The 576,716-nt window shown below is 42.0% G+C and overlaps 8 protein-coding genes, 1 long non-coding RNA gene, 1 other non-coding gene and 1 pseudogene across 52 annotated transcripts in view; 9 read left to right on the forward strand and 2 right to left on the reverse strand.

Moving 5' to 3' along the window:
- Positions 1-61,650: 61,650 nt before the first annotated feature.
- ATE1 (arginyltransferase 1) lies at positions 61,651-135,689 on the reverse strand. Of its 11 annotated transcripts, XM_077930297.1 has the most exons (13): positions 133,426-133,641; positions 131,032-131,095; positions 129,559-129,621; positions 128,908-129,011; positions 128,437-128,688; positions 124,437-124,660; positions 121,268-121,396; positions 118,447-118,575; positions 107,128-107,160; positions 100,394-100,575; positions 97,368-97,467; positions 72,459-72,579; positions 61,651-62,588 (listed from the first exon to the last, which is right to left on the reverse strand). In XM_077930297.1, the coding sequence occupies exons 1-13, from the start codon at positions 133,532-133,534 to the stop codon at positions 62,410-62,412; spliced, it is 1,689 nt and encodes a 562-aa protein (XP_077786423.1). In that variant the 5' UTR covers positions 133,535-133,641; the 3' UTR covers positions 61,651-62,409. The 11 variants fall into 11 exon arrangements, with proteins under 11 accessions (XP_077786423.1, XP_028585896.2, XP_028585895.2 ...); XM_028730063.2 differs by lacking the exons at positions 118,447-118,575; positions 133,426-133,641 and adding an exon at positions 135,359-135,683; XM_028730062.2 differs by lacking the exons at positions 121,268-121,396; positions 133,426-133,641 and adding an exon at positions 135,359-135,682.
- A 1,631-nt stretch (positions 135,690-137,320) lies between these two features.
- Positions 137,321-151,641, reverse strand: NSMCE4A (NSE4A component of SMC5/6 complex). Of its 3 annotated transcripts, none has more exons than XM_028730065.2 (11): positions 151,286-151,638; positions 150,174-150,254; positions 148,397-148,527; positions 146,577-146,728; positions 145,601-145,703; positions 141,791-141,881; positions 141,247-141,341; positions 140,086-140,134; positions 139,845-139,930; positions 139,550-139,633; positions 137,321-138,874 (listed from the first exon to the last, which is right to left on the reverse strand). In XM_028730065.2, exons 1-11 carry the CDS (start codon positions 151,554-151,556, stop codon positions 138,866-138,868), a joined length of 1,152 nt encoding a protein of 383 aa, XP_028585898.2. In that variant the 5' UTR covers positions 151,557-151,638; the 3' UTR covers positions 137,321-138,865. The 3 variants fall into 3 exon arrangements, with proteins under 3 accessions (XP_028585898.2, XP_077786425.1, XP_077786424.1); XM_077930299.1 differs by lacking the exon at positions 137,321-138,874 and adding an exon at positions 150,376-150,453 and having other exon boundaries at positions 138,881-139,633; positions 151,286-151,419; XM_077930298.1 differs by lacking the exon at positions 137,321-138,874 and having other exon boundaries at positions 138,881-139,633; positions 151,286-151,641.
- Positions 151,642-154,296: 2,655 nt separating this feature from the next.
- TACC2 (transforming acidic coiled-coil containing protein 2) lies at positions 154,297-316,542 on the forward strand. Of its 17 annotated transcripts, none has more exons than XM_077930301.1 (24): positions 154,304-154,489; positions 173,115-173,193; positions 180,923-181,134; positions 184,681-184,806; positions 190,726-196,320; positions 197,430-197,540; positions 215,264-215,389; positions 232,694-232,834; positions 265,901-266,049; positions 272,361-273,681; positions 279,447-279,507; positions 281,603-281,810; positions 288,470-288,531; positions 288,773-288,888; positions 290,397-290,547; positions 290,913-291,053; positions 293,170-293,259; positions 301,683-301,826; positions 303,179-303,255; positions 305,704-305,747; positions 313,025-313,185; positions 313,487-313,593; positions 314,612-314,732; positions 316,017-316,542. In XM_077930301.1, the coding sequence occupies exons 2-24, from the start codon at positions 173,161-173,163 to the stop codon at positions 316,080-316,082; spliced, it is 9,363 nt and encodes a 3,120-aa protein (XP_077786427.1). In that variant the 5' UTR covers positions 154,304-154,489; positions 173,115-173,160; the 3' UTR covers positions 316,083-316,542. The 17 variants fall into 17 exon arrangements, with proteins under 17 accessions (XP_077786435.1, XP_077786427.1, XP_077786429.1 ...); XM_077930303.1 differs by having other exon boundaries at positions 288,776-288,888; XM_028730050.2 differs by lacking the exon at positions 154,304-154,489 and adding an exon at positions 168,003-168,154.
- Positions 316,543-324,174: 7,632 nt separating this feature from the next.
- Positions 324,175-354,220, forward strand: BTBD16 (BTB domain containing 16). Its single transcript, XM_077930871.1, has 17 exons — positions 324,175-324,417; positions 325,176-325,239; positions 327,640-327,799; positions 330,978-331,095; positions 332,017-332,075; positions 332,181-332,324; positions 332,659-332,784; positions 333,664-333,778; positions 335,031-335,100; positions 335,977-336,107; positions 340,591-340,710; positions 346,528-346,623; positions 348,946-349,024; positions 350,283-350,360; positions 351,023-351,121; positions 352,184-352,372; positions 352,487-354,220. Exons 1-17 carry the CDS (start codon positions 324,299-324,301, stop codon positions 352,553-352,555), a joined length of 1,836 nt encoding a protein of 611 aa, XP_077786997.1. The 5' UTR covers positions 324,175-324,298; the 3' UTR covers positions 352,556-354,220.
- A 7,917-nt stretch (positions 354,221-362,137) lies between these two features.
- Positions 362,138-399,947, forward strand: PLEKHA1 (pleckstrin homology domain containing A1). Of its 14 annotated transcripts, none has more exons than XM_077930323.1 (14): positions 362,283-362,451; positions 373,971-374,131; positions 376,227-376,283; positions 380,358-380,403; positions 382,121-382,218; positions 382,775-382,906; positions 385,470-385,610; positions 387,530-387,598; positions 388,960-389,043; positions 391,205-391,269; positions 392,859-392,922; positions 394,634-394,723; positions 395,852-395,922; positions 398,311-399,947. In XM_077930323.1, exons 2-14 carry the CDS (start codon positions 373,991-373,993, stop codon positions 398,525-398,527), a joined length of 1,275 nt encoding a protein of 424 aa, XP_077786449.1. In that variant the 5' UTR covers positions 362,283-362,451; positions 373,971-373,990; the 3' UTR covers positions 398,528-399,947. The 14 variants fall into 14 exon arrangements, with proteins under 14 accessions (XP_077786446.1, XP_077786449.1, XP_077786450.1 ...); XM_077930324.1 differs by having other exon boundaries at positions 395,852-395,892; XM_077930320.1 differs by lacking the exons at positions 362,283-362,451; positions 395,852-395,922 and adding an exon at positions 362,138-362,276.
- On the forward strand, positions 381,424-381,542 carry LOC114598239 (5S ribosomal RNA; annotated as a pseudogene).
- A 6,248-nt stretch (positions 399,948-406,195) lies between the features above and the next one.
- Positions 406,196-447,431, forward strand: HTRA1 (HtrA serine peptidase 1). Its single transcript, XM_028730038.2, has 9 exons — positions 406,196-406,814; positions 426,241-426,340; positions 426,668-426,872; positions 439,492-439,686; positions 440,922-440,954; positions 442,573-442,687; positions 443,050-443,107; positions 444,359-444,454; positions 446,710-447,431. The coding sequence occupies exons 1-9, from the start codon at positions 406,328-406,330 to the stop codon at positions 446,876-446,878; spliced, it is 1,458 nt and encodes a 485-aa protein (XP_028585871.1). The 5' UTR covers positions 406,196-406,327; the 3' UTR covers positions 446,879-447,431.
- Positions 447,432-466,640: 19,209 nt separating this feature from the next.
- On the forward strand, positions 466,641-496,523 carry LOC114597412 (scavenger receptor cysteine-rich domain-containing protein DMBT1-like). Of its 2 annotated transcripts, XM_028730030.2 has the most exons (14): positions 466,641-466,795; positions 467,850-467,897; positions 470,347-470,358; positions 480,945-481,095; positions 481,417-481,610; positions 483,018-483,326; positions 484,263-484,280; positions 486,175-486,207; positions 488,140-488,299; positions 489,246-489,466; positions 490,814-490,986; positions 491,946-492,334; positions 494,495-494,772; positions 495,924-496,523. In XM_028730030.2, exons 1-14 carry the CDS (start codon positions 466,729-466,731, stop codon positions 496,079-496,081), a joined length of 2,211 nt encoding a protein of 736 aa, XP_028585863.2. In that variant the 5' UTR covers positions 466,641-466,728; the 3' UTR covers positions 496,082-496,523. The 2 variants fall into 2 exon arrangements, with proteins under 2 accessions (XP_028585863.2, XP_077786459.1); XM_077930333.1 differs by lacking the exon at positions 470,347-470,358.
- A 6,858-nt stretch (positions 496,524-503,381) lies between these two features.
- Positions 503,382-503,488, forward strand: LOC114598260 (U6 spliceosomal RNA). The gene has a single exon (XR_003707004.1). It is a non-coding gene; the product is annotated as a U6 spliceosomal RNA (small nuclear RNA).
- Positions 503,489-507,910: 4,422 nt separating this feature from the next.
- Positions 507,911-576,716, forward strand: part of LOC114596818 (scavenger receptor cysteine-rich domain-containing protein DMBT1-like) — an 89,245-nt gene continuing 20,439 nt past the window's right edge. Inside the window, exons 1-30 of the mRNA XM_077930872.1 lie at positions 507,911-508,016; positions 515,587-515,616; positions 516,490-516,637; positions 520,666-520,850; positions 521,919-521,954; positions 523,390-523,414; positions 527,496-527,686; positions 529,229-529,273; positions 533,663-533,680; positions 534,783-534,800; positions 536,242-536,259; positions 537,692-537,709; positions 539,121-539,138; positions 547,140-547,193; positions 547,306-547,350; positions 549,120-549,137; positions 550,241-550,258; positions 551,700-551,717; positions 553,150-553,167; positions 554,582-554,599; positions 558,586-558,612; positions 559,674-559,830; positions 560,979-561,169; positions 562,603-562,656; positions 562,769-562,813; positions 568,327-568,368; positions 568,663-568,680; positions 573,873-574,011; positions 575,459-575,655; positions 576,509-576,553. Of these exons, the coding sequence (XP_077786998.1) occupies positions 507,971-508,016; positions 515,587-515,616; positions 516,490-516,637; positions 520,666-520,850; positions 521,919-521,954; positions 523,390-523,414; positions 527,496-527,686; positions 529,229-529,273; positions 533,663-533,680; positions 534,783-534,800; positions 536,242-536,259; positions 537,692-537,709; positions 539,121-539,138; positions 547,140-547,193; positions 547,306-547,350; positions 549,120-549,137; positions 550,241-550,258; positions 551,700-551,717; positions 553,150-553,167; positions 554,582-554,599; positions 558,586-558,612; positions 559,674-559,830; positions 560,979-561,169; positions 562,603-562,656; positions 562,769-562,813; positions 568,327-568,368; positions 568,663-568,680; positions 573,873-574,011; positions 575,459-575,655; positions 576,509-576,553 (1,900 nt within the window). The 5' untranslated portion in view covers positions 507,911-507,970. The remainder of the gene's footprint in view (positions 508,017-515,586; positions 515,617-516,489; positions 516,638-520,665; positions 520,851-521,918; positions 521,955-523,389; positions 523,415-527,495; positions 527,687-529,228; positions 529,274-533,662; positions 533,681-534,782; positions 534,801-536,241; positions 536,260-537,691; positions 537,710-539,120; positions 539,139-547,139; positions 547,194-547,305; positions 547,351-549,119; positions 549,138-550,240; positions 550,259-551,699; positions 551,718-553,149; positions 553,168-554,581; positions 554,600-558,585; positions 558,613-559,673; positions 559,831-560,978; positions 561,170-562,602; positions 562,657-562,768; positions 562,814-568,326; positions 568,369-568,662; positions 568,681-573,872; positions 574,012-575,458; positions 575,656-576,508; positions 576,554-576,716) is intronic.
- LOC144328008 (uncharacterized) lies at positions 543,122-545,700 on the forward strand. The gene is made up of 3 exons (XR_013393214.1): positions 543,122-543,149; positions 544,211-544,367; positions 545,516-545,700. It is a non-coding gene; the product is annotated as an uncharacterized LOC144328008 (long non-coding RNA).

Here is a 576,716-nt window from a genome sequence, read left to right on the forward strand (position 1 = left end):
GGTTTACTATTGCTATTTCTGCTCTTGAAAGTACAGTAGTCTCTGTGGGACTACTAGCAATGGGCAGCTTCATAATGCTTCCATGTTCATGGTCTTGAAGGAGGTTTTGCTAGAGATTTCATGCAGCACAGGACCAATGACTCTGAGGCTACATAGCAGCTTCTAGACTCAGTCTGCGTAAGTATGGTCAATGAAAGTCCTCCCCTCAAGGATAAGGAACAAGAATAGGTGTAGGGGACGTCTGTCAGCTATATGTTACTTATTTATTATCATTTATTTATATAGCTGTGGGTTAAAGCACAGAGCCTAGGACTTGCCGATCAGAAGGTTGGCGGTTCGAATCCCCACGACGGGGTGAACTCCCATTGCTCAGTCCCTGCTCCTGCCACCTAGCAGTTTGAAAGCACGTTAAAGTGCAAGTAGATAAATAGGTCTCCAGTGGGAAGGTAAACGGCATTTCTGTGCGCTGCTCTGGTTTGCCAGAAGCGGCTTAGTCATGCTGGCCACATGACCCAGAAGTTGTACACCGGCTCCCTTGGCCAATAAAGCAAGATGAGCGCCGCAACCCCAGAGTCGGCCACGACTGGACCTAATGGTCAGGGGTCCCCTTTTCCTTTATTTATATAGCCGCAATATCATTTAAAAAATCAGAACACATTAAAAAAACAACAGAGACCATCAACTAAGATTTACAGAACAGTTATCACTTCCTTGACTCCTTTCCTTTAGAAATGTAGGTTCATAGGTTTTTTTAAAGAAGAGAATAGGAATGACAATATGATGGATTATATAGCAGTGGCCATTATGTATTATATCTACTTTCAGTGAAGGGCTCTATCACTGTCCAGGGACTATCACAGGAGATTCTGGCTGTTTGCAGCTGTGTTATATAATGTTCCTCACTTCCAGAGGTCATGAGTAGGAATGGCTTCAGATTCCATTGAGTTGCCTTCAAGACCACATCCTGCTTCCTTCACCGAAGAACAGAAAGGAGCAGAGATGCTCTGAACCAGGTATTCTTTCTGCCCACACTCTTCTCCCCTTCACTGGCTATGTGGAAACCATTCAGAATTTTTGCTCCTAACAATCAGAGCACAGTGATTAAAGTATATCCATCCATGCCTGGGCTATAGGTTGCATGGCATTTCTATCAGATAGCACAGCTAAAATTGCAAACATCAGTGGGATGTTTATGTACTGAACTGCCTATGAGGGAGGGATGACATACTACTTAAAGGAGATCACCTAAAAGCAGTTTTGGAAATTTTATTCACCATCACCATTCTCTGCCTCATTCAGAAGCAGGGCCCCAGTGTATTAAATGCTGAACAAGCTATAGGATCTCAAAGAGCTCTTGGTGCAATCTACCCGTAATGGATATGTAGTAAATTGTTACTGAAAGCTAAGACACAGTGAAAGAGTGCCCAGATGATGGAACTAACCAGTATCCATCTTGATTGCTGTTGTATCTAAGCTTTGTTGCTCTTGCATTGCAGAAACAGAGGACGGACAGCTGCCTCATTAATTAGCATTGAAAAGAAACACAGCGCCATTTGTGGTACATGAATGGAATGATCTCTTAAGGGTATAACAACAATACTAGGGTAATGAACAACAGGGCCCAGGGGGACTGTGCTAAAACACAGCATCAGAAATGCATCCTTGCTAATTATTAAACTCAAAAGACAATTGGATGTAAAAGAAAATCATGCAGCCAGTTAAAAAAATTAAATAATAAAAAATCATAATGAGGAAACAATAAAGCGAATAGGAACTTGCTATAAATCCTTTCTCAATGCAATTTCAGGAAATGGCTTTAAAGCTCGCAGGATTTGAGTTTCAACTTGAATCATATTATTTCAATAATAAGAATTACAGTGACATTTTCATTTCATCCGTTGACTGAAAATGTGTGAAATGTGTGAGACCAGGCAGGCAGGCAAGTGGGCAAAGAGCAATGATTCTAAACCCTTCTGCTGACCAATCTTCTTAACACAGAATAATTTCACTTTAGAAAACCAACCACTGCATGTAATCAAATTGGTAAGCTGAGAACGTAAGTTGAATGGATCTCTGGGATTTGATGAGCTATGAATCCATTCAGTGGGCTGCTGAATTCTGTGCCCAGGTTGTATTTCAGCCTATGTCTACCAAACCCTTACAAAGTTTTTTAAAAAAAAAAAAAAGCTGAAAGGTGCAACAAAAATGTAAATTTAGCTGCAAAAATGTAATTTTAGTTGCCAAGTCTACCCACTCCATGAGGAATGCCCATGTAACACACAACTTTATGTGTATGACATCCCTGCCAAGTGCTCCAGGAAAATACATGGAACATTCTATTTTTTAATGAGAGTTTGCAGGGGCCCTTTTGGGTGCTGTAACCACATCAAACCCAATCTTATTTGGGCACATGAAGTGGGAAACACCAAAAGTGTCTCTCCTTGGGAATAAAATACAACCGTGATAAACTGAATAACTAACAATTTGCTGCTTTTTCATGGTGCCCAAAATCAGCTGCCTGAGGTGACCACCCCACTTTGCCTAATGGTTGGGCTGAGCCTGGAGTTATTTCACCAAATATGGCAAAAGATGGGATGCCATTTCCACTTTGCTTTGTATCCCAACTAGCACACACAAATTGGGAAGGAATTGGGCAAAGGTCACCTCTCCTCAGCAACCGCACTTGCTATTTCACCGATAGAATATGGCCATGGATAAACTTGCAGGATGGAAAATGAACCATTCTGTGTTTTTCACCTTTTTTAGAAGTCCAGAAGCTTTATCCTTTTTCAAATTGAGCATGTGAATCCATGCACTTTTATTAAAAGTTACTACTGTTGATCATGACCATACCAAATTGATTTTACTAGCTTCCCATAACTACATTTGAGCTGGCATCGCTTTAGACATTTTACTTCAGAGAAATGTCAAGTATGCATTCGTCTCCCTGACCGCAGCTCAATTCAAACAAACTAGACTAGACATCTAATAATAAGTGTTATTCATTCGAAAAGGGCTCCTCGATGAAACAGCACATAACTTGTCACTAGTATTTCATACTGTATCCAGCAAGATATATTAGGCAAGGAGGGAAGCTAATACTCTTTCCTTCTCTTTTAATGACGCTTTGCATTTTATCATGTAAGACCACAGAAGGCCTTCAACTGAAGCATGCCTTCAACTCTCATATTGGTTTTCATTCTCTTGCTCCTCAGACCGCCAGGATTTTCTTATTATTGGAAGCAGGAAAAATACACAAGATCCAACATTACAAAGCCTGAAAAGTCAATTAGAACTAATTGTTTCGGGTTAGTCTATGAAAACAGTATGGCAATGCTGTATTTACAGCCGAGTGCCAAAGTAAAGAACAAAAGGTAGCTTGCAGAGTTTTGTTTCTCATAGGAAAATTTATATTTTGAAGCTTAATTTCTAGCAGACTTGGTTAAAAGTTGGCCTAAAAGCACAATGTGAGGTCTCAATCCACGGATGTTTTGTGGTAGCTACTCTTTGTCTCTCTTTTTGTTGCATGCCAGGGGACCTCTTTTTTCTCTAGCATGTGATGACTTTAGAGTCACAGAGCTTAGGTGCAGAGGGACAATTTGTTTCCAGTTTAGAGCAGAGCCCCACCTACCAGACCCCCCTCCTTGATTCCACCCAGCATGAGAGCCTTTGTACTTCAAGTGGTCCTTTTCTGTGATGTATTAATGATGACACACAACCAACTCCCTTGTTCCCACCCTCCTGTAAAGAAAATCAGCACTGACGCATGAGCAAGATAGGTTGAAGATAAAGCTAGCAAGCATGGAAGAGCAGTGATCAAATACTGTGAATCTTCAGCTGTTACCGGTAATTTACTAATGATCTTGCTACCTAACTTAGAAACCAGTACTGAAGAGTTCTGAGAATGACTCCACCATTTCTGAAGCATCTTCTTCCAGATTAGCACTTGAGTTAGGTGAGCCCTGCTCATCATGCATCACCACATAAAAGACACAACAATTTGTGTGCGGTTTTCATCGTGCCAGAGATGTGCACAGTACCACTAACACATACAAACAATCCTTCCTTGGCCATCCTTGGCTAAAAGAAAGGGATGTATCAAACAGGATGCTTGAGCAACATCACCATCACTCATCATAAATCACAACATGAAGACTCTGAATGGCTTATATACTGAATGTAATGGTGGTGCGCCCCTTCAGTTGGTGCTGTTCAGCAAACCCAGGAACTCAACTACAGTCCAAACTAGGTTGGCCCAAAGGGGCCCTTGTAAAGGGTCAGCTCAGTTGTCTTGAATCAGAGTCAATAATATTCTAATACGATTTTGCCAATTTTTTGTTGCACGGTTAAGTAACCACTCTGTTTCCTTCTGCAAAAGAACATCAACTGGGCCCTGCTCAGTTTGTACAGTGCTGGAAGATCTGCACTCAGCTGGCTACCCAACCCCAGAACAATCTTAGGTCCCAGACTTGATCATTACCCCCCAGGAGGCAAAGAAACAACATGAGGGTCTGTTCCAATATACTTGCCATTCTTAGCTTGGCATTCCTTTTTGCTCAGCCAGATGTCTGATCTCCTTCCCCAGAACTTGCCCAGAGTATTTGTTTTTGCCTGCCTGAAGACTCACCTTCAGCATTATTCCTCATCCAGTCAAGACCAGATATCCAAAATGAAACAATCTTAATTCTCATATTTATTATAATAAACTACAGAGAGAGGAAGGATGGAGCAACCAAGGAACACTGTATCATCAAAGCCTGTGGCACAAACAAGGACTGTATTAAAATGCTTTCAGATGGCTCAAAAAAGGCTCTGTCCCAAGCAGTAGTTTTGGTGCTCTGAATAGACCCCAACGTAGAGTACAGGAGCCAAAAACTTTATTTAAAAAAAATGACCTTGTTTTCACTTGAACTGAAGCACAGAATTCTTTCATAAGCAGACATGTGGATTTGATGACATGCCAGTTTGACTTTCGGAAATAAAATAGAATCTAAACAGAGTTGTGCATTCACAGTAAAAGTCACACTTCAGCACATACAAAGTGCACTTTTAAAGGGTTATGAGTTAGCTCTATCTTACCTGTGTCTTCTTCGTGGCAATGCAAGCTGCTTGTTCCTAGTTACTGAAAGCAATTAAGCCATTCACAACATAAGGTAAGGGTTGGGGGTTTTTAAGCCTCCGTGGCTATCAGCCAATTTGACAAGAAGGAAAATTTTCTCTTGACAGCAACTATGGTACCATGTTAGACCCTAACCCTAACCCTTGATCAGCCTTTCCTCTGGTTGCAGAAACTGTTTGGCATGAGGCTCAGTGATTGTATAAACACAATATCCTCAAGCCTTACAGCAACTAAACTTGCACTTCTCATTCAAATGGCAGACTGAAAGTTTAGCTGGGTCAGGAAAGGCAACACAGTCTAAATGCAACTGTCCATGGAGTTGTTATTGTGCCTGCCTGCCTTTTTTTCTGAATTTTTTGTTTTCTTTTAAATCTGGGGGACCTGTGATCCTCCCAGATGTTGTTGGACTCCTGTTAGTCCCAGCCAGCATAGCTAAGGGACAGAGGCACTGGGAGTTTAGACCCAGAACTATATTTGGAGGGCCACAGCTTCCCCATCTTTGTTTTAATTTAATTTTTTTTTATTAAAGATTTCCTTGTTTTACAGAAGTATGTGTAATGTCTCTCTCGACATTGGGGGGGGGGGGAGATGGGGGGTGGGGTCGGGTGGCGATGTTTCTATTTTGCTTAATGTATGTAGGGTTTGGTGTCAGCGTTGCTCGTGCAGGTTCTCTGCTGTTCATTTGTGTTCCTTTGGTGGTGAGAGAGGTTGGGGTTGGCCTAGGGTGTGGTTGTTTGTTTGTGATTGGCTGTGGTGATCTTTGTTTTCGTGTGTGAGTGGGGTGGGTAGGTGTTTTGGATCAGGTTAGCCACATTGATTTGTATGCTGTCGGTGGATTTTTGTCACTGTCTTGTTGGGCTGTGTATGTGTGATGGGATGATGAGCTGCTTGTGCGTAAAATGCAAGTCCCTCAGAGTTTGATCAGGTTTTCAAACCTCTGCCTGTGACGGAGCCCCTCCAGCATGGCTGCGTCAATCGCTAGCAGAATCCGAAAGTGGTTGCTTTCGGAATCGTTTCCAACATAAAAGCTCCTTAACGGAAACACGTCTCCTGGACTCTCGGCGTGACAGTTTCCGGCGAGGAGTGGGTGTCCCTATAGGAGGTCCTGAGACCTCCTCACTGTTTTCGCTGGAAGCGTCTCTGAGCCATCCCTCCGACTCACTTTCCCTTGGAGTTCCTGATCTCCCCCTACTGGTTCCCTCTTCAGCTGCCACGTCTCTCTCAACCTCAGTGAGCCTTTGCACCTCCTGTCTTTCCAATGGCAGTTCCCTGACATCCACCTCCCCTCCAGGGCCCCCTTCACCCCCTCCCGTCTCCTCCCCTACGGGCTGTGAGGAGGTAAAACCCCTGAAAGAACTTTCCTCATCGTCCGAAGTTTCGAACACTTCCCTCCACTTGTTGCTGTCCCTGGTCTCTCGGTACTCCTCATCATCGGAGTCCATTCCCTCTTCCAACTCCGACTCCGCGAATCCTTCCAGTTCCTCTTCCTCGTCGGTGGTGCCGAAATACTCCCTCCTAAACCTTGCTACCGGCTGTGGTTTCCTCGGGAATCTTTGGTGGAACGTTTCTGTTAAAACCTCGTCATTGACCTCCCCTGCAGTCACCCAGGTGTTTTCTGACTCCAGTTCCCCTTCCCACGCCACCAAATACTCCACCTGATTTCCCTTCCACCTAGAATCGAGGATTTCCGCTACATGATTGCTGCGTTCCCTTTCTTCCAAGGCTGGTCCCCTGGCGTGCTCCCCTTCACGTCCCCCCCTGTATGGTGACAGTAACGACCTGTGGAACACTGGGTGCAATTTCATGTGGTTGGGTAACCGGAGTTTGAAAGCCACTGGGTTGATCTGCTGAATGACCTCAAAGGGTCCCAATCTTTTGGGTCTTAATTTCTTACAACCCCCTTTGAACGGCAACCCTTGGGTTGACAGCCACACCTGATCCCCCACCCTTATGGTTTCACCTTCCCTTCTGTTCTTGTCTGCCTGCTTCTTATATTGTGCCTTGGCCCTTTCTAAGTTGAGCTGGAGCTGATGATGGATCGCTTCCATCTCTTCTACAAAATGTTCGGCCACTGGAACGCTCCATCTTTCCCCTCCATCCCCTGGAAATGCCCTGGGGTGACACCCGTAATTAGCCAAAAAGGGGCTCATCCCTGTGGACACATTCTCCGCATTATTGTAGGCGAATTCTGCCAGCGCCAACTTTTCGACCCAATCGTTCTCTCTGTCATTGACATAACACCTCAGATATTGTTGGAGGATGCCATTTGCTCTTTCCGCCTGCCCGTTGGTTTCAGGGTGCCGGGCAGTCGAAAAATTGACTTCTACGTGCAGCAAGCTCATGAGCTTCCTCCAGAACCTGGAAGTAAATTGTTTGCCGCGGTCTGAGATCACCCTCAAGGGGGCTCCGTGCAACCTAAAGATGTGTTCTACAAACAACTTCGCTGTTTCTTTCGCTGTGACTGCATGTGAGCATGCTACAAAGTGGCACATCTTAGTTAACAGGTCTACTACTACCATGATGGCTGTTTTCCCCTTGGACTTCGGCAGATCTGTCATAAAATCTATTGATACCGCTTCCCAAGGCCGTTCTGGTGTGGGTAATGGTTCTAATAACCCTGCCGGCGCCCTTCTTTCCCCTTTGGCTCGCTGACATTGGTCACACCCTCTTACATACTCCTTTACATCTTCCCTCACCTTGGGCCACCAAAATTCCCTGGTAACCAACCACATGGTCTTGTGTTGCCCAAAATGTCCCGCCGTGGGGCTATCGTGCAACTGCTTGAGTACTCTCCCCCTCAATTCACCTTCTGGTATATACAGTGCCCCTTTGTAATACAGTGCCCCATTTCTTTCCTCAAAACCTCCGGGTTTCTCGCCCTCCCCCCGGAGACCTCTGAGCTTATCCTGGGCATATTCATCATTTTCCGTTTCCTCTACCAGTTCTCGTTGCCCCACCAGCGCCGCCCCACACACCCAGCGGTCTTCAGGGATGACATGTCTCTCTTCGATTGCCCCCTCCCCCTCCAAATACTCTGGTTTGCGTGAGAGAGCGTCCGCCCTGACGTTTTCTGGGCCTGGCACATAACAAATTTCAAAGTGGAATTTGGAGAATTCCTGTGCCCATCTCACTTGTCGTTGGTTGAGCACTCGAGCTGTTCTCCAATACTCTAAATTCTTGTGGTCGGTGCACACTTGCACCTTGTGTTGTGCCCCAATTAATAAATGTCTCCACCTCCGGAACGCTTCGTGAATGGCGAGTAGTTCCCTGTCATACACCGTGTAGTTCCTCTCGGATTTATTCAGCTTCCTCGAGAAGAAGGCACACGGTCTCCACTCCGACGTATTCCTCCCCGGTTGAAGAAGTACCGCCCCGATCGCCCGGTCGGACGCATCGGTTTCCACTCTCATGGGCCTTCGTAAGTCCACATGCAGAAGTTGTTCTTCCGAGGCGAAAGCTCTTTTCAGTTCTTCAAAAGCTCGCTCCGCCTCCGCCGTCCAAACAAATTTCTTCTTGCTGCTGAGGCAGTCGGTGATGGGCGCCGTCAAGTGTGCAAAGTTCTTGATGAACTTCCGATAAAAGTTCCCAAACCCCAGGAATCTTTGCACATCCTTCTTGGTCTTCGGTGTCTTCCATTCCAGTACCGCTTGGACCTTGCCTGGATCCATGGCCAATCCCTTGTCTGACAAGCGGTACCCCAGGAATTCCACCTCCTTGGTATGAAACTGGCACTTCTCCAGTTTCACCCACAGCTGGTTGGCTTGCAGTCTGCCCAACACTTCTCGAACGTCCCTCACATGCTGCTCCTCATTCTCCGAATACACCAACACGTCGTCTAAAAAGGCCACACAATTCTTGTAGAGCAAAGGTCCCAGGACGTGGTTCATAAAAGCTTGAAAGCACGCCGAGCCCGCTTGTAGACCGAAGGGCATAACGAGGTATTCAAAGGCTCCCAGAGGGGTGAACATGGTGGTCTTCCATTCATCCCCCTTCCTTATGCGTATCAGATTGTACGCCCCCCGCAGGTCCAGTTTTGTAAAAATCTTCCCCTTCCTCACCCTGGTCAAAATGTCATCAATTCGGGGCATAGGGAAAGCCAGGGGTTCCGACACTGCATTCAGGGCCCTAAAGTCCACTACAAGTCTCGGCTTATCTGTGTTTTTTTTGTCCACAAAAAACACTGGGCTGCCCCCCACCGCTCTGGACTCTCTGATGAAACCTCGCTTCAGGTTTTTGTCAATGAACTCCCTCAACTCCTGCATCTCCCTGTCTGACATGGCGTACAGCTTGCCCACTGGGAGTTGGGCCCCAGGGAGTAGGTTGATTTGACAGTCAAAGGGTTTATGCGGCGGCAGTTTGTCTGCTTCCCTTTCGCTGAATACGTTGCTCAGATCTGCGTATTGCGGGGGCACCTTCCCTTTATCCATTACTTCCATCCCGGCTAGGGTGACTCTGGCTCCTCCCGGAACCTTCCCCTGCTTGCAGTGTTCTAGGCAATGCGCTGACCCAAAGGAGACCACCCTCTGATGCCAGCCCACTAGCGGATCGTGTAGCGCCAGCCAGCTCATCCCCAAAATGATGGGAGCTCCTCCCAAGGTGGCCACATTAAACGCTATCCGTTCGGTGTGCCTTGCCACCCTCATTATCATCGGGACAGTCTGTTGGCTAACTTCTCCTCCCAACAGCTCTCTGCCGTCAATCGTGGTCACCTGCAAGGGGTTACTTAAAGGGATGGTCTGTATCTGGTGCTCAGCTGCAAACTCCTTACTCATGAAATTACAGGAGCTGCCTGAATCCAAAAGCGCCTTGATCTGCAGTGGGTGTCCGTTTGGCAGCTCTAGCAACACCTCTATCACTAAAGCAGGTCTGGGAGGTTCTGGCGTGGGCACTTTCACTGCTCTTTGGCCTGGCTGCTGTGCCCCGACGGTGGCAGCCAGGCGTTGGCTTTTACTTGCTCCTTGCTTTCCTCCTCCTTTTCCCCAACAGCTCCTGCCATCCCTTGCCATTCCTTTCTTTGTGGGCAGACTCTGGCAAAGTGCCCTGGCTGTTGGCAGAGATAACATTTCTTGGCGCTCTTTCCCTCCTTCTTCCGCCCTTCACTGGGATTTGAAACTGCGCGCGCCCGCGCTGTTCCAACTTCCATCGGCTCTGCCGGCGGGAAAGGTGGCTCTGGAATGTCTGGAATGCGGAAATCCCTCCAACGTTCTCCTTTCCCTTCCCGCCTTTCCAAAGCCCTCGCTTCCTGGCGCGCTCCTATGGCCAGCGCGGATTTGGTCAGCTGATCCATAGACTCCGCCCTGGGCCCCCGGGAAAGTTCATCTTTAACGGCCGAAGAAAGCCCCTCTTCGAAAAGCATCTGGATGGGTTCCGCCGATAGGTCCCACCCCAATTTATGAATCAACATAGTAAACTCAGTCCAGTACTCACGGACAGATCGGCTCCCCTGTTTGCAAGCCATTAACTGCCTTCGCACCACTCCCTGCTCAATGTCGCTGGAAAACATCAGGTCCATGGCACGAAAAAACTTCCTCGTGTCCTTTAGGATCTCATTATTCACTGCCATCAGGGGTCTAACCCAGTCCTTCGCCCCCGATTCGAGATGGCCAATTACAAAAGCCACTCGCGATTCCTCGTCGGGGAAGTCATCAAACTGCAGGTTGAGAGCGTATTGCATCTCTGTTCTAAAGGCATGATAGTTTCTGGGATCCCCCCCGAAGTTCTGCACCAATCCTGGCACCTTTCTGGCGAGCGGGGTGGTTTTCTCCTTTCCCTTCTCTGCATCCTGAGCCCTCCTCTCCTCAAGCCTCGCCGTTTGCATGGCAAGCTGGATTTCCAACGCCCTGTACCTTTCTTCCAGGCTTGGACCCCCTCCAGCTGCTCCTGCTCCTCCGGTTCCGGCTGGGTCGCTCATGATGCCTCTCCCTGCACAAGCTGGCTTTCGGTGACTTTCGGATTGCTGTGATGGGATGATGAGCTGCTTGTGCGTAAAATGCAAGTCCCTCAGAGTTTGATCAGGTTTTCAAACCTCTGCCTGTGACGGAGCCCCTCCAGCATGGCTGCGTCAATCGCTAGCAGAATCCGAAAGTGGTTGCTTTCGGAATCGTTTCCAACATAAAAGCTCCTTAACGGAAACACGTCTCCTGGACTCTCGGCGTGACAGTTTCCGGCGAGGAGTGGGTGTCCCTATAGGAGGTCCTGAGACCTCCTCACTGTTTTCGCTGGAAGCGTCTCTGAGCCATCCCTCCGACTCACTTTCCCTTGGAGTTCCTGATCTCCCCCTACTGGTTCCCTCTTCAGCTGCCACGTCTCTCTCAACCTCAGTGAGCCTTTGCACCTCCTGTCTTTCCGATGGCAGTTCCCTGACAGTATGTGATGAAGGGGAGCCATAAAGGCGTCTTCTTCTGTTTGTCCCCATGTCAGTTTCAGTTTATTGGTTAATTTTTCTAGTAGGGCTGTTTCCCATACTATATGGTACCATTGGCCCATGCTTACTCCTGACAGGTCTCTCCAGCTTTGTTTTAAGCAGAACAAGCACAACCATGACGAGGGGGATTTAGAACAGGGAATTAAGGTATAATGGGAACAGGTTATAACTGACAGGGTAAAAGGAATTGATGTGGTGTCCATAGATTGCTTCACAAACCTTTGTACAAACCCGCCACCCTCAAGTTACCACATGATGTCACCTTTCCCTCCATCATTACAGGAGATGATGATACATTTGAGTACAGTGGTACCTCTGGATCCGTTTTGGAGCCCTGTTCACATCCTGAACAGAACGTAAGACGCGACAGTGCATCTGCACATGCACAGGTTGTGTTTCGCCGCTTCTGCACATGCGCATGACGTCATTTTGACCATCTGTGCATGCGCGAGTGGCGAAACCTGGAAGTAATGCACTCCGTTACTTCGGGTCACCACGGAGCGCAACCCGAAAATACTTATCCTGAAGCGTATTTACCCCGAGGTATGACTATACTTATAACAGCCCAGTTCACTCAATAGCCCCATCCTGTCCTCATCCCCTCCCTCACTGCAAACCCTTATAGATTGCTGAAGGCTTTCCTCCACCTGCCAAGACTCTATACTGATTTACTCTGAAATAGCCTTTCCTGTACTGGCTTGAGAGGCAGGTGTGTTAGAAGCATATTTTGGCATTGAGTGCTATAGAAATAAATACATTACTGCTGCTGCTAACAATAATAACCGTTTCCATTTTGTTTATTTTTTATTTTATTTTATACCCTACTTTTGGGTCCTCTTTACACTCCTGAATCATTTTAAATAAAAAGTTTAACAGGAAGCTTAGTCTCACAATAAATCTAGTTAGACTTTCAGAAAATGTAGAACTCAGCAGTGCTTACTAGCAACTGGTATGAAAGACATAGGTGGAGCCATGTGGATGGGAAAGTAGTAGACTCTAGAGCATATATATATATATAAACATTACACACGCACACATACACTGTTTATTTTCCCCAAAAAACCAAAATGGGAACCAATACTTACCAGGAAAAGGCATCAGAATATGGAAAATTTGAGCATGCGGGTCATGTATGAAAGTCTGCTACACAGATATGTCCTTCGTGAAATTACTTGTTGTTTAGCACATGCATGTAATGTGTAAGATCAGAGCGGATGCCTCTGAGCATTTTTTTAAGACCTCCAGATAATTACTCACAACTGAGTTGCATCTCTCCCAAAAAGGTGGGTCATATCAGTATCACCTCTACCACCTGTGTTTTCCTAATAACTCTTTTTTTTTTAAGCAAAATCCAGTTTTGGGCAGGGGTGTGGGGCGGTGGGGAGTTAAGTAGACAGGGTGCTATGATGGGGAGAAAGGTTTAAACCCAGCCCCTTGATGAGAATACAAGCCACTCCCTCCCCAGTCATCAGCCAAATCATTTTATAACTAGGGAGGAGGTAGCAATAACCATTGTTGCCATTTACGATTCCCATACAACAAGTACAAGGTGAAGTTGCTCGTCTCTCTTTGGAGGAAAGCAACCATGAAATGCAAATCAGGCTAGTCTCCATCTCAGCGATTCCAGGCATCAGATACTGTTGAGCCCTGCTGCTGAGCAGGCAGGCATTGGCACAAAGCTTCTCCCTATGCTAGAGGAGGTTGGCATGATGCCAGTGGCCACCTTCCTTTGAAGCAGCTCTGTGTCACATTAACTTGGAATATTGGAGGTCACGACGACAGTCTGTCTGCAGCATTTCAAACAGTCAAGAGAGACACGCAAAGAAAACAGTTACGAGTTCCCAAAGTAAACTCTCTTGGTCGATCAGCAAAAGGTCTGCTGCGGCTGCACACGGACTTCAGAAGGGGAGTAGAGCAACTGCTATGGATCAAAAGCAAGTGAGCTCCCTCAGTTTAACCACCAAAAGGCTGCCACAGTGAAATATTGCACTACAATTAAATGTGCCACCCTTTTTATGCCTGCCATATTTCCTCTGTTGGTCTCTTCAATTTCAACCCAATTTGTCTCCTTATTTTGCATTGTTTCACGGTGCTCATAAATGTTTATTCCTCTCTCTTTTTCCCCCACAGGCCTCTACAGAAATGCTAGCTATGCTGAGGCACAAATTAGACCTAATATTACAATGTGGGCCTGTCCTAATCACATATAAAAGAGCCTAGCTGAGAAAAAAAGTCGTTACATACTTTAGAGAAAGCCCTCCTGGATTAGGCCAAAGGCCCATCTATCCCCACATCCCATTCTCACAGTAGCTAACCAGATGCCTGTGGAAAGCCTGCAACCAGAATTTAAGTGCAACCTGGCTCCATCCTGCTCTGTTTCCCAGCAACTGGTATTCAGAGGCACACTGATGGTGGAGAAAAAACTTCTACTAGCCAATGTAATGGCTGATGGCCATTAACAGCCTTATAAAAAATAACTTGCAACAACAAATTCCATAGTTTAACTATGTGCTGTGTGAACAAGTGCTTTTCTTTATCTGCCCTCAATCTTTCACCATCTTGCTCAAGCTCTACTATTATTATTGGGGGGGGGGGGAGAGAGATGTCTCCAAGCTTGTGGCAGCAGGCTCCAAAACGATAAGACATAGGCAAGCAGAGGTTTTTCTGTCAACTATTTATCTACCCCTTTTGCTCCAAACCTTGGTTCCATCCATGCTCTGTATGTTGTTGGGGCAGGCCCACATTGAAGAGATGGCCCAGCTTCCGTTATCTCTTGTTTGGTTCCAGCAGAGGTCTGCTTGTTGCATCTGGTACAGAAGAGTGAAGGACCAATGTTGTTCTATAGCCCCCGTTTTTTCTCCAGTATGGAACAGCAATCCCACAATGCATCTTCATCCTGCTATTTTCACCCCATGCCTCACTCTTTTTCAACTATGCTCCAGTATGTCATCCAAATGAGCTCAATTGCCCCTTTGTTTCTGCAGGTACAGCTAGCCCTGGTACAAAGGCACTCCGTCTTCAGATTGCCATTGTCTCATAGTTTGTTTATTGTGAGCAACGCCGGAGCCCTGCAGCTTCTGGTGACTAACACTGCTAAGCATCACTATGCCTCTTCCCATCCCCAGAAAGGGAACGAAACAACACAATTCCTCAGTACTTCTTTTGTGCAGGCACAAACTGAAAGCAAAATGTCAGGGTGAGCAATGCAAATGAGGTTTCTTAGCCAATGGTCCATCTGTCCTCTCACTTCCCTTTCTGTCTCATTTTTCTGGCAGTGTTCACAAATAGTCTATATATCAAAGGAACCGGCTGAGTTTACACTCTAGCTCCTCCTGTTTACCAGGTACAGTCTCCATTTTCCAATACCTGTACCTAGGTAAAACAATGTCCTTGGTTTTTGCTGTTTGGGATGAAGCCAACTGAGTTCAATGGGCCTTACCCCAGAGCTAAGTGTGCATAAGATTGCAGCCATGATTATTTATTCTGGGATGAATTGGAGAGAATTGACACCTTCTATTTTAACAAACGCTGAAATCCCAAGCACATTTACTTTTGAGTAAACAAATATAAAGGTAAAGGACTCCTGGATGGTTAAGTCCAGTCAAAGGCAACTATGGGGTGCAGCGCTCATCTCGCTTCAGCTTTCCAGGTCATGTGGCCAGCATGACTAAGCTGGCTTCTGGTGCAACAGAACACCTTGACGGAAACCAGAGTGCATGGAAATGCTGTTTACCTTCCCACCGCAGTGGTACCTATTTATCTACTTACACTGGTATGCTTTCAAACTGCTAGGTTGGCAAGAGCTGGGACAGAGCAATGGGAGCTCACCACCGTCAAGTGGATTTGAACTGCCAACCTTCTGATCGGCAAGCCCAAGAGGCTCAGTAGTTTAGACCAGAGTGCCACCTGCATTTGTAAACAAATGTACAATTGGCCCACATGCATCAATTGTATTAAACATTGAACTTAAAAGGGGGCCATGGGTCAGTTTACTGACATTCCTTGCTTTTGAAGCTGTTGCGGAATAGGCTGTTGCCAACTAACAGAATAAAGCTTCCGTCAAGCAACGAAGAGCCCTGATCAATGAGGGCTTAAGAGGCTGTGTGTGAGGTTCAAGCAGTGATCCTTGAGCCGAAAACAGAAATGTCCTGCTGTAACTACAAAACAGAGGGTATGGCTAACTTAAATACAGTATATGTCCAAGTTAGAAGGGGCATAAGGGAGTTACCCAAACACCCACAGGCATGATATTCAGAAGATGGGAGTTTGTGGCTTTGGGGGCCTATGCTCATACCATCACAGTGAGGGGTCTGTAATGCAAAATTAGCAATAATTACTATACTTTAGCTAGAAATACTGCACATCTCAACTTCATGGGGAAGACTGTGACCAGATGACCTGTTGCCTGCTCAATCTGCTGTGCTAAATACTGAGAGGCAACATCAAGGGCCCAGCTCTTTCTTCCTACGGTTCTTTAACTTTAAGGTAGTGTTGGACCAGGCAGCCCTTTAAAACAGACTGCCATCTTTCAAATACAAGGCTGCAAAGTAGGATATGTGGTTTAGCTTCTACTGGACTTCAGCAATAGCAGCAGGCATCAAAGAATTCTCCTTATCGAGAAAGGAGCTGGTGGGACATGGTGCACTTTGGAGTAACAGTGGAGTGTTTGAGCAGGAGAGTGAGGTGGAGCACAGAGTGGGGCCTGGTCATCAAAAAGCACACTGAGTGTTTGTGGAATGTGTAAGAGTGAGGATTAAAGCTTATTTTGCACTTTCAGGCTCTCAAAAGTACAGCAAACTCTTTACTGCAGAAAAAGAGACGGTTGAGGGTAAATTCCGTGTGACATGTTAAACATAAGGTCATCATAAGTTGCCTATAGAATAGCACCGGAACAAAAGGCTCATTAGATCATTTTGTCACTGAGTAAAGGGAGTACGTGTAAGACCTTGTGATTCTCTTAAAATGGTTATTGTTTCTTCACCTTCTCCATGGGTTCTGATTACAAAGTAGAAAATAAGGGTTAGACTAGGTGGACAAGCTTTCAGTGGGTGCTTCATAAAGAGGTCCACAACCACAGTTACCACTTAAAGATGAGTAACAGGAACTTTGAGAGGGAAAGACCACAATGTAATGAGTTTCTTTTAAAACAAATATTTGTGGTGGCTCAAGGGCAAACAGCACAAAATCTTGCCAGCATTCAGTCAACTGACTCTGCAGAGCTCTACTCATAAAACACCGTGCAAAGGATAGCCTGTTATTTGTGGCCAGTGGCTTCCACTGATCATGCTCCCAGATGTTAGGAACATTTACAGCATTTTCTTCCCCTTTGCAGCGGGGCGCCCCCAAACACCCCACATAAAACACAGCAGAGCAGAAGTGGCACAGAAACCCAGGGTTCCTTCCAGCTTTAACAGGCTGGACTCAAAATCACTGCATCATGAAAACATAAAACCTTACGTTTTGTGCAGGGCTTCCAACAACAGAGGCAGTTTCATGGAACATTACAAACTGCACGTAGACACATGAGCCATATCCTCCGCCCACTGAAACACCAGCACCACCACCTCTCCTAAACTGTACAATATGCACAACGCAGCCCAACTTAGCCAGCAATCAAAGAACATGGGATCCAACTCAGCCAGCGCTATGTAGCCAGGCAATATGTGATTAAGTTTGTTGGGAAGGCCTCCAGAAGGGAGAAGCCAACATGGGAAAGTGCATGATAAAAGTGCTGAAGATCTCAGCTTGACATCCGAAATTAGATATCCCAAGCACAATGCTGGGCATGACATCAGCATGGAATTTACAAATGAATTTGAACCTACCGCATAAGTAAAGCTCTTGTTTTCCCCTCTTGATGGTCTCTCGGTTTTGTGGTTTCTTCTGCTTATCTTGGGAAAGCAATTAGGTCATTGGTTTAGACTCTGCTTGGGATGTAATGTGATCAGAGAATAAAATCCTCATATGCGAAGGCAAGATTGTAAAATGTTATTATTTCAACCCTCACCCCTTAACTGGCACCACTAGGAGATTCTGGGCTATTGATAGTCCCTTTGACTAATCACAGCTTCTTGGCCCTACATAACAGCGATGTGCAAGTCATTTGACATGGGACTATCAAAAGCATAGAAGTTTCTGAAAGAGTATGGACCCTGACAGTGGAATCAGGAATCATCTTCTTCTGGCTTTAGCATATATGAAAGGTTTCAGGGAGAAGAAACTTTGGTCCTACACATGTATGCAGAAAGAGAAGTGGGGAGCAGCTTCTGGGTGCAAGTTTCAGGCAGATGAAAAGGAAACTCATACACAGTATTAAATATGTCTATGCTTGAATGAAATTTCAACATGCAGAATTACTTCTATTTTAGGTTGTTCTTTCCTACTATGGGGAAGAGACCTTAGTTCCATGCTAAAGCATATGCTTTGCAGGCATCACAAGACACAGATATCAATACATGCATATAAAAAAAGTAATGCTGGTTACAGTCAAAAGAGTACTTTTGGACATGAATAACATCCAGGGAGGGGGGCTTCTAGGACGAAGGAGAAATTGTGATGCTCCCTTGTTATTTTTGATACTGGATACTGCATGTTGCTTGATAATCATGTTATATTGATAGTATTGAAATGTGTTATTATGTTTTGGTTTTGCTATGTTATTATGAAATTGTTTTTGTAGTGTTTATAGAAATGCATCCCTGTTTCTTTGTTGTAAGCCACTTTGAACATGATTTTTTTTATGTGGAAAAGCAGCATACAAATAAAAAGAAGAAATAAATGAAAACTGTTGTTGTTGTCTGACTCTTCGTGACCCCATGGACCAGAGCACGCCAGGCACTTCTGTCTTCAATGAAATTTAGCAGTGGCCAATTTCTTTGAAAAATAAAACAAGACTCTCTGAGTAATATCTTGACTTGGCAAGATAGTTTTTTATGTGTTTTCCCTGTGTTAGGACTATAAAATGCTGCTATGGTTGTCTTCCTTATTTTAATAATCCTATCTGCACTGAATATAATGGGTAAATTAACTTTAATGAGACAAGAATGTCCTCTTATATCAAATCCAATTCAATACCTTTATTGGCATCACAGTACAAAACATGTTAGGTCACTGTTGGACAGAAGTTAAGAAAGACTTAGACATATGGTCAAGGCTGAAACTTTCCTTGTTAGGCAGAATTGCTGTTATCAAAATGAATGTATTGCCTAGAATGTTATTTTTGTTTCAGACATTACAAATAATAGACAAGATGGACTGTTTCAAGAGGTGGCAGAAAGACATATCGAAATTTGTTTGGCAGGGCAAAAAGCCAAGAATAAAATTTAAGACATTAACAGATGCGAAAGATAGAGGGGGTTTTGCCCTGCCGGACTTAAGACTTTACTATGAATCAGCAGCGTTTTGCTGGTTGAAAGATTGGCTGCTCCTCGAGAATACAGACATTTTGGATCTTGAAGGATTTGACAACAGATTTGGTTGGCATGCATATATATGGTATGACAAGGTAAAATTGCATAAAGGTTTTAAGAACCATATGGTGAGGAAAGCTCTGTATAATGTTTGGATTAAGTATAAAGATCTGTTTGAAAGTAGAACCCCCAGGTGGTTGTCACCAATGGAAGCAAAAGAGGTGAAAAAATTGAATATGGGCTCTAATTGGCCTAAATATTGTGAAATTATAGAACAAGATGGTGAAAATGTAAAATTGCAGAGTTTTGAGAAACTGAAGTTTAAGGTGAGAGATTGGTTACACTATCGACAGATAAATGAAGTATTCAAACAGGACAGAAAGAAAGGCTTCCAAGTGGAGAAGTCAAAATTAGAAACAGAACTGTTAGAACCCAATACTAAAAATTTGTCAAGAATGTACAACTTGCTGTTGAAATGGAATACTCAAGATGAAATGGTGAAATCTAATATGATTAAATGGGCACAGGATATTGGGCATGACATTGAACTTGCTGACTGGGAGCAGTTATGGACCACTGGTGTTAAATTTACGGCATGCAATGCCTTAAAAGAAAACATTATGAAAATGATCTACAGGTGGTACATGACTCCTGCTAAGTTAGCAAAGATCTATCATTTGCCCAACAACAAGTGTTGGAAGTGTAGTGAAACGGAGGGAACCTTCTATCACCTTTGGTGGACCTGCCCGAAGATTAAGGCTTTCTGGGAAATGATCTATAATGAAATAAAAAAAGTTCTGAAGAGAACGTTTGTTAAAAAACCAGAGGCCTTTCTCTTGGGTATGGTGGGCCAGATGGTGCCAAAGAAGGATAGGACATTTTTTATGTATGCCACTACAGCAGCAAGAATTCTCCTAGCAAAGTATTGGAAGACGCAAGATTTACCCACGTTGGAAGAATGGCAGACGAAGGTGATCGACTATATGGGACTGGCAGAGATGACTGGCAGAATTCGAGACCGGGGGAAAGAGGCGGTGGATGAAGATTGGAACAAATTTAAAGTTTATCTTAAAAACTGTTGTAATTTGGAAAATTAGGGGCTCAGAGTTACAAGAGATAAAGAACTACAGTTGTATTAATAATTAACTGAAGTTAAATACATGAAATATATTTAAGTTATGTTCAGAGGGTTGCTGAAAAATCTTGAAACAAGAATGCAGAAAAGGGGTGGTATGGGGAAGTCGTGTTTTTGTTTGTTTATGTTTATGTTTTTGTTTTGTCTCTTCTTTATTCATGGAAAACTAATAAAAATTTATTATAAAAAAAAAAAACAAAACATGTTAGGTCACTAGGACAATTAAAAGGACAAGGGTGAAGCTGTTGAGGGTCATAAGGTCACACTGTGATCGTGTGTACTTAGATATTGCCCTCTTGTAAATTCTTATAAAGTTGTCTTTTTAAAAAAAAACACACAATGTGTAAACAATATAAAGCAGTGTAGAAGCCCATTTCTTTCTAGACTTAAAGAAATACAAACTGCATATAACCAAGCCATCAAATATTCCTTTTGGTATTTCAGCATCATATTTCTCCTTCATATCTCTCAAAGGAAATGTTTAAAGTAAAAAGGGAATGATTGCTCCAAGGACATAATTAATTGTTAACCAAAGATGAATCATGCAATACTTGGAATAGTTTAGGCAAAAGTTTTCCTGCTCATAATTAATTGTGGACACAAATGATAGCACTCAGGCACTTAATTAACTGATCGTCCCTTTAGCTGCAGTGAACAAGCAGGTATTCACTGTCGCTGGCCTCATGATGAATGACATCAGGAATTTTAGTTGCTTTCGCAAAACCGCAGGTGTGAAATTAAAAAGCCAAGTTCTAACCTATTCAATATTGTGAGGTTGTTTTTTTGTGTAGAGAGGGGTGAACAGACAACTATCTCGCTCCCTCAGCTGGGCATTTTGACTGTTAACATGGCCTCTTTATTTATTTATTCAACACACTGTCATTCTGCGGAAAGTTGAGAGCAGTTAGGATCTCCACCCCCACCACGTGAAGTTCATTTGGGAAAGGGATTTGCACAATGCCTGCCTGCTTTTCCGGCATACACATCCAAGTGAAGGAGCGCTACTGCATTCCACTCGTAATATGGAAGAGCCACTATTAGTCACAAATGAGCAGTAAATTCAAGCAATGAAACAGCAGGGTTACATTCCACATTCATCCACAAAGGACAGCAAAGAGTGATGCAGCAAATAGCAACAGTTGCAAACATTTAGAGCCTCCCCAAAGCCAATAATACATTTCCTTTCACAAATCTCCCCCACCCCACTTGCTTAGCCAGACTTACTTCCCTTTCTGCATCACCAGAGAAAGGGCAAGTTCTTCTAGTTGCAGGTGGGGATCCTTTTCAGCCTGGCAGGCCAGATCCTGACCTCGCCCACTGGGCCACTTTGACAGATGGGTGGGGCCCATCTACCTGTCAATCACCTGACATCACCATCATATCAGATGACCCATTTTCCCTTTCCAGGGTGGCTTGAATTTAAGCTGCACTACAAGGACAGATCCCAGCTGATGCAAATGGGCTTCCACTTGTCCTAGGTGTTACAGAGAGAAAGGGAAGAATTAAATCTGTGGCTGCTGTTCTCAATACTTGCCACGTAGACAATGCCATTTGTAGCTTGGGCCTAACAGCCAAGGTCAAAAACACCACAGCAGCATGAAACAAGAAGGATTAAGCACAGTTTTCACCCACAAGAGGTGTTGTCCCTATTTCTGCTAAGAAAAGTCTGGTTGCCTCAAAGTGTGTGGGAGGTAAACTATGCAAGATAATGTTGCTGGATTACTTGGTGTTAAAGCCAATTGCTTAATTGTTGTTTTGGTAAGTTAGCACACAAGTAATTTTAATTTTGCAGTAGACAGAAGAAGCAAGAGTCACACTGTGTGAGAGAGATTAGAGAGAGAGAGAGTTCCCACTGAAATGCTCTGAAGAACACCATGCTCATTTACTGCTCCTTATGCTCGGAGATGGAAGATGTTGCAGCAGTAGTACAAGCCTCTGTACTCATGTCCTTGAAGCCCTTTCCCTCAAATCCATTGAGCATGCTCAGGGATAGTTTCTTTTGCATTATCTTATAGCTTCCTGGTATTTATTATTATTTACAAATGATGTCTCAAAGCAGAATACAAAAAAAAAATTCCAATTCACAATACTTAAAAACAACAAGCCACTCTATAACCATCAAGGTGATCAGACCCTAAAAAACCAAATCTCTCCATCCCCAAACATAGGCTTGACCACCAAAGAATGACCCAGAAAAGGGTACTACCAACTACACAAATTAACACCCTAAAGAAATGTCACCCCCAAGATGCCAATGTTGATGCCAGGTGACCCTTCCTTGGGAAAACATTCCAGATGTTGATAACCTCCAGAACCAACAGTCTGGGGTGGCCTCCACAGCACATTTGAGACCACGGGGAGACTACTGGGCAGTGAGGTGGGCAGTATTATCAGCAGAACCCCCAAAATGTTACATGCCCAACCCAAAGTACAAAACTCTCCAGACTTGTACTCAGCCAGACAGGAAGCCTGAAGAAAGAGAGAAAGATCAAACCTAGTGACCACAATGGTCGTCTTCTTCTCAGTCCTTCAGTCTGCTCTGAGGCTGCATTGAATACCCAGCTGAGCACAGGTGGGAAAAAGCAACTCCGCCCTTCTCAGCCACCTAGATTTCAGTTGTGCATGCCCATCCAGCCTCCTCATCCATGATCAGGTTGTAAATGGGGAGCATGGAAAGGCCAATCCAAAATATTTGGCTCAATTTAAGAATGGCATATTTAATTTTGGGTGGAGGTTGCACATGAATCAGTTAAATGGAGAAATCCCTCTCATCTGAAATATAAGGCACAAACTCATTCAGGGAAAGCAGACAAATAGGTAAGCAGGCACATGAACTTGGATGTGTACTGACAATAGATAGGGAGTTGCGTGCACATGCATATCATCTGGCACAGAATTGGAGGGACTTGCATTTTTCCTGGGGTATTAAAGCATCTATTAGAATTGTGCAGTACATCTTATCAGAAATAAACTTCAGCCCAGCTGTTGGATCAAGAACTTACCCGGATCCAAAATCCCCCATGAGTAAAGTTCATTTTGTTTGTTTGATGTGCTCCATAGAGTGCTTGGCAGCAGCAGCAGCAATCCCTTTTTTGTTCTAAAGGCAGAAAGGTTCATCAGGCACCTCTTGCTGAGTGCCAGTCTCCTTGGTATTGGAATAAAGATTGCAAGTCAACCCCAGTGATGGACAGCACTGCCTTTGCTAGTAGGTCAATTAACCCTGTCCTTACTCAGTAAGCAAGGGATGAAATTTTGGAGAACAGTTCGTATCAGAGCCAGTGGTGTGAAGAATCAAGGGGGAAAGGGAGGTGAAGAAAGTTGAGGAATGCAAACCTTTTGGATACAGTATGATATTAAAAAATATATGAGATATCTTGTTATTTTGATTAAACCTTTAAAAAATGATAGCAGACTTAGCAGCTGTTCAAACAGCAGTGGTTAACATCCTCCACAGGTCTGTCAGCAGCAGAACTATAATGTATTGTGACACTCCTCCCACATTTTGTTTTTTAACCATGAAGAACTACAATACAAATGGCTGCTTATAGCACTAGCAGCTCTGTCCAGAGAACACAACACTGAAGGAACTTTCAGTTCATTTTTTCTTTTGTTTGGCTAAGAAGATCACGGGAGGAGTGAAAGCTGACTTTGGCTCTTACTTTGTTTTATTGGGCTGATGAGGCCCACCTCAGAGAGAGAGAGAGAGAGAGAGAGAGAGAGAGAGAGAGAGAGAGAGAGAAAGGTAGCCAGAAAGGATGACTAGTTCTGGAAAGTACTCATACCTACAGAGTACAGTTTACATTAAAGTTCAATAGAAACTGGCACTTTAACTTTGTCTAAGTTCTGCATGGTGTTAGAGGGAGTCATATCAAGCTCTAAAGGTGCCATGTCTATTGTTTTTGTGAATTAAAAGTGTCAGCCCAACATCCCACAGCACACATGAATCAGTCACTGAGATTTCCAATGTGCCAAGTTTCATGCTTGGCACACCGGCTTTTGAGGTTATTTAATTAACATGAAGAAAAGGGAACTGTAATAACACACAACCCAGTCTTGCAATCCTTTGTGAGAGCCGCAGAGGAACCATGAAAAGCCCTGCGTGATCCTGATTCCATTTAATTTTTGCAGGAGTTTTCAGATGGATCCATTCAAATGGGAAAACCAGAGGACCAATAGACCATCTGAGCTGACCAACACAGTGAGGTTGAATGAACTACAAAAATAGCTCAACACCAGCACAGAGAAGAAGCAAAGAGCTGTCATTAGAGAGCAAGTGTGAACAAGATGCAAACACAGTCTGCAAAGCATGTTTGTTTTTAACATCTGAGTATCCAAAGCGCCTCAGAGTTGAGGGCACTTCAGAAGGATCCCACCTTGGCTCAGAGAAGCATGGAATCTATCCAAGCAGCCCACTTAGTTCTTGATACAGGATTCATCAGATGTGTCCCATAATTTCTTATTCAGAAATAAGAAGTAAGTGCCAGTAAGGCCAAGGGGGGGGGGGGAGCAACTATAATTCCTGAAAACAGATTCAGGAATAGAAACAGCTGTCAGAACAATAAGTTGTGAATCAACCGAATGGGACAGTCACAAAGCCCAGAGATTTTACACCCATTCAATAATAATGTTTTATGAATAAAAAATATGAGGCTGCTAGAAGAGACAGATGGCATGGCATTTTGTTTCAAACTTAAAATTATTCTAGCCCCTCCCAACTCTCTAGATTCTCTAGATATGCAACACTGACTATTCACCAGGTTTTTAAAAAATTGCTACCATGAGGTGATTTCCTTTCCCCAATTATCTTGTCCAATGTGCATTGGAATCATGGTGCATCCCAAGTCCAGCAAAGCTGCTCACTGATGAAGCTGTCATAGACTGGCAGAGTAGACTGGGTTTAATATCAATATGAAGCCAACCATACATTTTGCAAGGAATAAAATATAGCTGCATCTGCTTATGTGCAAGTTACACAGCTCCTTTGTGAACAAGGCAAATCATGTTCAGAAACTGGTAGAAGGGACATAATCTTTTTCCATGTCAGAGACAGGTAAGAAAATCACATCCTCACAGGGAAAACCGTGTTTCCTTTCTCAGGAAAAGGGAAAGATTAAAATATTCTACCACATCCCAAGCTCCATTAGTTGGCTTTACAGAGAGGTCAATCAACACATGCTACAAGTGCATTCCTGAACACTGAAAAGCCAAAGCTCTGTGGGAAGGAACTAAATGCAATAAAATATTACTAGAACTGTGTTCACATTTTGCTTCCCTGAAGAACTGACTGTGGTTCCAGTATTGAACAGCATTGTTTATAATCACAATCCGGGCATCTTAAATTATGACGGCACGCAATGTCATGGTTAGAATTAGCAAACAACCTGGATGGAATACAAAAGCCTCTGGTACAACCTTCCTTCTCAGAGGAAAAGGTTGTTTTTGTGATTGTCAATTTTTGGTCCTGCACTTCAGAACCATAATGAATGCAGATGTTACCCAAGAGAGAAAGAATGTGGTCTCTTTTCACATGCACAAATCATGGCACTGAATTCAAAACACAGGAGCTGTGGCAATGCACTTCAAAGGCTTTCTGAAAGTATCATTTGGCAGCTGGCTGGTTCTTTAGAAAAACCTGCTAGGGAACATAGTTGTGGAGTTCCATTCCTCCGATATAGTTTTCCCCAACCTAATGCCCTTCAGATATTTTGATCATGCCTGACCACACTGACTGGGACCGATGGGAGCTGTCAGTAAAAACATCTGGAGGGCACCAGGTTGGAGAAAGCTGCATCACCTAAGGCAAACACTCTTTGAAGGGCCTTTGGTTGAAACTCCAATGATCCATCATACAAAGGTCTAACCCAGCCCCTTTTCATTCCAAAGATTATCAGAAAGTTTCCAAAATGATCGCAGATTATTAGAAAATGATTATTCAAAGCATAATTAACACATTTTAAAAACATTTTAATTACTGCCTTCAAAAGGCAGGTTGCACCCAACGTGGTTGACACTTGTTTTATATTACGGAGCAATGTATAAATAGTACAATTTGGGGGGGGGGGGAATCCACATGAGCCAACCACTTTCATGGGATGACAATATGTCTCAAATCATTTTTTCCACAAATCAAGTAACTTTGTTTAAGAAATTACAGCAGAAATTGGATTATTTATCATGGTTGCTATTTCTTGTTCTAAGCGCCTTCCCTGTGCTTATAAAGAAAAAGAAAACATACTCCGTATTTAAGCTTTTCCTTTGTTGTCTATAAATGAACCTGCATATGTCATATGGTAGGTGTGGGGAATCTTTGGTCCTCCAGATTCTGCTGGACTACAACTCCCATCAGCCCCAGCAAGCATGTCCCATGGCCAGGAATAAAGGGAGCTGTAGTTAAAAACATAACAACCGCCAACTGGATCAAACCAATGGCCCTGTTCTCACAGTGGCCAACCAGATGCCTGTGGGAAGCCACGGAGCAGAACATGAGCACAAGAACACTCTTACCTCCCGTGGTTTCCAGAAACTGGTATTTAGACACATTACTGCCTCCAGCTGTGGAGGTAGTGCATAGCCATCATGCCAAGCAGCATGATAGCCCTGTCCTCCATAAGTTTGTCTAATCTTCTTTTAAAGCTATCCAAGTTGGTGGCCATCGCTGCTTCCTGGGAGAGCAAGTTATGTGCTGCATCAAGAATCTTCCAACTTTCATCTTCATGGGGTGTTCATGAGTTTTAGTGTTATGTGCAAAGGAGGGGGTGGGGAATGTCTATCCACTTTTTCCATGCCATGCATAATTTTACAAATTTCCAATCCTCTATACTAAAAAAAATCCGAAATGCTGCAACCTTTCTTCACGGGGAAGTCGCTCCATCCCTTTGATTATTTTGGTGGTCATTTTCTAAACCTTTTCCAACTCTACAGTATCCTTTTTGACCAGAACTGTACACCAAATGAAATCCCACCATAGACTTGTACAATGGCATTATGATCAGCAGCATATGGAGGGGCCACGGTTCCCCACAACTATGGCAAAGAGCATGAAAGTAGATCTATTGGTCTACTTCAAGCTCACCCAGAACATGAGAGGAGCGAGCATAGCTTAGTGGCAGTGCAGAAGGTTCCGGGTTCAATTCCTGACAGTTAAAGAGATCAGTAGCAGGCAATGACAAAGACCTGAGAACTTGAAGAACCACTGTCAGTCAGAGTAGACAACACTGGGTTATAGGGACAAATCACCTGATTTAGTGTAAGGCAGTGCTCCTTGTTCTTGGAACCATTTTGTATCAACATTTTTTTGACTCCCCACTTCCTCAAAGAGCAGACCTCCATGCCAAATCACAAATCAATTTGGAAACTACCCTTTAAAGGGGGGGGATTTGGCTTGGAAGCTGCCATTCGTGAAAGAAGTCCAAAGGCCCTTAGCTACAAAGCTTTGGGTCTGGGCCAGTAACTTCATCTGATAAGGCCATTAGATCAGCACCACAATATTAGGCATTAGTTTCATCTGTACTACTTGAAATGAGTTTCATATTTACAAAGGTATGGTTTTAAATAAAGCCCAAGTGGACCATTGTTCTTAAAAGTAACGATATGCTGACTTAAGTCAACAACTTGCAGAACTGCAAGGGCTAAAATGCACTAACACAAAACGGAGAATGTAAAAGGGAGGGAGTATGTGTGTACGTGTGTGAAATCCCCTCCAGAAGAACTGCGCTCCAAAGCCTCTCATAATCAAAGCATTTGAAGAGTTCCATATAGCACCCTTAACTGAGCCTGACTGTATTTGCCAAGTCTAAGTATTTTTTCACAAGAACATTGTGGGGGGGGGGGGGACTAAAGAATCCTTGAATCAGCCTGACTCCACAAAAGGACCATTGTTTTATCAAAGCTCAGACAAACACAAGAGCATGTGATCATCCACATTAGAAGCCACCTTGGTTAATTCAGCTATTTTCTGCCATGATCTTAAAATGCCTTTTAAAAAAGTGGTGCTATGAGAGAAGCTGACTGGATTTAAACTGTAATTATTGGTTCAAGCAGAATATGAACACATCACCCATTGCTGCAACCTACCAGAAACTAGTGTTCCTTCCCACCTTCATTCTCCTAAATCAACCTGTAATCCCATCAAAAGTTCTCAGACCAGATTTGCAAGGGCAGCTAATCTTTCACCATTCATGGTTACCTGTTTGTAACTTCATTAGAAAAGAACAATTCCTGCTGACTCAGCTGGTGAATATTAGCAAAGATTTGCTGATGTTCCACCTCACGAAAAGGCTCATATGTGTTTCCCTAATGATAATCACAAATCATTTTATACAGGGCAAAATTCTTCATTCAGTCCTATGCAAGTCAAAGACCAGGTTGCTGTCCATGTCAACAAATGCTGGGCTACAACCACTACAGCCTATGAATTTTCTAATATGCTTGTTACATTCCTTGTATACACTAAGCATTTGTTCAGATTTGTCTTGGCTCTGATTTCATTCTCTTTCTAGTTGTGTCAATGTGTGTCCTCTCTCTCTCTCTCTCTCTCTCACACACACACACACACACACACACGAATCCTGGCTTGACATTTTTTTGGATGAACTTGCTCCAGTTTATCTTTGGACAGTAGACTATGGTAATATTATTCCAGAACAAGATCTGTTTGGATTAATAGCTTCCAATGGTCCTCTCTAAATGCCTTGTACTTGCTTACAAAAAACAAAACGGACAAAGCAGCACCTTTAAGATATCTTCTATGATACAGGAAAGATGACACCAATCTTCCTGAAGGCAAAGACCTTGGACCAGGAATCTCCAGCTTCTTAAAGAAACTATATGACCAAAAACAATGAAGGAGCAAGCCATGGCTGCTGGTCCTGAGAGGGATGTGGTTCTTCCTCCTGCCCAGCCTTTCCCCAGAAACTTGGGTGCTCCACCTAGTCTTCAGTAAGAAAGAGTGTCGTGGGACAGACGTAGCCTTGCAGTTGGCAGCAGAGGAACATGGTAAGGACAAGGTTCAGGCTACTTCCTCAGAGAACCACCAGTATCTCATTCAGGGCTCTTTCAGCTGGAGGACACAACCCTGCCACCATCTTCTGAATCAGGAGGAGTACCATTGACTCCCCAGCCTCATAGTAGCCAATGGCTACAAAATAAGATGGATACTCTTTGCAGTTGCCTTAGCAGGGCACCCCCTGGAGCTGTCCAAGGTCATGTGCACACTCTTGTTGATGTGCCCTCTTGACTGGATACTGCATCACACTTCCACAGAACATTTATCCCATGATCACTGGTAGGCCTGCGGTTAAGCCCCACATGAACATGCCTCAAAAGACGAGATGGTATTATTATTATTTCTACCCCACCCAGCAGAGAAAGCCCCCATAGTATAAGTCTTTATCCAATTGCCATCCATCCCATATGTAGCCTAGATGAATTTGCTGTGTTTTTGCCATATAATCCATTTCACTAGATCCCTGCATAATTAAGTTGCTCTGCTTCCAGTTTTATATAAGCTCCAGGCAATTTGGAGAAATAAAGTTATTTCCAAACTAATATGAAGTTTAATGAAAAGGTTGAACATTTTATAATACCCACATTAAAATTAGTATTTTTAAAAATTTTGGCTGAAAATGCAATCCTTAGGGGTGGGCCTTTATATAACGGAGGCATCATGCAGAAATAAGCTGCTAAAGAGATATGCTCCCTTTTCCAGTTTGGTTCTATTTTTCAGCTTCAACTGCTGTCATTCAAACTGTAACCCCCACACCCTCACCAGTGCCATATCCCAATAAAATCTTAACCAGAGATAGGGAGCCTGTGGTCCTCCAGATGTTGCTGGATGGCAGCTCTCACCATCCCTGACAATTGGCCATGCTGGTTGGAGGTGATGGGAATTAAAAAAAACAACCCAAACACATAGAAGGCTATGGGTTCCTTAAAGGTAAAGGGACCCCTGACCATTAGGTCCAGTCGTGACCGACTCTGGGGTTGCGGCGCTCATCTCGCTTTATTGGCCGAGGGAGCACACGGAAACGCCGTTTACCTTCCCATCGGAGCGGTACCTATTTATCTACTTGCACTTTGACATGCTTTCGAACTGCTAGGTTGGCAGGAGCAGGGACCGAGCAACGGGAGCTCACCCCGTCACGGGGATTCAAACCGCCAACCTTCTGATCAGCAAGTCCTAGGCTCTGTGGTTTAACCCACAGCACCACCTGCGTCCCTATGGGTTGCTTATCCCTGTGCTAAAATAACTGTAGTATTCTGGAAAAGCATCCCCCCCTCCCCGTACACAAAAGAATTACAAGTTGTGAATCTGATGGGCCAAGATCAGATAGTCAATCTTCCTTGGTTAAAAAAGGCTGGGATGCTATCTCTAAATGAGACCAACCAATAGGTTAAACTGCTTATTTGGCTGACAGCTACAGCTAGTTGCCTGTTTAGTTGTTAAAGCTGATATATTTTACAACTCTGGTCAATTGCATTGTCTCTTGATGTGCAAAACAAAAAGACATTTCTCTCGGCTCCTGTTCTGACAGGTGGATTTTTAAAGCTAAAGGGAACCCCTGCTGAGCTCAGCTTTGTTTTGCTAAACAGAAAGCAACTAATCAGGTGTTAATTGACTGAACACGCACACACCTCTGTGCTTATCTACCTTTGGGTAACTAAAGCAGCTGCATAGCTGCGGAGACGTGCCCTTTGGAAAGTGGCAAAAATGAATTTTTTGCTCTCAGTTTACTTATTCCTTTTCATGTTACAATGTATTAGCAATCAGAAAGAAGAACATCATTGCCCTTTACCCAATATCATAAAATACAGCGGTACCTCGGGTTAAGTACTTAATTCGTTCCGGAGGTCCGTTCTTAACCTGAAACTGTTCTTAACCTGAAGCACCACTTTAGCTAATGGGGCCTCCTGCTGCCGATTTCTGTTCTCATCCTGAAGCAAAGTTCTTAACCTGAAGCACTATTTCTGGGTTAGCGGAGTCTGTAACCTGAAGCGTATGTAACCCGAGGTACCACCGTATACAATAAACCACAGTATTGGAGAAGTCCATTGTTGCATATCAACCTATAACACTTTTCTAAATGTACACTGAAAGTATCCTGCTATTTCTTGCTAACAGCAGTAAATTAAAAGAGCACTGAACTGATCTGATGGATTCAAGAAACTATTTATTCATGCAACACCGTCGCCTCTTGCGTAGCTGCAAAACAAATCCTTTGTCTTAGTTTGAGGGGAGAAAGAGAAGAAGTGCTCTAAGGAAATCATTAAAAATTATCACTAAATAAAAGCATTGGAAATTCAGTGCAGAAAGGCAAGGATAGTGTAAATCCACACATATTCCAAATGAAGAAAAAGAAAGGCATTTGGTTCTAATACAGGAGAGGGCTGAAATGATGGTTTTTCTAGAAATAAGTTTTTTGTTTTTTAAGTGCAGAAGTAGCCTAGCTCAAAAGCAGCTAAGTCAGAATTGGCACTAGTGATGTTTTTTATGCCAACAAGGAAGGAGACAATGCTAGTTTTATAAGCAGTGTTGTGGTTTAAAAAAAAACTTCTGTACGGGTATTTATGGACATATTTCAGTATTTGGTTAATAAGTACATGATGTTCCAGCATTATCCCTTCACATGATGGCCAAGGCAAGGAATGGAAGACTGGTTCGAAGGAGATTCTGCATTTCTCCCACCATCCGCTCACATTCCTAAGCGGGTATCTTTTTTCACTCTCTTTATGGATTTTCACGAGTTCACAGAATGACTCCCATATGAAAAAACATTACAGGGACAGAAACAAATAAAAGTTAATGGGAGTAAAACACAGAGGGCAGAATGGGCTGTAAGAGAGGAGGTGGTTCAAGAAAAGGGGAAGGGGGGGTAAACTGCTAGAAAAAATATATATATTTGTCACAGTTCCTGCAAACCTGTATTGTTTTTTATAGCGATACAGGAAAACTGTTTCTTGAAAGTTCCTTTACCAAGTTTCATCTTAACGCGTTAACTTTCCTAATGAAGTTTTGCATGCAAAACAGGATGTAACAGGGCTTCAGACAAACCTGGGTGGTTGGGAGGAGGAGAGGAAAATCAGGCAAGTTTTCTTAATTTGAATTCACTTACCAAACAGGACATGCAAATGGCTCTGTGACTGAAGTGCTTATAGCAATCACAACCTGGCAGGGGGAGCAGTGAGCGGGAGTGAGGCCCCTTAGTTGGTGAAGTTGTGCATCTATCCTCATAATAATGATCTCAGCACAGGGACAGCACAGGTCTTCCCCAGAGTAGGGAGATGCCTATCATCAGTACAGGCACCTCCCCTCTTGCATGCAATTAGCAGGCTTGAGACCGCTAACACATGCACCATTTCCAGCACCACAAGGGGGCAGGGCGGGGGCTGAACAGGGTGGGGACATGTCTGCCGTGCCTTGGAATGTAACCCCAGGGTCAAAACATATGCAAAACAAATGAGACATATCCCATACAAGCTATGTGAAATATATACTACATAAGAGCTCTGCCTAGGACACACCATTGTGGCCATATTCCTTTAAGATTGCATTTAGGTTAATTATCTACACCTGTCACATGGTTTTGCTTATTAATGGTGTATTGAGACTCATTGGCCATTACTACTGAGAATTCTCCAAGAATCATTGCTTACGTAATCTGTTACACATGTCGATGGTACGTACAACCTCTGTATCGTCTAATGCTTAATAATGTATGAACTTTATTTTTTAGTCATGATATAACAGATTTATATTTGTAATCTCTACATGTCAAATATTAATCAGTGTATTATCAAATGTTTATATTATATACAATGGTACCTCGGGTTAAGTACTTAATTCGTTCCGGAGGTCCGTACTTAACCTGAAACTGTTCTTAACCTGAAGCACCACTTTAGCTAATGGGGCCTCCCCGATTTCTGTTCTCATCCTGAAGCAAAGTTCTTAACCTGAAGCACTATTTCTGGGTTAGCGGAGTCTTTAACCTGAAGCGTATGTAACCTGAGGTACCACTGTATATGAACTCAAACAAGAATGTATTAAGAAAGGAAGAAATATATCTGCATTGGATTTAATTAAATAGGTCATATACCTTGCTTAAGGATTGTTTATGGTCACATTCTGGACTTGATTTGTATGTTAGGAAGTAACCAGTAAAGAAATTTGTTACAAACATTACCATTCAGCCTGTTGCACTCTGTATGTTGTAAACTGGAACATAACCCCTGCATACTGAGAGCTGCCTGTACCTCAGTGAGGTGAGGCAGAGACTACCCAGGAGACTTTGAGGAAATGCTAGGGGAGGAACCTGTTCTTAGCCTTCTCACATGCCAGTCCTAAGGCGTCACCCTATTTTAGGGTCGTGCATGAGCAGGGTACTCGAGGGACACTTGCAGCATGGGCAGCCAGGACATTTCCTTAGGTACAGTCAGGTCAACAAAGAGTGGGCATCCACCTGCCATATGCATTGATCACAGCAGATAATTTGGTTCCCTGTAAATGTTTAATAAAAAGGAGGATGAGATTACAATCAAGAACAGTGCCTGTCTCTATCGCTGCTATTCCTAAGTGGAGATGCAAGAAGGCAGGTTGTAAGGCCGAAATATGTGAGACAGTGCAGGTTTGCTTCTTGCAGAGTCCCATTTCTGAAGGAATTTGCAGGTGAATAATTCTTCTCTTAAATCAAAAGGTGTGTTGTGTTGTTGCTTTAATACATCCTGCAGTTACATATTATGCTTTCTACAAAGCACTTGCTCATTTTGCAAATGGATAATCAAGATTCCTCTCTAACCCCCCTAAACTGAAATTTTAGCTGAAAATTAGTTATACTGTATCATGGATATTTAATCTCTTATTATTTTTCTTTGTTCTGTTATAACATACCTGCTTTTACATAGTTATACAATATGCCAATTTTGGATGGCATATGCCAGAAATGAGGCTCAGCATTTAGTTTTTTTTTAACCAGCTGACATGCCCAAGCAAGGAGAAGCTTCAATGACCTCCTTCAAAAGTTACCCATATTAGCCAGCATTTAAAAAGTACCTAGAAGAGATGTACTCTGTTGCAGTCCCTCATGCCTGCCTTTAGGACAAAGTTAGAGTTCATCGCCTCTAACACTAGCTAAACTGATGAAGTGCATTGCAGGAAAACCAAAAAGTTTGATTCAGCTGTCACATCCTGGCTCTGTGCTATTCTCATATACTTTACTAATCCATCACAAAGAATCAGGCAATGAAGACACTGGGAGTTCTTAAGATGTCTTTTGAAAGAGATTAAACAGACTCCACATTGGATTAGATGCCTGACACTTTTAGTTTCCGTTACATTTTGTATACCCCCTCAGTGCACAAACCTGTTCCAAACAATGTATTCTAATGCAGATTTCCTTGACTCGCTCTAGGATTTCAGGGTATGTAAGCCCAGCTCTGCAGGAAATTCTATTATTAAGCTATCTTCACATCTCAGGGGCAGTGTGATATGCCAAACAGCCATCTCGAGGATGCTGGGTTATAACAGGGGTGAAGTGGGCAGAGGTTTAGCTTAATGAAAAGGCCAACTTTCATCTCTGGGTCCCAGTGAGAGGGCCCCTTGTGAAGTGTTTGAGCATTCCAGGGCATTCCCCAATTATATGTAAGCACACTTGTGTGAAAGAAAGCAGAATCTCACACTGGAGCACACACACCGATTTAGTGTGTTTGTGAAGAATCTGTTACTGGAGATCAAGTTTAGCTAAGACAAATAATATATAACATGCAGTAAAATAAGCCTACGAAAATATTCCACTCCTCAGTGAACTTTTTTTTCTAAAGTAGAAAGTGGTATTTCCAACAAAAATATGTATTTTCCAGCCTCTCCACCATATCTCACAGGGGTGGAGGGGGGCGGGGGCGGGAAAACCACTTGTATGAAATAATTCAAAATCATGAAGCCCTGCTGAAAATGCTATGCAGGAAAAGCATAATCAGGAGCAACAGGGTATCTTCTGCATACTAAAATGGAGTAAGAAGAATTTCTGTTTTCAGCTTAATAAGAAGAGGGGTTTTTTCAAGGGAGGTCTACTACTAGAGCTGTTTCCTCATCTTATTTTTACTGGCAATAAAGATGTAAGAGGCTTACAAAGAGAAGTAGAAAGGTTTTCTGTTTTTGGCTTTTCCTAGTCCTGTGGCCAACGAAAAGGATGTACCTCCATGACAGAAATCCCTGGGCCCCTGTGGTTTGCTCTTTTTGGGGTGTTTTCATAGTAAAACATAGAATAGTTAATTTCTACAAACCTAATAAAACTTCTCCCTGTCCACATATGTTCTGGAAGCAACTGCATCGACTTAATAAAGAGTCAGTCATTCCAATTGTTCATCGTGTTTTCCAAGCGCTTTCGTGGGGATGCAGGAAGTTGCAATTTGGGGATTGTTCAAACAATCGCAAACCGCTGTGTGATATGGTCAGGTCCGATTGACTTAAATACATATTTCAAAATGAACTGTGACGGAACAATCCTCATTCCGTGATCCACACTGCTGGTGGGGGTTAGGATGTGGTCGAAGTTCCACTTTGCTCTGCTTCTGCTCTGCCTGCTGAAAGCATGGAGGAATGCATGGTACTACCAGTGGTATTTCCACCAGTGGAAGGCGCTGAAACCCCCCTAAATGTGGTGTGACAGACACCAGATTTATATTTAAATGCAGCAGAGCAAGTTTAGCCATGGATCTATTGGAGAGGCACAATGCTGGTCCCTCTGCTGCAGTAGCCAGGAGTTCGATCAATGAAAACAGTGAGCCCAACTAGCTTCTCCTCCTTTACCCTGGCTGGTGTAAGCAGCAGGACTTTGGATGTAACAGTGGTTCTGCTGCTTTGTTCTGGCCCGTTTCTCCTACTGCTTTGTGACTCGGCAGAAGTAGACAATAGCACAACTCCATCCTTCTTTTGAATCCCGGCCTTCTAGGCACAACCCCAAAATTAATGCTTTGATTCCAGCACACAATTCAATCCTTGCCTCAGAGCAGATATTCCTGTCAAGCTTCCTTTACCCCAACAGCTACCCATATTTAGTATACTTGATATGCTCCCTTTCCACACTGACTTATAAACAGAGATTTATTTATGAATCCAAAGCACACAATCATACTAAAATAAAGTACCGTGATATAAAGTACCATAATATAAAAAAAACTAAATTAAGGAAGTAAAACACTTTTCAAAACAATTAAAAAAGCAGAGCAGCTTAAAATACCAGGGCAAATAAAAAAAGGTTTGCAGAAGTTTATGGTTGATGAGTCATTTTGTATCTCTGAGATCCTCAGTTCCCATTTCCAGTTTGCCTAAGCAAGCTAAAATTCAACATTTTGGCAATTATTTAATTGGTTAAAAAAAATATCACCACCAGATATCTTCAAAAGTACTTGAACAGAACCTCTGCAACCTTTTTATCTCTACCACACTAAATTTTACATTTTAAAAATGCTAACCTTATGGCTTGCTCCCAGCTGCTTGGTCTGGTGTCAGCCAATAAAAACAAGCCAATGGGGGAACTTGCAAGCATTATTAATATGGATTAGACCATAGCTATGACACTGGCCCCTGGATACACAAACAAGAGTAAAATAATTCTAAGGTGCTACAGACTTACCCCATGTCAGCTATCCCTTACTTTATCCACAAGTCACTGGGACTGCATAAAGAACCACAAACTCCACCCCCTCTCCACACCATAACAACAGCTCAATTAAAGTTACTGGGTTTTTTAAAAAGTTTTTTAAAATTATTATTATGTTTTAATTAAAGTTGTTGTTTAGTCGCTTAGTCGTGTCCGACTCTTCGTGACCTCATGGACCAGAGCACGCCAGGCACTCCTGTCTTCCACTGCCTCCCGCAGTTTGGTCAAACTCATGTCCGTAGCTTCAAAAACACTATCCAACCATCTCGTCCTCTGTCATCCCCTTCTTCTTGTGCCCTCCATCTTTCCCAACATCAGGGTCTTTTCCAGGGAGTCTTCTCTTCTTGGCAGGCGCATCTACCCAACACTGCTATTCAGTGAGGTGGACAGGATGGGGCAGCAAGACCCCCAGTGGCAGGCAGGGTGGAAGTACCTGGCTTGCACCCCCTCAAAATGTGCAGTGGACTACAGCCCCCTTAGCTCTCCCTACGCTAGGCCCCTGTTGCCAGTTGCTGCTAGTCTACAACTCCCATCATCCTTGTCCACTGGCTTTGTTGGCTGGGGCTGATGGGAGTTATAGCCCAAGATATCTCAAGGGCACCAGCTTGGGAAAGGCTGCTGGAAGACACGTCTGAGCATGAAACTCACGTGAACCTGCCACATGTGACAATGAATGCATGGATTTTCCACAGTGTATTCAGTTTGTTGCTTCCATGTAGGAATGTTCAAGTGCGTAGAACAGCCTTGAGCAGCTACAGAAAGTCAGCCGGAGTCCTTTGTATTACAATTCCCTGGTGTCCGGGGGAAGTGCGGTGTTTATACAACCACACAGCAATTATGTAGGAATTTATCTCTGGTTGGCTTGGCTGAACTCAGGTTACTACAATGCTTTTGCATGGATGTGTGAAAACACCTCTAGACAGCAGGCAAAACATGGCCAAATGCTCTTGGGGGCGAGGTGATGGTGGTGGAAGCATACTATTTCCTTGCCACTTGAAAACATTAGCAGCTGTCAGGTATTATTTTGGTTATCCATAATGAGCCCGCTTAATGGCTACAGAGAACAAACAAGATATTCAAAAGGGCTGCAGCAAATAAGGAGAGTAAATGTGGAAAGTCAGGCGCTTCGACAGATGTCGAAATGTGTATATATTTGTTTTTCTTCCATCCACATTGGTTTTATTTACACTCATTTTATTGTGGATTTGTGCCCACAGTCTTTATTGATATATCTTTCTGGGAAATCTATTGAAAAAAGGACACAAAACCCTTTCCAAAACTCATCTAATCCCAGTAGAATACTCCAAGGAATGAACCAACGAATTACAACCAAGTCAGAGATGGACCTGAATAAACAAATGGGAGTTGCTCTGCAGCGTGCCTCATCATGTCTTATCTTGTGTTCTCTCGATTCTCAACATCTTCATTTGTGGGATCAAGCTCGAGGGTTTTTAAAATGCAAATTTCAGATTTTGGAAAAGAAACACTTGCATCCTGTAAAATCCCTTGGACTGCAAGCTCTGCTGAATGTTTGGTTTATTTGTGTTGTGCTTGGTCCAGGAGCCTTTACTTTGGCAACCAACCAAGCTCTGCTGAGGTGCAGCCGCCATTAATTAAAATGGGGCCTGTGTGAGAACTCAAATGGAAATCCTACCGGCATTAATGGGCATTGTGCAGCAGCAGTGCTTAAAGGATAGGGCCCTTCAGAAGAAAATTAAAGGAAACAACAGTGGTTAAGAAAAGGTACTTTCAAACTCGGTTTGCAAGTATTCAGTAGGTTTTTAAATGGCTGAGATACACACTCACACCCAACAGGTTGTAAAATTATCTTTAAAGAATAGGAAATCAGGTGACACCTATACACACACACACACACACACACACACACACACACACACACAATTGCAGGGGCAGCTGAATCTATAGGCAATCAATTTATAATAAAGCTGCCCCAAAATCCCATTCCTAGTTCTGTCAGCAGTCCAGCTCAGACTGTAATTCCTTTGCTTGAACCCTCCCCCCCTGCAAAAAAAAAAAAAAAAAGATATACCCCAGGCCACTTCCCGCCCAAACAAGTTGAAAACGTTACACATTCCATGTGTCAGAAAGGGAAGCCGGCTCCCTGCCACACTTTTCCTTGAGGGCACTGAGTAGTACGCGAGCACAAAGAGAGCTTTAGTTGAAATGGAGATCCTGGCTTGCTCAGATTTACAGTGTATGCCATATGCATGCTTTCTATTTTAGATTTAAAAAATAAATAGCCCCCTGGGAAAAGCTGACTGTAGGTCAATTTAATTTTAACTCACCTCACCACAGCTCTGAACAAGGCCCCCTTTCTTGAAGGAGGCCTACTATTCCTGGCTGTTTTGATCAGATCTGAACACATGCCTTTTCCTTACAATACTTGAGCAAAACTGTTATAAAAGGCACTATCTTAAGAGTCAAAAGAGCCTCGGCTGTAACTGGGGGGGGGGGGGCAAGCAACACAAATCTGACATTAAGACCAGCCATGAAACCACTAGAAATGCTCCGTGTTTTCATTATTATTTCAGATTAGGCCATTCCTATTTTACAAGGCTTGCCTTGCTCTGGAACTTTTCTGGGCTGGTTCACACATTAAATTTTCAGGATTTGCTAGGGTTGCCATATTTCAAAAAGTTTTTTGGGGAAACCTCCCCCCAAAATAGTGATTTTTCCAGTGCATTGTCATACACCCGGGTTTCTCCTGACATTTTATCGGTTTGGCCAAATTCCCCCCCGACACCATTTTTACACCTGAAAACCAGGACATGCCAGGAATTATCCTGATGTATGGCAAGCCTAGGGGTTGCTGCCACAGAACATATAAATCAACTTGTTTTTTACACATGCTTATTTACTTAACTACATATGGAATATGTGGAGAAACTTTTGTGTAAACGTAAGGACATAAGAAGCTATCTTACACTGAACCGACCATTGGTCCATGTGATTTAGTATTGTCTACACTGACTAGCATCAACTCTCTAGGGTTTCAGGCAGGGAACATTCCCAGCCTTCCCTGGAGGACCTTCTATGTGCAAATCACATGCTCTGCCACTTAGCTGTGGCTCTTCCCCATAGCTGCAAACACTTCCATGATCAAAGAGCCTCTTCATTGACATGCCTGTGAGTTCTCAATGCATGCAACAAGCTCACACTATTTATTTGTTTTCATACAGTTATATTCTGCTTTTCTAGTGGTTATGTTGTGGGTTATGGACAGAATAAGGGCTCAAATCATACCGCCCAACTTTTTCAGACCCCAAACCAGGATGAGTGTCTTCTGGGCAAGTTCAGTGAGCCTTGCTTTGCTCTCACCATGAAAAAAGTGTTGTTTTTTTCAGGTTGAGATCTCAGCCAGCCCCCCAGTGCTTTCTTTGGAGCAAGAGCGTAGTGTTAGATTGTGGCTACCAAAATGGCTGCCATGATCTCGCAGGAAAAAAAACAAGAAGTCCCTTTTTCTTCCAGGGCACTTGGCATGTATGCAAAATAGATATGATACTGACAATCTGTGATAACACTCACAATTTATTTTCACCTGGGGACTCCTAAAGTTTCAGAGTGGGTAGGTAACAAGTGCCTGTATCAATATTTGCATATTATTAAGTCACACTCAGATAGACCCAATTAAATTAATGGACTCAAGTATTAAGCCCATTTATTTCACTGGGTTTACTCTGAATATAACTTACTCAGGTGCCTATATTTTTTTGTGAGATGGGGTTAACAATGTGGGGGTTTGCATTAGGTCAGGGAAAATGGCCAAAAATTATGGCCAAATGGTGACAGTCAGAACCCTCCCAAGCCATTCCTATTTCAGCCCCCAGTGACACTTCTTTGTGTGATGGCCATACCATAAAGTGTGCCTGTGTACCAGTTCACACATTCATTTAGCTGATGTGCTTTGCGATCAAGCAGTTTGATTTGAATATGGAAGTGGTGCTGATGAAAATGAGTATTACACTACCAGTCCACTGTACTGCACTGCAGATAACAATATCTGCAATTAATTTTATGATGTGCTAAATCCGGATGCGAGTTCCTGGGGCACTCTGATGATTTATCACCTCTGCTTTCAACCTGGGCTTTCCAATACAAGTCACCCAAAGGAAGTACTTCCCTAACACCACCCAAAAAATAAAAAATGGCCAGGTGAATCAGGCCTTGACAAATGTTGCACATGATTCAGAAACTGAAGACAGATGTGTCAAAGGAGAATGCTGCATAGGCTTAAAGGAGGAAATTTAGCCTAATGGAAAGGCAATGAAAAAGAAGCCAAATTCAACAACACAGCCCTGACTTATAGAAGCTTTGGTCATGCAGCAAACATAAGCTTGTAGTCAGTTCAAAAATCGGGTCACTCAGGAAAGCAGTGTCAAGCGGTGGGGGATTCATTTTAAAACTAAAAATATCCTGTTAACAATACCAAGAGAATTGGTGCTACGACACAACTGTGAATCAAGCTTTTACAACAGGAAACGCTAACCCCCTGGAAAACATTCTGCTAACGCATCAAGGAAATCAAGCCAACCTATGGGGAATTGAACATTGTATAACCTACTCCTCACTCTCTCTCAATATTAATAAATTATAAGCCCATATGCTCAGTGCACTGCTCCCAGATGGTGGAAGTGCTAAGCTTCATAATGAAAAGCGGGACTAGTAGAGAAAGTCTGATACGAAAAACAACCGGAAGGGAAGGTGAGGGCAAACACTGATTTTATGAAGTAGCCCCATTAAAGGGTGATCATTGCAATCTCAAAGGCTTGTAAGTGCAATTTTTTATAGCCCACCACTTCTAACAATTCAGGCGCAATGTCTAACCAGGGACAATTAAATCTAATTTTATTGTATCTATAGCAGTGCATGATAGAGATGTCTCTTGGATTCTGAAATCCAACAGCAGCAGACCAAACCTGGTAGAAAGCATAGCTAAAAGATTCACTTTTACCCAGTTAATTAAAATGTATTTATTTTAATTGATTAATGTTGGAATAAGGTGATAGTCAAAGAACGGTTCATGAATAGGATTACCTGTATATAACTAAACATTCCTATAATCAGGAGGTATAAGGAACTTGTTCACAAAGCTGCCAACAGAACTGATTTAGTCAAAGAGTATTTTAAAAATATTTTGAACATCTACATTACTAACTAGTGGCACCAATTCAGCTTTTCAGTTCATAATATACAAATCTACTTAGCCCTTTAACTGGAAAACAGACTTGTCTATCCATGGACTTCCTCTGCAGTCACGGTTTCCATGGTGCCAACCCTCAAATTAGTTGCTGCAGTGTTGCTTTCATCTAGAGCAATCTTCTCATAAGACAGGCAATTTTTTATTAAAAAAAGAGATAAAAGTATGGTAGAAACCTGGACATGCCATTGACGGATGCCTTACTGTAGATGAAACACAGCCAAGACAAGCACATGTTTTCCAGAGAGTTCTCCACATAGCTAAGCTGCGGCTGTCCTTTACATGGTGTAGACCCCGTGATGGCTGACAACACTAGATGATAAATGTGGAACCTTAAAGCTCTTCTAGAGACTCTTCCATTGACCCTGTCAGGGAGAATGATTTCATATTTTTTAAGTACTGAAGGGGGAAAAGAGGCAAAAGGTAATTTAACTGACTTTGATGGTGCTGTTTATGGAGATGATCCCTTTCGTCAGCCTGCCTGTTCATGCAGAGCCTAATGAGGTGATGTCTCTGCTTAGCAGCTGCTTGTCTCCAATCCAAGTCTGAACTACTGTTTGTCTCCCCCCCCCCCCCCGCCCACCTTGCCCCCATTATTAAAGTACTGAGGAAACGGAACTTTAAATTAGTACAAAATTAACACATGGGCTTCAGACCCTGAGAAGTTTGTCATTCCTGTCTTGGTTGCTTATCATTTTGAAGCATAATTTTTTAGACAAAAACTGGACTAGGAACACCTACACCTATCTAAGCAATATTTCCAAGCGCCAATGAAAGTTAACTTGCCAAGGAACTGGGACGTGCGTTTTAGGCGCTGGTCTTGTCTAGACTAGATTATCGTAATTCTCTGACAAATGACATTTCTTCCAGCTGCTTAAACAGCCTTTACTAAAGAGCTGTCTCCTGATGTTTTTCTGTGCTCTAGACTCGCTTCAAAACAAAATTTATTACAAGCATTTTTGCGCTTGTGAAATGCTGCAATTTGAAAGAAACCGATTTTGTAATTCTTTTTTGGATGTATTCCTCACCTTTCTATTATTGTTCCAAAAGAGGCTTTGAGCAGTTTGATGCCATCCAGATTCTTGACTACTAAAACCAGTGCTTTTTTTCTTTAAAAAAATGTTTGGGGGCACTCTCATTTTCCTTTTCATATTGAAATACTGCCTCTGAAAGAGGTCAAACTTAGATTCACAAAATGTTTAGGGATATGTGTCCCCCCAGAGCTACCCTGTGTTCCCTGTATTATATTTTAATACAGACTGTTAATGGGTAAGAATACACTTCAAAATGTTGTGGTAGATCCCTTTTGCAGCAAATGCAATGACTAAAAACAAATAATAATTCACTTTAAAAAGAATCACAGAAATTGTTATCTGCTGACATTGGTGAGAATGGGACGATGGAGGACGAAATGGGACTATTTCAAAATACTGACTTCTCCAATTTGATAATATTTTTAAATGTGTGTGATACCTGTGATGCATTTTAGGCAGAGCAATACTACTGTTTTCCCTGCCTAACCAGTGTATTAATCTTCTCGTAATGAAAAGCTCCAAGATGTGCTTTTTGGAAAAATTATGAATACTTACTTGGCAGTGTTTTAGAGGAAAATTTTAGACAGACTTCAGAGCATAAAGCAACAGACTTGTCACTTGGAGATTAAGCAGTGATGTCATTGAAATAACTTCAGAGGAAAAAATTGTTAAGTAGGGTGATGGGTAAAATATTAGTTTGCTTGTGCAATAATTGGTAGCTGGTGTTCCTGGCTACTGAATATCATTCAATTGTCTATCATGATTGCAACACACTTTTCTAAAATCACATCTTTTTAATTGGCTGGAGGATGAAGTTTGTGTGTGATACATGCATTGCATATTCTGCCTTACCTGTATTTCACAGTTAAAAAATAAAATAGAGGGGCTATAAGCAGCCAAGAAACACTTACAACTACTGTCATCTTTGAACACTTGAGAGTGCATTTGAAATGTAATGGTTTAAAGATAATTCTATCCCTTTCCCCTTTCCATCTTGAAAATTTAATTTCCAAAAGAAATGTGGTCCAATGTGAAGCATATTCAGCAGTATTTGGGTTTTCTCCCTAATAACCAAAACTGCCTTTAACAAATGCACAATTTCAAGTCAGTCTTTCCCATGACTGTGTAAACACTTTAAAAAAGAAAGATAGTAAAAATTAGATTTGGCCGAGGCTGGGTATCATACATAGGCAATGAAATTGTTTTTTGTTTTGTTTCTTCAAATGTAAACTTTTCATCTTCTCCCTAATCCCCATTAACTTGGCTCAGTAAACTCTGCAAGAAATATCCACTTCAACGGGTTTTGGACTGGCCAAGTACTTTAATGATCTGACACATACATCCTGTGATCTTAGGGACTGTATTAATGATAAAATCAGTACAAGGGGAAATCGTCTGCTTGCTTAATGCTCTAAGTGCATATACCCTGAATTACAAATACCAGTCCTAGTCCCTTTCAGTTTCTATATATCATATACAATCAATGCATCAATCATGAAAAGAACCAGCAAGTTCTCAATCATGTACTTGCACTTGTAATAAAGCAGGCAACCCTATATAAAGAAATATGAAATATTCTATTTTTCCTGGTTCTGTTAGAGATATATTATATATTATCACATTTGTCAAGCTTGGTTTTTCCCCCAGATAGGGACGAGGAACCTAAGTGGTGTTTAAAACAGCATTACAATGTGCTCAAGACTGCTAGGAAGATAATTAGCAAAGTCAGTCCTAACAGCTATGATCTCCTGTTTAAGGTGGGAAAGAGTCTGAATTCAGGATCACTGTATGAGGATTAATGTCTGAAATAAAAATGTTTAAACTGCAAAGTTATACAACTCTGCTGATTGTTTATCAGTGCAACTTTTAGACGTCTCTTCATTACAACCATAGAGCAATTTCCAACGTAATAAGAGACATCATGACAAAAACTTTTTTTAAAAATCCCACCAAATTATTGACCAGTTATAAAATAAACACACATAACAGTAGTTCAACCGTGCTATAAAATGTTGGGCAGTCTACCTTTCAGTCCTCAAATCTGTGAGCTGAAGAGATACAGGGACATTTCATTTACCTTCCTACATAGAACACCTGAGGGATACACCAGTGGTTGCTACAGGTGCTGAGGGAGAGTTTGAGGTGTTCCCATTTGGAACACTAAATATTGTGCTTGCCTCCTTGCCAAGAACTTGCCCTCTTCTAAGTTACAGACCACCCTTCTTCATTGCATGCAGTTTCCAAACATCTGCAGCTTGAATAAAGCACCTAATGGTACTCTGTGCAGCACGGTTTCCAGACATGGCTGTTTACAAACCAAACCAAATTCTGGGTGCAGGTGGCCAGAAAACACACACACACAGAATATAGACTCTCAGAATGGGATGAAATATGCAAGAATCTAAGCGATTAAGAGAGAGAAAATGAGACGCGACAGTTTCCTTCAAGGAGCTGGCCTTGAGTGCAAACACGTTTCTCTGGCATTTGTGCAAACAGGCAAGAAAATATCCTTGTTACGTTATCAGTTGTCAGGAAAATCCCTTAATGAGGTCTTAGTTTTCCTCCCAGGCCTTCTCCCTTAGTTCTTTCCTCCCCCTCTCTGCTTGTGGCCTCCACACCCCCACCTACATTGTGAATGGAAGAAAAGTGTCGTCTGAGACGGACTATTATGCAGATTCATGAATTTATAATACGTGCGCGCACACACATACACACACAAAGAGAGAGCCATCAAAATACACTTCCTCTTACTTTTTTTCCACCCAATTGTTCAGAAAGTGAGAGTGCTAAGATACAAGAGCAAGGGAGATAAATATGGCCCACCAAAAAAAAAAAAAAAGTGTTTTCCCACAGTCTTTAGCCTCTTCGGGATGCTAATCCTATTGAGGATATTTATGCCGGCAAAACAATGAAGGGAATCCCAAACACAACCCCAATAGGGCCAGTGCTCCTGCTGGCGGTCCCCCTGGCACAGCAAAGGCACTTTCCAGAGACCAGCTGCCTGTTGCCATGGTAACCTCTTTGCGAAGGGCAGCCCTTGGCACCACACTTAAAATACTTTAGACTCACCACATGCTTAGCCAAAGAAAGGCTGAGAGTTTCCATTTATCTCCTTGGCATCCTGATTAACCTAAAGACAAACTACATCATTGGAGTTTCAATCAAACGCTCCTCCAGCACAGGATGAAGCCTTCCAAGGCTGTATTGACTCAGGAGAGTGATGTCTCTGCTGAATCCGCCGGGACTCCTTTATTGCAGATTAATCCTTCACAAGAGGGAAATCAATATATTTTCTGCTCTGGGTTTTAATAAACACGTTTGACAGATACGGAGAATTATACAGGGTAACCACAAAAAGAGTAAACTGACGGCTCCGATTTCAGCGATAAGCAATAAAAAGAGTATCAGATAAACTTGTAGCTGTGGAATCCTTATGGATATTACTCTAATGTGATTTTGTACTATGTATACACTAGCATAGTTTGTTTGCCCTTTACAGTGGTACCTCGGGTTACATACGCCTCAGGTTACATACGCCTCAGGTTACAGAACCCAGAAATAGTACCTCGGGTTAAGAACTTTGCTTCAGGATGAGAACAGAAATCATGCGGTGGCAGCGGGAGGCCCCATTAGCTTAAGTGGTACCTCAGGTTAAGAACAGTTTCAGGTTAAGAACAGACCTCGGGAACGAATTAAGTTCTTAACCCAAGGTACCACTGTATTTTAAATTTCTTTGCAGGAAAATCTCCCAATCTTATACCCATTTTAACACTTTTAGTCACATGCATACTGAATGGGTGGGGTGAGCAGGCATGACCCCCCCTCTGGTTCATGGCTCCTCACCCCTCGCAGTGTACAATGTGTAGAGATCTGTATTCTGATCAAAGGTGGGGATGGGCATGATCCTGCTACCTCTCCCCACACTGAGTATAACTGTGTTCCAAGGCATGAAAAGGGCTTATATGTAGAGACAAATGAATATGTCAGTTTTTGTTTCCCTTGGTGTTTATTTTTCCAACCATCCAGTTCAGTTTGTCGCATTTCCTCATCAGTTTTTATTTTTAAAAAATAAAACATTGTGACAACGTGGCAGCATTTTACTGAATATTTCTTTGCAAGTAATTTTCCCTGATGTGATGCATTTTTGTCCTCACATTTTTATGTATACTTTCCCCTAAGGCACACATTTTGGGGCTGGAGAACTTCATTGCAAAATTAAGGCATGTGCACATTTCAAAAGATACCTGTGTTTCAGTCTATGTATTGTTGGAAAATGCAAATCAGGTCAATTTGCATTGAAATGTGAACCAAACTGAACTTCTCCGTTTTCTAGCTGCATGTGGGTTGAAACGCTTCAGCAGAACCACACATTATTTTGTCAACTTATGGAAAATAAATATGCCAGTTTTCATCTTCCATAGTTAAATGTGACAGCAACACTGAAAGTCTTGCCAAGTGGTAATGGAAGAAGCACTTTACTACTACATTCATGTTAAGCACTAACCCATCCACACATAGTGGATAAGGACATCTTTGCTGCAGGGAACTGGGCTCGCTCCCCAGTTTTGAGATTTGGAGTCTTCCCCCCCCCCCCGAAATACAGTTAGCAGGCATGAGGTCTCTCTCAAAAAGAAACCTGCTTGAAGAGAAGAGCAAGTAAAAGAGAAGATTGGCAAAAAAAAGGGGGGGGGGAGAAAGAGAGAGAAGCCATTTTGGATCAGACCAAATAAAAGTTCATCTAGTTCAATATCCTTCCCTGCCTCCCCCCAATGTGTTTGTGTGCAGGAGAGAAAGAGGGAAGGAGAGAGAAATCAAGGCTATAACATCTGACTTCCAAATTTGTGGTGCAGAGCCACTGCAATTTATTCTCCTCTCCCCTTTTCTGTCTTTCTTCCCCCAGGTTATAGAATTTCAATCTCAAACCACAGCCTAATTTTGGTATAAAGCCATCAGTGGGTCCCATGTTTTCTTAAGAGACTTGGGAATTTATTGGATAGCCTTCTTGTTGGACCGTGTGTCGAACGAGGCTTGGTTATTTTGGCATGAGGGATATGCTGCAAACATTTAACATCTTGCTTGCTCTTACTCTTTGGCTTGGCAGAAATAGGTGCACCGTTGCCCTGGGGCCTAATCTCTCATTTGTATCCAGTCCAATGGAGCTGCTGAGTTTTCTCCTACTACTGTAGATGCTGCTGCTGAAGTCACAAGAGATAAAGAGGTGAGGGGAATTGAGGGTGAAACCGGATGCGGTGCTAATTGAATCTTTGCATTTAAAATGCAGGTCTTCAAAAAAAATTCAGATAACACCTGCTGGGAAGAGGGTCTGGTCATTATTGGGGTTGCATAACTCATAAATATACCAGCGTAGGAAAAGCAACAAGATTTAGCAAGCTGAACTTCCTAAAGGTCAATAGGAAATGAGCTAAGAAACATTTGCACAGGTCCATAGGATAGATGGTTCTAAATATCCATAGATGTGGAGGTTGATGTTACTGTGGAAATCTGTATAGAGTTCTATATAGATAGAGTAGACCCAATAAAACCAATTCATTGGGTCTCCTCTGAGTATAATTTACATAGATATCACCCCCATTGCTTTTTAATGTTAACTCTTGAACAGGGAGTATCAGGATAATTTGACAGTTTGATTTATGTATCCCCTTTTAATTTTAATACATTTATGGTTTGTGTGTTCTGGCTAAGGAATTTCTTCACCTTCCTTGAATTCACTTATGGTCCACTGGTCTGCAAATCCTAGTGATAAACTGCTTGCTCTTCCTCCAAGGTTGCCATTAGGCGGGAGCAAAATGTTTCTCAAAATACGAATTTCTCTCTCCTTCAAACAAGGGGAACATCTTGATAACAGCCAAATGCACACTACATGTGCACTCCGTTTGTAAAAAGTAAACACAACAATGGAATCATTTGGTTTTAATTTGCTGGCTGGCCTAGAGAGCTTCCCCAAGAGGGGATATGGAAAGCAGCCCATAAATTATCAACAAAGTCTGCACGATTTTAGCTGCATCCCTGCATATGAAGAGCTGCTCATCTGTAATCTCTAACCGTGTCGCCCATAAAAAGATAACATAAACTTTGGCAGCCTTGCGCACTGCCTCAGAGGGGAGGCTCAAAAAGTAGGCATACTGGATTTGACCTGCATAAACTCAGAGCTGTAGTCCATAAGGAGAGCCCAGGTGGAGCAGACAAAAAGCCTATCCCATCCACAGTGGCCAACCAGATGCCTATAGCAAGCCCACTACTTAACAACTTACTTACATTACCCATTTCTACTGTAGTGCTCAGACTTCTTTTCTTGCTCCAAGGCCTGCTTTGTTCCTGGTGGTCCCTGAAGTATGGATGAGGACACTCTCTCTCTCTCTCTCTCTCTCTCTCTCTCTCTCTCTCTCTCCTACCCCAATCCCAAAGATTATTGCTTTCTCTGAGTCTAAAAGTCAATTGCTTCTGCTGGAACGATATTGTTGTAAGGCTGGAAGTTTGGACAGGAGAGGATTAATGGATTTCAGGAGTAGACTACTTTCCTTTCAGAAAAGAGGAACATGTCTCAGATGTCAGAAAGCTGACGGGACTTAATTCGCTCAACAGCTCATGGCTTTCAGCTTCCCTTGCTATTATTATGAATAATATTTTTAAGAGCGGATTTCATGTACCCCTATTCTCGATAGAACATCTTCCTTACTTTTATGAAGCTCGCACACACACACAAGTTAATTAAAAGCCCACAAAGACAACATTTCAATGTCCAAAATAAACATCAGAATGAAACACCTTCCCACTTGGTATTTTAGCCACAGACAATGCAAAAGAATACAAGAAAGCAAGCATCTCTGAAATATGTCACTTCTAAGCTACTCAAGGGTCAAAATAAGTGCCTCATTATGGTGGCAACTTAGGATTTAGGATTCAGGACCTCTCATATCCTAAACATTGCATAGTATTTTACACAATTATTTATAAGTAGTGAGAAACATGACTAATGATGGGGATCTGCTTTGGTATGGAATACCTACGCTGATCGTTACATCTGAATTCCCACACTGATCTAATTAAAAACAAGTGTGTGTGTGTGTGTGTGTGTGTGTGTGTGTAACTATTATGCATAGAACCATCATGAGTAAAGTCAAAGATAAAACTTTTAACACAGTTAAGGGTAGGTTTTTGAAACAAAAATGTTTTCAGCAGGCATCTGAAATATACAGCGAGGGCACCAGCCTAATGTCAATAGACATGGAGATATACAATATGAAGATGCCCAACAAATCTCTCATTATTTAAATTAAGTGCCCCTTTTAAAGCCAAAATCTTCACAAAACCAGATGGGGAATGAACCCCCCTCTTCATCAATAAGCACAAGCCTTCTGTGGTGTCTTAACATTCATCTGCATCATCCATCCATCTTCCATACACCCTCCTCTGGCTGCAGCAGCTGTGACATAGTATCTGGGTGCCAATCTTTTAAAAGCTGTGCCATTCTCTTGGTTGTGGGTTTAGAGTCCTTTGCATCCAATCCAACACTGCAGCCTTCTGCAGTCTGCTATTATTATTTTTCTAGCTCACACTTTAAAAAAGAATAAAAAAATGCTAGCAACATTCCAGAAGTTTCCCTTTTAAACTAAGAGGACTGCAACACATTTCAAAGTATACAGATAGCTCATGTGGAAATAAATGACTGAGAATACGGTCTACATAACTAAACACTTATTTAATACGACCAGCACTTCTTTCTTCTCATCCACCCTCGAAGCAACATGGTGAACTTGGCCGTGATTCTTGCTATTAGTAAAAGTCTCCTTGTTATGATGGGAAATAGGTATTGGTGAAGGGCCTGTACTCCCCAAATAGGCTAGATGATGCGGTGTGTTACCAAAGGATGATAAATCAATTCAGTGTTGTGCCTCCCAGTATTAAGTGTAGAAGCAGGTTGTGTTCTCATCAAAAGGTTATCCCCAAGAGTGGGATATTGATCAGGGCTCCCCTGGTTCCTCCTCCTCTGCTGAACCTAACACAGCCACCGCTAATATTTAGCATTAACAATGTATGGATTTCTAACATGGTACTTATATGCAATCCATGAGAGACAAGCTACTAAGAACACATGAACCAGGCCAAAGGCCTTTCTAGTCCAGCATCCTGTTCTCACAGTAGTTAGCCAGATGCCTATGGGAAGGTCACAAACAAGGCACTCATGATTCCCAACAACTGATATTAAGAGGCACTGTGGTCTAAACTACTGAGCCTCTTGGGCTTGCCGATCGGAAGATTGGCGGTTTGAATCCCCATGACAGGCTGAGCTCCTGTTGCTCTGTCCCAGCTCTTGCCAACCTAGCAGTTTGAAAGCACGCCAGTGCAAGTAGATAAATAGGTACCGCTGTGGCAGGAAGGTAAATGGCATTTCCGTGCACTCTGGCTTATGTCACGGTATTCCGTTGCACCAGAAGAGGTTTAGTCATGCTGGCCACATGACCCGGAAAGCTGCCTGTGGACAAATGCTGGCTCCCTCGGCCTGAAAACGAGATGAGCACCGCAACCCCATAGTCACCTTTGACTGGACTTAACCGTCCAGGGGTCCTTTACCTTTTACCTGTTAAGAGAGACACTGCTTCCAACAAATTCCATAGAGGACGATTCACGAGCAGGTCCCAATGTGGTTGCAATTATTTACAGTTATTAAAAACGGTCAAAACAAATCACAGGAACAAAGTGGGTCCTAAAAACACACATCTCTCGCGTCAGGGTAAAGAGGCGCATTGTCGGAATTCGCTGAAAGCTGCATGGTGAAGGTGTCAGAAAAAGCTCTGAGGGGATGGAAATCCACAGCTCAGGGGCTTCCACAGAGAATGACATCTCTGGTGGGCAAACATAAGTAGCAGAACTTATAAACCCCGATGCTGTGTGAAAAAAGTACTTTCTTTAATCTGTCCTGAATTTTCCACCATTCTGCTTCATTGGACGCCCCAAGTTTTGTATTATTAAAGAGAAAGAAAAACTTCTATCCTCTTTCTCTACACCACATAATTTTATATACCTCTATAAACTGCAGCATTGTAATATCATACCCAGGCCATGTCATCCCCACAGGTACTCATTAAAAAAAAGGGGGGGGGGATAAGTTTCAACAGCTTTCAAGAATAGAGACAAGCTTGCATCTTATCAGCTTGTATCTTCTTTACTTTAATGAGCTCATATTATAGACATATAATCTGCAGCCTTTAAGGTAAAACTAGCCAGTTTTGAGGTAGAAGTGGTTTTTCACACGTCACAAGGTAGGTGTTAATGCTGTTGGGATTCATTCTGCCCGCCATAAATGGAAGTTGAAAGGAGATTGGTAAGCAAGGCCATTATTAATACCGGAGGGCTGGCAATGAGGCAGCTTCAGTAGCTTCTTCTCAGAGGTGTGAGGATTGGATTAAGGCATCCTGTCATTTCTGCTTCATTAGATATATTGCTTGTTTGTCGGCAGTTTCCATGGTCGGTTAAGCAGCGGGAACCCAGGAAAGAAATATGAGGGATTACTGGGGGGGGGGGGGGATTGTTGGAGGCAACCAGATATTCTTTGTCCATGTGCATTGGTGGTGGTGGGGAGAGAAAAGGGCAATTGCCCCCACAGATGAACCATAACCCCCAGATTCTCAGTTTTCATTCGGAATTTCTTCTTCTTCTAGCATTTGTACAGCTTGAGATACAAGACCATATGTATGGCAATTATCTTCTCACTTCTTAAAAACGAGACATCAAGCATGCTCCCACCTTTCAGTATTTTACTTCCCTCCCCCTGAAAAATTCCTGCAGATGCCCATGCTTTCTGCATGACAAATACACCACCACAATTCTAATTTGTTTCAATAATCTGATCTGCCAGATGTAACATAGATTTGTGCTGTGGGGTTGGGGGAAGACGATGAAAACTAAGAGTATGTATTGGGCTCTGAAAAGCAAACAGGTCTAGCGCCCAATATGACAGAACCGATCATCAACTTCTAAGCTCCGTGGACTAGATCATCTGGTCACTCTAGAGAAAAGCAGGTGAAAAAAATCTTAGGAGGCTTGGAGAAAGCAACAGAGACAGAGCACTACAGTAGAAATGGGTTGTAGAAATAGTGTTTAAGGATCATGAGAGGTCAGGTTTCTCCTCCTCAGTTGTATGGTTCATCAGAAATAGCCATTCTGGGGTATATAGAAAGTGGGCAACCATTCAGTGGAAATAAGCAATAGATTCAACTCATGGCAATAGGCTACATTTCCAGGGTTGCTGAGAGAAATGTAGGTTGTTTGACAAACCAAAACATCTGAGAGGGAGGTGGGCAACATGGCAAGATCATGTTCAGCACATTCAGAACTGCGACTGTAGGAGAAAGTGATCTAGAAGTGGCTGGATTGGGCTTCTTGAGGAGCAATTGGCCTAGGAGTTGCTGTTCTTGGAGAAGAAAACCAGCTCTCATCCCAGCTGAAATGGCAAGGAAACACCAGATACACTCTAGACAGCACCACAACTGGAACAGGAAGTGCAAAATAGAGATCATATGAAAACAGAATGTTCTTCAACATACTGGAGTAATTAATCTTTTTAGGTATTCTGGCTAGGGAGAAGGAATCCAGATTATAAGGGCTGGTATATTAGTCAGACCTGAAGGATACATAAACATTTTTTTAAAGAAAGTAATAATCAGAATCCTCCCCCCCCCCCAAAAGCAAATATAATTATTTGAAAGCCTTCATGAGAACAATACCTTCTCCTCTTTCCCTCCCCACCCCCCATAGCACACAGCACACCTCTAAAATTTGCTCTGTTAGGTTGGGGGACTCTTCAGAACAGAGTTTGAAAGGTGCACAGGTGGAGAGAAGAGAAACCAGAAGTCCCATTGGGCAAGCAGATTTCCATTGCACGGGCAAGCTCACACCATTGGAAGTTGCTCAGTCTATTGTTAGCATGGCTTACACCATCATTTTAATTCCAGCTGCTCCCAAGTATTCCAGATCTGAAAGTATATCCCTTGTTTCAGAGTCCTTCCATTGATTTCCCCCCACCCCCTAACATGCACTCTAATATACTGCATAATCTTACTAGATTATTTGCTTGTTAGGTGTTGCTCCATCTATAGACAAGAGTTAGGTTACATTGCATCTGGATAATCAGCTTTAATGAATGGGTGATGTTTAATTCAGAAACGCTGGCGGAAATGACTACGGACACGTAACGTACTACTTAATATTTCCATTTCTCAACTTTCCCAAATCCTTGACACAATAAAATTTATTACTCGCCTACCTAACAAATTACTGCCTAGCTGGCATTTCTCATCTTCCGGTGCCAGTGAAGGGAAACAATGAGACCTACTTAACATAAGAAGTGCCTGCTAGATCAGGCCAGAGGTCTAGCTAGTCCAGCATGCTGTTCCCACAGTGGCCACCTAGACACCCTTGGGAAGCCCACAACTAGGACCAACATTACTCAACCCTCCTGTGGTTCCCAGCAATTAATATCAAGTACCTGGATGCAAGGCTTATATCTGACGTCTTCTCCGTGTGCATGCCTATAGCACTTTCATGATTTGTATATTAAGGATATATATATATATATATATATATATATATATATATATATGCAGGTTTTGGTGTCCTCGGGTGTCTTCCCGTGTAAAAGTTGGGGTGTCTAGGCGACGTTTCAACGAGGTCTCACTCGTCATCTTCAGGCTGGTGCTTTCGGCTTCTTGTTACTGGAACAGAGCAGGATCTCAGTGTTTGAGTTCCTATAAATACTGTTGAGGGGTGTGGTGTATAGCCTCCAATGTTCTGGGCCGAGAGGAAGTTCCCAGGCTAGTGTGCCTTTTCTTCTTTTGTTCCTTAGTTGCTTGAGGGATATCTTGAGTGATTTCTTGAGTGATATCCTGAGTACCACTTAGGTGGGTCATTAGGTGTGGATTAGTTGCTAAAGCCTTTGTGTCTTGACCTCTTGAACTTTGTGAAGAGTTTTTCTGAGAAGATGGCTGTAGTTGTGCTCTGGCTTGGCTTCGTGTATAGGGGCGAGCTGTGGTTTTGTGGCCTGTGCCAGCCAGATCTGTGTAGGGATTGCAGGGGGGTGCAGCATCCGGAGGTGCCATCATGGTTTGGCTACTGGATGGTGTCTGTAATTTATCTGTGGAGAGGGTCTGGGTTTGGGTCTGGTGTGGTTGATTGGTGATGGCGTTCTGTGTGCCTCTGGATCTGGTGTCAGTTTTTGTGGGGAGGGCTAATTTCCAGATGTCTGGCAAGCGGGATGTGTCGTCACGCTTGTTCATGTTGTGAGGGTGTTTCTCTATCTCGATGGCTTCCATGATTATTCTCTTGTGGTGATGTTCCATGTTAGAGAGCAATTTGGAATCTGCAAAATTAATTTCGTGTCCTGTTTCTTTCCTCTCTTTTCCAACACATGAAAGAAACAGGACACGAAATTAATTTTGCAGATTCCAAATTGCTCTCTAACATGGAACATCACCACAAGAGAATAATCATGGAAGCCATCGAGATAGAGAAACACCCTCACAACATGAACAAGCGTGACGACACATCCCGCTTGCCAGACATCTGGAAATTAGCCCTCCCCACAAAAACTGACACCAGATCCAGAGGCACACAGAACGCCATCACCAATCAACCACACCAGACCCAAACCCAGACCCTCTCCACAGATAAATTACAGACACCATCCAGTAGCCAAACCATGATGGCACCTCCGGATGCTGCACCCCCCTGCAATCCCTACACAGATCTGGCTGGCACAGGCCACAAAACCACAGCTCGCCCCTATACACGAAGCCAAGCCAGAGCACAACTACAGCCATCTTCTCAGAAAAACTCTTCACAAAGTTCAAGAGGTCAAGACACAAAGGCTTTAGCAACTAATCCACACCTAATGACCCACCTAAGTGGTACTCAGGATATCACTCAAGAAATCACTCAAGATATCCCTCAAGCAACTAAGGAACAAAAGAAGAAAAGGCACACTAGCCTGGGAACTTCCTCTCGGCCCAGAACATTGGAGGCTATACACCACACCCCTCAACAGTATTTATAGGAACTCAAACACTGAGATCCTGCTCTGTTCCAGTAACAAGAAGCCGAAAGCACCAGCCTGAAGATGACGAGTGAGACCTCGTCGAAACGTCGCCTAGACACCCCAACTTTTACACGGGAAGACACCCGAGGACACCAAAACCTGCATACCTATACCCGTGAAAATCTACGAAAGCATATATATATATATATATATATATATATATATATATATATATATAATAGTAACATTTGCTCTTCATTTCATTTCTCATTGTAAAGGCAGAAGGTAGCTCTACATTGCTTCCTAAAAAATTGGTAATAGAAGCCTCCACCCTCAGGGGTATTTATTCTAGAATTAGAACAATTTTATTCCATGATACGGTCCTTTTGCTTGCTTCCCCTGCTTCAAACGAGAAAAAAAGCTAGGGAGCAGTCATTTTAAAGTGATTATTCCTAAGCTATCCTGGTTCGCTAATGGTCACTTAAGCATCAACTCACACTAAAAAGGTATTAAAGATCCATTACTCACACACAGCACATACATGGTTTCAAGCTGGAGTGGGACTCTGATCTTACCCCTGAGGGATAGCTCAATCAGTAGAGCATGAGACTCTTAATTTCAGGGTTGCAGGGTCAAGCCCCACATTAGCTGAAAGAATCCTGCATTGCAGGGGGCTGGACTAGATGACCCTCATGGTCCTTCCCAGGTCTGTGATTCAAGCAAGCCTCAAGGCCCAAGGCCCTTCCTTTCAACAGCTACGTGTTGAGCACTGTTTTCCGTAAAGGCACTCCTGTTCATAGCCACTCGCTTGTATACCACAGGGGTTTTGTGCAGCCAGGAACTCTGCCTCACTGGGCATCATGATCACACGAAGCCCCTATAATATACAAGCAGCTGTTTGTACATAGGGTGTTCCCTTGCAGAAAACTGTGCTCAACATGCAGACATTGAGAGGTTGTGTTGTGTTATGTTTTATTTATAGACTGCTTTGGGGGAAACCCTCCCCAAAACCCAGTGAGTATCAGATCAATACAGAAGACTGCTACAGTAAAAGTACAACCAATCCAAACAATATAAAATAGTAAAATCACACAAATACCCACTAGGCACCCTGGGTGTGTTTGTGAGCTGCATTCATGTTTTTACCACAGGTGTAGCTCTCTACCAGTCTATCACTTGGAAGATAAACTAACTCACCTCTCTCCCCAACTGCTCCAAACCGAACAACCAAAGGGAGTGTCCTTTTTCTTGTCATACGCCAAATGGGTTCTCTCTCTCTCTCTCTCTCTCTCTTCAAGGCTGCCCCACTGCTGCCAATAACCCACCAACAGCAGCCTCCAAACAGGCCTCAGTCACCCTTGATAACTGGCTACAGCTGTGGCAGATTTCTTGCTCTTCACCATCAGCTGGCGAAAGCTGCTGGCTCCCTCACCAGATGGAGCAGAAAAGGCTTGGGGAGGCTAAGATTGGTATCTACCCCAGCCAGGAATACAACTTTAGGTTTCAAGCTGCCCTCCTCCAGCTTGAAACCATGAGTACTCTGCATGCAAGACAAATCCTATGGAGTGTCTCTGAAGCCATTGGCACAGCCATTCTCATAGTTCAACAAGCTACTTTTAAAACTGAACAGTCACTTGCCTGTGGCTAGTGAGGACCGCTGGCAAGAAAGCTGCATTCACCTGTATGCCATTTCTTTGGATCACAACCTTAAGAGTCACAGAAGTGAACCAATAAGCTGAAGACACTAAAACAGCTTACTCAGCGCTGTCTTTGTGACTCTTTACTGCATCCATTGTAGCATACAAAAGGCATATTTCATATAAAGTACTTTTTAAAAACACGACAATTACTTTCAACTCCCGTGGCTTAATATAGTGTAGCGATTGAGCTTCTGCATCAGGGTTTGGGATGAAAGCATTCAAAGAGAAGCAGGGGAAAAGGCAGAATTGGAACAGTAAGGACATTGTTGAAATGACAAAAAGCTTATTACCAACGAACTGTATGCGATTTGCAAGCTTTAACATGCCCCCTGGTGGCACACCCACATAGCCTGTTATTTTATTTTATTTTGTCTGATGGAGCACAATTTATGTAAAAGCACCAGGACTGATCATTTTAGCTTTCAGCGCTTTACAAAGTGTTCCGATTGACTTGATTACTACAATAGCATTCCCTTGCAGTTATTGTAGCATATAAGCATTCAGGGACACTCTGCCTTCAATTAAGTCTGAGGATAACATTTGTGGCTTCCTTACACAGAGGAGGTAAAGGTAAAGGTACCCCTGCCCATGTGGACCAGTCGTGTCCGACTCTAGGGTTGTGCGCCCATCTCACTTAAGAGGCCGGGAGCCAGCGCTGTCCGGAGACACTTCTGGGTCACGTGGCCAGCGTGACGAAGCTGCTCTGGCGAGCCAGCACCAGCACAGCACACGGAAACGCCGTTTACCTTCCAGCTATAAAGCGGTACCTATTTATCTACTTGCACTTAAGGGTGCTTTTGAACTGCTAGGTGGGCAGGAGCTGGGACCGAAAGACGGGAGCTCACCCCGCCGCGGGGATTCGAACCGCTGACCATGTGATCGGCAAGCCTTAGGCACTGAGGTTTTACCCACAGCGCCACCCGCGTCCCTTCAATGGGACTTACTCCTTGGTAAATGGGCCTAAGACTACAGCTGCATTTATTTCTGTATGTAGACTCTGAAGTTATTTCAAGTACCATATTTTTCGCTCTATAAGACGCACCAGACCACAAGACGCACCTAGTTTTTGGAGGAGGAAAACAAAGGGGGGGGGGGATTCTGAATCTCAGAAGCCAGAACAGCAAGAGGGATCACTGTGCAGTGAAAGCAGCAATCCCTCTTGCTGTTCTGGCTTCTGTGATAGCTGTGCAGCCTGCATTCACTCCATAAGATGCACACACATTTCCCCTTACTTTTTAGGAGGGAAAAGTGAGTCTTATAGAGCAAAAAATACGGTACTTGGTTCTGACTCCATCTCTCTGCATTTCCTTTGTTTTTCTTCCCCTTTGTGCATTCAAAAACATCACCCTTCTTGCTGTGTATTATCTGATCTTAGATTGTGAGCTTCAGGGCAGGAAAACATGTTTTAAATTTTATTGGATGATATCACACCATCGTAGGCACTTTAAAAATAAAATATGAGAGGATGAGGATGATAGCAATTATGCAAGGCACGTAATTTAGGGATGAATCTTTTGCCTTAAAACAGGTTCCTGTGCCATAGATGAAGCCCAGAAAAACGAGGTGTATGGAGAACAAAACAAACTCTTTTTTAAAATGTACTGATTCATCAAACATCTTCTTTCTTGAAGACAGTTATTGTCCTAAGGGACAGAAACACATAATTAAAGGAGATTATAGCTATTAAGAGTCCTCATACATTCAGAGGAAATGAGGCAAAAATGAAAAATATCAGGAAGACAATTACGCATAGGTTGTATCCATAAATCCTTCAACTAAAGGAAGTCATCATGTAGCCTTAATGAATGCTGTCCATTTCTGCTTCCATTTTAAATAAATCAGGTATTGTTTACATTAATCCAGAAAACAGCTTGCGATGTCAACATAAACAAAATCCACAACACAATGAAGGTGAAAAAGCTTAAGAAAGCTTGCACTTCCTATATGATGAAAGACCTATACAACACTATCTCCATAAACTACCCTACATGGGCAGAAAATATACATGCTAGGAAGAATGGCAGGGGGCAACCATGTGACGCTGGCAATAACAGATAAAGTGGACTGGGCATTTGTTTCATTTACTGCTTATTTTGAATGTCTCAAGCATTGTGCTCTGTAGTCCAGATTTCTTTGTGATTTGTGATGATCCGCTTACAAATCACAGTCACAGTGTAGGGACCATTCAGATATCCTGCTCAAAGAGCAACTGCATTAAAAAAACAACGCCTATAAGAACTTCTTTAAAAGTTAATTTATCCATCTTCAAGGTCCACAATGCCCTTTGGCTAAATGGGTAGGAATGCTTTGGGGGCAGCTTTTGTGAAAGACTGAAGGGTGGTCCGACATTTAACTCAAAGGTCATGAATACGAAACGGAATTGAGTTTGCCCTGAAACCAGACATATGCCACTCAAACAGCTGCCAAACAAGTGTCATTAATGTGTCTACTCCAGAGCTTTCCAAATTTCTCATACTGGTGACACACTTTTTAGACATGCATCATTTTGAGACACAGTAATTCAGTTTTACTAGCAAACTGGAGGTTAAACCCTTTTCTAGCCCCAGGAGCAGCATGGGGAGCGTTCACATGACACACCTACATACTGCAGCCGTTGTGACACACGGTTTGGAAAGCTTTGGTCTGCTCAATTACACTGGGTTTTAGTGTTTATAAAGCCTATATAGCCAATCAAATGGTAGAGGATGCAAATTGATATATTTATAGATACTTAGTGGCTCAAACCCTGACTCAAATATAAAGCTCACTAGATGAATTTGTGCCCAACTAAATTAGAGTACAGTGGTACCTCTGGTTACGTACTTAATTCATTCCGGAGGTCCATTCTTAACCTGAAACTGTTCTTAACCTGAAGAACCACTTTAGCTAATGGGGCCTCCTGCTGCCGCCGCGCCGTGGGAGAACAATTTCTGTTCTCATCCTGAAGCAAAGTTCCTAACCCGAGGTACTATTTCTGGGTTAGCGGAGTCTGTAACCTGAGGCATATGTAACCTGAAGTCTATGTAACCCGAGGTACCACTGTATACCCACTGAAATTAATAGATCTAAACTAAATTAAACCCATTTAATCCAATGGGTTTACCCTAGTTGAATTCAACTCAGTATGCTTTGTTAAAATCTACAAATAGGCAATTCTACCCTGTCAGTTTTTTTGATCATGTTCATTAGGCAAAAGTTTAAATATGGAAGTTATAAAGGGGGGGATGGACATGAAGAAACTACCCATCACATGTACCTTATCACAGTCTTTGAATGTTGTGGGTTTGTTAACACAGTTCTTGGGGTCTGAAGTTTTGACACCTGGAGGGCACGACATTGGCTACCCCCACTCATGCAAACAATTTTCTGGGAGGAGGAGGTTGATTCCAGTTTCTTCCTCCTTTCTTCAACTGATCTTCACTTTTATTACTCCCAAAGTGGGAACCCCAACAACCTGTTTAGCAAAGCAAATGTGCACTGCAACAAATAGGAATGGCATCTCTGAGTCTGCAAGTCATACTGAGTATTGTTTAATCAGCAATGTGCCGGTAAGTAAATTTCAGGTGCACTGCTGTATTCTTATAGCCTGTTCTATCAGACATAGACACAGAAATTGATAAAAGGATTTCTATGAAAATTAGGTTCCCAATCCAATTAAAAGCATATGTTCACATTTACAGCTGTGTACTTTACAATTTTAATAAAACAAAGAACCTAAGTATGAGTGAGAGCAACAGTGCCGGATATACAACTATAATGGCAGTAGTAGGGACAGTTCTGTGTTTTGAAGATAAAAAAAGCATTTTTAATGAGATTTTATATATATATATATAGAAATGGAATTCTAGAATTTTGCAATGAACACAAATAGGCATTACAAATACAAAAAAGTGGGATGTACATCAAGGTACAACATCAACCTGCTGCTTTATTTAAAGTAATCTCTTTGGTAATTTGACCACAAACCTAACCTTGGCTTCAATTCCAATATTTCCAGAGTAACAATTTAATTACAAAAACCAAACCTCCATGTTTCTTGGTATTTAAAGACTACTACACATTCTTTAAAGCAAAAATTAAAAATTGCAGTGACTCTCTAAAGCTACAGTGCATAGGTTTACGTTAGATGGCTTTGTATGTCATATAGTACAGATTATATAAAGTCCACAAGCCAGAATAAAATGGGTTTTGCTATTGGATTCACTGGGACAGAAACAGGCTTAATTCCAAGCACCATAGTTTAACTGTGTTCTGGAACAGAGCAGCATGCAACTGCACATTTTAGCCTCCCTTTTGTGGAACTTACACACATTTCACCATAGCTTTGATACATGTCAGCACCCAAGTGACTTCAAATATTCTCCCTAAGAGGAAACTACAAAGACCTACAGGAAAAATTGTGTTCAGACCATTTATGTACTTCACACCATGTACACTTTTCAGAATGCAAGGAAGGGATCATGATAGCAAAATAAAACAAAGGGCCTTTATATTCTGCCAGACCCTTGGCAGAAAGGTGAAAAAAATGGTATTTTCTTTTAAGATAAGCCAGTGGATTCATTCATATAAAGTGCCTCCATTTTCAATAGGCATATCAACACAAGGGCATACAATAGGCAGTTGTGCAATAAGATACAGTGCTGGAGAACACCTCAAGAACTGACACCTCAGCTTCTGAAGAGCAACATTCGCTCTGCACACGCCTGCCCCACTAGAGTTGCATATTGTCGAACACTTTCTTCATCGCTTGGCCCCTTCCTCCTCCTCTTGTACACACTGTAGCGCATGGCTGTTCTCTTATGCAGAATCCGAACCTGACCCAATTCCTTCACATTCCCTTCGTCAACTGTAAGAAAAGAAATATGGGCGTATTAAAGCAGCGGCCAGATGAACAGGAAGCATTTGTTGACAAATGAAGTAGTATCAAAATGCGAAATACCTTATATTTAGATACTGATATGGTGATACAAGACAACAGCGTTGTTTTTTAGAAAGCGTATCATTAGGTGAAAATTTAAAGGAACTGACCAAGTTCCACTTGAAGATGAAAGAGGTGTGTGGATTTTGGTTGCTCTTCAGAAATCAAGAATGAATGTCATCAGTTGTGTTATCACACCAGGATTCCTACAAAATTCCTCTGCCTATCCAAGTTTTGTGCATGTACAAGAATCCAGATACCAGAGAGCATCTACTTGTTCACTGTTCCTACCAAGCAGCAGGCAAACTATGTTAGATTTAAATGGCAGCTGGAAATTAAAATCAGTTTTCATATGCAAATAATCCAAAATCACTTTTGTTTTTGGTTTTAATTTGCCATGTTTGGCATCTGGCTGAGATGGTTTGGGGAAGAATATATGGCTGCTACAATACTACATGATCTTTGTAAATTCCTTCAAAACTACAATAGAAAAGATTTATTGTTATAAGCTTACGGTACATAGGAAGACCTCAGAGTCACAAAAATGTCTACTGTAAATGCATTACATGTCTGAAAAATAAGCTCACCTGGAGCGTTGTCTACATGCTGTTTCCAGGACACATAAAAACTTAACATTTAAAGCCAGTATTATTTTAATGTTGGTCGAAAACCTACACTAGGGTCACAGCATTTTAACTGAAGTAACTCTTTTGCCCCCCTCCAAAAAGGAACTAATTCTGTTCCAGATCTAGATAGGTAGCTGTGTTGGTCTGACAAGGAAGGAAGGAAAGTAAGTAAGTCCAGTAGCACCTTCGAGACCAACTAAGTTTGTTCTGGGTATAAGCTTTCATGTGCATGTACACTTCTTCAGATACACTGAAACAGAAGTCACCAGATCCTTATATATAGGTGAAGGGTGGGGTGGGGTTTTTCTCAGAAGGGTAGTAGGAGATGGATGATTGACTCAATGGATATGGTAAACCTGTTGACAGCTGTTAATGACTGCAATTAGTCCTACAGGAAAAAGCAATGGATAGTGTGCAGATGACCAAAAAAAGCTTTAGCACATGGGTAGGCAAACTAAGGCCCAGGGGCCAGATCCGGTCCAATCGCCTTCTAAATCTGGCCCGTGGACGATCCAGGAATCAGTGTGTTTTTACTTGAGTAGAATGTGCCCTTTTATTTAAAATGCATCTCTGGGTTATTTGTGGGGCATAGGAATTTGTTCATCCCCCCCCCAATATAGTCTGCCCCCCCCCACAAGGTCTGAGGGACAGTGGACCGGCCCCCTGCTGAAAAAGTTTGCTGACCCCTGCTTCAGCATGTGAAATGAGAGAATTATTGCTAAAGCTGATTACAGAGAATGATCAAGTAGCTCAGGTATGTAAGTTATCATGCAATAATTTTCCCGGTGACAGAAATGGCTGCATTATTGTATGGTAAAAGCTCTGACATTAGCACAAAGCTGCATCTGTCAGTATGAAGGGTTCAGATTTTAAAAAATGCCGACATCACCTATTCCTTCATTAACACCTGAAGATAGTTTCTGCTTATGATCATTTTCACACTATCTGCTTCAGTGTTGATACCTATATGTTAAACACTGCATCATTGACCAATATCTATTCATTTTGTCTAGAGACACCATGCTCCAATTCACTTCTTCATTAATAATGGCTGGCACTTGTTTCACATACAACTGAAGTTGCAAATGCTGATTTGTCTTGTTCATAGCTTTCTGAAATCCATTAAGCCTTCTGAAGTGTAGCCAATATTTCTCCAGTGCTCTGTCAGGGTTTTACTTTTTCTGTTCTTCTGCTTCCGGTTCTACACTCTCATTGGTGACATTTGCAAAGGAAAACACGTTCAGGTTCAGCTCCAGAATAGGACATAAACATAAAGTGAGTTTTTAACTTCTTAAAAGGAAACGGAAGACTTATATTTACAACACCTTTAGGCAAAATATTAGTTGTAACCTGAACAGTTCTGGCGCCAACCTGCATCTTTAAACAAACACCCACACGGAGACTTTATTTCAGGACTGCTCATTACTTTTAAATCTAATTCGTTTTATTGAACCCTGAAACCTGATACTGGAGGGACATTCCTTTCTGCCTTACATTGCTCCTGGACTCAGAGTTTATTTCCTGAAGTGGATGCTGCCGCACATCTACCTTGTTTTACTTGCCTACGTTCTCCATGGCTGGCTTCAGTTCTGTGCCACTAGTTGAACATGGAAGGTATGCACACATTTCCTTCTCGAAGCAAGATATAAATCATGCCTCTGCTGGAATGAGAACCATCTTAGCTATAGTATAAATAAGCATATTAAGCATAATAAACTATCAAACCGGGATTTTTCCTTCGCCAGCCAAATCACAGTTTTGTCTCTATTCGGATTCTGGGCATAACTCTGCAAATAAATGAAGCCTCTAAAATCTTCTGCAGAGTTTTTTTGCGATTGATATTTTGACAGGTGGGCAGGACCTGTCATAATGATGTAAGGTGATTGACACCTGTTAAAAGTTCAAAGACATGTTTTTGGTGCCAATGAGCTGATAGGCACTGGAAGCAAGCCTTCAAAGGAGCTCCCTGTTAACTGTGATCAGCAGCTATAGGCAGTCTGTTTGGAGAAAGCCTGTTTGATTCAAACTGAAATGCTCCACATGGAAAAAAAATTCCCATCTGCAGACATCCTGAAATGGAAACATATCCCAACTTAAATGGATATTTAGGGTTTAGTGCTAACACTTAAAGCATACTGGATTTTTAGCACACTTCGTGTGTTAATTGATTACTAGTGGCAGGATGTATGCGTTATCAACAACTGTTTTTTGTGCATGGCCACTACTGGTGCTGGAGTGGATGGTGCACAAAAGCTGAAGCCAAAATAAAGGCTAAATGTGTTATTTTTTTAAGGTGCCACAAGACACTATTGTTTCTTCATGGTGTTGAATGTTAAGCACCAGTCTCAGCTTGCTTGCTATTTTATGCTTTTTGGTTGGTCCTAAAAGTTAAAATTCCTGCCAACCTAGCAGTTCGAAAGCACATCAAAGTGCAAGTAGATAAATAGGTACCGCTCTGGCGGGAAGGTAAACGGCGTTTCCGTGCGCTGCTCTGGTTCGCCAGAAGCAGCTTAGTCATGCTGGCCACATGACCCGGAAGCTGTACGCCGGCTCCCCTGGCCAATAAAGCGAGATGAGCGCCGCAACCCCAGTGTCGGTCACGACTGTACCTAATGGTCAGGGGTCCCTTTACCTTTACCTAAAAGTTAAAATATGCTTTTCATGTGTGTGTGAGCGCGCACACATGTGTGTTTCCACAAATCCAGTTCAGTACTTAAAAGGGTAAGTAATAAATTGATTAGGAAACTTTGAGATAGTTTTCTAACTCCAGTCTTTTATGATTCTACTCCACATAAATGTAAATTTAGGAATAAACTTTGTGATCAAAACTCTGCTATAAAAAACTACTTATCAAAGTATGATTTATGCTGTCTGTCAAAAAGAGCCTTTACAGTGTAGCTTTTAGTCAACACTAAAGCAATCTCAGAGACTCTTTGTAAAAACTTAAAAGATGTAAGTAAGTACCTCTGTCACCACAATAGCACAAGTAATTTACTCAGTTTGAAGCTGGCTAATGTTCCTGTGCCAAAAGTCAATCACAGGAGAAAAGCATTCACTTTATTCCTTTTAACCCTTAAAGTAGGGTGGCTTTGACTGGATTAAAGAAAGCATAAAAACCAAACAGGATCTGCTGCTGTTTAAAGAAGGCAAAGTATGACATAAGAGCAAGATACGTCTTTCAACTGAACAAGAATTAAACCAACATTTCTATTCTATTTTACCAAGATCAATATTAAAAATTTGCATCTCCTGCTCTTCTAAGAACACATACACGAGGCATGATAGTAAATATATGAAATATTTTATAATACAGGTCATAACGTAAGAACTAGTTGTCAATCAAAGATATGTCACCATTTTGAAAGTGATCTCACAACTGATATGGAGAGAGGTCTGCTACATGTGTACTATTCCGAAGACATGGCCTGCTTCCTTCTGAAGCTGCATATCAATTATTCTCAGTTGGCAAATGTATTACATTGTCTTTCTTTCAGATAAACATATGAGAAGAGGCTGTTCTCCAAAATATTAAGATTTTAATTTTTGAAACCAAAAGGCTTCTCGTTCCTATACAACAATACGAAGTAGAATAAAAGATATGACTGAATTCAAGCCTAAATAGCATTTGCTATTAGGCTATTTGCTATTAGACTGGCCAAATGAACACTCATTATATGACGTAATTACTTTCTCCTAGGAAGCTTTATTGACTCAGGACAGGAAACTCTGGGATGTTCCTGCTTTAGCAGAATCCAGAAACTGTGGCGTGTTCCTGCTCCGACTGCCTAAGAAGCTTTCCTGCAACCTTACAGTGGATTTAGCTCAACGAAGTCAAGCTTACAATACATCTTTATTTTCTCTTCCTATTCTTTTAGCTGCCCAGGTTCCCTGATCTGTAGTGACTTTGTATTGCTACTGCAAATTAAACCTGTGCCTGGGAAGCCAAGAACAATTGGTTGATAAACAACTTTGTCTTCCCATCCCTATTACTTTTGACTTGGGCATATTTGCTCTGGCTTTCCTAGCCAGGGATGGCTGAAGCTATTTTGCTACTGTTGTCAGAAATGGCTGGTGGGAAGTCTGTAGCTTTGTCGGCCCTCTCCATGACCTTGGCAAAGCAATGTTAACTAGCCACCCCTATAAAAGGTAGAGATGCACCACAGCAAGTGCCCAGAAGTCGTTCTTCTGTCAGCAGAGGATAGCCTGTTGCCAGGTCCCAAGCTGCTCTGTCCCATGTATAAATACTTATCCTCCAGCCCCACAAGTCACTGCCTCAATGCAGCATCTCATAAGACTGTGCCATAACTATTAAACCCTTTAACACCGTGAACCTTGATCTTCAGAAAACCACTCAGTTTCATCCTCTGCCGCCCCTCCTTTCTCTTTCAAGGTGTAAAAATTAATTTTGTATCATTCAAGTTGTGTTTCCAGACAGAGTCCCAGAATTTTATTTCCCTCATGTTTGATTTCATGGCCTTTAATACCAAATCACTCTCTCCTTGCCCTTACAAAAAATTCAAAAGCAAGAGGGCTTCCGTGCTCCCTAGTGCTGCTGGATTCAATTATGCTGTGGTCAGTGGTGCTTAGTGGTTTGTCGTAAGTTCTATGGGCAGTTTTTACTACTAATATAAGCAGCGGGCCTTTCATCCATGCACTCCAAAATAGGCACGTCAAGGAAAGGGAAGTTAGATCTGAAAAAAATATCAAGAGCACTTAAAAATCAGGTATTTAAAAAGGGGAATCAAGTACATATGGATAAATCAAATCACTCTGGTTCAGAATGTTATAGCTGGTCTATAATTAATGCAACCAAACCAACAAACCAATGCTGCACTCAGCCAAACATAGAAAGAAATAGCAGACCTTTCCCAAAACACAATATGTATCACAGGGACACTTCTAACATTCTATACTTCTACAAGAATCCTTTAGAATTATCCCCAAGCAGGCATAAACGTTAGAAGTATTAGGTTGAAATCAGTCATCTTTCATCCCAGTGGAATGTACAGCTCTGTAATTTTAAAGTGATCTTTAGACCTTTCCACTGTTGCTTCCCCAGAAATGCTTTTGGAGCAATTCCTGAGAAAGCATACACATTGAAGACATTACACTGATGTTTATTTCCATGTGATATTTTTCCAAGATAGATCTAGAAAGAGAAGCTGGTAGGAATTTGAGGTCTTATGAAGTTACAACCACCTTACACCCCTTGCCACCACCCAAATTTCATTTATAGGAGAGCTGATTTTAGCAGGATTTAACATTTGTGCTTGAAGAAGAAACAGGTTCAGATAATGGTGTTCTCTTCTCTCTAGTAAATGCAGTGTAACTAGAATTATTTAACAAGGTCAGTGATTCAAAATTTCATCTACCTATTAGCATTTTCCTTCTCATGCTAGAAGTGGAGTTGACAAATTTGTTTGGATACAGCTCATTAGCACTATCTCTACTGTTTAAACATACTTTATGATCAAGGATCATGCTGGATTATGAACTTCAGTTGCCTTCAAGTGTTTATAAAGTTAATTAAAAACAGATGCAAGTTCCAAAATGTAATAAGCTGAAGCAGTTGCTGGGGATAATCAATGCAGTTGACCCCCCCCCCCCCCGAAAAATGTGGAACAAGAACCTTACAAACTCCACCATGGTAACTATGGGAAATGTATTTCATAGCTTTTGTTTCTTTAATCAAAGGCTTGCTCTCCCCACCCACTCCTTACAAGGAAACTGCTAATACGTACTAAAGTTATGTGTGTAAAATATCTTCAGTATCAGAAAAAAAAGTTCTTACTTAGAACTGATGTATTCTTTAGTCACTAGGGTTACAATCAGGCTGCATTAAAAACATGGATGCTTTGCTGCTAACTTAACAAGTACTGAGATGCATCTCTGGGTGAACACAATGCATTGCTGTTGTTTAGTCGTTTAGTCGTGTCCGACTCTTCGTGACCCCATGGACCAGAGCACGCCAGGCACTCCTGTCTTCCACTGCCTCCTGCAGTTTGGTCAAACTCATGCTAGTAGCTTCGAGAACACTGTCCAACCATCTCGTCCCCTGTTGTCCCCTTCTCCTTGTGCCCTCCATCTTTCCCAACATCAGGGTCTTTTCCATGATTATTCATTATTATTATTATTATTATTAGCTATGTAATCTCACTCTCAACTGCCTAATTATCTTGGGACTTTCTGGAGTGGGGGAAGGAAAGAAAGAACACATATTACAAAGGCACATCTAGGAAATCATAACAAAATTGAAATTTCTCATAAACCTATAGAATAGTTTATTCTCTGGAACTTATTGAACAATCTGTGACCCATGCTTTAAAACTTTGTGTGACAGCTACATGGCTACTGGCATGCTGTTTTTGTTGTGATTGTCTGTATGTTCTTAATAGAGATGTTATATTAATACATAGTTCTAATTCTATTAATGTTTAATTGTTTTTAATTATTGTTTCCCCCCTCCCTTTTGTTCCTAACTATCTCTACTTTATCTCTTCTCATTTGAACAACCCTAAGGTTAAGATCACCAAATGGGACCTTGCTTCAGGTTCGAACTTACGGAGAAGCCGGATTGGGCTTCGACAAGAAAAAGGGAATTTTCTGTCGTAGTTGCAGAGATTTGGAACATCCCTTCATGGCTTGTTTATTTATTAATGCAGCTAATGACCTGACAATGCAGAGACAAGTAAACAACATTTTTTGGAAGCAGCAAGACAGACACACAAGAAAGGAGTACACAGTATTTTCTCAGTTTTCATAAAAGCCAACACAACCCAAGAGAAAAAGTTACACTAGAACTGAGGTCTCAAAGTCTCACATCTACCATGATCTTATTGGGCTCACTGAAAGCTCTGGTCTTTTTCAAATATAGAAGTGTTTGTATACTTCACACTCTCTATGGAATAGCGATTAGTCTTCTTCACCTTAGCTTAGGAGGCTGTGTTGCCTTAGAGGAAATAGATTAATCTAGTTCAACTATCTTTGTTCATCAAACTCTTTCAATTTTATTGGTAGGAATCAGCCACTATAAATTTTCTATTTGGGGAACTTGCATGGAAAGAATGGTCCACCTACACGACACAAATGAATCTGAGACACTCAACTCTTGAATGTCCCTGAATTTATTTATTTATTGCACATCTGGTGCATCATAACCTTTATATTATCCTTACAAGGAGAGTAATTTCAACTGCATGATGAACCTTCACAGCAGAAACACACAACACCAGCATGAAGATGCTTCAACAAAAATTGGTCTGACATGGTCAGGATTGTGCTGTAAGTATGGTCGCTTTGTTTATCAGCAACACCAGAACCCTTTCAGTGATCTCAATTCTGAGTAACTGTTTCCCTTCCTTTAAGATTCACTTTTTCTCCCTAACACTCTTTAGTTAGTAGTTTAAAATATGTTTTCTAAATTTTGGGTTTGAGAAGCTTAAATCCATTAAAGGAATGGGATATTCATCAGTTGTAACTATAATGAAAGAAAATCAATTGTATGCTAAAAATACATTAATATTACATAATAAAACAAAGCAGCAGTCAATAGGCCTGGGCAACCACAAAATGAATGAATGCAATCAACTGGTATCCAGTTATTTATTTCGTTTCATTTATGAAATGTTTCCAAGAAACATCTCAAAGCAATAACAGCCAGCAAAGGCCTGAATAAATAACTGAGTTTTTAGAAAGCACCAAAACGACATCAGAGTTGGCTGCAATTATGAACTATTACAGTATGATACCTACAGGTCTTGTTATGGAAAGTCATTTCATGTGAAACAGAGCATACCATTGTCTGTCTAGCCCAATGTTTATACTCACTGTATTTTAATTAAAGGACTTATTTTACTGACAACTGTAAGGAAGTGTTCTGCAGGAAACCGGCCCTGGAATGGAGCACTGCTTCCTTCAAGAAAGCAGCTACCCAAACCTCAAATGACTGTAGCTCACAGCAGGCCTTCTGCTGTTCAGCATGTAGCTATGTTTTAATTTCCTTAAACCACAGGACATAAGTCTGAATTCAGATCGTGTCTGGGCTGATGAACTCAGGATAGACAAAGATGCAGATTTTTATAGTTTATCATTTCATAGTGGCATACATATGAGACTTAAGATTCTAAAGAATCTTAATATTGTTGCCTCCCTTCTTATATTATAATGCTGCCATCTTGGGCACCAGTTTACTCATACTCCCAGTTTTTTTCAAGCACATCTATTAAAACAGCACAACTTTTCTTCTCTTTCTTAGGCAAGGGCAACTTGAAAAATTGCCTACCTTGAACCCATTCACTTCATTTTTCAATTTGTAATACCTTTCAAGCTTCTCTCTCAAGTTCTGTAATGCTATGCCAAAAAGTGTTTCACTTCATAATAGATCCAGATTTTACATATCAATTGAAGCATGATAGGAGCTCACTATACATGGTGTCACTCAACCCAGATTTCATGATAAACAACACTTTGGTTTGACGGCAGGAAGTGTAGCATATTCATATTTTTCTGGATAATGTTATTCAGAGTCAAACATGTGTTTTCATGTTTGCATTATTTTTTTATTTGTTTTTACACCAAAATAATATAGAACATAGTACCATGATCGACACAGGCATTAAAAGTTTTGTCTGAAGATCATTGTCTAGGTCGAAATCAAAACAACAAACCAAGAGCACATTTTAACAAACCAAGAGCACATTTACATTGAAGAGTCTGCTTATTTGTGTGTTTTCTGTGGGGGTGGGGATTCTCTACTACTCTACTTTCTGAATGCTGGTCTCTGGTGAATGTGTGAAATGGAGCACTTAAGTGTGCTGGATGACTTAAAAGGGACTACTTATACACTATTTAGTAACTAAATGGACTCTACGAGAGTGGGAATTAGCCAATTAAAATTACTGAATAAATGAATACATGGAAGATGTTAACAATGTCATTTTAGCCATGAGACACAATGTACATTCAAATGTTTAGCATTTATAGCAGGTATGGCCGACCTTGGCCCTCCGAATGTTTTGGGACTACAACTCCCATCATCCCTAGCTAACAGGACCAGTAGTCAGGGATGATGGCAGTTGTAGTCCCAAAACATCAGGAGGGCCAAGGTTGGGGATGCCTGATTTATAGTCTAATATCTTACAGTATATGCAAAGGATGTAAATTATATACCTACCTGCTTTTAAGTCTTGATTGAAGCGACAATATTTTGAATGCTCAAGAGAAGGCAGACATTGTTCAGTAGGTACCCAGATATATGTCTCTGGACACAACAAGTCAGATGGTCTGTACTGGCCCTAGGAAAAAATGGAGAAGAAATAAGTGGTATGTTATTAAAAATCAAAATGGAACTCCAAATGTTTTTAGGTCCAGAATAAAGTTTATAGTTAGCAATAGAAAATCCTAAACAAAATAATCCATCCAAGAAAACAGAGATGGACACACTATTTCTCAAACATGTTTCTTCAGCTTTGGTGGTTGAGATCTCTTCACACTCTTTTATCTTTTACAATTAACATTTTAGCTGTATCATTAATTTAATCAATCAATGGCATTTTTCTCTTTTCCTGAATGAATACAACCATTGATACACAAAGCACATTAAAATAAACTTGTCTGACTGCTTAATCTTTTGGAGCACCTAGCTCAATAATCCTTCAAACAGAATAATCTGATGTACTGTTAACTGAAATGTAATTTGAGAACAGACGCCTGCTTCTTGGGAGAAAAGCAATGACAAACCTAGACAGCATCTTAAAAAGTAGAGACATCACCTTGCCAACAAAGGTCCGTATAGTTAAAGCCATGGTTTTCCCAGTAGTGATGTATGGAAGTGAGAGCTGGACCATAAAGAAGGCTGATCGCCGAAGAATTCATGCTTTTGAATTATGGTGCTGGAGAAGACTCTTGGGAGTCCCATGGACTGCAAGAAGATCAAACCTATCCATTCTTAAGGAAATCAGCCCTGAGTGCTCACTGGAAGGACAGATCGTGAACCTGAGGCTCCAATACTTTGGCCACCTCATGAGAAGAGAAGACTCCCTGGAAAAGACCCTGATGTCGGGAAAGATTAAGGGCACAAGGAGAAGGGGACGACAGAGGACGAGATGGTTGGATAGTGTTCTCGAAGCTACCAGCATGAGTTTGACCAAACTGCGGGAGGCAGTGGAAGACAGAAGTGCCTGGCATGCTCTGGTCCATGGGGTCACGAAGAGTCGGACACGACTAAACGACTAAACAACAACAACAATTTGAGAACAGGGGCAGATGGGGCTCTTCAACCTGGGAAGGGAGCTCATCTAGGTGAAGGCAAACTCTCATCCTAAAACCTTTGCTGCCTTGTGGGATATCTTCAGGAAAAGTAAATGACAAGGAGTAAAGCCCTATACAAATCCGGAGCAGAGTTGCTAAGATAGTAGGATGGTGCTTTGTATACCTCCTTCCAGCAACTCCTGCAACCAATGTGGTGTCACTGTATCACTCTGCTTTCTTTTGGACTACATCAGTGAGGCCAAGAGGCAGGCCTTGTCGTCTGGGCGGCCCAGGACCTCCATACACACTGCCCAGGCTTAACCCCCTGAGAAGTCATTTTGTTGCTGCTACTGCAGCAGTTTGACTTCATCCCCGGAGACCCACTCCATTGTCTCTCGAGACAGATGGATGCCAACAATTTGAGAATGAACAAATAAGTCTCACTGTACTTCACCTAGCTTAATTTCTAACTAGTTGATTTCTAGCTGAAAGGACTAGGAACAGAAACGAAAGTTATTTTAGAAAGACAAAGTCAGAGAGATCTTGGGACACTTGTATTACAATGAAAATATCTAACAAATATGGAATGCTTTTTAACGTAAAGGGGGGGGGAGGGAGTAACTGTCTGGTCTCATTTAGATTACTTCCAGAATCATCAAAACTGGTTTTCTTACTTACATATTAACACTGCGCAGCTTCACCACTTATTTAAAGTTACAGCTTCTTGACATATTGCTCCCTGCCTTCAATATGGGCATTACCTTTGTGCATGAATATAATATTTCTACAAAGGGTGCATGATTGTCTCAAATCATGAGTTTGCCACACACCTCACCACTTCAGAGTTATAGTAAACATCCTGAAAATTATTCTCGGAGTTGCAATTTGTGAAGAACCCTTATTTTGTACTGCAGTCAGGTTAGCCACCCAAATCTAGGGGTGAATAGTGTACAAATCAAATGTCTGCATGATGACCAGTTTATGCAGGGAATGTGAAAGGCTGTTTTTTAAAGATGAAAGAAAGAAAGAAAGAAAGAAAGAAAGAAAGAAAGAAAGAATATTGAACTTTCTAAAAAATGCATGCCCCAGTGCTATGTACAAGTACTCTGAAACAATACACAGACTCCTGGCTCCTGTTAAAGCTCTGTGGATAAAGCTGAGTAAATTTAATAGAAACGTGGCTTTTTAAAAGAATGACGACTCAACAAAAAATAAATATTGAAGAAGCTGTAATAGTTATGCAACTTCCAAAACATCAGGATTTTTACTGCATTAAATATCACAAACAAGATTTATTTTCTTCTCCAGGTTAACACTTTACTATTTTCTTGCAGAACTGGATAATTCCACATAGATGCAAAAAGATATTAAGCAATAATCTCACATATGACATGTGCGTAGAAAAAAATTAGAACCCCCCCCCCCAACTGGATATAACATACTCAAGTTCTGACGTATTGAAGTCCTTTTAACAGTTCTTAATGTCATATTACACACAAACGCACACAGAGTGATAACTACTGAATCATATTCCCTGCTCTTTTATCCTGCTGCAGAGAACTCTGTTTTTGTTAAGGCAGCCTTCCCAAAACCTGGTCCCCAGATGTTGTTGAGAGCACAAACCTCACCATCCCTGATTATTGGTCACGCTTACTGTGGATGGTGAGAGTTGTAGTTCAACAGCATCTGGGGATTCAAAGTTGAGAAAGGCTTGTTTAAGGTATAAAATTGTGCTTTCCGCTGAATTTAAGTGACCAATGGCAACTTTACCCACTGGTCACTTCACATGCAACATAAATCATGGTTTGGCGTTATGCGAATGAGTTGCAGTATTCTTTGGGAAACACCCCCTTCTCTTTCAACCCGGCCACAAGGAGGAGTTCTGCTTTTTATTAATTGCAGCTTGTCAATGCAAACAGGATAATCTTGTGGAATGGTTTGTTGAAACTAACCAACTTCAAACCACGGATTATGAAACCTTCACCTTGTTTCAGAAAAATCAAGTTATACATGAAAGTACTGTACTTCTAACAAAATTAAATTTCATTATTGCGTATAATTCCCTACACCACAGGTAAAGGCTTAAGCTTTTGAACAAAGATAAAAATGCTTTGAAATGCTGTCGGCCTACAGCCCCGCATTTTCTTTTTTTCCATTCTCCATCATGAGAGATCACAAAGATGTACTCCCCAATCAGGGCCTAGTCTCACACCAGCTTCATCATGTGATGGCTGTTAGAAACCTGAGTCCATGTTACGGACATTTACAGTGGCACATCCAATCCCACACTTGGCTATGGAAGCCGTTCATTATGTACAAGTAATAAACATGGCTGGGTTCCCCCGTGCCCCAACAGCAAAATGAAAATGCAACACTACAGCTCCTAACAGTGGTCACGGTAATACAACTGCATGGTTATTGGGCATAATCTGTATATCCCACTAACCATGTGATATACCACAATAAAGTAGCTCTTTTCTTGAATGGCTCACAAAGTATCCTCAGTATTTCATTTTGTTTATCAGATTTATTTATAGCTTCACACAACCAGGAAAACAAAACCAATTTAGAAGGGTAAAATACAACAACAACAACAACAACAAATAACTAGAATATCCATTAAAACGGTACTGATATACTAATTGTTGCCGGATCGAACTGAACAGACTAACACACCTACATGTTAGCAAAGATGGAGATTGTCTACTTCTCCTTTCATGATGCAGTCCGTAAGAGAGGGAAATGTTTCTGTCTGAGGAAAAAGGTAAGGGTACCCTCAACAAATCTGTAGTTTGGGTTGTACAGTAGAGTGGTACCTCAGGTTAAGAACTTACGGTAATTCGTTTCGGAGGTCTGTTCTTAACCTGAAACTGTTCTTAACCTGAAGCACCACTTTAGCTAATGGGGTCTCCTGCTGCTGCTGCTGTGCCGCTGCTGCACGATTTCTGTTCTCATCCTGAAGCAAAGTTCTTAACCCAAGGTAATATTTCTGGGTTAGCGGAGTCTGTAACCTGAAGTGTATGTAACCTGAAGCGTATGTAACCCGAGGTACCACTGTACTGAATGTGGGACCGTGTAGAGGTTCCTAATACCCACCATAACACTAGCCTATCCTTGTTTTGTAAGGAAGGTATATTTCAACCAGGGCTGCATAAAGTCCTCATTTCTCTGTTCCCTTGTTTTCCCTCTTCTCCCCTGCTGTGCTCCTGCGGTGCAATGCACCCAACCCCACCCCAAAAATAAATTCAACCATATTCTCTTGTCACTAGTTCCCTTTTGTAAAAGATACACTGAAAGGAAAACACTTACATATGACATTAATTCAGGCCAATGTAAAGCATGGCTGTATTTTTTATTGGAAACTTCTGGAGGCATGCTTGGCAACTCTGCCATAAGGTTTCTTAATTGAAGTATTCTCACTCTGCCTTGCTATGTGTTCAAGTTTCTGTGCTAAAACCAATCTCTGGACTTCTGTTCCAAGGCAAGGCCAAAGGTTTTAATGAAACTTAAGTCTGAAGATTTACTTTTTAAATATTTTGGAAAATCTGAGGGATTTGGTGAGTATTTGAGATGAAGGAGCATCAGCACAGTTTGTTTTCACAGACTAAGCCAAATATGAAAAGTAAAAGCTCCAAGGAAAGATAATAGTTTCAAAAAAACAAAGAAGGTCAAGTACCAGTAGCACAGAACAAACAGAAAAGGTTAAACACACATTTAATTCTTTTATCAGGTAAAGTGTACATCTGTGTTCTATTTTTCCACAATAACCCATTGATCTTTTATTAAAAGCGAATTAAGGCAGCCTTCATCTCAGTTTCCAGCCAGCTGCTTAGAAGAGGAGCCTTAACATTACATAAACAAAATAACCCCAAATTATCAACAGCAATGCATTAAGGCAAAGGCAGCGCCGTCATATGAGAGAGACAGAGAGAGAGAAGGAGAAAATGAGCCAGCCTAAACGTTTATTAAATTCAGCCTTTTCCTTGAAAGGGAACACCAATGGAATCCCAGCAGCCAAGTACTACAGCAGACCCTTGCTCCCTGATTTCATTGCATAAACAGAGATAGGCATTATCCACCCCCAGGAGAGTGCTTTGCAAGTGAGTTCTGCTACTCTGTTTTCACAAACTGTGTTTAGACTGCACCACACAGAATAAAAATAATAAAAGAGCCGAATCAGAAACAACAAAGATGATAGCCCCCTTCAGGCATCCATTCCATAAAGAGGAAATTATGTACAGAACGGTGATGCACCAGTGGTCGTGCTGCTGACATTCATGCATTACGTATGGATGTCTGCATGGGAATGCCTACATGCATAGAGAACTTGAAAGGTTCAGTTTTATGTCTGAATCAGTGCAATCAATTACTGCTATCAGAGCAGAGAAGGGGGAATTTATATAGGTGAGGGAAGGAAGACTGAGCAGCAGCATGCAAGCCCATAGGTTCCTCCTAATAGTAAACTGGGCCATCATTCCGACTTCCTCTTTATTCCCCCATGCTTTGGTTTTCTGGCGCATCCTAGTCATTTTTCTAGCTCTTGCTTTTAAAATCTTGAATATCTTAAATGGCAAGCTCTCTCTCTCTCTCTAAAAAAATAGCTGTTAAGTTGCTTCCAGTTCAGAGTTTATACTGGGGGCTGGGAAGCCTTTCAAAAAGTCATTTAGCACATTTTCTCCTTTAGCTTTCATTCTCTCCTAGTCAGAGTGCTGCCTAATTTTTTTTCACACACCTCCAGTAAGTCACACGGCTTAGTGTGCATATGTGGCAAATCGTCAGCTGTGATCTGCTGGGAGTCTGTATGCATGCAGCTGAAACAATGATCCAACTATCCAGTCCAAAAGTGATTTGGTCATTAGATGCACTCCTATGTTAAACGGATCCACCTACCACAATTAGCATAGCCACATAATTATTTAAATATTTTAAAACTGAGGATCATCTTAACATTTTTTTTTCTGCAGAAGAAGGCACCACTGCGACTTTATGCATAAAATAGCATTTTTAAAAATTAACTCAGTGGCTTTGTTCACATGTAATGCTAAATGATAAGTTTATGGTACATGTAAGAGCCTCAACAAGACCCAGGTAAGTGCCAGGCTTGACCGTTTCACCTGTCCCAATCCTCTTCCAGGATAGACAGGAAGAAGGGGTGCCAACTTGAATAAAATATTGTGGGGGGGGGAGCCTAAGTAAGACTTGCATAACCGATCACAAGCTGTGGCACATGCACACCATTCAAATGGCAGTGCTCATCAACTTTGGGGGCAAAATCCATTTGAAATACCTGCTCTCATTGGTCAATCCCAGATGACAGCCCAGCAGCTGTAATTTGAGCTAACAGGCTTTTAAGCAGCCTTCAAAGGTAGCCAGGCTGCCTCAGTCGCACATACTGTTGTTGTTCAGTCGTTTAATCGTGTCCGACTCTTCGTGACCCCATGGACCAGAGCACGCCAGGCACTGCTGTCTTCCACTGCCTCCTGGAGTTTCGTTAAATTCATGTTGGTTGCTTCTATAACACTGTCCAACCATCTTGTCCTCTGTTGTCCTCTTCTCCTTGTGCCCTCAATCTTATGAGGGTACACATACTACAGTCACACAAACTCGGGTCTGGAGGTTACCAGAGCATGGATAACTGTGCGGAACTTATCATTGTCCAGGAATGGCTCACAACACTCAAATGGTAAAAAGTCCTTCAGTTCCACAATACTCTGGTCTTCAAACAGAGGTCAGGATCCGAATACTTCCAGGCTGCAAACTTGATCCTTTAGAAGTGCACCCCCAACTCCACTTTGTTAGGTTTGTTTGATCTTATCTTGCCAATGTATTCATGATCAATCACAAACACAGAAAGCTACAGCCAAGTATGTGCAGCATACTTCACAGCATCTCTGGATATTAGTAGTTTTTCATGGATGTTGAGTCACATGGGAGACAAATGGAAATGTGGAGCATAAATGATATGGAACCAAGCAGCAGTCTCCCAGTCTTCATGGAGGAGAAGAACTGCTGTATTTCTAAATTTCATAAGGATACCATGGTAGCTATACTGAAAGGTGTCAAGAGGTCCAGGAGAATTAACAGGGCTACACTTCTCCTGGATCCAAATGGATCCAAACTAGTGACATAAACCTTCTCATCAGCCGAGTGGCATTGCTGGATACAATCCAATATCATGGTAGGTGTACTGGGGTGGGTGAGTGAGAAGACACCTAAAACCGATTAAGCAGCTTCCCTGATAACTTCTTAAGATGCAGTGATTCTTAATAGTATTAGCATAAACATAGCCTACTAGAAACCCAATAGAGCACTTTTCATCCTTGTGCACCATTAATGTTCTCTAGGAACATGTACAGACGGATTTTGTATAAAAGGGCAAAATGCTAATGGCAATGTGAAAGAAAGGTAGACAGATTCCCTATTGTTTTGAAGACGATGCTATTAATCCTGTTTCTGCCAAACTGACCTCTTCTTGGGAGAAATCTGATAGTGTAGAAATTCTCATTTCCTTTTCTCTCTAGCAGGGTAGACACCACTGGACTATTCAATTTTCACTAGCTCTCCGGAGAACCCTAACAAGCTGTGCCCAAGAAAAAGAAGGGAAAACAGCTATTATATGTGCAGCACGTTGATTTGAAGAATTTGAACTGTGCACTAGAAATGAAACAACAGGCTTCTAAAAGTTGTTTTAAAGTGTATTGCCTATAACAGATATAAACATTCTTGGTTTTTGTAGAAGCTTTTACAAGCTTACAAAAAGTATCAGTGACTGCCATGTGAACTTTGTGTAAAAACAGTCTTAATAGAAAACACTGAAACAAGAGCTGGAAAAGACCCGTTAGCTCATTTTGTCCTGCTGGGGTAGGAAGTTCCCTCCAATAAGGTCTCAATTTTTTGCGGTCTGATCTATGAGCTGTAAACATCCCCAAAAGGAACTTCCCCCACAACACAAATTCTATTCTTAGCAAGCATATTAGGATCTTCCACCCCAATTTCAGCCTATCCTTCACAGTTTTATATATTGCATGACTCTGAACTGCTTCTTCCCCAAATGAATTTCTTACAAATCCAAATAATTTACATTTCATTTCAGAAAGCTGTAAACTCATCTTGTATCAAGGATCTTTTAAATTCTGCTTGGGGTGGAGTCTGAACATATAATGAAAGCCAGTCTTCCCCAAAAGGTCCCCTTCACCCCACTCTGCCTGCTATGAAGATATGGACCTCAGAGAAAACTATGCCATTGCTTTGTGACCTATTGGCTGTGAAAACAAAGAACACAAGTTGCCTCGTTCTAGACTTAATTTTAAAGGACCAGCAGTGTGGTTTTGAAGATATTTAACATGCTTATTTACTTTCCTCAATTTTTAAATTAGACTGATCAAAACTGGCAACTTTTGTTATACGCGCCTATCTTATTTTTATTTTTATTTGCTTAGTTATATTAATAGTGGATTTTATTGTTGTTAGCTGCATTGGGCATTTTTAAGGGAAGGTGGGATACAAAGATAATCAATAATAAAGCAAAGCTCAGGGTGGCTTCTTGTTAGCAATCTTGCCTTAACTATATGTTAACATTCAAATCTTTTATTACAGTCATACCTCGGGTTACAGATGCTTCAGGTTGCGCGTCTTCTGGTTGCGCACCGTGCCATACCCGGAAGTACCAGAACAGGTTACTTCCAAGTTTCGGCGCTCCCGCAGAAACACTAAATCGTGCTTTGTGCAGAAGCGCGACCCATGTGTGCGCAGATACGGCGCTACGGGTTGCGAACATGCCTCCCACACGGATCACATTCATAACCCGAGCATCCACTGTATTCAGATTTTTAAAAACCTGACTTTTACAAAATTCTAGTTCCAGATCTCCAGTGGCAAACAAAGACTGAGCAAAATAACTCAACCTGATCTGAATGCAAGTTTTTATTTATTACATTTTTACACTTCCCTTCTTCCAAAGACATTGAATGTTGTCTCTTCCCCCCACTGATCCATCTTTTCCTTTCAGGACAGTCCAATATGATCCCAGAGGATAATCAGAGAGGGAATTTGAGCCTGGATCTGATCAGTCATACACTCCGTTTCAAGATAAGTCAACTTCAAACCATGGGTTTGGCCAAAGCTTCACAGCGGAGTGAAGATTTGAAACTTTTGTTTCCATAGCCCTGGTTTGATATCAACCACTGTACAACACTGGCAGATTGAAAATAACTGATCTAAACTGCTTAACAAAACAAAACAAAACAAAATAAAATTGAACAACCTCAGCTGGAAATATTCAAAAATTATGAAGAAAAGAGTAATATTCTGCCAAGTCAGGATTGGTACTCACTCTGATAATGATAATGATAATGATAACCCTTGGAGAAATAAAGTTACTGTATATATTCAGGGTTTTTGTACATTTTTGATGCTGGTTGTGGTATGGAGCAAAATATCCATTATGTATAAGAGGGATAGCTTCAAAGCAATCATTTTGATTATCACTGTTTCAATAGCAATGTAATAAGCAAAAATAATAATAATTGTATTCCTCTGTATAATTCTGTAAGGCAGTGAATTATATGGTCTCCTTTTACTGATTGAGAGCCGAAAGCAACTGGGAAAGATAGAAGGTTTTGGACACACATCATGAATGAAGTGGAACAGAACATATCTACAAAAAGTGTTGAGATATTCCAGAGAGAGCTGGGGGAGTAAGACATCCCAATGGCTTATTGCTAAATGGGCTTACTTTGAACTAATAAATATGTCCCATATTTATGAGACTATCAGACAATAGGTTTTATAAAAGACCTAAAGTTATCTAAAGTGAGAACTTGCTGAAATCTTTCAGGAGCTTTAACAGGAAGAATTATAAACAATCCATCATCACACTATCATAAAGGTCACTACTGAATAATTTGTCTTAAGAATTACAAGGTCCAGAGAAAAGTAAAAACTCTCAAAAGAACTTTTAATGTTTCACTCTGGGCTAAAACAATGGAATGAAAAGATTATGAAACAATCCCTACAGGACCAATAAACATTATTTAGTCTACATCAGATTTTGTACCTTAGCTCCAGACTCCTGATGACAGAAATAGAATGTTTATGGATTTTTTACTGAGGTTAAGATATCTGAATGTTTATCCAAAACGTAAATAATGTCCAAATGACTGACGGGTATCAAAAGAGTTCTCGTAAGAAACCAAATATTACAAGTATGCACGCACTCACTGGGGTCAAATAAAACAAAATGGGTTAATCTTTGTTTAAATATCATGTGCCTCTGATATGGTTAGGCTGCAATCCTAACTACAATGACATGGGAGTAAGCCTCACCGAGTTCCATGGGACTTACATCCAAGTAAAAATACGCAAGATTGACGTCTTAGCTTCTGTGCATTGTTTCCTTTGTAAAATGAATCCATAATACAAAGAAGGTCTATCTCTTATAGTTCCCATTCCTTTCTTCCCCAGCAGAACCACTTTGCACTGACACACATAATCTGGTCTGGAGTGCCTCCAACCCTCTGAAGTAGATTGGTAGGTGGGAACGAGGCAGTGCAGGAAGTGGAAGCCTCCTTGTTTTAAGTCATTTCCACTCATGGAACTGAATACCACCACATATGCTTGCAGCCCTGGAAAGCATACTACTGAACAGCAAATTCACAAATTTATTCTGCTTAAAAAACCCCAGAATGCGATACTTTTGAGACTTTGGTTCCAATATGTCCAACATTTGTTTGTATGATATATTGCTATATTAAACTTCTTTTAAGATATACTAAACTTACAAGCTATTAATTTTTATAAAACATTTTGAAATGTTGTATATAAAATGGCTTCAGAAGGAAAGTAGATCAGCTTAAGGCACCAAAATAAATTGTATATTTAAAAAAGGTACCACTTCAGTTTAAGAATCCTTTACTTAGAACGAGGAAAAGAGATGTTTTACCGATGTGCAGAGATTATATATTATACTTAAAATAGATTATGACCAATGGATGTTCCATTAGGGCAAACAGGGCACTGCTCCACCAACCTCAGCTTGCTATCCATAAGCCCCACCACCTGCCTGCATCCTTATATACTGTGACCATGGCTATCAGCTACCTCCTCTTTAGTCTCAATATTACCTTCAGCAGGGAGGATGATGGTGACAAAACTAACATTAGTTGGCTGTTGCTCTACCTACTGTTGGCCTCCATGCATTCCACCCTACCAGTCCCAGCGGGCAGCCGCCGCCACCAATTTTCACTGGGAATTCATGGGTGAGAGAGAAGCAAAAAAAGTTGCAATTACATGAATTTAGTGTATCAATGAACTAAGACTTTTTGCTAGAGCTTTCCTTACTATCAAATGATTTCACATGAAATGTGAACTATTCAACAATATAATACATTGGGCTAGTGGGGAAAAACACCCCTTTCTCCAAAAAATTCTCCTCACATTAATGAACTTCTGCATGCCTCGCAAAAGACTGCACAATTTTCAGTACAGCTATTTAAATTAATAAAGTGCAAATCGTTCACCTTCTTTTTTTAGGCTCCCCCCCATCCTTTGTGCTTCTGAAGCTTAACAGCCCCTGCTTCAAAACTGTTGGAAAGAAAAAAGGGTGGGTTATATAACAAACCTGTTGGAGCTCAATCCTACTGAAGTGTGTTCAGAAAACATTCCCAATTGCTACATTCCTACAACACATTTTGTTGGCTTAGATTGTATACATTTTAAAGTTGTTTCACTGCATTTTTAGCTTATCCAGAAACGACTTTAAAATATATATAATGTAAGATAGCAAACTGTGTTGCAGCAATGTAACAATTTGGGTAAGCAAGAAAACCTCCAGCAAAAGCTTTAGGGTGTGGGGAATGTTCAATCCAGTATGATGAGGCTTGGGATGCGTCTCAAGTTGGGTGGCCACCGAAAGACAGAAAACACACCGCATGTGCTTTTACGTGTGTCTGTGTGTGTATAATTTAGAAATCAATGGAATAAAATTATTACGCATCTCCCTCCTATCGGGAAGGACTGTAAGCATGTACCTGCTTTGTCTGCTATCCAGTTTGCTAACTGTCAATGTGCAACTTCAAGATCCCCGTTGTCCCTTTCAGCCAAATATGGACAGGACAGCCCTTCAAACAGAAGTCTATCCTCTGCAAAATAGTTCACACAGCCACCACAGTCTCAAGAGCAGCTAAAAGGTATCCAAGGGGCTGGACAGTGGCAGACTTTGGTCTTTCAAATTTTAGCGGCACCCTTTTAAAAACTGTTCTATGACTGCCTGAGGAGGCGTCATTTAATTATTTAGAAATGTGTGCTCTGCCTTCTAAATAAATTTTATACAGCATCTTACACCAAGTCTATCAATAATATAACCAGTAATGTAAAAGATGAAAAGATGCAATTTAACAGATAAAAGCAGCATCAAACTTTGCTGTTAAAAATACTTTTTTAAAGCATGGGAGACACAACTGGCATCAAAGCGTTACTGATGAGGTTGCCAAACAAATCTCCTTAAAGACAGTGTTCTATGAAATAGGACAATACCTCTCTCTGGTGGTGATCATCACCCACCATGCCTTAGTTGGCAGAGACACCCAGGAAAAAAAGGCTCTGAATTTTACCACAGTGAGCAAAGAGTTTGATACTCAAGGAAGATTTTGAAGATCAGCTCCATCAATTTGGAAATGGATTCAGTAGTAGTGCAGCTGCAAAAGTATTCGTGAAAGCATCTGCAATCTAACATGCTTCAAATTAACGGTAGCTTACAGACTGTGTTAAAAGGCAAGCCTGTCCACAACACAGAGAAAGCAAGCCTGATAGTTACCAGCACATGGAAAAATGGGACACGGATATTTGTGTTGGACAACCCTTTCTAGAACATCTTAAAAACAGATGATTGAATCCAGGCTCTATGTTCTTCCTTTGTGGTACTGAAGCCCAAGTGCTATATTTTTTGTAATAATAATTATGCAACTAACTTCGGAGGCGTACAAAACAAAGATGGGAATCTGCCAGCCTCTCCACTATAACAAGGCATGCCACAATTTAAAGAATGCACTGAAAACCTTTTGGCTTTCAAACATCAAAACTATTTGACAAACTGCACACGCATAAAACGCTTAATATCCCCACTGGTTCTTTTGTTTGGCAGCTTTTTTTGTACAACATTTCAACACCGTGTGGGACTCTAGATGCTGTTGTTGGAAACAAGGCACCATGTGGAAGCCTACCCAACTCTATGCAATGTTGAAGGACGATACAGTACATCTAGGAGTCACCAGTTATTGCTACTGACATTTTCCTTTCAAAACAAGCTGATTGTGTCAGAATGGGTTCAACTGCTACTCTAATATATTATGAAGTAACAGCTACAACAATTTCCCTGCTCTCATCCAATTAGAGATTGTATCAGGTACTTCGGCATGGAGGAAAAATGCACCCTGGATTTGTTCTAATCCTTTTTAGCCAGCTGCTTTAATATAACAGAGGTAATAAGTAGTTAAAGGTAAAGATAAAACCTGCTGAGTAGCCACTGTGAATGACTGGAAAGAAAACCTACGCATGCTCTGGCAAGAGTCACCATTTAAATTAGAACAGCTTTAAGCTCAACTCTCCAGGCAAACAAAAGAAATAACGGTTATGTTTGAAAAGGAACAAAGTTTTAGATATGATGGTCATCAACACTGGCTATCCCAATTTTACACGCAGCATTTCCTGCAATGTCCCTGCAATGCAAGTGTTTTATTACACGCTGATATGGCTGGGGTAGCCAACGGCAAAGCCTTCTCTAAACCCTCCTTTGCTATAATAGGTATAGACATTTTCACACACACACCCCTATTAAATATATATCCCACCCTTTCACCCAAAGGAGCCGAGGGTGGCAAACAACAAGTGATACCACACATTAAAATCATCCTAAAAACAATTCAAGAAAGACTTCACATTTAAAAGCATATTGAAAGATAAAGATCTTCAGTAGGTGCCAAAAAGGCAACAGAAGTGGTGCCTGTCTAATATTCAAAGGGAGGGCATTCCAAAGGGTAGGTGACACAACCCTGAAGGCACAATTCCTACACTGTGCGGAATGGACCTCCTGATAAGATGGTATCTGTGAGAGGCCCTCACCTGCAGAGCACAATGTTTAGCTGAGTAGAAAAGGGGTGAAATTATCTTTCAGGTATCCTGGCCCCAAGCTTTACAGGGCTTTATACACCAAAAACCACGTACTGTATAAATGTTAAGGATCCTGATGTCATTCAAAGCAATAGCAAAGACTCCTGAGATGATCTACAGATCAATTTCTTTACACCATAAAGTGGAAAAATACTTCAGTGATGCAAAATGTGGCACATTCTAGATTGAATTCACACTTACTATGACCAACTACAAAAGTACTGAGCAACTGGGAGGGCGGGGTCTATGGACTGCAATCATGCAAGAACATGGACAGTGAAGGCCATTCTCAGTACAACATCAGTCAGGGCTACGAAATGTCCTACTCTTTCTTGAGAAGTAGGCTATATAATCTAGTGGGAGATTGCCCAACAAAGAACTGATGCTCCAGGAAAGATAATTTATATTTATATAAAATGAATGGCACATTTCTAAAGAACACCCCTCTGCATGCTTTGGCAGAGTAAATCGTAGCACTCTCACAAGCCTTTATATGAGCTGCCCTCTAGTTTTGATCTTCTTTGTGTTCTGCTGTGATTAGTGAGTGTGTAACTACACCAGAGCATGAATTAGACATGATAAAACTCTCCCTAGTGTCTCATTCAAGAACAGTTTGTCTCGGGCTTGTTATGGGAATCTGGAATTAATCTTTCTGGCAGCTCTCTTTGACAGCAGTAGTCAAATCACCCCTAATAACTCAGCGGCTATTAACCCCCTTCCCTTTCCCCTCAACTGACTTTATAATCAAGCACACCAAGATTTTAAAAAATGGAAGAGTGGAAGTTTAATGTATTATTTCAATTGATTATGTGTTAGATTATTAACAAATTAACATTATACATTTTATATAAAAATATATTCAATGCACTACCTTCATGACACAGAATGTAAACTTCCATCTAGTCTGACTTAAACGTATGTTATTAACATATATTATTTGCATACAGAGCAGTGTGGAAATTACATTTTCCAACACGAATAAAGAGTTAAGTGTTTATGTCTATGGAAAGCATTCATTACCTATAATCATGCTTCACAGTTATTGGAAGGTGTTGCAAACTGTATTGCCTGAAACTCAGATTTTGGCCACATGCTACGTCAACTGCAACATATCACCATGGAAAATCTGAATGGAACTGACACTTCACCTCATATGACACAAAGCTGGCAAGGTCTGTCACTCAAAGTGGGCAGAACAATGCAAAAAGTTTAGTGGGACATCTCCAGGGGGTTTTAAGAAATGAAATGGAAAGTATCCTATACTCCTGTAGAGATTCTCCTATGCCTCTTATACACATGAACATTCAAACTTGGACAAGCAGTAAGCAGCGCAGCACTTGCTCACTATGGGCAGTATTCTACTAATTTAGTGTGCACAGGGATTCCCACTAGTGCACCGGGACTTTCCTTCCTCTGCATCCTATCCCACCCTCATCCCCAAATCTGCTCCACAGGGAGGTTTATTCTGTTAACAAAGCAGAAATGCTTGCACTGATGGCACCAATTCCTTAGAGCCACACTGAATCCCACCCAAAATTTCTACTGTGCAGACTTGGGCAAGTTACTATTTCTCAGTTTAATACACCTACCTCACATCTGCTATATTGAGACCTGACTTAAGTACTTGGGAAGCAGGGAGAAATCAAAAACAAAGAAAGCCATCTATGTTTTCTAGAGAGAGGGCATGTAAGAGAGAGCTTTGCTTCTACCCTTGAAAGTTACCTTTTGCTTCTGTTAACATGTAACCAACAGTGCTTTCAACAATGTACTCAGTCATCAACAGCGACAACGTCCTTGATCCTGCTGCCTCCTAATACAAATGGAGCATGAGACTCATAGGAGAGGTGGAGCCTCACATTTCACAGCATACAATGCTGTTAGTGATAAGTAACAGAGTTCCTTGAAACCATCACTGAAAGGTAACATCAGTATCACAGTGTCAGCAGCAATATGCCTTACAATATGCAGGTGGTCTTTAAAAGAGTAGCTGTGAAACTTAAAACATTAAACTTTAAACCTTGTTTTTAAGACATTCTGTTAGCGCTAGATGCAAGTGACAGAGAGCAACTGCAGCTGCTCCAAATTTGCCGTATCTGATTAGAGTTCTCAGTTTCCCCTGGCCACGCAATCAGTTTGCAGCATCTGGAAAGGAATTCATTCAACTGCTCCAGCAGGTCTTAGTAGCCCTTGTAGGCCAATGCATAAGCTCTTGGGCAAGGAAGTTCCAGGTTCCAGGGCGAGAGAACCATCAGCAAAGTGGTTTGTGAATTGAACTCTTCAGTACTCATGCTGGGATGTGTGTGTGTGCGTGTGCACGCACGCATGCATGCATACATAGGATTGGTTGCAAATGTCCAGTGTTCCTCCAGCACGGAGGAAATGTAACGGAGGATCTCAGAGGATTCCCCCCCCCCCCCCAGTAAATGAATAAAGCAATACTGAACACCAATCCACACTGTTCAGAAGAAATCATCCTATAAAATGAAAATCTAGGCTTGGCTTTCTAATTGCTCTAGAATATATATTCCCATACTTCCAAAGATCTCATTTTCAGAATCATGGACAATTTATTTGTTCTAATGCAAAAAGGGGGGTGGCAGATCTGAACAATATATCAGTTTGCCTGAGAAATGCAACAAAACCAGTGTTAAGGGCAGTGAAAACTTTTAACTGATTCAGCCTCATTAGTTTATAAATCATAGTTTTAAAATGCTTACTTTATTTCATGCTAGATCTTGTTATGCTTTATTTACATTCACTTGGCATAATACAGCACATTCCGCATGCCACTCAATCTCCTTGCAACAGGGAATGGGAAAATGACTGCTAGCTCTATGACTGAAGCTCTAAAATATTCCTATCACATACTCTGCACAGGTGCATGACATATTTGGCCCAGGAGCTATGGAAACCCTTCAAGATTGAATGGCCCGGGAGAAATATGCAAAATAAAATGTGAGTTATAGAATCCAAAGAAGATAGAAACTCTTTTGAGTTTTTACATTTCTTTGATCCACTTCCATTAGAGTCTTAAAAGGGAAAAAAGAAGTGGTGCAGTATTAATTAGTACATTTATATAGCTGTGGGTGCAATGTTCTTTCAGTGTTGCTCTAGAACGTTGTTTGTGGGTCTGCTAAAATGAATCGCCAAGACAGAAAAGCAGCTGGTGTTGAGTGTAGGAAGTTCCCTAGCTCAGCATTGGATCTCTCAAATAAATGTGCCCCTACCCAAGCCACCACTGACAAACTCAACAAAGAAAAGGAAGCATCAAAGCTTCATTTAAAACAGCTCGTCTTCAGTGATGCAAAATTTTCAAAGAGTCGCTTTTCAGAATATATAAAAAACCGAAGTACTCCGCATTATATGTTCTGCATTTATTGACACACTGAATACCTGAAGACATGGTGATAGAAGAGCATCTAGAAATCAACCGCCTTATATCAATGTGACTATTGCTACTTGTCATTCCATCTATTTGAAGCATCCATAATGAAGCAGCTTAATCTAGATAGGTCAATAAAGACAGTGGTCTGGTGAGCACACCACTGGCAAGCCAAACCTTGACCTAGAACAAATGTGCAGTTTCCTGGAGAAGAGATCACAGTTACTGCACACCTCCCTAGTCATTTTGCTGCTGCCCTGAGCTATACCAATGTATATCTTCATGTACCATGCAAACCCACCTCGTTGACAACTCCCTCCAGAATAACTACTAAAGTTTGTTCTTAGTGACAGCTCATTGCTAGTTTGGAGAGAACTTAACCACAAACCTGGGTTTGGATGATGCACTAAGCCAAAGCTTGGCTTAGCTCAAGCTCAGCAGTAAAGGACCATGCATGAGTAAAGCAACTGTGAGCTCCTTGCGGGAGTTTGGGAAAGTTTAGAAAGTAAGCTACTGTCTTTACTGAACTATCTAGGTTTGACTGTCAGCAATGTGTGAACCAGGCTAGTATCTTATAAATAATAAGTATGGACCTCCGGAACAAATTAAGTACTTAACCCGAGGTACCACTGTACTGATTTTGTTTCAAATATTACTTTTTTATTTTTAAAATAGTCCTTATGGACCCAGATTGAGGAGGAAAAATACACAAGTTAAACCCAGTTGCTGTAGCCCTAACTTTCAGCCCTAACTTTCTGAGAAGAGAAACACTTCCCTAGATTAAGTCATCAATCAGGATCATGTCACATTACCACAACCTCCTTCTAGAGTAGTCTCATAAGGGTTTGCTTCTGCTCACTAAGAAATTTAAACTAGCTCCAACACATTTTGAATTATGCCACAAATATCAACCAACCACAAAAGAAAGCTGTCAGTTCTATATAAGCCTCTATCATAGGTCCTTGGCATTGTCGATAAGTATCACTACTTTAGCAAATAGCAGACTGTCATCTGAAATCAGCTAAAATACAATGAGGCTAATAAAGTATCCATCAGGAAGATGCGAAGTGCCAGCTCCGTTGTGTGTGGGATTGGCAAGAAATCTGCAATCCTTTCAGTGTTATAGTGGCAGGCTCACAAGAGAATGTGGCTAAACAACATCCTGTTGGGCTTTTGCTCTGCTGTGGTTTTCCATTTCTGCTTAGGCAGCAAAGCCAAGTTTACTGAAAAAGGTTAACTAAATTCCACAGCCAGGGAACTGTGAAAAAGCCAGAGCTCAGGGGATTTAGGCTGCCAAAGCTCGACTTTGCGGATGTGGAGTTGCAGACTACTACTGTACCATTTTTCAATGCTGCTGAATCCCTCAAAACCTAACCACAGAAAACTTTTTCTGAAGCACTGCACAATAAATACCTTCTGCTTATGACCACAGCCTATCAGAGGTATTTAGCGTAATGATTAATCACAGATGAATTGGCCTCTTGTTTCTATTCTGACATTTTGGAATCCTTTCTACTATTCTCTCTCCATCTGATATCAAGCCATGTCAGGAGAGTGAAATGGACCAACTGAAATAATTACATTTCCTGCGGCTTTTATGCAAATCTGGAAGAAGTTTCCACTAAAACACCTTGTTCAAGTAATAGAAGATTCTCTAGAGTTTTAAAACATTCTGAGATATTAACATTTTTTTCAGAAGCTATTAGTTCGACTGTACACTTCAAAGTATACCTTCTTTAAAATTCGCGGACTCAACGGAAAAGTTTTTGAGAAAGCAGACAGCTGGCCAAAGTAAAGACATTGTGGGCTTAAATTGAAACTAATTTGCATGAAAATGTGCATGCCAAGAGAGCCTGAGAAATGCCTCAGGGCAAGGAAGCTGAGCTTAAAAAACAAAATGAGTATCTTTTGACAACTCATATAAAAGCTTAAGGTTAATGAAGGACAAAACAAAAAGGTGTTCACATACAACCATGTATTTTCCAGTCAAAAGAATATAAAGCAGGAGCTGTCCGATAGTACCTTTGATAGTAAAGGGACAGAACAACTTTGGAATAAAAAGCATGGGAACTTAAGTTTGGGCTACAGTTCATTGTATACGATTTTTTATTTTTGCTTTCTTACAGGAAAGTACTCAACCAAGCTAAAGAGAAAGAGCAAACTATATAAGAACCAGACACAAAGCCTTGACACACACTGCTATAAACCTTAAGTCTCAGTGTTCTGATCCCATGTTTGCAATATGTACAATAATATCACAACTGAGAGGGTGGAGTCAATCATGGGAATCTTTTCCACCAGATCATCACCTTACTGGGAAGTTAATTATAATGCAAGATACATTGAAATCACCAGTACGGTGTCATAGTGCATGTATAAATACATAAATGCATAGTGCATGTGTAAATTAAACACACTGGGCGCTTTCAGGTTGGCAATCTGCCATCTACAGATAGCAAAGATGCTTTTCCTGACTGCTAGACATCCATGCCTCATCCTTATGTGAAAGCCAGCGAGTAATAAAGAAATGACATTAACTGTCAGCCAGTAGCAGTAGTCTTCCAAAGTCCAATTAAAGTAATGGAATGCTTAGCCTTCAGACAATCCTGGCCTGTTCACTTCTATGCACAGTATTAAGTGGAATTGTTTATGAAGGGTATTGGCAAGCCAGAACGTGTGCAGAGGAGGGCAACCAACATGATCAAGGAATGGTTGAGGAAGTTGGGCATGTTTAGTCTGGTAAAGAGGAGACTGAGAAGATGTATGATAACCATCTTCAAATATCTAAAGGGCTGTCACATGGAAGATGGAGCAAGCTTGTTTTTTTCCTGCTCCAGAGACTAAGACCCAAACCAATGGATTCAAGCTACAAGAAAGGAGATTCTGACTAAACATCAGGAAGAACTTTCTAACAGTAAGAGCTGTTCCGACAGTGGAACAGCCTTCTATGAGAGGTGGTGGACTCTCCTTCCTTGGAGGTTCTTAAGCAGAGGTTGGATGGCCATCTGTCATGGATGCTTGAGTTGAGATTCCTGCATTGCACTAGATGGAAGAGAGGAGCCTCAGGATACCTTCCAACTCTACAATTCTTTGGTTCTATGTTCTCCTACTAAATAAAATAGGTCTGTTTATCACCATTCTTTTTATATCTCTTTTAGACAAGTCAAGGTGATGAAGAATAACATAAATCATTGCTGGAAGGGAAGGTTGTATACTAGTTTGTATTTTCCAGCTGAATGTATTAGTGAGAGAAAATATAAAGAGCAAAAGGAATGAATCTTGGACAAAAAATTTCATCCCTGGGCCAGGCTCAGAAGAACTGGCTTTGGAGGCCGTATCTACCATTTAAAATCTGCTTACATTTGAGAAAAAGGACTGATGGGTATGAGTGTTATAGGAGTGTTACTTCTAAGCAGAATACACAGCATAGGGCTATACAGACAGTTTGACCAGGTATAAGGGAGCTTCCTATATGTATGGAATTAAGCTGAACTTCCTGGGAGTTTGTTACTGAGTTGCATGTTTCACTTCTAGGGCTGAAATCTCTTTTGAGTCATTCAATTCCTTACAAACACTTTACCACCATAAGTGCTCTCCGTAGTTCCAAGGAAGGCCAATTTAGGAAGACTGTATTTCACACTTTCTGCCAGAAGCTGGATCAGCACATCTTTGTAGCATTTATGGAAAGAGTATCACATTTTTAGATGGAAAAGCCAGGTAACCACTAAAAATGCATTTTGTCAGGGCAATATTCTGTCTTGCTCAGCAGATGGAAGCACATTTCGAAACACCACTGCACTTTAGTAACTGGTGAGAAGCTCAATTTAGGCTGGAAGGAAGCTTTCCTAGCCAAACCAATAAAAAAATCTTTACACAGGAATATATAATTTAAAAGAACAGGATCAAAGGATATGAAAATTACAAGTCAGGGCGGGGAAAAGTACTCTAGACCCAAAGATCAACTGTCATCAGTGATTTTTCCCTCATCAATCTATTAAAGTTTGAGGTTTATCTATTCATACGCAGGGGGCAGGCAGCACATTTGCAGCTTTTCCAAAGTGGCATAAGAAACATAAAAGATTTGCAAAAATAATTCTGCCCCCAAGCAGCGATCGTTCTTGAACATGAACCAGCCATCCTTATTTTGAAAGAAGTTACTGGCAAAAGTAGTGCTTCCATTTGTACTTCAAGGCAACTGATTTTCCCAACACATTTAGATGTTAAAGCTGCAACCATAGTTGCAACCTTGATTCACAGATACTATCTGACTGAGGAAGCAATATTACTTCTTATCAGGAGCCAGTCCTTTCATAAAAAGAAGGCAAGACAGGATGCTTGAGCCAGCAAATGTGGAGAAGAGGCAGACTTGGGGCTTAATTGCCTTGCTTGACATGCAAATGAAAAGAGCAAGTGGCAAGATCAGTGCTTTGGGTAGCATGCTGTGTAACAGCAATATATGGACTACTGGACTGGGAGAGGAATTGGCGTTCAACACGATGGTGGCAGATTTATGATGTATACATTTAAATCTGTAAATGCATTTAGAGTTGATGCTTCAGGCAGCAGAATATCTTGATGGGGAAGTTATCAAATGCATAAGGTAAAAGGTAAAGGTACCCCTGCCCGTACGGGCCAGTCTTGACAGACTCTAGGGTTGTGCGCTCATCTCACTCAAGAGGCCGGGAGCCAGCGCTGTCCGGAGACACTTCCGGGTCACGTGGCCAGCGTGACAAGCTGCATCTGGCGAGCCAGCGCAGCACACGGAACGCCGTTTACCTTCCCGTCAGTAAGCGGTCCCTATTTATCTACTTGCACCCGGGGGTGCTTTCGAACTGCTAGGTTGGCAGGCGCTGGGACCGAGCGACGGGAGCGCACCCTGCCGCGGGGATTCGAACCGCCGACCTTTCGATTGGCAAGTCCTAGGCGCTGAGGCTTTAACCCACAGCGCCACCCGCGCCCCCCTTATCAAATGCATACTCTCCCTCAAACCATATTCTTGGCAAATCTGCCTTGAAGATTCATATCTTCCCATTCCTTCTAGAATCTAGAGAACAGAGACAGAGAGCACGAGCAGAGGCTGATGAGGTGGCAGAGGCAGGGCTGCACTGCTTACCTGGCTTCCCAAGACTGCACATCGGTGCTGGTTACTGAAGCATGGGGTTCAGCATGGGCACATAAGAAGGAGAGTCAGATGGGTGCTGCTCAGTCCACACTGCATTGATCTCTGCTGCCTCCCCACTTCCCATCTCAGTAACCAGCAGCACTGTGCACTATGGAGAAGCCAGTTAAGCAGCCTCAGGTAAAGGTACCATTTCGTATTTTTCAAATTTAGAACCACTCCATGCAGCAAACTGTTTCCAGTGTGTGTTCCTAAACAATGGCTAGGTGAACAACATAATTTGAATGCTATTAGGTAGCTGATAGTGTGAGTGTGTTTAAAAAGCCTGGTTTCTCTATATAAATTTGCAACACACACATTTTTTTTTTTTAATGAAGCACCTTGAAAATCTAGGGAATGGCTGCGGTAGGCAGTAAGGTCACCATTAACACGGCAATAGCGAGGGAGTATTCAAGCCTTGCACAGGCTGAAACGGGAATAAACTTTTTACACTGCAAAAGAAAAGGACGTTACAAAAGGGAAAGCCTCTGAGACACCTCAGCCCTTTCACACTGGGAACGGCACCTGCCAGCTTGGGAGCCACTTCTTGTGTTCTGGTTTGTTTGTTTGTTGTTTCTACCAAAGCAGCTCTGTTCCCCAAGTGAATTACTCAGGAAGCACTGTTGTCCAGAAAAGGGAAAAAAGCAGCGCTGGAGGCATTACTTCTGGCCCAATAAATACACTTGCCAGAGCAAAATGGAAAGATGCCCCACAAGCCTCTTTATCGGGCTGTAAGAAGCCTCTCTTACCAATTCAGGCCAACAAACCTTCCAGCGGAATATTGCACATGCAGATTGGCAACACAGCTCAAGATAAGAGATCTTTCCCATGCCAGAGGTGATCCTTGGAGGTGCAAAATCAGGGTTTAATGCATGTGATGCATACATTCCTCTGCTGAGCTGACCCCTCCATGCTTTGCAAAAATATCTTAGTGACCTTGTCTCCCAATTCTGTGGCCTGCTTTTCTACTGTATGCTTGATATTCTGTTATATACATATCTATTTACAGATTTCCATATCTATATTTGCAGATAGTATGAACATTTGGACTGCAATCATAAAGAAACATTTACTGGAGAGCAAATTCCACTGAGCACAGTGCACATAAGCATTGTTAGAATATGAGATTTCCTCCCCACCCCCCTTTTTTATTATAAAAAATGGGAACTCCAAGCCATAACCCAGAGAACAAGACATCCTCAATTAACACATTCCTTTATATGGTGACATATACCTAGTAATCAAACACAAAATATGTATTTGGTATTACTTCTTTACATTTTTCTTCTAAACATTGAGCCAATAAGTAAGCTCTATACCTAGTCATCTGATGAACACTGGTATGGTGGTTCATTTACAGTGGTACCTCGGGTTACATCCGCTTCAGGTTACAGACTCCGCTAACCCAAAAATAGTATCTCGTGTTAAGAACTTTGCTTCAGGATGAGAACAGAAATCGTGTGGCAGCGGCGCAGCAGCAGCGGGAGGCTCCATTAGCTAAAGTGGTGCTTCAGGTTAAGAACAGTTTCAGGTTAAGAACGGACCTCTGGAACGAATTAAGTACGCAACCAGAGGTACCACTGTATTTCTTTACAGCAAACTAATTAAAGAAACCAAACTGTAAGGCATTCAACAAAACCCAAAGATAGTCTATAGACGTTATATGATTTCAAATCATTAAAAACATACTAAATAAATTTTTTTTACCAACCTTGAACAAAATGGCTGGTATCCAAAGAATGACTTTAGGGATGCCCAAGGGTTTTGGCATACCCAGTGGAATTTCTGGTTTTCTTTCCTTTGAACAGAAGATCTTTGCCCAAAGTCGCAAGCTGCTTTGAAAGTCCTCTCAGTTTTAAATGTGGTTTGCTAGGTGGCATGGGGGCCACTGTTTGTGAAACTCTAGCCCATAGTCTTCTTGGCATGTAGAACTAGTTGCCCAATTCATTGGATACCAGCCAGTAAATCTTATGCAGATAGAAATATAAAATACTCTAGACACTTGAAAGAAAACTGAACAGAAGCCAGCTCCATTTTGGCCAAGCCAAAGCAGGGAGAAGTCATACAGAACAGTCACATCAAACACCAGACTGAATTCAGACGCATTAATAAAGTAACTTTAGCCTTACCTTATATCTCATTTTAGGGCATGAATGAATGTAAAACCCCATGTAGTAATAGCATAGGTCAGAGGCCTTTTCATGAAGTTGCCTAGTAAAAGCAATTTCCCTGTAAAAGAAGCAATCATTCTGAATGGATAAAAAGATAATACCAGATAGATGTGTTCACAGATGCAAGGAGCTCTTATAATACAGCAAACGTGAAATAAAATGGAATGACCTAAATTTTGGCCTATGTTAAAGGGATGATTACATTTAAGTAAAGAATGGGAATAATAAATGCAGAGACAGTTCCGTATAAGAACCCAACAAAACCACAAACTCTTCTACTTAAGAAAGCCAATTTTGCATTTTGTCCTGCCAAGAAGCTAATCTGAAATTCAAATTGCAAGTGATTAAAGGCACCCTTTTAACAGGTTTCCTATTAATATTCATGCACTGATGTTCTATAGAAGTCTGGCCCAGTCATTGTATTCAGCGGGCTAAGACAGTACATGCAGACTTCAGAGAATTTTAAAATCAACAAGTTTCAGGAAGCTTGCAGTGAGTTTGAGTAATTTACATGCAAATATGCAGCAAGTGCTATTTTCCATATTTGGCGAGTGCTGTCTTCTGTGCTCGTCCCATTTATTTATTTGAAAGAAAAATTACAGTATTTTAGCTTTCTTCTTATTCAGTCTTGAGCCAGCAAGAGGCGAGCGGTGGTTCTGCAGCTTTACATCACTTGGAGACAGTTGCTTTCATCTAACTTGGGACAACACTCTAAGTGATGTGTGTGAAGAATGCACAGCTGCCAATTTCTCCTCATTTTGTTCTAGCCAGCAGTACTCCTACTTGGCCTTCCAGCCTCAGCTTTTGTTTGAAGTGTTTCAACAAAGTAGGTGGCAGATGAGGACTAAAAATGGTCTGCTGCTAATGGTCTGCAATTCCTCTTGCAGGTAGTGGCTGAGCCACTGTGGTATCCTAGATTTTTTTGGGGGGGGGGGCATTCTAACTGCTAAGGGAAAAAAGACAGACAACTAAAACCGAAGTTTAAGTAAGCCTGCCTGAATGACACAAGATATATACAAGGGTAGCCAATGTGCCCATTATTCAAGCAAATATGACAACCCACTCATTGTAGGCAAATCAATCAATCAATCCCAAAGAAACATCTACAAAGACCTGAAAAGCACAAAGTCCATAATTCGCAGTCATTAATATTTGCCTTAATGACTTCAGGTAGCATTATGCATGTTAACTTATGCGTGAAATTTCATTTTGAGAGTAAAACCACTCAAACAAATTTTATTAATATATATTATCTTTGTCCTTTTGGTTGCTTTTCCAGAACTAGAAGTTACAACATACCACTTCATCATTTGTCTAATGCATGGGTAGGCAAACTAAGGTCTGAGGGTCGGATCCGGCCCAATTGCCTTCTAAATCCGGCCCGCGGACGGCCCAGGAATCAGTGTGTTTTTACATGAGTAGAATGTGCCCTTTTATTTAAAATGCATCTCTGGATTATTTGTGAGGCATAGGAATTTGTTCATTATTTTTTTTCTCTCCAAAATATAGTCCGCCCCCCCTGCCCAAGGTCTGAGGGACAGTGGACTGGCCCCCTACTGAAAAAGTTTGCTGACCCCTGGTCTAATGGATTGGGTTCTTAGACCATGGGTTTTTCTGAAGGGGCCCACCCATTTAAATATGTTTAAGCAATATTTTAAAATAGGATTCGAACTAATAATGCCACCAAGCTCAGGCAAGGCTTTTCCAAACATCCCTGAATAAAATTGGTAACAGCCTGCATAGTATCAAGTTCCTTCGCAGCTTCTTAAGGGCCCTCTATTCCTAGCCTTCTGTTAACTTAGGTAACTTAAGTTACTTTAGTAACTTCACATTAAGCCTTCAACTCCTGGAGGGAGTTCATATTTACTCCAGGTTTAAGAAGCTGGCAACCTGACTCGTGAAAGCAGACAGAACCTAACCAACTTTACACCAGGGATGGGAAAATCTGTGGACTTCAAGATATTGGTTATCCCACTTTACATCACCCTTGAAGACAGTTCTTTTCATATGAGTTTAGGTAAGCTTGTCTAGGTGTCACCTTACATACTGTATAGCAGGCATGGCCAAACTTGGCCCTCCAGCTGTTTTAGGACTACAATTCCCATCATCCCTGACCACCGGTCCTGTTAGCTAGAGATGATGGGAGTTGTAGTCCCAGAACAGAGCTGGAGGACCAAGTTTGGCCATGTCTGATCTATAGGCAAGGGCAGCCAGTGTGTCTGCCAAATGCTGAACTACAGCTTCCTTCACGCTGGCTGAGGCAGTTGGTGTTGCAGTCCAACATAAGCTGAAGAGCCAGGGGTTCCACACTCCACCTTTACAGTTTATTATATATAGTGAAAGTACTTCAGGCAACCCAAAACACTGCTAAATCAGCATATTATCAAGGAATAGGAAACTAAAAACATCACTATTGGCAGCGCTCCTGTGAGGGAATAGCATTCCATTTGTAGGCAAGCAAATGTGAAAGTGTGGGATTGACACCACACTGGTCAGTTCCAACTGAAAAAACAAAGAAACGAAGCCACTCTCTGCATTTAAGGGAGTCACTTGTGGGAATGGTCCTTCATGCAAACAAACGCACAACATTATTATGTGAATACAAAACTGAGTGATGATGACCTGGGTTTTGGATCTGTGAGAAAGGGAAGCAAAACAGCAACAGAACAGTCGTTTGAAATGGCCCAATACAGCAAAAGCGGTACCACACAGCTGATCTGGCCACAAGTTTCACTTCTTTCTTCCATCTTCCAAAGCAGATTAAACACTTTGCTTTAAACACTGGTGTCAACCTAATTTAAATACTCAGACCAATTAAATTAGAACCTATGAAGTAAATGTTTTTCTTACTCTAAAAATACTAAAATATAATAAAGCTAAGCAGGCCTTTCATGTAAGACTTTGGTTTTCATTTTTCATTCTATGCTTTAAAATGCCAATAGACCTTTAAATGACTACTACATGATGAAAAAATACTTCCTTACCTTAGTGCAGAGTATACGCCTAAAGATAGGGAAGAATAACCAGGATCATAGTAGAGATACACAGATGACACAGACTTTGGAAGGATGTCAATGACACCCACAGCAATTATCTTTCCATCAAACCAATACTGCTGGTGGAAAGAACCATAGCCACAATCTGGACCATTAGGTGGATTTTCTGCCTAGAGGGGATAGACCAGCAGAAATTCAACTGCAAAAATTAATCAGTTTATAAAACTGTAACATTATCTTTAACAATGAGAACCATTTTGAAATTCAAGCAAGTAAATGCACCGAGTAACGTAAAACTGAGATAAAAGTAAGACTCAGCTCAGTGAATTAGGCCTTTCTTAGCTATCTGCCCCATTCACCAAAGCCAAACAAAATGACAGGTGGAAATCTGAAAGTTTTAGGTGTAGAAATAAGAGATTTCAGGAGATTTCTATGGAGCTATTTCCAAAACAGATTGCAATATATTCACATGTTACGTTAATATTTATTAACTAACAACCACCAAATCTTGCTTTCGTTGCCTTACAGGTTTCCTTATATTGAAGTCTACTGGCCTCAAATGTCAAGCCTGGAAATAAGGGGGTTAACGTTTCTTAGCAGAGTTATGAGTGACACTGAAACTGATTAGCCATAAAATGAATAAACAGACAAATGAGTAAACAGAATCCAACAGAACAGATTCTGCTCACTGGTTCTTCATCTTTAAAAGATGTGGATAACTAGCTGCAATGTAGAGATATGCTGAAAAGTATACTTTCACAGGATGATGAGGGTAAGATCATGCATGTGAAGAAAATTTATATAGGGAGCCAGCCCTAAGTTATAAAAAATCACAAACAAAAGCTTTGTTGGAGAACTATAAACTATATTCAACTGGATTATACTCATTAAATTAGAACTGCTTGAGGTAAGCTCTCTGGAGGAAAAATGGGGTATACATGTTTGAAATAAATCAATAAATGTTAAGCACACTGGGTCCTCCCCTCCTCTTGCAACTTAAGAAACCCTTCTTGTCCAAGACAATAATCTAATTCACCTTCACTCCATCACATCAATCTTTTAGCATTTACGGGAATCTTTTCAACAAAACTGGATTAGAAAGGATTCATTTAATAATTCTGCAGAACAATATAATAAAAACATCCACGGCTGAAATATTTTTAGCTTCTAAGCAGCCATGCTTCATTTCTGCTATTTAAAACAGATACAATGGATATAGGTGTTTTAAAACTAAAACGAATTCACATTTTGATTACTGTTGTTTATATAACACAACTACTGTGCATAGTACTTTACAAAAGGGCATTATTAATATATTAATACAGTTACTTGAGCTGAAGCTACCACCTTCAATGAATCCAAAGACACTGGCCACATTTGGATCATCATAGCTCAGCTTAATATGCCAAGATACACACGAGCCTTTTGACCACATAAAAGCCCCTTTGTGGAAAAGCACAATTAAACTAGGTAGTGTCTAATGTACAATACTTTCCAATTTTGTTTGAGCCAGAAAACTATGTAGTTATCAGCTTCTGAACAAGCCAGTTTACTAAACCAACTTCAAACCATGGTTTACAATCCTGGCTTTTCTTGAAGGTAGTAACCATAGTTTTCTGGTTCATATGAGATGGAAAACTTGATTAATTAAAAACTTCCTGGTTTATTCGTGGCACATGTGAAGGGGCTGTATGCATTTGCAAAAAGGTTGTGTCTATCTCAGCTTTATGAGTCAAGAAACAGCCATCCATCCAAAGTCAGCTCAATAAGTACTGAATCTAAAGGTACTGAAATACAAACTATGAACATTATTCTTTATATACCACATATGTGTAATCTATACTAATAGCCTGAGGATGTAGTAGGACAGATTTGCTTCAGCCTCTATGGTATCAAATGCCAGGATGACATTACTTTGTAATAATTTCCAATGAGATTGACACAGGAGGTTATTTTCAATTTTTTCCTACAGATAAAAGCTAGTTATAAATTCTACTTGAGTTCCTATTCCATTTTAACCAGAAGTTATTTGTCTGTTGTTATCCACTATATTCTGATAGCATACCTTTTTTTGCACCTAACAACCATCTTATGACTTCCTTAGATGTGATTTTAAAATTTATCCTGTACTCAGGATAAATAAATAAAAACTGAAGGTAACAGGAGGGTTGCAGGCAAACCAAGACCATGGCACGAGACACAACTGAGGCTACGTAGCAGGACTGGTTGGAGTTAAAAGAAGTTAAAAGGATCAGCTGATAATATTTATGCAAGTGGATAGAGAACTGGAAGAAAGGGAGGAAAGGGAATGCAAAAGTCAGAGAACCAAGCAGGGAGGAAGGCTTATGCACAGTGTTTACAAAACTGGAAACTGGCATTTAAGAGAATCATTTTAAGAGCATATAACTATTCAGTAATGAAATAGCTCCCACTGATCTGCATTTATCTTAACAAAACAAAAAAATCTTTTCACTAGTTATAGCTGAAAAAGTACTACAAACTTCAAATAACCAAACAAATCTAGTTTATCCTCCAAAAAAAATCAATCCATAGGCACAGCTTACTCCCATTAGACTAGTTAAGCAACATCAATCACTTCAACAGTGATGCATGTCAATTGCTTCTGCTTAACGAGCTGGTGCTTATAAAGAAGAGCTAGAAATCTTTACAGAGTCACTTCCCTGGTAACACAAATAGACTATTCTTTACATATAGACTGCACTTTTCTTTCCAATAATATGTTTATTCTTTTAATAATTTAAAGACTCTACATGAAAAAATCAAACAGATTTTTTTGAAAAACAACTTTACTACTGCCAAGAGAGTTGTCCCTAAAGAGTTTATTGAGAATTCAAAAGAAAAACAGAACTCAGTCACATAAAGTTTAATTTTTGTTTTGAAATTATTTGTGACATACATGGTAAAGAGGCTTTGCAACGATCACGTGGGGTTTGCTTTTAGTTGGAGAATTTCAAAAATCCCTATAGCCTTGGATATTTAAGACTTTTTATTTGGCTTCTTCTAATTGAAAACATGTGCAAGTGGTGCCAAACAAAATTCAGTTCAAGATTCAAAATATCAATAAAAAGCATTGCAGGGGGAAAAAATCCTTGGCATAAACCTTCCTTTTTTACAGCAAAGTGTACATAAGCACCCATACAGCTATACAAAATAAGGCAAATAATGGAAATCGGTTGCCTTATTTGACGAGGTGATAAAAGCTCTTTCCCCATTAAGTCTAATGATCCCGATTAGCCTTCATAGCCTTCAGGTTGGGAAAATGTAAAACTGGGTGGGGGTGATTAGATTCAGCAGAGGAAAGGAACAAACTCTCCACACATGGCTTCATTCAAACAGCAACATATCAAATTACTGGTGCAATTACTATAACCTGACAATTTCATTACACCCATGTGGTAGTTAACTCTTTAAGACCTACAACAAACAAAGTCCTCTTAGCTGTTATAAATGAAGTAATCTGAAGCCTCGACTCTAAAACCTGTTCTAATTATTCACCAGCCCTGGTTATCTGTTTTTAAGAAGCAAAAACAAAGTTGAAAACATTTAGGTGCCTTTGAGGTTTATTTTTATTTACTTTTAAGGCAAAGGAACTCAAAACACAAAATGGTTATTGAAAATGCAAAGCACATATTCTGCTTTGGTAACTTCAAGTTTATATTTTGCAATGTAGGCTATAGCGTGTAAGATAGGCTCATCCTTTGTCATCCAAATCTGCCCAAATATTTTTCTCAAAGTAAGATAGGTTAACGTGCATTCTCAGTGAGGTTTGTTACTTGCCACTCAACTGCAGGGGAGCACTAGAGAGAAGCTTAGTGATGATAGGATACACTATATATCCTAGCAGAATAGTAGGGTGAAGCATCTCTAGCATGCTGGGGTGGGATGGATGTGTAAAGAACCGACAAACAAATTCTGCCTCACCAAAAATACCATTAGTCAAGCATATAATACAAACCTGTTTTTCTAATGGCATGTATAAACTGAGCCTCACGGGGGCTCTATGTGTTCTCATACTGATCTGCCTTAAAAAACTGCCCACCCTGTAAGGTATCCAACAGCAGTCTGTGCTAATATTTTGCATCAGTGAGTAAGGATTAGCCATCCACTCATGAATGGGGGGGGGGGGGGAGAGAGAGAGAATCTGCAAAGTATCCTATCAATTCTGATGGGGGTTTCAAATTCTCATGTTATGGCTAATTAAGGAGATCAGACAAGCTAAATCTGATCAAGAAGCCAAACACCGTTTCAAGAAGGAAAGCAAGTAGGGAGTCAAGAAAGGAATGCGTTTCAAAAGCCCCACATGCATGGGATAGGATATTTTAAAAGGTATCAATTTGCAATTCCAAGTGGATACTTGAAAAACAAAAGGGAAATTATGCTTGCTGCATTTAAATCTTTCAGTTATTAAGCTTAAAAAATCCATTATGTGCAGTTAATAATTTTAAAGAAACAGGTGTCAGAAAAATGCATCAATCAATTTCTTTAGTGAATATCCATTAATCAGATTTTGGGTTGTTTGATGTATATGCAAATTTATTTAGTTGCCTAACATAAAGTTGCTTTACACAGGGCAGACTCTAGGCAACTCGCAATCAACATACAAAATTATTAAAAACTTCAGGCATTTAAAATTTAACCAAACCAAAATGGGAACTTAAATGCAAATTGTATTCATTCATTCAGTCAGTCTGCAATCCCAGGGCAGTGTACAAAATCAAGAACATAATTTATGGAGTATAATAACAAAAGCATAATACAGATCATAATAACAGACAGAGTAATAATAAAATAATCATAATAACAGTCACCCCCCTACACATAACAGGCCATAGATTTAATTGCTGAAGGCTTGGGTAAAGATGAATGTTTTTGCCTGGCACCTAAAGAGAGGTGAGGATGGTGCCAGGCAAGCCTTTCTGGGGAGAGCACAGATGGGGAGCTACAACAGAAAAGACCTATTCCTGTGTTGTCATCCTCCAAGCCTCTCGGGGACATGGAGAAGGACCTCAGGTGACAAGTGCAGGGTCAGTTCATATGGGGAGAGGTAGTATTTGAAGTCCTGAGCCATGTAAGCTTTTATAGGTCAGTGCCAGCACTTTGAAATGGACCCAGAAACTAATTGGCAGCCAGTGCCATTGAGCCAAGTTCAGCGTTATAAGCTGAACTTGTATTGTCCTGGTGAGCAACCTAGCCATCAAATTTGGCACCAGCTGAAGTTTCTGACCAAACTGTGGGAGGCAGTGGAAGACAGCAGCGCCTGGCATGCTCTGGTCCATGGGGTCACGAAGAGTCGGACACGACTAAATGAGTAAACAACAACAACAAGAAGTTTCTGAACCATCTTCAGGGGCAGCCCCACATATAGCGCATTAGTGGTTACCAGAGCATAGGCCACAGAAATTGGGCTATCCCTGTCCAGATAGGGGCACAGCTGGACCACCAGCCAAAGAAGGCATTCTGGACTACCAAGGCCACCTGACAGTAATGGATCCAGGAACACCCCCAAGCCACGTACCTGCTCCTCTATATTGTTTAACATTCAAACTGGGCTAACATATGCCCTACATTGGGGGGGTGAGCTCTCAGGGGCTGAATGCAGGCCTTCCATGTCTCTCTATTTAGCCCTCAGAACTCTCCCCAGGCCCTTCCCAACTTAATTCACAAGGGAATGAAACTTGTGGGCTGAAAAAGGATCTGCACCCCTGCCCTACATCCACCCCACTGCCAAAACATCAGACTCAGCAACTGAAAACTGACTAGCGTTGGCTCTAATTCAGGGGTTTAAACGTATGTGTTCCTCACTGTGTGAGGGAAAGAGGAGTAGGCCATTTTGAAATGGGGAGCCTGTTCCCTGTGTGAATTTGAATCCTGGCTGCTAACCACAGGCTTCCTGCTTTAGAACATCTGCCCCAAATGTGGGCAGTGGCTGGAATGGAAGGAAGCAAACAAACACAGCCATGCTCTTTCCCTCACACGAAGGGGGAGGTACATGTATGAGTGTCCGGACATGGATCCAGTCATTATGCAACTGGTATACCAACAAAAAAATCCAGTAAATGGAAGCAATCAATAACGTGGTATAAAATATGGATTTCAATATACACATACCAGGATTCAGCAAGACTGAAAAGGTTTTTTAGGTGTCACAGCCAAGACTCACCCATGGCCTTATTTATTAGCTTGCATAGGTTAACCTTTACAACAAAATTCACTTTGATGGACAAGTCCCCATGGTCATTTGGAAAAAACAACAACCAAAAAACAAAGTTTGTATTCCACCTTGTCTCCAAGAATTCCAAGGCGGCACACGTGGTTCTTCCCCTATTTTATCACCACAACAACTTTGTAAGGTAGGTAAGGAGGTAAGAATGAGAGAAACTGACTGATCACCTAATGAGCTTCATGGCAGAATGGTGATCTGAACCACTAATGAAATATTATCTTCATTCAAGAACCATACGTTAGTCCTCTATAGTATTCAGTTAAGAAATCTTGTGCAAACTCACTTAGCATTTTTAAGAGACTCAAAGTATTCAACAAGTCACAACAAAATCAAATAGATGCAGATTATCCAATTTACTGGAACTAAGGAAATGTTATGTTTTGCATTATAAATGTAATGGTAGACACCAGGCAGAGGAAGTGAACTATAAATCTGTATTAAAAATGTAAATATTTTGAGTTAAAACATGATTTCTTACCTCAAGTGGAGATTCACAGAGGAACCTTGTGAACTGCATTTGGGATGTTTATCCAGAGTCCAGGGCACCAAGGATACATGTCCAGTATGCAACAACATACATAAACATAACAAAGGGAAAAACAAATAAATCAGAAGGTTTTTAACATAGATGTATTGCTAACTATTACATTAGGAATTCAACTTGTACTTAACTAGCAGCCTCATACGCAGTGTTGCTGTGAATTGCTAATAAACCCCAAAAAACTCAATGCAATTTTGAAATCAGTAGTTAAAATTACTGCATCCCCCCCCAATGTGCAGTTCTCTATTTTAATTCAAAGCAGTGCCCAACTGCATCCAAACAAAGATCTGTTCTCAGATGCATAATTTGGTCATGATATCTTAAGTGGTGTCCAAATCTATAGTGAACTGACAAACAAGTTTCCAAAATATATAGTAGAAGCCTGACTAAGGTATATTCAATGCGTTACAGTAATTTACAGATGAGTTCAAGTTGCCTCTTCTATAAACCACAACAACATTTAGAAATAAGAATGGCAATAATTGCTTTGTGAAAATCCCCCATGATATGAATAAAATAGTAGCTTTCTTAAGTTAAATGCTTGGAAATTTATTTGGGTGGCTTTGGTGTTTGAAAACTGCCGCATCCTTAACTATTCTACAATGAACTAGGCCCTCATTTGAAGTTACTGATTAAAGTTAACAAATTATTCAGAGAAAAGTCGGTTGGCAAGACTACAAACAACATTAAGCTAGGGACTGGAATATTTGAACCACTAGATATTTAAAATTGCAGGATTGTCTAATGAAACAGCTGTGGCAACTAGGAATCAGGGTAGCAATTAGATCTCGTACATACATCAAGTGATCCAAGATTCTCAGCTATGGCCTAATAATGTTGAAAATTCGTTTCCTCGTCACATTATCCTGAGTGGGGATTTTCAGCCATATTTGCAGTATCCAACTCCCAAAAACACAGGGCAGGAATCTTTCAACCCACTGATGTTTTGCTCTGGCTTAGTCAGTCAAACTTTGCATGGCAGAGTTGCATCCCCTCCCTCCCCCAACCCTATCACACAAATGGTCTGCTATAGGAGGACAAGCGCTTCACACTTCCACCTCAAAAAGAGGGAAGAAATCATACTAAAAGCACCTTCCCACATGAAAGCCTTGCTCACCTGACATTCTCTATGTGTGAGGACATGCAAACTACCACCCAACCAATAGAACATCACCTCCCCACCCCTGCACTCCTCAAAAACTGCTCTAGAAGGTTGAGAGAACCTCACTGGAACATATTTGTGAGTGTGCAGGGGGGAGGGGAGGAAGATGAAGTTCTGTTGCATTAGCAAAAGTTCACTTGCACATTATTGGATTCCACCGACATATGCATTGTGAAGGAAGGGCAGGTGCAGTTCGCCAGCACCAAAGGCTAGTAAGCAATCTGAACCAGGACTCAGTGAATGGATTTCCATTTCTGCTTGGGTTCATTCTCACTTGTCATGTGCAAGTGTCAGGTCATACTGAGGAGTGATACAAGGCATGCATGGAGTCGTTGGACCACTCCTAATGTTCAACCCCTTGCTGCCCCTGCTTCCCCCCAAAACAGCAAAATAATGAGGCTCCTATGTGTGTACAACTACAAAGGTTGTGGAATCAGGACCAGCAAGGTGATTATCATGGGGAGTAGGACTAGTGGGAGTCTTCCCCAAGCATCTCCAAAACGGTCAAGTGGCAGGGTACCCTTTTCCAAAGGATCTGGTGCATCAGTGAAGAATGTCTGAATAGGGCGTCTAAGGTGACTGCTGCATGGATGCATCCAATACATTAATTTCAGCAGCACAGTTTGTGACACAGTAACATCTAGTTGGCCACTGAGTGACTAGAATGCTGGACTAGATATGCCCTTGGTCTGATTCCGCAGAACGGTTCTTATAGTCCATTTGTACAGAACGTGACATTCAAGAAGAAAGACATAATGCATTGCTGACACGAGATCTCCTCTAGTAAGCATAAACCACTTGAAAGCCCTTTTTAAAAATGAGAAAAGCCTGGAGCTTTCAGTTCATACTGGAGGAACCACAAATAACTCTGAGCACACCTGCAAAAGAGCAGCACACGAAGATGGGAGCTGAATGACATTCTGAGCAACGATTCAAAAGAAAGAGCAATATACAATTTGTAAGAGGGTCCAGCATCTGAACATCACTTGGAAAGGTCCTCCTTTACAAGACTTTAATTTGATTTCACACCTACAGCAAATTTAGACAAAGAGCTTGGTTTTAAATCATTGCGCCCCCCCCCTTACAGTTTAGCAAGCATCCTTATATATTAGTGCCTTATAAATCATTCAACACATACTAATGATGGCAGACATTTATTTTGCTTGTTAACAAGAGTGTGGGTGGGGACTAGGAACATCATAGGGAATAAAGCGTACGGGGTTGGTTAACACTTTCACACACGCACACACGCAAATACACATGTTCTTCCCTGCAACCTTTCCTCTCAGGATTCTCCCACCCTCAAGTCAGTTTGGATGAAGGAAAATCAAGCAGTAGGGGGAATGGGAACCATTTGTGTGTCTTCCCTCCCCCTCCCCCCATAAATTCTCCTCTACAAACATTTCACAGCCCCATGCTGATATTACAAGGAAAACATGGTTTTGATATTCTTACCCTACCCTTTTTGCCTTGTAATGGATAGTACTAATCTCCTTCTATGGGACCACCATCAACATTCAGAAATCTTCAGAAAATTGAAATGTTTAAAAATAGCATTTGTATACACTAAACCATTCATACCACAGGATAACCCAAAGAATGTCTGCTTGTGCTAAAACCCCAAACCAAAAATATATTGTCCTCCTGTGTCAACTACACACTATGGGTTGGATCCAGACTGTGTAATACTTAGAGGAGATCCAATGAAATCTTTGGGACTCTAGTCATCCCGAAGTCAATTGATATAAATGGGTCTACATCTGGTATGACTAGGTTGGGATCCAACCTTAGGGCCTGGTTTAGACAATATGCTGCCCAAAAGTTTGGGTCTCTTGAACTGATTGATTTATATGCAAATAAAGGTGTTTTTTGTAAACCGCTTTGAGTTTTGTTTCTACAGTCCAGCGGTATATAAATTTTACAAAATTAAAAAATGATAAACCTTGTTTATTGCTCACTATCAGTTGCTACTGAAAAGTTTGCATTTCTTGAAACCATTGAGTAAAGCAGGCATTAAGAACATAATAGCCATAAATTGCTAGGGTAGGATATGCCTTTATGCCAATATTAAAAATGTATTTATATAGAAATGTTTTTATTCTATGTGCTCTGGTCCATAAATGCTTATGTTATGTCACAATTTGTTAACATGCCACCAGATGCTGTTTTAAATTGTCCATAAAACTTGTGCCAACTGGAGAGCCATGAAGTACAGTTGACTATTTCATCAAAAGAAAGCAATATGGTTAAATACACCACCACCACACAATTTAGATTCAAATGAATCAAGAACTAAAAATAAGGGTAATATGGATTCCTTCCCTAGCACTCTCTAATTTTGGTTTTGGTATTGTTCTTGCTGCAGTATGCCTGTAGCTGAAGGCAAGATCTAATTAACCTCCAAATGGATGGTAAATATTTAGACAAGCCCTTTGACAATCAAAAAGGAGACTTCCATAAGCCTAAGCCCTTGTCAAAGACAAGGGAACAGTGTGGAGTCTATTGTTAGGCCTTTCGGAGTCATTCACAACCAAGGTGTTCAAAAGACTGGGTAATCTGGAGCTTTAGGATTGAGGCATGGGAAAATTGTTGGTTTCATTATTCTAATTATACCTCTGAATTTGAGAGTTATAATGTAGTTTCCAAAGATCTATTCATATTTGAGAAAGAGGCCGATTGCTAAGCATCTGCATTACTTTGCTTTTATACAGACCTCAGTAATTCCTTAATTAAAAGATCTGGCACCAGAGGAAGACATCTTTGACATTGGAAAGACTTTCAAGAATTTGAATTCTAGCTTTTTGTTGGTCAGCAAATGCCAAAACATTTTCTAAATATTTGCTGACTTTCCAGAGATTGTTCTGCAACATTTTTCTTCAAATACCTAAAGTTAACTTAGAATACATGAATGTTATGAGTTGTCGCCATTGCTGGGCAGTCCACAGAAGAGCAAAAACATTTAGTACCTTTGATTGGACCAAACTTCTATATATCAGAACAGGAGCACGGAAACACTTTCGGTCGCATTCTCTTCTGGGCAACCAGTCAGATTTGGGTACATGATGTATGCCACTTATGGCAAATGAAGCCATTTCAGAATGGGGCAAAAATTCCTATTCAAGAAGCCTCACTTCTTGAATCACACACTGTGCTCTAGTGTATCAGTAAGTAAGCAAAAGAAGTGAAGATGCAGATTTCTTCCAAATATATATATTTCAAGCTGGAAAGGGATTGTGGGCAAAGGCAAAATATTGTTTTTTAAACAGATCAGCTACTAGCCACAATGGTTATGTTCTACCTCCACTGTCACAGGCAGTATGCCTCTGAAAACCAGTTGCTGGGAATCACAAATGTTGCACTCAAGTCCTGCTTGCAGGCTGCCCATAGGTATCTAGCTGGCCACTGTGAGAACAGGAGACTAGATCATGGGTAGGCAAACTAAGGCCTGGGGGCCGGATCCGGCCCAATCACCTTCTAATTCCAGCCTGCGGACGTTCCGGGAATCAGGGTGTTTTTACATGAGTAGAATGTGTGCTTTTATTTAAAATGCATCTTTAAAATGGATTATTTGTGGGGCATAGGAATTCATTCATTTTGCCCCCCCCCAAATATAGTCCGGCCCCCCAATGTCTGAGGGACAGTGGACCGCCCCCCTGCTGAAAAAGTTTGCTGACCCCTGGACTAGATGATCCTTGGGCCTGATCCAGTATGGACTGTAGCACATCATGTATTGAACCACCTGTTAGTCATACATACTGAGGTTAATGGAGATGACTAACTTAATAATAATAATAATAATAATAAATTTTTATTTATATCCCACCCTCCCCAGCCGAAGCCGGGCTCAGAGCGGCTAACAACAGTAAAATGATAAAACATTCTAAAATCATTTCATTATAAAATTACATCAAAACAGATTAATGGCAACCATTGGGCTAGAGTTCTGTGAAGATTGCCAAAAGGAGGGAGTAAGGCTGTGCCCTGGCCAAAGGCCTGGTGGAACAGCTCTGTCTTGCAGGCCCTGCAGAAAGATGTCAAGTCCCGCAGGGCCCTGGTCTCTTGTGACAGAGTGTTCCACCAGATCGGAGCCACAGCCGAAAAAGCCCTGGCTCTGGTTGAGGCCAGCCTAACCTCTCTGTGGCCTGGGTCCTCCAAGATGTTTTTGTTTGAAGACCGTAAGTTCCTCTGTGGGGCATACCAGGAGAGGCGGTCCCGTAGGTACGAGGGCCATTCATTCATATGGGTATACTTCGAGCATAACTTGTTTAGATACAAACCCACGTTCTTTACCTTCCACGTGCTTCGGCCTCCATGTTGTCATTTTGGGGAGGCACTGCAGCTCCCCCCCCCCCTTCAGGAACATTATTACATGCAGCTTTTTAGACAGTGAATATTTTGTAGGTCTTTAAATAAATTTTCTTCCAAAACAAATATTTTACTAAGCCTAAGGTAAGAAGGTAGTCCAGCTTTGCAGTGGAAACTGAGCAACACACTGTTTCTTTCCTATAAACTTGTCATTATAAAATATGCCAAATGTAGTGGAGTAGAATGCTTGCTTCAGTAAGGCTAAACAGCAATAAAATTGTTAACTATGGCTATTTGAGAGAACTACTGTCAGACTTATGATCATGTATGGAAATGTTTTCTAACTGGTGTAATTGCCACTTGGTTTGTTTTGGTTACCCTGCAGATGTAAACCGTTTCTTCAGAATACCATAAAGGGACTTAATTGCCAAACATGAGTTTTAACAAAAAGAGCATTATGGAAACGGCGTACGGCAGCCTCAAAATAGCAACCCTATTATCAAAGGCAGTGACAGAACATGGAAATATATTTTTAAAATTTAAACTTCTTAATCAGATATAACCCTGTTAGAACTAGTAGTGGCATAACTTTAGTCCTGAGAATCTGACATTAAAGACTTCTAAGAAAAATAGCACCAAAGTACTATATAATAAAGGAAGTGTAATCCATGTGCATTCCTGATACTGTGTTAAGGAAGAAGAGACACAAAAATAGTTAAGTAATTGTAACAGAATTGCTGCTGGCAGTTGAACATTAAAATTTAAAAAATTACAGAGACCTCTTCACCAGGTAGAAGGAAGATGCTTACTTAAACAAAAAGTGCTAACTACTTGATAAATTTGAGTTACCTGACATAATAAAGGAGGCAGATTTTAAGATGCAGACCATCCAATCTGCTGCATGTGTATGTTAATTTAAAGCCCTGTGCTTTTTATTTAGCCCCCTGAATTTTAATTCCAAGGCACAAGCCATGGCAAGTTTCCACTGAGGGGTTGCTGTTTCTTACTGAAAAAGAAATGGGGAGTATGCAGATGAGAAAAGACGTTGGTGTTGTCTTCCTCAGGAAAACCCTGCACATATCGTTTTGCTTGACGGCTACACTTTATAAGATCCACAGACAGCTTGTGTGTTGCAACATTATGACTTGAAGACACGCTGTGCTAGTGGTGCAAGCTGCTGTCAATATAAACACTATCAAATTTGAAAAGCAAATTAAAACGTTATTTTTAATAGGCGAGGGACTGTTAGTACCAATGCAGATCAACCATTCAGAGGTCTTCAGCATTTGCTATGGAGCGATATGCCCCTTCTGCTATGGAACCAGTTTCAGAGACAGACAGGGAGCAGAAGACTATTTAAAATCTCTTTCAACTGAAAAAGCACCAAACACCATGTAGTTACACTGATGTCCTTGCAACAGTGGGTGGTAATTCAGAGGAATTTCCATTCCATTAAGGCACCACAGCAAGGACTAACAGCCTGTTTAACTGTCAGGAACTCTGTATGTTGTCAGAATCGTTTTTCATAAGAGAGTGGGCAATATAAAACTGCATGTTCATATCCACTCAACTTTCAAACTCTAGTTCCTAGATCAATGAAAGGAAAAACTACAAAGGTTGTGATTTAATATAAAAATCATTAAAACATGTATGCATTGTGTAAGAAAGTAGGGAAGGTGTTTTGGATGCCTGACAGAACAGCTGCTGCAAAACTCCAGAAGATAAACACAAATGTGATCTGGTTTGTCACACACACTCTACAAATTGTACACATGAGCTCCTAAATCCATTCCCACAAAAGGTCTGCGGAATTCATGAAAGTCTCTGAGCAATGTCTCTAAAACATACTATTACTTATGCATTAAACTGACCCTGCCCTTCATGTGATTTATGCATTCAACTTAGGTATATTATATCAATTCCCTCAGATAACTACATTTAGATGCTTGAATAATTTTTGGTCCAGGTTTCTGGGATTCAGAGTCTCAGAGGAACCAGTGTTTATATTCTTCTTTCTAAAAGTCCAAAGATTAAGGCACTTCCACCCATTTGCTAGAAGCTTATTTAAAACCAATTTCTTTTCATACTGCTTCAAAGCCCCTGAATCATGTGCTCCTGTCATACATCCTACATATCAAAACCTCATATGATCATAGTCATAGAATTGTAAATAATGCAGAAATCTTTTACCCAAAATGGGGTTCAAACCCACGACCCTGAGATTAAGAGTCTTATGCTCTACTAACTGAGCTATTGCTAGGTAGGTTGCACCCCTTGAAATACCATATGTAGAGTCTGTCGGATGGTCTAATCTTCACTTAGTTGCTTGCAATCAGTTCTGTTATTCAGTGCCTTTTGCCATTTGTGCCTCTACATTTGTTTATTTTTATGGTGCAATTCCTTTATTAAAATGGTTTGCAATGAAGTGCATTTTCATGGGGTACTTTGCAAAAGGAAGACTGCATGGGACTGTAGCCTCAACATTTAATTATTGCTATGTGCATGCAAAATACAAGACTGCTTTGTATCTCTCTTTCTATAGGTAGATATTTAGCTCAGTATGTCTTATTTGATGTTTTTTGGAGGGGGAACAGAATACGGCATACAAAATATTACAAAGTTGTGCCCTGTTTGCAAGCATCTTCCATTTCAGGAAATAAGCACTGAGACTGATTCTTAATTGTTTAATTTGATCTATATGAAAACTAAATGCTTGGGGAAAATGAAAAGATAAAGCCTCTTTCCTAATAAGTACAGGAGTTAGCAAGTTCTGTCAAGTAAGGCAAATGTGGAAGTCAAATATCAACTAAAGGTGGCTGGAGATCTCAGGCTACATGCTCAGCCACTGAATAATCCATTCCCTGCAACAGAAAGGTGTCCAGAAAGGTGTGTTAACAATCAACACAATTGTTTACTTGAACATCAGATGAAAATGTTAAAACGTTTACATTTGGAGTCAGTTACAGCTATATCCTAGTCTAGATACTGAAATATTCTGTGCAAACTTGTTTCCTAACATTTAGTAGTCCTTTTCCAAAGGCTAACCTATAATACTATGCAGGCAATAAATTAAGGGTGCACGCCTTGGTATATACTTTCCTAGGAAGAAATGCTGCTGAACACAGTGTGACTTTTTTTCAAACCCTGACAGTTATGCTCTATTCGTCAGGCAGGCTTTTGGGGAAACAATTTAACAGCATATTAAAAATGAAAATGAATGTTAACTGTTGATGAACCTATCACTAGCCAGAGAACTTCTTATTTAATAAAAATAATTTTCATGGCATATTTTCTAATCTGGCACTTGATATTAACAAGTATCCCAGATGTTGATCTACATGAATTGCATAGTTCCTAATGTATTTGAGAACCAACCTAGATAACTTACACATATTTAATGTGAACAACATGTTTATATCTCATCATTTTAGCAGACTTTTTTTAAAAGTAAGATTTAAAAAGGAACTGAAGACACCTACATGTCTAGTTTTGCTCACAGAAAGTGGCTTTATAAATACTGTATGTTTTTCCTACCCAGGGATTGGGGAGAGGGAGGGTTCACCTTATAAACTATTAAACTAAAGGCTAACCCAAAGTCAATTGGGAAGGCAATTTACCATTGTGTAACAGTTCTTTTGAAGTTGTTATGACATTCTACAATCCTAATAAACATAATAATATCATTTCAAAACAAGCTATTTAAAAGAAGGCAGTGCATATTTAATTTGAAAAAAATAGATGCCTAAATCATATTTTCCAAGGTACTAGCCGTTTTATAAAGCAGGATGAAGATAGCCTCAGCAGTTTTTCTTTCTAAAATGTTGCATAATTATTATTTTTCATGCACTTGTTGCTCCAGCTCTTCAGCCAGTGAGGCTCCCAGATCAGCTTACGTTACATATTAAAAGAAATCAGAATTACAATAAAAACAATCATCAAACAAGACAATAAACAGAAAAGCAGATTAAAAATCCAGCATTACAACAAATATATATATATATATATATATATATATATATATATATATATATGAATGAGAAAACTGAGCAAATAAAATAGCTTTATATGAAGTAATTCCATATATCCAGCAGGCACCATTTAAAATCGACTCACTCAGTAAGTCTCCAATCACACCTAATTCATACAGGTTTTACTGAAACCAAGATTTCCTTTGATCTCAGTCCAAACTGAACATGACAACTGTGGTGTCCTACTGGTGTAGGAAGAGAAGCGGGGAGGTTGGATTTTATCAACAAAAGTGTTCCATGGGCAAGGGGTTACACTGATTACATATGCCTGGCTTAGTCCGCCCCATCAGCTTCTTATTAATATGCCAGGATCAAAACTCACATTTTGATCCTGGCTTGTTTCAACAAATCCAATCCTGGTAAAAAGAAGCAGCAGCAGACATGAAGCACATTGGGCTGGCAAAGGATAAACTGAATGCTCTTTTCATCCTTTACCCGCCTACTTGGTCACCTGGAGGGAATTCCATGCACTTGCCTGCATGGAATTCCTAGTAACCGATGTTGGCCAGGTGAGCAGTGAAACAAGAGACTGACTTAATACTGGAAGTGGACGGTTTCAATTGTCTCCTGTCGGAATACTTGAGTACAAGCTAGTATCGGCTCCACACATAGAGCTAAACCATGGTTTACCGTTACATCAAAAATGGGCAACTGCTGACCTTTAAACACTTGCAATATGCCCAACATTCTACACTTAAATTCTTCAAGATGCAGACTGCAAGCAAGTTAATTTTCAATATTACAACAATACAAGAAAATAAGGCAATGTATAGAATCGAAAGGAGTGGCGAAAACAAGAGATTAGAGACTGCAGTAAATGTATTTTGAACTGTAGCCATAACTAATGCTAAGCTTTCAAAAAACAAAACATACACACACACAGAAGTTATGACACCTGGCTATATAGTTTCTGTAAAACTTTAAACCCTCCATTAAGCTGTGATGTTGAAATGGCCCAGATTTCTTGTACTGATAATTCCAATTGTTGTCAATCCTAAATCGATCATAAAATCTAGCTTCAACTGTCTGGAAAACAGGAGGCTTTTCGTTTTAGCCATGAGTTTAGTTTTCTAAATCAAACACTAATCTTATGTCTGTTACTAACATAACACTGACTGATCTCTAGTGGGGTTTTTTACTTGCACGCTCCAATCTGACCCCTTCCTCTTCCCTTCCCCAATCACTTTCAGTACTATACATGGCTAGCATTCCATCTGAAATGACATTAATGTTAGTCATTAAACCACAGTTTAAAACCCACTTCAAACTCTGGTTTAAAGCTAACCATGGCTAGTGTTAACTGCAATTCAGGTGTAATGCTAACCATGGTTAGTCATGGAAAGGGATATGAAGGAATTCAAGCCAAAGAGAAGAGGATGAGTGACAAATTGAGCACATGAACTAAAGAGATTGAAGAAGGGGGAGAAGCATGCAAACCGGAAGGGTACACCATGACAGAACAGGAAATATTATACCTACACTATACCTGGGCTGAGCATACTTATTTCAGAGCAAATCCCATTGGTGATACTGGGATTTACTTCCAAATAACTGGATTAGGAGAACAGTAGCAAGCTTATTCCAACCGATTCAGGACACAGATAAAATACTGAGTACATAAGAACACTACTGCTAGAAGGCACATCCAAATCCTAATTCCCCCACCACATTCACAGATCTGATGGAAAGTCAATTCAATATCCTGTTATTCACACCACCAATGATAATAAGGACAAAAAAAGTGCATGCAGTTAACTGTACCTGATACTCGTTACATTCAAAAGGAGAGTCCTTGTGTATGGCCATCTGATACTTGGCAAATAAAGCAGCAGACTGGGTGAAAGATGATTTGAACTGCGGGTCCTCTAAAGAAACAGGTACTAACCTCACCTTCAGAGCAAGGGAAAACAAAGGTACTTTGTTGGCATCTGTCCAAATGCTTCTGAAGGTAAGGCTAGTATGCTATCTCCTCAAATCCATTTCAAAGCCTCTTCCTAGGAGACATACAAGGAAGCCCAGCAACCGCAGAAATGTATTACTAAGATTGGAAGCAATGGTGGCATTCTAAGTGCTAGGCTGGTTCTGCACTCCAGGAACAGGAAGAGCTCGTTTGCATACCAGCTGAAAACAGTAATACTCAGAGCCACTTAATATTCTATGCCAATTATCTCTCCATGCAAAATAGATAACGTAATCAAAATTCCAGGTAAGTCAAGAAGGATTTGACTGTCTCATGTTCTAGAAGGAGGTGAATTCTGAGATTTCTCAATAAGATCAAAAATGGAAGGCAAGCTTGCCCCCTACAACCAATATTTCGCTGCATCCTGGAGTTGTCATATATTTTCTAGAGTGTACTCTCAGTTCAGGCAAAGCAGTGATGTTAAACCAATGGCCTGGTCAATGCTTCAAGTGAACTGGCTCTGTAGTTAAGGTTTACTCATTACCGGTCTAGTGAGAATAGTTCTAGATTATCAGAAGTTCTCAATTAGAGTTTGTAAACCTGAGGGCTATACACAATTCTCATCCAAAAACCTTTCCCACCACTCCAAATATCTTAATCATGCATTGTAAATGGAAGAACTAATACCCCAACAGAGCTGCACAATATGAACATCTTCCAAGTTCTGGCCTTCACTGGGGTACTCAGCCTCCCTTCCACCCAAATGAAAGTCATACAGGAGAAACCTGCTTCCTGACTTCTACATTACTGTAATCCACATGCTTGTCACTAGATTACGTTTTTAGGCACTAGCGACTAGGCACCTAGGTTTTTGCACCTCTGGACTTCGTCGCTCTGTTTGGTCAATCACAGCCAACATAAAGGCCAGTCCTGAATGCAAATAATCCCAAAGAAATTATCCATAAAGTATGATCTACTCTGCAAACTAAATTCCCTACCATCTTCCACAATCCATCACTATAGCAGACGTTACCCACCACAATTTACATAGGCTGGAATCCAAATTTAGCTTTCCACAAACAGAAGGGCTCCTTCTGTCCAGAGATGATTACTGATCCAGCAGATTCTCTCTATTCCCTGCCCCTGCTGTTCCAGAGGATCCTACCAGTCCTCCAGAACAGTTTTTCAGGCACCACAAGGGAGAATTGGTTAATGTTGCCTCCCCACACACCTTCTGCCAGCAGGAATATCCCCAGTGGAGCTCCACTCAGAGGATACACCCTCCAGCAGCAACTAAGTCAGGACCCAAGACTGTTTATCAATGATTACACAAAGTACAGTCATACCTCGGGATAAATATGCTTCAGGTTGAGCACTTTCAGGTTGCGTTCCGCAGCGACCCAGAAGTAACAGAGCCCGTTATTTCCGGGTTTTGCCACTTGCGCATGCACAGACGGTCAAAATGATGTCACGCGAATGCGCGGAAGCGGCAAAACACAACCCGCGCACACGCAGACACGCTGTCATGTCTTACGTTCTGTTCAGGATGCGAACAGGGATCCAGAACGGATCCCGTTCGCATCCCAAGGTACCACTGTACATTTTGAATGGAGAAGGATGCCTTTATCCAACTGATGCTTATCAGGAAACACTAACACTTTCTAAAACCATTCCAACACACACACACACAGACACACACACACACACACACACACACACACACTAAAATGATCACTATTTGTGACTTCTTTCCATTGCTGAATTCATATATTTTGCCAAAGAAAGCAGACAGAACAGTGTGAACAAAGTGAGTTGGGAATTGTCAGGTGAGAAGAGAAGAAGAAGCTTACATTAAGGAAAAGGAATTGCCAAAGGATAGATGAGGGTATGAGAGCAAACTGCAGTATGGACAGGGGCATCAACAACACATTGAAGCAAAAGAAATAATGGGTACTGATTGAAGAGTAGCCATGTCCTAGATACCACATGTCTTCCTGCCTGAATGAAACTATGGGCCTTTTCAGAATTTCACAGTACCTTGCAAAGGTTGGTATGTTAGGGGCAGAAGAGAATGAAGATGGAAAATAAAAAGTAAAGAGTAAGTCAAAGAGTTGAACAGGTGTAAGGAAACCATTTCATCCTACACACACACTCTTCCAAAACTTTGTTCTCCTTCCCCATCCAATATGCAACATACTTTATGGATAGGACCTCAGCATAAATTCAACCCAAGGTTAACTGTGCCCTAATTTTTATTTATTTCATAAAATTTATACACCACTGGATTTAAAAAAAAAAAAGCCCTCAAAGCTGTTTACAAATATTTGTGAAACACACTCAAGCCCTGTAGGATCGCCCATTATAGAGGCACGTACAACTTTCAAAATCTAGCTACCCTACTGTTTGGGGAATTTAAAGTGTATTTCACTAGTTCACCTGTTCCTCTTTATGCACCATCTCCAATGTCACAGCAAACCCCATTATTGCTTCTCCTTTTGCTTGAAAATGTCTTTAATTATTTGTGGCACTCATGAGATATGCAAAACCTCCTTGTACTTCCAGGATTTAAGTTTTGTTTAATTCTTTTTTTTCTTTTTTGAAGTTTCTATGGTTATTAATTATTTTAAAGGAACAGCTTCCAAATGTCTCAGAATAGACCAAAGCAACATGCTTGTGTCTAACCTGGCTGGCGGTTGGTTTATCAGGTGGGTCCTTGTGAATAACCATCTGGTAACGTTTATAGACCTGGTAAGACTCCTGAAAGGTGGCTTTGAACAGGGAACTTGGTGGAGATGATTGCACCAGCCTCACCTTCCAAAGAAAGATATTCATTATTGGAATAATAGCCATTCAAAAGCTGGGAAGAATACAAACAGTTAGAAACTAACTATAGTTAAATCAACATTTACACAATGAAATCAACAATACTTTTAAACAACCATTTCCCCCTCGAGGCCAATGTTACTTTCTGCTCCACTACGCCTATTTTTTATTTTTTTTTAAGAAATGAAAAGATTATTTTCCATGTAACCATTTAAGTTTAGTTTCCAGTCATTGTTCTGTAAACACCGTGCACTTTACTCAATAGTTTACAAAGTCTAATACAAAATCAATTTTGAGTGAATCATGCAGTTGTATAATAAGGATTATTCAAACATAAATACATATATTCTATACATGTTGTAAGAACAAAAACAAGTTGCTACTCAAATCCACATCCACCCTTAAATTGCAGGAGGTCATTTTGCTTCCTGCCATTTTCCTATCAGTCTTTGCTGTTGGCTATCTACCATCATCTATGCACTATTTTGAGATGCTAGGACAAGAACACTGATGAGATTTCTTTTAACACAACTGAATAATTTAAATCTCCCTTAAATCCTATTAGCACAACATCATGTTAACACATACTATACTAGCAGTTCAATCCTAGGTATGTTTAACTCAGAAGTCTCAAGGAGTTCAATGGGACTTAGTTCCTAGTAAGGGGGTTTAGGATTACTGTCTCAGCCTCTTCTTTCACTATATGCCATATGTCACTGTACCCCAGAATATCAGCATTATCAGATGGGAAACAGACTTAGCACACATAAATGTATGCTTTAAAATGTGCTATTAGTGGAACTATACCCCTTTTTCCTAAGAAAAAAATAAACAAACATGCCAGAACGAGGCATGAGAAGTAAGCCAAGAACAAATACTGGTTACCACTCATTGTTTGGAGGGAAACAAATCATAGATTGCATTTGGACAACATGACAAACAAGACCCTGACTTGTTTTACCTGTGGTATAGCGAGAATGGGGAAGAAGCGCTGCAAAAAACTTTCCAGCAACATGCACCAGCAAGTTGCTCACTCACATCAAACCATAGTTTGTTTTAAGCCATAGTTTAATGTGATACATGACCTGGGCCAACGTATGCCTCAAGTTCACTATTTTTTCTGCTAAGGCTAATACAGTGGTACCTCGCAAGACGAATGCCTCGCAAGACAAAAAACTCGCTAGACGAAAGGTTTTTCCGTTTGCGAGTTGCCTCGCAAGACGAATTTCCCTATGGGCTTGCTTCGCAAGACAAAAACGTCTCGCGACTTTGTTTCCTTTGTCTAAATAATAATTCACAAGACGAAAAATTTGCTAGACGACAAAACTTGCGGAACGAATTAATTTCGTCTTGCGGGGCACCACTGTATATCAAAATTTTGATCCAATTCTCAATAAGAAAAAAACTATTTCCCTTACATCTTGGCTATGAGTCATGTCTTGAAAGAGACCAAGCAAATACCCTGTCATGGCTAGGTGCTACACTGAACAGAATCTGACCTGGCGTGGCAATCGCAAATGAACAGAGCAAATGGAGTCAGAGGTCATGTTAATGCTAGGCAGTAATCAAGGAGCCAAAGTCAAATGTCCTTCCAGGGTCAGAGACAAGCTAAAACAGAAGCAAGGGTGGGTCAAAACACAGGAGGCAAGCACATAATATGCAAATGTTTTTTGACAGGAGGGTGACAAAGGGACAGTTACAAGATGAAAAAGTGTAGGATCTGGGACAGAATCCGGGATGAGGCAATTTAAGTGCCCATAAGGGAAAGAACTATAATCAGCCAGGGTGTGCTTTTGACCATCTAGAGCAGGCACCCCAAACTCGACCCTCCAGATGTTTTTGGGACTACAATTCCCATCATCCCTGACCACTGGTCCTATTAGCTAGGGTTGATGGGAGTTGTAGTCCCAAAACATCTGGAGGGCCAAGTCTGGGGATGCCTGCTCTAGAGCAAAGGTTCCCAGCTGAAAAAAGCCCTGCCACCATGCACCATCACCTCCTTCTGTTGCTTGACTACTTTCTACCTGCATGAGGCCCCTTGCTGTGGGGAAGGGCTGTAACCACCACCAGCAGGTGGGACCCCCTCTCCCTTACTTGCCAGGCTTTGGGAAGTGGCTCTTAATATCCAGTAGCCACTGACGAACTCTGGGGCCCACCGGATGAGAGCCACTGATCTAGAGGTTTGCAGCCTCAACCCCTGAGACAGAAAATCCAGCTGAACAGTGGTGACAGGCATCCTCTCTCCCCACTCCACCAATTTTGAAGGAGATAACGGGGCTGCTTGGAAAGACTGGTTCACAGTAGCAAGACCTAGTTTCCTAGGGACCAAGGACTGCTCTCCCAGGAGCTGTTTGGTGCCCAGGGAAGTGGCCAAGAGGATAAAGTAATTCTTTGTCAGCTACCTTGTATGTAAGTTTCAGCACATTGCTCAAAACTGGTTAAGTAATTCTTTTCACGGGGTGAATAGGTAATAGACTCATATGCCATCATATGCATATCTGGGGGAAAATAGGTCCTAAAAATTTCCAGAAATGCACAAATTATAGCCAGGAGTCTGGTACTGGAAATTGATAAAAATATTTTGTGAAACAGCGTCTTCTTCAGTAATGTAAAAATCTAGCTATTTGCCATTTCTAATTTTTACTTCAAATTAGGGGACTAATTTTATATAACATTCATATCTAATTACAGTTCCACTAATGTGATTTTTGTTCTGGAAATGTACTGCGCTATTCATTCAGGTGGAACCACAGCACCCTCTTGTGTTTCTGCAAAGAACACATCCACTTAGTTTTGCACACACTAACATACACACAACAACGTCTTATAAGGCTAAACTGAAAACATCGCAGGACTTTTCAAATGCCAGTAATTGACACCAAGGCATGTTATAATGCAACCATTTTTTACAATTAAAAGTAGACCATTTTTCACATCTGACTAATCAAATACCTTCAACGTAAGCAGATGTACAAGAATGACATGATGGCTCTACGTATCACGTCAATCAAAGTAAGTATCTCAGTACCTCTAACTGGTGCACAGGTTCAGTAGGCAAGGAGGCAAAAATGAAGTCTTCAATTGATTTGGGCTGATTGGTTTTAGCTTTCGAGCGCTGGCCAAGCAAAACCTGAGCCTCAGTTTGCAGCGAAGGATTTTGTGTCTGGTTCTGAAGGGTCTTCTGCAATTTATGTTCCTTCCTTAGTTCCTTTGCTTTACGGCAGGGTGGCTTACTCAAGTCGGCTCCTTTCCCTAGAAAGGCAATGCGTACATACTCAATGGTGAAAGGGTGTGCTGTAGAAGAGCTACATTCATTCACCTGTATACTTTTATGACGACTGGAAGAAAGGCAATGAATACCATAAGAAAAAATGTAATCCTCTTCTGACGCTCCAGCTACATTTTAGTATTGTGCTTGTATTGGGGAAAATACCAGGGTGATCCCCAGTATCCCTGTGGGTTTGCCTGGATGCTCCAATCAATACCAAACACCAATCAGATCAATTAACAGGCATTTATTTAGCACCAGAAGGTGATGCCACATGACGCCCCCTTTGCCAGAGAGGAAAGTGGCCAGCTGGGTAAAAGGCACAGCACTATTTATACTTTAAACATTCCTAAACAACAGCTATTCTGCCAAAGTAACTCATATGGCATAGCAATGGCCTTCTCTCCTCCCTCCCTCCCTCTTCCTTGCTTATCTGTTCCAACTACTGTCTACTCAAAATGTATGTACCGCTTGTTTTTTAGTACAGTGGTACCTTGGTTCTTAAAACGCCTTGGTACTCAAAAGCCTTGGTTCATAAACGCCGAAAGTAAGTGTTCCAGTTTTCAAACATTTTTTTGGAAGCCGAACGGCCGACGCAGCTATTGGCTATTGTTTCCAGGGCGCCTGCACCAATCAGAAGCTGCGGCTTGGTTTTCAAACATTTCGGAAGTCAAACGGACTTCCAGAACGGATTAAGTTTGGCGCTTTTTTGTTTTTGCGATTTATTTTGTGTTTTTGTTTTTGAGGCTTTTTCGGTTAATTTGTTTTTGTGACTGTGTGGAACCCAGTTCAGCTATTGATTGATTGATTGATTGATTGCGTGACTGCTGAAATTGATAAAAGTGCCCCATCCAAACCATGACTATCATCAGTGCAGGTAAGGAAAAAATAATAATTTTAATTTTTATCACCTACAATAGTGTCTTATTTATTTTATAGTACAGTACATTGATTATTGCTTTCATTTTAGGGATCAATGGTCTCGTTAGTGAAATTCATGTTAAACTGCTGTTTTAGGGGTTGTTTTTAAAAGTCTGAAACGGATTAATCCGTTTTGTGTTACTTTCTATGGGAAAGCGTGCCTTGGTATTGGAACACTTTGGTTTTGGAATGGACTTCCGGAAAAGATTAAGTTTGAGAACCAAGGTACCACTGTATATGTCTGCCTTGCCCATAACACTTGTACTCATCACTTGTAAGGTTAAGCAGCACAAATAATTTCCTACTCGTGTATAAAGTTATAATACTGTACAGTGGTACCCCGCAAGACGAACGCCTCGCGAGACGAAAAACTCGCAAAACGAAAGGTTTTTTCATTTTCGAGTTGCCTCGCAAGACGAATTTCCCTATGGGCTTGCTTCGCAAAACGAAGCTTGCCCCGGGGACAGCGGGTCTTCTCTTTTGAAGCAAGGGGCGGCGGGGAGATCACTTCTCCCCACCGCCCCTTGCTTCAAAAGAGGTCTGCCCCCGGACCTCTTTTGAAGCAAGGGGCTGCGGGGAGATCGCTTCTCCCGGTGCTCCGAAGCGGGGTGGGGGGGGCGGGAACACCTGCCCCAGCCACCCCGCTTCGGAACGCTGCTCCGAAGCGGGGTGGGGGGGGCGGGAACACCTGCCCCAGCCACCCCGCTTCGGAACGCTGCTCCAAAGCGGGGTGGGGGGGGCGGGAACACCTGCCCCAGCCACCCCGCTTCGGAACGCTGCTCCAAAGCGGGGTGGGGGGGGCGGGAACACCTGCCCCAGCCACCCCGCTTCGGAACGCTGCTCCGAAGCGGGGGGGGGGGGCGGCGGGAACACTTGCCCCAGCCACCGGGCTTCGTAGCGCTGCTGCGAAGCCGGGCGGGGGGCGGGAACACCTGCCCCAGCCACCCCGCTTCGGAACGCTGCTCCAAAGCGGGGTGGGGGGGCGGGAACACCTGCCCCAGCCGCCGGGCTTCGTAGCGCTGCTGCGAAGCCGGGCGGGGGGCGGGAACACCTGCCCCAGCCACCCCGCTTCGGAACGCTGCTCTGAAGCGGGGTGGGGGGGCGGGAACACTTGCCCCAGCCGCCGGGCTTCGTAGCGCTGCTGCGAAGCCGGGCGGGGGGCGGGAACACCTGCCCCAGCCACCCCGCTTCGGAACGCTGCTCCGAAGCGGGGTGGGGGGGGCGGGAACACCTGCCCCAGCCGCCGGGCTTCGTAGCGCTGCTGCGAAGCCGGGCGGGGGGCGGGAACACCTGCCCCAGCCACCCCGCTTCGGAACGCTGCTCCGAAGCGGGGTGGGGGGGGGGCGGGAACAGCTGCCCCAGCCGCCGGGCTTCGTAGCGCTGCTGCGAAGCCGGGTGGGGGGCGGGAACACCTGCCCCAGCCACCGGGCTTTGTAGCGCTGCTGCGAAGCCGGGCGGGGGGGGGGGGCGGGAACACCTTCTGAAGGCGGGCAGGGGGCGAAAGTCTTTGTCCCCCCTGCCTGCCTTCCCAGGGGCTTTTAAATCGCCCCGGACAGCGGAGAAGTCCTCCGCTGTCCCGGGGCGATTTTAAAATGCCGCCCGCCAGCATTTTAAGATCGCCCGGACAGCGGAGAAGTCCTCCGCTGTCCCAGGGTTTTTTAAAATGCTGGGGGTGGGAAGAAAAGCCCTTGTCCCCCCCCCCCAGCCTTCAGAAGAGGTCCGGGGACAGTCTGTCCCCGGACCTGGTCTGAAGGCGGTTTCCCTAGGAACGCATTAATTGATTTTCAATGCATTCCTATGGGAAACCGTGCATCGCAAGACGAAAAAAACCGCAAGACGAAGAGACTTACGGAACGAATTAATTTCGTCTTGCGAGGCACCACTGTATTTGTAAGCCACTCATTAGCCGCCGCCCTCCCTTTTTTTTGCAAAAGTAACTCAAAGTAGGGCCAACAGTCAAGAAGGTGGTTTCTGCATGTGCATTAGAACCAGCACGAAACAAAACTGAAAAATCTAGACGAAGAAGAAGAAGAAGAAGAAGAGGAGGAGGAGGAGAGGAGTTTGGGTTTGATATCCCGCCTTTCACTCCCTTTAAGGAGTCTCAAAGTGGCTAACATTCTCCTTTCCCTTCCTCCCCCACAACAAACACTCTGTGAGGTGAGTGGGGCTGAGAGACTTCAAAGAAGTGTGACTAGCCCAAGGTCACCCAGCAGCTGCATGTGGAGGAGCGGGGAAGCGAACCCGGTTCCCCAGATAACGAGACTACCGCTCTTAACCACTACACCACGCTGGCTCTCACATTCATATTTTTAAAATGTAGGATTAAAGCACCCCACCCACTAAAAGAGGCTACTGGTGAATTAATTAATTCCTGGTTGAGGGAAAAAATGATTTTGATGGGCACCTGAAGACAGGTAATAATGGTGCCAAGTGAGCCACCCTAGAGAGAGCCTTCCACAAGCAGGGAGCCATGACAGAAAAGTCCTGTTCTCATGTCACCAGCCACCAAACTTCCTGTGGGCACATGAAGAAGGGCCTGAGATGGTGATTGCAGTGTCCTGGTCTGCTCATATGGGGAGAGGCAGCCCTTGAAAGTACTGGGGTCCTGAGCCACATAAAGCTTTATAGGTCAAAAGTAGGACTTTGAATTGGGCCCAGAAACTAACTGTTAAGCCAGTGCTGTCAGCACAGGATTGGTGTTATGTACTCAGGATGTCTTGATCCAGTGAGCAACCTGGCCGCTGAATTCTGAACCATCTGCAATTTCTGGAAATCACACAAGACAAACAGGGAAGAAAAGAAAGTGCAAATCTGTTTTGCCATATTAAAGATTAGTTACCTGGTTTTGGAACTGCGGGACTAACTTTAGCTGACTCCAACGGCTCCCCAGAATTGGCATTAACTTTCTCCTGAGACAATTCAATATGGTCTGAGTCTGCTTTCTTCACAGTTATTTCTCCTTCCCCACTCTCCACCTTCTCCAAATGATCAGGATTGAGGGGTTTTAGTTCAGCCTGACAGCTGCCTGGTTCGTCTTTTAAGAAAAAACTGCAGCCATCAGTATCTTTGGTGTGAGAATCCATAGGCTCCACTGTAAATAGGGGAAAAATTAGGACAAACCATGAGCAAAAGAGAAAGGACAACTAATAAAAAAACACTATATAACACTAATAATTAAAATTTTAAAGACAGCTACAGCTCTATATAATTTACATGCCACTGACCTATTGATCTAAGTAAAAAAAGAAATTTAATTGCACAACTGCACAAAACCACAACAGTAAGTAATGTTTAAAAGACCGCTTATTACCTTCACTGTCTACTACAGGAATTTCCCCCTTCATTAAGAATTTCAACATCTTCTTTAGAACCTTCTTATGTGATTTGGAAGGCTGGAAATTTAAGGCCCGGCATCTAAAAAAAGAAAAAGGGAATATAGTAAAGGTATCCACCAAATAATACAGTATATTAAACAAAAATTTGATATGTATGTTATCAATTAGTCATGTAGTCTAGGTTCCATGGAACAGTTTAGGCTTTGTTAACAATACCACATTAATTAGTGGCTAGTGATGCTCTTTCGATATTTCTGTGGATGTTTGGAATTATGACAACATTAACATTTAATCACCCGCATTCACTAAAATGGGATGAGAAGTTACATGGAATTAAAGCCCAGCAGAACACACAGTTTCAAAGTCTTGCAATGTACAAATTACTCTGATATTTTTACAACTCTTTTCAGCAAGGTTCTTTACAACACTACAAGTACAACTAAAAGCATTTTATGCACAGGGTTCCAACCTGCTTGCTCATAATAAACTGTTTACCCTCACAGCAACCTGCTTCATAGCTTAATGACATCACGAGTCACCATTTCCCATTAATATTCACATTAAGCAGATATCTGAATCTGTCTATATGTCGACATTCAAGAAAATATACAGAAGTATTGCCTTACCTTATTGTATATTGAGGACAACATGTACGATTCATAATAGGCTTGTAAATGTATTTCCCACTCCTATAAGTTAAAAAAAAACTATTTAAAATGTATGTTTAGTTCTTAGAATAGTCATGAATTATAAGGTTTAAATAACTTACTTGTTTAAACCACGATTCCTGGGTCACACATAATGTTAATCTATGCTCACGATTCCCACCCAGCATGGTCAATGGTCAGGGATTATGGGAATTGTAGTCTTGTTAAAGAACAATGCACTAAACCAGGGTTTGGCATTATGCGCAAACCAGTCTGAGACCACTGTATTTAAACTGTCGCTACATATTTATTTAAGAAATGTATACCCCACTTTCCAAATGCTCTCCAAGGAACATGATCATAACCATCCAAAGCAATTAGCTCGTCTCTTGGCGATGTGCAATGCAGCGACATTCTGGAGTTACTGCACTATGACTGCTGGCTTTATGGGACTCAGAAGAAATAGGCTGCCCACGCCTGGAAGTCTTCTGCTGAGAAGTACTAGACATATATCTACTAAAGGTGGGAGTCTCCACATAGGCCAGATGGCACATGGGCCCCAGCTCTTCTGAAAAGGTCCACTCAAGTCTAGAGCCCCTCTTTTCAAGAAGGTATTGCTAGTCAATTTCTTGCACCAAAACCTACCAGAATAATGATCACTTTAGGTGACGCTTAGTTTTAAATGGAGCACTTCAAATGGGCTACTGGTTCTAATAAAAGACTTCTCTTAGAAGGAAGTCAAGTTGTCCCCTATTCACAAATGGAGAACTTTTCTGATAGTATACAAGTTACAGTTTGTTTAGATATTGCAACAAAACCGAAAAAGAGCAGGAAATGAAATGAACTCACTCATGGCATGGGAGCTCTTGAAGGGCCAAACTGAAGTTTATGCTTATGATGAAAGAGACCATAAGGGGGCTGCAGAATTATGCACTGTCTCCTTGCCTTCTCAAGTCTCTCTCCATAGCAAATGCCCCACTTCTTCCTTAATTGCCACTAAAACCTGCTGACCTCTAGATGCTCGAGGATGTAGTCTAACTCCCAGCCAACATGGCCAATGACCAAGGATGGTGGGGGTTTGAGTGTAGCAATATCTGGAGGAACATAAGCTTACTATGCCTGAGCTGAAGGCCACATAGGCACAAAAGTTAAGTAGGTCCTCCAAACCAGGTTAACTAGGGATAAGTCTACACCCCAATAGAAATAGACACTGCCATATATTTTCTGTGAGGAGGAGTGAGAAGCTAAGACTGAAGAAGCACAAGCAGGGCAGCACTTTGCTAGCATGACTTGAAAACACTTTCCCTTTCAGTCTCCTCATGGTACAATGTGAAGTTTATGATCTTATATATTTTTACAATAAAATCCGGCAGTTTGAATTCCACAATATGCTCTTTAATATTGAAACACTGGATTCAGTTACACCAACAGTGCTCAGATGGCATCTCTTACCTTCGCCAACCTCTGTCGATAAGATCTTGGTAATCTTGGACAGTCAGTGAATGAGCCCACATGCCTGAAACACACATCAAACAAGACATGAGGGGGGGGGGGAATAAAAACTTCACTTCAAACAATGGGAACAAAGCCAGTTCCTGTGGAAAGCTACTGCTTCCTGTATTTCTTTGCAACACAAAACCTTAAAAAAACAAACACTGCTGAAATTTTTTAAACACAAAATTAAAACTTTGTGATGAACATTAAAATCCACATTCCTCACTAGTTTTGCTACATCCACCCAACACTTCAACACCCTATATTTAGTCTCTACCACAATCCCACTGACCAATCTCGTTTACTACACTCCATTAGCTTTTTCCACCATTACTCTCCCCAAGTCAATGCTTAAGGGAAATGGTCCTATCTGCATTAGCAACAAGTCCTCCTTGTCCTCCTTTGACATGTCACATTCAGCTCTATCTGCTCCTTCTGTCTCAGAGGCATTCAGCAACTCTGCCAAATCTAGCTCTGTGTTTATTCGCCCACCATTTATTCTGTCCCATTGTTCCTTACTGTCCCACCCCTTGCCTCTTTGCAACAAAACCCATTTCTTTCCTCAAAAAAATTGAACCTCCTCCTCTACTGTCAGTTTTTCATTAGTTCCTGCTCACATCCACAATATTGCTCTTTAACCCAGCAGAGGGCCTATTACTATCTCTGGGTGAGTAGCTGTAGATCAACAAGGATTTGTGACATCCTATTCTTTTAACACCCCTTCATGGATCACTGCCTTGTCGTGGCGAAGGGGCTTGAATAACTCAGAGAAGCTATGGTTTTCCCAGTAGTGATGTATGGAAGTGAGAGCTGGACCATAAAGAAGGCTGATCACCAAAGAATTGATGCTTTTGAATTATGGTGCTGGAGGAGACTCTTGAGAGTCCCATGGACTGCAAGAATATCAAACCTATCCACTCTTAAGGAAATCAGCCCTGAGTGCTCACAGGAAGGACAGATCGTGAAGCTGAGGCTCAAATACTTTGGCCACCTCATGAGAAGAGAAGACTCCCTGGAAAAGACCCTGATGTTGGGAAAGATGGAGGGCACAAGAAGGGGACGACAGAGGACGAGATGGTTGGATAGTGTTCTCGAAGCTACCAGCAGGAGTTTGACCAAACTGCGGGAGGCAGTGGAAGACAGGAGTGCCTGGCGTGCTCTGGTCCATGGGGTCACAAAGAGTCGGACATGACCAAATGACTAAACATTCTTTTAACAACAACAACAACAACAAAATGACTTCCCCTTCCCAATTAGGCAGCCAAAATGAAGAGAGCTTGGAGAACAAATATTTTGTGTAGAGGAGGACTGTGAGCTCAAAAGAAACCCCTGCACTGCTTAGCAGCTGCTAAGAGGCAGTTTGTTTTACACCTGGCTCCAGCTAGCCACTCTCCACAATATGAAACATTAGTGAAGCCTGCCTTCTCTGCTTTAACTCTCTCAGCAGTCACATTGCCAGGCCTTTTGTACTGTGCCCGTGGTTCTTCCTAGTTCTGAGAGCCAAAACAAAACACAAAACAGGGGAGTGGGGAGGAAATAAAGGATCCAGAGAGAGGACAGTAACTAACTACCAACCATTTTTATGAAGGCTTGAGTTCATGGAAGTTTACACCCGTGGTTCCCTACGTGGGGCACATGCCCCACAGGGGGGCAATTTGATTTTTAAGGGGGGCAATTTGAGAATGCGTTAGACCAAGCCTTTTAGGCTTCCTCCACATGAATAGTTCACTTATTTTTAATAATAAGAATTATGTCACAGGACAGGGGGTGGGCATCAGGATTTTAGAGATGCTTAGGTGGAGCATAGTACAAAAGAAAAAAGGTTGGGAACCACTGGTTTACACCATTAACACGTTTGGATTTTGGATGCAGGTGTGTGTGTGTGTGTGTGTGTGTGTGTGTGTGTGTGTGTCCCCCTTCCCAATCCCTGCTGCAATCCTCCAGATTGCACAGCAGTCCCTGGCTTTTCAAAGGAGGCCTGAAAGGAGTAACCCACCCCGTTACCTTATCTCCTTGTGGCAGCCCCTCAGCTACTGACCTAGAAGGAAGTGGGGTACCCAGAAAGTGGGCTTGTGGCTTTCATTAAGCCCCCCACCCCGCCTCGCTTCTTCACCATAGCTGGGAGGAACTTGGACGGGTGAACACCAACCCGCCTAGACTTCCAAGGGGCTGCAAGGAAATTGGAATCATTTCGGACCCCCCCAGAGCCAAGGCCCAGCTCAGCCCACGCGCACTTTCCATGCATCTGGCGCTTTGCTCTTATTTCTTTAAAAGGTAGTTTGAAGGAAAGGGAGACACGCGCGCAGCGCCCTCCCTTCCTCTGCTGCTTCTCCCCGCCCTCAGGACCCTAACCGTGGGAGAGGTTGCCGGTGTCGCTCTTGCAGTAGCCGCAGCGGTAGCCGTCGTCTCCGCCCAGGTACTCCACGATACTTGGGGAACTACTCCCCCCCGCCGCCGCCATCTTTGCCGGCCGGCTCAGGGTGCCACAAACCCTTCAGGGGCCCCGGGAAGCAGTGGCAGCAGCGCCGGCGGCCGCCATCTTAGCAAAGGGCAAAAGTTTGGGTGGAGCAGGGAGAGGGCTCCAGTCTCCCTCGTTTTCTGTCGCGACTTCCGGGAGCCCATTGCACAGCTTCGCATCTTCCATGTGCGGGGCAAAAAAAAAAAAGAGGCATCAAAAGTAAATACTGCGTCTTAAAGGGACAGGCTTCTTATTCGTTGCAGCGGGTTTAAGTCTATCGTGTTCTCTGCCTTAAAAAAAACCCTTTAGACATAGATATCGTTTCTTTTTCTGGCACGGTTTTGGGGGTTTTATTTGTCTTTAAAACCATCGTGGCAAACAGAAATTCAACAGATGGAGATGAAATGATGGGAGAACCTTTCACCTGTTTTGTTCCCATTGCTGCCTGCTATGCAGCTTTGAAAGGCATTGTAAATTTCCCCAGAAATAGCCCAATACTGTGTCGCTAATGCAGCCAGTGAATTCTCAGTTCTGACAGTTGTGTCTGAATCGTGCATACATCTTGCAAACTGTGCTTGTTTATTTGGGCATCAATCCCATTGTGTAGAATGAGATTCCCCAGGTAAAGCAGCATAGGATGACAGCTTTATTTCCCTTTGAAGTCACTCCAGGCATGGGGGAAGTAACATATAAACTATCAAAATAATTATAACATCTGCTCCACAGCTCCGGGGCCAAGTATACCCTTCCCTTCCGTTTTGTCTAATTGCCTAGCCTATTTTTCCCTGTCCTTCTCATACAATCTGATTAATGAGCAAACTACTGCTTTAAATTATGTCAGTAGGATAAACATTACTGAAGCTGCAGCCCTCTCTACCCACTCAGTGGGACTCACTTTTAAGCAGAGACTGCCATACTGAGGAGGGAGGACTAGAGTGCTCAGGTTTCCAATTTTTTACGGCTTTCTGACATTTTAAAACGTCGCACGAAACTCATAGACGACAAAACAACTATGCAGGTTCATCAGAAGCAAGTCGCACTGAGCTCAGCCGAGCTTCACTTTTGCACAAGTTTATTTTGGTGTAAATCCCACTGTTTGTGCAGGACTAAACGGTGTGCTCAGTGGGGTTTACTCATTTGCAAGAGCCTTACTTCTGAGCAAACGGGTATTAGGCTAGACTAGAGCTCTAAACGCCTCCTTTTCGCGGGCTTAATTTCTCTTAATTTCCTCCTCGCCCAACTACGTTTCCCCCTTCAAAAGCTCCGAAGTTCTGTCTTAAAAAACCAACTTTTTTTTTTGGAGCCAGGAGCCTTGTTTCAAAGCTGAAAGGACGAAGGAGAACTTCTATAGCCCTTGCCCTTATCTTCTCGCGTTTTCACTTGGGCTACTGTTGCTCCTCGGCTGGGAGGCTGCTAACGGGGGGGGGGGAGCAAATGCAAGGGCTGCGTGGCACTCCCTGGCTCTCGGGAGGAAGGCGGCCGGCAGCAGCGAGGCCACGAAAAGTCTCAACACGAATGCCGCCATTAACTCCCAGGCGGAGAGCGGGGCAATCGGCGGCCCCTTCTTCCGAAGGGCAAGAGCACAGGGGGGGCTCCGTAAAAGCAACGGACAGGGCGTGCCAGTTCCGCCATCTTTACTGAGGGAAGGGCGTTAAGTAACAAGCGGCGGAGAGAAAAATGCACCCGCGACAGGTGTGCTGCGGGAAGCCGTCGTTACGTAGTCGGGGATTTCCTCTGCAGGCACATCGGCGCCTGCCTTCCCCGCTCCCCCCCCCCCGCCTTAGTTAGGGCCTTCCTGAAGTTATTCTTCCACCCTCCAGCTCTTACCGTGGCTTGCTTTCCCCCCGGCAGAGTGACAGTAGCCGCACCGGTAGCCCTCTCTCGTCCCTTCGTAGGCCACGACGGAGTCCATGATGCCCAGCCGGTCCCTGCTCGCGCTACGATGCCTCGTTGGCAGAGGAGGGGGGATTGGAGCACCTTGAGCCACCTGCTCCACCTTGCGATCGTTTTGGCAAGCTTCTCCCCCTCCCTTGCCCTTCACCTGTTCCACCCACCCGAAATAATAAGCTTCAGTTCCCGAGGATGCGGCTCTAGGAGCGCCATCGCCTGCTAAACAGGAGCGCTCTCTCCCCACCTCAAAGCACGTGCCTCTTGCTTTCTGGGTAGGAAACAGCCGCGCTTACACTCGAATGTCCCTTTTCAGAGCCCCAGCTTTCAACAGCCGACTGCTAACACAGGGATGTGCAACAAGTGGCCCTCTAAATGTTGTTGGGACTTCCGTCTCCCATTATCCCTGACCACTGGCTGCAGCGGCTAAAGGGAGTTGGGAGTTTAGCAACATCTGGAGGGCGCAAGTAGGGTGGCCACCCGCTTCTCGTAACCAGAAGTCAGTGTGGAAAACGCTAGATTTGCTGCAATTTAACGAAATTATCTCTCCCAAACTCCTCTCCTAGCCTAAATCCAGCTCACTAGCATGTGGAAGTGCATGCTGACAAGGGGCAGAATGAGAAATAGCTTGCTCTTACACATTTAACAATATTTTTATATTAATTTTTCGCACACGAAACCTGAGAGAACATGTGCCTTCTTCCTTTTGTTTCTGGGAAGAACTGCTGGTACACCAATCACTTACATGAAAGTCTCTGACTGCTATAGGCACCTGCCACTACCACACCAGAGGGAAAAGAAAACTAGAAGCTTAAAGTTGAGCCATTTATGCAACTATAGCCAATAACACTTGCCAACCTAAACACTTAATGGAAGAATAAGGACCAGATCAGCATTTATTCTGCCTTCAGACCATCCTTTGCTGGTAACAACGGCAGCTGTTTAAACAATACAATCCAGTATTTTAATATTGTACTAATTTCCACCATCACACTAGAAGGAAGGATAGTTCCTTCAAACTCTGCTCTTCTTGAGTGCAGAAAGATATAGATTCAAACAAATACATTCATCCTTCAGTTCTCTAGTTCCTAGGATGACATTCCAAGGGCCATAAGCACCATCTGATTTCTCTCTCAGGCCACATAAATCTGAACTCAAGGGTCTCTATTCCAGCCGCCACAGAAATGTCCCCACAGTCCTGATATGAAGAAGTGCAGTAGCAATGGAGCTTTCCCAATTCCCTACTAGTTCCCCAAACTGGGGGGTGGGAAAAGAGACTATGCCAGGGTTGGAGATTATTTGTCAAAGGGAGTAAAGCAAACAAAAAAACAATAGTAATTAAAAAACAATAATAATGAAAAAGGCCTAGAGGAGAGCAGCACTGTTCTGCCCTGTAGGCATGAGCCTGGCAGGGCACTGGATGAGACAGTCTTCACTTCACCTTAGATTTCAGTCTTAATTGTCCTGCAGGTTTCCAGATTGGGTGGGCATGAGAAATAAATTGATATGACCCTACTACAGGATATGGGTTAGATGTATGCACATAAGTGATTAAGTCCATATTATGGAGGCTGGTGACAGAGGGGCTCATATTAGGCCAATATTAAGTTCCCCCTAGCCAACTACACATGCAACGAACTAAGTAAGAATTTTACTAAGCTCCTGCACAGAGAAATCCACAGAAGTTATATAATTCTCCTACCACAGGCTAATGGTTAGAGATGACTATCCTTTCATATTCACGAACACAAGTTGCTACTTGGTACATTGGCCTATATACCTATTATAATGTTGATATTAAAGCTAGGTTACAATTAACATTACTATCACCTCACCAGCATGAGAGTTAGCAGCTGGCAACTGATATAACTAGAAAAATCACACACACGTAACTAGAAGAGATACAGCATTTGTGGTTTTATTGAATATTCTTAACATAAGGAAACTGAACCGTACAATTTATAAACAATGCTTGCCAATCTATTTCTGTGTTCTGAATGAATTGTTATGGATTTTGTATCTTACTGTTTTCAGCACAGTTTGTAGAAAAATATTGTATAAATTCAAATCTAATATATAGTACAATTTGGTTTTACATCTTTGCCTGTGTATTTTGTTCCAAGACTCCTTTCAGATAATCTTGAATTCTCACTTTGCTTTGATTTTCATGTAGCTGAAACCAACTAGTTCTTTTAAAAGTCAGCAAGTTCTGTGGCCCATAAAACGAGGCAGCTCCAGGAATACATGGTTACCCCAAAACCGATAATCCAAATGCAGTAATTGGATCTTCTTGATTCTTTTAGACTTTAAGGCACATTTGTCTACAAATATGGGTAGTTGTATGCATGTGGAAAGGAGGCTACTAAAGGCTGAAGGACAACTAAGTTACGCTACAATATGGTTATGTTACATACAAAAAAATGTTCAAAGCAAACTTCCATGTTATTACATTCTATGACTTTGTTTGCATGTCATAATTTGGCTTATAAACTATCAGTCACATTGGTACAAGGTTAGAAAACCATGCTTGTTTCACTCCACAAGCTGTAACCAAGGCTTGTCCTTGGCTTACTAGTTTATGCTTTGCTTGAAGAGAAGCAAACCATGAGCCAAGGCTCCCACATAATGCTAAGTCAGCTTAGCTTCAAGTAGCATGACAAGCCATGTCATCAGGGGATGAGCAAAGCAGCCACAATTTTCTGAATGCACACCAGTATGCTTGCTCGTTCAAACCATAGTTTGAGCTTTGCATTACATGCAAACTCTGCCATTAGAAAAATGATGATATCCCCCCCCCCCCGAGTTGTTTCTCGGACATGCCACTTCCTTCTTCCCTTCACCAGAAGTAGCCTTCATAGAGCACAACACAAATGCATATGTATATCTATTTTGAGATGTACAGGAAACTTGCTATTGAAGCAGTTTCAATGGAAACAGACCTTGATGCACTCATTCAGCCAGCTGTGGAGGTTTTATCATGCAGAAAGATACATGTATCATGCTCTCTTCTTAGCTTTCCATTTCTAAACTCTTTTTCCCTTCTCCCCATCATCATATATAGATGATGGAATTCAGAATCTGATATGGCTAAGCAAACACCAATCTCTTTGTTTTATACCAAAGGCTCGTTTGCAATTAACATGTACTTAACACTGTGCAGATTACAATGGAACTATCCCTCAAAAAGAGCTGGGATGGAGCCATTCTAAATCTTCAATGGAATGAAGTTGAAACATGTAAAAACATCACTTACAGAACGGACATACAGAAGGGCAGAACCTTCAATTTCAAACTTTTGCTGTTAAAGCACATCTATAATACATTATCACCTGGAGAGACAGAGATTCTGCTATTCAAATATCTGATCCTTAAATAGAAAAGGATTCTGCCATCCTCCTGGCAAAACTTCAAACAGGAAACTGGTCAGCACTGTCTTCTTATAGATCCTTAGGATGCCTGCATAATAAATAGAACACAAGCCACTACAAAGTAAGCTTTGTTATGTCTTCAAATATAATAAAAAAGTAAGGCTGTCATAATGGTGTAGTTTGCTTGGCCGCTGATAGGTGGCGATAGAATTATGAGAGCTGCTGGTCAACAGCTGCTTTGCAGGGCAAGTAGAAGGGAAGCAGTAGCAAATACAGGTAGGTGGGTGACCCAGGAGAACCGTGCAAGTACTATCAAGACAGGCTGGTGAAGTGCCCCAGCAGCAACCTTACTCTGCTGCTGCTGCCGCCATTGCCCACCTCACACCAATGATGCCATTTTAACCTCAGCAGTGTCAGAGGGAGAATGTGAGGGATATGGAGGAGGGAGACAGAGGCTGGCAGCTCAGGCAAGTCACAGAGGAAGGCAGGACAAGGCAGCTGTACAGCAACTATTCTGCTCTGCCAACGCCTACCTCTTCCCTCCTCCTTGGACTCTGATACAAAGGTTGAAATAGTTTTGGGGTGAAGAGGGCAGCATGAGCAGAAGAGGCAGGAGGAGGTCTAAGTGGAATGGGGTTGGTGAGTGAAGGGAAGCAAAGCAACCAATCAGCGTAGCCTCTAGTCTGTACATAAAGGGAAGAATCACACTGGAAATAGCATAAAACGATTCTGTGGTAAGATTTAGGCCTGAAAGGCACCTTACATTCTCTCCGTTTCCATCTGATGTCCCAGTCTTTCTGGCAGGTGGAATCATGGGCTGTGAAATCTCAAAATTCTTCACAATATTCTGCAGCAAAGAGTTTGATTGTAATGTTATCAGTTCAATTCATCCTCTTGTGTATATAGCAAGCACATTCACAATAAGCTCTCTGCCTTTTCTCCCAGCATCCGTTAAACATATGAGGTCCATGATTGCAGAATTGTTACCCAACATGTATCTCTGGCCAATAAAAATATTCTTCCTCTGACTACTTCACTTATTTAACATTTCCATTTACCTCCCATTCTTGATAACTCATCGTTATGACTGCTTGTTTCCGTGCCTGAGCATCCTCGTCATTGTCTTCTTCAGGCGTTAAAGGCTCTATCAAAATAGGTTGAAAATTGTTTAAAATTTTTTTGAAAATGAAAAAAAAAAAGATATATTCCAAAGTAAAACATACATATATGTAAGTTTAGGTAACTTTAGTGTGTGTTTTTTAAAAAAAATAAAATTAAAATCTTAAAAATTATTCTTGCCTATTACAGGAAGCTTATCCTGATCCAGCTTTATTCCTGCAAGTCCATCCTAGAGAGAAACAACTTTAATTACTAACAAGAATCAAATATGCTTAACTGATATGCAAGAATCAGAAAATTGACATTCAAAGCTCAGACATAATGAGAAATCATGATTTCCTGCTACGAGAATGAGCCACAGGAAGCCTCATAATAATTTGTCGTCCCCACCGTACCCCCATTCCCTTTTTCAGGTGCAGAAGATGGAAAGCTTCTGTCCCCCATTTTAAAATAGATTTGTTTGAACTATGGCTACTGAGAACAAGCCAGGATTTCCCATTTTTCAAAAGGTTTTAAGGATCAGGCCATGTTCCCTATGGTTTTCAAGCTTTGAATTCTAAACCCATTTAATGATGGGGAGAAAGCAGATTCAGACACATGGTTCAAGATTACATATCAAACAGGAGACTGGGAACAGGAGCACGAAAATTACACACAAATTGCAGTAAAGAATTGCATGCAACTGTCAGCAACCCATAAATATAAGCTGTTTATTTTTTTATTTTTTATTGACTTTGACCACTTTGATTTAAACCAGGCTTACACAGCAAATTTCGGAAATGCTTCGTTTTATAGAAGTTGTTTAAACAGTTACAACCAGCAGAGAAACTATGCAGAAATTTATGTAAAAGTTTGCACATCAGAGGGGAGGATCCATAGAGTTCTCTTGGCCCACTTTTTAAAGTGTAAAATTTTCAACGTGGACAAAGTTAGAGGTGTTCTGTAGCTGGGATTATCAGTGACACAGCACAGGTACTAGGCTCAAACGTTTTCACTTAGTCTTTCAAGCCGGTGCCTTCTTGCTATTTTGGACTACCAGCTCCAACCAGCATAGCCAGTGGTCAGAAACAGCAGGAGTTGTAGCCTAACATCTGGAGGATTCCAAGCCAGGTTAAGGAAGACTAATTTCAGGTTATGTTCATATGAACTATTTGTTAATCATACATGGCTATGGTGAGAATTAGCTAACTAACAGCCCTGGGAGAAAGAAACTTCCAAGTCCTCTGCTTCTTCGCAATTCTGCCTCCAAGAAAATTAAGTATAACAATGGCAATCATGGAAGTATGAAAATAAAACCAGCTTATTAGTGACAAAATAAAGCTTCAAAAAGTTTCTCCTTACCCTTATTAAGAATGAAACGTGAAACATGTTTTCCACAGTTCGTGCAAAAGAATCTGGATCAGTCACAAACTCAAGGAAGGATATTGGATTATTAGCTACAGAAAGAAGAATGTGGCTTTGTCGTTACTGCTACAATTATCTACCTCTTATCTACCTCCTTTCTTGCTTCCTTTAAACTCTCATCATGCACATCTAAAATTCTGGAGAGATCTATTTTAATTTCATATTTGCTCTTTTCCATTGCAGATCCTGCATTGATTGAGAGCAGTGGTCCCCAAACTTTTTTCCTCATGGACCACTTGAAAATTGACAGCGGCAAAGCAATTTACTAGGTGAATAAGCTTTTCCAGAAATAACACCTGAGAAATTAAGTAGGTAACAAAAAGCAAGGCTATAGACACAGACATTTCAGTTTCCAATGTTGTACCTTCACGCATCAGTAGAAAAGGATTAAGTGCTGCATTCCCCGCCTCTTCCACAGTTATTCTTAAAGCAGGCAGAAGAGAGCAATCTGGACCCCGCAATATGTTCCATTTATACTTACGATCTTCTCTGTGATAGGCTTGTAAGAGTCCCAAGATCCTCTCTACTTCTTTTTCTGTAGCTTCCTCGTGAGATTCTTCCATTTTATTCAACTAAAGAACAAAACAACACAACAAGCTATCATTCACGCAGCTGCATTGTAATCAGCATTCTCCAGTTCCCCCATAATATTTTGCATTTATAGCAAGGAAATAAAAATTCTGTAACTCTTATTAAAGTCGGCTGTATTATTTTGTGCACTCCTAAGGTCAAATGAAAAATCTACATCAATATCTACAAGATACAAGTAGATAATTGTAGAATATATATACAGTCATACCTTGGATCCTGAACGCCTTGCGTGTCAAACGTTTTGGCTCCCGAACACCGCAAACCCGCAAGTGAGTGTTCTGGTTTGCGAATGTTCCTTGGAACCCGATCATCCGACACGGATTCTGATTGAGTGCAGGAAACTCCTGCAGCTAATCAGAAGCTGCACCTTGGTTTTTGAATGTTTGTAGAAGTCAAACGGACTTCCGGAATGGATTCCGTTCACCAACCCAGGTACGACTGTAATATGTATATATATAGAGAGAAAGAGAGTAGCTTAAACATTTAGGTATGTCGAAGGTTTGCTCAAGCTGCAGTACAGTGGTGCCTCGCAAGACAAAATTAATTCGTTCCACAAGTTTTTTCTTCTTGAGAGTTTTTCGTCTTGCGAAGCACGGTTTCCCATAGGAATGCATTGAAAATCAATCAATGCGTTCCTATGGAAACCGCCTTCAGACCAGGTCCGGGGACAGTCTGTCCCCCGACCTCTTCTGAAGGCTGGGGGGGAGGGGACAAGGGCTTTTCTTCCCACCCCCAGCATTTTAAAAAACCCCGGGAAGTCCTCCGCTGTCCCAGGGCGATTTAAAAGCCCCCGGGAAGGCAGGCAGGGGGGAGCAAAGACTTGCCCCCCGCCGGCCTCCAGAAGAGGTCCAGGACCTCTTCTGAAGGCGGGCGGGGGGCAAAAGTCTTTGCTCCCCCCCGCCTGCCTTCAAAAGCCGTCCGGGACAGCGGAGAAACACGCTGCGTTTCTCCGCTCTCCCGGGAAGGCAGGCAGGGGGGGAGCAAAGACTTTTGCCCCCGCCGGCCTTCAGAAGAGGTCCAGGACCTCTTCTGAAGGCCGGCGGGGGGCAAAAGTCTTTGCTCTCCCCGCCTGCCTTCAAAAGCCCTCCGGGATAGCGGGAAGCGCTTCCCTGCTATCCCGGACTGCTTTTAAAATGCTGGCAGTGGGGAGCAAAGCCTTTCGGCCCCCGCCGGCCTTCCTGGACCTCTTCAGAAGGCCGGAGGGGGGGAAAGGCTTTGCTCCCCACCGCCAGCATTTAAAAGAGGTCCCCGGAGATTTCCCTATGGGCTTTCTACTTGCGAAGCAAGCCCATAGGGAAATTCGTCTTGCGAAGCAACTCACAAACGGAAAACCCTTTCGTCTTGCGGGTTTTCCGTCTTGCGAGGCGTTCGTCTTGCGGGGCACCACTGTATTCCAGTGTCCCAAAGGTGGTGGTGGGGGGATGTATGTGCCAACTGAGACATGACTTTTAAGTCATGCTACTAATGTACAAGGAAACTACTGGGAGAGAACTATCAGAGAGCTCACTAACAGACCAAATTGAAGAGCAAGTTTTCAGTGGTGGTTTAAAGGAGTTTTATGCCTGCTTACAAACTGCAATACAGTGGTACCTCGGGTTGCAGACGCTTCAGGTTACAGGATTTCGGCACTGCGGGTTGCGACCGTGCCTCCCGCACGGATCACATTTGCAATCTGAGGTTCCACTGTATTAGAAACTACCTTCCACTTCAACAATACATTTTTTTCCTTGAATGCACATCATATCAATGTAGGAAAAAGCCTCACATCACACCCTGCTCTAAAAAGATAGTTCTGTGCTTCTGAACAAGAAGCAGCCTTTCAGACTGAGTTATAAATTTGCAAAAGGTACCTCTGTTACCTGCTTATGGCTATTGTGATTTCAGAGTGGTTGGGGAGATGAGGTTGAAATTCCTACACTGTTGAGAAAGTCACTGGGGTGACTTTGGGCCAGTCACCACCTTTCAATTTAACCTATCTGGCAAGGTTATTTTGAGGATAAAATGGTCAAGACCCATACACCTAAGGTTTCTTTGAGAAAAGTGGGCTACATATGTGTCAGGGAACTGCCATCGGAGCCAGAGGGAGAGGGAGGGCTCCAGAGGGATTCCGAAGAGCGTCCCGGGAGGGAGAGAAGCAGCACATCTTCTGGGGAAGGAAATCAGCATAACACCAGTGGAGAAGGGGGGCAGATGGGGGAATTGGCGAGGTGGCTCCAAGACTCCTCGCCGGGAACCAGTGGGGAGAGCACGGGTCCTCCGATGCCCACCCCCACCCCCCCTGCGCAGAAGGCTTCCGCGCAGAGAAGCTAGGCGGAGACTAGACGTCAAAGAGCTTCTTTGCTGGAAGAAGTTCAAGAAACGCCCACTAACGGATTCTGCCAGCGATTGAGACAGCCACGAGCGCGTGGCTGTCCAGACAGAAAGGGTTCATTCAGGCAACCAGCCAAGGGTGGCGTTGATTTACACACAAGCAACCCCTAGAACCATTACAATATGTAATATGTAGTGCCTCCCATCAGCTAAAGCTGGTGGCCCACCTGTGCCCCTATCTGGAAAGGAGCAGCCTAACTTCTATGTTCTTGGTAACCTCTAGGTTAGATTACCCTGCAACACATGATACATGGCGCTGCCTCTGAAGACAGTTTGGAAACTTCAGCTGATGCAGAATTCAGCAGCCACTTTGTTCACTGGGGCAAGACGGTTTGAGCATAGAGTGCTGATGCTGGCCCAACTACCAATTAGTTCCGGGTCCAAGTGCTGGTTTTGATCTATAAAGCCTTAAATGTCTCAGGACTGCAACAGCTCAAGGGCTGCTAACCCCGCTCCAGCATTCCCAGGAAGGCCCACTGGGCGCTTTCATTATATATTTTAGGCAACAGGTGAAAACATTCCTTTTCTTCCAGGCTTTCGGCTAATTGAACAATCTATGGCCTTTTAAACTGGGAGAGTGTTTTTTGTTTGTTAGTGTCATATGCATGGAGGAAAACCTTAAAACAAGTAGCAGAGTTCCCCAAAATAGATCAGTGGCAATAGTACTTCATCCAGCAGAGCTTTGCACTGAAGGCAAATGAGCCTAATGGTCACAAATTCAAATACATTCAAGACTGGCACAGTCCACAAAAAACCCACTTGCAGCACTTACAAAAAATTATAAACTTATAACAAGACTAAAACTTAACACCAAGCATACTATGTACAGAACACCACACCAGAAGGGAGAGAGAGAGAACGAGAAACCCAGGCTCCTTTTGGCCTATATTAATAGTCATCATGACCTTAATTGGAAGAGATAAGAGAACCAGTTCAAACTAGCTTCCCAGAAGGTATAGCCCAAACAATCATGACCCTTCTGCCTGCTTCACACAGAGAAGCTTCTAGGAAATATCTCTACATATCAGACCAGTACTTTCTGCACTAAGCAAACTGACAGTTACTAGGTTATATATTTGTATTTTTATATTCTAAACCACCCTGTAATGCTTGGATGAAGAACAGTACAGAAATTTAATGAATAAATAACAAATGTATTTATGCCTGAGTCCTGTTTTGTCACTATACTGTGAACTACAATCAATTTTTTCCAGCCTTAAACATGCACCCTTAAGCTCCATGTAGCTTACACTTGCATTGCAGTGGGTTGGACTAGATGACCCTTGGATCCCTTCCAATTCCACAGTTCTATGATTCTACACATACACACCTGTGCAGGCATTGCCCTTCCTTCTTCTTTTGATCCTGGCTTCTTTCGTTGCCTCTCAACTCGTGGCCTCTCGACAGGAGGATCAGCAGTAAAAGTGCCCAACCTAAACCAAATAAAATATCGTAAGTCCCTGATTTTTTGGAGGGGTGGGAGAGCCATAGCTTAGTGGTGAACATCGGCTGTGCATGTAGAAAGTCCCTTGCATCTCCAGGTAGGGCTGGGAATGTTCCTTGTCTAAAACCTTGGACAGCCATTGTCATCAGTGGGCCAGTACTGAGCTACAGGAACAATACTGAGCTAAATGAAATGTGCAACATTCCAAAGACCTAATATAAAACTTGAATTCAAGATTCCTGCAAGCAAGTTGTGTGGAAACATAAATTTCGAAAGAATTTGATGCTGAATCTGGAGAGATTAATTTTGCAATTAGTGTCACTGAGTTGCCTGTGGAGAGGTAAAATTGACGTCCAGGTTTGTGAAGACAGAGTACCAGCATATCTCTGGAGAACACATGCTTCCCAGTCAAAGGAATATGGAAAAGGCCTCATAAAACAGCTGTGTGTAAACAACAACATGGCAGCTGGGCATAGAAACAGGAAATACTACTTTATCTTCTCATTCTGAAAAGTTCAAAATAAAGGTAGCTGCAGTCCAAATGCCATCAGGCTCTTTTCTCCAGCGCAACCTGGTTAACTTCCCGTCCACATTTGGCGCAACACCGCCTCAGGGTGCAAGGCAGAAAGGACAAGACAGTGAAAAGTCTCTGCTGCTGCTTCTCTCCATCTCCAGATGATCAGCAGCAGCCACTGACAGAAAAGGAGGACCAAATGTTGAGTTCACTTGGCTTGGTGATTAGACAGCACTCTGCCAAGGTTTGTACTCGAACGGGGTTGTTGCCAATCCCTTTTCTACAGGGTAAATCCTGTGAGGCTTCTCATACCATAGTTAAGTTGAAGGAAACCTCAAAAAAACTTACATGCAGTGGAAAACAGGTGCTCTTCTAAAATACTTCATTGCTTCTTGACCTAGTTTAGTCCAAGCATCACTAGGCAAAAATCCACCATCAGCCTGCTCTTCTTCGCTATCACTATTTTCTCTTTCCAGGCGATTTAAACCCATAAATGATAACTGTGGAGGAAACACACTGCAGTATCATTTCCTATCTGTAGCAAAAATGTGCGTCACCAAAAACTATGAATCCACTTTCTAGAAATAGATATGTGAACGGAATATAAAGTTAAATATGTCAGAACTTTGAAGGGAAATACCAAAGAAACTTAAATGAGATTCTATTTAATCTAATAGAATCTCATGCTCAGAGGCCATTCCAAGCACATAGAGGGTCAAACCCCAGTTGTAACGCTCATAATCTTACTACAGACTTGCTACTAATTTAGCAAAGTGCTATATTAGAAAAATCCTTACGTCTGGCTCAGCCAGGCTTACCTTACAGTCTTAAATTTTAAACAAAAAAATCAATGTTTTGAACCATTTGCACTGTCCCAGATATTACAACCTGTTACTCCAAGTCAACAGAGGCAGAGCCCTTTCTGGTTCTTTTCCCTACCAGGAACTGCTCCTACCAGTTTCCTGTCTGCAGATGTGATCAGCTTAGTGAAGGCAAGGGAGACCCTTATCCTTTCTGGCAACATGGCACATATAACCTTATTTGGCTCTACTGAACCACAAAGGGTACCTAGTAACAAATGGTGACAGCGCTGGTACCTGCCTGATGTAAAAAGTTAATTTATAAATATAACACAGATTTTAACTTACTGCCGCAAGCAACTTGGATCATGACAATACTGTGAGAATTGTATGATTCCACACAAATGCGGCAAGACTGAAGAATATGGTATTGGGCAGAGTTCAGTTGCCCCCAACCAAAGGTCATGTTAAAAATAAGGAGCATGTTTCTCATTCCTGTAGCAGAAGCTTAGTGGGCAATGCTTGGTGTTCTTATTCAGTTCTCATTCTGGCTTCTAATTTTTTTTAAAGAGCTCTAGTACCCTGAATAGCTTCTTATCCCTCTCCATAACTAAGAAATTAAAAATACTGACTAAACAAGCAAAATATGCATAATTTAGGGAGGATAAGCATAACTACAAAGTCAGCTTTTCTTTGCACATAACCAAAAGTATACTGCTGAATTTATTTTATTTATATTTTGACTTAAGCACAGAGGCTCTGTTCAGATATGGATTGTGTTAACCATAGTTAAGAACACACCAGTTTGTCTTTCTAGCTGTCCACTAAGGTTTTAAGCTGCTTGTTTGCTTATTTCTCTCATCTGTTCATAACTCGAGTTTCACAAGTTCTTGGTCATGTAACATACTCTTGGAATAAATAAATGGCCCTAAACTGAACTGAGCACAAATTGTATTACAAACCAGTTTCAGAACCCAGTCTGTTGGTCCCAAACAAGCCACAGCTTGTGAACAGTCTTTGTTCACAAACTTAAAAAACTCCATGGTTTAGCAAAATAGCCCATGATTTTGCATTACCTCTGAACCCAGAGTATGTCCTACCCAGCTATGTGAATCTTGCATTTCATACTACAGGATTTGGGACCTTTGTATATTTGAGACCTTTGTATAAGTGCTCAACAAAGTACTTATCTTGCAACAATAAAGTTGTTATTTGCTTTCACATCTATACTAGAAATAATTTTGCTAATGAGCAGTAGGTAACCAGGAAAAAATAGTGGTGATGGTGATTTATGGAACCAACTCCTATTTAATAACTCTTAAACATAGCAACTTTATATTATTTCAAAACTAATCACTGCAAACTTACTAAATCTTCAGCAAACTCCGATGGATCAAACACTGACATCTCTGAGTGCAACTGGCTTGCCTTTTCCTTTCCTAGATTTGATGCCAAAACTAGGAACTGAGCATCCAAAGCAGCCTCCCTTGCCCGGGACACTGTGATGAAAGAAATACATTTTGTTACTGTCAGAGGCAATTGAAAAATAAGAACAATTTGATTTTAATTACCACCCACTTTTCTAAGGGGCCAAGATTTCAGCATTCTATGAGATATACTAGAACAGAAAATTGCAATTCCTTGTGGGAGCATCAAATACATTTCTGCTTCCAAGATGGTTTGGAAGAGTGGGTTCTTAATGACCACCTGCAAAGTGTCTGCTGAAGGTGCCTAGAGATAATTTGGTTGCAAACCCTAAAAGACCTACTGTCCCACTTAGACCAATGTCACTTGGTCTGGGGGGGGGGACTCCAGCTTCCACGCTGTTATGCACTGATTTATTGTAGTTATATTTTGATAAATTATTAGATGGAGTCCCATTTTTCAGTACAGTCATACCTCTGGGTGCGTTAGGTTCATGTTGCGGATTTCCGGGTTGCGAACGCGGCAAACCCAGAAGTGTATACTGTGCGCTTTGCGCATGAGCACTCTGCGCGCTTTGCGCATGTGCAGGAGCGCTCTATTGCATCACATGCAAGCACAGAAGCGATGCTCTACTTACAGACTTTTCTGGGTGCAAACGTCACCCTGGAACGGATCACATCCATAAGTAGAGGTACCTCTGTATATTGATAGGATACTGAATATTATTGTGCTATGAATTTATTGCATTGCTTTGAGATTCTGTGGATTGTTTTTTGCTGTTCATGTTTGTATTTATATTCATAGAATCACAGAACTGTAGAGTTGGAAAGGACCCCAAAGATCATCTAGTCCAGGCACCCCCAAACTCGGCCCTCCAGATGTTTTGGGACTACAGTTCCCATCATCCCTGACCACTGATCCTGTTAGCTAGGGATGATGGGAGTTGTAGTCCCAAAACATCTGGAGGGCTGAGTTTTGGGAAGCCTGATCTAGTCCAACCCCCTGCAATGCAGGAATATGCAGCTCTTGAACCTGCAACCTTGGATAGAGCGTGGTGCTGATAATACCATATGAGCTGTTTCGTATGTTATTTTTCATATAAACTGTCTTGCGCACCAACTATGAGAAGATGGTATATAAATAAAATTGGCATTGATATATGAAGCAACAAGAGGATGCTAGACAATGGAAGCTACCATGTAATTGTTCCTAAATCAACCTAACATTCCAGTTCAAGAATGGTTACAGTTTTCCAAGTCAGTAGGAAGGGAGCCGCTGAAGACATCTAGTTAGAGTACAATTATTTGTACGTGTATCAGTCGTACTCTATCAACAGGCACAGAACCAAAGAGCCAGAAAGATAATGTTTCAGAGAAATGAGAAACTTCAAAGGCCTTGAAAACAGAAAAGAACAGCTACCCTCCTCTGCCCCTGCTTTTTCCCAGGCCTTCACACTCCTATTCCTGCTGTTATCTAAGGAATGCAGAAAGCTAGAGCCAGCATCCTTGAAAAGATTGCTTACGCTGTCTCTCCTCTAAGGATGTTGACTTCATTTTAAAAAAATAAAAATTAAGTTCAGTTCTATTTGACACAAGACAAAATATTGGTTACTTTTTATTTCAAGCACTATTTTATTTCAAGCACCATTTCCAAATGTAAAGTGGGTGGGGAGGCGAGAGAAGTAAATATAAGTATCTATTGTGAGCTACCACCATCTTACCTCCTGTAAATAGTCTATTCGCATCTTCCAAAGCCTCTGTGAGTTTATCATTTCTGGTGCTCAGCATCATTTCACGATTCTCTAGAATAAAAATCAAGCATAAGTAATGTGCTTTTAAAGGAAAACAAAATAAAAACACATAATCCAAAATATACCCCTCAAGTAAATATGAATGCAAGTCAGCGACAGCTCTAAATCGTACCTCTTGACTTACAGCTTGTTTAACTTTATGCATGTTCTAACCACAGCAACAGCTCTAGAATCTTCAATCTAACAGCACCTACATTTAGAACAAGCATACGCAGGTTGGAAACCAGGTAACTGAAGAAGCACCACTCTCAATACTTGCTAGCGCAGGCATTAAAATAATCTTGGGAGGCCATAACACTTAGGATTAGGGTTTCATGAGAATTTCTAAAGAAGAGCATGAGAAAAGCTGCCAGGGGGTTGAAAGAAAATATGCTATTTGATGAATAGAGTAAATAAGGCAAGGTTGTAAAGAAATTATAAAAGCCGTGGGATTGAAAAGAAACAGGGGGATTCACATATCACTATTTTGTCCCAAGTGGGGTATTCCGTTCCAGAGCACACTCGAGGATATGCAAACTTTCAAAACACTTTCGGTTTCTGCTCCGTACTACCCGCAGCAACGGAAGAGCTGCGTTTTGCACCCTTTCCGTTGCGAGCCACGACACAAACGCCATGCATCAATGAAGCACAAAAAAACAACTTTCCCCATGACCGACGGGGTGTACAGTATTCCTATTCCAACTTACGAAACAGAAGGGAGAAAGTGAAAGTGCGAAGAGGGAGGTCGGGTCCCTGCAGGGGCCAACTCTCCCACACCTTCCTGGCGGACCGTTGTGAGAAGAGGGAGCTGGACCATTTTTTTTGGGGGGGGGAGGGCATATGGGCTCCTTCCCTTATGTGGGCACAAGACCAGCAGCCCCCCACCCCACTTCTCTACCAGTCTCTACCAGTCAGGCCAGCCAACCTTTCTCTAGGGCGCGGAGGGGGGACCGACGAGGGGCTCGGGGGACTAGAGGAGCCCTGTGCCTGCAGCGAAGCTCCCCCCCCCCCCCGCCGCCTCCCCTCTCACGCCCCGCACCTACGCTGCACGGAGGAGATGAGCTCCCGGTACTGTTGGCGGAGCAGCCGCCGCGTCGCTTCGTCCGCCCCGTCGCCGCCCGACGGCCCCGGCAAGGCGCCCTCGGCTCCCGCTGCTCCTCCGGCCGCCCCGTCCTCTTCTTCGCTGCCTCGCCCGCCGCCATCCCCGTCGCCCGCTCGCGCCCGGCGTCGAGGAGTGCCGCCGTCGGGGGAGCCGAGCTGCTGGCTTCGGGAGCGCCGAGGTGCGTCGCCACGGTCGCTGCCGGAGCCGGACATGGCAGCTGCTCGCTCTACCCCGCGCGCCTCTCGAGTGAGAGCGACTCTGCCCTCCCGCTCTCGCTTGAACCGCTCGGGGAAGGAGAAGGGGGCGTGGCAGACTCCGGACGCCCTAGATACACGAACGGGTAGAGCGCCTCGCTCGACTTCCGGCAAAAGGACAGAGAGAGCTGTTAATCGGCTCTATACTTTCCTATCTCTAGGATACTCGAGGTGAGCCGGAAAGAGCGACGGAAAGCCAAGGGGTCCGAATCAAATCGCGAAGCGTAGCGCAGCCGCTGATGCTGCTTCTTCTGCGCCAGCGGTTCTTACTCAGCTGCCCACGCTCCGATAAAAAGGGTGTTGGCGCCTTTTCAAAGACACATCATACTCAATGTGGTTGTGTACTTTTGATGTTTAATTTATGACTACTTTTAGTATTGTTATGTTTGTAATTATGTGATTTTTTAATATCTCTGTTGCAGGCTGCCTTGAGCATGGTTTTAACTTTGGAAAAAGGCAGTATACAAATGAAATGATTCATTGATCCCGAGTTAAAAGATGCATAAGCTATCACCTCTGTACTCTCCTTTATAATAATCATCATTTGATTCCAGAAACACAGTTAAGGTAGCAGCACAAAATCCAGGGAAGTGTTTTCAATCTATACAGTACCTAAAAAAAAAAGAGCAACTTTTTGGGAACAAAATCAGTCAACAAAATTTTGAAACATATCTCATGTAAGGGGGTGCCGTCCTTTTTGGGGGTGCAGTTTTTCCTATCCCCCGAGGCCTTTCGACTGTTGCCAATGCGTGCAGCGGGAGGAGCTGGCTGGGTGAAGTTAAAACCTAGAGCCCGATCAGCTGATTCCTCGGGGTCTGCCTGGTTGTGTATAAAAGCCGGTGCACGCGAGTGCCTTCGAAGAAACGCGTGCTCAGTGAAACAAACCAAAGAAATTTCCGCGAGTGGACTTGCGGGAAAACACCAGCACAGTCTTTTCCCCACCCAGTTCAGTCTGAGTTAGTGTTTTTTTGAGCAGAAGAAATGCGCAGGCAGTGACTGTGAATGCTGTTTAGCACTCCGATTTAAGAACAAATGCATGTGATAAAGAGAGAGCGCTCCGCCTCCGCACACTCTGATTTCTTGCTTGGTACATGAGGAAGATGTGGCACCCAGCAGGGGGTAGTAGCAGCATATGATCGTCTGAGCCTGCTGCAACTAGTAGCCCAAAAATGAGCTTTATTAAGCTGCAGCACTCAGGACCATTTACATAAAATAAAATAAATCAAGGACAAGTGAGCTTAATAAAAACTTTTTTTCTAATATACCAGTTAGCCACAGTGGTTCGCTGTGTAGGGCTGCTTGTTTTTGTTGCTAGGCAAAGACCTTTGGCCACAGTATGAGTTTAACAAGAAAGCCAAATGAAAACCCTAAAAGGCATGGCTTCCTCACTGCAGTATGCTTAGCATATACACAGCCTAGTCTTAAATACACTCAGATTTACTTCATAGCACATGTGTGCAGAATTGGAGCCCTGCCTTCCCTAAAGATTTAAGACAGGTGACAATAACTAAAAGTGTGCATAGCACATTCAAGCACATCAGAAAACTGCACCCACATCTGAATGGCAGCATCTAGAATCAGTCTAGATTGCAAGCAATATTTTAAGGACAAATGATTCCATATTGCAAAAAAAACTACACGTATGTTCTACGAACAGAGGTGAATGCAGCCTGACAGCAGGGGTGAGGAACTGGTGAGGCCCTTCAAATGTTATTGGATTCCAATTCCCATCATCCTCAGCCAGCATAGCCAGTGGAGAGGGCTCATGGGAACTGTAGTCAAACAATGCTCAGAGGACAACACTTCGTCATCCCTGCTTTAAAGTTATTTTCACCGTGAGCTCTCTGATGTTATTTCCCTCTTGACAGCTAAGGCCAGAGTCTTCCTGGTTAAGAGGCTAAGACAAAACCTCAGCCTGTGAACTCTGAGTAAAGCAAGACCTCTTGGATGCCCTCTAATGGAACAAAGGCAGCACGGCAGTTGTGGAAGTGCAACCGTGTGGGACAGGCAGGCAGCAGGTTTGAGTGGGAGCATTATTTTTAAACGAGAAAACTTTGCAAGGAAAGGGTTAAATGCAGCCGTCTGTCTCTTTGCAATAGCTGAGAAGCTAGACTCTACACAGACTACCCCAGTCCTTGCAAATAAATAAATAAATATGGCTTCTACCTTTTGTTTTTATTTTAGAGTAATGCCTTCTCTGGGGGGAAAAAGGAGTGTTGAAATAGTAGTGCTGTTAATCATTTAGGAATTGCATTTGCTGATCATCCTGTAGAAGAGGATGTGGGAGCAGGGCTGGACAGGACCCCAGCCAAATCCTGTGCATGTAAATTTTTAAATAAGTCCCATTCAGTGGGACTTTGCTCTCAGCTAGGATCTGAGCCTTCAGGTTTCTGTGTGGGCTTCAATTTGAGCCTGGTCCTAATTTTATCCAGTGAGCAAGCAGAGAGGTATTATGCGTCTAAGTATGTGTGTTTTAAAGTTGAAACCAAAAATACACAGAGTTAAAATCCCAAAGGGCTGTACTGGCATAATATATAAATATTGCATTTAGTAATAAACCAAGGAATAAAACATTCTGCATTTAGTTTACAGCACCTGGGAGGGTGTGTTCATGTGGAGTGCATTTCCTTTTATGCTATTTTCCCATCCAGTAACGGGGGATTCCTGCAGAGAACTGACGTGTTGTAGCTTTGAGCTCCCGGGGTCAGATTCCTTACACTTCACGGCTATCCAGCATAGTGTTCTCAAACCTAAGCCAATTCACATTAATAGAACACTTTCATGTGATCCAGGGGGAAAGGGATCCACACACACAGGAGGAAAAGGCAGGGAGTGAAGGACGTTGTCAGATCAGGGGCACCGTTTTCGCTTTTTGATTGGAGGAAAACGAGGTAAGTAAATCCTAAATCACACTTCTGTAAATCCTTTTTGACAACAGAAAGCTTAGAATAATTTTGTTAGCTGGGCTTTTGCAGAGTATTACAGAAAAACATTTCCTTTCCTCCTTACAGAAGTGGTTTATAACCTTCAGCTTGGAAAGTTGTGAAGAGATTTTCCTTTTTCAGCATTACAGGCTGAAGTTGTGTGTGTAAAGGTGCTTCTGGTGTTTATTGAGCAGTCATTCTTATTTGTTTGTGGGGAGGCTATGTCAAAGCAAGTTTCATTCCACTTTCCAGTGCATTTATCCACTGTTTGCCTTATTGCAAAAGGTCCGTTCTTTTGAGGAAGCAAGTTTATTGAGCAAGAGCCCCAACGGCTCCATATACCTGAATTTGCCGACATACAGTTGAATCACACTCCAAAATAGTGACTGTCTGGAAACGCATTCAGAATTTTGAAGCCGGAATAGGGATGCCAATTTGAGATTAAATGATGCAGATTAACATTCAAAGGTGTACTTTTCATAAATGTTTATTCTAGGCTGTCATAACTTTGAAAATGCTGCTTGCTGGCATTTATTTAATTGTTTTACCACGTTTATGCAATACATTGATTTTATTTATCATACATTTCAGGTATAAAAAGGAATGCAGGGGATGGTATTTGCTGCTTTCAATTATTCAAGCCTCCTTATATTATACCAGCCTGGTAGCTTGCCATATGTTTTGGACCACAACTCCCATCAGCCCTAGCTCCAGCTGGCTGTGGTTGGTGGGAATTGTAGTCCAAAACATCTGAAGGTTGCCAGATTGGTGAAGGCTGTTCTTTTCATCACCTTTTTCACCTGAATGACTTGATTAAAATACCTGACACATTACAAGATGCCTCCACATATACATGTAGGGGCAGAATTTCAGCATCTGTGATCTGTTTCTGTTCTTTAAAGGGGTGGTAGGGGAAGGTGATTCTGACCCCAGGTGCACTGACCCATTGCACCTGACAGAAATATTTATTTAAAATATATTTTTATAGATTATGCTTTTATTATGATTTTACTGGGTACCAACAGAGCATACAGAGTCTGTTTTCAAGTCATTGAATCATATACCTCTTGACCGTAATGAAACCTTTAAGCAACTTACATTTATATTTTGATTTAAACCAAATTATAATAGCATAGGTTATTAGAACTACTTGTATTAGAACTAATTGTATATATACTGAGCATCTATAAGAAATAAAACAGGCATCAGCAAACTCGGCCCCCCAAATGTTTTGGGACTACAACTCCCATCATCCCTAGCTAACAGGACCAGTGGTCAGGGGTGATGGGAGTTGTAGTCCCAAAACATCTGGAGGGCCGAAGGTCGGGGGTGCCTGAAATAAAATGTTTGGTCCAGTTTTAGTATATTCATATTCCTGTCCCCCTTTCTTCCAAGGAATTTAAGTTCATCACATATCTTTAGGTGCCAGGTGAAAACTTCCCTCTTCACCCAGGCCTTTTACTAATTAAACAATCTATCGCATTTTAAGTTGTGGGGGTATTGTTTGTAATTATTATTATTATTATTATTATTATTATTATTATTATTATTTAATGTGAACTGCCATGTGATCCTCGGATGAAGGATGGTATATAAATCTCATAAATAACAACAACAAAAATAAGTTGACCTGCATGCTTCTCTTTCCCCCCAAAATTTTTTATTAGTTTTCCTCATTTTTAGACAAACAAACACAGATCATAACTGAACTTGACCCAATATTAATATCATAGTTAAATGACTTCCTCAAATTCCCCTGACTGAATTTCATTATGTATCATTGTAACGGTTTTCCAAAATTATATCTCATAAAATTTACTTAATCCTCTTAACATCTTTATCTCTTTTCATCTTAACTTTAAACTTAACTTAAATTTCACATATTCAGATCCTTAGCCTAACTATTATTTTGCAAGTATTTCTATTTAAGACCTGCATGCTTCTCTTCCCCTCTGCCTCATTTTAACCTCACAACAATCCTGTGAGGTAGGTTGAGCTGAGAGATAATTGACTGGTTTGGGACCACCTAGTGAGCTTCGTAGCTGATTGGAGGGGGGGGGGCAGGATTTGAGCCTGGATTGATTTCTGTGTGTGTGTGTTTGAAGGATGAGATACATTATACTTAACAATAACAGCAAACAAGTGGGAACTTCAATGAATTGTTGCTGTGTTGAATGTTCAGATTGACAGTCAGACATGCCCTTTTACAGCACACTCCATTCCATCCCCCCTTTTGGTTGGACCAATGCAGGAAGACAATTCTAGACTAAATGGGCTTTTGGTTTGATCCAGCAGGGCTCTTCTTAGGTCGATGAATTGCATAGCAACCAGTTTAAACAGAACTTTGAACTGGATTAAATGTGAAAACAGTTTTGAAGTGTGCAGCTGTCAAGGACTCCAAATGTTTGGTATTGCAAAGTATTTACTACAACCATTCTGTAACTAAAATTTTAATTTAACAAGTAACAAGTTCATATGTTTATTGTTCTAGCTATGACAAACTTGTAACAATAGTATTAATAAAATAATACAGAACATACATCAAAAAAATAAGCCAACATCCATGATGAAAGAGAGAGAAGATACCAGAGACACCAACAAGCTTAAATCTAGCCTGATTTCAGATTAAGCCTCTGAATTACCAAAACAATTTGTTGCAATTTTATCGAACTCCTTTTTCCTTTTTATTTATTTTTTTTGCAGCCAGTGGACAGAGGGCTACTGTGTTACAAAGCTAATATAGTCACTTAAAAGAAATCAAACCATTTATAGTGTACCTATGTGTTTCTGTGAACAAAGGTTTCAGAAAGCGATCTCTTGGGTCTCTATATAAGTGGCAGGCTAACAGATAATGAGTGATGTCTTCCACCTGAGGTTGGCCACAAATGACAAGGTGCCCCATGATATTCTTGTAAAGAAGCTGGTAAAATGCGGTCTTGACTATGCTACCACTCAGTGGATTTGTAACTGGCTGACTGACCGAACCCAAAGGGTGCTCATCAATGGTTCCTCTTCATCCTGGAGAAGAGTGACTAGTGGGGTGCCACAGGGTTCTGTCTTGGGCCCGGTCTTATTCAACATCTTTATCAACGACTTGGATGATGGACTCAAGGGCATCCTGATCAAATTTGCAGATGACACCAAACTGGGAGGGGTGGCTAACACCCCAGAGGACAGGATCACACTTCAAAACGACCTTGACAGATTAGAGAACTGGGCCAAAACAAACAAGATGAATTTTAACAGGGAGAAATGTAAAGTATTGCACTTGGGCAAAAAAAATGAGAGGCACAAATACAAGATGGGTGACACCTGGCTTGAGAGCAGTACATGTGAAAAGGATCTAGGAGTCTTGGTTGACCACAAACTTGACATGAGCCAACAGTGTGACGCGGCAGCTAAAAAAGCCAATGCAATTCTGGGCCTCATCAATAGGAGTATAGCATCTAGATCAAGGGAAGTAATAGTGCCACTGTATTCTGCTCTGGTCAGACCTCACCTGGAGTACTGTGTCCAGTTCTGGGCACCACAGTTCAAGAAGGACACTGACAAACTGGAACGTGTCCAGAGGAGGGCAACCAAAATGGTCAAAGGCCTGGAAATGATGCCTTATGAGGAACGGCTAAGGGAGCTGGGCATGTTTAGCCTGGAGAAGAGGAGGTTACGGGGTGATATGATAGCCATGTACAAATATATAAAAGGATGTCACATAGAGGAGGGAGAAAGGCTGTTTTCTGCTGCTCCAGAGAAGCGGACACGGAGCAATGGATCCAAACTACGAGAAAGAAGATTCCACCTAAACATTAGGAAGAACTTCCTGACAGTAAGAGCTGTTCGACAGTGGAATTTGCTGCCAAGGAGTGTGGTGGAGTCTCCTTCTTTGGAGGTCTTTAAGCAGAGGCTTGACAACCATATGTCAGGAGTGCTCTGATGGTGTTTCCTGCTTGGCAGGGGGTTGGACTCGATGGCCCTTGTGGTCTCTTCCAACTCTATGATTCTATGATTCTATGAAATACAAAGTCTGCCTGCGTATGGGACCTTGTAACAGCAGCCATCCAAGACTAGAGTGGGCCTCACTTGGAAACGCAGTTAAATAAAGGCATTTCTTAAGGAAATTAGTGAGAGTTTGGCCAGATAATTTGCTGTAGAATGCTCTGTTCTCAGGAGTGAATACCAAGGGGGAAATTGGGCATTTCTCATTGGTTGCAGGTCCCTTCTGGATTCTATCCAGAAGAGCCAATCATTTATTTGACACTTCTTTTTGGTCAATGCAGACCACAGTTCTGGAAAATAATACTTGTCTAAAGCATCCTGACAAGCTGCTTTCCAGAGCTGGTTATCATCCAATTCCATATAGCACAGCACAGGAAAATGCTCAATTGGCTTAGTAGAAATTCTTTTAATATACTTTAACTGAGCGCAATCTGTTCTTGCCTTAATTGTTGGCCACCTGGATTCTTTACAAAGAAGAGCTGCTGACATTCCTGATGGTAGAGAGAATAGCTTCTGGGAAAAAATATTCTGCAAAGTTTCCAAAACTTTAATGGAGTTCGAATCAGAGGCCTAGATTTTAACACCACAGAAATGTACTACAGTATTTTGCTTGCTACTAGCACCTAAATAGTCAATTGGACAAGGAAGTTGAGATGTCCATTTTCTCCTAGTCATAAGGACTGGATGTCAAAATCATGGGATGTTATGGTTTGTTTTATGTAGGTTTTGTTTTTGTTGTTTTCGTGAAAGAGCTAATTCCAAGGTGGAATCAGAGCAGTGCTGAGGCGATGAACACACCCACTGCTGTAAAGCTTTGTACTGAAGCTATACATGAATGACAAACTCCCTTTTCTTTCTTTTTGGAATCTGCATGCTGAGCTCTGCCGCTTTGAGAAAAAATAACATTAGGCATCATGGCACGTTTACAAGCGGACCGCTCAGCAGGTCTGAAACATCACACAAGCACATTCTTGGACTAATTAAATTTTTCATACTGCATGGTGCATGTTAGGACTCGACAAGCACATTTGCCTCGCTCAGGTTTTGGGTTGAGGTACAATGGGAAACAGAAATCAAGATTTTATCCTATGTTGTCTACAAGACTTGAGCACCCCAGTTTAGGAACATGGGAGGGAGCCAATATAAAAGCTGCATGCACACAGTTGTTGTTTTTTGTAAGTATCTGGAACAGGTTGCTGCATGGGAAACCAAATAAAACAACATGTCCAGCTCTGCATATGTTATCTCCAGTGGCGAATGAGTTTCTCTTTCAACAGGAACTTATTGCACTCAGTTGTTGTCTGCAAGCTGTGGTGAAACCTGTTCTGACTTCTGTATACATTCATGTATTTGGAGAAACACATGTGGACTTGAAGAGAGGAGGGAGATGGTATGCAAGTCCTGAGTATGTTGGCTTCAGGTTTGTCTTCTGAGCGTTTAGGGTAACCACGTTCAACTGAATGCTTCCCTCCAATTGGAAACCTAGCATAAGAAGCTGCGATATCATGAGTCAGACCATTGGACTGTCCAGTTCAATATTGTCTACACTGACTGGCAGGGCTTTAGATGGGAATCTTTCTCAGCCCTGCCTGGAGATGCTGGAGAATGAATCTGGGACCTTCTGCATGCAATATGGATGCTCTTCCGCTGAGTTGTGGCCCTTCCCTAAACTTCCCCAGGGTTCCTAATCTGGGGAAGGCATTCAAGTGCAGACCTTGGCACTGAATGTAGGACATCTGCCATGGAGCTGGCATACACTGGGATGTTGGAAAAGGGTGGAGCTTTTATGTATATTCCTGCCTCCCCTTTAAACTAAAAATGTATACAGTGGTACCTCGGGTTACAGACGCTTCAGGTTACAGACTCCACTAACCCAGAAATAGTATCTTGGGTTAAGAACTTTGCTTCAGGATGATAACAGAAATCGTGCTTCTGCGGCGCGGCAGCAGCAGGAGTCTCCATTAGCTAAAGTGGTGCTTCAGGTTAAGAACAGTTTCAGGTTAAGAACGGACCTCTGGAACGAATTAAGTACTTAACCCAAGGTACCACTGTATATACCTTGAATACAGAGGTAGGGCATTGGTGTCAGTAAACTGGGCATGTCATATTTTTAAAAGGGCATGTCGTATTTTTAAAAGGTTTCCTTAAAACATTTTAATACCCACTTCATCAAAACTGATTCCATAATAGATTGCAAGGTTTTATATACACACAAACTTGCCATTGCAGTGGCCAAGTGGTATGCATGCTTGTGTAGACTCATCCCTCATTACAGCATAGATCGAATGGGGAACTGCAGCCATTTTTGTAGCATGAAGTGCACACTGGGGAATAATGTAACTGGAACAGTTGCAAATCAGTGGAAGTGAAGTAGTCAGTGCAGATGGTTTGAGTTATCTTATTATGCGAGGCAAATATTATAGAAAAGGAAAAATGTATTGGAAAAAGCTGTCTGCAAAACATCCCGACTGGTTTATCGCTCACTGTTTCCAAGTCCTTCCCAACTCACAGGCTGATGACTACATTTAACCACTTTCTTTATTAGACTAGTCACTGTTACCCACAGATCTGGAATATTACGCAGTTGTGCTGAGCCAAAATCCACCATTAAGTTAAAGTTGTATGAAACCTGTGGTCAACATTTGTTTTTGTCAAAAGCTTGAGTTATTTGAAAAGGACAAGAATCTTTGTTTATTGAAGGGAGAGGTAATCGTGGTGATATTTCCAATGTCAAGGAAAATTCATGTTCCATTCAAATCAGCTTCAAAATTGGCTAAACTTAGTTTGCAATGTTATTAAAGACGAAATACATCCAGTGGCTCACAGATGGCATTCTGACCACAGCAGCACTCAACAAATCTGTTGATGTAAATATAAAATCTGCCACTTCAAAAAAAAATGGGGGGGGGGGGGGCTGCAAGCTTTTCAAAAAAAGCATAAAGCAATACAAAGTTGCACCAGGTATTTTTTTGTTATGCCCAGCGTCTCCTGATTTACACCAGCTGTCTCAGCAGACACAACAGAAGCATCTAGATTGTGGTGGCACATAGACCATGTAGCATACTGCACACGGGGCCTTGAAGTTTGGCAATGGGAGCTTTCCAGTTAGCCCCAAAACTGCAGTGCACCAGGCTTCACTCTTTTAGCACTACAGATTTGTTTGCAATGCTGACGGGAAGGGGCAAGTGGGAGAGTATCATGGCAGATGCATGTAGCCCATGGAGATTTGGAGAATCTTATTCAGAACTGCCAGGCAGTTGCTGTCTTAGCATTTCTAGTCAGGAAAATATGAAGGCCTGTCCCATTCATTTGATGATATCTACAGAAAGGTAACAGCCACCTTTGTCACACTTCATTTCTCCCCAGTCACGTGCATGCTCAGCTTTCTTTGCATTTATCACTTTAGCACCAATGTAGGGGCCTCTCCAAATGCCCTTTTTATTGTGCGTTTATGATTATTTGCGCTCATGGTGGTATTGGGGCAGTAAGCATCACCCTGCTCTCAATGTTGTTTGCACCTGCAAAAAGCCTAGGGGCAGTCTGCATTCTTTCCACATAACTTTCTGCTGAAATCCTGCAGTGTTTTATACAACAAATGTTACAAGGTGGTTGTTGTTTGGTTCTGCTTTTGCTGTGCTATAGCCCAAGAATAACCCTCTAGATAGCAACAATGCAGGCAAGTTCTTTTTATTTATTTTACTTACAAAAGTATTTCTATATCACTGTATTATAAGGTATCAAGGTGATGCACACCGCTAAAACCTAAAACATCATTTGAAAAAAACCACAGATAATCATTAAGGTCTCAGGGAAGCATTCAAGAACAACTAATAAAGAGGAATATAAATCCACTAACCATTCACCACTAACACACTGCTATAGCACCAATGACATGTTGCAGAATACACAAAATTTGCAACAAACAAACAAACAAACACCAGTCTGGAGGAGCCAAACACGTAGAAAAGGAACTGTGTAAAAAATGAACACTGCAGCAGAAGACAGTCTACATGGGTGTTTGGTTTTAGTTTCTATGTACACAATGCACTATAACCTGATTCCGGCCCAACTACAATTAGCTTGTGCTATACATGTGTAACACTAGTGTGCACTCAGCTTGGGGGTGCATGAGGCTTTTAGGGGTACACTGTGTGAGTATATCTACTACACCCCCCAAAAAAAACCTAGACTGAAGAAACCTTGGGTTGTTTTCTTTCATATTAATCTTTTCTGTGAGCAACAACACAACACCAAAACCCCTACCCTTGTCCCAGGATTATGCATACATTGGCCTCAGCTCTTCAAACAGTTACAGACTCCAAGTCTTAGTTGCAAATTGGGGTTCTACGTGTGTGGATATTTTTAGGATCAGAGCCGATGAGTCTGGCCAACCTTTGGCTCTCCTCCAGATCAAAACAGTGAGGTCTGGGGGATAGGGTTTCTGTATTCCCGAATACCAGTTCCTCTCCAGAAGAGTATATGTTATTGGGAGGAAATATTCCTGGACATTCTGAACAGTAACTTGCAGACGGGAGTTGCAGCAATTCCTGCCAAGACATAAAATTTTACAATGCACCTTAGGTGAGTGTTGCTGGAAAGGCCTATTGAGTCCAGTTTTGTGTTCTCAAAGTGGGCTCACCAGATACCTATGGGAAACCCATCAACTGGATGTGACACGCTTCCCCAATCTGAATGCTTTCCATTCAGATCTCTGCCACGGGTGCATTTGGTATTGTTTTTAAACATATTTGTGGTTACTTTCTGTGTTGTTTTTTAACTGTTTTCATAGATTTGTGTTGCATTTTGTACATCACCCTGAGGCATATCTGGAAGACAGTAGTTAAATGAGTCCAATAGTTCTCACCTGCTTGTAAGCCTCAGACACTAGTATTCAGAGACATGCCAGTCTGATACTGAAGTAGCGCAAAGAAAGTACATGATTAATTTGTTCCAGTTTTAAGACACCCACCCAGCGCTGGATTTAGGGCAGTTCCCCTGCATAGGGAGCCAATTCGAGGTGGTGCAAAATAGTGATAGTAATAGTAGTAGTAGTAACAACAAACAAACTGTATTTATATGGGTAAATATACAGGTAAACGTACCAAAAGGAATTATTGTGAAAATAAGAAATATTTGGAAGGGGCGTGCCAAATTTTGTCCTCAGGGTGCCATATTACCAAAGTCCACCCCTGAACCTACCCACCCTAACAAGGTCATTTCAGGTTAGAGATGAGCTTCTACTTGGGCGTGGGAAGGCAGGTGAAGAAAGCAGGAGGGAGAACAGCAGGATCTCCTTCGGATCTAAAAGCAGCACATCTAATGTGGATGTGAGAGCCATAGGATACAGCATCTGGAAATAATATACTCTCACACTCACCCCATGTCTCTGATAAGCAAGAAATTCTGGGGCACAGCCGTTACCTGGCTTCTGTTTTTCTTTGAAAGGAGGTCACCAGAGGCATATGCCCCCCCTTTAGCAGTTGGATGTATTTAGAAAGGTACAGGCTGAGCATAGGTGGAGGTACATCTTAAAGACAAGCCAGAGTCAGCCAAAGTCCAGGGCACCCATATTGGGCAGACAGCATGATTACTGAGATGTCAAATTTTACAGAGCAGATTTTCTAAGGAGAAGGTCTATGCTCACAGCTCCTGTTTAAAAAACTTAGAACCTTATTGCCAGTAATATTTACAAGATATGAGTCCTACCCTTCTGCAACAAAATGCAAAGCTACATCTTGGCCATCTGGTCTTCAAGTTCCCCAAAGTGTTTGCAAGTGTAGTGCAGTCTCACTGGGTATTGCACAAGCACCTTTAAATATAAGTGTCCCTAGATCCTGAAAACAGATCGCCTCACGCTGTTGGGGGTTTGTTTTAGTGACTGGAAAATGATCACATCAGGTATAAATAGTGCCAGAGCCAGGCTGGCAAAGCACATGTGTTGCACAACTTTAGCTCTCTCATTAGGAGAAGCAGATTAGGTTGGGTGTTTGTTTGAAGCATTGAGGGATTATGCCATCTGGGGCAACAGAAGCTGGTTTTGTTCATTCCCTTCTCAACAGCCAAGCAGAAGGACCTGCTGGAGCTCCCTTCCATAGCCTCATGATCCAGTTAGAAAGCATGATAATATGGTTTAGCAACTGGCCTTAATTACTAGGTTGCAATGCAACTGAGACACTTTGTTCATTAAGTGACTTCGTGTTCCTTCCAGGGGGAGTCTTTTCCTGCTTAGGCTTACTGGAGTTGTACTACAACAATCAAGAGAAAATAGATGCTTGTGTAAAAATAGACCCAGAAACTAATTAGTGCCACCTTTTTACTTTATTTCTTTCATTATTTTAAGTAAGCCTGGACTCCAACTTCCATCATCCCCAACCACTGGCTATGCTGGCTGGGACCGATGGGAGTTGGAGTCCAATGATACTTGGAGAGAAACACAAGTTGCTCTACTCTTGCTTTTCACGGCTGCAAACGTACTGACATAACTACTGTTCAAGGCTGGCCCAATACATTTTGCTGTATGAAGGGAAGGGCAAGCTGGCAATCTCTCCATTCTACATAGAGAAGCCAACCAGATTAGCACTGTTGGATTGTTCATCGACAATGACACCATCCTCCTCTGCACCTGAGAACAACAAGCTAGCTTAGAGAGCACATGGTGCACACAGATCTGTTCTCTAATACCTCCCCACCTGTCCCTCAGTATCTGCTGCCCGAGGCAGCTGCTTTACTCTGTCTGATGACAGGGATGGTCCTGCAACTGTTTGGAAAACAGATCTTTATGTGTGAGTCACTGACTGCTTGTTTACACTCAAAAGAACAGCCTCCAACAGCTATCTCTGATTGAGATGCCCTTTAAGTATTCTCCATGTGACTTAGGAGTTTCTTGTCCAACTGCAGACTCACGATGGAGGTGGGGAAACATCTGAATGACTCATCCACATGGTGGGGCCAATTTTATGGGTCTTCCCCACGGAAGTGGCAGGAGGAGCTGTGTCCTTTACAGGTTACCTGAGCTGCATGGGAACCACTTTTATTCAGAGAGGCTTGGAAGATCATTTTAAATGGGGCAACCACGTGGGCCTTTTATATAGAAGCCTGGATGGTAGGCTCCAACTAACCTATAAAAAGCCCTGCAGATTATTTGAGAGAGAGCTATATACTGTCATATGCATGGTCAACACATACATCAAAATGAGGTGGATATAAACTGGCAGAGTTGTGTGATAGCAGAGTGAACTGAACCACTTCAGACTGCAGATAGGGAAATTGGATTTTGGAACACTCCCTCTTCCAGCTGTGTAAATACAACAGCCACAGCTGCAACTTGGGATAACACTCTGTGCACTTGATGAAGAGGATTGTTGTCCATGAAAGCATCGGCCATAATAATTATGTTAGTCTTTAAGACCCTTCACCATTTTGCTGCAAGAGGCTGACATGTCCATCCCTCCGGAAACCCATATAGACAGTTCCTACAATATCCCACTCAGGAAGGCAGGTGCTCTTTCTATGAGATACTTGCTGTTCTGTTTCTAGGTGTCGTGCTACCATTTCTGGAGCAGTTGCTGTCACAGAGTCTCCTTAAAAGCACTGGCAGCAGTATAGCTCTGCTGTGTACATACAAGTTGCCCAGAATACTGGTGCAAACAAGGTAATAATCCTTGGGTCTGAACTCCTGTTTAGGCAACAATTCGGCACAGGGTTTGGTGCATCTCCTGAACCTGATGATTTCAGTGGGTTTGGGTGTGTCTAAATTTGTATAGAAACAGGCTGAATATACAATATATTGTGCTAACATGCCACAGCACTGTGCAGAATTACGTTAAGCACTAGACCTTGAAGTCTGCCTAGGAGTTGGTAGTTTTATGCAAGCAGGCTCTGTCAAGCAATCTCTTGTAGTCATTGGAGCTGACATTAAGGGTTAATAATAACTATTAACTCAGAGCATAAACAGGTGCCATGCTTCTTGCATCACCTCATTTCAAAGAGTTTCTGTCTGTGCGACTCCACCTATCAAATATGAATCACTGGGAAATTATTCCCAGCACAGACGGTCATGTCGGCAGTTGACAGCAGCAAAGCTCTCTGAAGATAGCAGGGAAAACAAACAGGCCAAAGGGAAACTCTGAATTCATTAACACACAATCACAAAAATTCATTCTTGATCTTATGTACCTGCCCATCTGAAGCAACATTGGGGTTCCCACTTATTTTACTGCCTGTGTTTCACATGGTGAGGCTTGACTTCACAGTTGCCTGGCAGCTGAAGCTCAACCTGATAGGGTTTGGTTCACTCCCAGTTCTGCTTCCTCACTTGTACTTGCCCTTCAACCATGCCTGTTGGAGGGTAGTTCACTTCCTCCTAAAACTGGCAGGTTACTGATATGTAAATCCCCCAATGCAGCAGTATCTGAGGCAGCTGGTCCTAGTCCTGTTGCCCGCCTCTGTACCCCACATGCCGTAATAAGCAGTATTTCAGATGTGTGGGCTGTGCATTATTCACTGTAGACATTTTGATGTGATAGAAGTGTTAGTTTCTCCAGGGCTATGTCCAATGCTGTCTGTTGCTGCAAGAACATGAGGGATATAGGCAAAGTGACAGCAGTGGATACAACCAAAGTGATGGCTGGGGCAACCCAGTCAGATGGGTGGGGTATTATCTATCTATCCATCATCTACCTACCTACCTAAAAAGGTAAAGGGACCCCTTACCATTAGGTCCAGTCACGGATGACTCTGAGGTTGCGGCGCTCATATCGATTTACTGGCCGATGGAGCCGGCTTACGGCTTCCCGGTCATGTGGCCAGCATGACTAAGCCACTTCTGGCAAACCAGAGCAGTGCATGGAAGCGCTGTTTACCTTCCCACCAGAGCGGTACCTATTTATCTACTTGCACTGGCATGCTTTCGAACTGCTAGGTGGGCAGGAGAAGGACCGAGCAATGGGAGCTCACCCCATCACAGGGATTCAAACCGCTGACCTTCTGATCGGCAAGCCCTAGGCTCTGTGGTTTAGACCACAGCGCCACCCGCGTCTGCCCTACCTATCTGCCCTTAAATCCATTTTTTATGAAGGATGCTATGAAAATATTTACATAATAAACAAAAAAGTTTCCCTTATGTTTTCCTTATGCAGTATTTTAAAATGTAAGCTGAGAGTCCTGAGATAGTAATAAAGTGTTTGTGGATGTTGCAGTGTGTGTGTGTGTGGTGATACCCACAAAGAGCCCACAGGTCATATGTGCCTTGGCCCTCTAAATAAGATAGGAAAGCAGAGGAAGGTAACCAAATTTTCCATTTTCTGATATATGCTGCGATGTCTGTCTTCAACTCCATATCCTCGGGGATCTGTCTCTCCCTCTTAAGTAGCACTTATCGAGTGAGTGTGGGGAACTGACTGGTTCTGCTCTGTACCTGGGGTGGAGTCAAAGTTATTTGTTCAACTGGTTATGCCTAATTCAAGGTGGGTCATTTAAAAGAGAGCCAGATTCATGTGATTCAGAGGAGAGGAAGGCAGAGGAGGAAAACAAAGGTGGAGACTGGTGAGGTGTGCAGCTGGAAAGCGTGAGCTGCCAAAGACATTTGCTGAAGTGCCAGAAGGGGGGTCAGAGGGACAACAAAAACAATTATCCTGGAACGTAAGTGCGCTAAGAATTTCTTCCTATTAAGTCTTTTTGTTTCTCACAACAAAGAGTAAGTTTCTCACGGGACAAGGTTTACATGAGCACTATATTCTAAAATACAGTTGAGCTGAAACTGTATTTTAAAACAGCAGGCTTTAAAAGTATGTTATCTAGGAGTAACAATGGAAAACACAAATGAAATTTACTGGTTGGGTTTTGTTATTTCTTTAAAAAATCAATATGCAAATGTCACTTATTTGTGAGACCTGATCCTAGTGGGTAATGCAAAATCTTGTAATCTCTCAGTGAAGAGAATTGTGTTTTAATTAAGAGAATAGTGAAACAATATATTTATGTTTGGTCAGAGATATTTTCAGTGACGGTTTATACTGAGATATTCATCATGAATGGCGTATGAGGAGGAATTACATAGCTAGGTAAAGCATTCACATGGTGTGGTGTGGTGTGTCGGCTGCCTCATATTGTCTCTGGGGTCTACCTTTTTCTTGAGTTAAGAATTCCAGTGGTGGAACCAGAGAAAGGGGGGTGTTGTTGCTGGGAGAGACCCATGTGAACCGAACAGCTCTAGAGGAGGAATGATGGAGGGTATTGTGCTTAAGTAAAAGTTGTATGAGCAGTGATGACTTTATGGTCTGTGTGGCGCTGTGTTCGACCCTTTTTTGTTGCGTGTGTGTGTGTGTGTGTGTGTGATCCTATTCCTTCACCTAAATGAATGCAAATGCTTCAAAACGAGAGGGTGTGTGAGGACAGGATAGCAATATTTCTGTGCTCCCCTCTCCCAGACAACTTGGAAACTATCCAAGCTGTTCGCTTGGTAGGAGGGAAAGTTGATGATAATGACAATGCCTGTGGAATGAGTGCCCCCACCCAGAAAAAAACCACGTTACTAATTATGATGCTAATTATTATGGTGATAAAGCTTCTGCACTGCCCCACCTGCAAACAACCTGAAGCAGTCTAGGAAAATATGACCATAATAATGACAGTGCCTCTGCACTGGGATCTTTCCCCAAACTGCTGCCACCCCCAACTTGGGGACAATAAGGGGAAAGGATGTGATGATGCCTCTGTATTCGCCTCTCTCTCCCACCCCACCCACACCCCAAGTTCCAGAGCACCCCCTGCTCTAAGGCATGCAGTAGAAACTAGAAAAGTTTGCCATTTCCACCTCACCATCATATTCAACTGAGGCCCCTCTCAAGTAGCTGTCTGCTCCACATGCCAGCAGGCAGCAAAACAAAAACAACAGTAATGGGATAATTATTATTGTAGTTCTTTCAACTCACCCACTGCCATTTTTTTTTTTAAAAACCCTCATAATTAGTGACAGGCAATTCCTGTGCTTTCCCCCACTCCAATACACACATTAAAGTAGCTCATGGGTAGGCAAACTAAGACCCCGGGGCCGGATCCAGCCCAATCGCCTTCTAAATCCAGCCCACGGAGTAGAATGTGTCCTTTTATTTAAAATGCACCTCTGGCTTATTTGTGGGGCATAGGGATTTGTTCATTCCCCCCCCCTCCAAAATATAGTATGGCCCCCCCACAAGGTCTGAGGGACAGTGGACCGGCCCCCTGCTGAAAAATTTTGCTGACCCCTGAAGTAGCTGCTTGACTACTGCTCCATGTGACCACAAAACAAATAGAGCAGTAAGTGGGTTGATCACAACTCCATGCACAGAGATACACACCCACACACCCTTCCTCAAAACTGCCCCATGGCCAGAGCAGCTGCCTGCTCCACCAGGCCAATGGGCAACAAAGAGAATACCTACAGGTATGACACTTCTGAGCTCTCCCCTTTCAAAAAGTCCTTCTGTAGGCAGCCAAAGCAGAGGAGGCAGCCTCAGCAGTACATCCATCCTCAACACCCTCCAAGAACCCATCCTATCTCTCCTCCCCATCTGTGTCCCACAACTGTCCACACAAATCTTTCCCTCCAGAAAGGAGAGGAGGTGCTAGCATCATAGACAAATAGAGCTGGAAGTCAATGAGCCCTTCCAGCTCCAGCAAGTGTTCTGTCCTGCAGAGCCAGATCAAGCATTATCCTCATCCTTCTGCTCAGTGCTATTTATCTAGAAAAAGGGGTGCCGGAACTCACCATTAATGCCTCCTTCGTTCTCTTCTAATGGCAATGGTGTCCAGTTAAGAGGTGCTGGAGCCGAGTTCCTGTGAGCTCCCCCTGAAAAAAAGCCCTGCTTCTGCTTGGGTTGGGTTGGCATCAACTGGCTTAGAAGGTAGCCTGCACAATATGTTCCATATCATTCTTTCTTTCTTTTTTAAAGAAAGGTGAGACTCCAGTTGCACCATTAAAAATCCCACCCTGTTAGGATCCCAGGGATTTCTGTTTCCCAGTGTCGAAATAGTCACAGCTTTGACTTCATTGGCTAGAAACACAATACGCAGTTCAGTTCAGTGGCACCAAAGAAGGCCTTTAATCAGGGAGTAGGAGAAATGAAGAATAGATACAACCCAGCATACTAAAATACTAGAATTCAACAATGGCAATTCATTGTTTGTACTGATGTTGCAAAGGTATCTTCTTAGCTAACAATGTATACACATAACTTGATGGGGGGGCACTTAGCTGCAGAGGGTCCTAATTCTGTGTACACTGCATATACCTATAAATTTGCCATTTTGTATGAGAGTGGTACAATACATGGGAGAAACAGCCCTTGTGCCTTTACACTGGAGTAAAATTAAATAGGGGGATGCGGGTGGCGCTGTGGGTTAAAGCCTCAGCGCCTAGGACTTGCCGATCGAAAGGTCGGCGGTTTGAATCCCCGCGGCAGGGTGCGTTCCTGTCGCTCGATCCCAGCGCCTGCCAACCTAGCAGTTCGAAAGCACCCCCAGGTGCAAGTAGATAAATAGGGACCACTTACTAGCGGGAAGGTAAACGGCGTTCCGTGTGCTGCGCTGGTTCGCCAGATGCAGCTTGTCACGCTGGCCACGTGACCCGGAAGTGTCTGCGGACAGCGCTGGCCCCCAGCCTCTTGTGTGAGATGGGCGCACAACCCCAGAGTCTGGCAAGACTGGCCCGTACGGGCAGGGGTACCTTTACCCTTTACCTTTAAAATTAAATAGCAATGCCAAAGTTGCGATTCTATCCATAATTACTTGGGGACAAGCTCCATTAGATTTATTCCTGAGAAAACATGCACGGGATTATTGTGTGGCCAGCTTCTGCATTCCAGCCTAAAGCGAAGGTGGGGAGTTTTAAAATATTTCAAAGCATTGCAGCATAGTGATTGGTGCAAAGTAGACATTAAGAGATTAGCTCTAATTAGGTGAAAAGAAAACATCATAGGACATATGCTCATACCATATGGGTATTGAATTTCATCATGCTAATGCTTTTTACGCGTCCTGGTTAGAATAACAGTGTTACAGCACAATCCTGTGCTTGTCTACTCAGAAGTGCACGTCTTACTCCCAATAAAGTCATATATTAACAAAGCAACAACCACCACCATCAGCGGACCAGGCAGTGCGTGTGTGATTATGTACATAAGCAAAGCAACACAAGGGTTTTGTTCTGATGTAATCTCTGGGTAACTCAGTGTTTGCTTGTGTCACTTTGCTAAAATTAGGACTCAGAATGATGCATAAATGATTCGTGTAAGAATCTGGTCGAGTTCTGCATGAATGACAAATACAAGTTAGCAAATCAGATGTGTAAATGCAAAACTAGAGGAAAGGGGGGTAGTATTATCAATAGGGAGCACATACTTTTATCAACATTTGTGAAGCTGCTACTTCAATGCTGGGGAAACCCTATGTGGCACAAGAGCATCGTATGTGGAGACTAGAGACCACAGTCTTCATTTGTCCTGGCTCAAAGTGCCACCTGAAACAGGCCACTTCACTATGCTGCAATGACAGGGCTGACCCTGTGGGGGGAATGAGTAAACTAAGGTTCCAAATATCTGATTTGTCACAAGGCTTTCCATACTTAATCTAGCCTTGTCATTAAAACTGTCTTTGCTTGTGCCAGACAATAAGTGTTGGAAATGTAAAGAAACTGAAGGAACATTCTTTCACCTTTGGTGGACGTGCCCAAAGGTTAAGGTCTTCTGGGAAATGATCTATAATGAACTAAAAAAGGTATTTAAATATACCTTCCTTAAGAAACCAGAGGCATTCCTTTTGGGCATTGTCGGCCAAATGGTGTCAAAGAAGGATAGAACTTTCTTTATGTATGCGACAACAGCAGCAAGAATACTTATTGCAAAGTATTGGAAGACATAAGATTTGCCCACTCTGGAAGAATGGCAGATGCAACTGATAGACTACATGGAATTGGCAGAAATGACTGGCAGAATCCGAGACCTGGGAGAAGAGACAGTGGAAGAGGACTGGAAGAAATTCAAGGATTATCTGCAAAAGTATTGTAAATTGTATGAATGTTAGAATGATGCAGGATAGAAAGATAACTTGGCATTAGTAACCTAGTGGAAAGAAGTATGAAAAGAACTGAATTATAAGAACAAAGACGAAATTTGATCAATATTATGGCAAGTCTAAATATTTAAATATTTGATAACAAAGGGTAAAATTGGAGATATAATATTTGAAAGGTACAAACAAGTATTGCTGAACATGATTTTGTAAATGGGAACGCAGGAAAGGGAGATGTGAGGGAGTCTGAAAGGAAGGTTATGGAAATTTGGTTTTTGAAATTTAACTATGTTGTATTTCTTTTGTTTGTGTATACTTTTTTATTTTGGTGATGGTGTTTTATGTGATTGGTGTTGTATTGCTTAAAATATTCAATAAACATTTTATAAAATAAATAAATAAATAAAACTGTCTTTGCAGAGCACACTGCAAGCCTTGGCAATAATTTTTACTGGGAACAGCTCAGGGAGGTATCATGACTGCGGGGTCAGGGGGCTTGTCTTCTTGAAAGTTATTTCCCCACAGTATTTACACAGATGTTCATTTCTTGCAGCTGGCTTTCTTAATGTAGCGAGTGACTTCGAGACCTTCTTATCAAAATGGGCAATGAAAACAGCAGTCCGGAAAATCAGGTGAGTGGGATGGTACTTTCAAGAGAACTAACCAGAGCTTCTTAGGAATGTTACTCAATGTTATTCAAAGCTCAAACTTTGAATTAGTAGGAATCATATTAGACATTGGGTTAAGACAGTGTGCTGTTCATGCCTTTCAAGTTCTCCTCCTCATTATTATTATTATTATTATTATTATTATTATTATTAGGGAGGAGGATATTGATATTTGCAGGAGAAGTTTTCTAGAGAGCAATCTGAGATTTACACCAGCAAGGAGCCTGAGTCAGGAAGGCCAGCTATAGCAAAGCAATCCATCAATTGGATTAGATGTGATCTGAAGAAGTGTGCATGCACACGAAAGCTCATACCAATAACATACTTAGTTGGTCTCTAAGGTGCTACTGGAAGAAAAATTTTTATTTTGTTTCGTTTATGGCAGACCAACACAGCTACCTACTTGCAATTGAGATTAGGTGTTGATTTGGGCAGGCTGCTCTCAAATAGACTGGGCTGTATCATGCACAGAGACAGAAGAGCTAAGAAGCCAGGAGGACTGGCACTGAAGGCTAGACAAAGAACAAACAAGGGCTTGAAGAGATATGGCAGAGAATGGGAATGGGAATGCACTGGTACCTTCAGAATGGGTGACAAAATGTAGAACAATGCTTAGAAGCAACAGGTAAGTAGCACTAGTAATACAAAAAGTTCTTGCCAAGGTGAACTGTGGCCTGTTCCACAGAGGAGGACCTTTCCTCCAGGTCTGACATTTGTGATTGGACAGACATTCATTCATGCACTTGACACTAATTGCAAACTTATTTATGAATCCACTGTAAGTGATTTTACACCATCTCTGCACATACTCATCTCTCCATCCAACCATTTCTCTATTCAGCCAAGCAAGTGCACAACATTATCACATTTTTAGGACACATTCCTGCAAAGGAAAAACACTTGAGAAGGATGTAGATCAGGGCTGGTAAGATGTGTGTCCTGGGGAAGGGTGAATGTCCTACGGAGAGTCCCAAGGGCCAGCCAGAGAGACCTGGAAAACCAAATTCAGACCACAGAGCTCCGACCTTTGCTGTAGCAGTTGCACTGACTGCAGCCCCATTTGATCAACAAGGTGGTTTTGCCCAACCAAGCCATTCCCATCTGTCCTACACCTGATGGTAAAAATGTGGCTGGTCTAAAGGGGTTTTCAAGAAACATCAGTAATCTGATGGGTATCACCTGCAAAGCCCTGTACACTGTCTTTTCCAAGCATCAACAATCATAGCTCTTATGTGGGAACCGCTCAAGCCCTGGCAATCAGCTGGCTGTAAGGCTTACATAGTGCAATGCACAGAGCTCCGAAGGCCTGGCTATCATCTGCTTAGATACTGCAAGAGAGGTGATGCAGTTAAAGGAAAGGAAAGCATGCGTATGGTGGCAAAGTGTTTCCTCTGCATCTCCCACTGCATAGCAGTGAGCTCCCTCTGGAAGGGTGGAGAAGAAACTAAATTCTTGCATGTGAATTAGAACACAGCAATGAGTTTATTACTGGAAGTCAGTGCTGTTACATAAGCCACTTTTCTTTTGCAACAATAGCTGACTGTGGCGGTAACAGAGGAGCCTGCAATGCTGTGCCAGTGCCCTGCCCCTCTGTGTTTTCTGGAACCCAAATTTCCAAGGGATTGCGGATGTCAACAAATGGAGAAAATGGCAAAGTTCTCTTGGATTTACATGCATTTCCCTTGCAAGGCTGTTTACACAGAGTGCTGGAATTTTCTGAAGGGATGAAATGTTGGAAGGCAGGAAGGGAGGGAAACAAAGAGGAAGGTCAAGGAAATAATGGACCTTGGACTGTGTAAACATTCTGGCTCTGATAACTGGAGGTTTTTCTTACATCTTAGGTTTCTGTGACTGTAGAACAAGGATGGGGAACAGCCCTCCCCCCGGCAGATGCAGCCCCCACCTCCCCAGTCTCCTCTATTTGGCCCTTGGGACTCTCCTGAGGCCACCTCCTCTCCCTCTAGGCCACACTCCTCACCTGCCTTTCTCCACACACTCTTTGAGTATTTTTGCCAGGGTAAAATGTGTCCTTGAACTTTGATTTGCCTCTTGCTTGCCTTGATGGAGGATAGGGAGGGCTGTGTGAATGTGTGGTATGCATAGAACCTGTCCTACTGTCAAGAGCGAGCTGGCAGTAAATCACACTGTGCAAGTTGGAGTTAACTCTTTATTAGCAAAAGCACAATCTGCACAGACTTGGCAGAGTGTCAGGTCTAATGAGCACAGCATCTCATCCCTGCTGAGACTGAAGGTTCTTGCCTCCCCAAAGCTGTCTAAGTCTCTTCCTCTCCAGGGTTTCTCCCAAGCAATCTGAGACTGTATCTGCATGCAGCCAATGTCTTCTCTGCCCTGTTCATGCTTCTTCTGGTTCTGGGAGACGGGAGCAGGAGCGAAGCTTGTCACAGCAGGCAGGGGAGACACCTGTGCCTCTTCACCAGCCAGACTCATCTTTGCCTCATGACCTTTCTTCCCCAGCTTTAGCTTCTGCCTCTGATTCCAAACTTCTCTCTGCCACAGACTCCCCCTGCTCACTAAGCCCTGTTACCTCCCCAGTGTCCGACACCTCCACCTCCCAGTCTTCTCCCTCCTCTCCCTGTGACCACTCACCATCGTCCCACCACCACTCCCTGGGCTTTGAGCCTTCTTCCCTTGGGGGTTCCCCAGCTGGTTCCTCCCACCATTTCTCTGCATCCAATCAGTCCATGACACCTACAGTGGTACCTTGGATCTCGAACTTAATCTGTTCTGGGAGTCCGTTCGACTTCCAAAACTCTTTGAAAAAAAGGCACAGCTTCCGATTGGCTGCAGGAGCTTCCTGCACTCAAGTGGAAGCTGCGTTGGACGTTCAGCTTCAGAAAAACGTTCACAAACAGGAACACTTACTTCTGGGTTTGCAGCGTTCGGGAGCCGATTTATTCGGGAGCCAAACCGTTTAAGTACCAAGGTACCACTGTACTGTACAAAGGTACACATACAAAGGTACACTCACCTTTGCCTCTGACCCTGCCCATCACCCCCAGAAGGCTGCTCGGAAGCAAATGTGGCCTTTGGGCTGAAAATGTTTCCCTACTCCTGCTTTAGAAGAAATCAGTTACATATTTCTCACCTGCAGAGAACTATCTGAGATTTGTAGCATACTGGCACAGTAATACTTTTAGATCTAAAACTACCCACCTGTGTCCTTGTTCCTATGTCCTGTAGTGTTCATTTTAGATTTACTACTAACAAACAGATATTGGCAGAAGAGGTTTGTTCCATAAATCTCCCCTACTCTCTTCCAAGCAGAAAACCTACCCATTTACCCTGTGTCTCCTGTGGGGAGGTGGAGGGGATGAATACAAATTGTCCTAATGTTATAAAAGGTGGTTGCTGCATTTGTCCCAACTTCAGCAAAGTATCAGCTATGAAGCAATGTACAGGACTGGGACCTTTACGCTTGCTGAGCAGCAGGTCAAGTTGTCACAGCCTGTGCTGCACCTGTTTGGAGGATAAACAGTGTAAAGTTCTTTGAAGAATCTATTACAACACGAAAAGGTCATGAACACAAATGTTTGGGGAAGCTACTGCCTCTGGGATTATCCCTGAAGTTCTGCAGTGTTGAGAACTGTGTATTTCGAAGTTACAATGTATTTATTTTTAAAAATCTAATGGGGCATATTTGATTTCATGTAAATGGCTTAGTTCTTGGGTTTCCTTACCACCACACTGTGAGACTCTTGTTTGCTCAGTATAAAACCTGTCTCCTCTGCCAAAGACTGGAGAGCATGAGACAGATGGGCTGGGGCTCAACAGTATCATGCAAAAGTCCCAGTTTCAGTCCTAGAAAACCCTGGAAATTTGCTGTTGTTGTCAGTGCAGACAATACTGAGCTAGATGGACCAGTGGTCTGTATAAGGCAATGGTCAGTATAAGGCAACTGCCTATGTATCTAGATCCTTTGGGCTTTATTTTGTACAAGTGTGTCATTCAAGTAAATTATAGAATCCTAGTTGCTTTGCAATCCATGGTTAACTAAAATATTAAAATAGATTTTTGTACCATTTTCATAGAAACTATGCATGTGCTTAACATAAATAGGCAGAAGTGTTAACATATCAACATCAGACCAACAGCCCATCTGGTTCTACATTATGTTTCTGCAATGGCTAAAGAGATGCCTATGGAAACAAACAGAGCATGAACTTCTGCCATTTGTGCTCCAAAGTAATATTGCCTCCAATACTGGAGATAGCCATCCTGGATAATAGCCTAATAATAATTAATAATAATAATAATAATAATAATAATAATAATAATAATAATAAAATTATTTGTACCCCACCCATCTGGCTGGGTTTCACCAGCCACTCTGGGCGGCTTCCAACTGAATATTAAAAACAACACAGCATCAGACATTAAAAACATCGCTAAACAGGGCTGCCTTCGGTTGTCTTTTAAAAGTAAAATAGTTGTTTATTGCCTTGACAGCTGCTGGGAGGGCAGTCGCCACTGACTAGTAGTATTATCCTTCCATAAATTTGCCTAAACTTTTAAAGCTGCCCAAGTTGGGGGTCATTATTGCATCCTGTGGTAGTGAACGTCATCACTGAACTATGCACTGGATGGGAAAAGACTTCCTTTTGCCCATATTGAATCTCCCAGTATTTGACCCCTAAGTGCTAGAATTATAAAAGAGGGAGAAAGGGCTCCTCCCTTTCTCTCTCTAGACCATGGTGGTGGCAAGCACAACCACCCTACCTTACATCTCCATTGCTTTAGGCAATTTTCTCCCAGTCCAGTTTTGATACAGGAAGTGACCAGAGCTGAGAGACAATTGCTCAAAGTGATGGAGCACAGAAGGGGGGGGGGGCGCGACGTGAATGGGTCAGTTTTGCTTCTCTCTTCTCCTGCCCATGCTACTATATGGATCAGAGCAGATACCTAGATAAACTACATGTGGTTAACCCCACTTGCCTAGTTTGCCCCTAAGAAACCGATTCTGTGTGCATGTGGCAGTAGGGCACACTGAACAGAAAGGATCTTCTGAATAAGCATGCTTGGGATCACATTGCACATGACTTACTGCTTAGAAGGGGCAACGGTACAGAATTTTCCATCAAGGTCAAGTCCAATTCTTATACATGCCTATTCAAAAGTAAGCCCTGCTGAGTTCTGTGGGATTTACTCTCAGGTAAGTGTGTGCAGGATTGCAGCCCAAACACGTGGACTACAGTAATAAACTCAAACTCTGCAATCCAGGAGTCTGTTTCTAGTCTGTTTCCTTGGCTGCTGCAAACAAGGACAATTAAATCATTTTTTAAAAAAAATTCCAGACTGTTACGTACACACTTATTTTTCCTTTCCTAGCCTGCTAAGTTGCACATGTGCGTAATATTTGGCCGAATGGCTGTGTGGCCTGCTCTGGGCAGCCTTTAAGAGCTAGCATGTGTTCATCCTCCCTTCCTCGGCTCCTTTGGCAATTGTTCCTGAAATCTGATTCCTGATGCCATGGGGATGACCTTTGGTCCACTTCCCAGCGTTCACCTGCAGTCAGATAGGTCCCTCCTAAGCTCCTTATGGAGGAAGTGGCTGCTTCAGAGCCAGTCTACTGATGAGTGTAACAGACAAAGGTTTAAGGTCTCGTAAGCTTGTGCCAAGCGGGTTTCTCTGCGTATGTGCGTGTGCGCGCACAGACTTCAGAAAAGTGCAATGGGAGATGTGATGACAATAAAAGGTAAGAAGAACAGCTTTATTGTCTGCCTTGCTAAGATTTATTCCAGCACTTCGTCTCCCTGTAAACACAGAGTTATTAGGAATGGAAACTTCGCGTAACTCCTCGAAGCTGACTTTCAGCCAGAACTGTGGCATGTTGCAACAACTGCCTTAAAAGGCTGCACATTTAATGAGGAAAGTACCACAGGAAGAAGACTCTCTCTGTGTGTGCACACCTAGGAACTAGATTCACTTGAGCCAATTAAGAAAGTTTATTAACATTCCCACCCACCCTCCAGGCTTCCTAAGTAGTTCAAAACCTGATTTGTTTGCTTTTAAAAGAGATGCATAATTAAGTGCTTGATGACGAACGGAGAAGCTTCAGCCTGTTTGGAATGTTTGAAACCCAATATTGCAGCAGTGCGCTGTTAACACTGTTGCTAAGGCTTTAAAACTAGGTTCAGAAACTTAGCCTTTGGAGGAACTTGCAGGGGCGAAGTCTTACGTAATATGAATATAATGCCCAATTTGAACAGCATCTGCTACAGTCCACAAGTAGATTTTTATTGACGTGCTTCTCACTCTTTGGCTCTGAGAGTCTTTTTATATAGCAGATGAGAATATCTCATTTCATTAGCTCTTGATCAGCTGAGGCCAGGGTAAAATTAATACTTTGGCTAGTTGGAGTTGCTTGTGTTTACTTTATCTTTGTACTCTAAAAAAAACTAAACAGAAGACACTCTCATCATTCTTGCACCAAAAAGGAGAGGCTATAATCTAAAGGGGGAAATAGAACACTGTGTCAAGTTGTTGTTGTTCTTCTTTTATGACACAAGATCATACACGTTTCTTATTACCACACTATAAATAAGAAAGGGCTTTTAAATCATGCTGATAATTGATGTTGAAGAAAGCACTCACTGTAACTGGGATTGAAAACCTGTGGCTCTCCAGATATTGTTGGACTCCAACTCCCATCAACCCCAGTCAGCAAAGCCAGTGCTCAAGGATGACTGGAGCTGTCATCTCACAACATCTGGTGGGTGATCTCTGCCTTGTGGAATAGCCTTGTTCCTAGCAAACCCAGAAAGTCACTCTTCGGAGACTGCCTGCCTATGATCTTCTTTTTAGTAGAGTGTTGTAATTTACCATTATTTTTAATTAAACCAGGAAAAGAAGAGAATTGTGTATCTAACAGTTTCCAGAGAGGCAGTCTTACAGCAAATAAAGCAGAGAATCTTGTGGTAACTTATAGACTAACAAATGTACCCTTCTAAATGCAAATGTATTACATATATGTTAGTTTTTAAGGTGCCATAAGGCTCTTTCAGAGGGTATTCAACATGTTATCATGTACCTGGCAAAAAGTCATCTGTACCTGTGTTCAGAGTCTACACATAATGATTTTTAAAAAGTTCCATGTGCAGCTGTTCCCTGAGAAAAGAGACATTCTCCTCACATGTTGATATGTCCTTGCATGCTCTCCATACAGCTTTAGCTTTGTGCATTTTCCTTAAGTACCATGCGCAGATGTACCTACTGCCTGACACTCTCAAGATACCTTCTGCCTTCACTTTATTTTGAGTGTGTGTAAAATTGCAGTGTTGTGTTTTGCCTCTTTATTGTGGGGTGTTTCTTTTTAAGTTCTATTTTGCTCTCTCCCTCTGTTAGGAATAGTGATACATTTGCTGACCACAAGGAAATTTGCTGGGCTGGAAAAAGAGATAAGGATACCCTCTAGGGGCCAGCTCAGAGCATCATACGTAGCTTAAGAACAGTTCTTCAATTTTCCCCTGCTACAGTTTATTTTTCTTCATGCATTTTTATAGCTCAACTGTTTCCCATTAGTCAGAGGGAAATTAGGAGGGGGAAATGCTGATAGTACATTTACGTATTATTATTATTTTTAAAGCAACTTTGCATTAAAACTGCCTTAAGTATTAATTCTAAAATATCTGCTTGCTCTTTAAGTGAACATCCATCTCTCTCATCTACCTTCTAGGATATTCCTCCAGTTCCTGTTCCTGTGCCAGTTCCAGTTCCAGAACCAGTTCAGCCACCCAGCAATGAGAGAGCAGTAAAAAAGAAAAGGCAGAGGAAAAAGAACAGAGACAGATACGTTGAACAAGTCACCTTGGATACCTCGCCTTTAGATGCTGATGTTCCGTTACCACTGCCAGATAGTGCGACTTCCTTAATTGCAGCAGATACAAGGTAGGCAAAGGGTGCTTTTTTACTGTACTGTATTTGGCTTGTGACAGAATGCAACTGATGAAGTAGGCTGTTGCCCAAGATAACTTTCACTCCAGCAACCCAGTTAGCATTGCAAACTAAAAGTCACTTACCGTAATTTTCGCTCCAAAACACGCACTTTTTTGCTCCTAGAAAGTAAGGGAAAATGCCTGTGCGTGTTAAGGAGCGAATGCACTCGACTGGATCCATGGCTGCCGTCAGTCAATCAAAGTGGGAGCCGCTTGCAGGGCTTTGCACTGCTCTAGCTTTGCTTGCTTTACAGCCAGGAGGAGGGGGAGGAGCCGAGGAGAGAGGGAGGGAAGGAGAGCCATGGCAGCAAAGCGGGCAGCAGCCGCTTACACGCGAGGAGGGACAGACGGGAGCCATAGGGAGCCGGAAAAGCGCCGCGTAGCCAGCAACAGCTGCTGCAGCCTCAGCTAGCAACGCTCTCTAAACGGAGCAATGAGGCTGCAGAGGGACGGCAGGGCACAGGAGGGCTCTGAGCCATGAGCGCAGTGAAAACCAGTAAAAAAGTTTTTAAAAAGGCTGCTGGGGACAGGAGGGCACGGGATGAGGGAGAGAGGGAAATTACGATTCTCCCAGCGTCTCAGCTGATCCGCTGAGCAGGACTTGGGTTGCAGGGGATTCGCCATTAGCTGCGTAAAGCAGCAAAGAGGGAGAGAAGGAGCAAAGTGGGAGAGGAAAGGAGCTGCTTACACTGCTGTAAGTGGCTGCTGTCTGGTTGGCTCCTTTAAAGCAACAGTGCTCTTTCCCTCCCCCCTCCCCTCTCAGTTCGCCGAAAAGCTCCTTTTCCACACACCCCACTCGAGCTCCTTCTCCCCTTAAATCCCTCTCCTGCATCATTAGCCACATCCTTCTCCACCCACCCCACGCGTGTTCCTTCTCCCCTTAAATCCCTCTCCTGCATCATTAGCCACATCCTTCTCCACCCACCCCACGCGTGTTCCTTCTCCCCTTAAATCCCTCTCCTGCATCATTAGCCACATCCTTCTCCACACACCCCACGCGTGTTCCTTCTCCCCTTAAATCCCTCTCCTGCATCATTAGCCACATCCTTCTCCACCCACCCCACGCGTGTTCCTTCTCCCCTTTAACCGCTCGCCTGCATCATTAGCCACATCCTTCTCTACACACCCCACGCGTGTTCCTTCTCCCCTTAAATCCCTCTCCTGCATCATTAGCCACATCCTTCTCCACCCACCCCACGCGTGTTCCTTCTCCCCTTAAATCCCTCTCCTGCATCATTAGCCACATCCTTCTCCACCCACCCCACGCGTGTTCCTTCTCCCCTTAAATCCCTCTCCTGCATCATTAGCCACATCCTTCTCCACACACCCCACGCGTGTTCCTTCTCCCCTTAAATCCCTCTCCTGCATCATTAGCCACATCCTTCTCCACCCACCCCACGCGTGTTCCTTCTCCCCTTTAACCGCTCGCCTGCATCATTAGCCACATCCTTCTCTACACACCCCACGCGTGTTCCTTCTCCCCTTAAATCCCTCTCCTGCATCATTAGCCACATCCTTCTCCACCCACCCCACGCGTGTTCCTTCTCCCCTTTAACCGCTCGCCTGCATCATTAGCCACATCCTTCTCCACACACCCCATGCGTGTTCCTTCTCCCCTTAAATCCCTCTCCTGCATCATTAGCCACATCCTTCTCCACCCACCCCACGCGTGTTCCTTCTCCCCTTTAACCGCTCGCCTGCATCATTAGCCACATCCTTCTCTACACACCCCATGCGTGTTCCTTCTCCCCTTAAATCCCTCTCCTGCATCATTAGCCACATCCTTCTCTACACACCCCACGCGTGTTCCTTCTCCCCTTAAATCCCTCTCCTGCATCATTAGCCACATCCTTCTCCACCCACCCCACGCGTGTTCCTTCTCCCCTTTAACCGCTTGCCTGCATCATTAGCCACATCCTTCTCTACACACCCCACGCATGCTCCTTGTCCCTTGAATGCTTTTCCTTCCCTCCCTACTTAAAACGTGGTTACAAAGCACGGATCCACATGGATCCTCAGGATTTTTGCACTGGGTCACCCCAGGTTCACCATCAGATCACATAAAATGTCCATGGCTACAGCCTGCACCAAAAAAATCACGCACCCACTGTTTCATGGGGCTGCAATGGCGCAAAAACGTGGTTACAAAGCATGGATCCACATGGATCCACAGGATTTTTGCATTGGGCTACCCCAAACTCACCGTCAGATCACGTTTGTGGCCACAGCATGAACCACAAAAATCATACATCCACTGTTTTGTTTAGAATATTTTTTTCTTGCTTTCCTCCTCTAAAAACTACGTGCGTGTTATGGTCAGGTGCGTGTTATAGAGCGAAAAATACGGTAATACTCCACTAACCACCTTCTGACATTGTCAGCTAGCATACTTACAAGGCAGATATTTACCATACTATTTTTAATGCATGATTACGTTGAAGTGGGAATTTGGATCCACTTTAGTGATGGAGAGTATAGAACCAGGAGGTGGTTCTTGTGGGTGATTTTTATTATTTGCATTTCCCACAGGCGGCATACAACATCATTAAAGTACAGTCATCACAAGCAGTAATTAAAACCTCTAAAAGCAGCATACAGAAAAGCAGAAATGTAGCTTAACACAAGCAACTATACTAACATTGCCAAATCCCTTTCCTGTTCCGAAAGTCTGGGTGAACAAAGTATGTATTTAACTCTTGCATGAAAATCATCAAGGTGGGGTACGAGGATATGATGGCCTTGACTATGAGGCTGCCCGATTGGCAGTGAGTGAAGCTTGCATATTCTGCAATACATAACTTGCTTGCTGCATTCTTTGATTGGCATTCTTTCAGGTAGGAGGCTTGAGAAGGAAAGTGGAAGACTAACAGTGTCAAGCAATGTTTTACTGCCAACTTGATGCTGCATTATGTGGATGCATTTAGTAGCCATAGAGGGATCCAATCAAGACTGGGACCATGGTACATGGGAAGGGTCTCTTAACCCTTTGCTCCCTCCAAAATTAAATCTTCTCTTTTCCCTTGGAGGGAAGCATGGCAGCTTATCCCCTTGAGGAAATAATTGTTTGGGAATGCTTTTTTAGAAGGGATCTCTAGAAGGGGAATTGTTAAGTACTTCCCTACATGCTGTAGTCCTGTTCTCTCACAAACGCACACCTTCAGCTGTTACTTTAAAAGTAAAAATAAGATAATTTTTAAAAAATATGCATGTGATGCAACGTCTGGCTTGGTCCTTAGGGCACCCACTCACTCCTGCAAGGAGCTGTTGTCAGTGAAGTATTGTAAAAGTAAATTTGAACTGGGTAGCGCATTTGTTAGTCTTGCTAGAGTTAACTTCAGAAATATAATTGTGTTGATACATGCATGTGTAAGGACTCAATGAGGAATTCCTGAGTGCAATCTGCGGCATGCTGGTCTGATTTTCTAATTTTAAGGTTGCCTTCTGAAAAATGTATGAGTGCGTGTGTGTGTTTCTCTTTTCCCAACCCTTTTTCTGACAGAGGGAGTGGCCCTTTAGTGTCTGACTGGAAGGAAAGGGAGCCCTACCAATCGCTTCTCCCAAACCTTCTTTTTGCTGGGCTTGATGTAAATGAAGACTTAAGGCCCCAGACCCCAGTCATCAGCAGGTACAAAATATGCCTTGTGAACAACTACCAAGTGTGGGGCTCTTAGAGCTAGCATGAGGAAACACGCTTGTTTGTTCCATCTATACGTGGAGTCTTGCATTAATTGCCTGCTTGCAACCCCTAAGAAAGCACAGCCGTCGGTAAATAAGGTTATTCTGGCTTTCCAAAACATCACATTATAGAGTTTCAGGCTGCTTATGGGATTTGTATTCTGAATGCCAGAGCATGGCTTGGGTTCTGCTTGTTTCTATAACCCTGGCTGTTTTAAATCCTTGATTATATTTCATATCGCTAATTTTGGAGCAATAAAGGCAAAAGACATTGGTAAACAAATACAGAGACTTCAACTTGAGATTCCAGCTTCCTTTTTTTTAAAAAAAAAATATTTATTAAAAGTTTAAAATTACAGAAAGAAGTAAAAAAAAGGAAAAAAGGTAAACAATACAAATCAAAACATTACAATACATATATAAAAAAACCAAAAGGCACAATACATCAAAAACAAAAACAAAAACAATTAAAAACACATCCAATGTTTCTATATCTTTATCTTTCATTAACTTGTTTCGTCGACCTCCTCACACCTCCCTTTTTTGTATTCTAGTTATTAATTATTTCAGCAAATCTTTTCCATCTTTCACTGTTTTCTGTCATTTAATTGTCTTAATTTATTTTAACCTTATCTTACCATAAAAAACCCTAAAACTTATTTATACTTAACTCCTTATAACATTTCTACTAAAGCCATGTAATTTCATTCCAACATTTTTCTAACACTCATTAATTTTACAATATTTCTCTAAATAAATTTTTAAACTTTCTTCCAATCTTCATCCACCGTCTCTTCTCCCTGGTCTCGGATTCTGTCAGTCCTTTCTATCAATTCCTCCAGCAATCTGTCTCCCTGGCTACCTGCACTGCCTTATCTGGGGGCGGGGGGGGGGGGATAATGGGAGGAATTATCTAAATAATTTAAAAAATATCTAAATAATTTAAAAAATATATATCCCACTTGATATCCCCTTTACATTATGAGTACCAGGGGAGGTTTCAGACAACTGGTGTCATGACAGCAAGGTCAGTTGCAAACAGCTCTTGCCAGCCTCAGAAGTAAAGTAACCATGACAGAAAACCTCAACCATGCCTATGAGAGTTTTACCAAAACTTTCTCTCCCCTTTGAGAGTTTTTGAATGTGACTTATTTTCTCATTTGTCGATGAAGAAGGGTACAATAATGCGGGAGAAATTTTTGACACAAAGCCACATATTAAACCATAGTGGGAAAACATTCCACTTAGATATTAACATAGGAGCATTTCTTTTGCTGCCCCTTTGGGTGTGAGCACCAGGATTGGATTTCTGTGCAGATAATTCATATCTGTCATGATAAATAAATAGGTCCCAGATGCAATGCCCCCTCCCACTAGCCTGAAACCTACAATTTTACCCAGCTGTCAAATGCACATAGGAAAGCAAAGTGTACTTCACATTTAGATGACACTGTGAATTCACCATGAGTGCGCATGAGGTCCCACTGCTCCAATATGTTCAGCCCATAAACTGAATGTTCTGCAGAGACTCTAAGAGGTGAATTAAAGGAAGTATCCCAGAAAATATGACTTTTCTCATCACTGCAGCACTCTGATAAGCAAATCCACACAGGGTGAAATTCAACTCTTTCCTGCAATTCTTTGGGGGGGGGGGAGTCTTCTGAGGATGTGGCAAGGAAATCCTACTTTTTAAAGGCTCACAATTTCCCCCTTATTACATTAATTGCATACATAGAAAGGGGCAGTGAGCCCATGCTGACTTCATCTCCCAAATCACTTGGCTTCCCAGACCTGTTCCACAGTCCACACATGGACTGTGAACACACGATAAGGTGTGTGAAGACCCCTGTGGGAGCTGGAACCCTGGGCATGCAGGATTCCAGCTCCTGTGGACATCTGCATGCATGGATGTGCCCTTCTCAGATGCCCAACCTCAACCTGGGAACACCCTTGGAATACCCCCATTTTGCTGTGACTGATGGTAGAGTACGAATGGCAGAGCAGAATGGGTGATGGTGGAGATTTCTGCCCCTGCAACAGAGACACCTTGCTCTACCTGCAGCCCTTCCTTTCCATGCATTGAAACGGACATCCTCTCTATCCCATGACCCCTGGATGCCCATTGAAAGAAAACAGCCATTGAATCCAACCCAAATCAGTCTTGCATATAACTTCTCTCAATGCTATGCAATATTTAAACATATAATGGTTTAGATCCTAAGCTTTTTCTTTGTGAATGGAAGGAGAGTGTCCTACTGATGGAAGGACATGCTCCATGTATGTTAACAGGGGTAGAGTAATGCACTTGTCCCCGCTTACCCAGATGATGTGTTTACCTGAAAAGAGCTCATCAGGCCAAGCAACATGAGCAGAATTGTGGTTTCTCTTATAATAGTAGGTTTGGTAATGACACACTGCTAGGGATCGATTTCCATTGGTTTCAAGTCCATGTTAATTTGGCGGAGAATAAAACATTTGGATCAACCAATGAAGGGTAAAGTTCTCATCTACAATCTTTCACACTATTCATAAACCTGATAAGTGTATCCAGTACTAGTACTGGCATCACCTAATGCAACTTCAGCAACACCTTTAAGTTCAGCTAGTTTAATTTGTATGCGGATAAACAGCAGGAAAGACTGAATCTAAATAAAGTATAAAAGGGGGACTTTGGTATTGTTAAATGTGCTGTAATTAATGCATAGTGGTAAACCACTTAGCGCATAGAATCCCCCCTTCCCCCTCCCCAAGCTGCTTTGGTAAGTGAGTCTGCTAATCTAGCTCTACCAAATTGCTATTAGCATGCGGCCAGACAGGTCATGAACTTGTAATTCTACATTCAGGAAAATGCTCCCACTAATGTGCTCCTAATGTGCTTGGAGCTGTTGGATCTTATATGATGTAGGTGTGTGCAATTAGCAGCATAAATGTAGTGTGGGCCATCCATATATATATATAGAGAGAGAGAGAGAGAGAGAGAGTGTGTGTGTCTTGTATGCATCCCAGCTTGAAACACATTTATTTGGAAGTAAGCCCCACTGATTAGGATCAGAGACTTAGAAAGATTTGCAGTTAACAACATGAACTCTATTAGGACTTGTCACTTGCTTTATGTCTACTGGAGTCTTGTTCTTATATCCCTATTGTTGGGCTTTTCACCCACAGCTTTTTCTTTGAAGCTGTGAAGCATAGGGAACGATGCACTCTTGCAAATATTATTCGAAAAGCTATTATGCTATCGAAAACCATACTGTCTCCCCACACTTGTTTAATTTGTGATACATGAACCCTCAGAAAGAAAGGAATCATAGAGTTGGAAGGGACCCCAAGGGAAGGGAAGGGCCAACTCTTTTCTAGGTACTGTATAAAACTTCCAATGCATGGTCCTCTTTGCTAGGGGCTAGAAACATATTGCGACATCTTGTTTGTTGATCGCCACTTGTGCAATATAAACAAGGAAAGTACCCATCAGTGTCACATTGGCATAGGTGGAGTGAAAGAGATAGAAAACAGTCCCTGTGGCTTTGCTTCTTCCTTAGTAGAACTACAGTTGAGGTTTGGTATGGGACGCGGGTGGCGCTGTGGGTGAAACCTCAGCACCTAGGACTTGCCGATCGCATGGTCGGCGGTTCGAATCCCCGCGGCGGGGTGTGCTCCCATCGTTCGGTCCCAGCGCCTGCCAACCTAGCAGTTCGAAAGCACCCTTAAGTGCAAGTAGATAAATAGGTACTGCTTTATAGCGGGAAGGTAAACGGCGTTTCCGTGTGCTGTGCTGGTGCTGGCTCGCCAGAGCAGCTTCGTCACACTGGCCACGTGACCCGGAAGTGTCTCCGGACAGCGCTGGCCCCCGGCCTCTTAAGCGAGATGGACGCGCAACCCCAGAGTCTGTCAAGACTGGCCCGTACGGGCAGGGGTACCTTTACCTTACCACCAAATCTGATGCAGCTGGGCCAGTCCTGAGCAAATGCCCCCACATAGTGATGGGCTGGACACAAGCCAACAAGCTGAAGTGAATCCTGACAAGATGGAGGTCTGTGGGTTGGAGGCTTCTGGACCTAGGACATAGCAGCTTTTTTTTTTGTTCTGGATAGGGCTGCCCTCCTCCTTAAGGAACAGTTGCATAGTCTGGAGGCGCTTTTTCAACCACCAGTGTCACTGGAAGCTCACTGGAAAACCTCTTTTGGCTAGTACACTGGCTGTGGCTGGTTTTGGGCAGAGACAGATTGTGCCGGTAACCTCAGGACTGAACTACTGTAATGCACTTTGTGTGGAACTGCCCTTATGATTGGTCCAGAAGCTGAAGTTTGTGTAAAACCCAGCAGTTTGACTGGTAACAGGGACAGCCTGCCATGACCATGTAACACGCCTGCTGAAAGAGTAGCACTGGCTGCCAATTTGCTACCAGGCCACGTTTAAGATTTTGTTGTTGGTTTATAAAGCCATAAACCATTTGGGACCAGGTTATCTGAAGAAACACCTTTGCTCATGTAGACCTGCTCAGCTATTATGATCTTAGGATGAGGCTTTTCTGTTTATGTGATAGCCTGCCAAAACAGGTTTGGTGACAAACAGGTGGGGGGAGGAGCACACTTTTCTATGGAAGTTTCCAGTCTGTGGAGCCACTTTCCCCTTGATATATGTAGGCACTAACTCTTTTCAGTGTTCAGTACTGTCAGGGACAAGCAGGGGTCCAAAGAGTGGGCAGGAGAGGCAGGGGGCAGGAGGATGGTCCATCAAAGGGGGCCAGTGATTTGTGTGGTTCTGTGCCACCCATGAGACAGGGAGAAGAGGAAGAGCCTGGGCAGTCAGAGATGCAGGAAGAGGTGGGAAAGAGCTGCAGGAAAGCACGGAGGTGGAAGAGACAGTCCCAGAGAGAGTCAGACCATTAGAATTTCTTCTCCCCTCCCCCACTGCCTCCAAGGACAAGTGGAGGGGCTTAAAGTCACTGGAGCAGCTGGAGCTGCCACCCAGGAGAAGTCATTGGCTGCTTGTGCACACTATGTCAGAAGAATTGTACTGATGGAGGCATGGCCACACTGTTGCTCCAACTGATTGGGTCAGAGCACAGTTCTGAAGAATCCTAAGCATATTTCCTCCAAAGTAAGGTCATCCAAGGTTCACTGGGTCTTACTCTATAGTAAGTTGGTTTCAGATTGTAGCCTTAATTTAGGGAAATACAGAGGCCCACTAGCAGATGCCCGTACAAGGACATCCACTAAGCAACGGCGCTTTCCCCCCCTGCACTCCTCCCCCCCAACCCAATGACTTGGGGTGTGTGGAAAAAAACCCCAGAACAGTACACAGGGGGTGGTGGTTCTGTCTGGCAAACTGAAATCCTTGCATTGATGGAACAGTTGCCACACTGCTGCGTTGAATTTCTCCCAGAAATGTTCAACAACAAGAAGATATATAGCTAGATTAACCCTGAACCTCGTAACCTTTCAAACCTGAGAGAAAAATATTGCCGTTCCATACTGCAGTTTCCCTTCTGAAATTCAACCCTGTTCTGAGTTTTCCATGTCCTCCATTCGTCTTAGGATTTATTTTATGCCTCTTATGAAGCAAAGGAAGAGAAGCAGCATGCATCTATTAAACGATTGAAAAAGATCTGTAGAAAGTTAACCCACATATCTAATGTGACAGACGGCAGGAAATGCTGTAGGAGTGTATTTCCATGTAACTATTCCCTCAGAACTATTCTTGAAGTTGATGTCTCTCGTCTCTTGCCTCGTGAAAGCAGACAGCCCAGCTTTTCAGTGCATGCGCCTGCATGGCTTTGAAACCTCTGTGGTGTGAGTCTTTCTTTTTCATGTGTGTTGCACTCCATTGCCAATTCTGAAATGAATATAAACATTTCCATTGTTGGCAGCCTAAGTAACGAAGGCCTCCATGGCAATGTTGCTGAAGAATCTTCCAGCACAAGCGCACTTGTAATGCCACCAGATGTGACAGCAGTGGGGAATGTCCTGCACGAACGAGGAGCGCAAGCCACGTCTGATATGTTGGAACAGGCCAAGGAAGAAAAAGACAAAAGCCTGCCTTTGGTGGAGCATCCTAAAGAATACGCTGCACCAAGTCTTGAAGGAAGCCATGCGGGGTTGCTTACCCTTGTGTCATACCCAACCTCTGTGAATGACCAAGACATAAGCAGTGTTCCTGCTGTATCTCTGGACAGTTGCTCCGATACAGAGCATCCCGCTATCCCTCTTCCACTAAAGGATGAGCAAGATCCAGGTAATGCTGGTTTGGAACTGACTCCTTTGCCAGATGTTGGCTGGATTCCAGGAGCTGGAACTGCACCTGCCACCTCAACTGAATTAGACCCATTACAGCAGAGCGAACAGACGGGTGGCAAGAGAGAGGCACATGTCATCCCATTACCCAAGAGGGAAGCAGAGGGAGACGACTGTAACATTCAAGAGACCAGCCAAGAGACTGGAGTTTTGGAAGTGGGTCACAAAGAGCAGGCTGTGGTAAAACCAGATGGACAGAATGCAGATGGTGCAGACAGCCTGACAATGGAAAAGGAGACCTTAATCCCAAATTATCACACAACAGGAGGTTTGCACGTTGAAAAATATGGAACAGTTGTTGATGGTCTGAGTTCTGGTGAGTTCAGTGCCACCATTCGTGAATGTAGCAGCGATGCAGCAATAAGCAGAGGAGAGCAACCCCACCAAGTTTCCCCCAAGAACGAGAAGGAGCAATCTGAGGCTGGTCCTGCAATGCCCAGCTTGTCATTTACTGCTTCAGATCTGCCCCTGATAAACATGATAGGAGAAAAGGACAAGAGTTCTCCATCTGAAAAGGAATGCCCCGATCAAGCCCAAAGTCAAGAAACCCAAACCCTACTTGTTACCAAAAGTGAAAATCGTCTTGTGGATTTGTTGGTTGCCTCTGAGCCTTCCAGTGGGCCCCCTTTGTGTGAGGAAAGTGAAAAGCAAAAAGAAAGCCCTGTGTCTGAGAACAGAGCAGAGCCAGCCAGCAGCAATGATACCTTACTAACTGAATGTGGAGGAAACATTGCTGTGGTTGACCCAGAAAAGCTTCTGTATTTGATGAAGGAAGATTCTGCGGTAGATAAAGGGCTGTCACTGGGGGGAAGTGCACAAGACTTCACCAGTGAGATGGAGCTTCCACAGCTCATTAAAAAAGAAAACATAGTATTTGAGGAAAACAAAGAGCTCTCTTTGGGAGAGGGTGGAAGTCAGGAGAGGCCAGTTTTAACTAGTCCGATTGCAGGTGAAGAGGCAGTCTTTTCTCAAGGGACGCTGCTCTCCTTTGATACTGACAAAAGACGAGACAACCCTGATGCTAACTGGAATGATTACTGGAGCTCTCTAGAAAATAGTTTCAGAAATGATGCCAGTGGCGACAAGTCAGAGAAGGATTTCAGTTCAGAACATAGTTTGAATGCACCCGAAGATCATTTGCCAGAACTGAGCCAGGGTTCGGAGAGAGAGAAAACAGACACATGCGACAAAGAGGATAAAAGCCTTCTGTCTGTTGAAGCACCGAGTTTACAAGGGGAAAATTGCTCACAGAGCTGTGATCTTTTAAACCCCAGTGCAGAAGACCTGCTGCTCAGCTTCCCTGCCTGTGAAATGGCAGAGGAAGTTTGTTTAGAAGAGGCACATGGTTCACTGCTGCTGCGGTCTGAGGACAATGATGTTATGCAAAATAAGCAAGCGGGATCCTGGGAGGGCATGCTTGCTGAAAGAAGTGTGTGGGAGCTGGAAGGCCTCACTACGCATGATGTAACATCTGAGGGCAATGCAACATTGGCAGATAAAACACCAGTTCCTGAAGCAGAGCTGGCAATTCTGGACATAAATGAATGGGCACCGATTGCTGAATGTGTTGCATTAGGAAAAGCAGGAAACCAGGAGGACTCTGAAAGCAAAAAAACCAGCCAGATAGGTGGCAGTGATGCTGACTGTGTACCTGTGATTGTTGCTGAGCAAAGCAGTACTGCAGATGAGAAAGAGGGGGATGAAAACAGGCATGAGGAATACAAAACAGAAATGAAAAGTCAGGCAACCGATACCGTTTTGGCACAAAAACTCGAAAGCAACTTTGCCTACCCGCAGCAAGAGCAGCAGGAACAAGTGACTGAAGCCAATGACCAAAGTATGAAAAAGGATTATTCTGGCAGCTCAGGGGTTGTGGAGACTGATTGCCAGCAGCAGACACTGGGGAACTTACACGATGGCAGCATATGGGAGCCTAATTATCCACTAAATAGCACTGAGGGTGAAGCATCTCTAGAAGCTCTTCCCAGCAAGGTTGTGGATGTGGAACAAGTGGAGGATGGTTTGATCCCATCTCCACAAGTGGACCTGAAAGACAGCACACAGTCCCTTCCCTCTTTCTGCAGCGACCAACAGCACAGTTTGAATGCAGAACTCCGAAACTTGGATTGCAACAACCTTAAAACTGTGGCAGGTCCCGAGGAACAAAAGACCAGGGAAACATCTGAGAGAGAGCATTCACTGGAGTTAAATGCACCCAGCAGCCTTCAGGGACTGTGTGAAAGTGAAATGAAAGTATTTATAGACATTCTACACAAACCCCAAACAATAGTTTGCGGGCTGGAGATGAAAAATGATTCCACAGCTGTCACAGATGACAAGGCACCTTTGCCAAGTATTTCTGAAACCACAAGAGATATTGTGCAAGGCAGCAACTTGAAAACTCTAATAAACCCACAGGTGGAGGAAAGCTGCCTTAACAAAGAAGTAGCAAGCAAATCTAAGCAAGAACTCCCTAATTTGAATTCTTTGATTTCAGACAGTCTTCATGAAGGAGCAGATCCCAATGACATGATAAATGAGCAGGTGGGTGGTTTATGTGGGCTGACAGACAGCACAGGTGAAAACAAGACAGGTGTTGCAGAATGTATCCCAGGGGTGCAGGAAACTGTCACTGCTGATGCTGAACAGCCACAGACCTTGCTAGTGGATTTTAAAATGTCAAGTGCAGAGGATGCTTCTGAGAGCAACAGGACTGATCTTGCCCTGCCATCTAAAGTTACAGAGTTGGCAGAAAAAGGCTCAGAGGCAGAAGAAATAAAAGAGAACTTTAATTTATTAGACGGAATTACCACGAAAGATGAACTTGTAAAAAAAAGAAATGACGAACAGGACTTAACTTTCATGGCTGCTGAAAAAGTGGGAAAAAAGGAATATCCTCCTATAACTCCTGAGCTCACAGAAATTGCTTCCATCAATACAGACAGTACTCAAAAGGCTGACTTTTTGCTGGCTGGCTCTCAAGTAGACTTAACAGCTCTGCCGGCATTTTCAAGTGACTGGGACACCAGAGTGAGCCAACAGCCTACAAACTGCATGCATCATGGCATTGTGAATGAATTACAAAAAGAACTTACAGAATGCCAGAAGCTGTTTGGGACCAGTCCTGATTTGCAGGTCGCAGCAGCAGCTACAGCCTTACACTTAGATGGTACTTCAGTAGACAACAGAACAACAGATTCAAAAAGGCCTAAAGCAGTACATGCAGACAATAATCTCACAGGGACAGCCCCAGGAAAAGACTCTGTGATTCCCGACCCAAGTTTATTTTCTGAAGAGCGTGCCTTAACTTTACAGGACCCTATTGGGGCCGGGCAGTCCAAAGGAAGTTTGTCACTGTTTAATTTCAAGAAGATGCAGGCCGAGATCTCAGCAATTAAAACAAAAGGAGCAGAATATGATGTCAGCTTCAAAGCCCAGCAGTTTGACAGCTCGGGAGAATCTCTCTTCAGCCTTTCAAGCTTAGAAGAGCGGCTTCTGAGCCTTTCATCTCTCAGTAAGCAAGCAGGCTGTAATGAGGGTGTTGCAACAAATATCACCTGTGTAGATGACAAGCACAATGAGATAGTAGAAAACACAGGAGAAAATGCAGGAAAGAGCGAGTGTGTTTTTGTAGAGAATTTCAGCATCCCCAAGATGGGAACAGAGACTCCCATGCAGCCTGCAGAGACCTCTGAAAAACAGCATGATTCTTCGACTTCCAGGTCCTTCGGCATTGGCTTTTTTGATTTCAGGAAGCATATCAGCAAAATATTTGAAAATACAGTTCACAGTGCTCTGACTACGGAGCTACCCCACCTTTCAGCTGAAAGCAGTGCCAGTGACAAGGACGACAGCCCAGCACCTAGAGAAATGCCAGAGTTTAAGCAAGTATTGGAAGAAGGGGATGGAAGCAATAAAAATGGAGAACCAGAGAGTGATCAGAAAACTGAAGGGTGTGTGTTGCCTTTTGAGGCTGGGGTTTTTAACGAAGCTGCTAAAGAGAAGGAAGAACCATTCGTAAGCACTCAGGAATACAGTTTGCCAGATGCCTTTTCAGAAAAGATCCCTATCAATGATTTTGGTTTCAGTGAAGAACCTTTGACAAGTTCCCCAAAGTTTGACAGCAAAGTGGAGAGCTCAAGCAGTAGAACGCTGAAGGCAGAGGAAAGTGGATGCGTTAGTGCTGCGAGCAGAGACATTGGTAGGAATCAGATGAGTCTGGAAGCAGGGAAGCAGCAACCTGCAGATTCTTGTAACCTGCCTTCTCCTTCTGACAATGACCTGCCTGCAATGATTGCTGCCTCTTCAGAAGTCGTCCCTAAGAGTGATCTTGACAGAACTACCACTGCAAAGGCAGAGGAAGGTAATTTGATTAGTCTCTGTAATGCAGAACCAGGTTTATCTAAAGAGCTAATACATTATGGAAACCAATGCCACGACCCAGTGCCAAGTGAAGACCAGGTAAACCAAGAAAGTACCACTGATCTACAGAACATGTCAGTATTGTCATCTCTTCTAGATGACCTTTGTGTACAGAAAGAACAAATGGAACAGTCTGGGGTGCTGCCTGGTGAAAATCAGAAGGAATCCAGCTGCAACTATCCTTGGGATGGGACTACAGTTGAGGACAAAGCATCTGTGGTGCAGAAGGAGGATGCCATGGACAGTACAAAATGCCTGCAGGTGCCAACTGATGCTGAGGAGCAAAAGCAAGGACCAGACACAGCAGTACATGGGCTAATCGATTACTTAAAAAATGAAGTAACTCTTGATGGTGGTTTGTCAGGCGACTGCAAAGCAGAACCCAGCGTGCTTGAGGGGTGTGTGGCAGAAGCAAATGACATCATGTTGAGTACAGCAGAAACAGAAGCACGTCTTTCTGTTGACACCCCTAAAACGGGTATTACCAGCACATCAGTCACCGATATAGCTGACTCGGCTCTGCAATCCAACATATGTGATCAAGGGACAGATGCAAAAAAGCATTCAAAAGCTGTTCAAGTGATGGAGCAAAATGTGTGTACGGATGCTGCTGAAACTGCCTCTGCAAATCAATGCAGAGAAGAGAATTTAGCAGATGAGAAGCCCCTTCAGGATGTCCAGGAAGAGGGATCAAGCACTCCACTCCCTGAATCTGAGCACAGCCTCCCTAGAGAATTACCTGTTGAAAGGTACCTATTTTAAATTAAAATTAACCGTAAAAGAGATTTATCTGCATGCTGAAGTTCAAGTAAGATAGCTTGAAGGTGGATTGATTCACTTACTGATTGCATAGAGTTAAGCTGGGTAGAGTTTCTATTTTATTTGCAGTCTACTTGGAGAAAAACTGTAATATTATTCTCAGGAAATGTTAGTCTTAGTTAGGGAAAATGCACATTGTTGTTGGGAGTATTGACATAGTCTGGGAACTGTCAAAGCTGGAGTTTCAGCAACCCCCTCCACTTATTTATTAGCCCAGACATGCTATAATTTCTTAGTTTTCAGCCCCTCCCTAATACCTAAAAATCAGGCAGCCTTGCAGTACTGAGAAGTGTAGACTTGTTTGTAGGTGCCTGTTCTTATATACATGAAAAAGTATAACCTTCAGGGTTTTTTACTCTGTTGCTGTAAAATATCCCTGAAATACTCAAACTTGTATTCCAAGGTGCTCTAGTATTCTGAAATGCCCCATTGATGTAATGCTTTATTATCAAATAGCACATAACCAGTGTTTCATTTGACTAATCGGGATTTCAGTTGGTATAGTGTATTGTTGCAGTCAAAATAGGTGTTCAGATGTGTAGGGTTTTTAATCTGAGATTTGCATGTCCAGGATATTTTGGTTGCCTGGTTCTCCCACAGAGGGAGCACCTGGGCCATTAAAAGCTGCAGGCCAGGGAGAAAATCAGCAGATTGACACCATGTGCTTCTCTCCATCCCCTCCTCCCAAACTTGGAGGATCAGAAGTGAGGAAGAAGTTTTAGGGTTGCATCCTATTATTCATTCTTGGAGTACTTTTTTGGGGGGGGGTTAATTGATTTAAGTTAGTCACTGGATACAGTCCTTAAATCTCCATTCCTAGAGCTATATTTTTATTTTTTTAAAATCTAATCCCACTGATAGCCAAAGTGTATATTGCACCAATGATTAACCTTTATTATTAACTTAAGTGTATTTTGTAGGTTAAAAAAATATATGTACTCCAAATTTTAGGATATGCTTTGTATGAATCATTCTCAAGCCTATGACATGATGGCCGTCCTCTCCTCTAACAGTGTCCCTCCTTTTTCCATAACCTCAGCAATTCTCCTGAGCTCTGTCACTCTCTCCTTGCTGTACCTGAGAAGGACGCTGTAGAGCTAGCAGCCAAAGGCACCTCAGATGAGGCAAGAGAAGGCGTCAGAATAGAAAGGTACAGTGAACAGCACTAACTCTTTCAGAGGGTGGTACTGCTCTGTTTAAAGAATTGTTCTTTGCAGGTGCACGTATCAGACACAAAAATAGCATGTTGGTTTCACTGCCACTTTGTAGCACCAGTGATGATAAATTAACAATGTTAAAGGAAATGGAGGGGCTCTGACAGTTTGTAACTGGTACTTATAATTTAAGTCAACATTTAGCAGGGTTTAGCAAGGTTGGCTCTCTTTTTTAGTGTTAGGATTTAGCATTGGGTCATGCAGATTAATAATAGGGCGTGTTTTAATGCAACATTGCCTTCCTTCTCCTCCCTTCCCTCCCCACCCAAGTAAGCATAGCAGCTCTTACACATCTGGAATTAAGGCAAGTGTTTCCAGGCTAGATAGTGTGATTTCCAAATGGGTTAACAAAACTTTTGAGAGGAGGGGGAGAAGAGCTTCTTGCACCATTGACAGCTAGCTGGCATACAACATTTTAGTAGGGCGAACCTTTCTGCATGATGATATGCTGGTGGGAAATGTCTCGCCTTTTGGGTGTCCAGAAGCCATTCCAGAGGGATGTGAGCTTTGCTACCTCTCACTTAAGAATTGCCCTACCTGCAACACTGTTCATGTCGTATTAATATGGTGCATTTGGCAGAGCATATAAACAGTATGAGGCAGGTTGTGTAAACAGTAGCCTTAGCTGTTGTCACATACTTGGGGGTGTGTGTGGCTTTTTCCAGTTGGGCTTGTAATAAACAGCTGCCTAGTAAGCATGTATGACATACATGGAATATACTATATAGCTGCTTCAAAAACAAATTGCCCTTTGTGCTTCTACTTTTTAGAGGAGAAGCTGTGACATTTCATAAGGGAAATATCTGATGGCTTTGGAGAAATTCTGAGATTCATGAGAAATGATGCATTAGGAAACATTATGCAGGTTGAAGCTTTTAACTGCCTCAAAATGCCTAGTGCATTGTTCTTTGGCTCCTTGCTTTTCGTTGCTGTATTATATGGTAGATGCATTACATTTCCTTTCTGAATAAGGTACAGCTTGTTTGTGTATCTCATGGGTAGGCAAACTAAGGCCCAGGGGCGGATCCAGCCCAATCACCTTCTAAATCTAGCCATGGATGGTCCGGGAATCAGCGTATTTTTACATGAGTAGAATGTGTCCTTTTATTTAAAATGCACCTCTGGGTTATTTGTGGGGCCTGCCTGGTGTTTTTACATTAGTAGAATGTATCCTTTTATTTAAAATGCATCTCTGGGTTATTTGTGGGGCATAGGAATTTGTTCATCCCCCCAAAAAAAAAATATAGTCTGGCTCCCCACAAGGTCTGAGGGACAGTGGACCGGCCCCCTGCTGAAAAAGTTTGCTAACCCCTTGTGTATCTGCTCAAGACACTCAGAGAGAATAAAGGGCAGAATGTGCATCCATTTTAAAATAATGGGTGGCATACTTGGATACCTGTGGCAAACTGGGCTGTATCTTGTGCAGCAGCTGCAATTCATAACTCCATTGCTTCATGCTTGCACATGCATCAAGAATTTGTTATCACCTGTTTTTTCTGTCTGAGTATTTGTCCCATGTGGCAGCAGCTGTTGCTTTTTGCAGATTTTTTTAATGCTCCACGCCTACGGATATGTACGTTTTGTATGCTGCAGAGACAGGGATATAGAATGTGAAGCAGAGATTCAAGAATCAAGGACTTCCCAAGGCAATTAAGAGGGGAAATTGTCTTTGCCCAGACTTGCTTATTACAGGAATTCACAATTACAGGAGGAAGAGTAGCTGTAGCTGCTAACAGTCTGCCCACTCCTGCTTTTTATAGTGCTCTGTACAGCCCACTCGTAGGGTTACTTTCACTGAAGTATTATAGGCACCCTAATGTTGTGTTGCAACGTTGGCCACAGACCATCCTTGGAATTCCCCTCCTTTTCTTTCTTATTGTTGCTATCCTGTGCCCTCTGTCATTTGGATCCAATGTTTTCCACCTGGTGGTGGTGGTGTTTCAATAGCCATCAGCGGGAGTGTGTTCAGTTTTAGGTATGTGTGGGCAAAATCTGCCTGTTTTAAAACTTTGGGCAAGTACACTTGGGGCATGCATGAGATTTCTGGTGTGTGACTCATCAGGCCTGCTTAAAACACAGAGCAGCTACTGAGTATTGTTTGCTGGCATAGTATTTCACAAAGCTTGGGACCTGTCCAGGGGAGAAGGAACACCTCTAGAACAAAGAGTTCCTAATGACTCAAGCCAGAGAGGGAGGAAGGGAGGGAGATGCAAACAAGTAATTAGTCTGATTCAGGTGAAAATTACCTTTTTAAAGTTCAAACTTCTATGTTACTCAGTGTTCTGTCATTCTATCCTCCATAGTGGGTTTTTAAATTTTTTTTTAAATAACCCAAATTTGTACCTGAGTGGAAATAAGGCAGACAGGGAGTGGCTGCTTAACTCTTTCCTCTCTGGCATTTTTCCCAGTTCAGATTTACCTGCCCAAGCTGCTTTTTCACATGTCTGGCGATACAGGTGAGCTTCAGGCACTCCAAGTCTTCTCCCCCCACAGATGGAAAAGAAAAACAACTTTGGGTGGGTAACTTTAATCTTTAAAAGGGATTGGAATTGAATGGGGTAAGCAGCCTCCCTCCATGCACCCCTTTTACACTCAAATGTAGCCCCCAAGGGTGAGCCCAAGACATTTTGCCACCTGAGGTGAAGGACAAAACGAAGCCTCTGACCAGGCTGGCAGCTGACAGTATCCTCTGCTGCACCTGATTTGTGGTACTGACGGGCAAATCTCTCATTTCCTCAGTCTTAAGTTCAGTTCTCTGCATTTCCACATCAGTCTGTGATTCCCAACCCCAAAAAGAAGCCCCCCTCGTGGAAAATTTATCAGCATTTTACTGTGAATTTTTCCATATATGCCCAGGCTTGTATGCGTGGAAAGTGCTCTTAACTGTTGCAGCTGAAGATGCAGCTATTACACTAACTGTACAATCCTATACATGTCAACTCAGAAGTTGGCATCTGTCTGTCTTGAGACAATGGAGTGCACCTTGGGGAGTAAAGTGGGGGGTTTGTGTAGGGTTTACTCCTCAGCCTTTTCTTCTCCTGAAGATGTCTCACAATCAGTGGCGTAGCGTGGGGGGTGCAGGGGGGGCCGGCCGCACCGGGCGCAACATCTGGGGTTAGGGCAAATCCACGGGTTAGGGGGCGCAAATCCACGGGTTAGGGGGCGCAAATTACTTGCCTTGCCCCGGGTGCTGACAACCCACGCTACGCCACTGCTCACAATAGCACAGAGGTTTAAGGTCAGTTTCTTCCTTCTGCTAGGTGAACTACCTTCCAGGACTTTCCCCCATCTTTTTCCTCTATGGCCTCTTTCTCAATCATTGGACCCACTCAGAAGTAGGTCCCATTTAATATAATGGGGCCGATTCAGACTGCAATCCTATATTCAGCACCTCAAAGCACATCTCTGTGTTGTTTGGGTGTGTGTGTTAAATTAGAATCCTGGCCTTCTAGAGGCCCCCAAAGCAGCAGGCGATGCACCAATGCTACAGGTATTGTAATAATGCAATAAGCTTGCTTTACATCTTCATCTTGTAGAAACACATCTAGAGTTTGCACACTTCCGTTATATTCGTTCCCTTTATAGATCAGTGATGGCCTTTATCAGTAAAATACTTTTCAAGTTCAGGGCACTTTTGTGATTAGATGAAGTTTTTGAAATTCACTGCAGTGATAGGTCTGTTAGGCACTCCCTTCCTTCTAGAAATACCACAGCTAATAATAGCTTCTGCAGCATGCAGAGAAAAGCTGCCCTAGCTTCTCAAAGGAAACTTTCTAACAAGTGGGTTAGCCTCACAATGAAAGGCAGATTGTCTGTTGACTACAAGTTTTATTTAGGCATATTTACAGGCAAAAGTTTGAGCTAATTTATAAAAAGAGTGCTTGGAACTAGTGGATAGCCCTCCACCAGCTTCCAGTGTGATGGACCTATATGAGGAACTTGGGTCAGGAACGACTAGTTGGGAATATGATAGGACCAGGATGGACACACTTTAATCCAAGCCAGAGATCTTAACAAGTAAAGAAGCTGAAGCAAAACGAATGAAGCATGGTTGCCTGTCTAGGCAAAAAAGAAAAGAAAAGAAAAGGCAGGAAACCAGTCTTTCAAAGTCTAGGGAAGACAGAAATCAAAATGGGGGTGGGGTAGGACTGTTTCCCAGGGAGTTGACGTGAACCTAGAATGTATGCCAGAAGCAAGTTAGGAAGAAATGCAAGAAGGCTTGTCAGCAACAGCAGCTGGTCAAACAAAGCACAGAGCAAGGGCTCAACAGAAATATTTATTTCCTTGCTTTCATATCCCGGCCTTTCTTCCCTCACAGAACTCAAGATACACATGGTTCCCAGGTGGTCACTCATCCAGGAAGTGCAGCTTGAAATTTCTGGATGCAAAATGGTTAACAAGCAAGCAGTAATGTAGAAGCAGGCTAATTCTAGCCATGGGTGCTGGATATCACACCTTAGCAGGGCCCAATAGCCCATCATTGCCTTCAGGGATGGCTGTAGTCTCCACACAAGGCATAGGCAAACTCGGCCCTCCAGATGTTTTGGGACTACAATTCCCATCATCCCTGACCACTGGTCCTGCTAGCTAGGGATCATGGGAGTTGTAGGCCAAAAACATCTGGAGGGCCGAATCTGCCTATGCCTGCTCTACACCAAATCCAGGAGTTAAGATTTGCATTAGCTGTGTTCTAATGGCCCCTGCCATCTGCTTGGTTTGGGTGGCTATGCAAAGGTTTCACGATACTATGTGGCTCTTTGGTGGAATCTTCACTGCAGGCGCAAATGTGAAAGCAGGAGGAGAAAACTAAAGGTGAGGGTGAAATGCAGTATATTTACAAATGGAGAGGAAGAGAGCTTTCACACACAGGACCAAATGCTTCTCTAGCAGGGATGAGGAACCTGTGGCTCTCCAGAAGTTGCCGGACTATGGTTAACACCTTCCCTTACCATTGGTCTTGCTGGCTGGAGCTGATGCAACTTTCAGTCCAATAACTTTTGAAGGGTTGTAGGTTCCCAAGCCCTGTTCTTTAGCCTAAATCAAAGCCAAATGCTAGCCTGTACCAGGAGGTCATTATCCCATACCCTGTGAAGAGCCGATAAAGGGACATATTAGGAGTTTTATTGTTTTGAAATATTAGTATGTTATAAACAATTGACAATATTTGAATGGAATGCAAAAAAACACTTATTGGATTTTGTCACCAAGCCCAAGAAAAAGGCAGATTGATTACTGATTTTTTTTTATTTTTTTTTTTTTTTGTGTGGGGGATGACGTTGACAAATCCTTTCTTCTAGTTCTGGCTGTCTTTCAAGTTGTCTTGAGCCAGTTTTTGTTTTCAGCTGGAAACTATGCAAAATGTCATGATTTCATAGCACTCAGTCGATTTTTGGTGGCTTCATGGAACATTTCATTGCTTAGGTTTGTACGGGGTTTATATGTCTCAGGGATTCAAAACCCCAGAATCACACTGATGCAAATTGGAACAGAAAGGGAAAGCTCTTAAGAACCCTCAAGACCACGGCTCCTGATATGTGCATGGCTCTAATTTTCAGTCACCACAAATGACTCCCAGGAGTTTTAAATTCATGAGCAGGAAGTGGTTTTAAATATAAGGCTCCACTTCAGTTTTCAGAAATTGTATCGGAAAATTGACATATATACTCAGCTAAAATTGGAGCTACAGTTGAATATTAAGTCCTTGTAACTCACTGGAATTTATTTCTGGTTAATCATGCATAAGATAGCACTATTTGAGTCATTTTGTTGGCTTACAAAAAGACACCCATAGCTGCTAAGTTGAGGAATGAGGCTAAATAGTATAGTATCAAAAAAAGAAATTAATATTTCCTCAAGAACCCAGTACAAAGTGAAAAGGGTAGTTCATGAAAATCTAGGGGTGCCCCTCCAGACTGCCACTATGCTGCAGCAGGGATTCAAGCACGTAGCAAAAATTTGGGTTTGCGCAATTAAATCAGATTAAAGTGAGCTGTCACTCTAGTGCAACAAATGCACTTAAAAACAAACAAGCAGCAGACTTTTTGTCACTTGGAAAGTGATGGGGTAAATGAATAACAGGAAGATACACAAACACCCCACAAGCAAATCAGAATGAATGCTCTTTGCTGTGTAACTGGCATTTAAACATAATGAATGTTCAATAAACAATAGACATAGTCTAACCACTGCATGTCAAAGTGCAAGTAGATAAATAGGTACCGCTCTGGCGGGAAGGTAAATGGCGTTTCCATGCACTGCTCTGGTTTCACCAGAAGCAGCTTAGTCATGCTGGCCACATGACCCGGAAAAATTGTCTGTGGACAAACGTCGGCTCCCTCAGCCAGTAAAGCGAGATGAGGGCCGCAACCCCAGCGTCGTTTGCGACTAGACTTAACTGTCATGGGTCCTTTACCTTTTAACCACTGCAGGCCACTGTAATGCTTAACAGCAGCAAGAGAAACCAAAACAGTGAGGGAAATACCTTGGTAGCCCTGGCCTGTAGTATGCTAGGGTGCCCACCCTTTCAAAGGGGAGGGGCAGCAAGATATCCCTCTAGAGATGAGAGGGGAGGCGTTCCTGTCCCCTCAGCTTGGGCCCCCAAAGCAGATGCTATAGGTTGGCCCCAAAGGTGCCAGAGCGGCAGGCTTTGGGATCACCCATCACCCAAAGGGTGCCGAAGAGTGTTCACCCAGCCCCTATTTCCCATTACCAAGCCCAAATTCCCACACAAATGCCAAAGTGACTGAAGTTACTTAACAATTACAAACCAAGCTGGTATGACCGCAGTATGGAGTAGGTGGAAAAAACGTGCTTACAGAGACCAATGTGCGAGTGAGCCCAAAATTGGTTGGCAAAAGTCCATACTACGAACCAGGGCGGGTAAAGTGGGTGCTGGAAACTGTGGAGGTGCAGGCTTATATAGCCTCTACTATGCCCATGCCATGTTTGACTGTACACACAGTGGACCATGACTCTCCTCCTTTCCTCCAAGCTGCAAACATCTGCCTGCCAACCTGCAGACCAGGTGGTGAAACTCTGGGCACCAGTAACATCTTAAAAACAGAGTCCTTTAGTCCCTTAAAGATTAATAAATATATTAGGGCATAAATTTCAAGGACTAGAGCCCACTTTGATAGATAAGTCATGTCACAGGAACTATCCGCAAAGTACTCATTTAAGTGCCTATTTAGTTCTCTTGCTGGAAGATAATTTGGGCTTTTTTCATGTGCTGTGCAGTACTTGAAGTGCTATAGAAACTTACAAAACTGGTTTGACTTCACGGAGGGCAGAAAAATGAACGTATGTATCATAGCAACTGAGGGCTTGACAATAACTTCTCAGATACTGCTACTCAAAGGGGATGCCTGCAAGCCACCCTAGAATCATAGGGGTGATCCTGGGAGCATGAGAAGCTGTGTTCTACTGAGTCAGAGGTCCTTAGTCAGTATTAGCTCAGGATTATCTATGCTGACTGTCAACGGTTACAGGCAGAGGCTTTTCCAATGCCTACCTGCACAAGCTGGGGTTGAACCTGGGATTTCTACATGCAAAGTATGAGTTCTAGCAGTGAGCTGTGGCTCTTCCTTGGTCAACTTTGAATTCCTACAGAATGAAGCTCCCACCCTGCCCCAGAAAGCTTAACATATCAGTACAGACACCATAACATGCTGTAAAGTAGAAATCAAGTGCAGAGTGCCCCTTATACCCAAAGATCAAGAATCACAGCATAAAGGCACATTGGGATATGGAAGCTTAAAAGTCCTTCAATACACAAGGGTGTTTTATAGAGGAAAATGCCTAGTGAAGAGGAGTCATCATCGCAGACTATAATACAAACAATGCAATGCATTGACAATTCAGATCTTTTCTTTTTGACAGAGCTATTATCTTCCTCAAGGGACTGGAAACACTGTTAGCTAACTTCGCTTTCTATGTAGCTAACCATTAAGAGCTACTTTTCTCTCATGCCAACAAAGTGTTCTCTGTAATCCAGCAGATCACTCACTTATCGGTTAAGCCTTTTGCCAAAGTAAGTTGCTTCTGTAAAGTGTATCCTCTTATTTTTCTGTCTTTCAGGTGCCGGCTAACTAGTATATTAAGATTGCATGTGTTATCTAGGCCTAACACTTGAAAAGAAAAGTTTTGCTACACTATTAAACATCTGTTCGTGCCTTCATCTACCATACCCGATGGTGCTTCTGCCTGCTGTATGGTAGGGCTAGTTCTAGAAGGTGTTTTAGTACAGATGACTCTTTTTTGTCACAGGACATCTGACTGTATAGCAATCAAGTACAAAACACAGTCAGGTTGTTTCCTCCAGAGCAGAGGTGAACTGTGGCTTTCCATAGGTTTTTGGGGACAGGCCAGCAACACATGCAGGGACCCAAGTTCCCCATCCCTGCTCTAACATATCAAAAGAAACCTGGCATAAAACAAAAGTATTCACTTTGCTCTTCTTTCCAGCTCCTAGTGCTTATTGATCTTAGAGGAAGTGAGGGAATCATAGTTTCCACCAGCAGCAGTAACAGCTTTGCTTTGTTAGGAGTTCTGTTTCTTGTCATACCAGAGCCAGTGTTGATTTTTTTAAGAGCTAGAGACAAGGCAACATATAGCAAAAGAAAGGTGATCCATCCAATCTTTTCTTTTTGATTTTCTGGATTGGGGATGGGGATTGCTCCAGAATACCCTAGGAATACAAGACCAAGCTCTCATATCCACCCTAGACAGAGCATTTGTACTATTTTACTCTCTCTTTGACTGTTTCAATTCCACTATGTTTGTGTAAACTCTATAAGAAGAAAGGGGTACATCCTCAGGAACTGCCCTCATTTTATTCTCACAATGGTTTTGAGAGGCAAGTTTGAATGAATGAAGATGTCTGGCCCAAGGTCTTCTAGCGAGTTTTAGGCCTGAATGAGGATTTGAACCCAGGCCTCTACAATGGAAGTCTAACTCTCTGCCCGCTCTACCCCACAAGTTTGCTTTCCCTAATGATAGTGACATACGTACATACAAACCAAAGTGTGTGCGTGTTTGTCTGTATGTGTCCTGTTGAAGTATACAAATCAACTTCTGCTACACTTAGTCTGAACTACTATTAGTCAACCTATATTATTTGTATTAGTTATTAAATCTGTATACCGCCCTTCATCTGAAGATCACAGAGCGGTTCACAACATAAAAATACCAAACAAGAACAGAAAATGCGTAATCAAACAAAACAAAACCAAAAACCTCCCTCCCACAAACACATTTGAAAGGACATCCAATGTTAATTAGCCTAAGGCCTGGTTGAAGTGAAATGTTTTCACCTAGCACCTAAATATATGCAACAAACCCTGGCCCATCCCCATCCTCATATGTCCACAGGTACTTTTTCCCCAGTAGTAGTGAATGGAAAGATGTCATATTTTAAGTGTCACTGCTTCCCAACCCTTCTGAATTCCAGGGGAGCAGCTGTGTTAGGCCTCAATCCTTAGCAGGCCCCCTTACTTCAGAGTAAGCCTCCCTGAAGTCCGTGGGGCTTCCTTTGGAGTACAGATGCACAGAGTTAAGGCTATTATTAATAACCCAAACCTACCCTAAAATCCTTGCGGAGCAGGAAAGAGGACCGAATTCATATGCTGGCGAGGCGCAGCGCCCACTTGTGCAACTAGCAAAAAGGCCCTTTCCCAGCGTGTGGCAGGTCAGGAGTTTTGCAGGGCGAGGAGGCAGCCAGACTGGGAAACTCGCCGCCACCAACCGGGGACTCCATTGTCAGCCGCAATCAAGGGACGCTGCTCCTTCCCCTCCCTCCCCTCCCGCGTCTCTCTCAGCTCCTCACCACCAGCTGTTAACCAGAGCAGTTCTAATCATAACTGCGGGGGCGGGCGCAAATGGTGGTGTTTCCCCTCTCCTCCTCCAAAGAGAACGCCTAAGAGGTCAACTCCCCCGCCCGCCCCGGGTTGGAATGGCGTCATTTGGTATAATCTGTCGAGGGAGCAACTCTCGTCTGTACGTGGGGAAAGTGCTTCTCCGCCGCCGCCGAAAATTCAAAACAGCGATCTGCTCGTCATGACTCAATAAGTCCTGGAAAGCAACTCCTGTAGGCGCTGGAGAGAGGGAGAGAGGAGGGGCGGGGTGGAGAAAGAGGGAGAAACCCACGTGTTTGCTTTTCCCTGGCACATCCACACGCTGCTTTTGCGAGGAGGAGGGGGGAGCCAGTGTGAACTCCAAACTCTTAGGGATCCAGCAGCACTTGGATCTCCTTCGGGATCTTTCCGAACAGTTCAGGAAGACGCACTGACTGGGGCGCGCGGGCGTCAAAGGCGTGCCGACATTCCAGGGACAGCCTCGGATGCCTTCGGACCACCGCCTGTTCGCTGGAGATACTCCCTTCTCCTTTGGGAGAATCGGGGGAGGAGCTTCTTAAACTGGGCTCCTCCAGTGGGTTTTTGTTTTTTTTTAATAGCCACTGGCCTTTTGTGTGGTTCAATTTCCCAGCAGCTTTCCGTTCAGAGGGGGATCTGCAGCTCGGAACGCAGGAGTTTGGAGATACTTTGCTAGGCTGACTCCCTCGTGTGTGAGATCAGCGTTCAGTTCTGCTGGATTCCACTTCAGAGCGTGCCTTGTTTCTGACTGGAAAGCTGGGATGTTTTATAATGACTAAGAAGCGAACGCTTTCTGACATGGAATTAGCTCTGCAGTAGATGGTGAGAAGTTCTGGAGTTTTGTTTTTGTCTTAAAGCTGGTGACGAGTCCAATAGATGCCGCCCGCCCCAATAGCTCTGGTAAGTGGTGTAATTGTTTGGCTTTACAGATCTTGCCAGTAAATGACATTGGGGAAGTGGGAGGTTCTTAGATAACTATATCAAAAAGTGCCCTTCTAAAAAGTAGTTTACTGATAACACGCCCCCCCTCTCCCGCTAATTGTACCAAATAATAACTCTTACAGTTTAGGTGCCTTCTTGAATCGCTCAGACACGCAGCACAAATTAAAGAGGAATACATAATCTTTACATCCTGGCAGTTGAAGACGTTTGTGCACATTGCTGTGAAATGTGCCTGAATTTCTCTGACTCACAGGATATGTTTACCAGTTCCATGGAGACATAGTGGGTTGGTTGGTCCTGTTACGCAGGGAAACTTCTGGCTTCTGATTTTATGAGCTGTAAATTGGAAGCTTAAAAAACCCGGAGTAGTCACAACACAAGGAAGAGCAAGTGCTTTTGTTACTGAACAGACATGCCTGACAATTATCGGGATTGACGTTTATTGTTTTAATAAAAGGGCAGATGGGTTCAGCTTAACTCATTGTGACCCATGCTCATAATTTTCTGGGAGGTTTGGTAGTAATTTGTGGGTCACAATGAAGCTATTATATATATATATACAGTATAGGATCTTATCCAAAGTTGTGATCTATGAACTTAACCCAAAATCCTTGCATTTAAGCTTAATAAAATTCCATATCATTTATGATAAGACTGACAGTCCAGATCCTAAACCCACTATTATTATGTATTAGTTTATAAACTCCTTTTACATGTTTCTCAAGGTGATTTACAAACATACCACAAAAATAGTTTTTGAGACAGTGCAAAACAGCAACAACTGAAGATAGGTGTTCCTTTTGTGTTATTTTAAACCAAAGAAAAATGTTTTCATCCCACAGGGAAAGCACAGTGTGCTTCCTCCAAGGTGCTTCCAATGAGTTCAGTGAGATTTACCTTCTGGTAAGTGTATAGGATTTCTGCCTTGGGTGGCAATCCTATATAGATTTATTTAGGATTATATCCTATTGAACTCACTGGTTCCTTTCGTATCAGTGTACCTTGGATTGGAGCATTACTTGGAATTTTGCCACAATGATGTCAGTGTCGCCTACTTGGAAATAAGTCCTGTATAAACTCAGTAGGATCAGCTTCTGATTAAACTGGCGGTAGAGCTGCTTTCACACAGAGTCTTGTCTTGCACTATCTGTACCGTTTGTGTATGTGGGGAATACAGAAGAGAAAGAAAACATAAATCTTCTTCGTTCTAACTTTTTTTCCCCATTGATGTTAAAGTGGTTTGAGCCTCCTAGGCCTGTTCTGTTGCAAGCACTGGGCTGCACCTGCTCTCTGCTTGTGACACTCATGGGTTTGAATTATGTGGGTGATCAGATTTATATTCAATGTGCATCTAAGTCCAAGGCCAGTTCTAGTATATGTGCATCTTATTTTATCCTTAAAACCAACCCTATGAGGCAAGTTGGTCTCAGAGCAGGTTGTCTGCAGCAGTAGCACCCAGTGCTCTTGGTGAGGCTGAGCGGCGTTTTGAACTTAGTCCCTTATGGTCAAAGTGGGGATTGTAGCTACTGTACTGTACTGGCAGTGATTGATGGTGGATGGTCCTGCCTGCATTATGATTACACTTGATTATGCTTTTTTTGGCTCTTCCTGTTGCTCATAATTATGTCAAATCCTAGCTTGACTTGCGGAATACAGTTTCAGTGCGTTGGCTTGTATTGCTGACTTCCTAACCCGCCCCCATCCATGTTTTGAATCTTACCCAAGAGCAGGGAGAGAGAAAGGAACCAGCTGAAACCTTTTGCTGTCATGGAGAGTCAGGGCTGAATCTTTGCCTGTTATGAAGGCAAAGTATTAAAAGGCAAAGTTGTTCTACCGGAATACATTTGCAACCATTTTTGGACAAATGCAAGCACAAAGCAGAAAGAGAGCTGTGCACATATGGAGCATATGTTTGATTCTTCCCCCTTCCCGTTGTGTTAGGCAGCATTTCTTCATTATGGCTTCCTGATGGCTTCTGTTGGACTACTCTGGGCTAGTTGCAACTTTAGGCTTTGTTGCCTACCCTATAAAAAAATCAACACATTGTTTTTTCACTCAGCAAATGCACAGGCTGACTGGTTTGGATGGACTAAGTTGCAGTGCATATAGGCCATTCCATAAACTGTTCTTCTCTCTTATATTTAGTGAAGACTTGGGAACCCCTTCTCCCTGGTTTTTACTGTAATAACTTGAGATTGAATGATTAAGTTCTTTACAATTTAAGGTGTGTACAAGGAATGTGGGGACCACAAGGGTGGAGTTCTTTACTTCTGACTAATCTCATCACCTGGCAAAAGATCTTCCCTTCTTGCCAAGATTCCATAGGGTTGCTGTAAACTTATATTTTCATCTGCAGATGTCTGATTTTTCTTTTGCCTGCTTCAGTCCTGACTGAATATGTTGTGTTTACTTATAGGGAGAGTGGTGAGCTGTGTTGTTTCATTTAAGAAGTTCTCTAGAGTGACATTCTCTCTCTCTCTCTCCTTTAGAGTCAGGGTTATTAGAAATGCCAATAAAATGTTGGGAAGAGAATATGATTTGGGTGGCTATACATAGTACATCCTCAGGTTTCTAGGCACATCAATAACTTTTGTGTCCTTGAGGGGAAAAGCCCCTTTTGTTCCCTTGGGATGGACAACGCTTTTGATATCACTGTTCAGTCCTCATTTTTCTGCATGGATTCAGACTGGCAGCCCTTTTCTGGCTATGATTGCCACCTGTTTTCCAGCTATGCTCTTTGTCTCTAGCAGTGCTGCTAAGCTTGGGTGCAACTTTACAGCATGTGAAGCTTTTACTGGCAGGGAGATATGATGTAAAAGGGTTTCACTCGTGTCTAGTGTGGATGTCAGGCTGCTGTCTAAACCAACAAAGCTGGTAAAAAGAAAAGAAGCAACCATTTTGATGGCTGTAGAAGTGCTCCACTAGTTACATCATGCTGTTTAAGGGGTCCCTTTGCTTCACCCTTTGGGCAAGTGATCAAACAAACTTCCATTAAGTATAGTTAAAATGCTTCCCATTTTGCCTAAACCCAAGACACCATGCTTTGAAGTTGGGTTAATAACATGGCTTGGTCTGAAGCTGTTTACTGGTTCAGACCAAGTGGGAAACTATTGTTAATGGAATACATCCTGGTTTGTTTTCCAGCTCCTGTGAAGGGGTGAGCAAGAGGCTTGTTTGTAACTTGGTTTATTAACGGAGATATGATCATCTGAACTCTCTCAGTTGGATAACACTGTCATTTCTGAAACAAAATGTCAAATACTTTAAAAAGGCTACATTGCTGAGCTCGGTAGTTTTTTTCTTGAAAGCTTTGGATTTTCAGTAATCTCTTATTTGGTAGTTATCAGAAGCTAGAGCTATCCTGCCTCAGCACATTTCGCTTAAGGCTTTGAGAGCACCTCACATTTATTTTCCCTTACAACATAGGCACTCAAGCTTATTTCAGTAAAAAAAAAGAAGGATCTATTGATTACTTGAAGGGTAGTGATTTCAGGATAGGGAATGGGGAAAATACACTTGTTCTTTGAAATTGTTTCATGAAAAATAGAAAGTCAATATACTCAAAGTGCTCCATTTAAACATATATTTGCCTTCAGTAACTGAAGGCAAGTTATGTTTCACTTATCCTGTTATTTAATCAGCACTTCAATCTTGTGCTTATGATCTAGAGTAGTTTGGTTACATAGAATGACAGAGTTTCTTGAGCATTTGTTTCTTGACTGAAAACTGGTTGGAATAAATATTTTATTTAGATTTAGGAATAAAATAAATATTGAACCTCAAATTAATTCTTTAAACACCATAAAGGCAACTTCTAGGCACAAAAATTATCTTTATGGTGTTTGGGGGATTAATATGAGTCTCAAATAAACAACTGCACCTCCAAATTTAGGAATACCTGCCTTTTGTTATTTATGAGAGTACTACACAGAGTAAAGTGATATCCAGTACAGTCATACACAGAGCAGACTCACTGAAATTCATTGTTTTCAGTGGGTCTACTCTGAGTATGCCTGCCACTGGATAGAACACATGGTCTACCCAAGGGAACTGGCAAATTTAGTAAGGCCACTTCTGCCTTTAAAAGATTCCTAGGAAGTAGCTTGTTAGCAAATAACTTTGCTTACAGTACAGATTTAACCTTCTGATGAGCTTCCATATTTATTATTCTTATTTATTCACTCCCCTCACCTGCTGAACATGTACCATCAAATTGGTTTGTATGTGCAATCTCAGCAGGCATGACCCAGATACCTGCAAACTGGTAAGCAGGGTGTGTGTTGTTGCTGATCAAAGCGTTACTCCGCTGATGAGCTGGTTGCAGGCTGAGCCCGCTGATCTTCTGAATGCATTTACAATGTGTGTGTTGCAGCTGTTGTCAAGCAGCTGGTTGTTAAGCTGTGAAGCATTTCCCCTAAGTAGGCACATGGTCTTGAGCACAATTGGAAGTCGGTTTTTCTTTCCAAGCGTTCCCCACAATTTATATAGTAGATAGGAATGGATGTTCTTATTCACCACTTCTGGGCACTAAGGAAGCTGCCTTATATTGAGCCAGACTATTGGTTTATCCAGTGTCATTTACACTGACTGGCAGCCACAGCAGCTGTCCAGGTTTTAGACAGGGGGCATTCACAGCCTTATCTGAGGATTGAATCTGGAACCTTCTGCATGCCAAGCAGAGACCCTTCTATGCAGTGATGGCCCTTTCCCTCTCCCTCTCCTCAAAAGTTACCTTAGAGATTGCTTTGTTTTGAAAACTCTGTTTGCTCAGTACATTTCACATCTGCGTGAGAGTTCATGGAGCTGTTTGTCAAAGCAGTTTTCAGTTAGGCATATTGTTTCTTTCAATGGAGGGGATCCAAATATTTTAAACAAATGTCAGATCTGATAGATTTCTCAATTACATCCATGTGAGGAAATTTCTGTTAATTTTTGGACTTGAAACACACCAGGGTTTTTGTCACTTTGTTCATGAGTTTTAAGCCAGCTGCTCGGTATTTTCAGTGTCAGGGTTTAGATAAGTTGAGTATCTTCTGTTTTATGTATTAGGAAGTTGCCAGAAGTGACTCCTAAGAAGGTAAAATTCCCAAAGGATGTGAAATTTCATGCATAACATGAAGATTACACATTTTCTTACTCCCAAATGGCTATTACTAGTCCTCAAAGAGAGCTAGTGTGGTGTCAAGAGGGTTGAACCTAAGAGTGGGAAGATGCAGGTTCAAGTCCCTTCCAAGAGATCTGCTCCTTGGGCCAAAATCCACATTCATTGGGGCAATTTCTTTATTAGGCCAACCAAAATATCACACAATATTCTGAAAGCTTTGTAGTTCTTGAAAACTGTTCATTGCGCTAGGTCAGGGGTCTGCAACCCGCGGCTCCGGAGCCGCATGTGGCTCTTTTACACCTTTGCCGCGGCTCCGGGGCAGATACTAGTGAGGGGAGGAGGAGCATTGTGCGCCCCGACACTCCCCACTGTGGCGGGCGCTGTACTGGCTGTGACGTTGCATGAGGATGGTGCATGCGTTAGTCACGCACCGTCCCGACGTCACCTTCCCGCCCGCCCGCTACATTGTAAGGGGCATGTACGCTGGGCACTGCATCGAAAGGCGGCATGTACGCTGGTCACTGTTTTGAAGGGGAGTGAAGAACACACACACACAAAAAGGTAACTTGTTAATTTAACGTTTATTTCTATGAGGAGGAGTAATTCTCAGGGGTCAAACAAAGAAATAATAAAAAAGTGACAAAAAAGTTATTGCGGCTCCCTTTTTTTTTTCCTTCGAAAACGGGTCCAAGTGGCTCTTTTTGTCTTAAAGGTTGCAGACCCCTGCGCTAGGTGGTTAACAGCATGATGAGAGAGCAGGAAGAGGAAGAAAAAGGTTGGCTGATGTTTAAGATATGAAGTTGCACTGAGGCCTGGCTTAGAACAAGAAGTATAACAATGACCAAATCCCCATTTCGAAAATCCAGCTATTTTTATAGGTTTTGTTCCCAGTAGCCCTGAAGGAGCTTATTTGAATGTCTGCTACTACTTCCACATTCCATCTTAAAGCTATGACTGGATGTTGGATGCAGTTTCTGTGGCTTAAATATCAGTCAACATTTCTTCTGCTTCCTCCCTCCTTCCCTGCCTGCCACCATGATTGCTCTGTTTAGCAACTAGCCTGGTGGAATATTCTGAAGACCTTGAAAGCTTTTACAATATTTTGTGATATTTGGGAAACTGGGCCAAAATGGCTGCTTTTACTTTTTGTGTTCCTTGGGCTAGCTGGCCTACCTCAATGTCAGTTGTGAGGATATTAGGAGGTGGGGAATCTGTGTTTTCAAGCTTTACATTTTCCCGTGGTTCCTTTGCTGTTACAGGCTTTCATAGCCTGGCCTTTTTTTATCTGTTTCCCTCTCCCCTCACTTCCATCATACTCTCCTAATTAGAGGATTGAGCAACTCAGCAACAGTTTTTCATTTTCCTGCAGTTAACCAAAGCTCAGGTTGTCGTTCCCTTGACTTAGGAAAGCTCACAGTTATATCTGCAACATCAGAAGACATCAAAACACTAATGTGAAATGATTCTGGTGAGCATGGTCTGTTGTGGACCTGAACGACATCTCTCCAGTGCCTCCCCACTGGTGTGGATTGTCATGCTCAGGACCTGTCTCAACCAGGAGTTTTTAGATGACTTGGAGACTCAAAACTTATAAGAAGTTTGTGAGGGAAGCGAGTAATGGTAGATAAGCCTGGGAAGGTTTCCTATTTTGGAATTGTTGCTAGCTCTAATTGCCCAAAAGGTATAGTTGATAGCGTGGTCAGAAGGGTGGTCTTACTATTTTCCCTTGTCTTACTTCACACAGTTCTTCTGTTCCTGACGATGCCATCAAATTGGTGCCTGATGTGTACTCATCCAAAGAGCCACTAACCACTGTTATCTCAGATGGACACAACACTGTTCTGGAGTCTGCTGAGCTGACTGCAACAAGGTAGGGCGATAAATCACTTGCAGATATATGATTTACCACCAATTGCCATTGGGACAGTTCCAACCGTTCAGTGGTTCCCAGTGTTACAGACAGACATGGCCTTGTCCTATGGGCTACTAAATGGTCGGAAGTGGCTATGTCTAGTCACTATGTGGTAGTCTATTTTTATTTTATTTTTTTGGAGTGGGTTGGAAATAGGGCATATATTGAATGTTCTAATTCAGTTCTGTTTGTTAGTTGGGATCCAGGCACAAAGCAGTCGTGAATGTTAGGCTGTTGTCTCAGGAGGGCACTTCTAGCTAGAGTGGCATTTGCCCTGAATTAGAGTGAACTATCTTGGGGAATGATAGAGTTTGGCAGTAGGTAGGAAGAAGTGCCATTTGTTCATGAGTGGGAAAATGGGTGTGAATTGGCTCAATGCTTAGACCTTTTTAAAATCATACTTGGCAGCAAGTTAAGAGTACATTCAGAACCATAGCTTTTGTTGTGTTCTGCAGATCAGAGGGCTGATTACCCTTTAGAATCATGTTTCTTACAGTTGGATTACTAAACAGCCAGGCTGTGAGAGCCCAGGCTATTGGGTTGTTTGTTTTGGCTATGGCTAGGTTGTCTTGTTCCACCTAATTATTATTTTTTTGAGCCTGCTTATTGTTGACTCACAGCAGAGTTAGCAAACTGAGAAGAAGCCACACTATCCAAAAAGTGTTTATTTCTTTGTGAAGTTTCTGCAAAGCTTGCCTCAGGGCAGGTTCACTTACTCCCATTTTCCAGAAAGCTGCTAAAATAGCGTGTCCTTTACTGAATTAATAAAATTAGGGAATGGTGCATTACCAAGGTACCATCAGCAGCCCAAATACGCTTATTACAACCTTAATTTCTAGACAGTAACCATGTTAATCCCTTGCAGCAAAAATGATTGAAGAGCACCTTGAAGACTAAGAAATGTATTATAGCATAAGCTGATGTGAGCCACAGGCAGTCCATTTGATCAGATGCATAAAGGGTTCTCCTGAGTTGCAGGTGCATAAATAGATGGTGGAGGGGGGTGTTCAGTTGTAAGCAGTAGGATCAGAAACAAACGAAATGCAGAAAACTACAGATAGTGATAATGTCCTTATTAACAGTGCTCATTCACAAAAAACAACAATATTCAGACATTGCAGCAACCTAAAACAACCATTCACCAGCAATAAAAGGCCACACAATAGGGATACAGATACAGGGGCCAGAGCTTGTGATAGACCCAGATGCCAACTCTGTCCCCATATCTAATAATAATAATAATAATAAATTTTATTTATATCCCGCCCTCCCCAGCCGAAGCCAGGCTCAGGGCGGCTAACAACATCTACTCTGGCAGTAGTATGATATGATCCCCCATACCACCATCAGAGGTTCATTAATATGCTTATCTTCTAGTGTGAGATATCTATCTGTCTGTCTGTCTGTCTGTCTGTCTAGATATATAAACAATCATCATCACAGTAACATCACAGCTTTCCTCCATCGCTCTACCATTCCCAGTTTTTCCCAATGTGACCTTAAGGTGACCATCCTTGATCTAAGTAATTTTCACACAGTGAGTCTGCAGTGTTTAAACAGGTAAATTACAATTATCAAGAGTTTCAGTGCTGTCACTTGTGGGTTTATACAGGTACAGTGTGTTTTTATCACACTGCACATGTGAACTGGCCTGTTAAGAAGAGAAGAAGGGTTTGGATTTGATATCCTGCTTTATCACTATCCTAAGGAGTCTCAAAGCGGCTAACATTCTCCTTTCCCTTCCTCCCCCACAACAAACACTCTGTGAGGTGAGTGGGGCTGAGAGACTTCAGAGAAGTGTGACTGGCCCAAGGTCACCCAGCAGCTGCATGTGGAGGAGCGGAGACGCGAACCCGGTTCACCAGATTATGAGTCTACCACTCTTAACCGCTACACCACACTGGCTCTCAGTTAGTTAGTACCAGGATGTCTGTGTTATTTTTGTGAATGGCCAGTTGAGAATGCAGTTATCATCATCTGTAGTTTTCTTTGTTTAATTTCCTTTTTAACATAAATGTTTACAGTTCCTCTGCATATGCACATATGTGTGTGTGCATGTGTGTGTGTGCACAGATGAATGAAGTGGACTGTAGTCCACAAAACTTTATGCTAGAATAATTTTTTTAAGGGTGCCACAAGACTCTTGGTTGTTTTTACACCTATTTCCGCATCCATACCCAAACTGGCCCACTATGTCTCCTCACCCACTCCACACAACACGATTTGCTAAAAACCTTAGCTCATTACAGATTATACAGTATATGAGCATAGTCTCCTTCAAGGGCTCCTTCAAATGGCTAGCAACTGCTACTGTATATGCTTTAAAATAATATTGTTGCATGCATGTTGCTGCAAATCTCTGAGATTTAAAGGTATTTATGTTAAGCAGAACAGCCTTGCTACTGTTTGCTGCAGCAGCCTTGCTAACAAAGAAGCAGCACGGCAGATGTTAGAAAACCCATTTGAAAGTTGCAGAAAACAGGACATCTTTCTAGCAATGCAATCTGCCGAGCCTATCGCTTCTGCAACGTGGTAGCGAGTCTTTGCCTTTGTGCAACTCAAATATACCATCTTCTAGTATACCATCTGCTCATGAGTCTCCAGGGACCATCATCTCCTGGATCATGTTTCAGTGTTGACTTCCAAGCATGTAGGAAAAAGAAGTGCCTTTTCACTGCCAGTGTTAGAGCGCGACTGTTTACAGAGAATCTAGAATAAATGGTCAAGAATTGGCTAATTTCTGTGGCTGTGCAGTTTGTGCCAATGGTTAGTTCTGGCACCTCCTAAGCTTCACCTTTAGATGGAGAAAGGAAGGTGCAGGGATAGGCAACAAGTACAATATTTTTGCATCTACCATAGTCTCAACTTCTGATTTATGGGTCGTGATGCTTTTTGTGTGTCTCAATAAATCTAAGTTGATAAATTCACCTCTCTTTAGACTAGTGCAGGTTTTGAACATGGTGCCCTCTTGTTTGCATCAGTTCCCAGATTTATTTATTTTAGTGCCAGCCACTCTGGTCAGATGCATTATCTCTGTTGCCAGTTGGCAATGATCTATTGTGGTAAAGAAATCCCAAGTGAGTCCTGGAGGAAGAGGGCCAATTTGGGATGGGTCAGTTCCCTACTTATCCTAGTCTGTCAATCACAAATCTGAGCAATACAGTGGCACCTCTGGTTACGTACTTAATTCATTCCGGAGGTCTGTTCTTAACCTGAAACTGTTCTTAACCTGAAGCACCACTTTAGCTAATGGGGCCTCCTGCTGCTGCCACACTGCCAGAGCCCGATTTCTGTTCTCATCCTGAAGCAAAGTTCTTAACCTGAGGTACTATTTCTGGGTTAGCGGAGTCTGTAACCTGAAGCGTATGTAACCCGAGGTACCACTGTACTGGGTTTCCAGAAGGATATTTTTAAAAGCACCCTTACTAGATGGTGGTTTGTAGGCAGTTATGTAAAGCTCTACATGCCCACTGATACACTTCTGCTAGATTCTCGAGCGACAGTTTGGAACATAAAAAGAAATGAAGTGGCTGATGACTCGAAAGCTGTCGTTCTCGTGAAATACTGAGTAACTGTGCAGAAGTACAAACCAATGCTTGACCACAGGATGATTTTCCTACCAGTAAAATTGCCACGTGTGAAGTGATCTTTCACAGCAATTGAAACCACAAGCTGTTTACGAATAACAGAAAATTTGCATTATTTTACTGGAATGCTGTTTTGCCACTACTATGTTGGAAATGTTCTTGTTCCACGCACTGTTTCCTTGGCATTTCTGCCTCCTGCCGGGACGTGTGCTCTTGTGCTTTTTAATTTTTAGCTTTTTAAATCTCAGGCCATCACCTTCAGCAACTTCGAATCTGTAGCTGCCTTAAAGCGAATATCTGAGTCCCCCTTTGCTCAGACGTATTTTACTGTTAGGTTTGATTGCTGGCCCATAAAAGATGACCTCTAATTCTGATAGGTGGTGCGCATGTGTGTAATAATCGGGTCATTTTGTGCTAAATGTATTCCAGATGGCAGTGTGTAATAAGAGCTCAGATTCCAACCCTCCATCTGTCCAGTCAAGATATTATATCTTTGTTTTTGTGTCTCAAGGGCAACTGTCTCAAGCTCCATCCCTCTAACCCCCTAGTGATACCACAATGCTCAGCACAATATGGGGTCTCTGCATGGCAGGCCATGAAAATCTATTTAATCTTCCAGTCTTTGACAGGGAGGGAATGATGTATTCGCCCAAGTGCTCTGATGAAGAGCTTAACATTTCAGCAGAAGTTCTCAAAACTCTCTTTCCCCCGCCCTGAAATAAGTATTTTAAATCTCAAAAGCATATATTTATAAACTAAACTCTGTGCTATGGGAATATTGATTGCTTTTTGGAACAACAACCACCATGCTTGGACACAAGAATAAAAGGCTAAAACTGAGGTGGGTGACTCCCGTCTTCCTTGGCTATGGCGACAGTTCCTCAGAGTGATTGCAAATGGTTGTTTTCTGCACCTCTCATTCCTTCTTTTTCTCACGGTGTTCTGAAGCAACTTGCACATAAATAAACAAAAAATGATATTCTGAATTTTGGTCTGCTAAATTGGCATGAGTGGTGGGTGGGGCCCTTTTTCAACCTGAGGGAAGCATTCCCTCATGGGGCCAAATGTCATTAGTGAGCAGGGTCAGAGGCAAAAGTGAGAGGACCAACATATGTGACCAGGGCCGGATTTAGGTTTGATGAGGCCCTAAGCTACTGAAGGTAATGGGGCCCTTTATATGTCCAGCTGTCCTTTGTCAACAACAGATTGTTGCTGTTTTTTGTGTTGAATATATGCTATACAGTGGTACCTCGGGTTACATATGCTTCAGGTTACATACGCTTCAGGTTACAAACTCCACTAAGCCAGAAATAGTGCTTCAGGTTAAGAACTTTGCTTCAGGATAAGAACAGAAATTGTGCTTCAGCGGCACGGCGGCAGCAGGAGGCCCCATTAGCTAAAGTGGTGCTTCAGGTTAAGAGCAGTTTCAGGTTAAGTACGGACCTCCGGAACGAATTAAGTACTTAACCCAAGGTACCACTGTATGGTAATTTATGGACCTAATAGGTCCATACACAACACAAAACACTGTTGCTGTATGTAGGTTTTATTTGTTTTTTATCTTATATTTTGGAAATGTACATCCAGTTTTTTCCCCTTTAATTTTTTTGGGGGCCCCCAAGAGAGTGGGGCCCTAAGCTATAGTTGTTTAGCTTAGACATAAATCTGGCACTGTATGTGACTCTTACCTTTGTACAGTAGGCTGCATTCCAGCAATGCAAAAGCCAGACATTGGCACACCCATTTCCCCCTTCTCCAATCAGGCAAACAAGAGGCATTATCACAGTTCAGTTACACATTCCAGCCAGGCCAAAAGCACTTGAATAGGTTCAGATCCAGAAACCAGGACAAAGGTCCTGAAGCTCAAAAGAGAGGCTTGGAGGTGCTCCATTTGGCTCCCACTGTCTTGCCCTAGACTAAGTTACAGCATCCTAAGTTAAATATAGACATGGGCATAGTTATTATCCTGGGAGGACATGGAAGTTTGTGTTCTCTTTCTGGGTGGTAAACCTTTATAGGTCCAAACAGATTTAGAGGGTGTACCAATCAACTATTGAAATTAACGGACAGTACACAGTGAATTGAAGCGTGTTTCCCTGGAAATAAACCCCACCTAAACTCCCATGTCCCTTAAAAGTTCAGACCTATATGTTTCTACACAGAAGTAAGTCAGTTCAGTGGGGCTTGCTTCCAGGAAACGGTGTCGAGATTGCAGCAGTAAATTGAGATTTCGCAGTAGAGGCTGATCTCGAAGGTTAAGAGTATTCAGTTGGCAGGTGGGGGGAGGTACGTGAACACCCACATCGTATTCGCTCCCTTAAGTAAAGGAAATTGTAGTAGGTAGTTGTTGCAAAGCTGTGGTATTCTGTAGAGCAGGGGTCAGCAACCTTTTTCAGCCGTGGGCCGGTCCACCGTCCCTCAGACCATGTGGTAGGCCAGACTATATTTTGAAAAAAATATATGAATGAATTCCTATGCCCCACAAATAACCCAGAGATGCATTTTAAATAAAAGCACACATTCTACTCCTGTAAAGACACCAGGTAGGCCCCACAAATAACCCAGAGATGCATTTTAAATAAAAGGACACGTTCTACTCATGTAAAAACACACCGATTCCCGGACCGTCTACGGGCTGGATTGAGAGGGCAATTGGGCTGCATCTGGCCCCCAGGCCTTAGGTTGCCTGCCCCTGCTGTAGAGTATAATGAGGATGTACTCCAGTTCACCTCTGAAGCTGAGGTATCCTTGAAAAGGGACAGTCTTGTATGACTTGGCATTTCTGCAAGTTCAGTATTGATTACACGGTAAGGCAGTGCTAGTGATACTAAATATAAGTATCGCATTGTAGTTTCTAGATAAGAAGGCAGGCCAGCAGCCAGCAAAACTTCACTGTATATGACAGTGTGATCTGGGTGGGTAGTGGGTCCCCTTTTAGCAAAGTCCTACATGAGCAGGGTCCAACATTTCAGGGTGTGTGTGTGTGTCCCATGTTAAGTGTTCCTTCCTATTAAGAAGACCTTTGTGTGAGCCTTCTTAGTCACGCTGCCTTATTATATGTGTGCTTTGTCTCTGTGCTAGGTTATATTTCTCTAGTGGCTTTAGAAACTATCGGCAGACATTGTAGAAAGAGTGTCCAAGCATCTGATCCAAACCTATTTTTAAAAGGGAGAGTTGTTCTCCCACATCTGGTGCAGGTGCCCTTGGGTCCAATCCTTCTGGCAGGAGGTGTTTCACGTAATATCAGAAGTCACTGCCAAGCCAGTGAGCTCAGAGCTGGAGGTTGTATTACTGATTCTGTTCTGAGGCCAACACGAGGGATGGTGTCATAAGTATTTAATTGTACTTTTAGCAGCAGTGGCACTTTTTGAAACTGTGCATCACTGGTGGACTGGTTCCCACTTCAGTATAGGGGAATGGCTGGCCGTTAGTATCCTTGGAGAAGCTGATGCAACAAGAGAGGGCCATATGGAGAGCAGAATCATTTTGCCCATGTGAGGTTCCTCTTCATAGTGTATATGAATATTAGCACAGCCCACAGTAACCACAGCGGTCCTACTGGAAGGACTTGTTCCTTAAGCCACCACAGAACTATTCCTTGAATCATTATTATTATTTATCCAACTTATACGTTGCCCTTCTTCCCAAAGGAACCTGAAGCTTTTTCCTCCTGGGAAAGTTCAATAATCAACATGGGCATACATTCAGTTTCTTTGTATGCATCTTTTTGCCTTATTGAAAACAATAAAAGTCAATTGTTAAAATGAATTCCCAAATGATGAAGGTTGTTGGCTTCAGAGATTTATTTAGCCACCCTCCATTCGAGCATGAGAACAACTGTTGGGAAATGGTTATCATTCCTCTTTGGGCATACACTGCATTCCTTTTCCTGTCCACTCTTTCTTCATATTAGACTGCCATTGAAGGGGGTTTCTATGGCAGTGGCAAACTGTGTTAGCATGAATGTGGCCAGCACTTATTTTGCATGCTTCTAAATTGGTCCCTTGGCATTTTTGAAGCAACTCAATGGTATTTAACTGCAACAGAAGGCAATTATTAGATACAAAAATGTTTAATGGATAGAAGAACCATTCAGGCATTACATCTTCTCATGTTCAGAGAATGCGTGAATGGGGACTTGGGTGATGCACATAAGCCTTGCCCCCAGTAGCCCTGTCAACAAAAAAGATCTAAAGTTGAATCACTGAGTGTGCCTCCTGTAATCCAGCTGCACTTGGGTCCCGAAGGTGGAGAGCATTTTTGGCTCTACCCAAGTAGTGTGAGAGTGTTCTTTAAAAATGGTGTTTTGTTGGTTGATGGCTTAATACTCAAGGTGCAGTGAATGGAACTCTCAAACTGACATCTCGAGAGATGCCCAGTGAGACTATGGTTCCAATGTTCTACCCATTGATCTTGAGGGAACACTTTTGAGTATACATGTATGGCTTTGCTTACTTGGGAGTCCAACTCATTGGAGTCATTGGGGCTTAACTTTTGAATAAACACACATACGAATGGGTTGAGAGATGGTCTAATGTCTCAGTTGTCAGAATGTTGGACAGCCAAGGTGGAGGCATGGGTGCCATCTTTATAGGCACATGGGGAGTGCAGACATGATATCTGACATGATATTACTGCCTGCCCCGGCCAACTACCTCTTCCTGTTTCCTCCTATGGAGGGTGAGTAAGCAGAACTCAAGCCAGGCAAGAGAGTGGAATGAAATAAAAGGGTGGGGCTCCTATTCTAATATTGATTCACCTCAATCCACAGACCTTAACTTTGCATGCACAGGAGGATCCAAACAAACAGCCAAGACAGATGATTGGTACTTGGTTGGAGTTTCCATAGAAGAAAACGGGCTTGTTTCTTTTAAAATGTCTATTTGTATGCTCCTTTTCCAGGAAATTGTGCCTAAAGGGGCTCATAACATATCCAGTAGACAATAACAATTTGAAAATACATATTATAAACAATTAGAAATATCAATATCAATAAGCAGATACAACAACAACAAATACAACATTGTATAAAACAATAAAAATAAGTTAAGGTAACAGCTTAGCCTAAATGACGTTATAGGAACGCGGGTGGCGCTGTGGGTAAAACCTCAGTGCCTAGGGCTTGCCGATCGCATGGTTGGCGGTTCGAATCCCCGCGGCAGGGTGAGCTCCCATCGTTCGGTCCCAGCTCCTGCCCACCTAGCAGTTTGAAAGCACTCTTAAGTGCAAGTAGATAAATAGGTACCGCTGTATAGTGGGAAGGTAAACTGCGTTTCCGTGTGCTGCGCTGGTGCTGGCTCGCCAGCTGCAGCTTTGTCACGCTGGCCACATGACCCAGAAGTGTCTTCAGACAGCGCTGGCTCCCGGCCTCTTGAGTGAGATGAGTGTGCAACCCTAGAGTTGGTCACGACTGGCCCGTACGGGCAGGGGTACCTTTACCTTTAAATGACGTTATATAAAGCAGTTGGGTTATATAAAACAATACAATTAGCTTAACCTAATGTGAAAGCTTAAGCCGAAGGGAAGAGAGAATAATAACAGCACAAAAATAGAATAGTGGCATATAAACCATCACTACATCCTACATAACCCACCTGTTTTCTGTCTTCAGACATTCACAAACCCTGACCCACCCATCTCACACCTGGGGGAGTGGAGACCTGCTCTAACTCTGAGGGGCTCCCTGTTATTGTGGGCTCTTACCTACAAGGTGGTACATAACTTGTCTTCCATGTTTTCCCACAAAGCAATATGCATTCATAAGCATGGTACCGGGGTGGGGGAGACCCTCCCCCTTGTGGTAACCCTCAAAGGAATATTTAAAAGGAAGTGCCCAGATCCAAATATTTGAGAATCAGTATGTAAAATAGAAAGAACGTGGAGTCCTTTAGAACCACATCACTGTTTGTTTGCACAGAAACCCTAGTCACAATGGCTCTACTCTTTGTAGGTGAGACTGATTTGACTGAGGTAGACCAGTGAAGCCATAATATAGAAGTGAGATTAGAACAAGTTTGTGATGCCTATATCACAAACAAATTGGTTTTAGCATGTGGAAAGCCACACTTGTTTCCTTTTTGGGAACACATTTTGGTGATCATGTTTCTCCACAAGAGTAGTTTGGAGTGATTTGTATGATGGAATGTAGAAAAACAGGGATTTGGGGGGGGGGGACATACCTGTTAGCAGAAGTCAAGACTTCACTGGAATAATTTTTCTACATTGCTTCCTGCTTAGGTGTTGTTCCAAATTACACAGAGGAAAATGATGCATTATAACCAACCCTTTGAAGTGACTCTCCTCCCCGAAATCTGCTTTCATCTAAAGTATTTTTCTTTGATGTGGAGGCTTGAAGGAGATTTCTTATAGTGATGAATCAAAAAGGCCATGTGTGGATGTTATGCATAATTGGTTGGTGCACTAGGTTTATTTCCAAAAGAGCAGCTGTGTTTAGATGTGACAGCCGCAGATTTGTATGTTTAAACCTTATTCTGTCACAACTGCATAGAAAGTGTGTGTGTGTGTGTGTGTGTGTGTGGTAGGGAAAGGCTCTGGTTTAAGAAGCAACAAGGCATACAGGTGAGGACTGGAAAGCTTTTACTTCTGCCTATGATGTGCCTCCCTGCATCTCCTTTCTCTCAGGCCATTTGCTTCCAGCCAGGGCTTTGATACCAGAAGTGAACCTGGTTACAAATGAAGTCTTTGGAGGGGAAGCACTGTGGGGAGATAAGCCATAAGCTAGTGGTAACCCAAACGCTACAATTCCCACCAACCCCGGCAGGTATGGCCAAGGGCCAGGGATAATGGGAGCTGTAGACCTGCAGCATCTAAGAGCCCCATGTTGACCAGGTTACAGGAAAGTTATGCACATGTTCCTTTGCAATGGATCCATAGTTAAGCACATGGATCCACTGCCATTGTGCATGGTTTGGCCCTTGGGTTGGCTGCAGCAAAACCAGCAAATAGTCTTGTGATACCTTAAACCCTCAACTCCCTGATCCATCTGGGCTGAGGCATAATTCTGACAGATGCAGGCTAGTGTGGTGCTTGTAATGCCCTGGTTTGATCCGCGCATTCCTGCCAATCAGCAGCCTGGTAGGGAAAGTGGGAATTGGAATTGCCCTCCTCCCTCAGCCATCCATTGGCTGCGTGCATGTAGCCCGCCAGGCTGTGCTGTGCATGCTCTGATGCATTTACGTTTCATACCTTTGGCTGGTGGTGGGGAACCTCAGGAAAGGGGTCTGAGTGCAGACCTCTAGGCCTCCCTGTCTAGGGCTGGGAACTCTCCACAGCCCATAACCCTCACTGACCCTGCTTTGCACATAGTTTCCCCCCCTGACTGGAATGTGTCCTCAAATTCTCGGAATGCCTCTTGTTTGGATGGAAGAGAGAGAAGGGTGGAAGGGTGTAGAAACCAGCCTACTGTATTTACATAAAATTTACATTTTTGCTCCACCCACTTTAGCATCTAGCCCAGCCCACCAGTGGCATATGCCCTTTGAAGCTTGCTCAGAAGGGAATGTGGCCCCAAGGGCATTCTAAATACCTCATATGTTGAAGGCTGGCCTTGCCTTGCTATTGCCCTCCGTGATTTTGAGAGAGAACTTCTGAAGTATGATTCGGGACCCCAGAAAATCGGGGTTCTATATTGCAGGGGGAGCCTATGTGAAAAGGCGCAAAAGAGGGACAGGAGAGCAGAGCCAGCACACTCACCCTTATTCCTCCACATCATATGAGGGATATAGAAGGCCTGCGTTGGGACAGGCAATGGGCTCTTGCCTGCAAAATGCCCTCCAATATTTTCTGCACATGCAGGAACTTGATCTGCATGCTGTGGGCCCAGTTTCATTTCTAGGTGACACCATTGATTTGTGTACTTTTTTTAGATTAAAGAAAAAGGCTGGCTGCCCTATTTCTTTTTTAAGATATTGGGAACAAACAGTACCTGGTTGCTGATAGAAGAACATTATATTATATATATGAACTGAATGGTAATTTGGAGACGGCTGCAGCAAAGCTGTAGTTTGGGTAAGTTCTGCTCTGATGCCACTGGCCCACAAAATCTCTATCTCCTTGCTCCCTTTCCAACAAATGTTTGTGTCACAGTAATCGTATTTATTGTTAATGTTCCACAACAACTTGATATATATATTGACCCCATATATTTCTGCTGTTTTGGAAATTAAATACCCTATAATTAGGAAAAAAGAGAGAGGGAGAATCATTTTGTAATCTCAGCTACAGAGATCTTGACACTGGTGTTGCTGCTTTTCTGATGCCCAGCTTGTTATTCCAAAATCTGTTCCCCATCATTTAATTTTAGAAATTCATACATCTTGCCTGAAGTTGCTGTAATGTTGGTGTTATGCAGCCTGCAGTATGGCTATTTACAGTATCTTTCATGCTATTACCATATAAGGTCAGTGGAAAATTTGGCCAAGAAAAAGAAATGCCAAAGGGAACTAAGAAATAAGCAGTGGATGCAACTGTAAAGGGAATAATTGCATGTTTCTCATACGTATGGCCATGTACATTAGCTAATCATTGGGCTTGATTTCAGAAGTGGCCTCAAGGTCCTAGAAATGAATACCTTGAGAACAAATATACTAGTGGCTATGCATAAGTTCAGCAAAGGTCAGCGAGAGGAATAATGTCTTGAGTTCATTGCATTTTAGGGCCTTTCCAGATTACTGAATGGCAACTGCACAGTTTCCTCTTGCTTGCTGAGCTGGATCCAAATATTTTTATTTGAAAAGGTGCCTCTGTTTTAGAGATTCTGGTCTGGATAAAATAGGAAATTGTGGCTTCCTGCTACATGCATGAGCCTCAGGCTCATGCACCCTCCCATCTCTTCCTTATTAATGTGCAAAGCATTAAAAGCTACCCACTTTTGAGTTTAAACAAACCACAGTCTCTTACTGCAGCAAAACTCTGCTTAGCCACTTTAGATGGTGAACACACCCATGGTTTGAACCTCTCTTGTTGAAGCTAACTAGAGTTCACATGCAAGGGGGAGCTGTGGTTAGTTTGAAATTGAAAATGGGTGTTTTTAATCTCTTGTATGCCAAAAGAGACAGAGGGCCGGGCCTGTAGCATTCTGTGACTTATGTAATGTTTTCCATTACATCTGAACCAGCCCTTCCAGACATAGACCAACCACAATTTGACAGTAACTGTGGTTCAGACTTCAAAACATGTAATGGTTAGACATACTGTATAGGCAAACCATAGTTTCTGCAGTTTCTATCTCTCTCTCTCCCCCCCCCCCCGCGCTTCCTTTCCTAATAATTCCTGGATGCTCTCTTGAAGCGTGGTTTCTATGTGTGAGGCAATGTCCCAAACCATGGTTTATTGCTTAGGATATACTGTAATCTCAAGCCACACTTCCTTCAAACTGTGATTTGGAAATCTGTGTCAAATTGTAGTTTCAGATGCTGATGAGGCCACTTGATAACTAGGGTTTGTCAAAATGTATCAGTTTGGAAATCATGACAGACTATAGTTTGGCCTTTGTTCAGAACCATCTCACTGTGTTGAAGTGTATCAAAGTTGTTGGTGTTGTGAAGATTTGTTTTGAGTGTCACAAGCACCTGGCTGGATAATGCCTGCAACATCACTGGTGATGAAGGATGGATATTTCCCCTACTCCACGAAACACTAGTTTGTAACCTTTTAAAAAGAATGTACACAAAATTTTATCCCTGAAACCTGTTTAGATCAACCATGCCGGCAGCACAACCTAAAGGTCCAGAATTCAAAAGGCACCTACAGGAAAGCATGCTTTGCCCACTCTGAAGAGACTTTGACTTCAGTGGTGTATAATAAGGAAATAGATTTCAGAGAAACCTTCTGTCCATTTGCCTGATGCTAAATAGCAGCCTCTTGTACTTCTGCTGCCCCTGTTTTGCTATAATAGATAGAAGATCAGATAACAGGGCTATATGTGTTGTTTCCTTCTGCATATTTGACATACATGCAGAGAAGCTTTTGTTCTCTGCAGTATAATTCTGCCCTCTGGAGACTCCCTTCATTTTTTAAGAAGCAGGTTATTAGCTCCCATGGTTGAGAGGGAGAAACTGTAGTCTTACCTCTATCATAGCCTTCCTTATAAATAAAAATGCTAGTTCAAAATATAAACATTCAGTGCATAGTTATGCAAAAGGAAAAAAATGTATGCAGATATGCAAATCTGCATATGTTTTATATTTCTACTATCTGTTACAAATGACCCATCACCATCAGGGACAAGGCGGACCAGAACGCCCATATACTAAGTAAATCATGGTCAATTTGCCCTTGGAGTTGGGTAGAACATTTGTGTGGCACAGGTGGTCTTGAGATGGAGAGAGCAAAACAAGCTGGGTTTTTGTTCATGGGTTGATTTATACGTGCCATATGTGCTGGTGCACTGTTTTGAATTTTTAAAAGGAGTATGCACATTATAAACTTCACATGTCCATTCTGGAGCATAAATCATAGTGCTGACAGTTTTGTGTCCTGAAAAGAATTAAATAGGCGGCTTCCCATGCCCCCCTCTCACCCCCATTTCAAATTCCTAAATGATTTGTAATGTCAGGCAAGCAAAGTTTGCCCAGACTGGCTCATTCCATTAGGCAAAACTCCTGATGGTGCCACAAACAAGGTGCCACACAATACTCTTTTTCTTCTTCTGCTGCTACTATTTCCCCTCTGGAATTTGCCCGTGTTTGAATGTCATATTTGTCACAGCACATTTCTGTTCAGAGTGTTTGCTCTTAAGCTAAGTGGAAGAGGATTGTTCTGTTTACCCATTTGATGGTGGTTTCCTGTGGCTGTCGCTCAGCCTCTTACAACTGCTGCAATGACCAGACTACAAATTATCAACAGGGTGATGTTTGTTCTCTGAACAACAGAGGGCACTCCTATAACAAAAAATGCATGCACGGCGTTCTCTCCACCTGTACTCACCTGTTCATTGACCTACAAATAGAGGCATTTTCACACTTTTGATACTTGCAAATTGAAGTATCAAAATACACCTATAAAGCCTCATTTGCAGGGCACTCCATTTTCTGTCTGGTACTGAAACCTGAAAAACTTTGTTTTCCCTTGTTGAAATACATATGGAACAGGGAACCATAGAACAATGCAATCCCACAGTTATTTGGAGAAGTGTTAGAAGAATTGCCATCATTTAAAATTATTCAGATGTTAGCGTCTTCTTAATATAGTTGACTCTTCTCCATAAAGAATCTGTATTCATCCAAACTCTTGTTTTCTGGATATATATATATATTTTTTTGGGGGGGAGTGGGCTTCTATTTTGTGGGCTCCTGGCTACCCCAACTTTCTCAAGGGCAAAGGTTTATGGATCCTGATGGATTCCTCATGTCTTTCCCACTGTTTCCCACAGTTAAGTCTGTCAATTCTGTCAATGGTCTGGTTACACTCTGGAATGAGAAGATGCCCTGCGCAACAGATCACTTCCAGATATCATCACCAAAACTGTGCAATTGGTGCAACTCCCTGGTATATTAAATTGCTTAGGGCAATGAAATACTTGAGTCAACAGCTCAAGCATCTGGAGGGCACTAGGTTGGGGAAGACAGGGCAAGAGTCTATATGGTGATAGCAGCGGACAAGGTTTTTCCTGACAGTTTTGCGCAGATGCAGTTGGCAAGAGGAGCTTTCTTTAATGATGGCACACCTTTCACCATAAAGGCAATGCCATGGACTGGCAGAGGAGTGATAGGAGGCACCAGCTAGGGAACGCCCAAGGGAACCCCCAAGGGAAGAAGGCTTAGGGCTAGGGGGTTGGTAGTGAGACAATGATGAGTAGTCAGAGGGAGAAAAGGCAGCAGACTGGGAGGAGCAGGCGTCAGAAGCTGAAGAGGCAACAGGGTTTAGTGAACAGGAAGAGGCTGGGGCAGAGAGCAGTCCTGATTCAGAGGCTGGAGAGGAGGGGCACCAGGAGACAGAGAGGAAACAGGCTGCTGCAGAATCCAAGGAGTATCCCCCTCCTGACGCAGCCAGCTCCCCTCTCCCCTCGTCTCCCAGAACATGCAGAGAAGTGAAAAGAGCAGAGGAGAGAGATTGGTTGCATGAAGACACAGTCTCCAATTGCTTGAAAAAAACCCTGGAGAGGAGGGGACAGGCAGCTGTAGGAATGCGGGGACCTTCAGTCCTCACTACTGCCTCATTGAGGCAAGACCTCCTGGGAAGAGTTGGTGGGATCACTAGGCCTGTATTGTTTTGATTTCTTTGAATAAAGAGTTACCTTCACTGACACCAGTGATTTTTTTATTGCTGACCTTCACCTGACTCTGACTCCTGACAGGTAATTAGCATAGTCCTCAGTAGCCCTCTGTGAACAATTAGCAGTATGTTGTACAGATAAATTGCTACCCCCACCCTGTTTGGACATCATAGTTACTAGAGTCAGATGTGACGATGGTACCATCTGGTCAGGTTTTATGAGTACCTTTTAGTTTTTCAGCCTGAGGATGTGGATAACCTTGTTGCAGGACTGGGATACCACTTGTGTTTTTGACCCTGGTTGCATGGTGTCTAACTACAACTCAGTGTGTGTCAGAAATACTTTGTGCCTCCTTCAGAGGGGTTGTCATTCCTGCTGCTTTTAAATAGGCAGTAGCAACACTACTTAGGATCCTGGGGTGGCAGTCAACAAAGTTTTACTCAGAGTAGACCTGTTAAAATTAATGGACCTATGTGAATCAAGTTCATTAATTCCAGCTCTCCTAGAATGAGTAAAATTTAGTTGACTATCACCCAGTTAAAATTATAGGCAGTATGTCAGAACTTGTAGTAACAGCTTAAGTCCAAGTGTTTCTGGATGAAACTGATTATTTAGACCCTTTGCAGTTTGGGAGCTGCCTGGATGTTGAGACTGCAAATGCCTTGGTTGCTCTGATACCTGTACCTAGAAATAGACAGCAGGAGTGCAATCTTGCTGATTTCTCTTGGACCCTACAGCAGCCATTCAGGTGTAGTGCTAAGACCATCTGATTTTCAATGGAACTCCATATGGTTTATAATCCAAAAAAATGCAACAATAATAAAATATATAGCAATTCCTATTGAAACACGCATATTAGTTTGTGATGTTTTAGTGTGGGTTTAAAGTTCTGTCTCCTTGTTTTTATACTGATATTATTATTATTATTATTATCATCATCATCATCATCATCATCATCATCATCATCCTGCAGTTGTATATGAGAGTAACTTAAACAATACGGGCTATTTTGATCATAAACTGAACGGTTTTATTTTGCTTATTGTTATTTCTGTAATCTGTCATGAGTTTATTTCATAAAGAAAACTGAGATATACATTTTTACTGATTGTTTTTTAATCATGAGGGTTGAGTTTGTGTGTGTGTGTGTGCGTGTGCCATTGGTTTTGTTTCACATTGTACTGTGTACTGCGCGCGCGCACACACACACACACACACACATTTAAGTGGGATAGAAATAAATGTTAAGTTTCTGTTTAGGTCACCATCTGTTTAGTTAGCTGCATCAGGCTTAGGCTTTCCACTGGGTGCCAACCATGGGAATCAATGTTAATCTAGCTTCTCTGGTATTATCCCATAGAGTTGAAAACATATGTGCACTTATTATGTTTTACATATGTTACTGTTTTTTTATAATAATAATGACTAATTATTTTGCAGCATTTCCCAGCCTGGTAGTTGCCAAGAGACGAATAGCCCCAGCACATCTGTTCCTGACTTAAGATCCTTGACTTCTGAACCAGCTACCAACGTAGAGCAGCCTGCCCAAGAGAGCAGAAGCCTGACAGAAGGAATCAAGAGGTAATGTGCAGCCCTTGAAGCAGAGATTTCTTTAGCCAAACTTTGTGTGTGTGTGTGTGTGTGTGTGTGTGTGTGACTTGTGTTGCAAATGTTGGCATGTAGCGTAGAACTGTAGAGTTGGAAGTGTCATCTAGTCCAACAGCCTGCAATGCAGGAATCTCAACAGGTGGCTCCCCATCCAATTTGAATCCATCCTGGACCCTGCTTAGCTTTGCAAATATACTAGCAGTCTGATTGCTGCACCACTAGGAGGATTCTTATTTGTATTCTTATTTGATATATTGAACGGTTTTCTAGCTGGCCAAGTGTGGAGAAATGAATTCTCTTTCTCAAGATGATAAAGGTAAAGGTAAAGGGACCCCTGACCATTAGGGCCAGTCATGGCCGACTCTGGGGTTGTGGCGCTCATCTCGCTTTATTGGCTGAGGGAGCCGGCGTACAGCTTCCAGGTCATGCGGCCAGCATGACTAAGCCGCTTCTGGTGAACCAGAGCAGCGCACGGAAACGCCGTTTACCTTCCTGCCAGAGCAGTACCTCTTTATCTACTTGCACTTTGACGTGCTTTCGAACTGCTAGGTTGGCAGGAGCAGGGACTGAGCAACGGGCGCTCACCCCGTCGTGGGGATTCGAACCGCCGACCTTCTGATCGGCAAGTTCTAGGCTCTGTGGTTTAACCCACAGCGCCACCTGGATCCATGCTTAACAATCATATGCATTTTAATAGATGTAGATGGCAGACAATTTGACTAAAGTTTGTTAACTTTGGTACAAATGTTAATCAGTGGGTCTGAGACTGAAGGAAATGGTGCTGGTTTCACAAGCACCCTGGCTACCTTCTCCTCTGCCAAACTTGAATAAAAATAAGAATAAAGATGAAGTTTCCTACAAGTTTGTTTCCAAACAGATGGTTTGTATTGTGGGATTAAATCCTATGGGCTTCCTTCTAGCAATAAGGAGAAAGGGAACTGAATATGATTGTAGTCAGTTCATATGCAGTAAATGCATTGCTAAGATTGTACGATTGCAAAACTGGATAGTATTTGAACTTGTTTGTTTTGTTGTTATTTTGATTATGTTGCATTACTGCAATAGATAGTATTACTGCTGCAGAGCTTGCAGGAAAGAAAAATACTAAAGAAGAGTTTTCTTGTCAATAGTGAAGCTCTTTCAGTTTAATAACTAATAAACTGTTTAATGTGCTCAAAAAATAGCAACCCCATATTTCACAGTTAATACTGTGAAAAACCTATGAGCAGAGCAATCACAACTCTAACTGGGGAGCAGCAGGGCAAAACGGAGGAGTCAGGGCAGAGGTTTTGGGCTTTTTGGGGGGTTTTTTTTAGATAGTTTATGTGCTATGCCAAGTCCAGACTGCTGCAGAAGCAGGACCTAAATTGAGATTCTCTCTAGAAAATGAACTCTTAGGATGTAGCAGATCCCTAGTTGGCCCAGCTCCCCCCCCCCCCCCGATGCCTTACTTTACACAGCTGCAGTGGGAGCATCATGGCAGAGCCTCCCATCCATGCCTATAAATCAGGGGTAAGGATTGCAACCTTCAAAGCCTAGATGTCAAACTAAAAAAACATACTTTAATTGTTTAGCAGTCAATTAGCAACTGAAATCTGAAATTGTTACCCTTATTTATATATGCCACCTGGAATAAATTTCACTAAAATAGACTCTTCTCCCCCCCCCCCACACCCTAAATCATTTTAGCTAACAAAGAGTACAAATTATAACCCAAACATGCAGGACCTCAGCATTACATCACATCAGTTGCCGACACGGCCATTCATTTTGGTTCCATGGAACCCTTGTCCAGATGTTTTCTGTGATCACAAAAGCCAGCTATGAATCAGGATGTGTTGAAAGATTTTCTAATCCGGAATCAAAGGGCTTTGCTTTGACTATAATTTTCCCTTTAACCAGGCTGAAATGAGACACATGCTCACGTCTGTGTCAGGTGCAAAAAATTAAAGAGAACATCAGTGTTGATGCTGATTAACGGCTATGTGACTTATGAATTCGCACCCCTATTAATGGAAAGGTCATGCGGTGGAATGGAGAATATTGAGCCATGCATCCCCTGGAGGACATGTCTTCTTTCACCCCACCAATTCAAGCTGGCAGCTTGTGACAACTGCCCTATGTGTTGCCAGAATCCGCGAGAAATGCAGGCATCTATCATGCCTCAATTAGCAGAAATGGAAATCGCACATTAAAAAAGTGATAGGTTGTCGTTGATTCCAATTCGTCGAATAGCAGCAGGAGGTCAGATATCTCAGGGCTGCATGAATGATGTAGACTATGTGAAGCATGCGTTAAAACTGTCCCCTGAAATGCGCTGTAGCAGACCAAAAACACCAGTGGCTTGTTCTCGGTCATGTTGTGCTTAATGTTGCTCTACATTAGCGGGAAGTGTGTGACAGCGTCATGGGGGGTTCTATTGGATTTCATTGCCAGTGTCGTTTTTCTAAAGGGAATTGATCCGTATTTCCAAGCACTTAGTGCTAATACTTTGTCCTCTACACAAGTGCCTTTCTGGAGAGATTGCTGTGTATCGCTCTGGATTTCGTTCTCTCCTCCCTTTGTGATCTAAAGCATACAATAGTTAGGAGAAAAGAATATGGTGATCTCAAAAGCGTTGGCAGGATTAAATGATTTGTTGAGCTTTTGTAAGTTTCATAGCCATTTAGACAAGAAGGAATCCCTGCATTTTCTTAATATTTGTATTCTTATATGCTATTTTAGAAACCATCATTTTGACATCACACTCTCAATAAATAAGACAGGAAAGGGACAAAAACTACACAGGGCTGGCCTGAGATATTTTGCTGCTATATTATTATTATTATTATTTTACTTTTATTGCACAGCCTTCATCCTAAGGTCCCTGGACAGGTCACAGCAATTTAAAATACAGTATTAAAAGCAGCTCAAAGCAACTTACAACCACAAAAATAGGATAAACCCTAAAAATACACATCTCAGGTAAGGGTAAAAAAGTGTGTCTTCAGCATTTGCCAAAATCAGTGTAGTGAAGTTACGAGACACACCTCTGTGGGGAGGGGGTCCTGCAACTAGGAGCTGCCACAGAGAATGCTCTCTATCAGCCCACCCCCACCTCCAGTCATGCCAACTCCAGGGGGCCAAGGTGCCTTCGACCCCTCAATATCTGTTGGCAGGGGGCCTGGCCCCCTCAGTGTTGATAGATTAGTAATTGCAAAATGAAAAATTATGAGGATGCAAATATAGAAAGAGCAAGGAGAGAGAGGGCACAGTCAGCATCCCCCCCTCTCTCTAATTGGACATACTATAAGATCTCAGTGAGATAAAAGTCATGCCAGTAATAATCTCCTTTTGAATAAAGAGAAATATTGGTATGCATTCTTTCTTGAGCCAGATTGTTACTGATGATAGTGAAAGTGTGTGTGTGTGTGTGTGTGTGTATGTGTGTGTAGTTTCCCCCACTGGGATTTCCCAAAGGGTGAAAATATCAAACAACATTTGTACACTCTCATGAAAAGCAAATACATTACAGCCTAATGATTATTTGCCACTATAATCAAAGTTGTCTGGTAAAGATTCCGCATTTCGCAGAAAAATGTGAAAGTGCTCCCCATCCTGTCAAATAAGCAATTCAAAGTAATTGCATAGAAAGTAGATGTCTCACATTTAGAGCCATTTGTAACTAGGGCAATCTGGCATGTGAATGGGATAACCTTTTGCAAACTATTTCGTATTCTGAAGACATTTTATAGTCCTATATTAAGAATAGCAGTAGTAGGGTTTTTAACCTGAGACCTAGAAGCAGCAGCCCCATCCCCAAAGAGCTTTGCCTTTGTGACTCTTGCATTAGTGTGAAAGAGAGTTACATTAATGGTTTGTGTCCATAGAAGCTGTAACTTTTATTTTAAATGGGCTCTGCCAGATATGGGTCTGGGTGGGGTGTATTGACCAGACAGTCCCTTATTTCTGTCTCCAGGCTTGATCTGTTTGATGGATATAGAAGTCATCCCACACATAGAGAGAGTAGGAAAGCGTAGACACCTTCATCCAGGTTTTTAAGCAGAGATTGGATCGTCATCTGTCATGTATGATCTAGTTGAGATTCCTGCATTGCAGGAGGTTGGACTAAATGACCCTCAGGGACCCTTTCAGATGTACATTTCTAAGATTCTATTATGCTATTTGTCTAGTTGGGTCAGTTTCTTTTCAGGATTATACCTACGTTTCCAACATACTACTACAGGTTTGCTTAAGTCTAGAATTTCCATAGTTGTGCACTGAGAGGAGCTGTGAGAAACGCTGTGAGAAACGCATGTCTTTGTTCATGTATACACATGTGTGTGAAGCCACATTTGGTTACATGTATAAATCATGAAAGAAATTATAGGGATGCCTGTCAGAAGAGAAAGTCTCATCTTATATTAAGCTCCCTCAGCTTGTCCTCTCAGAAGCAGACAATAAATTCTAGTTTTAAAAGGTTGTCTCGTAAGGACGTTAAGATCAACAAATGGAACCTGGTTCCCTTCTCCTCAGCCTGGTGGTTGTCTGTTTGTGGTAACCCAGAGACAGGATTTTTCCCCCCACTGGTGGCACCAGTGTTGTGGAAACTTGTCCTTGCTGAAATATGAGAGGCCTCATCAGTATGGGCATTCTGCTGGCTCTTGAAGACACGGCTTTTTAGACAAGCATTCCCTTGCTTTGAATTTCCAGCTTGAATAGTTTAAATTGCTATTTTTGCTCTTGTCTTTTGTGAATTGTAGAAATTTGGTTTAATACCTTATTGAAATTATTTCTATTGAATTGTGTGTGTTTGTATTTTCTGTAATTGATCTATACTTGTAAACCACTTAAAAGCCAACTTGGCAATTAAGAGGTATATAGATTTAATAATGATGATCATCATCATGTGCACACACATGCATACATGCACGTTTTATAAGTTTAACTTTGCATGCAAACAGAAACTATGAATTTAGCCCCTTTTCCTGGACTTACGGCAGCTATAGTTGTCCACATATTGTAGCGTTTTTGAAGCACTCATTTCTGGTAACACACTTCAAGTAATATACCACTAAAAAACAGTCAGGGTGATCATGTGTCCAAAACCACATCTCTCCCCACACACCACTGAATCAAGGATTGTGGACTTGCTTGAAGAAAAGAAACTCCATGGGAAATAGGCAAGGATGTTGAGCTAGTGATCTTAGCAGAAGATACTATGTCAGTGCAGTTAATATCCCCTCTTCGGGGAAACTGGCTTGTAAAGTCCACTCATTTCTTTTTGCATAGTGCAGTGCAACAGCTGTGCGGTCTCCGTTTCAGATAAATGCTGGAATTGGGAAAGCAATCTGAATGATCATATATCCTTTTGAAATACTGGGCCTCTGGTAGCCATAAAAAGGTCTCCAACAATGTTGGAACAATCCCCTTAATCCCTGGTCTTCACCAATCCAATTTAATGAAACAATAAAACATCCTTCCTCCTATGGGTAGCAAAACTCAAAATTCAGCCAGGCGATCTTACTAGCAACAAAGAAATCTTTTGCAGATTGTCACTTAAATGCACTTTCATTCACATTTTTATTTCTTGTTTGCACAATTTCTTGGTTATTTCATGTTTTTATTTCTTGTTTGCACAACAATTACCCCAAAGACTTCACTCCAAAAATCACATTGATTCCCCCCCTTTTTTACCATGTGAAGGGAATAATCAAAGGTTAAAGAGAACTGAAAGGTACAAAAGGATGCCTTGAATAATTAGGGTTGCTGTCTCTATTCTCAGCTCCGTATCAGTAATGAAATGACACTCTTTCCAGGTATTCAATAGCTGAAGGCTGGATAGTTTTTGTGTGCAGAGGCATCTTGTTTTGTTAATGACCCTGATTAATTAGTGAGGTTTAAAAATACAATTAAGCAGTAGTGGTGCTGAATGGGGCAACAGCACTGGTCAATAATTTCTTGTACAGTGTGTAGTATCCCTTATTTCCACTCTTAACATTTTTAACAATGCTCTTTGTTTTTATCATGGAGAAATGAAGCTTTTTGCGTGACCCAGTGAGCAGAGGATAGGACTGTGGGAGGAAGGAATACCATCTATGCCATTTGAGCTCTTTGAAGGAAAGTTTGGATAAAAATGTGGTATTTATATTCTTTGAAACTGTACAGAGTTCATTCCGAGGCATTGCATATGCTGAATTCATTTGTCGGATTTGAACGTTTGCAAAAAAAACCCATCGGTTTAAAATACTTTTTAAACTGTTGTTTGCAAAAGAAGCATTTTCATTTGATAGACTGCATGTTGAATGCGCCCTACCCCACTGAAATAAGAACTCTGTAAGGAGTTGGCATGAAGATTCTCTCAAACTAGACACAGGAAACATAATCTCTTACCAACTCCAAAGCTCTGTGTGGCAAAAGTATTTGGGGGAAGAAAACTGAAAACAGTCAATGGACTGTTGACAAGGGGAAATTATTAATGGGACAGTTCATCCCAGGTTTGGGATCTATGGCAGTGAAAGAAGTTCTAAGTTCAGTATACAGTGGTACCTTGGGTTACAGACGCTTCAGGTTACAGACTCCACTAACCCAGAAATAGTACTTCGGGTTAAGAACTTTGCTTCAGGATGAGAACAAAAATCGTGCGGTGGCAGCGCGGTGGCAGCTGGAAGCCCCATTAGCTAAAGTGGTACCTCAGGTTAAGAACAGTTTCAGGTTAAGAACGGACCTCCAGAACGAATTAAGTTCTTAACCTGAGGTACCACTGTAGTTTGAAAGATCCTGGAATGCCCCCCCCCCCATATGAGCAGCCCTACCTTTCAAAAACCAACATGCCAAACAAATCTTACCTCCCTTGCAAGCGCTCTCTTCTTCCTGGGCTCTGGAAGGCTCTTGCATGGGCTTTGGAGTCTCTCTTGAGATATCAACAGAACCATCTGAAATCTTGCAAGAGCCTCCCAAAGCCCATGTGAGAGGTCTCTGCCTTGTATGCGTTCAATTTGTGTGATTGCGGCTAGCCAGCTACCATCTAAACTGTGGCCATGCAAGTTAAATGTGTGCCACAGGGCTTTCCAATTGCGCAACAGGGCTTTCCCTCCCCCCCTTCTCCTGCCCACCCTGGGCCACTCCACCTCCCCCAAATGGTTGGGGGTGTTGAGAAAACCCACAGAATTGGTGAGGAGCACAGAGATCATTTTTAATGACCCCTCTTTTTAAGGGGAGTAATCACGAAACAGTTTGCAATAACTGAGTGAATACAAATATAGTGTAAAATAACAACATTCATTAAGGAACAATTTCAAAGGAGTCATCTACCTGCAATTAAAACAGCAGTGCTTAAAAAACCACATCCCTTTTCTTTCTCATTTGTAACTAATAAAATGTCTCCTTTGGAAGATTGAAATCACTAGGTATGTCCAGAAGGCATAATTTTCACATGTCTTTTGTTTACTTTGCTGTGACTTTGGGGTCATAAGTTTAAACTGGTGCATTACTACACATGATTTTTTAAAAAACCCAAAAAATAAAACCAAACATCTCTCACTAGAGTTGGATTCGGTTAGAGGTCTCTTGTGACAGATAGCAGGTGTTTCTCCCCAAATGGTTGAAGGTTGTGTTGCGGAGGTATCATTCGCTGTGTGTTCTTGCTGATGCTGCTAGAATCCTTCCTTTTTTGCAGCTTTTTGATCTGAGTAGCAATGGAAAAAAATAATTTAGAGTTGGTACAATAGAAACATAACCTATATCAGTCTTCCACAGCCTGGTCCCCTCCAGATGTTGTTGGATTACAGCTGTTATCTGCCCCAACCAACATGGCCACTGATCCATGTCCACAATTTCTAGAGAGTACTAGATTGGTAAAGGCTGATCTATATCGCATCACTAGGAACTACTGCTTTTCTGCATCCATGGTCATCTATTTTAATAGATGTTGTGTACATCTATTGATCTCTGATATGGTAGCCTGTGGAGAGGGGGAGAAGTTTGCAGGGCTCATCTGCACACCACATTCTGCAGTCATCACTAGCAGATTACTTTTTAAAATAGTGGAAGCCCACATTGCATATTTCGGTTGGGACAGTTCTTCGTTTAAACCTACAGATATGCCACTGACACATATAATTTGGCTCTGAGGGGGATGTGACAGCAGCCTTCAGATATTTAAAAAGTTGCTACAAAGAAGGTAGGGATTTTGGGGGGGGGGTGTTGTTCTTTGACACAAAGAGGCAAAATGTTTAAACTCTGGGATGGTAGTTTATTTTAAATATTAACAGTGTCCCTCTGCTATTGTTGTTAGTCATTGATAAAGGTTGAACAACAACCTTAACTCCCAAAGTTACATTGAAGCAAGTATTGGGAGAATGTGGTGGGATCACTGGTAATGAGAGTGTGACTTTGTCGATCATAACATTTGTGCAATGTATCCTAGTTCGACAGGTGTGAGCATGCCTATTGTTTCTTAGTATTGAGCAATGCACCCAGTGAAAATAAGCCCATTTCTCAGGTTTGAAGGGATGTGCAAAATGATGTTTGGGAGAAGCACAAAGTAGAGGGTCAAAGGCTGCAGCAAATAAGACAAGCGCCAATATTGGTAGTATAACTGTTGAGTCTCTAAAACGAATGTTTTGAGCTCACTTTTATTCCTTAATGGCCAGGTATGATCCAGCAGAACAAATTTAGACCTGTGGGCATCTGTTTTGACAGCTCTCTTGCACTTTGGGGTAACCCCAGTGTTGAAAAATGTTTCTCAGGTTAAGGACCTGCCTTGGAGCGGTGGCAATCTTCTAGGGGACTCATGTCAGCAAGTGACATGACCCATTAGATTTCTTTCTACGTGGCAATTTCATGGATTCGTGTTTTAAGTCCTGAAGGGTACCATTGTAATAGTTAGATTTCCTGCATCAAGCTGGCTGCAGACTTTCATCCTTGTAACTGAACACAGTTTTCTGGAAATAATGTATGATTTCTTTATGGTTTTCAACTGGTAGCCAAACCTAGCTGAACAAGAGAATGTTATGAATAGTATTTGCCGTATTGTTCATTGCAAGCTTTGGCAGCTTTCCCCACTTCCATTTGTTTTACCATAAATGCATATGAACAACCCTGAACTATCCCTGTCAGATTTCTGTATCTGATGTTTGTTAGCTCTTTGGTGGTACTGGGTATATAGCTGGCCTCCTCTCTAATCAGGATGAGGAGGAAGAGACTATGAGCAAATATTTTTTCTGCTGCATGATAACCAGATTCTGTTTCTCTTCTTTCAGCTCTCTCTCTCCTTTTGCTGATGTGTGTTACACAAGAACTAGACCTAGCTCTAAAGAACTGTTCCAGTAGCCCATTTACTAATGACAGCCTGACACATATGTGTTTTCGGTTAGAATGTGTGTTGCTTGTGAATTAAGCACAAGAACAAAAGGAACAAACAAAACCCTCATCGCCATCAATAGGCATAGAAGGTTTAAGGGCAAATAAATGGTATTGGTAGCGCTTTGTTGAAAATGGGCGTGAAAAAGGAAGACTGTAGAATATGTTTTTCTTCATGCCAATGTTTATGTTGCTGTTTTCAATTAGGAACAATATGCAATAATACAATGTAGTGGTCTTGTTTTGCCTTCTGCTCTAGCGGTGTATGCTAGAAAGCTATAGTTTTGTTTTGTTTTTTGATGAGTGGAATTTATGTTGTGTGGGACTATAACTGCATCCTTTTCTGCTGTATCCAAGCACGTTGGGGTTGAAAAGTAAAATTCTCTCAGGGCCTTTTGAACCTCTTATTATAGGGAAATCATGCATGTCTGAGAGTAGGATTGTTCCCCCGCAGAATAAAACCAGTGTGGTTTATTTGGGTGTGTTTTTGTAATAGATTTGATGAAACTAGCCAGAAAATATAAACTCTTTGCTTTTATTCATATAGTCTTAAATGGAGACTTTTGTTATGTGCTGGGCCCTAGGTTCCACTGCTAGGGTCTACCAGTGGACACGGGTGGCGCTGTGGTCTAAAACCACTGAGCCTCTTGGGCTTGCTGATCAGAAGGTCAGCAGTTCAAATCCCCATGACGGAGTGAGCTGCTGTTGCTCTGTCCCAGCTCCCGCCAACTTAGCAGTTCGAAAGCATACCAGTGTGAGTAGATAAATAGGTACCGCTGTGGAGGGAAGGGAAGGCCAGCTCCCCATAGTCACCTTTTTTCCTGGACTTAGCCAACCAGGGGTCATTTACCTTTACCGAATACAACTTGGGTTACACTATTGTACCTTTCCCATCCTTTCTGATAATTGTTTTTCTTCACATGATAAGGTTTATCCAAACTTCCTCTTTCATTAATCCCTATGCTCTTCTAAGTTCTTCTGACACTGAAATAAGCACCAACTGGTTATTCAGTATTTGCAATTTATCTGTAACAAACATGATGAGACAACCTCTGATAGTGGAATTTTCTAAAGGCCCATTTTGAGCATATGGACCTAAAGGTAGAGCAGAAGCGATAACTTTTTAGTCGTACATAAGAATATAAGCTGTCAGCTCATTTAAAAATGGGGGGGGGGGGGAATAAACCATTAAAATCTTGAAATTATGAAATCATAAAATACTGAACAAGTGACCAACACTGAATCAAATTAATTCTTCAAAAATCTTTGGTGAAACAGATATATCTTCAGCAGGCAATGGGATATTGGGATTGTAGGTACCTGTCTGTTTTCAGTAGGAATAAAGTTCCAAATTATTGGTACCGCTACGCTAAAAGCCTTCATTCACCTAGAAACCAAACTAACTGGGACAGTCAAGAGGACTTCTCCAGATACTCAGAGTGTTCTGGCTGGTGTATAAAGGAGAAATGTGGTCCTTCAGCTAACCTGGTCCCTGGCCATTTAGGGCTTTATGCGCTAATAGTAATATGTTGAACCTAGGTCAGTAACATACTGGCAGCCAGTGCATAGCTTTCAGCATGTGGTATAATATGCTGATGTGCAGCTATTCCAGTCAAAAGTCAGACTGCAGCATTCTGCACTAGCTGCAATTTATGAACCAATCTCAAGGGTAGCTTCAAGTAGACTGCCTTGTAATAGTGCAGTCTAAAGGTTACCAAGGACTGCAGCTCTGTGGCCAAGCTATCCCTGTTGAGGAAAGGCTGTAATTGGCATAGCAGCCGAAGTTGTGGAAAAGCACTGTTAGCCCCTGAGAAGACTTAGGGGTCCAGCGACAGTGATGGATCTAAGAGTACTTCCAAGCTACGTACCTATTCCTCCAGGGAGAGTGCAGCCCCATCAGGAACAGAGAATCTGTCAATTTCCTGAACTTGGGCACTGTTCACCCACAGGGCTTTGGTCTTCTGTTTATTGACCCTCACCCAGCCCATCACTTACTCCAGACACTGCTCTAGAACTTGTTTGGTCTCAGGTGTTCTCCGATTCAGATGCTGCATAGAAGTAAAACTGAGCGACTGAAGCAGTAAGTCCAAAAGAGAGATTGCCCACCCACTTCAGACTTGTTGGTAGTGGTTTCCTGACCATAGTTCAGACATCTTTTAAAACTGTAGTGGAAGTTTCCTTAACTATGATTTGGCATGGTGTCTGGACTGAGACACAGCTTCTCAAGTTGTACTTCTAAACCTAGAAAGGTTTGGGGATTTATTTCAGTGTGCCTCACCCTTTTCTTCTCTCTCTAGCAAATTTGCTGCACCTATGCTGCGTTTGTATCTGTGCTTTGTCACTGGAGTTGTCAATTAACCAGCATTGCCGCTGGTATTTTTTTCTACTCTACAATATATGAACATTTGTGTGTGTGGGTGAGTGAGTGAGAGAGAGAGAGAGAGGCACCTGATTTTTATTTTTATTTGGCCAGACATGGTAGCATGAAATGTGCAGTGGTATCTTCTATTGTCAAACTCGACAAGAGAGAGAGAAGCATGGAAACAATAATCAAACGGTCATGGTCTCTGTGAAATTAGGCTGCTCTCTTAAAAGATTCAGCTCTCGTAGCCTTCTGACTATCCAGCTACTGCACTCACTAGATTAATTCATCAGCGAATCTTCTTACTCAGTATCTCCCCCCCTCCACAGCCCCAGTTCCTTGTCACCCTGTCATCTCGCCTTTAAGCAAGATTAAATATAATAATATCTCTGTACCAATCTGCTCCCCTCTATAGTCACACATTGCCTTGTTTACTTTGGCTCTTCATGTTCTCCCTACTTTCCTGGTGGAAGATTCCATTCCTGAAAGAGGGATGAGCTCTTTTGTTTGAAAATGCGGGGAGGGAAACAAGGCTTTAAACAATCCTACATATGAATCTCCTCCATTGTTTACTGTTCTGAAATATATGCGGGTGCTTGCTGTCAAAATAGAGAGGCACATGCAGGACGTGGCATGCAAACATATTTGCATTTCAAATCAGCTGAGTCAACACAATGCAATGGTCCTGCCTGGGAGTCCTTAGGGATCCACAGTAGCTGACAATGTGTGCTTTAAAGGGAGGGTCTTAATTTTTCTTTTTCTCTTCCCCCCCATCTCTCTCAAGCCATTTGGAATAGCCATAGACCTTGTTTTTTTCTAAAAGACACTTGCCCAGTATCTAGCCTCAACGTTGCTGGTTGCATCACACAATAGCCGGCACATTTATTTATTCTCAATCAATTTTCTTTTGAGTGAAGAGGAAGAAAAACGGAAGCGGGGGACGGGTGGGGAGTTGGGGGGTGTCAGGAAAGGAACCTGGCAACAGTTCAGAGAAGAGAAGCTGCCGTTTAAAGTGTGTCGGCTGCTGCTGCCCCTGATGCAAGCAGCTGTTTTCATCTGCACTGCAGCATTGCAGCCTCTACGGTCCGATCTCCCTGGGCTTTTTGCTGGTGGAATTAAGGAGGAAGCTGGCCCGGCTTGCTGCTAGCTCCAGCACAAGGGCACGCTGAGGATGGGAGGGTCTCAGTCTCTGCAGCAGGCACAGACAAGTAGCCTGATTCGGGAGCCATCCGAGGCCATGTAAGTATGGAATTGCTTTCCACCTTTCCTTCCTCCTGTACAGCAGCAGGGACTGAAACGTTAGCGAGTAGCTATAGGGATCTGTTTAAAGAGGCTGCCTCACGTTGACAGTCTTTGTGTAATTCTGTGCATTCTGGCTGATTCAATACACAGCTCAGGTTTCAACACTGATTTTTTAAAAAATGATTTTTAAAAATGCTTGGGTAGCATGTAGGGATTTTGGTAAGAGGAATGCATCTTGAGTCCTTTTATATTGTTCACTGCAGTTGCTGTGTGTACCCATTTGTTTGCTTCTTATACATTCCGCAGACATAATCAATCAAGCCCATCACCATTTTCAGTGAAAAATGCCTCTGTTTAAAATGCACAGCATGTAGGTTGATTTCACTGTGTTTCCAGGGCTTTCCTTCCCTCCACCCTGAGCTTTCTCCCCATTCACATCCCATGTGTCTAGATCATTGGTGGATTATTATTGTTAACACCTTACAATTTCTGATTTTCCTTCAAAATGATATATTCAACTTCCTCAGCAAGGGTAAAATAGAGAGTTTTGTTCATGAATATAAAAGCAGGCTTGTACTTCCTAGGATTTAAATTGATTTGTCATCTTTAGTTTGGATGGGCACACACACACACGTATGGATTTATCAGTTCATTTCGCCAAGTATCTGTTTTCTAACGCTGCAAATTTAATCAAATATACCAGACTCTGGTTTTTAATTGAACTTCTTAGAAGGGCCTTTTCTTGTTTCAGGTGTATAGGCCTGGATTACTCAGTATGTCCTGCCATTAGTGCATCTTCAATATGCATTGGTTTGGGGCGATGTCTTAATCCGTGTCACCTGGTGCCAAAGATGAGCTCAATCAATTCATTTTAAGTGTAACACCTACTTTATTGCATTTTTTAAATTTAAAAAACCCAACTCCTTTCTTTTCCATTGTACTTGGGAAGAATCTTTAGAGTTGGGAGTACTGGTAGATACTGTTTGTGCAGTTGTATCCTAAAGGCAAGATGATAACAGCCTGACTGGAGTACTGTAGCTGTTCAGCAAGGTCCGTGTAACTTTAAATGTGCCAAATTACTACTACTTCTTTTTTTGAAATCCTTTCCTTTGGCATAAGCCTATTATTGAGCAGTGTAAAGAATCAGAATGAAGGTCAACATTTTTTCATCTTCATCCTTAATTTTAGCAGTTGTGTTGGGAACTCATTGAGAAGTATTTATCAAAGGGCTTTCTGCACAGTGAAAGGCTCACATACTTATTTGACGCCTTCTGCCAGCAGAAGCCATATTGAATGAATAAGGCCTTCAGCACCAGAACAACATGAGGGCAGCATTCAAAACACCACTGTTTTTATTAATGTTTGTGCAGAGCCTTCAGTGCACAACACCTTACTGCTATTACAATAAGCAACTTGCTTCTTGTATATCTGAAAATAATAACAAGCACTGGGAATTTTAAAGCAGCCTCATTTTTACTGTTTACATCTCTTAACAAATCGTAATCATATTGTGATGCTAAAGCATGATGCTTAACATGAGGGAAAGAAAGTTTTCTCTTCACCTCTGAATCTCTTTAGGCCCTCTTACAAAAGCTGAAATCTTGATTTTAGACTAAAAGACACCTCTGCGTCAGGGGTGGCTAACCTATGGCCCTTCAGATGTGGGATTACAACTCTGAACAAGCTGCAGCTGGCATAGTCAATGGTCAGGGATGATGGGAGTTGTAGTCCAACATCTGATTTATGTAGTATAGAAAAATACGTTTGTTCTTAAAAACACTCCTAACCTGGGGTCTACGGATGGGCTTCAGCTGTTATCAAATTCTCAAAGGATTCTATGACCCCAAAAAAGGTTGAGGACCACTGATCTAAAGGCTTTCCTGAGTCATCCTGGGCTGGAGTATTTTATCTTAGCCATTTAGATAAATCACAGTATGCATGACACAAGAGCTGCCTTATTCAACCGCCCTATGAAAGCTTGTGAACAGAAAACTCTGATACATCAAGTTGTCTCATTCTTGCTGCTCCCAAGGTCCTGCTTGTAATGCAGATTCATGTGCCTTTTCCATTCATGCACATGACGTTTTCTCCTGCCTCCCAGAATGCTACATAACTGCATAATTGTTGTGGCAATTGCCCTATGAAAAACAAACTTCACTCTAGGGTAAGTGTCCTCTGCCAAGAGTTATCCAAGAGGAAAGTTTCATTTCTGACCACTTCTGCATCACCAAAAAAAAAAAAAAAAAAAGGACAAAAGAAGGTAGACGTTTATATAAAGGTTGCATATGCTAATAAATTCCGTTTATAAATAATCCTATAATTTTAATAGAAATAAAGCACATCTCACCATATAGGAGAAAACTGTGCCCTCTGTGCCTGTTCAGTCTGCTCTCCAGGTGTTAATTGTTGATGGGGCAGCAAAATGGCCTTCTCGTGACTCTTGATCTTTAAGTTAGAATTGGAGCAAGCAGAGGACTCCTTTAAATGGACAACTGTTCACATATAGACTCCTGATGATGTTGTTGTTGTTGATGATGATGATGATGATACTCCGCCCTTTTGGCTGGGTTTCCCCAGCCACTCTGGGTGGCTTAAAGCATATATAGTGGTACCTTGCGTTAAGAACTTAATTTGTTATGGAGGTCCGTTCTTAACCTGAAACTGTACTTAACCTGAAGCACCACTTTAGCTAATGGGGCCTCCTGCTGCTGCCGCGCCGGCGGAGCACGATTTCTGTTCTCATCCTGAAGCAAAGTTCTTAACCCGAGGTAATATTTCTGGGTTAGCGGAGTCTGTAACCTGAAGCATATGTAACCCGAGGTATATAAGATCAGATTTCTCCAGGAAGACTGAGAATAAAGCCTCCCTTATTTATGGGAAATGGAATCATAGAATTGCAGAGTTGTAAGGGACCATGTGGGTCATCTAGTCCAATCCCCAGCAATGCAGGAATCTTTTGCCCCCCCCCATGTGGGGCCTGAGTCCCATGCTCTGCCAACTGAGCTATCTCAGCTCAGACCTTGGTGGTTTGTGGTTCGGCCCAGTGGCAAAATATGCCCCGTCTCTGATGTCCACGTTCTCTTTGGCCAACCAGAAAATTACCAAGAGGCTCATTACACTTCCATTACATTGCATTACAAAATTCCTGGCAGGCTCAGGCCATTGTGTAAAAGAGCTGAATTTCTCCTGGATGCTGATTCAAAGCCAGAATGTGCTCGTTTATGCTTAAAGGTAGAGGTCCAAAATCTCATAAGCTCCAGGTGGCACTGTTGAGCTACATCGTGATAAAGGGGTTGTTCATGTAATCCTTCGCCCAAAGTCAGATTTATACAATTACTTCAATGCCATAACTGTTATTGTTGGCGTGTAAGGAAGTCACTATGTGCCATAGGACTCAGGTACATTTTGGCTAAGCTTCAGTTACTATTTTCAGCATCCATGTATGAGGATTCTGCATTTTCATAATAAGACGCTCCCTGTCATTCACTTTACTACTGGAGTACAGGGGTTAATTTTTAGCCCATTAATGGGTTAAATTCATAAGAGAAGTAAATAATAATAATTTGTTAGAAAAGAGAACTTCTGTTATACAGGGTCTACCAGGTTATGATCTTGGAAATCAAGATAAGGGAAGTCTTGGGAACCATTACAATAGGGCACATCTTTTTGATTGTCAAGCTTCTCCCTGATTTTTAAAATGAATTTTTTAAAATCTAGAATTGGAAGTCTGCCCTCCTGTGGGTAGTTTTAAGCTTCTGTAACAGCTTGACAAGGCTCCTAGTGGTAAATACAATGAGGTTTAATTTGAGCGCAGTTAGGATCAAAGAAACCCCTTGCCTGGCCTTTCATGTATTCTAGTAAAAAAAATCCCAGCAGCCATTATTGCATTTGCTAATTGTTTTGTTACTCCAGACTAGTGGAGAGGCATCTGTAAATCAATTGAAAATTGTTTCTTTGCAGAAACAAACCCCGCCTCCAAAAGTCTAAAGATCATTGAGTACATCACTTGCTGGCTGTGGTTACATTTACTATGTTTATGTGAGAAATGGAATTTGGATAATTTGGGGGGGGGGGGAGAGCAAAACTTGCCATTTTCTGTGGCCAACAGAAGAGGGGAGGAATATACAAATGCAACCTGCTCTTGTGAGTCGTGGTTGTTGTTGTTGTTATTATTATTATTATTATTATTATTATTATTATTATTATCTCCTACTCCAGCACTACTGCATCCCGTTCTTCTGGGCAGCTACATCTCTTGCTTTTCTTTAATGTGCAGGGTGTTTGTTCAATTGATATTGGAATCAGAAGAGACAAAATTTGTCTCTTTCCCTCCCCAGTCCTGATTCCCATAAATATCCCACTCCCCATTCCTTAGGCACAGCAAAATGGCCCATTTATTTCAATGGGGCATAAGCACAACCTAAGTCTGGCTTTGCCTCCATTGGAATGTTTGATGGCAGGCTTAGATGGTTGCCTAATATCTAAAACTAAGATTTCAGCTTGTTTCTGGAACAGATATGTCAGTGGCAAGAGAGTCTGGGCAAGGCAAATGAAGATAACAGAGGTGGAACTAGGCATCACATTCATTATGCCATGGACAGCTGTCCATCTTAGTTCAGCGCTCTTGCCTGTAATGCTGCAAGTCTTTTGGTTGTGGGGAAAAGTAAAGTCAGAGTTGTCAGTAAAAGATGCCTTTCTTAGCTCTTACAAAGGAGTGCAAATTAGTCAATGTGCTTCAGCACCGTATATGTCATTCTGTTGTGAAAGGTTTGAGCTTTTTCTCTTACAAAATCCTCATGTTTTGTGAACACTGAGAAGCAGAAGGCCTAAGAGGTACATTAGGTTAAAACTCGAGAAAGCAGATCCTGAGAGATATCTGATTCATTGTTGCAGTTCATTTAACAGAATGCTGCTGTGACTCAAGGGCCCTTGAATATTATTTTTGTAAAGATATGGAGAACGAGTGGTTAAGTATCCTCCTGGTGAGTATTTTCTTGTTCTGGACACTGATGTATATTCTAAATATAGCTTGGTTATTTCCTCCCATCTCTTAAGAGACTTCTGCAGATGTGCTGCATATTTTAGAGAGAGATGGCTTTTCAGTGGTCCATTGTTGCAGCTGTTGTCACGCTGCCATCAGGATGAATGTCTCTTGATGAAATTGTGTCTGCGGCTTTAATGACAAAGACACATCCGGCAATTGAGATAATTAGGAGTCCCATATTGTAGGCTGGTCAGTTGTTCTTGTTGCAGGTCTTTAGTCAATGTAATATACAGAAGTTTGACATGGGTTTGTGTGAACCATTTTTTTATTATTATTAAAAAAAGCTATAAAACTTTAGTTCAGCTAGACTAGACCAAGGAAACCATGGTTGAGGTAGTCCCACTGCTGGGGAACTACCAGATCTTATTAATATAGCTAAATGTGCATTCATAAACACAAACGCCTCTCTGGAGATAGGAGTATGTTACAGTCATATCTCTTGGTGTGTTTGCTTCACGTTGCGGCTTTTCAGGTTGTGAACGCAGCAAACCCAGAAGTGTATACTTCCAGGTTTCACCGTGTGTGCATGTGAAGAAGTGTTCTGCACGCTTCACGCATGCGCATAAGCACTCTACCGCACTCCACGCTTGCGCAGAAGCGCTGCTCTAGTTGCAGACTTTTTGGGGTGCGAATGGCACCCCAGGATGGATTGTGTCTGCAACTAGAGGTACCACTGTATATATTAAGACAGCATACCAATAAAACCATCCATGCCACCAGGACATAGTAGCAAACACTATTCTCCCCCACACTGAAGTGATTTAAATATAGGAAACTCACCAGACTTGGAACACCCCTATCAAATTGTAATCTGGAATTTTTTAAAGAAATCACATGTTTGTTGCAGCTTTACAAACACAGGAAATATGAAAAATGCCGTGAGGAGATTTGCACGGCAGCTCTTTTGCGTTGCTTATGCTGCAGTGCTCAGAATAATTTCCCAAACAGACTTTTGAAATATGGATCTAAATAGCGCCTGAATTTTTGTCAACAAATAACACCACACAGGAGCAGCAGAAAGTAGTGGTTCACCAAGTGCACATGCCATGTTAAAAACAAAGTTAAAAGCAAAGTTCGATGTGATTGAGTTGAAAAGTTATCCCTCTGGTCCTTCATCTCTTCAGCATTGCTGGCAAACAAGCCAGAGTCTGGCTTCTTTTGTTGTCCAGAAATAGACTCATGATTTATTTCCAAATAAACCACAAGCCATAAGCAAAAACAACCCTCGGTTACTAGTTGTGGTTTGTGTGAAGATGGATGATACAACAATCCAGAATCTGCCTTTATTCCTGGTGGTGGAGGAGTGTGGAAAGAGCAGGGCAAGAGCTTTTCAGCAGCATTCTGAGTGTTCACATTAAACCATAGTTTATTTTTTAACTAGGGTTTAACGTGACATGTGAATTGGGCCAGGACTAAACCATGATTTAGCATTATCTGTGTGAGTCTCAGGCTTGCACACTGCCACTCACCTGTCCTCCTCTGGTGTACCCACAAGGGAGAGCCAGCACATGAGCCTGAGGTTTGTGCATTTAATGCTGAACTATGGCTTAGTGTTTTGTGCAAAATGGCCCACTTATGTGTTGAGTATTTCAGCTCAATGTCTCTTAAACAGGGCTCAGTTTGTTTAATAAGAGCAGTGCCACATGGAATCCAAATAGCATCCGTTTTCTCAAAAGCAAGCATGACATGAAATCCTAGAAAAACTGAAATGTAGGGTTGTATCTAATTGTGTTCCTCCACCCATGGAAACCTCTTCAATCCAGTGGAGCCTTCTTTGTCTGCAGTTGGGGAAGGTTTTTTGCCACCCCCCTTCCCTGCACCATCCAGTCTGTTCTAGAGGCTACAGACCCTGAAACAGCATGGAAGGTGGCAAGAAAAGGTGAGATTTCAAAGTCACCCCCCCCTCACTTCCTGAAGCATTCAGCTGCAATCAAGATGCTTTCTAGAGCTGAGGGACTCAACCATATTTTAAAAACATACCTACATTTCAGTTTTTTGCCTTTCCTACTTTAGGTTACTAATGATTTTCCTGTCTGTTGAAAAACAAATCTGTTGACTTCTGGTTTGTATATACTCTTTCATCTGCCCTAGTAAGTAGCTTACATGATAGGGTGTAACTCACATTGCTATGCATTAAAGTTGTGTCACACCTTTCCATGTCAAATCCCCATTGCCAACGATAAACAACAACAGAAATATGTATATATATTAAAAGGAACCAGTTACTACAACAGTAACATAAATAAGCAATAGCAGGGTAAAAATATGTCTATTAATCTGTTAAGAGCAGGTAAAAAGTGACCAGTTAAAAACAGCGGTGCTGGGTATATGGGCCTCAAGGGGCTTCAGCCCCCTCAATATTTTGAAGCAGATGGGGCCAGCCCCCCAATACTGAGGGGTCCAACATCCCCCACCACTGCCAGGCACCCTTCCAAGAGTCAAAGACACTTCTTTCTTCTGTAGGCTACAATTACAGATACAGGAGCTCTTTCAGAGTTTGGACTTGCAAGCGTACTATTTCTCCAACTGCTGGCTATGGAGAGAAATGTACTGTTGCATTGTAGCAGATGTACTTGGGGGGGAGAGTACTACTAAAAATTGCTTCTGCGACACATCAACATGGCCTTGAGTTCACCAGTTTAAACCCCCAATATCATTTATGGATGGGGAAGCATCAGTTTAATTGCAGAATTTGATTGTTATTTTTTTTCTGAGTAGCTGTGATATCTCCACGTCTCGCAAGCATATTTATGCTGAAATTGTATAGGAAGCCTTCTCTGGAGACCAGCGCCTGTGTTGCTTTGTTGAGCACAAGGAAGCCAGTGCTATTTCTAATATAATTGCATTGCAGTAAAATAGGCCTCTCCTTCCTATCTCAGTAAAACTTGATTTATTTGAGGAGAGCCCCCTTTCCCCTCAGAATGGAAAACTGCAAGCCCTGCACATTTTGCTTTCTAGTATAAGCTGTTAAATAGTCACCTGATACGCTACTTACTGCGGGAGCAATGCAGGTGCAAACTGCGGTGGGGGAATTAATGGACAAAAGGGGAAGAGACTTCTTGCCATGCTCCCTGCTTCAGCCTTATCGCAAATAAACAAATTGCTTGGCTGCTTCCAAGGGAAAGATAATTCAATTTTGCAGGCAGTTGTAAAAACAGATAAAAGCTACACCCTTCTGTAGTTACATACTTCCTAAAAGAAACACATTCTGAAATGAATTTAGAGAGGATTTCCTTTTGGTCTCTGTAGAAAACACAGAATCATTATCCAGCAAGTCTCAAAGAACAAGGGATCGGAATGTGGTCTCTCAACCTCCTGACTCCCAGAAACATAATTCACTGTAGCTTTTCCAGATCCAGACAGATACATCTGCCAGAACTACATACTCAACTGAGAAATGGAAGACGTGGGTAAAGTGTCATTGGAATGGTGAGGAGTTTGGGGTTTTCTTTGATAAAGCTTGTATATGGAGACTAGCAGGGATGCCATAGAAGTGGCCATAAGAACCAAGTTTATGGTCTTGGATGGCAGTGGGGAGGTTACACATAATGTTAAGTGTATGGTTTATTGTGTCTGTCTTCATTTTTTCTTTTGTCTATTATTTTTTAAATTTTGTCCTTTCTTTCTTAAGAGCCATGATCAGGATTGTGACTGATGTGTAGGGACATGGGCTTAATCCTTTCCTCCTGTGCCACTGTGGTGTAGTGGTTAAGAGCAGTAGATTCGTAATCTGGGGAACCGGGTTCGCGCCCCCACTCCTCCACATGCTGCTGCTGGGTGACCTTGGGCTAATCACACTTCTCTGAAGTCTCTCAGCCTCACTCACCTCACAGAGTGTTTGTTGTGGGGGAGGAAGGGAAAGGAGAATGTGAGCCACTTTGAGACTCCTTAGGGTAGTGATAAAGCGGGATATCAAATGCAAACTCTTCTTCATAATTCCAATTAAAACCACCCCTGCAGCTTCCTCACCATGGGAAATAGCACAATTTTGGGTGGGAGCGAGCGGAGCATTTCTCTTTCCTACACATCATGCTCTGGATCCTGATCATCTCCCTGCTCAGCAGCTGCTTAAAAAAGCAAACAAACAAAACCCCTAAACATGTTTAAATGTGATCACACCTTTAATGCCTCATGTACTTTGGACATTAGAAAACTTGATGTTTCCTAGCACAAGAGCCTATCGAAAGAGCAGGAGAGCCAGAATCTGCTTTCCTATGTTCTCTTCCTGGTTGGGAAGACTGCCTTTTCATGAAAGCTAAGCATGGGTAGCCTTTGGCAGCAGCTTGCTATCAAACATAGGAGCTTCCCATTTTTAGAACAGATGGGGCACCAAAGAAGATGCTGCTTACGGTTGGCTAAATATTGTGGGATTATTTCCTGTCTAAAAAAAAAAAAAAAAAAAAAAAGAGGCGGTGTAAGCATTCAATGTGTTCAGTACCGAAGAGTTTATTGTCACTTACTGAGCTGTGGTTTAAACCACTGTGCCGCTTGGATTTGCTGATTGGAAGGTCGGTGGTTTGAATCCCTGCAACGGGGTGATCTCCTGTTGTTCGGTCCCAGCTCCTGCCAACCTAGCAGTTCGAAAGCACAAAGTGCAAGTAGATAAATAGGTACCGCTCTGGCGGGAAGGTAAATGGCGTTTCCTTTTTTTTTTTTACAATTAATTTTTATTCAGATTTCCAATAACCAATCCATTTACAATTAAAAATCTAATTTAACTTATACATTCTTTTAGACTTCCATCAGCCTATCTGACAATTTTCATATTTATCACAACTTCTCACATTTCATACATTTATGTTGCACTTTGACAATCCCTATTTTATCTTCTCTTTTAAGCGACATTCCAGTTTATTTTTTTCCCCACAGAGCTTCCTGAAATCCAACAAGCGTTATTTCCTGGTCACACACAGTTTTCATATACTCTGTAAATTTATTCCAGTCCTCGGTGAATCTCTGATCGCGTTGGTTTCTAATTTTTCCAGTTAATTTATCCATTTCTGCGTATTCCATCAGTTTCATTCTCCATTCTTCCCTCGTTGGTGTTTCTTCCTGTTTCCACTTTTGGGCCAACAAAATTCTGGCTGCTGTTACTGCATATCTAAATAACTTCACATCTTTCTTTTCAACATCCTTCCCTACTATACCAAGTAACAATGCTTCTGGTTTCTTTACAAAAGTATATCTCATCATTTTTTTCATCTCATTATAAACTGCTCTGGTTTCGGTGTTCTGTTGTACCAGAAGCGGCTTAGTCATGCTGGCCACATGACCCAGAAAAACAGTCTGTGAACAAACACCGGCTCCCTCGGCCTGTAAAGCGAGATGAGCGCCGCAACCCCAGAGTCGTCTGCGACTGGACCTAATGGTCAGGGGTCCCTTTACCTTTACTGTCCTTTAGTCACCTGGATTGTATGCACTAAGGGTGGTAGTGATGTGAGGTTTTCTCTGTCCTTTTCCCATTGTGGATTCTAAAGTCTGTGAATATGACCAAGGGAGTGGTAGGTATTTTGGACTGATTAACTTGTAGTAGAAGGGCAGTTATGTGCTAAATGGAAGCACATTCTTCTTGCATTTCATGGTGCCAGTTTTTAAACCCAGGACTAGAGAGATAGGCCTGATTATTATTTTGATCAGACATAGGAAACAACAGAAGGAAAAAAAGTCTTTTATTATTTAGCTTTGTTGTGATAAGTCTAATAAATATGTCCCTTTAAAAGAAAGCTTCTAAAATGTAAATGGGGAAATCCAAAAGTAGGGAGATAACTGGAGTTAAAAGAATAAGAATAAATGCACCTGGAGACTTTATTGAATGTACTTGGATGTGCATTTTACCCAGCATGCAGTGTCATAATTCTTTGAAGCTGCTAATAGGATATAAATAGCTTCAGCTCTAATAATGCTATATAGCTCTGGAAAGAAAAGAAGCAGGGAAATTATACTAAGGCCTGTTATACCAGAGTGCCTGTATTTCATGGCTAGAGAGAAGCCCGCTGACCAGATTAAACCATAATGAAATTGTTCTCTGATAAGATCAACCACAGCTGCTTTTTAGCAATTAAACTGGTAAGAAAGCAAGCTATAAACAGACTTGCAGCCTGGGTCTAAGAAGAGCTTGCAAGTGTTTCACTGAATGAAGTGTGTGTCTCGTCAGAGGATGGGTCACCTGGTGCCATCTTTGTCTTTAAAATGTCATTAAAAAACCACACCTCATACTCCTGAAACAAGTTCCACCTTATTACCTGTAAATAGCAGTTTGCTGTGTTCATGGCTTCTGGATGATACACCCCTAATTCTCTTTTGAATCTTGGGAGTCAGGTGCCTTAAGCATTGCTCAAAGTTCTGCCCTAAAATTTAATTTCTTTTTGAGTAAAACGACTCCGGCAACTCCATTTTTAGGCAGCTGTGACACAGTTTGAGAGGTATGTAACAAGTACTGTAGGATTCCAGCACGGATGAGTGCCATGTTTTATTTTGCCAAGGGCAGCCAAGGAAATGCATAAATGTACAAAACCCAGCAATGATTTTGCTTGCAATGGAAAGGAATTGCACGAGCATGGATAATATTTGAAAAGCTCCTTAATTTTACCATCAAGCTCAGGCATTTCCTTTGTTACCTCTTCGCTGTTATTTTTCTTACCACCATTGTCTAGACATTGTGGCTGGCTTTGCAGTTCCGTCTCCCACTCACAGTGTGGGCTCATTGCGACGCTTGATTTAATCATAGGATAGATGATCTTGTCACTGAAAAGCCTTACAATGGTATGATAGCAGGCCATTAATAGTTAATAGTAAAGACAAAAAAAAAAAAAATGCCCCAGAGGACCTATCGGCCAAATGGATTCCTGTGCCATAATGGTGAAATGAATATACTTCCCCGACTTCTGAAGGAGGGTGGCTGCTAAAAGGTGGTTGTGAGGCAGTTCCCAGCAAGAAGAATGGGAATGAGTTAATCACATGGCTTTAAATGGCACCTGATAAATTACTGACCCATCAGTTTATATAGGTCAGACTTAGGTCAGCTCTTCTGTTCATCATGAGGTGAAAAAGGAAGTCACAGGGTAACTATTGCTCTATCAAGGGATACAGCATCACTATTGGGAGAGCGCGTAGGTAAATTTATATATATTGTTTCTTTCAAATAAATAATTGTGTGCCTGCATCTTTTTAATTGGAGAGCCTAATCCAATAGCATTTAAAAAAGCACAAAAGCTCTGAACTTCTGGGTTACATGCAACATTAAATCAGGTGTTGTCACTGTAAATGTCAACTCTGCATTTAATTCTTTCTCCACTATCATATTGTTGCATATATTGCTACCCTTCACCAGCAACATCCAAAGATGAACACAGGCTGAACATTATTTGTAATGGATTCTGGGAACCCATTTTTAATTTATGCATCTTTAGGAGGAATCAAGTTTGAAAGTGACAGATGAGAATAAGACAACAGGATTTATTACCTTTTGCCCGTTATTTCTCTCTAGAGTTGTAGGAAAGGCCAGCTTTTAATGGAGCTTGGGTACTGTTGGGAACACTGAAATATTTTCTCTTTCTTGGTGTATGGCTGACAAAGGAATCCAATAAATATAGACTTGGATTGTAGTCTTGTTTTATGATGCAGCTGCTATGGACAATTTGGTGTACGATGGGGACACAAAGTAGATGCAGCAGAAATGAGTAATAGATACCACCCCATTATTAAGACTCATAATTCACTGTCTGCGTGTTTTTCCTTGCAAGGGGTTTTGGATTCCAGAATTCTCCCTGTAGGGAACCGGATGCATATTCACCATGATGGCTAATATTGGGCCAGGTTGACATTCTGGTTTTCAGATGCCCACAACTTATTTTGGGAAGTCATCAAAGCTACTGAGTTTTATGGATTTTCTTGAGTCCAACCTGGACTGCCACATCTCCCCATAACTGAATTGCTGGCTCTTGCAGTTCTGCTCTGATGTGCAGCTGCCCTGGTGTTGTGAGCTGGAGTTACAGTGGTACCTCAGGTTAAGTACTTAATTCATTCCGGAGGTCCGTTCTTAACCTGAAACTGTTCTTAACCTGAAGACCACTTTAGCTAATGGGGCCTCCTGCTGCCGCTGCGCCACCGGAGCACAATTTCTGTTCTCATCCTGAAGCAAAGTTCTTAACCTGAAGCATTATTTCTGAGTTAGCGGAGTCTGTAACCTGAAGCGTACGTAACCTGAGGTACCACTGTACTTACAACTACAGCTGGTCAGATCAGGCAGCCCTTGCATACCTCAGCAGCCCAATGCATGTGATATACAGCTTGAAAAACATGTATATCGTGCTTCACGCATCATGATGGAGTCCTGATTTGAATGTAATCCATTGCTTCTCTGAGAAGATGAGCAGAATACAAATGGCAATAGTAATAATTAGACGGGCAAATTAACAGAAGGTCCCAGGTTCATTCCTCAGCATCTCCAGGTAGAATTGGGGAAGGGTCCCTGTCTGCTCCAGTCATTGTAGACAGTACTGAGCTAAATGAACCAATAATCTGATAAAGGGCAGCTTCCTTGTGCTCCTGTTCCTGTATGACAAATAGCTCAGTCAGTAGAGCACAAGACTCTTGATCTCAGGGTCATGGGTTTGAAACCCACATTGGGCAAAAGATTTCTGCATTTGCAGGGGCTTGGATTGAATGACCCTTGTGATCCCTTCCAACTCTGTACTTCTATGATGGTCTTAAACTAACTTAAGAACAAAGTATTAACATACAGCTGATTACTGGAGTAAAGGAGCTATGTATTTTCATGACACAGACTGGGTTTCAGCATATTATTCTTGTACAGTAAGGTGTCTTTTTTCCCCTTTTCCTTTTTTGCCTAAAAGGTGAACAAGGTTTTGACACTAAAGGAATGTGTTTTGTGTCACACTGTAAAAGCCATATGTACACTGCCTGGCTTGATCCTCATAGCCCCAACAGGATACTAAAATGTCTGAATGAATTTCTTTGTCCTCACGCTAATATTCCTGACCCAAATACTTTAAAAGGAAATAAATGTGATTAGAGGGAAAGGGGTTCTCAGCATATAGCTTCACGATAAGGCACAGCAGTGAGAATTCTTAAAACTTTTTTTGTTTTAAGAACCACTTTATTATTACACGTTTTCTTCAAGGCTCCCCGCCCCCCCCCCCCCCGCCAGCATCTACCATCCTGGCTGCTTGTGTCACTGAACTAATTTGTATCGACTTCAGCAACCCCAAGCCCTGTACAATTAGGCCATCTAGTCTGGCCTCCGCATGAACACAGTCTCACACATTTCAAAAGATTAGTGTGCTCAATAGAATAGTGCCAGTCATTACAGTGTGCCACAGACCGAGTGCACAGCAGATGTGTACTGTGCAAGTTATTACTTTTGAATAAGAATGTATCTGTTGCAATTAAAGGTTTCAACTAGTCATACAACAGCAGCAAGGAAAAACCAAGAAGCCTCAGATTGTATCACCCAGCATGGGTGAGCTGACCAGGGTTTCATGCAAATTTTCTTAGAAAGGACGAAGTTTAGTTTCTGTGAAAATATCCATCTTTGTGGGGGGGGGACTTTAAACACTCTCCCTTGCTAGACAGAATGCCAGTATACTCCATATTCTCTAAATTTCCGAAAATCAGTGAAAATGCTTGTGATGGGATTGTTCTCAGAGCTAGAGCTGCGCATAAGGAATGTGGCTTGGTTGTTCTACAAGAACAGATATCTGCCAGTACCATTATAAACTGAACTTTCCCTGCTTTCCATTTCCTCATACATATAGGATTCTGGCCCTTTAAAATAAAGCACTTTCCCAGCAACACAGATTCTCATGGGAAATCATTAAAATATAATATACTTAACATTTGTAAAAGTAAAGGGCGCCAGGATGGTTAATTCCAGTCAAATTCGACTGTGGGGTGTGGTGCTCATCTCTGCTTTCAGGCCAAGGGAGTCGGCGTTTGTCTGCAGACAGCTTTTCCAGCTCATTTGGCCAGCATGATTAAACCACTTCTGGCACACTGAACACTGTGACGAGTGCCAGAGCGCATGGAAATGTCGTTTACCTTCCTGCTGCAGCAGTACCTATTTATCTACTCACACTGATATGCTTTAAAACTGCTAGGTTAGCAGGAGCTGGGACAGAGCAACAGGAGCTCACCCCGCCACGGGGATTTGAACTGCTTTCCTTATGATCTGCAATCCCACAAGGCTCAATGGTTTAGACCACAGCGCCATCACGTCCCTCTTAACATTTCCAAGTGTTCAAGTCCTTCACATGTGTTATTTGAGTGTAATCCTTGCAATAACCCTGTAAGGTTAAGTATTTATATCTCCTATATTGCTGATGAGACTGAAAGAGTGAGGCTTGTCTGAGGTGGCCTAGTGAATAAATGGTGGAGGCAAAATCTGAACATGGGACTTCTTGATTCATAGCTCAGTCTCTTATCCTCTACTAGACTACTGTACTTCACATAACCTACATAGATCTTATCCCCTCCCCCTGCCCAATTGTTTCCAGGGAGAGGTAGGGAATGAGCCTGGGTTTAATTTTCAGTAGTTCAGAATGTGAACTCCTAGTTGAGTGTTAATCTCTTTCCATGTGTGTGTGTGGGGGGGGGGGATGTAAATGGGGTTATAGCATGGGAAAGCATACAAATCTGAGGGCTGCTCCTGATCTCTCTCTGGAGAAAATCTAGGATGAAAGAGTAATAACTTTCTGAGGTGATCCAATTTTTCAGTTCTTAACTGATGATATAGGGTTATTGCAAAAAGGAAGCTGCAGAGAGCAAGCGAAACAGGAGTACTTGCCATACAGAAGTTAAGTTTGGCAGAGTCAAATAGTCAGCCTTTTTTTTTTCAAGAAAAGAACTAACACTGTGTGTGTGTGTTCACAGCTTTTATTCATATTTTGGAGCTCTCAAAGGTGTTCTGAAATGTTAAAATCCTCTGTGTCTCTGCTGCTGTTCTATGCATCAGCTTTTAATGTTAAACCATTCAGTTTCCAGACACTCAGGTTATAATAGTGCCATGGGTTCTTGATCTTCAAAGCAATGAACAAACAAGACGGTTGGATAGGATTTTAAAAGCTGAGAAGCACCCTGGTCACTGTTAATATTTGTCAGGAATGTTTCCTCATAGACCAAGGATCAAGGACGACTTCTTCATATACTTAATTCTTAGGGCACAATCTAGAAGAGACTGCTACAAGATATTTGCTTGAAAATTCACCCATCATAAATACAGTCATACCTTGGGTTGAATGTGCTTTGGGTTGAGCGTGTTCGAGTTGCGCTCCACGGCAACCCGGAAGTAACGGAGCGTGTTACTTCTGGGTTTTGCCGCTCGTGCATGTGCAGAAGCGGCAAAATGTGATCCACGCATGCGCAGACGCACCGTCGCTTGTTACGTTTGTTTCAGGATGCGAACGGGGCTCCGGAACGGATCCCATTCACATCCCGAGGTACCACTGTAAATTTATGTTGGTCAACATGTCTGCTGTGCAGACAGTTGTGAAATCTGTTACCTGACCTGGTCATGTGTGCCTCTACCATAGACTTCCATATCTGGATAGGATTACCTTGCCCTGAAACAGCAGGTCCTCTACTTGAAGGTTCTGCTAGACCCTGCTCTGTCTCTTGAGGTCCTTTGTAGCTTCTGAGGCACACAGCACCTTAGCAGCTATAACTGGTCCACCAGCTGCAACTGCTCCTGCACGGAGATAGTTTAGCCATGATTATCCATGAACTAATAATACTACATGGCCACCTCGAGTGCTTTTGACTGGCTGTAATGTGTCATTGATCTGTAATAACACTTTTTGTTTGAGTAGATGGAAGGCAGAGTAGACGGAAGGCAGTGTGGGTAGGCTCTGATTTTTGTGTGCTTGGAATGTAACCTACTGTACAAAGGCGAGAGTTGCATCCATTGTGCCACCCACCTTGCTTCTGGCCCCACCCACCCATGTGGTCCCTGGAAGGTTGCCCACGAGTGAACGTGTCCCTTAGGTGCCAGTGCTTAGCCTGTTAAGGTCCTAAACAACTTCAGACCTATAAAGAAGCACCTTCTCCCATAACCAGCCAATGCCCTTGTCCAGGTTCCTCCAGCATTGTCCTCTAGGGAAAAGGTTTGTCAGCTGTAGACAAAAATTCTAGACAAAGTTGTTTGGTGAAATAAAGGGTGAAATAAATGTGCTATTTTTGAACCACACATTACTGGCAAGTGTTTGAAACAGGATACTGAGCTGGTCAGCCTATGTATGCTGGAGACGCATATTTGAAGCACCCCTAAAGAAAACTGCATTTTTTAAAAAAAAAAACACCTATTTTTATCAACGACAACAATGTAGGGTTTTCCCCCCTGTTCCAGCAGAAATGTTTTATTTTTCCTGATTTAGTGGAGGGCAGCGAGGTGAACCCCAATCATGCTAGAGTCAACATAGTTTTCACCCGTGATATTTCAAGAGATTGAAATGTCCCCACAGGAGTTCTTTGCCAAGACCTGTGGATTTTATTTTTCTTTTGCAGAAGCTCTTTGTTCACACTGATTCACAGCCTTAATGCATTGGGAAGTGGGGCGGGGGATGGGCATAGGTCAGAAGCAATAATAACAATAAAAACGGCAACTGATGCCTTTGCACGCTTCATAGACATGGATTGAACCTGGAGACAAAGGACGTGTTTGGGGAAGCAATAATAGTCTGCTAGAGTGTTTCTGTCAAAGGCATTTGTGCATGTTGGTGTCCCCGTCCCTGGCTAGAGATAACTTTATTTGCAACAAGCTTGGCAGAAAAATAATAACCTGGGAACAGTATTTAGTAGAAATCATTTGGCTGCCTCCAGGTGTAGTAATAGGCAAATAAGTTCCAGAGAGAAAGGTATGTTCTAAGCAGCTGCGTGCTGTTTCCCATTGTAGTCAGGAAGACTAAAACCTCATTGGCATTCTGCAGAGATAACAGAAGCGAATCCGGTCCATCAAACCACTTGAGCTGTCAGGAGCGACACTGGGGGCTTTTCACCCGCAGCCCACACAGGCTTTATTGTACGGAGAAAGCGATTTAAGTGAATGTAATAGGAATGCAAATCCAGCAGTTGCTCTTCGTCACTTTAAGAGAAACCCTCTCTTGTGAATCTAGCAATTTGTTGCTTTGCAAGGATCTGCGCGTTTTCCTTTTGAGTCTGGCGAAGTCAGGGAAGACCTTCATCTTCTCTACTGTGGATCTATCTGGACGGCTTCTAGACTGCTTCCTCAGGAGGAAATGGCTTTCACCTCATGGCAAATTTTGTCCCCCATGCAGTGGACGCGTTGGATGTGGACAGCTGTGAGAAGCAGCGGAGACTACAGTCTCCAAGCCATGCAGCGAATCGCTGGAAATAGGCAAGTCAGCCCTAGTCCTGTCTTTCAGGAAACTGTCACACCATTAAATTCATTTTATCAAAGGCCAGAAGGAAAAGCTGCGATTTGACTAGCTGAAATGCTTGCCTAAGCAGTTTTCAAGGCAATAGTGTGCTACATTGTTTGGATTTTTAAAAATATATCCATATATATATATAATCTCCATTTATATATATTTGTATTTCAGTGTTCCCCATCCCATTCCAGTTCATTAAAGGAAACAATATCCATTCAGCTTTAATTCTAGAAAGACTACATCCTCAATCAATTGTCTGCTTATTTAAATTTTATTATTGTAGCCTTTGTATTTCACCATTCCCATTAATCCATCACATCTTTATTATATCAATGTTTCTGTTCTGCCTCACTTATGATAACGTTGGCTCCACTTTGCATCCTCGTGTTTCACTTGTTTGCTGTCATCATATTCCTTCTGGATTATTGTTACTTCTTCTTCTTCTTATTATTATTATTAGGCTGCCTACCTCCTGTACATTCAAAGTACATTTTTCCTCCAAAGAATCCTGGGAACTGTAGTTTGTTAGGGTTTCTGGAAGTTGTAGTTCTTTGTGGGGTAAACAACAATTCCCAGGGTTCTTTTTTGGGGGGGGTGCTATAAACATATGGTGTATCTAAGTTTGGGACAATGTGTTTGGTGGAAGTGTGATCTGGATAAACTGTATAGCAAGGTACATAGATTAAAAATAAGACCTTGAATGATTGAATTCTGAAGGGAGATGGGGTATCATTTCAGATAGTGAAATGGGCACAGAGGTTTTGGCAGAAGGAGGGTTGGTGGAGGGGAAACAAGATTCAGGAAGATCCATCAATCTGCTTTTGAAAATATTTTAAGTTTAATTATAGAAGAGCAGCATGCACTAATAACATTTGTTGTGATTCTAGCTGCAATATCACCAGGGAAGTGCAATCAGGCACCTCTCTCCCAGTTTAAGGAAAGGAATTTGTTTAATTTGCCTGAATTGATAGTACACAACTTGCGAGTGAGCTGGAAATAAAGATAGCATTTGTGGTATGAAGTAAGGAGGCTAGTGTGAAAATGGGAATTCCCAATCTCCCTAAATGGTCCCCCCCCCCCCATCTGAAAGCCTAGGCAGCACCCAATGTTACTCAAAGCCTGTGTTCTCTTGTTTTGTAGGAACTCACACTCTGCTGCATATCAAGGTAGATTGAACTGGGATTTAAAAGAGCTTTATGCAACTCTCTTAAGGGTATTTCCTTATTAGGTTTGCTTGCGCTTTTGCCAAGGAAAATTCCAACATCTCATTGAAAGGTCCCATTGGCATTGTTTTAGTTTGCCTGGGCTGAAGTCTCCTTTATGTTGAAAAGGCAGGCTTTTCCAGGCAGTATTTTCTTTATCCTGTGTGCATGTTTGCTTTTGTGACGCCTTGACATCTTTCATGTCAGTTTTTCTTCAGGGTGAACCTGGAAACATGATATTCTGTTCCAGAAATCATGCTGCAAAAGGAAGCTCAATATCTCTGAGAAATGCAGAGGTATTCTGGCCTCAAATAGAGCTCTCTGCGTTTTCCAAGTATCGTTTGTTGTGTTCTGTTTTGTGCAGGTGATTTTGAAGAAGTAGCCTGTATGTCCCTTTTTTCCCCTTTTCTTTTTTTACACCTGTATTTTTTTGTTTGTGTCCAGGAGTTCAGACTCTGAAGAAGCCTTTGAGACACCAGAATCTACAACTCCCGTGAAGGCTGCACCCGTGCTACCACAACCACCGCCGGAAGTTGCTGTGTTTGACATAGAGGAACAGGAAGTAAGACCTCAGCTTCCATCCGAGGACACAGGTAACAATTATACAATGCATGGGATGGTCACCAGGGCATAGCTCCCTCTGCTTCCTGCAAATGATGATGTCATTTAGTTTTCTTGAGATGAAGCTGCACGTTTTAAGTTTAGAGACAGTCTCTAAGGAAAGGATCAGAGCTGTAAAATTTCTTGGGAGCTCTGAAGGAGCTGAGTAACACCCACCACCCTCAAAAAAATCCAATAGTGGAGGAGGATCTGTTGGAGTGTTAATGGTATAAACCTCCATGTTTTGCTCAGCCTGTATATATGTTTAAATAAACCATATATCACAAAATTGACACAAACTTTCTGTGAACCCCTTCTAAAAGAAACTGAAACCTGAGTTCATGCTGCACCCCTGAGGGTAACACTATGAAGCAAGCTGCTGGTTTTTCTGTTGAACTGGAGTTCTCCTCCCATCCCTTTTGTGCCACACTGACTAGATGGTCTCTAAGCTATTATACAATTTTAATCCACTATGGGACTCCACCTACTCACTACTTGGCTTGTTCAGTAGATATACAGAATAGAGGCTAAGGAGTCAGTCCCTGCGTATTTTCTTGCAGCACAGCATCCGCGGACTACACTACTAGTATTTTGTGTGTTGTACAAGCTTATACCAGCTTGTGAAGTCTTAGGACAGTAATTTTAGTATCTCCTACTTAGAACCACCAAGCTGTGGCTGTAAAGATAAGGCACTGGAAATTGTGGGCTCACTGTTGAGCTCTTTATTCCAGCAGCAAACCTCTGATATCAGTAGAAGCCACTCAAGAAGGTAGCGCTGAATGTCTGTGCACATCTCAGTTGCTTGGGGTATGGGAGAAGGCTAATGGTCTTAGTCAGATATCCTTAGTTTTCTCTATAAAGCTCAAGGAAGTCAGGATAAACTAGTCAAAGCAGGCAGCTGTACCTGAATTGGTCACATCTCCTTGATGCGTGTGCACAGGCTTTTTTAAGGGTCAGCATGATTTGTTCACATTTTATATGATTACTACAAGAAAGACATGCAGCGGTGGCATGCAAACACACAAAGTGTGAAGAGCCCTTTTACTATTGGGATTTTCCAGCAGGATGTACATACCACCCCCTGCTTTTCGTTTGTCTTTTCCCTGTTTCACGTAGCTTTGTATTTATTGTTATCTGAACAAAAAAGAAGTTAATTTCCCCCATTTGCCAGAGAAATGTAATTGAGGAAGGAAGATCACATATGCTAAATAGGATTTGGAGTGCAGTCTTTAATTACAGAACTAGACTGTAATTCATTCTAAACTCCCTGATTCTTCACATCCTTTTTTGCTTCCCCTCTGTCTCTTTTTCTTCAGTCCCCCTCTTCTCTCATTCCACCTGCCAACCCTTAGGGGAAAGTGCCTCTGCCTGTAGTTACTATAATGCACTGTGCTATATTCATAGTTGTATACTTTGAAAATTCTCCTGAGATAAAGGAAGTAACCTGGACTTGCTCTACAAAGTGCAATGTTTTCATGTTTCAATTATGTTTTATAACACTCCTATTTTTTATCTTTACCTGTGGTCCTTTTGGAGGATCTCCTATTACAGGTAAATAGGTTAAATAGTGCAGTCAGTACAGCATAAGACTCTTAATCTCAGGCATGCCCACTTGGAGCCACACATTGAAGGCAGCTCTGTTGCAAAGCTCTTGATGCAAAAAGGCACCACAAAAGTTAGCATGAAAGTGAGAAACATACATTGTACTTTCAGCATTTGACGAACTCATATTTTTGCCTTGGTGACCATCTCAGTTCCCAACGTCCAATATGGTCTTTGCCAGACTCGATGTGTAAGATGTATATGTTCCTTAATGCAACAGCAAAACTCCAGCCTCTGCAATTAAATGTCATGAGCAGCAAAATGCCTTTGTTGAGTCTGCTTTGAAGTTAAAGGGCAACATTCCTTTCATTTCTGACTCAGTTCTGGTGTCAAAAGGCTAGGGTGTAAAGAAGCTTTCTATAGCCACAAAGCTGCATTGTTTGATCATTCGAGTCTCCCTGCAATAGCCCTTCTGCCAGATTTTCCTCTCTACATTAATACATGTCACAGGGTTCTTACGGTGGTGTCACAATGCTATAGTTAACAAAAGCCCACGTTTTCTAAGCCTTGCATGCACTCCTAAAGCTGTAGTTACGTACACCGTGAATGACTCTGTAATAGGCTAGTAGATGACTTATAGAATTGGGTGATTTGTATCTTCTTTTTTTAGTAATAATTTGAGTAACCTGTTGCGAGTGTGGGGGAATGGTTTGAGAAGGCACATTTTTGCCTGTTTCATCTGGCAGGAATGGGGAGCCGCTCAGCTGGTTTGGGCCAAATTTGGTGCTCTCTAAGCTGGTTGTCAGGCAGTTGGAAAGCACTGAGCAAGGGACTTGGACAGGTGGGGCAGCACAGCTTACCTGTCAACCATTTGACATCATAAGGACATTGGGTGATTGTCTGGAATATAGTTTCCCCCCACCATAAAAGTTGGCCCACGGAGGAGTGAAAAGGATCTGGATTGCCATGCCAAAAATTGTCACTCACTCCTGCATTAGGTTAATCCATATTTTAACAAAAATTTTGATTTAATGCATATACGTGATTCGCTCCTCTCACTCTGCTGACTGTGCTGTGTAAGGGAGGAAACAAGCCACAGTCTGGCTTGCCCTGCAGAAGCCCAGGATCGGGGCTTGTTTCCTCCAAGCCAGCCAGAAGTCGTAAGCCAAGGACAACACTTATGTTAAACTATGGCTTAATCACAGAATTGTAGAGTTGGAAGGAGCCCTGAGGATCATCTAGTCCAGTGCAGGAATATGCAGCTATCACATACAGGGATCAAAATTGCAACCTTGGCTTTGTCAACACCACACTCTAACCAACTGAGCTATCCAGGCTGATAAGCTGCTGTCCGGAAATACCATTACATATTAATTCTCTCATTATCCTCAGTAAAGGTTCCTCCTAACATTTCTGGCCATGAGAAGATAAATTATAAATGTATGAGCCGCCACAAATGGATTTCAGAAAGGGAGCGAGGCTAAAAAGACATTTAGCGATTCAGGACTTGGGGCTTGCACCCCTGCCTCAGCTGAATACATAATGCAGAAAGAAAGAAAACACCCACCCAGGAATGTTAAAGAATTAAATGTTAAATTGCTTATGTGCTAACAAAAATATGTAGCTTAAAACTGGTCTTCATTTCGGGGTAGCCAATATAACACTGGTTTTTAAAAGGGGATCCAGGAAAGTACAGTTCAGTTAGCCTAACATCCTTTATCGGTAAACTGGTGAAGAGCATTGTTAAAGGTTATTTGGTCAAGTATCGAAGAACAAGTCTTGCTGAAGAAAAGCATCAAGGCTTCTACAAGGGGAAGTCCTGCCTTAAAAAGTTCTTTTGAGTGCATCAGCAAACATGTGGAAAGAGGTAGTTGCACAGAAGGTTGGTCGTTGCCACTGTCCACCTTCCCACTCGCCCAGTCTGTGGTGGGGCAGGGGGCCAGGAAAGGGAGAGGGGCGCCAGGAAGGCACTGGGCACAGGTGTTCATTGCTATAACCTGGCCTTCTCCTGCCCTTGCTGCCACCCCACCCTATTCCAATCCTAGAAAGCAGCAGCACTGTAGCAGCTGAGAGGTTGGCACAGATGCCGTGATTGCTGATACCATTTAATATTTGTTTAGCCCACTCCATATCCGGAGCACTATTTACGTCAAGGTACCTGATTTAAATCATTCAAATTGTGTTGCTTTACTAATAACACAATTCTATGCATATCTCCTTAGAAATAAGTCCTATTTAATTCAGTAAATGTACTCCCAGATAGATAGCTACATAGGATAGTAGCCCAAGGCCTCACTGTTTGAGTAGGTTCTATTACTTCTGAGTAAATGTGTCTAGGATCATGCTACATGATTACAATCCTATGCATGCTTACTTGGGGCCAAGGTCTGTAGACTTACTGTGGATGTGCTCAAAGTTGAGCTGCATTGCATTGTGTACATTTAAATTAAAGCAGAGCAGCTACACGAATCTGTTAGGGTCTCCTTAACAGGAGCTGGATCAGTGTCCAAAAATGAGCTCATCGTGTGAAAAATGAACAGCAGCTCAGCTGGCAAGAGTAACTCTAATTAAAAAGCACACAACAAGAGCAGAGCCAAACACAACCCTCAGAGTGGGAAAATCACCCTTGCATCAACCCTATTAACAATGGGTTTGATGGGAAACTTGGATTATTTTTGTGTGAAGAATAATGTGAACTTACAACAACTGCTTCTGTATTTTGGAATGTACAAATGTGTGTTAAAAGGTAAAGGTAAAGGTACCCCTGCCCGTACAGGCCAGTCTTGACAGACTCTGGGGTTGTGCGCCCATCTCACTCAAGAGGCCGGGGGCCAGCGCTGTCCGGAGACACTTCCGGGTCACGTGGCCAGCGTGACATCGCTGCTCTGGCAAGCCAGCGCAGCACACGGAACGCCGTTTACCTTCCCGCTAGTAAGCGGTCCCTATTTATCTACTTGCACCCGGGGGTGCTTTCGAACTGCTAGGTTGGCAGGCACTGGGACTGAACGACGGGAGCGCACCCTGCCGCGGGGATTTGAACCACCGACCATGCGATCAGCAAGTCCTAGGCACTCAGGTTTTACCCACAGCGCCACCCACGTCCCACAAATGTGTGTTACACATACACAAAAATGCATGGGAGAACATGGTCATGGGCTTCATGTGTAGTTTGGCACATTTTTCTGAGTGCACAGTTTGGCAACTTTTTTGAGCAAAATTCCAGCGTTCCTGTCCCTCTCACATATGCCATCATGTGTACAGCAATTCCACATTGTCTGTGCCCTTCCATCAGTTTCAGCCCTGTGAGATCTTTTTGTGTTTATCTTCCTGCTAAATTCTCTGTTTATGATCTTAGTATATACCCACAATGCAGGAGTAAAATGCAAGACTTAAGGCTTGTTTTTCCCTAAGCATCCCGTGGAAATGATTTAAAACATTCTTTTTAAAAAAATAAATAAATGAGGATCTAGCCTATCAGAGGGAGGCCTAGGCTTCCTTCCTGACATTCTGTTGGCCTTTAGTTCTTATGAACATGATGTATAAAGTATGCAAAAGCTACGCAATATGACTCTGAACCCGATAATTCTTAAAATATATACACTGATTCCACATAGGTCTCATCTATCCCATAATTCAGCTTTGTGGTTCTTAAATATACTTCACACAGTGGGGAAGGAATGAGATACTCTACTAATCTAATCACTGTTTTTTTCTTTGATGATCACACTTTTGGAAATAATTTTGAAGGGGGAAGACTTAATTAAATAACAAGTCTGGGCAAGAAAATGACTAGCGTTTAATACTCATCTTTCATATTATAATAATGGCTGTTTTGTCAAATAATATTTTTAACAATTGAACAGGTTTTCAAAAGGGGCAGGATGGGTGTGTTTCCAAATACACAGTATCTTTCATATAAAATGGCCCCAATTTGAATCAGGCCCCAAATCAAGCTTGTCTTGGCTCAAATGGAGGCTTCCACCATTTGTAGCCTAACTTTCAGAAAAGCAGTGTTTAAGATATTAAACATGTGTTAAGCTGCCAATAATTGTGAATGAATAAAAGTGGCAGCAAACCATTTTAGCAGGCAGGCAACTGCATGCATTTTACTTAATTTATTTAGTACATTTATATGCCACCTCTCACCCATCATGGAACTCTAAAGTGGCATTGACCCCTTAGCTTAGGTCTTGCCCTAGACCTGCTGAGCTTGAGCAAGGCGGCTGCTGCTTCATCTGCCCACAAACTGTGCCCTGGCTAAAACTTCCATCTGTCCTTTTCTCTTCTTTTGGTTGAATTTAGACCCTATGATTAACCCTCAAATTTCTTTAAGTTTTGTCATCTTTTCCATGTAAATAAATGAAACCGAAAGTTTAATCTGCAGCTATATTCACATAACCACAATTGCTTACTGGACTATTGAAATAAGTTGTTAATACTCTTCTGGCTTTGCCCTGCATGGGGTCCAGTGGGCTTCATTGGACCCCATGCAGAGTAAAATAATCGCCAGAGTGTTGAAGGGAAAACTTGGGCATTTTATCATCTGGGTGTTCAAATGCTGACAGCTAGTAATCACCATTAGCAATTTGTTCTTTATGTCCTATTTTCTGCTTGGTGGTAGAATGGAAGTAGAAATGTAATTGTTTCTGCCCATGGAGGTGCAGTTACAATATATGATTGTGTAGAGATAATAGTGTACCCACCCAATAGCTATTTGAAGTTAGACCTTCCTGACGGATCACTTTCTCCTTTCCCCCCCTAGGGTTTTGTTCGGATACAGTCTCAGTAGCTGATGTTTCACATAGCGAATCGGTCGAAGAAAGCCCATTCCATCCTCCTCCCCACTCGTTTTCTACTGTTTTTGATGAGGACAAGCCCATCGCTAGTAGCGGGACTTACAACTTAGACTTTGATAGTATCGAGGTTGCAGATTCTTTGCAAACTGCTGACTCCAGCTCTCTGGACACAAGAAGTTGTGACACCAAGTCACATGTTCGAAGAAAATCCACAGACTCCGTTCCAATTTCCAGGTCGACTTTGTCTCGGTCCCTTAGCTTGCAAGCTGGTGATTTTGATGGATCATCTTTTCTTGGCAATAGCGAGGCAGCAGGTTCAGCAACAGATACGTTTTGTACCGGTTCAAGCAGTGCTTCCAGTACTCTTAAGCGCACAAAGAAGCCTAGGCCAGCTTCCTTAAAGAAAAAACCATTGGCCAAAAAACCTCCAGATGTCCCACCGGTGAAAGAGCCAGAATCATCTGACATCAACCAAGATTCCATTGCCTCAAGTGAAGAAAAAGTGTCTGAGGAGAGGTTGGGGCCGACAGAACTTGAGTGCCCAGAGCCTGTCCAAACTGCTGCTGAAAAAGAGGAGCCCTCTGAGGCCCAGGCAGCAGCTTGTCCGTTTGACCCAACTAACGTTGATGAGATTAGCACATTTGGTGCTGGAGACAGCAAAATACAGGACTCTCCTCCTCCTAGCAAGAAACCTCCACCTCTTACGACGGCACCGGAAGCTGTGGAGGTGACCCCATCAGACACTGGGGGACAGGAAGATCCTCCAGTGAAAGGCTTATCTGTGAGGCTGGAATTCGATTATTCTGAGGAAAAAGGCAGCGGCGAAGAGCTACACGAAGGCTCGCCTCTGCCCAAGAAAGTGGGCAAAAAGCCTGGTGCCAAAATGCCACTGAGGAGGCCAAAGACTAAAAAGGCTGGGGAGAAACTTGACAATGCCCCCACCACCCCAACCAAGGCCCCTGTGGATCCAAATGAGATTCCTGTTCCCAAAGGCTCTTATACTTTTGATATCGACAAATGGGATGATCCCAACTTCAACCCGTTTTCTTCCACTTGCAAAATGCAAGACTCTCCTAAATTGCCTCAGCAAACAACAGCGGCGTACAGTTTCAATCCAGATGTGTGTGAGGACTCTATTGACCCTTTCAAGCCTTCTTTGAAGGTAGCTAGCTCTCCCACAAAGTCTCCAGCCTCCTTTGAGATACCAGCTAATGCCAGTGAGATCAATGGAACGGAAGGGGACAGCTTAAATAAACCAGCAAAAAAGAAGAAGACCCCACTCAAGACGTAAGTCAGAATGTAGAAAAATTAATATGCAGTATAAGATCCCACCCGCCAAAATGATAGTGCTTCTACACTTTCTTATACAGTCGTACCTTGGATCCCAAATGCCTTGGCTCCCAAACAAATTGGCTCCTAAATGGTCAAAACCCGGAAGTGTGTGTTCTGGTTTTTGAACGTTCTTTTGGAAGCCAAATGTCTGACAGGAGCTTCCTACAACCAATCAGAAGCTGTGCTTTGGTTTCTAAGTGTTTTGGAAGTCGAACGGACTTCTGGAACAGATTCCGTTCGACTTCCAAGGTATGACTGTATTTACATTTATGCAGCATGTTGTGTTGTGAGTATATTACAAGAGAACAAAGCTAGTGATGAACTATTTTCATTGCTACCTCAGCGCTTCCTTCTCTAGCAATCTTTGGTGTTGGAAGCATTACAATTTTGTTCTCTTTTGTTTTATGGTCTTCCTCTATTGGCTTTGATAAGGCTTGGCAACTCAACCCCTGTTCATTGCACAGCATGTAGAAATGAGGCTTTAATTTTGCCAAATGTGTAAGGTGTTCCACTTCAGAGAACGGTTGTCTCCTTAACTATGTCTGCGTCCAATGAGATTTAAGGTGTCTGGCAGAAATTGCTTCCATTTAAATGAATGATGGGTACTCAGACCTGCAGTTAAAGCTGAGATAATTTCAATACCTTTCAGACAGTTTTCTTCCAGAATCCCATCATGCTCAGCAAAGACCTTCAAATAATTTTTCATAAAATACATATACTTTTCTTCCAGATTGCATGTGGCAGTGGTATGTGATACAGCTTATCAATTCAGTGGAATAATAAGAACTGTTCTCAGGATTAAGGGCTAATCTGTAAAGCCTTAAATCATGTGGATAAAATTTATGCAGAACTGAACTTGAAGGAAGCTGTTCACATAATCAAAACACGGTCTCTCTCCAGAGTAGTTCTGCTTGTTTTAGTGGCTGACATATTGTGTGGAGATGTATCGTTTAACCAAGAAACCACAAATGCGATTGAAGTGAGTTTATTCTGTTTTGCGAGTTCATGCCATTCTTTAAGTAGAGCTACTCTTGGGTTAGTGGTTTGAAGGAATACTTCCTGGAGGTTTCACTTCAGACTGTAGGATATTGTTTCAGATGGGGATTTTACCTTTATTAATGAAATATGAAACTGTTGGTAACATTTTGGTGATTACATTTGTATTATAGTGTGTTTGGCAAGAGAAATAGCTAGTTTGGACATCACATTTTTAAACCATGGTTTAGTTTAAACTATGGTTTAATGTGAATGGGCAGAAAGCCCTGTTGAGTTCAATGGGATTAAGTGTGTAAAGGACTGCAACCTTGATTTTTGAAGATGATGGAGTGTGCAGCGTCTTATGCATCAAACATTATGACATTTCAAAAGTACCTTGAATTCCCTGAAACTCCTCAGGCACAAAACGTTCTCTGGTTGTCAAAATAAAGCCTGTGTAATATTTTGGGATGGTATATGTTTGGGCTTGGTAAAGTGGAGAGCATGATAAGAATGTGATTTCTTTAATGGTACAAGGCTATTCTACAAGATACAAGGTGTGATTATGGGTGAGACCTTCTTTAACTCTTACTTCATTTATGCTTCACCTTTCTTCCATCTTGGAACTTAAGATGGGGTACATTGGGGAAATCTCCTACCCAGACCGTGAGCAGATTCCCTATATTCCTCATTAGCTTTCATATAGTTGGTTACTGCAACAGACCGTGCTATGTGACCATTCTTAGCTCATTTCCCCATTTGAGTCCACCATAGAGACAGCTGTGCATCCTACTAGAAGTGTTAGACAGTTTTGAGAGCAACCTATTGTTTTCTCAAGACTACAGCTTCTTTAAGGTTGCTGTTTCCAGGGTCTTGCAAGATAAATGGCACCCTTTCTGGGACACCCCAACCTTTCTTTTGAATTCTCTTCCGTAGCTCCACACACCTTGAATGTTGTAGCTATTACATTTCCTTAGAGGGGCTTGAACAATTGTTCCACAGTGGGTCTTGAATTAGTGACCTGAGGGATCTTGAGTGTGGATTTAGCTGACATTACAGTGTTCGGCTTTGTCCAAAAGAGAGAACTACAGGGAGACTAGCCATTGAAGCTGCCATACAGCAGTAGACAAGAATGGACCAGGAAGTAATCCCTGACTCCCAAATAAAAGCCAAATGTCAGACTAGTTCACTGGTGTTAACAGCTAGGAGATTTGATGTTGCTAACCTCATACTGCCTCTGTGAGGAGATGGGTCTATCAATATTTTTTGTTGCTTACAGAATCCCACTGTGACACTAAGCTTCTATTCTTACACACAGTATGCAAAATATACAATAGCTTATGTTTAGTGACATTTTACATTTCCAAAGGGTTAACCTATGTGTTTTAGTTAGTTTCACCAAGATTTGCCTCCTGCTAACAGCACTGAGGAGGATTTGCAGCCAAACAAAACCTTGCTTGATCACTCTGCAAAGTCATGTATGTTTGTGAATGAGAAGTTTGCAAGCTGTGTCTCATAAGAGATATTGAAGAATTCATTGCAATCTTTGTCCAGTTTAAACAGGAAAAATAAGACAGGAAGCTGTTAACGAAAATAGGTAAACCATCAATTTGCAAGTATGCCAGAACTGTAGCTAAATCAAGATCAAAGTATATGTGCATATCATATTTCACTGATTTTTGTCCATCATTCTTGGACACAGCAGTTGGAGTTAAAGTGAAATACGCTCTATTTACATTTACTGCTAAAAGAAAAGAAAAGAAATGTTAAGGGATCAACCAATTGCTGTTGAGGACATATTACATGTATCTTTCTACTTTAAGTATTCAAACATTTTAAACAGTTGATCCAGTGGCCTTTATCCAAAATTTAAAGCATCTAGGCTGATCTAGCTTCAAAAACAGTGCCCCATTTTAGATCTGTCTTAGGAAGCTGTTTGATGGCAGGGAAGCATCTCAGGGGACATATGTTTTGATATGAGTGGTGTCAGCTTTCAAAATCATCTTGCTGAAAAGAGATGGCATTCAGGCTGACAAGTGCTGAGGAGAGTAAAGCTGTATTTTCACACCTTTTGTCACACAAAAAATGCAGTAGTTGGTTTTGTGTGTGTGTGTTTTTAAGTTGAGCTGTCAAGATTTCAAATTCCACAGTAGCTAAGGCCTATGAAGATTTAGAACAGGGATGAGAACCTCTAGGTGTAGCAGGATTCCACCAGCCTTAGGAAGCATGGCCATTGGTCAACAATGATGAGAGGTGCCATCCTGCAACATCTGGAAGGCCCACAGATTCCCTATCTCTGATTCATAAGGACGTTTGTAGATGTGTGTTGTGTGTGTATATATTTTAAATGCAGGGTTAAGTAAATTCTCATTTGTGTGCAACTTCCTGTTAATGGGTTCTTTTTTTAAAAGGGGAAATAGCCACAGGAAGTTGCAATCCTAAGTGGAGCAGCAGTGGAGGTGTATCTGCTTAATTCCCCACGCAATTTTTTCCCCAATTCAAAATTCTCACCCCAGCTTCCTTGCTTCCTGCATGAGGAAAAGCATTTCTGATAATCTTGAGCGGAGGGGAGAAAGCAGCCTATGGGCATCTCCCACACCCTCTGAATGCTCTGCTCAAAAGAAAGTTACAAGTGACTGCAACTGTCACCCTTTCGTAGCTTTCTACAAGTATAGCTTGTCTATGTCAATGGCAACAAAGTACCATGATTTGTTTTCCCTGAAACTTAATCAGTGCCCTTTCTCATTTATGCATCCCGTGCAATTAAGCTAAGCCACCCAGAACCACGTGAAGGTAACCCACTGCTAGTGTTTGAAGTGGCAGGGATAGACATCAGCTTTGAAAAGTAGCTTTTATGGAAGAAGAAAGCATTTGGATTAGAGGGGAAAGACACACTATCTAATTCTCTCCCCACCCCTGGATAAAGATGTTGGGCATAATCCAAGAACAGCAAGTCTCATTGATCAGATTTAAGCATTTCAACAGGGGTTTTAGTTCACCTGATTTCATCTATGACCTTGGAAGGTTTGCTACCAGTGTTTTAGGACAAGGTGTGGGTTTCCTGAAGCAGAAACAACCTGTGGTGATTTTCCACAAATGCAATTAATGGAGTGTCTCCTTTGTGTCAGTCAGTTCCTTCTGTCTGTCTGTCTCTCTCTTTTGTCTTACTTGTCTTAGGATGGTTGAAGATGTGATGTCTGTTTGTTCTCTGTTGTAAGTAATTTTAACCCTAAATGTGCTTGTTATGGACAGGAATGCCTCATTTCATTTCATTTCATTTCTGCTAATTTGGGTTGTGGGTTTCCTTTGGTATCGCTGGTCATCATAGCTTCAGAATCAATTAAACTGTTTTAAACTGTTTTACCAGTTTGCATCACATTTGTTACATGAAAGGGAAGCTGCATGTTTGTGGATAAGCTTAAACAAAACAATTATTCCTGTTAAATAAACTCATGATTAAATACCCCCCCCCAGTTTCATATTTCCAGTTTAATTATTAGAAATTTTATTTGTGTAGTTAGCAGGCCGCAAATGGCATGTCACAGCTTTGCAAATCAGGCAGGGGGTTGGATTCTGGCACTTATCCACCACAATGACTTGCCTTGATCCATGGAGCCATGGCAAATCACACTTTTTGCATTTGTTGCACATTCACACTTTTTAAAGATGAAGAACAATGGGTGTCTTTTTGTTTTTTGTTTGCTTTCTATGACAGTGAAGAGGTGTAGTAAATATGTTTTTATAAGTAATGCACAGCTATTCAGGGTGTGTCATGTACAACCAGGTAGACTCTTGCCTTGCCACTAAGTGGGACATAGCTGAGTTTTGCTCAGCCAGTGATGTATGTATGACCATTCTATAGTACTTGGTTAATTTCCCTTCTTTTCTCTTCCTGTTACAAAAGCTGGCCTTAAAACCTGAATCTTAAGCACTGTCTTCACTTGAAAGATTAGGCTCTGTCTTCATAAGTTTATGTGTGTAGTGCCTGCTAAAGGAAGATGAGTAAGGTGACACAGTTAGTTGTTTCAGGCTGAAACAACATGTTATTCCAGCAGGTAAATTAGATATGTATATTTATTATAGTCGATGTTTTTAGTGAAGGAAAACATTGCCAGCTATAAAAAGGGATTCATGAATAAATATCCGTGACAGCCAGGGTTGGAGAGTTGATATTTTATATAGACTTGATATTGTCTCATCTTTGTCACGACCAAATTGCATGGCCTTCAGTATTTCACAGCCTCAGTTTCCTCATCTGTTAAGTGGGAATAAAAGTGAACTCTGGCCAGATTGATTTAGGGACAAAACTAAGGAAGACAGAGAATGGGTGATAGATAGTTTTGTTTTGTTTGTTTTTTAAGAAAAGAACTAGTTGTATGTTTGCTAGCACAGGATGCTGATGCAAATTAATCCATTGCTATTTGATCAAATTGTAAGTGTTGGCCCAGGTTTTGCAGAATTGCTCTGTTGGAAAATCACGAATTCTTACTGCTGTAATTGAAGGCTCCTGTTTCCATTATTTCAACATTTTATGAAGCAATGTTTGGCTCACAATGCTGTGGGCTAATCCAAAAGTGCATGACACAAAAGTGAGGGCCATGGCATGCTCCTCCTTGATGCTTGAATGCTTAAGCTTTCTGAAGCAGGAAAGTTTTACATGGTGGTATTTTATTTAGCTCTGCACTGTTCTTACACTCTTGGTTTTCCACAGCTCACCATACTCAAAATTTCCATTTTCTTTCCAGTGATACTTTTAGGGTGAAAAAGTCACCAAAAAGATCTCCGCTGTCTGATGCACCTTCACAGGTAAAGAATACTGACAAGCTTTTTTGTTTAAATGATTTTTTGTTGACACTCGTCCAGTGCAAATTCCTGATAACTGTCTGACAACCAATTATCTTTTGGGGACTCATTCAGTAGGGATAGTAAACCAACATCTTCAAGTAAAATCACAGATCTAATATAATTTTTTGATAACAAAATAGAAATACACATTTTTTTTACTGAAACAATTAGCGGTCAAAACCTGTAATCCAAGCTTTTGAACACTTCAAGCATAGGTATTCAAAGCAAAAATGAAAAACAAATGAAATAGATTCTGGTACAGTTGATTTTGCTCTGATAAACTTTAAAAAAAGGCATTTAAAATCTTGTAAACATGAATGCATTTAAGGGGAAGAAATGCAAATGATTTGCAGATTAGCTTGCATAATGGCATAGCAAGGCTGAACATCTCCAGAGACCAAATTAAAAAATAAATATATTATAGAAAAGCAGTCTAAAAGAAAAGCAAATGCAGGGGAGCTAGATTGCAAGGCATCTTTCCTTATTTGGTACCATAAAGCCAAAAGACACCTGATGCCATAAAGAGTGGGGAATCCCAAGCAGACTAGATCATTTGGAAATGTCATCAATTAAATGGAAATAGTGTTTGACAGAGAGGCAGATTTCCAAAGTTCTTCAGTGCCCCAATAGCGATTGCATATTGCCCTAGTTCTTCTGTTGCTGAGCCCTTGGTCATGATTCACACAGTCAGCTGATGGACTTGTCATGACTTGTAACGCAATTTGTTTCTTAAAGCAGGTATTGCAATGCCACCACAAACTGTGAGAATGTTCTGTGGCATAGCAAAATTCCCTTATTGGGGGCAGCATCAACCCTGTTATTTTACAAGGGGACTACCACACTTCTGTGTGCAGAGTGGTCTAAAACAATAGATTTTTTAAAAAAAAGTAAGTTTGTGTAGAATTGAATTCTTCACAAATAACATAGTTGAACTAATCACAAAAACAAATGATGCCCCACTTCATCTCACCTGTCATTTATCCTAGCATTTATTGAAGCAATGATTCTCAGATATCTGTAAGAGAACAAGGTCCATTCATATTTGTTGCCTGGAGTGGCCCTACCATTAGACAAGGTGAGACAACTGTCTCAGGCAGCATATGATAGTGGCAATAGTGGACCTCCCTCCTGCTGTTCCTTCTAAGACCCCCTGGCCTGTGTTTGAGGACAGAGCTGTATATGTGGTACAGCATGTTCTTGCTTCTCTAAATTAGCCTGCTATGTCAGGTACTAATGGAGGGCACTCTCCCATCAGCTGTGTTGAATTAGGATTCAACTTCGACTCCATTTGGCTTCTGTATATGGAACAAGGAGGTGACACCATCTTGTCCTTCAGGCAGCAAAATATCTTGAGCTGGCTCTGTCCATACTACAGTTTCTTAAGGGCTGAAATCCTAGGCCAGTGATGGCCAAACTTGGCCCTCCAGCTGTTTTAAGACTACAATTCCCATCATCCCTGACCACTGGTCCTGTTACCATATTTTTCGCTCTATAAGGCACACCAGACCATAAGATGCACCTAGTTTTGGGGGGAGGAAAACAAGAAAAAAATATTCTGAATCCCAGAAGCCAGAACAGCAAGAGGGATCGCTGCGCAGCGATCCCTCCTGCTGTTCTGGCTTCTGGGATGGCCGCGCAAAGCCTCTTCAGGGCAGTGGGATGAAGGCTCCCCGTGCCCTGAAGAGGCTTTCCGCAGCTAAGCCAGAAGCTAGAGAAGCAAGAGGGAGCGCAGCGCAGCGATCCCTCTTGCTGTTCTGGCTTCTGGGATAGCTGCGCAGCCTGCATTCACTCCATAAGACGCACACACATTCCCCCTTACTTTTTAGGAGGGGAAAAATGCGTCTTATAGAGCAAAAAATACGGTAGCTAGGGATGATGGGAGTTGTGGTCCCAAAACAGCTGGAGGGCCAAGTTTGGCCATCACTGTCCTAGGCTCTATGAAGCTTGAATAAGTAGTTAAAAAGAAAGTAAAAGGAAGCCAGATACAAGAGGAGAGACAATTGTTTCTTTCTTTACAGCACAATAGTTATTTAACATTTCTTTCCCCTACTCTCAGGACTCTACGCCACTGCCTACAACCGAAACACCCTCTGTTGTATCCACTGTGGTTCATGCAACAGATGAAGAGAAACTGGCCTCTTCAGTGGGCAACCAGAAATGGACTTGCATGACAGTGGATCTAGATTCTGACAAGCAGGATTATCCCCAGCCTTCGGATCTGTCGACTTTTGTAAATGAAACCAAGTTCAGCTCTCCCACAGAAGGTAAGCTGGCAGAAAGAGGTGGAATCAATTTCCCCTCCTTAAGATGGGGAAAACAAACAGATGTGGAGAGCGATGAAGGAAGCAAATGTGCCTTTTGATTACCTTTGCTCAAGTGCAGGTTGAATGATCCCATTTAATGTTGTCTTCCAGCATATCTAGCTTAATTCACTGCCTCGCTTCTATTTAAGTGCTTTGTTTGCCTAATATGGTTTCCGCATAGGGATGTTTGGAGGTGATCCAGAAAACTCCTGCCGTCAGTAACAAACTGTAATTAGCTTTGGTAGCGATTGTATGAAATCTTTTATTTCTAGGCAGTTTCCTGCACCATTGTTGGAGCTCCCACATTCACATTTTGCTTTTTATATTGCTGCTCCATTAATTGGCCCGGCTCTTGGGATTTCTTTAGCTACTGCTTGTAAGCATCAGTCGTCGGACGTATTAAAAATGTGTTTGGAAGATAGTACAAGAGGGAGAAAAGATTTAACAGCGCTCGTTCCCTCATGCACTATGTAAGCTTGGGGGTATTAGGGTTAACCATGCAGCATTTCATGTGCAGAGTACTGCCATAAGATTATGATGAAAGTGTAGGTAGGATCTAAGCATTGTGGAAGCCCTGATAGTCTTTAACCAGATATACACAGTGCATTTAACCCAATTAGCTCATAATTAAGAGGGACATATAAATTTGTGCTTAACTTACTTAACATGAATCTTTGTGTTGTGATCACTGGGTCAATAAACGCAGCTCGTGTTTTGCAGTTCTCTTTACTCATAACTTTATGCTTCTCAAAATATTAGTGTCAGTTACTGGTTCTCTGTGTGTCTGCATGATGCCTGCCTTATGAAATACACACTGAACAGTTTGACAAAATGGGGTTGTTGTTTTTTGCTGGATAATAACAGGTATAGTATTGGGGGGGGGGGTTGCCTCTGCCCTGTAAAACAACGTAAGATTGACTGAGTTAAGACACCATTCACATAGATAAACATAGACATATATCTGCAGATCAGGCTTTGCCAACCTGGTGCCCTCCCAGATGCTTTTGACTGAAATTCCCATCAGCCCCAGCCAGGTGGAGGGCACCAGGTGGACAAAGGCTGCTGTAGGTAGTATTTTGATAAACTCAGCTGTCTTTTCTATGAATAGGGCAGGTTTTGTTACTTTACAATTCAGTGTGTTTAGCTACAATTCACTGTGTTTTGGTTTTGTTTCTTACATTTCTACCACAGTCTTTGGCTCTGAAGGGTCCCCAGAGCAGCCCATGAAAGTATAATAGAAGAATAAAACTAATTAAGGTCATTTTATAACGCTAGTCGAAAACAGTATTAAGAAATTATTTTAACAAATAGCCTTGAAAGTATCTCTTCCACACAGCCAAAATAGCTTCTGGAAGAAAACCAGTTTTAATTAATTTTTGAAAGGCTTAATCCTGATCAGCTGCCTTACTAATTGGTCCTGTAAGGAGTGTGCCACCATGAAGAAGGCCCTGCTCTTTTGTCAGATTTCTTAATCCCAATAACATGCGCACCCACCCTGAGAGCCCTCAGGACCCCATAGCGGTACCTTAACTTCAGATTTTGCCTGGTGGCTCCTCAACTCCAGTGAGTGGAAAGGACCCTTGTCATCACAGAGTCACTGTTGTAACATGCAGCACTTGTAAATTCCCTCTGATATATCTGGCTTGCAACTGAGGCTGTAACCTCAGGCATCCTCCAGTCCCTGTTTGTCTCACCCAGCTGTTCCCTTCACAGCTGCCGTACTCTTGGTCTCTCAAGGAAAGTCAGTGTGATATAGTGGCTTGTGTGTCAGACCAGGATCAGGGAGACAGATTCAAATCCCCACTCAGCTGTGAAGCTCTCTAGGTCACCTTGGTCCAGTCACTTCCCAGAGCTGTTATGGGGCATGATATGGTTATGGGGAAAGAGAACCACGTACCTCCTTGAGCTCCCTGGAAGAAAGGAAGGATGTAACTGATGAATAAAATGAGTGTAGGCTGAGGTGCTTATACACAAGTTGTAATTTAAAATATTGTTAGAATAAGGAAAGAAAGAAAGAATGCAAGTTCTTCCTTAAAGAAAAATAGATTATTATAATCATAATTAGAATGATTTAACACAAGATTTGAACTCAAAACAGACTGGCACCCAGAGTGTCTCTGCATACTAATTTTCCTGCCTCTTGTGTCTACAGGGTAACATGTGGCCCAGATTACCTGTTAATTACAGCAAATAATGTTTCCTCTGTTGGGATCATTTAAATATAATCACACTTTCCCTCTGGACTCCTCTTCATGCTACAGTGAGAGTTTTCGGAGTAATTAAAGGATTCTTTCTGCGACTATCATTTGCACCACCTGTGATTTTTCTTTGAATATCTTTCTGATATCAAAGGCTACCTTCAATAGGCACTTGTCATGAACTGAGTATGACACTTGTCACCTTGTTTGTTTATTTGCTAATCCACTAGAATTCTTCTTATCTGGCTACTCAGGATAATTAAGCATTTGACACTTCTGCGAATCCCGAGCCATTTCTATAATAGGGTGCACCATTTATTTATTTTCAGAGCTAGGAATTGCCAAATTGATTCTGGAATCGAGTAAGATGAAATACTCATCAACCCCAAACCCAGAAGAGATGATTTATGCATCTACTGTGAGATAGCGCAAGGACTGAAACTGATGTAATAATAGTATATACCCAAAGAGGACGTGAAAGCTGTGTCTTCCAGATAACAAGATGTCAGAGGCAATTAGAAGAGGTCCCCAAAAGACTTCTTTAACAGAAAAGGAATTGTCTTAAGCAAGCCTGCAGCTTATTTCAGAACTGATTTGACTTTTTTAGTCTTGATCTTAAAGTTGCTTTTGAAATAATATCTGCTCTCATTTTTAATTTTTAACATTATTTTATATGTTAAAATCCCTGTACATTTGGACACACACACACACACACACACACACACACACACACATACACCCCCCCAAACCATGATAGTTTTGCCAGCTATCTGGATTTTATTATTAGATCAAGTGTGAATTTCTGCATGAGAGATAAAATCCATGTCGAATCTTTCAAGCTTTAACCACTGCCATGTTGGCATTTAACATTTCAGGAAATGTTTCATCGTTCGTTGAGCGTATGGAGCTGACATATTTTCTCACGTCAAAATATCATAATTAGCACATTTATATGAGATTATGGAAGGGAAGGCCTTTAATTAACAGAAACGTCTTGCTGATCGAATGTGTGGAAGTTTCAGACAAAGAATGTGATCCAGAGCCCCGAATGCAATGGCTTCTTGTTCCCTTCTGCAAAGGGAAATTGCACCACAAAGCAGGATTCTCCCCCTCGCACAAGGAGTGCTCTGCTGCTCACAAATGAGAACAGGAAACCTGTGGTGTCCATGGAATGCCACATACGAATCAGTACTGCTAGATTGTGGTCAAAATCTTCATTGGTGCTTCTAATGTAGCAGATGTTTTGTTGCTGGCCATTGATGCACATTGGGGGAAGGGAATGAATCCTGGTCATTTTAAGTTGGACAGATCCATCAGGGACTTTCGTTTCACTCCTGGTTTATGTATGTGAACCTTTAAAAGGCAGAAAGCTAAGAACGGTCAGGGCAAATTAGGGGTTGGAATTATAGGAGCGCAATTAATTGTGCCATGTGTGATTTTCTGTAACTCGAGTACAGTGGTGCCTCGCAAGACGAAATTAATTCATTCCGCGAGTTTTGTCATCTTGCGATTTTTTCGTCTTGCGAAGCACGGTTTTGGAAAAGTTTTGGAAAAGCTTCAAAAATCACCAAAGTCTTCAAAAACCTCAAAAAAGGCTACCACACCGCGTGCTATGAGTTGCTCCTCGAAGTCAAGTCGCAACTGTATTAACGGTTTTAAGAAAAAGGAAACAAACTTGCAAGACGTTTCTGTCTTGCGAAGCAAGCCCATAGGGAAAATCGTCTTGCGAAGCAGCTCAAAAAGCCAAAAACCCTTTCGTCTTGCGAGTTTTCCGTCTTGCGAGGTACCACTATACAGAACTGAAGCGTCCTGCATGAGGCAACACAAGCAATTTACCAAATGTTTCTAGGGAGAGCATGAAATAGTACAGCATCTGGATTTCCCAAACATGTGTTTCAAAGTGACAAATAGTGTCATGAATGGTGACGAAAGTATTCAGAAATGAATACAGTAATAATAAATTTGGTCTGCTGATGGATGCCAGCCATAGTTCTGTGTCTCTGCAGTTTAAGGGTGTCTTCCTGCCATAAATATGACCCCCTGTAGATACAGTATGGAACTGATTCTGTGATGCAAGGAACCCCATAGTGTTTAGAGAGCGATATGCTTGACTCTGTTCGCTTGCAGGAGAATATGCAAGCTTACTTTTTGCAACGGAGACCGCAGTTCAAACCTCACTGCTGCTCTAAACTTAAAACAAGTCATTCCCATTGATTTCGGGGAAATGTGCTTCCAAACAATGGCTGGAAACTGTTGAGGCCCATTATTTACATATAAGGGCTTACCGTATATACAATGGGACTTCCTCTCCCAGGTTTTAGCTGCTTGTTTTAGAGTTAGGCTGTGGAATTCAAAGTGGGATGGAGCAAGACAGTCTCTGCTGAACAGCTGAAAAGTCGTAGGGTGATGGTGTGGTTTCAGGGTTTTTCAGCAGCAGATCCATAGGAGAAATGGTTAGCTCTTCACCTTTGCAATCCTTCATCTCCCATGTATCAGCTTTGCCTTCACTGTGGCAAACAAGCATCTAGAAACCGTACTTGAGGGACAAGAAGCTGGGCATTGTAGAGAGGAAATGGTGGACAAGGTAATGTTTAAGAAGCCTTCCCGTGCTTGTCCTCACCCCATTGCCTTGAAGCTTGTTTGGCAGTAGCTGGGCTTCCTAGATCCATGTTTACCACCAAACAAGACTACCGTCTTCAGGCATTCTTAATATGGCTGAAATGAACATGTGGAGGAAGATGGCTTTTGAAGCAGAGCTAGTGCCCTCCTCCAAGTTCTTTCCTCCTCTTTTAATCATGCCCCATGATGAACATCTGAACAGGGCTCATTTTCATCCATATTTGAGACCTGCTGCCAAACATGTAATTTTGCTAAACAAACTCCTTGTGCTTTCAGCTGTCCCACTGCGTACTTCATCCTTAACATTGTGCCCTTTTAAGTGTTTAATTGAAGTTCCTAATAGCACTGGTCGTTCTCCAGTGGGCAGAATGTAGATCAAGATCTACTGTTAGGTAGATCTGTGTGATTTTTGTGGTAGTTCAGTGAGGATTCTGACTACTGATTGCAAACACAAGAATACTTTTTCACCCCTCTTCTAAATTATTCCCTGAGATGAAGAAAACTTTGAGATAGGAGAAAACTAAAAGTGGATTTTTGTGCAGCTGGACTGAGAGGGTCCTGTAAGGCACACTGTTTCCAAGAGTGATTCACCTGGTGATGGCAGTGCAGCAACAATAACCTCCCAGCAGCAGTGTCTCTGCCACTCACTGGAAGGAGAACGGTTGAGGCAGCAGTGAGATTAGGGTTGTGTGGGTCAATGGCAGAGCCAAACCGGTATGTCCACACAGCCCTGACCCTGCCACTTCCCCCCTCCCCTTCTTGGTAACCAGAATATGATGTTGTCTGGGGCAGTTACTGTAGCTCTGACCCATCAGGCAAGTAATTCCTGACTGTTTTTGAGCTCCTATTTTGCACCTTGTTCTAGTTGGTGGACTTAGGTTGGCTGAGAAGTAGCTCTCACAACTATGAAGTCCATCTGCCACTGTTCTAAGGTGTTCCTGCTTCCAAAGATATATGCTTGAGAACAAAATACATGTACAATCTATCTTAATTGGCACGTTCTCATTTAAATGATGGTCATAGTGAAATATAAAGAAGTTGTGGTTGGTACATATTGTTAAGTAACAAGTGGCTCTAAGCCTGGCACAACCACTCTGCTCCCATGCATCAGTCAGATATTTCCTTCCCACACTTCTCCTCCCACTGCTGAATATGTGGGTCTTATGGCATGCCATGCATTGGATTAGATATATTGCACCTATTAAAAACATTGCTTTGAAAGGACATGAAAGCCCATGCCTTACATAATAATTAAGGGCAGCCAGGCTGTGGTCCTTTGCCATGTTAGAGTGTTCACAGCCTATCACTTCAGTCATTTTCATGTCAAGAGAGAAATAATAAAGGGACCACAATTCCTAGATAAAAGCCCCATAGTTTATAGAAGTGACATAATTTGAATGCATCAGCTTGTGAATATGATTTTCCGTTTGAGCGTACAGAACAGAAAGTTCAATCAAGTATACATCATTGTTAATTTAATGGTTTAAGAGAGGGGAAGAGCACTCTGGGTAAATAAAATCTAAGTGTTTGGCCATTTCAGAGAAGAAGAAAGCAGGGGATGAAGAGAAGATATCTAACATTAGGACCTAGACGATGAACGACTTGGATAATCCTTGTTTGTGCCATTGGGCTCTGATTGATATGCAGGCAAAGATCAATACTCAGCATGTTTTGAGTTGTATCTGCCAATTTTGATTTTTGTGCTCATTAGGAAAGCATCAGCTGGCAAGCCTCTAGGCTTTTGTTATTGTCTCAGAGAGTACTTCCACCACCATAACAAGCACACTTTTCGATTTATTGCAGATCTGGAGTATGGCAATTCCTATGAAATAGAATATATGGAGAAGATTGGTTCCTCCATACCTGTAAGTTTCCACTTTCTTATTTGAGCTCATAGATGAACACAGTCACCCCAGTCTCATAGATCATGTAAATTCAAGGAAACTGAACAACTTGAGTTTTATTTCTTAATTATTTTGAGGCATCACTGAAAATTGGGAGAGAAATTTTAGCACTTCATCACTTTTCATTTGGGGTATGGAGGTGGCTGAAAGCTTCAGTTTATAGAAGATGCACTGTAATTTCTCTCTCTCTTCTTTCTGACAGCAGGATGATGACACTCAGACAAAGCAATCTTTGTACCTTATGTTTGATGCACAGCAGGAGAGTCCAGTGAAGTCTCCTCCAGTCCGATTATCAGACTCTACAACTCCTTGTTCTGGGTACTTCACAGCATTATCAAAAAGAATAATTACTTGTAGTAATCATCACAACAACTAGAACTAGGCCTTCTTGTGGACATGATGGTGCACACAGCAGCCAATGAAGCTGAATACTGGAAGATTTGGGACAGATGAAAGAAAGTACTACTTCTTACAGTGTATAGTGAAACTATGGAACTTGATCCCACAAGATGCAGTCATGGCCATCAGCTTGGATGGCTTTTCAGTGGTTCTCAACCTGTGGGTCCCCAGATGGACTGCAACTCCCATCATCCCTGAGCTCTGGCCTTGCTAGCTAGGAGTGATGGGAGTTGTAGTTCAACAACATCTGGGGACCCACAGGTTGAGAAAGGCTGGATTAGATGAATTAATAGAGGATAAGGTTATAAAAGGCTACTAGCAATGATTCTCTACCTTGTTGTTGTTGTCGATAGTGGAGGCAGGGCACTACTACTACTACTACTAATAAGTAGTAGTAGTAGCAGCAGAAGCAGCAGCAGTAGTAGTAGTTATAGCCTGACCATCTGACTGGGTTGCCCCAGCCACCAAACAAAAATTAAAACACAGTATTAAAACAAGAATAGCATAAGATCCTAAAATGCTCATCCATGTTACATATAAAAGGGCAGATCCATCTCAAACCACCCCACTAAAAATATGAGTAGATTTGACTATGTCTTCTATATTATTGTTTTCTGGATTCTTTTCACCTGCCCCAAGGCCAGCTATGATGAAAGGCAGGATATATATAGTTTTTATTAAAAAAATAAATATAGTTCTTCTGTGCCGGTGTTACAGTTCCCCATATATTTGCTGGGGTCATATTCCTGACCTGTAGTCATCCATCAGTGTCATGTGGAACCAGACCATGTAGCAGTGACAACCACCCTGCACAAGTAATTGTTTCATTGTATGTGATGTTTACTATTATTAATAAGAATTAATAATTATTATTAATAAGAGCTTTCATATTAGAATGTAATTTAATGCATAATAATAATAATAATAATTTATTATTTATACCCCGCCCATCTGGCTGAGTTTCCCCAGCCACTCTGGGCGGCTCCCAATTGAGTGTTAAAAACAATACAGCATTAAATATTAAAAACTTCCCTAAACAGGGCTGCCTTCAGATGTCTTTTAAAGATAAGATAGCTGCTTATTTCCTTCACATCTGAAGGGAGGGCGTTCTACAGGGCAGGCGCCACTACCAAGAAGGCCCTCTGCCTTGTTCCCTGTAACCTCACTTCTCGCAATGAGGGAGCCGCCAGAAGGCCCTCGGCGCTGGATCTCAGTGTCCGGGCTGAACGATGGGGGTGGAGACGCTCCTTCAGGTATACAGGACCGAGGCCATTTAGGGCTTTAAAGGTCAGCACCAACACTTTGAATTGTGCTTGGAAACGTACTGGGAGCCAAAAGTATAGGCTGTGAGGTAGGCATAACTCTCCATCGTGCTATGTATTGGTTTTGCTAGCAAACTGAAAGCATGGTTCTTTATTGTATCTCAGGTCAAGCTTGGAAGAAACTGAAGCCCAATTGTCCTCTGGAGTGAAATTACAACATCCAGCTTCACGATCACTGGCTGTGAGCCAAGAGACATCAATACCTGACAAATCAAAAACAAAAGAACTGGAGCCCACTCCAAACAACATTGACATAGTAAGTTGGTTGATTGTATGCCCTCTATATCGGGCAAAGTAGTTTGAGTGCAGATCCAAGTAGGCCATCGCTTTTAAAATATAAAAGGGTTTAATTGCTTAAGATATATTAACTTTTATTGTTTCTCTCTCTGCAAGAACTCACAGCAAATGTTCAGCTTTTTGTTATATACTCTTTCTCACTCTCACTCTCTTTTGGGGGCAAATGCCGGCACTTGTAATATGGTGGAAGGAAAGCATTATTTACTACAGATTTTGTTGGTAGTTCCCTAGGGATTAAGCATATATGAAGGCTGGTGCATGACTTTAACCGTGAGTGGTTCTGCCAGTTTTTGTTACCTGTTCTGTATCCTGCTTGCTCTTCAGACCACACCTGAGGACCCCTTTGTCTCTGCTGATGCCCTTCTCAGTAGGATATCTCATCCACCTTCAGTGTGTGATCAGCTTCAATATCTAGAGCCTGACTTAGCAGAAAAGAACCCCCCAATATTTGCTCAGAAACTTCAGGTTTGTAATGGAAGTCTGTCAGTGTTCCTTCAGTGTTTGTAAATGCCAGCAAAAGGCTAATGCCCCTGTCTGAAAAGGGACGTGCAGCATAAACCTTCTGCAAGCCTACGAGGAGAAGTTGTGCTATGCTAATAATTTTTTCTGTTGATATTATTTTAACCATTCATGCGAGGGATGGGCAAAAAGAAAATGAAAGTCCGCACGAGAAATTTGGTGAAATGCTAGTGTGGGTGGAATGGCATTCAGGGGTTTGGCTCTTACTTTAAAATCATTATCAGGTGTTTGAATGGTGTATACTATTGCTTTTAACTATTCCACCCCCCCCCCCCCCGGTAGCTTTGTGTCAGGTTCACAGTTGTCTTATCGATCTTCCAGCATCTTATACTTCCTGTTTGGATGGCATTACATCAGGACAATTTTCAGGGGTTTCTCCGCAAAGTGTGACTGACCAGAAGACTGTTTGCAGAACAATGAAGCATTCCACTGGATATTATTATTATTATTATTATTATTATTATTATTATTATTATTATTATTATAGAGCAGTGGAAGATTGTTATTGTTATTATTAATAATAATAAATGACACGTCTAACTTTAGAAAAAGAAATCAGTCCTCCAGAACACTTCAGTGCTCTGCAGGCAGCATTCTGGCCAGCCACACTTCATTTAAAGTCCCCTGGAGATAATCCTGATGTAGCATTGTCTGAACAGGCATTCCAAGAAGTCAGGAGACTGATAAACTACCTAAGAATCCTGCACAAAGCTACTGTACAATTAAAAAAAATGATTAAGTGAGAATTTACAATATTCAGCAACCTCATGATGATTTTAATGTTAAGATCCAGAAGCAAATCCTCACACACCCTTCAAGTTTCTTTAAAGTTATCATACATACACAAGTGACGGGGGGAGCAGTTTTGCAGGAGGCAAATGGTTTCACAAAGTGGTGTTGAGGATTCAGTTGTCAGAAACTGACTTTGAACCAGTCATGTCCCTGATGATAAAAATAATATCCTCCAGACCAATTTACAGTCTATAACACACCCACACACCTGTATACACCCCTCTTTTAGAGCCCAGTGTGTGAACTGGGTATACAGTGGTACCTTGGTTGTCAAACTCTGACTCCTGGAACTGTTCCTTTGAATTTGTACTGCAAACATGCGGAATTGCAGTGCAAATTAAAATGTCAGTTCTACAAATGCACTTAGCTTTGGGCTTAAATGCATACTTTCTTAATGAAGATCAAGATAAAGCAAGGCAGAATTAAGTACTCATTTATTACGGCAAGTAGAAAGGATCGCACACAGGAACAAGAACTGCCTCAGTTGCTCACCTCTTGGTGAGATGATGCTGTCAGTCTTGTGAGGGTGGTTCTCTAAGGCTGGAATCCTGTGCACACTTCCTTAGGAGTAAGTCACTGAGCTCAGTGGGAGTTGCTTCGAAGTAAATCTTTGTATGGGTGAAACTTTTGTGAAACGATTTGTACTGCACAGCTAGAGGAGTAGCACATGCCACATTATCTAGCGTGTAAATCTTTTAGCAATATTTTCTAATAAGTAAATTGGAGTGAGTGGTCTTAAGGCAGCCTTCACCAACCTTGTGCTCATCAGATGATTTGGACTACAGCTTCCATCAGCTGTAGTCAGCATGGCCAATGGTCAGGTATGATGTACGTTGTGGTCCAAAATATCTGGAAAGCACTAGGTTGGAGAAGGCTGGTTCAAGATGTATGATAATTTTTATGATTCAGTTCTAGTTTATTTTTCAAGTAACTGAAAGCAATTGAATTATGAATGGTGGAAGGAGGAAGCAACATATAACTAATGTCAAAAGAGAAATACAAAATAGATTAAAAAATCTTTTTTGCTTCTTTAAGTAATTTTTAATGTTCCTTTCTTAACCAGAAAGCATTTTTGTCCCTATTTGCTAGAAGTACTTATTCATGTACTGCTTATGTTTCAGTTGAACCCTGAGTTAATGTCTATGTTGTCCCCAAATGGTGATTGTAACAGACTGATATATGGCATTCATTTTGCGAATGTGGACATTCATTTATGTCATGTTCTTAATGCATTTTCCCTGTGCATCGCTCACAACCATCCCACTGACAGGAGGAGTTAGAGTTTGCTGCAATGAGGATAGAAGCCCTGAAGCTAGCCAGACAAATTACCCTGGCTTCTTTCAGCTCCTCAGATACGGAGGTATCTGTGACCTGCCTGCAGTTTGTGTGCAACTGATCACAGCTTAAGGAACCCAAATGCATTTTCTTTTAACAAAAGTTTCTCTGAGTGGTGTTGCTTGATGTTTCTGGCACCTTCGTACTTAGGAGGACATCAAAAAGCATGCCAAGAGTCTTCCTCTAATCCCAAATTCTATCACCTTCACTTGCAGATATGTTTTTAAAATCACTATCATGTGTATTTGGCTACAGATACAACTTTGGCCATCAGTCGGCTTTGGTTTTCACAAATTAATGGATTTCTTGGTCACTTAACTATTATAGTATCACGACACAGTTTACAGCTTGGAGGCTTTAATCAAAACAGTAAATTCAATTAAAATACACCTAATGGACCAATATCCCACAATTTGGTGAAAGTCAGCTTTCACGTGGAAATCTTGAAAATTGCAGACAAATGCTGTGAATGTCCAAAACTTGGATATATTGATGAATGTTCACAATTAACTTGCACTGTGTGATAGCACTCACTCCTGTGTGTCCAAAAGTGGGGAAACGTGTAGCTCTTTTTTTAAAGCAACCACAAAATTTACCTGGCATTGTTAGCTTTCATTTGTGTAGGCCACGATTCACCAAATTTTCGGCATTCACTATAGAATTCTATTGTTTGAAAATGTCCTGCAAGTGTGACGCCTAATTTAAGCATCCGTGTCCAGCAGTGCATTTCTTAAAACGGGAGACATCTCTAATTAAATTCTAATTTAAAATTTAATTGTCTATATCCGTGAATGAATAGCATTAGTAATAGCCAGGCACAATATCTGTACTCTAAGTCAGTGTTTCCCAACCGGTGTTCCGCGGCACACTACTGTGCCGTGAGACATCGGGTGGTGTGCCGTGGGAGGGAGGCGGGCGAGAGGCGGCGGCGGCGAGGATCCGGCGGGGGTGGGGGGAGCGGGGGCCGTCGTGCGCAACCGAACTCACTTGGCGCGCTGCCGGCTTGTCCTCCTTCAACCCGGGTCGGGCCAGGCCTGCTCACGTCCCCGGATCCCCTAGCAGCAGCCGCACGCTCTCCAAAAGCGCAACGCTGCGCGCAACCGCTCGGCCAGCTGGTGCTCTGCGACTCCGCCCTTTCCCCTCCCAGCGCCGGAGGGTTCGCGCGACCGCAGCTGTTCCCTTTCGCAGCGCGCGGGAAACAATTCCAGGCCGATTGCCTTGTGCCGAAAAGCACCGCCTCTCCTTCCAGCTCAGGCCCGGGCCGCCGGCTCCCCGAATGACGTCACGGGGGCGGGGCTTTAATGGTGGTGTGCCGCGAGATTTTTTTCCGGTAAACAGGTGTGCCGTTGCCCAAAAACGTTTGGGAAACACTGCTCTAAGTGAGCCCTGAGGCTTGTTTTATAGAAGCAGGATTTTGTCTAAATTACCTATACATAAAACTCCAAGGGCTGATGCTTAGTTAGCTATAAACTGCATGGGGGAGCATTTTTGCTGCTTGAGGAGTGATTTTAAACACCTTAACCCGTTTTGCCATACGTGTTTGAAGGTTAAAAGTTCAGCCAAACCACATCTCAACCTTCTAAGCAACAGGACTAAAAATAAAATAAAATGGGGTGGGGTAGGGGGAGGAGAATTGACAGTTTCTAAGCAAGGGGAGAAAACCTCCCTACACACAAATCTTCTTTATTCTTTGCGATCTAAAGTGTTTCCTTCCTGATAACGCCTACAGCATGCTGGCTGTTGCCATGTTGGTGTGGGGTTGCTTCTGTGATGCATGTGGTCTCGACTAGAGTGAAATGTTAGCTCTTAAGGAGTGTGTTTGATGTGCACAGCTGCTCTGCAGGGTCCCTTGCGGTGGTGTTAATGCAAAGGTCACAGCTCATGGGGTTTGACTGGAGCAGGGTACGTGTGTGGTTTCAGTCCCTTTTTTTTATTTACTGCCAGCTGCACATGGCATTTAGCTGATATTCTGCCCTAAAGGAAACATATATTTCCAAATTTTGAGCATATTGTATGCATGTGCTTTTGGAACTCATTTTTGTTTTGTAGCATGCATGCACCGCATGTACACAACCGGACGGGGCAGTTGTGGAGCCAATCCCAAGGTGATTTTAGCCATCTTCAAAACCCTTGCACCATAGCACTATAACTGCGCTTTGTGTGGATTAGACGGGCAAGCTGATTTGCAAATGCAAAGTTTATCCCCCCCCCAACTCATTTTTATGAATTGCTCGGCCTAATTACATAACCTGAAGCTCAGCTGCTGATTCAGTGGGCACAATGAGTGTAATCCCCTTCTTATTAAAACCAATGGCAAATTTTCCATCAGTTTATGGTGCGGCTGGGTCGATTTATTTTGCAGAACGCTATGAACAGGGTTTTAAAAATTACTTTACTTAGGGAAATTTGTGTATGTATAAATAAGTGCATGGGAACTGAACCCATATTATTTTAAAAGACTAATAATTCTGCATGTTAAGTTCCATTTGAACAAAATTGTAAGTCAGCCAGTTTGTGGTTAGAGAAAGGGGAGCAAAGTAGATATGTCAAAAAGCTTGAAAGGACAGTTTGAAGTGAAAGTGGTAAAACTTTCTGATTGTTCTTGAACTCTGAAGACATTGGGAATGTTTTATTCTCTTTGAGGGAAAGGTGGCAGCAGAGGAACTGATAAATGGTCATTTAGATCATTCAGATAGATAGATACAGTGCTTTTTCGGGGGGGGGGGGGGCGCAGGGGGACGCATACCCCAAGACATTTTGTGAATCTAAGTTTGGCCTCCTTGAGGGGTAATATTTCAATACGAGTAGGAAAATGAGAGTACCCCTAAACATTTTTTTTTAGAAAAAAAGCACTGGATAGATAGTATCCACACACACCCCCCAAAATATTTTCAAGATTATGTACATTGTCAGCACTAAATAAAGTAAAAAGGAAGAGTAGAGCAAGATGATAGAGCAAGGAAATAGGATGTGGTAAAATTGATATTATCCTTTTTTAATGCTGAAGATCTGATATCTGGTAGCATCTCTTCCAGCTTAATAGCTTTTCTGAGCATCTTGCATTTAGACTGGTATCCATGGTCTCAGCTAGATTGGGAATGGAATAACAATTTATATGCCTTGTATATGCGATATAGCATTGTGCCACCAGATGGCGCCATGGAGTCCCGTTTTTCTCTACCTGTTTTCCCTGTTTAAATTTACAACGCATTTAACTGAAACGCTTCTTTGATGTGTCTAGATCCAGCCCATATAGATCCATGTAAATTAGCATTCCTGTACGACTGGACTTCTGATTATCTGAATTATGACTGTGTCCCTCCCATAACTGAGGTTCAAAAGTGCTCTTTTAAACTTCATTTTAGTTAATGTGTGCTAGTATCGTTTACTTCTGCTGTAAAAGATGGACAGTGGCCTAGTTCACACATCATGCTAAACCAAATATGGCTTAGCATGAATGAGCAAGTTGTATGTGCTCCCACGGACTAAATTACTGCTTCTCTGCATCTTCCCAGTCATTCTGCTGCTGCACAAGGTTGAGCTAAGCTATGGCTTGGCTTAGAGGGTTGTCACAGACAAACCATGAGCCATAAAACATAAGACATATATTGGTTACAGCTCATGCTTATTCTGGAGAGAGCTAGACGATCAGACACACACTCATCTAAATGGTAGCGGAATGACCAGGAGTAAAGCAGCCATGATCTCGTCCCAAGTAGGCATGGCTTGACTTAGTGAGATGTGAAAACCAGGCCATTATGAGAGGATTAGCCTTGGAATTTGCCATCTTTAACACACACATAAACACCTCGCATTAGAAAGCACCTATAGTGGAATGTGTTCACAGCAGAGCTGCCAAGTGATTAAATGATTCCGGTTGATTAATGATCTTACTTTTAATCAGTTAATTACATTTGAGAGCTTTAACAAAACGTAAGGATCAAAACCATGCACTTGTTAGAAAGAAGGAGCATCTTTAATAATCTACCAAATAAAGCTTGAAGCCCTAGTTTACTACTATGACATTAGGCAGCTTTGCATATAATGCCAAACAATATTTTAGTGCTATGTGGATGAGCCTCAACATGCACACATTCCTCATTCTTCTACCCACATGCCCAAAGGGAGAATTTCAGAAGAATTTACTTTCACTTTTGTAGAATCTCACTTTAGTGTTATACTTGAGCTAGACAGTGCCAGATTTACATATAAGCTAAACAAGCTATAGCTTAGGGCCCCACTCCCTTGGGGGCCCCTCCAAAATTTAAAAGTATTTCACTATTAATATACTTCTTCTTAATTGTATTTCAGTTCAACAATTACTTTGACTAAATACATATTTTGTTATGTGCAAATGGCTTTAGATACCTATTAGGTCCATAAATTACCATATAGCATATATTCAACACAAAAAACAGCGACAATTTGTTGTTGGCAAAGGACAGCTGGACATATAAAGGGCCCCATTACCTTCAGTGGCTTAAGGCCTCATCAAATCTAGACCTTGCCCTGGCTAGGAATCTCGATTTAAACCACATTATGGTCAGTTTCATAATAGGCCAACTTCAAAACATGCCTTATGATGCATGGGTTTCTTTTAAACCAGGGCTTCTGGATCGAACCTAACACTTAGCTGTTAAGGAGCATCCATTGTTTAGTCATAGAATCATAGCATCATAGAATTGCAGAGTTGGAAGGGACCATGAGGGTCATCTAGTCCAGCCCCCTGAAATTCAGGAATCTTTTTGTCCAATGTGGGGCTGCAATCTGAGATTGAGAGATTGAGAGTCTCATGCTCTGCTGACTGAGTTGTTATGTGTGAACAAAGCTGAACATTATTTGAAATACTTTTCTCTGTAACGTTAAAAGTTCAAAACTCCTTTTTAATTCATAGTTATGAAATGTGCAGATATTTTCCTGAGTGGATTAGCACGACAATGGGGAAACTGGAGGAGCAGCTAATTAAGTGCAATCAAGAGATGTTATATCTCTGATTTTGACGGATAATCCAGAAAAATTGATGCTGGAAAAGCCCCTGTGTTTAAGTCCCCATGTTTAATCTGAGCTTGATAGTTTCTTCTGATGTCTTGTTAGGATAGGAAGTGCACTTTTTGGTTAACTTTCCACTTTACCGCCACCATTGCCAAGGTCAACTGAAGAAGCAATGGGTGAATCCTCTGGAAGCTACAGTGTCTTACAGTAGCTAAGTGCAGATTACTTATAATAGGATCTACTGGATGACTTTGCAGGAACATTAATCCTGCTTGATCGAGGGTAGAAATTAGACTGAGTTTTTCTAGAATATCATAGAGCTGTATGTTTTAGTTGTTTCATCTACAATGAATACAATTTCCTGGAAAATCCTTGGACTAGGGGACTAGGCCTGCTTCCTTCAGCAAGTACCTTTTAGCCATCAGCTAGTGTAGAAACAAAAAGTGACAAGGGTTGTGCCTATGCTCTTCTTGCTCTGCTGGGCCTTGTTGCACACTTCTGAAATACATCGGTTTGTTGGATGAGGCACACTGTGAATCAAAGTTCAAATAGGCCATTGTTGATATGGTTTGCTCTTTTGATAGACCTCCTCAAATTCCATGAGAGGAATTGTGGTCATACTTAAATTTCTCATTGGTATATATACTGTAAATTAATAGTTCATAAGAAACTGTGGGACGCAGGTGGCGCTGTGGGTTAAACCACAGAGCCTAGGGCTTGCCGATCAGAAGGTCGGCAGTTCGAATCCCCGCAGTGGGGTGAGCTCCCGTTGCTCGGTCCCTGCTCCTGCCAACCTAGCAGTTCGAAAGCACATCAAAGTGTTCCTCCGGCAGGAAGGTAAACGGCATTTCCGAGCGCTGCTCTGGTTCGCCAGAAGCGGCTTAGTCATGCTGTCCACATGACCCGGAAGCTGTACGCTGGCTCCCTCGGCCAATAAAGTGAGATGAGCATCACAACCCCAGAGTCAGCCACAACTGGACCTAATGGTCAGGGGTCCCTTTACCTTTAAGAAACTGTACCTTAAAACATCACACCCCTGCCTTACTAACAAATTCTGAATACAGCATAAGAGAGAATCTTGCTATAGTGGAAGCATTCAAAGGACCTTTGATTAAGGGCCAAACTAGATGTGATGCTAAATGTGTCTTTGACTTAACATGCAGGTTTGTAAACATGTGAGGAGGAGGCAGATAATCACAGCATTGGCACCAGTGGGAGTCTTCTTCCCAGGGCATATTGCAGCTTCAGAGGAAGGACTTGTGCCAGCACTAAAGCAGAGAAGGAAGGGATTAAGTCTCCCCTCCAGGCCTTCTGATATCCTGATAATTATCAGCTTCCATCCAGCTGATGGTATTTGCATTTTTAAAAACCTTGGCTCTTAAATGCAAACATGCTTTTAGCATCCTGTGGAGTTTGGCCTTCAAGGTATTGCACAATAGTGGTCCTTTTTTTGCAGAGTGAAGGAAATGAACTAAAATTGCTGTCTCTTATTTATCTAGCTCTAAGTAGCCTTTCGAATCCCCGCAGCGGGGTGCGCTCCCATTGTTCGGTCCCAGCACCTGCCAACCTAGCAGTTCGAAAGCACCCCCGGGTGCAAGTAGATAAATAGGGACCTCTTACAAGCGGGAAGGTAAACGGCGTTCCGTGTGCGGCTCTGGCTCGCCAGAGCAGCAATGTCACGCTGGCCACGTGACCTGGAAGTGTCTCCGGACAGCGCTGGCCCCCGGCCTCTTGAGTGAGATGGGCGCACAACCCTAGAGTCTGTGAAGACTGACCCGTACGGGCAGGGGTACCTTTACCTTTACCTTTTAAGTAGCCTTGCTGGGTTTGGTCATCTGCTTCTCTTATTTTGTATAATGCTCTCAGTGTTGGTACAAGAAAAGTGGCCAGTGGAAAAGAAACAGGTTTGCTTCCCAAAAAAGAAAAGTAAAATTTCTGAATTCCTTTATCCTATGCAAAGAAATAGTTGAGCCAGCCTCCTAGTATGTTCATGTACACAATAGCTCTTATAGTTTACCTTGCCTGACTCTAGATTAATCTTGGTTTGCTTACGTGCTTAATGATCATCCATAAATATTGGGAATTAGTTGCGTACAGCTGAGTTACCTAATAAGTATTGTGATCATATTCTCTTTTCATGTGGTCTGCGAATATGATCCCCATCTGCAGATCCTTCCTTAAGTTACTGCTCTCTAGTGGTGCTAGTGATGATAAGATGAATACTAAAATGAAAAACGATGAACTGTAAGTCGTTATTTTATACCAGGTGTGTATAAAACCTGTGGGCTGGAGCCCAACAATATTTGGATCTTAAATAAATAAGTGAAGCTATTGGGATAGTCTCCTCCCTCTATCCTATTTTTATGGAAATTTGCCAAAATCTATCCTTCAAACATGGGTTGCCATACGTTCTCTGACATAACCTGGTAATCAGTATTGTATCCCTAGACTATCTTAGCCAATGGCTTTTGATGGTCTTAGCACTGTTTTGCTTTTATGACATTGCATGCATACATCTTTTAGCAAAAACCTGGCTGCTTCCAGGCAAACATGCCTGCATGTCTGACAATCCTGCTGCTATTTTCATCTGCAGAAGCTGGAAAAATTTAAAAGAAAAAAGAAAAGATGTTGAAGAGTTGGGCAGACCAACGGGGGAAAGCCTGATGGCCTCTCTGCTTCTGACCCTAGCCTATCTTCACAGGCAGAAGCTTTCACTTTAGTTTTCATGTGCATTTGTTCTCCTATTGCCTTGGCTTTTTTAACTCAACACTGTTGGTGTAGTGCATGGTTCAGCAGGTGCCAGTCTTGGGTGTGGCATGGGATGATAACAGTCTTAAAGGGGTGATAACAATCTTAGGAGAGAAGTAGTGAATTTCAGCAGAATGTGACTCTAGCACTTGGATGAGCAGGTAGGCATAAACCCCAGGACACTGAGTTCTCCAACTGACCCTTGTGCAGAAAGACACTGTGGTGCTCATGTTTAGGCACTGATGAACTTTTCAACCTGATTATGCTTCATCTAGAAAGATCAGAATTCCCATGTCTGCTATGTTCAATAATTACTCCAGAGCCATTAAATTATTACCAGGGCTTTGAGAAGTCAAAGACATACAAGTATAGAAACAGAAAATACAATGAACGGAATAGCACAGTGAGCTGTAGTCAACAAACTCTTACTCGTTGAAAGTAATGGACCTACATTAGTCCCTGACATTAATTTCAATGTGTTTACTCTGATATCATTAACTACACCTTTCTATATAATCTTTCTGTTTTTCAGTTCCATTTGCATCTGTATAGAGCCATCTAAGCTATATACAGATGAACATTTCCCATTCATCTTAACCTCACATTTCCTCATTGTCCACCCCCCCCCCAAAAAAATATGGATACCTGAAATACTAGTGGAACATATGGTTAATGATCAATGCAATTCCTCTCTTTTTTAATGAACAGAGAGACCCTGCCATCTCAGCTGATGTGTCCATCTCTAAAAGTGCACTGTACTCTCGGATAAGCAGCTCGGAGGGAGAGAATACCTCCAGTTTGCTTTACCAGCAGCAAGACTTGGATTCTGCCTTGAGAGTTGCCAGAGAGGAGGTAACCCATAATCTTAAATGATAAAATTCTGTTTGTTTGTTTTTTTAATGAGTAGGCTTTCCTAAGTGCAGCTGTTCTGAGGTTTACCTGTGTACAAAAAGAATAACTATGTTAGGGTGTTGAAGCAATGGGCTAGTACAGTTGTAGTGCCAGTGGTTTCCTAACCATGGTTCACAGTGGAATGTTTCAATGAATAATTCCACTTAGGCATAAGTTGTCTCTCAAACCCTTAGCTCCAGTTCAGCATGATGTCCCATGGTTAACCCTAACCCTGAAGTGCTCCTAATCAGCATTTTAAACCTCAACCATGGCTATGCTACAGCTTCTCTGCACTGCCCCTCAATTGTACACCTTTTTCTGCTCTGCATAATAGAAAGCTGGCCCCAACAAATTTTGGGTGATAATTTTTTGTTTGTGGGGAAAAACCTATACAGTTGAGGCATGAGTTATGTATCGCTGAACAACTATTTTGTTTAGCCAGGAGAGAAACATATATAGCAGGTACACCATGTTCATTAGCATATTGGAATAATGCGCTTGGAAGCCTTTGGCCAAATTTTAGCCAAGCAGATTGGCTTACATCAGTGCTACATGCGTAAAAGGGAAGTGATGCGCAACAGTTGAGCAATTTTCTCACTGATGGTGTGAGATACAGCATGCATGCTTGAAAAAGGTAACAAGAAGGTTCAGAAGATTAGAGCAGCTTTGTATATTATCTAGAATGGGAGTCGAAATGAAGGCGTCAGTATGGCTCAGACCAGTTTTCTACATGTACAACAATGGTGAAAGATCCCACCCCAATCTCTGTGACAATTTGCTGGCTAGAGCAAAACCCGGATATAGATTTGGCACACTTTACCGTATTGGCCTGAATATAAGCCTTACTTCTTTCCCAAATTCTGACCGTGAAAAGTTAAAGTGCAGCTTATATTTGCAACCTTATGGTATGCAGCCAGGAGCGCAGTAAAGCGGTGTCCACCCCGCACGTAGTCCCCCATCCTCTCCCAAGGTCAGGAATGGGGAGAGCAAGGGAGGGAAAAGGCCGCCGGCAATGCCACCCTCGGCCCAGTATGCAGCCAGGAGCAGCAAAGAATGGAACGGCTTATATTCGGGTGTTTTCTCCCCCCCCCCCCCATTTTAAAGCTTCGGCTTATATTTGGGTGTGGCTTATATTCAGGCCAATATGGTATTTTTGCATAGCCATAACGTCTTCTAGAACGGTAAAAGCAGGAAATGCCTAAACATTTTTATTTGAAAATCTTCCCATTCTCTTAATGATTTAAGAAGTTACTTGACAAGATGCTTTGTGCCTTTAAGATGATTTAACAGGCTTCTTTCTCCTGTTGTAACAGATCATAGCTAAGGAAAGAGAGGTGTCAGAGTGGAAAGACAAATACGAAGAGAGCAGGAGGGAAGTCATGGAAATGCGGTGTGTTTTTATTCTTTTTATGCCTGTGCTTTCAGAAGACTTGCTGTTATAACATACAAAGGCATCCATACGTAAAACAGCATTTGTACATTGCTGCTATTTGCTGTTCAGAATTGTTTGTGATTTATTTATTTTTTGCATCAGATCTTTAGTAACATGGAGACAACGAACAAAATGCCTAGAATACCACTTAATCCTATCTATTAGTCTTGTACTGTTTTCTTATTTATTTATTTTATTTATTTATGTCTTTATTAAATTTGTATACCACCCTTCATCCATAGATCTCAGGGCGGTTCACCACATAAAGATACAATATAAACACACAAAAAATGCACAATAAAAACAGGAACCAAAAAACCCAAACCAGAAAAAATGCCTTTTGCAAGGGATTCTTGAGAACCTTTGCAGTTAGCTGTTAGAATCTCCTGCAGATATGCCAGCAATATTCACATTCACAGATTATGCCTAAAATGGGTTTGACTTCCCAACAGCATCAGGTTATTATTATTATTATTATTTTACAAGGCAGTACAGATTGACGTGCAAACTACCTTGAATATTCACTTGGCAAACTATGACTCATCACTCAAACATAACAGACTAAGGCTAGTCACATTTGATTAACCTGATTTCACTCTGGAAAGGCAAGGATCAGCTTCCTAAATCACTTTTAATCTGCTTATTCCAGCTAGCCTCTTTTTGAGAACAAATCCAAAATAGGATGCAAGGGTGTGCTTTTAAAATGAGGATGTAATAGGATGCGAGTGTGTTTTTAAAATGAGGACAAACCTTTCAAATTGCCGTTTTGCTTGACAGCTTTATGACTTTTTCATAAAATTATAACATGGATTTGTCATGACATCACAGATTATTTTTGTAATTTTTCCCCCCAAACAAGAATGTAAGTCCTCATTATTTTTTAATATCTAAGATTTGGTATAATAGTAGGCAAGCCACTGTTCTTACTGCAACAACCCCTTTGCAAATATGCACCTCCTAGCAAGAGGAACTGTATTCTGCAAGTTAAGAATTCACCAGTTAGGCATAAGGAATAGCAAAAGGGAACAAACTGTCTTCGGTTAAAGCCATTGACAAAACCTTCATTGATTTTTAATACACTTGGATCAATCCCCAAAAGTGTTGTAGAATTATGAAGTCTTTGGTGCATCATCACTGCAGATTGTGTAGATGGCTTGCTTCAGAAGTCTTGTTGTGGTTTAGACACTTGGTGTTCTAGAGGAGTGGTAGATATGACTTTGCTCCAGAGTGATGATGCTTACAAAATTAATTATAACAAAAAAATTAACCGGCAGATTGCTTCCAAATTTTGGCAAGTTCAAAATGTTCCATATTACAGGCCTGTCAAGCTTGCAGTCAGCTGTAGTTTGATAAAGGCCTTCATTTGTGTATGGCCCATCTGGACTAGGGAAGCAAAGAATAAATCAAATCAGTCAGTCAGTCAATCAATCAATCAATCAATCAATCAAGTATTTATTACAATCTATCAACCAATATGCCTGTTGTCTTTGTCCATGGAGTTTTCTTGGCAAGGATACTGGAGTGGCTTGCCGGTTCCTCCTCCAGGTGGATCACGTTTGGTCAAAGCTCTCCACTATGACCTCCCTGGAGAAGACACTGATGCTGGGAAACATGGAGGGCACAAGGAGAAGGGGGCGACAGAGGACGAGATGGTTGGATAGTGTTTTCGAGGTTACCAGCATGAGTTTGACCAAACTGCGGGAGGTAGTGGAGGACAGAGGTGCCTGGCGTGCTCTGGTCCATGGGGTCACGAAGAGTCGGACACTACTAAACGACTAAACAACAACAATCAACCAATATGCAAAGTAAAAAATCAAATCCTCAGTAGAACCGATGATTAACAATGGCAATCTGGAAACTAACGATCATGGCAGGTCTAAAAGTTATGACGTTCAGATATCTTGCCATCTGTTCAGTAATAGATTTATTAGTCCCCTCGAGTAAGATACTCAAAAGGGTCTCTTAAGGACTGACAAGGAAGCCTACTCATAAGAAGATAAGTTATGTGTTCTCTAACCCTTTGATCAAGTCTACAGCAAAAGAGGGAATGTATCTAGCATACCCTTCATTGACTCTCCCAGATGCCAGCTGGAAGAAATGGGAATTGCAGTCCAAAATATCCAGAGGGCACCAATTTGAAGGCTAATCTAATACTAGACAGGCCACAATACATGGCACTGCATGTCTTGATGAGGACATCAGTTTAATATGCCCACCTTGTGTGCTGTGCTGTGTATCAATTAAGCTTTGATGGAGTGTTGCCCTGTTGTTACTCAACTACATTTATCTTATTAAGTATGTTGAAGGTATTTAATAAGGCTTTTCCTTAAGAGATGCTATTGCAAAAATTAATTTCTGTGCATGTATGTTCATTATCTTTCATTATCTTTTCTTCTTTTTCTATAGGAAAATTGTTTCAGAGTATGAGAAGACGATTGCCCAAATGATAGGTAGGTGGCGGCGTCATGAAAGATGAACTTCTCTGTCCTCATTCTGATAAGAGAATATAGAAACTTATTTAAAGTTGGGTTCCTTTAGTCTTAAAAATAAGCAATAATTGTGAAAGTATCTTAGGGGGGGCAGAAGCTATTAATTAGTCCTGGAAAACCAGTCTCGCATTCTCCTGAAACAGAGATCTGAAACACAGCTGGTCACATCACTTTGATTTTGTACACAACAGCCTAGGCATCTTGGAGAGAATCCATTGCACCATCTTCAGAAAGTCCTTTCATTATTCAATATTACTTTTATCAGAATGGCAAAGCTCTCTGCTTAATTGCTCCTGCCAAAAGGTGATGTCTTTACTTCTCCATGAGTAATCTGTAACAGGGCAAGCCAACATGGTGCCCTTTGAATGTTGTTCAGCTAAGGGGACCAAGGGGACTGAGACTGATGGGAGTTGTAGTCCAACAAGATCTGGAGAGCACCACATGGGCTATGCTGATCCATGAAATTATTCAAACGAGAACAAATGATTAGATATTGAAATGTTTAGCAACTGGCAATCTGATCCTAAGTACTCCAGGCACTATTTCAGGCACAATGTAAGTAGTTTTGTGTGCACAACAGAATCTATGGCTCTTTTTCCTAAAGGTACCACTTCATTCTGAGAGTCTCAGAAGTAGTCTATGATCTAGTGCACAAAGCTGATTCTATGAAAGTGGGTCAGGAGCCCCACTTCACACGTGCAACCACTTGGTCCTGCCTAAAGAAGGTCTTGGCAATTGTTACCAATCCCTTGTTCATCTGAAAGCTGGTTTTTATTAGAATGTCCCCAAGGAAATCTGGGCAGATGCCATAGTGCGGTACTTCAGATGTAATCTGAGCCAACTTTGTTAATGGCAGTTGACCTAACATGGGAGTAAGAAGGCAGATGTCTAGTTAACAAACTTCACTCTGCAAAAAAAAAAGAGAATAAAAAAGGAAAAGGCCCTTTCTATCTGATTGCAGGCCAGTATTTTGTCTTCAAATACACAATTTTTGTTTATAAAATTTTAGATCTGAACAAGTTGCAACGCTCCTGGACATCATTGATATTTCTTTTAGAAAATCTGTTCCAAACCAGCTTGGCCATTAGTCACAAGCTCTTCAACTCTGTGGCATACATTTGTCAGTCATTAGCTTGAAATGCACTAGACTTTTTATAATATTGAATCTAGTAACACCTTTAAGACAGACAAATGTTATTAGTAGAGCATAAGCTCCAGCATATAAATTCTTATGATTTATAAGGTTGTTTATCTTAAAAATGCTGCTGGGCTTAGACTATCAGCAGCTTGGAAGTATTATTTAAGTCCCTAAAAACAAAGCTCTCTTCGTTTGGAATAACAGACTAAAGCCACATAAAGGAACATCACTTTGAAGGGTTTAAAATATGTACATTGTCTTTGGAAGCCATATAATTCTGGTCTTTCTTTCATTACCACAACCCAAGTAACATATTTGCAATTTAAAAATAAAATAAAATTGCAAAGCTGCCCAGTGAGTACAGTGCTAATATGAATCTTGTAGATTCATGGGATCATACTAACATAGCAATGGAGTAACCACTCATCTACGTCCGGGTTTAAATAAAACAGACTAGCACAGCTCAGTCTGTTAAGGAGCACTAAGTGTTTGTTTTCTGTAGTACAGCCCAGCTATTCAGAGTACAGAGTACAATTCTGGAATGTAGTACCATATGTGCACATACAGTTCAGTTACAAATTTGTAATGGGTAAGTTCAATATGAGGTGATGGGCCACTGGTCCCATCACCTCCTGGCAAATAGAAGGGGAAGAAATGGAGGCAGTGAGAGATTTTACTTTCTTGGGCTCCATGATCACTGCAGATGGTGACAGCAGCCACGAAATTAAAAGACGCCTGCTTCTTGGGAGAAGGGCAATGACAGGCCTAGACAGCATCTTGAGAAGTAGAGATGTCACCTTGCCAACAAAGGTCCGTATAGTTAAAGCCATGGTCTTCCCAGTAGTGATGTATGGAAGTGAGAGCTGGACCATAAAGAAGGCTGATCGCCGAAGAATTGATGCTTTTGAATTATGGTGCTGGAGAAGACTCTTGAGAGTCCCATGGACGGCAAGAAGATCAAATGCATCCATTCTTAAGGAAATCAGACCTGAGTGCTCACTGGAAGGACAGATTGTGAAGCTGAGGCTCCAGTACTTTGGCCACCTCATGAGAAGAGAAGACTCCCTGGAGAAGACACTGATGCTGGGAAAGATGGAGGGCACAAGGAGAAGGGGGCGACAGAGGACGAGATGGTTGGATAGTGTTTTCGAGGTTACCAGCATGAGGTTGACCAAACTGCGGGAGGTAGTGGAGGACAGAGGTGCCTGGCGTGCTCTGGTCCATGGGGTCACGAAGAGTCGGACACGACTAAACGACTAAACAACAACAACAACAACAACAAGTTCAATATACCCATTAAAATGTATGTTTATAGATTTAAAATATGATATTCATACCTGTATGGGTTAATTTGTGTCTGTCTGTTCTTCATAATACTTCCTGGCCTGTTTCTTCTATTGTCCTCCGTCAACATCATTCAGCATCAGCATTATACATTTATTGTTAGCAGTTTCCAATGCATATTGCACACATCTGTGTCTGCTTGTGAAGCATGGTAGTCCCTCATAACATCCTAAAAATTGCCCAAAGTTGCTCATCACTAGCATTTTGCTTTTTAGCTCTACAGGCTAGCTTTCCCCAATTAAAGAGATAGATAGAAACATACCTTGATAGTTTCTGATGAATTTATTCCATTTGGCACCTCCCAGTCTATTCCCTTCACAGAAATGAGTCACCAGAACAGTTTGCTGATGCCAAACACCACACTCGAAAGGCATCTTTTATTTTGTCTGTTACACTTGTACCATCCTCTTCTTCTGAAGAACTTAGACTGGCTAGGTATAATTCCTGGATTGCCTTCCTTATAAGCAGTGCTCAAAGCCAAACCCACTTAACTGCAGCACTTGAATTTGATCATATGGCTTCATATGATCTTTTGTGTCATCTTTGGTGCTGTGGATACTGGAACAATTCGCTGCAGATATGACTTTGAAGTCAGGACTCTTGTTCCTTTTCTTCCTTTTAACTCAAGAGCTTTGAATCTTGTGTTTTTGAGGTGGTTAATTTTTCTGAAAATATATACAATTTCATCACCAGAGCAACAGAATCTGAACTGAGCCCCACTCTCTCTCTCCCCCCCCCTCAAGTTAAGATGAAATTATTACAGACTGAATTTACAGTGCATATTTATTAAGAACTAATTCCCACTAAGCTCTGTGGCGCAGGGAAACGTACATAGGGTTGTATCCATAGGGATTCATGTGCTTTGGTGAAGATGCAAACTTGGGATGAAATCTTTCTGATAGTCACCCAAAGTGAACTTTGCTGCCATTTTTATTGTAGACAGGGAGAGTTCATAAGCTTCATTGGCTCATTGGCTGACTGTCACATTGTAGAAGTGAGTGTATGTCCCCTCTTCCATACACCTTAAATTACATTATTTCTGTGCAAATGTCCCAAGACACATTTTTCCCTGCCTTTGGACACTATGGAATAATCACATAAATTAAACCCTCTCCTCTAAGTGGCTCTTTGTGAAGAACATAAGTTATCCATTTCTTTAGGTGTGTGATGGAGCAGAGAGGCATGTGCTTGGAAAGGTTCCTCTGAGAGTCTGTGTAGATGGTAAATCCTAGAAGAAATATAGGAGAGAGAGGGAAAACCTTCTACAAACCAATGCTAATATTGCTTCTAATACTGTGCACTGTGCATTGCATCCTCCTTACTAGTCCCCTAGGTAGAACTAATGTAGGCCAAGGACAGGATAAGCCAGCTCATGGAGATCAGAAATGCTTTGGCACATACTCCTTATGACTTTGATCTTCACATGTTCCACAGTGGCTTCAAGACTCAATGCTCAAGATGCCAAACTGTACTAACATCATCATCATCATTATTATTTTTAAAAGTTAGGGTAGCTTAAAAAAAATCATATGGCAGGATGCTTTATATTATGGATGGGAAACATGTGGCCCACTGGGTGTTGTTGGATTCCAACTTCCATCAACCCCAGTGGTCAGGGGATGATGGGAATTGTTTTTCAGCAACACCCAAAGGGCCAAAGGTACCCCCCATTCCCACTTTATATCACAACAGGAAGATTTCACATTCCAATTTGGGGATGGAGAATTTTGCTTACTTGGTGGCTTGCTTCTAAGCTGCATCGCATGTGTCTCGTATCACTTGGTTAGACATGCGGCAAGATCTCCCGGTGTGTATATAAAAATATATTGATTGTGCAGTATACAGATGATGGAGTTACACACATTAGTATTCTGCAGGAAGAAAGTAAGAAAAAACAGCTCATCAGAATGGTTTCCACTTATAGCTTGAAGAGACCCTTCTGAGCTCTTTATAAATCTGCAGCTGTGACTGTATTTTGCTAATCCCTTTCGATATAATACTGAATTGGGTCAAGTAGTTCTGAGAAAGCTCTAAAGTAGTGTCTTAACTAATGGAGAACGCAGTACTGCAACTCTCACCAGAAATGTAGATGAAAATATATCTGCAGGCTTCTAAAGTTATGAATAGGAGCTGTGAGGCAGGAGCTTATTATGTCCTCAGTATCCTTTGGCATGCACCTTTCAGATCTTGTCTGTCTTCATATAATCTCCTTTGTTAAATCGCTTCAATGTGCCTCTGCTTCAGCCTCTATTGCATGTTCATCTGCATTCCAAAATTAATTTTTGTTTTGCATTGTTTTTTGTGTTTGTAACATTGTGGGCGCCATGCACTCTATAGGCCAAGTACAGGCTGGCAGGAGAGTCTGCAAAGTGAAACATCACCAATTCTGAAAGCAAACACTTCACCCACAGATTATGCAAGTTCTTTTTCAAATGGCCCCTTGCACTGAACGTTGTGCCAGTATCAATTCCCTCCCCATTTCTTATGCTTTCATGTTTACAGACCCCCCACAGCCCCCTTGTTGAACCATTCATTCACATGTTGGCTTCTCATTGCTACAATTGACAATTGAAACTACATTCATTCATTCAAGATTATTATGCTATTTACCTCTTCAACATTGAAATAAGGGGATATTGCCCTCTTTGCGTTACAGATTGTTGCATTTAAGTTTTTTCTGCTTTCTTGATTAAATTCCCTGATTTTTTTTCTATTTTGCTTCCATTTTTGTTGCTTCTTGTTCTTTGCTTGCAATTCCAAAACAAAGGCAAGCCTGGTAAGTAATGCTTTCACCAACTTTGGCACCTGCATATGGCATTTCTTTTTTCCTTTTCTTTCTTTTTCTGTGTATTTGCCGTATCTGCCTAGAAATACCAGACAATGATAGCCAATGTCCTTTGAAAGGATTGGCAGATTTCTGATGGCAGGCTTCATTTTAACCTCTGAAACAGGGTATAACGACAAATATGTCATTACCAGCAGACTGTGTTTCAACGTTTTCAGCGTGTGTACAAGGGCAACGGTACATAAAATTATATACAGAAACTGTTTCTTCCACCCATGACCAATTTTATATAACCTTCTTTAATGCACATGTTTCTCCTCTTTGGGTTCTAGCCAGCTGGAATATCCATCAGTGAGATGTACAAGCTTTAGTTGTAGGGACAACAAATTCATTTCATTGTAGTTAGTGCTGGTGTCTGAGTTCCCACTTTCGATGTCTCCCCAGAAGTATAGGAAAAGAGAGTGCAAATCTCCACATTCTGAGATACAGGAAGTATATCCCATTTTTGGCAATCATAGTCATAGAGAGTTTTACTTACCACTTTTTCCACAGATACATTTGTGCTCAAAAGTGTTTGCAGAAAATAAACAGCCTAAGTACGATCATATGGTGACCATGGTAAAAAAAAAAGAAAAAGCTATATAACACTAAGAAGTCAACAGTTAATAGTAACAGTCCCGTCATGAAGACTTCCAGGGCAAGAGGGTGGGGCATGGCAGGTGGAAACAACCGTGTGCATAGGGTTGTTTGGGGTGGGGGTTGTTATTTTGTTTGGAGGAACCTCTTTTAAAAGTGAAGATCTGTGTGCGGTTTGCTGTGTTTAGCACTTCCACGAACGTAATGATTCTAAGTTTGCCAAGTTTGCTGCCTCAGGTTGATATAAGTTGAGCTCATTTTCCATCAACAGGAAGCCTAATCAGTATTGCTGAATTACTGTATTTTTCGCTCTATAGGACGCACTTTCCCCCCTCCAAAAATGAAGGGGAAATGTGTGTGCGTCCTATGGAGCGAATGCAGGCTCCTTGGCTTCAGCGATAGCAACGCGAAGCCTCCGAAGCGCAGAGGGAGAGCTCCCCCCCGCGCTCCGGAGGCTTCGCGTTGCTTTCGCTGAAGCTGCCTGAAGCCCCCGGAGCGCAGAGGAAGTTCCCTGCACTCCGAAGGCTTGCGGATAGCCGCCTGAAGAACGAGAGGGGTCGGTGTGCACCGATCCCTTTGCTCTCCAGGCTTTGCTTCGCTGGAGAGGCACTGCACAGTTTCCCCTCTCTGCGCAGCGCCCCTTCAGCGAAGCGGGAGGAGAAATGGAAGGGGCTCCGTTTCTCCTGCCGCTTCGCTGAAGGGGCACTGAGCAGAGAGGGGGAGAATTCCCCCCCCCCCCGTTCTCCCCCTCCTATGGTCCGGTGCGTCCTATAGAGCGAAAAATACGGTGATAGCTGCACTGCATTGGAAAGAGCAAGTTTCTTAGAGAACGGAAGGCAATTCCCAGGCAGAAACATTTCTGTTGTGTTTAGTGCCTGCTTCTGTTCCAAAGGAGAGAAGCCAAACTGCACTTCTTTACTCTGTTTAAAACCTGCTTCCCCAACCAGGTGCCCACCACATATTTTTGATTACAACTCCCATAATCCCTGGTCATTGACTGAGGCTGATGGGAGTTATAGTGCAAAACAGTTTGAGGGCACCTGATTGGGAAAGGCTTGTTTAGAATGTATCATGAGGAGAAATGAGGTCAATTTAGTTCCTGCATTAGAAAACAAAATAAAATTTAAAAACAACCTTCTGGTTAGATGAAATTTCCAATGCAAGTTTATTTTATTAAATTCCTGTCCAGTCTTCCCTCCCAAAGTATCTTATGCTAATGTTTAATATTGCAGTATCTTATGCTAATGTTTAATATTCCCTATGAAGCACATAGGATAATACCAATTAAAAAGTTTTCATTATTCTTACTTGTGCTCCTGTAATTGTCTCCCACAGAGGATGAACAGAGAGAAAAATCCATGTCCCACCACACAGTCCAGCAGCTGATTATAGAAAAAGAGCAAGCATTATCAGATCTGAACTCTGTGGAAAAATCACTGGCAGATCTCTTTAGAAGATATGAAAAAATGAAAGAGGTTCTGGAAGGATTTAGGAAGGTAAGTCACTGTGAATAAATACTTGTAGACTTGTGCCTCAGCCTGGAGGTCCACATGCAACTAAGGTGTACAGATAGTGAGGTGTGTTGCATCCAGAGGCTTCTGTGTTCCTTTTAATTGACAGCCTGATTTTCATCCCTGCTTTGTGTGCAAATCACAATTCCTCCATGGAAATGACTGGGGGTGCACTTGAGGGTGAGGGGAAAGGGACTTGCCATTCGAAGCCATGAAGTTTGATCACAAAAGTCCAGTCAAATAATTCTTGCCCTCCTATTAACTCTCCTTTTTTTTTTCACTTAAGAATGAAGAAGTGTTAAAGAAATGCGCACAAGAGTACTTATCACGAGTAAAAAAAGAAGAACAGCGATACCAAGCCCTCAAAATTCATGCAGAGGAAAAGCTGGACAGGTATTTTGGTAGTGGATGAGAGGAGCCCTGGTCCGTCAACCAAAAGCTTCTGTCTAATTCTCTAACCCAGCGGTGGGAATATCCAACCCGTAGGCCAGTTATGATGTGACATTGATCCCAAATTGATCCACAAGGCCTCTCCCCCCCCCAAACCATCATATGTGCTGCCAGGTGTGGGGCAGGTGGAGATGCAGCTAGATTGATTGTGCTGCTGAGTTCCCTGTGGGGAACTGGATCACACAGCCACCTGTGGCAGAAAGCAGGACTTGAAGCCATCACCCAACAGCTGGTAAGCAAGGACTTCAAGCCTGCTGATCAGCAGCTGTTTGCAAGCCCTGCATGGTGGTTTGAAGTTCTGACCATCATCACCCGATGTCATTGTGATGTCAGCTGATTGGCAACCTTGCTCATCTGTCACGGTTGACTCATGAAAGGTAGAAGAGATAAGAATCTGGCCTGAACAGGTTTTCCTTCCCTGCTCTAGCCTCAGCTAATTTTCATATATTTGCCTCCTTTGTATTATTTATTCTGCAAGTCGTGAGTGGAGGAGGTCCATATATATATTGCTGAATTCCTGTGATTCCTGCTCTGCCTTCTATTCCATCTTCAGCTTCTAAGGTTTCACTAGACATTGTCTCCATGAATAGAAGGACCATTTTCACAGCCAAAAAAAATCCCTTTTTTTCAAATTGTGCAAACTCAGCTCTGCATTCAGTGGCAAGTTTTGTACTTGCGTAGTATGATCACTGCATAACCACAGCCCTGTTTTATTATAAATTTCAGATTGACTCATGATTGTGTGTTATGAGTCACAACGATGCAAATTCCAGCTCCCTGCATTATAAACATTGCGCGTGAAATGTTGTCATGTTTAAGTAGCTCTCAAGTGTGACTTTTCCAAGGGCAAGCAGGCACATGGACCCACTAGTGTGCCTCCATGTGTCAATGTTGTGAGTGTATACAAAAAGCAAGGCAAACCCTCCATGGCATGCACCCTTAATGAGCTGTCTTTTCACAGAGCCAATGCTGAAATTGCACAAGTCCGTGGCAAGGCTCAACAAGAACAGGCAGCTTACCAAGCCAGTCTCCGTAAAGAGCAGCTGAAGGTGGATGCATTGGAAAGAACACTGGAACAAAAGGTAAACTCCCTGTGAATTGTCTTAAAAAGCTGCTGCTAGAGGGTGTATTGTGTTTTGTATCTGTGCATCCAGAGTCAGATGTGGTACTTACTTGCCCAAACAAATTAAGAACAGGAGAATTCCGACTGAGTAACTCTTTCTGATGTCACAGTTCATGATCCAGTAGGTAATGTGTTTGTTGTCCAGCTTGAGTATTCTAACTGGAGCTGGGATTTGACCATTGTGAATTATGGGATGATGTATTCAACACAGAGACCTAGCTGGAACTCACAGTTCACCGGATCAAAGGACACCATGTTAAGTTTATCACCATTGTCCATGGAATCTCTTGTGGGTCATATGTATCGTGTAGGCTGGCATCACATAATACAAGAAGTCACCTTTGAATGTCAAGTTAATATATCTGGGAAAATTCTGCTTTCCTATTGTGAGTGATATGCCTATTACATGAGCTGCACATGGTGACCATAACAATTGGATTGCATATATGGTATATAGATATAGTATGAAAAGCAGCTATTTTAAAATCCTTTTTAAAAATCCAAGTGGGCTCTGCATAGATCCTGTTATTTAGAGACAGAGCTGCATAAAATTAATCACTGGCTTTAAAACTGTAGAGTTCTCCCTTTGCAGGTACAAAAGCCGATAAAGCTGCAGGCTGTGTTTTGAGCTTGACATCTTGAACAGACTTGCACCTTTAAGTAAAGATCCTGTCATAAAAGCATACCTAAAGCATGGATGAGCCAAATTTACACTTGTTGGACCTAATTTGGGGTTTTTTTTACAAGAAGCCCAAGATCCACCAACCAGAGCTAAACGCAAAAGATACATAGAATTAAATGTGCTTTGAGCACATTCTGACCCTAGACATTTGTTGACAAGACCAAAACTGGAGCTCACAGTCCTTTCCCACAAAAGTCCACTCCTGGTTCACTTTCTTCATTTTGGCAGCCTTATAAAAAGTGCCATTTTGCAGTTGCTAAACAATTGGGAGTCAGAAATCTTGCAGCAATCTTCTGCAGATCTTCCAGAGATCTACCTTTTGCCCATGCCTGACCTAAAGTCCCTTTGGAGGCATTGGTACAGCAGCAGCTGCTACTGTTTCAGTGCTGGAAAGGTTGCATATTGACATCATGACAAATGCATGGTGCCCTTCCTTCCATGCTGAGACTATGCTCCCAGTGCCATCATCAACTTCTCCACTGGTGCAGTGACTACTCAAAATGTAAATACAGCTTTGCACTAACAAATGTTTCCTTGCTTTGTTGTGTGTTCTTTTTTCAGAATAAAGAAATAGAAGAATTGACGAAGATTTGTGATGAACTGATTGCCAAAATGGGGAAAAGCTAACTTTTAACCAAAATCCTGGATTTCAACCTTGAGTGCAATATGACCATTGGCACACTGATGTCCACACGTTGATGTGAACAGGATCTATTTTCACTTTTTTGTATGCACTACTGTATTTTTCTTTCTTAATAATGATTGATTTGATTGTATGCAGTACTAAGAAGACTATCAGATTCCTTGCTATTGTTTGCAATTTTTTCCGTAGAATAATTCATAGCAAGTTGATCTCAAAAAGTTCCTGTATCAGGGAGATTTGTCAGATTCTTTAATAAATTGCAGTTGCTCATCCTAGCCTTTCCCCTTTGTACATGAGTTCCCATGTTGGGTGTCTTTTTCTTTTTTTCTTTTTTTGGATTTAATATAAATGTGTATTACTTGCATGGGGACTCTTGCCTTAAGGAATGTACATTTTATCTGCATTTGCTGATTTGTAAAATAAAAATAAAACTTGAAAAACGAATGGGATTGTCCTATCAAGTCGTTATTATCAACGAATTTTCATTTCCAACCTGGTAATAGGTGTGCCTTCATTCCACTACTTGTGTACGTGCTTTAAATGGAATTCTAGATCCCTGATGGAGGGGGTACCCAGATGTTTAACACACAGCATGGCATCCAAGTCCTCTATACCTTCAAGAGATGAGACTCGTTTTTTTCTTTTCTTCCAAAAGAAGCAGCACTAATCCCCAGAGGCTAAGTAGTAAATATATTTAGGGGTTTAATCATTGATCTGGTGACCAGCACTGTTCATTGATCTTGCTTATCTTGCCTTTGAGACTTCTGCAGTGACATTTTCACAGGTAACTTGAAACTTGCCAGAATTACCACCTGTGTATCTTTGATATCATCACCACTTTGATTCACAAGTGAAGCTACCTTTGGTGTAAGGTCACCTCTATCCTCTGTGGGAAAGGATACAGTGGTGAGAGAACGAGAGAGAGCTTGGGTGTTGTAGTGGTTAAGAGCGGTAGATTCGTAATCTGGGGAACCGGGTTTGCTTCCCCGCTCCTCCACATGCAGCTACTGGGTGACCTTGGGCTAGTCACGCTTCTCTGAAGTCTCTCAGCCCCACTCACCTCACAGAGTGTTTGTTGTGGGGGAGGAAGGGAAAGGAGGTTGTTAGCCGCTTTGAGACTCCTTCGGGTAGTGATAAAGCGGGATATCAAATCCAAACTCCTCCTCTTCTTCTTCTTATAGCCAATGAAATTGCCCTGTCACTGGCCCCTGCATCTTCACCAGAGGGTTGGGAGAACCCTCAAAACACATTTGGGGTAGGGCGTGGTTTGCAGGGAGAGAAAGTCCCAGTGTGCAGGCTGGGACGACTTCATTGGATACAAGCAGCTGTGTGTATGTTAAGTGAGTGGGATTGTGTGTGGGTCTGGCCCTACAGAATAATGCAGCCCTCAATCTGAAAAAGTCTTCCCCACTTCCAGTTTAATCTGAAAGACAAATCTCCATCTATCCATCCCTGAGTAATATGAAAACGGATATCAAATAGTTTATGTTAATGAGGTTTGCTCTAATTAAATATAATTATAGACTTATTTGATGTTGTGGCAGATAAAACATTTTCTTCTAGATGATGATTACAATTTATTTCCTGAGAAAGTTGTAGAGAAGAATTACATCTGGTTTGAAGGACAACTGGGAAGAACTAGATAAGCAGCATTCTGCACACCTCTTTATCCTCGACATCAGCCTCTATAGAGGATTAACTATGCTGAATAAGCATTAGAGCTTTAATGACAAACCGTTTGCTTTGTCTAATGATACATTTCTTGGCTCTCCATGATGAAGCCATTTGCCAGCTTGGTCCTCCTCAGTTTGCTTTTCACCATCCAAAGTAAGTCATTTTGCTCTATTTGTTCTTTCTTCTTTATGGTACCTGGCACATGTAGCATTTCTTCATCTCAGATGCATTATTTTGTTGGTTCCAGTGCTTTTCTTCTAGAAAAGAAAGGTCCCGGTAGACGTTACACTTTTCACCAATGCTTTTCAACTAGAAAAAGGGTGCTGGTACTGCGTATCCTTGAGTACCCCCAGAAAAAAGCACTAATTGCTTCCATGAATGGGGATTTGCTAATACTAGGGAATACTTTTTGCATAGCTTTATGATGCAATAGTTACAGTAATGACCAGCTCTTTGATGTACATTTAATTGGTGCCTGCTAGAACATCTTTGGGAATGAATCAATTTTTAGTTAGGTTGCTTAAGTTATCTTCCAAATGCATATGGCTGATTAACATCCTATATCCTTTTAAATATGTTTGTCGGAACAGGCAGTTATTGTTTTGTTCTTGTTTATGTTTTTTTTGCATATTTTGTTCTGTGAACAGCTCTGAGATCTTCAGATGAAGTACAGTTTACAAATTTAATAAATGAAAAATAAATAAATATCAGCATTAAATTTTCACAGTGTTGTTCCTGTTGCTGATCTGCTACAACAGATAAACAACCCCCTCCTCTGAGTGAAGCTCGGAAACCATTCATGTTGAAAATGTGTCTCTTTAGATGCTGAATATCTAGTTTTTAAATCATCATTCAGATTTGCAGACACGAGCAAGGGAAAGTAGTACAGTACCTTGCCGAAACTGAAATTTACAGGATTTGGAATTCGTAATTTCTCTTCTTTTCCTGGTTGGCATTATTATGTGAATAGTAAAAGTTGCATGCTACTGTTTCAAAGTTTCTTGCAAGATCTCATTTTTACTAGGAGGCAAAGTGGACATCACACTTCTCAAATACATTGACTCTGTTAAGTGTGGGGTAAATAGAAACAAGCCCAAGATGTTTGTGAATTGATCTGCTTCTTCACTTGAATTAAAACCCAATACAATGGCTTCCCACTAGATTCTTCATTATTCTTTGGCAATGTTTGTGTGAAATATAAGTCAAATTGCCCTTTTTATTTGAAGCTGAGATCAGAGCTGATTTTCCATAGTTCTTTGCATATAAAGCCTTCACCTGTTTTTAATTGATGACAGGCGAAGCACTGCAATGCTATACGTGTGTAGGTACAAGTGATGAAGAATGTAACAGACAAGGTACAGAGCAATGTCCAGGGAGTTCTGATGCCTGCGCAATCATAAGAGGACAGTCAAGTAAGTGGTTGTATAATGGTAATAATATAAACTGTTTCTGGTTAATTTCAAGCAATGGAAAATTCTGAGAATTTTGCTAGCCAGAAAGGTGCGGGGGGGGGGGGGGAGGCCATAACACAGAGAAAGCAGAATCCATTTGCATTTTATCTTTAACATTATTGATAAATTACATTTCGGTCCACTTTTGTACTGAACTTTCAAATATCCATAAATACACCATTTAAAATCCTTAATTTTGAAGGGCCGTTTAATCCAGATAATTTAAATTTATGGGAATGTTGTCTGTATTCTGTTCTTTTCCTTTATCTTGTTAAATACTGTACTCTCAATTAACTGAGTAAATTTCATGCCATCAGAAGTCTTAACTAAATTTTCTACTATAAGGAGACAAAAAATAAATGTGCTATAGTTGAAGGTCTGTATTTCCTGTGGGTTTTAGCAGGTATTGCACAGATGGTAATATAGCAAGTTACTTGAGATGTTAACTAATTTACCTGAAGATTAATATATCAAGTTACTTTGATGTTAACTAATTAATTTGAAGATATCAGTCAATATTGACAAGATAAAGGAAATAGTCTGAAAGCATAGAATATTTCCAAAAGTCTCAGTTATAGTTGAAATAATCACAAGCACATTTCAGAAGCTTCCTAAGGAACTGGAGTTAGCCTTTCAATAAACATCTTGCCCAAATGATGTCCCTCTCAGCTGTTCCAATGGAGAAGAAGAGAAGCCTGCAGGAGCTCTCCACACCCAAAGTTAAGGAAGTTCAGATGGAGGAACTTAAAACTGTAGTTTCTGTCTAATATACTTTTAAACTCATGAACTTGGCTAGTAATATCTATCTTTGAAAGGTCCTTGATAAACACTTCAACAATTGAGTTACTTTGTTTCAGGTTATGATAAATTAAGATAAGTATTCACTTTATTTTCATGTTTCTTTCCTGATTATACTAACCACCTGAACTTTCGGAACATTCATTTATTGTCTCTTGAATTTACTCTTAAAGTTCAATTTCCCACTTTCCTAAACGATGAGTTTCCACAGACAAGACACTTGACTTTAGGCAAGGTTTGAGTTCTCTATCTGATCCATCTTCTCTGAAGCCCGAAAAACGTTTCCATCACATGTTCATCATATCATATTAGCAAGCAGTATAAACAATACAAACAATACAACCAAGGTTGCTTTCTCTTAAGCTCCTTAAAGTTCTCTCTTTCCTATTCTGGAGATGAAACTAAAGCAGGTGAACTAGCATTTTGTCATTGTCACCCTTTATCAATATTTCTATGAGATAAAGGGCCACAATGAAGCAAAGATTAATAATGAACTATTTAGGCTTCAAGCCTAGAGTAGGAACAAGCAGAAACTTTGGATTAGAACATCAGTCTATGTTTTTCTAACATCCACAGCAATTCTTCTGGATGGCAACTAAATAAAGGGAAGTCTTGGTACTTCTAATAGGCATGTAAATTTGTAGCTACACTTCCTGACTGACAAATAAAATAAAATGCATTTTATAAAGCCAAATCAATGTAATATTGTTCCTTAAAATGGCAATGCTTTCACCTAGGATAAGCAGTTTGCAGATGTGAGCCTAGATGTTCCGATTCAAGCTAATAAGATAAAGAAGCAGTTAAACATGGATGGTGTAATATGTTCTGGATTTGTCTCTGAATCTATTCTAGGTGGCATTATGAAGTCGTGTTCGTATAGGTCATTCTGCGAGCGAGCGCGGAGGGAAGGTTCACGGGCACCTGGAGTGAGTGTCCACTGCTGCTATTCAAATAATTGCAATGCCAAAGGCCTGGGCACAAGACATATTCCCTCCTCTGGCTACTTCTCTTTACTTCTTTCTGCTCTCTTGTGGCACTTCTTTTTTTAACCTGGAATGGAATTTGAACAGGAACGGAAGATGGAAAGGAAGCTACTCAACCAGAGCTACAATACTGTATTTGAAGGATTGATATCAGGAAACCCAAACGAACACTCCTATGACTATAGGACATTACATTTCAAAAAAAAAAATAAATCAGCGGCAGTTAAAGATGTTGGTTGGAGCAGAGGGCACAGAAAAGCAGACATAAACCCTGAAACAGTTCGGTCTCAATCCTATGTATTTTCAGTCATTGAGTATTTCAAGGCTATTGTTTTAACCGGATGTGTTTCAACCATATTGTTGGTTTTAATATGATTCTATATTGGGATAATGCGAGAGCAGGTTTGGGGAGGCCGGCAAATGGCATTGTACCTATGATGCTAAGTAACATAAACTTGTAATATTAAGCCGAAGAAGCACAGGATTAGCACAGATTAATAATGGTTAATGTAACAGTTTTATGTTTTTAATCATGAAGGTGAACCACTTTGGGAAAGCTTGGCCTGAAATGTAATATAAAAATACTGGAAATAGATAATCTAGTTAGAAGAGTTAGTTTTGTCCATAAGAAAAGCCCATGAGCTGAATCAATGTGTAAACTGGGCTGGGCTGATAAGCCCAATTTTTCACCAACATTATGTGCACCATCATTCCCCCCTCCTCACTTGTTGTTAATTCAGCATGTGAGCATTTCTCATGAACTGGGCTTTATTTGGCAATTAATCCCACAAACAAGCAAAACATAGCTGCCAAGAGCAGCCTTGTAATGATGTGTGTGCAGCTTTACAATCTGACAATGCTGAAGAGCCTCTTGTGTGACCAGCAATGTCATGAAATTTGCTTATGGAACAATAGAGCTTAGCAATCCTCCTCCAGGAACTCTTTCTCAAGGAACTCTCCTAACAGGAACTCTTTGTGATGAATGGTTTATTGGAGAGGAAATAAACAAAGCGATTTGAAAAGATACCTAAAGCCTGATTTTATAGAGTTAGTTGAGTAGCTTTGGTACCATTCTGCATATTTCACAGCAGACTGTTGGAAAATCAAGTCCTTAAAATGGCCTTGTGGCATTGGATGGATATTATGAAAACATGATGGGCAAAGGGAGTACAGCTTTATCTAGGATGATCCCTAGGGTAGAAACTGCAAATCCAGATTAAGCAATGACACAGTTTCTGGTCACTAGGCTTCTTAGGTTGCATTCCTATACCTACCTACCTGGGAGTAAGTCTTATTAAATCCAATAGGACTTGCTTCTGAGTAGACATTAAGAACATAAGAAGAGCCTGTTGAATCAGGCCAATGGCCCACCTAGTCCAGCCTCCTGTTCTCACAGCAACCAACCAGATGCCTGACTCAAGCACAAGATCACTCTCCCCTCCCTCATAGGGAAGATCTAGCTCTATGTATAGAGTTGTGCTTGTGAACAGACCTACCAGTTACCTTGTGTGCCCCTATGATTAGCCCACAGCTATTTATTAAAGCTTTTGATTGTTGACTCCTTTTGACATGGTTTCATTGTGTTGTGTGTATTGGCCGCCATGCTTCCCTTTGGGTAGAGTTCTACATAAAGGCACATCTGTACTGAAGCGTTAACTTTATGCCTATGTATATTATTGTTTATGGTGGAAATAAATGTGTTCTCTAAATAGAAATGAAATGTAGCTGTACAGTTTCTGACCTGGGAATGCTAATAATTGCATGGCTTCTGCTACCTAGAGTACTCCTAAACCAAACTGCCCTGGAGGTCTAACCCTCCTAGTGATAATGTATTTTCTAATTTTATTTACACAAAAATGTATAGACCACGCACAGATATAAGATATCAAGCTAAGGTACAACAGAATATGCAGCTCAACAGAACATAAATTACTCATTAAAATGACAGACTCATCTTTTAAAAGTTTAATAAACTGAGGATGCCTGGAAATTTTAGGATGCTTGTTGAATCTCTGACGGAAGAGTATCAGAGTTGTTTGGCTAAGAAAGATCCCAACCTCCACCACCCAACCTCAGATTCTTAGAAGGTCTCTTTCCAGTGCAAAAGGAAGGAACCTTCCAGAGGAAGGTGATCTTCTGTTGCCTCAGGTGAGCCTCCACAGTACAAGGCAAAATTCGTGTGAAAATCGGCTGTCTTGGGCCACTCAGATAGCAGTCATTGGTCAATGCAATAGGTTGCTGGGAACAGAAGCCGATTTGACTAGAGCTGGTACTCCAATGTGGTGAACTTGTTCCAACAAAGGTCAGAGCTAGAAGGGGCTGAATTCTCTAAGAAGTGCCCCATGCTCTGAAACAGGTACTCTGGCAAGTAGGACTATGAGACTGTAGTCCCTGGGGCAGACATCTAAGGAGGCTTGGTTGGCTGCTTGGATGCACATGCTTACTGGGTCTAGAATTTAAGTTGGGAGATGCCACACTGTCCTGAACCCCTGGTCCACCTGGCAGCAAGTCACTATATCAAGTCCCCAGTTCAGGGTCAATCTACATGCCCAAAGTTCTGCAGATATCCTGGTGCATCCAAGCTGAGTTCCATCAACATGGACAGTTGAGTAGACCCAGCACCTCAGCTCTGCTGCCCTTTTGTACTTTGCATGCTGATTGCAGCATCTGGGCTTCATGAGACCTGTGATCCTCCCCTGTTCTGAGCCTACTCCAGCTGAGGAATCACACACCTTGCCTGCCTCAGCCTCCTGGAGTGCCCTGCCCGCTGCTCCCTACACCTCAGAGCCCACTGTGTTCATGGAGACAGGGGCCCCTCTGGCTCTGGTGATGGGTCCTCTTGTTCTGGTTCCTGTGCACTGACCCCCACCCCCTCCATCATCCCATGAGTACTTCCTACATCAACTCCTCCTTCCCCAATCTCCAGCTTGCCGCAGTGTGTCCCAGTCCCAGCTACACCTTTTGCTGGGATCGTCTTCCTCCTCCCCAGCCAGTTCATGACAACATACTTCCCTCTGAAAGGTATTTCTTGCAGACACTTTCCCCTAGTTTTGATCCAGAAATGAAGATATCCTAGGGCCGTATTGTGATGCCACAGTTGTAATGAGATGACATAACAGTGTTCTGTATGTATGCAGATATCGCCACTTGTTGCTGCTTTTGAGGGCCTGAAGTCATGCTTTTTCTGGGAGAAAGGTGGAAGGGATATGGGAAGGAATTTATAAGCCTTCTTTCAGCAGCCCCTAATCATCTCTCACTGAGTCTTGACAGGAATCCAGAGCAGCATTCCTGAACATGGCCACAAAAATGACTCGCTACAAGCGTCTCAATGGGAAAACCCGACATTCCCTGGAATTGCTTCAGCTAACTTCTTTTGTTCCTGAAACACCTGCTTTAGATAATAAAGAACACCTGTAAGTAGTGGCTAACGTTTTGAGAGATGTATCTGAAGTGCTTTTTTTCTGGGGGTCCTCAAAGGTATGTGGTACTGGCACCTTCTTTTCTAGAAGAAAAGCACTGGTTAAAAGTGTGGCGTTTACCGTAAAAACATCATGGTGAGTACTGGCACCTATTTTTTCTAGAAGAAAAGCACTGTGTATTTATAATGAGTGGTATTACTGAATGGTGAAGGGAAAGAGCTAAAGAGACCTCTTTTGCTTCTAGATTCCAGAACGTGTGATGCATTCTAGAAGGGATGGGCTGTGTTCTAAAAGGAAGTGGGGCGACAGCATGTCATTGGCTACTGCTGTTTACTCAGATTACGATTATTTTATTTTACTAAATTTATTAGTCACTAGTTACCATGGTCTCCAACTGTCATTTAAAAAATAAAAAAAGATTACACCAATAAAAATTCATATAAAACATTAACATTCTCATACAAACACCTACAATTCATGCCTACAGAAAACAATGCCACCATTGCCATAAAAGCCAAAGGAAATTTGGGCAGCCCACCAGGAGTTACCCCTACCAAAAACTAAGATAAAGGGCAAGTCAGGAAAAGAAAAGGAAGGGAAATAGTGACTTACCTTTTTTCTATATACACATGAAAGAAAAGAATCAGACTCCTCCTTGAAAAAGGGACAATGTGACATTAGGAACATTTTAGTTTTGTCTTTGTGCTCTTCCTGAATGCATACAAAATTGATGCTGTCTTTTTCACCTCCAGTTACCTGCTCTCAGCTCCCTATGTGTCTCTGGGAGGACTCTCGCCAAATGAGGAGAAAGCTAAGGTAGGTGTGTGGGTGTTTATGATAGCTTTGGATGACTAAGACTTCGAGAGCAGAACAAAGCTGCTGGCTAGCCAATCTAAGCTACTGGTTTAACTTACTTTACAGGTCTGTGTATTGTAAAATCTATGGACTTTGGCTTACAACTCTAATGAAACAACACAGATAACCGTAGTCTTGCTAGAGCATACTACAGACAATACTTCGGGCTCATCATCACCTCCCAGGTTCTTTGCCGGGCTGGCCCAAGACATTTTGCTGCATGGGGCAGAGTGCCAAATGGTGCCACATCCTTCTTCCAAGTCACAGCGCAGAGCCAGCCAAGTTATTATGATATTTAAGGCAGAGAATCCCACAATGTTCTCTGCCCCCGGTTCCATTCCCACCAGTAGCATAGCATCTCTTCCTCCCCTATGTTCATTTGAGATTTTCCTGACATGCCTTTGGCCTCCTCCACTGCTTCCTTCAGGTTCCTGTTTCTTAATCCACAGCCTCCTTCCCACTTGTGACTGTGTGACTGTGTGACTGTGCTTCTCATCTTTCCTTCCACCCAGCTGCTTACAGCCTCTGCTGATCTGAAGTCCTCTGTGAAGTTTGACCTGGTCAAATTGGTCTTTCAGTTCCTCTCGCACTGACTGTTGTGTGGGGTAATCATATTTTATACATGACCTTTCACCTTTAGAAATGAGAATGTTTCTTAACATTCTGCAACTTCACATAAAAGTCATTCCATTGGTGGGCTAACGTAAACACAGACTGCATATGGGAGATACAGTGCTAACCTTTGAGGAGATACCAGGTTAAAATTTCCGGAGAAAACCCCCAATTGATAGCCATTTCAGCTGACTGACTGATCAAAATCTGGCAGTTTGAGGAGTGCATTGCATGGTGAGTTATTTTGTTTTTTTGGTGGGGGGTAGACATTGAAATGGCAACACCACAAGGACAATAAATTATGCTGCAGCAGATAAAAAGATGGACTGAAGACAGGTTTGTGATACTTCTTGTCCCTACCCCAAATTTTCATCAAAAAAATCCATGTAGAACTTTACCAGCTCAGTGGTAGGTGGATGAGTTATTTGGGGGCCTTCTCAGTTTGGGGGCCTTCTCAGATTTTAAAAGAAAGAAAGAGACCAATATAATATTAATTCTACAAAGCAGAGGTGTGCTTGTTGATATCACCTGGGAAATTGTACAAGTCCCATTGAAACTCTTTTAAAAAAGGTAAAGGTACCCCTGCCCGTACGGGCCAGTCTTGACAGACTCTAGGGTTGTGCGCCCATCTCACTTAAGAGGCCAGGGGCCAGCGCTGTCCGGAGACACGTGGCCAGCGTGACAAGCTGCATCTGGCGAGCCAGCGCAGCACACGGAACGCCGTTTACCTTCCCGCTAGTAAGCGGTCCCTATTTATCTACTTGCACCCGGGGGTGCTTTCGAACTGCTAGGTTGGCAGGCGCTGGGACCGAGCAACGGGAGCGCACCCTGCCGTGGGGATTCGAACTGCCAACCTTTCAATTGGCAAGTCCTAGGTGCTGAGGCTTTTTAGCTCCCTTCAAAACTCTTCCACTATTTGGGCAATATTTTGGCGTCAAATTTAGGTGAAAGTTGTACTTTTGAACATGATCACTTACTGAAGTATAGGCAGCAGCTTGATTTGATATCTCTTTCAGCTGTGTGGGCTCTCAGCCTGGATACTAGTAGTAATTCGTCTCATTCTTCCTATTCCTCTAATGTATCTACTCCTTCAAGCCCAAATGAAGGTGATTACAGTGGTACCTTGGGTTACAAATACCTCGGGTTACAAACACTTCGGGTTACAGACTCCACTAACCCGGAAGTAGTACCTCGGGTTAATAACTTTACCTCAGGATGAGAACAGAAATCGCAGTGGCGGCACGGTGGCGGCAGGAGGCCCCATTAGCTAAAGTGGTTAACCTCAGGTTAAGAACAGTTTCAGGTTAATAAGAGACCTCTGGAATGAATTTAGTTCGTAACCAGAGGTACCACTGTATTTTCTTGACAGTTCATCTAGGGAGAAAGGAATGTATAGCCTTATAGCATCATTATAGCCTTACAGACCAACAGGACACGAGGGCAACATACACACTCACAACATTGAGTTACTTATTCACATTATACCTTTTATGAGGCATGGGGATATTATTACTTCATTTGGATCCCACCCTTTCTCCAAGGAGCTCAAGATGGCATTCATAGTTTTCCCTTTCCTCATTTAATCCCCACAACAACTCTGTGAGGCAGGTTAGGCTGAGAGGCAGCAACCGGCTCAAGTTCACCCACCGGCTGAGCTTCAGGAATAAGTGGGGATTTGAACCCTGGTCTCCTAGGTTCTAGTCTAACACTCTAACCACTACACCACAGACATTCATGTCTTTATTTAAGGTTGCAGGTCCTTTGAAAAATCGTTCTTTCCGCAAGCAAGCTGGGCTCACCAATCGCTGGCAATTTCCATTCAGCCCAAGTTGTGACCTCCTGGGAATTTCACAAGCGAATAAGGCCACCCGGGTTGGTCTCAATGAGACCTTGATGAGAATGATATCAGGTATGGTCATAACTGAGAACATTGACTAACTGTTTGATTGGAAACCCTCTCTTTCTGCTTCTGCTGGATGACTGTGAAAGCTTTTGAGCTTCTTGGTAAGGGTGAAAATAGGGCACTGCTGCCATAGAAAAGTAAAGGTAATTCCACAGTGTGTCAGTTTGTCTTAAAACTATTCTACAAATCTGTAGCCTTAATCTCTTGAGCGGACTGATTGGAATTAGCACTTCCAAACTCTTCCACTAGAGAGCGATTATGCATCTGTAAGAACTTGACTGAACAAGCCCTGTATCTTTAAGTATACAAGTGTAAGGAGAAGCACGTTTTATTATTCTGTTAATCATCTCTCTATCTTTCTTTCTTAATTGATATACATTGAAGTCTACTGTTTCTGAAAAAAAGTATGCATTGGCATACCCAGACAGACACATATTCTATATGTATGTGTGTACACATAAATTATATGTATTTGGGTGAGGTTCAGATTTTGACATCTTATTCACAGGTCCATTTTGGATTGGGCCCAAATCCTCTGTAATTTGCAGAAATATGAAATTCCACTACTGCTGCTATGACATTCTCTGGAGTCTGAAGCCTTCTTTGCTGACTGTCTCTGACGTGGATGGCATTCCTCATAATTCTTTGCATGCTATTGCAGCTCTCACTAGAACATCCCATCCCTGCAGTTGCATTCCTTGGAAGCCTCTCTGTCATCACCCTAATTTGTGTGAAATGTGGAGCAGGCAGGGAGGCCCTGGGAGTCTCATCTACTCAGGGCACAGTTCCTGGTCCAGAACAAATACCAAGGACTGGGATTAGAGGGAAGGTTCCACCTAATGCGATAGACAGGTCATGTTGAAGAAACTACCCAGGAAAGACTCAAAGGCTGAGTACACACCAAACCTTTATTCACATTCAAAATGCATTGTCCCTCCAAATAATAATAATAATAATAATACAGTGGTGCCTTGGGTTACATACGCTTCAGGTTACATACGCTTCAGGTTACAGACTCCGCTAACCCAGAAATAGTACCTCGTGTTAAGAACTTTGCTTCAGGATGAGAACAGAAATCGTGTGGCAGTGGTGCGGCAGCAGCGGGAGGCCCCATTAGCTAAAGTGGTGCTTCAGTTTAAGAACAGTTTCAGGTTAAGAACGGACCTCTGGAACGAATTAAGTATGTAACCAGAGGTACCACTGTAATAATAATTCATTATTTACACCCCGCCCAACTGGCTGGGTTTCCCTAGCCACTCTGGGTGGCTCCCAACAGAATATTAAGAACACAATAAAACAACAAACATTAAAAACTTTCCTAAACAGGGCTGCCTTCAGCTGTCTTCTAAAAGTTACATAGTTGTTTATTTCCTTGACATCTGATAATGACACCATGTGATTGGCAAGTCACTGCCCCTGCCCACCTGTCCAATTTGGCTTGACCAATACTAATAAAAAGCCCCTGGAACCAAAAAGATTCCCCACCCCTTTTATAAAGCATTGCCTATCCATTCAGGATCACATCTCACCAAATACCAGCTTCATCCCTAAGCGCTTTTGCGTGGCTATAATGTGCTCGTGAACTACGATAATGCCTCTTGCTCGCCTGGATGAAGAGGTGGGTGGGTGGGTGTATCTAGACATCACTGACCTTTTTGTGTGTGGAATGTAGCTTACTGCACAAAAGTAAGTCATAGCTGTTGCTCCACCTCAACTTGCAACCACTTTTTGTATCTGGTCCTGCCCCCGAGGGGCATGTGGCCTTTGGAAAGTTCCTGGTGTGGGAGTGCAGCCCTTGAGCTGAAAGAGATTCCCTTCCTCTGATGTGCACTTACATGTTAGATTGCTCTAGGATCTCTAAAGATGGAAATGTCAAATATAGAAATACTATATATCTTACTATATAATAAAATTGTAAGGAGCTCGGCGGACACGTGAGCTGCACCTGGATGACAGAGGAGCAGGCAGGCGGCCCAGGCAGGCAGGTAGGCCCTTCCAACTAAACAATCCTACAATAAATTCCTAAACTCCAAGCATATCAAGCAGTTGCTTTACCTTTCCTTTTCTATACGTGAAATTTTAGTATTAATGGGTGACATCCTATGATACTTGCTTACCTGCAGAAATCCACTTGTGCAACAGGACTTCCCATTTTTCTTCTTCGCCCAACCCCAGGCCTACACCCTGTTCCCAAGGGTCTCCCAATTCTGCAAAGCAGAATTTTGGGAGTTCTGCAGGGGGAGTAGAATAAGAAGTCTCATCATTCAATTTGTACTGAACTGGACTCCACCCTGTTTATTTAAATATGTGTTAACCATATTTTGTCAAACTATTTCAGGATGGTATACAAAAGTGTGAATTAAAATACACACGCACAACATATAGACACAGTTTTAAACCAGCAAATAAAGGTAAAGGTAAAGGTACCCCTGCCCGTACGGGCCAGTCGTGTCCGACTCTGGGGTTGTGCGCCCATCTCGCTTAAGAGGCCGGGGGCCAGTGCTGTCCGGAGACACTTCCGGGTCACGTGGCCAGCGTGACGAAGCTGCTCTGGCGAGCCAGCACCAGCGCAGCACACGGAAACGCCGTTTACCTTCCCGCTATAAAGCGGTACCTATTTATCTTTTTTTTTCATAGATATTTATTGAAATTTTCAAAATATTACAAAATGCAAAAAAGAAAAAAAGAAAAATACAAATTAAAAATAGTTAAAAACAATTCCATCTTCCATTACTTAACTTTCATTTGCTTATTTCCCGGACTTCCTCACCCCTCCCTTTCCTGTATACCAATTCAAAAGCGGTACCTATTTATCTACTTGCACTTAAGGGTGCTTTCGAACTGCTAGGTGGGCAGGAGCTGGGACCGAATGACGGGAGCTCACCCCGCCGCCGGGATTCGAACTGCTGACCATTCGATTGGCAAGTCCTAGGCACTGAGGTTTTACCCACAGCGCCACCCGCGTCCCAAAACAGCAAATAACTATGATAAAAGCCAAAACCCAAACGACAGAAGACAAAACTAGAAGAAACACAAATAATCTTTGGTGTGAAAACACTAGAATGCCTGGGCAATAGGAAGGAAGGTCTCCACCTGGTGCTATAATATGAACCATTTGATACTTGCTTTCCATGGGCAAAAAGACATAGCATTTTCGTTTTGTTTTGTTTCTTTAATCCTCCAGCTGACACTCCCATGTCTGTGAGTGCAGAACAAGAGGACCGGAAGGAAAATGGAGACTTTCAGAATGCGTATGATTTGAAGCATTTGCCAAGCACTCCAAAGCACAAGCATAGACCCAGGTAACTGCCAAATGCCACTGACATATTGCAACTTGGTAAACGGCCTTCAAAGTGGAATTTCCCCATTCTGTCAACCACCTGCATCTCTGCTGTAAATAAAGAAATGGTGTGCATGCATGCATGTGTTCTGGAACTTCCCCACCCCTCCACAGGCCCAACAGACACCATCTGCCCTGTGGGAAGGAAGAGGAAAGAGAGGAAGACCAGCACAGGCAGCACCAGGGGCTGCTCCATTCAACTTTCCCCTCTCCCACTAGTCAGGGTCATCTGCCTTCTGTGGGACTGGTTATTTTGTTTTGTGAGCGTACGAGTCTTGGTGTAGCTGTTGTGTTTCATCAATGTCGTTGGCTGCTTTGAGGACTCAAGTTTAAAAGCAGAATATAAAGCTACTAAATAAATAAATGTCCTGTCCCACCCTCCGATACAACAGCACCAGCAAGAGCCAATAAAGTCTTATTGAGGGTGTACTGGTGGGAGCACTGATTTGGCTCTGCTGATCTGCCAACTTCTCAGTTATCTCCATCTTCTCCCCACAAGAAAGTGGCAGTGACTCAACTGCCAGGGGGCTATGTTTGTAGTGCCTCCCTCTGCTACCTCATCCAGTACATTTCAACTTACAGCAGCGGTAACCCAAGTGGTGCCCTTCAGATGTTGTGGACTACAATTCCCATCAGCCCCAGCCAGCATGGCCAATGGTCAGGGAAAGTGGGAGCTGGAAGGCGTACCACATTGGTCTTACAGTCTTTTTCAGGGGGAAAGAAAACATTATTCCTTTCAAATTCACTGAAACATGTTGATTAGCTGGCATTTTGTAACCACAGATGCAACCATTTGATATGCATGAAAACGGAACAATTCTAAGTGACTTAAATCTTGGCTTCTTGTTTCTCTTTCTCCATTGAGGGTTTCATCCCTGCACAGAACTCCAAATGAGAGCCTGTTTTCTTACACGCAAAAGATCACAGAAGGCATGGAGGCAGGTGGGTAGCACTGCTTGAGGCCCACAGGCTGCTGGAAGTGGCCTGTCATCTCCACAGAAGCAGCTCCAGTTTCACCAATCTGTCTCTCTCTCTCCCCACACTCAGATGTAACCCTGGAGTGCTTGGGTTTCCAATGGGAACTTCATCGCATGTACTTCTTCAAATCTCAGGTCCTCTCACAGCTTCTTGCTGCGGCTGTTCAGAAATGTGACTTACAAATAACAGAAAGCAAGCCCCAAGTCGAGAAAGGTACTGGAAGCCATTCCAGAGATGTGTTTATTCAGCCATTCGATCGATCGAGCCAGACATATAAGTCACATTTTGTGTGTGTGTGTTTGTTTAAAATATTTTTAGGCCACTTTTCTGGGCGAATGCCTGTCCAAAGTGGCTTCCAATCAAAAACAACAAACGATAAAAAGACCATGACTACAAAAATTTTAAACTGAAAACTACCACTCAGCAGCACTCCCCCTCCCTTTTTTTGTTAGAAAAACTGAGGTGGAAAGAACATAATTATGCTTATTGTGCCTTTCATGACATAAATCCCATACTAGTCTTCCTTCATTTCTTATGCTTTTGGCAGAAACCAGATGTTATAAGCAGCGTCTCTTGAATAGTCGCAAAAGCAAAGAACTCCTCAAACAGAAGAAAACGATGCCTAGAGTCACAATTGCATTGGAGGTTAATGATCCAGATGTCACTCGATTTGGTAATCTGTTTTTACTTTCGATATGGACACTAGCTACTGATAAAAACAATATAAGTTGGCCATTTTCGGTAGGTGTTAAGATTTTGCCCTGAAAGGCTACGTGAGGGGCTGAGGAAATAGGTGAGGAGTCTCATTAGGGCACCTGCCCTGCCAGGAGTGGCTCCAGATGCCTTTTGCTGACTGAGAAGGAGGACAAGATGGCGCCCTGCTCCTTCCCACATTGGCTCTACTGAAAGCTTAAAGATTGGTGACAGAACAACATGAGAGCCAGTGTGGTGTAGTGGTTAAGAGCGGTAGTCACGTAATCTGGGTAACCGGGTTCGCGTCTCCGCTCCTCCACATGCAGCTGCTGGGTGACCTTGGGCCAGTCACATTTCTTTGAAGTCTCTCAGCCCCACTCACCTCACAGAGTGTTTGTTGTGGGGGAGGAAGGGAAAGGAGATTGTTAGCTGCTTTGAGACTCCTGAAGGGGAGTGAAAGGCGGGATATCAAATCCAAACTCTTCTTCCTCTTCTTCTTCTTCATCCTCCACCATGCTGGAAAGTAGCAGGCTACTTTAGGGGGTGGGGAAGGTCACAGCTCTGTGGTCCAACAGAGGGGAAAGGACAGAGGGCTCATGAGAAATGGCTGGCCACTTCTGCCAATACCTAAACTTGTTTGGTATTACACTGCTGTTTACAGTTATATACATTGAACAGCTTGCCTGTTATAGGGAGAGGGGGCAGGCCCACAGGTAATGCTAAGTCCATAGCACAGTATTGCCATTTCACTGTATGGGAATTCAGATCAGGGGACAAGAGGGAACCACTGCCCTGCACTTTTAAGGCTTGGTGAATTTACTGGTGTCTTTATTTGCATCTCCTGTTGATGTGAATGAAGCCTTTGCTGTTGCACTCAAGAATTTATACAACTCTGAACTCGAAGTGAATGAAGAAGATGTTCTGGGAGTCCTGGCTACTGCAGAGGTATTACAGTTCCCTAGCCTGTTCCAGAAGTAAGTAGACATTGGCGCACCATCCTGTCATTGGCTTTAGATGTGGGGACTGGATTGTATAACAGTACAAAACACTGGCCTCCCTGCCTCATGACTTGGTTCTGTGAAATGTCGGTTTTTGTCAAGCATCTGGTGTTGTGCATCTGGAAGTCATGTACAAAGAAACATTTGCGCAGCTCAGCTGTAGGTCTGCCTACCAACTGTTTGCATAGACATTTGCTGCTCTGCAGAGCATTGTGGCACTAGTTACATCGCACAAATAAATCAGCCGAGCAGGATCTCTGGCCATTATTAGTGACTCGGGTGATGTAACAGTGTTTTGCACCTCTCTGTAGCCCAAGTTCAAAGCCAACGTTATAGCATTTCTTCTTGGCAGAATTTTCTGTGTCTCTTGGCATGACCATCCTAAATTAGGCATTATTAGAGTGAGAGAATGGTAGAAAAATGTCCTCCTGTCACCCGGCAAAAGCACAAGTTGACGCCCTTAGCCTGCCAAGAGATGTGGAATGAATCATCTGGGTTGTTGTTTTACTGGAAGAGTCTCCTATATTTTTAAAACTGCCTTTTTAAAAAAAGAGTTCTGACTGAGCTTGACATGCAAGTCTTGGCGAAGACCATTTTATCTCAGTAGCTGATGAAATCAACATATTTTTAGGACACAGTCATATTTCTTTTTCATACCCATATAGACATATCCACATAATTTGAGCATAGAATTTTCTTACAATACCCAAACACATAGCAGACAGGCAAACAAATTTCCAAAATGCTTAGCAGAGTAGCTGGAAGTAAGGAGTGTTGCCTAGGAATTACAAGATCATATAATGAATTTCACAGAATGATTTTTAATTTTGTTTCATTTTTTTGTGTTTTTATTTATTTGCAAGTCATATTGGTACCAACCCTCAGATTGTTTTAAATATAGGTCACATCCATTTTGGCCTTTTGGGGACAAACATTGCTCTTCATCAAGGGCATTGCCATATAAATAATTAAATTGTTTGGTGATTGGCCATATAAATATTTATTTTAAGATGGTCCTTTCCTACTGCACTACTTTTGGAAAAGATGCTGCTGTTTGAACTGGGTTGGGTTGGGCTGGGGGGCAGAACCCAGGTGTGGTAGCAATGATATTACTGAAGCTTTGCCCAAGAGATTGGTGAATTGCTCTCCTGCTTCTTTTTCTCGATTTCTTCTCCCCTTATGCTCACAACTCTCATTAATAGCCTTTTCTCTCTTCCTGCCTCCCAAGGTGTGTGCAGGTTATGAGAAGAAGCATTTGCCCAGCCAGTGTCTGCAGCTATTATTCTGCAGGCTGCAAGGTGAGCTGTAAACCTGATGGATTTGCATTTAGCTGAGCCTGGTGAATGTTCATGGACCTACTTGTTGCTAACATTGGCACCTCTGACATTTTCTAGAGCCCTCTGTGCATGCTTGGCGTTTCGCTGTAGCAACTGGGCTTCTGTTTTCTTGATCTCACTCCATCACCCTCTGATTGCCTCTGGGGGCAGGGCGGTGTCCAGACAACTTGCTTCTATGCATGCATTGAACACATGAATGGAGGTTTGATAGGACACTATCTGCCACACCCATTCGCTTCGACCTCTTACCAAGCGCACTGAGAGCCCCATGTTCAGTGTTCATGTAAAGGGAGGCTACGTGTTTACACTGACTGTGTAGCCACTGGGGACACAATCTCTCTCTCCTCCCTCCCAGGTGCGTGGGCTGTGGGTGTCTGAACACCCCACTAGCGGCGCAGGAAGGAAGTTCTTAAAGAAATATGGCCTGTCTCCAAGACAGAAGATGATAATCTTCTGCAGAACAGTGACAGAGGAACACAACCGGGTTTGCCATTGAGTGCAGACTCAGCAGGAAAATAAGAATTTAGCATGAGACTGCTGGATCAGGCCAAAGCTCACCCAATCCAGCAATCTGTTCTTCTCACAGTGGTCATCCAGATCCCTAGGGAAGCACTTGAGATTCCCAGCAAATGACATTGCTCCTGACAGCAGCAAATCTGTACAATATGTGAATTAATCGTATTCGCACTATACATATTAGGTGTGCACTTAAAATCCAATACTTTTAGTACTTTTAGTTTCAATCTGCATACGATGTGTCCATTTCCAGTTTCCACCACAAGATGGTCCCAGAGTTCAGAATTTCTTTGACACTTTTCTCCCCTCCCTTGAAATCAGTATCAGCAGCCCACCTTGATCACTGAATGTGAAAGATGGATAGAGGTGAACCTTGTCGCACAGCTTGGCTCTCAGATTCACCTGCGGCAGCTGCCCCTGGAACTACTGCAGAAAGTGATCAGATCTCCAAGGTCAGAGGGACGTGCAATACTTTGCTCTATAAAAGGATGCTTTGAGGAGGCAAATCTGGACGAAGGCTTAATAAACAGGTCTTTGAAGGGTTCGGCTGTCTAGGAAGTGGGATCACAAGTCAATTGGGTTCTTTTCATTGATGAAAATGGAGAGCAGGAGTTCTGAGGAGGGCAAATGGATACAATGCTTTCATAGCACATCAGTATATATGGGGAATAGATATGGACCTGCCAATATATATTCTGCAGGACTGCCTTCTGCCAAATACTATACACATCATAGGCATTAGTGTTTTGGGGCTTTATGTAATACTATTCATATATTTATATCCCTCCTCCCTTTCAGATTAAAAAAAAATCTATGTGGCTTTCACAGTAAAATAATATAATAATATGCGCACATTACAACAAGAGTTATAAAACAGCAGATAAAGCAACATAAAACTCCCTCCCCCCCAAAAAAAAATAATCCAGGAGAAATCAAAAGGTCCCCATTCAGTAGCAAAAATATAGCAGCCCATTTATAAAACTGAACCTCCCTGGATAGGTCATTTGATAGGCTAAGTGCCACTGTGGATAAGCCTCTCTGTGTGTGCTGGCTCTGGATGAGGAATTTGAACTCCCAGTTCTGGAACTCCCATCCAATAGCTTTAATGGATAAAACAGGTTGGGACATAGGCAAGGCACAGGTTACAAGGTGCAGCAGGTACACAAGAGGTATAAGCACGTGGCTAAGTGCAAGCTAAGACATTGATCCAACATGTGACGGGCTCCCTGCACCTTCCTTTTGAAGAGTAGGGCAGGCGCAACTCATAGTGCAACAAGTGGTTGGCATCTTGCGACTAGGCAAGCAAATGGGCACTCATTTGAGTGGGCTGGGTCTGCGAGGTTTGTTCATGTTGGAGTTGGCGTCTCTCTTGTCTTTGGATGGTGGTGCTGGCACTGGCTGGGCCTCCAGTTTACTCTCAGTCACCTCCACAGAAAGGGGAGGAAAGGGTTAAACCTCCCATCCACATAAGTAGCTGCTGATAGATATAATTGGTTAATATTTTTGACTGTCCACCATCCAGTCATTTCTTAAGAGGTCTATAAACAGTCATTCGCCTAATCCACCCAAGCAATAAGTTGGAGAGGCCCAGGTGCTAAGCTATGTGCTGTGAACGACTGTTCGCTTTTCAAAATCGCAGATTTGGTGGGTGATATTTCCTCATTCATTTTGGTAAGCAGGAATGATCAGGTGCAACCTTTGTTTGGAGAAGGAACTTTTAGTACAGAGGGAACATGCCCATCAGATGAAGGCTATTGACTCTTGTGAGCAAAGGATTTAGCAGACATGACGGTTGGTTTTCTTTGGATTCTGCCACTCCACAAGTTGTTTTTAAAATGAAACCTTATATTGACTTGACCAGAAGTTCTCTGTTTTATGGCCACTGTAATTGCTCTCTTATGAAAACCACTGTCCTAGCGGATGTGTTATGAAGCAGCAACCTAATTCCGGGGAAAGTCTTACTTAACTTGAGCAAAACAGATTGTTTTTACGCCTATGACATGTCACACTGGGAATTTATGTCTGTGACATGTCACATTGGGAGTAAGAGCCTGCCATGTGAATTAGATTTTCTGTGTGTGACCTAGCTTTGCTAGTGCGTTAACGTTTTCTCACGTGGATTCAGCAGGTTTCCTCTGATTTGCAGAATGATATCAGGTATCATTTGAATCTGCTTTAGATCTTTGGCTCACCTCTGTCCACTGTCTAGTCCTGGCTGGCAGTGGCTGCCCAGTGCAAGGTTTTCCCCCTAATGCTCATTGATGCAGTGAAGGAGGCACAATTTTCACCGATAGTGGGGGAGGCTTAAATATTTTGTCTTCACATGTTGCATTCCTGAGAACAATTGTCCCTCTTCACCTTCTGTTGTTGTTGTTTTTTTAAGCACACAATGTGATTGCTAATCACATAATTATTAAGGCCCAGAGATTTTGTCAGATGTGGCGATGGGGGCTTTTTGCATGCAAAACAGGTGATCTACCACTGAGCTTCTGAAATGAAGGATGTGCATTTGTCAACTACATTTGACAATGTTTCAGATGTGGCAACACTGTGCCTGCCCTTGTTTTATTCTAGTGATGGAGGTCTGGAGCTAGATAGGAGTCAAACAGTGCATATTAGCAAATACACGCCGCCCCCCCCCCGAAAATAAGATGTAGGGTCAGCAAAGAACACTTGATCATCATGACAATTCAGTTGCAGTGAGCACAGATGCCAGTTCCTGTGCTGTTCTACAGGGAAGGCTATCACAGCAACATAGGAACTCAGTAAGAATGTAGCTGCTTCATACTAAGTCAAACCATTGGTCCATCCAGCGCAGTATTGTCTACAGTGATTGGCAGCAACTCCCAAGGGTTTCAAAGAGGGAGCTTCTCCCAGCACAACCTGGAGATTCTGGGGTCCTGGGAACTTTTGCCCGCAGTATAGATGTACATCCACTAGGGATGGAGGAGAAATTCAGTACACATTTAAAGTCAAATCTATCAAATGCAATAATAAAAATAATAATAAATTTATACCCCACTCATCTGGCTGGGTTTCCCCAGCCACTCTGGGTGGCTCCCAATATAATAATCATAACAACAACAACAACAACAACAACAACAACAACAACAACAACATTGCGACAAAGCATCAAACATTTAAAACTTCCCTAAACAGGGCTGCCTTCAGGTGTCTTCTAAAAGTCTTCTAAAATTTGCACTTTCCAGAACAATACGTGAACAGGTACCTCCATGCACTTATTCAAATTTCATGAAGTTCTCCAAGCAAACAATGATTACAAAAATGCATATATCAGTGGGAAAGTGTGTGTGGAAATGAAGATACGAGTGAAAACACATACAAAAATGCAGTCTGTTAGGGAGGATTGCTTTCAAAAAATGTATACATTACTCAAAACTGCGTATTAAAATGTGTTTATTAGGAGAAATTCACACTAAGATGCTGATGAATTTTCAAGAGGGTTTTTTTAAGGCAAATTGCTGCAAAATGTGGAATATTGATGACAAATGAGTAACAGAGAGAATCAGAACTGACAGACCTTTCCAGCCCTAGATCCCACTAGATCCCACGGTCAAGGCCATTCTCCTAGTTCCCACTTGATCACATAGCTATGGGGACATTAAATGTCTGTGGTTGGGCATTGGAGAAGATCTGTTCCTTGTTCCTGAAGGTAATCAAAATCAGATATCTGAGAGCTGTGCTATATCAAAACTGAGAGTTGATGAAGGGGTGAGAAATAAATTATTGCTGCTTTCCCACCACCATCCATTTTAGATTCTTGCTTCCGCTAAAACACTTGGTGGCTCCCAGGGGCAGCTATAAGCTCCTTGTTTTGCAGATTTATTTATAGTGTTTGGACAGAATGTCTGCTTTTTGCAAAGATCCCTTTCCCAATGACTTTTAAAGACTGCCTGCTTTTACTTCCAAAATGTTGCTGAAAGCTAGACACATTTTCCATGCTTCTTGTCTTTAAATAGACTCTTGTCTTATCTGAGCAGTTCATTAACTTTGCCCTTCTCGGAAAGCAATTAGCTTCCTCCCACAAAAGTTTTTAAGAGCTGTCCTTAAGTTTCCTCGCTGCCATGTGACTTTCTCAAAAGCTTCTGTCTAGTTAAGTAAGATTCTGCTGAACATCTTCTAGCCCCTAATCTGTAGAGGGATGAAGACAGGAAGATGGGTTTTCACTATGTTAGCTCAAAAGCCAAGTGGTTTGCAAGTCAGAGGTACAAACTGAATAGGCTGAACATCAGGTAGCCCATTGGAGAGGTAAAGGAAACACTGGCCTAAAATACAAGGTCAGGAACACAGGAACACCCAAGAAAACAGGTGCATCATTGCACAAAACAGGAATAAACCAATAGCAGAAGTACAGGAAACCCCAAAGGCCTGAGAAAAAACAGTGCCTCTGCAGTGACAGTGACAGGACACACACTGTCTTTGTTTCAGACAATATCTCATTCTGCAAGGGCACCTTTAATATTAATATTGTACTGATGTTTCACAATTTAACTTTGAATGTAGCCAAGGTTTGCTTGGGACTTTTGACTTTGCTACATCTTGCCCCGGCCCCAACAGAAATCTGAAATGTACCCATGAAAAACTGAGCATTTGTGTCTTTCAATACTACTGAAATGGTTGTTTTTGCCATTTTGGGGACTTGTAACTTACATGTCATGTCAAGTGTTCTGTGTGGAACTGCAGTTTAAAAATATGCCTGATGACATGCTGATCAATGCGCTAAAGTAAATTAAACTAACTTGAAGCGGTTGTATCCAGTTCTTAAAAATAAGCAAAACAGGAAAATATGGTTATCTGAGGAAAATAACTTACACTTAATATCTACACTTAAAAATAATGATGTAACTATTTGTTTAGACAAATAGAGACACCATACAAACTGGTAGTTCATAAAGATTTTGTTTTGCCTTGCAGGTTATTTACTTTCAATGAATTTCATCTCCTGCGAACTGCACTATGCTGGGTCTTCCTACAACAGAACCCCAAAATTCAGATAATTCCATCTTACGATACCGTCCTCACATATTTTAGCAGGTAATTAAATGTATTTTTAAAATCCCTACTCTACACACCTTCGCATATCAACTGTACATATTTTAAAATTTCTATAACGTGTAAAAGCAAAATCGCTCATGGAGCAGAAAGTCTTCAGCTGCTGACACTGTCCTCCAATATGGTAAAGAAACAGCATTAAACACACACACGTATGAGGGGATAAACCCCAAAATATAAAAATACAAATCTTCAGCACTAGAGAGTTTGAGGGCCCCTCTCAACAGTCAGTATTTTGCAGGAGGGATTCAAGCATGTACCAGAAGTTTAGGTTTGCATAATTAGGCTGTGTAGGTACCAATCTATTTGTAGCACGGAAATGTAGTTTTGCTCAATCTGGAATCATCTATGCTCATGTTCATCATGCTGCTTTCATTCTAGATTAATTCTAGATGCTGGCATCCACAAGGGTTGGTGTGTTTTCTGGGATACGTATTTGAAAATCCTCCCCTTGGTGAGATTATCCACCTTCCCATCACTGAGCATACCTCAGGTGAATGAAGAAGGAAGTGGTGATTGCATCATAGTACTGTATACACCCACCCACAATTTCATTGGACAGGTGTGGATACGCACATTGCCCTGCTGCCTACCTCTATCTTCAAATACACCAAGATAATGCAGAATCAATCTGCAATGAACTTTTATTATTTTGTATGAAACCAGTTTCCCAAGAAGTGCTTTTCAGGGGTAAAAAGTAAGCAATAGCCCTAAATTGTGTGTGGCTTACCTAGAAAAAAAAACCCCAAGAGCTTAGTCTCCTTTGATTTTAGAATAAAATGTTCTATGTGCACACCCTTAGAGTGGATGAAAACACTCTGTTGCCCTAGCCTAACAAACCCACGTAAAAAGATTTCCTCTGGTTAGGAAAGTGATGAGGAAATGCACTGAAAAGTGTGGCATGAACAGTAGTTAACAGGAAGAGACATATACACAAACAATTCAGAACAAATGCTCAACAAAGACCAAATACAATCTGACCTCCACATACACTTGGTCCAGGTGAATGAGGATGAATGCTCAATAAATAGGTCATCTGGAAAAACCCAGAGTATGCCTGCAGCTGATGACACTAAGCACTTCCAGGCGCCACTGTTTTTGGGTGGGATTCAATCACATATTTTGTAAACTGCTTTGAGGGTGCAGAAGGCGGTTTTGGAGAAGAAAGAGAGGAGGGGGTCAGTCAGGAGAACCAATACACCAGCTGAGGTAAGCCCCACATTCACCTTTTAGACTGAAATAATAAGCAGCAAATGGATTTAAAGCCTCCCACATGAAAATGCTTTTCATTATCTTCGTTCTTCCCGCTGTCCTCAAACAGATCTTCTTGACATTGCTGTTTTGTTGTTGTTGTTACTATTCCCATAAGACATTCTTTCCTATGAGTCATGTATCAGTATAAAGAAAATACTGTTTGGCTCAAAATGGAGCTCCCCACTTGGAATCAACCTCTCTTCTCCTCTCTCTCTCTCTCTCATTTCACCAGGAGATAGGAAATGAGTTGTGGGTGAATCAGTATTTACTAGTTTTACCCAAGAAATACTTTTTATATGAAAAGCTAGTGGAAAATGAGAAATTTTACGATGCACACATGTGCAAGCTGAGTGCGATGCCAGATTGGAACTACGCAGTTCACATTTAAAGTAACATGCATCGCTTTGCAACATCCTCTGTGCTGAAGCATTCTGTTTCCCCAATGATTTTGCAGTCAGGAGTTGCAGAGTTAACTAGCTACACCCCCAGTTTGCACTAAATCTGTTTTAACACTCCCACTTAAATTCCCTTCAGTTTAAAATGTTTTGTCATTTGCACATCTGTATTTATTTAGTTGAAGATTACTTTATGTAACCTGCTGCTATCTAGGGCATCTAGAAACAGAAAAGGAGCATGCTGCATTTGTGCATTAAGCAATACGACACACTGGAACTTGTTGGTTATCCAGTTTTCAGTGAGACCCCTTTAAACATGATGAATGGGAATCAAACCAATAGGGTGTGTTGAAACAGGGACAATTATTGAAATATACTTGGAGTCGAGTGTGGAGTTCATGCTCTTTATTCAGCTCATAGTAGTGAGGAGGAATGGAAGTTCCTCCAGAATGTCTGCTTTATATACATTATTTACACAATGGGCCCCATGTGATTGGCTAATTCCAGGATTCACCTGTAGGCCAATCAGGTTGCAGATTCACTTCCACCTGGAGCTGGATTGGGTGGCTCCTGTGGACCAATCAGACTGCTGCATTCTGAATCCTATTGTTCTAGGACCAATCAGACTGCTGCCTTTTGGATCATATTCAGCTCAGTACATAACAATTATAGTTCCCCAATCCTAAACATGAGTTATGCATGCTTTAGCACATTGGTTTCTCAGGCTGAAAGTGTGCTTATCTCTCTTTTGGATTTCAGTCAATATATAGCAGGTCTGGAAAGCCCAATCCAGCAAGTTAGTAAGTGTGACCATTTTAAATCTTTTCTTTTTTTTTAAAGGGAGCAAATCCTACGATCAGCACAGTGGTGTTTATTTATTATAATTTAACAGGTGCAAATGTTCCAAGCACAGTTTTCAGTTTGCCCAAAAATAGTCTGCTAAAGAGGATTGCTGAATCAAATCAAGGGGAATCCCTTGAGCTGGCACGTGCCTTTCCAGAAAAGAACAACAAAAGAAGCAGATGCACAAAGCTTAGCATTGTTCGGCAGCTGCACCAGAAATGAGGTAGCTTTGAGCTAGTTTAAAGCCCCTCCTCATACAGTTTACCCACGCAGCTGTAGGAGAATCTCTACAAGGCTGCCAGTTCCCAGTTACTGGCCGTTGTCCAAAGAGCCATACAGCTAATTCCACCAGCCAAAGGGAGCTTAAGGTTTGGGTTTCTCCAAACAGTTCATAATTGTATAAATCTGTTTGTTTGTTTGTTTGTTTGTTTGTTTGTTGTATTTATACATTCCTCTAGGAAGCTCAAGGTGGTGTACTTGGTTAACCACCTCAATTTATCCTCACAACAACCCTATGGGGGTAGGTTAGGATGAGAGATAGTGACTGGCCCAAGGTCAGCTGGTGAGCTTCATGACTGAATGGGACTTTGATAGCTGCCCCCCCCCCCCAAGTCCTATTCGGACACTAACCACCTAGCTCCAACCATATGAGTTTTAAGCTGCTTTCTGTGGCTGGGCTCCTCCCTTCATGTAACAGGAGTGATTTCTGCTTACTCCCCACCACACACACAAACACACAATCGATAGACACTCATGCCGTAACCCATCCCCAAATATCCCCCAATTCCTAGGGATAAATTTCGGGGGGGGGGGAGAGGTAGGGTTCTGCAGAGGTTAAGGGAAGCTTGCTTTGTGAATGTGAACTTGGTTCAGTCACAGATGGGAAGTGAGGTGCCAAGCAAATGTACTTAATATTGTTTAAATATTTTACCCTGTTACCTGCTGGAAGCAGTCTGTTACCTGAAGAGTGGGGTGGAAATTCCTGAAATAACCTGAAATAACACTATAAAGCTGTATTTCAGTGCTCAAGCATTCCTTCACTTTTTGAGTGTTTGAACAAACTTTTGGACACTGCAAGATAATGGAGAATAGAGGCACAGTGGTATTCTAGAAGGCAAATAAGTCTTTTAAAATATGCTTAGTTCAAATAGTTCATATAAAAATATGCTTAGTTCAAATATGCTTACTCAAGAGAGTACCTTCCAATAATTAGAATGTGAATATCCCTGTGTGTTTAAGTAGTGCATCCAGCTCAAATATAATGTGCAGAGAAAACAGCAGTTTTCTGTGTAAAGTCGCTGAAAGTGATCTATTGTGTAAAGCGGAGGAAAAAACCACTTTGCAGTTCCTTTCTGCCTTTTGAAGTGAACTGCAGCAACAGGCATCTGATTCTTCTCTGACCTTTCAAAGGCAGGGTGTGGGTTGCTTCGATTTCAGAGAACTTACTTCCGGTTGCCTTGCATCTATAAAAATAAAGTATTCAAAGTATCTAGGGAGAGCAATGTTGCAAATGAACGCTGAAAAAGAAGCCAGGAGTGGAGGTGGGGCTTGAGGACTCGTTTCATTCAGAGCTTCCTTAATGAATGACTGTGATTTAGAGCTTGGGTCTATTGTGGCATACCTTTGTTCTTCGGCAAAGAAATACCCATGAAAAGAAGTATACAGTAGTGAGAAAAATGTCCAGCAAAGATCCATAAACAGGAATGGGCAGAGATTTAGGCAGGATCCAAACTGTGGAACTAGTTCAATGGGCTCAAAGGGCCTTTAGGATGCAAACCTGTGCAGAATTACATGGGAGTAAGTCCTATCGAACTCAGCTTTGAGTAGACATGCTTGTGATACAGCATAGGGGGATTAGCTGTTCAAAGACAAAACTCAAAAAATTCAAGGGGTAGAACATGCCACCTTGTGAGCCAAATTTTCCAGCTTCAGGATCCCACCCCCCTTTGTAATCTGCTTGTGGATTTGGGGATGGGTGGTTTGTTTGTTTTTTGGCATGGCATTTCCCTCTGCCACCAAGGGTTATTATGTGTCTTCCCCAGTAGAATAAGAAAAAGCATAATGACAGAAACATTATAATTGACACTTCCCTAGGGAGATGAAGGTGGATTCTCCTGGCTTCCTCCGCCCTGGCAAGGATTTGGCCTCACACAGCTCCTATTTCCTATTAATCATTATATAACCTAAATGGTCGGTTAGATATTTCCTGCTGTTAATAACGCAGTCAACCTTTGAATCAACCTCTAAGAAACCTTTCATATAACCTTTCAGAGGGTTGGGTTTTTTAGTGAATTATTCTTTGTATGTCACTCTCATATAAAACTTTGAGGTGCAAAACCCCCACCCCCAATTGTAGAATCATATGCTTGAATGGTGGCTACATTTGGATGTAATAATAAACTATGGTTTATCATTAAATGAGCACATCTAGGTGAACTTTGAGCTTGCACACCTCCCCTCATGTTTCACGGTGTGTAATCAGACACATTTCCTTCCATTTCTAACTAACCACAGTTTATTGTTATGTCTGAACCAGGACAAACCGTGATTTACTGAACCAAGCCAACCTCAAAGATTGGTTTATGAAGCTGGCTTATTTCATTAGACCATACTTACAATTGCCCACTGTACCTCAGAGTGAATGTAATGCTAAACTGTGGCTAGCTGAAAACAGAATAAAAACTTCTGAACTCTTTGCAGACTCAATGGAAAAGAGGGCAGGGGGAGGAAAAATGACTAAAGCCAGTATGTTTGTGTCTGTGGTGAGGGTGGGGGAGAAGACAGGGTAGAGTGAGTCCTGATTAAGAATAACATCAAGGTAGATGGTTGGAGAACCTACCTGGGGAAACAATTGATTGATTGATTACTTAATTTCCATACCACTTAATATATTAAAAATATCTCTAAGCAGTGTACAAAACAGCTGAAGCAACAACAGACACTTAAAACAAAATATTACAAAAATACACAGTTACATATAAAAATGGTACGTTAATACATAGTTAATTCTTACTGTTGCATTACCATTGGTATCTTTCATACTAGGAAATCAGTTTTGTCTTGGGCAAAGCCTGAAATAAATGCATGTAGAATCTCACTTGCCTTGCATATGAGAATCACATGCATAACTCATTGCAGTGACACATTTTGGCATTTCAGCATGTGCACAGAAACCTCACATAATAATCTATTTGCACTTGTAATGTTTGCCGATGCTTTCCATATAGAAAATGAATAATAGCTGTAGCAATACTAAGCTTGGAGAGGAAATCATGCTGGGTTTTCTGCTCCATTGTTTTCTTTTTAGCTTACCCAAGATATGTGCCTTCCTGGAAAGGGAAGTCGGACAGCGATACATAGCTATTTTTCAGTCCCTCCGTTTACACGGCATCACTTCAAGTAAGTTTACTTTTTCTTTAGAACCTAAACATACTGTCGCAATCAGTTTTTCAAATCAAAATGCACTCCCAAATTTTGTGTGCCCCACTCCATAGGTCTGCTCTGCCCTCTTTAATATAAAATTACATATGCCTATGGCACTTTGCAAATAACAGGTTTCAGAAGTCTCTACCCCAAGAGGCTTATAATCTTAAAATAGAGAGATAGGAAGGAGCAGAGGAAGGAACTGGAAGCAGGAGTTTATAGGGGAAGAGCATGTGATTACTTCCATTACACATACTTGGGCTTAGTTGCAGTAAGACGGTTTAAATACTTGGAGGAAATGCACAAGGAATGTATGTGTGTGTGCGTGCATGCGTGCACGCATATAACACACAGACACAAAACTACTAGTATATGCATGTATATAACTGCAAATAGAGAGTCATTTCTAACTAAGGTCCGCTTAGAGTAGACCTACTGAAATTAATTAAACTAAATTAGCCATGCACATTGGGTCTACTCTGAGTAGATGTAGCATTGGAGACCACCCATGTATCCAAAACATTCCACGCATATTTTCTTTATGTGTTTCCTCCATTCGTTTCGGCAAAATCTATTGCAGCTATCTCTTTTTTGAAACAAATTCAATATTCCATGATACTAGAAATCGGGTCCTCCCTTAAAGAGGGTATGTACTGCAGTGAGACCTGGAAAACCAACACCCTGTGTTGTGGGTTGGTACGATTGGACAGCCACAACACCCAGTTGGTAGGTCCCTCGAAGCTGGGTACAATCTGGCCAATGGGACGCAGTCCAAACGGTTCGAGGGACCTATTTATGCCCATGCATGTGACCCAGAGCTTCCTCTTTCAGTGTGTGCATTCGGAACACTCGCCCACCTCTCCCATCTTTTAGGATTTGTGCACTTGACCTTGTTATGCCATCGTGTGTCATCTGTCGTTGGGACAGGGGCACGGCCGGAATTTTCCCCACGTGGCTGATTGGCTGTTGCCATTTGGGTTTTGCCTGCCACGTAGCAATTTGTCACAACTTATAAGGTTGTGGATAGGCTCTAGTTCAGGTGATAGGGATGGGAGAAGGTTCTCACCTGGAGAGTTTTGGAGAACTCAAAGGCTTGCCACATTTTTGTGACATGTTGGTTGGCCCTAAGAAAAGCATTAGCCAAGTGCAGACATTGAAGTTTCTACTTTCTGTTGTAATGCCTCTCACTATTTAATGCTTATCCAGCACCAACTATGTGAAAGGCACTTTTTGTACATTTTGCGATGTGAGAGGGAAAGAAGAATGGAAGCTTATTGTCGTGCGCCCTTTAAAAGAAACCACATTTAACAAGAAATCTTTTTGATTCACCCACTTTGTCAGTACATTTGTTTTGGAACAATAGCTGCTTTCAATAGCAAGCCCATGTTACATTGACTTCTTTCAGCCTGAATAGACTGTGATGACATCATGCAAAGCCATTTCTGGCCATGAAACTGAAATGCATACTTTGCTATACGCAAACAGCACTGCATTCTTCGGCAGCAGTAACAAAGACGAGAGCCCAGATTAATTTCTTCCTCATTGTGCTGTGAGCATCTCAAAAAGCAGGTTAATGTAAAACCCAGCCAAATGTTGTTAAACCTGATTCTTGGCATTTGTGTCTGGCCTGCAGAAGCACAGGGAAGGAGGAATGGCACCCCTGCAAACTGTGCAAATCCCAGTTGTTGAAACAATTGAGGATCTGTGCATGGTTGTCAAAAAGAAAACTTTATCTGACAGTTTTTAATTTGGGCGGAATGCTGAGCAGAAGCAGGAAGGGGCACTGTGCAGAACATATAAAGGAGAGTCAACTTGGACAAAGTAGTGATTGAACTAAGTGAATGGTGCCATAGCTAGACAGGTGGGTGGGAGATTTATACCAGGGGTAGGATTCTTTTTTCTGTTGAGGGTTTGCATTCCCATGAGGCTGGTACATTGAAGGGGCACATGATGATGTGGTCAGGGCCACCCCTTTCTCTGTCTTTCTGCAACCCGTTCTCTCCTGACGAATTCATCCGTTCCTCTCTCTGCTTTGACCTCACAGCTTCTTAGCTGCTCATATTCTTCAACAAGGTGTGGCCTTAAAATCCCAGCTCACATGCCTGGGCTTCCCTTTTGCATTCTTGCTGCGTCTCCCCTTTCCAAAAACTCCTCCTGCTTTTAGCGTTGTGCCTGCAAAGCCTTGCAAGTGCATCACCAATAATATCAGACTCAGCAGGTGCAGTGACATCTCTTTTCTGTTTTCTGATTACCAGAAATTTAATAATAATAATTCATTTTCCTTTCTTCTTCCCAAAGGCAGGCATCTGGAGGAACTCTGGGAAATTAACTTCCTTCCTCTGCCGTGGCTGACGAGGATCTTGTCTGATCATTACCATGCAGTGAGTTGGTATGCTTACTATACTGAGCAAATGGGGGGATTTTAGTTCTTTTTAACTTCACAGTTTTCCTCTCTGGTATATTTTCCTAGTACCATATTTTTTGCTCTATAAGATGCACTTTTCCCCTCCTAAAAAGTAAGGGGAAATGTGTGTGCGTCTTATGAAGCGAATGCAGGCTGCACAGCTATCCCAGAAGCCAGAACAGCAAGAGGGATAGCTGCTTTTGCTGCACAGTGATCCCTCTTGCTGTTCTGGCTTCTGGCATAGCTGCGCGAAACCTCTTCAGGGCAGCGGGAGGAACGCTCCCCCTGCCCTGAAGCGGCTTTGTGTTGCTTTCTCTGAAGCCAGAACAGCAAGAGGCATCACTGCGCAGCGATCCATCTTGCTGTTCTGGCTTCTGGGATTCAGAATATTTTTTTTTCTTGATTTCCTCCTCCAAAAACTAGGTGTGTCTTATGGTCTAGTGTGTCTTATAGAGCGAAAAATACAGTATGTCTATGCCTATAAAAATCCAGGCCTGCTTTGAAGTGTGTAGAGGCTTGTCATTCAGGTCGGACACTGAAAACAGATACACAGTGGAGAAGTGTACATGGCAGCATGGATCTAATTTCTAACATTGTTTACGGAAAATAATGATGAATCAATAATGATGAAGCCATGACAGTTCACACCCTGGACATCGCTTGTTAAAATGCATGCATTAAAAGCATGATGTCCCGGGTGTGAACTGTCACGGCTTCCCCCAAAGAATCCTGGAACTAGTTTGTTGAGGGAAGCTGAGGGTTGTTCAGAGACTCCGTTCCCCTCAAACAGCTACAGTTCTCAGACTGCCACACTTAACAACTTGGCCACCACATTCTGTACTAGCTCCAACCTCCACACCATCTTCAGGGGCAGCCCCATATAGGATACATTGCAGTAGTACAGGCAGGAAGTCACCATAACATGGACAACTGAGTCCAGACTGTCCCAGGCCAAGAAGGGTCATAGTTGATGAACCAGACTAAGCTGGGCATTGGCATCCCTGGCCACAGAATCCGCTTGATACTCCAGGGTCTAGCTGGAATCCAGGAGTATTTCCTGACAACAAGCTTGTTCCTTCAGGGGAAGTACTACAACCCCTTCAATAACAGGTTGTATACCTAATTCCTAGACATGGGAACCACCCCTGTTAGGCTAAAGCACTGAATTGGCACCTGTGTCTTATTGGAAAAAATTGAACTCATGAACTCCATATGAAGTTTTCTTTTCCTTTCAGCTAGAGAATGGTGGTGACATGGTATTTCAGAGAGACTTTAACACTCAGGCAGTGAGATTCGGTCTGGTGCTTACACAGGTAGGTCACTATTAAAACGTGAAGAATTTCTACACAGGATGGAGGGCAGGAGACCGTCTGCTGACAAAACATTTCACATAACCTAACATGACGATGGGAGGGATATGCATGAATATGAGAGAAAGAAAGAGAAAGGATTTAATATATACCGATATGCTAAAATTGGCTGAAAGATACTGTTGCTGTCAGCTCTGAAATCACTGGCCGAGATAATGTTTTAAACTGTTCTTATACCATTTTTACCATTTCCTCCTATTGTTGATGTGTTTGCCATTCTGGGGTCTTTCAGGAGGAAGGGTGGTATATAAATTGATTGATTGATTGATTGATTGAATGAATGAATGAATGAATGAATGAATGAATACAGACTGAACTTGGGGGGATGGGAAGGCAAAATGGTGGCAAGAATTAGTGAGGTGAATTTTGTCCATACCTACAGAGTACAGTAACTTGCAAGCAATGGGCAACTGTTCAGTCTTTTGCGATGTTCCCACGGTCCTTCCCCTTAGAGGTCACTAGGTCAGCTGCTCTGTTGAATCCAGACTTCTCTTAATGGCCCTCTCACAATAATTACAGATCTTTTTGGTGACATAACTTTGAAATCAACGGGGATAAAGCTGCATTTTTATTTTTTTTAAAAAATAATCTCTTGGTTACTTCAGGAGCCAAGGTACCATTCAGAAATAATTTCCATTTATGGATTCTTCTTTGAGATAAAAGCAGTAAAACATGATGCTTCAGCCTACAGTTTTTACATGCAGGTAAGAAAAGCATTTCTGTGGTTCTCTCTAACTTGGGCCACCATCAATCTTTAGGGAGATGAATAAAACATTGAACTAGGCTACACCCTGAAAACAATAAATTTCCACAAGGAAGATTGTGTCACTGGCATTTTTTGCTATAAGGAGGAGGGAAATAGTGTTAAGGCTGACTTGCAAAACCAGGCAGAAGTGCTCTTGTGCAACTCCCCATTAGGGTGACCAAGGAGTATAGGGATCCTACCCCTTTAATAGTCAGGTAGACTTTAGCAGTTCAGCAGGTGTAGCTAAGACAAAGGGTATGTATATATTGCCATTCCAGCTCCACTGCACTCCCACCTCTGGTGTCTGAAGTCAAGTACACATGGCATTAGCTTCAACTCATATGTATCCTGCAGCTTCTTGAGAAATACTCCTGTTGGATGCTTTCTCCTCAAACCAACCTCCTTCCGACTTGCAAGTCACAGAATAGTTGAGGTGTATACAGTTCAGACAGCCATTCCACATGTGCAGAACGACAGTTTCCTTGAACTGGAGTTCAGGGGGGTGTACAGTTGCAGGTAAACAAATCAGATAATATGGAGACACCATCACCTGCTCTCTAGTTGTGTACAGCAAATGCAACATGAAATGCACAAGGGAATGGGAGTGGCCACCTTGCTTGCCTTTGCAGCTACTAATGTGTACATACCCAAAGGAAAAACAATGGGAGCTAGGAAGACCAGTTAGGTAAAAAGAGATTGATCTACAGTGGTACCTCTGGTTATGTACTTAATTCGTTCCGGAGGTCTGTTCTTAACCTGAAACACCACTTTAGCTAATGGGGCCTCCTGCTGCTGCCGTGCCACCGGAGCACGATTTCTGTTCTCATCCTGAAGCAAAGTTCTTAACCCGAGGTAACATTTCTGGGTTAACGGAGTCTGTAACCTGAAGCGTATGTAACCTGAAGTGTATGTAACCCAAGGTACCACTGTACCTTGAATTAGGATTTTCTTGGTGGAGGTTTTTGAGTACCTTCAGCTCACTGACGCTGACAAATAACAATTTAACTCTGTGTCATTTCAGAGAGTCAAACATGCAGATCCAATTATATCTTTTTTTACTGCCGAACGGAGTCCTGTCAGTTTAAAGGAGACACGTGAAGTTAAGTATGAAATCAAAGCACAGTGTCAGATAGATGGGAAATGGGAAGAATTCACTACGAAGAGACTTACTCAAAGGTTTGGAGTTAAGAAGCCCAGCTGTAAAAGCATGGTAAGTCAGGGAAGGGAGCACTTTGTACATTTGAAAAACAAAATTGTTACATTGACTTCCTAAATAGCATAGATAGAAACTTGAGTGCTAACTCTTGCCTCTTTCTGAATGCAGGTTTTGAAAGCATGCATACCATCGGTTCCAATCTATGTGACCTTTTCTCTTCTTTTCCCAACATCGTAAGAGACAGCAAGCACTCTCTGGGCAGCTCTGCTGAAGGACTCATTTTGACACCTAGCATATGCGTAGGAGTGTTAATATCAAACGTCTAAGGGCCTGCACTGGTCAGGCAGGTGATCACATTTCGCATAACAGGAGAATAAACTGCACCCTTCCCTCATGCTCAGCTCATTTAGACATTAATCCCTATTTGCATTGTACTCTTGTTTCCTGTGGCAAATGCTGCAAATAGATTGCAATTGCTTAGGTGTAGCTTCAAATTACCAATCTGGTGCCCACTAGCAAATGAAGGGCATGAACCGTTCCTCCCACATGGATGCAAACAGCCGTGTGCATGGCATTTTAGAGAGCTTTCTTTTTCCACTCTCCCCAGCTGGCCTTCAGCCAGGTGCACTACAGCACATCTAGTAGTTATTGATTTCGGGAAGCCATTAATGTTGCTCACATAAAAGTGTCAGGTAACCCCACCTAGCCTAGCCCTCATCCCATTGCACAGGCTACTGTACAAATAAAAGCAAGAGCCACCTCCATACCAGGAAACTGGAGATCAAGCACCCCAAACAATCCTAGTTTATACTTAAATTCTTCTGCCAGAATCACCAATATTGTCTAAATCCTGAGACATAATCTAAATGTATGGCCTTATAGCTTTGCTCTTGCTCTATCTCAAATTGCCTGTAGAGCCCCACCAGGTAGGTGTTTTATTGTAATCTGCAATATGTTCTTGAAAACAGTAACAGTGCAATAGTGGTGGATGTATTCTGCTTTAGTTCTGTTATGCTTCTCCAGTTCTACCACATTTTCACTGTCCAGAGGGGTTGAAGAGCAACAAAAACAGGACAAGAACAAACCAGAACATTGGTGTGCTATAAGAAGTTTGAGGATATCATCAGCACGTTATGAGATGTGCACTGATTGGAAATGAAGCAGCATGACTGTCTCAAAACTTTTGCAGGTACAAACAGTGTGGAAGGTAGGGTTGCATATAGCTGCCCCAATAGCATCAGGAGCATAAGTCATCTTGAATGCACAAGAAAAGGGATTTCTGGAGGGACCTTTAGTAATGCCGGTAATGGAAGGGGGAGGCGAGGAGAGCCTGTTTATGCCCAGCCTTGCCGGTTGCCAGTTGTAACCCGAACCACACTCCTTATTAAACCCGACAACTCCCAGGTGAGGTGAATTCTGGGAGGTCAAAGCAACTGCTTCCAAAGGGACTTGGAGACACCACACCCTGCACTTCTCAGCTAAATCCCTCTCTGTTTATCAGAAACAACAGGCCTAGCACCCAGGTGCCTTTCCCGCCCTGCAATTCAACACAGCCTGTTGTTTCCTCTTGGAATCCCACTCTTTCACCCACATAGTATGCTTCCAGTGGCAAGGCACATGGGAGATCACAAGAATGCTTGGCATAAACATACTTCAGACCCCAACAGTCAAATTGCATGAAGTTTTATTAAGAATAAAACAGGAAGAGAGGACAAATGAACAAAACATGATGAGGAAAATAAAAGGAGCCTGTTGGTTCAAAGTTATCCTTGCTACTTACAAACAGGCTTCTGGTTTTCTCATGAACAATGTTTCCTTTATTTTTGGTTTCTTTATGTAGTGTTCTGCTTCTTCCTTTTGTCCTCCTGATTTTTAAAATTCTAAATAAACTTCTTACCATTGGCTGTGGGGTTCATGCATGTATTTCTTCCAGACTCTCCCCACGGGAGCAAATCTGATGTTCCCCATAAGATCTCCTACCCACTACCTTTACGTGAACTGGATGGGTGTGTGACTAGGGTGGCTACCAGCCCTGCTGCCTCCTGATGTCTTTGGACTACAACTTCCAACTTTGCTGGTCAAGGGCTGATGGGAGTTGGAGCCCAACCACATCTGGAAGGCACCATGAAATGAAGGAAGGTCCTTTAAAAGTCATTCAAACAGAGGACTATCCTCTGTCACACTGCATGTGAAAGTCTGGCAGCACATCTCCTTGCCTTCGTTTGGTTGTACGGTGTGGCCAAATTGGTTCATTATTTTCATGGCTCTGAAAGTTTTCCTGGAAGCTGCTTCAATGACTGTCAAGGTCATTTTGGGAGGTGGCATCCACCCTCTTGTTCTCTGCCACCCCACACGGCATGTGTGCCTGCTTTTAACATGCCATTGCTGATACAAACAATGACATAGTGGCAGGCCTGTTGTCTAGCCGGGGAGACGGAGAGGGAGATACAACAGCCATCTTCAAATACATATCTAAAGGGCTGCCACATGGAATATGGACCAAGCTTGATTTCTCCTGCTCTGGAGGGCAGGACCCAAATCAATGGCTTCGAGAAAGGAGATTCTGACTAAAACATCAGGAAGAACTCTCTGGCAAAATAAAAAAAATTATCCAGTAGTACCTTAGAGACCTAAGGTGCTACTGGACAATTTATTTATTTATTTCAACTGTGTCAGACCAACATGGCTACCTATGTGTATCTAGAACTTTCTGGCAGTAAGAGCTGTTTGACAGTGGAACAGACTCACACGAGAGTCTGTTCTTCATTGGAGGTTTTTCAGCCCACAGGCTGGATGGCCACCTGTCGTGTAGATTCCTGTACTGCAAAGGTTGGACTAGATGACCCTTCCAACTCCTCAGTTCTATGATTTTATTATTCTGCCTTGTAAGCTTGAGTTTGCCTTCCTGCGCTTCTGTGGAGTTGTTACAGAAAAATACAGAAGATTGTGGTTGGTGCTTACTCATGACCCAGCTGAATAAAGCATACTTTGTTGTAAAATATCAAAGTGTTCCTGGCCCATTAGATAAGAGCACCAACCTCAGTTTGGAAGCTAATGTGCAGGAAGACTGAGTAAAACACACTATTTCATTTGGAGAACCGTAGCTAATGGCCAATTAATACAATCCCTTACATGCGGTCAGTTGTGAGGACAGAGCACAGTTGCCTGTAAGCCTAAAAGAAGTGCAAAGGCAGCAAAATGGTTGTCCTACTGTTTAAAAGTGTGTGTGTGTGTGTGTGTGTGTGTGTGTGTGTGTGTGTGTGTAAGTAAGCACCCTGGGGTTCCCCGGAGAAAAGTGTAGGATATAAATTTAATAATTTATAGTTCAAGATACAGAAGTCATTTCAAGAAATCTAACCAGGAAAAAAGAAGAAATAGGAAAAACAGCATGGAGTCACAAATCCTGCAAAAAACACACACACACACAACCCAAAACCTCCATACCTGCATTGTCTACCACATTTCAACTCTGTCCTTTAAATTTAAGCACATGCATCAAGAACAGCAAAGGTCAGAATCACAATTTGCATCTGCTAATAATACAAATACCCACAGAGTCAAAACGTGGGTGTTACAGGAAGCATAGGTCAGTATGTCAGTGTGGGTGAATATAGGAAACATGATGTAATTGCTGGCGGCTGTCAACGATATTTCTGTATTTATAAACAAACAAAGAGTTCAGTCCCAATGTCAGAGCTTCACCAAAAGAAAAGAACAAAATGGAAAAATGTCGATGTCATAAATTTATCTCTGCAGAAAGAAATCTCATTCTTTCCATTATTGTTTCTATTCTCTTTCTCAGGGAAACTGTGGTGACAAAATATATATTAAGCTAATAAACTCATATACTGCCTTTTGGGGGTGTGGAAATTAAACCTTAGTCAAATTGTTGAGGCCCGCTTGGAACTAAATAGGCAGCAGTATTGGTGCAGGCTGCTTCAGCTGCTCTATAAAAGTTGGAAGTTTAAGACTGCACCTCAGGAAGGAGCGTGAATCCGGAAACATGTTGAGTTCATTTTATTAGTTGATATTTTTGAGAACTAGTTTCTCCTTTTTGCATTCCCTTAGAAATAACTCCCACTGCAACCTCATAATGCACATTTACTGGTTGGTAAGGCCCCACTGAACACAATGGGATTTATTTCTGAATGAACATTTATAGGATCGCACCATTTAAAGTATAAAATTGTGGGCGGGGGGGGGGCATATCCTTCACAACTGCTGGGGTAAACCACACCCCTTGTCTATCACCAAAATAACACTGGTAAACTGAACCATTCATTACTTCATTTTCTACATGAATCACCTTCACTGAGTCATATTTGTTGCGAAAGCCAGGTGGATTTTTATAAACTTGTCAGTGTGTACTCAGATTACAATTACAACCTTATAAAGTTGATATCATAGGTAAGAACATGGCCATTTATTTAAATGTATTGCTCCTTATTTTTCAGAGGCATGTTAAGTGCCTTATAGGTTGCTTTTAATGTGGAATTTAAGAACTACCTTGTACGTTACAGAAACAGATTTTTTAAAAAGTTTCCTTTGTTTAAAACAAATTGCATTTGTTCTTTTTCCCCACTTCATTTTTGTTGTTGTTGTTCCCCATCAATTTCAAAGGGACAGCCACTTGATATTTGGCTGCCTGCAACTTTAGTGTTTCTCATCCAAAGGACATGAGCTTTGCAGGTATCCTAATACCATTCCATGGCACAAGTCCTGTCAAATACATGAATGATAATGATAATGATAATGAATATAATAATAATAATAATAATAATAATAATAATAATAATAATAATAGAACATCACAGTTTTGTGTAACAGAGAGTTGACACTTACTGCAGTGCTAAATTATTTGTTCTTTGAACCATTTTCACCTTCTATGCTGTTCTAATCTCTGGAGATGTACAGCAAAAGACTGTACACACATCAGAGCCTTTTAGTATTGACAGCAGTTTTTTAAACATTGGTTGGATCATGTCCAAAGGTCATAAAATAGAATGTGCAAGTATACAGAGGAGTTGTGTTGCTGGTCACTAACTAAACTAAAAGCAAGATTTTATTGGAGCCATAATATTTGATATTCCGAACTTAAAAATGGAAAGCGTAATGTTGGTGGTCAACAAAAGAAGTTTAAAGACTGTCTCAAGGCAAATCTAAAAAAATGTAGTATAAACACCAACAATTTGGAAACATTTGCCTGCGAGTGCGCCAATTGGAGAACAGCCTTTACCAAAGGTGTCATGGGCTTTGAACTCAGGACGCAAGGGAGAAACGTGCTAAGAGGAAGGCACACTTGACCAACCCTCACCATGATCAACTCCTGCCCGGAAACCAATGTCCCCACTGTGGAAGGACGTGTGGATCCAGAACTGGCCTCCACGGTCACTTACGGACTCATTGCTAAAACCATGTTTATGGAAGACAATCTTACTCGGCTATGAGTGATTGCCAAATAAAAAGAAGAAGATGATTTGATGGTCGTGGTACTGGAAAAGTAAACACACTTTTCTGTTTCCCAAAATACTGTTGTTTCAGTGTTAGGGAAGTGGTAATGTTGCTACAAAAGAGACACTGTCTTGTAGGCAACCCCCAAACTGCAGGCAACCTGACCAATGGGATATAAATGCACATGTATCAGGCTCCGAATTGACTGTGCCCTTTGAGGGAACTTCTGAGCTGAAAGAAAGAATGGCCATAAGCAGAACTTCACTGACATGGCTATGATAAAATGACTCAAGGAAATGTCATTGTTTGAAAAGAATGGACCTGGGGAAGCCCTTTACCTGTAATGACATGGCAACGCTCCTCCCATCCAAAACAAATAACATGGCTAAGCTGAAGGTCACAGTTGCTTGTGTGCGGATAAGCTACTATGTATACTCTTCCTACCAGAATCGTACTGTATAGAATAATAAACATTTCCGAACAACAGGAAAGGAACAAAGGGAATACAAAATTCAGAAGAACAAAAAAGTAACCAGACGAACGTCTATGTTATGGAGGAAGGAAGTGCAGTAGTGTTAGTTTATGCTTTTATCCGGTGGTTTTTTTCTATTAAAAAAAAAGTTTAGGGGTATTCTCATTTCCCTACTTATATTGAAATACTGCCCCTCAATGAAGCCAAACTTAGATTCACAAAATGTTCAGGGGTATGCGTCCACCTGCATCTCCCCAGAAAAAAAGCACTGCTAAATATGCTCCTTAGATGCATGTTGCAGCAACAGTGAATAAGCTGCTATTATTTCCTACCCCTGGTGGTACATGACACCACAAAAATAAACAAGAGCTCTTAAGAACTGGCTAACCTGCGGGATCGAGCCAGTGCTTTGTGGCCAAAAAGAAAAGAAAACAGCGTTAGGAGTTTGTGGGTTGGGGAGTAGGCTGCGTGCTGAGACCCTTCTAATTCTTGGAATAGCCAAGCTAGCTTCCTGGTGAGGTGGTGAGCCATTAGGGGAACAAAGGGAGTGGCTCTGTGTGAGGTGGCAAGTGAGTGGGCCTCCTCCCTCAGCTCACGGATAGTTAGAAGGATAAAGCCAGAGCTGAGAGTAGGAGTGATGTGAGCTAGAAGGAAAGCAGCAAGATGAGAAGGGGGGGGGGGAGGAAGAAATGACTGATTTCTGTCTGAATCCAAGTCTTCAGCTTTGGGCGAAGTAAGGCCGTCTTGGGGTGTTAACGCTGCAAAGCCCTCCATCGCAGGCTCAGGTTGTATATATGTGTAAATAAACTATATATATCACAAAGACTTCCTCATTCCAAGGGAAACACAAACTCTGGGTAAATGCCTGGAACCCCTGGAATCTCACCCCGCTCGGAGATGGGGTGGTGTGCAACAGTATTAACATTTGTAGCTGCCCTGCAGGCTCACCTGGAGGCAAATCTGTCTTGTCACAAGCTTGAATATATTTAGGTCTCAGCATAAATATAGAGCGTTTCATCAGTTTCAGCGTCAGGCTATCTGTAATTATATTTGCAAATATTGCAAAGGACGCAATAGGCTTCCGGTGATATTCCAAAAGTAACCAAGCCGCATCACTGGAACTTCTCACAGTGTATTAAAAACAGCCAGTTGCTTAGGTCCCATCACATTCCTTATATGCAGAATCACAGAAATGAAAACTCTGAGAGGGCTCAAAGGTACTCTCAGGGTGTAATCCTATGGCCCCTGGAGGATGGGGTGGAGGACCACAGGAGCCATAGAACAGAGATGTCAGAGGCTCAGTCGCTGAACCCTTTGAAGCTCTGCTGAAACCAGTGTTGGAAGTTCTGATGTCAGAAGGGTAAAAAAACACACAACCCTCATTCCATGGGTGTGCCAAGAAGCAGCTTAGATCCAAAGGTCTCCCAGTCCCTTGACACAACCCCAAATTAGGGGGAAAATTAGACACAGTTGTGTGCATATCTAAGTTTCTCCTTCCACATGTTTCCAATGATACATAAAGTTGTGGGGGGGGGGGATTAAATATTTGTCATCTCCCTTCCCCCTACCATGGGCATAGCCAGGATTTTTGTTAGGGGGGGCAGGCCTTTTGTTAGGGGGGAGGCAGAACCTCAGTTTGCTATGTATTTTTATTGATTTAGATGGGGGCAGCTGCCCCCCTTGGCTACGCCCATGCCCCCACCATAGGGTTGAAACCTACAGCTTCAATCCAAAACACACTTCCTAGAAATCTCAGTAAGACTTGCTTCTAAGTAAAACACGTCCAGTAAAAGTTGTAAATGTGTGAAATGAGGGAGGCAGCCCAGACATCCTCAACAGAAACAGAACAGTACATCCAAATCAAATCAAGTCAAATGGGAGCATTTCACAAAATGTGCACAGAAGGAATCAAAGATCAGCAGCCACGATGGTAGCTGCCGAGACATTATTAGGCACTCTTTAGGAATCAGGATGGTGCCTTGTCAAAGTTGAGTTATATGTAATCAAACTATGAAAGAGTATCACATTCTCCATTGTGTAAATTATACAATGCAAGTTTTGCTGGCACACGACAGACATTGTGGGTGAAAGTTTCGTCACATCTTCATGAATCATGATACACTATTAGATGGTGTGACTCTGGGACTTTTACTGAAAGATAATTTAAAACATTTGAATAATTGTGAATGCATGAAAAGCTGCTTTCTCACAGAGAAAGGAGCAAGCTCTATGACCCTTCATGGGTTTGGTAGAAAATGTTGCCATGGTAATTGCAAACCATTGTTCACAGCTGACTTCAGCATTCATTGTTGCATTCTGATTACAGCTTTTGTTTCATTATGAAGTGCGATTACTGAAAGCCTCCTTACAACAAAGATGTATTTTCATGCAAGAGCTGAGTACAGAAGAGGCCTTTTAGAGATCCCCCCCCTGTTTTAAGCCTGAAAAGGGGGTGGGGGGGAGCCCTACTACACAGTGGGCAATATTAAATATTCCAGAGGAAGCAAAATTAAAATTGATTGTTGTAAAAGTGGTTTTATGACACCATTGGAAAGAACAATTATTGGTCTCTCAAAGCTTTATGAGGTAATGCCTGAATTTACTAGACTTCTGACTTAAAACACAGAACAAAGGAGAGCTTTTAAAATTATATTTACTCAGACTTCTCTGCAGTTATGAACTTGTTTAAACATTGATACATTTTATTGCATCAGCTTATGCAAGAGAGCATGCAGACTCCTACCCTAACGTAATTTGGCCTAATAAATGAAAGCACTGCAACCACATGGTATCTTCTGTCCTTTGACCAACACAGTGTGCTTTGAAACATGCTCAGCAACAGTGAAAAATCTATGTTTTTGTGGTTCAGTTTTTATGCACTGAACTGCAAACAATGTTTATATAACCTTTGTATTGGAATCAGGAATAATGGATAAATACCAGTTATTTGATGTCAGACCTCCTATATCTCATCATGATTACAAAGCCTGTTATGGCTGGCCCAAAATATTTATCTGATTTAGTTATGTTACTCAGTATAATGACCAATATTATCTTATCTTAGTTAATGAACATGTATGTAAGGGGGATAATTATTTACTAATTTTAATTCCTACCTTTTCTCCATGGAGAGCAAGGTAGTGTACATGGTCAACACAGTCTAATCATTTATTTTATTTAAAAGAATCCTAAGCCACCTGCAAAAAATGTGAAGCAAAGTGGTGCACATGCTGCAAAAAATGAACAAATCCAATCCATATTAAATCTAAACCCAAAAACCTGACAGTTAAAATCAGCGGCGTAGCGTGGGTTGTCAGCACCCGGGGCAAGGCAAGTAATTTGCGCCCCCTAACCCGTGGATTTGCGCCCCCTAACCTGTGGATTTGCGCCCCCTAACCCGTGGATTTGCCCTAACCCCAGATGTTGCGCCCGGTGCGGCCGGCCCCCCCCTGCACCCCCCACGCTACTCCACTGGTTAAAATAATAAAACAGGAAGAGCGAGATAAATCTATCTGTATTGCATTTCTATCCTTGTGACCCATTCCACTCGCTCTCAAGACTCCACGCCTCGTTTTATTTGCAGTTTACTTTTCTTTCAATGGAGCCCAGTTACACCAATTGGCACTCTCCGCTCCCATTATTTCCTATGGACCTTCGGAGAGCTCCCATTGTCCCCAACGGGGACATTCCTGCCGTTCGTTTCAGTATGCCTCCCCCGACCCTAGTGAATACATGACAGGTCCGAGCCTGTAGCCTGAGTTCCACGGAACGAGGAATACAAATCCCAGCATGCAACGGGCTCCGAAGCGATCGCGCGACGCGGGGGGAGGCGCTGGGAAGACTACACTTCCCATGATGCCTCTCGGCAAGAGAAAGCCGGGCTTTCGAAGCTCCTTTATGGAGCACGGCCTTCTTGGGACCTGTAGTCCTTCACCGACTTCAACCCCCCACCCCCATCCCAAGCTCTGGCGGCGGGAACTTGGCGCATGCGCCCTGGGCTCGCGAGAGCAGGCAGTTCCTGTAGCTCACACTGAGGTAACTAATAAAGTTTCTCCTCTGAGGAGGGAAGGAGAAGAGAGAGCGAAGGGGGAGAAAAAGAGCTCCAGCGCCGAGAGGAAAAGAGGGCGGGACCGCGCCGGGGAGCGGCTGGTCCGGCTTCGTAGGGCGCTCTGCGTTCGGGGGGCTCTCGCAGGAATTTCCGCGGATTTGAGTGAGTACCGGCCGCCTGAGGGAGAGAGCAGGGCCGAAGGAAGAAGAAGAGGGGGTATTAAAAACACGCACAAACGCCCCACTTCCCCGCTTAATGCCGCCGCCGGCTGAAAGGGGTCTCGCCTCGCCTGAGGAAGGGAGCCCGGCGGCGAGGCGGCCTCTGTGGGGGAAGGTAGGGGGCCGCCAGGGCGGAGGCGCCTCGGAGTAGGTCGGCGGCTGTGAGGCGAAAGACGGAGGCTTGGCCCGGCGAGGGGGCTGGGGCTGCTCTGGTGGTTCGTTGAGGTGAGCAGAGTGGGGGTGGGGGTTAAACAGGTTCCGGGGCGGAAGGTGCAGGTCTGAGGGAAGATGGGAGGGGGCGTGGGAGCCCACTGGCCACGGCGAGGCAGCCTTTGCAGAGCCTGGAAGAGGCGGCTGTGGGCTGGCAAGGCGGCATGTCCTCCTCCTCCTCCTCCCAGGGCCAGGTGCTTGTTGCCCCCCTGCAGGCGAAGCTCCTTCCTGGCTGTCGTGGTGGACCTTTGGCCTCCCGAGAGTGGGGAGCTCGGTGGCGGCGGCGGCTGCTAAGCTCTCAAGGTGGCTTTGGGGTCTGCCAGGGGCAGCGCGCCCTCTTGAATGTTGAGGGTTGGGGTCGCGCTCCCTATTCGCAGGCAGGGATATCCCGCCGGGTGTTTTAAGTAATTGGTAAATAAGAATGCTGCGGGGCAGCGTCGCGGGGTCGTTACAGTGCCTTCATCCCCTAGAAGCCTTTGGTTGGCTACTACTGTGTGTGCAGTAGGGTCTGCTGGGATAGCCCAGTGGTTAGAGCGTGAGACTCTTAATCTCGGGGTTCAGGCCCCACGTTGGGCAAAATGATTTCTGCATTGCGGGGGGGGGGGGCGGGGTTGGACCAGCGGACTCTAGTGGTCCCTCCCAATTCTACAATTGTATGTTTCTGATTCTGTTTTTATGATCTTATGATCCAGAAAGGGCTCCTCTTGGTAGACATTTCTTTCTTTGTTTGTTTTTGGGGTGGGAAGTGCGGGTGGGGAGAGCAGCTGGCCTAGTTGCTGTGCCCTAGGAACTGCAAAGGGGACAGGATATGGTGTGTGTCATTTGTATGTAGCATTGGATGTGCTCATGTTGAAACTGGCATACTGAGGAGCTGAAGGACTGGTGTCATGAGGGCGTCTGCGATTACCTCTTTGAAATGGATTTTCAGGAAAGGCTGCCCTCTGCTTTTGCTTAGCTCTGCAGCATGTAGCATTTTCTCTTAAATGCCTGCCTACTCTTTGACTAGGACTCCCAAAGTGACTTTTTACCCTGGGGAAAACTTGGCAGCTCATGGTATAATTAACCTGGTAAGTGTTTGAGACTATGCAACATCCCCAGCGGTCAGGGGTTGATCTTGTTACCAAGTAATTTTTGTTACTTCAGTATTCTGAGTGTGACGCTGTGGAGACTCAGATCTTATCGGTCTCGAGAATTATAGAGTGATTTGGGTTGTGGTTGAATGCTGTGCTTTTGTAAAGGATGGGTGCATGAATGCTGACAAATGTTTTCAGTGGGTTTGCGGAGTTATGCCTTTGTGTATGATGCAAACTGGAATTTTGAAGCAGCAGCTTAAAGGCAATTAGAAGAGATACTTTAATTAAAACCTTATTTGCTTTAAGTATTGTATTTCCTTTTTGATGACTTCAAAAGCCCGCTAATACTGGGATTTCTAGCTTCATTAATATCTGTAAAGGGTTCAAAGTTCCTTATCTAGCTGTTTTGGTTTGCCAAACTTTATTTTCACTTTATCATCACAGGATAGTAATGCTTTCTGAGAAATTTGGAGATGTATATATTTTCTGTGTGCATTTATAATTCACTCTTTACAATAGTCTCAGGATGGAGAATACACATACACTAAAACCAACAATTAATAATATAAACTAAACAGAAAATTATAACATGGGTATATTACGTGGGGAGGTTTGTACATAGATATTCCTGAAGTATCTTCTTCAAAGAAAGCGTTAATGTAATTATTGAGATTTTGACTTTTTTGGGGGGAGGGGGATGAATTGAGAATATTCTCCAGCCGTTGATGTGCTGGGATATGCATATCTGGGGTATCTAGATTGATAAGGGTAAAGGGACCCCTGACCATTAGGTCCAGTCGTGACCGACTCTGGGGTTGCTGCGCTCATCTCGTTTTATTGGCCGAGAGAGCCAGCGTACAGCTTCCGGGTCATGTGGCCAGCATGACTAAGCCGCTTCTGGTGAACCAGAGCAGCGCACGGAAATGCTGTTTACCTTCGTGCCAGAGCGGTACCTATTTATCTACTTGCACTTTGACGTGCTTTCGAACTGCTAGGTTGGTAGGAGCAGGGACCGAGCAATGGGAGCTCACCCCGTCGCAGGGATTCGAACCGCCGACCTTCTGATTGGCAAGTCCTAGGCTCTGTGGTTTAACCCACAGCGCCACCTGTGTCCCTTATCTAGATTGATACTTAGGCCTAACTTGCAATATGTGTCTATGCCAGTGGCCAATCCCCCTCTTGTGCCGTTCGATGGTTGAGTTGGAATTAGTAGCATTCTCACATTCTGAAATAGCATAGCTTAATAAGAGTACAGATAACCACAATAAAAAAATACATTTACAACTGCTCTCATATATAGGCTCTAGAATCAATGAGGCATTTTCTAGTTTTCAGGAGATTATGTAATCATTAACATTTATAATGCAGTCTATGCAATCACCTATTTTAAGTGCCTAACATCAACATAACACGCTGTGTCAGGGTGGGAATCCCCTTTCAGTCTGAGGACCATAGTTCATTCTTAGCAACCATCTGGAGGTCAGATGCCAATGCCGGGCATGGCCGGGGCAAAGTGGGCATGGCAGTGAATGTAACGTTTACCTTTGTACAGCCTGCTAGTTTCTACACACATTCCCCTCTCCAATTATTAGAGTTCATGGGCAAATTGTGGTGAGACAAAAACACTAAAGGAAGATATGAAGCAGGGCCAGTGAGGAGTGTGGTTGGGAAGGAAGTGTGGCTTGGGGAGAATCCCAAGGGCTAGAGGGCCTTATCAGCCTCCTGAGAATGAGGTTCCCCACTCCTGCATAATATTGTACCAGTTATTAAGTACTGTATACATATTTTTTATGTTTAAGGGTACTCTCATTTTCCTACTCATATTGAAATACTGCCCCTCAATGAGGCCAAACTTAGATTCACAAAATGTTTACCCCCAGAAAAAAAGCACTGGTTATACTGAGGAGAATTTAAAATGTGGCAAAATTGCTTAGTTGCCAAACCAGATGTTAAGCTGATGTGGAGGGAACTACTAACATGAGTGCAACTTTTTCTTATATGAATTGCTTTCCATTTAAGCTAGTGATTTCCAGAGATAGTATTTTGACCATCAAAGATATAATTCACAGGGTTATGTAAGGTCCAGATTTTGTTCATGCAACTTGTTGAAGTAGTAGAAATTGTGTCCCTGCTGCAAGGAAGTTCATGAAGTTTTGCAACTTGCAGAAGTAGGGCCTGTAGGCAACAATGTGTTAGTATGTAACAGTTGAAAGGGTACCTGTATTAATGGAATGATTAATTAATTGCTTCCTGGGGGAAAAGGTTCTTCTCCTAATACTTTCATTTCACATCCTCATCCATAGTCACAGAATCAATGAATGTATATTTCGCCAATCAATTAATGGTTGCAAAAGTTCTGTTTCCATCCCCTTTTCTTTCAGATGGTATGTTTGTACAAAACAACTCTTCAGTTGTTTCAGTAACTCAGTATTTCACTAAGATTGACAGAGTCTTCTCTAGTGTGCTTTAGTAAAGGCACTGCAGTTGGCCTTGCAGTGGGGACCAAATGATGAATGTAGTAATCAATATGTCTATGATCATGTGTGACATCTAATCTGGAAATCAACAGCTTGGATAAAACACTAAAGGCTAGTTTTCACTGTTTCATGCTTTGTGGTGTGATGGTGCAGTTGTTTCAGTGTTGAACCAGTGCTTCTCATAGGCATATGTTGGGCTACTGTGGGTACAGGATTTTGGACTAGATGGGCCACTGCTTGATGCAACAGACTCTTATGTTTCTGTGCATAAGTATGTTTTCTCCCCATTTAGTTGTTAACCCAGGAGATTTAGACAGTGCTTGTATGTATAGAGCTTTTGGCATGCTGCAGCAACTGTAGCTATGGTTTCTACTCAATTGCTATAAGGAGAAAGTGAATTTCTGTGGAGGACTATCCTGTAAAAACACATCAAATAACCACCCAAGGAATTTATATACTTCATTACAAAGAATAGGACAGTGATGATGGAAAGATACAAAGGCTGTGACTGATACATAAATACTGATATATATATAGCACCTCCTCCCTTTATCGCTGAATTGCAGAAATAGTATTTAGATAAAAGGCCTTGTTCACAACACTTGTACTCAATTTTCAGTTTTGCAGGAATGGACAATCCACTTAATATTTTAATGTGTGAGCATCTTTCGGCCTGGAAATGAATTGGCAATCAGTGCTGCTGTTTTTTTGTTTGTTTTGAAAGGGGTTATGTGAATTCTAAATGGAGCTCCAGACAGTAATGTGGATGCTGCGGTCTGAACTAATTGAAATTTCAGTCTTTTTCAAAAGCAGCTCTATGTCAGAGTGCATAACAATAACCCAGTCTGGAAGTTATCAGAGCATGTTGATCAGCTAGCTGTAGTTGGAGATAGGCATTCCTAGTCACTGAGGCTACCTGAACATCCAGTGACAATGTTGGCTGTAGGAGTGCCCCCAAGCTATGGACCAGCTCCTTCTAGGAAATTTCAAGCCAGTCCAGAACAGGTGGTCTCCCCATATGTAAGATTTGAGAAACTGGAACACATAAGTCTTATAAGGATTCAGCTTACTGGTCCACATGGTGCATACAACTAAAGTACAGAAGACTGGTTCCGACAGCCATCAGGTTCCAAGCATGCTGTCTTGTATATGACTATTTTCAGTGCAGGCAGAAATCCCATTATGGAGACAGTTATGCAATAAGGATTTCATTATGAACTGAATTATATGGTAGTTTGATTTTTATAAACCTGTACTTTACCATGCATTTCCTGCTATTAGAATATGAAACAGGGTTTCTTTTGTTTTAAAGGAAGGAAGTTAGTGTTGGTGCTTTTAAAAGTAGATATACTTCCTTAAGGAAGATGCAGAAACATCAGGGCTGTGTAGGTGTCTAATTTTTCAAAGACCAATATACAATCAAGGCATTTCATGGAGAGAGTAAGAATTTACAGTGGTTCAGACAGTTTAAGATCCAGACAGCTTCAGAAAATTGTTGACTTGATGCATTTTCCTCAGGTCTAAAATAAATGTATTTGTCTAATCTATGTGAAATGCCTATTGTTTGAGGGAAATAGTTTAGTTCGTAATACTTAAAATCTATTTCTATAAGATACTAATGACTTTTCAGATTTGTCACGTTCCAATATGTTCTTCTTAATCTTTTGATTTAGTCTTCTGTTAGTTTAATTATTTTTAGTGTATTTTAATTTGTTTATTTGTTTTTATGTTGCTCATCATCTTGAGGATCCTTGTTGGGTAAAAAGGCAAGATATAAATGCCTTTGATGTATTGACAAGAATTAGAGTGGAAAAATTCCAAGCATTTGGATGACTAGGATCCTAAAAATTGGGGCTGATGTCTTCAGTGGCTGGGGAAACCCAGCCAGATGGGTGGGGTATAAATATATTATTATTATTCTTATTGAAATAGGGAACATTTTCTCTCCTAAGATATTCAGGGTGTGACTTTTATGACAGAGATCTATTGGTAGCAGGTTCGATTTTATTGACACTGGGTGATATTTAGCTAGATAATGGATCAGAATAGGTGCATTGAAATCAATAGACTGAAGTTATTCAATTTGAACTCAGTGGGTCTTCTGTGGGTATGACTAATGTTGAATATTGTCCCACTCTAAAATGGTATTTTAAGCATTTGGAAACTAGGCATAGTGCATATCTTCAGAAGCTTATGTAGGCTAACGTCCATAGTTATTTAGCTTTTCCTTGTACTGTGTTCCCTTTGGACAGTTTTCATCTTTGCATCTCTTTAGCCTTTCGAATTCAAAATCCTTCTTGAATGTAGTGCCAAAAATCAAATGGTGTCTTTTAAACACAGGTTACAATCCCACACAGAGTTAAGTGTGCTCAAACCCGTCCCGTCCCCCCATGGGCACTTAATTCTGTATTGATACAGAATTTGGACCAATGAAAAGTTCATTTAGACTTGTGAAGTGTGTCAGTTGCTTAGTCAATCTACTCATCTAGTGAAATGTTTTGTGAAGCCAAGAATGCTGCTATTTATGCAGTGAGCATTTTCTATTAGCATCACTATGTTTTCAGATAGCAAAGACAAAAGTGAATGGCCCTTGATCCGAAGCTACAGAAGTATGTGGTGTGATATATCTATATACCACATGCACACACACCCTTTGTCTATCTTCATTTAGAAACAGATGCCCGCTTGTCTGCTTTGTAACAACATTTAAAATTTTTTAAATAGTGGCTATGTGTTTCTTCACTAAATTGAAAACCAAGTGTGTGTTTAGACTATCCTTGTGGCTTCAAACAAAAGCTAGTGAGAATTGTTTTGCCCTCTTTTATTACTGACACTTGCATAACCTAGTGATATATAATCATTGAATTGTAATAATTAGTAGCTTGTCTTTATGGACATGCATTACAATACTAATAAAATAATTTTAAATATTTCATCACCATAAGACATGATTGCCCTATATTTGATCCATCAGGTGGTTAACCCTGGTTATAGTATTACTTAATATGCCTTTTGTGGTATGTTAGCTCCCTAGTGTATGTAGCATTGGACTTTTGTGCCATAGCATTGTATTGTATTTAGTTTGCTTCCCACTAAGCAGGACCTTGAGTTTTGCATCAAGCCAGTCTGGATCCAGAATAAATTATGCTAATTGAATTTGGATGTGTTTATTTTTACTGTATTAATTTTAGTTTACAGAATTCAGTTTGTCAGACAGTTTGAAATTATTTGAACAGTACTGGGTGTGCACGGGCCAAAGTGTTATGGAAATGGAAAAACAGCCTACTTTGGGATGGGTTGTGATGGGAGGTAGATTAAATGTTGAAAATCATTTAACTTTTCATTTGTCTTTTTGTGAAACCAAAGGAGTGGTTGGAAGAGCAGTGAACATAGATGAGCTGGTGTTCTGGCTTTTGGTTTGTTTGTTTTTTGGACTCGTTGCTGAAAGCTTGAATTCTGTTCTTCCAACCTTTGCAAGAGTGCTCAGATCCAGAAGTGCACTTTTGATGTTAATATACTTGCATATACTGTGTTGGCCCTCAAAAGTTAAGTGGCAGGAATGTAGCTTCTGCAAAAGAGTAGCAATAATTCCAGACTCAGCTCTTTGTGATAGAAATCATGCTACAGTTATTACTCCTCCTAGTTCTTATCAGCTTGGGAGGGTAATGTGCATTTTGCTTTGCATCTTCCTTAGAAGTGGCCAAGCAGGAAGCACATTGTGACTCATAACTGTCTTGAACATTGGCAGAAGGTGATAATATAGTAGCAGAAGGGATAAAAACTAATTTTGAATTTAAAAACTAAAGCAGATTCTTAAAAAAAAACCAAGTAAGTAAAAGCCTGGCTAAACAGAAGTGAGGAACCTATGGCCATTCAGATATTCTTCTGGAAAATATCCTCCAGTATCTTACCAGGATCATTCACAGGGTGATCTTTAAGAGAACTTATAGAATTTAGTTACCTGACCTATGCAATTCAGCTCTCAGATTATGAATCTTAACGACTTTTCAAGGATACATAGTGCTGATCTCATGGAGGAAAAAATTCTTAGCTCAGTAATTTCTTGAAAGTTCTACACATAGTAAATTCACATGATTTCTCAGAAGTCCACTGTTCTTTGTTGCTGCTAGATAAATGTGCATTAACCATTAAATAATTAGGATTTTAACATTAGCTTTCAGTTAGTGATAGCCCTTAAAATCCTTAAATGTGTATTGAAAACTAAATAGAAATCTAAGTTTATGTAACCATTAAATAATTAGGATTTTAGCATTAGCTTTCAGTTAGTGATAGCCCTTAAAATCCTTAAATGTGTATTGAAAACTAAATAGAAATCTAAGTTTATGTAACTTAGATGTGCTGCGGAATTATATGACTAAACATTTTTTAGTTATGTTCCTAGGTTGTGTTTGTTTTGTTACGTTATAGCCGCCACTTTACATGCATTCTTATTAAGAAAATGTATGACCTATAACATGGGAAATTTGGTTTAAATCAGTTCTTTTTTTAAAAAATTGGCTGTTCTTAAGACTGAAGTTCTTCTAACTTCCCAGATCTTGTGTATGGATATACGGTCAAATCTCAGCTCCCGGACCTCTCCATTTTGGAACGCTTTGGCTCCTGAACACCGAAAACCCGGAAGTAAATGCTCCAGTTTCCAAACATCTGTCACAGCTTCCGCTTGAGTGCAGGAAGATCTTGAAGCCAATCGGAAGCTGTGCCACGGTTGTCGAACATTTTGGAAGCCAAACAGACTTCTGAAATGGATTATGTTCGACAACCAAGGTTTTGACTGTACTTCCTAGTCAGCACATTAATACTGAGCCCTTGAGATCTATGTAACTATGTTTTGGTTTCAGTAAATGGCAAGCAGAAGAAACTTGACTATGCTGTTGTGAGGGCTGGATAAATCTGGGATATCTGGTAATTACATACACCACCCAAAATAAAGGCCGTAGAAGTCTGGCCCTGAGTAATAAAATAAAAATTAACTTTTTTTCTGGGCCACAAATCTATAGATTTTATACAGAGAATATTAGCTAGTATATGACCCTGGCTAATTTGACAGAATTCCCAAACGTAGGTATGATGCCTTGCTTCATATTGGAGTGAAAATAAAACTAGCTCAAATTTTTGGCTGCTTGGATGTGGTATAGGTAGTAAAGGAAACCTGTCAGATATTAACTTTAGAATCTAATGGCTGAATATGTGTCCATACTTGTTTTGTCCTAGAAGATCTGGAGTATGCAAAGTATTTGTTGGTTATCCTTATACCAATACGCTCTCTTTCTCTCTCTTCCTGCTTGTTCTCAATAACATTGTTTCTGTCTATGGCTCCAAGGCATTGTGGTGAAATATTGTAACATGTTCTGACAAATGGTATAATTATAACTCCACAGTCCACTGCATTCAGGAATGAGTGGTGTTAAGACATCTCAAAAGTTTAAATATAGTTCATATTGTCTGTGAGATTATATATCCTCATTTGCATCATTGTTTAAATATTTTTATTAACTTGCTACATGTATACTTTCTCACTTTTAAAGAAATGATACAAGAGCTTAGTAATGGGTTATTAAATCAAAATACAATTGGCATGAACACACACTTAAAATGGATACCATCTTTCATGAAATATTTCAGGCAATATAAACATTTTGTATTTGGACTGAGAGCCATACATTTTTGTAGAGCCAAATGTGGAGAGCAGTGTTAGAAACTCAGATATATAATCTAATTGTCATAAACCAAGGTTACGGTTGCCACAATGGAATGTCTCAGCACCTTTTATTTTTGCAATGGAGATTAATACAATTATGATTATTGATTTCTATACCGTTTTATATTTTAAAGAACAAATCTCAAAGCGGTTTACAGCACATTAAAGCATCAGATAAAACAATCCAGAATAAAACAAACTGAAGCTTCAAGGAAAATGTTTCAGATCGTTCTGTAAGTGACATTTTGATTTCCCCAGTTGCCAGCCTGGCATCCAGAGATCTCCACGTGGTTGGAATTGGATCCGTGCCCGTCACAAAATACACCTGGGGCTTGGCTAATTTCTAACACTGGTGGAGAGTTGCATTGCCCTAATTTGTGGTGCCCTTAGGCTGTTGAGATTTACTCTGTTTTGTAGTTTATCAACAAGCTTAATAGAAGTGCCAGTTGTCCCTATCAACTAGGATAACATGTGGAGAGATCCATTGTGGCCAAATCTGCAGTATGTTTGCCTTAAGCTTCAGTCATTTGCTTGAAAGCAAGTTGTACCAAGATTTGCCCAATTAAGTCTGTGTGGTTTTTTTTATTTATTACATTTATATACCATCTTTTTCTTCGCAGGAGCTCAAGGTGGTGTACATGGTTCTCCTCTCCATTTCACCCTCACAACAACTCTGTGAGGTAGCTTAGACTAAGAGATGGTGGCTGGCCCAAGGTCAACCAGTCAGTTTCATGGCTGTGTGGGGATTTGAACCATGGTCTTCCAGGTCATAGCCCAACACTTAGATTGAGCCTATAATATTCTTTATAATATTGAAACAGTTATTTTTCAAAAAAAATGCTGTATCTGTGCCAGAAGGGCTCACTTAACACAATTATGCTTAATTGAAAGTTTAGAGGATAAGAAGGCCAAACAAACAATAATTAAAAGTAATCAAGCATTCAAATATGTTACCCTCATTTCCTTATCCCTAATTCACCTGCCTCACCTCTTCCTTCCTCTCCAGTATTATTTATTTATTAGTATTCATCCCCTTTGTATGAGGTTTAAAAGTCCAAAAAATAATAAACATAAATTGAATATAGAAACTTCATATAACACTCACATGCAACACACTGCCGGTGAACCAAGTCTGCAACTGCTCTTGTGGAAAAGGTTTAAACCCCAGCATATTTTTTAAAAGAATGATTTAGCACAATTATATATTAATAATTAATATATTCTAGAAACTGAATAAATCCACTATTGTTGTTTTATATACCTTGGTTGAAAGGGTCTTGGTAGCACTTGAAGCATGCAATTCTAATTATGTGAAGACTGTAAGTTTTAACATTATTCAGGCTTCTGAGTGTAATACCGTATTGGCCTGAATATAAGCCTCACTTTCCCCCCAAATTCTGACCAGGAAAAGTTAAAGTGTGGCTAATATTCGTGACCTTACGGTATGCAGCCAGGAGCACTGGGCAAAGAGCACCAGAAGCGCGGCAAAGGGGCGCCTGCCCTGCGCATAGTCCCCCATCCTCTCCCCCAAGGCCAGGAGGGGAGAGAGCGAGAAAGCGGAAAGGCAGCCAGCAGTGCAGTGCAGCCCCCCCCCCCGCCAGGAGTAGCGAGGAATGGAGCAGCTTATATTCGGGTATTTTTTATTTTTTTCTCTCCCCCCCCCCCCAATCAATTTTAAAGGTGTGGCTTATATTCAGGTGTAGCTTATATTTGGGCCAATATGGAAATATTCTCAAGTATCACATCTATTTTGGAATCTCTTGCTGTGCTCTCATGAAAAACAGTGTTTGGGGCAATGTTTAGTGAATCACAATGTTATTTTGTTTTTTATAAAGTTCAGTGAGGATTCCCCCCCCGCTTGCTTATTTAAGTATCACCTTTTCCTAAAATAAGCTATGAAAGTACGTTAGATGAAACTAGTAATGAAACAGTATTGATTAAGTGCAGCTAGTAAAGCAAACATTTGCTACTCTTTGTTTTACAGTGTAATGTCCAAATTCAGAAATGCCTTATGTGGATCGTCAAAATCGTATTTGTGGTTTTCTAGACATTGAAGAAAATGAAAATAGTGGAAAGTTTTTGCGGAGATACTTCATATTGGACACAAGAGAAGATAATTTGGTATGGTACATGGATAATCCACAGGTAAAAACATTTCAGGATACTTTTAAATGTGTGTGCTTTTTAATAATATGAGATTGAATTGAGCTGGAAGATTTCAAGGAAAAATTCTGCAAGTATTGACGTGCCTTTCAACTTTGTGCAGATACATATTCTGTTAAATTCTCATTTTGCCCTTTGATTCCATCTTCATGGGTCAAATGATTTACCATTTGAAATTTGGATACCTTGGGCTACGGTCCTAGATACATTTGTTTGAAGATAAAACTGAGACCCAAATAATTGAGGTGTGAAGACTGTGACTGAATGCTGATGGTCAGTAGGTGGCAGGTTCTGGGCTAAATTTGTACCTGAGGTTTGTCATCCAGTCCACGGTTGACATCCAAGAGACAAAAGGTGGAATGGGAAGTAGACTTGTTTATAGATCTTGGCAAGCATTTCAGTGGTGGTGCTTTGGCCACCCAACCCCAACTTCCTTTTCAGAGTGGCTCTTGGGCAGTTGTTTGACTAGGTTTATAGGCTGTACAGTGGTACCTCGGGTTACAGACGCTTCGGGTTATAGATGCTTCAGGTTACAGACTCTGCTAACCCAGAAATAGTACCTTGGGTTAAGAACTTTGCTTCAGGATGAGAACAGAAATCGCGCGGTGGCGGTGCAGCGGCAGCCCCCATTAGCTAAAATGGTACCTCAGGTTAAGAACAGTTTCAGGTTAAGAACGGACCTCCAGAACAAATTAAGTTCTTAACCCAAGGTACCACTGTAATCTAGAAAAGAAAGACAACTTTGTTGGTATTGTCAGGATTTTCACACTTCTAGTTTTCAACTTCAAACTTACTTGAAAATAAAGAATTGGCTGGCTCAGTGCCAGATGGTGTCTGGGTGAAAACAAAGGAAATTTACCTGGTTACTTAGGTACATTTGACATGTGTCAATTTAAGGGCTGAGCCATTGTGCCCATTTTGTAAGAATCTTTGTATTTTACTGGATTCAATCAGAATGAAAGAGTTATTAACCATATTGAGCCCCATGAGAAAACTCATGGAAATCAGTGGAGCACTTCTGCAAAAGATGCAAAATACCATTTGGTCCTAAATTTGAGACACCTGATTTATGTGGCAACAGTACTTCGATTTGGGTGTGTGTTAGTGTGTATATGAATCACAGCACCTGAAATACATTGTAATAATCAAGAGCCAGTCAGAGACTAGTTTTGCTAAGGCTAAGCCTTTAAACTGATGCTAGCAAGCTGTTTTAGTGTAGGAGTTTATTTTAAAATAACAAAACACAATGGTAGCAGCATTCTGTTACACAGAAGGTGCTGCTGGGCCGGATAATTACGTTATAGAGATTTCTACCCCACCCTTCAGACAGGTTGCCAGGATTATTTTCAAATTAGAGAAATTAGCAAAATCTAGAAAGGGTAAAAGCATCAGCCAGAAGAAAAACCTGCTTAAATTAAGAATAAAATAAAATAAGCTAAAATATAGGAGGAGGTGGAATGTTCAGATTCATGAAACAAGTGCAATTAAGGAAGTTGTTTCCAAAAACAAGCAGGATTAAGCTGGCTGGCGTAATTGGGTATAACACAGAGGGAAGAATGAAAAAGGAATTGCAATTACTAGTTCTTAGAATATTTTGTTCTATGTGGATTTCAAGCTTTTGAACAAAGCTTCAGAGCTTTTCTGAAAGCTGTATTTGGTGTGCATGTCTACTTGCTAGTAGGCCTGGGCGATGTATCAATACATCGTCCAGGATTGGTTTGAGGACCAGAGCATGATGGTGCCTTCACCCAGCAGTATATCATGGGTGGAACTTGCCTGCCGCCCAGCTCTTTACCTTCCTTCTCCAGCTGCCTCTTTCGTCCCTGTGCCAGGTGCTGACAGTGGTAGGAGCGGTGGCGGTTTCACCCCAGCACCTCATGGGACTGGGGCCAATGCTCCTCCCTCCGTGTTGGAGGGAGATATTTCTAATAAAGATCAAATAGATAAGAACATGTTAGAAAAATATTCTATCTTTTGAATGTGTTTTTTTTTAATGTGATGTTTTGAAAATTTGGGCATATATTGTCTTAATTGATAGCACTGCACAATAAAATAAAAACTATTTTCTTGACTACAGAACCTTCCCTCTGGATCTCCGCCAGTTGGAGCCATTAAACTTACCTACATTTCAAAGGTATGTATGTGTCCCTCTAAAGATTGAATTTCCAAATTCATAACACACTTTGAAAGGAATTGAGATGTGAGTAACTTCTTTAAGATGTGGCTAGTAAATATGTGTCTTGATTTTGGCTATTGTTTCTGAGAACATTGGAAAGGAAGAATGCAAAGTCAGAATTCTGAAACTAGTTGCAGTCCTTTATGCTCACAATAATTTTTATTACTACAAATCAACATTTTATCTGATTGGGTCGTGTTTGTACACGTGCACGTGTCATGTTGAGCCCATTTTTATTTATGGTTTCTGAACAAGCCAATAAACCCCTGTTTATAGTTGGCTTGTTTTGGTGAACCATAGTAAAAACTACATGGGTTTTCAAGATATTGATGTACTGCCAATCAGTTGTTCTAAAGTCTGCTGTTGCTTTTCTCCTTGCAGCCACTCCAGAGGAGAGTGGAGTCCATGAGCCTATGAGTCTTAGGCTCATTCATGTAGGACTAGGTCATAGTTTATTGTTAATTCAGCCACAGTATTTTCTTTGAAAGTAAATAATGTAGATGAAAGCTTCTTAAATTGTCTCCTGGAGTATGAGTGAAACTAGTGTGATGGGAAGAGAATGCAGAGTGTGTGGACAGCTTTGATATAATTGTGTTTTGAGTATTTGTATCCCGCAGTCAGACTATTTATAATCTTATTTACTTTGGGGGTGGGGTTCTTTGTGGAAAAGACCTCAGTACACAAAACAAGCATTTAATGTTTGTTTTTAGTCTCTGATATATCTTCTACACTGTATTTTTCGCTCTATGACATGCACCTGACCATAACACGCACATCGTTTTTAGAGGAGAAAAACGGGGGGGGGGGGGGAATTCTGAATGAAACAATGGATGTATAATTTTTGTGCCTCATGCTGTGGCCACAGACATGTGATCTGATGGTGAGTTTGGGGTAGCCCAATGCAAAAATCCCGAGAATCCCTGTGGATCTGTGCTTTGTAACCACGTTTTTGCACCATTGTGGCCCCAGGCAATAGTGGGTGGGTGATTTTTTTGGTGCAGGCTATAGCCATGGATAGCTAGCAAGGTTATGCTTAAAATTCTACAAGGCAGGCTTAAGCAGTATGTGGACCGAGAACTCCCAGAAATGCAAGCTGGATTTAGAAGAGGCAGAGGAACCAGAGACCAAATTGCAAACATGCGCTGGATTATGGAGAAAGCTAGAGAGTTCCAGAAAGACATCTACTTCTGCTTCATTGACTATGCAAAAGCCTTTGACTGTGTCGACCACAGCAAACTATGGCAAGTTCTTAAAGAAATGGGAGTGCCTGATCACCTCATCTGTCTCCTGAGAAATCTCTATGTGGGACAAGAAGCTACAGTTAGAACTGGATATGGATCAACTGATTGGTTCAAAATTGGGAAAGGAGTACGACAAGGCTGTATATTGTCCCCCTGCTTATTTAACTTATATGCAGAATTCATCATGCGAAAGGCTGGGCTGGATGAATCCCAAGCCGGAATTAAGATCGCCGGAAGAAATATCAACAACCTCAGATATGCAGATGACACAACCTTGATGGCAGAAAGTGAGGATGAATTAAAGAACCTTTTAATGAGGGTGAAAGAGGAGAGCGCAAAATATGGTCTGAAGCTCAACATCAAAAAAACGAAGATCATGGCCACTGGTCCCATCACCTCCTGGCAAATAGAAGGGGAAGAAATGGAGGCAGTGAGAGATTTTATTTTCTTGGGCTCCATGATCACTGCAGATGGTGACAGCAGCCACGAAATTAAAAGACGCCTGCTCCTTGGGAGAAAGGCGATGGCAAATCTAGACAACATCTTAAAAAGTAGAGACATCACCTTACCAACAAAGGTCCGTATAGTTAAAGCCATGGTTTTCCCAGTAGTGATGTATGGAAGTGAGAGCTGGACCATAAAGAAGGCTGATCGCCGAAGAATTGATGCTTTTGAATTATGGTGCTGGAGGAGACTCTTGAGAGTCCCATGGACTGCAAGAAGATCAAACGCATCCATTCTTAAGGAAATCAGACCTGAGTGCTCACTGGAAGGACAGATCGTGAAGTTGAGGCTCCAATACTTTGGCCACCTCATGAGAAGAGAAGTCTCCCTGGAAAAGACCCTGATGTTGGGAAAGATGGAGGGCACAAGGAGAAGGGGACGACAGAGGATGAGATGGTTGGATAGTGTTCTCGAAGCTACAAACATGAGCCTGACCAAACTGCGGGAGGCGGTGGAAGACAGGAGTGCCTGGCGTGCTCTGGTCCATGGGGTCACGAAGAGTCGGACACGACTAAACGACTAAACAACAACAACAACAAATAGCCATGGATATGCTATGTGATCTGATGGTGAATTTGGGGTGACCCAATGCAAAGATCCTGAGGATCCATGTGGATCCATGCTTTGTAACCACGTTTTAAGTGGGGAGGGAAGGAAAAACACAGAAGGGACAAGGAGCAAGAGAGGGGTGTGCAGAGAAGCAGCTGGCTAAGAATGCCGGAGAGGGATTTAACAGGAGGGAGGAAAGGAAGGCAAAAGTTCCCCCCCACACCTACCCAAGCCAGCCCCCCCCCCTCTCCCACCTGCATGTTTTCCTGCTGCCTGCGAGTTCCTAAAATGCTTCCCTGGACGCAGCAGCACCGGAGCACAGAGAGGAATTAGAAGGAAGGACGCGATCCTTTCCTTTCCCCTCTGCTTGCCTGGAGGGGAGGGGTTTGCCTGCTCTTTGTTCCGTTTGAGCAAACAGCAACCGAAACAGAGACGGGTGGGCAGTAAGACCCTGAGGCAGAATGCAGGAAAGCAACAGCTTCCTCTCTCACGGAGCTCCCTCCTCCCTGACCAGCGCAATTGGATTTTTGCCTGATTTTTGCCCCTGCGCTCGGGCCAGTGGGCTCCAGGGACCACACATTCGCTCAATAACACGCACAGACATTTCCCCTTACTTTATAGGAGAAAAAATCTGCGTGTTATAGAGAGAAAAGAACGGTAGTTTTACAACTTGGTAAATATCCTTAGGGAAAAAAGCAGGCAATAGGGAATAAATGAATTCATTACATCTACTTCAAATCACTTATTTACTATTCAAAGGTTGTATTAATATATATGGAAGCATTTTAGCTGCATTTCAGTGCAATATTAAAAAGAAACTACCTTCTGGGTAAATATTGGAAAAATAAATTTAAATGTTGTGAAACATGAAACATTGTAATACTTAGTGCAGAAATGCCAAGTTCTTAGCTCCTTGTACATACTGGTAAGGCCTTTACTCTAAAGATCTCCGATTCCCTTGCTTCCAGCCTGTTTTGGATTTCTCAGTCTTTCTCACTACACAAACTGCACAGACATTTGTCACAATACCAAGGAAGAAACCAGTATGTGAAAAATGAGTTGAAAAAAAGTTGAAAAGCCACTATCTTTTTTTTTGGAAGTTGGGAGCTTTAATACATTAAGAAAAATGCTGATACAAAAAAATACTTTTTTCATGTTTGTGCCTTATGTGGGCTTGTTAATTTGTTTATTATTATATTTTCATGTTTATTGTATAAACTGCTCTTTGATTTTTATGAAGAGTGGTATACAAATGAAATAATAATAAATGCTATTTTTTCAGTCATATCAGTAAGTCCACAAAATTACTTGCCTGCAAAGTTTTTTACTAGCCTGCTAAGGAAGCAGAAGAAAGGAAGTCCTATGCTTGGTGGGCAGCATGGCAACACAGGCTACTAGCCTCTTTGCCGATCAGTAAAGAAAATTGCCCCCCCCCCCCAAATCTGCCATGGTAGGATTGATATGTTAAAGTAAAGAATAAGTTCAGTTTGGATAATATTACATGTGTTTCCATTCTTTGCAGGCCCCACCCTTTGCATGTTACCTTTACCACAGAAATACTCCATTTCTAGAGTCCTTTGTAGAGATGACATAGCTCACTGGTGTTTTATGTGGATCTGTGTACTAGTGTAATGTGTGTTTGTAATCAACACACAAATCAAGGTGTATTGTAAGGAATTTTTATGTTGTACATGATAATTTTTATTATGGTAATGCATATAACTGTCATTTTTTTTAGGTTAGTGATGCAACTAAACTGAGGCCAAAGGCAGAATTCTGCTTTGGTAAGTTGTAGTAGACTGCATAAATGTTGTTGTTGTTAACTGCAATCAGGATATGTTCTGCCCATTTCTTATCAAATACAAGTGGAAATATCTATTTGGAATTCAAGTTAATTCATTTTAAAGGTTTTCTTCTAATTTAAAGAAGAAAAGTTATTCCTTTTTATAGATTAGATATTGGCAGTATCTAAATTAGCAAAATTGTTGATCATACAGCGACAAGTGGCAGTTACCAATGGTATATTTAATAATTGGATAATTAAAACATTATTTCTGTATTTGTTTTGACAAAATTAATCAACACTTCATATGTTGTAAAATATTAATTTTTTTCCCTTTCTCATGTTGTGGACCATTATATACACTGGACTTTATACAGCAAAAACAGAAAGAACGAGAGTCATGTTTTAATACACATCGGTATTAACAATGCCTGCTAATTTGTTATTTGCAGTGAGTTTAACATGCATCTGGTGATTAAGCAAAGCCTAGATGGCCATGTTAGCATATACAACAAATTATAAGAATGGCTGCAGGCATGGCTTCTTATGGAGCTATTGCTTGTAGTGTTGCCATAGGCTATGTCCAACTGTGGGATCCCAATAGCACTAAGTATCTGACTATGTGGTGAGGCCATTTTTACTTATCTTTCTGTTTGTTCAGAATTATGATCTACTACAGAAGCATAGTAAACATAACCTCCTTGCATATCAGAGTACTCCAGACAACTAGCTTCCTATATGTGTTGCTTACACTTCATGACATGATGAAAGGAGGTGGCCATGTGGCAAAAAGATTCTCAAATATTTAATATAAAGGAACAGTCTTTGTGTGGGTTATTTGAGCTCTAATGCTTTTTCTGTACTCTGTTACACACACAAAGGAATTGTGACAATATAGCGCTAGCTAAGAGAATCCATATGATTACCAATCACTAGGAAATTACTTGCAGATTTAAATATGCAATAAAAATGGCAGAAACCAGCTCTGCAGATGTTGCTTGTTCATTCATATAAATTCTGTGTCTACGGCCATACTTTCCTGAACACGCCCGATCTCGTCTGATCTTGGAAGCTAAGCAGGCTCAGGCCTGGTCAGTACTTGGCTGGGAGACCGCTTGGGAATACTGGGTGCTGTAGGCTCCCCCCCCCTTAACAAAACAAAAAAATAAATAAATTCTGTGTATATCAGGATATGGCATACACATTTTCTTGCTTTAAAAGTCCTGTTGGTTTTTCCTTCTACCTCAACAGCATTTAAACACTAATTTTAGATTTGAAGCACCTATTGTAAGTGTTGGGTCCTATGCATTTTTATAAATAAAAGTCTGTTTAAAAGGACAAATTACTTCTGGTGTTTTCAAACCAGAATAGGATTATTCTTTATTTCCCCCTCCCATCATACAGGTGTGTTGGTTCAGCAAGGGTGTTGGGGTCAGTACTTATTTGGAAAGTTAGAGAAGTGTGTGTGTTAGGAGATAGGAGAACCAAGACCACGTGCATCACTCCCCACCCCCTGCATCTAGAACTATATATAAACAAAGCCGAGTTATTTAAGACAGATGAGTATATGCTATTAAAGCATTGAACTTGGGTTTTATAGCTTTGGGATAAGGAGTAATGTACCCAGTTTGACTTTGAGCTTTGTTACAATGCCTAGAAAAAGAACAACATAGGTGTTTTTTTAGTTAATGAAGTCCCTTCCTCCTGTTTTTTAACAGTCATGAATGCAGGGATGAGGAAATACTTCCTACAAGCCAATGATCAGCAAGACTTAGTTGAATGGGTGAATGTCCTGAACAAAGCTACCAAAATCACAGTAAGTAATTATTTGTGCATGGTAGAGTCATTCTACATAGACTTCCACTATACTTGGACAAACACAGCAACAATATGTTTGGTTTTCTATGTCATTTTCAGGTAGATCTAGTGCTTACCCTGCCTCCAAAAATAAAATATATATTTTTTAATGGTCATAACTAGTAAAACATTATGGCCAAAATTGAGATGGTGTAGAAAGGAAGGGACACTGCAAAAGGAACTAGAAACAGAAATCAAATTCCTACTTTTGAATGTCTCGAACTTGGAGAATGCAGGTCAATAAATCAAAGCATATAATTTCTATAAATATTTATCTATTTTTCCTGTATGGAGCAGGTGGATATTTTGTATTGTTTTTAGATAAATTTTTTTTATGAACACTTTCTAGTATCTTATGTTGATATTGTTTAATTGAATAGCTTACACATTTTGTATTATTGTAACTTGTTTTTGAATGCCTCTGGGATGTTTGAAGCGATATATAACTATATATAATTATACTAAGTTAGAATGGTTTTTGCTTGCTCCCTTGTTTATAATGCTTATTATTTCAGGTACCAAAGCAAACTGATTCACAGTCTCACACTGATAATTCAACACGTCACACTGAAAATGTGGGGTTAAAGAAGCAGATGTCTTACAGGACAGAGATTGTTGGTGGTGTTCCTATAATAACCCCTACTCAGGTAGCAGTGTGCCCTTTTATAACAACTTTTCTAATTATCAGAAGTATTTAGTTATTGGCCATCTATTCCACCAGTTGAGTGATTGCTTGGAGCATGGGATTTCTATTGCCCCCAAATGTTGCCTCTTCTATTGTGATAAATGTGTACATTGCTGTGCATGTATAGATATGCTTTTTGTATTGAAATGAGAAGGCTAGTCTTCATATGCAGGAATTTTGTACAGTTGTACCTTGGATGTTGAACGGAATCTGTTCTGGAAGTCCATTCGACTTCCAAAACATTTGAAAACCAAAGCGCGGCTTCTGATTGGCTATAGGAAGCTCCTGCAGCCAATCGGAAGCCACCAAAGCCCAGTCAGATGTTCGGCTTCCGAAAGAACATTCAAAAACTGGAACACTCACTTCTGGTTTTCGATCGTTTGGGAGCCGATTTGTTTGGGAGCCAAGGCATTCGAGATCCAAGGTATGACTGTATATGTATTCAGGGTGTATATGGGACTACTTAACTTAGAATCAAAATATTATTTTCAGTTTTATTTTGCTTAAAACTACCGTATTTTTCGCACCATAGGACGCACTTTTTCCCTCCTAAAAAGCAAGGGAAAATGTGTGTGCGTCCTATGGAGCGAATGCAGGGGGGGAGGCAGGCGGGAAAAGCCCCCAAGAGCCGCACACAAGCTCCGTGCGCTCTTGCGGGCTTTTCCACAGGAGGGAGAAGGGACTGACTGGCCGCATCAGTCCCTTCTCCCACCTCCCAGGAAAGCCAGGAGAAGCCGTGCAGCCCTTTTAAAGTGCACGCGGCTTCTGCCGGTTTTGCGGGAGGTGGGGGAATTCCCCCACCTCCCAGAAAAGCCAGGAGAAGCCGCGCAGCCCCTTTAAAGAGCTCACGGCTTCTGCGGGCTTTTGCGAGAGGTGAGGAAATCCCCCCACCTCCCAGGAAAACCAGAAGAAGCCGTGCAGCTCGCTGCCTTGCCTTCTTCCATAGCCGCGCGCAACCCCTCCGCAAGGAGAGGCTGCGCGGGGCTAAAGGGGAAGGCAAAACAGCGAGTGGGATCCATCCCGCTCGCTGCCTTGCCTTCTTCCATAGCCGCGCGCTACCCCTCCGCAAGGAGAGGCTGCGCGGGGCTAAAGGAGAAGGCAAAACAGCGAGCAGGATTCATCCCGCTCGCTGCCTTGCCTTCTTCCATAGCCGCGCGCAACCCCTCCGCAAGGAGAGGCTGCGCGGGGCTAAAGGGGAAGGCAAAACAGCGAGTGGGATCCATCCCGCTCGCTGCCTTGCCTTCTTCCATAGCCGCGCGCTACCCCTCCGCAAGGAGAGGCTGCGCGGGGCTAAAGGAGAAGGCAAAACAGCGAGCAGGATCCATCCCGCTCGCTGCCTTGCCTTCTTCCATAGCCGCGCGCAACCCCTCCGCAAGGAGAGGCTGCGCGGGGCTAAAGGGGAAGGCAAAACAGCGAGCGGGATCCATCCCGCTTGCTGCCTTGCCTTCTTCCATAGCTGCGCGCAACCCCTCCGCAAGGAGAGGCTGCATGGGGCTAAAGGGGAAGCCAAAACTTGGCTTGCTCCATAGCTGCTCGCAACCCCTCCAGCAGGGAGGTACGCTGCTCTTTGGGGCTGGGGGGGGGGGGAAGATTTTTTTCTTGATTTCCTCCCCTAAAAACTGGGTGCGCCCTATGGTCCGGTGCGCCCTATGGTGCGAAAAATACGGTATGTTTAAATGTAGGTATGTGCATGTATGTACGTATATGTTTGTGTGATAATGTATACATTGTATTTATATATAATAACACACCTATATGAAAATGCTTTTTGAGGTGGAGGGAAACCTGTTTTTACAAACTCCTTGTTGCAGAATGAGTTGCTACTATTTGCAGTTGTTGGGTATTTAGTTCTAAGCTAGGATTGAGTCTGGTTTTGTGGATGGTAGATTTGCAAGATGCTTGGGCCTGGTAGTGAATCAACACTAGCAGTAATAAAACCTGGTAACCAAGTGATTCTAGACATTATACTTGTTAATGCTAATTCTGAGATAGAATATAACATGAGAAGCAGTTCTAAGAGGGACAGCTTCATTATGCATATAATTACAGATCCTTACATGTTGCCTCCAGTAAAGGGAGAAAGCTGATAGAATCAGGAATGTTCCTTGCACAGCATAATCAATATGAAACTTTGATTTAGTAAACTTTGTACTGGCCTGGCTCTTGAAAAATATAGGGAACACCCCCCAAAAAACCACCTTTGTTTTTATAAATAGTTGGAAATAGTTGACAGATTTGGGAGGTGGGGCTATTACCAAATTTGTAGAAGAAGCTTTCTGGTTTATATATATTATTTATCCTGAATGTGTGATGAGCTACATGCCAAACCTGAGGTGACGTAGCGACACAAGTATATAAAGGCCCTGATAAATTGAAAATATGTATTTAGTGGTGCACAAAATTCAAAACTTGAATTTGTCTAATAAAAGGGAATTTCTAATCTGGAATGATGTTAGGGGAAAGTAGTGGAGGGGTTGATGATGAATTTTAGACCTTACCATTAAGTAGTCGTGTTTTATTTCTAGAAAGAAGAGGTAAATGAATGTGGTGAAGGTGATAAAAACTACTTGAAACGGTCCCAAAGCCACCTTCCTTATTTTTCTGCTAAGCACCCCCCAGATAATGCTGTGATTAAAGCTGGCTACTGTGTTAAACAAGGAGCAGTGGTAAGTGACTAAGATGCATTTCTGATGTTAATGACTCATTGTTCTATATGATGCTAAAGCAAGAGAGTTTTTTTTGCCAATGGAATGAATCTGGTTAAAATTATTTGGGAAAAAGGGGAAACTCCAGGGCTCTTTGGTAACTTCCAGACCCTGACATTTAGGAGCATCCCAGGTGGGGAACCTCTGGCCTTTGGGCCATATTTGGACCCACGTGGGTTCTGGTTTGGCCCTTAAAGCCATTTCCCTCAAACCATGGCCTTCTGTCCTATTCCTGATGTCACATGTGATGTCAGGTGAGGAGCAGGTGGAGATGGTGGCTGCCAGTGTACAAGTGAGAGCCTTAAAGTGTGCTCACAATTATGTAATGACAAAGAAGGCTTTCTGTCACCACCAGCCAGTTGAGAGGGAGGGCAAGACAGCAGGAATTGGCTGCGTACAGCTAATCTTAGTAGGAAGAAAACCTTGAAGTTGGCATCGAGCAGGGCTCTTTGTAAGCCCCTTTCTCCTTGCAAAGAACCCTGCTCAGCACTTTGAAGCACCAACGACCAACTGATAAGTACAGTGGTATCTCAGAACTCGAACATAATCCATTCCGGAAGACCGTTCAACTTCCAAAATATTTGAGTTCCGAGGCATGGCTTTCGATTGGCTGACAGCTAGGTTTCTGCACAGGGGAAGCCACTTCGGAAGTTCATGTTCCAAGGAGCATTTGAAAACAGGAGCACTTCTGGGTTTTCGGCATTCTGGAGACGAAACATTTGAGAACAGAGCTGTTTGAGGTACCACTGTACTTCAAAGCACCCTGCAGGGCACTTTTCATACCCTTTGTGGCAGTCCCAGTTATTGTGTGGACATCAGAGTGCATCATCGCCAGATGCCATGTGATGTAACAGATAGCTGATCCACTCACTTGTCAGATTTTGCCTGCAAGCAGTCAGGGGGATAGAGATCTGGTCCACTGGCCAGATTCAATTCCCCACCACTGCAGTAGCATGTGATTTAGTAATGATTTTTAAAGAGAAGTTAACTTAACTGAATGATTTTGTTTGCACTTTAAGAAAAAGGTTTTTGTTTACAGGCTCAGAATCCCATTAGAGGGAAACTGTTTTATGTAATTAATTATTAAATAAAGCCTGGCTGCATTTGCTCAGACACAAGATCAGAAGAATGTTAATAAAAGTATGGCCCCACTCTATCTACTTAAAATTTCCTCTGTATTTTAAGCCTTTAGTATACATCAGACTCACCATGTTAGACCATCCACTACCGATACAGCACTATAGCAACACTGAGGCCAAAAAAAAAAAAAAAAAAGCAGTAGGGGCCAGTTTACATCATGAACTGGTGCATATGAGATGGAGCAGCCATAGTATGGAAACAGTATCAAGCTGCCTCAACAATACAATTAGAAGCAGCCTTGACTTTGACTATTGTTTGGAATTGACCCATTGGTAAAAGATTGCTGGAAGTAACATCAGCTGGAGTAGATGGGCAGCTGCAGTTTGGCTCTGTCATCTTGCTTGGAGTAACCAGAAAGAGAAATCAAAACCTTTCCCAACTTAGAGGGCAACCTGTGATTTGCTGGCTCTTGTTAAAAAAGTTGATTATTTGATAGCTATCAATTGCTCCATTTGTAACTGCCTCTTTTGGGGAAAAGGAGAATTGAAAATACTTTCAGTCACCTCTGGACATGGTGGAAAGACTCACATTCAGTTGCCTCAAGTTCTAGTTGTATTTTCCTCCCCTATTCAGAACCGTTCTCAGCAAATGAAAACAGAGACAACTCTTCCCCAAATGTTACAAGCTATGCTAAAAAATATGGCCTGGATATTAAGACTCCCATGAATAAACTGTTTGATGGTCCCTAGACTGGAATTATGTTTATGTTTATTTTATTATTATTATTTTACTTTACATAGATGAAGAACTGGAAAAGAAGGTATTTCCAGCTGGATGAAAACACGATAGGATACTTTAAATCTGAACTGGTAGGTGTCCAATTGTGTGTGTCAGATTAACTTTTGAAAACATGTTTTGTACACGCATGATAATGCATAATTGTTGTGCTTCAATTTTCTGATGGGAAACTAGTTTTATTGGAAATGTGACTTGGACGTAATTCCTCTTATATATATTTTTGTAAGTTGACAGAACCTGTATGGATATTGTATGTAGTTGGATCATGCTATAAAGCTGAGTGCTGAAAATCTGAGAGTGGAATTAATAATTAGTCCATACCTTTCCCATCCTTTGACCATTATTGGCCCTTATCCTCTGAATTATTTGTGCCTCTCATATATAATAGTTGTACATCTCTAAGCAAAGCAATAACCTCTTTCCATTTTCTCCTGTTGCTATGCATACTTTCTCCATTCCAAGTTAAGAATTAAAGTTTTGATTTAAGATGCATCCTTCTTATACATGTAGGCTGGTATGCTTGTAACAGCAGTTTCCCAATGATGCATTATCAACTTTTAAAAAGATTGTTGAGGGAAGTTTAAAAAGCTATTTCAAGCATCACATTGGGCAGCACTTGAATCTGGCATTAGAAAGACACCTCTCCATCCCTTCTCAGGACTTGCTCCTGGTTCCAAGATCAATAACCATCTTCCAGTGTTGCCTTCCAGAAAAGCAATTCTATCAACTTAAGAGCTTTCTGTCTTTTGCAGTTATCAGTTGATTAACCCAAAGCTAACTTCTAAATTCAGTAATCTTATTTCATCATGGATCACTGGCTTTTACCACAAGTCAATTTCTCGAGAGTGGGGAAACAAGCACCACTGGTTATCTGCTGTGTTGAAGGTGAATTCACTTCCATATCTATAGGCTACTGATGGTAGAGACTATGTGGCTAGCCAATCAGTTGTCTAAAGAAGTTCATAATTTTCAAGTTGAACAATATTTTTGATAACTATTAAGAAGATATTGTGGGTGCTTCACAGCTTTAGTTTTATGATTAAAGCTATCTTCCATTAAAATAGTAATTGTTAAGTGAAATACAAACTATGTTGCGTTTATTTCTTAAGAGCATGGGAGGAAAGAAAATTGAGTTGCTTAGCTCAAGTAAGATTCCATCTACAGCAATGCATGCTCTTGAAGAGAATGAAATGTGATACAAAAATGTTTGGTCTTAATTCTTGCTGTATATGTCACTTTAATTAATCTGATCCTTAAAATTCCTAGCAGTCATTAATATTTGATAGTGCAAAGAAGCTTCTTTGGTGTTGTATGTGGAGAAGGTGTGAAATGTTACTTTACTGTATTAACTTTATATGAGGCTTTTCCTCCAAATAAGTATGCTTTTTGCTTTCCTTTCAATAACCACATGATGGCGCATGAAAAAAGGCAGATGAAGGATGTCAAATTGTATGGTTTCAGAAAAAGAAAGCAATGTAATTCATCATATTACTCAAACTGCAAGCAAGCAAGCAATGTAAACCTTTGAACATTTTACCTATTCATTTACTAAACTCCTTCTATAATTTTAGAAGTTTCCCCTAAATTGTATTCACATATAGTGTGCTACTGATGATGTTAAGCTGCTCAGTGGTATCAGAAAGTTCATAATCTTTACAACTGATTCAGAAGTCATTACTAATTATTTTTAAATTAAATATGAACATGTCAACTTAGTGATATTGCTGTACTGTGCTGTCCACTATAAATAACTTAATCAGCATGCATTTAAAATGTATAAATGTAAAGATTGTTTGCTAGCAATCTTCCTGACCTTTGTTATCAACGTGGTTATAAAGTTAACATGCATCAACTTGAAATTGATATAGTCCCTAGGATACCATACTTAATACTTCACATACTGAAGAGAAAGCGGGTTCCTTACTGCATGATAAAATATCTGTGTACAAATCTCATATCAAAAGCTGGGCTCTGCTATCAAATTTCTTGTGTGAGGAAACACAACTGTGTTCTTTCCCATATATTTTTACTCCCCTTCTTGCTTTGGTTAATGATTTTTTGTAGTCATGTTAAAAAAGAAATTAAATCACCATAAAGGGTTGATTTTATATCATTAATTTAAATAGGTTTTCCGCTTAATTCAGAGTACTCAACATGGTGCCCTCCAGATATTTATTTAGAAATAAATAAATAAATAAATAATCCAAACAGTATGCATAAAACAATATAAAGCAATTATCAGTAATATACAGATAAAACCAGCAAAACTTCAAAAGCAAATACTGAAATTTATATCTAGATAGACTTGGGTTTTTAAAAAATGTTTTGAGCAGGTGACTAAAATAATGAGGATGCCTGCTTAAGGAGGGAGTTCTAAAGGTGAGAGACAATGAGAGAGACAGAGACTCCTAACAGATGCCTGTATGGCACTTGTAAAAGCGGAAACTCTGCAGATTAAACTGTTTGAGTACGGTAGGCACATTTTTCTACTAAACTGCTTCCAAGCTGTTTAGGGCTTTATGTACTAACAGCTAAAACTTGTCAGGATTCAAGCTCATATTATTTTCTCTCATCTAGCCCACCATGACATTCCGGCACTGCTCCATGGCCTGTGTGACTTCTCCTGACTTAGTTGTTTTGGAGAAATGCAGCTGAGAGTAATCAATATACTGATGACACTGTACCTTAAATCTTCTAACATTTTGAAGTCCTGACAAAGCGCCATGTTGCCTAACCAGGTTGTGGTGTTTGGTGATAGGTGGGCAGCCTCACCCACTTCAGATCTTGCCCTACAGGGGAGATGGGGAGATAAGGATCTGGCCTGCTGATTGAAACCACTTCCCCACCCCTGACCTCCATAACCCTTATCATTCAAGAATGTCTGCAGTTATCTCTCCACTACCTCCCCCCCAAAGGTGGTTTTTTTGTGATGGGCCAGTGGTTGCTTCAAACAAACAGCTCCAGGACAGTCTTTAGTTTAGGAGTGGCCAATATCACTGTCACTTTCAGAGACTTGTTGGACTGTAACTTCACTCATCCCCAGCCACTGTGACCAGTGGTCAGGGTTGATGGGAGTTGAAGTTCAATAATATCTGGAGAGCACCACACTGCCTATGCAGCTCAAATTAATTTATTTTCAAAACAGATGCAACTTGGCCAACTTCATAATGATTAGTTCTAAGGATATTTGGTTTATTTTTCAAAGCTTTGTATTGTTTCCTTATTTATTACACCATCATGCCTCCCAAAGGAGCCAGAGCAGGAAGCAATGCAATTGAAACAACTAATTGATTGCTATTACAGTTAAAGAGACCTAGTTAATACTACATTCATTGAATGTAGTTGCTGGCAACGTGTCACTAAATTAAACTCAATTTGGCTTGCTCTTGCTGTGTAATGCTTAATATAAATGTAATGCATTTATATTAAGTGATTAGATTGATTTTGGGCCACATCTTTCTATCTGAAATCAACATGGAAATAAACTATCTGGATCACTGAGTTCCTTAACTGGTCAGCAATTTGAAATCAATTTGCTAATCATTTGATTTTGTAAATAAGTCATCTATTTGACTTCCGGGATATAAAACTTGCATTTTGGCACCTCCTTTGGGATGTCTTAAGTCCTTGTTTCTTATGTGCTAAAAAAAAAATTGATGTACTATCTGTTTTTTCAGGATAAGGAGCCCCTTCGGATTATACCACTGAAAGAGGTTCATAAGGTCCAGGAATGTAAACAAAGGTGAAAATCTGGAGGTTAAACTAAAAAGTTGATGATCTCATTCAGTTAGAAAAAGAAAGCCTGCCTGCACATCATTTTCCATTATGTCTTAATAAACTCCTCCACTTTCCATTATACTAAAATCACCCTCTGTGGCATGCTTTTAGGCAGATGTAGTGAGATCTTAAATAGCTGTATTAAACTGAGTTGCTGGTATATCATGTTAGAAGATGGGGGTCTCTGAATGAAAGGAGGAATATAAATAGCAGGGGGTGCAATATCCCAATGTATTAAAAAGTTGTTGGTGAGAAAGTTGGTTTTATATGTTTTAGATATTATTTTATTTTTAACTGTATTCTTTTACCACTTCGTTGTTGGCCACACTGGACTCCTGTGGGATGAGGGGAAGAATAGAAATTTAATAAAAAGTAATATAACAGGGATGCGGGTGGGACGCGGGTGGCGCTGTGGGTAAAACCTCAGCGCCTAGGACTTGCCGATGACATGGTCGGCGGTTCAAATCCCCGCGGCGGGGTGCGCTCCCGTTGTTTGGTCCCAGCGCCTGCCAACTTAGCAGTTCGAAAGCACCCCCGGGTGCAAGTAGATAAATAGGGACCGCTTACCAGCGGGAAGGTAAATGGCGTTTCCGTGTGCTGCGCTGGCTCGCCAGATGCAGCTTGTCACGCTGGTCATGTGACCAGTGTCTGCAGACAGCGCTGGCTCCTGGCCTCTAGAGTGAGATGAGCACACAACCCTAGAGTCTGTCAAGACTGGCCCGTAGGGGCAGGGGTACCTTTACCTTTACCTTTACTAATATAACAGGAAATACTCCTTTACTTGAGGATTCTAGTCCTTTGCAAATGAAGAAGCAAAATACCAGTTTAAAGACTGGTGGTTTTGTGTTTGTATCTGTGCTAGTCACAAATACAAAAGATGAAACTGCGGTTGCTGTGTGTGATGCTATAAAGTGGTTTCCATTATGGTATTGTAAGAAAAAAAATTTGGGAGTGCCTTCTAAATAATGTTGTCTTTTTGTCATGCTAAATTTGTGAAAGCTTGGGGTCCTGGCTCAAGTGTGGTCCCCTTTGTGCCTGGGAGGGGGAAGGCAGCAGAAGAATCTGATAGCATGCATCACTTCACTGGTGTATCATTTTGCTGTTGATGTTTGTCCTTCCCTGGGCAACTGGCTATACTGAGAAGCTGCCACTGGTGTGAAGCTTCATGTCTTCTAGTGCAGTTACACATTAGAGGTCTGTGCCTGACCTGGACACCAGCCAGTCAGGTAATGATTTCTCTACTTGAAGAATGTAGCCTTGTTCTCTTTTGTGTAAAATTGGGGTGGGAGGAGAGGAGGAAATCTAGTGTCTCAGCAGTATAGTGTAACTACTTTGAGCTGCTAGAGCAAGAAGGTTGAGTGAGTAGGCACAGAATCTTGGTAGCATCTTACTAATAATTATAATGTGTGTGTGTGTGTGTGCACGCGTGCATACACTCCCCAACAAATGGTGATATAATTTAAATTTATGTGTGTTTTGTTGCTTGGAAATACAAATGTGCATGTCAGACAATGGTAAAAATGTTTAAAGACCACAAACATATTTTCCCCCCAGTGATATAATGATGAGAGACAATCTATTTGAAATTGTAACAACTTCTCGAACATTTTATGTACAGGTAAGTCTATGGGAAACCACTTTTCTGTAAGAAAATGAATTTATTGCATTTAGAAAGGTCAAATACATAATCCTTTGATTAATGCCTGACAGTATACATACAGCCTTGCAGTTAAATAGTGTATAATTGTTTAGAATGGAATATACCAACAGACATGCCTGTCATGTAAACAATGCTAATGACCAACGGTACCTGTCCACTAGCAGAACTAACAGTATTGAAGGAGTGGATTCCCCCTTCTCCCTCAAGCCTTCCCCTCTTCCCGTGGGCCCAAAATCTGCTCTGAAGGGTTGAAGGGTTATTTGCATCAGATTAGTGGGGGTATGGAGGGCTACAGGGAGAAGAGAGGGAGAGAAAGTCTTGTTGAAAGAACAGAAGTCTGCTGGCATAAGATTGAAACTTGGCCAGAGAGCTGAAGGCAATTCTCCAGCCAGTCCTTCTACCCAAATTATTACAGCCACCTAAACGATCCAACCAAATGCTTGCTTCACTTGTTTTTAAAGTCGTCTTCTAGGGAATCTTTCCCAATGCTCTACTGCCATTAGGCTGCCATCTTGTGAACACTTGTTTTGGGGTGGGATTTGAGTAAACATGCATAGGATTGCACCATTAAAAAGGTTAATGCTCTGAGGGATTGAGAAAGCAGAATTCATTGTGAGAACAGATAAAGTCTAACTCAGATGCCAAGCCAATATTTTTGGTTCCAGTATTTATTTCTCCTCAACTCCTCTTTTCTTCAATTATATCGCTCTTCCTCTAGTTGTTTCTTTAGGTCCTTCCTTTTCAGCTTTGTCCCACTTTCTTAGCCATCCTGCCTCTTGACTGATCCCTTGTACTCACCTCTCCCAGAGCACAGAGCACCTCTTGATCTTAAACACTGTGAAGTTCATTTATTACTTGTGTTCATTGTTTCTCCATCTTTTCCTCCAAGCTTCATTCTCACCTTTACTTCTAGATTCTTTTATGTCATTCCATGTCTAATCTACACCATTTTTTTTTGTCCTCTTTACTCTGGGCTCTCTGATCCTTAGATTTGTTATAGCTTGATAGCCCCCTGCCCCAGATTTTAATTCCAGGCTCACTGACAAGTATCACTTCCCTCACAGAAAATGGATCTGAAATGCTAGGTAGGGGTGGAGCAGTTGCAGGTCACCACACCAGCTGTTCTGATCTGTGAGCATTTCAAGTTACAACACCAGACCTGCCAATCAGAGATACTACCTGACCTATTCCTTGGAAGAGCCTAATTTCCCTTTAGAAAATTTACTTTTGTGTTGCTGGATCTCCAAAGTGATGTGATACCACTCTCTATGTATATTTGGCCTAAATTTATAACTGTAGTGCATCTCTTATTTATTGCAATATTGTTTTCCGTGCATGGTTCACATGTTAGTTACTCCCCCCCCCTAGAAGCAATCACAAGTTCCTTGTTCATTATTTATGTAGCAGGTACTAAATTTAGAAGTCACTACAGTACTTCAGTAATTGTTAAGCTTGAGATTAGTCAGTAGTTACATCAGTAATATAAATCTCTTACCATGCATAAGTATTTAGATATCAGCCTAAGCTTATTAAAGATTTTTTTAAATTGCAATTTTCTTTATTGAGAAACATAGAAAACACTTGTCATATTCTTAGATTACAAGATTTATGAAGCATATCTGTTTATTGTCACTCACACGATAAGAGTTTTTCTTTCTTTTTTCTTCAGGCAGATAGCCCAGAAGACATGCACAGCTGGATTAAAGCAATTTCTGGTGCAATAGTAGCACAGCGAGGACCTGGAAGATCAGCAGCTTCTGTATGTTTTTACAAAGCTTTACTGTTTCAGCAGTGATGAATCTTGTACATTTCAATCTCTTTCATTTTCTTGTGCTCTTCTACCCCCTCCTAAGTCTGGAGTAATATCTTTGCATGCATTACAGGTTGCATAGAATCCTGCCTTTTTAATTAAGTGCTAATCTTAGCAGTATCCATATGTGTTGTGGGTCCGCACAGTATTATTTTAATGTTCCAACAGTTCAACTGGTGGGTTTGAAAATTATTGTAGTTCTTTATTAATCGGAACTCTGTCAAATTACTTGACAATCTTTACTGAATCTTGTACTTGAGATGCCAAATAAACCCTTGATTTAAAATTACTTTGGTGAACCCTTTTGAAAGCTTTTGGGCTCTCCAGTCTCTTAGCAGTGAGTAATCTAAACTTAATGTAGATTTTCATGGAATGTTTTGATAATTATTGGCCTCATTATTGGTGACTAGCTTGGTTCACAATTCTAACATTACCAAACTGAATCTTAACTATAGTGACAAACTGTAGGACTCTGTAGATAGTGGTGATGTACCTTCCAGCAGATAGCAAGTTTAGAGGTACTAAGTATTAGATTTGTCGAGCTGGAAGGAACCACGAGGGCTATCTAGTTCATTCCCCTGCAATACAGGAATCTTTTGTATTCCATGTTTTAATTTATAATGTTCTTGCAATCCATATTCTAGCCATGCTTTGCAGTTCAGGTTTTGCAAGATATGGCTTATATTTCCCATTAATACATCAAAAGTTAGCATTCACACCTCTTTGTAAAATGGAATGACTTCATATGTTAAAAACAATTGATCACTTGTTTCAAGCTTCATTCTTTGGCAAGGAGAAGTATTGTTGTAATTGCAGTGGGTTTTCACTGCATAGTAAGAGACTCTGTTTGGGAATCAATGTGTTCTGGGTGAGAGAAGCTGCCAAAAGATTTTTCTATATTTGTGTGTCTCTGTATGTGCAATCTTTGTGATGGGATAACTCAGCTAGTGACTCTCAGCAGTTCTTTCTTTCTTTCTTTCTTTCTTTCTTTCTTTCTTTCTTTCTTTCTTTCTTTCTTCTCTCCCTCCTCTCCTCAAGTTTAGGTTACTCTAATCTTAGCTTTGCACTGTGTTCCAGATGCGGCAGGCCAGAAGGCTGTCGAATCCTTGTATACAGAGGTATACATCAAGAACTGGTGAATGCAGCATGTATGTGGGCTCTCATGTAAACTTGCCTTCTTACCAGAGGGCTGAAATTCCAAAATACTTGTTAACACCATGTAAAATGATGAGGTCAATCCCATGGCTTCCTCTATTGATTTATAACCACTGTGAAGTTACTAACTTCTAAAATGCTTCCCATTGGCCATTACGTTTACTATCTCTAAATGCCTCCTAAATAAAATCCATTTTTAAGAATGGCAAAGATTCACACAGTGCTGAAATCTCTGCTCACATGTGCTTGCTTTACTGAGTACAAAAGCTCTAGTAATAAATATACATATTTAGGAACTAAAGCTGACCTAATTTGCATGAGAGTTCATATTTCCATTTTATCATTTTTGAAAGATAGCTAAGTAAAAGCCACCTTGACCCTCATAGCCAAATATGTGTGTACATTAAGGAAAAAACCCTGCACTGATTTGCATGGCTTATATGATAGATATGCATGGGGTCATTAGTCAAGATGTAGGGGCTGTTACAGTTTGCAACCTGTATGTTAATCAAAATAGTGCAATAAATAAAATCTTTTACCTTTTAATCATTAGGCATAACTACATGTGAGTCTTATATCATAGGTGTGAGTTGTATGGATTGTAGTTTTTAAGCTGTTATCCCAGTGCTGGTCCCACTTGAATTCAGATTTTATTTTTTAAAAGGAAATGTTTATGTAGTATTCACTTTAGAAAAGAAGCTTAATTGTAGGTTCTGCTTTTGTATTGGAATTTACCACTCCAAGTTGAAGCTTGTATGTTTCATACTCTGTGTCACAGAATGTTTCATATTCTGTGTCAAAATGATTCCTGTGAATAGTTCGTTATTGGGGTATTTATAATTTCCCCCACTACTCCAAGTATACTGTTTATCATTGTAGAATATTGAGGTGAGCTGCTTCTGATTGTAACAGACAGTAGAAATAGCTATATTTTAGTGTTGCCCCCACCATCCTAAATTATAGATCCATGAACTGTTATTCATGTCTTGAATAATACAGTGAGGAGTGCAAAAAATGAAATTGTATCTCACATACACTTGATAAAGGGATTCTGGAATTATATATTGAACCAGTCCATGCTCACTGGTAGCTTCAACACCAGATTGTATTATTGAGATAATATTCTGAAAGAGCTGTTCCAGAATACTGCAAAAAATAATAATAATAGGGCAACTTTCTGGAACAACAGAATTGAATGGGAGAACAGTGTAGTCATGTGACCTGTCTCCTTTTGTCAGAAAGCCATACTATATGATGGAATGCTGGCCACTTGATTGGCATGCTCAGTTAAAGCTTTCATCTGAAAGTCCTACTACCTCATTTGTTTTTTTTTAATATACACTAAAAAATATCCTTTGATATCATGAGCAGTCTAGTAAATTTGTCTTGAAAATACTCCAGTTAACTGTATAAATGCTACTAATGTTTTTTGGCAGATACCTTTAAGAAGGGGCTGCTAACTTGTAGCCCTCCAGATGTTGTTTAACTCTCATAAGCTTCAGTCAGCATGTCCAGTAGTCAGGGATGATGGGAATTGTATTCTAGCAACATCTGGAGGGCCAAAGGTTAGCAGCCCCTGTCTTAAAAGTATAATGTTGAAACATGGAGTTTAGTAGTGACACAGTCATGTAAATAGTTGTTGATAATATTGTACACAATATAAAGCTTAGCAATTGAGGCGGCTCTTACCGTACTTTTCTAGAGGAGAATATGTTAGTATTTTATCTTCAGTATGGCTGACTATGGCAATAAAATACATTTAAAATGTAGAAATGACACAAATCATATTTGTTATAAATTTGGGAGGAATATTGTCCAGTGGAATTAGTTTATTCCTTAATAGTTTGTAGTTCTATAGAACGAAAAGGTGAAGGAATAAGAAATAGGTGTCTAGTCAACAAAAATGTAAATGTTCATTAACTTAGGAAGTGACCTTCAGTGAGGGATTCCATTATGCTTCTTTTTTTAATGTGAATACACTTTGCATGCACTTTTGAATAGTTTATTCGAGTTTATTGGGGGACTTCAGGAAGCATTTGTTCACATGTTCTTAAATTATGAAAGTATGCCTTCAATAATTTTAATTGCATTATATTAAATAAACAAGTGCAATTCCAAGCTAGTTTGTGCTGGTAAACTTAAAGTGATGCCATGCTAGACTTTAGGGACCTGACTTGGCCGTTTCAGCTTGCTATCACTGCTGTAAGCTCAGTCTTAACATTTTGCTGCCTTGGAAAACCACCTGCTTTCTGCTCTTAAGCTTTGCTTTGTTTTCCCCCCTTTGATTTGTTTTTTGGTTTTTTCAGAGGTATAAGTTTGAAAAGCGTTACTAGCATGCAATTAATGACCCACTCAATCTGACAAACATTCCTCCTTTACAGGAACATTCCAACTGTTCTTCAGAATCCGCCTGTCCTGCAAAAACAGCAGCAGCCACCTCACATTCCACAACCACTCACAACCCCCCTTTGGTCCAAACCCTTAACACCAAGCCCCTTGTCTTGGAGAAGCGAAGACTTCACGAATCTTTTACCAAGACCAAGCCAGGGAGCTTCAAGATCCAGGCTGTCCCTTCAAGAGACCCAGCTTCCAAAGTGACTCTACAGGGCCTAATGGAACCTCAAAATAAAAATGGCACTCAGGAACAGGATCCTGGCCCAGTGGATCTGGATGATGCAAGCCTTCCAGTCAGTGATGTGTAATAATGGGAAGAGTTTGGAGAGTGATGCATTTGCTTTTGGTCCTTGAATTTCCTTGCTCAGACTTTTAGCCAAAGATGACTATGGGATGAAAGAACAAAGAATGGAATGTTGCTTATATGTGTGTGCTTACATTCAAATTTGTGTATGTTTAAATTGTCATATGCTGCCTTGTACTGATTATCAGAGCGGACCTTTTGCTTCTACCGCAGTCTGATGATAAATCTTTTTAAAGTGAGGGGCCAAAACAAATGATTAAATATTACTGTTGTCAATAAGCAAGATACCAGCTGCTTTTCATCACCCATATGGCAAAACTGAGTAGTATCTTTGTGCTTTAATAAAAGAAATGTCAACATGTGACTTACTTATACTCTAATTCAGGCTATTGACAAGCAAGTTGACTTACTTTCTTAAAACACTGGCACAGCCTTTCAGATATTTTAATATATGTATGCAGAGTTGTTTCCTATAGGATCAACACTGTAGAAACTTACAGAAATACGCAGAGCTTGATATAATGTACTTTTCCTATGCACAGAGTCTTCATGTAAAAAGCAACACTATAATTCTGCAGTGTCTGAAATGAAGTGTATTTTCCCTACCACGATGATACAGATTTGGCAGCTGCTGCATGATCTGCATTCTTATGGCACAAATACCACCTGCACTATATTTTAGACATTGCATACAAGTGTGTTAACTTACATGAAATGAGTGTCTCTATGTGTGAGAAAAGCATTCCTAAAGGTGAGGGGCACAGAGCACTTACACCGATAAAGGTGTGCTGACTTTATTGGAACAACTTCTTTGTAACTTCTCTGTGAATCACTGCCCTTCTATAGAATTCAATCCCCTTAGAATTCCTGGTATTTGGTGCTGTGAAACTAATTAAAGAGTAATACAGCTATTTTGAATATTAAGCCTATTTTTATGCACTCCTAAAGGTAAATTGTAATTTTTGCACATTTGGATATTAATGGACCACCAATAAATAAGGGTGTCGTGGGGTTTTTTAAGTAAGGAGAAGGGAAACTGGACTACTAAATAAATCTTTTACAGGTTTAACTAAAAGTATTTTATATTAAGCTTCACAGAAATTAAAAGTTTAAAACTATTGTCTTAAGATTTTCCCCCTCCTGTATGCTCCTTTCCCCCCAGTGTGGTATTAAATGGTTCCCATTTTATATTTGGGTTAGTAAAGTCTAAAAAACTTGTTTCATGCTGTTAACTGGTACTGAGTTGTTCAATCATGCAATTGTGGCCTGTAACTTTTGGTGCACTAAATTTATTAAAAGTGCCTGTGGGTTCTTCTTTCATGATGTGTTAAATGTTTGGGGGTTAATTGGATGCTGATTTTTGCTTTTGTGGTTTTGAACCTTATTTTGTGTAGTGTAGTTCACAACATGTACAAAAAAAGATACGCTAGCATTGCCAGCATACTGGTATCTATTAGCTGTGCATTGTGTTTTTTAAACTTTTCAGGGTTTCAGTGATGAAAATAATGGGTTTAAGACACTGATGTTGGATATTTTGATCAGAATGAGCATGCACTATTTTGTAGTTAGGTTGTGAAATTATTTGCTTTAATCAACAAAAGCCCCAAAGTTTCACATGATGCTGCTTAATGCAATTCAGTTTCCAGTTTGTAGTACTCTAGTTTTTTTAAACCTTGTGTGTGTGTGAGAGAGATGCTTGACAAAGCATGAAGAAAAAGGGAAAAAGGTATTTCAGACATTTAAGTGAAAATGTCCACTACTTCAGTGAACATACAGTTGAGTTATGCCCCAGCGGTGCAGATAAGCAACCTGTTTGAAATTAAGGGTTCTGGAGTGAAGTTGTGTGGGATTCTACTTCAGCCAACAGGCATGTTGCCTGCTCTCTTTCTTGCTTGCCATTTAGTAAGATGTGACAGAAGTGGATTATGCCCTATGTGCCACCCCAATTCATTGTGGACTCTGGTTGTTTCCACGTACTCAAAATTTGCTGCTGACTTTCAGTTGCCCCACCCGCAAGCCTCATTGGAAGAAGATAGCTGCTCATGGCCCAGTAGAGTTTATTTAGCTTCGCAGGCAATAGCACCAGATGACCTTTTTCAAATACTAAAGACCAGGAGTCCCCAACCCGCGGCCCATGGGCTGGAAGCGGCCCACCGAGGCCGTTTAACCAGCCTCCGAGCCCAGACGCCACTTCTGTGCAGGTGTGATTTTGGGCATCTGCAGAAGCGATTTCCGGCATCACGCTGCGCTAGCCCAGCCCATGGAGGATCTCCCTGGGAGTGATCTGGCCCATGCCCAGTAAGCCTTGCCGACCCCTGAACTAGACTGTATAGACTGTCACAACAACCTGTTTAAAAGTACACCCCCCCAAAAGCCCTAGTCAGTGCCCTCAAAACGTGGCAGTGACAAAATTCCCTAAAGCCAGCACACTGTGGGTCATGTAGTCTTTTCCATTTTAATTCATTTCTTGTTCCAGAGAAATTTTCTTTCAGTTCCAAGGTGACCTGCAATTATTGGCTTTCTTTGTGCAATACATAAAGAAAATGCAAGTGGAGAGTAACACTTGCAGCCCTACTACATAAGTATTCACATGGAAGCCCTACTTTCAGCTTGCCCAAGGTTCTTGAGAGCCAGTGTGGTGTAGTGGTAAAGAGCGGTAGTCTCGTAATCTGGGTAACCGGGTTCGCGTCTCCGCTCTTCCACATGCAGCTGCTGGGTGACCTTGGGCCAGTCACATTTCTTTGAAGTCTCTCAGCCCCACTCACCTCACAGAGTGTTTGTTGTGGGGGAGGAAGGGAAAGGAGATTGTTAGCCGCTTTGAGACTCCTGAAGGGGAGTGAAAGGCGGGATATCAAATCCAAACTCTTCTTCTTCTTCTTCTTCTTCTTAATGTCGTGGTCTGTACTAGTTTGCACCTTGAGACTTTAAACTTCTGCAACTTGCTCATTCCATCCTGTCATCTGGTCTTCGGCATATAATCTTTCTGCCTGCAGCTAAGTGGCCTCCAGCTTTACCGGTAAATTAATTTGCCTTAGAGATGCCTTCCCCCACAAAACTTGATTTAAGCCTATATGTCTATGCAGTTCTTTGTGTGATCCCCACCCCATCCCACTGGAATTTACATGGGGGGGCCACATTCTGCACATTCTGCACTACATACAGTATCGCATAGCAAGAGGTACAAGCAGTTACACCATTGGTGCAGACAATCTTGCATTTTTCTGATTCCATTGTGTCTTCTCATTTTTTGTTCCTTATATTTTTGTGTGAATTTATATCATTGCACACATCCACCTAGAAGTGTAACTAATTTTGCCTGTCAGAATCTAGTTACTTTGTGATCATGGTAAATCCACTAGTTTAGGCTTCCTTTCAAGGTTACACTCCCCTTTCCACGTTTTCAGCACACTGATTTTATTTATTGAAAGGTACATAGGTGAAATTGCAACATGTTAATAAAAACTCCCAAACTTTCAGTTTTGAGGGGAAATCGCCTGTGTACGAAAGCTTGTAAACATTATTTGGATTTGTTGAGACTAAAAGTTGAAAAGAGAAAAGATTTGTTAGTACTGACAAATGCCTACAGCTATAGTAGTAGCAATGCCAAACTGTGGTGGTCTTGTTTCTAATGAGTATAGCAGCACCTTTACATTTATTAACCATAAGCTAAACACAAGCAGTGTTTGTAAATTACATTATTTGCCTTTTCAGTTACATGTGAACTGGTAAGTTGACTGTTAAGATTAGTTTAGTAGCATACATTTTAACTTGTAACAAACTTAGCCAATAGATATTTGAAACCTTATTTTTCACAAATATGTACATTGTGGGAGAAACTAAATTGGAATGTTTGTATTGGCATACTTTGTTGTAGTTTTAGATTTCCTGGTTCTGGTACAGTTTTCACACTGCATGTTCATTTTATTCTGTTTTGATATTGCCAATTTTAGATACTGAATTTGAAAGGAAGCAGCACTCTTACTGGGATTCTTTTAAAATTTAACTGCTTAAGATAGTTCAGTGCAGGAAAATATTGTGGTTGCTAAATTGTTAGGGTCTCTTATTTATCAGTACCTTTTTTATAAAGTGGATGAAAATTGTTAAATTATTTTAGAACCTGTGGTGTTTTCTGTAAATGTCACACTTATTAATAAATTGACTTCAGTACTGAAATACAACAATCCTATCAGACTACTATATTTAGTGCACTTCAAAAGAAAAAGGTTAATGGTGAGTGAAACTGTTTGCATACTATCTGTTGTTCTTCCTTGTTTAATTCACAGAAAACTAAGTGACAAGTTTTTTAAAAAATAAAGAAAAGCTGACCTGTGAAAACTTCATTCTGTGTAGTATAATAATCCTTTGGTTCCCATCATTTTTAAAAATAGTGGTCTCACATCTCATACAGATATGGTGTGAAGAGTTATTGCAAAAGCCTTTTTTGTAATTGTCAGATGCTTGTAGAATTTAAGGTGGTATCCAACTACCGTAAACACTTCCACTAGCACAATGGAATTGTTCCTAGTATGACCCCCAGATCTGTTATGGGCATGCAGGGGTCACACAGAGGAGTAGGAAACCTCTATTGTGCAGCTGAAACTCCTTGTGCTGGCAGAACTGTTTAGTTTGGGGATCATCTCGGGTCCAAATGACCTCTCACATGCATACCTTTAGTTATATTGGTTTGCTTCAGCAGTTAAGCCAGGCATAGGCAAACTCGGCCCTCCAGATGTTTTGGGACTACAACTCCCATGATCACTAGCTAACAGGACCAGTGGTCAGGGATGATGGGAATTGTAGTTCCAAAACATCTGGAGGGCCGAGTTTGCTTATGCCTGAGTTAAGCTTTACAGCCCGGTAACAGTTTAGGTTGACCTATTTATTTTAGCATAATAGCAATGTTATAAACAGCTGCTTATGCATCATTTCCCCCTCTGATAGTGAACCTAAGTGAGAAGTACTTGGCTGCTTTGGAAGCGAATGGGGGCTACTCAAAAAATGACAATGACTGCTCCGTACACGGAGGACACCCTAGCCATGTACAAGTACCGGTACTTCAGCTGGTGAATGAAGAGTGTTGTTTCGAAACAACAAAACTGCCTAATGGGAATCTCTTGCATTTACAGAACTGAATGGCCATTGAGCCTAGGAAGGTAGGCAGAAGGGCTCCTAAAGCAGGAGATGAATATTCTTTTCTGTAGTGGACTGCATTCCTTCAGGGTTGATTGCTGAGAGTTGCATGATGGCAGGTAACAGTGCCAAAACCACCAGTGGGTGGGGTCCTCTCTCCCTCAAATCAATATTATTTTAATTATATTCTCTTGCTGTGTGTTGACAGCAAAGAAGAACAAAGGCATTTGTTCTTGTTTGTTTCTTAGGGGGAAATGATTGCTTTTCCTTCTCTCAGAAATTTGTGACTCCCTTGAAAACTAGTAGTTACGGCAATACATAGTGTGGCCTCACAGCCAGTGCCATGTATCAAACATAACCTTTTACAGTAAGCCTGCAACTTAATTTAAACTTGTGTGTCTTCAGCTTTACATACTTGCCCCCCCTTTTTTTTACAAATTAGAAAGGGAGCACATGGTGGGGCAGGGCAGGGGGTGGATAGGAAGTCTTTGCCAACCCAATGTGTGCCTAATGTGTTTTGACTACATGCCACTTTGGCTTTAGGTGTGAGCCCTGTAACATAACCCTATTGAGGGCTTACTGTACTGCATAAATGCTTTTCAAAACTGAAGCAAGGCAAATATATATGGATTATTCCATTTCTATACCGCATCATATATTTAAAATGTCTCTTAAGCAGTGTACAAAAAAGAAAGTAACAATAGACAAAATACTAAAAAATACAGTTACATATAAAAATGTCACATTAATACAAAGTTGTTAATATATATAAAAAAGTATCTTGTAGTGACATGTTGACATAACTGAACCCCAACACGTTGTATGGTGCTGAAGAGAAGCAACAAAAAACAATTGTGATTTACTGTACGGGATTTTACATTTCAAAACTACTAACAAATTGCTTTATTTAGCCATTTAACAGTACCAGTTAAATAAGATATTGGAAAGACATACAGTTTTAACTTTTAATTTGTACAATACTAATTTGTACAATACAATACTCTTAAAAAAAAAATTAGAGTCCTACAGTATTTTACAGAGACTCTAAAACTCTAAAGCTCAGTTTCACAGGATCTGCCTTGACTATGAATGCCAGACATAAGATTTGAAACCAGTCGTACCATTTTGTTAATGCTCACCGGTCCATCTTTTTCTTAATCATTTTCTTGTGCTTTTTCTGACCCCTTTTCACCTCTACAATATACTTTTTATCGTGAAGCAAATGTGACTGCACAATAGATTTATATAACATTATATCAGCAGTTTTATTATTCATTCCGTTTTTAATGATTGCCTTTTTCAGTCATCAAGCTAACCACTACGATCCCAAAGTCAGTTCCCAAATGCTCAGCTCCCATGATTGTATATGTGAAATTAAAGATTTTTTGCACCAACATGCATAAAATTCCATTTACCATCTTAAACCTTCAGTTTAAAGAATTCCCTTTGGAAATCTTCGCAATCTTCGTTTTATCCACAATTTAGTATCATCAGCAAACCTGGCCACCTCATGGCTCACCCCTAATTTATAGGGTTGACCTAAAATTCCTGACACCTGTTGAGCGCTTTTTTTTAAAGGAAACCACCAAAGTAGTGATTTTAAGCTTATGCAGCTGTTTCCGCTACTTTTTCCACAGCATTGCCATACATCCGGGTTTCCCCTGACATTTACAGGTACGCAGATTTGGCAAAATTCCCCCTTGGTGCCATTTCTATCCGGACATGTCAGGGATTTTCCTGACGTATGGCAAGCCTATCACTTAGGAGCAACTTGAAACCCCCAGTCCCCAATCCCATCCTTGGGAGACTCCGGCTTTCCCCATCTCTCCATTCACAGAACTGTCCATTTATTGCTACTCCCCGCTTCCTGCTGATTAACCAATTTCTGTTCCGCCCGAGGACCTCTCCTCTTATTCCCCGACTGCCGAGCGGAGCTCACTCACACCTTCCCACACGCCTTATGCACACGCAAACTCTTTGAATGGAAATGCCCATTAACTTTGGGGAGGGGGGCGGCGGCCTCCTCACATTATTGTGTTGGCGAAGAGTGTTTCCACTCGGGAGTCTTGGCTGAGGTTGACAGAAAGCGCGGGTTGCGCGTAGCTCCGCCCCGCCGGCATTAAGCGCTCGCAGCTCAGCGAGCTTAGAATAACTTTCCCGGCCCAGGCTCGCCGCCGCCGCCGCCGCCTCCGGCTTGGTGGAAATGGGCTTTGGCGGGTGCCAGCTTTACGGCTTGCCGCGGCTCCCTGCCCCACTTGGCGCGGCGGCGGCGGCGCGTTGCCTTTCCTGCCCCGGCGGTTGTGTAACCCCGCCACGTCCCCTCCCAGGCGGCGGCGGCGCGGCCAACCGACGGGCCGCTCTCCACGCGCACGGCATCTTCTCTGCCTTCCCTCCCCAGGCGGCGCTCCGTTTAAAAGCGGCTCTCCCCGCCGCCGTTTCCATCTGCGTGCCTCGGCGAGCCAGGCGGCCAAGCGCTCTGCTGCAAACCCCTCCGCCTCGCGCGCCTTTCTCGCGCTCGCCTTTCTCCACCCGCTTCCCGCCTTTTCTGAGCGAGAAAGCGCGCCAAAGCGATGAGGGGAGCCCTGTGGCCTCTGGCGCTGAGCTTCTTCTGCCTGCTGCCGCCGCCCGGCTGCCGGGCTCAGCTGTACGGGCGGCGCTTCGAGGAGCGGCCTTGCCCCGAGCGCTGCGAGCGCGCGCGCTGCCCGGAGCTGCCGCCCGAGTGCGCGGGCAGCGGCGAGTCTCTGGACCCGTGCGGCTGCTGCCCGGTTTGCGCCGCGCAGGAAGGCGAGCCGTGCGGGGGCCCTCCGGCCGGGGAGCCGTCGTGCGCCGAGGGGCTGCTGTGCGTGGTGTCGCCCGGCGGGCCCGGCGTGGCGGCCTCGGCCACCGTGCGCCGGCGGGCCAAGGGCGGCCGCTGCGTGTGCGCCAGCAGCGAGCCCGTGTGCGGCAACGACGGAAGGAGCTACGGCAACGTGTGCCAGCTGCGGGCGGCCAGCCGCCTCTCCGAGGGCCAGCGCCAGCCGGCCGTCATCGCCATCCAGCGGGGCGCCTGCGGGCAGGGTAAGCCTCCAGCGGGGGGAAAGGGCTCGGAGTGGGGATGGCGCAGGAGGAGGGCGCGCAGGAGCTGGCGTCCCACGCTGGGCGCATTTGTTTTTCTGGGCGCTTTGCATATGGTCAGGAGCTCTTACAAAACAGAACCCGACGGCTTCCCAAGGATCAGGTCTTGTACTGAAATGGGAAAACAGGGCCAATTTAGATCTATTAATAAGGCAATCAAATGAAGGTTGGAGCCAACTCCTAGCGGCCCTTCGGCCCCCCAATAAAATATTTGAGAGGTCTCCCCCCAAGTTTAGTATTGCCATTCAAATGGTGGGTGCAGGAAGAATGGACAAACTTTAACGATTACTTAGCTAAATTTGTTAAGTTAAACTAATTGGAAATAGCTTGCAGGCAATAGATTGGCTTAGGAATTTATATAAGTTAAGTGATGTACAATTTCGAACTGAAAAGATATAAGGATGTTAATGGACTAAGTTAAGTTTATAAAAATTATGATTTGGAAAGCCGTTATAAGGATATGCATGGAAATTCCACCAAGGGGAAGCGAGGAAGTCACTTAACAATGTCAATAAGTGTAATTTTGATAGGGATATGATTTATGTTTGTTTGTTTGTGTGTTTTGTTTGTGTATACTTTTGTGAAACTTAATAAAACAAATTGGAAAAAAAACACAAAAACAAATGGTGGCTGCGCATCGTGTTATGTGATCGATTATGTGGGGCGGGGCTTACCAGCCCCCACCCCAATATTTTATTCAAGTTGGCATCCCTGCAGAAACGTATGAACATAAAATAAAGAAAGAAGAAAATACCGAAGAGCACCAGCAGGCTTTCCCCCTTGCATTAGCTTTGCTTCTTTAAAAATCAATCAAGCCATCAAAACCTCAGTTGGTTTCCTGCTTAGTGATGAGGGTGTCTGGGGGGGGGGGGCGCTTCTTGGGCTACAGTTCTCCAGCGTCAGCATCCACCTGTTTTGTGTCCTATTTCTGGCCTCTAATGGTGGTAGCACAATAGAGAGAGCTCTAAAGTAGAACCATGGGGATTACTGATATGCAGATGGCTAAGAAACCAAATTCCCTGGTCAACACCTTGGAGAGTTCACATTATTCTCTCCCTCTTCTCCCCGCCCATGTGAACAATAGTTGTGAGCCATCGGTGGAGAGGAGAAAGTGTGCTCGGAGAGATGTTTGCGTATGGGTCGATATGGTCTGATTTAGGAGACGGAGAGGTAGTTTGTGCTTGTGGGAAGAGGACGGGGTAGGACTGGGTAGAAAGATCATGAACTGGAAACAGAGGCAGGGGAAACATCTGGGCTTGATGCTGAACAAAGAGAAGTGAGTGAGATGAACCTGGAGAAGCCCATTTTTGGGTAGGTACACTGAGAAGTGATCTGATGGGGATGGAGGGTTTATTTTTGTTCATTGTTTTGCTGGATTTTAGAGTGAGGGTGGGGAGTGCGAAAGAAGCCAGTGTTGCTCTATATTGCTGTTGCTTTTTTTTAAAAAAGTAAATGATCAGTAATATAGATTTGATTCTTCTCGTTTAAAAAAATGTACACTAGCTACCTATAAGCATATCCTCTAATTCTATTTTACAGTGGCCTGCTATGAAATGTACTAAATATAATGTTATGAAGCAGTTGAGCAAGACAGCATAGGGTGGGTCAGACTGTTTGTGATGGTGTTACATCCATTGATCATAGTCCCTTGAATATTTAGAGCACAATCCTATAGATTCAGATGTCAGCCTGTTGCAGCCTTCATCGTGGATAATGTCTCCATATCTCAAGGAGCTAGTTTTCTGTGGCTTACACTTGAAATCTGTCTTTTGTTGAGGGTCATTAAGGGCCAAATTACATAGCAGGTGAGTGCTTGCTTAACTCTTTCTACTTTGGCCATTTCCCTGCCTTAGCCTCCCCTCACCAGCTGCTTTTCCGTTTGCAGGGCAAAATATACAAATACTTGTATGTTTCTTCTGTGGCCAGAAAACCATGCAATTGTGAATGGAAAAGCAGCCAAGAAGAAAGGGTTAATCAGTCTCCTTTCCTCCATTCAAATTTCCAGAATCTTCCAGTTACTTTTCATAAATATCTATATTCATATTAAGAGACAGTTATGCATTTGCTGTGTAACATTTGGCTTGGCTTGACTCTAGCTAAATATTTTCATTTGAAAGAATATTATTGAAAATCAACAAGAATTATGCCTTGACTAATCTGCTACCTGCTGTCTGCTTAAGGCTGCACTCCCACACATATTTACCTGGGAATGAGTCCCACTGAATACACTATGCTTCTCAATCAACATAGGGGCTGTCTGTAAGGTTGCAGTCCTAGCACAATTGGGAGTAAAGACCAGACTAGATGTGTGATAAATTTGTGGGCAAAAATGGGTCTGCCATTGTTTCGTTGTAGAGTGGTGTTGTTGAGGTGGGGTGATTTAAAATGATCAAGTATGAGGGGAGAACTCAATCCTTCCCCCTGCTCACTATCTAAAATGGTGGTTTTTTAAGCTGTTTTTCTCCTAGCAATAGAGGTTGGTTCATTAGGGCAAATGGCCCTCACCTGCTTGCCTTCTTATTTACAGTCAGTCAGGGTGTGGTTCAGCCTGCCTCAGGGTCTGGCTTCCTGCCTTCTGCCCCATCAGTCCCAAGGATTACTAACCAATTACTAACCACCACCGTCTCCCAGTGAGGCTCCATGAAGTGGATAAAATCCCTTTAAAAAGTGGCTTGGGGTGTAAATGGAGGGAATACAAAGATTCATCTCTGTCAGCCCTCCACCTGTACTTTAAATCCTCTCCACCCAAACTGGTTTAAAGGGAATTAGCAGGACCTGAGTTAAGTCCTACCACCACCCTGCCCATCTGCATCCTAAGTTCTGTACAGCTCAATTTGTAGGTAAATTGGCCTTGAGGAATCTGGCTACATGCATGCTATACATTGATAGCTAGTAACTGTGGATCATCTGGTAATACATGCAGTGAAAAGTTCATTGGGCTGGCGACAGAAGTTTTAAATCTGGGATTCTAGAACTAAGCTATGTGGTCTGGAATGCACATAGACAACTTGAGTATCTTTGAAGTACCTCCATTTATAAGAATGTGACAGAAAGGTTATATAAACATCTGGCAGACATGGGGATAGAAGGTACGGGAGCAAACACTTCATTCAAAAAAGAAAGGCCTGAAACCACATTTTATTGAAGTAGAATAAATAGCTGCTTTGATGTTGGGATATATCTGTTCTTTACACATTAAGCTTTAAGGAATCTATTTTCTTTCTAGAGTCCCCTTTCCCCAGTATATACAGAAACACACTTCAAGCAGCTGTTGAAGAAAATCAAAAGTGGTTGCTAGAACCTTTAACCATCCATCCATTTCTACATTGCAGTTTTACATGTTTACATACTGCTTTTTAAGTCCTTAGACTATTTTACACATTTCGTATATGAAAATAATATGGGAACTTACTTTATATGAAACCATCCGCCACAACAAATGTAGCTGGAAGGCTTAGTCTAAACTTCTGTGAAGAGCTTTATGACTAGGTGCCCTTGAGTCAAGTGACATCATGGAAAATATAATTAGATGTGCAAAGTAAGCAGCAACAGTGGAACGAATGGTTGCTGAATGGTTGCCACAAGCCTATGGACCACTTCTTGGCAATACTAAAACCCATCTCATCAGAAGCTGCACATTATTTGTTAGTTTGATATGGTGCATTTTGTTCGAGGGTAGACAAAATAAAGTTCATGATGTCATTTTAATTAAAGTGTATAGAGTAATCAAGCTGATCAGTGCTGAGAACCAGCAGGGAGATCCAGCATGTTTTTTTGGTCAGGGGAGATTTGAGCCCAAATCCTGCTCAGCTAAACTTATGATTGAGCAGAGGTGCATATGATTCCACTTTCATGCAAGTTACTGTTATGTAGCCTAATCCGTTTCACAAGGCTGTTGCATGCAGAAGGTTGTAGGTTCAAGCCCTGGCTTCCCCAAACCCTGGAGAGCTGCTGCCAGCCAGTGTAGACAGTACTGGGCTTGAAGGATCCAAGGGTCTGGCATAGTATAAGTCAGCTTCCTGTTGTTGCAAAACTGTATTCTGTGTAGGAACAAAGAAGTCTTCACTGCAGTACTGTTTAAGAGATTAGGGTTCAGGATAAGGTTGTGTGATAACATAACTCTTTCATGCTCAGCTGGTATATAAACTTACATGTGAGTATAGTAGCCCTTTGAGTATGGTGGGACTTCCTTAGAATCATAGATTTGTAGAGTTGGAAGGGACCATGTGAGTTATCTAGTCCAGCCCCCTGCCATGTAGAATTTTTTTGCCCAAGGTGGGGCTCAAAACTAAGACCCTGAGTCTCATGCTTAACCGACAGAGCTATGCTCTACTGACTGAGCTATGCTATGTAAGCATCAATAGAACTGAGCTATCCATGACCTAAAGAGCCTTCCAGCATTTTGACGGATGAGACTGGCCTGACCTTGTGTTATAAATTGCTGTTGAAGGCTATATGCCAGCTAGAACATGGTTTGGCTTTCCAAAAGATTAGTCATGTATTATTGATTCAAATGATTGTGGTCCTGAGGTTGTCTAATTAAAAAAGAAAAGAAAAAAGTTGCAGAATGGATGCAGCTGCAACTTTTAAAATAGTTTGCCTTCACCTCTTCAGTCCATGGTTAAAACAATTTATTTTATAACTAAATATAAAATAAACTCCTGTGATGCTGCTCTTCAGGAAAAAGCAAAACAAAATATTTTTTGTACAACTTTTAACTGTTCAGGAAGTTTTCTTTTGCGTCCTTATTAAAAATGGCAGTGCCCATTTGTATCTTGTTTAAAATTGGTATTGTAACCAATTGGGAAAAATTTGAATTCTGTTCATTGTAATTAGCAGTGTGATCTCAAAGTCTATCTTTAAAAAATGTTCGCTTTAAGCATCACAGCAGTACAGCTGTCTTATCCCCACCAAGTTTAAACATTCCTAGTTGCTGAAGGAAAGCTTGCAGAGCATTCCTAATTACTGATCTATGCTGCTGCAGGGGGTTTGGGTATGGTGGATATTTACTTTCTGCCCAGCTCTACTTGGTCCTGCCAGCAGAAGGTGACAGGCATAAGGCCCTGAAATGAGGCAGAGCGGACAAAGGGTTTGCTGGCCTGGGTCCTAACCTGGACAAGCAGACACAGGGATGTGATTTGGGTCTCTGTGCTTCACTAAACTGTAGCCAGCACACCAGACATTCAGGGCAAGTAGCAGATCCTCAGTTACAAAGGGGGTTGTGCCACGCCATTCAACCACACAACTTCCAGGCTGGGAGTTAGTACGTATTGCCCTTAAAACTTGCTTTTCTATCCCAGAAAGCTATGAGTGGAAGATGTAAAATCAAAATGGAAAAAAGTTCATTACTTCCATTCAGTACAAACCCATGCTTGTTAAGTGTGTGCCTATGACTCACACATATCAGTACTTGAAAAACATATATTGCTTTCAACAACAATAGAGAAAGCAATGTACAGTCAATACATTAGCAAACACAAGAATCTAATAAAACAGCAGCAATCATAGTAGCCAGCGGAAAAACCACTAACCTCGAATTCCTCAGTAGTCTTATAAAAAAGTACATGAACCAGAAACTTAAATGGATGCTCTGAAGCCTACTAATACATGTATATCTTCACAAACTCTCCAGAACCCTACAAGGATTTATAAAAGGATAATGATTCAAATGTCTGCTAAACAGGACTCCCTTGTGGAAGCTTCAACTTGTCCTCCTGAGAAGATATGAACAGATTTTAACAAAGATACAAACTTAGATCATTCAGTCCCTCTAAGGATCCATCCCCTTACAGATGAAAGGATTTCTATCTCTCATGCACATCAAACTATACACATGGGTTTATCTGTCCCTTTGATCATTTAGCCTGGCCTTTTCTGAACAGTAGAGGCTCAGAGAAGTTTTTCTTCTTCCATTTCCTCTGTAGTCCCTTGAAAATCTGCTCCTGTGGGTTGGGGGATACTTGGGAGTGGAGGTGGGGAATGCCCTCTCATGTGAACAGAGGAGCAACTTGGGATCTGAGCCCAAAAACTTACTCCGTTGACTTCTGCTAATAGTGCAAATTTCAGACATTTTCAGAATTCTTCAGACACTGGCTGATTTTTTCCCCTTTCAGCACCTCTGACATCATTTAATTGACAAAGTTGGACAGAGCAGTATTTAAATGTTGCCACCTGTCTAGTTTTTGACCTGATTACCCAGTTCCTAGGCTTCTCGTCTGGTTTTCAGACATCTCTTTGTCCCCCCCCTACTTTCCCCCTCTTTACTGTAATGTGTATGCTATGAATATGAGCTACTTAGGAGGTTTTTTTGGAGAAGCAGTGTATGCCTGCATTTCCTCCGGCTGGGGCTTTGTCTGGATGTCAGTCGGAACAAAAGAGAGGGACTGGAAAAGCAGGTCTCACCCCTGATGCAGCAAAAGCAACTTTTGGGTACTGGGTTTGATCTTTTTTATAGCAACTTATAAAGGATGCTTGAATGGCCTCAATAAACAATCCATTGTATAATTCTGGGTATTTTATTTCATATCACTTTCTCGGGGAGTACACTGTTTCCCTTCTTACAAAATGAGGTTCTTAATTAAAATAAGTTTCGATGTAATTCCCAGGATTAACATTGTTTGCTCCTTTTTCAAAAGCATAGCAATGAGTTGCAGTGCACAGTTCTTTCCTCCCTCTGTTCCCTCCTTTTTTGCAAGTGCTTAATTGGACCAAGAGATTGAAGTGCTCCTTTGCCCCCACCAAATCACTGCTTCATAGGCAGGGATATGAATGTTGTGTGCTCTGCTATTGCTCCTCAAGTGCTTTTGCCTTTCTGGAATGTATCCTTGCACTGTGACAATGGCTCTTGCTTGCCTTAATGGAGGGTTGTGCGTTCTTAGAAACCCAACGCTCTGGCATTGCTGGCATGTAGCCTCCTGTCAGATCCATTGCCTCACCCACCTTTGCCTCTTGTCTGACCCACTGGCATGTAACCTCATCCTCCAGCCTGGAGAAGATCCACCATCATCACCCTATTTGTTCTGCTGACTGATGAAGCTCCAGCTGAATGGCCCAGCCACCTGTTTTGTGGGGAGAAATGTGTTCCTCAAAAGGTTGGGGGGGGGGATGTTGCGTTCTTTGCACGGCTGGTCTGCTTGCCCATGCTTAATAATCAGCCTGTCTGAAAATACTATGGATACTTGAAAAAACAAATGTTAATAAGACACAAGACTACTAAAAAGACATTAAAACTCCATATTCAGATTTGTTGTAGCTGCAAAACACTTGCCTGAAAATAGGTCATCTTTTTCTAAATGCAGCTTGAGATATGGCAAGGCTCCAGTGGAAGAATGCTAAGAATTGCTATAGACATACCCTTGTTGTATGAACTTGGTCTGCTGATGGAATAATCAAGACAGCATTTTCCTGGAGATTGCAAATGAGGGAGGAGGTATGCTAGATATGTTGGATCTAATACAAGCAAAATTTTGTATGATAGAACCAGTGCCTTGACTTTTGCTCAGGCGAGTTCAGAAAAAGCTACTGAAGTTTCAGAGCATTTCTCGGTTGAGAGGCAAACTCCATGAACTACACAAGCTGCAGCCCTGAACCTGCCATGCTGGGGGAATGTTTGCTATAATGAAGTTTTACTAATGCAAAAGATAACTATTTGCAAATACAGTGCTAAAGTAAAACATAATTGCTCCTTATGTACAATAGATGCCCCAATCTAGTCATAGTAGCCTGCCTGTAGAAACAGGTTCTATATGCGGACCTGCTTTAGAAGAGGTTCAGGAGGCCACTGGACAAGGAACGTGTGTTTTTGTTCAGCATCCTGCAATGGACTGGTGGTCCATTGGTCAACTTTTTTTTTTTTTATGCCCAATTGCTCCATCAAAAATGTTTGCAAGTTGTAAGATACAAAGATTCCACGTGTTAATGTCACATCTCCCTTTCTTGGTTTTGTAACTACACATAAACATATTTATATATAACACATTATGCCTAAGGCTCTAACTACACATGCCATTTATTTTATAATTGCTCTTGAATGCACGTTCCTCTGCTCAAACAACAACAACAACATTGCTACAATGGAACCCACTCTTCTGAGGGCTGCTGAATCATAAATGTAGAGAAGAAAACATTAAATAAAGAAACAGTAGCCGCCACTCCCCCACCATCTTTTGCACCTAATGAAGTCTTACCTCAAGTTCAAACCTTGAAGTCCTTGCAGTTGGTTTGTTCCGCAGTTTGTGATCTCATCTCTTCTAGCACACGCCTGTACTTTAGTCCAATTAAGCTCTAATTAACAGGAGAATCTCTGCTTCTTAATGTTGGCATTGGAGGGTTTTCGGCAAGTGAAGTGCTTTCACATTCAGTGCCCCCCTAACCCCCCCTGCATTCCATGCCGGAGCGAGAGCCAGGTACTGAGACAAACTGAGTGAAGCCGTTCTCCCCATCCTTGGAGGGAATGTGCAAGAATGATTGTTACCCAGAATCATCCTTGTTTTTCCTTCGCCAATGAGCTCCCGCTGTCATGGGAGCTGCCCCCATTAAGGCAGAGCGGAACCGGAAGCCACAAAGTAAAGTATCTCGTGTACGTGCACCATAGCTGCAGAGTGCTTGCTGCTAGATCGTGCCAATTTTATTATGAGGTTGACTTTCCCAGTCCTTGGACTACTGCCTGGGGAATAGAGTGAACTTCTGAGACCACAGTAGTTGGCCATTCTTGGTCTAGATGATTAATTGTAGTATGAAGTTCTCTGTCTCTCAATGTAGCCCTTAGGCTGAACTCCCCCCCCCCCCCCAAAGTTCTGGCATGCCAAAGAAAAGCAAAAAAAACCCAAAAAAAACCAAAGCAAAACAATGATGAACTCTTTCAGCACATGCTAACTTGCTCATGTATATGTGTGCAGCATCCCATTGAAAAAAGTGAAGCAAGTAACTCTGGCCTTGCTACTTTCTACCCATGCACAAATCAGATGAAGATGCATTCATATTGATTTCTAAATTTAGAGCAAGCCTTGGGAGTGAGTGGACAACTATTAATTCAGGTGCAAACTTTTAAAACGTTGTTTTGATTGAAAACTTGATTATCCTTTCTGTTACACAAACGTTGCTGAATTATTACCAAAGGCTTATTATGCCAGATTTAGGAGAAACACATGGCTGGAAGTAGACTTTCAATGTGCTTTCTGAATTCCAGGAATAAGATGTTGTAAATGGGATCTTGGATTTCAAACATGTACCCAGATAAATTTGTAGCTAGTTGTGAAACAAACATAAAATGATTAAACTCCTAGGCACTCATTTTAGTTTGCTTTGAAATTTGACTAAGATTTACAGAGCTTCGGCGCTGTGTAGGAGCTGTCTTTTCCATCTGTCTGTTAGTATTTTAGGTTTTTTATTTTGGTCTTGTAGGCTATTTTGTATTTATTTATTGAGACATTTCATGGAGACAGCTGGCTCTTTGTGCCTACAGCAATGATCTCTGGTGTACTGAATATTAACACTCATCAGACATTCTCTTTCATTAGAACATCCTCCTAAATGGAATAGCTGCATCCTGTTTTCCAAAAGCTAAATGTCAAAAATTTACATAAAGCCCAAATGTGGGTGCACATTTTTGTTATCTCATTGAGTCCCATTTTCCCTTGACCATTTTATTTCCCTTCAGCATGGTTTCCTGGCCATCAAAGTAGAAGTAATTATGAAAGCCCCATGTTTTATCTATTATGTTATTAATTTAATTGGCAAAATGAGTAAGAATTTACCTTTCAAATCAAAGCAGGTAAATATAGATAGAAAGTAGGTCATGGATAAAGAGTTGGTCACATTGGCTTGGTTCAGACCAACCACCAGACCACAGTTTAGTGCTATATGAATGTGCCTCAAACTCCCACATCCCCTCAACTCACATGCTGTGATTGCTTTCCTTACCACTTGTTTACAAACCATAGTTTGCCATTACATGTGAACCAAGCAAACCATGGTTTGGCAACATACAGGAGAGAGTTGGATTCACAGTGCACAAGGAGAAGAGTATCTATGTGAGGGTGAGGCTGGTTCATGTGCTGCAGAGCTACTGTTTGGTGTTAAATCTGAACTGAACTAGCATCCTCTTAAAATCCTGATGGTTCAGTTTTATTAACAAAACATAATTTATATTTTAAGACATATTTATCTTGGCTAAGGGACGCGGGTGGCACTGTGGGTTAAACCACAGAGCCTAGGGCTTGCCGATCAGAAGGTTGGTGGTTCAAATTCCCGCGACGGAGTGAGCTCCCGTTGCTCGGTCCCTGCTCCTGCCAACCTAGCAGTTCGAAAGCACGTCAAAGTACAAGTAGATAAATAGGTACCGGTCTGGCAGGAAGGTAAACAGCGTTTCCGTGTGTTGCTCTGGTTCGCCAGAAGCAGCTTAGTCATGCTGGCCACATGACCTGGAAGCTGTACACCGGCTCCCTTGGCAAGATGAGCGCCGCAACCCCAGAGTCATCCGCGACTGGACCTAATGGTCAGGGGTCCTTTTACCTAATGTGAGTTGCTCATGCAGGCAACCCAAGGGAGTCCTCATTACAGGCTTTGAAATAGGTTGAGCCAGTGCTGATGGTCCACAGCCTGACTGGTGAGGGTGTGGAACAGGATGCAGAACTGTGCACTTCATCACTCCACCCTCTTAAGTGAGAATCCCCAGTTACGCAGTTTAAGGGTTAAGTTGCCACATTAACAAAGGCTAATGCTAATCGGGATTTGCTCTTAGTTAAGCTTTCTTTTAACTGAGGTTTGACGCAAGTTCAGAATCCTACTTAAGAGAAAAAACCTAGGAAGTGTTAACTGTGGCTAACATTAATGGCAACAAATAACTCTTAAGGATGCATAATGCCAGTGGGTAGAATTAGTGGTATAAAGGGGAATCCTGTGGTTGGTGTATGATCCCTTAAACACCATTAAAGATGGAGCGAATTATGTCTGAAGGAGCTTATATTACTTTTCAAGTTTCCTCACTTTTCACCTAAGTTACTCTGTTTGAGACAGGGTCTCTGAAGAGCCCAGTTCTGTCTGTTTCATTATCCCCACTGCATATCTTGCCTTCTTAGAAATCATTTTCAGCATTGTTCCATATATTGTATCTGAGGCTCCTGAGCAGAACCTTTGTAAGGCAGACCCTTTAATGCTGGAGTTCATTTGCTATAGAAATGCCCAGATCCCCATTTTTCATCAGCTACTGAGTATCTGTCATTCCTGGGTTATTTTAGTCATTTGGCACTGTTCTCCTTGGTTTATTTCCCTTCCTGTCTCGTCAGAAAGCTTTCTTCCTCATTGATTTTGAAGATCAATAAATGCTTCTCAAATATTTCCACTGATGTAACTTCCAGACAGCTTTGATGGAGCAAATGCAAAATGCAGTAAATAATGTTAGGAAGCCCACTGGTAATATTTGGTAATTTTAAAGGTAGCTTCTTTTGCAGCTTGCCAAGTTTTAATTAAACTTCATGCCAGCCATCTTTGATGGAATATTATAACCATTGCAAAAGTAGGGTTGAGAAATTGTGGTTAAATAATATTCACCATGACTATTGCAGCTGAGAATAGAACCGTTAAGTCACGAGTTGTCAACACCTACTTTAAGCAGTACACTCACTTTTCTTTACCAAGAAATGTTTTGTTTTCCTGCTTTTCTTGCCGATGTTTTGTAGCAGCTGCTACCACTATAGTTGTGAAGATGTTCGGCTGATTCATACACCGCTGACTGTGGTTTACAATTTAGCAGGGAAAAGACTTCCTGTTTAGAGCCAAGCTATTCCTGCATGAAGGAACAAACATGACTGCATTCTTTATTTTTTATTTAAAAAAATAATTAAAAGGGACTAGCCTAGCCAGGAACTGGACTAAGAACTGTGAATCCCAGGTTCAGATCTTAACTCAGAGCTGTTTCATCCATTACAATTTCCAACATGGAATTGTAGTGTAGGAAAAAAGTATGTACATTTTCACATTTGAAGTGCAATGAGTTTTTCTGCTGAGACACACCAGATGGGCAGGCAACACTGAAAATAAACTTTAGCCACACTTAAAATAGCTTTATGCTGTCATATTTTTCCTCCTTCCATCCCATCCCTATTTTGTTTTGTGCCATGCATTTAAAAGCAGGGTCTATCTTGTTTTTATTATTATTATTGATCTGCAAACTGCTCAGGGGAGTCTCTTTTGGCTGAGAAGTAGAGCAAAAATGCTACAAACAAACCACTCACATTGAATGAATTTATCCTATGTAGAGGTCAAAGAAGTGCCCATTCATTAGTTATCCAGAGCTTTTGTTATCCTATAGCAGATGTTAAGCAAGACATTAGAAATAAAGGCTGTGTCCATGGAAACAGACACAAATACTATTTTCTGTAGTGGTTGTTCAGGACTAAGCAGCTTTATTATTTACAAATAATGAAGAGTGCATCCTCTTGTGTTTTACAATGTTACATAAGGTTTTCTATTAATGACAATGTGCCTGTTAATCTGGTTTCAATTCACATGTCCTGGTAGATAAAGCAGAGCCAGGGAGAAGCACTGCACATTTGGGATTGTAACTAAAATTATTAAATGGTTTATTGATATACAATAGAAAACAGAAAAAGAAATATTTGAATTGACCATATAAGAACATAAATGGACATCCATCAAAGCTCTGCAAGATGGATGGCCTATCTGTGATCCTCCAGATATTGAATTGCATCTCCCATCAGACCCAGCTAGCAATGCCATGGTCAGTGATGTAGTGCAACAACACCTGGAGCCATAGCCTAGCACCCTAGCATCCCTGCTGTATAGTGTAAAGAAAGCAGTACAATATCACTAGAATCATCATCATCAAGGCTATGTAGTGTGAATAATAGCATAACCATAGGAGATTTCACAAACCAACTATAAATTGCATAAGAATAAGTAGCAAAGCTACCAGTAAAGAAATCTGAATAAGAATAAAACGAGGACCTATTTGTCTCTCCAGCCCATTTCAGTTTAAAGCACTGCTTTATCACTGCTCCCTGAAGAGCAGTGGTCCTTGTGTTGTAGCAAGTTTCTCTACACATGGAAAAGTAAGCTGTTTGAGGCTCTCCAAGTGTAACTTTAAAAACTCCAAATTAAACAGCTTGACTAACAGTGCTGCTGCTTTCAGTCTTTGGAGAAATGGATCAAGATTCCATGGGCCTATTAACATGTTTTAACTAACACACACGCTTCTAAGGGAGGCAAAAAGATCCTGAGAGATATGAAGGGGGTTCATTGGCTTTTGGCACAGCACAAACGCTGCTGATTGGAAGGGGATTGGTTGATGCACACTGCTATCTAAAAGCACTACTTAGGAAAAGGTTGGGGTGAATACATGTGTCTTCTGCAAGATCTATTACAGAGAACATTCCTTTTATTATGCACAGAGAATTCAAACTATTACTTCCATAGATTTATTGCTTAAATATAATTTTTATGGATTGGTAACACTGTTCAACAGCTTCTGTACATACATTATTTGAAACATGGATGATTCTGTCCAATCAGCTTTCCCTATAGTTCTCTCTAATGCTGGTGAAACATCCTATGTTGCATTTAAATAATTCTCCTGTTTTCCCAAACACTATAATTACTTCTTCTTTTCAGATACCTTACCCAAACTGTGAACTTGCATCTGAAATGTAACCGTTATGAAGTGTAATATAAGGACTAAAAGAGAAAAGGAGTGCCAATGTTAGCTTTTCCTTTCTGGGGATGGGGGGGGGGGGGCGGAATCCCTGGCATTGCTTTCATACTGAAGTCATACATAACTTTGGTTTCTGTGCAGAAAACGAGGTATGCTCTGACTTCACGAACAAAGCGGTGCTGATCCTATAATGCTGTTCTTTCTCATTGTCTTTTACACTTTTTCTTTAAGGTCTATGGAGACCAGAATCTTAAGTAAAATTTAACTAGCTTACTTCCATGGGGCTGTGGACTTTCTGTTTTTCAGAAGCTATCCATGTTGCCCCACAGAAATCTATTGACCCTCTATGCACATCACCATAAACCAGGGTTGCCAACTTTTCTGGGCCTGCGGGCACATTTGCAAACTGAACAAACTGCTGTGGATGCCACAGACATGCCACAACCTAGCACATACCACAACTTATTCTATTAGCTACAGCAGAATGTTTTTTCGTGCCTCCTTTCTATTTTCAGCAGGGGGAGGGGACCCTGCAGGCACCAGAGAAGGCCTCTATGGATCCCTGCCACAAACCAGACACAATGGCTAAGACCCAGACTAAGTACTCACTGGTTTCAATGGGAACTAAATTAAGTCTTAAAGACGTAATTTGTCCCAATGACTTCAGTGGGGCCTATGCACAACAAATTTAGTCTGCTTTGTGTCTGGAAAAGTACTCTGGAGTAAGAGTGAAGCCTAGATGTTCTCACCATCTGTAACACATGCAAAGAAATGTATCTATTTTCTACATTTATTTTTTGTGTGTGAGATGAACAAGGAACTTGCTGTTGATGGAAACCCAAACCTGAACATAAAGACTATAGTCTTAATATTTAATTTTGAATAATGCAGCAGTCAGTGCTTTTGGTGGCTAGGTCTGTTGAGTGTTTTTGGCATTGCATTTCTCTTATTCAAGGCCTGTTGGTGCACATGCAGTCCCAACCCACTTTCAACTTATGTGTAGGATGGAATATGCTTAAAAGGCTCTTTCCCATGTGCTGGGCAGTGAGTGTGTAAAATCAAGAGCTGTGGTAGTGGCCAGGCGGCTGATCTATCAGTCAGTAGGTTCTGGTTCAAATGTGGCCTTTGTCATTAACATACTAGACAAGCCACTCTCTTGTCAGCCTAGGCTCCTCTCCCATTTTACATATGAGATAATAATGGCCAGTCTTACAACTTGGTTGTAAAAGTTATATTGTATCAGTATTATTTATCATTATGTGCATCCCAGCACTGCCACAATTTGAGATGTTTCTGAAGGATAGCCTTCAGGATAACAACTCTAGCAAAGTGCCTCTAGCAAAATATTAGCATAATGTCCATGGAAGCTAATGCCATGGTAAATCTCTTCATCACTAAAGAGCTTTAAGATTCACCTGAAATGTGTGCATGCAGAGACTGAAGGTGTGCATTGGCAGGATCTTGCAAATTAAACTAGGGCAAGCTAAGATGACCCAGTCTCACTGCTCACAAGACATCCAATGAGATCATTGCTGAGGCTTGGTGAGTCCTGCTTAATTTTAGTCTGGGAACACTAAAACAGATGGAAATAAATGCTGTGAATTAAAATGAAAAGGAAAAAAAAACTTTATAAAAGATGAATGGCTATGGACAACTGGTAAACTGTGCTCCTGTGCATTAGCTACTCTCTTCTTCCTGCCATGATTCTAGACTGACAAAGAGCAAGGATGGGGACTGGGAGAATGGTGTGCAACAGAAACATCTTTTCCCATGCTGAGAGACACTCTGAGGAAAGCACTGTCCCCTGAGAAAATAGCTTGAAAAAATGTGAGGTTCTTTCATTTGTTTTCAGCGAGGAACTTGAGAATGTGTTTCTTAACTGCTCACAGAGTTCCATTATGAAAGTCCTAGCAATCTGTGTATGTAGAAGGCAAGATGTTTTCCATTAGATCAGTTTCTCTCCCCCACAACATCTGTTGCAAAATTGTGTTATACAACTCAAATGGTTTGCGCAAGAATAACGTAAGATACACAAGAAAAGCCCTTCTGGATCTAACCAAAGGTACATCTAGCTCCAGCATACTGTTTCTAACAGTGGCAAGCCAGATGCCTCTCGGGTAGCTTGGAAGCAAGGCATGAAAGCAGCAGCCCTGCCCACTCCACCCCAAGATACACTGCTCCACACCTTTATTTAATATTCATGATCGTAGCTGTTGATAGTCCTGTCTGCAAATTTGTCTCTTAGACATCTCTTAAACATCTTACCATTTTTATCTTCTGGAAGAGAATTCCATAAGTTAAGCATGTGTTCTTTGAAGAAGTCTTTTTTTATCCTTTATTGAATATAGTGCTAATCAGGTTCACTAGATAACCCTGAGATGTAGTATTAAGACAGATGGAGGGCAAAAAAACCCCTTTCCAACCACTTTATCCACAGGCAGATATAATTTTATAAATCTTTCATTACCTGTTGAATTAGCCTTTCCTCTGAGGAAAGATACTCCAAATCCTGATCTTACTGGTTGCCCTCTTCTCCAGCTTTATGGTATGCACTTTGAGGTGGGTTCAGTAGAACTGTACAGAGTATTCTAATGTGGCATTATTATGTATATTAGCTGTCTTGTTTTCACCTCTGTCCTAATAATCCCTAACATGGAACTTGCCTTTTTCACTGTCAATGCATACTCAGAGGTGACAAGTTATTAAGCTGTTCAACATGACCAAGAGCGCTTTCCTGGACAGTCCCCATCAATTCAGACCCATAAACCTATAGAAGAAGCTAAACGTTTTGCATCTTTGTGGTTCATTTTACACATCTTTTCAATCTCCAGTACTCCCTGTACATATTTGTTATCAAGCAGTCCAACTTGTCTGGATTTTTTGTTTTGCTTCTTATTGTGCGTTTGAGCCCCACGTTGGGCAAAGCATACCCGCATTGCAGGGATTGGACTAGGTGACCCTTGTGCTCGAATTTGAATTTGGACTTGGAGAAAAACAGACAGAAAGTTTAGGCTTGACTCTGCTGAAATGTAACATTGATGTGGCTGCAAACTTTGTTCTTTGGGGATCTCTGCAAGTTATAGGCACACCCTAGATTCCAGTATTCTCCGTGTTTATATTTTGTAGGTATTGCAAAGGCACCATAAGTTTCACCATATGGGATAGACTGTAAAGAAGCTACCCTTTGAACCTCCTACTGTTTGGGAAAGCTGGTCGGGGGCTGCTGTCTTCATGGCAATATCATGCCTATATATCTAATTAACAAAATTAAAAGACAACTGGGGCAGTTGTCATTTTTAAATTTAATTTGCCCAGTATACAATGTGTGGATGAATTAATAGTTGAACTGTTTAGTGTAGTGACTGCCCAGACAGTGATTTAAACTTATGTGAGAGAGTTAAGTAAATGCTGGGAGATCTGGTTCCCCACCTGTCCTCCCCCCCCCCGTCACTAAATTAATTATGAAATGATGGTTTGTCATTTCTAACCATAGCTAGGTATCTCTTGCCTGCTGTTACTTAGAAATCCCATGGTTTTTGTTCCACTGCAGTTGCCATTTCTTAAAATAATACGGGAAAGTAATTTTCATGGAGCACAGCAGTCAGCTCTGCCTCTCCTTCCAAGGAGAATGTTTACTCTGGAGAGCCATACATTCATGTTGCAAATAGATAAAAACTGGATAGATCTAAGAAAGGGATACTTGTTTATAGAACTCTCATCTTGTATGTTGTGCTAAAGTTTCATTTGCTGCAAAAAGACAGAAACACTATTTGATTATAAATAGTGTTTCTGTCTCTCCTTTTTTGCAGTAAATGTAACTTTAAAACAACATACAAGATGAGAGTTATATAAACAATTGTCAAAGCAACTGTATTTCCTTTAGGATGTGGTGGCTTAATTGTTCTGGTGCAGCATCACTGTTGCATGCCACCCCAATCTCCAAGCAGTACAGGATTCCAGGGATTCCAGGCACTTACTCAGGGTACATACAGTTTCTTTGGAATGAGGGACAGTGGTGACCATGGTGTCTTTATGATATCTGGTTTATTTATACATATATACAACCTGAACCTACAATGGTTAATGCTCACAGCTTTAACAACCGCAGAAGGTCTTGTTTCTCCCGTAGTTACAGCCTTGGATTCAAGCAGAAATCAAGGATGGCACTCACTCTCTGGATTCTGTATGCTTATAGCAGCTCTCATACACAGCTTTGGCTATTGACTTTCTCAGTACTCAGGGGAGGGGGCCCACCCATTTCCCCTCTAGCACAGAGCAGCTTCCTTTGTCAGACTAACTACCCATGCCTGGCCTTTGCTTGGCTAATTCAACAATGGAATATACCATTAGATTTTAACCCTTTGCTAGATCCAAGAATTAGAAGGGATTCATACAGCCTAACCTACCCCACAACTCACAACAGTACTTTGATGAATTGAAGCCTGTAACTAGCACTGACACCTTATACCTGTGTAGTCTTTTCTTAAAGTGTTTCATTTGGGGCGGGGGGGTTCAGTTTATGGGATTATGGCTCATGCCCCAGCTAGAAAAATTACTGTTGTTGGTTTTTGGATCAATAATTTAGATCCAGGGAAAGTCTATTGCTAAATATTTTGGCAGTCTATTGTGGAAGCATTCCTAGAAATGAGACACATCTGTCAGTTATAAGTAAAACAGAGCAGAATCATGAAGAGTGGTGGCCAGAAGGATCTGGGCCGTCAGTAGCAGCTTATGGGAGGCAGGAAAGTTAATTGAATTGAGCTTGAGTTATAAAATGCAATTGTTAGGGCCCTTGGGAGGTCTGGCTAATGTGTGGTTTTATGTCCGGGTCCTGTAAATGTTGTTTTACTGAAGTGAGCATAGAATGCTATTATGGGTCATTCCCATAATAACCACTCCCTAGAGGTGAGTGTACCCAACCCTGTTCTTAGCAGGACACCTGGCACAATGCAGATTTCTACCCAGAGGTCTCATTTGTGTTTGCAAGCTGGTAGGAAACAGCAGCAGGTGGGAGTGCCACTGTTTCTTACTTTCTTCATACTCTGGACAAAGGAGAGAGGATGCTTAATCTCTTTCAAGCCCTCTGTGCATGCCAGAGTGACCAGCGGAAGGGCTCATTGTTGTCACAAATAGTGACTGGCTAGTAAGCCAAACCAACGTTTGTTAACTCGTGAAGCTAATTATACATAATTTTAGCAGTGTGTTAATTATATTTTGTTAGAGTAACTGAGAGGAGCCTCTGCTGAAACTGTGATGCTAGTATATTAGATGATATAAGTAGTTCTTACCTGGCATTTGTGAGAGGAGCACATAATAGAGGTGAGATAAGTGGCACACTTGTGCACAGCTCTGCTATGTAGGTGAGGATGTTTATGATATGGCTATATGTGAAAATGCCCTGCCTTGTGGCAGCCTCAGAGGTGTGGTGACTCATTTGATAAATATGGGGGTGCTAAAGCTGAGTAATCTTCTATGTAATATAAGGAGACCCAGTGCTTTTATTGGAGCAAGTTCCCCCCACCCTCACGATTTTATTAATTAAAAATAATCTCAACAACAGTCTTGTTGTGAGCTCTTAGACTATTTTTTTAAAGAAATGTTTTTCATAGATATCAACTCTGTTTTTAATATGAGTATTTTGCAACTCTTTATTGCTGACATTGATGAATTATGACAAGTGTTTTATTTTCCATTCCTCAGGCCAAGAAGATCCGAATAGTTTGCGGCACAAATACAACTTTATTGCAGATGTGGTGGAGAAGATAGCACCGGCTGTGGTTCACATTGAATTGTTTCGCAAGTAAAGAAATCCAAGTTTTATTATTTAACTGGAGACTTTGTGGGTTTTGTGTGCTGTTGTGAAAAACACTGATGCTATATTTTAATGTTGTTATGAATATAACATTATGTGTAATGTATGAATAGTATAGCATACTATTATTTTCTTAGTGACCAGCTTTTAAAAATAGTTAATGCATAAAGGACATAAAGTCCTTTATGTCTCATATTCTAAGGTATCATAAAACCAAATGTATCATAATAGTGTGTAATGGTCATAGAAGCAGATTGTCTTTGCTATCTTCAGAAACTGCTTTGCTTCTTGATCTTGAAATTCCATGTCTTTTAGACTGCCTTTTTCAAAGAGGGAAGTTCCTGTTGCCAGTGGCTCAGGGTTTATTGTTTCCGAAGATGGGCTGATAGTTACAAATGCCCATGTGGTTACCAACAAGAACAGAGTGAAAGTGGAACTGAAGAATGGTGAAACACGTGAAGCTAAAATTAAAGATATTGACGAGAAAGCAGATATTGCACTAATAAAAATAGACACTGCGGTAAGTAAATTATGAGCACGGGATTACTTATGCATCTGCTATTTGATTGATATTGATATATTCTTACATGAAAAAACTAGATTTATAGCAAACGATGGACTTGGAAAGAAGTATGAATATATTTACATGCCAAATATATAGTTGAATCAAGTTTAAATAAAACTTTCAACCATATCAAGATACTTAGGATGTCATTATAGCAACGGATTCAATACCTTTTGATTTGTAGTCATTTTAAAATTCACCTCCTGGGAGAGTGATGCAGTATCAGTCATCAAAAGGGTCTAAAACTTTTTAGGGCTGCAAACTGGCAAAGTTGTTCAGCAAGACTAAAAAATAAAGTGCTGCCTTTTTAAAAAATCCCCATTTCATGTGATTCTGCAAGCATGTAAGAGCAACTTAGCCATAGTATGAGGAGCTGATATAAATGCCAGAACCAGTTATTTGAATCATGGAATTGTAAAGTTGAAAGGGATCCTGAGGGACATCTAGTCCAACCCCGTTCAATGCAGGAATCTCAGCAAGCAGTCCCCAACCAGTTTGAAACCATTCTGGACCCTGATTAGCTTTGCAAGTGTGCTAGGAGATTTATTGCTGCACCATTACCTATTATTACCCATCTAGAAAGAGAGGCAGTGATTGGCTATGATAGAAATACACACAGTTAACATTGATTCAGCATTGCCATGCACATGTTGACATATAGTCACGTGTTTCTACAGCCGTGCTTGGACCTGCTGCTTGTGTGCAAAGGCTGCACATGAGCAGAATAGGAATGAGCATGCTAAGCTCTGCCCCCATGTCACCATGCCTGCTGCCCACCACAGGGGGCAAAGTCTGAAGCAGGGATAATAATAATAATAATTAATAATAATAATAATACTTTATTATTTATACCCCGCCATCTGGCTGGGTTTTCCCATCCGCTCTGGGCTTCCAACAAAATATTAAAATACAGTGGTCTGTTAAACATTAAAAGCTTCCCTAAACAGGGCTGCCTTCAGGTGTCTTCTAAAACTCTGGTAGTTGTTCTTCTCTTTGACATCTGGTGGGAGGGCATTCCACAGGGCGGGTGCCACTACCGAGAAGGCCCTCTGCCTGGTTCCCTGTAACTTGGCTTCTCGCAGTGAGGGAACCTCCAGAAGGCCCTCGGCGCTGGACCTCAGTGTCCAGGCAGAACGATGGGGGTGGAGATGCTCCTTCAGGTATTCTGGGCCGAGGCCGTTTAGGGCTTTAAAGGTCAGCACCAACACTTTGAATTGTGCTCAGAAACTTACTGGGAGCCAATGTAGATCTTTCAAGACTGGTGTTATGTTCTAAATAATGTACTGAGTCCTCACTCTACCTTCCAAGTTGCAGAGAGCAGACAAAGGGGCAAAGGTTAGTGAGCTCATCCCCACTCCTGCGAACATATATCTTGTGTTTGGATCTGAATATACTCCTACCACGCACTCTTCAAGCCCACATACAAAGAAGCGCTTCTACTGCACTGTCAGTATGGCTGGCAAATTATTCTTGCGGCGTCAAAACAGGCTGTTAATTCTGCATGGCTGCCTTCTTAACATGGGGTCACCCTGGGGCAAAAGGTACTGGCCTTTTCCAGGGCGATGCTTCCTCCCGTTCATGTGCGCTACAGAGTCCAGCTGGGAGCACAGGCTGTTACTGTGCAGATGTGCCCTAATTCAGTACTGCGGCCTTGGAAGGGGAAAGCACAATTAAGACATAACTCAAGTTCTTTGGAAAACATCTCCTGGCATATGTTTGATTTCTGTCCGAAAACGTAGCAAGAATAATGTTTGTTTATGCCCTAGAGTGCACTCTGGTTTTCATGTGGTGAGGTTGCTTTGCCACTGTATTCATGCTATTTCAAAACCTCCCTTTAATGCACTGCAGGTGTGTGTGTGTGTGTGTGTGTGTGTGTGTGTTGTGTTATACAATTTGGCATATTTAAAGGGACAAATGCTGTTTCGTTTTCCATTGCTAAGTGCTCTGGGAAAATTAAAACACACACACACACAATACTTTATTCAGTATTTCAAACCCTATTGGGGCTATTGATCCAGCAGTTACTAAACTGCTCAGTCAATATCACGTGGCTCCATCCTACTGCCTAGATGCCTTTTTTCTTTTTTACTGTGCTGCATAAATGTTTTACTTAAATATGCAAGGAGAACCTCATGGGGGGAAGCATAGCTTTGAAGTGATGTACAGAGTGTTTGGGATGCTATCTTTGCTCTTTTTATGTATTATCAAGGATTTTTATGCCTGTAGAACAGGCAGTGTCGGGGCATATATCTACGATAAAGAGCTGTACACATATTTAAAAATATTAGCTCATTTCAGATAGCCATGATCAGCATAGGTAATGGGGATTATCCTCCCACGACTTTTTAGGGATCTGGAATGCTGATTCAGTGCAATTGAGAGTTAGCAGAAAGAGTGAAATAAATATGTTTTAGTTTACATTTCCCCAGAGGTTTGGGAAGGAGGAGTTAAGAACGTGTTATATCTATGTAGAGAATACAGTGGGTGGAGCTTCCTTAGTTTACAGTGGTGGACACTGTTGCAAGTCGGAGTTTTGGTAAGGGTTAACAGAGGAAGTAAGCAGATGGACCTACACAGTAGCTGAGTTCAGCAATTTCCTTTTAAGCATTGTTTCCTGGATTATTTTATGTATTGTTTCTGGAAAGGATGAAATGCTCCTGTGAAATGCTGTTCAGTTACAGTATTTTAGCTTATGCAAAGAGGCAGGGCAATCCAAAGGGGGCAGAGGAAGGAAAATCTGAAGCAGAGACTCTTCCAAAGCCACAGCCCTGCTAGATTTATTCTGTGAACCGCCCTGAGACCTCTGGGTATAGGGTGGTATATAAATTCAATTAATAATAATAATAATAATAATAATAATAATAATAATAATAATAATGGATTTAGCACTGGCAGAGCAGAAGGTGGAAGATCAGCTTTTCTACCAACTTTCCATACTTTTTTATTCTTATTTGTAAAAAAGCTTTGGTCCCAATGGAAAGCAAAGTAAGTTTGTTGGCCTTAGGGACTGTGAACTCCCCAACCCCCTAATCCATGGGTAGGCAAACTAAGGCCCAGATCCGGTCCAATCGCCTTCTCAATCTGGCCCACAGACGGTCTGGGAATCAGCATGTTTTTACATGAGTAGAATGTGTACTTTTATTTAAAATGCATCTCTGGGTTATTTGTGGGGCATAGGAATTCGTTCATTTCCCCCCAAAAAATATAGTCTGGCCCCCCACAAGATCTGAGGGACCCCCTGTTGAAAAAGTTTGCTGACCCCTGCGCTAATCTATGCCAAAACACACCCTCCAAAGCACCAGAGGAGGAAGGATAGCTGTGGAGGTTTCTGCAACTACAACAAGGATGCTCCTTCCACAGAGAAGCAGATTCACAAAACCCTGTGGCCCCAAGACATCTTAGGACTGCATGCTAGGAAGTTGTATGTAGTCACATCACACATAACTAAAATATATGTAGTTTCAAAACAAGTAATTTTATATGGCTTTTTGAGCACATTTCAACTTCTGTGCGTTACATGCAGCCTATTAAACTTCATTTTCTTCACTATATGCAGCATTCTTCAGTTAGTTTATTAGTTCAATTGGTTTATTCCTACTAAGAGGAATATGTTTAACAAAGATTCTGACTGCGAATGTTAGACAAGTGCTCTTCTAAGTACAGTGGTACCTCCGGTTAAGAACTTAATTTGTTCCGGAGGTCCGTTCTTAACCTGAAACTGTTCTTAACCTGAAGCACCGCTTTAGCTAATGCGGCCTCCTGCTGCCGCCGCACTACTGCTGCGCGATTTCTGTTCTCATCCTGAAGCAAAGTTCTTAACCTGAGGTACTATTTCTGGGTTAGTAAGAGTCTGTAAGCTGAAGCGTCTGTAACCTGAAGAGTCTGCAACCTGAGGTACCACTGTATAAGCATTAGACAATTGACTAATGAGGTAAAAACTTACCTGCAGTCACTTCCCTGCTATTTTGCCACTTTACACTTCTATCAAATAAATAAATAAATAAATAAATAAATAAATGCTTAATTTGTATAGCACATGGGCTTATTTATCGTTTAATTTGATAGTAATATTTAATGCATTTAAAAATGATAGTTGACTGTATGATTCTTTTAACTGTATTTCTGAAGCAGAAGGGGATATTTCCTCCTTTGGCCAGATAATGCAAATATGAGTACTAAATTCTGTCATGGGATATGGAATGTCTGCGGTAAAAAAAAGCACAAGGCGACTTACTCTAAAGATTCCACTCCACTGACATTTCTAAAACTGCTGTGTTCTTTCATTCCCAAGCATGCAATTTTCCTTTAAGTGATGGACTTCTGCCTTAGGACAGACTGCTTTTCTAAACAGGAAAAGAAATTAAATAAAGTATTGAGTTACAGGCACCAGTAGAATGAACTGGTTTGCACTCACTAACCCATTTTTCCACGGAAAAGAATTTAGCACAAATGAGAAACAGATCTGTTGGGATGTCCCCCTTCAGTTTCCATAAGGTTGTGCTGACCAAATGGAGATACATAGTAATACGGGATGATTTGAAGACATCTTGAAGAGTGAAGGTTCTTTATTAACTTTCTTCTCTAGGGAGGGAAGTAAAAATTTATTTCTGGAAAGCTAACACAAGGGAAGCCCAAGAAAAGGAAGGGAGCTGTGAAAGTGAAACCATTAGTTGTCTTGTAGTGAGTTAGTCAACTGGTCCACCTAGCTTCAAATCATTTTTTGATTCTCTCTGACCAAATAAGTCCGTCTCTCTCTCTCTCTCTCTCTCTCTCTCTCTCTCTCTCTCTCTCTCACACACACACACACACACACACACACACACACACACACAAACCAAACACATATTCTAACAAGCAGTGCAAATAGGACTTAATGGAACTATAACCAAAGAGTTAATAAAGTTTTTCTGTTCCTTTAGCAAAAATAAACTGGACCAAAAAAACAACAACCCCTATCATGAATGCAGGTCACATATTGTGATTACATGATGACTGGTTGAAAGCCAAAACAAATGGAACTGAACAGACCTCCCACATGGAAGTTTCCATAGAAGAAAGCATAGAGTTGGAGTGTTCACCTTAGAAGCCAATAAGTCCTCATAGATCACTCTTCCCCTTTCCTGAACAGTGAGTGGTTCTCCCTAGACATTTTATTAATCACTTGGGCAGCTTGACTATACAAAACACGGCAACTTGGACTTAGAAATGTTGCCTGTCTTAGCTCCAAAACAAGTTCCCGAACGTCTTACCAATTAGTTGTCTGAATAACATAGTCCTGGTAATTGGGATGGATGCAGGAAATGCATCTCTTTCCTATTTAGAAGTTGCCAAAAATGTGCAGAGCTCTAAAATAACTCTCAAGGGTCATAGAGAGGATACTGGTGGACACTGCTTATGTTTGACTTCTCTGATTTGAAGAAGAAATCCAACTGAGCAAACAATCATGTTCATTTCCAGTGCTTATGAAGTCTCTATTAGACCAGTGGTAGGGAATCTGTGGCATTCCAGATATTGCTGAACTAAAACTCCCATCTTATTTGTCTATTGGCCTTGCCAACTGATGAGGGTCAAAGACCAACATCATCATCCCTAGCTAACAGGACCAGTGGTCAGGGATGATGGGAATTGTAGTCCCAAAACATCTGGAGGGCCATGTTTGGCCATGCCTGATCTAGAGAGTCACAAGTTCCCCTTATCTGTTGTAGATGAATAATCTCACCCACTTTGAAAATGCAGCTAACTAAACTGATACTGGGACAATCAGTGCCTTCAGACTTAGTGATAAATTCTAGTTCATAAGTATGGGAATGAACCTATGTGAGCATCAGGACTCATATACTTCCCTCTTCAGCACAGTTGCAAGATCAGAAGCAATGGTCCCATTTTTCACTAAGCACCATTTATGTCTGAACAAACTGTGCTTAACCTTAACTGTGGTTTACTGAAACAAATTAACTTTGTATTTATGAAGCTGGCTTGTTTCAATAAGCATAGCTAACATTAACCACAGTTTAGGGTTCAAAACAGAAGTGAACATTTTGGTTCACTTCCTTGTAGTTTCATCAAAGGAGAGTGCATGAGTCCAACGCTTGTCTAGACTCATTCCCTTAATAACTATAGTTTCTTGTGATGTCTGAAAGCAACCATAAATCATATAATGTTTCTTATTAACTCAAAGTGTTCTGAACTAACCTTTGAAGTAAGGAGGCCTGGTTACTGAAAGGAGGATGGTTTGTCTATTAATTTGCAAAAATGATTGTGTGTGACATGATCTAGTGTCTGCTGCAATATGGTGTAGAATCAGCCTTCCTCAATCTGTACCCTCCAGATATTTTGGTGTACAATTTCCATCTGCCAGAGTCAGTATGGCCAGAGATGAAAGGAGCTCTAGCCCAAAACATGTGGAGGACACCAGGTTGGTGGAGAATAGCGCAGATGCTTCTGTGCCAGGAGACCTAATTACCTCCCTACCTGGCAGTCTTTTTTGCCATTTCACTGTTTGAGGTTTGCTTTTAGGGAGGTCTTAGTCTTCTGATGTGTTTTGAAAATAGTTAGTGACTTTTGCCACAATTTACTAATAGAAAAATTACCATCTGAGCATGTGAAATGGCTTTTAGAGCCTTTTTTGTTTTTGTTTTAAAAAATCTGCCTCCATTAGATCTCTTAAAACCACCAAGAGGTAAACTTATGAGAATAAACTTTTTGAGGTCCAGTTATATGTTTTAGGGCCGAGATCACTTCCACATGTTTTGTAAGAGGTACCTCTGAAACGCAACCAGTTTGTTTTCCAGAACTGTTGGCCATTAACATAAACACACACAGCTTGCTTTGCTGCTTTCCACATAGGCTGTGTACACAGTAAAATAGCCAAACCCCCTTCTGGCCACACAAATACAGTAACTGCAGTGCTACAGAGGGGAAGAGAAACCACATCAATGGATCAGACAAATAGAAGGGAAAGCAGTGGGTGAGAGAGAAATCAGGAGGGCAAAAGTTCGCATTCACTTCCTGCTGCTGAAGCAGGTAGGCCTCAAGCAGTGTTGGTGCCCTAGAATCAAGTTCATCACCTGGGTTGGGTTTGGTTGGGGTCAGAGAAAGCCTACAACTTGTTTTAGAGCACCGGGCCTCCAAAGACTCAAAAGGGTTGATTGTGGCAACAGTAATGAGGCAGACACTGATACTGGATTAAACTATTGTCACAACTTTTACTGTATACAGCAGCAACAACAAAAGTTACTAGGACTAGCTAAATTATTGGGGGTGGGGGCCTCAGTCGTGACTCTTTGCACCTGATGACTGGTCTGGCTGTCCATTCCTGCCCCTTAATTACCAAGACAGGAGTTTGACTAATATAATAAAGCATGCAATGAAAATCCAGTAATTACCCCACTAACTACTCAAAAAGTCACTCAAGGGAAGGTGAAGACCATGCACGTCCTTGTCCAATCGGCATGGTGTCCAAAAAATTGTTCCTGGCTCCCTTAGAGAGCGACCCTCAGATGACTGAGGTAACTGTAATTCAGTTGTGACCTGCCAGATTTTGCTAAACTGCAACTCCCATCAGCCCCAGCAAGCATGGCCTATAGCAAATGGGAGTTCTAGTTCAACAATCTCTGGCAGGACAAAGGTCCCTCACACGGGCCTTAAATAAAGGGAAGCAACTCAACTCTTGGCCCTGGCCTGACATTCATTTGTGTCTCCTGTCTTTGGCTGCCACTAAATCTGCTTGACACATCTGCTTGTCTGTCTCTGAATTTTCTCCTTGCCACATTTGCTTCACTAAAATGAAAAGGGATAATAAGTTGTGGATTTTCCCAGTTGTTCAGGAGCAGCTGGTAGGTGTGATTTCTTGCATTCGTCACCCTCACTTTCCAGTTTATTGAAGACAGGAATGTAAATCCTTGTATGAAATCCATTGCATCCTCTTCATAGCACTGGCTCAGTAAGATGGTTCTAGTTACAGAATTTTAAAAATTATGCAGACTGTGTTAGGCATTAAATAGCTCCCCACATCACCGGAACACCGGACGAAGAATCCCAGTAATTTTGTGTGTGTGTGTGTGTGTACATACACACACCATATTTTTCTGTCTATAAGATGCCCCCATGTATAAGACGACCCTTATTTTGGGGGACTCTGATGGGGGGAGATGGCCCCCGTGTATGAGACGCCCCCAAATTTTGGACATTTTTTTTAGCTGTGAAATAGAAATACCATATTTCCCAGGTCTCTACATCGCAAGGTGCCCATACGTCTGCTGTCTTTGTGAATTTGTCATCTTGCATGTGTGCATCACATTCCTCTTTTCCTCTTCACTACTGTCCTTTCATCTCCTTGAGATTTGCTTACCACTTTCATCCATAAATTTGTTCTCAATATCACATAATGGATTTGATATCCTGCTGATGCTGTGTTTCACCTCTTCTTCTATTAAAAAATAATTGATACTTATTTCCCTTACACGTTTGAGGGTACAAATCAATGTTTTATTCGGTGAGTCATACTTTGGCAACACAGTGTAAAGTAATCTTACTTTTTTGTGTAGGATTTCTTCGCTGGTCTGATCTGTTAGACCGTGTGAATGCGTTGCAGGCTTGTGAATATACTGACTTTGGAAAGTATATTGTTTTTCTTGGCATCTTTTAAAGGAATAAAACAAGCATTCCTGACTTAATATAGTAAGGGCTGTCTGAGTTTTGGCAGCACTTCTGCTAATAGATTGCTGCCATTTAGTTCAGGCATTTCCCAGGGTTGCCGCTGCTACATGTTTTGCAATTCACTGTCAGCTCAGTGTATGAATTATTCTTTTTGGGAGTGGGGGGGGGGTTTGAGGAATCAATATTATTCTTTAAGAAAAATAAGATTGAGTTCTGCTCTCTTGTATTCTTGTTTATGAATTTTCTGTAAACTTTCAAGCTGTAAGGCAAATAAAAATTAAAGCCACTTTTAGTTCCTCACTATAGACACCAGTTTTACTGCAATTATTTCAGGAGCGGACCCTATTTCAGTTTTCTTCACAAGCATCCACAGTAAAGAATTAACTTCTTACAACCAAACTGGCAACATTAATATTGGGGGGGGGGGGGAGTGCAGTGCTTTGCTGGCCCATGTTCCTGGGAGTTACCGGTATTTGTGTTTCAGAGGAAGTCCCCATAGGCACCAAAAGGAATTGAAAGTTGCACCTAGTTTGGCTTTTAAATTGTTGAAGATAGTTCCCATTCACAAATGTACCTTACTTGATTCTGATCTCCGCATGCAACCAAATGAAGTTGCAGAATCCCATTGTGATAAATAAACTGTATTTCTTCCTTGTACTTCCTGTAAGTAAAATAACTAGCGCATAAGGGGAAAAGATTCTACCCCAGCATACTTCTTGCTGTGCTAGTTTTCTAATCAAAGTCAGTGATGTGACAGACTTCTAAATCAGAGGTTGGGAGATTAGTACTAGATTTTAGAGTCTGCCTTGACCTATATTAGATTGAATTGGATCCCTTTGAAGCTGATGTAAGTGAAATCTTTTTACATTGCACTATTGCCTCACCACATTTCCAAATGCACTGTGGATGCCCCCATCCCTATCCTGCCATGCAGCAAACATAAAATCCTGCACTTAATTGAGTGTTGCTGTCCAGGCCTCTGGAAATCTAACCTTGCAATTACTTCTCTTCCTGCACAGTATTAGGTGGAAAGCATTGTTTAGCTTAGATTCTTGCCACAATGAGAAGTGATGGCTGGCTTAGGTCCCTGAACGCTTCTCTTGTCCCAAATACATTTGCACTGGGAGAAATGCGATGGTATCTGTGCCCACAAATGCTGGGTGCAAAGCTTTTGAGACTAATTATTTTAACATCAGCCTTCAATTTCAGAATTTGAAATAATACGTGCCGGGTCTGTGTTTTATGAACATTACATGAGGCCACATGATAATAGGATGATTAAAGGAAGGAAGGAAGGAAGGAAGGAAGGAAGGAGGGGGCGCACAGAAAGGAGAGAAACAATGACTGTGGTTTGCTCTGGGCTACATAGTTAAGTCAGTGACTCAGCATGGGGAGGGAGGGCACTTGGAAAGACTTAAATCTAGGCATGTCCAGGCTTCTTTCATTTACTCATTATATGCTGCTGGAAGGCATTTAATTAGCTCCTCTGCTTTAATAACTCTTTGCTCCCCTGTCCCTGAATATTGTAAAAGGATAAATTAAAAAGCAAATCATACTTGAAGCTTCCAAAATACTGGGCCTTCCCCGCAAAAAATTACTCTATTCTATATACAGGAGAGAGAGTAATACTGTTTTCAAAAATGTATGCATTGAACAGCTTTCCTGTTTCATTTAGGCAGTCGTGAGGCTGGGATCGGTCTCTGTTGTACTCTATAAAAACACCATGCACACCTGGCGGTCCTGCTTAAATTAATGGATTAAATAAACAACTTCAAATTAAGTTCCTTCTTTGAAATTGGTGTTTATCCGTTGTCAACAAACTGACTCATATTAGACTTTTAAAAGCACTGTGATATTTTGCCTTTGTTTTAGCTTCAGCTCATTGTAGTCACCCTTCCTTTGTCATTCAGAATTTATAGTTGCTGTTAATTCTTTTTACGAGGTGGGAGCATTCCTTTGACATGTTTTACTGTAGATTGCTTTCTAAAATGCTAACCACTCAGCAAGCAAGAGACATTTATGACTTGCAATAGGATGTTGGATACGCAGCCTATGCTGGATGAGGACCTGCATTGGCAAAAGGATTCTGTTCACATGGTTTCTGGTACAGGGATCATGTATACAGAATTTGGTACTGAACCAGTAACTGTGTGTGCAGAACAAAATGTATTAAGTCATGTCTGCCCATAGCTGCAGCAGTGATTACCTTTGCAAACCATTCCCCTTTCCCCACCTTTCCCAGACAGGTGGTAACTGCTAGTCCTATTAATTGCTTAGGCAATTAGACATGAATGAAAAGCCCACTGCTGCGCATGCTTATCTCTGGGTAGCACCTATATCACTCTTAACACAACACAGAGTTTTCTTCCTAATCTGATTTTTTTGGCCCTTTTGGCTTTTTGGCTTTTTTTTAATCCATTCCCATTCTAAGAGCCTTTACAGAGGTAAGGCTTAAATTACACCACTCTGTGCAAATGTGCAAATGTGTTCCTGGTTATTGTTCGTGAAAGAGGCACTTGTAATGCAAATGAGCATTTTCCCCATGTAGCACTCCAGATGTCACAATATTTGTGCTCTTTGAGTTCAACAGGATCTCCAAAAAAGAAAAAGGGAAGGCCGCTTTTACCTTACATAAATTGATGATGATTGCCATGTTGAGGAATAAGAGGAAACTGACAAATCTCACACATGCTCATTTGAGGATGTCTGTGTTAAAATGCCTTAAACAAAAGATACAGAACTTGGTCTCTTCTGGAAACTCTCTGTACATGACACATTCTGCTTTGCAAAACTGTGTTTTATAACATCTGCTGAGGAAGGGAGTTTTGCAGCTGATTTTGTTTTAACCCCAGAAAGAGAAGGCTAACTCTTTCCAGAAGGCGTGTTGAATCCCACAGATGATCTTGAGCCAAGTCATACAGTACTTGACTTTGAACTAGTGTTTCACCAATATTGGCCCAGGCTTGAAGACTCAGCACAACTGCAAATAATTGCATTACTCACCAACTATTTATTATATAGCTCGTTTTCTTGCCAAAAATAACCCGAAGTTATGAAAATATATGTCTGTCTCTCAGGAGATCTATTACACTTATCAGGGTTTGATCTGATAGATGAATCGCTTTAGACAGAGCATAGAAAACATTTTGTTTCAGGATTCCCACCCCCACCCCCCTTCTCTCTGCCTCAACATAATATTTCCCTGCTTTAGAAGTTTTGTTGAGATTAACAATAAGTGCTATGCTTAGGGTGTTCCAGTTAAGGGTGAACTGGCCTATAAATAATGCTAATTTATATCTCTAAAGGGATGGACATATTCTTTTGTGAAAGATGTCTGCAAGAAATACATTAGTTTAAAAGGATTAGATTAATATTTTATGACTGGATATTTACTTAGTTTGGTGCTTTGCTTTTTTTTAGCCATGTCAATGGGCAAAGCAGTGGAAAGGACTTTGTGAGAGATGGGGCCCTTGGCAATGATCAGGGCTCCAAGAGGGAGAAGTGCCATCACTTTAGCATTTCTACTGAGACAGCAACATATCCTGAGCCAGTGGTTGTACTTGGCTACTGCTGAACCAGCAACTTGAGCCTTTTGCATTTGCTTCCCCTTAAAACAGTTGATTAATCAGACACTAGAGTTTGCCATCACCCCAGAATTTACCTGGACTTTTCTATTCTCCTTCCCTTTATTTGTCTCCTCTTGTGCTTCTACCTGACAAACAGTATACAATGCAAAATTAAAATACTATGCTAGAAGTGTCATTAATATTACTTAATTGTTTAAAGTTGCCATTACATTTACCTGATACAGGAGGAAAGCTGGCTGTGCTTATATCTTGATTCATTGTTCAAGTTACTATTTAAGTTGCTTGAGTTGCTATTGAGTAATGATTATTTTGACCCTCTCTATTCTTAGGGGAAGTTGCCAGTCCTCTTGCTCGGACGTTCAGGAGAGTTACGGCCTGGTGAATTTGTAGTTGCAATTGGAAGTCCATTTTCTCTTCAAAATACCGTGACTACTGGAATTGTTAGCACCACCCAACGAGGAGGCAAAGAACTGGGTCTTAGAAACTCTGATATGGACTACATCCAAACGGATGCAATTATCAATGTAAGTCACTTTCCACAAAGCCATTCTCTTGCATTCATGGTTCTGACCTCAAAATACATCCAGATTCTGTTGCTGCCTTGTCATTCATCCCTATAAAGTTGATGCATTAGGATTGGCCAAAATTGTTTCTTGGAACATGCAAAGGAAGCAATTCGCAGTGATCTTTCTGGTTGCTTTTTAAAGAGACATATTTTTTTTTATTATATTTAGCTGAATTCTCTTAGAATTATTAAGTGCAGGCAATGTTCATCAGAGGTCTTTAAAGATCCATCAATGAGTTTGCCAAAATATCACGTGGCTGTTCTTTTGTTGGCTTTTTTAAAGAGACAAGCTATTTTTTTGGACTAATAAGACATCAACTTTTAGTGCTTCTTCTGCTAGCCTTGAGAGAACAGGTAATTCTCAGGGAGAATTCTCGGTCTAATTCTCAGAAAGTTGTGCTAACTTCCTGTAATCTAGGAGTGTACAGAATTAAGAAAACAGACATATTTTCCTAAGCTTCATTAGCAAGGCCATCAAATAAAGGAATCAGTGTCTAGCAGTTTTTAGACTAAAAGAGAGGCAAAGGTGACCAGGAACTTTACTGGGGAAAAACAGAAGCTCTAGACATGTTTAAAGAAAAGCATCAAAATTATCACTGAAATTTAGTGGTCTTTCGGATAAAAGAATACTAGGTAAAAGACCTCCCTGTCTTGTTTTATTCAATGAATGGCAAAACTGAATCCCCTGATTTAAGTACCTTCACACAGGAGACCTTTATTTTGGCTGCTATGGTAGTTTGTTTGGTCTGTGGTGTGCTTTGGCAAGCCTTCCATATCAGCCCCCTTTGAACTCTATGTTCCTTCTCCAAGATCTTGGCTTCATGCTTTTGTGCCCTTCCGCTCATGAGATTGCATGTGCTACAGTTAAAGCAGTCTGCATTTCCTTTCAAAGTGTCATGCATTGGTCGTAAAGGGTTTTCTTTTCCCCAGCCTAACAATACCGGAGGGGGTCTGTTAATCCGTAGTCCGTCATTGCAAAGTTTAGGCATTCTAGGCTACAGAAACTATATCAAGTTTATTCCATCCATGTTTGTATAGTAACCTCTCCATAAGAGAATGCTGTGCATAAATGAATGTGAACCCCTCCCTCCCAGAATGTTTTGTGCAGCAACTTTATTTCAAAATGTAAAGAACTGTTGTAAATGGGGGAAAAAAGAAAGATTAAAGACAATTTTTCTTCTTCTAAATTTACAGTATGGAAACTCTGGAGGACCTTTAGTAAACCTGGTAAGAGTTCCTTTCTAATAGAGTTCTCCTTCTGTTTTGGATTTTACTATTGATTCTCTTGCCTCTCTCCCATCCCTTTTCCCCATATTGGTAGAGGAAGGCTAACAAGTGCCTGTACAAACATCAGACTCATTAATCATTCTTTAATGTTGGTGCTGGTAAATGGTGTGGTGCTCTTGGAGTTCAGTATTCAAAACATTTACTGTGTGCATATTTCAAAATGAACGTAATACGTAGCATATTTTCTCAGTGAATAATAATATTCTTTAGTATCTTATTTCTACCCTGCTCCGAACTAGGCATATAAGCAGACTCCCTGTGTCAGTTTCTTATGTTTACCGCATGGTTCTCTCTACCAGCATGTTAGCAATATGATTCTGTGTAAGTCAGAATTAAGCCCCCAAGGGAGTCAAAGGGATGCTGACCCTTATGGTATTAGTTTGCGATATTTCAGTGCCACTGTCTGCCTAGCCAGTGGACTGTGAGCAACTCAAAAGCTTGTGCGGTACAAAGAACATGGAAGACTTGAATTCTTATGCCAAGAAAAAGACACTGTCTGTTGGCTTGGCTTTGTTTTGGCAAAATGGAAATAGTAGAGATTGGCTTCACAAAACTGATGAAATGTATTATCAAGATTTGGAAAGCCCATTCTGTGAGGCAGTGAAAAGTTTTGCAAAAATAGTGGCACATGAAGAAGTTCAGCTAGTTATTTTTAACATGCTAGTTTTACAGATAAACGGATTAGAGTCCTCTGAGGATTGCCTTGACGCCATTGTTGTCTTCTGGTTTTTTTGTGTGACTTTACATTTTCCTCCATTGAAGGCTATTTGGCAGCTTTGGCAAAATTATTATTGTTAAAAAGAAAGTTTTCTATGTCATATCATTTAATAGAACTATTGCTTACTCCAAAAGCAAACATTAAAAATACCTGTAAGGTTTTGTCCGTTTTGATTTTAAAAAAATAAAATAAAACTCAATTTAGGCCAGCTACAATTATGGACTACTTTCTCTTTTATTTCAATGCAACAGAGTCCCTTAAAGCAAACATGTTGAGTAAGTCTTGTTGGAAAAATAAATCTTGAAACCAGTTGAAGGAAAGTTTTTTGGTTAGTTTAAGAGAAAGTATCAAGCTGTTGTGCAGAGCATATTTTTGCAGCTAGAAAAGACTGGGGCGATGCCTGATCTCATAACCAAGTCGTTCCCTTGAGTAGAACTGTCTGTCCTGGTTTGCAACAGCTGTCTCAACTATTGGGCAGTAATGTCCCAGCTCTGCTACCTGACTTTGAAGATGCCAGGAATTGAACGTGGAGCCGTATGCATGGAAGCATGTCGCATTGAGCTTGCTTGTCTTGATGTTAAACCCTGGTCCTTTCACACTCAGGAGTCTCAAAGCGGGTGGGGAAGAAAAAGAGTGAAGGGTGCTTTCACCCAAATGAAAACGGGGGGGGGGGGGGCAGATTTAAATTTCCAGGGTACATTCAGTTCATGATCAGTTTAGGAACAGGGAGCTATGACAAAGAGATCACACGCAAGGTCAGCAGCTCAGATTAAAGTGTGATAGAAATTGCAGTCTTTATTTGGGCCGCTCATGCTTACTTAATTATTCACACTACTGCAGGATGGTGAAGTGATTGGTATTAATACTCTGAAAGTCACTGCTGGGATTTCCTTTGCAATACCATCGGACAAAATTAAAAAATTCCTCACTGAGTCACACGACCGACAAGCTAAAGGTACTGTACTGTACTGGTAAAGTAAACCTTCAGTCCTATATACATTTACATGAGAATAAGTTCCACTGAATTAGTTCAATCCTACACATATCTGCTCTGAAGTAAGAGCCATGCTACACAGTATACAAAAGTCACAGCACTTCAAACTTCAGGAAAAGATTCTCCCACCAGCAAATATTTCACCCTTGTGTGCTGGTTTATTATAATATTGTTTATGTGAGGTAGTGTTCAACAATACTACTTCCCACTTATATTCTGAAGTGGTATCTCCCACATCATTCTGCTTCCTTGGGGTAGAATGTCTCCTGTTCAGATGGGAAAGGCGAATCAACATAAATGCTACATTTTGCTTCTCAAAACAGGAAAAGCTGTAACTAAGAAGAAATATATTGGCATACGGATGATGTCTCTTACTCCTAGGTAAGTTTAAAAATTACTGTGGGTGTTTCTGGACAAGGAATATACTAGCCTGGAACTGCAACTCTTTCTTGACACCAGGCCCACTGGCTTGGCCCCAGGACACACGCCATGGGTGCACATGTGTCCAACATCAGCACACCCTGTAGCATGCTGACGTCATATGCGCACGTACGTAAGTAGGCGTGCTGACATCAGACATGCAGGACCCCACGGCATGCACGGCCCCAGTGCAAAAAAGTGTGGGTGCCCAGCCCCATCATGGGGAATGTTGTGGGGGCTGGAGCACCCAGGACTCCCCACCCACCCAGAGCCTATGGTTGACACACTTTTTATGGGGGAGTCACACGACGTCTCCTCAAAGTGCTGTCCTCCTTTGTTTTCCCCATACGACTTCCATATTTTTTTTAAACCATTGAAAGCCTTCTCTCCCTCTTTCTTAAATACAATGTCTTTGATGAGCGGACAAAGAAAAGGTGCAATTGAGGCAGGAGGAATGGTATACTGATGATATGGTTGCTACTGCTTGACCATTTCCTGTTTGCATTGTCCCTTTATCCATTACTTTTCAATGAGAGTTTTGCCAGCTCTGAGGCGCTGCTGAGGGAAAGATCAGCTGGAAACTCTTTACATCATATATGTTTGATCATAACAATTGTTTATTATTGGATCATTATGTTCTGGATGATTTTCATTTATTTTAAATTTTCACTTCACTTACATTTTGCGGGTGGGGAGGACATAGTTGGATCCTTGTTTATTTTTCTGGATTACCATTGCCATACACTGCAGCCCATTTTTTAAATTTGCAAAGCCAACGGACAGATGGTTTTCATCTTTTCCCTGGCAATTGTTAAGTAGCAGAGCTGCTTAGCAGAAGAGCTAGAATCTGATATTCAGAGACATAGAAAGAGTTTACAAAATCTGCCAAAAAAAGGAGAAAACATTCTCTACTTGCAAGCCTCAGATGCTTTCTTAAACTCAAAGGCTTAGGACATTTCTAGATCTAAAGCAATACTGATTTAAAAAACCAATATAATTGCAAAACGAACAAATTGGTAAGGCAAAATTTCCTGTGCACTTCTATCCAGAATAATGTTTCTCAATGGCGGCGGCATATTTTTCTTTCTTTCTTTAGACTTAGGAAATTTGCACAGGTTACGTCAAAAGTAAAAGAGTGTCCTCTATGTTGTCTTGTTTTGCTTTTCTGGAAATATGTTTCTTATTTAACTTGATTGGGTTTGCTTTTCCTAGCAAAGCTAAAGAACTGAAGGAGCGCCATAAAGACTTCCCTGACGTCATTTCTGGAGCCTATATTATTGAAGTAATTCCAGATACACCAGCTGAGGCGTAAGTTAAAGAACCCCTTTTATTCAAAAACCTGCACCTATTCACTTAAAGGATAAACACCTAGCAGGCCTTTAACTATGCTGTTTAATGGCAGGAAAGTTCTTATCCTCAGATGACATCTGCCTGCTATTTCAGGAAATCTGTTGGTTTCCCAACACCATAAATCTAGAAGATGATTTTTGCCATTTTACCATTTGTTAGAGTCTTGAGCAATATTTAGAAGAGCGAGGGAGACTAATAGACTGTTTTTCCCAGCTGCTATGCATATGCAGTTGCAAAAAGTTCACATGGCAGGATCCCAAACGCAAGCCCACAGTTGTCCCAAAGCTGGGAGCTGACCCAGCAGTTGCCCTTATCACTGCTGCACTCAGTACTTGGGTACGGCTACGGTATCATGTGATTGTGTCATGCAGTCGCTGCTAGAACAGGGTGAAAGTTGTAACTGCTGGAGTTCCTTGTCTAACAAGAATAATAATTTGTGGCTATTATTTGCATAGCATTTTCACGGGGCTCCTGATAGCACTGAGCTCCGCAAAGCAGACCAGTGCTCCTTTTGAGTTTCCTGTTCCCCTGCTTCTCGCAGCCCACACCTGAACTGGAAAGAAGACGAGATGGGGTGGTAGCTCTTTGCAGGTCCCATAGCAGGGAGAGACAAAGCAACACCGGTTTACGGTGGTCTCCGCCGCCTGTTCCGCCTCCTCCTCTGCCTACCCTGCTCCTCTTCCCTGCAAACGATCCACACTTGTCCTCAATGCTCATCCTCTTGATCCAATGCTCCTTGGTCACAGCCCTTTTGGCAGTGAAGCCTGCTTTTATGCCCCACAGGTGGCCTCCTGGGGTGCTGTGCTCACTAGGTCTGCCAGTAAGGCACAGCCCACATCTCTGGGGCCATCTCTGGCCCATTCAAATTTGGCAGGCAATCCTGCCAGCCTCTGACACCAGCCGAGGCCAATAGAGACCACGAAGGGCTGAATTCTTTCCCTCCTCTGTTCTTGCTGCCACGCTGGGCCGCAACAGTCACCACCATTGGAATACGGTAAGCGCTCTTTTTTCCAGTGGTGGAATGCTCTCCCCAGGGAGACTTGCCTGGCACCTTCATTACATTTCTCTTCTTCCGGAACCTTTGGCTAATTAAACAATCTATGGCCTTCTAAACGGGGTGGGGGGTTATTATTTTTGTTTGTTATTATGTTGTGCATTTTTGTGTTTTTATATTGTAAACAGCCCTGTGTTCTTTGGATGAAGGCGGTATAGAAATAATAATAATAAATAAATGAATGAATGAATGAATGAATGAATAAATAAATAAATAGTACCCTTCTCTTGACCCATAAGCACATATTTCGAATCCTTGTGACCCCCATGCTCATTTCTTAAAAGGGGGGGGGGGGTCTGTGCCTCGTTGTTTCACAAGTAGCTTGAAATCACCAGTAATTTAATGCATGCAATTTAAATGTTTAAATACTATGCTTGTTTTCATGGAGCTGCAATAAGAGAGAGTGAAATAAAACTTTCTCACTCTCACTTTGGTGTTCCCCCTTAAGCATCATAAAATGGCAGTACGTACAAGAACTTCTGTGAGGAGGGGGGAAACACTTCTGAAAGAAGTGCTTGTGTAAGGCATTTCTCTGCATGAGACAGTAGCTTGTGACTGCTATAAACTGATTATGTTTAGGGGTTGAATCATGTCTCATCCCGCTAGCTGGGTTAATGTTTCCATAACTCAGAGCCAGAATTTGTCTGCAAGAAAGGGCAAGATGATACAGGGAGAAAGATGCTGTATCCTCTTCATTTGCCTTAATGCTGTCAGTGACTTCTGCCAACTCTGTTCAAACAGCATCATCCAGCTTGATATATGGATTTATTCTTGCTGAATAAGCTCAACTTTGATTTTTCTGTCACCATTGAGTGCACATAGGTTAGAGTAAGGAGAGGAGCTAAGGCTACACCACCTAGAGAGCATGTGAAATCTATTTTGTGTAGTAGCACAAAGGAACTAGAAAGGCAGAACTTTCTAAAAAGAATCTAGAAAGGCCCTAGCTTTTCAGAATATGTTCCTGCCATTTGTCTTTTTGAATAGCTTCTCTCTCTAGGTCTCTCTATCTCTCTGTCTGTCTCTCGTCACCTGCTTTGCTAAAGATCTGTTGTATTCTTGCTTAAGAGTTGTGGGTTTGGTATCTTGGGGGTGGCTGTTACAGAAAGCAGATATGTTTCTTGCAGTTGAAGTAATTATTTTCCACCTCTTTGTATTTCAGCGGAGGCCTGAAAGAAAACGATGTGATTATAAGCATCAATGGGCAACCAATACTCTCTGCCAATGATGTCAGTGACATTATCAAAAAGGACAATACACTCAGCTTGGTAGTACGTAGGGGCAATGAAGACATTATTTTAACAGTGATACCTGATGAAATTGACCCTTAAGTAGAAACATGAGCTGGATTTCATGTTATCTGTTAATAGCAAGCAGTGGACTGCTTATATTATCTCTGTGCTGGTACAGGAAACATTAGACTTTTGACCAACAACCTGCATGTTCAGTGGAAATGTATTGGCCAATAAAATAATTTTCATGTAGTTCTGAGGTACAAAACCGATGCAATCTTCAAGATGATACTTCTGTTCTCTATGTATGCTTTGTATTCTCTACAGGCTGCTCCTTTTGTTAATGTTATTTCTGTGGTCAACATCTGATCCCACCTACGTTGCAAATGTATTATTACTTTGAACCAAGGCTTTCCCAAAGTTAAACCACAACTAAACCATACATTGCATTGGTGGTTCCCCCCCCCCCCCCGTAGCTTTAGTCTTCCTGGAAATACAACTGTTTATATGAGTGACAGATGACTAACATGTTTGAAATGCTCACTTGTACACACGCAGCCCGAGTGATATTTCCTTACTGAACCCGTGCTGATTTTTTTTTTAAAAAAAGAATACTTGTTTTCCTAGTTTAATTAAAATATTTCCAACAGTACTGTTGTTTGTGTTTTCCCTGATGAAAATTCATTTCTGGAAGAACATCCCCCTCCCCCCCCGTGATGCCTCCTTGATCCAAACTCTATGCACTGCACATAGATAGAGATATATAATTTCATTACATATCCTGGCAGATACAAATGGCTTATGTACAACTTCCAAACTCACCTCTCTTCACTGTATTTAAAGACTGTATTTAAATTTTTAGAACCACATTTGTCACATTGATGGGAACCTTTGTGAAGTGGGTCCTTAGCGAGCCCTATGCAGGATTGCCTCAGATTGCAATTTTGTGCATTTAGAAAGAATACTAGGTGTGTAGTAAAGCTTGTGTTTACTACTGCCCATGGCATGGTTTGTTTGTTTTTGCTATGGATTTTATCAAATTGATTTAAGAATATGAGAGGAGCCCTGCTGGACCACACCTGAGGGCTATCTGGTCTAGCATTTTGCTGTACGGTGGCCTCCCAGGTGCCTATGAGAAGCAGAAAGCAGGACATCAGTGCAAGAGCCCTCTCTCTCATATGCTCACCAGCATCTAGCAAAGCGTTCAAGTCAGTGGTGATCATTATATCCTGTGGTAGCAAATTCCATAGTTGTAACCATGCATTGTGTGAAGAAGTATTTCCTTTTGTCTGTTCCGAATCTCCCTTGATGATCAGGCCGACCACGGATTGTGATTTTATTTTTTTTACATAATATCGCTGTTGAATTAATGTGCTGCATATGCATAGATTGACCTTAGTAGTTAAATGAGCATTCAGCCTGTGGCTCATTCTAGATTTAGAAGGCCATTCATGTGATGATTCAGTCAATGCATATTAATGTAAGCTTCAAAAGACAATGTACTGAACTGCAGGCACTGCAGATTCGTTCTAACAATGCGCAGCTTACAGCGGCAGTCCTTTACACCCAGTGCCATACTTCTGGAACAGCAGTTTTCCAAGAGTGCACTGTGGTTGTGCAAACAAATGGAAACTTGTAGTATAAGAGACTTCTGAATGCTGCGTCCCTAGTAGGTTCATACACGCTTAATAGGCTGTGCTGCTCCAGTTCACCCATCACATGCCAAACAACTGGAAATCAGATCCTGTAGCTAGAGGCAACTCTCAGTCTGAAAGCAGCTTTGCAATTGCACTCAGATTGGATTTTATTGCATTGACATATGATTGCACAGGTGCAGAGACCCTCTTTGTCTGTCTTCCTTCCTCCGCTTTTTAACACCTAATTAATTCTCCTTTGAAACTGACAGTCCGTGACTCAGTATGCTGACTAATGTAACAGGATTCTTATTCCATGCTTTGCCATTTCAACTACATAACGCAAACATTTCACACACTAGGAGGATGTCTGGATAGAGTGTTGCTTTGCTGCTCTCTATGTGGTGGGACATGCCTTCCTTGTGATCCTATAATGCACTGATGGAGAGATAGCAAATAGGACAGGCTTTAAATCGGTGAATCAGTTCCAACCCTGTGGTTCATACCTAAAAGCACCCTGTAAGTTGTTACACTTAGCATCTATTTTCTTCCTAATCATGCTATTATTATTAGCTAAAAAAGGTAAAGGTAAAGGACCCCTGACAGTTAAGTCCAGTCGCAGACGACTCTGGGGTTGCAGCGCTCATCTCGCTTTACAGGCCAAGGGAGCCGGCGTTTGTCCACAGACAGTTTTTCTGGGTCATGTGGCCAGCATGACTAATCCGCTTCTGGCGCAACGGAACACCGAAACCAGAGCAGTGCACGGAAACGCTGTTTACCTTCCCGCCAGAGCGGTACCTGTGTATCCACTTGCACTATTTGGCTAGGTTGGCAGAAGCTGGGACCAAGCAACTGGAGCTCACCCCGTCGCAGGGATTCAAACCGCCAACCTTCTGATCAGCAAGCCCAAGAGGCTCAGTGGTTTAGACCACAGCATCCGACCAAGGCTCATATTATGACAATCTATCAAAACAGTAACAGTTTGGGGATTTCCTCTTTTGGTCAGGATTAGTCTATCATATGTCTTGGCTTTTAATCTTTCTGTGCCCTCTCTGAGGAGCCTGGGTTCATCCCATGGTTTGAATTATTCCAGTGGTAAGTGCACAACGGGATCTGTGCATATATTTTGAAAGAAAGATGGAGAGAATCAAGGAAGTAACAGGAAATGCTTAGAGAGCAACCTATATTGCCACCTAGTGGGCAATAGATTGTCTTTCACTAGGTGTTTTGGCAATACCTGGAGTTCATTGTTCCTCTGAGTTACTTGTAAGTAACTTGGGTAAAGCTTAGCTTTACCTAATCTGGTGCTCTCTTCATCCCTGGGGCTGATAGTTTCTTACTGTGAGACCTGGCTGTTGGATGAGATGGGTCCTTGACCTGATCCATCAGGTGCTTGTTATCCTCAGAGTTGTCCCAAATGTCTGTAGTGTGCCAGACTGAGAGGACTGTAGCATATTAATTATTGTAGGTGAAGCAATGTGTCGTTTATGATTTGCATGTCTTTGACATGTGCAAATGGTGGATTCCAGAAGGGTAGCCCTGTATATGTTTCTGGAAGCACAATTAAGAGTCCTGTGGTACCTGACATTTATTTCAGCACAACGTTTACATAGGCAAGAGCCTACCTACTTCATTGTACACAGCATCTGATCATGCCTCAGATGAGGAAGGCAAAGGGATAAATGAATCTACCAGTTTTGGGGAGAAATCTAGAATGAAGCACAAGTTGATGTTAGGTTGCATGATGTTCAGATGTGTTAAGCTAAAACCATAAGAAGGTTGAATGCACACGTTCAGAAAGAGACCACTTTTGAATTTTCTTTCTGAGACTACATTTGCAGCTATTCTAGGCCAGTTAACGTTTAGATGGCTGAGGTTTTAGATGGCCAAATAAGCCCTGGGTGATACAGTGGTACCTCGTGTTATGTACTTAATCCGTTCCAGAGGTCCGTTCATAATGGGAAACCGCTCATAACATGAGGCACACTTTCACTTATGGCACCTCCCGCTGCTGCCATGTCACTGGAGCGCAACTTTTGCTTGCATCCTGAGGCAAAGTTCATGACAAGGAGCATCTGCTTCCGGGTTAGCAGAGCGTGTAACGTGAAGCATTCATAAGGGGGACGGTACATAACACGAGGTACTACTGTATTCTGTGTTAGTGATACTCATGGTAGACCCAATAAAATAGATGAACAAGTAACTTAAGACTGTTGATTACAACATGACTTAGTTTGATATTGCTCCCTATATTTATTGGCTGGCTGCATAGCTAAGTGTTTAATCTGACGCATTGCAAGTATTCCATTACTTGCTTGAAGTGGAAAATGAAACTAGTCAACATATTTGAAACTGTATTGATTGTTCCCTGTAATAGTGCTGGTATCTACTCTAAAACTCCAAACTAGTCTAGATTGGGTAGTAGTTTCTCCTTTCTTTGCATGGCTGAATCATCATTGCTGATTCACCATGTCATCCACACTGATTGAACAGCCAGTGTTACTTGCCTGAAAACTAGATAGATGCTTGTTGGCTTCAGCTACTGGTGGTTTAACAGCCTCATCCCAGCTCCATTTAGTAGCCATCTATAGCTTCCATTGGCTTTCTAGTAGCGGAGAACAACTTTATATGCCAGACTTATTGCCACCCCAGTGCAAAATTCTCTTCTGAATCAAAACTAAATCTTCTCTTAATTAAAACCAGGAGAGCAGTGTCTCAGCTGCAGAAGCAGAACTGGTTGGAAAAATGTGCTCAGTGGTACATTTCATTAGTCATGAACACTGATATTGCAAATTAGTAAAGCAGTAGGATTTGCCAGTTCTTAATGTCTCTGCAGAGCCCTGCAGATGATTTCCATTTCTTTTCCTATCTCTTGACAGGTCCGTACACAAAAACCCTTCTCAACTACCATTTCCTATTTCTCTGACTCAGTGACATACAGTGATGCAGTGGATGCTGTATATTATCCCTGCAAAATGTGAAAATGTAAGAGGAAGGTCATCTATAGGCCAACATGTCTGGGATGTAGTTGCAGAATGTGAAGGTTGAGGCTCTTTTGTGTGCGCTGGAAGAGTGAAGCTTGGAGAGGATATCTGTGGTGAGGAATCCTGGGGACTGAATAACTAGGATGAAGCTGGTTAAGGTTGGATGGAAGGAAGGAGTTGCAGGCTAAGAGACAGAGAGAATGAGAGAACACTAGGTCTTAGGGGTATGACTGTGGAGGGAAGGGAGCACTTCATCTTGTGCACCAAGACTAATCCATCCAAGCTGTAAGTGACTACACAAGCCCTTTCTGTAAATGTATATCTCAAGGCCTTTCATATTGATTCTATACATGCGCATGTTCTGCCACCGTGACTTAGATAATGCAAAATGTTCAGCACTCTGAACTTGACTTATATCAATGGAACGATGGCACACAGATTGCAATGTACATACAAGAAAGAGTATTTTTTTAAAAAAACAACAACCCCAAACATATCTAATCACTGTACAGATGCCATCAATAATGTGGTAAAGCATATACCTGAAGCAATGCAGCAGTTCAGATGGCATAAGTTCATGATCTGTGAATGGAGATTAACTGGGTGTCCAGAAAGGATGCACACATTTGCAAAAAGGAGATATGCAGTCGAAGACAATACCTTTGCGGGGAGGACCATAGATCAGTGCCAGAGCACATGCTTTACATGCAGAATACTCCATATTCAATCTCTGGCACTTTCACATAAAAAGATCAGGTAGCAAGTGAGAAGAAGGACCTTTGCCTAAGATGTTGGAGATCTGATGCGAGTCATAGTAGGCAACATTGGCCTAGATGAGCTAATGGTCTGATGAGAATAAGCTTTCTACTTCAGAGATTACTCTTTCAAAGGGTTCAGTCCTCCACTTGCTGTAGGAAATGGAGATGTATTCCTCCAAAAGGATGCTTTCAAGAAAATGGCCCAGGATGATAGGAAGCTGCCTTATACTATGCCACAAGAACATAAGAAGAGCCTGCTGGATCAGACCAATGACCCATCTAGTCCAACATCCTGTTCTCACAGTGGCCAACCAGATGCCTGTGGAAAGCCAGCAAGCAGCACGTGAGCACAAGAGTCCTCTTACCTCCTGTAGTTTCCAGTAACTGATATTCGGACACATTACTGCCTCCATCTGTGAAGGCAGAGCATAGCCATCACAGCTATTAGCCATTGATAGCCGTCTCCTCCATGAATGTCTCTAATCCTCTTTTAAGTCAGACCATTGATCCTTCTAGCTAGGTAAGCAGGGGGTGGCAGCAGCCCAGCCTCCAATGGAAGGGAGTTCTGCAATCTGGGAACAGCCACCAAGAAGGCCCTCCCTCATGTCCTCTATGACTGAACTAAGACCTTTTGCCATATGGCTCTGATGTAGCTAGACATGGCGTCTTGAGAGCAATTGAGCATGAGTTCGTCTTTGTAGGATAGGGTGGTCTGCCACTCCAGCACCAGCCCTGTAGGGTAGTCTAGTAGCCTTGGGGAACTCATCCTTATCCTTTTTCTCTACAGCCACCACCCATTTACATATCACCTAGGGCCAGGGGCACAGAATTCCAACTGCCTTACAGTGGTCTCCTGTGTGTAGGGGAACAGCCAGCTGAATCCCAGGTTTCCTGCTAGGCCATTTCTGCCCCTTTCGCTCTCCTAGGCACCTTAAGAATTAGTACAATTTGGCTACAATTCAGGTAGCCAAAGCCACATGGGAGGTTAATCAGCCCTTAAATGTAAAAAGGAAGGGGAGTGGAGAAGTAGCAAGTGTGCAGCTCACAAATGAAACAAAACAACATACCATACTGACATTGCAGAACTTAGTCCCAATGGTCACCTCCCGTGCTGGAAGCTTCAGCCATCATTTGCAGGTTGAGGGTTCAAGAGGGACAAGGATGTATGACCGCAGTCCATCTTAAAGGGTTTCTTACCTATGTTGGTTCTGACTAACAGCTGGTGCTTTCCAGCCAGTCATAAGCCATGTCATATTTGGCAGGCAGAGTTTCAACATTGAGGGGCTCAGGGAGATGGTAGACACCTCCTGGGCACAGATAACTTTTGGGAGCAGGAGGTGAGGGTTATCACTGGTAGGAATTGCCAACAGGATTTCTTGATCATCTTTCTAGAAGGGATTTTTTAAAGGAACTTTGTGTGTTTAAGGAGGGATCTGCCTTATTCTCTAAGCATAATAGAGGGCCCAGAGACCAGGCTTTGACAGATCCACGACTAACTGCTTTCATTTGTTTCCATTTGACTTAGTTATATGACTAACTTTAGCTGGAGTGAGGCACATGTTAGAATTAAGAAGAGGCCTTCTATTTCATTTTTTTAAACAAACATGGATCATACAGGAATGCCTTCAACCAAGTACAGAAGAGCAACCCATCAAACAACAGTGCTATACTCTACTTTAAGCAGACAAGGGTTGTTGCTAGGGAGCCTTTTCTGATGTGATGGATTCTATAACGAATGTGTTTCTCAATTATTCTTGTGGAGGCATGCTTTGCCAGAACTGAAAATCTATGCTGTTTTTTCTTTTAAAGAAAAGATATGTGAATAAGTGCTGGCAGGAAACTAGTATTATGTTCATGGATCTTTCCAATGTGATTACTTCCATGTGTTTGCCTCAAAAACTATTCATGTGGAATAAGAAGTTGACTAAACTGTAGACTAAGCAGTGTAGCCGCACATAATGATACTTACCACCAAAATAAAAATGTATGTCTGATCAGTCTCTATGGAACTCCTGTTGATAATACAGTGGTACCTCAGGTTAAGTACTTAATTAATTCCAGAGGTCTGTTCTTAACCTGAAACTGTTCTTAACCTGAAGCACCACTTTAGCTAATGGGGCCTCCCGCTGCCGCCGCGCCGCTGGAGCCCGATCTCTGTTCTTATCCTGAAGCAAAGTTCTTAACCTGAAGCACTATTTCTGGGTTAGCGGAGTCTGTAACCTGAAGCATATGTAACCTGAGGTACCACTGTAATGACAGGTATGATTCTAATTTAATATGCCTAGCTATTCCTAAACAAGTAGTAACCAGAATTGTTTGTGGAAGAAATTGGATGGGGACAGAGTATGTGCTCCCAACTGGCTACTGAAACTTCATGAAGCCTTGCTTATGGTTAGATTACATATAACATTGCATAAGAAAAAGCTTGATCCATTTTAAAAAGAATGTTTCCATTTTGAGAGTGTTTAAAAGGAAATTGTAAAATATTTAGGAACTGAGTTTTTGACTCATATTCATCTATATACCTTGGATCTTAAACGCCTTGGCTCCCAAACAAATCGGCTCCCGAATGATCGAAACCTGGAAGTGAGTGTTACGGTTTTTGAACGTTCTTTTGGAAGCCAAACATCCAACAAGGCTTCTGCAACTTCCAATTGGCTGCAGGAGCTTCCTACAGCCAGTCAGAAGCCGCTCTTTGGTTTCTGAATGTTCTGGAAGTCCAATGGACTTCCAGAATGGATTCCGTTTGACTTCCAAGGTACGACTGTATTTCTATAGATTTTATGGAAGATTGATGCTCGTAAACTGCCCACTCTGGAAAGCTTAGTTAAGTGTGCTTTACTGCATGAGGCAAACTCCATTGAAGGAATGGTCTCCTGCAAGCAGTGCAGTGGTGATTTTCACAATGTAAAAGCAACTATATACCTGAGCATATAACAGCAGCATGCTTTTACTTCCCATTTATAGCAGGCTGATACTCATAAAGGCAAGATTATTATTTTTTTAAATCACAATCAGAGCAATCCACTTTATTCATCCCTTCCCTACAGCAAAATAGCAATTGCTCAAGGCAATCCTGCTCAAGGCAGCAAAAACATCACCATAAGGAAGTTGTTGGCGCACAACTTGAGCTTTATTATGTTGCACCACCCACTGCAAAACAACAGTCATCCAGCTTGCAAAATAAGTGACTTTAACACGGGCAGCATACTGCTTTAGACCACCCAGCAACTGCAAAAGCAACATTTTTGAGTGGGTGAGTTAAAATTGCCTGGTCATCAGCACAGCAGATTCTTATAATTACATCTTCAACATTCATGCTCACTAAATATATGCACAATTTATAAACATAGTTGCAGAAAGCATAGTGCCCCAAAAATTCCTTATGCTCTCAAATCCGAGCTAGAAAAGCTGAGTAAGCCTAAGGTGTGTGCATGTGTGTAAAAGTGCAGCGAGATGGAATCCCAAGCAGAGCAAATACCACTTCCTAAGCCCTACTGGCTTGTTCCAGCCAGGGTAGAAGGTGGGCAGCCTTGTCAGAAGACCTGGCTCCAGTTTTCTATTTTTCTTCCAGTTGCTGTCAAAACCACGATACCATGGCAAGAACTAGTAACCATTTTTTTGCCTTTTGGGGGGACAGTGTTGGGGCAAAGGGAGCTTTAGATCCCAGGATCACCTGCAGTCTGCCCTTATACGCCTCCTTTCAAGTCCTACTGCCAGTGCCACACCACTAGCTATGCCCATGAAGTTTTCTGCAGGTGTACAAGAAGCTCCTTCATGTGCTTAAGTGCCAACCAGCTGGCAGTGGAGTAGCACTTATGCTGCATTATAAGCCCCCTCAGTTGGCCTTTGTCTAGTTTAGGGTTGCCATCCATCCGGACATATCTGGAATATGGCAACCATATGGCAGCCGATGTTGGAATTGGCAAAAAAACCAAAACTGGACTGTCACTTTGTGGAAAATGCCATCCCTACCTTAGCTCAAATTTGAATTTGCACATTTTACAAAATTGGATTGCTTTTTAATGAATTCGACGACATTGCCACAAATAGATAAATCTACATGATTTGTATCTTTGCAATCTGTATGTCATGAATTTTAAGCTTGTACATCATCAGTGGAAAATGCATTGACTTTAATCAGGTTTCAAAATCTAATCAAGATCAGCTTTCTGTTAACATAAAGTACAGTTCTCATGATTTAGGGTGTGGGGAGGCTGTGAGCTTTAAATATATGGTGTGCATTTTAGCTGTATTCTTACAATACAGAAAAAGTGCAGTGATTCTTCCCTGATCTTGAACTGCTCCAGTAATATTTGAACTGCTCCAATCACAAGGGATGGGTAGGCCACATGGGACGCTCTTCCCTGAAGTCCAGCTGGAGGAACTTCCCTTCCCACATGTTTGTAGTTACCAGAATGTATTACCAGAAAGGAATGGGAACAAGCTACCGGGTCAAGGGAAGGGGCGACATCAACCATGCCGCTAGGAACTGGCTCTTGGGCAATGTGTAATAGAAAACATGTGAACCAGCTGCAGAATATTCAGATTTAATTGCTTCTTCTCTTTTGCTTTTTCCTTTCCAATGCACTCTACTTACACACCCAGAACGATGAACAAAGAAAAATGAATCTGAACCAGTGCAATGACTGCATGGTGTCATATACCACCTGATGGTAGTAAAGTTCTCTGAACCACTAGGCAAGATAATACAGAAGATTCCACCAGTTGTTCAAATTACGCTGGGTGGGATAGCTTAATCACCTGTACAATTCTGCCAAGTGATAAGGAGAAGTTCACCCAATACCATGTGAATGCCTAGATTGCTACCAAGTGAGAAAAGGAGCAGGGAAGGGATTCCCAAGTACAAATTCAGAATATGTTGAGTTCAGAGGACTTGGTAGACCACTCTCCATACCTACCAATGTTGTTCTTTCTTTCTTTCTTTCTTTCTTTCTTTCTTTCTTTCTTTCTTTCTTTCTTTCTTGGAGCTCAAGATGGCGTACATACTTCTCCTCAACATTTTATCCTAACAACAACAGCCCTGTGAGGTAGGTTAGGCTGAGAGTGAGTGACAGGCTCGAGGTCACCCAGTGAGCTTCATGGTTGGGTTGGAATTTCATCCCTGGTCTCCCAGGTCCTGGTCCAACACTCTAACCACCACACCACACTGGCTGTCAAGGAAGACATTTGCCTTCCTCCACAGACACTTTCCTAGCAGATACGTTCTCAGCATCCCTTCAGTAAATAAGGGTGAAAGAAGAAATTCATAAAGTTGTGATATGTTTTAAACATAAACATACGTGATATGATGTGATACATTTAAACTATGCTTGTTCATGTCCTTCCTTTCCCCAAGATGGGCACAAAATAAACTGCCAAGTGGAGAAGCTGCATAGTAGAGAAACACTCTAAAGGAATTTATTTCAAACTAATGGAATGAAGTTCCCAGCACCTGCCCATAAACTGAGTAAAATAAGTTTACAATTAGACCTACCTGCTGTTGCAGCTGTGGTTGACGAAGCTGTATAATTTAAGTTATAGTATAATTTTAAAAAGAAACCAAGAGGATTATCATGATGAGGTGCACATCTTTGCACTGAATACAATTTCACAAAGTTATTTCGTTGTATGTCCTTCAAAAAGAAAAATCTTGTCTACAACGGACAGGAATCAATATTACTAGCTAAAAATATAGTTCCACAAGGGGGAGCTAAATCTTTGCATGTAAAACATTGGTCTTCAACTAGGAAGCACAGGAAATTTTGATTTCTCTCAGTTTCTTCTTTTTCTCTAATCTTAAATTCAGCCCTTCACATTTCCACATCAGTGTCCATGCTCTGCTTGCTACCTTGCATCTTGGTCACATAACTCCCTGTTCTAAGCTTCTGGCTCACATTGCTTCTAACTACTCACATTGTTCCCACCTTTTACTTCTCTCAGCTCTGTCTTTATCTTTGAAACAAAAAAAATTCCTTCCAACACGGCTACCTATCTGTAACTTTATCTTTGAACTAAGTCAGAGCTGAGGGAGGAGCTGCAACTGTTTGGCATCCCACACTGAGTCCCTTTGATGCTTTGTCCTCTTAATGGCTCATCCTTCAGGCTATCACCTCACGCAGGAAGCTTGGACTAGCTTAATTAATTTTCAGCACTTGGTGATTCCAGTGGGTTTAAAAGTGTCTCTCACCCAGGTTAATACACACAGGTCTGGCTTAATACACATTGGCATAATACACCTGGGTCTGTCACCCAGTCTTAACATTCCAAGCATTCAATTCCAACACTTATCTGATCCAGGAATTTAGGGTGTCTAGCACCTACAAACTCATAACAATACATTTAATAACTCACAATTTGCTGCTCTTTCAGAATACCTAAATCCAGCTGCCTGAGGAAACTGCCTTGCACAACCAGCCCTGCTGAGCCCAGACCATTATGAGGATAAGGGGAAGAGTTTCTAGGGGAAAAGTTAAGGACAGCGGGATGGTTAAGTGTTTCTTTTCTTCCTGTCCCTTCTCTGATGCCAATAAACATTTCCTGAGGGTACTTTTCAGGGGAGAAGGAGGTGTCAGGGCCTTGTTGCCTGTAGCTGTAATACCACACACGATATTTCTTCCTTCCTTTTCCTAATGTAATCTGTTTTGTCTGGATTCCCTTCTCAAATGTTTCAGGTGCCTCCCAGGCCCTTGGCTTTTATATGGAAAGTTGCACTGTGCTATAACATTAATCCAAATGTGAAGAAGTGTTTTGCAATTCCACGGGCAGTGGTACTGGTTTAAACACCATGAGGAAATAACCTTCACACAGGGTGATTTCCCATTCTTATCTCATTATCTCTCAGTGGTTTTTTCTTACAGTGTGTGATCATGTATAATACATATACGTCACATTGGTTTGTTCACACAAATAGTTTCCATGGAACAGTTACTGGCATAGCAGAAACACTCTGTGTGGTAAAAATGCCAGGGATATTCTAAAAATTTGGCCTATACGTGCATTATGTGTGTGCCCATTGCAGGTATGTTCCATGTGTCCTTTGCCTGGACTGGTTTGGTTAGATTTTATGTCCAGATTTGATATTGATTTAAAAGCATTTTTAAAAGGTGATTTAAAAAATAAATAAATCTCTAAGCGATGTACAAAAATACAATTTAAAAACAACAAGACCGTACAATTAGAAACAGAGCTAAAATACAAAAACCACTAACAGGATTATAACAATAGGAATTGAAAAATGACAGAGCCCAATATTATGGGAAGCCTGGGCAAAAAGATAAGGATGACATTTTACCTCAGCCTCTGAAATCTGAGAATTCTAACTTTAGTTAACAGTCAGTCTGAAGGACATAGCTAAAAGGAAGAGGCCACAGTTTTATTTTGTACCATGAAAACCACAAGAAGAGGTAACTAAACAGTGCATTCAGCTTCCCAAATTCCTTAAAAACTTAAACCAAGACTGTCCAAATTTTGAGGAAAAATTTAGAATGTGCCTCCCTCCAAAAGAAAAGAAAAGAAAAGAGCATAAGGAAAAATGAAATAGCAGCACCATGGAATGCTTACTGACTACTGTGGGTAAAGAAAACCAGGTGCAAAGGGGAATGCAACTGAGTATCTTGAAAGAATCAGAGAATCATAGAATAGAATCATAGAGTTGGAAGAGACCACAAGGGCCATCGAGTCCAACCCCCTGCCAAGCAGGAAACACCATCAGAGCACTCCTGACATATGGTTGTCAAGCCTCTGCTTGAAGACCTCCAAAGAAGGAGGTCATGGCTGAGCATCCCAGGTTGGGTTGAGGGGCTGCTCCAAAGTGCCACATCAAACCTTGGATTAGGGGAGCCCTACCGAATATTTGCAATCCTGAAGACCATTGCTAATCATTCTTAGTTACTTTATGCAATACATTTTGAAAACACGACAGAGCTTTAGTGGATAATTGCTAGTATCGACTTGCATATTTTTGGAAACATATTGGAAAATGTGTTACCTATAATAGAGGAAATGTTATATAAGGTTTGGTAATTGCAGTTAATGAGTAACTTTATCTTTATGAACATTTATGGGAAGTGACAGACCACCCAGAAGTCTATCTGCTTTTTCCCATACATTGGAAAGCTACTAGTTTTAGGCTTATCTAATCTGTCCTACTGTGAATCTCGTTTGAGCTTCAAAAAGGAAACATAAGAAATATAATTGATAAGATCATAAACAATCCTTCAAATTGCCACATGCATGCAAACAAATGCCCCCCCCCCATCAAACTGTTGGGGAGGTGGGAAATTATTTATTTATATTTTATACAAATATTGATATACCACTAGGTCATTAAAAAAAATCAAAGCAGTTCACAGCAATAAAAAAAAGCTGTACAATAAAAGCCATAGACAAGTTTAAATCATGCAATAATTAATCACTGTGGAAGAAGGAATTTTTCAATTGCTTGCATAGGCCTGGCAGAATGGAAACGTTTTCAGCAGTCATTTAAAACCAGGCACAGGAGATGCCCACAGAATTTATATATACAGTGGTATCTCTAGATACGAACGCGATCCGTTCCAGAGCCCTGTTCGCATCTAGAGGTAAACGTAACTAGCGATGGCACGTCTGCGCACACACGCGTTGCTTTTTGCCGCTTCTGCGCATGCGCATGACATCATTTTGAGTGTCTGCACATGTGCAAGCGGCAAAACCCAGAAGTAACGCGCACCATTATTTCCGGGTTGCCGAGGAGCGCAACTCGAACGTGCTCAACTCAAAGTGTATTTAACCCAAGGTATGACTGTATATATATAAAATATTTGCACACTGCCGCATCATAAAAAATACACCACTGTGCTTTACAGCAATTAAAATATAAAACCATATAATAAAAACAATTAAAATGTTAAAACTGGTATCAATGAACCATTGTCGAAGGATGTATTATTAGTTGCTTGCATAGGTCTGTCAGAAGAGAAAAGTTTTCAACAGGCATTTAAAAGTTGGCACAGAGAAGGCATCTGCCGAATTTCTGTTGGCAGAATACTCCATGGGACCAGGCCAATGACAGCAAAGGCTTGGTGTCTTATAATTGTCCAATGAGCCTCACCAACTTGGGGGATGATGAACGATGTTCCTGCAGATGAACTCAATGATCAAGCCAGGATAATAAGGATTTAAGCAATTCCTGTGGTACTCTGGACCAAGTTCTTCAGGGCTTTGTAAATTAATAAGAACTTTGAACCTGGCTCAGTAGTAGGTGGACAGCCAGCGTAACTGTATTAACAGATCAAAGTGAAGCCCTACATAGGGCATATTACAGTAATCCAGCTTCGAGGTTGCCAATGCATGGACCACAGTGGTCAGGCTATTCTTGTCTAGCAGCAGATGTAGCTGATGAACCAGAAAAGCTGATAGAAGGCACTCCTAGCCATGGAGCACAATTGGACCTCTAGTAACAAAGATGTATCCAGGAGTACCTGACAAACTATGTACTAGCTCCTTCAGGTGGAACTTGCCAATTTCCCTAACATGGGAACCACCCACCCAAAGAGCCTCCGTCTTCCCTGGATTCAAGCACGGTTTATTGGCTCTTTGTCCAGTCCACCACTGCATCCAAACTTTCACAGCTTCTTCTGATTCAGATATTATGGAGAAGTAGAGTTGTGTCTCATCAACATACTGGTGAGGTCTTGCTCCAAAACTCATAAAGACCACTCCAAACAGCTTCGCTCCAGCTGGTTGATTGGGTTGATGCAGCAGAGCTTGGAGCAAAGGAAGGAAAGTCTAAAGAGGACCCTGCTTCATAAAATTGTATTTATAAAATGATCAGGCTTTACTGTTCAGTGTTCAGGGCCAGCCCTACCATTAGACAGAGTGAGGCTGACATCCAAGGCAGCAGATGCTGAGGAGCAGAGGGTCAAAGCTTTGACGCCTTGGCATGCCCTGCACCTCCTAAAGTAGCTGACTACCCTCAGGTGTGGTGGAGGTTCTGTCCCATTACCACGGTTGAAGTAGTATTTATCTGCCCATCTAGACAGTTTTTGTAAAGGAACGGGAAAGGAAGAGGCACCATCTTGTTTTTTGCCTGCGGTATCAGAACATTTTGGACCAGCCCTGTAAGTACTGAAAGGAAAAGATGGATGTGCAAAGGGTAGCTACGTGTAGGGAAACAAGAAGTTAGTGATAACAGTAATATGTGGAGTTATATTTTATACATAGTGTCACAAGCAGTATTGGAAGGAGTCAAACATTAAGCCTCCTGAAAACTGAACCTTTGCATAGTGACAATTGTACAGTAACAACCCCATATGTCATCGTGACTGCAATTCTGTATCATTGTAGCCACTGCGGAGAATTACCCAGAGATTCATGTTCATTGTACCACTTGAACTTGATCACAGCTGTGGCATTTCATCACAAGTATGGGTGCAACTATTGCCACCAATTTAGTGTTGCAAATGATTGACAAGATGAGAAGTTACGGCAGAAAGATTTTAAAGGGCAGAATGACACCCCCCCCAAAGTATATGTGATGCAAGTAACTTTTTCCTTCCCCACTGAGCTTCACAGACTTCCACAACCAAGTATGGAATGTAGAGTTGTAACCTAGTACCATTTTCCCTGGGAAAGGTAATACTTAGGACCTGACTGATCAGCAAAATCAGAAAGTTTGGAAGACCTTTTTATGTTGGTTTAGCTGATTAGCTTAGATAGTCCCCACTTTTTCTATAGTAGGTATAGAGAACCTGTGGCCTCCAGATATTGTTGAACTCCAGTTCCTTTCAGCCCTAGTCAGCATCACAAATGGTAAGGGATGATGGAAATTGTAGTCCAGCAACATCTGTAGGGCCATGTTCTCCATCTCTATTCTGTAGCATGTGGCTTGCCTTACTTTATTCAAAGGGATAAATTTATCTACAGCCCATTAGTTTTTTGCCAATTTTTTTGAGAGGTCCAGCTTTGTGTACATCTGGAAATGTTCACACACATTTGTGACTCAACAATGGGGTTGCATTCCTTCTTTCTCTGACAGCTGCCGATCAAGAAGGTTCCCATGGTCAATGGTGTCAAAAACTACTGAAAGATGCAGGATTGTCAGTTTTCCCCTTTTTCCTAGCATAGATCATCTGTCAGAGCGGTCTTTCTGCCAAAACCAGACTAGAATCCAGATTGAAATGGGTGATCGGTCTCATGCAAAAGCACCTGGAGTTGTAGAGCCACCAACTGCTCAGGTACCTTCCCTAAGAAAGATGATAGATGATAAGAAAGACCAGAAGATAATTCTTAAAATCCTAGGGGCCCAAGCCCTAGTTGCAGACGATCATAGACCTGTTACACTGGAGCATATTAACTGTAACACAACCCAATGACTGGGCGGTCATAAGATAATGGATTCACTGTGATAAAGTATTGAATATCTGTTTGATTTGTATATATCTTGAGGATTGTTTCTAGTATGTGGCTTTGTATTACCTGTTTCACTGCTTTGTATTAACCTTGCATGCATTTCATTGGTTGGGAGACTGACGCTGATGGCTAGTCTCCCTCATGGGTAGCAAGTGTCACTACTGAAAAGAAATTTAAAGTTGTGTTTGCAAAGGAAAGAAAGTGAAGGAAGCAAGAAAGGACATATCATGCACACACCGCCATACAAAAGTAACAGATGCGGAATAGCAAGTATTTCTGCACTTGCTGCTCCCTAGCAGACAATGCAGTCCTGTCACCAGGACCAATGGCTTCTTACAGAAGTTTTCTCTCACTTTCTCTCCTTGCTCTCTCCCACACATTCACACCCCAACACAGGGACCTCCATTCACTGTTGCTACTATCAGTCATCTGCTGCAACTCCTCACCGCAAGGGCCTGGGATTATCAAACCTGCCCAAGACTACAACTATAATTTGGTTGTTCTGTGCCATTCTACTAGAGACTGGACATGGGGAGGGGAAAGGTGCTTTTAAAACTGCACAACACTGTTGACAACCTTTAGATGTATGTTAAGATTTTCTTATTTTACTGTGTTTCTTTGATTAAACAGAAAATGTTTAATCAATGTTTAATCTGGTATATCTGTTCTGGATAGGCTGGCATTTTTATAGGTCATTCAAATGACACATCTTCTAGTTCCTGCAAGAATTCTGTGAATAGATACAGTGGTGCCTCGCAAGACGAAATTAATTCGTTCCGCGAGTTTTGTCGTCTTGCGATTTTTTTCGTCTTGCGAAGCACGGTGTCGGGAAAGTTTTGGAAAAGCTTCAAAAATCACCAAAGTCTTCAAAAACCTCAAAAAAGGCTACCACACCGCGTGCTATGAGTTGCTCCTCGAAGTCAAGTCGCAACTGTATTAACGGTGTTAAGAAAAAGGAAACAAACTTGCAAGACGTTTCCGTCTTGCAAAGCAAGCCCATAGGGAAAATTGTCTTGCGAAGCAGCTCAAAAAACAAAAAACCCTTTCGTCTTGCGAGTTTTCCGTCTTGCGAGGCATTCGTCTTGCGAGGTACCACTGTATATCATCTGCCTCACTAGTTTAGGCAGTTCAGGGCAAAACCTTGGAATGCACACAGCTTGTCAGCATTTGCTCCCCCACTCTATCTCTTTGTATGTAGGCTTGGTGTCCAAAAAAGAGATCTCTGTTTCCTCTAGTTCTCTGCCAAGCTTTCAAATACTCTTACGTTTCTCTACAAAGTTCCACTTTTAGTCTGTCAATCATGTTCTTGCCACTGGCAACCTAAGAACTCTCTGTTCTCCTGAGCCATCAAGAACAACCTTTGACAAACGTGCAAGCTGCTACATTTTACCTAAGCCTGATTTCCTCCTTCATTTGTGACCTTTACTTTACTTCCTCTTCATAAATTCTCACAGAGAGATTATGAGAATTTCACCCCATTTTTTTTTTAAATGAGAACATAACATAGGAAGAGTCTGCTGGATCCAACCAATGGCCCATCTTGTCCAGCTTCCTGTTCTTACTTTTATTATTTATTATTTATTAACATATTAGTCGCTTGTCATCCAAAGGTATTCAAGGGACTTACAGTAAAGAAAAGTATAAAATACATAATGCCACAGGGTAAAAAAAGGGGGATAATACATTAATATTTAATACAATATACCGTATTTTTCGCCCCATAGGATGCACCGGCCAATAGGACGCACCAAGGTTTTTTTTTGGGGGGGGGGAAATAAAGAAAAAAAATTATTCCCCCCCCAGGCGCTTGTGGGGCCGGCAGCGGGGAGAAGCGCTCTTCTCCCCACCACCAGCCTTCAGACCAGGTCCGGGGACAGCGGGAAGACGTGCTGCGCCTCCCCGCTATCCCCAGAGCTTGCGGGCCGGCAGCAGGGAGAAGCGCTCTTCTCCCCGCCGCCCGCCTTCAGACCACATCGGGAGACAGCGGGATGGTGGCGTTCCGCCTCCCCGCTGTCCCCTGACCTTGTGGGGCTGGCGCTGGGGCTCTCCTGAAGCCTGGAGAGTGAGAGGGGTCGGTGCGCACCGACCCCTCTCGCTCTCCAGGCTTCAGCGAAAGCCTGCATTCACCCCATAGGACACACACACATTTCCCCTTCAATTTGGAGGGGGGAAAGTGCATCCTATAGGGCGAAAAATACGGTAACATTTATGGAAAAACAGAAGAACATAGCAGCTGTATCAAATGGTAGCAAACAACATTAACAATACTGAAATAATAAACAAAGCCATACTTTGACCCACTAATTATCAAATAAACAAAACCTCAACCTCCCCCTAGCCCAAAACTCATTCCCATCGAACCAACAAAATTTCCCCTTTAACCTCCCCACCTAGATGTCTGGTGTCAAGGCCAGCTGTTGCAAATCAGTGGTGGGTTGGTCCAGTGTCCTCTAGGGGTGGTCCAGCACCTTTCCTCTCCCTTTAGGGGAAACAGACATGTCCCAGCTTGGGTTGGGCCTTGCCTTGTTTCAACCCATCTTCTGGTTGCCCCATAGGTTCCTGGATGCTTGGGTTGCCCCATACCAGGATCCAACACTGGTCAAATTTAAAGTACATTAGGTACTTCCCAGAAGACCATTCCAACAGCAAGGTCTGATTGGAATGATGGTCCAGTTCTTACCCATTGCCTTGCTATTCCTTACCTGTTGTATAAATCTGTGGCCTAATTTCACTGAGCACTAGTGTGTATCATTCCTGCTGCACCCATGGGCCATAAATCTATGTTGAATACCCCTCCACTCATTGCTAAAAATTCATGGAAGTGCTTTGCCCTTTGCCCTCCTTTACTCTGGTGTGCAAATGAAGAGCTTTGCCCCACCTCAGCAAATGGTTTCCAGTCAAAGAAAATTATCCCCTCATCCATAAAGTCATTTCCTTGCCTCATATACACAAATAAGGGCTTCCATGTGTCAATGGAGTCTTCTTCTGCAGCCAAAATTATCAACCAAATGCTTCACCTTTGGGTAGATAAGGAAATGTTAAAAGTAAGATATGGAATGAACAAATAAAACGCGTCATAAGATTTATGGCAGAGACAGAAAAGTACATATACACAACAGTGCTGTTTACCACAAGCATTTGAGTTGGGGAGCTTTTTGTACCTGGACAGAAGTCTTGACGAGATGGATTCCACAGTGATGCTTGCTTGGGTGATGCTGTTCAGTACATTGGCTTTGCCAGGTGTCTCAGGTAATTGCTGGGCTTAATCCCAGAGTACATTAGATGTAGCAAGTTTCTTTACCTAAGTTCCACTTACAGATTTTGGCAACAATTTGGGGACATAGTTGCAAAGTTACGAAGTATGACTATAGCAGGATGATTTTGTATTTGATGCCTCTTCAGTTATCCAGAAATGATCACGGTTAGAAATGGTCAGAGAGGCCATTGATCTGACTCTATAAATCAGTTTTTATGAAAGAGCCAGGATAGGTTTTGAACTTTAGATGAAAGTAAAGCATGAATTATTTGTATACCTTAAAAAAGAGAGAGCAAATGCCAGAACTCAACAAAATGTTCACTTGAGCTCATGGGAAACTAACTGTGTCAATATAGCACTTCTTTAAAAATCAGTAATAAGGTACATCTTAAATTAGTCCACCACAATATTTTAGGATTGCATTCTAAGTAATCTTTAGATACTTCACATACTGATTATTTTCATTGTTCCAAGATGTCTCTTGTATGGGCAGGTGTGGGGAACTGTGCTGGATGGGTAGGGAAGTGGGCACAGCCCCAGGCTGCTTCTCCTGAACACCCTGGCCGTACACTGTTATTGAAGGGTAGCTGCATGTGCCATGTGGCCTGTTCTGATGCCTGCATCTAGCCTGCTGCATTCAAAAGTGGTGGAGGACATTGTCCCATAGCCAGCATTGAAATAAGATTGAACTGCCAGTCTAGTCAGCTACTGTGCATGAAACAGTGGGGCCAGCATCTTGATGCCTAAGGAAGGAAAATGTCTTGGTCTGATCCTGGCTCTCTTCCATCCACCCCTCCTTCGCAGATGCTCCAGATGTCCTTTTTACTGAGCAGTTATGATTTGTGCTCATGAGCTTATTGAGTAGGGCCATGCAACGGGTTACTGTGTTGTTAGGAGACATACATAGCACCAACCAAGTTATCCCAGTGTGCTTGGGGGCATAGGTTAATGGTGTGGACTGGAAGACTCAGGAGTCGCCCCACTAAGGAGATGTCACAGTTATACACATATACCTGCAATGTTGTTTTCCAATTCCTTCTACTACAGGTTACACAGTCATTCCTGATACCACAACCACCACACCAGAAACTATCGGTAAGAACTCACTTTGTTTTGCTTTTTCCAAGTATCATGGGATTTAAAATATTATGTGTTTCAGGTCTAGAAAACAGGTCGTATCCAATGATAATCCTGCTTAGAGTAGACCCATTGAAATAGGCCTACAGTGGTCATGTCCATTAATTGTAATGTGTTTTACTCTGAGTAGGACTAACATTGGAAACTTGACTGCCAAAATGATGGACTTTAAGTTCTGTGAGAACACAGTAAAGAGAAAACACACACTCACCTAGGATTTGAATGATATTCTGCTCTTAGCTTCGTTGTTCTGCATTGGGACCCTTTGGGAGGAACAGTAGGGTATAAATTTAAAATAAATAAATTATTATGAAGACAGACAAACTGACAAACTGGAACGTGTCCAGAGGAGGGCAACCAAAATGGTCAAAGGTCTGGAAACGATGCCTTATGAGGAACGGCTAAGGGAGCTGGGCATGTTTAGCCTGGAGAAGAGGAGGTTAAGGGGTGATATGATAGCCATGTTCAAATATATAAAAGGATGTCATATAGAGGAGGGAGAAAGGTTGTTTTCTGCTGCTCCAGAGAAGTGGACACGGAGCAATGGATCCAAACTACAAGAAAGAAGATTCCACCTAAACATTAGGAAGAACTTCCTGACAGTAAGAGCTGTTTGACAGTGGAATTTGCTGCCAAGGAGTGTGGTGGAGTCTCCTTCTTTGGAGGTCTTTAAGCAGAGGCTTGACAACCATATGTCAGGAGTGCTCTGATGGTGTTTCCTGCTTGGCAGGGGGTTGGACTCGATGGCCCTTGTGGTCTATTCTAACTCTATGATTCTATGATTCTATGAGAAGCCATACAGCCAGAAGCAGCTTGAAGGACAGGGTGGATTTGCTACACAAACTTCCCTGCTGGTGGGGCACTCCTGCCAATGTGTTTTAACTGAACTGACTTCCCTACAACCTTGGACCTTCCATGGTACCTCCTAGTAAGCAGTGACCCACCTGCTGGGATGCTAGTCTAGCAGCTCCATCTCACCAGGTGAGTGGTTTCGGCATACACCTGGATATTAAAATGCTCCATTCTTTGTACAGAACCCAGTCTAGTGAAAGGAGAGGTTGATTTCGAGTGAAAAACTGTGATCGGAGAATGCTTTAAGCATGCCTTTAATCCCCCAAACCTTTTACACTCAGTTTTTATTTTTGAAAATGATGTTCATTACTAGTTCCCAGATATTTACAGGGAACTTAAAAAACCACACGTTCATATGACCCTGAAACCCAGCATAAACTTTGGACTGTATCCTATATCTTCATGACTGAAGGACTGACCCCTGGGACATCCACAATGATTTTCTCCAATCAATATTGTCATGTTTGAGGAACACTCCTAAATGTGTGATTGCCCCAGATGAAAATAACAAATAAGAAATCTCACAATTAGCTTTGTGCCACTGCAAATCGTACACTCACACAATTAGGAGAGCATTCTCTATGAGATTACATTGAATCATGCTTGGCCTATTGCTTTTCTTCATTTTGGTGCAGGATATTATCAAAGGCATGTATCCACCCTGCAAATAGCTAAAATAGGTGTGTGTGGGGGGGATAAGGAACTAGGGTGTAAGTAGGCTTTTGGCCACCATTTGACCTTTTGAGTTCTGGAAAAAAAGATTTGGATGGAGTGTTTCCTATCTCCCAGCTTCACAGAAATGTGCATAAACAAAGGAGGTTCTTGATTTCATTAGATTAATTCCAGATGATTTTATAAAGTCCGTTTCACATGATTTTTTCTTCTGAATGCCCATGGTAAGAGCTGATGTCGATCACATCTGAAAACCTGTTAGTTTTCATGCCTTTTTCCTGGGAGAGGGAAACTGCCACCCATTGATGCATGCAAGTGCATTCCTAAGAAATGTTCTTCATACAAAATGGACACTCTAACTTAAAGATGGAATATGTCAGCAGCCTCTGAAAGAGAAGGAAGAAACAGGAACATGTGAATTTCTCTTTAAAAAGGAGTAATATTTTGATTCCTGAAAAGTTCATCTGAAAATGACAATGGGAAATTATCTAGGGGTGACATTTCCATTTCAGACAGTAACATGAGGAACAGCTCTTAGTGCGGACAGAACAGGAGGCTAATAATATTTAATACCGCCCAGAATGGCTGGGGCAACCCAGCATAATAATAATAATAATAATAATAATAATAATAATAATAATAATAATAATAATAATAGTTCTTGGGTTCCATGAGCACTGTATGGTCCATGGGGTCACAAAGAGTCGGATATGACTAAACAACTAAACAACAAGCCTCATAAAAGGATCTTCATAAATCTAGTTTAATAATTCAAAGAAAAAATCAGCCTTATTTAATTCCCTGTGAGTATTGCATAAAAGAGGATGTTTTTCTGTATAGGCTGCTAAATGCCAATATATTTTGTTCTTTTGTTTTTTCCCAGCCTGGGCAGATGGTGAGTCTACTGTTCATATTTGTCCCAATATGGTGTTCATGTTTGTCCTAGATTTCCAATTAGATGTATTCTGTTAGCTCAGTGGTAAGAAACATGCCCTTTAGGGCAATCTTCTGGGGTTACATGCTAGTGGTGGTTTGGGCCAGAGGCAAAAGTGGGGAGACAAGCAATATAAATTTTATCTTTGTACAGTAGGCTTTTTTTTTTTATACACAAACTAGAAGCAAGGTATTACGACTTATATTTGCAAAAGTTCTAGTCAGATTTTTTTGTCATGTAAAATTGGTAACCAAAATGGGAACTACTCTATATCTCCTTGGGTTATATATTTTAAAACTACAGCTAATATCTATGGTAGAAAACAAAAACAAAAGAAAATCAGCACAATTTTAGTAGTGTATAATTAAAATTATTTCTTTCTTTCCCAAACAGTTAATTAAAATACGGTTTAAAATACAGCTTAAAATGCAGCCTCATTTTAGTACTAGCCCATAAATCAAGACCATAAAGGAAGGAAACATCAGATATTCACCCGAGCCAGCTATCCATGCTGGTCCTACAAGGGCCAGCAAAAAAGCCAAGGGAAAATTTATATACCAAATCCCATATAAGGGGTGAGAGTAAGTCTAAGCCAAAGGCCAGGCGGAACAGCTCCTTCTTGCAGGCCCTGCAGAAAGATGTCAAATCTGGCAGGGCCCTAGTCTCTTGTGACAGAGTGTTCCACCAAGTCGGGGCCAGTGCTGAAAAGGCCCTGGCCCTAGTTGAAACCAGTCTAACATCCTTGAAGCTCAGGACCTGTGTTGTTATTTATGGATCTTAAGGTCCTCTGTGGGGCATACCAAGAGAGGCGGTCCTGTAGGTATGAATCCAACATCGTTATTGAGTTCTGGAAAGAACCACAGTTACCTTTGATTGCACTGTTTATGCCAGTACTAAAAGTCAAGCAACTTCTGCTCTGCTATCTCTGTCCCTGTCTTCTATCTAATACTTTATGTTTGTTCTGCAACTGTATCCTCTCCTGTACCACCACCCAAACCACCATTAACAGAATAAAGTAACTCAAGTTTTTCAGCGCATATTATTTATGGGCATAATAAGGTTTGGAAATCTTATCAGTACTTCTGCATTTAGTTGGCAGTCCTTGTTTACAGTGTTCAAAAAGTGTCTAGCGTAGGAAGATTGAATGGACAGTTGATGTGAAAACACATTTCCTATCCAAGATCATTGGGGCCATTACTATTTATCATGACTTTAGATTTTATTGACCTTATGTTGCCCATCTCACTTTTTACATGGTTTGGATACTGATAAATAAATATTTGAGAGCATAAAAGACATTGGGGAAAATCAAATCCACAATACATGTGTAGCTTCTTTGAGAACTATGAAGGGCTCTGATCCCTTTAAAGCAGCTTTGGTTATATTTTTGCCTTTTTAATTCTTAAATTATGTGAAATAACTTAGAGGTTACACTGTAGCTGTACAGAACTATTTAAAAACACATGCCTACAAAGCTTACAGTTATACTGTTTTGAAGAAAGCTGAGTTCTGGGGTTATGAAAAATGTACACACGCACCATGGTTGGGGATATTGTACACCAGTGAGGTGTCTAGAGTCTCTTTCCACAATCCTAGTAGAGTATTAACTAAACAGCCTTTCCTCCATCAACATCTCCCAAATGGGATAAGTAGTAGGCACTGCATAGAAAAACGGGCCCTGTTGGGCACAAAACCCCAAATGCAGGGTCTGTTGTGGTATTTCTCCAAACTAACTCCTTCATTCCTGGTCTATGCAGCTGAGTCCACATGATGCTGAGAAGGGGAACATCATGAACTGGGCCTTTTTGAAAGTCTCATGATATGTGTTTTACATGTGTATGATAGAATACTTCATGATATACTCTATGATGTGGAGTATGGGGCATGTTTTAGCTTAGCTTCTTTTTTGCCCCTTTATGGCTGTTCAGTCATCATTTCCTTTCACTGTCTGCAAAGATCCCTGGAACACATCAGCTACTAGGCTTCTGCTGGCTGCACCACAGTTATGTGTATAAAATGCTATGTATACTGCCTTTTGCTCCTTAGAAGAAAGGCAGGATATAACTGAGAGTGAGATCCTAAGTGGGGTACATATATGCGCAGAGTAGCAGACCAATCTCCACTTATGAGCTCTCACATGCTGGCCAGGAGAAGAGGTTTCCGTTTTCCTTCCCCATGTAGATATTTGATGTTCATCTCCTTGTCCAGTTCTAATAGTGATGAAATTAGTTGTGTCAGGTCCAGGCTTGTGTCAAGGCAGCCCCTGGCCTCTGAAATGAAAGAGGGGACCTGAATTCCAATACATCCAAGACCACCTCCAGCCTACCTCTGTGCTACTGCAGCTGAAAGAATCACAGGTGGCATCTCTACCTGTTCCTTTGCTGGCAAAGTTCTTCTCAACTAATGGGAAGGCATCTCCACCCCATCCTAACTCTCTCCAGTCAGTGGATCAGGGGATTGGGAATGGCCTGTAAGTAGGTAAAACAAACAAAGGTACTATGGTATATTTGTATTAATCAGGTTGTGTACTGTTGTAGGCAGAATGGCAAAGGGGACTTTTGCCATGTTGAGGGTTGGCAAAGGGGCACGTCACAATCTGCTTCCTCCTCTGCTTGATTTGGTGTCAGTGGTGTTGCCCTGGATGCTAGAGAAATTTATGTTGGTGTTATACTATATTAATTGTAGTAGTACCATTATTTTGGGTGGGTGGGTTGTAGACATCTTTATTATGCTAACATTTCATTGATGTTAGTGGTTGCTAGCATCAGTAGTCCCACCGGATTGGTCCAGCAGTCCTCTCACTTTGAACAGATCTTCAGCAGGCCTCAAATCTATAACAGAGTTGACCCACTGGTGTGGGTAGAACTTTTCATGAGTAAGCTATTTGAAGGCTGGGACTTCATTTATATCATTTGAAAGAAATGTGATAAAAAGCAATATCTTAGTTGTTCTGGCTCAATTAGCTTATTTATTTGTAAGAGAACTTAGCTTCTGTTCCTTCAATGTGACTTTTAAAAGTCATTGAAATGTATCTAACTAACTCATTCTGAGAGTAGACCCAAGTAGTGGTTGATGGGTTAGCTGTGTTCACTTGACCCCTTGTCACTATGGCTTACCAGGAGTAGTGAGATGGCAGTGGGATGGGTGTAGTGCAAGCACACTGGCAGAGCTAATCCAGCACTACTGCCGTTGTGTTTGCTCTTCATCAACTTTGCCATGGCTTCACTCCTTCCAGTAAACCACAGTGATGTGAATCAATGATTCTTGACAGGAAGTCAGGAAAGCCAGGCCACTCCACCCTGCTGACCACTATTGGTAGACCCACTGAAATCAATGGACTAAAGGTAGTTAAAACTAAATTCATTGATTTATGAATATGACTCAGTTGTTCTGTTTTGAGTTCTATGTCTTAGTTGGACATAACCCAAACCCAGTAAGAAGCATCTGTAAATATATGGCAGTCTGTTCAGAAATGTGATTTCACTTTTTTGTTGCACTCTTAGTGACCTCTGTTTGTGGTGGTCATCTCTATGACCCATCTGGAAAAATCACTAGTCCAAATTATCCTGTTGTATATCCAAATAATGCACACTGTGTTTGGGAAATCCATGCTGAAGGTTATTCCTACATAAATCTCATCTTTGAGTATCTTAAGTAAGTGGCAGTATTTTTAGGATTGTGTTGCCCTGAGTGATCTTTAAAAATGATTTTGTCTGCATGCCTGCCTTTCTGTTTGCTGTCAAATTGGCATGTTAACAATAATCTATATGCTATTTCTGAGCTTGCCAAGTTGTGTGTGGACCCAATATTAAATCATTTACTTGTATTCTAAAGACTTGGCTCAGACCTTAAAAAAAGGCTCACTCCATAAGTGTGGATACATAACAGATAGTGTGCCAAAATTTGCTGACCTGGGTCTACAAGTCCCAGTTTTGTGTGGATTTTAACTTTTTGTGTTTTATAGTTACAAGCGAAATATCACCCTACTCAGTGGTTTCTAACTTTATATCCACAGACTGGAGCCACGTAATCACTGCTCTTATGATTATGTTGAAATCTATGATGGGCCAGCGTATGTAGCTCCTTTGCTAGGAAGAATTTGCATTTGGGAGCACCAATCATATATTTCTAAGTCAAATACATTGTCTGTTGTGTTTTCAAGTGACACTAGTTCTCAAAGCACTGGATTTTTGGCTATTTATTTTTCTATTCCACAAGGTAAGATCTCACCAAAGAGAACATAATTCAGGACCATGCTGCTTTACTTTAGTGCAATTTTTCAAGTCCATACCTGCAAACTAAATTAAATAGGCTATGCTTGCATTGTTGTATCCCAAATTGTCATTCAGGGCCATCCTAAAAAATATTGATGTGTGCATGGGAACTCCATTATTTAATTTTCTCTCTCCCATGGTTAAACATGGAGAAACAATTTAAACTACCGTACTCAATGGTTTATCTATTTGGCAGCTGACTCTTCTGCAGAGAAAGGTAGAAACAAACTTGTGGCAAGATACACAGTTCTCTCTCATGTGTTCTGTGTATATAAATTACTTGAGTCTCAGTCCAGATTTTGTACAACTTTTATTAGTGGCTGCTTCTGCTTTTGTTTGTTCATTTAAGTACTTTATCTGAAGAACTTTCAATTGCCAAAGAGCAATACATTGACCAAAAATTTAATTTACCCCCCATTTTGAACTTAGCCACTAATTTTCACTTGCATATGCTGTCTTCTTCCAGAGTTACCAGAGATCAAGTTTGTTCCAAATGTTGTACAATATATATTGAAAATCTTGTTACTATGCTTTTTCTTGTATAGAAATAAACTGTTGTACACCCACATGTAATTGAATATATTATGCATAAAACTCTGGAAGAGATAAGTTCTCTCATGTGGCTACATATATTTATTTATAGGCTGTGTACACATGGTACATTAAAAGCACATGTTTTGCCCCAAAGAATCCTGGGAGCTCTGTAAGGAGTAGACTACATTCTCAGGATTCTCTGAGAGAAACCATAAGCTTTAAGAGTATGGTATGAACACAGACATAGAGAGGTATCTATAGGTATGTAAACTGGCTGCTATTTAAGAAACAGGAAACAGGCTGCTGTTTACCAAGTTGTTTCCTGTTGTCTTTCGAAGACGTGTCCTTAAGACTGGTGAATGGATCATACAGCTGTGAGGGACGTGTTGAACTCTATTACAAAGGAGAATGGGGAACAGTTTGTGGTGATTACTGGGACATTGTCGATGCCCAGGTTGTGTGCTGGCAGCTTGGATGTGGAGAAGCCATTTCAGCCCCAAGAAAAGCCTATTTTGGCCAAGGCTCAGGACCTATTCTCCTTGATGATGTGAACTGTAGAGGAAATGAGTCTAACCTGTGGGACTGCCGTAGCCTAGGGTGGCATGTTCATAACTGTGGCCACAGTGAAGATGCGAGTGTCACCTGCGCAGGTATTTTCTGATCTTGTTTCTTGCATATAGCACAAAAGCAGGATAATTGAATCATGCATGGCATGCCTCCTCTTCCCTCCTGAAATGCAACATGCTTAAGTCCTATTTGAATCAATTGCCTATGTTGCTGAAGTGCAGAACTGCTTGTTTTGGAATTTATCCTGTTCATAATGCCGGTTCGAATTAATTGTACATAATTGTTCCAAATTTGGAATCCATCAGCGTGCCCCCAGCCTTTCTTTCAAGTCCATAATATCCAGCCACATAAACTTGCACTTAGAGAATATCATATGCAGCTAAAGCCCTGTACAACAGCACAGATATAGTACACATGTAATCCCAGATTCAAACAATGGATGTGGATCCCAGTAGATACAGGAGTCGCATCACATGGCCTCATATCGCACAGCACATTGGCCTAACCAATCAGAGGATGTGGAGCATGAACCTATAATCTCATTTAGGCAAGTGTCTGGCTCTCACATATGTCAAGATTCATGTAATTTTGTCCAATCCCTTCATCTGACCTAGGCTTGCTATACTTCAGGAAAGTTCCTGACATGTCCTGGTTTGGGGGTTTAAAAATGGAGTTTGGAGGGAATTTTGCTGAATTGGAAAAATGTTTCTGTTCCCAAAAGAAGCTCAATAATTCTGGTGGTTTGCTTAAAAAAATGTTCAACAATTTTAGGGTCTTCAACAACTTTGGGTGTGTGTGTCAGGAATTTTACTTTTTGAAATATGGCAACCCTATCGCACATAACTTCCGGCTGCATGCTCGTTTGTTTGTCAGCATGTTCTGGTTATTGCTGTATAAGACATTCCACTGTTCACTCCTGCACTTCCAATGCTTGGTTTATTATCATACTAGCAGTAATGAGGAGAAGTAGGATAGTTGTGAGCTGTTGAGGCCACCTTATTGTCCTCTCCAGTTCTCTGAAGGCAAGGCTCAAGCCATGTGGGGTGGAAAATCCCAGCTTCTCTGCCAATGTGTATGACTCTTGAAGCAGCTGAGGTGAGTAACAGAGAGGTGAGGGTTTCTGCTAACTATCACAACTGGAGTAACAGCTTTGTGTATAGCCTCCAAAGTGCTGGGAATTCTGACAGCTTTATAAAGACAGGGGCTGCCAAGCTTCCATCTTGTAAAAGATCTCATAACAGACCCAACTCTCCCTCCTATTGCATCTGAAAGGTGAGCACTGTTGTAGTTCAGTCTGCCATGCCCTCTTGCAAGGTGCAGATGCATGGGGAAGGGAATTTTGGGCAACCCCACAGTGGAAGAGCTGGATTCTCACTGGCCACCGCTGGTCTAGCAGCAAGTCCTACTTGTCATCCACCTTGCAATGGGAGTTGGCAACCATATCTTGGCTTGTGTATTTGCTGGATTATTGCTTGGTTGTCTTTGAAGAGATAGAGCCCTGTAAAAGGTCATTTCTGTGCCAAATGCTGAGTAGTTACAATTGAAAGCAAGAGACAGTTGCAAGGTTAATGCTCTTTCAGTCATTGTGTCTGAACCCCCCCCCCCCCCATTGATGGTCCCTCCAATGTCTAGGTTGTGATACTATAGATAATGTTGGGGATACTTATTGCAATCAGGAAGACAATACTTACCAATATACACACTCCTTATAGAGCCATGTCTAGGGGAGACTAGCCAGGTTTTTTGCCCTGGGTGAAGCCTCCGGAGGGCTGCCATTGAGGCTCCTAGACTGTGTGTGTGTGCATGCATGTAAATTCACATGTGGTGTGTGTGCCAAACTGGGTGTTTGAGCCGGGTGAAATAAAGTCTAGTTTCATCCCTGCTCCTTATGTGGAAAAGAACTGGAAACAGTTACCATATGACCTGTTTCTTGCCCAGACTGAGATATCATTACGGATGGGGCGGGGGGGAGGGAGCCCTGAGTGTTTGGTGAGTGGGAATGGAGTATCTCGGGATTACCCACTAAGATGGGTATGTTTTCTATTGCCTTTACATGGGTAGAGAGGTTTAGTCATGCTGGCCACATAACCCAGAAAGCTGTCTGTGGACAAACACAGGCTCCCTTAGCCTGAAAAGTGAGATGAGCGCCACAATCCCATAGTTGCCTTTTACTGGGCGCAGCTGTCCAGGGGTCCTTTACATTTACCTTTTTTACTTGGGGGGTACTGTGGTCTAAACCACTGAGCCTCTTGGGCTTGCCAATTGGAAGGTTGGTGGTTCGAATCCCTGCGATGGAGTGAGCTCCCGTTGCTCTGTCCCAGCTCCTGCCAACCTAGCAGTTCAAAAGCACATCAGTGCAAATAGATAAATAGGTGGCAGGAAGGTAAACAGTGCGCTCTGGTTTCTGTCATGGTGTTTCGTTGTGCCAGAAGCGGCTTAGTCATGCTGGCCACATGACCCAGAAGGCTGTCTGTGGACAAACACCGGCTCCCTCGGCCTGAAAGTGGAGATGAGCACGGCAACCCCAGAGTCACCTTTGACTGGACTGAACCATCCAGGGGTCCTTTACCTTTTACGTACCTTTTTTTACTGTCTGCACAGTGTTCATTTTGGTGTGTCTTTGTGCCAAGTGCCCTTTCACCAGAGTGCTCCAATCATCAAAATTCCCCCAGTGTGCTTTTAAATTCTCCAGGCAGGCAATGTAGTCCAAACGCTGTTTTCAGTAATGGTAGGGAGGAGTGTGAAGCACTGCCATAGGCAGCAACAGAAGTTATGGGACTGCAGAAGTCTGCAAAACACAACCCTTCTGACTGTTTTGCTATATTGTATATATCATTCCCCCCAACTCTATCCCCCCCCAATCTGTTTCTCTCTGATATTTGCCTTCCCCGACCAGTTTCTCTGTTCTCAACAACTCCCTCCCTCTTTCTCTCTCCGCTGAATATTATTAAATGTACATACTAGTATTAAAGGAAGATATCTTTAACTTATATGTTGTGTTTGCAAATGGGTATCATAAACTTTATACTCCAGCAGAAGGTAATTTGCAGTAAGTGCAAAATATGCTCTTTCTGTCTCTTTCTAAATGTTACCTCAGCAGTTCTCAAACTTTTTTCTCTACGCCACAACTTTCAAAACAAAAATTTGCTCGGGCCACACCATTTTTTTTTATTAATAAGAAATACATTGGAAAACAAAAAGAAACAACTCCTAGCATTGCTAGGAGAACAAAGCTACTTTATAATATGATCTTCAGAAATCCAGAGAGACTAGTCTCCTCACCAATACATAGAAACCTTTCTCTTTCCTGAGCTTTCATATTTGTTAGAGTTGAAAATCACTGTTTACAGCACTATGTCATGGAGAACAGTCAGTGCAGCTGAATGGTGATCCTGGATCACAATTAGGATGGTTGTCCTTATCACTTGATGCTCTTGCTCTCATTTTGAAAAGATACTGTATTTTTCCACGTATAAGGCACCTCCATGTATAAGGTTCCACAACAGAAAAAGTAATAGCCAGTAATTAATTTTTCATTTTCATTTAAAACATAAATAAATCTGCTACAATTCCAAATAAACCAGAGATTTATTCACCAGCTCCATCTAAAAAAGGATCCATATTGTTGTTTCGGAGATTCAGATCTTGCACCTATCATTCAAACATATGCAACCATGAACTCTTAAATCCGAGATGGGGAACTTTTGGTATTCCAGATGTTATTGGACTGTGACTCCCAACACTCCTGGCCATTTGCATGCTGGCTGGGCCTGATGGGACCTGTAGTGCAGCAACATCTGGAGCTTTGCATGCTCTGGCTTGGAGTGCCCTCTTGAGGTTGCTAAGTCAGTTTAGCAAAAAAATATGGAAAGGCATTACAGTGGTACCTCAGTTTAAGAAAGACTCTCCTCCCTGGAAGAGAGGGGAGTGGTTGTGGGCGGGAGCCCGAGCACCGCCCCTAGCAGGGGGCGTTTGCCCCCTGCCTCCTCCTCACCTGGCTGGCGCCCACGCCCCTCGGCAGGCATCCAACCAGGTGCCTCAGAGGGGGCGTGTTCAGCAGCCTTTTGCTGTGGCGCCAGCCTCGCCCCGGCCTCATTCTTCGCCGTCGTCTCGTCGCAAGTGGTACCTCAGTTTAAGAACAGTCCTGTTGATGAACGATTTGGTTTACGAACTCCACAAAACCGAAAGTAGTGTCCCGGTTTGCGAACTTTACCAGAAGCCGAACAGTGGAAGGGCACCAGCGTTGGGAGGCCTTATTAGGGAAAGCGCTCCTCGGTTTAAGAACGGTTTTGGTTTAAGAACAGACTTCCAGAACAGATTAAGTTCGTAAACCTAGGTACCACTGTATTGGGCTCTGTCAATCAGTTATGTCTTTTCTCCTCAAGCCTTTCAAAAGCCCAAGTCTCAACACAATAATCCCCCCACCCCACCCCTAAATCTGTTGTTTTACACATCTGAGATGCATTGGGCTATGAGTTCAATTTTTTTAAAAAAATAGGCTGATGGATGGACAAAGGTGATTTCTTAGAAATATGAACACCTTCTGATATCTCAATCAGTTCTAATATTTTTCATGTGTGTGCGCGCGCATGCTCATATATGTCTCTGTGTGGTTGTTTTACCTTATTACAAAGTGGCTTTTAGCAGGAGGGAAGTCTTTCTGCTACTTAAAGTAGTGACTTGGGTTCTCTGAACATTCTGATTGCATTGCTTTGGACAGAACAGCATCATTCCTGGGAGAATTCTTGGGGGGAAAGATCACTGTTTCTATGGTCAGTCTGCGGAGACAGCAATCTTTTTGCCCAAATAATGTCCCTGAGAGTACCACTACATTGTGACATCGTATCATTCTCAAGGGACGTTCTATCACAGAAAGGCCACATACGATCCCTTTAAATAATCCTGGGAACTGTAGTTTGTTACGTTTGCTAGGAATTATAGCTCTGAGGGAGAGAAATGATAGTTCATATGATTCTTGGGGGATGCTTTAAATCTGCTTTAAAAGAGTGGTGTGTATACAGCTGCAGAGGTAGCAAGGTTTCCATGCCTCTGTAAAAGAGAGAAACCAATATCATTTACAAATGGGTTCAGGGCAGGCAGGGGCAGTTTGATTATTATGTGTGTAGCATAGATACCTTCACACATTTGATTACATTGTCTTTTATTTCACAGGAAATTATAGTTGTGGTTCTTACCTTCCATATGGATCAGGGTCATTCAGTAGTCCCTTTTATCCAGCACTTTATCCGAACAATGCAAACTGTATATGGACAATAAATACTTGGAATGGCTCACGTATAAACCTCAGAATTGCAAGTATTGAGTAAGTACGAGGAGAACTAAATAGTGCTATAAAACTGCAGCTCATTTAAATGTGGACTTTCCTGTGCTCACTTCATCATATATGTTTACTATTATAATTGGGAAGCATGACGATGAACATATCTGTTGAGTATTCATGTGCCCTACTTTACAGAGGTCAGCCCTGTATTCAAGGAGCTGTCAGAGTAGAGTCCTCAGTCTGAAGACACTGAATTAATCTTGTATGGTTCGGTGGCATACTGAATCTCTGCCATAGTTAATTGATATACTAAGTTTATATGTTGAGTTGTATGTTCATGCAGGTTTCTTGTTTTTATTCCAGGGCAGAATGCCCCTTTGATTATATTGAGATCTATGATGGATATATCTACTCACGTTCCCTAGGAAGATTTTGTAATGGTTCCCAACGAACATTTTTTTCTACATCCAATGTTCTCACAGTGGTGTTTCGCAGTGACAATAGTGTAACAAATCGTGGTTTTATTGCTAACTACTCTTCTGTTTATGCGGCATATGGTGAGTGACTAAGTGTGTGTGTGTGTGTGTATTAAATTGAACTCAAGTTGAATGACTGAATGGAGTAATAGTTTGTCATTGTGTACATTCATCAGGCCCCATGCATAATGTACACAAAATCCTTCCAAGAAGAGGGGATTGTGCACATTTCCTGATCAATATACATAATCCCCAGCAAGACTTTGAGAATGTGCAAATCTTGGCTAAATTTTGTACATTCTCTGGTCATCTACATATCTCAACGGTAGTTTGCACTTTATTTGAGCTACATGCACATTTTTCAGTCAGTATGCATTGTCCCATTTCCCCCCTCTGTCTCTTGTTCAGAAGCATGTAATCTGCTCTCTCTGGGCTGCTTCTGACCCACTACCTAATCTTCTATGCCCACAACATACCCCCTCCCCACTGCTCAGCTAAACACCCAGCTGAAGAGGGGGCTTCAGATAAAGATGATTTATTATTACTCTTTATTAAATATATATCCTACCCTTCTTCCAAAGGAGCTCTTTCCTCCCTGAAGTCCAGCCTCCTTTTAACCAGCTGATTAGCACATGGGAAAATGCATGTAGTGAAAAATTCTACATCTTTGCTCACCCCAGAGGCGTAGCAAGGGTTGCCATTGCCCTGGGCGAAGTTTTCCCCAGGGTGCATTTTGCTTCTCATACCACCCTGCCAGTCCCATGCTGCTTTGCCATTGTGGCAGGACATCAGGAGGATGCATCAGGCATGTGCCCTTCCAATCAGAACAATTAGGCTGATTGGAAGGGTGTGTGCCTGCCCTGGTGTGTCCTCCTCACATCACCCTCCTTGCTCTGCTCCCTGTCGGTGCGCCCAGATACTGCTGCCTCATCCTCCCACAATTCTGATGTAAATTCTCCCCCCTCTGGTGCCACTATTAAGCTGAAGAAAAGACTTAGTGGCAGAACTTCTACCGTTATTTAAAACCGCTACTTTCCCTCTACCTCTCCGTGTGTGTCTCTTCTTGCTTCCATACCACACCACTGCTGTTGTGCAACCCTTTGCTTTTGCTCCCCTATCCCATTCTGACATCGTGAAAACCCAGGATTGTGATACAATACTACAAATTCTCCAATGGGGGCTGAATGGTGACGGTCTTACATTTTTGTCTACTATATATTTTGGAAAGTAGTTTGTCTGTCCATTTGTCTGTTTGTTCTCTATCTGTTGGGATGTCTCTTGATTTCCCCTCTGGGTTTTCAGCGTTCGGGAGCTGAAACATTCCAAAATGGAGCCGTTTGTGAACTGAGGTTTGACTGTATTAGGGAATTTTATAAATCTCAGACTTTAGCAGGCTCTTGCTGAGACTTGAATTCTGGAGTATCTGTTACCAAAAATGACTGTGAATGCTCATGAATGATCCACATACTTTTGGTGTCCCCATCCCAGATCTCCGACTGGTGAATGGACGTCATGGCTGTGAGGGCCGTGTCGAAATTGGTTCTTACAATGGAACATGGGGAACTGTTTGCGATGATTCGTGGAACCTGGTGGACGCAGGTGTGGTGTGTAGACAACTTGGATGTGGACAGGCTGTGTCAGCCACAATAGCGGCATATTTCGGTCAAGGCTCTGGACCCATTCTTCTGGATGATGTTTATTGTAATGGAAATGAGCGCCACCTTTGGGAATGCTCTAACAGAGGCTGGGGGTCCCACAACTGTCGTCACAATGAGGATGCTGGTGTCATCTGTTCAGGTGACTTCTGATTTTGTCATACATATTGTTTTATATTAGCATGTTTTAATCAGTTTGAGCATCTAGGTTAGGCAGTATATTCACTTTGAAAATTTTTTTGGATTCTCCAATAATTCAGTCCTCCCCAACTATAACTAATATAACATTGATTATTCAGGAGCAAACAAAACTGTTGATCTCCCAAGGTGGTATTAATAAAAACAATAAAGTATTGGGCTTCTACAGCAGGAAAAATAGCTACAAACTATGATCTGCAATCTCTAATGAAACACTATTCTGACTTTTGATGTAATTCTGTTCTACTATTTCCAATGAATTACTGAGTCTTTAGAAGAGAATATAACTCTCATTTACCACTTCCAAGGAACTGGAAGTATATGTCAGGAGCCCAGGGTGCTGTCTTGTTAACACAGCATGCAAGTTGTAATTAGCTTGAAGATTTATTGCAAAACAATTAGCTGAGCGTCCTAGTCGTACAATTCAGTTGACTCTTCTGGGGAATGCTTCCGGCTTCTGCAGAACCTATGACCCTTACGTTTCTGGTTTTGTTTTCTGTCTAATACCTTTCCCATTCATCTACTCCTGGGGCTCATGGGGTTAATTACCTCCTCTTCCGGTGAGGAAGTGCTCCACCTTCTGCCATCCCTAGCTGAACGGAGAATTGCATGCCACATCTCTAGCCTAATCCAAGAATTGTAGGCACGTAACTCGATTTTGGTTTTTGGTTTGTTTTTAAAAGGTGAATTCTTGTTGAGCTGTTGGCAGGCAGAGGAGAAGTGACCTGATTTAGCTCTCTTCTTTTAGTTTACCCAATGACCACTGATCAGAAAGATATTTAATTATACATTTGTTCCAATGAATCACAAATAATTATACTGATCAAACCATTAACACATTTGGGAAACATTCTAAGGTCTCTACCTTTTTATTTTTCAGGTGGTCACCTTACAACAGGTAAATGATTCATTTAATAAAAATTTCCTTATGGCTTTTTTTTAAAAAATAGTGAATAACTGCAGCAATATTACAAGATTAAGGGAAAAGGTAGCAGTGTTGTTGATGTTTAGTCATTTAGTCGTGTCCGACTCTTCGTGACCCCATGGACCAGAGCACGTCAGGCACTCCTGTCTTCCACTGCCTCCCACAGTTTGGTCAGACTCATGCTGGTAGCTTCGAGAACAGTGTCCAACCATCTCATCCTCTGTCATCCCCTCCTCCTTGTGCCCTCAGTTGTTCCCAACATCAGGGTCTTTTCCAGGGAGTCTTCTCTTCTCATGAGGTGGCCAAAGTATTGGAGCCTCAGCTTCACAATCTGTCCTTCCAGTGAGCACTCAGGGCTGATTTCCTGTTAGTGTATTAAAATATTTAAAAATCTTTAGTCGACTGAAGAGCTGTCCTCAATTCACCTGGCAGAAAATCAAACAAGTACTTACAAAACTTTCAGAGGAGGGCATGGGCAGAGGGGAATTGCTCTCCTTAGCTTCTGTGTCTGACCACCATGGCTACTCCTTGATGGGAAGTGGGATTTGATGGTCAGGGGGTGGGGCTTGTCGATTTCAAAGGTGGCCCCTACCTCCCCCCCCTTATCTGAGCACTGAGATCCAGCATAGGAAAGGCATTTTCCTTTCTTTTAAAATAATAATTCTGAGGCAGAGTCTGTTGTGATGTGTAGCCATCATGTATAAAAAAGCAGCTCTCCCCCCCCCCCTACAAAAACTACTGTTTATTCATCATTTGAATGTATGCTGATGGAATGAATTAATTCACAATGATTGAATTCACATAAGTAGTATGATACAATGAGATGATATATCAGAGGGGGAGGCAGCATAAAGCCTATATGCCATATCTAGACAGCCAAAGAGAAAAGCATTTTTCTTCTGTAGACAAAATACATCTACATCTGTTAAATTAGCAGGTGTGGAAAATGCTTCTCCTTCCTTTTCTCACATGAGCTGCTAATAATAATTAATTTACAATCTCTCTCTCATTGCACATAAAGATGCAGGTAGATGCCAGAAAGTGTTTGACAGTTTTGATGAATGGTGTCATGAAGTGTATCAAATTCTGCATTTCCTTTCCATTTCCTAAACAATTCATTCCATTGTCCAACCTTAGACCGAGCATTGTACTGATTTCCTTATAGCGAATTTATATTTGCCTTTCTGGAACTTAGACCCATTAGTCTCCACATTATTAATGGAATTTGCAGTGGGGGAGAAAATATTTAGACATTTCTTAATAGAACAGGTCTTTCAATGGCAATGGATTCTAATCCTTATGAATGAGGTACTTTAGGCAGATCCTGCCACTGCTTCCAATAATGGAAAGAATGACGTTGAAGGTAAACATTCTTCCTATTTGCAAAAGCTTGAAGAGGTATATATCTGGTCACTTTAAACAAATACAGGAGATGGAGCAATAAATTCAGGCTTCTTCTTGTGTTTTGTAAGCTGCATTTCAAATTAATTTTTAAAGCTGCAAAACGTACCCGCAAGATCAAGGAGAATTAACACGAGGAGCATAAATGTAACTCAGCCTTGGCTATTTTTCTGGGACTTACTTTATGTATTTATTTATAGTTATAAAAGTATTCCTGTACTACCATTTCATAAGATATCAAGGTGGTGTTCACTGTTAAAACGTATTTTTCAAAAAATACCAAAAATGCAAATAATCATTAAACTTACAGATCAATGTAAAACCAAACAGCTGCAAAGGCCTGTTGGCACAAAACAAGAGATGCCTGAAAGTCAAAAGCTTGAGTCAATTGTTTAAATTGTTCTCTCTCTCTCTCTCTCTCTCTCTCTCTCTCTCTCTCTCTCTCTCCTTCCCTCTTGATCTTCAGAGAGACCAACTCCTCCATGGTGGCCAAGGACAAGTAAGCTCTAGATTTCTTTACTTCATGTGTTTTTTTACATTGTCTTTTTATGATCACTTTTACTTCAGCTTCATTAGCGGTATCTGCATTATCACATGGTCTAACACAGGCATAGGCAAACTCAGTCCTCCAGATGTTTTGGGACTACAACACCCATGATCCCTAGCTAACAGGGCCAGTGGTCAGGGATGATGGGAGTTGTAGTCCCCAAACACCTGGAGGGCCAAGTTTGCCTATGTCTGTCTAACAAAACAGGACTTGCAGAATACTCTCACGCTGTTCACTTTCAAAATGGATATTTAAAGTCATGTGGTATGGTGGCTGTTGTCTATGGCTTTGAGGAGGAGTAAAAATGAGTTAACTCAGCCTCTCTTTCAGGGTTTCTTAGCTACAAGGCTAACATAACAGTGAACTTGAAACATAAAATGAAACATATATAGGGAAAGAATAAAACCTAGAAGCCACAAATTTTAACACCTGATACAAGGTCATGTACAAAAGATCTCCCCATTTCCTTTACACAGAGGCGGACATTTCTGCAATAATATTCCTTTGTGCATGTGGATGTCACCAGCAACAGACAGTGGGGTGGACAAGTACTGCTCAACTTACCACCAGCTGGTTGTGTTGGTGCTGCTTACTGTCAGGAGCTCGTCCTACACTTGAGTAGGACCCTGGTAGAGACACATGCCTGACTGGCATGTTCCCTCCCTCCTGGTCGATCGTTCGGGAGCTTCAAAAGCTTTCTTCTGCCCAAACATCACAGCAACCGATGCCAACAGACACCGGCACACTTAGGGATCCGCAGAGTCTTTGCAGCTTGCGTGACAGGCCTCAGCAACTCAGCATTTTGGCTAATCTACTTTATTTACATATAAACACACATAGAGCACTGCAACATGGCTCCCTCTCTCTCTACCATCAGACAGCAAAGAGAAAAATAACAAAGGACAATAGTCCCACTTCACAGAACACAGTAACACAAACATCCTGTCTCCGTCACTTCCCACCCTGTGGAGTCAAAACATACACCGTCATGTGATAGACAAAAATCCCATGACTGCAGTCATGGAGCAGGAATGCTAACACTTACTGGGATGTTAGAGGAGAAGGAATGAGGTAGTGGCAAGGTTGATGCAAATCCAATAAAGTTTTAATGCCAGTGAGTTTGCAGTGTGCGGACCTTGCCTCTCCCCTTCCACCTTCTAGTAAGCAGTAGTGATACAAACAACTGGAGGTCAAGTGAGTGGGACTAAGCCATCCTGCTGTCCATTACTGGGTGTATCCCTTTCACTGGATTGAGCATCCTAGTGGCCATGTGGCCATTCAGAGAGTCCGCCCTTCTCTCTTTAAAATGGCACTGCTAGATAAGTCAAAGTCTAGGGTGTCTAAGTCTTCATCTTTAACACTAGGACTGAATCCACAATAAAATGCTCTACTGAACCTAAACTCAGGTTTGTGCTTTGTTTCTCTCCAAACAAACCATGAGCAGCAAGTAAGTTTTGCTCCTGGCTTACTACTCAAGGTTTTGAAGGAGGTGGTGGGTGGGAAACCATGAATCCAGGTCTGGACACAATACTAAGGTAGATCACGGCTTAGCTCCTACCAGTGCAGTTGCATCAGAAGCAGGGGAGGAGTGAAGTGGCCATGATTTTAGGAGTGTGCACAGGTGACTGCACATTCACTAATAAACCATAGCTAAGCTTAACTATGCGTTAAAGTGATGCAGTAACCAAGCAACTACTTCAGAATATTAAGCAGGGTTGAAATAAAAGTCAACTCTGATTGCAACATGTGGCTTTCTCAGTAAGGAACATTGGGTTCTGGGTGTAACAAGCAATTGATCATAGCAAGTTTATAATATTTTCTAGAATTTAACTACTTATGTCTTATATGTCTGTAACAAAATGTGTTCTGTGTTTTATTTCTTAGCTCCCTCAACAGATTATTCTTGTGGTGGTTTCCTCGCACATTCATCTGGGTCATTTCAAAGTCCGTTTTTTCCGTCCAACTACCCAAACAATGCCGACTGTGTATGGGAAATCCAAGTAGGAAGCAATTCTCGTGTATCACTTACTTTCCAAACACTTCAGTAAGTAAAGCTCTAACATTGCCCATAAGTCAAGGTCTCAAAATGAAACTTATTATTATTATTAATAGCAGCTTTCCTAGATAAAACATTACATATAAATTCAAAAAGAGGGTGAGATTATAGCTGGGAGGCAAACAGTAGATGCCGTTAGGACTATCCAGTGAGTCCATGACTGAACACCAAACCTTAGATTCTAGGCAAAAGAGCCCACAATGCATTTGCCATTTAAAACACATGGCTTCATCCAACGAATTCAAGAAACTGTAGTTTACCCCACACAAAGCTACAGTTTCCAGTACCCTTAACAAACTACAGTTCCCATGATCCTTTGGGGGAAGCCATGTGCCTTATATGTGTCATTTAAATGTATATTGTGAATGTGATTGCTAGCATTTCTAGATCCTTCTATAGTCTAGAATCTATTATCACCCAAACCTGGCTGTCAGTTTCTTTGGTTCCCTATTAGAGTACTATAAGAGCTTTTATACCAAGACTGCAGCATATCGTATTTTAGAAAACTGAGGACAAGCTTATTTGATGAAAAAGAAAGGGGGGCAAAGATGTAAGGGTTGAACCCTGCTTGTGATGTAGCATGCTTACAGCCCTACCTTGTAAATCCAGGTGTGTTGTAGGAAAGCTCTTGTTACTTAGTGGTAACATAATAGCACCCAAATGTACTCAGATGCACTCTTTTCTTCCTACTTAACATATTCAAGGGTGTTGCATTCCACGTCTGAACTGTGATGTGCCATGGCTTAACAAATAAAATCCTGTTTGGTTTTCTATTTCTTTTTTCTGATATCGTTTGTCTAGTATCTGAGCAACTTAACACACCAAAATAAAGTCTGTTATGTGATAGTAGCTTAAAGGAATTGCAAGTGTAGAGACTAATTCATCATGATCAGTGAACATCGCTGTAAAAATCACATTCTTGTTTGCTTTCTAGACTAGAATCATGTAATACACAGAGCTGCCCCTGTGATTATATCGAAATCTATGATGGAACGCTCCATAACTCTCCTTTGCTTGGGAAGATTTGCTCTGGCTATTACCAAACCTTTACATCAACCTTCAACATGTTGACGGTTAGATTTCATAGTGATCATAGTATCACAAACAGAGGGTTTTTTGCAAACTATTACACCATCCCAGCAAATCATAATACAAGTAAGTGCAATTTTGCAATACATTTTTCTTTTACCAGATTGTTGTCATTCAATTTAGTTAAAAAATCACAAATTTTATTGGTATTGTATTGGGTTTTTTCTGTTGTCCCTAAAAAAACCAACTCCATCTTTTTACGTTTGGAATCCATAACTTGCACTTGGCTTACATGTGTACCTAGGCATTGCTTAAGTCAGACTCTTCTTAGCTTCAGGAGCACCAGAGGCAGATTTAGGGGAGCATGACCAGCTCACCTGCATAGGGCACCAACTTGAGAGGTTGCCACAGGAGGTGGCATAACAATGACTTAGAATGGAAGGCAAGAAGCGGTGGTGGGGGTGGGCCCAACACCAGACTCCACCACTGGAAACACTCTTCAGGCCATTGTTATATAGCTTACAATGAACAACCACACACCAAATACTTCAACCCCCAGGCTACTTTGCTTACTTGAAAAGAAAATGTATTGATTGCATTGGGAATTAGTTCAAAGTAAATATGTTTAGGGTACAGAGTGAGAGGGGGTGAGGTTGGCACAGTGCAAATGCACTGGCAGAGCCATTCCAGTGCTCCTGGAAGTTTAGGGAAGCTCTTAATGTTTAACAGACTATTGTATTTCAATATTTTGTTGGAAGCTGCCCAGAGTGGCTGGGGAAACCCAGCCAGATGGGCGGGGTATAAATAATAAATTATTCTTATTCTTATTACTCCTATTGGTGCATTTGCATCATGCTGACCTCGCTGCCACTTCAATACCTCCCTAACTCCCAATAGACAGCAGTGATGAGATGACTGGAGTCCTACCGTGCTGTCTGCTACTGCTGAGCAATACATGGGTAGCTTTTTGGATGAAAAAAGGGAGTTCGTGCTCATTTACCTAGGAAGCCTAGGCTTCTCTCACAGCCCACAGAAGCCCAAGTACACAAAAACATTTATGGCGGGGTGTGTATGTCACAATATTGATATTATGACATCACTGTGACTCCCCTCAGGATCCTCCCCCCCCCATGACATTACAGTCTGCATACACTTACTCACATTCTAAAAAATTTAGTTTTAACTGTTTTAACTGTTTTGTTACAGTCATAAGAATAAAGTGGGCACTAAAATATATCTCTCTCAAACGCCAAAGGCCATGGAAAAGAGGTGTGTCTTCAGGATATGATAGAAACCACATAATAAAAGTAGCAAATAGGGAAAATGTAAGGACGTATAGGCCAGGGAACTTTGTGTTACTCTGTACAGTGCAATAAAGATGGATGGCATTGCCTTCATAAAAGCATAATAATGTATTGTCTTGTTTTGTTTTATTTTAGTGCACTAATACCATATCCTTTCTCTCCTTGCTAGCTCTTCTTTGTGGACCAGAATATATGCAAGCTATAATAAGTAGAAGTTTCCTGACCTCTGTAGGCTATTCTCCATATGATGTCCACTTGATTGACCCATCCTGCCCACCTATTATCACACCGTATTATGTTATTTTCAACATACGGTACAATGGCTGTCAGACCAGAAGAGACGTATGGAGACTTATATTTGATTTCTATATGCCTGCCTGCCTGCCTGCCTGCCTGCCTTTCTTTTCTTTTCTTTTCTTTTCTTTTCTTTTCTTTTCTTTTCTTTTCTTTTCTTTTCTTTTCTTTTCTTTTCTTTTCTTTTCTTTTTCTTGTTTAGAAAAAGCATGGCTTCAGGAGTTCAACTGGGGCAATGCTAACAAACTGAAACATGTAGCCCAATTCATGTGTATACACAGAAACAGATTTAGGGGAGCATAACAGGTTTATTTGCACTGGGCTCCAAGCCAAGAAGGCTGTGCAGAGGGTGCTGCAACAATAATTTAGAACGGAAGGGGAGAGGTGGGGGGAGCACTGACTTTTGGCTGCTGAAATTTGAAAGCCCAGAGTCCACCATTTAGATCTTTGTACAACAAATAGTCACATAAGAAAATATTTTTAGTTTGATTTTTAGCATCTGAATAGCCTGGGCTATTCATGTTACGTTGGCAGCATGGAAAGGAGCCAGATCACAAGACCCCTTGCTGCAAATGTAGTATAAGTATGGGATGTTCAGGCACCATCAGAAACCCCAATTTGTTCTGTGTTGGGGGTTGCATGGGTCAAGGTAAGGACAGCAATACAGCATATGAGTTAGCTGTATGTTCAGAGCAGTAAGACTTAGCAGACACACTTCAAGCTCTCACTGTGGGATAAGTAAGTTGGCATTTTGAAACAACTTAATTCTGAACAACAGTTGATACAAATAATATGTGTATAGAGAATTCAGTAGCATCCCCAGTGATACCATTGGCTTAGACAAGTATTCCTACATCTTGAAGAGGCAACTTGGTGGTGGGGCTGCTTTGGGCAAAGGTGGCATTAAGACTGGCTGCAGCAAATTCTACAGTGCTATGGCAACATCCTTACCTCAGAAATGTATGTTAACCGCTGCCCACCCCCACCCCCCCGGATGTTTCAAACAGGCAGATGCTGATACCATTATTTATTCAAACCTGATCACGGCAGCTGCTTCAGGATACATAATTAAAAGGAACAAGGATCTTCACTTCCATGTCAGCTGCAAGATGCTGAAAAACACTTGGATAGAAACAATGTATCTCGCCGATGTTGTAGAAGAGATCAATGAAACTCGGTATGGACAATACGAAGTCAACATCACATTTTATACCTCCGACTCCTTCTTATATCCAGTCTACGACTCACCTTATGAAGTTGAGCTGAATCAGGAGTTATATCTGCAAGTTACTCTTCATAACTCTGACCCAAATCTGGTGCTGTTTCTGGATACATGCAAAGCATCACCCAACTACAATGATTTTACAACTTTGACTTATGATATCATCAAGAGTGGGTAAGGATGTTCACCTTATATATTGTCTGTCTGATTAACTGTGTTAATCTTTCTTGCTTTTCATTTCTAAACATATATGTGGTATAAATATTAGATCTCATTAGGCATGCCATTTTAACCATGTTGTCACTCCAGCCAGAGGCTGCAAAGTACGGAAACAGCCAAATCATCATTGGGACCATTCTAAAATTGACATGCATCCTAATTCATGATCCATTCTGCTGGGAAGAAGAGCAGTTAGGAGGCAGCAGAGGCATTCCTCTATGTCAGGCACCCCCAAACTTGGCCCTCCAGATGTTTTGGGACTACAATTCCCATCATCCCTGACCACTGGTCCTGTTAGCTAGGGATGATGGGAGTTGTAGTCCCAAAACATCTGGAGGGACGAGTTTGGGGATGCCTGCTCTATGCAGAATGGCTGAGATCCACAGACAGGGGAGCTATCCTAATGTGCTCACCAATGGCACATGGTATTGACAGCCTGTTGTGGGTGTTTTTCCTGCCAGTGGTAAAAAGTAAGTCCTCAAAACAGGACAGACTGGTGGCAGGAGGTTGTGGAGCTGCTGGATCCTAATCTGGTCCAACAATTGGAGAGGGGTCTGATCTGGGCCTCTCTGCTACACCAGTCTGCAGCTGGCACAGCAAAAATAAAGAACAATATTGCACCTCCCACTATCTTCCACTCTGCCCAGCTTGAATGACGGGTCTTCCAATGGCTCCACATTTAATGCATTGCAGTAATCCAACCTAGAGGTTGCCAGAACAGAGAAAACAGTAGATAGGCTGTCCCTGTCCAGATAGGAGTGCAGCTGAGGCCACCTGAGCCTCAAGCAACAGCAAAGGATCCAGGAGTACCCCCAAGTTGTGTACCCATTCCTTCTGAGGGAGTGTAATGCTATGAAGAACAGGCAACACCCCATCCACCTAGTCTAGTGAACTGACCATGAACAGCACCTCCATCTTATCTGTATTGAGCTTCAGTTTGTTGGTTCTCATACAGTCCATTACCAGGGCAAGGCAACGGTCCAGCACATCCACTGTCTCACCTGCAGATGTAAAGGAGAAGAAGAGATGTGTGTCATCAGCACATCGCTAACAACCTACTCCAAACCCACTCAGCAGTTTCATGTAGATGTTAAACAGCATTGGGGATAAAATTGAACTCTGAGGAACCCTGCTCCAGAGGGCTGAAGATCACTCCCCAAGCATCACCCTCTGGAAACGTCCATTCAAGTAGGACTGGAACCACAGCAAACCAGTGCTGCTCCAAAAGGATACTAAACTAGCATACTGATACAGTTTTATAGCAAATTATTGACTAACCGAAGCTTGCATTCTTCACAAACCCTCACTCAGGTTTGATTTGACACCGTCAAGCTTCTAAAACAGCTACATTTAAATTATATTACTATAATAATTTCCTCGAGATTAAAATGAGACGCTCAGAATACTCTAATGCATGTGACATTTTGTGTGTGCATTAGTTCAAAATAGTACCTCTGCATGAACCAAGATGTTCCTTGTTCCTTTTAGTATATATTGACTCAATATATATTCAGATACTTTGGCATGTGCTGCGTATGGTTACTTTCAGGAAAGTGAAACTTAGAGCTGGTCACCTGTTTTGAAGAGCTGTTATGCAACTGACATAATACTGTAAAGGTTACAATTACAGAAGTTTTTGCTTTCCTTGGGAAAGCAAAGCCTTGCAGATTAAAAGGATGGTAAAGAACAGAAAAGTGAGTTCACCATATATATTCAGTACAACCTTAACAGATCATTTACTTACGTATTTTCATAGGGTTGCCATATTTCACATTTTAAATATTTGAGCTTCTTCTCTGCTTAAGCTTACTAATGAAGAACAAGTGGGGGGGGGGAGTTACCAGTTATGGTGAACCTTTCTGTCAACATGCTTTGTGCAGTTTTAATTCAGAGTGAGAAATCACTGTCACCTACTTCAATTTAAGCATGGCAGGCATGGCCTTGAAATCAAGCTTATTGATGTTATTCATATTATGTTCAAGTGACACTTGTATGCTTTATTTCAGAACTGTTCAAAGTGCTACTTCTATTTCTTCATTGTTCCACATTAACTATATGATGCGAATTGAATACTAATTAGTGTCAACTAATTTTATTATTTTTCTATTTGTGCAGGTGTGTTAATGATCCTACATATCAGACCTATTATTCCCCAAACAATTATGTTGTTCGGTTTTCCTTCAAAGCCTTTAGCTTCATGTATAAACATCCATCGGTTTACCTGCAGTGCAAACTGGTGGTTTGCAGAGCCTATGACTATTCTTCCCGATGTTCTCAGGGTTGTCTGAATCTGCTTAGATCTAAGAGAGATACAAGCTCCTACGAGGAAAAAATGGATGTTATCATTGGGCCAATTGAACTACAGAAGAATGGCATTAAGAATAGGAATTCTGGTAATTTTGCTTCCCATAGAGTTCTTTAATCTCTTTTAAATACAAATCAATGCCATCCTAGAGTAGGGATAAGGAGGAATGTATTTTAAATGGATTTATGCACAGAATTTGGCAGTTCCAACCTGATTTGAACACTGCATTAAGCACCCACTTATATCTGAATCACTTGTTGCTGTTTTTTTAAAGCCCAATTTATATGCATAATTATATTGAAAAACTCATATATATGAATTACCGTAATATATAGTATAATGCATTCAAAAGTATCAAGTTTTATGCTGTATTATATTTCTGCAATATCAATTCATGTTAGTACATACCTATTTCATGCAGTTGTACACATAGTTGTGTGCATCTCTTAATGCGCTAGTTACCTTAGGAGACGACCTAGAGTGCATATGCAATGCACATAATATTGTGCATTATGCTGCTTGTTGAGATTAAGGAGATGGGAATTAGAAAATTATATATATGGATAAGCATGTCACTGAGATTTTCAGAAAATCCCACCCCTCTTTTAGATCTGTTTCAGGTTGTTGAGGTTAAGGCAGAGCAATTAGTGTTTCCTGTGGCTTTGAGAAAGGGAGAGCTATAGGGGTGCAGGGTATAAGCTGGAATCATCATTATTACCATCATCCTGGCTAGCATTGTATCAAAGCCCTAAAAAATGCTTACAATGTATTTTAGCACTCTCCTCATCTAATAGTACTTCCTCACCTAAACTTGTTACATTACATATCTTCTTAATGTGGCCTCGTCCATCAGATGCAGCATTACCATAGCTGTGCCATATGTACCCTGTGCCCTCCAGCGTATGATCTACCCTCCACAGTGGACTCATAGGGTTCAGCTCCCAACAGTCATCCATGCTTCTTCTTTGGCAATCACTCATAGCCAAGTAAGATTGTCTTCCATGAACACAGTTTTAACCCTGAGTCCATAAGTGCCTGTGGAGGCCAATTCAGGATCCACATGTCCTTCCACAGTAGAGGAGAGCAATAGTGTGGTCAGGAAAGTTACTGTGCAATTTTTTATTAAAAAATAGTGCTATGGAAGTCAATGGTCCATTGTCTTCTAGGGAACTAGAATGATGCAATTCCATGACACTTCAAGCAGATAATGCATCACATCTTTTCTTTTTAATTTTGCAGAGGCAAAACAAGAGCTGCAAGGAAATGCGGACCCTCCTCATGATTCGCATGCACCATACATTGTTGCCGCAGTTGTCTTGGCAGTTGTGGTCATGACTGTCGCAGGATTCATTTTGAAAAATAAATTGAGAAGACCAATTCCATATGAGATAATGTGAGCGCTTAAAACCTTGGGACTCAATCCAACACAAAGTCAAGCATGCTTAAACTCATTCATTTCCATGAGTTTAGGTGCAGCTATTTGTTGGTGGGATTGTGGCCTTGATGGTTGGCAAGAAGAATCTGTACTGAATGTGCATCACTTGAAAGATGCATCCTTATGAAGGGGGTCTCAATAGTCTTGTGATTTTATCTTGATTTTTGCTTTTACATGAAAATACAGAAGCAGGAAAATGTATTGGACACAATCCAGCCATATTAAACTATTGAAAGACCCACTGGTTGCACAGGAGGGGGCTTAAAAATTATGCTTAATTGGTCTTTTTACTTTTTTACTAGATTTTACACATTGTCATGAATGTATGTAGATGGATGGATTCAGATTAGACGAGGACCTGAAGTACAACACAAAATACAAATAAAAATTAATCCTACCAAGAATCTCATGTTCAGAACTCGAGCTATTTTTATGAAATTACTGCCAAGTTCCTTGAAGCAATATCCAATATTAGTAGTTCAGTGCTGCATTTAGTTAAGAATACCTTTTGTAAATGACATACCACATACAGTTTTCATTCTGTCAATTTGTATAACTGTCCAAAATGACAATATTTGTTGGTAAACAAGGGCATTTCAACAGTTTCTGGTAAAGTGGATAAACCTTCTTAGGATTGTTTTCAATTTTGCCCCTCCACTCCTTGAGGGCTCTTTCATCCAGCCAAGGATTCCATGAATAGAAGGGCAGGATGGCAATTTTCTAACACACACACACACACACACACACACACACGCACGCACGCACACACACACTCTTTCTCATCCTGCCTGGACCACCTCTCATCCTGATCCCCTGATCCTCTGGAGTTTTGTAATATTTGAGTTTATTTACAAATGTGCAGGTTAAGCATAGATGGAAGCAAAGGGAAAACACCCCAACAGATAGACAAAGTCCACTGCTCCCACACCAGGACTCCAAGGGAGAGAAACTGATATCCCAGAATGTTGCTAGATTACAGGGGTCAAACACAGCTCACTGTTTCTGTGCCTTCTTTGTATGTTTCAAAGCTGCAGTTGATTGTACTTTCCACACACAGACACCTAGATGGCAAGATCCTTAGCGGTGGGAGCAGCAGGATATCTCTCCCCCCCCCCCACTCACACCCAACTCATCACCTTTCTAACCACTTAATGATAAATAGTTGAACAATTTGTTCCATGGGAAACACACCATTAGACTTTTGTCACTCCTACCAGATCCAAGGTTCTGGTCCAGTAATACCTCAAGAGAACTCAAGAGAATAGTCCTTTTCACAGAACCCTGGCATGAAACTGGCCATCCCTCTGAAAAGTTTAACAGTATATTTGTAAACTGTGGACTTGAATTGTACTTTAGATTACGAAGATCATGTACTTTATAAAGAAATGTTAGAAAAGTAGTTCTGCTTACCATGTGTTTACCATTTGGGAAACAGAAGAGATACCTGCCACATGTCAGACCTAGCTCCTGTTAAGGGGTGACGCAAATGGAAGGAGAAGGAAGTTCCACATAACTAAGCTTGCTGATTACTGCTAATTGCTTCCCTGGTGATCTGACTGGTTTCCCAGTGGTTCTCTACTTTGACTAGAGGTTTGCTGTTTGTAAACAGACTGAATTCCTGACACCCACCGGGTTCCAAGTTTAGGATTTGCGGTGAGCTAAAGTCTTGTACATCCTTCTTCCTCAAAGGATTACATAGCTTAAAATATGACCAGTGAAGAACTGACAAGGGGGAAAGTGGGGGGGGGGGAATAATGAACCATTGAAGTATTACGTACTTTAGCTTAAGCCTTTGTATGAGAGATCAAGGGCAGAAGAGGGAAGTCCTAAATATGGTTTGGGAAAGATGCTTATAAGGAAAGAACTAAAAGCTGGGAGTGAAACGGGGCAGCATGAAGCTACTACGGTAGGTAGGGAATTATTTGGTTGGTTTATTTATTATCACCGTGTGGGGATGCCATCGGACATTTCAGCCATAAGGATCAAAATGTCTTAGGCTCTCCCTGGAGAAATATCATTAAAAAATAGTACTTGAGGAATAAAGACCATCAAGGGGGTACTTTACGAAATCAACCAGTAGATTAGGAAACCTGGAGTGAGTGAGTAAACAAGATATCAATCAGGGGATAAAAGCATGATTAAGAAAAGTCATTGGTGATCTGCTCAAGACAACACATTACAAAAGGTCACAATAAGAAGGAAAGGTTTTCTTTCTTTCTTTCTTTCTTTCTGTTGAATTTCCAGTTAAAATATGTATGCATGGATTGCTGCAAAAGTAGTATGAAAATGGTAGAATTTTATAATGACCAATGCTAAAAAAACCAAAAAGTGGTTTTTAAAAGTTCATCTGCATCCCATGAGTAGATTTGTGTGTGTACTAGTAAACCATATACCTAAACAACATGTGACTACCTGGATAAACGCAAGGCACAATTTTGGCCCTGTAGTTCTTAACCGAGCAGGAATGTATATACCGTATTTTTCGTTCTATAGGACGCACATTTTCCCCTCCAAAAATTAAGGGGAAATGTGTGTGCGTCCTATAGAGCGAATGCAGGCTGCATCGCTAAGCCCAAAGGCAGAACAGGAAGACGGAGCACTGCGGAGTGCTCCGTCTCGCTGCTCTAGCTTGGGGACGGCTGCGCGCAAACCTCTCCAGGGCAGCGGGGTGCCTTCACCCCGCTGTCCTGCAGAAGCTAGCAAGGCTGTTCCCAAGCCAGAACAGCGAGACGGAGGGCTCCGTCTCGCTGCTCTAGCTTGGGGACGGCTGCGCGCAAACCTCTGCAGGGCAGCGGGGTGCCTTCACCCCGCTGTCCTGCAGAGGCTAGCAAGGCTGTTCCCAAGCCAGAACAGCGAGACGGAGGGCTCCGTCTCGCTGCTCTAGCTTGGGGACGGCTGAGCGCAAACCTCTCCAGGGCAGCGGGGTGCCTTCACCCCGCTGTCCTGCAGAGGCTAGCAAGGCTGTTCCCAAGCCAGAACAGCGAGACGGAGGGCTCCGTCTCGCTGCTCTAGCTTGGGGACGGCTGCGCGCAAACCTCTCCAGGGCAGCGGGGTGCCTTCACCCCGCTGTCCTGCAGAGGCTAGCAAGGCTGTTCCCAAGCCAGAACAGGGAGACGGAGGGCTCCGTCTCGCTGCTCTAGCTTGGGGACGGCTGAGCGCAAACCTCTCCAGGGCAGCGGGGTGCCTTCATCCCGCTGTCCTGCAGAGGCTAGCAAGGCTGTTCCCAAGCCAGAACAGTGAGACGGAGGGCTCCGTCTCGCTGCTCTAGCTTGGGGACGGCTGCGCGCAAACCTCTGCAGGGCAGCGGGGTGCCTTCACCCCGCTGTCCTGCAGAGGCTAGCAAGGCTGTTCCCAAGCCAGAACAGCGAGACGGAGGGCTCCGTCTCACTGCTCTAGCTTGGGGACGGCTGCGCGCAAACCTCTCCAGGGCAGCGGGGTGCCTTCACCCCGCTGTCCTGCAGAAGCTAGCAAGGCTGTTCCCAAGCCAGAACAGCTAAACGGAGGGCTCCGTCTCACTGCTCTAGCTTGGGGACGGCTGCGCGCAAACCTCTGCAGGGCAGCGGGGCGCTGCGCTCCAAAGGCTTCAGAGATCTTTGAGGCTGGCGGTGGGGGAAAGCAGCGCTTCCCCCCACCGCCAGCCCCACAAGCTCTGGTGAATGTACCTTGAACGCACCTTGTTTTAGAGGGGAAGAACAAGAAAAAATTTTTTTTCCCTGTTCTCCCCCTCCTATGGTCTGGTGCGTCCTATGGTCCGGTGCGTCCAATGGAGCGAAAAATACGGTAATCCTACTTCTGCAAATAGATTGCCTTCGTCTAACCATGAAGCCATTTTGCCTGATTAAAGGATGGCTCATTTTATGTGCAGTCCCTTGCTATATCAGCCTCCTCCTTTTTACCACTCTACAGCAAACTCCTTAAAACATACTAACAGTGATGAAAACCAAACTGAATAACCCATGAATACCAACTGGTTCAGGGTAGTTAAAATAAAAAAGGGGATTGTGAGGTGCCCCAAAAGGATTTTCCCAAACTGGGTGAATCAGCAGTAAAATGACAAATGCAACACAATGTGAGCAAGTGTACTTTGATGCAAATTGAAGCCAAAATGTATTAATTTCACATATGCGCTCATAGGGTATGAATTAATGGTGCCTGACCAGCTACAAGCTTGATGAAGGTGTTGGTGTGAGGCAGCTGTGGAAAAGGCAGATTCCATGCTAGGAATCATTATGGGAAAGGATCATTAGGAATATACAATTCTATGGTACAACCACACTTGGTGTACTGTATACAGTTCTGGTTGTCTTATCTCAAAAAGAATATTGTGGAGCTGTAAAAGGTTCAGAAAATGGCAACCAAAATGATTCAAGTGGGTGGAGCAATTCCTCTATGAGGAAATAACTTTTGGTGCTTTTTAGTGTCGAGAAGAGGTGAGAAAGCAGGAGTATGATAGAGGTGTGTTTAGTTCTGCGTGGTGTGAATAAATTGGATAGGGAAATATTTTTCTCTGTCTTAGTATAGTAGAGCTTGGGGGTCATCAAATTGAACTGAATGTTGGATGACAAAAAGAACTTCACACAATGCATAGTTAACGTGTGGTACGAGCAACAGCCATTTTGCCTGGGGGCTCCATTCTTGACCCCTGCACACATTGGCAGAACATGACATGCACAAGCCTGCCCTGTTATGTCCTGTTCTGCCTCTGCCCTGCTCCCACCATGCCACCTTTTCTGGCCACTTCCAGGTTGCAGTGATGTGTGTGTGTGTGTGTGTGTGTGTGTGTGTGCGCGCGCAGCTGTGCACATGTTGAACACATGTGTTGAACATGTAAAATGGTTGTTGCCTGTATTTGCTCCCACAACAGGCATTAATGGCAAACAAAATGGGAAGGCCTTAAAAGAGGATCAAACCAATTTATGGAGCATAGCTGTCAACTTTTCCCTTTTCTTGTGAGGAATCCTATTCGGAATAAGGGAATTTCCCTTAAAAAAAGGGAAATGTTGACAGGTATGTTATGGAAGACAAGGCTATCAACAGCTACCAGTCATGTTGGCTGTGTTCTATTTCCACTAGGAATTCAAGGTGATAGTGGGGGAACTGCTGCACTTAAATTCGGCTTTGGAGTTGCAGGCTCCTTTAAGGCTCTCCCCCCCCCCCTGAAAGGCTGCTTTTAAAACTGTCACAAGACTACCATTCATGTGAATCAGGAATAAAATAGTTGTTAAATTGTTCTTTGTCTGGCCCTCCCCCTCCCTAAACACTCATTAATGGAATTTTCTTGTAAACTTCCCATGTTTAGAAATGTCATGCTTCTTTGCAGAAATTGTTGTTAATAAATATCAGGTAGTTTGGTTTGAGGTTTGCTTGAGTAGTTTCCCATCTCCTTCTTGCCACCTGAATTGGCAAAGCCTTGAAATGTCCTTGACCTGCTTGCAACCCCTATTTTTCTTTACCCACCATCCGATTTTCCATTCTTGGCTGTCTCTGCTACTTTATCTTTCACAACGCCTGTTTAAATATGTACTATTGTCTTTGTAGTGCTCAGTACTTGGCTCCAGATACATTATCTTCACACCTTACTTGTTCATTCATTTTGATTATTTTTCAGCATTCACCAGTCTTGACTTTCTCCTTGCTTGATCAAATACCCAGAGAATATGTGCAAAAATTCAAAGGCATGGCCTTGAAAATAATTAATGTGGCACAAACAAATTTACAAAAAACTATTTATATATATATATAAAGTCCCCATGAACGTTCTGGCTTTAAAAAGGAGGCAATCATAAGGAGAAACATCTTGTTGAATTACCCTGCTACAGAGGTTCCCAAGCCCTGGTCCACAGAATAGCAGTGTTCTGCAAACTTTTCCCATGTTATCTGTGGCATGTCTTCAGATTTGTGGTTGAAGATGGGAGGTGACATATCTACTGCATTAAGCATTTATATTTATTTTAATAGAGTTTTAATAGCTTTTTTATTTATTGTATTGTATTATCATTCGAATTCTATTGAGCGTGATATATAATAAATAAAACAAGCTATAAAAATGCAATTAACACTCATACAGAATCTAGCACAGCACAGTACGCATGCTACAATAGGGAGAAAAAGAACCGCAGTAGTTTTAAAATGGTCCGGCGGGGGGGGGGGGCAGGTTGGAACCACTGCCCTAGTCAGCGGCAGGAAGAAATCTGAAAAATATGTAATGAGAAAACAAATGGTTCAAGTTATTTTATTCATTTATTAGATTTGTATCTCACTCTTCCTCCCAAAGGAGCTCAGGGCAGCAAACAACCAAGTAGCAGAACAACTAAAAATAGAATTATTAAAAAACAACCCAGAACTTCTAAAAGCAATTAACATCTGTCAGAGCTGCCCTAGGTCCCAGCTCACAAAGGACCAACGCCAGTTCGTTGTTATATAAAACAGTCTTTATTGAAGCTCAGTTTCGCTTTCACAGCCGCGGCGCGCAGCTCTACGTCTCAAACTCTAGACCGCCGAAGCTCCGTCTGAGTCTCCTCCCCCCAGACACCAGTTTAAGACTCTAGCCTTGCTCCACCTCTTCCTTTGCTCTTTCCTCCTCTGGTTCCGCCTGTCCGCTGGGGTCTTGCCCTTCCTAGACTCTTCTGACGCTGAGTCCCCTGAGTCTTCCCCCTGCCTCCGGCGGGCTTTAGGACCTGGTTCCCAATCCGGGTTTTCTGCTATCCCGCGCGCCTGTACATTCGAACTTGGCGCGCGCGCCCAGCCGGTCACCTTCCTCCTGACCGTTACACTGCTCCTGTCACTGCTTCCCCCTTCGGGGAGGCTAGCTGGATCTGACCTCCCCTCCGTTCCCCCACTCTCCGATAGAGGTGTGGTCAGCCCTGACTCATCTTCTCTCCCTGCTGGAGGAGACGCTGGCCCTGACACATGGGACTCTTCCCCCCCACTACGCTCTGGTGGGGAAGCTGGTCCTGATCTCCCGCTGCTGCTTTGGGAGTCCCCGCTGGCCCCTTGCTTCTGGTGCGTCCCCCCGGGACCCCCCTTGCCCTGACCATCGGCGCCCCCTTCTGGGAATCTTCTGATTCGCTGGAGAGGCTCATGGAATCTCTCGGGTCACTGTCATTCTCCCCTCCGCTGCCCTCAGATTCTTCCCCTTCGCTCTCCATTTCCTCTCTCCCCTGTGCCTCTGCTCCTGAGCCCCTGACAACATCATTTTGAAAGCAGCCACATTATCTCACAGCTAATAACTGATATGAATGACTTCAAGAAACAGAAGCCCAGTGCTCGCTTCGGCAGCACATATACTAAAATTGGAACGATACAGAGAAGATTAGCATGGCCCCTGCGCAAGGATGACACGCAAATTCGTGAAGCGTTCCATATTTTTGGCCAGGAATTTATCTCATCGGACAGAGTCAAGAAAAGAGGAGTGGTAATTTATGCAAAGGAGAGTCTGTCACCGAAATTTTTATTCAAAGATGAACAAGGAAGAATTTTGGCGATTGAAATTCAGACACAGGGAGAAAAATTCCTGATATTAGGAATATATGCACCCAACGATGGGAAATCGGAATTTTTTAAGAAGCTGCATGAGACTATGCTGGACTATTTGGACTATTCCAACACCATCATGATGGGAGATATGAATGGGGTGGTATCTACAAACATGGATAAGTCACAAAACCAAAATCTGACAAAAGACGGCAGACTGCCTAAAACTTTCTTTGAACTAACTGACAATATGGACTTGATTGACATATGGAGGACAAAGAACCCCTTAGGTAAAGAAGGAACTTTCTTTTCTGAGGCCTATTTGTCATGGACAAGGATCGATCAAATTTGGACAACTAGAGGGCTGGCACCTAAGACTAGAAAAGTGGAAATTTGCCCAAAAACCTGCTCCGACCATAACGCCTTGAAAGTGGAATTGAGACTCACTCCAACCGGTTCCTTCAGATGGAAAATGAATGACACCTTACTAAGAGATCAGGAGGTTGTGAAGAAGGCCCAAAAAACTTTAAGAGATTATTTTGAAATAAACTTGAATACAACGGTAGAAAAAAGAACGATCTGGGACGCAAGTAAAGCAGTTATGAGAGGGTTTCTGATACAACAAAATACGATTAAGAAAAGACTCTGGAATGGAAAAAAGGAGAAGATCTTGGAGAAAATAAGAGAAGGAGAGAAAAAATTGAGAACTAATCCAAAATCGAAGGAGGTGCTGAGAGAAATCAAATTCCTTCAAGCACAATATTCGAAATTGATAAATCAAGAGGTTGAATGGAAAATTAAACAAATGAAGCAAAGATCATTTGAATCAGCAAATAAATGTGGAAAACTGCTAGCATGGCAGTTGAAAAAGAGACAAAAATTGAATACAGTTACAAATCTAGAGATTGATGGGAGAATTGTTCAGAAACCAGAAGAAATCAGAAGGTGCTTCCAGAGATACTTCAAAGAACTTTATGCACAGGGGCCACAGAAAGAGTTCGAGATAGACCAATTTTTAAAATCTAACGGTCTACCAAAAGTAACTCAGGAAAAGAGAACAATCCTGAACTGTAAAATAACACAACAGGAAATTGAAGGCGCCATTCAGAATATGCAATTAGGCAAATCTCCAGGCCCGGATGGACTCACCTCCAAATACTATAAGACTCTGAAGGACTATTTGATACAACCTTTCCTAGAGGTATGCAACCAGATTATGGAGGGGAAGAAGGCACCGGAATCGTGGAAAGAAGCCTTCATCACATTGATTCCCAAAGTGGAAACTGAAAAGACTCAACTTAAGAACTACCGTCCCATCTCACTCCTAAATGTGGATTACAAAATTTTTGCAGACATTTTGGCAAGTAGACTTAAAAAAGTTTTGAATGAAGTAATTCACAAGGACCAGGCTGGCTTTCTCCCAGGTAGACATTTGTCTGTCAACACCAGGAACATTATTGATATTTTGGAACTTTTACAAACAAATATCAATAGGAGAGCGGTGTTAATTTTTATTGATGCAGAGAAAGCCTTTGATAATATTTCTTGGATGTTTATGAAGAAAAATTTGGAAGGGATGGGAGTGGGACGGGGGTTTGAAAATGGAATACAAGCAATCTATACAGAGCAAAAAGCTAAATTGATAGTGAACAATGTGGTGACAGAGGAGTTTAAAATTGAAAAAGGGACACGACAGGGGTGCCCGTTATCTCCTCTTTTATTTATCTCAGTCCTGGAGGTGCTATTGAACATGATCAGAGAGGACCGGTTGGTACAAGGAATAGAGGTCGGAGTGAAACAATATAAACTGAAAGCTTTCGCAGATGATCTAGTTTTAACACTACAGGAGCCAGTATCTAGTACAAAAAGAGTTTTAGAACTGATTCATGAATTTGGTCGGGTGGCGGGATTTAAGCTGAACAAGCAAAAGACCAAGGTTTTGGCCAAAAACTTGACATCCACAGAAACAGATGGGTTTCAGAAAGAAACAGAACTAAGTGTTGTTAAAAAAGTGAAATACCTAGGGGTTCATTTGACCGTAAAAAATTTGAATTTATTTAAAGACAATTATGAAAAATGTTGGTCGGAGATTAAGAAGGATTTGGAAATTTGGTCAAAGTTGAAACTTTCCTTGTTGGGCAGAATTGCAGCTATAAAGATGAATGTATTGCCGAAAATGTTATTTTTGTTTCAAACCCTACAGATCGTGGACAGAGTGGAATGTTTTGGAAAGTGGCAGAAGGATATATCTAAATTCGTCTGGCAGGGCAAAAAGCCCCGAATAAAGTTTAAAATATTAACTGATTCAAAAGAAAGAGGGGGGTTTGCCCTGCCGGACCTGAGGTTGTATTATGAATCTGCAGCCTTTTGTTGGCTGAAAGATTGGTTTCTGTTGGAGAACACTGATGTCCTGGATCTGGAAGGGTTTGACAATGCTTTTGGTTGGCATGCTTACCTGTGGTACGACAAGGTCAAAGTTCATAAACTATTTAAAAACCATATTGTCAGAAGAGCAATCTTTGCGGTCTGGTCGAAATACAAAGACTTATTGGAGGGCAAGACCCCGAGATGGCTTTCACCGATGGAGGCCAAGGCTAGGAAAAGACCCAATATGGAGGCCTACTGGCCAAAATATTGGGAAATAATTGAAAAAATTGGAGACAAATGGAGGTTGCAGAGCCAAGACAAACTAAAAAATAAGGTGCGGGATTGGCTACATTATGCTCAAATTCAAGAGGTTTTTAAAATGGACAAAAAAGTTGGTTTCCAGGTGGAAAAATCGAAATTAGAGACGGAATTGTTAGAATCAAAAACTAAGACACTTTCGAAAATGTATAACTTGCTGCTTAAATGGAATACACAGGATGAGATAGTGAAATCTGCCATGATAAAATGGGCACAGGATATTGGACACAACATTATGTTTGAAGACTGGGAAAGGCTATGGAACACCGGTATGAAGTTTACGGCATGTAATGCCTTGAAAGAAAACATTATGAAAATGATATACCGGTGGTACATGACCCCAGTCAAGTTAGCTAAGATATATCACTTGTCTGATAATAAATGTTGGAAATGTAAGGAGGCAGAAGGGACATTCTTTCATCTTTGGTGGACCTGCCCAAAAGTGAAGGCCTTCTGGGAAATGATTTATAACGAGTTAAAAAAGGTATTTAGGTATACCTTTCCCAAGAAACCAGAGGCCTTCCTATTGGGCATGGTGGACCAGAAGGTGTTAAAGAAGGACAGAACTCTGTTTATGTACGCTACTACAGCAGCAAGAATCCTTATTGCAAAGCACTGGAAGACTCAAGATTTACCCACGCTGGAGGAGTGGCAGACGCAGTTGATGGACTACATGGAACTGGCTGAAATGACTGGCAGAATCCGAGATTTGGGCGAGGAAACAATGGAAGAGGACTGGAAAAAATTTAAGGACTATTTGCAAAAACACTATAAGTTGTATGAATGTTAAGAAATATGCACGATTATGAAATTTTTTTGCTTTAGCAACTTGATTAGGTAAACTGAAAATTAAGACAAGAAAAAAGAGGTGATAATATGAAATAATTTTATTATGTTAATTTTAAATGTACAAAGTTGGGATATAATATTGTGAATTTAGAAACATAATAACTGAAAGATACAGTAAGTTAAGAAATAAGGTAACAAATTGCTGAAACTTTTATTACAAAGAACGCAGAGTCGGGAGGATGTGGGGAAGTCCATTTGGAATATTGAAAAAACTACTGAAAATTGGATTGTAATGACCTTTCTATTATTTTGATTTTGTATTTGTTTCTTGTAATTTCTTACTCCAATTTTATGTCTATGACCTTAAGAAAAGAAACTCAATAAAAAATATTATTAAAAAAAAAAGAAACAGAAGCCCAAAGCTCAAGTTCAGCACCCAGAAGTAGCTGTGTGTTTCTCTAGATCCTGGCTGCATATGGGCACAAATATTTCTTGTGCAACACTCTCCTTAAGAGAATCTTGCCTGCTGGCATTCCCCCAAATGAAGTGACAAGTAGGTGCACTTGATGGTATCTAATTCACACTCATTTCCTTCTGGAAAATAGCCCCCCTTTTTTAAAAAGGAAGAAGGAGAATGACAAGCGCTGGGCTTCATATTGAGGACTGTTTACACAACAAGTATAAAAAATTAAAGATAAGGGAAGTGGCATTGATATGCACTCGTATTGTTGGCATAGTTTAACAAACATTGTCTGGCATCGCGAAAGTCCTTCTAGAGAACTTCCTTTTCCCAGGAGCTGACGAAAAAGGGCAGATCAAATTTCAGCCCCACCACACTATATATGTTCAGGTGTCTTCATTCTGAAGGTTACTATTCCTAATTCTCCTGGAATCTTAGCCCAAGATGGATCAAACTGTGATCTTCCTTTGGGTGCTACTCTCAGCATCAGGTAATGTGGTGTGTGTGTGTGTGTGTGTGTGTGAGAGAGAGAGAGAGAGAGAGAGAGAGAGAGATATATCTTTGCTTCACCTCCTTTTCTGTCTTGCATATATAAAGTCGAACAGCAATTTCAATAAATAAATGCTTAAATCAGAATTGAGAAATAAAGGACAAAGTCTGTAGCTCAGTGGTAGGGAAGGCTTCAAGTTCCAACCCTGGTATCGCCATATAGGGTTGGGAAAGTCTCTTGACTGAAACACTGGAGAGTTTCTGCCAGTCAGTGTAGACAATACTGATGTAGATGGACCAATGAATTTAAGTCCGTATAAGGCAGCTTCATATATTCCTATGAAGAAACGAATGTTGACTGTTTTCATATATGAACTGCTTGAACCTTTTAGAGCATAGTCATAGTCAACTTTGCTGTAGAAAATTGACTGTCATTTGCTTTGTTGCGAACTTGGTCTTCGGATTATGGTCTGTGCATCCATCTAGAGTTAGCCACGCTTATGCACACTTTCAGGGAAGTAAGTGCCATTGACTTGTTTCTAAGGAAACAGGAACAGACCGCAAATCTTGTCGGGAGCAACGGGGTAAGTTTGTCAAAACCAATTTATTCTACTGGTTTCAGTGGGGTGAACTTTGGCTGGATCGGTATGTTAGTGTTCGTTAGAAAATAATTTAAAAACCATTACTCTATTCATTTCACAACCTTGGCATTGTTTGGGGGAAATTATTGAATGATTTATTACTTTGATTACATTTGGCATTCAATTCAGGGAAGCTAGATTTCAGAGAATAGTTTTGAGATGTAGACTAGGTAGATTGTCTAGGGAACTTTTTCTATCCCTCTCCACTGGAGGCTTGAAAGAAAAACAGTTTTCAAAAAGGTCATTAAGAAGCTAAATCAACATTTTTGTTGTTGTTAGGAATCTTCCCAAACATATTGGGTGGTATTCAACTAAGTTTTACATATAGTAAACACACTAAAATTAATGAACATGACTAAGTTAGGTCCATTAATTTTAAAGGATCTGCTCTGGGCAGAGGTGCCAGCTTCTCCAGACTATTTAGGGGTCCTGTCATGACATCCCAACATCATGCACATGATATCATGCAACGTTCTGATGTCACGCGTGTGGTACTGCATGGCATTCTGATGTTGTGTGACTTTATGATGTCACGTGCGTCCCCTCAATTGTCCAGAGAAGTTGGCCCGTCCTTCTCTAAAATAAGATGGGGGAGAAAGCTAAAGTGCTTTGGCCCCAGACACTGGCACCCTTGGCTCTAGGTAAACACCACTTGGAGTCCAGAACCTCTGAGCATCAAATTTGTGCTCCTACTTAATACTACCTATAGAACACTCAAGCTTGAAAGGCAGTTTTTACCTCAATGTAAAATGGATTAGATGTATTTTAGAGCGTAGCAGCTTCTTCAGCATGTGCCCAGTTGAAGTTCATGTTTTTGATGTGCTATGGGATCTCCCCTCCCCCCAATTGCCCCCAGAAGGTCAGAGCCATAGGCGCCAACTCCCTGGGGCCCTGGATGCCTGAGCACTCACAAAAATTCGCCATGAAGGGGCTGGGCACCCACAAAATTTGGTGCCAAGGCCATGCATGCTACATGGCACCCATGGTCCTGGGGGCAAATTGGCACTCCTGGTCCCAGCAGATGTTGCCACAGGTTTCCTGCATGCACAGATTCAGGGTCTCCCTAATCATGGGCAATAGGATGGAAGATTCACTTCCAAAACCAGTTTAGAAGGATTGTGGAAAGAAGCCCCTCCCACAATCAATAGAACTGATCAGTAATCACATACACTATTCCCAATCCTAAGCGGGAAGGCCTCACATCTTACAGAGCCAAAATGGCACTCCAAAAATGAAAAAGGAGGCTATCAATAGGTTTAAGGGAAACCCAAGATTTGCATGGAATTTACAGAAGAAAAGTGGACCAAGCATTCCACACAAGGAACGGTGTCCTCAGGGGCCAATAAATATTGACTGTTGGGGGCAGGTACAGAAAACCAAGGGACAGAGGGGAGCAATTTGATTCAGTTCACATTTAAAGGTGAACCTACCTACCACACACTTTCTGAAACAATACACAAACTAAAATACAGCCATCCTTCGAGATCTTATTCTGTGGATAAGTAATGCGTACACAAATGCATAGACTAGGATAAAGGATGCCTAAACATGCATATGTAAGTGAAAATAACAGATGAAATGCATTATATTAGGGGAAACAGCTTTGCAAAAAAATGTGTAAAGGTAAAGGGACCCCTGACCATTAGGTCCAGTCGTGGCCGACTCTGGGGTTGCGGCGCTCATTCCGCTTTATTGGCTGAGGAAGCCGGTGTACAGCTTCCAGGTCATGTGGCCAGCATGACTAAGCCGCTTCTGGCGAACCAGAGCAGCGCATGGAAACACCATTTACCTTCCCGCCGGAGCAGTACCTATTTATCTACTTGCACTTTGACATGCTTTTGAACTGCTAGGTTGGCAGGAGCAGGGACCGAGCAATGGGAGCTCACCCCATCGCGGGGATTCAAACCGCCAACCTTCTGATCAGCAAGTCCTAGGCTCTGTGGTTTAACCCACAGCACCACCCGTGTACAAAGGGGCAATTATGCATTCCGCATGTGTATATTAGGAGAAATTTGCACTAAAATGCTGATAAATTTTATGAGGACTTTAAAAATTACAAACTGGATTGGAAATGTGAAAAACTGAAAGGATTGGAAACATGAGGAATGGGGAGAAACCAAGATGCACAGATTTGCCCATTCCTAGGTAGGGGAAACTGAATTAGAGTAGGGAATCTTGAACTGAGGCCACTGCACACACCAACATTTTTGTTGTAGATCTCACTTATTTAAAACTCATTTTTAAGTAGTTGTTCCACTCCAGCTGGTTTGGACTATAAATTCCCTGGCTCAATAATGTTTTGTATAGTGACTAGCTGTGCTGAAATATATTTTGATGCGAATTGCGACTATTGTTTTGTAGGCTCTCCTGGGCATCAGTCTTAAACAAGAACCACTGTGTGCCAGATCCTGCCACCCACACAAAGGGGAAATGTTCGGAAGCCAGGAGGGAAGGTGTGGCTGGGGATGGGAAGAGAAGGTTGGCAAGGGTTGGTCAGTGCCAGAAAGTTCCTTTCTCTCCCTGCCAGAAACAGCGTAGGTTGTTGCGTGACCATGACGTCTGTGGTGTGTGATGGTGTACTCAAACTGGTTTAGAGAGGAGGAATTCAATGACTTGGAAATGCTTTTCCTTTCCTACACATCACTCTTTCCAGTGTTTTCTTGTGCATTACCCATGTCATCACCCCCAGCATGGGTTGCATCCAATTTGAAAAACTTCCATTTTTTTAAATGAACCGACCACAACTTACACATTTTATTAATTAACTAATTGGAAATACATCACTTTTTAATATTAAGTGTCCAAGGTACTATGCTGTGTAACATTTTTGCTTGAATTGTATTTTACTTGAATCTGCCTTAAATAACTCTAGTTACTGAGTGTTGCTGTTACATTCAGGTCCTGTTGCAGGCTTCCCACAGTCAGAACAGGATACTGGACTAGCAGCTACATCTAGTTTCTGACTTCTGTACTTAAAGAGGTTGTCATAACTGTATTTGCATGGAAGCAAATATCTATGTCAATGCAAAGAAATCCCCCCCCCCCATTTGCCCAAATATTTCCTATTATGGAGAATATCCATTCCATGCAGCTATTTATAACTGAGAAGGCATCAAGGGACTCTCCACCACCCCAGTTGGTTGGATTGGATTGATCTTTATTACGGCCATTGGCCCATTACATGACAGTTTCCCATACCAACATATTATACTTAAACGTCCAAATTTAAAATTGCCAAGACTTACAAAAGACAAACAGTAACCGAAGCAAAACAAAAACCACCATCATACAAAACAGAAACCACCATCATACATTGCAATAAATTTGTAACCTCTGCTCATAAATTAATCAGGGATATCAATGGTGATATCGCCTAAAACATAGATCATGGTTTAAAACAATGGTGATATCACCTAAAACACAGGTCATGGTTTAAAGGGGTTGTCCGAATCACACAGGAGACCGTTTCTCTTCTTTAGGGATAGGACGCTGATCAGGAATCTGGCAACCATGAGTGATTTTAGGGGGTCATCATCAATTAGTAGATATCTCAGTTTGGCTTCAATCGTATCATCGGCAATTCCCTTAAGATATTGTGCAAGAAACTTGCTCCCTTAAGATATTGAGCAAGAAACTTGCTCCTGGCCAGTAAGTGAAAAGCACAGTCAAAAATTATGTGATGCAACGATTCGGGTGCCCCACTATTACAATCACATAAGAGTTGGTTGCATTCCATAAGCATTACTTTTGAATTCTTGAAAACCCTTGAGAGGTTTCTCTGAGCATTCAGCCATAATTCTCAAGAGCAGTCTTCTTCAACCTGGTGCCTTCCAGATGTCATTAGCCTATAACTCCCACCCCAAACAACATGAATGGGGCTGATGGGAGTAGGCTTCCAAAAACATCCAAAGAGCACCAGGCTGGTGAAGGCTTCTCCAAAGGGTTCAATGATGGAGGCTTGAAGATCAGCCCACCACCATTCACAGTGGGAAGAGATGCTCAGAACATCATTTCCTCCTGAAGCAGAAATCTATTGGGGCTTAGCCTTTTCAAGAGCACTCTGCCCTCTTCTACCTACTCCCTGTCCTCAAGGTGAAGTATTTTTCTGTGTATGTTGGGGAAGAGGGAAGAGGTAACAGGCTGTGAACATCAGCATGGATGTAAGAAAAATCGAGGTGGAGGAACCAGTCCACTTCAGTTCTGCTCACTGTAATTCCACAGACCTAGGTGCACAAATAGAGCACTGAAAGCATAAGCTGTGGGTCAGTTAAAGCACAACAGTTGAGGTCCAATTCCTTCTTCTGCACTCATTCCCCAGTTTTGAACACCCAATCACAGACATCAGACCCAGATCTGGTAATTTCTGGGTGAAAAAAACACATATGGGACATCTCTTAATTTAATATCTATAATATCTATATTTACACACGAGAGAGAGAGAGAGAGAGAGAGAGAGAGAGAGAGAGAGAGACCACTTTATCGTGGTCCTTAGACCCAAAATACACAGTACAACAATAGTACATATTAACAGTTATTAAGGTGTAAGATCAGCCTTGCTGGCCAACAGAGGAGCTTTAGCTGGTACATACTGATTTCTTATTTTTATTGCCTTCAAGAAGTGTAACAGTATCAAACTTATCCTCAAGGAGAACCTTGACGACGACGAGGAATGAGGCCAGGAAGAGGCTGGCGCTGCTGCAAAAGGCCGCTGAACACGCCCCCTCCGCGGCACCTAGTTGGGTGGCCACTGGGGGGGCGTGAGCGCCAGCCAGGTGAGCTGGAGGCAGGGGCAACGCCCCCTGCTGGGCGGTGCTCGGGCTCCCGCCCACAACCACTCCCCTCTCTTTCAGGGAGGAGAGTCTTTCTTAGCCAATATTTCAAAGCACTCCACCAGTGGGTAGGGAGAGAGAGGAATTACATGCTGCCAGGCTACAAACATTGTAAAAATTAGTTTCATAGCAAGGCTCAATACACTCATTGTTCTTCCCCCTGGATATTATTTACACATCTCCCAACTATTGCAGAAATAGCCTTTCATTGCTAATCATTATTTTTGATTATACTTTCCCACAGTCATACAGAAGAAGCTTAGCCTTCTTTAATAACCTTTAAATGTATTTATATAAAACAATAAACTCCTCTATTAACCTCAACCTTTTAAGCTCAGCAGTAGTAGCTTTAGTAAATTCACTTATTAAATATTTCTATTTTGGTGTTCTTTAGCTTGTAGGACAAGTCTCCCCTTGTCCTACCTGGAGATACTGGGAATTGAACCTGGGAACCTGCGTGGAAAGCAGATGCTCTGGCACCATGCTGTAGCTTAGTTGAGAAGGAATGGAGCTAGGGTTCTCATTGCCTTACATGAGGAGGGCCCCCTTAAGGGGTGCCAGGGGTGTAGGTGTGGATCAGTCTACCTGAGATGATGATTGCATTGCTATGCCACTGGGATGCTGAGCAACAGTCATAGTCATGTTTGACAGCAACAGTCATAGTCGAGACCCATGTTTATCCAAAGCCTGTGTCCCGTGTGTTCCTCTTTGACCTCTATGAAAGATACTCCCAACGGCAGGTGCAAAAGATTTGCTGTGGTGCAATTACTGTCTTCTGCAAATTACGCCTTCTACAGTGGTTTCGCTGGGGTTCTATGGAAGCATTTTGAGATTATACTAGCACCACTTCAGAACAAAAGGATTATGAAAAGGAGCTACTGTGTGTGGTTAAGTGGCAGTAATCGTAAATTAAATGCTATCAGATTTCCAGAAGCCAGTAAGGTTATAAAGATGATCAGAAGAATGATTCATGTTGTTTGAATTTAAGTACTAAATTTCCTTAATACTAGTCAAACATTGTGAAATGCTGCTCTTAAAACAGAACTGAGTTTTGTTGAATAACGTCCCATTTCAAGAGTCTAAAAAGTAATTGTTCAAACTCTGTTCTTTGATTCCCCCCCCCTTTTGCAGTTTATACAGTAACATAAAAATTTGCTCTGGCTGTGAGAGAAATCCTTTCCTGGCCCCAGTAGCATAGCTAAGGGGGAGGGGGCAGGGAGGGTGGTCCACACTGGGTGGCAGGCTTGCCCAAAGGGTGTCCCGGGTGTCGCACAGCCTGCAGAGTGCCCCGGCCACCACCTCCTGCTTGGCTGTGGATGGCCTGGAAAATCAGCATGGCCTGGAGCTCAGCTTATTTGCCCCACCCCATGGGCGGCTTGCCCTGCCCCTGAGGGCAGTGCATGCACCAGCCCCGGGCACCCAAGCGGCTTGCTACACCACTGCCCAGCCCTGTCAACTAGTGGCTAACCTCTGTCTACAGCAATGTCAACCAGCAATCAAGGAAGGAGGGGGAGGGATGCAAGTTGGCAATGGTTCTTCTTTACTACTGCCAGCCACAACAGTGCTGTGCTGTGGCCTAATCCTGGAATTACAATCCAGTATACTAGAAAGAGCAGGTTCTCCCTCATGTATGTCACTCTGGCCCTGCCTCCAGAAGTGAGCTAGTGTTGCAGATTGGCCTCCAATGTACAACTTCCAACTTGTACAGCTACTGCTTTGAGCTCTGATGAAATGGAACTTTTAGCATACAGTGCTCTTATTCATTTGGGGTTTCTTTTTGTTTGTAAGAACACAACTTGATTGCATTTAAGATTGAAGCCCTACGTATGAGACCCCTAAGATTTGCAACTGTATTCCACTATAATGGTTGCAGAAATTGGATTTGCTAGAGGAGTGTCCTTGTTCTTCTTCTTCTTGCTAGCAAAAGTGGCATATTTTTTGTCGTTGCGATCATGGCATTCAATGAAGCCATTTTTTTCTTCTTGATGAAGAACATTTCCTGCTACATATTAAACCACATCAATTCAATGAACAATTTTGAAATTGTATTCTTGCAATGTTTTCTTGATTCTCTTTCCTCTCTCCCTTTTCTTTTCAATAGGAGTGAAATCTGCCACAACAGTAGCTAAAGGTAAGCAGCATCTCTTCTGCTCCATAATATAATGTTGAATTCCAGTTCCCGGCATGCTGACAATATAGCATCGCCTTCTCATGCAGAAATTTGCTAGTAGGTAGCCTGCAAACCCCTTCCGATGCTGTTGGATGAGCCTAATTGCTGGGGCTGTGCATGCCCCTCAATGCAATCTAGGGCCCTATCTGGCACACTGGAGCAACCCAATCTGACTCAAGCTGATCTGGGTCCAACCCAGCCTGACCCAATATCTTGTGAATTGCCCTGTGATCTTTGGATGAAGGGCAGTATACAAATTTAAGAAATAATAAAAAATAATAATAAGCTTGAAATCTTTTTTTTGGGGGGGGGGGACAGTTCTAACTCAAGTTAAATATTTGGCCAGAAGGGGAGAAGGAGAAGGAGAAACTGCCTCCCCCCCCAACAGCATATTTTATTAGGGTACTAAATCAAACACATCAGATTTCCCCCCCAAAATACCCATAGCAAAGCATTCAGAAAAACCCTTGAATTCTTTGCATTCTGGCTTCTTGTTCTTATAAGAATGCCTACCATGAGCTGAACCTATCTATAGGCCTGTGCTGCAAAGAAAAGCTGGATTCACTGGGCTCGTAGCAGATCTAGTATTTATTCTTCTGCCAATGGCAGCTCTCTGCTTAATGGTGCAAAGATCACCTGGCTTCATGACACACAACAGATGTGATGCTGAAGATGGCTGAAGAAAACAGAAGGACCACATGGAATTCAGTCCTTGTGATTCTGTCCTCTGGGTCTTGGTGAAGCTGGAAAGTTGTTACTGGGATCTGCTTTTGGAGGGGTGGGGGGAAGCAGTGCTTTGACGCAATACTCAACGTTTATTTTTGTATTTGTTAGGTAGCTACAGTTGTGGCAAGACTTTCACAGATCCATCGAGGTCATTTTCTCCCCCATATTACAATGGTGGTGGAGACGTCGTAGAGTGTCTCTGGACAATTGTTTCATATTATAAGATTCCTATAGTGCTAACCCTTGATTATTTCAGGTAAGTCCTCCGTTGCTGAAAGCTAGTGTTTTGTACTGTCAGCGTCTCGCTTGTACTTTGGCAATAGGTACCACTGAAGAGGGCAGGGACGCAGGTGGCGCTGTGGGTTAAAGCCTCAGCACCTAGGACTTGCTGATCAAAAGGTCGGCGGTTCGAATCCCTGCGGCGGGGTGCGCTCCTGTCGTTCGGTCCCAGCGCCTGCCAACCTAGCAGTTCGAAAGCACCCCCGGGTGCAAGTAGATAAATAGGGACCGCTTACTAGCGGGAAGGTAAACGGTGTTTCCGTGTGCGTCTCTGGCTCGCTAGAGCAGCGATGTCACGCTGGCCACGTGACCCGGAAGTGTCTGCGGACAGCACCGGCTCCCGGCCTATAGAGTGAGATGAGCGCACAACCCTAGAGTCTGGCAAGACTGGCCCGTACGGGCAGGGGTACCTTTACCTTTACCTTACCACTGAAGAGGAAATTATTTCGTCATGCTTCCTTTCCTCCTTAATCTTTTTCTTCACTTTCTGCTTCTCTTCTTCCACACTTACCCCTTTTCATGTTCTCCTGGTTCTTTCATCTTTTCTTTTTCTTTATATGTTTGCTTGTTTTGAATAACTAGAGCAAAAGGATGCAGAATTGATATAATACATAAACTGATTGATTTGACATTTTTTTAAAAATACCTTGTGTAAATCATGTATAAGGGCTTGTCACCTGAGCAGCTTGTTGATGGATCAGGTTCATCTGCAAGGTGTGAGGGAGCTGACACCACCACCCTGTTGTGGGTTACAGGTGTGCCAGTTTAATTTGTTTTTCAAAAAAATTCATCATTACTGAAATCACAAAGGAATAAAAGCATGCATATCCTTAAAGCATATATGTGAAAGATCACTGTGCTCTGCAAAGAAAGAAAGAAAGAAGGAAAGAAAGAAAGAAAAAAAGAAAGAAAGAAAGAAAGAAAGAAAGAAAGAAAGAAAGAAAGAAAGAAAGAAAGAAAGAAAGAACATTTTCCAGTTTCAGAGTCCATTCCAGTTGTTCTGTTATTTGCAAAGTTAGTAAAAAATGGCTGGCAATTCCATAAGTGCCAGGGAATCTGGGTCAACTATGGCCTGCATATCTCACTTGGGCTGTTGAAGCTTCTGAGTCTTCATTCACAAATTTAATAAAACCAAAGCGAGCTGAATGCAATGTGCCAGATGTTGATTGCCTTGGGAAAGGCTGAGAAATGGAAGTCTTTAAGGTAACCATGTCCTGTGGGCTCATGCATATTATATACTAAATAAATAAATGAAGTTTCCAAATTTCCCTGCAAAACAGTGCTCATGACTTCTGTGGGAAAATCAATATTATGGCCACACTAGGAAGTCTAGCTGTCCAGAGCCAGCACTCCTGCTAGAGTTCTGCTGCATATATTTAAAGTAGGAGAGGAATGATGTGTTGGCTCCAGGTCTGGCTCCCATTGAGACATTGTGAGATGTATTCCAAAATCTTTCCTCCAGAGCCTATTTCTTACCAACCAATGAGACATTACATTAATCAAAATGCTACAACATTTAGTGCTACAAGGCCATTATATGTCCTACTTATCTGGGAGCAGGTCTCAGGGAACTCAAGAGTACTTGCTTCCAATTAGCCATGCATAGGATTTTGCTGTTGATGTGTTACAACAAAAAATTATCTGAACTCAAGGGGTCACAAACCGCAGGTAGGAGAGGAGACAGAGTTTTTAAAGTGTTTTTTTTAAAAAATAATATTTATTCAGAATTTCATCAATACATAAAAGATCCCCGACCCTAGCCCAAAAAAGAAAAAATAGAAAAAAGAATAAAAAGAAAAAATACAAATCTCCAACTACAGTTTTTCATTTGCTTAGTTCTTGAACCTCCTCACACCTTCCTTTTTGTATTCTAGTTTAGTTATTTCAGCAAAATCTTCCCATATTTCTCAATCTTAATTTATATAGTTAATCTCCACACTCTATCTTATTTATTAAACAACATTCCCTTTCCCTCTTTTAAAATAATCTATTATTCAATTTACCTTACCCCATTCAACCTTATCTTATGTTAAAAATCTTAAAATTTCAAAAACACAACATATTCATACATTTTTCTTTAAGAACATTTCTACTAAAGCCAATTCAGTTCCTTTCCAGCAAATCCCTCAAATTTCAATAATATTGCATTAATTCCAAATTTAACATAAAAAATTTCTAATTTTCATCCAACGTCCCTTCATCCTGGTTTCGGGTCATATCAGTCCTTTCTGTCCATTACTTAGTCCATCAATCCGGTGTTCTGAGGTCCGAGGCTCTTAAGTGGCTTAAGTGGCTGGGGAAACTCAGCCAGATGGGCGGGGTATAAATAATAAATTATTATTATTATTATTATTAAGTCTCTTCTAGGCCCCTTCTGCAGATTTTTTTGTTCTTGTTTGTACTTACGCAGTTCTTTGACTGTTGTTAGTTTCTGGGGGAGTGGGTCTCTGGAGGGTTCCATCCTGTAATAATTTCCATTTTTCTTCATCTGATTGTCTCCTTCCCCCCAGTTCCACTCCCCATCCTCATCTTTATAGTCCAAAAAGTATTTGTCCAAGTAGTTGATCACCTGTTTCAGAGTCCCACTAGAGTAGAAAACTTCCTTAACTTCAAATGCTTCCCAGCTCTCTCCAAATTCCATCATCCAAGGCAAAAGCTTTTGTTCCTGTAGAACTTTGGGTCTTACCATTTGTGTTTTATAGAAAATAACTGCTGCCTCTTCCTTCTCCGTCTGCCCTTGAACTTGCTTTGTCAAGCCAGATGCCTGAGTTGATCGCTGTGCAACTTCTTTATCCTTGGTCCCTGTTAAATCATATTCGCTGGCCACAGCACTCATAAGGTCTAATTTTTCATTCATCAGGCTCATTTTCCCAGACAGCTGCTCAAGGAGAGCATTAGTCCTGTCAAGGGCAGACACCAAACCTTCCTGCCAAAACATTCCTGTACAAAAACAAAGTCAGACGGCTGTTCCCACGGTCCAAAGCCTCACGTATGTTAGCTGAGACCACAAACTGACAAGCTCCCTCTAGGGGACACAGTTTCTATTTGTATCCATTTTTCTGGAAAGTATCAAACAAAGAAGTTACTTTCGATTTCAAAGTCCCTTCAGTTTCAAATACTTTGTTTCTTTAAAGCAAAAAAGCAGAAGGTGGCGTTGAAGTTATTTTGTTTCTCTTTTCTTTTATTTTTCCCTATCTGTCAAAGTTCTCCACTTTCAATCGATGGACGTCTTGATTCTGTCCCGATACCCTGTCCCCAGGTTTGGGACGGTAGAAACTTATATTCCTTCTCTCACTTCCTGCAGGATTAAATAGTCAAATCCCCCCCCCTTTCCTGCTTCCAAGGGGGGGTTTTGTTGATTGTGGGTGCAGGAAAATTCCAACTTTAAAAAGACTTTTTAAGCTATTAGATTGCAAGGTCTTTGCTTCAATCTGTATACAAAAACGGGAGGTGGACTTCCTGTTTACACCTTCCCGCTTCATGCCTAATTCATAAAATTTATAAGTTCTTAATCCAATTCTCCGTTTTTACTCACGGGTACTTGATTTAGAGTCCAAATGTCATCAGGAAAAAGTCAGCACTCTCCGGCGATGGCTGCGCAGCTTCCCTCCATGGAAATAGCGATCGGTTCGATGCACCGCGCTGCTCACCCCACTTCACTCCGGAGCCCCAAAAATGGGTTTCCTTGTGAGTAGGGGAGGCGCTCTTGGTGCTCTGCCGAACCCCACGGCCCCAGGCTTCCTCCGCCTGGGATTTCTAACGGGCCCCCGCCTTCGCCGCGGCGGGAAGCCCCAATTTCCAAGGAGCCCGTTCCTCCGGTCGGAGGAACTCTGCCATTCGCCGATGGCGCCAACCCGGAAGTCCCAGAGTTAAGAATGTGAGGAGAAAATGAAATCATCAAAATTATATAAATAATAAAATCATTGTCATCGTCATCTGATACTTTTGAATGCAGGAATTTCTTTGCCTTGTACAGTATGACTAATGACACTTTTTCCTCCACAGTTTGGACTGTACTCGTGAATACATTCAAATCTATGATGGAATGGTAGATCATTCAGCACTACTTGGGCAAATATGCGATGGCCCAAGTCAGGAATTCGTTTCACGTTCAGGCTTCATGAAAGTTTTACTCCACAGAGAGTCCTATCGTGCAGGCTCTGGCTTTTTTGCCTATTACGATATAACAGGTAAACCTGGAACTCATACATTTACTTTCCATGCAGCCAAATATTTTTGCTTTTTGTATGCAAGAATAGAATTTTGTAGATCGGATTAGAATTTGACATTGTGGGCATTTGCTTCAGGATTACAATAGAGGGGCTTTAGCGCAGTAAACAATAGGGTTGTGCAACAGTTCACTAGATTGGCTTGTATCTGTACTTGTAATGTTGGGAAACAATCTACTCTGCTTCAGAGCCACTCTGTCTTTCCAGTTTGGCTTCTTGTTCTGAGTCTGAATTAGACCTGTTTCTCCCCATTGATTATGATGGGGAATTTAAACATGGCTGAACGTTTTCCCCTTTTCCCCAGGAATGGATGACAGAGAAAAACAATGCCTCTCCAGAGAGCATTAAGCCTGCCAAATTGCAGGCAATGCAAGGCCTGGTTTTATCCCTACTACAAAACATATGCAAGTTGGATGGGGAGCTGATCTGAGGTCTTACCCCTCACACATGTGTTCAGTGTCATTGTTTTGATTATCTGGAGAAGGCCTGACTCATCCACAAACTATTTCTGCTCAACCTTTTTAGTGAAATTTTGCCTTGTAGTCTTCTCAGATCCAGAACTATACTACTTGTAAAAGCTGCCCAAACCCCTATTTGTTTCCATGGTTTTTCATTTTGTTTCCTCCAGTCTTCCTTCAAATGTTCATTTTTTCTTCATAGGGAAAACAAAAGTGCTAAATTCGCAAATAATTTTTTATTAAAAAATCAACATTTTCACTGTATATTTTGGAAAGTTGTTTGTTTCACTATCCATTTGGATACTTCTTACAATATTATAATGGTTGTTCTGGACATTAAGGGACAAGTTGGGATACAATTGGATGCTATTTGGAATCAAGATGGTTGCCACACCATGCAAATGTATACTTATTTCAACCACTCATTTTACAATTGCTCCGATACAAGTTTAAAATATAAATGTGGTTTTGATTTTAAAAGAGCAAATATTTTTAAAATCTGCGGGACATTATAGCATTAACAATTGCTAGAATGTTGACTGTTTTATAAAATGATGTTTTTTATTTATAGATCTGGCAACCTCACCAGTCCCTGAATTAACAACAGGTAATGAAATCTGCTCACCTTTTTTTTTAATGTAGGGAATATGAAGGTCCCTGGGCATAACAGTAGGCTTGGCAGAGTAATGGTCATAGGTAGTAGTCAACTAAATCTTACTGAGAGTATATCCATTTAAATTGAGAGTCCTAACTTAGTCATGTTCATTAATTTCAGTGGGTCTACTCTGACCAAAATGTAATTAAATGATACCTCATAAATGCTCTAGCATTTGATAATGTTGAGGTAATGAGGTTTTAGCATGGAAGAGAAAATAAAGACACAAACCAAATAAGGAACTATTGGAAATTTAACATTAAGTTATTGAGAATCCTGAAATCCAAACAAGGAGAGATAATCTGTTGTAGAAAATATCAGTAATAGCAAGGGAGAGAGAATTAATTTGAGCTGGAATCAAGAAGAGAAAGAGAATTCAAAAGGTACGTATTTTTTTTTCAGACTTAGCTTTGCAAAGCTCTATATTGATTTGTTTTGTAATGCTTTGTTCAGCTATTTCCCTAAGTTGTGGAACTAACTGAGTACAGAACTGAGATATACCATTTCCATTTTAAATCAACACAGACTTTATTTCGTACAGTATTAGGTAAAAAATCATTGAATATACATTATCTGAACATCACTTACCTGTCCAAACTTGGGGTGGTAAATGGGAGCATAGATAAAAACAGCATACTTTCTTGGCATGCATTTTAAAAACTAAAGGGGGTGAACCTTAATGGAAATGAGTAAGTGAATGAAAGAATGAAAGTTTGTTGGAAACAGATGTATTTATTCTTGCTTTGTTGTTGTTGTTGTAAATATTCTTTCATCATGAGGTGAAATCTAATCTTGAATCAGTGCTTTTTTCTAAAAAAAAATGTTTAGGGGTACTCTCATTTTCCTACTCATATTGAAATATCGCCCCTCAATGAGGCCAAACTTAAATTCACAAAATGTTTAGGGGTATGTGTACCCCTGCGTCCCCCCCCCCCCAGAAAAAAGCACTGTGTTTAATCATATTCAGGGTAGGTTCATTTATTTCAGTGGACCTACTCTGAATATGACTAATGTTGGATATCACCTTCTGATGAAAAGATGAGAGTAAACAGGAACAGAATTAGGTCAAAACTTGAAAAATTGTGATATCCTGGTTTATTTTAGTATGTGTAGAGCCGAAACACTAGATCCCTAGGGCTACACATCCTCTGTTTCATTTAAGGATATTTACAATTTTCTTCAGAAGAGCAGCTAACCTTGGTCAAGAGTCCTCCTATGTTTCTCTTCAGTGTTCTAAGGTTGTTAAAGTCTAAACACACTTAAGTCTCTGTTGCTTGTCCATTTATGACAACATGCTGGGGTGGTAAAATGCTTGTTATTCAACTGAACTTTACTCCACAAATATTGATCAAGGTAGCTTTTTTTTTATCAAATTCTTCTCTCACAGCTCCAGAGTTGACAACCGAACCTGTGTATAATAAGTTTCCAATCTAAATCTTTATTGTTATACTTTGTCCAAAAAGGGTATGAATTAGAGAGAAGCAAGTCTTCAACTGAATAATCAGACTTTCAGTAGCAAATCTGTTGCCTTCTCTCTGTGTTCATGCAGTTAAGAATAATGAATATCCAGCGAAGAGGGTCCTCTTGAAATAGAAAACATCTCTGATCACAACATGTTATGGTGTAAAAACACTGCAATCTCTGTTAACTGAAGGGCTTTACAGGCATTTGGACTTATGTCCACCGCCTTTCTCTTCTTCAAGGGAAGACAGAGGCAGCAGGGATGATTTGAGAATAGCCCTCCCCTCAGGCTGTAGCAGGAGCAGTGCAAAACAGGGCACCTCAGTCCCAATCTCTCTAGGCCAGCGATGGGACGCCTTTGGTTCTTCACTTAAAAGTCCTTGACTTATAAAAAAATAAATTACTTTTCTGTTCTTCTGTATCTCTTCACTACATTTGCATGCAGAATTCAAGTATAAGATATAATTTTAACTCTTTTGTGTAACAAGTAGTTCATTTTTTTAAATGAACATAGTAGAATGTGGATATTTCAATTTGCTGACCAATGTTCATCTTTCTTTAGCAACAACTCTTCCTCCAGAAACCACTAGTGAGTACCTACCTTTTTGCATGTACCGGTAATTTTGCCACAGTGAACAGCAAAAGGAATAATGTAGTTTCGGGCAGAAGATACAGCATGGAATTAAAACGCAGTACCTTCTTACATCCCTTATAATAATGGCATCTCAGCACCATATGAGTACAATCGTGGTTGATGCTCTTTGGTGCTGAAAGAGTGCAAAGCAGGAAGACCAACAGCAGATGGAGCCAGAGCACAGTCATCTAGGCAGCTTCCTAGTTGTCCCCATTCTCCTCCTTGCTCAGCTGTACAAAGCTAACACTGAGACTAAGAAGGAGGAAACTGCCCAGCAGTACCACCTCCTGGACTTGCACATAGGATGGTGGGCAGGCAGGAAGGGGGTGCGGCTGACAGCAGAATGAGGTTGGTGGGGCAGTGCCCCATTTGCTTTCACAAATCAGCCTGACCCAAAGGTAGATTAATATTTGTTTTGACACAGAGTAGAAACAGAATAGGCCCTTCAAAAATTGCAAATGCAAACACACACACAACTGAAAGTATGGTCATCTTGCCCTGGGATATAAAGTTAACATTTTGGTTCCTTGCTTTCATTGTTCTCTGAACAAATGATCATCGCCTTCTGAGAAATCCTATATTTCCAGCCCCCTGAATTGGGTGTTCCCAATGTGCCTAGGTGAAATTTTAGTCCTAGATGCCTGGGGTTTGAGGGAAGATCTAAAATGCAGTGCTAATGTTGCTGTAGAGGAGATTATCTCTACAATACCTTGCGCATAATGACAACTGAGCCTGGCTCTACAAAATGTTCTGTCTGTGTTCTTCACTGCCCTTTCAGTGTGGTGGCATCCTCTTGGAACCATTTGGATATATCCATGGCCCTTTTTTAAAAATGAACATAGTAAAATGTATCATTTTTTAAAATGAACATAGTACAATGTGGATATTTCAATTTGCTAACCAATGTTCATCTTTCTTTAGCAACAACTCTTCCTCCAGAAACTAGTGAGTACCTACCTTTTTGCATGTACCGGTAATTTTGCCACAGTGAACAGCAAAAGAAATAATGTAGTTTCGGGCAGAAGATACAGCATGGAATTAAAACGCAGTGCCTTCTTACATCCTTTATAATAATGGCATCTCAGGACCATCTGAGCCAGTGTGGTGTAGTGGTTAAGAGCGGTGGACTCGTAATCTGGTGAACCGGGTTCGCGTCCCCGCTCCTCCACATGCAGCTGCTGGGTGACCTTGGGCCAGTCACACTTCTCTGAAGTCTCTCAGCCCCACTCACCTCACAGAGTGTTTGTTGTGGAGGAGGAAGGGAAAGCAGAATGTTAGCTGCTTTGAGACTCCTGAAGGGGAGTGATAAAGTGGGATATCAAATCCAAATCCATCTGAGTACAATCGTGGTTGATGCTCTTTGGTGCTGAAAGAATGCAAAGCAGGAAGCCCAACAGCATATGGAGCCAGAGCACAATCAAGTAGGCAGCTTCCTAGTTGTCCCCATTCTCCTCCTTGCTCAGCTGTACAAAGCTAACACTGAGACTAAGAAGGAGGAATCTGACCAGCAGTACCACCTCCTGGACTTGCACGTAGGATGCTGGGCAGGCAGGCAGGGGGTGCGGCTGACAGCAGAATGAGGTTGGTGGGGCAGTGCCCCATTTGCTTTCACAAATCAGCCTGACCCAAAGGTAGATTAATATTTGTTTTGACACAAAGTAGAAACAGAATAGGCCCTTCAAAAATTGCATATGCAAATACACACACAACTGAAAGTATGGTCATCTTGCACTGGGATGTAAAGTTAACATTTTTGTTCCTTGCTTTCTTTGTTCTCTGAGAAATCCTATATTTCCAGCCCCCTGAATTGGGTGTTCCCAATGTGCCTAGGTGAAATTTTAGTCCTAGATGCCTGGGGTCTGAGGGAAGATCTAAAATGCAGTGCTAATGTTGCTATAGAGGAGATTATCTCTACAATACCTTGCGCATAATGACAACTGAGCCTGGCTCTACAAAATGTTCTCTCTGTGTTCTTCAGCGCCCTTCCAGTGTGGTGGCATCCTCTCGGAACCATATGGATATATCTATGGCCCTGATTATCCTGGATATGGCAGGCTGGTGGAGTGTGCCTGGGAAATTAAAGCTCCAATGTTTTACAATAGAGTTGTTTTACAGTTTAAATCTGTTGGTTGGAAGTAAGTATTTGCATTATCGTAGTCCTTTCTGTACATTTGACTGATTAATTTCTAAATCTGTTTTTGCAACCAGTAAAATGCTCCTAAACAACATGGAGTTTTGTGCCATCTTAAAGACCGACACATTTAAAGACAAACAGCATTTAATATTCTTTAGTCTTTAACGGCCTTTGGGCAAGACCTTTTACACAGAACCTTCATTGTTTTTTGCTGCAACAGCCTTACATGGCTTCCCCTGTAGATATGGTCAAAAATGTTTGAGTCCAAGATAATTTTTGATGTCTAGGACAATCAAGTGAGGTAGCCAGAATCACTTGTTTTTTGCTGCAACAGCCTTGCATGGCTTCCCCTGTGGATAGGGTCAAAAATGTTTGAGTCCAAGATAATTTTTGATGTCTAGAACATTCAAGTGAGGTAGCCAGAATCACCTAGGACCAGATAAGGCCGTACCTTGGAAGTCGAACGGAATCCATTCCAGAAGTCCGTTTGACTTCCAAAACGTTCGAAAACCAAAGCGTGGCTTCTGATTGGAATTCATGGAAGCCCCATCGGACATTTGGCTTCCAAAAATAGTTCACAAACTGGAATAGTCACTTCTGGGTTTGCGACTACCAGGAGACAAAACATTCGGGAACTAAGCTGTTCCACTTCTAAGGTATGACTGTACATAAGAAGGCAATGGGCAAGATACAATTCCGAGTTTTTCAATCCAGTCCCATATACGTATATACGTGATATAGTTCACACAAATGCACACAATGAGCCCCAATGAATAACGGAATATTGAAAGGAGAATAGCGGGGGAGAATGGAATGCCTCTCTCACACACATCCAGGGCTTTTAATTACTGTGAAGAATATGTATTACTTAGTATTTTTGTTTTTATAATACTTATTCTGTGACATATAATATACATTGCATTACATGTACTCAACAACTTGAATCAAATTAGATAGTATTCATCACAGCTTGGTAACTTAAAGCTTTCTCCCAATGCCTGTCTACATCCATATAACTTAGAAAACATTGCTAAAACCTGACTGTAAATGTGAGGCTGACCCCATATTTTTTCAAATACTCAGATTTATGGAGGATGATTGAGTGTATTTCCAATATTTGGTAATCAATTTTTTGCCAGTCTCTCAGCATAATCTAACATGCCATGTCTTGAGGAATTGCTAGTTGCGAGGAATAAAAATAGAGTTTTTACGTGGCTCCATTAATATGAATAATATATAATAACTTCTAAATTTGCATCTACAGTTTGAACTGCCGCACAGACTATATTGCCGTCTATGATGGTGGCCTGGGCTCATCAAGACAACTTGGAAGAATTTGCTTGGCTACCCGTCATGTATTTATATCCACTTCAAACACAATGACTGTTGTGTTGTACAGAAATTCCTTTAACGCAGGACCATCATTTACTGCTTATTACTATACTACGCCACAAGGTAAAATGCGATTTTTAAAGTCACCTATTAATCAACAAACATATTCAATCTGCTGCTTTCATGAATGGATCCTTATGCTTCTTTAAAAATTGCATAAGAATATATAAAAAGAGTCCTACCTAATAAGACTGAATATTCTCATAGCCCATCATTTTGGGAAGTCCAGAAACAGGACTTCAAACCTGTTGCATTTACCTGGTCTGTTCACACGATGGTTTATTGTGGACCTGTGCTCACGCATGCATGTTTTGCACAGCATCTACATGGCACAGTCCTCGTCAAAATGCAGTCCCATATTATTTTCCTAATTAATCCAGATTGGGTGGGTGTGGAACTGGTAAATGGTAAATGTGATAACGCTAAATGTGTACTAAATGGTAAAAAAATATGAAACGGCATGTTGATAAGGACATCAGGGCTGGTTTGGGAGGTGACTGGGATGGCACTGGATCCTTATGGTTGGGAAGGAGCTGAATTTCCCCTAGTGTGGGTAAATGTTGCTTAAGTAAAGAAGCTTCTGCACCCTGGTCTGCCACTTTTTCAGCCCTTTTGATTTCATTTGGGCAAGTACTGGGGACACTTCTGTGGCAGTGAAGTAGAGGGATTCATCCCCTGATCTCTCTCTCCAACCCCTCTTTCCACCCTTGGAGAGGGAGATCCAATGCCATCCTCCTCCTCCTCCTCCTCCTCCTCATCATCATCATCATTATTTATTATATTTCTTTATTATTATTTATACCTCGCCCATCTGGCTGGGTTTCCCCAGCCACTCTGGGCAGTTTCCAAAAAATGATTAAAAATACATTAAACGTCCCTAAACAGGGCTGCCTTCAGATGTCTTCTAAACATCAGATAGTTGTTTATTTCCTTGACATCTGATGGGAGGGCGTTCCACAGGGTGGGCGCCACTACCAAGAAGACTCTCTGCCTGGTTCCCTGTAACTTGGCTTCTCGCAGTGAGGGAACCGCCAGAAGGCCCTCGGTGCTGGACCTCAGTGTCCGGGTAGAACGATGGGGGTGGAGACGCTCCTTCAAATATACTGGACCGAGGCCGTTTAGGGCTTTAAAGGTCAACACCAACACTTTGAATTGTGCTCGGAAATGTACTGAGAGCCAATGTAGGTCTTTCAAGACCGGTGTTATGTGGTCTCGGTGGCCACTCCCAGTCACCAGTCTAGCCTTACTCCCTTACTACCAGAGGGCCGTACTGCCCCAGGCGACTATAGGCTTGAAGGACAAGAGTACATATTGGATTTATATTCCCTTCTTTTATTTGTCTTCTCATTCCCCAACAATTCACCTTTCATTCATTCATAAGTAAATACTATATAAATTCACTGCCACAAAAATGGGGTTTCAATGTAATATAGTTCTTAATAATTTTTATTCCTTTCTTTTGCAAGAAACAACCACAGAACACATTGATCCTAGTAAGAAGAATCTGCTAGATATTTAAAAGCATTAGTACAATATACTGTTTTGATTTCATTTTACTGCACCATTTTCTCTTACTCTGTTACTTTGTTTCTCTTCACGAACTAGCTTCTGTCACCCCGGAAGCAACTACAGAAGCAACTACTGCTGCTGGTAAGAGTCCTCTGACTCCCATACTAAAGTAATAAATCCTAATCCTGAGTATGTACACACAAATATCATAGAACAGGTTTCTCATGCAGAGCATCTGCTAACGAGAAACCTGAAAATTAGGTGGTGTGTATATTTTGAAGAGCCTGATCTGTTGATGGCAATCACAGACTGTCTGGAGAAGCAAGCACAAATCTCTTCCAGAGATTTCCTTGACTTCTATTTCATTTGTATGCCATTGTCTAAGACTCTGTTCCTCAAGTCTGGTCTTGAAACAAGCATGGTCACATCCACCTTGCTGAAACATCCTCCTTGAATATTTGCTGAAATATTCTCCTTGAATATGGGGCTAAGGTGTCGTGCGAATAATTTATGTTAATGTGGTAGATGTTGGAGTCGCCTCTGCAGAGGTTATTCATTTTTTTTTTAAAAAAATAATTTTTATTAATTTTCCAAGCATATAATAAAAACAGACAATCAAACAAAACATACAAAACATACAAACATATAAACATGTATACTTTCGTAATCTTATCTTCCTACACCTTGCTTCCCGGACTTCCCCATACCTCCCCTTTTCTGCATCCTTGTTTTTGCCTTTCTTCAGCAACCCTCCAACTGATTAATTAATTCACTTTCATTCTAATTTCCTTAACTTAATGTTTACAGCTGCATTTCTCTATTTCTTAACACCTTAACATCTCATTACACTTCAATTTTACAACAATTTTTAAGGTAAATTTTAAATTTCTTCCAGTCTTCTTCCACTGTCTCTTTCCCCTGGTCACGGATTCTGCCGGTCATCTCTGCCAGTCCCATGTAGTCAATCACCTTTGCTTGCCATTCTTCCAGAGTGGGTAGCTCTTGTGTCTTCCAATACTTTGCCAGAAGAATTCTTGCTGCTGTAGTAGCATACATAAAAAACGTCCTATCCTTCTTTGTCACCAATTGGCCAACCATGCCCAGGAGAAAAGCCTCAGGTTTTTTAGGGAAGGTCCATTTAAGAACCTTCTTAATTTCATTATAGATCATTTCCCAAAAGGCTTTAATCTTCGGGCAGGTCCACCAAAGTTGGTAAAAGGTACCTTCAGTCTCATTACATTTCCAGCATTTGTTATTGGGCAAATGCTAAATTTTTGCAAGCTTGACTGGGGTCATATACCACCTGTAAATCATTTTCATAATGTTTTCTCTTAAAGCATTGCATGCCGTAAACTTAAGACCAGTATTCCATAACTGTTCCCAGTCAGCAAACATAATGTTATGACCAATGTCTTGTGCCCATTTAATCATAGCTGATTTCACCGTTTCATCCTGTGTATTCCATTTCAACAGCAAATTATACATTCTTGACAAGTTCTTAGTATTGGATTCTAACAGTTCTGTTTCTAATTTTGACCTCTCCATCTGGAAACCTATTTTCCTGTCCTGTTTAAATACCTTGTTTATCTGAAGGTAATGCAACCAATCTCTTACCTTAGACTTTAATTTCTCATAACTCTGTAATTTGACTCTTTCACCATCTTGTTCTAATATTTCACAGTATTTTGGCCATTTAGACTCCATATTAAGTTTTTTAGTCTCTTTAGCTTCCATTGGTGATAACCACCTGGGAGTTTTACTTTCCAATAGGTCTTTGTATCTTATCCAAACATTGTATAATGCTTTCCTAACAATATGTTTTTTAAAGCCTTTATGCGATTTTACCTTGTCATACCATATATATGCATGCCAACCAAATCTATTATCGTACCCTTCCAGATCCAAAATGTCTGTATTCTCAAGAAGTAGCCATTGTTTCAGCCAGCAGAAAGCTGCCGATTCATAGTAGAGTCTTAAGTCCGGCAGGGCAAACCCCCCTCTATCTTTTGCGTCAGTTAAAATCTTAAATTTTATTCTGGGCTTTTTGCCCTGCCAGACAAATTTGGATATGTCTTTCTGCCACTTCTTGAAGCAGTCCATCTTATCCAAGATCTGGAGTGTCTGAAATAAAAACAGCATTCTAGGCAATACATTCATCTTAATGACAGCAATTCGGCCTAACAAGGAAAGTCTCAATCTTGACCATATTTCTAGATCTTTCTTTACTTCTGTCCAACATTTGTCATAATTGTCCTTAAATAAGTTTACATTCTTAGAAGTCAGATTTACCCCCAGGTACTTCACTTTTTTTGTGATCTCTAAACCTGTTTCACTCTGAAACTTCTCTTTTTCAGCCATTGTTAGATTTTTCTCCAACACTTTTGTTTTCTGTTTGTTCAGTTTAAATCCTGCTACTTGACCAAATATCTCAATTAGTTCTAATACTCTTTTGGTACTAGTATCTGGCTGTTGCAAAATCAATACTAGGTCATCTGCAAATGCCCTTAGTTTGTAATGTCTGGCTCCGACCTGAACTCCTTTAACCAGCTGGTCCTTTCTAATCATATTTAACAAGACCTCCAGGACTGATATAAAAAGTAAAGGGGATATTGGGCATCCCTGTCGTGTACCTTTTTCTATAGGTATTTCTTCCGTAACCACATTATTTACAATTAACTTTGCTTTTTGTTTAGAATATATAGCACCTATACCGTTTTCAAAACCTTGGCCTACCCCCATCCCTTGGAGATTCTTCTTCATAAAACTCCAGCAAATGTTATCAAAGGCTTTCTCCGCATCCACAAAAATTAAAACAGCTTTCCTGTTAATGTCCACTTCTAACAATTCCAAAATGTCTATAATGTTCCTCACATTATCTGACATATGTCTCCCTGGAAGAAAGCCAGTTTGGTCCTTATGAATCTCCCCTATCAACACTCTCTTCAGTCTTTTTGCCAAAATGTCTGCAAAAATTTTGTAATCCACATTAAGTAGTGATATAGGGCGGTAGTTTTTAACCTGGTTCTTTTCAGTCTCAGTTTTCGGTATAAGTGAGATGAAAGCTTCTTTCCACGATTCAGGTGCCTTTTCCCCCTCCAAAATTTCATTGCAAACTTCCATCAGTGGTTGTACTAGCCATTCCTTCAATGCTTTATAATATTTAGCCGTCAAACCATCTGGTCCTGGAGATTGGTTATTCAGTTCCTCTTAGTACCTGACTTCTAATCATTAGATTGTGGTGACTGTTGTTGCTATGACACACTCAAAGCTTAGGAGCTGAAGTCTCTGCATAAGACTCAGCTGGCATGTAAGTGTAATTAGTGGAGCAACTTTTCCAACCAGAAACCACAGAACCTCTGCCAATGACAAGACTGAATCTTTCTCTCAATAGGCAGGAAGTATGAAAGATTCCTAGTAGAAATTCCATTCAGAATTGGGGGAAAGAGCTCTTAGGTGTGGTTACTAGTACATATTTGAAAATCTGAAAGTATTAGTGATACATGTTCCAAAGGTAACTGAGTCAATATTTCAAAACAAGGAAGAAACTGAACCAATTTTTGAAAAAGAGTTTGGAAAATTGAATGGAAATTGTGTGTGTGTGTGTAACTGGAAGCAAATACTGAGCTGTGTTTGAAAGCATGTCCAGTACAAGTTGATAAATAGGTACCACTCCGGCGGGAAGGTAAACAGCGTTTCCGAGCGCTGCTCTGGTTCACCAGAAGTGGCTTAATCATGCTGGCCACATGATCCGGAAGCTGTCTGCAGACAAACACCAGCTCCCTTAGCCTACAGAGTGAGATGAGCGCGCAAACCAGGAGTAGTCCACGACTACATCACCAGCTTTTTAGAAATCTTCCATTTCTATCCTGATGCAGTAGTGCTGAGGCTAGATGCTTCTTGGGTTTGGTGGTCCACTGAAAAATATCCAGTGTTAGTTACACTGAGTAGTAAACCTTCAGGCCCTTACTACAAGGATTGCCTCTTGTGCCACAGATCCTTTCCCCAAAGATTCTTGGAAATTTTAGCTTGTTAAGGGTGCTGAGAACTGTTAGGAGGCCCCCATTCCCCTCTCAGAGCTACAGTTGTCAGAGTTCCATGGAGAGAAGGTCTGGTTGTTCAATGTTTGGCTTAATATTAACACATTCTACCACAATCTGATCGATTCTGTTCTTTCTTACTAGTTCTAACCACAACTGGAGAACCGACCACTATAGTCACACAGTGTAAGTCTGCATGTAGAAACTTCTTTTGTGACCACACAGGGAAATAAGACACACAGATTGGGTGAACTGAGCCACATTTAATTTAACACTGCAAATCTGCAGAAGGGAACCAAGGTCAACCTCAGACATCTCCCTCTGCTCTCATGGAGGGAGATCTGATCATTTCTGTAGCCCACAGGGCAGTTCCCTCAAGGGGCACAGGGTTGCTGGCTTCATTGGGTAAAAAGACTGATGAATATTAATAGATAATAGTGACATGCCTATTTCTTACCAATGCATATCAATCTTTCTCTTTCTTTGTGAACAGCTCCTTCTACACCTCCTGGTGAGTCCTACTTTTTTTATTCCAAGTCTCAATCTTTATCAATAGGCATGAAGTATGAAAGATACATGGTGGGAAATTGATTAAGAATTGGGGGGGGGGGGAGCTCTTAGGTGTAGTTGCTAGTACATATTTGAAAGTCTGAAAGTATTAGTGATATATGTTCCAAAGGTAACTGAGTCATTATTTCAAAACAAGGAAGAAATTGAACCGACTTTTGAAAAACAGTTTGGAAAATTGAATGGAAATTGAGTCTGTGTGTGTGTGTGTGTGTGTGTGTGTGTGTGTGTGTGTGTAAGAAACTGGAAGCAATAGATATCTTGTAGTGAGCAGAATTAGGCATGGCATAGCAACCTGGCTTTTGGTTACAACTTTATTCCCCATTTCTTTTCTTCTAGGAACAAACTACCATCAGCTTTTTAGAAATCTTCCATTTCTAGCCTGATGCAGTAGTGCTGAGGCTAGATGCTTCTTGGGTTTGGTGGTCCACTAAAATATATCCAGTGTTAGTTATACTGAGTAGTAAACCTTCAGGCCCTTACTACAAGGATTGCCACTTGTGCCACAGATCCTTTCCCCAAAGATTCATGGGAATTTTAGCTTGTTAAGGGTGTGGAGAATTGTTAGGAGGCCCCCATTCCCCTCTCAGAGCTACAGTTGTCAGAGTTCCATGGAGAGAAGGTCTGGTTGTTCAATGTTTGGCTTAATATTAACACATTCTACCACAATCTTATTTATTCTGTTCTTTCTTACTAGTTCTATCCACAACTGGAGAACCGACCACTATAGTCACAGAGTGTAAGTCTGCATGTAGAAACTTCTTTTGTGACCACACCGGGAAATAAGACACACACATTGGGTGAACTGAGCCACATTTAATTTAACACTGCAAATCTGCAGAAGGGAATCAAGGTCAACCTCAGACATCTCCCTCTGCTCTCATGGAGGGAGATCTGATTATTTCTGTGGCCCACAGGGCAGTTCCCTCAAGGGGCACAGGGTTGCTGGCTATATTGGGTAAAAATACTGATGAATATTAATAGATAATAGTGACATGCCTATTTCTTACCAATGCATATCACTGTTTCTCTTTCTTTGTGAACAGCTTCTTCTACTCCTCCTGGTGAGTCCTACTTTTTTTATTCCAAGTCTGAATCTTTCTCAATAGGCATGAAATATGAAACATACATAGTGGGAAATCGATTAAGAATTGGGGGGGGGGGGAGCTCTTAGGTGTAGTTGCTAGTACATATTTGAAAGTCTGAAAGTATTAGTGATATATGTTCCAAAGGTAACTGAGTCATTATTTCAAAACAAGGAAGAAATTGAACCGACTTTTGAAAAACAGTTTGGAAAATTGAATGGAAATTGTGTGTGTGTGTGTGTGTGTGTGTGTGTGTAAGAAACTGGAGGGAATAGGTATCTTGTAACGCAGGTGGCGCTGTGGGTAAAACCTCAGCGCCTAGGACTTCCCGATCGCATGGTCGGCGGTTCGAATCCCCGCGGCAGGGTGAGCTCCCGTCGTTCGGTCCCAGCTCCTGCCCACCTAGCAGTTCGAAAGCACCCCTAAGTGCAAGTAGATAAATAGGTACTGCTTTATAGCGGGAAGGTAAACGGCATTTCCGTGTGCTGCGCTGGCTCAACAGAGCAGCTTCGTCATGCTGGCCACGTGACCCGGAAGTGTCTCCGGACAGCGCTGGCCCCCTGCCTCTTAAGCGAGATGGGCGCGCAACCCCAGAGTCGGACACGACTGGCCCGTACGGGCAGGGGTACCTTTACCTCTACTGAGCTGTATTAGGCATGGCATAGCAACCTGGCTTTTGGTTACAACTTTATTCCCCATTTCTTTTCTTCTAGGAACAAACTACCATCAGCTTTTTAGAAATCTTCCATTTCTATGGTATTGCAGTAGTGCTGAGGCTAGATGCTTCTTGGGTTTGGTGGTCCTCTAAAATATATCCAGTGTTAGTTATACTGAGTAGTATACCTTCAGGCCCTTACTACAAGGATTGCCACTTGTGCCACAGATACTTTCCCCAAAGATTCTTGGGAATTTTAGCTTGTTAAGGGTGTGGAGAATTGTTAGGAGGTCTTCATCGCCCTCTCAAAGCTACAGTTGTCAGAGTTCCATGGAGAGAAGGTCTGGTTGTTCAATGTTTGGCTTAATATTAACACATTCTACCACAATCTGATTGATTCTGTTCTTTCTTACTAGTTCTATCCACAACTGGAGAACCGACCACTATAGTCACAGAGTGTAAGTCTGCATGTAGAAACTTCTTTTGTGACCACACCGGGAAATAAGACACACACATTGGGTGAACTGAGCCACATTTAATTTAACACTGCAAATCTGCAGAAGGGAATCAAGGTCAACCTCAGACATCTCCCTCTGCTCTCATGGAGGGAGATCTGATTATTTCTGTGGCCCACAGGGCAGTTCCCTCAAGGGGCACAGGGTTGCTGGCTATATTGGGTAAAAATACTGATGAATATTAATAGATAATAGTGACATGCCTATTTCTTACCAATGCATATCACTGTTTCTCTTTCTTTGTGAACAGCTTCTTCTACTCCTCCTGGTGAGTCCTACTTTTTTTATTCCAAGTCTGAATCTTTCTCAATAGGCATGAAATATGAAACATACATATTGGGAAATCGATTAAGAATTGGGGGGGGGGGAGCTCTTAGGTGTAGTTGCTAGTACATATTTGAAAGTCTGAAAGTATTAGTGATATATGTTCCAAAGGTAACTGAGTCATTATTTCAAAACAAGGAAGAAATTGAACCGACTTTTGAAAAACAGTTTGGAAAATTGAATGGAAATTGTGTGTGTGTGTGTGTGTGTGTAAGAAACTGGAGGGAATAGGTATCTTGTAACGCAGGTGGCGCTGTGGGTAAAACCTCAGCGCCTAGGACTTCCCGATCGCATGGTCGGCGGTTCGAATCCCCGCGGCAGGGTGAGCTCCCGTCGTTCGGTCCCAGCTCCTGCCCACCTAGCAGTTCGAAAGCACCCCTAAGTGCAAGTAGATAAATAGGTACTGCTTTATAGCGGGAAGGTAAACGGCATTTCCGTGCGCTGCGCTGGCTCACCAGAGCAGCTTCGTCATGCTGGCCACGTGACCCGGAAGTGTCTCCGGACAGCGCTGGCCCCCTGCCTCTTAAGCGAGATGGGCGCGCAACCCCAGAGTCGGACACGACTGGCCCGTACAGGCAGGGGTACCTTTACCTCTACTGAGCTGTATTAGGCATGGCATAGCAACCTGGCTTTTGGTTACAACTTTATTCCCCATTTCTTTTCTTCTAGGAACAAACTACCATCAGCTTTTTAGAAATCTTCCATTTCTATGCTATTGCAGTAGTGCTGAGGCTAGATGCTTCTTGGGTTTCGTGGTCCACTGAAATATATCCAGTGTTAGTTACACTGAGTAGTAAACCTTCAGGCCATTACTACAAGGATTGCCTCTTCGGCCACAGATCCTTTCCCCAAAGATTCTTGGAAATTTTAGCTTGCTAAGGGTGTGGAGAATTGTTAGGAGGTCTTCATCGCCCTCTCAAAGCTACAGTTGTCAGAGTTCCATGGAGAGAAGGTCTGGTTGTTCAATGTTTGGCTTAATATTAACACATTCTACCACAATCTGATTGATTCTGTTCTTTCTTACTAGTTCAATCCACAACTGGAGAACCGACCACTATAGTCACACAGTGTAAGTCTGCATGTAGAAACTTCTTTTGTGACCACACCGGGAAATTAGACACACACATTGGGTGAACTGAGCCACATTTAATTTAACACTGCAAATATGCAGAAGGGAACCAAGGTCAACCTCAGACATCTCCCTCTGCTCTCATGGAGGGAGATCTGATTATTTCTGTGGCCCACAGGGAAGTTCCCTCGAGGGGCACAGGGTTGCTGGCTTCATTGGGTAAAAATACTGATGAATATTAATAGATAATAGTGACATGCCTATTTCTTACCAATGCATATCAATGTTTCTCTTTCTTTGTGAACAGCTTCTTCTACTCCTCCTGGTGAGTCCTACTTTTTTTATTCCAAGTCTGAATCTTTCTCAATAGGCATGAAGTATGAAAGATACATAGTGGGAAATCGATTAAGAATTGGGGGGGGGGGGAGCTCTTAGGTGTAGTTGCTAGTACATATTTGAAAGTCTGAAAGTATTAATGATATATGTTCCAAAGGTAACTGAGTCATTATTTCAAAACAAGGAAGAAATTGAACCGACTTTTGAAAAACAGTTTGGAAAATTGAATGGAAATTGTGTGTGTGTGTGTGTGTGTGTGTGTGTGTGTAAGAAACTGGAGGGAATAGGTATCTTGTAACGCAGGTGGCGCTGTGGGTAAAACCTCAGCGCCTAGGACTTCCCGATCGCATGGTCGGCGGTTCGAATCCCCGCGGCAGGGTGAGCTCCCGTCGTTCGGTCCCAGCTCCTGCCCACCTAGCAGTTCGAAAGCACCCCTAAGTGCAAGTAGATAAATAGGTACTGCTTTATAGCGGGAAGGTAAACGGCATTTCCGTGCGCTGCGCTGGCTCACCAGAGCAGCTTCGTCATGCTGGCCACGTGACCCGGAAGTGTCTCCGGACAGCGCTGGCCCCCTGCCTCTTAAGCGAGATGGGCGCGCAACCCCAGAGTCGGACACGACTGGCCCGTACGGGCAGGGGTACCTTTACCTCTGCTGAGCTGTATTAGGCATGGCATAGCAACCTGGCTTTTGGTTACAACTTTATTCCCCATTTCTTTTCTTCTAGGAACAAACTACCATCAGCTTTTTAGAAATCTTCCATTTCTATGCTATTGCAGTAGTGCTGAGGCTAGATGCTTCTTGGGTTTCGTGGTCCACTGAAATATATCCAGTGTTAGTTACACTGAGTAGTAAACCTTCAGGCCATTACTACAAGGATTGCCTCTTCGGCCACAGATCCTTTCCCCAAAGATTCTTGGAAATTTTAGCTTGCTAAGGGTGTGGAGAATTGTTAGGAGGTCTTCATCGCCCTCTTAAAGCTACAGTTGTCAGAGTTCCATGGAGAGAAGGTCTGGTTGTTCAATGTTTGGCTTAATATTAACACATTCTACCACAATCTGATTGATTCTGTTCTTTCTTACTAGTTCAATCCACAACTGGAGAACCGACCACTATAGTCACACAGTGTAAGTCTGCATGTAGAAACTTCTTTTGTGACCACACAGGGAAATAAGACACACAGATTGGGTGAACTGAGCCACATTTAATTTAACACTGCAAATCTGCAGAAGGGAACCAAGGTCAACCTTAGACATCTCCCTCTGCTCTGACAGAGGGAGATCTGATTATTTCTGTGGCCCACAGGGCAGTTCCCTCAAGGGGCACAGGGTTGCTGGCTTCATTGGGTAAAAAGACTGATGAATATTAATAGATATCAATGTTTCTCTTTCTTTGTGAACAGCTTCTTCTACTCCTCCTGGTGAGTCCTACTTTTTTTATTCGAAGTCTGAATCTTTATCAATAGGCATGAAGTATGAAAGATACATAGTGGGAATTCGATTAAGAATTGGGGGGGGGGGGAGCTCTTAGGTGTAGTTGCTAGTGCATATTTGAAAGTCTGAAAGTATTAGTGATATATGTTCCAAAGGTAACTGAGTCATTATTTCAAAACAAGGAAGAAATTGAACCAACTTTTGAAAAACAGTTTGGAAAATTGAATGGAAATTATGTGTGGTGTGTGTGTGTGTGTGTGTGTGTGTGTGTGTGTGTGTGTGTAAGAAACTGGAAGCAATAGATATCTTGTAGTGAACAAAGAGGAAATTGAACAGACTTTTGAATAAAGATTTTGGAAAACTGATTGGAATGTAAGTAGAATGTAAGCATAAGTCTGCATGCTTGAAACATCTTTTGTAACCACATCGGGAAATAAGATACACAGACTGGGCGGAATGAGCCACATTTAATTTAACACAACAGATCTGCTGAAGGGAACCAAAGTGCACAATACTATCTTCAAATAGCAAACAGGGTGAACTGACTCTGACCAGAATAAGAGGCATCATTTCACCTTAAGCCCCATAACTTAGATGGGGTTTTACAGGTTGGCCTCAAAGGTACTTCTTATTCTGTCAGTGGGTCTCACAACTCAGAAGGCAAGGCTCAGAAAAGTACCTAAGGGTGCTCACCAAACCTTAACTACCTGATAACTAATTAATTAACCTATTTAACAACAAAGTCATTTACAACCAACCAAACAGACAAGCAACTCTCACCCATGAGATGAAGTAAAACCAAGAGGAAAGAGAAATACATTAAAAACATCCTGCCCACAAATATATTAGTAATTTAATAGGGGCAAGGATATTGGAGGCCTCCAGCTTCAACCTAAAAGGTCTCACTTCCATACATCACTACTGGGAAAACGATAGCTTTAACTATACAGATCTTTGTTGGCAAGGTGATGTCTCTGCTTTTTAAGATGCTGTCTAGGTTTGCCATCGCCTTTCTCCCAAGGAGCAGGCGTCTTTTAATTTCGTGACTGCTGTCACCATCTGCAGTGATCATGGAGCCCAAGAAAGTAAAATCTCTCACTGTCTCCATTTCTTCCCCTTCTATTTGCCAGGAGGTGATGGGACCGGTGGCCATGATCTTCGGTTTTTTGATGTTGAGCTTCAGACCATATTTTGCGCTCTCCTCTTTCACCCTCATTAAAAGGTTCTTTAATTCTTCCTCACTTTCTGCCATCAAGGTTGTGTCATATGCATATCTGAGGTTGTTCATATTTCTTCGGGCAATCTTAATTCCGGCTAGGGATTAATCCAGCCCAGCATTTCGCATGATGAATTCTGCATATAAGTTAAATAAGCAGGGAGACAATATACAGACTTGCCGTACTCCTTTCCCAATTTTGAACCAATCAGTTGTTCCATATCCAGTTCTAACTGTAGCTTCTTGTCCTACATAGAGATTTCTCAGGAGTCAGATGAGGTGATCAGGCACTCCCATTTCTTTAAGAACTTGCCATAGTTTGCTGTGGTCGACACAGTCAAAGGCTTTTGCATAGTCAATGAAGCAGAAGTAGATGTCTTTCTGGAACTCTCTAGCTTTCTCCATAATCCAGTGCATGTTTGCAATTTGGTCTCTGGTTCCTCTGCCTCTTCTAAATCCAGCTTGCACTTCTGGGAGTTCTCGGTCCACATACTGCTTGAGCCTGCCTTGTAGAATTTTAAGCATAACCTTGCTAGCGTGTGAAATGAGTGCAATTGTGCGGTAGTTGGAGCATTCTTTGGCACTGCCCTTCTTTGGGATTGGGATGTAGACTGATCTTCTCCAATCCTCTGGCCACTGCTGAGTTTTCCAAACTTGCTGGCACACTGAGTGTAGCACCTTGACAGCATCATCTTTTAAAATTTTAAATAGTTCAGCTCGAATACCATCACTTCCACTGGTCTTGTTACTAGCAGTGCTTTCTAAGGTGCTTTTGACTTCACTCTCCAGGATGTCTGGCTCAAGTTCAGCAACCACACTAACAGGGGTGTATGAGCCATTCATATCTTTCTAGTATAATTCCTCTGTGTATTCTTGCCACCTCTTCTTGATGTCTTCTGCTTCTGTTAGGTCCTTACCACTTTTGTCGTTTATTATAGTAATCTTTGTATGAAATGTTCCTTTCATATCTCCAATTTTCTTGAACAGATCTCTGGTTCTTCCCATTCTGTTGTTTTCCTCTATTTCTCCCTCGCATTTTGCTTGCCTTCTCTCCCCCGCTATTTGTAAGGCCTCGTTGGACAGCCACTTTGCTTTCTTGCATTTCCTTTTCTTTGGGATGGTTTTTGTTGCTGCCTCCTGTATAATGTTGCAAGCCTCCATCCATAGTTCTTCAGTCACTCTGTCCACCAAATCTATTTCCGTGGACCTACTCTGAATATGACTAATGTTGGATATCACCTTCTGATGAAAAGATGAGAGTAAACAGGAACAAAATTAGGTCAAAACTTGAAAAACTATGATATCCTGGTTTATTTTAGTATGTGTAGAGCCAAAACACTAGATCCCTAGGGCTACACATCCTCTGTTTCATTTAAGGATATTTACAATTTTCTTCAGAAAAGCAGCTAACCTTGGTCAAGAGTCCTCCTATGTTTCTCTTCAGTGTTCTAAGGTTGTTAAAGTCTAAACACACTTAAGTCTCTGTTGCTTGTCCATTTATGACAACATGCTGGGGTGGTAAAATGCTTGTTATTCAACTGAACTTTACTCCACAAATATTGATCAAGGTTGCTTTTTTTTATCAAATTCTTCTCTCACAGCTCCAGGGTTGACAACCAAACCCATGTATAGTAAGTTTCCAATCTAAATCTTTATTGTTATACTTTGTCCAAATAGGGTAAGAATTTGTTGTTGTTGTTGTTTAGTCGTTTAGTCGTGTCCGACTCTTCGTGACCCCATGGACCAGAGCACGCCAGGCACTTCTGTCTTCCACTGCCTCCCACAGTTTGATCAAACTCATGCTGGTAGCTTCAAGAACACCATCCAACCATCTCACCCTCTGTCGTCCCCTTCTCCTTGTGCCCTCCATCTTTCCCAACATCAGGGTCTTTTCCAGGGAGTCTTCTCTTCTCATGAGGTGGCCAAAGTATTGGAGTCTCAGCTTCACGATCTGTCCTTCCAGTGAGCACTCAGGGCTGATTTCCTTAAGAATGGATACGTTTGATCTTCTTGCAGTCCATGAGACTCTCAAGATTCTCCTCCAGCACCATAATTCAAAAGCATCAATTCTTCGGCGATCAGCCTACTTTATGGTCCAGCTCTCACTTCCATACATCACTACTGGGAAAACCATAGCTTTTACTATACGGACCTTTGTTGGCAAGGTGATGTCTCTACTAGAATTATGAATTATGTATATGAATTAGAGAGAAGCAAGTCTTCAACTGAATAATCAGACATTCAGTTGCAAATCTGTTGCCTTCTCTCTGTGTTCATGCAGTTAAGAATAATGAATATCCAGCGAAGAGGGTCCTCTTGAAATAGAAAACATCTCTGATCACAACATGTTATGGTGTAAAAATACTGCAATCTCTGTTAACTGAAGGGCTTTACAGGCATTTGGACTTATGTCCACCGCCTTTCTCTTCTTCAAGGGAAGACAGAGGCAGCAGGGATGATTTGAGAATAGCCCTCCCCTCAGGCTGTAGCAGGAGCAGTGCAAAACAGGGCACCTCAGTCCCAATCTCTCTAGGCCAGCGATGGGATGCCTTTGGTTCTTCACTTAAAAGTCCTTGACTTATAAATAAATAAATTACTTTTCTGTTCATCTGTATCTCGTCACTACATTTGCATGCAGAATTCAAGTATAAGATATAATTTTATCTCTTTTGTGTAACAAGTAGTTCATTTTTTAAAATGAACATAGTAGAATGTGGATATTTAAATTTGCTGACCAATGTTCATCTTTCTTTAGCAACAACTCTTCCTCCAGAAACCACTAGTGAGTACCTACCTTTTTGCATGTACCGGTAATTTTGCCACAGTGAACAGCAAAAGGAATAATGTAGTTTCGGGCAGAAGATAAAGCATGGAATTAAAATGCAGTGCCTTCTTACATCCTTTATAATAATGGCATCTCAGGACCACCTGAGCCAGTGTGGTGTAGTGGTTAAGAGTGGTGGACTCGTAATCTGGTGAACCGGGTTCGTGTCCCCGCTCCTCCACATGCAGCTGCTGGGTGACCTTGGGCCAGTCACACTTCTTTGAAGTCTCTCAGCCCCACTCACCTCACAGAGTGTTTGTTGTGGGGGAGGAAGGGAAAGGAGAATGTTAGCTGCTTTGAGACTCCTGAGGGTAGTGATAAAGCGGGATATCAAATCCAAATCCATCTGAGTACAATCGTGGTTGATGCTCTTTGGTGCTGAAAGAATGCAAAGCAGGAAGCCCAACAGCATATGGAGCCAGAGCACAATCAAGTAGGCAGCTTCCTAGTTGTCCCCATTCTCCTCCTTGCTCAGCTGTACAAAGCTAACACTGAGACTAAGAAGGAGGAATCTGACCAGCAGTACCACCTCCTGGACTTGCACGTAGGATGCTGGGCAGGCAGGCAGGGGGTGCGGCTCACAGCAGAATGAGGTTGGTGGGGCAGTGCCCCATTTGCTTTCACAAATCAGCCTGACCCAAAGGTAGATTAATATTTGTTTTGACACAAAGTAGAAACAGAATAGACTTTAAGCCTTTGAAAAATTACATATACAAACACACAAACAACTGAGAGCATGGTCATCTTGCCCTGGGATGTAAAGTTAACATTTTTGTTCCTTTCTTTCTTTGTTCTCTGAACAAATGATCATTGCCTTCTGAGAAATCCTATATTTCCAGCCCCCTGAATTGGGTGTTCCCAATGTGCCTAGGGGAAATTTTAGTCCTAGATGCCTGGGGTTTGAGGGAAGATCTAAAATGCAGTGCTAATGTTGCTATAGAGGAGATTATCTCTACAATACCTTGCGCATAATGACAACTGAGCCTGGCTCTACAAAATGTTCTCTCTGTGTTCTTCAGCGCCCTTCCAGTGTGGTGGCATCCTCTCGGAACCATATGGATATATCTATGGCCCTCATTATCCTGGAAATGGCAGACTGGTGGAGTGTGCCTGGGAAATTAAAGCTCCAATGTTTTACAATAGAGTTGTTTTACAGTTTAAATCAGTTGGTTGGAAGTAAGTATTTGCATTATCGTAGTCCTTTCTGTACATTTGACTGATTAATTTCTAAATCTGTTTTTGCAACCAGTAAAATGCTCCTAAACAACGTGGAGTTTTGTGCCATCTTAAAGACCGACACATTTAAAGACAAACAGCATTTAATATTCTTTAGTCTTTAATGGCCTTTGGGCAAGACCTTTTACACAGAACCTTCATTGTTTTTTGCTGCAACAGCCTTGCATGGCTTCCCCGGTGGATATGGTCAAAAATGTTTGAGTCCAAGATAATTTTTGATGTCTAGAACAATCAAGTGAGGTAGCCAGAATCACCTAGGACCAGATACGGCCGTACCTTGGAAGTCGAACGGAATCCATTCCAGAAGTCCGTTTGACTTCCAAAACGTTCGAAAACCAAAGCGTGGCTTCTGATTGGAATTCATGGAAGCCCCATCGGACATTTGGCTTCCAAAAATAGTTCACAAAGTGGAATAGTCACTTCTGGGTTTGCGACTACCAGGAGACAAAACATTCGGGAACTAAGTTGTTCCACTTCTAAGGTATGACTGTACATAAGAAGGCAATGGGCAAGATACAATTCAGAGTTTTTCAATCCAGTCCCATATACGTATATACGTGATATAGTTCACACAAATGCCTACAATGAGCCCCAATGAATATGGGAATATTGAAAGGAGAATAGAGGGGGAGAATGGAATGCCTCTCTCACACACATCCAGGGCTTTTAATAACTGTGAAGAATATGTATTACTTAGTATTTTTGTTTTTATAATACTTATTCTGTGACATATAATATACATTGCATTACATGTACTCAACAACTTGAATCAAATTAGATAGTATTCATCACAGCTTGGTAACTTAAAGCTTTCTCCCAATGCCTGTCTACATCCATATAACTTAGAAAACATTGCTAAAATCTGACTGTAAATGTGAGGCTGACCCCATATTTTTCAAATACTCCGATTTATGAAGGATGATTGAGTGTATTTCAAATATTTGGTAATCAATTTTTTGCCAGTCTCTCAGCATACTCTAACATGCCATGTCTTGAGGCATTGCTAGTTGCGAGGAATAAAAATAGAGTTTTTACGTGGCTCCATTAATATGAATAATAAATAATAACTTCTAAATTTGCATCTACAGTTTGAACTGCCGCACAGACTATATTGCCGTCTATGATGGTGGCCTGGGCTCATCAAGACAACTTGGAAGAATTTGCTTGGCTACCCGTCATGTATTTATATCCACTTCAAACGTAATGACTGTTGTGTTGTACAGAAATTCCTTTAACGCAGGACCATCATTTACTGCTTATTACTATACTACGCCACAAGGTAAAATGTGATTTTTAGAGCCACCCATTAATGAACAAATATATTCAATCTGCTGCTTTCATGAATGGATCCTTATGCTTCTTTAAAAATTGCATAAGAATATATAAAAAGAGTCCTGCCTAATAAGACTGAATATCCTCGTAGCCCATCATTTTGGGAAGTCCAGAAACAGGACTTCAAACCTGTTGCATTTACTGGGTCTGTTCACACGACGGTTTATTGTGGACCTGTGCTCACGCATGCATGTTTTGCACAGCATCTACATGGCACAGTCCTCGTCCAAATGCAGTCCCATATTATTTTCCTAATTAATCCAGATTGGGTGGGTGTGGAACTGGTAAATGGTAAATGTGATAATGCTAAATGTGTACTAAATGGTAAAAAAATATGAAACGGCATGTTGATAAGGACATCAGGGCTGGTTTGGGAGGTGACTGGGATGGCACTGGATTCTTATGGTTGGGAAGGAGCTGAATTTCCCCTAGTGTGGGTAAATGTTGCTTAAGTAAAGAAGCTTCTGCACCCTGGTCTGCCACTTTTTCAGCCCTTTTGATTTCATTTGGGCAAGTACTGGGGACACTTCTGTGGCAGTGAAGTAGAGGGATTCATCACCTGATCTCTCTCTCCAACCCCTCTTTCCACCCTTGGAGAGGGAGATCCAATGCCATTATTATTATTATTATTATTATTATTATTATTATTATTATTATTATTATTTATTATATTTCTTTATTATTATTTATACCTCGCCCATCTGGCTGGGTTTCCCGAGCCACTCTGGGCAGTTTCCAAAAAAAGATTAAAAATACATTAAACGTCCCTAAACAGGGCTGCCTTCAGATGTCTTCTAAACATCAGATAGTTGTTTATTTCCTTGACATCTGATGGGAGGGCGTTCCACAGGGTGGGCGCCACTACCAAGAAGACTCTCTGCCTGGTTCCCTGTAACTTGGCTTCTCGCAGTGAGGGAACCGCCAGAAGGCCCTCGGTGCTGGACCTCAGTGACCGGGTAGAACGATGGGGGTGGAGACGCTCCTTCAAATATACTGGACCGAGGCCGTTTAGGGCTTTAAAGGTCAACACCAACACTTTGAATTGTGCTCGGAAACGTACTGAGAGCCAATGTAGGTCTTTCAAGACTGGTGTTATGTGGTCTCGGCGGCCGCTCCCAGTCACCAGTCTAGCCTTACTCCCTTACTACCAGAGGGCCTTATTGCCCCAGGGGACTATACGCTTGAAGGACAAGAGTACATATTGGATTTATATTCCCTACTTTTATTTGTCTTCTCATTCCCCAACAATTCAGCTTTCATTCATTCATAAGTAAATACTATATGTTAGATCATCTAATGGTCAAACAAAATTCACTGCCACAAAAATGGGGGTTCAATGTAATATAGTTCTTAATAATTTTTATTCCTTTCTTTTGCAAGAAACAACCACAGAACACATTTTGCAAGAAACAACCACAAAACACATTGATCCTAGTAAGAAGAATCTGCTAGATATTTAAAAGCATTAGTACAATATACAGTTTTGATTTCATTTTACTGCACCATTTTCTCTTACTCTGTTACTTTGTTTCTCTTCACGAACTAGCTTCTGTCACCCCGGAAGCAACTACAGAAGCAACTACTGCTGCTGGTAAGAGTACTCTGACTCCCATACTAAAGTACTAAATCCTAATCCTGAGTATGTACACACAAATATCATAGAACAGGTTTCTCATGCAGAGCATCTGCTAACGAGAAACCTGAAAATTGGGTGGTGTGTATATTTTAAAGAGCCTGATCTGTTGGTGGCAATCACAGACTGTCTGGAGAAGCAAGCACAAATCTCTTCCAGAGATTTCCTTGACTTCTATTTCATTTGTATCCCATTGTCTATGACTCTGTTCCTCAAGTCTGGTCTTGAAACAAGCATGGTCACATCCACCTTGCTGAAACATCCTCCTTGAATATTTGCTGAAATAATCTCCTTGAATATGGGGCTAAGGTGTCGTGCGAATAATTTATGTTAATGTGGTAGATGTTGGAGTCGCCTCTGCAGAGGTTATTCAGTTCCTCTTAGTACCTGACTTCTAATCATTAGATTGTGGTGACTGTTGTTGCTATGACACACTCAAAGCTTAGGAACTGAAGTCTCTGCATAAGACTCAGCTGGCATGTAAGTGTAATTAGTGGAGCAACTTTTCCAACCAGAAACCACAGAACCTCTGCCAATGACAAGACTGAATCTTTCTCCCAATAGGCAGGAAGTATGAAAGATACCTAGTAGAAATTCCATTCAGAATTGGGGGAAAGAGCTCTTAGGTGTGGTTGCTAGTACATATTTGAAAGTCTGAAAGTATTAGTGATACATGTTCCAAAGGTAACTGAGTCAATATTTCAAAACAAGGAAGAAACTGAACCAACTTTTGAAAAAGAGATTGGAAAATTGAATGGAAATTGTGTGTGTGTGTGTGTGTGTGTGTGTGTGTGTGTGTGTAACTGGAAGCAAATACTGTGCTGTGTTTGAAAGCATGTCCAGTACAAGTAGATAAATAGGTACCACTCCGGCGGGAAGGTAAACAGCGTTTCCGAGCGCTGCTCTGGTTCACCAGAAGTGGCTTAATCATGCTGGCCACATGATCCGGAAGCTGTCTGCAGACAAACACCAGCTCCCTTAGCCTACAGAGTGAGATGAGCGCGCAAACCAGGAGTAGTCCACGACTACATCACCAGCTTTTTAGAAATCTTCCATTTCTATCCTGATGCAGTAGTGCTGAGGCTAGATGCTTCTTGGGTTTGGTGGTCCACTGAAAAATATCCAGTGTTAGTTACACTGAGTAGTAAACCTTCAGGCCCTTACTACAAGGATTGCCTCTTGTGCCACAGATCCTTTCCCCAAAGATTCTTGGAAATTTTAGCTTGTTAAGGGTGCTGAGAACTGTTAGGAGGCCCCCATTCCCCTCTCAGAGCTACAGTTGTCAGAGTTCCATGGAGAGAAGGTCTGGTTGTTCAATGTTTGGCTTAATATTAACACATTCTACCACAATCTGATCGATTCTGTTCTTTCTTACTAGTTCTAACCACAACTGGAGAACCGACCACTATAGTCACACAGTGTAAGTCTGCATGTAGAAACTTCTTTTGTGACCACACAGGGAAATAAGACACACAGATTGGGTGAACTGAGCCACATTTAATTTAACACTGCAAATCTGCAGAAGGGAACCAAGGTCAACCTCAGACATCTCCCTCTGCTCTCATGGAGGGAGATCTGATCATTTCTGTAGCCCACAGGGCAGTTCCCTCAAGGGGCACAGGGTTGCTGGCTTCATTGGGTAAAAAGACTGATGAATATTAATAGATAATAGTGACATGCCTATTTCTTACCAATGCATATCAATCTTTCTCTTTCTTTGTGAACAGCTCCTTCTACACCTCCTGGTGAGTCCTACTTTTTTTATTCCAAGTCTCAATCTTTATCAATAGGCATGAAGTATGAAAGATACATGGTGGGAAATTGATTAAGAATTGGGGGGGGGGGGGAGCTCTTAGGTGTAGTTGCTAGTACATATTTGAAAGTCTGAAAGTATTAGTGATATATGTTCCAAAGGTAACTGAGTCATTATTTCAAAACAAGGAAGAAATTGAACCGACTTTTGAAAAACAGTTTGGAAAATTGAATGGAAATTGAGTCTGTGTGTGTGTGTGTGTGTGTGTGTGTGTGTGTGTGTGTGTAAGAAACTGGAAGCAATAGATATCTTGTAGTGAGCAGAATTAGGCATGGCATAGCAACCTGGCTTTTGGTTACAACTTTATTCCCCATTTCTTTTCTTCTAGGAACAAACTACCATCAGCTTTTTAGAAATCTTCCATTTCTAGCCTGATGCAGTAGTGCTGAGGCTAGATGCTTCTTGGGTTTGGTGGTCCACTAAAATATATCCAGTGTTAGTTATACTGAGTAGTAAACCTTCAGGCCCTTACTACAAGGATTGCCACTTGTGCCACAGATCCTTTCCCCAAAGATTCATGGGAATTTTAGCTTGTTAAGGGTGTGGAGAATTGTTAGGAGGCCCCCATTCCCCTCTCAGAGCTACAGTTGTCAGAGTTCCATGGAGAGAAGGTCTGGTTGTTCAATGTTTGGCTTAATATTAACACATTCTACCACAATCTTATTTATTCTGTTCTTTCTTACTAGTTCTATCCACAACTGGAGAACCGACCACTATAGTCACAGAGTGTAAGTCTGCATGTAGAAACTTCTTTTGTGACCACACCGGGAAATAAGACACACACATTGGGTGAACTGAGCCACATTTAATTTAACACTGCAAATCTGCAGAAGGGAATCAAGGTCAACCTCAGACATCTCCCTCTGCTCTCATGGAGGGAGATCTGATTATTTCTGTGGCCCACAGGGCAGTTCCCTCAAGGGGCACAGGGTTGCTGGCTATATTGGGTAAAAATACAGATGAATATTAATAGATAATAGTGACATGCCTATTTCTTACCAATGCATATCACTGTTTCTCTTTCTTTGTGAACAGCTTCTTCTACTCCTCCTGGTGAGTCCTACTTTTTTTATTCCAAGTCTGAATCTTTCTCAATAGGCATGAAATATGAAACATACATAGTGGGAAATCGATTAAGAATTGGGGGGGGGGGGAGCTCTTAGGTGTAGTTGCTAGTACATATTTGAAAGTCTGAAAGTATTAGTGATATATGTTCCAAAGGTAACTGAGTCATTATTTCAAAACAAGGAAGAAATTGAACCGACTTTTGAAAAACAGTTTGGAAAATTGAATGGAAATTGTGTGTGTGTGTGTGTGTGTGTGTGTGTGTAAGAAACTGGAGGGAATAGGTATCTTGTAACGCAGGTGGCGCTGTGGGTAAAACCTCAGCGCCTAGGACTTCCCGATCGCATGGTCGGCGGTTCGAATCCCCGCGGCAGGGTGAGCTCCCGTCGTTCGGTCCCAGCTCCTGCCCACCTAGCAGTTCGAAAGCACCCCTAAGTGCAAGTAGATAAATAGGTACTGCTTTATAGCGGGAAGGTAAACGGCATTTCCGTGTGCTGCGCTGGCTCAACAGAGCAGCTTCGTCATGCTGGCCACGTGACCCGGAAGTGTCTCCGGACAGCGCTGGCCCCCTGCCTCTTAAGCGAGATGGGCGCGCAACCCCAGAGTCGGACACGACTGGCCCGTACGGGCAGGGGTACCTTTACCTCTACTGAGCTGTATTAGGCATGGCATAGCAACCTGGCTTTTGGTTACAACTTTATTCCCCATTTCTTTTCTTCTAGGAACAAACTACCATCAGCTTTTTAGAAATCTTCCATTTCTATGGTATTGCAGTAGTGCTGAGGCTAGATGCTTCTTGGGTTTGGTGGTCCTCTAAAATATATCCAGTGTTAGTTATACTGAGTAGTATACCTTCAGGCCCTTACTACAAGGATTGCCACTTGTGCCACAGATACTTTCCCCAAAGATTCTTGGGAATTTTAGCTTGTTAAGGGTGTGGAGAATTGTTAGGAGGTCTTCATCGCCCTCTCAAAGCTACAGTTGTCAGAGTTCCATGGAGAGAAGGTCTGGTTGTTCAATGTTTGGCTTAATATTAACACATTCTACCACAATCTGATTGATTCTGTTCTTTCTTACTAGTTCTATCCACAACTGGAGAACCGACCACTATAGTCACAGAGTGTAAGTCTGCATGTAGAAACTTCTTTTGTGACCACACCGGGAAATAAGACACACACATTGGGTGAACTGAGCCACATTTAATTTAACACTGCAAATCTGCAGAAGGGAATCAAGGTCAACCTCAGACATCTCCCTCTGCTCTCATGGAGGGAGATCTGATTATTTCTGTGGCCCACAGGGCAGTTCCCTCAAGGGGCACAGGGTTGCTGGCTATATTGGGTAAAAATACTGATGAATATTAATAGATAATAGTGACATGCCTATTTCTTACCAATGCATATCACTGTTTCTCTTTCTTTGTGAACAGCTTCTTCTACTCCTCCTGGTGAGTCCTACTTTTTTTATTCCAAGTCTGAATCTTTCTCAATAGGCATGAAATATGAAACATACATATTGGGAAATCGATTAAGAATTGGGGGGGGGGGGGAGCTCTTAGGTGTAGTTGCTAGTACATATTTGAAAGTCTGAAAGTATTAGTGATATATGTTCCAAAGGTAACTGAGTCATTATTTCAAAACAAGGAAGAAATTGAACCGACTTTTGAAAAACAGTTTGGAAAATTGAATGGAAATTGTGTGTGTGTGTGTGTGTGTAAGAAACTGGAGGGAATAGGTATCTTGTAACGCAGGTGGCGCTGTGGGTAAAACCTCAGCGCCTAGGACTTCCCGATCGCATGGTCGGCGGTTCGAATCCCCGCGGCAGGGTGAGCTCCCGTCGTTCGGTCCCAGCTCCTGCCCACCTAGCAGTTCGAAAGCACCCCTAAGTGCAAGTAGATAAATAGGTACTGCTTTATAGCGGGAAGGTAAACGGCATTTCCGTGCGCTGCGCTGGCTCACCAGAGCAGCTTCGTCATGCTGGCCACGTGACCCGGAAGTGTCTCCGGACAGCGCTGGCCCCCTGCCTCTTAAGCGAGATGGGCGCGCAACCCCAGAGTCGGACACGACTGGCCCGTACAGGCAGGGGTACCTTTACCTCTACTGAGCTGTATTAGGCATGGCATAGCAACCTGGCTTTTGGTTACAACTTTATTCCCCATTTCTTTTCTTCTAGGAACAAACTACCATCAGCTTTTTAGAAATCTTCCATTTCTATGCTATTGCAGTAGTGCTGAGGCTAGATGCTTCTTGGGTTTCGTGGTCCACTGAAATATATCCAGTGTTAGTTACACTGAGTAGTAAACCTTCAGGCCATTACTACAAGGATTGCCTCTTCGGCCACAGATCCTTTCCCCAAAGATTCTTGGAAATTTTAGCTTGCTAAGGGTGTGGAGAATTGTTAGGAGGTCTTCATCGCCCTCTCAAAGCTACAGTTGTCAGAGTTCCATGGAGAGAAGGTCTGGTTGTTCAATGTTTGGCTTAATATTAACACATTCTACCACAATCTGATTGATTCTGTTCTTTCTTACTAGTTCAATCCACAACTGGAGAACCGACCACTATAGTCACACAGTGTAAGTCTGCATGTAGAAACTTCTTTTGTGACCACACCGGGAAATTAGACACACACATTGGGTGAACTGAGCCACATTTAATTTAACACTGCAAATATGCAGAAGGGAACCAAGGTCAACCTCAGACATCTCCCTCTGCTCTCATGGAGGGAGATCTGATTATTTCTGTGGCCCACAGGGAAGTTCCCTCGAGGGGCACAGGGTTGCTGGCTTCATTGGGTAAAAATACTGATGAATATTAATAGATAATAGTGACATGCCTATTTCTTACCAATGCATATCAATGTTTCTCTTTCTTTGTGAACAGCTTCTTCTACTCCTCCTGGTGAGTCCTACTTTTTTTATTCCAAGTCTGAATCTTTCTCAATAGGCATGAAGTATGAAAGATACATAGTGGGAAATCGATTAAGAATTGGGGGGGGGGGAGCTCTTAGGTGTAGTTGCTAGTACATATTTGAAAGTCTGAAAGTATTAATGATATATGTTCCAAAGGTAACTGAGTCATTATTTCAAAACAAGGAAGAAATTGAACCGACTTTTGAAAAACAGTTTGGAAAATTGAATGGAAATTGTGTGTGTGTGTGTGTGTGTGTGTGTGTGTGTGTGTAAGAAACTGGAGGGAATAGGTATCTTGTAACGCAGGTGGCGCTGTGGGTAAAACCTCAGCGCCTAGGACTTCCCGATCGCATGGTCGGCGGTTCGAATCCCCGCGGCAGGGTGAGCTCCCGTCGTTCGGTCCCAGCTCCTGCCCACCTAGCAGTTCGAAAGCACCCCTAAGTGCAAGTAGATAAATAGGTACTGCTTTATAGCGGGAAGGTAAACGGCATTTCCGTGCGCTGCGCTGGCTCACCAGAGCAGCTTCGTCATGCTGGCCACGTGACCCGGAAGTGTCTCCGGACAGCGCTGGCCCCCTGCCTCTTAAGCGAGATGGGCGCGCAACCCCAGAGTCGGACACGACTGGCCCGTACGGGCAGGGGTACCTTTACCTCTGCTGAGCTGTATTAGGCATGGCATAGCAACCTGGCTTTTGGTTACAACTTTATTCCCCATTTCTTTTCTTCTAGGAACAAACTACCATCAGCTTTTTAGAAATCTTCCATTTCTATGCTATTGCAGTAGTGCTGAGGCTAGATGCTTCTTGGGTTTCGTGGTCCACTGAAATATATCCAGTGTTAGTTACACTGAGTAGTAAACCTTCAGGCCATTACTACAAGGATTGCCTCTTCGGCCACAGATCCTTTCCCCAAAGATTCTTGGAAATTTTAGCTTGCTAAGGGTGTGGAGAATTGTTAGGAGGTCTTCATCGCCCTCTTAAAGCTACAGTTGTCAGAGTTCCATGGAGAGAAGGTCTGGTTGTTCAATGTTTGGCTTAATATTAACACATTCTACCACAATCTGATTGATTCTGTTCTTTCTTACTAGTTCAATCCACAACTGGAGAACCGACCACTATAGTCACACAGTGTAAGTCTGCATGTAGAAACTTCTTTTGTGACCACACAGGGAAATAAGACACACAGATTGGGTGAACTGAGCCACATTTAATTTAACACTGCAAATCTGCAGAAGGGAACCAAGGTCAACCTTAGACATCTCCCTCTGCTCTGACAGAGGGAGATCTGATTATTTCTGTGGCCCACAGGGCAGTTCCCTCAAGGGGCACAGGGTTGCTGGCTTCATTGGGTAAAAAGACTGATGAATATTAATAGATATCAATGTTTCTCTTTCTTTGTGAACAGCTTCTTCTACTCCTCCTGGTGAGTCCTACTTTTTTTATTCGAAGTCTGAATCTTTATCAATAGGCATGAAGTATGAAAGATACATAGTGGGAATTCGATTAAGAATTGGGGGGGGGGGGAGCTCTTAGGTGTAGTTGCTAGTGCATATTTGAAAGTCTGAAAGTATTAGTGATATATGTTCCAAAGGTAACTGAGTCATTATTTCAAAACAAGGAAGAAATTGAACCAACTTTTGAAAAACAGTTTGGAAAATTGAATGGAAATTATGTGTGGTGTGTGTGTGTGTGTGTGTGTGTGTGTGTGTGTGTGTGTGTGTAAGAAACTGGAAGCAATAGATATCTTGTAGTGAACAAAGAGGAAATTGAACAGACTTTTGAATAAAGATTTTGGAAAACTGATTGGAATGTAAGTAGAATGTAAGCATAAGTCTGCATGCTTGAAACATCTTTTGTAACCACATCGGGAAATAAGATACACAGACTGGGCGGAATGAGCCACATTTAATTTAACACAACAGATCTGCTGAAGGGAACCAAAGTGCACAATACTATCTTCAAATAGCAAACAGGGTGAACTGACTCTGACCAGAATAAGAGGCATCATTTCACCTTAAGCCCCATAACTTAGATGGGGTTTTACAGGTTGGCCTCAAAGGTACTTCTTATTCTGTCAGTGGGTCTCACAACTCAGAAGGCAAGGCTCAGAAAAGTACCTAAGGGTGCTCACCAAACCTTAACTACCTGATAACTAATTAATTAACCTATTTAACAACAAAGTCATTTACAACCAACCAAACAGACAAGCAACTCTCACCCATGAGATGAAGTAAAACCAAGAGGAAAGAGAAATACATTAAAAACATCCTGCCCACAAATATATTAGTAATTTAATAGGGGCAAGGATATTGGAGGCCTCCAGCTTCAACCTAAAAGGTCTCACTTCCATACATCACTACTGGGAAAACGATAGCTTTAACTATACAGATCTTTGTTGGCAAGGTGATGTCTCTGCTTTTTAAGATGCTGTCTAGGTTTGCCATCGCCTTTCTCCCAAGGAGCAGGCGTCTTTTAATTTCGTGACTGCTGTCACCATCTGCAGTGATCATGGAGCCCAAGAAAGTAAAATCTCTCACTGTCTCCATTTCTTCCCCTTCTATTTGCCAGGAGGTGATGGGACCGGTGGCCATGATCTTCGGTTTTTTGATGTTGAGCTTCAGACCATATTTTGCGCTCTCCTCTTTCACCCTCATTAAAAGGTTCTTTAATTCTTCCTCACTTTCTGCCATCAAGGTTGTGTCATATGCATATCTGAGGTTGTTCATATTTCTTCGGGCAATCTTAATTCCGGCTAGGGATTAATCCAGCCCAGCATTTCGCATGATGAATTCTGCATATAAGTTAAATAAGCAGGGAGACAATATACAGACTTGCCGTACTCCTTTCCCAATTTTGAACCAATCAGTTGTTCCATATCCAGTTCTAACTGTAGCTTCTTGTCCTACATAGAGATTTCTCAGGAGTCAGATGAGGTGATCAGGCACTCCCATTTCTTTAAGAACTTGCCATAGTTTGCTGTGGTCGACACAGTCAAAGGCTTTTGCATAGTCAATGAAGCAGAAGTAGATGTCTTTCTGGAACTCTCTAGCTTTCTCCATAATCCAGTGCATGTTTGCAATTTGGTCTCTGGTTCCTCTGCCTCTTCTAAATCCAGCTTGCACTTCTGGGAGTTCTCGGTCCACATACTGCTTGAGCCTGCCTTGTAGAATTTTAAGCATAACCTTGCTAGCGTGTGAAATGAGTGCAATTGTGCGGTAGTTGGAGCATTCTTTGGCACTGCCCTTCTTTGGGATTGGGATGTAGACTGATCTTCTCCAATCCTCTGGCCACTGCTGAGTTTTCCAAACTTGCTGGCACACTGAGTGTAGCACCTTGACAGCATCATCTTTTAAAATTTTAAATAGTTCAGCTCGAATACCATCACTTCCACTGGTCTTGTTACTAGCAGTGCTTTCTAAGGTGCTTTTGACTTCACTCTCCAGGATGTCTGGCTCAAGTTCAGCAACCACACTAACAGGGGTGTATGAGCCATTCATATCTTTCTAGTATAATTCCTCTGTGTATTCTTGCCACCTCTTCTTGATGTCTTCTGCTTCTGTTAGGTCCTTACCACTTTTGTCGTTTATTATAGTAATCTTTGTATGAAATGTTCCTTTCATATCTCCAATTTTCTTGAACAGATCTCTGGTTCTTCCCATTCTGTTGTTTTCCTCTATTTCTCCCTCGCATTTTGCTTGCCTTCTCTCCCCCGCTATTTGTAAGGCCTCGTTGGACAGCCACTTTGCTTTCTTGCATTTCCTTTTCTTTGGGATGGTTTTTGTTGCTGCCTCCTGTATAATGTTGCAAGCCTCCATCCATAGTTCTTCAGTCACTCTGTCCACCAAATCTATTTCCGTGGACCTACTCTGAATATGACTAATGTTGGATATCACCTTCTGATGAAAAGATGAGAGTAAACAGGAACAAAATTAGGTCAAAACTTGAAAAACTATGATATCCTGGTTTATTTTAGTATGTGTAGAGCCAAAACACTAGATCCCTAGGGCTACACATCCTCTGTTTCATTTAAGGATATTTACAATTTTCTTCAGAAAAGCAGCTAACCTTGGTCAAGAGTCCTCCTATGTTTCTCTTCAGTGTTCTAAGGTTGTTAAAGTCTAAACACACTTAAGTCTCTGTTGCTTGTCCATTTATGACAACATGCTGGGGTGGTAAAATGCTTGTTATTCAACTGAACTTTACTCCACAAATATTGATCAAGGTTGCTTTTTTTTATCAAATTCTTCTCTCACAGCTCCAGGGTTGACAACCAAACCCATGTATAGTAAGTTTCCAATCTAAATCTTTATTGTTATACTTTGTCCAAATAGGGTAAGAATTTGTTGTTGTTGTTGTTTAGTCGTTTAGTCGTGTCCGACTCTTCGTGACCCCATGGACCAGAGCACGCCAGGCACTTCTGTCTTCCACTGCCTCCCACAGTTTGATCAAACTCATGCTGGTAGCTTCAAGAACACCATCCAACCATCTCACCCTCTGTCGTCCCCTTCTCCTTGTGCCCTCCATCTTTCCCAACATCAGGGTCTTTTCCAGGGAGTCTTCTCTTCTCATGAGGTGGCCAAAGTATTGGAGTCTCAGCTTCACGATCTGTCCTTCCAGTGAGCACTCAGGGCTGATTTCCTTAAGAATGGATACGTTTGATCTTCTTGCAGTCCATGAGACTCTCAAGATTCTCCTCCAGCACCATAATTCAAAAGCATCAATTCTTCGGCGATCAGCCTACTTTATGGTCCAGCTCTCACTTCCATACATCACTACTGGGAAAACCATAGCTTTTACTATACGGACCTTTGTTGGCAAGGTGATGTCTCTACTAGAATTATGAATTATGTATATGAATTAGAGAGAAGCAAGTCTTCAACTGAATAATCAGACATTCAGTTGCAAATCTGTTGCCTTCTCTCTGTGTTCATGCAGTTAAGAATAATGAATATCCAGCGAAGAGGGTCCTCTTGAAATAGAAAACATCTCTGATCACAACATGTTATGGTGTAAAAATACTGCAATCTCTGTTAACTGAAGGGCTTTACAGGCATTTGGACTTATGTCCACCGCCTTTCTCTTCTTCAAGGGAAGACAGAGGCAGCAGGGATGATTTGAGAATAGCCCTCCCCTCAGGCTGTAGCAGGAGCAGTGCAAAACAGGGCACCTCAGTCCCAATCTCTCTAGGCCAGCGATGGGATGCCTTTGGTTCTTCACTTAAAAGTCCTTGACTTATAAATAAATAAATTACTTTTCTGTTCATCTGTATCTCGTCACTACATTTGCATGCAGAATTCAAGTATAAGATATAATTTTATCTCTTTTGTGTAACAAGTAGTTCATTTTTTAAAATGAACATAGTAGAATGTGGATATTTAAATTTGCTGACCAATGTTCATCTTTCTTTAGCAACAACTCTTCCTCCAGAAACCACTAGTGAGTACCTACCTTTTTGCATGTACCGGTAATTTTGCCACAGTGAACAGCAAAAGGAATAATGTAGTTTCGGGCAGAAGATAAAGCATGGAATTAAAATGCAGTGCCTTCTTACATCCTTTATAATAATGGCATCTCAGGACCACCTGAGCCAGTGTGGTGTAGTGGTTAAGAGTGGTGGACTCGTAATCTGGTGAACCGGGTTCGTGTCCCCGCTCCTCCACATGCAGCTGCTGGGTGACCTTGGGCCAGTCACACTTCTTTGAAGTCTCTCAGCCCCACTCACCTCACAGAGTGTTTGTTGTGGGGGAGGAAGGGAAAGGAGAATGTTAGCTGCTTTGAGACTCCTGAGGGTAGTGATAAAGCGGGATATCAAATCCAAATCCATCTGAGTACAATCGTGGTTGATGCTCTTTGGTGCTGAAAGAATGCAAAGCAGGAAGCCCAACAGCATATGGAGCCAGAGCACAATCAAGTAGGCAGCTTCCTAGTTGTCCCCATTCTCCTCCTTGCTCAGCTGTACAAAGCTAACACTGAGACTAAGAAGGAGGAATCTGACCAGCAGTACCACCTCCTGGACTTGCACGTAGGATGCTGGGCAGGCAGGCAGGGGGTGCGGCTCACAGCAGAATGAGGTTGGTGGGGCAGTGCCCCATTTGCTTTCACAAATCAGCCTGACCCAAAGGTAGATTAATATTTGTTTTGACACAAAGTAGAAACAGAATAGACTTTAAGCCTTTGAAAAATTACATATACAAACACACAAACAACTGAGAGCATGGTCATCTTGCCCTGGGATGTAAAGTTAACATTTTTGTTCCTTTCTTTCTTTGTTCTCTGAACAAATGATCATTGCCTTCTGAGAAATCCTATATTTCCAGCCCCCTGAATTGGGTGTTCCCAATGTGCCTAGGGGAAATTTTAGTCCTAGATGCCTGGGGTTTGAGGGAAGATCTAAAATGCAGTGCTAATGTTGCTATAGAGGAGATTATCTCTACAATACCTTGCGCATAATGACAACTGAGCCTGGCTCTACAAAATGTTCTCTCTGTGTTCTTCAGCGCCCTTCCAGTGTGGTGGCATCCTCTCGGAACCATATGGATATATCTATGGCCCTCATTATCCTGGAAATGGCAGACTGGTGGAGTGTGCCTGGGAAATTAAAGCTCCAATGTTTTACAATAGAGTTGTTTTACAGTTTAAATCAGTTGGTTGGAAGTAAGTATTTGCATTATCGTAGTCCTTTCTGTACATTTGACTGATTAATTTCTAAATCTGTTTTTGCAACCAGTAAAATGCTCCTAAACAACGTGGAGTTTTGTGCCATCTTAAAGACCGACACATTTAAAGACAAACAGCATTTAATATTCTTTAGTCTTTAATGGCCTTTGGGCAAGACCTTTTACACAGAACCTTCATTGTTTTTTGCTGCAACAGCCTTGCATGGCTTCCCCGGTGGATATGGTCAAAAATGTTTGAGTCCAAGATAATTTTTGATGTCTAGAACAATCAAGTGAGGTAGCCAGAATCACCTAGGACCAGATACGGCCGTACCTTGGAAGTCGAACGGAATCCATTCCAGAAGTCCGTTTGACTTCCAAAACGTTCGAAAACCAAAGCGTGGCTTCTGATTGGAATTCATGGAAGCCCCATCGGACATTTGGCTTCCAAAAATAGTTCACAAAGTGGAATAGTCACTTCTGGGTTTGCGACTACCAGGAGACAAAACATTCGGGAACTAAGTTGTTCCACTTCTAAGGTATGACTGTACATAAGAAGGCAATGGGCAAGATACAATTCAGAGTTTTTCAATCCAGTCCCATATACGTATATACGTGATATAGTTCACACAAATGCCTACAATGAGCCCCAATGAATATGGGAATATTGAAAGGAGAATAGAGGGGGAGAATGGAATGCCTCTCTCACACACATCCAGGGCTTTTAATAACTGTGAAGAATATGTATTACTTAGTATTTTTGTTTTTATAATACTTATTCTGTGACATATAATATACATTGCATTACATGTACTCAACAACTTGAATCAAATTAGATAGTATTCATCACAGCTTGGTAACTTAAAGCTTTCTCCCAATGCCTGTCTACATCCATATAACTTAGAAAACATTGCTAAAATCTGACTGTAAATGTGAGGCTGACCCCATATTTTTCAAATACTCCGATTTATGAAGGATGATTGAGTGTATTTCAAATATTTGGTAATCAATTTTTTGCCAGTCTCTCAGCATACTCTAACATGCCATGTCTTGAGGCATTGCTAGTTGCGAGGAATAAAAATAGAGTTTTTACGTGGCTCCATTAATATGAATAATAAATAATAACTTCTAAATTTGCATCTACAGTTTGAACTGCCGCACAGACTATATTGCCGTCTATGATGGTGGCCTGGGCTCATCAAGACAACTTGGAAGAATTTGCTTGGCTACCCGTCATGTATTTATATCCACTTCAAACGTAATGACTGTTGTGTTGTACAGAAATTCCTTTAACGCAGGACCATCATTTACTGCTTATTACTATACTACGCCACAAGGTAAAATGTGATTTTTAGAGCCACCCATTAATGAACAAATATATTCAATCTGCTGCTTTCATGAATGGATCCTTATGCTTCTTTAAAAATTGCATAAGAATATATAAAAAGAGTCCTGCCTAATAAGACTGAATATCCTCGTAGCCCATCATTTTGGGAAGTCCAGAAACAGGACTTCAAACCTGTTGCATTTACTGGGTCTGTTCACACGACGGTTTATTGTGGACCTGTGCTCACGCATGCATGTTTTGCACAGCATCTACATGGCACAGTCCTCGTCCAAATGCAGTCCCATATTATTTTCCTAATTAATCCAGATTGGGTGGGTGTGGAACTGGTAAATGGTAAATGTGATAATGCTAAATGTGTACTAAATGGTAAAAAAATATGAAACGGCATGTTGATAAGGACATCAGGGCTGGTTTGGGAGGTGACTGGGATGGCACTGGATTCTTATGGTTGGGAAGGAGCTGAATTTCCCCTAGTGTGGGTAAATGTTGCTTAAGTAAAGAAGCTTCTGCACCCTGGTCTGCCACTTTTTCAGCCCTTTTGATTTCATTTGGGCAAGTACTGGGGACACTTCTGTGGCAGTGAAGTAGAGGGATTCATCACCTGATCTCTCTCTCCAACCCCTCTTTCCACCCTTGGAGAGGGAGATCCAATGCCATTATTATTATTATTATTATTATTATTATTATTATTATTATTATTATTATTTATTATATTTCTTTATTATTATTTATACCTCGCCCATCTGGCTGGGTTTCCCGAGCCACTCTGGGCAGTTTCCAAAAAAAGATTAAAAATACATTAAACGTCCCTAAACAGGGCTGCCTTCAGATGTCTTCTAAACATCAGATAGTTGTTTATTTCCTTGACATCTGATGGGAGGGCGTTCCACAGGGTGGGCGCCACTACCAAGAAGACTCTCTGCCTGGTTCCCTGTAACTTGGCTTCTCGCAGTGAGGGAACCGCCAGAAGGCCCTCGGTGCTGGACCTCAGTGACCGGGTAGAACGATGGGGGTGGAGACGCTCCTTCAAATATACTGGACCGAGGCCGTTTAGGGCTTTAAAGGTCAACACCAACACTTTGAATTGTGCTCGGAAACGTACTGAGAGCCAATGTAGGTCTTTCAAGACTGGTGTTATGTGGTCTCGGCGGCCGCTCCCAGTCACCAGTCTAGCCTTACTCCCTTACTACCAGAGGGCCTTATTGCCCCAGGGGACTATACGCTTGAAGGACAAGAGTACATATTGGATTTATATTCCCTACTTTTATTTGTCTTCTCATTCCCCAACAATTCAGCTTTCATTCATTCATAAGTAAATACTATATGTTAGATCATCTAATGGTCAAACAAAATTCACTGCCACAAAAATGGGGGTTCAATGTAATATAGTTCTTAATAATTTTTATTCCTTTCTTTTGCAAGAAACAACCACAGAACACATTTTGCAAGAAACAACCACAAAACACATTGATCCTAGTAAGAAGAATCTGCTAGATATTTAAAAGCATTAGTACAATATACAGTTTTGATTTCATTTTACTGCACCATTTTCTCTTACTCTGTTACTTTGTTTCTCTTCACGAACTAGCTTCTGTCACCCCGGAAGCAACTACAGAAGCAACTACTGCTGCTGGTAAGAGTACTCTGACTCCCATACTAAAGTACTAAATCCTAATCCTGAGTATGTACACACAAATATCATAGAACAGGTTTCTCATGCAGAGCATCTGCTAACGAGAAACCTGAAAATTGGGTGGTGTGTATATTTTAAAGAGCCTGATCTGTTGGTGGCAATCACAGACTGTCTGGAGAAGCAAGCACAAATCTCTTCCAGAGATTTCCTTGACTTCTATTTCATTTGTATCCCATTGTCTATGACTCTGTTCCTCAAGTCTGGTCTTGAAACAAGCATGGTCACATCCACCTTGCTGAAACATCCTCCTTGAATATTTGCTGAAATAATCTCCTTGAATATGGGGCTAAGGTGTCGTGCGAATAATTTATGTTAATGTGGTAGATGTTGGAGTCGCCTCTGCAGAGGTTATTCAGTTCCTCTTAGTACCTGACTTCTAATCATTAGATTGTGGTGACTGTTGTTGCTATGACACACTCAAAGCTTAGGAACTGAAGTCTCTGCATAAGACTCAGCTGGCATGTAAGTGTAATTAGTGGAGCAACTTTTCCAACCAGAAACCACAGAACCTCTGCCAATGACAAGACTGAATCTTTCTCCCAATAGGCAGGAAGTATGAAAGATACCTAGTAGAAATTCCATTCAGAATTGGGGGAAAGAGCTCTTAGGTGTGGTTGCTAGTACATATTTGAAAGTCTGAAAGTATTAGTGATACATGTTCCAAAGGTAACTGAGTCAATATTTCAAAACAAGGAAGAAACTGAACCAACTTTTGAAAAAGAGATTGGAAAATTGAATGGAAATTGTGTGTGTGTGTGTGTGTGTGTGTGTGTGTGTAACTGGAAGCAAATACTGTGCTGTGTTTGAAAGCATGTCCAGTACAAGTAGATAAATAGGTACCACTCCGGCGGGAAGGTAAACAGCGTTTCCGAGCGCTGCTCTGGTTCACCAGAAGTGGCTTAATCATGCTGGCCACATGATCCGGAAGCTGTCTGCAGACAAACACCAGCTCCCTTAGCCTACAGAGTGAGATGAGCGCGCAAACCAGGAGTAGTCCACGACTACATCACCAGCTTTTTAGAAATCTTCCATTTCTATCCTGATGCAGTAGTGCTGAGGCTAGATGCTTCTTGGGTTTGGTGGTCCACTAAAATATATCCAGTGTTAGTTACACTGAGTAGTAAACCTTCAGGCCCTTACTGCAAGGATTGCCTCTTGTGCCACAGATCCTTTCCCCAAAGATTCTTGGAAATTTTAGCTTCTTAAGGGTGCTGAGAACTGTTAGGAGGCCCCCATTCGCCTCTCAGAGCTACAGTTGTCAGAGTTCCATGGAGAGAAGGTCTGGTTGTTCAATGTTTGGCTTAATATTAACACATTCTACCACATTCTGTTTCTTTGTGAACAGCTCCTTCTACACCTCCTGGTGAGTCCTACTTTTTTATTCCAAGTCTGAATCTTTCTCAATAGGCATGAAGTATGAAAGATACATAGTGGGAAATCAATTAAGAATTGGGGGGGGGGGGAGCTCTTAGGTGTAGTTGCTAGTACATATTTGAAAGTCTGAAAGTATTAGTGATATATGATCCAAAGGTAACTGAGTCAATATTTCAAAACAAGGAAGAAATTGAACCAACTTTTGAAAAACAGTTTGGAAAATTGAATGGAAATTTTGTGTGTGTGTGTGTGTGTGTGTAAGAAACTGGAAGCAATAGATATCTTGTAGTGAGCTCTATTAGGCATGGCATAGCAACCTGGCTTTTGGTTACAACTTTGTTCCCCATTTCTTTTCTTCTAGGAACAAACTACCATCAGCTTTTTAGAAATCTTCCATTTCTATCCTGATGCAGTAGTGCTGAGGCTAGATGCTTCTTGGGTTTGGTGGTCCACTGAAAAATATCCAGTGTTAGTTACACTGAGTAGTAAACCTTCAGGCCCTTACTACAAGGATTGCCACTTGTGCCACAGATACTTTCCCCAAAGATTCTTGGGAATTTTAGCTTGTTAAGGGTGTGGAGAATTGTTAGGAGGCCCTCATCGCCCTCTCAAAGCTACAGTTGTCAGAGTTCCATGGAGAGAAGATCTGGTTGTTCAATGTTTGGCTTAATATTAACACATTCTACCACAATCTGATCGATTCTGTTCTTTCTTACTAGTTCTATCCACAACTGGAGAACCCACCACTATAGTCACACAGTGTAAGTCTGCATGTAGAAACTTCTTTTGTGACCACACAGGGAAATAAGACACACAGATTGGGTGAACTGAGCCACATTTAATTTAACACTGCAAATCTGCAGAAGGGAATCAAGGTCAACCTCAGACATCTCCGTCTGCTCTCATGGAGGGAGATCTGATTATTTCTGTGGCCCACAGGGCAGTTCCCTCGAGGGGCACAGGGTTGCTGGCTTCATTGGGTAAAAATACTGATGAATATTAATAGATAATAGTGACATGCCTATTTCTTACCAATGCATATCAATGTTTCTCTTTCTTTGTGAACAGCTTCTTCTACTCCTCCTGGTGAGTCCTACTTTTTTTATTCCAAGTCTGAATCTTTCTCAATAGGCATGAAGTATGAAAGATACACAGTGGGAAATCGATTAAGAATTGGGGGGGAGGAGCTCTTAGGTGTAGTTGCTAGTACATATTTGAAAGTCTGAAAGTATTAGTGATATATGTTCCAAAGGTAACTGAGTCATTATTTCAAAACAAGGAAGAAATTGAACCGACTTTTGAAACAGTTTGGAAAATTGAATGGAAATTATGTGGGGTGTGTGTGTGTGTGTGTGTAAGAAACTGGAAGAAATAGGTATCTTGTAACGCAGGTGGCGCTGTGGGTAAAACCTCAGCGCCTAGGACTTGCCGATCGCATGGTCGGCGGTTCGAATCCCCGCGGCAGGGTGAGCTCCTGTTGTTCGGTCCCAGCTCCTGCCCACCTAGCAGTTCGAAAGCACCCCTAAGTGCAAGTAGATAAATAGGTACTGCTTTATAGTGGGAAGGTAAACGGCATTTCCGTGTGCTGCGCTGGCTCACCAGAGCAGCTTCGTCACGCTGGCCACGTGACCCGGAAGTTTCTCCGGACAGCACTGGCCCTCGGCCTCTTAAGCGAGATGGGCGCGCAACCCCAGAGTCGGACACGACTGGCCCACACGGGCAGGGGTACCTTTACCTTTACTGAGCTGTATTAGGCATGGCATAGCAACCTGGCTTTTGGTTACAACTTTGTTCCCCATTTCTTTTCTTCTAGGAACAAACTACCATCAGCTTTTTAGAAATCTTCCATTTCTATCCTGATGCAGTAGTGCTGAGGCTAGATGCTTCTTGGGTTTGGTGGTCCACTGAAAAATATCCAGTGTTAGTTACACTGAGTAGTAAACCTTCAGGCCCTTACTGCAAGGATTGCCTCTTGTGCCACAGATCCTTTCCCCAAAGATTCTTGGGAATTTTAGCTTGTTAAGGGTGTGGAGAATTGTTAGGAGGCCCTCATCGCCCTCTCAAAGCTACAGTTGTCAGAGTTCCATGGAGAGAAGGTCTGGTTGTTCAATGTTTGGCTTAATATTAACACATTCTACCACAATCTGATTGATTCTGTTCTTTCTTACTAGTTTTATCCACAACTGGAGAACCAACCACTATAGTCACACAGTGTAAGTCTGCATGTAGAAACTTCTTTTGTGACCACACAGGGAAATAAGACACACAGATTGGGTGAACTGAGCCACATTTAATTTAACACTGCAAATCTGCAGAAGGGAACCAAGGTCAACCTTAGACATCTCCCTCTGCTCTGACAGAGGGAGATCTGATTATTTCTGTGGCCCACAGGGCAGTTCCCTCAAGGGGCACAGGGTTGCTGGCTTCATTGGGTAAAAATACTGATGAATATTAATAGATAATAGTGACATGCCTATTTCTTACCAATGCATATCAATGTTTCTCTTTTTTTGTGAACAGCTTCTTCTACTCCTCCTGGTGAGTCCTACTTTTTTTATTCCAAGTCTGAATCTTTCTCAATAGGCATGAAGTATGAAACATATATAGTGGGAAATCGATTAAGAATTGGGCAGGGGGGAGCTCTTAGGTGTAGTTGCTAGTACATATTTGAAAGTCTGAAAGTATTAGTGATATATGATCCAAAGGTAACTGAGTCATTATTTCAAAACAAGGAAGAAATTGAACCGACTTTTGAAAAACAGTTTGGAAAATTGAATGGAAATTATGTGTGGTGTGTGTGTGTGTGTGCGTGTGTGTGTGTGTAAGAAACTGGAAGAAATAGGTATCTTGTAACGCGGGTGGCGCTGTGGGTAAAACCTCAGCGCCTAGGACTTGCCGATCGCATGGTCTGCGGTTCGAATCCCCACGGCAGGGTGAGCTCCCACCGTTCGGTCCCAGCTCCTGCCCACCTAGCAGTTTGAAAGCACCCCTAAGTGCAAGTAGATAAATAGGTACTTGTCACGGGAAATGGGGTTGCTTGTGTGTAACCTTCTAGCGGTTCCAAACTGCTTAGGATTGGGGTGTGTCTTCCCTGACTGAGCAGCTTGGGTGCTGCTGCTGCTCAGTCGCTCAACGAATCCGTGAGTGGGCGTTTTCTAAATTTCCTCCAGCATAGAATCTCCTTGACAGATAATCTCCTCCTCCCCTCTCTGCGCGAAACCCTTCTGCGCAGAGTGGGCGTGCCCAGGGGTGGCCCTCCACTCTCTTCACTGCCTTCAGTGCCAGAGTCTCGGAGCCTCTCCTCCAAGATGCTTTCCCCCTCTTCCTTCTTCCTGGTGTCACCTGGACATTCTTCCCCAGATGACGTTCTCTCTCTACCCTTACTCGTTCCTTCTCCTGCAGAATCGGGAAGTACCGCCTCTCCCCTCTGCTCCGATGTCAGTTCCCTGACAGTACTGCTTTATAGTGGGAAGGTAAACGGCATTTCCGTGTGCTGCGCTGGCTCACCAGAGCAGCTTCGTCACGCTGGCCACGTGACCCGGAAGTGTCTCCGGACAGCACTGGCCCCGGGCCTCTTAAGCGAGATGGGCGCGCAACCCCAGAGTCGGACACGACTGGCCCGTACGGGCAGGGGTACCTTTACCTCTACTGAGCTGTATTAGGCATGGCATAGCAACCTGGCTTTTGGTTACAACTTTGTTCCCCATTTCTTTTCTTCTAGGAACAAACTACCATCAGCTTTTTAGAAATCTTCCATTTCTATCCTGATGCAGTAGTGCTGAGGCTAGATGCTTCTTGGGTTTGGTGGTCCACTGAAAAATATCCAGTGTTAGTTACACTGAGTAGTAAACCTTCAGGCCCTTACTGCAAGGATTGCCTCTTGTGCCACAGATCCTTTCCCCAAAGATTCTTGGAAATTTTAGCTTGTTAAGGGTGCTGAGAACTGTTAGGAGGCCCCCATTCCCCTCTCAGAGCTACAGTTGTCAGAGTTCCATGGAGAGAAGGTCTGGTTGTTCAATGTTTGGCTTAATATTAACACATTCTACCACAATCTGATTGATTCTGTTCTTTCTTACTAGTTTTATCCACAACTGGAGAACCAACCACTATAGTCACAGAGTGTAAGTCTGCATGTAGAAACTTCTTTTGTGACCACACAGGGAAATAAGACACACAGATTGGGTGAACGGAGCCACATTTAATTTAACACTGCAAATCTGCAGAAGGGAACCAAGGTCAACCTCTGCTCTGACAGAGGGAGATCTGATTATTTCTGTGGCCCACAGGGCAGTTCCCTCAAGGGGCACAGGGTTGCTGGCTTCATTGGGTAAAAATACTGATGAATATTAATAGATAATAGTGACATGCCTATTTCTTACCAATGCATATCACTGTTTCTCTTTCTTTGTGAACAGCTTCTTCTACTCCTCCTGGTGAGTCCTACTTTTTTTATTCCAAGTCTGAATCTTTCTCAATAGGCATGAAGTATGAAACATATATAGTGGGAAATCGATTAAGAATTGGGGGGGGGGAGCTCTTAGGTGTAGTTGCTAGTACATATTTGAAAGTCTGAAAGTATTAGTGATATATGTTCCAAAGGTAACTGAGTCATTATTTCAAAACAAGGAAGAAATTGAACCGACTTTTGAAAAACAGTTTGGAAAATTGAATGGAAATTATGTGGGGTGTGTGTGTGTGTGTGTGTGTGTGTGTGTGTGTGTAAGAAACTGGAAGAAATAGGTATCTTGTAACGCGGGTGGCACTGTGGGTAAAACCTCAGCGCCTAGGACTTGCCGATCGCATGGTCGGCGGTTCGAATCCCCACGGCAGGGTGAGCTCCCGCCGTTCGGTCCCAGCTCCTGCCCACCTAGCAGTTCGAAAGCACCCCTAAGTGCAAGTAGATAAATAGGTACTGCTTTATAGTGGGAAGGTAAACGGCATTTCCGTGTGCTGCGCTGGCTCACCAGAGCAGCTTCGTCACGCTGGCCACGTGACCCGGAAGTTTCTCCGGACAGCGCTGGCCCTCGGCCTCTTAAGCGAGATGGGCGCGCAACCCCAGAGTCGGACACGACTGGCCCACACGGGCAGGGGTACCTTTACCTTTACTGAGCTGTATTAGGCATGGCATAGCAACCTGGCTTTTGGTTACAACTTTGTTCCCCATTTCTTTTCTTCTAGGAACAAACTACCATCAGCTTTTTAGAAATCTTCCATTTCTATCCTGATGCAGTAGTGCTGAGGCTAGATGCTTCTTGGGTTTGGTGGTCCACTGAAAAATATCCAGTGTTAGTTACACTGAGTAGTAAACCTTCAGGCCCTTACTGCAAGGATTGCCTCTTGTGCCACAGATCCTTTCCCCAAAGATTCTTGGGAATTTTAGCTTGTTAAGGGTGCTGAGAACTGTTAGGAGGCCCCCATTCATCTCTCAGAGCTACAGTTGTCAGAGTTCCATGGAGAGAAGGTCTGGTTGTTCAATGTTTGGCTTAATATTAACACATTCTACCACAATCTGATTGATTCTGTTCTTTCTTACTAGTTTTATCCACAACTGGAGAACCAACCACTATAGTCACACAGTGTAAGTCTGCATGTAGAAACTTCTTTTGTGACCACACAGGGAAATAAGACACACAGATTGGGTGAACTGAGCCACATTTAATTTAACACTGCAAATCTGCAGAAGGGAACCAAGGTCAACCTTAGACATCTCCCTCTGCTCTGACAGAGGGAGATCTGATTATTTCTGTGGCCCACAGGGCAGTTCCCTCAAGGGGCACAGGGTTGCTGGCTTCATTGGGTAAAAATACTGATGAATATTAATAGATAATAGTGACATGCCTATTTCTTACCAATGCATATCAATGTTTCTCTTTTTTTGTGAACAGCTTCTTCTACTCCTCCTGGTGAGTCCTACTTTTTTTATTCCAAGTCTGAATCTTTCTCAATAGGCATGAAGTATGAAACATATATAGTGGGAAATCGATTAAGAATTGGGCAGGGGGGAGCTCTTAGGTGTAGTTGCTAGTACATATTTGAAAGTCTGAAAGTATTAGTGATATATGATCCAAAGGTAACTGAGTCATTATTTCAATACAAGGAAGAAATTGAATCGACTTTTGAAAAACAGTTTGGAAAATTGAATGGAAATTATGTGTGGTGTGTGTGTGTGTGTGTGTGTGTGTGTGTGTGTGTGTAAGAAACTGGAAGAAATAGGTATCTTGTAACGCGGGTGGCGCTGTGGGTAAAACCTCAGTGCCTAGGACTTGCCGATCGCATGGTCTGCGGTTCGAATCCCCACGGCAGGGTGAGCTCCCGCCGTTCGGTCCCAGCTCCTGCCCACCTAGCAGTTCGAAAGCACCCCTAAGTGCAAGTAGATAAATAGGTACTTGTCATGGGAATTGGGGTTGCTTGTGTGTAACCTTCTAGCGGTTCCAAACTGCTTAGGATTGGGGTGTGTCTTCCCTGACTGAGCAGCTTGGGTGCTGCTGCTGCTCAGTCGCTCAACGAATCCGTGAGTGGGCGTTTTCTAAATTTCCTCCAGCATAGAATCTCCTTGACAGATAATCTCCTCCTCCCCTCTCTGCGCGAAACCCTTCTGCGCAGAGTGGGCGTGCCCAGGGGTAGCCCTCCACTCTCTTCACTGCCTTCAGTGCCAGAGTCTCGGAGCCTCTCCTCCAAGATGCTTTCCCCCTCTTCCTTCTTCCTGGTGTCACCTGGACATTCTTCCCCAGATGACGTTCTCTCTCTACCCTTACTCGTTCCTTCTCCTGCAGAATCGGGAAGTACCGCCTCTCCCCTCTGCTCCGATGTCAGTTCCCTGACAGTACTGCTTTATAGTGGGAAGGTAAACGGCATTTCCGTGTGCTGCGCTGGCTCACCAGAGCAGCTTCGTCACGCTGGCCACGTGACCCGGAAGTGTCTCCGGACAGCGCTGGCCCCCGGCCTCTTAAGCGAGATGGGCGCGCAACCCCAGAGTCGGACACGACTGGCCCGTACGGGCAGGGGTACCTTTACCTCTACTGAGCTGTATTAGGCATGGCATAGCAACCTGGCTTTTGGTTACAACTTTGTTCCCCATTTCTTTTCTTCTAGGAACAAACTACCATCAGCTTTTTAGAAATCTTCCATTTCTATCCTGATGCAGTAGTGCTGAGGCTAGATGCTTCTTGGGTTTGGTGGTCCACTGAAAAATATCCAGTGTTAGTTACACTGAGTAGTAAACCTTCAGGCCCTTACTGCAAGGATTGCCTCTTGTGCCACAGATCCTTTCCCCAAAGATTCTTGGAAATTTTAGCTTGTTAAGGGTGCTGAGAACTGTTAGGAGGCCCCCATTCCCCTCTCAGAGCTACAGTTGTCAGAGTTCCATGGAGAGAAGGTCTGGTTGTTCAATGTTTGGCTTAATATTAACACATTCTACCACAATCTGATTGATTCTGTTCTTTCTTACTAGTTTTATCCACAACTGGAGAACCGACCACTATAGTCACACAGTGTAAGTCTGCATGTAGAAACTTCTTTTGTGACCACACAGGGAAATAAGACACACAGATTGGGTGAACGGAGCCACATTTAATTTAACACTGCAAATCTGCAGAAGGGAACCAAGGTCAACCTCTGCTCTGACAGAGGGAGATCTGATTATTTCTGTGGCCCACAGGGCAGTTCCCTCAAGGGGCACAGGGTTGCTGGCTTCATTGGGTAAAAATACTGATGAATATTAATAGATAATAGTGACATGCCTATTTCTTACCAATGCATATCAATGTTTCTCTTTTTTTGTGAACAGCTTCTTCTACTCCTCCTGGTGAGTCCTACTTTTTTTATTCCAAGTCTGAATCTTTCTCAATAGGCATGAAGTATGAAACATATATAGTGGGAAATCGATTAAGAATTGGGCAGGGGGGAGCTCTTAGGTGTAGTTGCTAGTACATATTTGAAAGTCTGAAAGTATTAGTGATATATGTTCCAAAGGTAACTGAGTCATTATTTCAAAACAAGGAATAAATTGAACCGACTTTTGAAAAACAGTTTGGAAAATTGAATGGAAATTATGTGGTGGGTGTGTGTGTGTGTCTGTGTGTCTGTGTGTCTGTGTGTTAAAGAGAAAATGGAAGCAATAGATATCTTGTAGTGAGCTCTATTAGGCATGGCATAGCAACCTGGCTTTTGGTTACAACTTTGTTCCCCATTTCTTTTCTTCTAGGAACAAACTACCATCAGCTTTTTAGAAATCTTCCATTTCTATCCTGATGCAGTAGTGCTGAGGCTAGATGCTTCTTGGGTTTGGTGGTCCACTGAAAAATATCCAGTGTTAGTTACACTGAGTAGTAAACCTTCAGGCCCTTACTACAAGGATTGCCACTTGTGCCACAGATCCTTTCCCCAAAGATTCTTGGGAATTTTAGCTTGTTAAGGGTGTGGAGAATTGTTAGAAGGCCCTCATCGCCCTCTCAAAGCTACAGTTGTCAGAGTTCCATGGAGAGAAGGTCTGGTTGTTCAATGTTTGGCTTAATATTAACACATTCTACCACAATCTGATCGATTCTGTTCTTTCTTACTAGTTCAATCCACAACTGGAGAACTGACCACTAAAGAAATAGATCGTAAGTCGGCATGTAGAAACTTCTTTTGTGACCATACTGGGAAATAAGACATACACATTGAGTGAACTGAGCCACATTTAATTTAACATACAAATCTACAGAAGGGAACCAAGGTCAACCTCAGACATCTCCCTCTGCTCTGACAGAGGGAGATCTGATTATTTCTGTGGCCCACAAGGAAGTGGGGGGGTGGAGCTCTTAGGTGTTGTTACTAGTGCATATTTGAAAGTTTGAAAGCATTCGTGATATGTGTTCCAAAGGTAACTGAGTCATTATTTCAAAACAAAGAATAAATTGAACAGACTTTTGAATAAAGTTTTGGAAAATTGAATGGAATGTAAGTAGAATGTAAGCATAAATCTGCATGCTTGAAACATCTTTTGTAACCACATAGGGAAATAAGATACACACACTGGGCGGAATGAGCCACATTTAATTTAACACAACAGATCTGCTGAAGGGAACCAAAGTGCACAATACTATCTTCAAATAGCAAACAGGGTGAACCAACTCTGACCAGAATAAGAGGCATCATTTCACCTTAAGCCCCATAACTTAGATGGGGTTTTACAGGTTGGCCTCAAAGGTACTTCTTATTCTGTCAGTGGGTCTCACAACTCAGAAGGCAAGGCTCAGAAAAGTACCTAAGGGTGCTCACCAAACCTTAACTACCTGATAACTTATTAATTAACCTATTTAACAACAAAGTGATTTACAACCAACCAAACAGACAGGCAACTCTCACCCTTGAGATGAAGTAAAACCAAGAGGAAAGAGAAATGCATTAAAAACATCCTGCCCACAAATATATTAGTAATTTAATAGGGGCAAGGATATTGGAGGCCTCCAGCTTCAACCTAAAAGGGCCAATTATTTGCTTATTAATAACAGAAGGAGAGAGTTAATGCAATCAAGTTGGGGGAGGGAGGGAGGAAGAGTTTAAATTAAGCTGGATTTCATTTCAGATTTCTCTGTACAAAATTCTATTTTGGCTTACATGCACAAAATATTGTGTTTTCTAGTATGTGGTGGCTATCTCTCCCTTCCAAATGGATCTATCTCTGGACCATATTATCCTGGAAACGGTGCCATTATACAGTGTAGCTGGGAAATTCAAGTGAGCCCTGATAGACAAATAGTTCTCCAGTTTTCTTATATTCGGTAAGTGTAAGGAACTGAATGTTTTTCCACTTTCCACAGGCACCTGCACATGATATTAATTCATGGTTTTGTCATTACCTGAAGACTTTAATAGGTTATGGGTGGCTGTTCTTCTCTGTGCTTGAAAAGATAGATGTGTTGAGGTGTTTTCCTGAATTTGTAAGCACCGAACTTTGTAGGGAGGTCAGAATGTTTATGCAAGCCCTGCCCTTAACCTGTCTGTCTGCTTTGCTCCTTCCCTCTCAGCCTCCAACCTTCTCTGTGTCGCACAGGGAGGGTCTGCATAGAATTTCTACTTGTATTCACTTGAACACAAGCAGAACTCTCTGCATGAGGGACCCTGATTCTATCCAACAAACTCAGCATGTGATAGCCATCAGATTGAATCCTGCTAACTGATCATGCGGTTCTGCCCTACACGAGATGAAATCCCATACAAATTAAAAACCTTCCAAAGAAAATACACCATAAACACATTTTTATTACAAACTCTACAAGTGGTAGATATTGGCCCTTTCCTGAAAACAAAAGGGTCCACTTTTTAATGCTTTCTTAGGAAATATGAAGGACAGGCCCTTTCACTGAGGCATTGAAAGATGAGTAAAAAAGACAAGTCTTTTGTGAATCTTGTCTTTAAAGCAAATTATGCTGTTCCAGCCAGAGGAGACATCATTCAATAGCAAAGTGGTTAAATTGTATGCATATATATTTGAATAAATTTGTAAATTTGAATATTTGAATTCTGGGCATTTTCAGGAGCAAGGCTGGGAAAGACCTATAACTGTGACACTGGAAAGCCATTGCCAGGTGGAGCAGACTGTACTGGACGTAATGGGGCAGAGGTCTGACATGACCTTGATATGTACATAGGCATGCCACTCTTTTAGGTTGAGCTAATCTGGGATACATCTGAGAGCCTCATCAGCCACCTAGCTTATCACTCAGCTGACATTTACTGAACCATCTCCATAGTATCATAGATGTAGGGTGGGCTTCTCACGGGCAGAACCAATCATAACATTACTTTAATATGTTCGGAATTCAGGTCAGCTCCACTGAATCTATGTATTTACCTTTATATTCTGGCATATGTGTCACCAAAGAGAGAATCAAAGGGTGCTTGAATGTTCACTTGAATGTTCAATGTGACATCTTTGCTCCTCATATGTACATGTGATTTGCAGTGTCCAAACATTGTCATTGTCATCAAAATGCCAGCCCATATCTGCCCCCTCCTGGATTTATTATTTCCAGGGAAACCCTGATAAGTAAAGAACGATAACGCTATTGTCAGTGAATCATTTGTGATAGTGACCCATTATGAAATTGAACCGCCATATATAAGCAACCTACGTAACTTTTCTTTACTTAATGTGAAAATCTGATGTGTGAAATGATGGCATAATTTTATACACAAAGAGTGACTTGCTGACCTACCTTTATACAGTCTGGACTGCAATAAAGAATATATTGAGATCTTCGATGGGTACCCATATGTCTCCACTCCGCTTGGAAGAACTTGCTCTGGCATCTATCTCAACTATACCTACATATCAACTTCCAACACAATGACTATTCTGCTGCACAGAGATTCATATTACTCAGGAAATGGGTTTTATGCTTCTTACTATTCTATTCCATTAAGTAAGAGTTATCTATTTATCTAGTTCTAGGACATTTCTAGTATCTGTTGTGTTAGATTAATGTTGTTCTGGTTTGAGGATGCAATGTAAGCTGAAAATCAACATATGTCTTGGGCAGAGATGGGGAACTTGTGGTTCTCCAGATGGTCTCCAACTCCCATCAATCCCTACCAGCATAGGCAAAGATCAGGGATGATGTGAGTTGTGATCTAGCAACATTGGGTGGGCCACAGGCTCCCCACCCTTTGTCTAGGATCATACCAACATACAAACCCATAGGCTGGTCGGATTATGGCACAGTTTTTGTGACTTATCCAGAGATGAATAGGATATTTACTTTGCTTAACTTTCCTGTTTGCATGAATGGTATCAGTTTGCAGTTGGATAGATCAAAGGTATTTTTCCTGTGAGGGACCAAAGTAAGATCTGAATGCACAATCTTCTGCCATGTTAAAATTTCTAGCCCCTTGACATGCACACTTTGAAGAATAAGGCAATGCTTCACTTTAGCAACAACTGAAGCAGCATCTCGCCACTGACACGTTTTTTTGTTAATGTTGTAGGAGAATATTTTATTCCACCAGGCTTTTTGTATGTATTAAGCATCCTGATTTACTTGCATTTCATTTTAAATGTTCTCCCTTTAATTGTATTGATATTTTTTTGCTGTATAAATAAGGCGTGTGCACGTACGCACGCACGCGCGCGCACACACACACACACACACACACACTGGTGACTTTTGTCAATGAAGAATAGCTGCCATATGTTCCTAGGTTATTGGATATATTACTGCTAGGATCTTAACATCAGTGTAATAGTACTTTTATTGTACTATTTGTTTACCTAAATAGGAATAGAAACAACTACTAAACCACCTCTCAATGAATCAACAGCTGGTAAGACCTTGTTCTTTTTCTTTTATGTCATTCATTTTAAATGCTCTCCCTTTAATTGTATTCTTTGTGAACAGCTTCTTCTACTCCTCCTGGTGAGTCCTACTTTTTTTATTCCAAGTCTGAATCTTTCTCAATAGGCATGAAGTATGAAACATATATAGTG

This window comes from Podarcis muralis, chromosome 6, assembly GCF_964188315.1.
Source record: "Podarcis muralis chromosome 6, rPodMur119.hap1.1, whole genome shotgun sequence".
Lineage (NCBI taxonomy): Eukaryota > Metazoa > Chordata > Lepidosauria > Squamata > Lacertidae > Podarcis > Podarcis muralis.

Coding starts and splice junctions, on each gene's coding strand:
- HTRA1 (XM_028730038.2), top strand. CDS start 406,328: ATGAGGGGAGCCCTGTGGCCTCTGGCGCTGAGCTTCTTCTGCCTGCTG. Junction 439,687..440,921: donor AAACGGATGCAATTATCAAT/GTAAGTCACTTT, acceptor CTAAATTTACAG/TATGGAAACTCTGGAGGACC. Junction 442,688..443,049: donor ACACGACCGACAAGCTAAAG/GTACTGTACTGT, acceptor TTCTCAAAACAG/GAAAAGCTGTAACTAAGAAG.
- BTBD16 (XM_077930871.1), top strand. CDS start 324,299: ATGGCCACAAAAATGACTCGCTACAAGCGTCTCAATGGGAAAACCCGA. Junction 346,624..348,945: donor CACGGCATCACTTCAAGTAA/GTTTACTTTTTC, acceptor TCCCAAAGGCAG/GCATCTGGAGGAACTCTGGG. Junction 349,025..350,282: donor TGTCTGATCATTACCATGCA/GTGAGTTGGTAT, acceptor TTTTCCTTTCAG/CTAGAGAATGGTGGTGACAT.
- NSMCE4A (XM_077930298.1), bottom strand. CDS start 151,556: ATGTCCGGCTCCGGCAGCGACCGTGGCGACGCACCTCGGCGCTCCCGA. Junction 148,528..150,173: donor GAATAGACTATTTACAGGAG/GTAAGATGGTGG, acceptor CTTTCATCACAG/TGTCCCGGGCAAGGGAGGCT. Junction 141,342..141,790: donor AGCCTATCACAGAGAAGATC/GTAAGTATAAAT, acceptor TTCTTTCTGTAG/CTAATAATCCAATATCCTTC.
- LOC114597412 (XM_028730030.2), top strand. CDS start 466,729: ATGGATTCCACAGTGATGCTTGCTTGGGTGATGCTGTTCAGTACATTG. Junction 481,611..483,017: donor TTCTGTTTATGCGGCATATG/GTGAGTGACTAA, acceptor TCCCCATCCCAG/ATCTCCGACTGGTGAATGGA. Junction 486,208..488,139: donor TCCATGGTGGCCAAGGACAA/GTAAGCTCTAGA, acceptor TTTATTTCTTAG/CTCCCTCAACAGATTATTCT.
- PLEKHA1 (XM_077930320.1), top strand. CDS start 373,991: ATGCCTTATGTGGATCGTCAAAATCGTATTTGTGGTTTTCTAGACATT. Junction 387,599..388,959: donor GATACTTTAAATCTGAACTG/GTAGGTGTCCAA, acceptor GAAAAAAGGCAG/ATGAAGGATGTCAAATTGTA. Junction 394,724..398,310: donor CTGGAAGATCAGCAGCTTCT/GTATGTTTTTAC, acceptor CCTCCTTTACAG/GAACATTCCAACTGTTCTTC.
- TACC2 (XM_077930301.1), top strand. CDS start 173,161: ATGGGCAATGAAAACAGCAGTCCGGAAAATCAG. Junction 197,541..215,263: donor GAAGGCGTCAGAATAGAAAG/GTACAGTGAACA, acceptor TACTTCACACAG/TTCTTCTGTTCCTGACGATG. Junction 273,682..279,446: donor AAGAAGACCCCACTCAAGAC/GTAAGTCAGAAT, acceptor TTTTCTTTCCAG/TGATACTTTTAGGGTGAAAA.
- ATE1 (XM_077930297.1), bottom strand. CDS start 133,534: ATGGCGGCGGCGGGGGGGAGTAGTTCCCCAAGTATCGTGGAGTACCTG. Junction 131,096..133,425: donor CACCGGCAACCTCTCCCACG/GTTAGGGTCCTG, acceptor TGTGTGTTTCAG/GCATGTGGGCTCATTCACTG. Junction 121,397..124,436: donor AACCTGTGCACCAGTTAGAG/GTACTGAGATAC, acceptor TTTCTTTGGAAG/GTGAGGCTGGTGCAATCATC.